The sequence below is a fragment of the Lagenorhynchus albirostris genome, chromosome 7 (genome assembly GCF_949774975.1).
Source record: "Lagenorhynchus albirostris chromosome 7, mLagAlb1.1, whole genome shotgun sequence".
Classification (NCBI taxonomy): domain Eukaryota; kingdom Metazoa; phylum Chordata; class Mammalia; order Artiodactyla; family Delphinidae; genus Lagenorhynchus; species Lagenorhynchus albirostris.
The window spans coordinates 31676408-32253123 of record NC_083101.1 but is presented as its reverse complement, the minus strand read 5'-3'; the positions used below and the strand labels follow the sequence as shown (position 1 = coordinate 32253123).

General features: G+C 39.1%; 6 protein-coding genes, 2 long non-coding RNA genes, 1 other non-coding gene and 3 pseudogenes across 29 annotated transcripts in view; 6 read left to right on the top strand and 6 right to left on the bottom strand.

Annotated features, from left to right (window-relative positions):
* The window catches only part of LOC132523488 (uncharacterized), a 324435-nt gene extending 266996 nt beyond the window's left edge, over positions 1–57439 (bottom strand). The window contains exons 1-2 of the long non-coding RNA XR_009541536.1: positions 57369–57439; positions 36288–36404 (exon numbers count right to left, since the gene is read on the bottom strand). This is a non-coding gene — a long non-coding RNA (uncharacterized LOC132523488). The remainder of the gene's footprint in view (positions 1–36287; positions 36405–57368) is intronic.
* Positions 40192–40909, top strand: LOC132522828 (transmembrane emp24 domain-containing protein 2-like; annotated as a pseudogene).
* A 2048-nt stretch (positions 57440–59487) lies between the features above and the next one.
* Positions 59488–99128, top strand: NR4A3 (nuclear receptor subfamily 4 group A member 3). Of its 2 annotated transcripts, XM_060154749.1 has the most exons (8): positions 59488–59921; positions 63162–63335; positions 65598–66571; positions 70178–70307; positions 70770–70942; positions 80595–80794; positions 83017–83195; positions 95864–99128. In XM_060154749.1, the coding sequence occupies exons 3-8, from the start codon at positions 65600–65602 to the stop codon at positions 96109–96111; spliced, it is 1902 nt and encodes a 633-aa protein (XP_060010732.1). In that variant the 5' UTR covers positions 59488–59921; positions 63162–63335; positions 65598–65599; the 3' UTR covers positions 96112–99128. The 2 variants fall into 2 exon arrangements, with proteins under 2 accessions (XP_060010732.1, XP_060010733.1); XM_060154750.1 differs by lacking the exons at positions 59488–59921; positions 63162–63335 and having other exon boundaries at positions 65563–66571.
* Positions 99129–112912: 13784 nt separating this feature from the next.
* Positions 112913–113254, bottom strand: LOC132522827 (cytochrome b-c1 complex subunit 7-like; annotated as a pseudogene).
* Positions 113255–135711: 22457 nt separating this feature from the next.
* Positions 135712–220731, top strand: STX17 (syntaxin 17). Of its 8 annotated transcripts, XM_060154748.1 has the most exons (10): positions 135712–135758; positions 144358–144543; positions 156672–156737; positions 189081–189306; positions 196602–196717; positions 196796–196846; positions 213691–213777; positions 214525–214561; positions 216578–216695; positions 218648–220731. In XM_060154748.1, the coding sequence occupies exons 2-9, from the start codon at positions 144385–144387 to the stop codon at positions 216652–216654; spliced, it is 819 nt and encodes a 272-aa protein (XP_060010731.1). In that variant the 5' UTR covers positions 135712–135758; positions 144358–144384; the 3' UTR covers positions 216655–216695; positions 218648–220731. The 8 variants fall into 8 exon arrangements, with proteins under 8 accessions (XP_060010731.1, XP_060010730.1, XP_060010724.1 ...); XM_060154747.1 differs by having other exon boundaries at positions 216578–220731; XM_060154741.1 differs by having other exon boundaries at positions 214525–220731.
* On the bottom strand, positions 175915–176476 carry LOC132522826 (large ribosomal subunit protein uL22-like; annotated as a pseudogene).
* Positions 220732–228523: 7792 nt separating the features above from the next.
* ERP44 (endoplasmic reticulum protein 44) lies at positions 228524–317030 on the bottom strand. 4 transcript variants are annotated; one of them, XM_060154739.1, is made up of 14 exons: positions 316794–317015; positions 298611–298744; positions 284591–284663; positions 282797–282836; positions 280044–280135; positions 277821–277936; positions 257455–257639; positions 256628–256743; positions 253579–253636; positions 251086–251202; positions 247283–247394; positions 246098–246239; positions 230688–230790; positions 228524–228759 (listed from the first exon to the last, which is right to left on the bottom strand). In XM_060154739.1, exons 6-14 carry the CDS (start codon positions 277918–277920, stop codon positions 228658–228660), a joined length of 1035 nt encoding a protein of 344 aa, XP_060010722.1. In that variant the 5' UTR covers positions 277921–277936; positions 280044–280135; positions 282797–282836; positions 284591–284663; positions 298611–298744; positions 316794–317015; the 3' UTR covers positions 228524–228657. The 4 variants fall into 4 exon arrangements, with proteins under 4 accessions (XP_060010722.1, XP_060010721.1, XP_060010720.1 ...); XM_060154738.1 differs by lacking the exon at positions 280044–280135; XM_060154737.1 differs by lacking the exons at positions 280044–280135; positions 298611–298744 and having other exon boundaries at positions 316794–317030.
* TRNAG-GCC (transfer RNA glycine (anticodon GCC)) lies at positions 270492–270564 on the bottom strand. Its single transcript has one exon. It is a non-coding gene; the product is annotated as a tRNA-Gly (tRNA).
* A 210-nt stretch (positions 317031–317240) lies between the features above and the next one.
* Positions 317241–460037, top strand: INVS (inversin). Of its 8 annotated transcripts, none has more exons than XM_060154733.1 (18): positions 317241–317402; positions 320316–320445; positions 330768–330934; positions 384683–384856; positions 388940–389107; positions 392860–393040; positions 395561–395670; positions 399025–399196; positions 404237–404392; positions 405160–405389; positions 409189–409295; positions 417908–418120; positions 429454–429740; positions 442499–442609; positions 443120–443216; positions 455020–455249; positions 456017–456088; positions 459045–460037. In XM_060154733.1, the coding sequence occupies exons 2-18, from the start codon at positions 320340–320342 to the stop codon at positions 459191–459193; spliced, it is 2730 nt and encodes a 909-aa protein (XP_060010716.1). In that variant the 5' UTR covers positions 317241–317402; positions 320316–320339; the 3' UTR covers positions 459194–460037. The 8 variants fall into 8 exon arrangements, with proteins under 8 accessions (XP_060010716.1, XP_060010715.1, XP_060010710.1 ...); XM_060154732.1 differs by having other exon boundaries at positions 442499–442997; XM_060154727.1 differs by lacking the exon at positions 459045–460037 and adding an exon at positions 456170–456335 and having other exon boundaries at positions 442499–442997.
* Positions 460038–460727: 690 nt separating this feature from the next.
* Positions 460728–516730, bottom strand: TEX10 (testis expressed 10). 3 transcript variants are annotated; one of them, XM_060154736.1, is made up of 16 exons: positions 516566–516730; positions 513037–513225; positions 511345–511584; positions 510872–511056; positions 510236–510479; positions 505316–505428; positions 496201–496439; positions 495336–495471; positions 493655–493830; positions 491830–492007; positions 486367–486455; positions 484713–484846; positions 469247–469327; positions 467432–467613; positions 462205–462415; positions 460728–460942 (listed from the first exon to the last, which is right to left on the bottom strand). In XM_060154736.1, the coding sequence occupies exons 2-16, from the start codon at positions 513214–513216 to the stop codon at positions 460829–460831; spliced, it is 2502 nt and encodes an 833-aa protein (XP_060010719.1). In that variant the 5' UTR covers positions 513217–513225; positions 516566–516730; the 3' UTR covers positions 460728–460828. The 3 variants fall into 3 exon arrangements, 2 of the variants coding, with proteins under 2 accessions (XP_060010719.1, XP_060010718.1); XM_060154735.1 differs by having other exon boundaries at positions 510872–511584; XR_009541534.1 differs by lacking the exons at positions 467432–467613; positions 469247–469327 and having other exon boundaries at positions 510872–511584.
* A 65-nt stretch (positions 516731–516795) lies between these two features.
* On the top strand, positions 516796–517864 carry LOC132522825 (uncharacterized). Its single transcript, XR_009541339.1, has 2 exons — positions 516796–517380; positions 517684–517864. It is a non-coding gene; the product is annotated as an uncharacterized LOC132522825 (long non-coding RNA).
* Positions 517865–534147: 16283 nt separating this feature from the next.
* MSANTD3 (Myb/SANT DNA binding domain containing 3) lies at positions 534148–562260 on the top strand. Its single transcript, XM_060154725.1, has 3 exons — positions 534148–534260; positions 547886–548336; positions 556621–562260. Exons 2-3 carry the CDS (start codon positions 547919–547921, stop codon positions 557028–557030), a joined length of 828 nt encoding a protein of 275 aa, XP_060010708.1. The 5' UTR covers positions 534148–534260; positions 547886–547918; the 3' UTR covers positions 557031–562260.
* The last annotated feature ends 14456 nt before the right edge of the window (positions 562261–576716 follow it).

Genomic DNA, 576716 nt, shown 5'->3' with positions numbered 1-576716 from the left:
AAGCTCTAACACTCAACCACTCTTTCTGTCAGTGTCTCTGCTTCTCTTTTCAGTTTCCCTTCTCTCTATTGCTCTGCTTCCTCTAGTTATTCAGTTTCCATTTCGTCATAGTCTCAGCTAGCACAATACGACCACTCCCAATACCTTCTAAACCTTGGCAACTCTCAACACGTCCTTGCAGTTTCTGTCCCCACTGCTAATTGGTTCAACCTCTGATTTCCCAGTTCCAAATCCTACAGAGTCCAGATGGCCTAGTCCACCTTTTCATGCTGGATCACAGATATGCCACAGAACAACCTATAGATTTTCTACACTTGGATCAGATGCCCATCAATTCCAATCAGATATGAACTAGTCACATGGGGGATGGGCAGGCCAGCAGGTTCAGAGACACCTTGGGACACCTTGGGAGCAGGGCTGTGGGCAGAGAAGATTCCTTTTTTGATAAAAATTAAATTAAAAAGATAAAACCAGGGGCTTCCTTATGGTGCAGTGCTTAAGAATCCGCCTTGAGTCTTGGTCCGGGAAGATCCCACACGCCGCGGAGCAACTAAGCCTGTGCGCCACAACTACTGAGCCTGCACTCTAGAGCCTGAGAGCCACAATTACTAAGCCCACGTGCCACAAATACTGAAGCCTGCACCCCTAGAGTCCGTGCTCTACAACAACAAAAGCCACTGCAATGAGAAGCCTGCGCACCGCAACGAAGAGTAGCCCCCACTCACTGCAACTAGAGAAAGCCTGCTTGCAGCAACTAAGACCTAACATAGCCAAAAATAAATAAATAAATAAATAAATAAATAAATAAATATATATATATATATATAAAAAGATTAAAACAGCAGTAAAATTCAGATATAAAAATATAACAGGGCTTCCCTGGTGGCGCAGTGGTTGAGAGTCCGCCTGCCGATGCAGGTGACGCGGGTTTGTGCCCCGGTCCAGGAGGATCCCACGTGCCGCAGAGCGGCTGGGCCCATGAGCCATGGCCACTGAGCCTGCGCGTCCGGAGCCTGTGCTCCGCAACGGGAGAGGCCACAGCAGTGAGAGACCCGCGTACCGCAAAAAAATAAAAATAAATAAAAATAAATAAAATAAAAATATAACAGAGGGACTTCCCTGGTGGTCCAGTGGTTAAGACTACATGCTCCCAATGCAAGGCCCAGGTTCGATCCCTGGTCAGGAAACTAGATCCCGCACGCCGCAACTAAGAGCCCGCATGCCACAGCAAAGATCCCGTGTGCTGCAACTAAGACCCAGTGCAGCCAAATAAATAAATAAATAAATATTTTTAAAAATATATATACATATGTATATATAACAGATACGCAGGTTGACTTAATGCAAACAATTCTTATAAATTTTAGGTAGAAAAACAATCCTTTTTGTATATACCATTGTCTATAAAGAACTTAAAATTTAAAATTTTGTGAATTCTTATTGAGAACCCTCTGTAAACAAAGTATGTGACTAGCTGCTATAGGATGTACTAAGAAATATTCTTTTTATTCTTTCTAAATAATAATAATAAAGAAAACAAATAATGTCAACAGTAGAAAAAGTCTCTCCACATGACTCAGGATGTGAGAAAACTGCCTCTGCATAAAAGAAGATCAAGTTTTCTCTCAAAAAAAACTAAAAATAGAGAAAATTAAGATACCAATTCCATAAGGTAAATTTTAAAAGAACAGTGAATTTTTCCTCAGAAAAACCCTTCCCCTTTTTCACATACCACAGAATATGCTATAGGCAGGCCTCACCAAAATATATGTCAGAAAACTGGAAAAATAAAAGGAAAATTAGGATAGTGGGAATAACTACAGTGTTAGAAGTCTTAATTCTCAGGCAACTTCCTCACAGATCTTGCTATGTGTCCTTGATAAATGTTTAGCTCTTCTTAGTTCATTTTATTATAAGACCAGGGATTTTCTCAAACCTCAGATAGTACCTTTAGAAGAAATCATCATAATGGCACCAGACCTAAATTATTCCCCCTCTTTATACCACTGATTTGCAGGGCACTTGTACAGTAAATAGTGAATCAGGTGAGTCTCCACTGGCAAAGGTTGTTAAGTCTCTGTTTCCATCATATCACCTCCAACTAGTACTCAAAATGGAGCTATTACACTCAGACTCCTGTCTCTTGTTCCCTCCTCACAACCTCTTTCTACCCTCTACCTCTTCTCCACTCCACATTTCTCCTTTAATCTCTCCCTCTCACTCTCTACTTCTTCCCTTCCTCAAACTTCACTTCTGGGTTTTCCCTCTCTCTCTCCTACTACTCTCCTGCCTCTTTCCCCATCCACATAAAAGAACTAAGGTGAAGAAGGAGTATGTTTCTTGTTCTTCCTCTGCTTCCCTACTTGAAGAACTACAAATTCTACCTCTAGGTAACAGAAGTCTGGTAACAAAGACATCTAACAAAATGCCAGCTAACATTTTAAGTATACTTCAGACTAAACTATTTGTAAGTTTATCAGAATTTCATGAATAATTTTCTCTTTGCATTTGAGTGGTAGTCCATTTGGGTATATTTATTTTGATTTTAAATGGTAAGCTAAATGTATGTTTTCATTTTCTACATTTATTATACTCCCTTTAAAATGTTTTGTCTAATGACCATCATGTAACTTCAGCATCCACTCACATAGTGCTTCCTTCCCCAATCTTTACCAAAATTTATCCCTCTCTCCCAAATAGTGGGTATTTGGTGAACATTCCCTCTCCTAGTCCGAGCCTCTGAACTGATCAACAGAGGTCTCTGTGCCAAAGAGTAAACAGTATAATGTTCGTTCCTTGGGAGCAGCTACATCCAAATATCATATTGAGAAAAGTTCAAGTGTACACAGTACTCGAACCTGTGAACTCTGAAAAATGTGGCTTAGAATCCCAATAAATCTGGCTTTTGGAATGGACATTCCAATTTCCAGTCAGAATGAAGATATCACAAGAAAAGCCTGGAAGGAGAGGATGAGATTTGTCTATCTGATGAATACATCGACTAAGAAATGGAAGAAGATGCCAGAAATGGTTGGCTAAAAAGTAATACGTTAAGGGCTTCCCTGGTGGCGCAGTGGTTGAGAGTCCGCCTGCCAATGCAGGGGACACGGGTTCGTGCCCCAGTCCGGGAAGATCCCACATGCCGCGGAGCGGCTGGGCCCGTGAGCCATGGCCGCTGAGCCTGCGCGTCCGGAGCCTGTGCTCCGCAACGGGAGAGGCCACAACAGTGAGAGGACCGCGTACCGCAAAAAAAAAAAAGTAATACGTCAAGCATTTAGATTGTACATGCAAGTCTTTACAGACAATCTAAATTTCAAAAAAGTATGTTCAAAATTATGCTTAAAGCATAATAAATCCCCCAAATACCACCTTAAAACAGTCATATAAATTAGGATGGCGCCCACAGGTCTAGGACTAAGGCAAAACCTATCGGCCAATATTTGCTGGTGCACCAAACTGCTGAACAGACATAGCACATAAGAACCAGAACAGCTAGTCAAATGGCTCTCACTCAACACAGTTTTCCTAAGTCTTCTTCTGTAGTGTCATGGGCTAATGAATTCATAATCAATGAAAAAACTTACTACAAGCCTGCTATATGCTAAGCTTTGTGCTAGGGAATTTAGGGCACCCCTCTGCCCTACATGATGCACAAAATATCAAAATTCTAAATAAAGACAGGATTAGTATTGCCTCAGGCTCCAATGCAGCTCGGCATAGTATTGTTACTGATTCTGACTTTGTTTAAAATTTTGACATTTTGTTCATCATGGATTTTTCTCATTAATATTTTTTTAAATTGCATTAAAATGTTATTTAATCTTGATTACTGACTTTTTGGGTGCCCCTTTAAATTTTGCACCTTAGGCAACTTCCTCACTCTCCTCATCCTAGTTCTGGCCCTATTCAGAGTTTACAACCACACAAAGGGTTGGAAATTTTTTTCTGAAAAGGGCCAGATAGTAAATATTTTAGGCTCTGTGGGCCATGTGTTTTCTGTTGCAACTACTCAAGTCTGCAATTCTACAGCTAAAATATCACAGACAATAGTTCTTAAAACAATGCTTGTGACTGTATTCCAATACAACTTTATTTACAAAAGCAGGCTGCAGATCGTATTTGTCCCACAGGCTGTAGCTTGCTAACCCCTAATCTATACTAAATCCTCATTCAGTTGTCAATTCTAGAGGGTGATAAGTTGTTTCTAAATATTTAAAACTTACCCTTTGAGTCAGTGGCTCTAATCTAACCAGTTTTGATCAAAATTTTTCTAAAATGAACTAAGTACATCACTGCCTCCCTTTAAAAAAATTGATTTTTTATACATAAAAAAATTTAAAGAAAATTAAAATCACCCACATCATACTATCTAACATTAGCCACTTTTACAATTTTGATGAATTGCCTTCAAGTCTTTTATATTTAAACATTTAATATTTTAATAAAGAGTATTGGGCAGGATAGGCCTGATTATGCTGTGGTAACAAATTAAGCCCCAAATCCCAGTAGCCTAACTCAACAAAAGCTTATTTCTCACTCAAGCTACCTGTCCATCATGGGTCAGCAAGGACCTTTGTCCATCAAGGACCCAGGCTGATCAGGAAACTCCACCATCCTGTATTTGCATCTGGAACATATGACCTCTTCAGTCACCTTGGGAAAAAAGCAACAGCTGGAATCTTTTACACCACATCTTCTATACTTCAACCCAGAAGTGGCACATAACGTTTACCCACAGCCCACTGTCTGGAACAAGTTACACAGCTATAGGGAGAAGGATGGAAATGTCAAGGACATAAAATGGAATGTTTGGTGACCACCGCTCTCCTTGTCACATTAAAAATCACACACTATATATAAGTTTATTCCTCTCTTTGCCCTTAAAATTATAAGCATTTTTCCACATCATTAAATCTCTTCATAAACATATAGATATGACCCTCTGTTACTTAGTCATTGTTTCACTATTATCAATAATGCTGTGTGCCAGGCACTTTCCTAAGTACTGAATACTTTATATGCAATTTTCTCATTCAGTTCTTACAACTAGTGTATGAGGAAGATACAATAGTATAACCACTTTATGATTCTGAAAATGGAGGCCTAGTGAGTTTAAGTAAATTTCCAAGGCCACACAGTAAGTGGCAGATCTCGGACTCATACACAGAACTGTCAGACTTTCAAGCCCATGCTTTTAACCAATGAGTGTGAACTAAAGTACTGCGGTCCAAGTGTGAAACACAACACTGCTGCACTGGGTTATTGACCAGAAACTGCATCATCACAGGAGTGGAAAAAGATGCATATGACCATGAGGACCTGTTGTTACCAGTAACTTGTAGACAATAGAAACAATGACAGACGAAAATTGGAACCCAACAGAAGACTAATCATATTTTCCAATTCTTTCTCTTTCTTTCTCTGAGAGGTATTTGGAAAGATGACTGGCCTCTTTGAACTCATTAAGGTCCCTAGATTCTTAGATCATTTTGGAGGGAGGGGGAATCCTACAGATACAATGGACTCCTGCTACTGTGGAAATTTGGAGCTTAGGAAGGTTTCAACTGCAAAAAATAGAAGAGGAGTAAATGTAAGAATCTTCTGAAAATTTAACTATATCTAATCTATCCTTACTTAGTATGTGTTCTCTACTTAAAGCAAGAATTGACATGTACAGGTTTCTGTTGTACAGGGTGTGTAGTATTTTTCATATATTCATATCTTGTCATAGTAATTCTACAAATTATAGTACTTACTATGTATTGTTCATATCTTAAAATTCTTAATGAACTAAAAAAGTTATATTTTAAAAGCACTATCAATATAGTAATTAAATATTATCACCACAACTATATTTTAAGATGGCAATCTAAACCACATATCAAATAGATAAAGAAGATGTGGTACACACACACACACACACACACACACACACACACACACACACACAATGGAATATTACTCAGCCATAAAAAAGAATGAAATAATGCCATTTGCAGCAACATGGATGGACCTAGAGATTGTCATACTGAGTGAAGTAAGTCAGACAGAGAAAGACAAATATCATATGATATTGCTTACATGTGGAATTTTAAAAAATGGTACAAATGAATTTATTTACCAAACAGAAACAGAGTCGCAGATGTAGAAAACAAACTTATGGTTAACAGGGGAGATAGGAGGGGGAGGGATAAGTTGGGAGGTTGGGATTGACATATACACACTACTGCATATAAAATATTCAATAGATAACTAATAAGAAACTACTGTATAGCACAGGGAACTCTACTCAATATTCTGGAATGACCTATATGGGAAAATAATCTAAAAAAGAGTGGATATATGTATATGTATAACTGATTCACTTTGGTGTACAGCAGAAACTAACACAGCATTGTAAATCAACTATACTCCAATAAAAGTTAAAAACACACACACACACACACACACACACAAACTTAAGCATGCCTAGTCTGTTCAGGTTGCTATAACAAAAATACCATAGACTGGTGGCCAAAACAACATTCATTTTTCACAGTTCTGAAGGCTGGAAGTACAAGATCAAGGCACTAGCAGATTCAATGTCGGGTGGAGACCCACTTCCTCGTTCTTCTCATATATCCTCACTTGGTGAAAAGAGGGAGAGAAAGCTCTCTGGGGTACCTATATAAGGGAACTGAACCCATTCATGAGGGCTCCATTCTCATGACCTAATTACTTTCTGAAGGCCCCACCTCCTAATGCCATCACACTGGAGGTTATGATTTCATCATATGAATATTGCGGAGACACGAACATTTGGTCCTTAACACATGTCAAGTTTTGTTTTAGTAATAAATCCATTCTCAATTACTGTGGAGCAGAAAGAGAAATTTCTAATGGTCAAGTTTTATTTATTTAGAAGTTGTATTTTTGTTTCCTATGGCTGCCAAAACAAATTACCACAAACTTGGATGACTTAAAACAGCAGAGACTTATTGTCCCACAGCTCTGGAGGTTAGATGTCCAAATCAAGGTGTCAACAGGGCTATGTGCTATCTGAAGGTTCTAGGGAAGGTTCTTTCATTGCCTCTTCCTAGCGTCAAGTGGTTGCTGGCAATCTTTGTCACTCTATGGTTGGTAGACGCATCACTCCGACGTCTGCCTCCATTGTCATATGGTATTCTTCCTGTCTCTGTGTCCAGATTTCCCTCTTCTAATATGGACACCAGCCAGTGGACTAGAATTCGTCCTAATCTAATATGACCTCACCTTAAATTGATTACAAAGACCCTATTTCCAAATAAAGTTACATTCATAGGTACCTGAATTTTAACATATCTTTTGGGGGGACACAATTCAACCCACAACAGAAGGCATAAATATGTTTTCATGTCTTCCTTAGGGGTGTAGGTAAAGATGGCAGAAAGAGAAGAATTACTCTCCACCAACTCTGATAGAAGGCTCTGTATTGAGTTTTGATAAATTTTTACCAACAGATCCACATTCAGATACTCTATCATAGGGTTAAATACACAGAGTTTCAATTCTTGAATGGGTTTTGGGGAGCAAAACTGGATACATATACCCCATATATAACATTGTTCACCGATCAATCAATAAAAGGGCTCCCAGTTCAAACAAACTACCTTAAAAACAAAATTTGACAACCAACCCATCTGAAAGTTAAGAACTTCTTATAATTTTGACCAGTACTCATTTTTCTCTCTTTTTTCTAAGGACAAGCGCTCTGTTATTTGATATATATTATTTGTAAATGCTGTTGGAACTTACAATAATCCATGCACTAAATGGTTAACAAACAATATTAACAGACGATGACAATGATGATGATGATGATGATAATTATGATGCTGTAGATCATGATAGCAATAAATCTAAACTTACATTTCTAAGAACGCAGTAGCCTTCTGTTTTTTATCATAAGAAGTAAAATTTTTAAGTAGATAACTGCATTCAAGTGTTTATTATTTCTTACATAATAAGTACAGATAAAGATCTGGAGCTTATGTTAAAAATAAAAAACCAAAGCTCAAAATAAATATATTCAGTAGGGAACAATAGTCTCATAACAATGTAGGCTTTCGCAGAGCACCTTGGAGTGATGAATCATTGTACTTGATGATCTTAAACTAGTTTACATATAATTAGAGAGGCATGGAAGTTAGGGGGCTGGTATTGTTGTTTTACACAGAAAGCTAGCACCAGACATCAAATAAGAATTCAGAGGTTTGTATTCATATTATGTAAGAATTACAATAACCCTGACAGAAAAAAAAAATCTAGTCAAACTGTAAAATGATTTTTCACTTCCGTTTCTGAGTCATTTAGCACAAATAGCAAACCAAAAATAAAAGCACAACATCAGGAAAGGAATCAAGCTAATTTTGTATTATAGATAGATACATACATACATACATATGTGCATACATATAATGCATCTAAACATTCATACTATGAACATACATACATATAAACATGCATACATAAACATACATGCATATATACATCCATGGTTAGATACACAGATGAGAGATATTGTGTCTTAAGCATGTAATACATACTTATAATTTTATAAATTTTTACAAACAATATTCACAAATATGTTGTGATATTGAAGGGGCTTTTTCTTAGCTTTTAACCTGTATTATTAATACTTAAATCTTCTAGAGACCATTTTTTTCCCACTGGGACAGGACTGCTACTGGCTGAATAGAGACAGAATTTTACTTTAAATTATCCATTAGATGAATCTAATGGATAATTTATATGTTATATGGGGTTATATGTTATATCATACATACTACTCTTTTCTTCTAAAAATCAAAACCTTGAACAAGATCCATGTCTCCCAAAGTCCTGTCTTCTTATTGCTACTACCCTCTGCCTATTAGGCATAACCTTGCTTAATTCTGCTGATTGTCCCACTTTAATGTAAGTACTGCAGTCCTTTCTACTTCAAACCCTTATTCTTCAGTCTCTAATCCTGGGATCCCATCCCTACTGCCCTTTCTTGGGATTTGACCCTGCTGAGACCTGATCCTTTCAGCTTCAACTGATGACTCTTTCAATGGAATAGAGTGCTGAGTAAGCCCTTAACAAAGGAGAAAACAAACAAAACAAAAACACTCTTCTTTACTAGATCAAATATAATTGCAAGATTTGAACTTATGAAGCAATGCATCCCTCTCATTACTTGCTTAGCCACCCTTCTGGCCATTTCTTTACCAGAGCCTAGGAGCCCAATCACAGTTATATCCCCAAGAGCTGGGAACCATTCCTCCTGGGTTGCTTGGACAGTACAGCTCATACTGCTCATTAGGTTCTGTCTGTTTCTCCATTCTGTCTTGAACCTACTAAAGGAGGCCTTGATACATAGATGAAGTTATAAAAACCTCTCTGCTCCATGAATCCTAGAAAATAGCCAAAGCTCCATAAATATGTGCCTATTTCTACTTAAATCCCTGAACACTCAACAGCTCTATCTCAAATACCAATTCTGTCTGATTCCTAAACTCCATAAAAATCTGCCTGTTTTACGCAGAAACCTTCTGTTGCTTTTCCTGTAACCTACCAAATCTGTAGGCACTGACTCCAATAAAATATCCTTCCTCCACAGAATCCATGAATCAAGCCTCAGCCAGATTTCCTAACCTACTGGGACTGGGATTCCTGCTCTGTCTAGTATTATGCTTCTTTCACTGGAATGAAAGAGGAGGTAGAATGGTTTGGTCACTTGGTCAGGTCCAGAAAAATCAGTACACACCACACCAGGAAAATAAGGAAGCTCAGAAAAATTTAAGAAAAAATCAACTAAGTTTTGATGCTGTACTCAGTAGCAATAAACAGTGAGACTATGTTTCTTTGGATCCCTTAGATGTAAGAGAAAAAGAATCCAAAGGGAAGTAGAAATTCTCTAGGATGGTCAAATCCCCCAAAAAACATGATAGTACTAGAGCCCCCCATTCTATGAGCCTGAACACCCCAGGGTGATCTAACAGTTACTAAACTCAGATGCAGTATCATTAAGCAAGCAGCCCAGAGACCAGCATCTCAAATGGACAATTGATGAACAGTTTCAATTAAAGTATTCTAAAAAAGATCTGAAGTGGCTTAATATTGAAAATATATACCCTCTAAACACAGTCCTATATGTAGATAGACATATCATAGTTAAAGTGAAGAAATAAAATCTATTAGTGAAATTAAGCTAGAGGAATCTTTACCAGTCTTTGCCATGTTCAACCTCACAATTCTGACCACTTACCTTAGTGTGATGAATGAGGCTGATAATGGAAAAATTATATTCACCACTAGGCATTATATTCATGAGATTGATGTGAGGGTGACTTTTCTCACTTGGAAAATTAAATTTGCCCAGTTGGAAGGATAGTGTAGAAGGGCATTACTTATAAGAACAAATATGACACAATAACAACTAATGGCTTGAAATGGTATAGAAGCAGATTTTCTTTTTTAATTCATCTCTCCCTGCTAATGAAACTGAAGATGATATGTATTGTTTCTTGTCAACACCACTGATGTTGAGTTTTGGCCATATGCAGAAAGCCTAATAAATAAATTTGAATGAGCTAGAGTGTCACTTGATAATTATATTCTAAAAACACTGAGTTTACACTAACATGATACCCAAAAGAGATGTCTTAGGTAAATACACAACCAGAAGCTCAGCATCCACATTTCCATACTCAAAACACAATGAGGTAAAAGTCCCTTTGATATTCTTGAAATCAACAACAGAATTTACACATAAAAAGGGCTTATTATATATAAGTTTAATACATAATAAAGACCACTCATCAGTGCAGAAGAGAAATAATACACAGTAAATAATGCTGTGATAAATTTATATCTGTAGCCCATAAATAAATTTTAGATGAATAACGGTTATATGCACAAATTGAACTTTATAATACCTAGAAGAAAATATAATTATATGTAAAAAATGTACATTGGAAAAGAGTCATGGAAGTCATCTTAAAAATCATGTAAGAGTTTTTAAAGTAATAGATTCTTACACCTTTTTTCTTTTAAAAAAATCTGAGTGTGGCAAAATATAAATAACATAAAATTTACCATTTTAACCATTTTTAAGTGTACAATTCAGTGGAATTAAGTACATTCGCAATGTTATATAACCATCACCACTATTTCCAGAACTTCTTCATTATACCAAACAGAAACTCTACCCATTAAGCAATAACTGCCCTTCCTTCTCTCACTCCAGCCCCTGGTAACCTCTATTCTACTTTCAGCTCTATGAATTTGCCTATTCTGTATACCTTATATATATGGAGTCATATAGTATCGTCCCTTTTTGTCTGGCTTATTTCACTGAGCATGATGTTTTCAAGGTTCATCCATGTTACAGTGTCAGAATTTCATTCCTTTTATGGCTGGATAATATTCCATTTTATGTACATTTCAAATTTTATCTATTCATCTGTTGATGGACACTTGGGTTGTTTCCACCTTTTGGCTATTGTGAATAATGCTGCTATAGCATTGGTGTACATATACCGAATTGAGTCCCTGTTTTTAATTATTTTTGGTATATACCTAGGAGTGGAATTGCTGGATCATATGGTAACTTACGTTTAACTTTTTGAGGAAACACCAAACTGTTTTCTGCCATAATATCTTTCTGTTTTCTGTTTAATTTCTGCAATGTCTGAACATAGGTGCCCCTTTTTTATGTTTCAACACATTTTTTTCCAACTTTTTCTTTTTTTTTTTTAACATCTTTATTGGGGTATAATTGCTTTACAATGGTGTGTTAGTTTCTGCTTTATAACAAAGTGAATCAGTTATACATATACATATGTTCCCATATCTCTTCCCTCTTGTGTCTCCCCCCCTCCCACCCTCCCTATCCCACCCCTCCAGGCGGTCACAAAGCACCGAGCAGATATCCCTGTGCCATGCAGCTGCTTCCCACTAGCTATCTACCTTACGTTTGTTAGTGTGTATATATCCATGGTTCTCTCTCGCCCTGTCACAGCTCACCCTTCCCCCTCCCCATATCCTCAAGTCCGTTCTCCAGTAGGTCTGTGTCAACTTTTTCTTTTTTTCAATTTTTTTATTGTGGTAAAATACATATAACATAAATATATTATCTTAACTATCTTTAAGTATACAGTTCAGTGATATTAAGTGCATTCATACTGTTGTACAGCCATCACCACCATCCATCTCCCAAACTCTTTTCATCTTACAACTCTGAAACTGTACTTATTAAACAATAACTGCCCATGACCCCCTCTCCACAGCCCTTGGCAAGCACCATTTTACTTTCTTTACTATTTTTTTTTAAATCTCCCCTTTCCCCCACCCCCTAGCCTCTGGTAACCACCATTCTACTCCCTGTCAGTATGAATTCAGCTTTTTGTGTTTGTTGTTGGCTTTGGTGGGGTTTTTTTTGGACTTAAGTGAGATCATACAATATTTGTCTTTCTGTGTCTGGCTTTTTTCACTTAGCATAAGATCCTCCAGTTTCATACATGTTGCTGCAAATGACAGGATTTCCTTCTTTCTTAAGGCTGAATAATATTCCATTATATGTATCACACTTTCTTTATCCATTCATCAATCAACAAACATTTGGTTGTTTCCATATCTTTGCTCTTGTGAATAATGCAGCAATGAACATGGGAGTACAGATATCTCTTCAAGATACTAATTTCATTTCCTTTGGTTATATACCTAAGTGGAATTTTGGATCATATAGTAGTTCTATTTTAATTTTTTGAGGATCCTCTACACTGTTTTCCGTAGTAACTGTACCAATTTATATTCTCACCAACAGTGTACAAGGATTCCCTTTTCCCACGTTCTTGTAAACAGTTGTATCTTTTAAGTTATCCTAACACATACTTATCCTTGTTATCTTTAACACATCCTAACAGGTGTGAGGTGATATCTCATTGTGGTTTTGATTTGTATTGCCCTGATGATTAGTGATATTGAGCATATTTTCATGTACATATGGGTCATTTATATGTCTTTAGTCCTTAGCCCATTTTCTAATCAGGTTATTTGGTTTTGCTATTGCATTATAAGAGTTCCTTATATATTGGAGATGTTAACCCCTTATCAGATATATGGTTCACAAATATTTTCTCCCATTCCATAGGCTGCCTTTTCATTTTGCTGATTCCATAAACCCGATAAGTGCAAAGTGCCCCCACTGTACCAAGCTCAGAGTGTTTGCCTGGCCTACCCCGCCCCCATCTTGACATTCTCCCAAAAGGATCTGCTTTTCACACACAGTGAAAGAAGAAAGAAATAAACCTGCAAGTGGGGGAAGAGCAGAAGGTGGCCTCCTCCAGACCCCAAGGCCTTTAATCAAAATCCGGGTTTACTTAAGAACCTGTCCCTTGACGCAGGCCCTGTCCCAGCCAAGACAAACCCAAGTCATGTTGATCCCCTGCTTCCTTGGGTCCAGTGTGACTTTATGCAGCACTGGCTCAGTGACTCTGAGACTCAGGATGTGAGACACCTGCTTGGCTCTTTCTGTTCTTTCTGTAGGTGGCAGTGGCAGGGGCATTATCCCTTTTCCCCCAGAGTCTCTGGGTGTGATTCTTAGCCCTGTCAATGTTTTACTCAAATGCATGCATTTATCTAATTTGAATGGTTAAGACCTGTGCATATGTATATAAACTATACCTAAAAATTTAAAAACTATAAAGAACAACAACAACTTCAAGTGGGGAGGAGTGGGTGGAAGTAAATGGGAAGTGGGTGGAGTTAGATGAACAAGAATGTCAGAAATTGATACGTACTGAAGCTGGGTGATGGGTGCATGGGGGGGAATCATTATAGTCTGGGGTTTTTTAAATATATATTTGAGGGCTTCCCTGGTGGCTCAGTGGTTGAGAGTCCGCCTGCCGATGCAGGGGACATGGGTTCATGCCCCGGTCTGGGAAGATCCCACATGCCGTGGAGCGGCTGGGAGCCTGTGCTCCACAACGGGAGAGGCCACAACAGTGAGAGGCCCGCATACCGCAAAAAAAAAAAAAAAAAAAAATATATATATATATATATATATTTGAAATTTACCATAATAAAAAGTTTTAAAAAGTTAAAAGATAAATACAAGTGGAGAAAAATACTTGTAGCAAATATGACTGAGTCAATCTATCAAGAGCATGCAAAGATTAATAAGAAAAACCCTACAATTTCAATAAATTACAAATGGCATTAATATATAATTCACAAAAGGAGAAACTTAAACAACTAACATATAAGGGGTTATATGTTAAACTCCACTTATCAAAAAGTAGAAATTTGAATACGATTTTTTTTTGCCTATCCAATTAGCAATAATTTTTTAATGCTCAATTCTACTTCACCCCTACCAGGGTTAGTAGAAAAGAAATTAACAGAGGAAATGAGACCTGATGATCATAGGAAAAAATATTTAAGGGATCCCTCTGGCAAAAAGAAAAAAATGCCACAGGAAATTACCTTCTCTCATACCCCAAGCTGGTTTGTTCCAACCTACAATCCCAGGTCGCCCACCCTCTGAGATGTGTTCTGAACTATATCTTTCAAATGCATAACTACCAAGCTTTATCCTTGCTGTGTTATGCCTAAATTTTAGTTCTCCACACACCTTGCCCTTACTCCCTGATCTCGTATCTCCCCGTCTTTTAGATGGAGTCCCTAACCTCTGCTGTCTAGTCTTCTAAACTTGACTCCTTTTCCCTCTAACATGATATACGTGAAACTTCCTCATATCTAGCAGAATTCCCAGTGTCAGCGCCCCCACACCCAAGCTGATACGTTTTTCTTCAAATTATAGTGGAATCATATACTCATAAAGATAACATGGCATTATCTATACCATAAAGATAGTAAAAGTAGCTAACCTTATTATATACTTCCTATGATCCAGGCAATCATGAGTGCTTTACATACATTATTCAATTGAGGCCTCATAACCCTCTTACGTGGGTAGGCAGCAGTATTTTTATTTTGCTTATGAGGCAGATGTTAAGTGACTCATCAGCCTCACAAAGCTGCTGATTCTAGCCAAGCTGATCTGACTCCAGCACACACTCTACTGCCTCCCTGGGCTTTTATGACGTAGAGCACGTCATGAAGACCGTGATTTGACCTACAGAATAAACCCCTATTATAATACAATGTAAATGCAAAGTCCTACTGTATGTATGGCATCTAGCCAAGGAAATCAAATATCTCCTGGGAAACAAGTCACTACTGAAGTAAATAGAGCCTTATTTTTTATAAACCATTATTTTCTATGTCTTTTCTAGTAAAAAGAATTGACAGGTACAAAACAAACAAACAAACAAGAAAAACCAAAACACCATACCATCAAATAACACTGAAAGGCCACTGACTGACAGGAAAATACAGTCTTATATAAAATCAGATATTAGCATGCCGGGATGCTGAGTGGAACTTTTCCTGTGGCCCAGAACTGATACCGATCTACTGATGAAATCTACAGACACTGAGTCTCCGTATCAAAAACAGGCAGACACCTTCCGGGGCAGACACCTTCCCTCGAGGCTTACTAGTAGCCAAAACCAACACTATGACAGAGAGCAATCCACTGACCCTCACACCTTTTCCCAGGCCATGTAAGAAGCCTGGGCAGGGAGAGCAGAGTGATCAGGGTCCCCATCCTTGCAGAGAGTACAGTACTCATTGTGAGGAAACTGCCTTTTCCCTATCCTAAAATGCCAAGTTTGTTGGAGGGAGGAGGGATGTGCTGCTCCAAGAGTTGGGAGTAACTTGCAGAAAGGGAGACTGCTGGCATCTCACTGCGCCATGAGTAGAGCAGAGGGGAGCCTGGTGAGAGAGTTCTAGGGAGGGCTTGGCCTGAAGACGGGGGCGTGTAATTGAACACAGAGACTTGTGCTCACTTCTCACTGTAGATTTCTGAAGGCAAGAGGCTTCCTGGAGTAGCCGTGTAGCAGCACACCGAGAAAGTGGAGTAGTAATCCTGGGAAGAAAGGATGTGTGGCACCTCCACCCCATTTTCACGGCAGAATGTATGGAAGAAAACCTCAGTGGTTTCCATCGGTCCACAGAAAGGACTACAGAACAGAGGAGGGACAAAGAAACTAAAAGGGCTAGCCAGATACCCAGGACAAGTGAGGTGACACTCTACCAGTGAGAGGACTGAAGATATGGACCGCAAGAGGGCTGCCCTCTCTAAGGAAGTCCTCATTGACAGAGTGGACCAGGCTGGCCTGAACAAGAAACCATCATGTAGAGACCATTTCGTCAGCAGAGGCTGCGAGAAGCAGATAAGACCAAAGTGACCAGAGTGAGTATGGATGGGCACCTTCCCACAACTGGCAGGTGGTCAAGTAGAGAGGACTATCCTCTATCCAAGCACCCCTTGCCCCAATCCTAGATGGTCTACTTGACAGAGAGTAAAAGAGAAGATATCTTAGAACTCTCACTCTGCCCCTCTCCTTCTCTCCCTCTCTCTTTCTCCAATCCCCCTCCAGCCCACTTTTTGGGTCCCTTGAGCAATGGTTATGGGGAAAGTTTTAAATTGGATATGATACTGGAGTTTTAAACTGCACTGGACAGAGCTTATGCATCAAAAATGATCAGAATGTTTTGACACTTAACTAAGATGCCATTAAAGGAAGGGAAAAGAAGATTCTACAGAGTTTAGTAGAAAGAATTGACTGGAAAAAAGTTAAAGTGCTTAATATATCCCACCTATGCTGTTGATAGATCAATTACATTACACCACACTGTACTGGAAGAACTCTTGCCAGATTCTTACCACTTTAGAGCACGATGTGCAAGGATGCCTGAGGTACTCCAGTACCTAACGCTAGTTTTCTAACCTTCTTGTTTAAAAAAGAATCACTTAATACAATTTCCCTTCCATGGCATTCTATCACTAGAAATCCGGGCACCAGGAGTTAAAAAAATCAAGTCAAACTAAAGACATAAGTCACATTTTTGCACATCAGATAAACCTGCAATGGGACCTACAGCCCCCTTCTCTGTGAGTCATCTTAATACTACGGAAAGCTGTGACCTTGTGTTTCCAGGAGGACCAGTCATGTGGCTCTGCTGCGCAGATGAGTCATAAGAAACCTGGCCAACCGTACTTTGACATCCTCAAACTACCTCCTTGGGAGCTGGCCATTTTATTTCCACTCTCCTTTTTTTCCCCTCATATTTCTTTCCAGAAGCCATCCTTATCTGAATTAGTATGACAAGAATATCCAGCCTGTCACCCTACTGAAAGGACAAGAAGAATTTCAAAATTCACTGTAACTACAAAGTGATTCTACTATATGATTCCTACTTTAAAAAGTAAAATGGCTTTTTTTTTTCTCCACCAGAAAGTGGTCCAGATTCTCAACAGTCTCCAGTCTCAGTTTGGTACCATAATTGCCATAAATAGATTTCTTACGCACTAAAACCAGTTTTGCCCTTTTCCCAGGAGACTTTTGTAAAGCTCAACATAAATTCAGCTATCTCATATGATGCAATTGTGATTTAGAAAAAGCCAAGACCATCATCAATACACAGCTCCATCCTCCCACACCAACAGCCCAATCTAACTGCCGCCAAGTCCCCAAACCCTGAAACTCCCACCCACAAGCTGCCAAACCCTCTGGTTGCCCTATCACTGGCAGATGCTACGATGCTCTGTCAGTAAAAGGTTTGTGAGAAACTGAAAAGTGTACAAAATCAAAGAGAATGCAAAGACATTTTTACTGAATTCAGTATTTCAGGATTCTGGAATACTTAATGCTTAAGAATTAAGCGAGATTTGGGGATCAATATCCCTGTGAGTCTCTATTTGGTCAACTTCACAATGGCTGCTACCTGCCTACCCCAAAAGGAATCAGAGACGGCAGTTTGAGAAGACTTTGAACCTGCCTCATAAAAAATATCATATACAAAAATCTGTAAATACAAGATATTTCGATCATGAGGAGACTTGTGTGTGCCAAGGTCATTATTTCTATGTTTTGAAGTAACACGATGAACACTCAGGAGTGGAGCAAAGTTATTCTGCTAAGGGGGAAGCCAAAATCCACTGTCATTTACATGCACTGCATTGAGCTATGTCCAAGGATATTGACTTAGTGACACAGTGAGCTGAAACGCCATAACCACAGTCAGGTTACTCGTAAAGAGCTCGCTAAGGTCCTTCACCAAATCGTGTAATTTTTATTTGAATCTGGGAAGCAATCTGAGATTCTGAGCCCCTCATCTTACACATGGGAAGACTGACACCCAGGAGATTTGTGTCAAACAGCTCAGAGAGCAAAATGACTAAAATCCAGACTCCTAGATTCCAAGCCCTGTACCCTTTCAACTCCTTTTTTTTGTTACCCAGACTAATACAAACCCACTGTTCCCACATACACTTTGCCCATCCAAGTCTCACCTCTATGCTACTACCCATGTACTCCAAATCCCCAAAACTGCTTCTCTGACTGCTTGAGCTGAAACTCTCTTTACCCAATTCTTAACTCAATCCCTCCTGGTAGCACTGTCCTTTCCCTAAGACCATGCCCCTAAACCTTGGGCTACTTGTCCTTCCCAATGACTACCTCCTGTCTCAGATTTCATTCCACCCAGCCCCAGGACTCTTTCTCTAATCCCTAAACCCCAAGCATCCTTCAATCAGTTCTTACTCTGAGACCTTGTATCCTGCAGTAGTATATTAGTTTTCTATTATATTGGTATTTTATTGTGATATAGCAAATTACTGCAAAGTCAGTGATTTAAAGCAACACGGATCTATTACTGTAGAGTTGTATGGGTCAGACATCCTGACATGGATCTCACTGGACTAAATTCAAGGTGCATTCCCTTCTGAAAGTTTTGGGGAGAATTCATTTTCTGGCTTTTTCCATCTTCTAGAGGTCTCCCACATTCATCGACTCATGGACTCCTCCTCCATCTTCAAAGTCAGCAACATAGCACCTCTCTGATCCTGCTTCCATCATTACATCTCTTTCCCTGACTCCCCTCTTCTGCCACCCTCTTCCACTTTTAAGGACAATTTTGATTGCACTGGGCCAACCAGAATAACCCAGGATAACCCCTCTTTTTTAAGGTCAGCTGATGAGCAACCTGAATTCCATCTGCAACCTTAATTCCCCTTTGCCACATAACCTAATGTATTCACAGGTTCTGGGCATGAGGACATGGACATCTTTGAGAGGCCATTAATCTTTCCTCTTCCCTTCAGCAACCTCTCCTCATCCCTTGACACCCTCCACCCTGATATAGAGAAGAATGGATTCTAAATCGACTGAATCCCCAAATGACCACCGGGGCTTGTGGGGAGAGATGTTCCCAGTGGTCATTTGGGGATTCTTTCCTCAGAGACCTGGGAGGGACATTGGCCAGGGCACTCCACAACCCTCTGTCTGCATAGAGCTACAGAGGGCTGAGCCTGGAAATGGAGAAAAGAAAGGTAGGACCTGGCATGGAATCCAAGGACCCAGAAAGACCAGCACACGCAGTGCTATTGCTAAGGCTGGCCTTGCTGCTGATCAAACACAACATAAACACACAGGCCACTGAATGTGTGGGTTGAGCCTTCAACTGAAAATTCCTTGGAAACAGACTTCATAGTCAAAATTATGAAAGCCATTGCATTGTCAGGTAATCTACATTTGCTTTAGGAAAAAAAAAAGTCCCAATTCAATTATAGAAGACATTATGGAATCAGCCCTAGAGAGTCCTATTAACCACCTTGTAAAGACTTATTTTTCAATTTTGAAAAAATTGAATATTCATAGGAAATTGCAAAGATAGAATGAGAAATTTCAAATATAAACATATTTAAACAGAGAAGTGTTTATAGTTCTATGTCATGAGATTTACACTTTAAAAATGTAACTAGACAAATGTACATGTCTGTGTCCACCACTTGGTCGGAATCCTACAAAGATGGCAGCAGCACTGCATGGAATTGAAGGACTTACCTACCAACAGGCCTTGATCGGGTGGCTTCTACGAATCCACACAACCCTAAGATATAGTATGCAGTGAAGCACAGAGAACTTGACAAGAGCCTGTATCAGCAGTGTGAAACCACAGGGAACTCTCAGTCCTTGAGGCATACCTGCTGAAATGGGGAAATTCTCTTGAAACATTTTCAAATGGTTTATGCTCAGTGTATGGGAACTGTCTGACAACTTCAAAGATGCCAGCCATCTCTGAGAAGAAAGATAGGAGAGCTGACTGAAATACAATCTTAAGGTCTCACTTCTCTCCATCCCAGGAAAGAACTCAAGAAAAATCCTCTAAATCAGTCCCACAAAGTATCACAGAATGTTAGACGTACAATGGCCTGTAGAAACTTCCTAGTTTGGTCCAGTCCTTTTATTTACAGATGAAAACAACCCTGAGACCTGGGATAGGGAAAGGGCTGCTCAGTCATACAGCTAACTAGCGGGTGTGCCAAGATTAGAACCTAAGTCTTCTATCTCCCAAACTGGCATGTTTTCTTGTGTCCATATTATCCACCTTCAAATATATACTCTGGAAATTCCAACATGATTTTAAGTAAGGGGATAATATGATCAGATGAGTAATGCTGTGTGGAATAAATATGAGGGGGGCAGACGTTGATAGGAGGAGACCAGTAAAGAGGCTGTTGGAATATACTGAAGACTATATATCATGGTGGTTTCAACTAAAGTGATGGTGATAAAAGTGGAAAGAAGCAAAAGGATTCAAGATATATGTTGGAAGTACAGTCAGAATCAGCTGAACTCTGTCATCTGGGTCATCAGTAACAAATTTCTGACCATGAAATAGACCAAGGTGAGTAACCTGTAGGAGGGGTCATACCTGAAAACTTGGCCTTATTGTCACTGTTGTTATTAGGACCCAGTAACAGCTATTTAGTTCAGATGGTCCCACTTGTCTTGGCAAGCAGCACCTACCTGGCTAGCACATTTACAGTCCCAGCTTCCCCCATGCACTTAGACAGGTTCCTGACTAGAAAACTGATACACAGACTGTGCCCCAGGATTAGGTTTAACAGTACACTGGGTTTGGGGTACTGGCATCTCTGTCTGCTTGTAAGTTCTTCTACTTGCAGGTTCAAGTCAGCCCAGATTTAGTGGCACATTAAGAGCTTCCTACCCCGTGTGCCCAGAAAGGCAAAGCAACAGCAACCTTGATGCTGGTGTAAACATCAAATGAAACCTGAATCACCCAAACATTCAGCACACAGCTGGTTCAGGAATATACTCCCTCTACACTAGATCCTCTGGTTTCCCGCCAGAGCTGGAATCCTAACCAGTTCACTGGGGAACCTCTGTGAACTAATGACCTCTTCTCTAATGTCTGTAGTCCTTTCCTGAGACTGGCTTTCTACACTACCCTCACTCTGTCTCCCATACTCTTCCTGGGCTTGCAACCCAGACACACACAGACACCAAGAACAATTACTGACCCAAAGACCTGCTGTTGCTCTCTGCATGCTTCTCTTGGATTCAACGGGGAATCAGATGCGAGTTGGTTTTACCACATTCCCCCAGGCTTAGCTTTGGTTTTTCCATTTAAAAAGTCTGCCTTGTTTGTTTATTTTATAGTGGTAGAGGGAAAAGAGAATGGTCAACTCTCAAGCACTCCTCATTGAGATGTAAATTCATGCAACCACTTTGAAGAGAAATTTGGCAAAATCTTGAAGAGGTAAAGATGCACATATCCTATAATCCTATCCCTAGGTATACGCCCGAGAGAAGTGGATAATAGACCCACCAATAAAATAGTGGAAGATTTTTCAGAGCCGCTTTATTCCCAATAGCAAAACTGTAAATAACCCAAATGTCTAACAAAAGAAAGGATAAACAAATTGTAGGATAGTCATAAAATAGAATATTAACCAGGAATTTAAAGAAAACTTACTTATATACAATATTAGTGAAGCTCAAAATATTATGTTCAGCAAAATAATCCAGACCCAAAGGTATATACTGTATTATTACATTTACAAGAAGTTTAAGAATGGGCAAAACCAAATCTAAAAGGTCAAAATAGTGGTTATCTCTGATGGGACATAGAGAATGGGGTTATTGACTGGAAAGGAAACGGGGGAACTTTCTAGGGTTTTAGAAATATTCTATATTTTGATCTGAGTGTATACATATATGAAAAGTCATAAAATTGTACACTTAAATTTGTGCATTTTACTGTGTCTAAATTATACCTCAAAAAGTATGAAAATAAAAACAAATAATAGTAATATGTTATCATTATAGAATGTTTTAAATAAAGATAAGCAAAAGGAGTAAATAAAATTGTTCACTCCCACCAGATATAGCTACTGTTAAGTACTTTTTGTAGCCATGTATTTTTTTTTTTTTTTTTGCCATACGCGGGTCTCTCACTGTTGTGGCCTCTCCCATTGCGGAGCACAGGCTCCGGACGTGCAGACTCAGCGGCCATGGCTCACGGGCCCAGCCGCTCCGCGGCATGTGGGATCTTCCCAGACCGAGGCACGAACCCGTGTCCCTTGCATCGGCAGGCAGATTCTCAACCACTGCACCACCAGGGAAGCCCTATGTATTTTTTTAATTTACAAATCATGCTGCTTTTTAAATCAGTTGTTTTCTATTGAACATATTTATTATTTAATTGTTTTTATGAGAAGTGATCTTCAAACTTTTTAGTAGCAAAAACCTTTCCTGAAACAAAATTTTATGTGAACCCTCAATATACAAATATTGCTCTGCTTAAAGGATAATTAAGGAGTCACACCTGTCTGTGAGTCCTACTCTGTGTCCACCTCTGGCAGCCTCGTAGCCATCTTTTTTTTTTTTTTTTTTTTGCGCTACACGCGCCTCCCACTGCCGTGGCCCCTCCCGCCGCGGAGCACAGGCTCTGGACGCGCAGGCTCAGCGGCCCTGGCTCACAGGCCCAACCGCTCCGCGGCACGTGGGATCCTCCCGGACCCGGGCACGAACCCGCATCCCCTGCATCGGCAGGCGGACTCCCAACCACTGCACCACCAGGGAAGCCCAAAGCCATCTTAATAGGACCCCAGCAGTCTGAAAATCACTATCTTGGTTCCATTTGTAATGAATGCATTCCAATTCATGAATGACCCACAGTTTTGGTAACTCACATGGTGATAACACCTGAGTATTACCACTTCTTCTCCTTTAGACCACAAAGAAAGTTCTGCAGTTGTCTAATGAGAACCAACCACATTCACTCACATCCCTCAACATGCCTCAAGAAAAGATTGTTTTGTCCAATCCTCCAATAAGGCCTTTTTAAGGTAGATAGGTGCGTGAAGCCGAAAGGACTTGTGAGGTCTTACAATGGAAAGGGAGGGAATTGCCAGCTGGGAAATAGATCCAGGAAAGGGAAAGATAGATGGTGAGGAAGAAGATAAAGATATCTGGTTTGGTTTGTAAAGATAAAGTCCAAGAAAAAATATGAAAGAAATTTTGGACAAAGAGGTAATGGAGCTAATTGGAAGCGACTGCAGAGGATGGAAAAGATATTGTAAGTTGGAGGAATTTGACATCTTCAGAGCAATTGGAACAGGAAAGCTCCAAAATGCTTTTTCCTAGGTAATTAACTAGTACCCACCCAATGCTATTTCTTTATAATACAGCATCTTTCCTGTTATATGAATTTATAACTTCATTATATGCTAATAAATTATATACACTTGTGACTGTTTCTAGACTTTTGATTCTATTCTTGTGATCTGCATATCTATTTCTGAACCAGTTCCACACAGAACAAATCATACTTTCACCATATGTTTTAATAACTTACAGGGCAAGTCTCCCTTCATTACTTTTTTAAAATATTTTTTAGATATTTTTAAATGTTTGTAATTCCATCTAAACTTTAGAATCATTTTGTTGAATTCCCAAAACCTGTCCTTTTTATTTTGGTTAGAAGTTATAGAGTAATTTAGAGGAAATTCACATGTTTATCATTTTGACTCTTTTCATCCAGAAATATGGTCTGTCTCTCCACTTATTCAAGTCTTCTCCTGCCCTTGGGAAGTTTTGTTGCTTTCTTCATACAGTCCTGCATATTTGTTAAATTAATTCCTTGGTCTCTATTTTTTATTGCAATTGTGAAAGAAATCTTTTTTTTCTATATAATTTTCTAGCTGGTTTGTGTTGGCATTTATTAGTTTGTATTGGTTCATATATGCATGGGAAACCAACATGCATTATGTATATATGTATACACATACATGTGTATATATGATATGATATGTATGTATATATATGGGCACACACACACTAACCAGACTGCCTATCAAAAATTCATATTAATTCTAAAAGTTCTTCATTTGTTTTGCTTATATTTCCTAAGTATTTTCTGGGTAATGATAATTTTGTCTTTTCCTTTCCAAAATATATACTTATTTTTCTGTTTAAAACAATGGCTAGGAACCCCCATAATAATGTTAAATATTTTCAGTGGTATATGGCACCTTTAATTGAATGTTTCTAAGTTCTAATCATTAAATGTTTATTCTTAGTTTCTCATGATTAGGCTTTAGTATGTTAAGAAAATCTCCTTAGTAAGTCCTACCTTACTAAGAGTTTTATCAATAATGGATAGTAAATTGTATTAAGTGCCTTTCTGGCATCGTGTTTGTTCCTCTTTTAGCCTATTTAATATAATGAATTACATTAATAAATTTCATGTTGAACTAACCATAAATTCCTCAAATAAGCCCTACATTACATGGTTATAGTATAATATGTTTAATTACATCGATTTTCATAGGTTAGATTGATACAGTTGTGTGTGTACATTAGTTTTGTCAGATTTAGGTATCAGAATTATGTCTGCTTCAAAAAATGAATTGAGGAGATTTCTATACATTTCTAATATCTAAAATACTTACTTAACAAAAGAAATATCTTTTCCTTGAACATTTCCAGGAATTACCCATAAAATCATCAAAGCCTCATGCTTTCTGAGTGGAATAGATCTTTGACAATCTTTAAAATTCCTTCTACGGGTCCTGGTATATGCAGGTCTTTAATTAATTTTGGAAACTTGATTTTTTTTTCCATCCATTTTATCATGACTTTCAGATCCATTAGCTTGAAAATGAGCATCATGTTCACTTGTGACTTATCTCCCTCACCTCTGTGGTTTCATGCTCATTTACAATTCTGTGGTGCTGGTTTTCCTTTCTTCTTCTTTGGCCTTAGTTAGAGGTTTTGTTTGCTTTTTCTCAGTAGATTAAATGGACTTATCATTTCCCTTTATGTTTGCCAACTCTAATTTTTGCATTTAACTTTGTTTCTATCTCCTACATCCTCATTTAATAGAACATCCTCATTGTTCTATTTCTAATTTCATCAATCATTTATTCTTCCCTTTTTCATATATTTATATGTTTAAGGCAACAAATCTGCTAAGTACTGCTTTGGCCATACCCTTAAGTTTTTAGGAGCAGTTTTCATTGTCATTAATATATACATTTTCTCTTTGTCCCAAAAGTGATTTAGGAGAATGTTTTTTGATTTATTCAAGAGTTTAGATTTTTTGGCTTTAATCAATTTCATTGTTATGGTATTGTAGTCAGAGACTGTGGCGTATACATTTTCTGCTTTTAGAAATTTAAGTTTTCTATTTGGCCCATTATATAATCACATTTTATAAATGTTTAATATGGACACTGGGAAACAATGTATATTGTCTCTTTGTTAGGGCATAGAGTTTAATATATATCATTAATTTTTCTCAACTGAATTTTATATATCCTCATTTCTTTATCCACGTATCTTCTCAATTACTGAGTTGCAGTTACTGTGATCATCTCAAATCCCCCTAGTATTTGCAATATTTTGGTTTATATAGTTCAGTGTTGTACCCTCCAGATATAAATATCTCTTATAAATTCTACCTTTTATCACTACAAAATGCATTACTTTGTTTTATTTAATATTTCACATAATGCTTTTGCCCTGAAATCTATGTCTGATGGTACTACCACCCATTCGTTCTTTACTATAATTTTTGCCCAACTTCAAATTTAACACCCCTTGCTCACTGTTATAATGGCATACAGCTAACTGTTGGCTTGGTTTGTATAGAGGTAAAATATACATACAATGAAATGCCTAACCTTAAGTGTACATCTTTTTATTTTTTTAAGTCTACATCTTGATAAGTTTTGATAAATGTACCAATCCATGTAACTACCACACCAATCAAGATATTGAACATTTCCATCACTCCAGAAAGTTACCATACGCCCCCACAGGCAACCACTGTTCTTATTTCTATCAACATAAATTTTCCCTCTTCTATAATTTTATATAAATAGAATCATTCAGTATGTTATTTTGTGTCTGGCTTCTTTCACTGAACATGATGTTTGGGGGATTTGCTCTTATTGCTGCATATATCAGTAGTCCATTCCTTTTTCTTGCTGAGTAGTATTCTTTTATATGAATTATACCATAATTTATCCTTCTGTTGATGGATATTTGGGTTCTTTCCAGTTTGGAGCTAGTATAAATAAAGTTGCTGTGAATATTCTTTTGCATGTCCTTTTGTGGGCATATGTTTTCATTTCCTCTGGATAAATACCTAGAAGGGGAATTTCTGGGCCACAGCACAGGTATATGATTAATTTTTCAAGAAACTGCCAAATATTTTCCAAATGATTGTATAATTTTGTACTCCTAACGGCAGTTTCTCCACATTCTCACCAGCAGTTGGTGTTGTCTATCTTTTTAATTTTAGCCATTATAATGGATATGAAATGGTATCTCATTGTAATTTTTTTTTTTTTTTTTTTTTGCGGTACGCAGGCCTCTCACTGTTGTGGCCTCTCCCGTTGCGGAGCACAGGCTCTGGATGTGCAGGCTCAGCGGCCATGGCTCACGGACCCAGCCGCTCCGTGGCATGTGGGATCCCCCTGGACCAGGGCACGAACCCGCATCCCCTGCATCGGCAGGCAGACTCTCAACCACTGTACCACCAGGGAAGCCCCTCATTGTAATTTTAATTTGCATTTTCTCTGAAGACTAATGGTAATAAGTAATTTAATGTGCTTAATGGCTATTTGTACACATTCCTTTATGAACTACCTGCTCAAGTCTTTTGCCCATTTTGTATGGAGTTGTCTATTTATTATTGATTTGCAGGAGATATGTATATTGTAAACATTTTCACCCAGTCTGTGTCTTCCCTTTTCATTTCTTGTTGTGGTAACTTTTGATGAGCAAAAGGTTTGAATTCCAATTTATCAATTTTTTTTCCTTTCTATTTAATGCTATTTATGCTCTCTCTGGGAAATCTTTGCCTAACCCAAGTGTGTGTTTTCTTCTAGAAGCTTTATAGTTTTTGATTTTACATTGGTGTTGATGATCTACTTCTTAAGTATTTTATGGTTTTTGGGGTTTTCTGATATAGAATTATATTCTTAATTGCATTTTCCAATTGTTTGCAACTGATCTATAAAAATATAATTGAACTTGTTTCTGTGGTCTTTCTAAATGCATTTATAAGTACCAGTAGTTGTTTTACAGATTCCTTAAGATTTTCTAAGTACAGAATTATGCCTTTTGCAGGCTTTATAACTTTTACTTCTTTTTCTTGCCTCATTGCAATGGCTAGGAGCTCCAGTGCAACATTAAATAGAAGTACTAAGAGAGGACATCCATACTTTGTTCTCAGTCGTGAGGAAAGGCTTTCAATATTTCAGTGCTAAATACGATGCTGCTACAGGTGTTTTATAGATGCTCTTCAACAAGTTAAAGAAATTTCTTTCTATTCCTGATTTGCTGAGTCAAAAATTATTGAATTTTGTGAAATGCTCTTTCTGTATGTATTGAAAGGATTATATAGGTTTTCTCCTTTATTATGTTAAAATGTGAAATACATTAATTTTTGGGTTAAGCAATTTTGTTTCCTGGACTAATCCCCACTTGATCATGATGTATTAACATTTTTATACAGTCCTGGATTCAACCTGATGATATTTTTTAAGGATTTTTATTTCTGTTTTGGTATCTGGATAATACTCACCTCATAAAATGAGTTAGAAAATGTTCCCTCCTCTATTTTCTGAATTTGTTTAACATTCATATTATTGCTTCTTTAAATGTTTGATAGTATTCACCAGAGAGACCATCTGGGCCTGTAGTTTTCTTCACAGGAACGTTTTTTACCACACATTCAAAATTTTAAATACATATAGGGCTATTCAGATTTTCTATTCCATCTTGTATTAGCTTTAGTAAGTTGTGTTTTAAAGAAATTTCAAAACATCTAATTTCTTGAATTTACTGGCATCAAATTTCCATAATATTTCTTTATTAATCTTTCAATGTCAGTATGATCTATAGTGATATTCCTCTTTCATTCCTAATTACGGTAATTTCTGTTTTCTCTCCTTATCAGTCATGGTAAGAGTTCATCAATTTTATTGTACTTTCAAAGGAAAAACTTTTGGCTTTGTTAATTTTCTCTATTAATTGTCTCTTTTCTATTTTTCTATTTCTGCTCTTTATTGAGTTGCTTTGGGTTTAATTGGTCTTCTTTTTCTAATTTCTTAAGGAGGTTTGGAGACAGAGCAAGCTATGAACGAGATTTATGTGTGAAGGACACCAAATTCAAGCCTGAGTATCACTTTCTCTTGAAGTCTTGGAGACGACCTCCAGGTGGCAGACACACACACACACACACACACACACACACACACACACACGATACTTGGTCTCTAGTAGCAGATATTCAGATGTTCTTCATCTTTGGACACAGATTGAGTGTTTCTGCATATTGCAGTACATCGTTTGTAATCCAGGGCCAATCAAAGTCCTGAAGGACCAGTTTGACTGCTTTGAACATGTCTGGACAGTCTACTGGTGCATCATCATGGCCCAGACTAACATAAGTCTGGACTTTCAGGCAAGGATAAGGTCCTAAAGTTTAAGCCTCTGTTTCGCATTTCTAAAGGTTTTCCTAGGAAACCAGTGAAATGAGAGTTGCCTCAGTATCACTGTCTACCTATATTTGAGTTCTTTATAGGTACCAGAATTATGAAGGTTATTTATTCTGGACTGTGGTCCCAGATATCTACAGCTACAATTTTTCAGGTTTTAGCACCCTGATAAACAAGTGATGTCAACCAATTTGAACTAATTAAAATTCTAAAACGTTATCAGGTTATCAGAGTGGTGGGAGAAAAGGTATATGCGAGGGTTGAAGTGAAAGAAAACAAGGGGAAAAGATTATTACAGTTTCAAATATAACTGACGATGTAAGCAAGGGGTTCAAAAACTGGAAACTAAGAGAATTAGATATGCTGCCCTCCAGGATGGAAGTCTGTGGAAGCCAGTGATTTCCAAGGAGGCTTTAGACCTAAAAAGTGGGTTGTTTGGGCTTTCTGGATATCTTCTACTTTCCTCAGATTATTTTCTCCTACCCCTTTCTAACAGTAAGTAGTATGTCTTCCTATGATCTGTTTATTTCCCTGATGAACTTAAATCTGTGGAAACTTTTCCATTGTGAAGTCATGAAATTGCAAAAGAACTTGGAAAAAATAACCAATCCCATTGGAGATAGACCTGCCTCCAACCCGGAGATCTCCTCCCGAATTTGTGGGGCATCCATTCAGTTTCTTTACCGCCAGAGCTATATTCAGGATGACTGAATAAATCTAGAAGTTGTGGGAGCTCTAATGTGGCAGTGGAGGTGAAGGTGGGGCCCACTTGCTAAGAACAGTCTGCTCTCATAAAACATTTAAAGCAAGGCAATATTTTTGCACATTTTTCTGTAATTGAATATCATTAAGATACTGAATATACAATGCATCTTGTTTTTTTTTATTCTTTCAAAAACTATTTATTGAATGCCTACTATATACCAGGCATTGGGCATTGTGCAAGGGATAGAGGGATACAATGGTGAGCAAAGAAACAGAGAAAAGAAAGCTAAAATACAGTCATGAGTGGAAAGGGTAGGAATGGAGGTGGAATGTTGGTGTGCTCCTTTATTACCAAAGACTTTGCATATTCTTGGGTCCTTGAGTCAGAAAAAAGTAGTTACGCTGGATCCCTCTGACATGTATAGCAAGGAGAGAGAGAGTGTGTGTGTGTTTGTGTGTGTGCTTGTGTGTGTGTATGTGTGGTGGTGGTGGTGGATTTTGGAGAAGATGAGGGACCATAAGGAGAATACCTCAATTTCTGCCCAATAGAAGTGGGAGGATGGAATCACTGATGTTCCAGAAGCTAAGAAAGGAAAAATGTAAATTATTTTCTTTACGCATGTGGTTTGCACAACATCCTCCAACATAAGACTCCCACTTGGGTCCTAAAGTTGGAAAAATCTAGGGAGTATGGAGATGGTGAACAGAGCAACAAGACTTGACATGGTATTCCAGGTGTCAGCACTAGTAGATCAACTCCGAGAGTGAGACCTTTGTAAGATATTCTTCAGGTTCATTAGCCATGTGCATTATAAATCTGGAATTAATGTCATTTACCTAAATTATAGAGATGTATTTCTCACGTAAGTCCCTATATGCAGGCAAGGTAGCAAAGAAGAGTTCTTTAAGTGGGGATAATGTGAAGAGCCCCTAAGAAGAATTCCCTACCCTAAATCGTATTTCCCATGTTGAATGAAATTCATTTTGTTCCACTGCTTAGAACCCATCTTTAATCATCTCTCTATAACCACAAAAGCAGTTATAACATAGTATAGTAAAGATTCTGAAATAAGATTGCCTTGTTCACTGTGGGCTTCACCACTAATTGCTCATGTGACTCCGGGGTATGTTTCTTAATAGCTAAGAATTACATTTATTGAGCATGCAATCACTTAGCAACTAAGAACCAAGCACTTTACATGTATTTACATGTGTCATGAATCCTCACAATACCCTATGAGGTATGAGGTAGGTAACATTATTATCATTATCATCATTATCAGATGAGGAAATTGAGGCAAGTATGTAACTTTCAGGTCCAAAACTAGTAAATTGAGGAGCTGAAATTCAAACTTAAGTAGTTTTAACTACTATACTACAGTTCCCTCACTTAAACCCTCTAAGCTACTATACCTACCTCAGACCATAGTTGTAAAGATTAAGTAAGATAGTGGTTGCAGACTTGATGGAGTGCAAAAAGTGTTCAACACTATTATTATTTCAGATAAATCGATTCTTTAAAAAAAAAACTGGAGCAATACCCAGCAAATCCAATTCTACCTCACTGAGCCTCTATTATGTATTAAGCTCTGTATTAGATGCTAAAGTGATATACTGATGTATAAGACTTGATTCCTGCCCTCAAGAAACTCACAGAATTTAAGGCCTACTCACATGTTCCCCACATAAAATCCTTCAGGAGCTCTAAGTTGCTTTCAGAAAGCCCATATCCCTACCTTGGCACAAAAGACCCATCAGGATTCTACCCCTTCTAGCCTCTCTGGCCTCATCTCCTGCCACTTCCCCCATCCACACTTCAGCCTAACTGAGCTACTTATCATTCTTCAGAAGTACAAGACATTTCATATCTCCATGACCTACAACATGCTGTCCAACTCAAATCTACCTGGAATCCCCATCCCCTGCTAGATTAGATGCTCCCTCTCTGTGCTCCCACAGAATCCTGCACACACTCGCTGCACTTATTACATTGTACTGCAACTGTCCTGCTCATCTGTCTCCTCCACTATACTGTAAGCTTCCTGAGGACAGACTGCAGTAGTGGTGTCCTATCCTAGCTCCCAAAACAACATATGTGTGGTAGGCATTCAATGAATGTGTATAGAATGAACACATTAGTAAACTATAATTAGTGCTCTAACGGAGGTATAACAATTTAATGGTAGAGTGAGTAAAGAGTGAAACACATCGGGAGGGTCTGCAGTGACTTCTTTAAAGAGGCAGCATCTGAATTGGCTCTTCATGGGAAGGTAATGCTTGGATCAGTGGATACATGCAGAGGACCTCCCAATAAGAAAAGGTTTGAGGAAAGGCCCTAGAAGGAACCTTTGGAGCATAATAAGTAAACCTCTATAACTAGAACATAGGAAACAAACAGAGAGGATAAGGTCACTGTGGCAACAAAACTGGGAATTGCAGAGAACCCAGATCATCAAATCTATTCTCAAGAAATTTTCAATTAAAAAAATCTTACTGCTGTACTATAAAACTCTTAGAGGAAAACATAGGAATGCTCTATGACATAAATCACAGCAAGATCCTTTTTGACCCACCTCCTAGAGAAATGGAAATAAAAACAAAAATAAACAAATGGGACCTAATGAAACTTTAAAGCTTTTGCACAGCAAAGGAAACCATAAACAAGACAAAAAGACAGCCCTCAGATGGGAGAAAATATTTGCTAACCAATCAAGTGATAAAGAATTAATCTCCCAAATATACAAGCAGCTCATGCAGCCCATATCAAAAAAACAAACAACCCAATCCAAAAATGGGTGGAAGACCTATATAGACGCTTCTCCAGAGAAGATATACAGATTGCCAACAAACACATGAAAGGATGCTCAACATCACTAATCATTAGAGAAATGCAAATCAAAACCACAACGAGGTATCACCTCACACCAGTCAGAATGGCCATCATCAAAAAATCTACAAACAATAAATGCTGGAGACGGTGTGGAGAAAAGAACCTTCTTGCACTGTTGGTGGGAATGTAAATTAATACAGCCACTATGGGGAACAGTATGGAAGTCCCTTAAAAAACTAAAAATAGAACTACCACATGACCAAGCAATCCCACTACTGGGCATATACCCTGAGAAAACCATAATTCAAAAAGAGACATGTACTACAATGATCATCAGAGCACTATTTACAATAGCCAGGACACGGAAGCAACCTAAGTGTCCACTAACAGATGAGTGGATAAAGAAGATGTGATACATATATACAATGGAATATAACTCAGCCATAAAAAGAAACAAAATTGAGTTATTTGTAGTGAGGTGGATGGACTTAAGAGTCTGTCATACAGAGTGAAGTCAGAAAGAGAAAAACAAATACCATATGCTAACACATATATATGGAATCTAAAAAAAAAAAAGTTTCTGATGAACCTAGGGGCAGGACAGCAACAAAGACGCAGACGTAGAGAATGGACTTGAGGACACAGGGAGGGGGAAGGGTAAGCTGGGACGAAGTGAGAGAGTAGCATGGACATATATACACTACCAAATGTAAAACAGATAGCTAGTGGGAAGCAGCCACATAGCACAGGGAGATCAGCTCAGTGCTCTGTGACCACCTAGAGGGGTGGGATAGGGAGGGTGGGAGGGAGGGGATATGGGGATATATGTATACATATAGCTGATTCACCTTGTTATACAGCAGAAACTAACACAACATTGTAAAGCAGTTATACTCCAATAAAGATGTTTAAAAAAAAAATCTTACTGCTGCAAGTAATGTTATCCACTCCCCGTTCTTCTATTTGCATTTCTTCTCATTCATTCATAACCAAACCATGATGATCACATCAAAAATACAGGGATGTGTACAAGGAGGATTGTAGCAAAAGGATAGAAATGGGGAAAGGAAAACAGTTTGAAAAGTAGGAGGAAACGGCACTAAAATTAAAATACCAAGCTGATAGGAGTGTCTCACCTGTATCAGATCAGGGACTATGTCATCAGCAGTTTGATTACTCTTACATTTATTTAACTTTATGTCATTTTTTTACTACATAAATTTCTATAACAGGCCCACACTAACTTATGATGCAGAGACAGTGATCCCTGAAGGCAACCAGTATCTTTTTAGAAAGGAAACCTTTTGACCCATGTACTCTGCACTCCACCCAATAAGCCACTGACATTACTAAAGAGTCAGTGGATCTGATACAGTATTAAATACAGGCTGCATCATGCAACAAAATTCACAACCACTGTACTCATTGTATTCCCTGCTTTAAGCACCAACTCAATATTTAATGCACACCTGTTAATGGGAAAGACACTGTTGTTGGCACTGACAGGGATACCTGGATTAATCTGGTATGATCCAGACCCTTAAAGAATGCACAGAGTAGGTGAGCCAAATGTGTACATGATAATGCAATTCAGAGTGTCATAAATTTATGAAAAATGTAGCACGAAAGCAAAAAAGAAGCATTCATTAATCTTAACAGGAAAAATGGAGGAAGATTTCATGGCAGGGTTAACTGGGACTCCTATGAAAAGTTTTCATTGTATTTCTTTTTTTATTTTCATAATTTTTTAAAATTACAAAAGTGATATATGTTCATTATTAAAAAAATCAAAAAATACAGATAAGCAAAAACCACAAATAAACCACTATATTTTAGTATATGCCATTTAAAATTTTAATTTATTTATAAAAATAAGAAGATATTTTACATTCTTTTCAGTAAGCAGCTTTCTTCAGGCAACAATATATTACAACCATCTTTCCATGTTATTTACTATACTTCTGCAACTGACTTTTATATTTAAAAGGTGCATATCACAAAAAGAGTACACAGTAAAAGCATGTCTCCCTCCCACCCCACCCCCATTATCTTATAGTTTTAAACAGAAGCAACCACTGTTACCAGTTTCTTGTGATGGTTCCACAAGTAGTCTATGAATATATGAGCATAAGTGTATATATTTCTCTTTTTAAATAAATGGCAGCAATGCACTCAGCTTTGTACCTTGCTTTTCTCCCCTTAGGCAGTATACTTATCATTGCCTTGTTCCTCCTAATGGCTGCAAAGTGTTCCATTATACAGATATATAATAACTTATTCATCTAGTACCCTTTGATGGACATTCAGAATATTTCCAACCTCTTGCTATTAGAGTATTACTAGACATATCCTTAAAATGTAAACATGCACACATTTGTGAATATATCTGCAGAAAAATTGCTAGAAGTGGAGTTTTAAGGTCAAAGGATATGTATATTTTTAATTTCATAGATATTACCATAGTGTCCTCCATTCAGACGGTCCTAATTTCTACTCCTGCCAGTTACAAATGAGAATGCCTACCTGTGGCTATTCCCTACCTGTGGCTGCCCAGCAAGATACTATTTTCCATTCCCCTCCCTGACCACACACAGACAGGTGAGGTCACTTGTCTGGTAAATGGAATAAGGAATGTGAACAGAAATGTGTGTCATATCCAGGCCACAGAAACTGAGAAGAGAATATGCATTTTCCACCCTTTCTTTGCTTTTCTACCAGCTGGAAACAGAAGATTTTAAGGCCTTAGGGAAAGAGAGAGTCACATGATGCAAGGAACCCAAGTTCCTGAATCACCATATAGAGAAAAACTGTCTATCAACCAGAAACATCCACATTGGACTATTACATGAGGGCGAAATAAATTTCTATTGCATTAAGCTTCTAAAATGTTGGCGTTTGTTATAATATCTTGCTTTATGCTAACTAATATACCAAGAAACCCCTTTTTATATAAAACACCAGATCCACAGCCCAGAGGAATACACATGGGAAATGCTGCTTAAGTATTTCAACGTTAAGTATGAAAATGCCTATTAAGAAAGTATCCTTCATTTCCTGGATTACCAAGAGCTGTTTTTTGTTTCTTCTTTTTTTTAAATCAAGAATGGGTATTGATTATCAAATACCTTTACAATGTCTGTGGAAATGACCCTAAGATTTTTTCCTTTTACCTATTAAAGTGAGATATTGCATTAATATTTCCTAATGTGGAAATAGCCTCACATTTCTAAAATAAATTGGGTTTACTTGGTTATGGTATTTTTATATGATATTGAATGCAAAAAATAACCAGAACAAAATAATATACTGGGAAATTCTTTAAACATGATTTATAAATTTTAAATTTCAATTAAGGAAGTAAAAAGTAGAAGAGACCTTTCTGAAGAACAAATTTGCTATCTGGAAAAGCAAGTGAATGAGTTAACACACTATCCAGGGCAAAAATAAAAAGAAATGGAATTCCTGAATGAAAAAAACAAAAAAAAAATAGAAACAGAAGGCAGGCCTAGAAGGCCTAAGCGGAAATAAAAGAAGTTCCAGAGGGAGAGCAAAGACCATACTGGAGAAAGCAATAATCAAAACACAGTACAACAGAATTAAAAAAAAAAACAAAAAAAACCACACAATACAAGAAAACTACCCTCAGGAGGAGACTAGAGTTGTCAGAACAAAAGCATTCACTGATTGCCAGTCAGGATAATTGAAAAAAGGCATACATACAGATATATCCTCATGAAACTTCTGAAGTTTAAGAATAAAGAAAAAATGTAAGCTTTCAGAAAGAAAGCACAGGTTACTTACAAATGAATGAGCACGAGGCTGGCAATGGGCACGGATAAGAACGTAGGCTCTGAAGTAAGACTACCTGGGTTCAGATCTTGGTGTGAACTTGGTCAAGTATTTAACTTCTTTGCGCTTCTGTAAAACAGGGATGATGATAGTACTTAGCTTCTAAGGTTGGTTGGAAGCAGTATTTGAGATAACACACAGAAGGTCTGGCACATCATTTGCGTCACCCAATTCCTATCTGTTAACACTGAAAGCTATATCAGAGACTCAAAACTCTGCACACTTTTGAGAGGACAAAAGCCTGCCCCCTCCCCAGCGCTTAATGTGTGGCACTAATGACCTGAAGAGCTGGCTGGACTAGCCCACCAGAATGCCTCTAGTGGTACCTGAGCTCCAGGCTAGTGAGAAGTGAAATGATGGGCGAAAGGAATCTCACTGATTATTGTTTAATGTGAACAAAGCAATGACAACAGGTTTTTGGCCTAGAGCGAAGATTATCAGAGAAGAAAAAGTTGTAGCCTCTGTCAAAAGTAAATGGACTCACAGTAGAATCTCTTGAAGTCAGTGAGGACTCTCCTACAGTATTACTGTTATTCAGGACTCTACAAAAAGTGAAACAGTATAGGACTTGTGGCTGCCTGATTTGGGTGTCATAAAAAGTTATTTCATTCATTCAGCAAATTCTTTGAGCACACCTATGTGTCAGGAACTACACTGGGGATCTAACTGTGAACAAGACACACCAAGCCCCTTCCTTTAAAGAGTTTACATACATGGGGACTTCCCTGGTGGCACAGTAGTTAAGAATCCGCCTGCCAACGCAGGGGACGTGGGTTCGACCCCTGGTCTGGGAAGATCCCACATGCCGTGGGGCAACTAAGCCCGTGTGCCACAGCTAGTAAGCCTGAGCTCTAGAGCCTGCGAGCCACAACTACTGAGCCCATGCACCACAACTACTGAAGCCCACACACCTAGAGCCTTTGCTCCACAACAAGAGAAACCACCACAATGAGAAGCCTGCACGCCACAATGAAGAGCAGACCCCGCTGGTTGCAACTAGAGAAAGCCTGCACGGAGCAACAAAGACCCAACAGAGCCAAAAAAATTTTTTTAATTAAAAAAACAAGAAGAAGTAGAAAATATGAACAGACCAATCACAAGTAATGAAATTGAAACTGTTATTAAATCTTCCAACAAACAAAGTCCAGGACCAGATGGCTTCACAGGTGAATTCTATCAAACATTTAGAGAACAGCTAACACCCATCCTTCTCAAACTCTTCCAAAAAATTGCAGAGGAAGGAACAGTCCCAAACTCATTCTACGAGGCCACCATCACCCTGATACCAAAACCAGAGATACTACAAAAAAAGAAAATTACAGACCAATAACACTGATAAATATAGATGCAAAAATCCTCAACAAAATAATAGCAAACAGAATCCAACAGCACAGTAAAAGAATCATACACCATGATCAAGTGGGATTTATCCCATGGATGCAAGAATTCTTCAATATACGCAAATCAATCAATGTGCTACACCATATTAACAAATTGAAGAATAAAAACCATATGATCATCTCAATAGATGCAGAAAAAGCTTTTGACAAAATTCAACACCCATTTATTACAAAAACTCTCCAGAAAGTGGGCATAGAGGGAACCTACCTCAACATAATAAAGGCCATATATGACAAATCCACAGCAAACATCATTCCCAATGGTGAAAAACTGAAAGTATTTCCTCAAATATCAGGAAAAAGACAAGGATGTCCACTCTCACCACTATTATTCAACATAGTTTTGGAAGTTCTAGCCATGGCAAACAGGGAAGAAAAAGAAATAAAAGGAATACAAATTGGAAAAGAAGTAAAACTGTCACTGTTTGCAGATGACATGATACCATGCATAGAGAATCCTAAAGATGCCACCAGAAAACTACTAGAGCTAATCAATGTATTTGGTAAAGTTGCAGGATACAAAATTAATGCACAGAAATCTCTTGCATTCCTATACACTAACAATGAAAGATCAGAAAGAGAAATTAAGGAAACAATCCCACTCACCATTGCAACAAAATGAATAAAATGCCTAGGAATAAACCTACCTAAGGAGGTAAAAGACCTGTACTCAGAAAATTATAAGACACTGATGAAAGAAATCAAAGATGACACGAACAGATGGAGAGATATACTATGTTCTTGGATTAGAAGAATCAATATTGTGAAAATGACTATACTACTGAAGTAATCTACAGATTCAGTGCAATCCCTATCAAATTACCAGAGGCATTTTTTACAGAACTAGAACAAAAAATCTTAAAATCTGTATGGAGACACAAAGGACCCTGAATAGCCAAAGCAGTCTTGAGGGGAAAAAAAGGAGCTGGAGGAATCAGACTCCCTGACTTCAGACTATACTACAAAGCTACAGTAATCAAGACAATATGGTACTGACACAAAGACAGAAATATAGATCAATGGAACAGGACAGAAAGCCCAGAGATAAACCCACGCACCTGTGGTCAACTAATCTATGACAAAGGAGGCCAGGATATACAATGGAGAAAAGACAGTCTCTTCAATTAGTGGTGCTGGGAAAACTGGACAGCTACATGTAAAAGAATGAAATTAGAACACTCCCTAACACCAGACACAAAAATAAACTCAAAATGGAGTAAAGACCTAAATGTAAGACCAGACACTATAAAACTCTTAGAGGAAAACATAGGGAGAACTCTCTTTGACATAAATCACAGCAAGATCTTTTTTGACCCACCTCCTAGAGTAATGGAAATACAAACAAAAATAAACAAATGGGACCTAATGAAACTTCAAAGCTTTTGCACAGCAAAGAAAGCTATAAACAAAACGATAAGACAACCCTCAGAATGGGAGAAAATATTTGCAAACAAATCATCGGACCAAGGGTTAATCTCCAAAATATATAAACAGCTCATGCAGCTCAATATTAAAAAACAAACAACCCAATCCAAAAATGGGCAGAAGACCTAAATAGACATTTCTCCAAAGAAGACATACAGATGGCCAAGAAGCACATGAAAAGCTGCTCAACATCACTAATCATTAGAGAAATACAAATCAAAAGTACAATGAGGTATCACCTCACACCAGTTAGAATGGGCATCACCAGAAAATCTACAAACAACAAATGCTGGAGAGGGTGTGGAGAAAAGGGAACCCTCTTGCACTGTTGGTGGGAATGTAAATCAATACTGCCACTATGGAGAACGGTATGGAGGTTCCTTAAAAAACTAAAAATAGAATTACCATATGACCCAGCAATCCCACTACTGGGCATACACCCAGAGAAAACCATAATTCAAAAAGATACATGCACCCCAATGTTCATTGCAGCACTATTTACAATAGCCAGTCCATTTACTTTTGAAGCAACCTAAATGCCCATCGACAGAGGAATGGATGAAGAAGATGTGGTACCTATATATGATTGAATATTACCCAGCCATAAAAAGGAATGAAATTGTGTCATTTGCAGAGACGTGGATGGACCTAGAGACTGTCATACAGAGTGAAGTTAGTCAGAAAGAGAAAAGCAAATATCGTATATTAACGCATATATGTGGTATCTAGAAAAATGGTACAGATGAACCAGTGTGCAGGGCAGAAATAGAGACACAGATATAGAGAACAAACGTATGGACACCAAGGGGGGAAAGTGTGGGCGGGCGGGATGAATTGGGAGATTGGGATTCACGTATATACACTAATATGTATAAAATAGATAACTAATAAGAACCTGCTGTATAAAATTTTTTTAATTAAAAAAAATGTGAAAAAAAAAACCCACAATATTGTGGAGAAGGCAGCAGTGGCAGCAGCAACGGCAGCTCTGGAGATGCAGTCCCGGTCCTGGCTTCAGCCCCAGTCCCATCATGGTGGCACTCGCTGAGCTCCTGGCCGCCCTCGTGGCCACAGCCTCGGGCTACTTTGTCAGCATCGACGCACATGCCGACGAGTGCTTCTTTGAGCAGGTCACCTTGGGCACCAAGATGGGCCTCATCTTCGAGGTGGCTGAGGGCAGCTTCCTGGACATCGACATGGAGATTACAGGGCCTAATAATAAATGAATTTATAAAGGAGACTGGGAGTCCAGTTGGAAATACACATTTGCGGCTCACATGGATGGAACATATAAGTTTTGTTTTAGCAATAGAATGTCCAACATGACTCCAAAGATAGTGATGTTCACCGTTGATACTGGGGAGGCCCCAAAAGGACAAGACATGGAAACAGAAGCTCACCAGAACAAGCTAGAAGAAATGATTAATGAGCTCACAGTGGCAATGACAGCTGTAAAGCATGAACAGGAATACATGGAAGTTCGGGAGAGAATACACAGAGCAGTCAATGACAGCACAAACAGCAGAGTGGTCCTTTGGTCCTTCTTTGAAGCTCTTGTTCTAGTTGCCATGACATTGGGACGGATCTACTACCTGAAGAGATTTTTTGTAGTCCGGAGGGTTGTTTAAAAAGCCTTTTCCTGATGGTCCCAAACTCATAATTCACTGTTTACCAAATATCTTGGGCATAATAATGTCATTAGTTTCTATGTTTTTATTTTCTGAACTGTACATTCACAGCTTATGTTTCTTTGTGATTAATAGATATTGGGGAAAAACACTTTTTCAGGAAAATTATAGTGAAAATTTGATTGGCATAATTTCGTATTTGAATTCTTCCTCCATTATACAGGTCTTTCCAGAACTCAGACGCTGTAATTTGAATGTAGGTGTATAGTCCTTACTATATCTTCTTTCCTTTTGCTTTCATAATAAAACACAGTTTGTTCAGGATAGTACTTTACTGATAGCACTTTACTAAAATGACTGCATTCTTGGGATCCCTAATCCTGCAGTTCAAGTCATTAAAGATTCATTTTGTTGAATCTTTATGAGAAACAACAATCTGAATCTTGACATTTTCTGTCCAGCCGAAAATGGCAGAGCCCTGTGACTTAGAGGATGCTACCAGGTGGTATTTTCATACTTTGTCTACCTTGTTTTTGCATTAAAGATAAGTCTTTAACCAACAACCTTTCCTCCCGCTAAAGTTTTACTCTGAACCTTAGAACTCAGTCACCTCCAGTTAAAATTGTTGACACAAGCGGCTAATAACCATTTCTTGGTTTCTGCCTAACCGTGTAAGAAGTCTCTATTAAAACCAATTCTCTAGGTGTTCCAGCGAACGGTAGCTCTTTTTCTTTCTGTGCTGGCACATCCACTTCTCCACTCTTGGCACGTAGGAGGTATGCATTCAGTACTCGGAAAAAATCTGGATTTCTGATGCCAAAGGGCTAAAGCCTCTTGGATTTCTTTGCAGTGATATACAGCCACTATTTCATTTTTGATCAGCGGCATTTTGGTCACTGTTTAATTAGGGTACTGAACATCACTGTCAGTACTAGGGTTTTTGTTTTTGTTTTTCTTGGGTCTTTCTATTTTTTGTTTTTCTTTCTTTCTTTTGTTTTACTTGGGTCTTTCTTTTCTTTTGAATTTTGTTTTGTATAAAACGAAATGACTTTCTCTGATGATGGGTTTAAAATTAAAAGAGCATCTAGTTTTGGTGTGGGGATGATCCAGAATTATGTTGTGACCGATGTATATTAGTTACTTGCGCTTTTTTTTTTTTTTTTGGATCTTTGCAAGGGGAAAACTACAGGTAATGAGTTTTATATCATTAATTTAAATTTGTTACAGGTTTTCATGTTCAGGATAAACAATTTTTCAACCTTGGGTGAAAATACTTGCAACAGTTTCAGGTGACTGTGTTTTACCTTAGGACAACTGTTGCATTCCAGTTTGTGTGCACGTGTGAAAACACTTCAAAACTGAGTTAAAAGATGTAAATTTACAATTGGTTGTGTATCTAATCTGCCCCAGGTTCAGTAAATAAACAATTCTCTAAAAAAAAAAGAGTTTACATATATGGATCTTGACTTATATGACCCAAATGAGAATGCCCATGTAAGGTAAGAAACCTATCCTACTGATTTAAGCCATTACCAAAACATACACACACACCTTTTAGTCCAATTACACAAGAAACAAAAAAAGCTAACTTTTAATATTGTTAATCATGAATAGTCATATGCTACTTTAACTTAATTTAGTCCCTTTTTTTATAGTTCTGCAAATGCAAAGCTAGCATAACGATTTGGTGGAACTCGTGTTAATTAGTTCAATTCTAGTTACTAAGCACTTAACACCAACCAGAAATATTTTAAATGTTCCTCTTTGTATACTAGCTAAAAATTCCCTAGCCCATTTGCCCACCTTCAGACAGAAGATTATTTCTTCAATCCAAAAGGAAGATATTAAATTAAATGTCATACAATGAATATAGTGGGTTGAATTGGTGGTCCCTGAAAAGATAGGTACATGTCCTAATGCCTGGAAACTGTGAATGTTACCTTATTTGAATAAAGAGTCTTTGCAGGTGTAATTAAAGATCTTGAGATGAGGAAATCATCCTGGCTTACTAGGTGGGTCCTAAATCCAATAACAAGTGGAGTATTAAAGTCAGTCCTTATAAGAATCAGTCCTTATAAGAGTCCTTATAAGAGAAAGGCAAAGAGAGATTTGAGACAGACATAAGAGGAAAAGACACAGAATAGAGAAGGAGGAGGCTATGTGACCACAAAGGCAGAGACTGGAGTGAGGTGACCATAAACCAAGGAGTGCCAACAGCCATCAGAAGGTGAAAGAGGCAAAGAATGAATTCTCCCCTAGAGCCTCCAGAGGGAGTGAAGCCCTGACAACACCTTGATTTCAGACTTCTGGCCTCCAGAGCCATGAGAGAATAAATATCTGTTGTTTATGCCACCCAATTTGTGGCAATTTTTTACAGCAACCATAGGAAGCTAATACAGTGAACAAAGGCATTTTGGTAAGGAATCATGGGTTGAAGTCCCACTCCTGTCATTCAGTCCCTATTTGCTCTTTAGTAAGTTGGTTAGCCTCTCTGAGCCTCCATGACCTTATTTGTAAAAATGGGATAATCAAACCTGTGCTGCTATCCCCCAGGGTTCTGATAAGAATCAGATGAGATCATATAGGTGAAAACATTCAGAATACTGTAAAATCCTTTACAAATATGAATTATTATTCTTATACTTTATCTGGAATTTAATGAGGTTTGGAGCCCAGGCTCTTTATTCAAGCCCACTTGCTGCAACCCTTTACATAAATCAGCACTTGTCTAATTTTAGCAATGCCAACATTTTTTTTTTTTTTTTTTGGTACGCGGGTCTCTCACTGTTGTGGCCTCTCCCGTTGCGGAGCACAGGCTCCGGACGCGCAGGCTCAGCGGCCATGGCTCACGGGCCCAGCCGCTCAGCGGCATGTGGGATCCTCCTGGACGGGGGCATGAACCCACGTCCCCTGCATCGGCAGGCGGACTCTCAACCACTGCGCCACCAGGGAAGCCCTATATCAATTTTTAATATTAAATTTTATTTATAGAATTAAACTATCACTAATATACATAGTACCTCTTTAGTGTTAGGATTTAATGAAGGTCTAATTACCACTAACCTTATCCATTTCACTTCCCTCCATATATCTTCTACTACTGTCACACTTATTTAGAAAAGAGACCATCTAATTGGTTTACTGCCCCCATATACATTAACAAATCAGTTCTAACTGATCTGCCTTCAATAATATCTGTGAACTCACTTAACACAATCATAATTCTTTCTCTAGCTGACCTTAATTATTCCTTACTGAATTTTTCTTGGCTAAGAATGAATCATTAATAACCTCTTCCTCCTATTTTCTGGTTTTCCCCAATAGGTGGATCCTGATCTACTGCCAGACCTAGTTTCACCTTTCCTGAAATCAAGTATATTTATGAAGTATAACCATAAACTAAGGATATCATTCCACAAGTTATGCACAAAAGTTTTATAACTCTATAATCTCACTTTATCCATGTACGAGTTTATATTTTCTAGAGAATTTTTCCATTTTTACTTCACAAGAAACATCATCAAACATATTCCAAACTATTGAGAGGCTAGTTCTACTGCAAGCTTCAAATTTCTTTCCTTCAGGGGACTTTCCTGGTGACGCAGTGGTTGAGAATCCACCTGGCAATGCATGGGACACGGGTTCGAGCCCTGGTCCAGGAAGATCCCACATGCCACAGAGCAACTAAGCCTGTGCACCACAACTACTAAGCCTGCGCTCTAGAGCCTGCAATCCACAACTATTGAGCCTGTGAGCCACAACTAATGAAGCCCATGTGCCCTAGAGCCCGTGCGCCACAACTACTGAGCCCACACGCCACAACTACTGAAACCCACGTGCTCTAGGGCCCATGCTCCGCCACAAGAGAAGTCACCGCAATGAGAAACCCATGCACCACCACGAAGAGTAGCCCCCACTCGCCGCAACTAGAGAAAGCCTGCATGCAGCAACAAAGACCCAACGCAACCAAAAAAAAACATTTCTTTCCTTCAGTGCAAGAGTTTGACATTAAAAATAAATAGTACTCTGATGATGCAGTCTTTATTTTCTTGTGCCATAATCATTCTTTTCTATATCAGAATTGAAAGATATTCAAATTTTCCTTAGATCTAACACAGAGTACCATAAACATTTTATTCTTTGAAATTTTATCTCTTCAGAGTAACTTAAAAGAATTTTTCCCAAACAGAAGTTCAAAACAGTAAAACCTTGAATGGGCTTTTGAGATTTGTAAATGTAATAATCACTTGCAATTATTATTATCAATAACACACATCCTTAAGATGAGATGTCCTTTAGGTGTCCCTACCAAGCCACTGAATTGTGGGCAGTAAGTTATTTTAACATGCTTCACTACGTTTCCATAAGTAGAAATTAAATCACTTCCAAGATGTAAATTAAACACTTGGTTCTCAGGATCATCACTAAAAATTTCAAATCAAAAGTTACACTTAGGGGACTTCCCTGGTGGCGCAGTGGTTGAGAGTCCGCCTGCTGATGCAGGGGACATGGGTCCGTGCCCCGGTCTGGGAAGATCCCACATGCCGCGGAGTGGCTGGGCCCGTGAACCATGGCCGCTGAGCCTGTGCTCCGCAACGGGAGAGGCCACAACGGTGACAGGCCCGCATACCGCAAAAAAAAAAAAAAGTTACACTTAGGAAATCCACAACCATTATTTTGTAGAAATACAGATGAATACTACTCTATGGCATTATCCATAACTTTAAATATAGGCTTTACCTGCCTACAAATGGGTTTATAAAGGTACCTACTATTATCACTTCAGATCAATAAGAAATTTACTAACAATGGTTTCCTAACTCTCTGGTCTCTAAATGACCTACATAAAAGTAAACTGCGAACCTCTTCCAACAACCGTTAGCCTCTACATTTTTCAGACAATCGGATCCCACGTGAGACTGCCAAAATACTACTAATTCTGTGAAATGTGCTAATCCTCCTGATCGTGAAAACTGGAACTAATGATCTTCATTAAGAATTTTAACTCTGGATCCTCAGAATACTTCTTAAGAAACAAAAAACATCCTAAGAAGCTGTCCATTCCCCAGTCACCCATCTTAGCAACCAAGTGTAGAACCTGGCTCCTCGCCACTAGAGGGGGGTGTTTCTTCTATTGGTTTCTCTTTCGCCTAATTTGGCTTACCAGAATTTCTGGTTCAACTAGAAATTAGCCTCAAGATCAACATCCTGACCTTTATTTCCCCTTCATACTGTGTGGCCCTTTCTTTTTATTTCAGGCTGTAAGCCACCACTAAAATATCAACTTCAATCCCTGATTACCTGTACAGTTATGTCCCATGTTCAATTTCATTGCCTTTTTACTAACAAACAAGATACACAGAGCTGATTCTAGAGACTTTGACATTAGTTCATCTGAAAAAAATCAGAAAACGCAACCAACCTCGCTTATTCTTTTTCAGGAAAAAGGCTTTTTTTCATTTTCCATGTTCACATTATTTCATTTGAATCACAACAAAACTACAGAAAAGAATTGAACAATTAGTAACAAATTCCAAAGAAGAAACTCTATGTCTTTAAGTGACTTGCCCAAGATTTCAGGTAGCAAATAGTGAAGCCATAATGAAGACTCAAGTGCCCTGACCCCTAGACATTTCTGGTGCTACCTGTTCTATAGGCACTAGATGAGAAAATGGACTGAGGACTGACCTACTCTTACTTTTGCCATACCAGTCTAGAGCAAACAGCTGTGTGACTACTTAACTCACTATTATTTCTGGCAAAGATTATACACGTCTTAGACTAGCCCCCACTGGCCATAAATTCACAAAGTGAGACAGGAGTAGATGAGAGAGATAAAGGAAAAGAGAGGCTCAGGGGAGAAGGAAGAGATGAAAATAAATCTATTAAACAATTTTGAGGCCAGGCATAAGATGCTAAGTATGCAAGAACAGGGACCAAGATGCATCGAGGAATCAGAATCAGGAAAAGAACAAATGAATGACAAAAAGAAGCAGTCACACCACCAGATAGTCAAATGATCCAAAAGGCTCCAGAAGAGGGACTTCTCTGGTGGTCCAGTGGTTAAGACTCCATGCTCCCAGTGCAGGGGGCCCAGGTTCGATCCCTGGTCAGGTAACTAGAACCCACATGCCGCAGCTAAGAGCCCGCATGCTGCAACTAAGGATCCTGCATGTAGCAACGAAGATCCCACGTGCTGCAACTAGGACCTGGTACAGCCAAATAAATAAATAAATGTTTTTTTTAAAAAAGGCTCCAGAAGAGATGATGGCGGCTGGCTGATTCCTTGCTGCTTTCTGTGAAGAACCCTGGTTCTTCTGTGAAGAACCTCTAAGGGCAGAAGCCCTTAGAGAAGACTGAGACAAGAATTGGCCAGTTAAAATCTGCACCCACTTTCTGAAGCCATAAGGGGAGGGAAGAGCCCCAATAAAAGGAAATCTATCATAATAAAATCAAAACCGTTTGACATGAATCTGCTTAGGACAAAGTGAGTATACCACTCAGAATGCTTTTCACTGCAAGTGACAAAATCCCAGATAATGCTGGCTTACACAATAAGGAACTGTGTTATCTCACAGACCTGGAAGTTCAGAGGTAAGGCAGACCAAGTACAATACAATCAGAAGTTCAGTAAGGTCATCAAGAGCTCAGGTTTCCTCTCTTTGTTCTGCCATCTTCTAGATCAGCTTCCTCCAAAGCTAGTTTCTCTCATTACCCTAAGATGTCTTGAGCTTTTCTAGCTATCATATTCAGACATAACAGCATCAGAGGAAGAAGAGGCACCATCTCTTTCTTTTATCTCTTTTTAGGGTCAAGAAAACCTTTCCCAGAAGCACCCCAGCCCTCCACCAGGCTTCCCTTCACATCTCATTGGCCAAAATAGGTTACAGGCCATTCCTAACCCTTCATTAGCAGAGGAAATGGGATTAACCATGACTGCTTAGACTCATCATCTAGGGTAGAATTAATGCTGGGTAGTCAATCACTATGACCATACCATGGGCAAGTTATAATGTTGAGTATTATTGTGACATTGTTTTCACTCCATAACAAACCTATAATTTATTATGTTGCTTCCAAGATTTTAACGATGAGGCATGTGCTTTGCCCAAAATTTAGATAATTACTCTTTGCTGACATTCCATATTTGCCATCATAAACTTTTTTATCAGTTATAAAACATTTTATTACAATTTTCTTGGCCAATCCACTATTTAAAAAAAAAAAACTTTAATGCAATATTTTAGAGCAAGAATGGTAAATAGGTTTGTCACAGCAACTCCAATAGGTACAGCTACTTAGAATCCCATTTCAAGAAAGATCCAAAGATGAGTTTGGATCCAATAAGTAATAGTGCCATGACTGATTAGTGATGTCTACCATGTACTCAGGTTTGCGCACAACACATAGCACATATCTGCCAACTCTGATGTAGAGAAAATCTATTTAAATAATTTCCCTCCAATGACAATGGATCTCTCTGCCTTATTTTTATTTTAGTCAGGAGCCAATCTAATTCCTACCCTCTCTTTATTATTCCCATCTAATTTATATATTTATATACATAATATACATCAAGTATGAACTCCAAAAATTATTCTATAGATAATCAGAGCGTTCCACAGGGACCCTTTTGTAAATATATAGAAAGGGTTGGCAGAATGGCTTAATTTACAAACTGTCTCACTTAAATAAAGCAGGGGGGGTGTCTTTGGGGCCCAGGCTAGTTGTGGATCTCAGCAGGCTTCAGGGACAGAAAGAAAAAGAGAATGGCAATCTATTCCCAATTAAAGTGGACTGGCCCACAGTTGCAGGTCAAAAGGGAGAAAGGAACCAAAGCCTAAACCTGGACAAAGGTGATTAATCAATAATTGGAGAATGCTTAAATAATGGCAGATTACAAACAGTATGCAGAGTTTATGTGTATAAAATGCATTTGAAAAGACAGAAAAGGACAACAGTGGTTATTCTTGGGTAAATTAATTTATGGCTTTTTTTCCTTTTGTCCTTCTACTCGTCTACATTTTTCTGACTGTCCTGTACTGCACATACACTGCCTTTTTAATGAGGGGAAAAAAAACAATAATGGAAACATGTTTTTATCTCATCCCTCAATGTTTTGGTTATTCCAATTAACCTCTTATTGCCTTGTAGTTAAGATCGAGTTTGTCCAAGTATGCTATTGTTGAGCAGCTAGGTTGTCTTAACCTTTTGGTATCACAAGCAACAAAGTACTCTTGTAGTTGAAAATTAATTTGAAATATAAAAGAAGAAAAATTAGAAAAATCTCTAGAAAATGGACCAAAAGTGTTTAAACACCCCATAATATACTAAAAGTATCACTACTCAAAAATTAATAACTTAGGATATTCACACCAAATAATTGTTTTAACCAAATTGTCCAGTTGACCAGTTTACTTTCAACTAAATTGTATTTGGACAAAATTGATTTTGGCCAAAATAACTTTAAGTCAAATTGGTATTGGACGGAGTATACTACCAGCATCAGAGGAAAGTCTAAATGCAGAGATAAGAAATAGCACCCCTCCCAAAAAAAAAAGGTTCAATAATAAGCAACAGGCAAGTCTGAAAGAGAAACATCACCTGGGGCAATGTTTCAAAGTAGAAGGAAGTGTTTATCAAGGAGCTATAAAACTAACCCAAGTAGCTTAGAAAGTGCTAGTAAGGATATCAAATAAATTCAGTTTCAGCTGCCTGCTTGGACACTCTCCCCTAGGTAGAACAATGCTGGGTTTTCTCCAGGTTCCCTAGATGAAAAACTTAATCTGTTTGGAGTTCAAATTGAGGATGTATGTTCCCCAAATCATTCATCCACAATCACTTTCCCAGTAAATGAGGTTCTGGAGCTGGCCACTGCATGATGGGGAATCCAAACCACTTCTTGGGCATATTATGGTTCCCCACCCCAAATTATAGAGGGTAATATCCCATATTGTCAGACAAGCAGAGGTAGCAGATGATGTGAATTTGCACGGAAAGAAGCAATCTGAACTGGACTGCCGCAGGAGTAAAAGACCCAGGTAGTGGGTTTCAGCTTCTAGAATAGCTGGTTAGCGTGGCCAGAGAGAGTTAGAAGACATCTCTGGCTTGAACAGTCTTCGAAGGAACCTGATTACAGTTAAGATTTCTTTTTAGCCCATTATTGCTCCATGGAAAATCCTGGAGAGCTTTCTGAGCAGCCTGTATTCATTCAAATATTAACTGGCTGTCAGGCTGCTGGTGTTGCTGAGGTAAGCAGAGAGGTAGCAGGGTAGAAGGCAAAGACATCTGTGCCATTAAAGAAGGCATTCTATAGGAAGGAAAACAGAGAAATGCATTTATATTCAGTCACAGCAAAGAAGGTGTGAAAAAACAAGGTAGATGAATCAATTTGTTTCTACTAAAAAGCAAAACAATGTAGAGGGACTATTCACAAATGGTGTTGGGGCAACTGAGTAGCCATTTGGAAAATAATTAAATTTGGACCTATGTCTCACACCATACACTAAGAAAAATGCATCAAAAAACTTAAGTGTAAAATAGAAGCCATAAAAGTAGTAGTAAAAAAAAAAAAGTAGTAGTAGAATATGAGAGAATTCTTTTATAACCTTGTAGTGGGGCAGGCTTTTCTAACTATGACACAAAACCCAGAAGTCATAAAAGAGAAGACTGACAAATTCAACTACATTTTAGGGAAAATCTACATGGCAAAACACTATAAGCAAAGACAAATGACAAACTGGGGTCGGGGGGGATGATGCAACTCATTTTACAGAGGGCAAACCTCCATATTATAAACATCAGCTACAAGTTGATTTTCAAATGACTGCCCCCCCAAAAGAAGAAAAGAATATAAGAGATACTTCACAGAAAAGGAAATACAAATAGCTTTTAAACATATGAAAATATATTCAAACTCACTGTTAAAAAGAAATAAAAATTAAAACCACACTAAGATAACAATTTTCACCCACTGGATTGGAAAAAATCCAAAAGTTCAACAATGCATTTTGTTGGCAAGAACACGGGTAGTCAGGCACTCTTATACATTTCTGATGGGGGTATAAATTATACAGCCTCTATGAAGGGTAGGACCTGTAAAATCACTATGAGATACACTCTTTGACCACAATTCCACTTTTAGGAATTTACCCTACAAATATATTTGTACAAGTGTGAAATAATCTATGTAACAAAAGTATTTACTGCAGCATTGTTTCTAATAGCAAGAGATTGAAAATTTCCCAAATGTCTATCAATATGGTACTGATTAAATAAATGATGCTATAGCCACACAATGATGTGGAAGAGATCTCCAAGACATACTGTTAAAATGAAATATACCTCATATATTTTTCCACTGTTATGGAAAGAACACCAAGATACACTGTTGAGTGAAAAAGGCAGAATGGAAGCAGAAGCTTCCATTTGTATAAAAAAGGAAAGGAAAACAGAATTAATATTTGTATTGGCTTGGGTATGCATTTTAAAACTCTAGGAGGATAGGAACTGAGTAGATGGTGGACAGGAGTGGAAGGGAAACTTTTTTGTTTCTGAACATTTTGTTGTTTGAATCATGTGAACGCATTACCTTTTCAAAAGTTAAATCTTAAGATTTAATATATTAAATGTTTAGAAAATATAATTTGAGTTCCTAGATAATATTCTACATTTATGTCCCTCAGTCTATGGGTGATAGATTGTAGACAAGTGACAAGAGGCCTTGAACTGTAAAGCAAAGTGAGGGTTACAATAGGAAATCTGATGACTAGAAGTGAAGAACTTACCAATGAACAGGTTGTACAGACTCAGGGTAGAGACAGTAAAGAAAAGAGGGAAGGACACCATCTTGTGAAAGTATCAGAGCAAAAGTGCCACATCGAAATAAAGAGATAAGCCAGAGATTAACTCTTGAGGAGGTTTAGGATCAAAAGGTGATATAATTCCTTAGGATACTTGAATTCTTTAGTTCAAACACAGATATCACAGAGTGCTGTGACTCAGGGGTACTGCCCTCAATATGGACAACTAGATGTGTCTGTAGTCCAGTCGCAATGGAGAGACAGGCGGTTCAGAAGCAGCAGCACAGTGATGTACAGCAGGTCTTCTCTGCTGCTCTCTCATGCTGAACCCCTGAGTGAAACTCTCTCAGAAAAGTTAATAAGGCCACAAGGCTGGTTATGATAAAGAAAATAGAATGTTTTGAATAAAGCTTCTTGAAAACTGCTTTCATTCATTCATCAAATGTTTACAGAGCACCTATTCTGTGCCAAGAACTGCTCCATGGGCTCAGTAAATTCATCCTCCCAAATAAATATGTCCAAGATAATTTAAACAAAAAGGCATTTTAAAGGATTTTGAGATAAATAGAAGCTTCTCACACACAAAAAATTTAAATATAAAAAGTCGCTAAAAAGTTAACTGGCAACTATAAAGTGCCATGAAACTATGGTAAATGGACTTCAAATTGTATACAGGTTATCCTGTTGTTTTTAAAAAGTGAAATTAATGACTTAGCATGAATTTAAAATAAGACAATCATTTTCAGAAATTAGAAATAATGAGTAAAATTTAATAATTTTACTAAACTTAAAAAGTATCAATATAAATCTTTAAAATATGGCTTTCTATTCTCATCACTACAATTGATAAAACAGGAAAACATAACCGGAAAAGAGAACTAATTCAGAACAGATATCAGGGAAGAATTTTTCCAGTAGTGAACTATAAACATGAGTAACAAATAATGAAAAACGTATTATGGCAAAAAATTAGAATCAGTTACTAATTACATGATCTAAGTAAGAAAACAGATACCTAAATACGTAGAAGAGGCATTTAAAAAGTAGCCCTAAATTAATGGACAAACCATGTTTTTACTATCCAAACCTAACTCAGATAATACATAAATCTGCAATGTGTTAAGATTCGGGTATTTCCCAATGCCTATAAAGTCAGCTCTCATTTATCCATAAAAATGTATCCAACAGCAAACCAGCAAGTTTGCAAACAGAATTTATTGTATTCTTCCTGTTTGATTTGCTAACATATTTCCAACTTAATACCTACTTGGTACTTTCCTTTTGACCTGCCTTCTCAATATTTCACTTTCTCTATCTGTTTATACTCTAAAAGGATGTAAAGACTTACAAGCCCACCATCACCAGTCCTTTTCTAGGAAAAAGCAAAAAGGACAGTTCTGCCTCAGCTGCTACATTTAAGAAGAAATGATTCATGCTTAGCATGCAGTGAGAATCAGAAAAGAGCAGGAGGAGCAAACAATAGTATCCATTCCAATGAAAGTTTATTAATTTGTATGAAGTCAATTTGTGACTCATCCACATTCACATGAATGAACAAAAACAAATTCCAAAGCTAAATATAAAATGACTTTTGGACTATCCAGGTTTCTGCTTGTTTCCACTTTCTGGACAAGACAAGGCTGTGATGCTGGCAATACATTAACACTCTCAGGCCACCAAGATCCCACTCAGTGGCTACAGTTATTTATCAAGTAGGCCAAAGAAGTTTAATATAATATTAGTACAAATTACAAATCTGTATACTATACAAATATTTGTATAGTATACAAAAGAGCTACTGAACCTCCTGACTACAGCAATCAAGTAGTGACAGGAGACCAGGCCAGAGCTGACTCATGATTTACATTTAACCAGCCTTAAAAAGCATTCAACTTTAGAACCTGAAAGGATCCTTAAAGATCATACAGTCAGCCCAACATTATCCTTTTACAGATGATATTTAGGCCCCCCGCAAAAGATTAATTAACTTACCCAAGGTTGGGCAGCTTCATGGCAGCAAAACCAGCCCCAGGCCTCTGAGAAGCAATCTAGTGCTTTCTGTAAAATACAGCATCCCACTCCTGGAGAATATGCTGAAGGAACTGATCTTGTACATGTGAGGCAATTTTTTTTTTTCCCAGAGTTGGGTGATAGGAAAGGGCTATGTAGTTATATGTGGAGAGATATTTACTTGCTCCATCAACCCTAGCTAAAATGCAGATCTTATTTCATAGGCATAAATAATATCCTGAATTTATCACACATGCGTAATAACTTTTCTCTCCCAAATCACTGTGGCCTTCCAGAGTTTACCAACGACTGGGGGAAACAGGACTAAGAAATAAACTATCTTTTTAACCAGATTGCAAGCCTGTCCTGTTATTTATTAATGGATAGAAAAATATTATTTAATGAGATTAAAAAATAATATTAGCACTTATACTATTAAGTAATCTTTCCTTCTCTGGTTTTTACTCTTTTCTAAAATTTTCTGTAACACAGAAAGTCTTTCCTGATCTATTATTTACTTTTTCCTTGTTAAATATTAATATTCTAATTCACATGAGCCTTTTTCTAAAACTTCTAAGAAATCATAATTCCAAAATCTCTTTGCCTAGTTTACTTCTGCATATACGTAGTGTTATACAAATCTATTTAAACATATCTTAGAAAAGATAAGAAACTCAAGAATTTATGTGTTGAACTGGTTATACATAGGTGCCATGGTTCTCAATTTTTTAAACCTTAAGAAATTTTCCCAAAAGAAGTTGATATTAACATTTCCTAGCCTACAGCATCCCATTCTTCATTGAGAGGAAGCAGCATAAGTGAAAGTACACATAGAGGGGGAAAGACTGTAGAAAAGTCAAACCAAAAGTCTGTCAGGGAAAAAAAAAAAATCATAGCAAATCTTCCTACACGGCTATAATAGGTACAAGCCAAGCTGCAATTATCACCATGTGGCTGGCTGGGCTTGTGGTGGGCACTATACTCAATCAGGAGTGTTAAAAGTTGAGGTAAAGAAAACAAACCACTCATGTCAAAAATATCCTAATCCATATAACTGGTTAACATATATTATGCCTGTTCTCCTTCATATTCAAATTTAGATGGGAAATATTTTATGGATATTTACTATCTCTGTTAAACTTAGGTGCCACAGAAATTTCAAAGACATGTGAGACATGCTTTTGAAGCTTATAGTTCAACAGGGCAATAAACTGTGGACACAAGAGCACAAAAAGAAGGCAGTAAAATAAGGACTTTATGAAAGACTAAAGCACAATCTGAGTTCATTTCTTGAACTAGTTTTAGAGGAAGGGTAAGATTTCAATAAGCAGAGAAGGGAATGCCATAAAAAGGAAAACTATGAACAAATGTGGAAGGGTAAAAGGATGTCTGAAGAAAAGTGAGGATAACAGTTTGACTAGGATAGGAAAATTCTGTGGAAATAAAGAGGCCAGGATGTGGAGGCTTTGGGGTTTTATTTTGGAGACATATCCAGCTGCTGAAGACTTTTGAGCCCAGGAGTGATATAACAAAAGCCGTATTTTAGGAAGAATAATCTGACAATGATAGAATTGATAAAGAAGGGATAGTATGCAGGTAGGTCAGACAGAAAACTACTACCATTGTCCCATGTTCCTAAGCCCAGTAATTTAAGTGTATAAGTCAATGTCAGCCCAAGCTACCAAATTTTACATACATATCTTAAATGTAGTATAGAACTTCTATAGTGATTCAGGAAAACATGGACTTACACACAAGTCTTTTAATTTTCTTTCCTATCTTCACCTTAGGTAACAACTTCTGGCTTGGAATTTTCATTTCACCTTTCCTCACCCAATTTTTGTATCAGCAAGACTCATCATCATTCTTTACATATTAGCAAAATCAACAAGATTTATGTCAGTGATTAATCAGAAGAGTCTTTAAAGCAATTCTAAATCCCATTTTGTTAAAGTAACTGCTTTATATCACACACAATAAATTTCCCCCAAATTTATATTTTATTTTCCAAGAGAAAGAGCACTCTCTTTCTTGCAGACAGACTACACCTACAAAACCAAAACAAAATGAAAGATAATTATCAAGTGAATCTGTAATAGCTACTTCATAGAAAGAATTTTTAACAGATTGGCTGCCATAAGTATCATGAAAGCAGAAACTAACTGCTTTCTTTGCTTTGGGTGTAAACTAGGCCACACATGAATGTCCCTCTTCTAGAAAAAGGACCAAACCAGGTTAAGTTTTCCACATTTCACAGATTAAGATAGTCTTATTCTATTTGATTTCCCAAAAGAAGAGATTTAATTATAAAGTATTGTTTCATTTGTCATCAAAAAGGTATTTTATATTACTGAAATGGTCATATTACATAAGCCTTACAGAAAATTATGCCTGACTTTTAGTAAATCAGACTTTTGAAACAGTATAGAACAATAGATATTAATTTGAAAAAGAGAACGATTCACTTGGTTTGAGGTCACCTAAAGAACTGCATATGACTACAGCCCTAGGTTTAAGCAGAGGATGGTGTCCCAGTTTGTAAGAGAGCCTTGTCTCTGCTTCCATGACTTTCCATTTGAGTGCAAAAATGTTGCCACTTATCAGTGACCACTGGAACCTCTCCAACAGTCAGTCCAGCTTCCTACCCAGAGGAGTACTAAGCCAGCTGATTGGCTCAGTGCAATCAGACAACAGCCCTCAGCCTCACAGTAGTCAAGGAACCCGATACTCAGGAAGAAAAGGACGTAAAAGGCAGAGGAGGGGAAAAAGAGGCGAGGGTAGCATACAATCAACATAAACGTCCAGAAAGTCACATTCACTCAAAGAGTCAAAGGGAGAAATGCTTTACCTGGAGATATTCAGACAGGGATGGAATTTTTTTTTTAATGTAACATAAATAAGGAAACCGGTTTGAAACGGTCACTGAGGAAACCCAATTCATATAAACAAACTTAGCTAGAAGCTTTATAAGTACCTTCAGTGGGCAAGGATCTTTTACATACTAACATTTAAAAATGTAGTTTACTCAACAAATTCACTGAAAGGTGTTCTGTTTCCTAAAAACTGTACCTAATAACTGTTCTTTTCAGTGATTCCAGTTCTGCACGCGATTTCAAATTGAAGGGGGAATGGGTGGGGTGCAGGACATAAGAAATTTTTACAGCATGGAAATAAAAGTATTTTTAAACCTTCTTGGGGGTGAAAAGTTAGGCAAGAAGTAATACGTGGAAACTGTCAAGTGCTTCTCTACACATCCACCCACCAGATACCATCGCAGCCGGCTAGGGGAGTCTCCCTCTTCTTGCCTGACAGCTTCACTTTCTTTGAGGTCTGGAGCTGGTGATCACACTGGCCCGTCATGGTATTTTCATTTAACAAAGCAGTTACTCAACAGGGGAAAAAGCCACAAAGGAGCAGAGCAACTGCTGCTGCACCCGTGATGCAAGTGCAAGATGAGCCCCGGGCCGCCACCGCCGCCTCGGCTCCTCCGTGACGTCCGGGAGGGGTATCCCCGGCTCTCAGGAAGTGGTGGCCGCGGGCGGCTCCGCCCCCACACGACTCGGGGCTGGCCGGGCCGCGGGGTGGCTGGACGGCCGGGCCTGCCGGCTGGCGGGGATCCCCGTCCCACACCCGCGCACGCCCCGTGGGCCGCGCGTCCCGGGCCCTCCCCCGCGCCACCACTGAGGGCAGGCGCCGCGCCCTGACTCGCCGTCCGCTCAAGTCACAGCCCGCGCGTCCCACTCTATCCCACAGCTCACACCCACTCACCCCGACCCCCTGCGCCGAGCCCGGCCCAGCGTCGCCGGTCACCAGACTGGGTCGAGCCGAGTCCAAGATGGCGACTCCGCCCCCGCCCCCTCCGCACTCCCCGCGGGGTCTGGGCGCCCCCTCACGCGGCGAGCTGGCGCCCTAGGCCCGGCTAAAAATAGCCAGGCCCGACTATATTTGGTGCGGCCGGATCCCGGCGCGGCCGCGCGCACCCCGCCCCGCCCCGCCCCGCCCCGCCCGGCCCGGCCGAGAGCTGCTCTGAATGGAGAAGGGGCGGGGGTGATCGAGGGGAACCTACTCCGCTATCTGCCGCGCGCGGCGGCGGCGGGGCCCGGCCAACCGCCGAATTTAGTAACATTGCCTGCGTCAATCACGCGCCTCGCGTGCGTCAGTGCCGCGCGGCTCCAGGTCCTGCTACCCCCACCCGCCCGCCTTTGAATGGATGCAATGTAGCAGCGCCCTCCTTCTTTGTGAGACTGGATTGGAACCCGTGGCAGTGCAGAGGCACTGTTCCTGTCCGCTAGGTCAACTTTCGTAGTACCCTTCCAGGTCTTCTCCACACCACCCTGTCTGAAGCGGAAGTGGAGGCGAAGAAATATACCCATAGCATATGTATAATTCTAGTTTTGTTTCCAAGTTTCTTGTGGTAGCTCGAACCTTCAATTCTGAGTTGTGTGCTCCGCCCCACACACACACGCAAAGATTGTAACAGGTCAAAGACATAAATGTCACGTCTGATTCAAGCGGACCACATGGGGACCATGTCTGTCTGCATTGTTTCACTCAAATACTTTCTCCTTCTCAAAAAAATCATTTTTAAAAGAGGTTGTTTTCACCCAGCTGCAACCTTTGGAACTAGGAGACTTTAATTCTGATAAAATTTTGTTTTTGTTTTCAGCAAGAAATTCACACTTAAATTCATCACTTCCAGGAAGAAATTGCTCTCCCTAACAGAATCGCCCAGGCTTTCAGCTCACCATTTCATAACAAATGTGTCCCAGGAGACCAGAGCAAATCCCGTAGCGAGGGACTGACTAATAAATCCTGTTGACTGATTTCGAAATGTTTAATTTGGGAGGTGGGAGGGTAGGCCCGTCTACAACCATCAAAAAGTGAAAGTGCGAGCTGAGAGTTACATTTCTGATGGGAGGGGGGTGATTTGCAAGTCAGACCCGCTCAGCTGTTCAACACGTGTGTTTGTTTTACACACAATAAGTAGCTTCTGCTGCAGCGCGCGCGGATGACGGATGTGCACTTAGTTGGGTTATAAAGTCCAGTTAGGAAACCCACATTTAAGTGTAAAGAAATAAAACCTTATCTTCCCAGAGCCATCGGTATCCCTGTGCAAAACACGCACCCAGCAAATGATGGGAGGAGGAGAGAGATTAGCCTAGGCGCAGGGAGCCAGAGAGACGTAAACAGCTTTAGAACTGTTGCTTGGGGAAAGAGCAGCACCTCGGGAGTCTTCGGACTGGTGCCTGACTCCTGCACCCGCTGCCAGGTCACTCGGAGAAGCTGGCTGGCTGAGCCTTCCCTTTCGGAAGAGCTGTCCTCTCTCTTACCCCCTCGCCCTGGCTCCCTGCCTCGGGGCAGCCTCGGAGGCGCGCCAGTAGCACTCCTCCAACTCTACTCCACCCGAGTCTGACAGCTGGGCGGTCCCGCCTGACCCGCGGGCGGGCCGCTGCACCCTCTTACAGAATAGCGCCCGGGCAAACAGCGCGGTTGCAAACGGGTTGGCAGCGCGGGTCCGAAAGGCCCCCGGGCCGGGACTGGCCGCGCGGCATAGTTTCCATTGCGCTACCCGGCAAATGGCCGGGGAACGCGCGCGCGCGCGCGCACACATGCACACACACCCCCTCCCTCGCACACGCGGAACCGGCTGGGCCAGGGGAGGGAGGAGGAGGGTGACGTAGCGTCCCATGGCGTCACATTGACGTCTCGCATTCCAGGCACTCTATGGAGAGGCCGCTAGGGCTCCTGTGGCATAAATGACGTGCCGAGAGAGAGAGCGAACGCGCAGCCGGGAGAGCGGAGTCTCCTGCCTCCCGCCCCCCACCCCTCCAGCTCCTGCTCCTCCTCCGCTCCCCACACACAGACAAGCTCACACCCGCTCCCTCACTCGCACACACAGACACACGCGCGCACACACGCTCCTCACACACACTCCACTCTCTCCCGCGCGCTCACACCCCTCTCACCCTGCGCCCTCGCGGGTGCAGCGCTGCGCGGCAGGCGGACGCCCCTCCCGGTCTCACTTTGCAACGCTGACAGCGCCGGCGGTGGCTGTGGAGGTGGGAACAGAAGCGGCATCCTACCCCCTGGTCGCGGCCCGAGCCAGGACGCCCGCGGAACCCCTCGGCGGCGCTCTCCCATGAATCGGGATCGCAGCATCCCCTGCCAGCAGCTCACTGCCTCTGGGAGCCGCTGGACTTCTACACCGCAGCCCTTCCGGGACAGCAACTGTGACTCCCACCCCCCCCGCCGCCCCCAGTGCAGATTTCGGGGCAGCTTTCTAGAAACTCGCTCTAAAGACGGAACCGCCACAGCACTCAAGTACGTATGAGATTCACTCAGTTAATAGGGGGACTTGCTAAAAAGTTGGCGCGCTGGGAAGCTTAGCTTCTGAAATTGACAACTTTGAGTGTGGGGTTTTCCCCCATCGCCTCCTCGCTCAGGCTTTGCTCTCGGAGTCGCCGGTGGGTTCTGATCTGAAACTTTTCCCCCGTAGCGGGCCTGCGGGGATCTCTGGAGCTTGTGGGATTCCTCTCCCTACCCAAAGAGGCGAAAAGCCTCTAACAAAGAGGAGGACCGGGATTTGTGCAGTAGCAGCTCCAGCGATGTAATTCAGGGTATTTCGGCTCTAGTTGTCATGGTAATGATGCTCTAGGCGGCGGCAGCGGCAGGGAGTTGCAGCTCCGGTGATGAACGGCAGTTATTTTCCTGCCTTTTAACTAGGATTGAAAATAGGGGCTCCGGTGGGTCCAAGTTAATATGCCTAATGGTGACTCCGAGACGGTTGACTGGGAGGAAGCTTGGGAGGGAAGGGGCCTGGTCAGCAGCGGCCGGAGTTTGCAGCGGCGCTCCGAGGATCTCAGGAAAGAGGGCGTAATTGTAGGAATGTGGCTTATTGTATTGAAATGAGCCTGGGGCTCCACCAGGCACGTCTGCCTGGCGTCGCCGACTTGCCCGTTTACACTTTTCCCTTCGGAGGTAATCGGGTGTAATTGCCGACCCCAGTGCCCCGACACGCGTGGGAACGGTGTCCCTCTCCTCCGGGCCTTGAGTCGGTATGGGAGAGGCGTGTTTTACTCTTAACTGACAGAACTCGCGCTTTTGGAGAAGTTGCTCGTAGTGTTTTACTCTTCATAGAAATGAAAGTTCTCGGTGGTGAGAGGAGAGCGGTCAAGCGGGCGCAGCCTGCGGAGGCTGACTTCCAAAGGCACCTCTCGAACCTGTTGGAAGCTTGGGTCAGTCGTGAGGGAGAAAGCATTTGTCCCTTCGTTCCAAAGAACGTTCTTGGAGATTGTCATTTATTTATTATGCCCACGGATTCTCCAGAGGGAAGAGCTGCAAGGAGTTGGGTAATCAGAAATCTCGGGCTATTATCCCAGAGCCCTAGGGTGCCAGGAGAGAGGTACAGGGCGCCCTTCAGTCATTTCATCGCGAATCCAATCCTGAATCTTCTTTTCCCACGACGGAGAAATATTTTATAGAACTGAGCTAGGGAAAGGAACAGCTGCCTAACGCGGCTGCTGAGCACAATGAATGAAGTTTGAGTTTATTCGAGTTCTCTTATCCGAGCAAGACGCTCGTAATGTGAATATCAAAGACCTCTTAGGCCACAGCAGCCTCCACACCCGCTCCCTGCCCCCGCACCCCCACCCCCCCACCCCCACCCCCGCTTCCCTGGGACCGTGCGCTCGCAGAAATTCTCCCCCGCGGTTTGTCTCCTCTCCCTCTGTCTTTCTGAGAATCTCTGTCTTTGCCTTTCTGTCGGTCTCTTCTCCACTCCTCCTGCCCCCGCCCAACCTCCGCCCCCGCTCCCCAGGGTTGGAAACTCCGTGGAGGAGCCCCGGTCACAATGGTGCGTTTCACGGTTTCCTTCACACACTTCACCACGGGGAGGGGAACACGGGGGTGTTCCTTTCGTCTGCCCACGAGAAAGAAAGGGGCTTTGACAGAGGTAGTTATTTCTTCCTAATTTACAACCCCGAGGCTCCGTGCTCCCGGCCGCGGCGGCCGCGAGCGGGAGCGGAGCAACGTGTTTCCAGGCTCTGAGGCTTTGCCTAGGTAACCGGTCGTTTCGGGGCGGGGGGGGTACCGGGGGGGCGGAGAGAGCCGAGGGGCGCTCGGCTCGGCGGCTGTAGGAAGTGCGGTGTGGCTCTTCCCCGTGAACGCCGGGCGCTCGAGGGGAGCCCCTTCCTTGGGAAGACGCTACCCTCGCCCACCCCAGTCAGAGGCCTATCCTTGGAGAAAGACTCCGCTTGAAAGGCCGCGGTGAAGGGCGGGAATGCGGGCACCTGGAGGAGGTGGTGGGAGGTTGCCAGAGACTCCCACTGAAGATGCGGGAGGGACGGGAAGCGCAAGCTACAGCCGTGGGAAGATCCGCCCTTGACTGCGCTAGGGCGAGCGCAGGCTTTCTGTAGTATCAGCTGGGGCTGGGGTTGGGGATGGCAAGGGAATCCCCCATTTCCTGGCCGTCGAGGGCTCCCCGGATCTGGGGGCTCCGATACCCTCTTTCCTTTCAGGCAAGCCCAGGGGCGGCGGGAGACGAAACTTATCCGACACCCGCGGCCCGCGCACCCCCGAGGTTTTTGGAATTTTGGTAGTTTGGGGTTTTTTATTTTTCGAGTCCCCGTTCCCATCCGTTAAGCTGCGAGTGGGTGCGGGCAAAGGGGGCGCTATAGGCCGGAGTTTGGGGCCGTGGGATCCTTACCCGAGGCCCGCCGAAATGAGCTTCTAGCTACAAAGTTTCGCTAAGGCTTTGCGCAGAGACGCTCACCCCAGAGCCGCTCTCGGCGCCCTCCGGAATGTGCCCCCCTCCGGGTCGCCGGATGGCCCCGAGCCTCGAAGTCGCCCACCCTCTGGGATACCGCCCGCTGGGCGCAGGGGGCCTCCCTCCCCTCTCACCACCAGCGGCAAACGCCAACCGCCTTGTGCCTCGTTTCCAGCGCCGGCCTATTTCCACTGTGTCCTTTTGTTTGCTTGACCCCTGGCCCCCGAAACTCGCGGCTAATAGAGGCGAAGCTCCATTAGCATTTAGAATGAAAAGCGCAGACTTTCTTAATTCCTCGGGGCATTCATGCATTCGTTCCGTACCCTGTGCCTTTCCTATGCAACGTGTAAAATTTGTATTTGAGGGGTGGGGGCGGGTGAAGTTGGAAAATATTTTCCGCTCGTGCACACTCACAGACTCCGATTCGGGCGGAACTCCTTCCTCAAGTGTTCTCCATTCTTCGGTTTTCATGACATCGTTAGCTTGGAACCAATTGTGGGGGCAGATAGATTAATTTCTGGGCGACGACTGGCTGCGCGTTTTTTTAGCCTCGGTTCGGGAACCACAAAACCGCGGTGAGCGCGGGCAGCCTTTCCTCGGCTCCCCCAAGGCGCTGTGATGCTTGCTGCCCGGGGACTCCGGTCACCTTAAGCACTGCTTTCTTACCCTTCTAATTCTTTTGTAATTAATGCATTTCTAGAGATCTATTCAACCCTCACCGCCGTACGCCCAGTCCAGGCCGCGGTGACCCAGCGTGGTCTCACTGTGACCTTTGTCTTCTCTCCTGGTGCCCGCAGAGCCCACTGCGGAAGAGCGCAGCCCGGCAAGCCCCAGCCCTGAGACTGGACCCTCAGCGGAGCCGGGCAGCACCTCCGCCGCTTCGCCCCGCCGGAAGTCCCCGCCTCCTCCACTCTCAGCCTCCGCTGGAGAGACCCCCAGCCCCACCATTCAGCGCGCAAGATATCCTCCAGGTAGGTCTGAAGGCACGACCCCTTATTCCTCCCGGGCTGGGATATGTGGGTGGGGGAGCCACATACCCAGCAAGCAGGCTGGTCGACTTGCCCAGCGCCAGGACAGCGAGTGACTGCTGGCCGCGAATTTCACGGCACAGGTGGCTTCCTTGCACGAATCTCCTCTGGATACCACACCCTGTTGCTACCTAGTGGAACAGCCAAATTAAATTAATCGTATTGCTCAAAGATATTTTTCCTGAGAAAAATGCAAATACACCAACAGATTTGGATCTTTTATACATTTTAATGTCTTCATATTTGCTCTATTTTTAATGCTAATGCATTTAAGTTATGGGATCATTTCGAACAATGCAAAGCATTTTTGTTTGTATAAAACGCAAATCATTTGGGTGCAGACATTTGGATTATTGAAGCTCAAAGGGAAAGAGAGAAAGCATTTGAGCTGAAAACCAAGGAGTAAATTTGATTTGGGCAAAAGAAAGGATTGCAGGTTTGGCTTGTAATACCTCTTTATGCATTTGGTAAAGGGATACCAGGTGCCTGGCCAAAGAGATGCAGATAAATAGAACTCAGTCCCAGCAAGCTCATCTTCTATCTGGAAACCTCAGAAAGACAAAAAGAAGAGCAATAGGTAGGGATTGGCAAAGAAGAATGATAGAAAAGACTCATGGAGAAATTCAAGGGAGGAGAACAAATGAAACATCAGGCAGTGTTCTTTCTTTTAAATGACTAGCCTTTCATTTTACCCCAACAACTGGACAGCAGGATAAGTGCTCTTTTAACTTCAAACTAATGAGTGTTTGTAGGGCGCTCGGAAAATAAAGGCTTGAACTGGCCTCTCCTCATCACTGCTTCTTCCACCAGGCCTTCAACACCTTTCTACAAGTCAAGATTTCATCCCATACATGTATGACTCAATCAGATTTGGAAATGTGGGTAAGAGAAAGATGTCAAAGGAGATGTTAAGTATTCACTTTTCTATTAGTCACACCTTTTACACCATAGACTCCAAAGCCACGTTAAGCATGTGGTTTTCCTTTGGCTCAGAAAAACCAACCACCAGAAACTGCCCAGTTTACTATTTATATTTAGCCATAAAGAAAGGGAAATAATTAGATAAATTATCCACTAGATCCAATATTTCTTAGGGCTTTCTCATCCAGTTCAACCTCTCTGAACAATAGTAAGCACTCCAGATATCATTGCTTTGGGGGCTGAGAGAAACTAAACCTATTAAGAAACTGCTTTCTTTTCTAGGGGTACTAATTCTTCTGTCATAAGAAAATATGTAGATAACTAACCTATTATGACAACTGTAAACTACTGTTATAAAGCAGCCACTGATATATTTTATTTCTTAGAATGGGGGGAAAAATACACACACACACACACACACACACATATATATATAGCATACATGGCAGAGAGCAGGTTTGGTGGGTGTTCTGTTGCAGCTGCTGATCTTTTTCTTTGCAGATGGTGCAAACTCCCCCGAGTCCATTTCCTGGACCTACGTTCCTACCTCACCACCTAGCTGGCTGAAATCATCAACAGGGGTCCAGTTTGAGCAGGCTGCTAGCCTTTCTTGGAGGAGTAGGGAGAGGGTGGGCGAAAGCAGCCACAATGTGTGTGGGTAGCCTCAGTTGGCACTGATAAAATGTTAGAATGTCACTGGGCCAGTAAGTCCCATGTAGGACACCTTTTTTTTCTTTTCTTTCTTTTACTAACTCATAGGTTTACAAATCAAAGCGTGTGACTTGGGGGATGAGTAGTCTCTTTCACCCAAAAGAAACCAACACAGCATTCACTGGATTTCTTCTTGTCCTCCCAATTTGTGGCCGAGGTCACTTCATTTAATCTCTAGGGCTCAAAACCACTTTTAAAAACACGACTGGGCTTATGAGGGAAGACATCAAAATTCACAGATATAGTGGAGGACAGGGCAAGGGAGGGAAGGTGAGCACAGAAATCCTCAGGAGGCTGGGTTTTGGCAACCTGTGGCCCCTTTGGCAGTTTGTCAGGGATTCAACTTTCTTCCCAGGGGAAGAAGGAAGGAAGGAAGGGAGGAAGGAAGGAAAGAAGGAAGGAAGGGAGGGAGGGAGGAAGGAAGGACGGACTCTAAGTCTATGATACTAGAAGGTGAAAAGAATGTCACTTCCTCTCTATTTCCCATATTGGAGAGCGACAAGTCCATTGCTACCTATTAGCTAGCAAGAGTGCCGACTTGCTTCTGAGAGACCTTTTTCCTCTCCCTTGCAGATATGCCCTGTGTGCAAGCCCAGTATAGCCCTTCACCGCCAGGTTCCAGTTATGCAGCACAGACATATGGCTCGGAATACACCACGGAGATCATGAATCCTGATTACTCCAAGCTGACCATGGACCTCGGCAGCACCGAGATCACGGCCACGGCTACCACGTCCCTGCCCAGCTTCAGTACCTTCATGGAGGGCTACTCGAGCAACTACGAACTCAAGCCCTCCTGCCTGTACCAGATGCAGCCGTCGGGGCCCCGGCCTTTGATCAAGATGGAGGAGGGCCGCGCGCACGGCTACCACCATCACCACCATGACCACCACCACCACCACCACCACCACCAGCAGCAGCCATCCATTCCACCCCCCTCCGGCCCAGAGGACGAGGTGCTGCCCAGCACCTCCATGTACTTTAAGCAGTCCCCGCCGTCCACCCCCACCACGCCGGGCTTCCCCCAGCAGGCAGGGGCGATGTGGGAGGACACGCTGTCCTCGGCACAGGGCTGCATCGCACCCGGCCCGTTGCTCGACCAGCCGATGAAGGCGGTGCCCACGGTGGCAGGCGCGCGCTTCCCGCTCTTCCCCTTCAAGCCCTCGCCGCCGCACCCGCCCGCGCCCAGCCCCGCAGGCGGCCACCACCTCGGATACGACCCGACGGCCGCCGCCGCGCTGAGCCTGCCGCTGGGAGCCGCCGCCGCCGCCGCCGCCGCCGCCGCCGCGGGCAGCCAGGCAGCTGCGCTCGAGGGCCACCCGTATGGGCTGCCGCTGGCCAAGAGGGCGGCCGCGCTGGCCTTCCCGCCGCTCGGCCTCACGGCCTCCCCCACCGCATCCAACCTGCTGGGTGAGAGCCCCAGCCTGCCGTCGCCGCCCAACAGGAGCTCGGCGTCGGGCGAGGGCACGTGCGCTGTGTGCGGGGACAACGCCGCCTGCCAGCACTACGGTGTGCGCACCTGCGAGGGCTGCAAGGGCTTCTTCAAGGTGAGCACTCGCCCCTCCGGCTCCCTCTCCCCTCAGCAGCCAGCCTCCCCAGACACCCGCTCGAGTGAGCGTCTAAGCGGGCCCTTCCCGGTTTGAGAGGTGTACTGGTTATACTGTGCATTTCAGAAGCCTTTCCTAGCACCCTCACACCCACTTTCTCAGGGCTTTTTAACTTGACGTCCATTACAGGAGGCCCAGACGGGCTTGAGGGGGCTGTGAACTTCCTGACTTGGCGTTACCTCCTGCTTATTTTTCTGGAGAGAGCTTTCAGCAGATTCGCAAAGGGATCTGTGACCTCAAAAATGCAAACACCTCACTGTGTTCCTCTTCTGTCCATCCAGGATGTCTGAGGGAATAGGGTCTGTGTGCCAGGCCCTGGGTATTTGTATCTCATTTAATCCTCCTAGGAAGAGCTAGGACTCTAGACTCAAACAGAACTGACATTGAATTTTGGTCACCCACTAGCTATTTTTACTAACAGCGTCTTGAATGTTTAATTATCCTTGTTTCATAGATGAGGAAATGGAGGCTCAGGGAGGTTAACTGCCCCTGGACACACACTCAGAGAGTGAGATGGAGGCAGGATGCCAACTCATGTTTGCATGACCTCAACGTGCATGCCCTCTTCACAGCTCTGCAGCTGCAGAATAGACAGGGGCAGCTGGTGGATGCAGTTTGGGGCAGCTTGCTCTGTAGAAGATAGTAGCTGGGGTCTCATCTTCTGTACCACACAGAGTGGGGACACTCTTCATTATCTCAGAGACCCAAAGGAGAATTTTATAGTGGGAGGGTCTTCAGCCTCCCCCTTATTTTGCCCAGGAGGATACTGAAGTCTAGAGAGGTGATTTAGTTGCACATGGGGACAGTTCCAGCTGGTTTCTCCTGACTCTTGAGTTCAGTGCTCTTCTCACCACTCGGGGGGAACAGGCCTTGTTCTCTTGCAGCTCTGTTTTTGCTACTGACTCCCAGACTTCTTCAGACACTTAATTCTGTGCCACCCTCCCCACTCCTCACTCCCCTGGCTATTATGTCAGGCATTTGCAAACCCCTGAATGCTCAATAATCACTTCCTAGCCTTCAGTGCTGGGCAGGGTGGAGGGAGAGGAGAAGCTGGATGCTGATTGGATAATGAGGATTTGGGAGGCCAATAGGATGTATCTGGGAGCATGCTGGAATTGGAGTCAGAACACTCAAATAGGAGTCCTTGATCTGTCACCTACCAATTTTATGATGTTGGGCATGACACTTCCTTCCAGGCCTCAGTTTCCCTATCAGGTGAATAAATTTCAGAGAAAGGCTGTGAGTATTAAATGAGAGAAATGTTTATGAAAGCACTTTATAAGCTTTAAAGGGCCATAAAAGAATAGTTCATTATAAATGAAAATAGAAACATTTATTTAAAAAATGCACATGTGTGCATTGGTATACATACCAACAAGCAACAGTTATTTTTGATCTGGAGATAGGAATCATGTGATTAATTTCTGCAGATAAATGAGAAAATGCTTGTGGAAGGATTTTGCAGTATGTTAAATGCCATACAGGAGGTATGCAGGATTATGATGTTTTAAATGTAGAACCATCGGTTTAGCCGTTTTTTTCTGTCTTAACTACTCAAGCTTTACTTTCAAGTAACTGCATTCCTTTAGCAGATTTGCTTTTTACAGCATTTCAGCGGAAATGCTGAAAGGCAGTGAAATGGGCAGCTGAAAGGGGAAAAAGAAAGAAAAACAAGAGAAGTATAAGTAATCCACAAATATAATCACCCCTGAATTGACCAAAATACAGGAGGGGTGATACATTCCTCATCTACAAATGTCAATGAAGTGTTCCCCAACAGCATCCTTCTTCAGCAGCAATATCTTGAAAACAAATCTATACTCGAAAGGGTAGGGGTAGGATAAGGGAGAACCACCCTACAGATCTGTTAATTAAGGGAACGGGAGCAGGTTTTACCCAGTGGCTTTCTACCATTAAATTGAATTCTTTAAAAATGTGACATGAAGTGCAGTTAATGATGGGAATTCAGTGATTGAACCATAACGATCTCTCCCTGTCCTTAAACTATTGTGCAGGCATACACAAATGTGAGGAAGGTTTGAGGTTATTGGGAAAACGTATACCTGAAGCAAAATGCCACCAGCACTGAAACTGGGATATCTTTGAGGACGATGGCAAGAAATAGAGTTTTTTTTAATTACTTCATGTTCAATGAAAGAGAGCTTCATTTAGGAAACACAAGTCTCCTACCCTTACAAACTGCCGCGAATTTAAATGGTGGAAACCTCAGAAGTATGTTTGTGTTTTGGAAATGTTGCATTTTAAACTAAAATCACCTGCTAAAGCAGGGAAAATGTATCTGGCTTTAAATTTTATATAAGCAGTTTAGAAATGATCTCTTAAAATGAAATTAAAAGGTGATAGAGTGAAAACTGATACAAGGGGGTTGAGAACTGCTGAAAATTAAAAAAGATAGAAAGTAAATCTATTTAGAATTTTAGACACAAAATAGATCACCAATCCCAAAGTACCTGGATTTCTTTTTTTTATGCAGCCCAGGCTTACCAAATAAATTCCAACTTTCTGCTCTATTTGGAGTTGAATAGATTCAGGTAATTCCTGAATGAGTGGTAAATACACATCCATTTGCACAAATGTTTTTAATTTTTTTAAAAAAATCAAGCATTCTCTTATATTTGGAGCATAAAATATCCTTTATTATTTCTTCATGTTTCATTTTAAAATTATACGTGATTCTGAAGAATACAACATTATTTTATAACCAGGCCCAAGTTTTATGATACGTCTTTTACAGTATGACTATTTTGATGTCTGTGTCAATAGTCATTTATGAAATAACCAATTAATGGGAATTTTCATTGAAAATATATGGCTCTCATATTCCTTCTTTTATCTCATTCTTTTTGTTTGTTTGGTATTTTTTTTTTCTTTCTTGGATGTGATAGCGGTTTTTAGTATCCCGTTTTACGATTTTGCTTTCAAAAATGAGAAATGGACAGTTTTACCATTCTTTTAAAAATAAAATACACTATACAAGCTGATTAAGTGATTTTTTTTTGCATTAAAACATTATTTCCTATATGTTATAACTAGACAAGTCCTCGTTTCTGCTTTTTATGATTTCATCTCTATTGGGGAACAAAGCCAGTTTCTGTGATATTTGACTTACAATAGTGATATCTAGCAAAGTACATCCCAGATCATTTTGATTTTATTTTAATAAGGTCAGCAATAATCAGGGGAGTGGAACAAGTAGAAGATTGTTCCCAAAGGGATATTAAAAGTGAAGATAATCTAATCCTCCAAGGTATGATATGTTGACCTGGTAATTTCAGATATGATTTTATCATTCAGACTTGGGTGTCTCCTGAGACTTGCTTCAGAACAATCCGAGATGATTTTCATTGTCAGCAGCTAACACTAATAAAATTGTTTTTCCTGCAGGCTAGCGTGTTAGGAAATTAAATTTATCTAATTATACAAATTGCACTGTCGCTTTTCACATTGTAATTAAAATACATCTTGTCAGGTCCTACCTCTTTCCAGAAACTATTAGTTGACTATCTCTGTATTGTATTTCCTCAGAGAACAGTGCAGAAAAATGCAAAATATGTTTGCCTGGCAAATAAAAACTGCCCTGTAGACAAGAGACGTCGAAACCGATGTCAGTACTGTCGATTTCAGAAGTGTCTCAGTGTCGGAATGGTTAAAGAAGGTATGGATATAATGTTTTTTGTCCAGCTTGCTTATAAATATTCTCAGATATCACTGAAAAAGTTAATGTTTACATTAGAATGGTGAAGTTTCCTAGTTTCCCTTTCTTTTCAACATTTTATTTTTATGGTGTGTATTTACATTCAAAAATAGCTGAGGTCTACTTATTCTAATTTCTCAAAATCAATAGAGAGCCTGTGTACATACATCTTTGTTCTATTTGAGAAGGAGACTTTTAGGGCTAATTCATTACCAAATGTAAGTATGGGGTGGCTTTTATGCTGCTTGTTTCAACTCTCATTAAATCATTGTGTGGCTATTACTCCAAACTTATTGCCACTTTTAAATGGTTGGTATCATTAATGATTTGCTCAACTGTAAAGTGTTTTGATTCCTTTTCGTGATTTATGGCTGTTCATGGATATCTTTGAAGACATTTTTTGTTTGTTTCTCTCGGTATCAGTCGTCCGTACAGATAGTCTGAAAGGGAGGAGAGGTCGGCTGCCTTCCAAACCAAAGAGCCCATTACAGCAGGAAGCCTCTCAGCCCTCTCCACCTTCTCCTCCAATCTGTATGATGAATGCCCTCGTCCGAGCTTTAACAGACTCAACGCCCAGAGATCTCGATTATTCCAGAGTAAGTTTTATGATGTCTTGCTCTTGAATGAATGATCAGGGTCTCTGTTCATGATAATAGTAATAAGAGTGGATTGAATGACTTTGTGCCTGGCACTGTGCTCAACCGTTTTCATACCTTTTCTCTATTTTTCACTTCACTTAATAATTCCAGTGCATCCATTGCACCAAATAATTTTTGCCTTATTGAATCTCTAAATGCCTTAACAAATGACCCTGACAGTGCTGCACCTGTCATACCCATTGTTGCAGGATTCCTGATGGTTGTGCCAACGAAAATTTGCACAGGTGAATTACAATTTGTACATTTCTTTCATGCTTTAGACAAAGTGACTACTTTTTTTTTCCATATTGTGACCAAACCATCTGGGTAAGCTTCAAGTTATCCTTAAACATTTTACCCAATTGCACCGGCATTGACTGACCTAGTGCTTATACTGAGGGATTAAACCATTGATGGAGAGGAGCAAACACTGGCCTTGACATCGGGAGGTGTCAGGAGGACTGGGATGGAATGCTGCCTCTGCTGCTTCCTGCCTGTGTCACCTGGCTCCTGCTCTTGGCTTTCTCATCCTTACAGTGGAGATGATTACAATATTTAACCTCAGAGGGATGTTTTGAACATCAGTCACACAGGAATGACGGTTGAGAAAACATTTGAAAATTGTAAATGATTACCAGTGTTGTTATTTAAGCCAACCAAAATGTATTAACACTTTTATTTCATATGGGATATAGTAAAATATCATCAGTTTAAACCCTGCAATTTCCCAGAAATTCGGATAACACAAAGAATGATGAGGAAGGATTTTCGGAGCAAAGGTATAAACATTACTGGAAGGCAGTTTTAAAAGAGACTTAGAAAAGCAGACTTCTAGTAAGACAGGGTCTCACCCAAGAAGAAAAGAAAGGAAAAAGATCTCAATTATTGAGCAATTTCTATGTGCTAGGCATTGTGGTACTTTGTCTCATCTAACCATTGAAAGAAGCATGAACTGTACGAATGGTTAATCCCACCGTAAGACAAGAAAACTTAGAAACACAGTTTACGCACAGATAAGAGAGATACCAGTCCAGGGATCCCCAGTTGGTTGATTTGGCTTGGCAGCAGCTACCAGATTGCCCTCTCCAGGTCCAATCAGTATTTCAAACTTCTGGTTGAAGAGCTGGCCAAGAGTGTGAGAGTGTCTGCCATATGCCCTTCTTTTAGGCTGCAATGTTGACGAAAGTGAAGGGGTGATTTGTATATCTGCTGTGATCTTCCTTCCCTCATCCCCTCCCTCATTTTAGGTTGTGAAGCCTCCTCTCCACACTTGAGCACAAGACTTCATATGAGAAGCATGGTAGACCCTTAGCATCAAAGGTTGAGGACTCTTACTCTGATTACAAGTAGCATCTCTTGACTGAAGTCAAGTCTCAAATAATAGTCTAACAGAATAATGCAGTGATTAAGGGCTTAGGTTTTGGAACCATGCAGGCCTCGATTAAAATCCCAACACCATCATGTACTAGCTGGGTGATCTTGAGCAACTGATTAAATCTTTTAATGCATCAGTTTCCTAATCTGTGTTGTGGCGTAATAATAATAATATATACTTCCCAGGGTTTAACTTCCCAGGGAAGTTTAAATAAGATGATACTTGTCAAAGCTTTAGCACAGTGCCCTGTATGTTATCTCCTTGACCAAAACTTCTTATTCTATCCTTTGTTGAATGTTCTAATGAGTATAAACACTACACATGTCAGGTGCTATGTAGCAAAACCACTAAGGTAAGTGTTATGATCTCTCATAGATGAGATTAAAACTGAGAAAGGCTAAAGGACTGACTTGCCCAAGGTCACCTAGTAATATGTATCAGAGATAGAATTAGAAGCCAAGTGGGCCCAATTTGGCCCCCAAAGTCTGTGCTCTTAAAACCATAATTCCTTGCATCTCTGGTTTCAGTGAGAGTGGGTGAGAGAAAAGCATTTGGGAATAAAAACTTTTCCATGAGCCAACTCTGGCCTTCCCTTATGCAATTCATTTGAATTAATGAAGCTTCTTGGCACTGCCTTCACTGAGGCTACAGCACACAATCTGACCTTGTTCTGGGGCATTTGAAATCGCTATTGATGGCCAGTCCAGAGGTTTAGTCCACGAAGTGATTTGGTGGGTTGGGGGGGCCCAAATTATCCAATTATTGGTCTACATGGCCTAATTAGTTATTCAGCAGCAAACCCTACCCCGTACTTTGAGTTGTCCCAGATGGGAACTGCCTCACCGTGAAAAATCAATCCACTGTGTTTGCTTGCTTCTGTACCATTCAGGGTGTTAGGCTAGAGTCATCATCCTCATCAACAAACATTTATCCAATTTAATTGTTAGCTTTGCCCAAAATAACAGATTGACCATGCCAGGGTCTGGGTCACACTGATACTACCTTTGGGGCCTGGCTCAATTTTGTAAAGCGTATTTATTTTAATTGCATTGTTTTGGAATTGGGTTGAACCTCATAGCTTGGATTCTCCTGCTTTTAGATAGCTTTACAAAATTATCAAAAATTGGACCCAAATCAATTAAATTAAAAGTCTTTTTTTAATAAAATACAGTGAGTTTTCATCAAAAACTTGGATGAAGGCAGAGAAGGCATGCTGATCACATTTGCAGATGACAGAAAGCTGGGAGGGATCGCTAATATGATGGATGTCAGTGTCAACATTCAGAGTGATTTCGACAAGCTGGAACAGGATGGGCTGAAACCATCGTGAAGAAAGGTCACAAAAATAAGTGTGAAGCTCAGCATTTAGAATATTTTTAAATGGGGGAGCCTTGGCCTGTCAGTGGTTCATGTTAAGAAGATCTCAGGAGTTTATTCCATACACATTCAGTAAGAACCAACCAAGTGTGCAGTGGAAGGGAGGGATGCAAAATTAGCTTAGGCCTCAGTAGTAGAAGCATGGGACTAGAGCCAAGTTGATGGTGTCCCACGGACTCTGTCAGTCCACACTTCAAGGGTGGAGTTCAGTTCCAAGCTGGGATTTAAGAGGATGCAGTGTATGTGGATACACTGTTTCTGGAAACTCGAAAAGGATGGTTGGAGGAAATGGAAATACGTAGACAGAAAGGGAGAAGATTCGGCAGGATTAGGTCACACTTTGGCCCTGTTGCCAAGAGGACTGTTGCTCCCTGGGGCAGAACTAGATAGTGAAGGAGGGGGCCCTTCCAGCTCACTCTGAGGACAAGGAAGAGCTCTCCTTGCTACAAGAGCTGCTGTGGAAGCGTGAGTTCATCAACACAAGAAGAAACTAAGGAGAACACATAACAGGGTTCCTCACAAGGAGAGAGGTTATTTTGACTGATAATAATTTCCTTCCAATGCTAAGATTTTATGATTCTAGGGTTTACCTTACTGTCCCTAAATGCAAGTGAATATATATACATATACATATAAGAATATGTGTTGTTAAACAACTTGTTACTTCACAAGATTGAATTTGCTTCGTTCTCTTTAAAAAAAAAAAATTAACATAAAATGAATGAAGCAAAATGAATTTATTGAATGCCTACTTTGAGCCAGGCACCATCACGTACATTCTTACATAATTTCACTTAAACCCAGTTTATGTGGTACAATTTATGGTTTCAGTCATTTTTTTAATGTCATTCATTGAAATTCAATTTTCATATTACCTTCTCCTTAAAGTTTTTTATTTATTAATTCATAGAACTGGAGGTGATCTTGAGGTCATCTTATCCAAAACCCATAATTCAGAAGAGTAAATAAAGGCTTAAAAAGGCTAAGTGGCTTGCCTAAGGTCAGTGGCAGAGCTAGGGTTAGACCCAAATCTCATCACTCAAAGTAATATGTTTCTCTTTCACCATACTGCCACTTCTGTTTAATAGCAATATACTAGGTTTTTTTAATAGAAGCTTTATTAGATTTTAAAAATTACAATAAGAGTAATTTATAAAAGGCAGACCATTTAGAAGTGAATAAAGTGAAAAATGAAAGTCTCTTCTTCATTTATTCCTGCCTAGTCTATATCATAGTGGTATACATAATTTTACCTTTTAAAGAAGAATATGCCCTGTCAGTTTTGAGTCAGACAATTGGCTTGACCAAAACAATTTATTAAAGATGCTACCTTCCCCCAGTGAATCAGAGAAATGAGAAAATGTTTTCCAGGCAGGTATGTTCTAATCTTGTACCTGCCTGTGTGCCTTTAAGGTAGTAAGTGAGCATTTTCCTCGTTTGTGGGAAAGGGAGGTGAGGAGTTGTTCCAAGTCACAGAGGGAAGGGGGTTTTCAAGGCCAGAAAGAGGGCTCTTCACTCTGTGAAGCGTTCCTGGCTCTGGGAACTTTTCTTCTCCTTTGGGCCAAACTTCTCTCCTTCAAAAGTGAGCTCAGATCATTGTATATCAGTGCAGTCAAAACACGTCACATTTGATTTGTTTCTCCTTGAAATGTTGCTAATCTGTACCCCACAGTTGCCTTTAATGGAGCATTACAAGTATATATAGATACTGGGCTTGTCTTCAGAACCTGCATAATTACTAATGAGAAAATGCACTTCCCATCCTCATTAGTTGGTCATTTCAAGTATTTTCCAGCAAACTAGGATGTTTTCTGGTAATGGGTGTCACTTAGTATAGTAACAGACTCCAAATACAAGAGATACTGCCCAGATAAAACCAGGCACCAGCAAGTGGCATTTAAATATGTTAACAAGATAGCCTAAGAAACAACATGGTTGACACGTGTTAAACCTACAAAGTAAACAACATGAAGATTCTGCAAAGAGGGTGCTTTCATGAAGCTACTCAGAAGACCCTCTCAAATTGCCACCAACTCACTAGATGATTTCAGGCAAGTTCTGCCCCGCTGTAGGCCTCAGTTTTCTCATCTGAAGGCCGAGGAGATTGGACTAAATGCACTGCCATGATCCCTTCCAGCCTTCTCCTTCCCTGACCCTCTGATTCCCCTATGGGTACAGGTCTGCATTTCCCAAAGTGTGGTGCGCAGACTGCATGTATCAGAAGGAGTCAGGGTGTTTGCTTCAAATGCAGATTCTCGGGGCCACAGGCAGGCCTACTGACTCAGAATTGGGGGACGGGGGAAGGCAGGCAGGAATCTGTATTCTGAAGAGGACCTTGGAGGATTCTTTGGCACACTAAGCCTTGAGGACGATCGATATGGTTTAATAAGAACAATTCCATTTTACCTCGTAGCTCCTGTATCCCAACTTTCTTGGGGTTGAGAAGGAATGAGCAATAGAGATAAGTTTAACAGAAAGTCATTGATTCATTTAACAATTCTTCCAGAGCAGTGGACACGTTATTGAACAAGATGCAGCTCCTGCCCTCATGGAGCTTACAGGCAAGTGAAGGAGACAGAAAGGAAACAAATATGTAACTGCAGTGATGCCATTGACGGGAGGAGAGGAGGGTTTTTTGGTTTTGGTTTGGTTTTTTAGAGAGGGGAGGCAATTATATCAGAAAAGAAAAAATTGGGGATAAAATATATTCATTGCCACTTTTTAAAGTGTCACTTTTTAAAGTGTAAGAACCTAAGAATATGTATACATAGTTTGGCTCATAGAATGATAACATCTAAAATATAAAGAAATATAAGGACCCAGGGAAAAGTTACATTCTAAGTGGAAACAAAGTGTTCTTAGGACATTTTACATATTTAGCCTGGACTGACACCGAGGAAGAGTAAATAGCAGATTCCACTCTGCTATGAAAACATCACATTGCTAAATTTTAGGGCTGGTGTTCACCAAGGGTCTCACGTAATTCCCAAATAACTTATTTTAGGCCTAGGTTGTGGCTGAAATCTGACCTGTATAGCCATGGTATTGCCATTTGAAATGTGCCAACTCAATTTAGTTTAAATAGTATTCATTGCTTTTTGCAGCTCTAGATTCTCAATCTAAGTGCTTCGGAGAAATCTGCATTAGACATTAGCTATCAGTAAATGCAATATTGTGTCTTTGACTAGTGGTAAAACCTGATTATTGATTATTCATATAGGCTGGAATAAAAAGCATAAATAGGAAAAAAAGATTCATTTTTAAAGTCTTTCTCTATTTGGCCTATGTCTGATGAGAATGGTCAATAAACAAGTATTTCTAGATTTTTCTTTGGTGAACCCCAAAGCTGCTTATCCCAGAGAGAGAGGGATGTAGGGGAGCACAGAAGCAGAGATGGGGGTCTGGTTCTTCCAACTCCACGTACAGTATTCCTTAGCGAGGTGTTTATAAATTGCTAGTCCAGGCAGAGAAAGACTCTAAAATGTTTTGTTCCGTTTCTTTAAATCTTATGTTCAGTAGAGGGGATACTTGATTTGTCTTTTCCCCCCAGCAGTTGATGCTGACCCTCCAGTCACCCCCAAGTTACTGGTGGCTCAGGCTGAATCCAGTTTGGCTCCAGAATTCTGAAACATGAACCAGAATCGCTGCAGGTGAAGCTCAGAGGGTCTGGCTGGAGTCTGGCACACAGGGCCTGCTGGCTTTCCTCCCTGCTGGGCTCTATCAGAGAAAACAGCACACACAGGCAGCAACTGCATTTCCCTGTGTGCAGGATGCATGAAATGTGAGCCCAGCAGGGGTGGAGGCCTGCAGAGGACCCTGGGGGAAAGCTAAGTGCTCTGGAGGATTCTGAGCAAATATTGGAAGCAGGGAGATTATTGAGTTGTGAGCCATGGTTTCAGGGACTTCAGTGCAGGAGAGAGCTGTTAGGTCCCATTCCTTGACATTCTTTAGTCTTTTTTTCTCCATTTAACACACTATTTTAAAACAACAATGCTGAATCAGTATCAAATTCTAGGCAATACCGTCACACCTGGTGTGATTAGCAACATTTAGAATCATCAAATGCAAAAGCCATCACATGGAACATTCACCAGGATAGATGGTGATCTGGGCCATAAAACACACCTTAACACATTTAAAAGAATAGAAATCATACAGTGTCTGCCGTCAATCCCACAAAGGAATTAAACTAGAAATCAGTAACAGAAAGATAGCTGAATGCAAGAGCCAGAAGGAATCAGCTAGTCTAGTCACTTCCAGCTTCAGAGGCAGAAACAAACCCAGCGAAGTTAAGTGCCTTGTCTAGGGCTGCACAGCAAGTCAGTGCTAGAGTCTGGAGGAGGTCCCCATGACCTACCGCCTGATCCAACATTCTTTCCTCAACTCTGAATTACCTGGGAGTTTCACATGTAGTGCTGTCAACTTTCTAAAGGTGGTACTGCCCTGAATTTCATCCTGCCCCTGGAGAGCATATGGAATTAGATTCATATAAGAAGAGAAAGTTTAAAAATAAAATCTTTTTTTTCCCACTCTCCTCCAGTTAATAGTATGTGTGCTGGAAGGAACTGGTGGGGAGTGTCTATGACACCAGTATCATGCTGTCATCCTTGAATATCTGTGGGAAGGATGACTGCTTCCTTCTCCTGGACTTTGCTTCCATGGTCCATTACAACACAGAACATCCAGGGCTTCACAGAATCCAGGCCCTGGGTAGATTATTGGGAACAGAGGAGCCAGGGATTTGAACTGGACCTGATATTATGGGATCCTAGAAAAAGTCAGGGCTGAAAATTAGAAACCTTCCAATTCAACCCCTTCCCCCATTTTATAAATATGGAAGCTGAGGGACAGTGATAACTCCAAGTATCAAAACTGTTATCAGTATCATCACTGTCGTCATGTGTTAAACACGTTCTATGCGTCAGGTCCTCTGCATGTATTATCACATTTAATCATCACAACAAAATGTTAAGGAAGATATTATCCCCATTTTACAGAGGAGAAAACTGAGGCTCAGAAAAAATGAAGTAATTTACCCCAGATAACTATAGCAGCAGAGCTACATTATTTCACAAATTAGGAGGCTAGACAAATCTAGGATCAAAGTAGCTTGGCTCCCTGTCTGATGTTTCTTTTGTTATTTCATGATGCCTCTTGGGAAAACACAAAGGAAAAAAAAAAGACCCAATTAAGACAAGTGCCTCATTTCCTCACACCTGTGTAGTTCTACAGTGAGCACTTGGCTGCTTATTGGCCGTTTGTCCTCCAGCCAGGTTAGAGTATTGTTGCAAACCTAGGCACTCCCCTGACTGTTCTTTCATGGAACAATATTCAACAACAGTTTATTGAGCGTCAATTATGTGCCAGTCACTGTGTTGACAAAATATGGGACCAAATGAATACATACATGGAGAACTCCAATTAAAGCAAAGCAAAATCCTTTTTAAAACTATCCTACAGGCCACCAGCTAGTAACATCAGACCTATTAACAGCTAGGAGGTGTAGGACTGGAAATCACAGAGCCATGTTTAAGTCTTGGCTGTACCACTGTTGGTTATGTAACTTGGGAAAGTGTATTAACCTTTCCAAGCTTCTTTGAGCCTCAGTTTCCTCATCTGTAAAATAAGGATTAAAATCCATGCCCTTTGAGGATATCAACGGAGACACAAAAGCACACTCAGCTGTTTTCGTGTGAAGGCAATGACGTGCATATTTATATGAATGTTTTTGCACATCTCCTAAGTCTCTGTGTTGTTGGTTGTCCCTTGATTATTATCTCGCTGTATCCATCTTTCCCGCCTGACTCCAGTGACTCAAGCAAAACCCAGACTCTACCAGCATATCTAAAAGCCGTGTCGAGACTTTATCCCTGTTTGTACCTTTCTTCTCCCGGGGCCCTCTAGATCAATGATGTCCAATAGGGTGTTCTGCTGTGATGGAAGTGTTCTAAACACATGTGACTATTGAGCACTTGAAATATGGCCAGTGTGACTGAAGAACTGGATTTTAAATTGCATTTAATTTTGATTAATTTTAGTAGCCGCGAGCCCTGAGTCTGATGGCACACAGCTGCCTGGGCCCTGCCAAGGACACACTCCTCCCCGACCCCTTCCTTGTCTGTTTTATCTCTCAGAAATCCACCTGCAGCAAGCATCCATCTTCTCGTATTGGTTAATTCCGTGATTCTCAAACTTCACTGTGCATGAGGATCCACCTGGAGATCTTGATAAAACAGTTTCTTGGGCCTACCCTCAGAGCTTCTGGTTCTGTAGGTCTGGGGCAGAGCTGGAGATTTTCATTTCTAACACATTCCCAGGTGTTGCTGATGCTGCTGGGCCAGGGGCCACAGTTTGAGAACCAGGGGTTAATTAAGCATCTTGTTTGGAGACAGCTGTGCCTTAGGGAATCTGTGGATGCTGGAGGCCCATGCAGACACAAACCCCTGGGGTAATGGTTCTCAACACAGCAGCCCTTTGGAATCACCTGGGGAGCTTTTAAAATTCCTGATGACCAGTCCCGATCCCAGACCAGTTAAATTAGAATCTCTGTGGATATGACCCAGACATGAGTGTTTTTTTAAAGCTCCCCAGATGATTGCAGTCAGGATTGAAAACCACCGCACTAATGGGACTTAAGCAAATTTCATTGCCTATTCAGTGGTAACAGAATCCACTCTATCTATGTCACAGAGCTATTGTGAGAATCCGATGAGACTGTGAATGCAAAAAGGTTTCATAAACTGTGGCACCTAAAAGTAAGGATTTAGGTGTTGAAAATCTTGGAAGAGCCAAGCTGCAAATGATGCTGTTATCCCTGTTGGATTGAGATAACGCTGCTGTCTGTGGTTTGCATTCTAGTACTGTCCCACTGACCAGGCCGCTGCAGGCACAGATGCCGAGCATGTACAACAGTTCTACAACCTTCTAACAGCCTCCATTGACGTATCTAGAAGCTGGGCAGAAAAGATTCCCGGATTTACTGATCTCCCCAAAGAAGATCAGACATTACTTATAGAATCAGCCTTTTTGGAGCTGTTTGTTCTCAGACTTTCCATCAGGTAATTACTTTTATTTTATCTTCCTCAGTCCACTCCTTCCTTTGAAGAAGTTTGAAACCTGCTGTGTTTGTAACTAAGTCAGCAGTGAAAAGTTTGCTCAAGGTGGACATATGAAATATTGACCAGGCATTAAAAAACTGAGCAGTGGGTGGAGCCCTGGGCTGGCAGCCGGGACTCCTGGGTTCTAGTCTCAGTTTTAATACAGACTTGCTCTAAGACCCTGAGCAGGTCACTTGCCTCACCAGAAATTTAGTTTCCTTCTTTGTAAAATGAGAATGTTGGATTTGGTGTTCTCTGAAGCCCCTTGTAGCTCACATTCTGTGATTCCAGGAAGATTCTCATGGTGCATAAAGTATTTCCTGGGAGCAAGTATTTGCTTTGAACATTGCATTTACCTCCCAAGTTTCTATTTAACAAGTTGCTGTTCTCATACACCAGATGGGGTGCTGAAGAGTTCCCACAGCTTCTCAACCCCCAGTGTTTACTCCAAGAGAATAGCTTCTGGGTCAAAAGATTTGGTTCAACTTATGACACTCAATGACACCAAACACAAAGAGGAACTGATTTTTCTAAAAGCTAGAACCTGGGATCTAAGCTTCTCTCTTAAAGTCCACATTAGCATTTTAAATTTCATCTTCCTTGCTTCCTTTTAGTTATATATTTATAGGAGATGGTACCAACATGTTACCAATTTTATAGGAAAAATCATCACCTTTCCCCTCTTTGTCTTCCCTACCACCCCCTCCCCAGTTTCATACCATACTACCAGAAACTCTCACTTAAAGTGCAAATTCCCATGCCTCATTCCCAGCTATTTCGGATTGGATCTACCTTGAAGGAAGTCCAGAAATCTGCATTTTTAAGTCATGCTCCAGCGATTCTCATGCCGGTGTTCTGAGGTCTGGGTTTTAAACCCTGAGGGTGAATCATTCGCTCCCGTGCGTCCCTCTGTGGAGGGATCTGTGGGAGAGACTGAGGTGGAGTTACTACTAGACTGCCAGTGGTTAGCATAGTTACAGTCCTGTGTGTGCAGGAGCCATGCTGAGCCAGCAATGTGACTACCATCTATTAGGCAGGCAGCAAAGGATTAAGTGGGTGATAAGCTCCATGAGAGCAGGCACCATAGAGGCCCTATTTACCAGGTGTTCTCCTGTGTCTGGCTAAGGAACGGCACAGGCTTTGTGCTCAGGAAATACTTCCTGAGTGAATGAACGAATAAAGCTGTTCATCCAAGAAGCACAATTAAAGAGACATTAACTTGTTAATGAAGAAGGCCAAGAGAGAGAAATATGTGGCAAGAGATTTGAAAATTAAAGGAATTTATGAGTAAGGTAAGGACCACCTAGAATTCAGAATTAGTTACACCTAACACTCATTGGCCTCTTGTATACCAGGCATTGTGCATGAGCTTTCAAATCCTTTATTTCATGCAATTCCCACAACATTCTTTGGAGGTAGTAATTATAATTCCTGTTTGATAGATAAGGAAGAGGAAACTCAGAAAGATTAAAGGAGTGCCCAAGGCCCCACAGCGAAGTGGTGCTCACTAGAAGTTCCAGGGCACCTTTCATTAGAAAAGAATGGGATGGCTATGGACATAATATAAACTATCTGGATGGGTTGAGAAACAACCCTCTACAGCCCCACTGTTTAAAGCAGAGAATGTAATACAAAATAAGGACTCTTTTTATTTTAGACCACTGTTAGTTTGTCATTGATTTCTGGTGCTTGCAGGAACTTGGTGTTTTTAGAGTCTGCACAATGGAATTTTAGTGTCTAGCCTCGGGCCTTATCAGTTTTTGACATTTAAGGAAATGAAAGGGAAGTTGAAGGAGCGAAGTGCGAAGGAGCACTGAAGGGAACAGTCTCGTGTTCACTGCAGAGAGTACTGGGCACTGGGCTTCACTCCCACCATCCATGAGTCCCAGGATGAGCCAGCAACTGCTTGTAGCAATAAGAGAGCAGACGCCCTACCCTGAGCATCCCCAGGGCTGAGGCTCCCCAGGGAAGTCAGCAGGCACCTGGTGGTGGTTGTTTATCCCAGGAGCACAGTCTTGTTCATGGAGGGCGTCTGGGCAGGTTTCACAGCACCATGCTGGGTTTTGGACGCTGCCCCAAGACTGTGTGGGTGCCTGTGTGTTATGATGTTATCCCACTGGACAGACTGAACAGACCTATTTAATGTGTCTCTGTCCCTCACCCACCACGACTTTCTCTCGTAGGTCAAACACTGCTGAAGATAAGTTTGTGTTCTGCAATGGACTTGTCCTGCATCGACTTCAGTGCCTTCGTGGATTTGGGGAGTGGCTCGACTCCATTAAAGACTTTTCTTTAAGTTTGCAGAGCCTGAACCTTGATATCCAAGCCTTAGCCTGCCTGTCAGCACTGAGCATGATCACAGGTAAGCACCACCCTGCCGTGACTTGAAGGGACTGTGTCCCCCTCTCTCTCCTTTCCTGGCTTATGGTAGATTCTGGCTTTGGCTGTCACACACACAAGAAATTAGGAAACTCATTGCCACTTTGCTGAAATCTGCTGTTTACCCTAGTTTAAAACAAGAGACAGGGACTTCCCTGGTGGCGCAGTGGTTAAGAATCCGCCTGCTAATGCAGGGAACATGGGTTCAAGCCCTGGTCCGGGAAGATCCCACATGCCGCGGAGTAACTAAGCCCATGCGCCACAACTACTGAGCCTTGCGCTCTAGAGCCCGCGAGTCACAGCTACCGAAGCCCATGCGCCTAGAGCCTGCGCTCCGCAACAAGAGAAAGCCCGTGCACAACAATGAAGACCCAATGCAGCCAAAAATAAATTAATTAATTAATTTAAAAAAAACAAGAGACATACAGCTGCAACTTATTGTCATGAACTTCCAGGAAAGAGGATTCCCAGTCTATTTGGTTATTGTCAACAAACCCAATATATGAAAATCTAAGTTTCCACAGGACCTCTGTGGGCAGTTGGACTCGCTGCTTCAGGGTTATTTTTACAGGGAGTTTTGAAGGAAGATTACCTTAACCAGCCTGTTCCTGTGGGGCAGAGGAGCGATTCTTCCCCTTTCCCCAGTCCTTGACTAGTAACCCAAAGTAAAACCAAAGAACTGCACGCACATAAAATACACCTTTATTTATTTACAGCTTTATTTAGCAACTTTGATTGGCAGAGGACTGAGGAAAATGGATATTCATATAAAGCAAAAATGGTTTAACTCAACGATTTTGAAGGGTTAAAAGCAGAAGCCTAAAATATATTCAACTTCTTTGTTATGCCGTTCTCCCCCTACGTGTCTCTCCCTCTCTATCCTTTGGGAGATAAAGGATTCCAAGGCAGAATGAGAGAGAAAGAGAAAGGCACAGTGGGTAAGAGAGGGGATACCATCTCCCTGTAGCTGCTGGAGGCCGCAGGCCCCAGCTCCCCTTTGCCCCTTTACCCTTTCAGAGTTTCCTGTTCGATCTCATCCTTCTTGATCAAACAGGGGCCTGGTGAGACAGTGACAGTAGATGGAGGCCCCAGAAGAGGCTAGCCAGACCAGGAGTGCACCTCCCATCCTTTTCGTCAGACCCAAGTACGGGCTAGGCCGTTGGACTGAGGATTAAATTTCAGATTCTTGCTACACTCTTGGCCGTGGAAAATATGTTTTTCAGGCAGGTGATGAGTTTCACAGAGGACCAGATGCATCCTGTGGCACAGATGGGCCCTTCTTTCTGATGCATTGTCTATATGCACCTTCTTGGGACATCTGTTAGCGAAAGTGAGATGTGTCTGAGTACCTTAAGAGGCTAAGCTGGTTCATCATTTAATGGTTTACGTGAAGGTCAAGAAGAGTAAAAGCATGCGCCGTGGGAGGAATAGGACACTAGCATGTTCCCTTAGTATTCCAAGTGGAACCTGACTCCTCCTGGTCTTTGATGCTAGATGAGAAACTCCCTTCTTTTGTGAGGGTTCCAGAGACTTCCAAGGGAGCCATTAACAAAACAAAAAGAAACTCTGTCTCTGAGAGTATGGATTTGATTAAGGGGGCTTTCAAATGGCAACCTAAGGGAGCACCTGAAGAAAATAAACCCATTTAAGGCACAGACATATTTCTCCAGCAGTACTGAAATGAAATTGGCTCAAAGGCTACCTTTCAACTAAAGCTCTTCAGTTCAATTTTAAAACCATTCACCTCTTCCTAGGACAGTTAAACCTTCAAAACTAGAAAGTATGAAATTTAGTTAATTTAGAAAAACAGACACAAAAAGTAGAGCCAACCTTTGCTTTCCGTGAATAAAGCCAGCACATTGCCATGTCTCTATGGAAATGGGTTTTGAGTCTAGTATATCAACAAGTGTCCCCTGATCTAGGTACTCTGCTGCAAGTCAGTGGGCTTTCAGAGATGATAACACACATCCCTAGAGGAGATAGAAGATGCAAAAGAATCCGTGTGATACAAGGTGCTGAGTGCTATGGTGGGGATGTGAGAGTGGGTACAAAGTGCTAAGCGACCCATGGTAGGGGGTGGTCTTCTCAAAAGAGGTAACATAAAAGAGTCTAAAAAAAGAGTGGATATATGTATATGTATAACCGATTTGCTTTGCTCTACACCTGAAACTAACACAACACTGTAAATCAACTATACTCCAATAAAAATTTTTTAAAAAGAAGTAAATATGTCCAAACCAGGGGAAAAAAAAAAAGAGGTAATGTGAGCTGGTCTTTGATAAAAGCTTAGGATGTCTCCAGGCTAAAATGGAAGGAGTGAGAATTCTAGGCATAAATAAAAATGTGCTAAAGCCATTGAAAATATGGCTGTCACACATTTCAGGAAGGAAATGTGTAAAAAAATAGTGATGGGAAATGAGACTGGTGTGATAGGTTAGGGTGGGGCAGGGCATGAAGAAGCTTTTACACTTAGGTGAGAAGATTGGGGGTTATCTTGAGAGCAGTGGGGGATCCACAGAGATGAGCGTCATGGACAGGCTTGCATTTTAGAAAGGGCTACCCTGACGGCTGGTTTTGAGCACAGATTTTAGCAGGAAAGAGACTAAGAGGGAAAAGGCCAGTCCAGGTGTGAGAGTTGTGGTTTAAGAGGAGGGCCCGAGGCCTACATCTTTTTTTGTTTTACCCTTTAAGTAGAAATTAATAGACAACAGTGAGGTCACAGCATGCGGGTGCCAGGCAATCCCAACCTGGAGAGATCGGCAGTTCAGTGCACAGAATACAAACTAGGAATTAGGAGAAGGTGGTTGCTAGTCTTGTCTCTGCCTCCAGTTTACTGTGTGTCCGGCAGTTATAGCTGCTCATCCACTGCCTATCTATGTAGAGGCATGCTCAGGGAGGAAGCAGTTTGGCATGGCAGAAATTGCAAGGATTTTGGAGACCACCATCCCCAGGTTAGAATCTGGGATCGCGTATTTAATAAGTACGTACTATTGAGAAATGCATTTCTCTGAACTTCAGTTCCCCCATCTGTAAAATGGGGGGAATAATATCTATTGCCTCTGGTGGCAGTAAGGATTACAGAAAATTAGGTTTGTGATGTAGCTAAACTAGATTCAGAATAAGCACTCTTATCCACTTATCCACTATCCACTTATCCACTTATCCACTACCCTGGAGGGATGGTAACAGGGACTCCCTCAAATGAGGCACACGCCTGCCCCTTCTGCAAACCCTAGGTGGTCCAAAATCAAACTCAGTGTCATGAGGAATCAGGTGGTGGCCTTAGAAGCAGTGTGTTTGGTGAATATCTCTTTGGATGCTTGAGAGAGGCTCAAAGAAGGACAGCGATATTAAAGGAATTCAGCTGCAGTTACTGGGCACTTACAATGGGCCCGGTCCTTGATGGGCTGTATCCAGATCCTGTGCTCAGTCCTGCAGCCTGTGCAGAGCTGGGTGTTACAGGTGCTGTGGTTATAACACACAAGAAAAAGAAGGCCTCTTCTCTCATTTCTGGATCTCGCAGAACTCTCTTTGTGATTTGCTGGTTCGGAGGGGGTTTGAAATGTGTGAAAGCATCAGGAAATGGCAGCAAAGGCAATGCCTGAGCAACAGCAGTGCACATTGTTGTGGATATTAATTTTCATTTGAATATGGGCTACCCTGAAATCTTGACTTCTAAATAAGCTCCATTGACCATAAAGGGTGCTTGTCAAATATCAGTTGGGCTATTGACAGCAGAAAATTCATCCCAAAATCTTCTGCTCCAAACCACACAGAACTCATGAAAAGGAAATGGGGTCTTAGACATTTAACCAGTCTTGCTTTCCAGGAAGGTTCTGAGAATCTGGACAATATTGGTAGTTTGTACAAACATGACTTTGTTTCCTAATTCTTTTTTTTCCTCTTCCTCCACCTCTCTTTATGTGCCCTGGTGAAAAACTAGGTGGTGAGGTGGGGCAGGAAATGGTTTCTTTCAGATCACTCTCCTTTCGCACAGTGAAAGGGAATTCCCCACAGTTGTGGTTGTCAAATGTTTTTAGGTCCCCAGTTCATCTACCCTTTTCCAGTGACATATTCCTGACATAGCAGTAATGGAAATGCTTTGCTTCTGATGGAATATCAATGAGGTGGTATCTAGTTGCAGTTAATTATGTATAACAAGTAAGAAGCCCCCCAAATAGAAAGTTAGTGTGGAATTACTATATTATAAGTATCCATTCACTGAGTAAATACTGAAGACCTACTATATGTGGGGCATGGTGGCAGTCCCTAGGGATGCAAAGATGAGTTATGTGTGAATTCTGCTGTCAGAAAGTGTATGGTCTACTAGGAAGTCATATATGATGATGATGTAGTGAACTCAGTGTGTGGTGGTGAGTGCTCAGGTCCTTAAAAGTGCAGGGGAAGTTCAGACTACTGCTAGCACTTTGCAGGTGAAGAAAAGTGGAGGTGCTGGTCATGAATAGCTTCCCAAGGAGGTGGTATCAAGAAATGAGACCATTTAGAGGAAGGACATTCCAGACGGAGGAAACAGCATAGCAAGGGCATGGCAGTGGAACACTTCAACACATTTTGGGGAAAAGCAAGTAGGGTGGAGTTGCATTATGTATCTTTTAAATCCTATATATAATCTCAGTAGAAAGAACAGAAAAATTAAAAGAGTACAAGTTATTACATTTGATGATTTTATGTCTTTGAATGAGCGTGAGAGAGAAGACATGAATCCACTGTGGGCCATGGTCTCTCTGCTTCTGGTGGTGAGAGCTGAGAGTGTGTCCTGCACTTTGGGGAAATGTAAAGAATTTTCAGGAGAAAATATTGATTCTATGTAATATTTATCTTATGGCCTAGAATTATTACCTAGCCTCAGAGTAAAATGCATTTCCCATATAGTAAAAAGGGAAATAAGATTGGAAAGGCAATTTTGGACCAGATGGTGGAGGGAACTTGAGTGCCCAAATGCCATTTTGCAAAACACTACACTAAAAGAATGTTCCCCGTGGCTTTCTTTCCCTACTCATGTCTTCCGTCAGGTAGAAAATGCTCTTTTCTTTCTGTAGTCTTTTTCTTTGTCTTATTGGAACATGAATTCTGGGACTGAGGAGGAGGCAGAAAGCAATGAAACAGTGACATGGCAGACCCTGGCAGGTGGCTGACCCTGCCACACCCTCTACCACCTGTCTTCCCAGAGCTCCACTGTTCTCTCTAAATGGTTACCTGGTTACTCTGTTTTTATATCACATATAGCCATCGGCTACATTGCAAGGAAAACTAAGTGTAAAACTTGGCAGGGCCATACTGTTTTTTTTAAAAGGTAGTGGAGAAAGGTTATCATGAGGTTTGGAGATTGGAGAGCTGAGTTCAAGTCTTCACCCTGCTTACTTCCTGACTCTGCAAGTTTGGGCAAGTTCCTTACCCTCTCTGAATCTCAGTTGTGTCGTTTTTCACAGGGATGATAATGTCTACTTGTAGGTTTCTTGCAAAGATTGAATGAGCTAATGTATACTTTGCAGAAAAAAAGATTAGACAAACCTTTACTATTATTATCCTAAATGGTAGGAGTTTTACTTCCAGGAAGAGCTAGCTGTTCTAAGAATCCATAAAAATGTTGATGCATCCCTACAATTGTTTATGCACATCACATTAAGCAATTTCTTTGTGTCTTTCTTTTCCAGCTAGACCCAGGGTTTCTTAAGGGCAGGGAGAGTCTTATTCATCTTTAAAATTACTTTAGCGTTGAAAGGTGTCTGGCACAAAGCAAATATTGGTTGAATGAATGGGTTAATTGTGAATAGCAGAAAGTTTCCCAAATTAGGAAAATCTGAATTATTTATTTTTAGCCCACCACTTTGTTAGTAGAAAATAGTTAGAATTCCTGAGAACTACCTTATTTCAATTCAGATTGACTCAGTAATATTTAATGAGCATCTTCTATGTGCCAGGCATAAAATCCCTTACCCTCCAAGAGTTTGTGGTCTCCCTGGGGAGACAGACACCTGCTCTAATAGGTCAGAGACAGACAGACTGACTGAAAAGCACTATCACAGCCTGAGCACAGGTTGCTGACCGACTTGTGGTTTCCTGATCAGCGTGGGCTCAGTGTCTCTGGGACTGCCTGTCAGTAAAGGATGTTATTATGACATGAGAAGTAGCAGTGAGATGACTTCCCAGAGAAAGAAGTAGAGCTCCGAGCAGGAAGTTCTGTTTGTTAGTTGGTGTTTGAGTTACACACACATCTCTCCCCAGTTGCTCGCCTCTCCTTCTCCTTTGGCTGGACCTGTATTATTGCTGTTGCTGGGTTGGCCTGTGTGGAGACCTGCTCAAAATCAGAAGTTACTTTTCCTTATTGAGGCTCCTGATGGTATCATCACCCCTTTCCTCATCCCCTGATCCTTGCCGTGAGGAAGAGGATTTGGCATTTCTTGTGTGGGTCTAAGAGGCAGACCTGGAAACTGTAGGAGGGCAAAATTTAGCTCAACATAAGAAAAACTTTCTAAAAGACAAAACTATTTGAAATTGGAATAAGCAACCATGGACAGTGAGTTCCTGCCTTGGGGAGTGAGGTTTACAAAACAGAGACTAAATGAACGCTAGTTGTAGACTGGGTCAGACATCTTATGGGGACTGGGGTTGACTATAACAGACCTTCTCCAGCTTTCACGTGCATGCAAATCACTGGACATCTTGTTAAATTGAGGATTCTGATTAGGTAGGTCTCTGCAAGGCCTGAGACTCTAACAAGCTCCCAGGTGATGTTGGTGCTGCTGATCTAGGGACCACACTTGGGTAGCAAAGACAAGGGAACCTACTGGTAATTAGGAGTCCATGAAATTAACAATAACTACCATTTTATAATACTCAGTGCGAGGCACTGTGCCAAGGCCTCTGCCTGTGTTATCTGTTTAATGTTCTTTAGTAAATAGATTTGGAAGGACCTGAGATGGGTTACAGCGGAGATGGGAAGCAGAGAGACCAGTCAAAAGCTATTAAAACAACATAGGTAACAGATATTGAAAACCTGGTCCAGAGGCAGTGAGACTGAGAGAAGGTAGGTGCAAGGAACATTGCAGAGATAATAATCAGAGTTCTTGCAGTGGATTAAATATGAGCCGGGGAGAAAAATTGTTAGAGATGATTGTGAGAGTGACGGGGAGGATTGTGGAATCATTAGTAGGCCAACTCAGAAGTGGCTGATTTGAAGGAAAGTTGAAGGGAAAGTTGAGCTGGGGATGTGGAAGATACTTGCTAATATTTATTAAGTACTTACTGTATGCCAGGCATTGTTCCAAATACTTCACATGTCCTAATTCATCTAATTTTCACAACGACTCATGAGGCAGGTACCATTATTAGCTCTATTTTATGAATGTGGAAACAGACCCAAAGTCACCCAGCGAATAAGTGATAGCTCAAGGCTTTACATCCAGGAAACCTGGTTCCAAAGCTTCTGATGTGGTAGGTTTTAGAGTTTGTTAAGTTCTTTCCTGTTGTTAGCTTCTTAATAACTCCCAGCTTGCATATTTATTCTGAGCAGCCCACCTGTTTAGTATTCATTTAATATAGTTTACAGGTCCCTCCATTAACATATGCACTTAACAGGTATTTATTGGGTATCTCCTATGTAGTAGGCTTGGTGCTGGAGATACAATGATGAGCAAGTACAGTCTATGCCCCCATGGAGCTTACATTTAATGGAGGAGGAGGCAATTGTCGCAAAAATATCTGATTTCAACCTGATATCATTCAAAGGGAAAAAATAGAGAAAATGCCATAGGAGAACATGATCTAGACTGGGAGTAAAAAGGGAAGCTTCCCTGAAGAATTATTTGATCTGCAATCTAAAGGATGAATAGATGTTAACTAGGTGAAGAGGGAAGAACATGAACACAAACCTAAATAGCTTTATTATTTCACTCAATCAGTCCCTCCCCCTCTCTCTCCATCTCTCTCTCTCTGTTTCCTCCCTTCTCCCTCCCTTCCTCCCGTCTCTCCTCCCCCCTGCCTGCCTTCCTCTCTCTCCTAGCAGAGATGTCTATGGCCTGGATAGCCAGAATGAACAGGAACCCAGCAGTGTCTTTAGATACTAACACCATGCAGGGTAGGAGTGCGGTCTGTTGTCTGTCTGCTTTGTTCACTGCTCTAACCCCAGTGGCTGTAACATTGCTTGGCACAGAATACATACTCAAATATTTGTGGAAAGAAGCAATTAGTCAATTAGCTAATTACGTACACGGAAAGTAGGAGGGAGTTACAGGGAGGCTGAGTTAATCTCAGGAAGAGGAGGAACATTCTAACAGTGTTCAAGGCAACCAGGTACAATAGAAACATCTCTGGACTTGGTGTGAAGGAAATTAGCCACTTGTTCATTTTGACCAATGGGCAAATCACTTAACTCTCTGTGCCTTAGCCTTCTTACTCATTAAATAAAGATCATCTTTGTCCTGCCTAATTCACAGGGTTATTGTGAGGGTGCAGTAAAATAATCTAGGTAAAAATGTAATGTAAAGTGCTATTAAATATATTTTTATTATCAGGGTGTAATAGTGAACTGCCAGTCCAGCTGGTGCCAGGTACTGTCTTTGTGGTATCTCATAGTGGGAATTCTTGTCTTAGGAGAAAGTTTGAACTAAATAACTCAAATTCTTTCCAATTCATGTATTCTACGGTTATGACATATAAATCCATTATGTAACCATTTCTATAAGTTGTATTTTAAAGTTTTGAGTGCATAAAGCTGAGTTAAAATACTGAAGTATTGGGTAAAAATGTTGTAGATCAAAATGCAAAAAATACTGAGAAGTTTGTTTTATTTAGTGGTGGACAAAGATCTTAAGCTGAAATCTGTATGTAATTCTCTAGGGAGGGGGAAAATCCGAATGTCTGATTTCCCCTAGAATTTATGAACTCTCTGTATGTCAGCTCTGCAGCCATGTTTACCAAGCTGCAAGATGAAAGGGGGTCCCTTAAACTAAAATGCCAGTGATTGGGGTTTTAAGGAATTTCAAATTACTCGGAAGGTCCCAGACACTTAGTGACTCCCAAGAGATTTGAAAATCTTGCTGACTGCTGGCAGTAGTTTGCCTGGAGACTGAATTTTATCTCAGCCCTTTTGAAAGAGTAAAGAAGCCACAAATCCAGTAGCTGTTCAAAACAACAAAGAAGGTGCCCTTGGCTTCTAACAGGAGTGTCTCTGAATTCCTCAAGGAATTCCAGGCCTAGGCTTGATCCAGCTGGCAGGAGGTATCGATCTCCACTTGAATTCACTGAATAAATAATGGTTGCCATAGTTATCGAGCAGTCACAACTGGTTGGAGAGCAGGGGAAACTCCGAGGCACCTTCTGTGAGTTTGGCCATGAGAAAGTCTGGTTACAAGGTTCCATAATCAACCCCCTCCTGAAATCCAGCCCACACATTGCTCAGTTTCTTTATCCTGATAATGAATATGGGATCTTGAATATAGTGCAAGGCATGAGGCACAGAAAGCAAGGGAAAGCTTAAATCAATGGATCGGTATTTTATTCTGGGAAAAGCATCTCTCCCTGCATTATGAACCTTATTTGATATATTTCAGTATTTAATAGAATTTGCTATCAGCAAGATGACTGTCTGATCGTGTTACAGCAACTAGAGGGGTTCTCAGAGGACCAAATCCCAGTTTGTTCTATTTTAACATTGTTTATTATACCAATAGCATTAACCTGGATATTTAAAAGAAAGGAAAAGAGTATCTGACAATCTCATGAATATTTTCACTTTTCTGTTTCCTTTCATCCTTCTCTACATGCAGAAATACTTTTTACATGGATGGAATCACAGCTTAGATACCATTTTATATTCTAATCTTTATTTAATGTGATATTATATATTTTGCCATGTCGCTTCACAGCCTTCATGTTTGTCCTTTTTGATGTCTACAGAATCTTCTGTTATGAGAACATACCATTTTTCACTTAACAGTTCCCCTATTCTTCTTCCCTTTATCTTTTTCCATTTTTTAAAATAGGTAATGCTACCCCAAATGTCTTCATGCATATAGTCTTATTCTTCTGTTCAGTGTTTTCTTCAGATAAATTCCCAAGAATGGGATTACTTGGTCAGAGGCTACGAACATTTTATAGCTCTTGAAATTTACTGCCAAATTTGCAGCCAGCTTTTTTGCTTTTGGGGGAAAATAAAACTTTAGGCAGAGCACCATTGCAGTTGAAGTTCACTCTTGAGTGCTTCTACTGAGACTAAAACAAGGGGACTATGTATTTAGTAAAGATAAACCATAGAGGACAGCTTTGCACCTGGCCTGATTAGTTAATAGCTTCCTAGGGGAAAGCAAAATCCTGCACTGCAAAGCTTGGGAGTCAGGGGACTTTATCTCCTTTGTTTGACCCTGCAGCTGCCAGCCATTTGCCATGTGTCAGGTATTGTCTTAGGGGCTGACTGTGCCACGCATGTAGCACTCTGCAGTTGGCAGAACACTTTTAGGTAGCATCTTCTTAGCTGAACCTCACAATAAACCATGGAGGCGAGCTTTATTATAATCATACTTTTTCTTTCAATTCATTGTGTAATATTTAAGAAACACAGAAAAGAATGAAGAAGACTACAACAAAGACTTGTGTATCTACCACCCTTTAATCCCCATTTTCCTAGGAGGATGTTGAGCCTTAGAGCAATTAGGTCACATGATTAGTAAGTAACAGAACCAAAAATGGAACCCAGGTCTGTCTGACTCCAAGTTCAGTCACCTTTTCTCTATATTATGTTGCATTGAGATGAGAGACCTGTAAGTTACAGCCCACTGAGATGCTGCTGGCAATTTTCATGGTTGTACTTTAATATAATTACAAATATATACAAATTGTGCATCCGAGCTGGAAGGGACCTTAGAGGTCATTAAATCCAATCTCTTCCTTTTCATAGGGGCTCTAGAGAGAAAGGTGCTCCCCAAGTCATACACAACTAGCCAAGCTGGGGAAGAATGCAGATCTCCTGGTTCCTGGGCCTCCTTTTATTTAGGGCAAGAGAAAAAAAAGTGTCTAGATAGTTGCTTCATTTTTCTGATGATTTGGGGAATTAACTTTTCTAACAAAAATATTCCCAACTAAAAAAAAAATTAATGTAGGAAAAATTAAAAACTAGTACTTGATTTCCCATTGGATGGAGATCTTCCATCTCTCAAGAATTATTATTTTACATGTAAATATACCAAGAGATGAAAACTTTGACTAAGATAACAGGGGCCAAGCTCTTCTCTCCTTCTCTTCTCTCAGAAAGAGACTCTGATACCTGCATGCTGAGGGAGAGCAAATTGATTTGTACTGGATGTCATGCTTCTTTCTGTTTGCAAGGAGTTGCAACATTGCTCTGGAGCAAGAGGACAGAGTCTGCCTCAGAAGGCTGGGTTCAAATCCCAGCTTTTAGCAGCTGTGTGACTTTGGGAAAACCATTTAACCTTATTTACAAAATAAGAGATCATAATATTTAACATGGGGATTATTTATATATTATTTTATAAAATATAAGATACTGGTGTTCATGTCTTGCCACATTATAAAATGCTTGCACCACCTCCTCTGGGCCTCCTCTCTTCTCTTTGACTTTTCCGTCTCCACAGCAGAGGAACGTGTGTTTTGTACCAGGTGTAGGTCAGGTGTAGGTGTGTGCCAGGTGTAGGTCAATAGGAGTATGGGGCTGGGAGAACAAGGAAAAGAAAATCTGGATTCTTCTCCAGCTGGTTAACATGAAAATACAAGAATGCGCTTTGTATCAGGTCTTGCAGGGCAGCCTTTGCATTAACAAATGGAAATTACAGCCACACTTACCAACCCAGTGTGTCAAGATGGGAACATTTTTTCATTTGCCTGGATGTGTTTCCATTTCACTCTGAAAAAGAGTTGCTTCCTGATGGGGCTTTTGTAAGACCTCAGTCAGATAATGTGTGCAAAATAGTAACCACCCTGTTACTCACTCAATGTGGCTCTGTGACGGGAACTGTGTACTTCATCTGCATTATACGCCCAAGCTGATCCTCCCAGAAACCCTGAATTGGGTATGATTATTATCTTCATTTTATAAGGAAACTGGGGCTCAGAAGTTAAGAGACTTACTCAAGGGGACACAGTGAGTAAGTGACAGGACTGGGATTCAATCCCTGTTGTTGTTTAATACCAAAGGCCATGAACTACCTCTAAGAGGGAGGGCACTTTGACTGTAAAATGCCATCCCAACTGGCAGAACAGGACACAGGCCTCCATTAGGGATTCAGGGTTTGTTTGTTTGGTTTTTTTTTTTTAATTTATTTTTGGCTGTGTTGGGTCTTTGTTGCTGCACGCGGGCTTTCTCTCGTTGTGTTGAGCAGGGGCTACTCTTCGTTGTGGTGTATGGGCTTCTCATTGCGATGGCTTCTCTTGTTGCGGAGCACAGGCTCTAGGTGCTCGGGCTTCAGTAGTTGTGGCACACGGGCTCAGTAGTTGTGGCTCACGGGCTTAGTTACTCCATGGCATGTGGGATCTTCCTGGACCAGGGCTCGAACCTGTGTCCCCGGAATTGGCAGGCAAATTCTTAACCACTGCGCCACCAGGGAAGTCCAGGGATTCCGGGTTTTTTAAGATGTAACTGCCTCCTAAATTTTTCTATCCTTTTCTAACCCTCTGCAGAACGACATGGGTTAAAAGAACCAAAGAGAGTGGAGGAGCTATGCAACAAGATCACAAGCAGCTTAAAAGAGCATCAGAGTAAGGGACAAGCTTTGGAGCCCACTGAGCCCAAGGTCCTACGTGCCCTGGTAGAACTGCGGAAGATCTGCACCCTGGGCCTCCAGCGCATCTTCTACCTGAAGTTGGAAGACTTGGTGTCTCCACCTTCCATCATCGACAAGCTCTTCCTGGATACCCTGCCTTTCTGAACAGGAGCAGCCTGAGCAGGGAGCTGCCTCATCCGCTAGCAGCCGCTTGCTAAGCAGCGGAGGGATGGGTCTGGACACCTACCATTTTCTGTCCTTCCTTAAGAGAAAAAGCAAGCTCCTGTAGAAATGAAAGACTTTTTTTTTTTTTTTTCTGGCACTTTTCCTTACAACTGAAAGCCAGAAAACTTGCAGAGTATTGTGTTGGGGTTGTGTTTTATATTTAGGCTTTGGGGTTGGGGTGTGGCGGGTTATAGTTCATGAGGGTTTTCTAAGAAATTGCTAACAAAGCACTTTTGGACAATGCTATCCCAGCAGGAAAAAAAAAAATAATAATAACTGTTTTAAAACTCTTTCTGGGGAATACAATTATAGTTGGTTTGTATTTAAAAACAAGAACAACCAAGGGTTGTTCGCCAGGGTAGGATGTGTCTTGAGATTGATCCCTTTAGAGTATACTTCTTGTATCAAGGGTACGTATGTGGTGCAAACAAAACAGAAATTCCCTCTTCCTAATTTCTTTCTTCCTTATTTTATTTTAACAAATGGTGAAAGATGGAGGATTACCTATAAATCAGACATAGCAAAATGATAATGGCTGTTCGCTTCCATATACAAGTGCAATTTTTAAAGTGCTGTCTTACTAAGTCTTGTTTATTAACTCTCCTTTATTTTATATGGAAATTGAAAGGAGGCAGTCATGTTAGCAAATGACACATGCTAATTTTCCTAGTAGAGGCTTTGTCCACCTGCCCTATAGAACCCTTCTGAGGTATGGTCCATCCAAGAATTTAGGCCATTCTTGATGGATACAGATCCCTGCCCTGACTGTCCAACTGTCCTAAAGGGGGCTCAGATTATAAGATGGATCGAATACAGCTTTTTGTTGTCATGTTCGGTAAATCCAGCTGGAGTTCCCTAAACTTTCTTCAATTATAGAAACCGACTGACACATTCATTCAGAAGGCCCAGGAGCATTCAATGAGTTTTAAGCATTTGAACCCTAGATGAGAACATGCAAATGAGTAGGAATGGATCATACAGGGTAAGCACCAGGGATAATAAGGTTTTTAAAATATATATAATTTAATTTTTGTTATCGGTTAAAGAGACAATTTTGGAGAACAAGCAAGTCTTATTATAAAAAAAAAATAGTGTGAATGTAAGTACTTAGAAAGGATTAGTGGGCTGCGTTTCAACATTCCGTGTTCGTACTCCCTTTTGTATGTTTATACTGTTAATGCCATATTATTATGAGATAATTTGTTGCATAGTGTCCTTATTTGTATAAACATTTGTATGCACGTTATATTGTAATAGCTTTGCCTGTATTTATTGCAAGACCACCAGCTCCTGGAAGCTGAGTTACAGAATACTTAAATGGGGTGTTCACAGTGAACTTGGATACACCAATTAGAAATTAAATAAACAAATATATATATAAATATAGCAGGTTACATATATATATTTATAATGTGTCTTTTTATTAACCATTTGTACAATAAATGTTACTTCCCATGCGGTTATTTTATGGTTCATTTGCAGTGACTTTTAAGGCAGTACTGTTTAGCACTTTGATATTAAAATTTTGCTTATGTTTTGCTAAATTCAAATAATGTTTGAAGATTTTTAGGTCTAAAAGTCTTTATATTATATACTCTGTATCAAGTCAAAATATCTTTGGCCATTTTGCTAAGAAACAAACTTTGAATGTCAAACTGATGTCACAGTAGTTTTTGTTAGCTTTAAATCATTTTTGCTTTAGTCTTTTTAAAGGAAAAAGGACAAAACGATGCTGTTTATATTGTCATTAAATTATACAATCAAACAAATGCCAAATGAATTGCCTAATTGCTGCAAAGGATAGCCGAGATAGCAAATCATATATGTTTTTTTTCCAAGAGTCATTCTGATATTTGATCATGTATTATGTTTGTGTGAGCTTTTGTGAGAGATTATTATTTTTATATCAAGATGATAGGATCTGGAATGTTAGGATCTTGGAATGTTAGAAGGGGCCTGACTTGTCAACTAGTCCACCCACCCTGAAATTCATAGAGGAGAAAACTGGGGCCCAGCAAAGGGCAAAGAGTTACTCAAGTCAGACAGCTGGTAACAGAATCGAGACTAGGACCTAATTCTTCTTTCCATGGTCTTTTTACTTAATTTACTGCACCTATAGGGAAACAGGCTTTTAGAAATAACCACTAATATTTATTTACATTTTACCATGAAAAAGTAGTACTTTTGCAGTAATTTTTTTAGCTTATATGCAAACATAAAAAACATTAAATATCAGGAAAGCTAACGTTTCATACAAGGTAGCTTCAGACCAAATTCAAAATGAATTTGGCTAAATTAGAAATACTGTGCATACATATAACCCTTTTGTGCACTGTTAGTCTTGGAATGTTAATCCTTGTTTTTTTGTCATGTCTGTAAAGGAAAAACAAAACAAAACAAAAAAACAGAGCCCTAGAGAAATGCTGTCACTTTTCATTTTTACACCCATCAGATTTAAGGAAAAGACTTTTTAGCCGATATTGATTGGTTGGAAGGAATGAAGGTTTTTAGTTATAGGTCCAGACACTAGTGCTGAAAATAAAGATTATAGCTAGTGTTCTTCTGTCTTCCATAGTTATTACAACTATGAGAGCCCTCCACCAAGTCATCTGTCAATTCAAGTCTCTTTTTTTACCTTAATGTTGACACACAAGTTCATACAGAGTGGATGACCAAACTAGCTCAGATGAGGACAGCAAGAATTAAAGCAGGTGATTCTTCCCTTGTGGGAGAGCTCTCTCAGTGCGAACATGCCTTCTGTGGGCGGAAATCAGGAATCCACCAGCTGTTAATGGAGAGTGCCTTGCTTTCATTTCAGAGAGCAGAGTTTTCCAAAGTTTCTCTGCTCCTCTAACAGCATTGCTCTTTAGTGTGTGTTAACCTGTGTTTGAAAGAAATGCTCTTGTACATTAACGATGTAAAGTTAAATGATTAAATTAAATTACATTTTATCAATGGCTGCTGGTGTGTTGAATAAGCACGCTTCATTTAACAGTATTTTCTTAACCATTTGTATAATGGTATTTGCTGTGAACTCTTAAACATATCCCAAATGGATTTTTTAAAAGGCTTACTAATACTGAAAAATTAATAGGCATTCTGAATTGGAAACATATTAAACCTCACTGATTGGGAAGAAAGACATTCTAAATTCAATAACCATTTATTGACTACTTCCTGCAGGCAAAGCACAGTTGGGTGCTTTGAGGAGATACAAACATGCACAGTGTATGAAGTTTTTGCTTTCAACTGTATCTAACATAAGTGGAGCTAACAATCTGTTGCCTAAACTTATCATTTAGGGGTATGAAGGATTTATTTCTATATCAAGCTGACAGGATATCAGTTGTTTGTGAACCAGAATTTACAAGAACCAGTGAAAGAGTTCGCAAAGATTGATTGGTACTCTCTGCCTTTTTGCTGAAGCCATTACTACTACATTGCTTAGAAACCCCTCTGTGGGCAATGCAAATACAACTTTTATTCAGCTCTACCCCAAACACATATTCCAAGTTAGTACAAATATTTTTTTGTGTGTGCACTGATAGCTCAAAACTAGAAACGTGGGAGCTCTCATGATTTTCTTCATTAGTTCATGCATAAAGTATTTTCTAAGTGCTGTGTGTGGTCTAGGAGCCAAACCCTTCTCCCTGCTTCTTGCCAGTGCCTTCATTTCCTCAACTATAAAATACAGTAAGAAGAGAATGAGAGATACAGCGGAGCACCGTCTTGCATACAAATTCAAATATAGGTGCTTGGCCCAAAGGGAAAAAAGAAAGGGGGATTGGGGAAGCTCCTTTTTCGGGGACTCTAGGGGCAAAAGTTTGGTTTGAATGGGGAGGGAGGCAAGGAAGATCAGTTCTAGATAAGGGGCATTTATTTGCCTTCAGTTGAATTTGCATAAGTTAAATGCACAAAGATAACGCAAGAAGCTAATTGTTGACTTTTAAAAAAATTGCGGTAAAACACACATAAAACTTATCATTTTAACCATTTTTAAGTATCCGGTGATGTTGAGTACATTCATATTGTTCAAACAATCTCCAGAACTCTTCAGCTTACAAAACTGAAGCTCTGTTCCCATTAACAATAACTCCCCATTCCTCCCTCCCTCAGCCCTTATAACCAATAGTCTTCTTTCTGTCTCTGTGAATTTCACTACCCTAGGTACCTCATATGAGTGGAATCACACCATATTTGTCCTCTTGTGCCTGGCTTATTTCACCTAACATAATGTTCTCAAGAGTTATCCATGTTGGAGCATGTGTTAGAATTTCCTTCCTTTTTAAGACTAAATAATATTCCATACCACATAATATACCACATCTTGTTTACCTATTCACATGTCAATGGACACTTGATTTGCTTCCCCCTTTTGGCTATTGTGAATAATGCTGGTATAAACATGGGTGTACAAATATTATCTTTTCAAGACTTTGCTTTCAATTCTTTTGGCTAAATGTCGACCTTTGAGCTTAAGTATTATGTAAATTATTTTCAAAGATAATCTTGATTATATGTGATTTTATGGTTTGTGGGGTTTTTTTGCCTTAGGCACTGATTTCAGACCCTCCCCATTTCCTTCTCTCTGGTAGCTCCACGAGCAAGCTTCTTATAAACCTTTGTTCTAGGACTAGGAGAAAAATGGGAAAGACTAAAATCAAAAACGGAAAAGACTAAAATCTAAGAGTATTAAATGGTCCATCATCTTGTCCAAATACTTTTCTTTGAAAAAGCCCATACTTTTCTTTGAAAAAGCCCATACTTTCAGCCCAATGGGTTGAAAATCTCATCATGTTTCAAAGAGGATTTTTGCACCTTCTATTATATGACACCCCTCACCATGAACAAAATTCTTCAAAAGATATTTAAGAAAATTATTCCTCAGGGTCATCGCTGAGTTGTGACACTAACAGACAATACTTTTTGTTTGTGTGTTCTGTTTGGTTAGTGTTGCAAGCACACTCATTCCTGTTTTATTTTTTTAACGCTGCTCATTTCATGGCTCCAACTGGGAGCCAAGGATCACTGGCCCCTTACCCGATTAACTGCTATGATGCTGGTCATCCTCCAGGCTGGGGCTCTAAGGGCATTTGATTCAAGGAGAAGAGGAGACTCAACATTTATTAGGCATCTATTATGTGTGCCAGATACTCCAGTAGATATGCTCATACATGATCACACTTAATGCTCACTACTTCTGAGAAGGTGTCATTACTCCCTGTCTGAAAATGGGGAAAGAGGCTAGGAGAGGGTGAGTACCTTGCCCAAGAGCCCATGGGATTTGAATACATGTCAATATGGCTCTGCAACCCCTGGCAGTCTTCCTGGTGCTTGGTCTTTAGACCCCTGCTCCTCTCTGAAGCAGAGAGAGCATTTACCCTCAGTTCCCGGCTCATCAGCAAGTGGTAAGAAACTCTACCCAAGCACCAGAGCTACTAGCCTATAGAGTGACACAACCTCATTTTCTCTTTCTGTCAAATTTATCACCTGTCCTACTAATTCTTCAGATTCCTTGACTCATGTCCCCTACCGTTTTTTCTCCAGGTACTCTAACTTTGTCCCTCACCAGCCTTAGACCCACAGAGCCTTGGAATAATGAAGCCCTGCTTCGCTTTTGGAATCCCTTTCTGGTGCTTTCCCCTCTAAACACAAATGTTCTCTATACTCAGCGTGGACTGCAATCATTCAACCCCTCACAACCCTTTCCTGCCCCAGCCAACTTCCCAATTTCCAGCTGATTTAAAACTTACACTGAGGCACTATAGTCAACAGCTTAAAGGTTGTCCTCCTTCAGGTTCTACAACCTCCTCTCTGTTCCCTTCTGACCACATTCAGTAAACCCACAAAGACCAGTCTCATCATCCCCATAATCTGCTTTCCTTGTCCCTGCAGAGAGTTGCTGGAGCAATGCAGAGAACCAGACAGTCCTTGACCATCTCAGGGTTGTTCTCTTCCCAGCAGCCTGGCCTTCATTTTGCCCATTGAACATGAGTCTCCTAACACACCTTCCACCTTTTATTCCTAAAATCCTAATTTCTTCCCCCTGATCATTTCATCCTTGAACATTTTTCTTGCCAGTTTCTAATCAATTGTTCAGAATTATACAAAGGTGTTTTTAAGTATATATTAAAAAAGACACATAAATATACTAACCTAACATAGCTGCTTTCATATGTTTCATTGTCCATATGAACATACTTAGGTTTTTCTTCTTATTTAAAAAAAATAAAGAGTACATCCTTATATATTTGCATTTTTGCTTCCTACATTGCCAAGAGATTCTGTGGGAAACTAAAATAATATAAAATTGGAAAAATAAAACCGATTGAAAAGAAAAAAGTAAAATAATTCATATATACAAAAAATGAAACTGACTTAAAACCAAAAAATAATTATAAAATGATTTATACATACAAAACAATACTATAACCAACATCTATGAACTTACCACCCAACTCTAGAACTCTTGGAATCTCTGTGCTTCCCTAATCATATTGCCCTCTTCTCCCCAACAGCCTGAATTTTGGTTTATCATTGCATATGTATATATTCCTAAACATTTTACTGTTTAGAGTTACACTTTTAAAATTTTATATTAGTTGTATCATAAGGTATATATTCTTCTGCAACTTGTTTTTCTCTTTGCTCAAAATTATGTTTATCTATCGACAGATGAATGGATAAAGAAGATGTGAGGTATATATATACATACACACACACACACACACACACACACACACACACTGGAATATTACTCAGCCACAAAAAAGAATGAAAGAATGCCATTTGTAGCAACATAGATGGACCTAGAGATTATCATACTAAGTGAAGTAAGTCAAACAGAGAGAAACAAATATATATCATTTGTATGCAGAATCTAAAAAAAATGACACAAATGAACTTATTTACAAAACAGAAGTAGACTCACAGACATAGAAAACAAACTTATGGTTATCGAAGAGGGTAGGGGTAAATTAGGAATTTGGGATTAGCAGATACAAACTACTACATGTAAAATATATAAACAACAAGGTCCTACTGTATAGCACAGGGAACTATATCCAGTATACTGTAATAGACTATAATGGAAAATAATCTGTATATGTATAACTGAATCACTTTGCTCTACACCAGAAACTAACACAACATTGTAAATCAACTATACTTCAATTTTTAAAATATATTTATCCATGATATCATATGGCTCTAATTCATTAATTTTCACTGCTTTGTAGTACTTCTTTTAATACATTATAATTTCTTTATTCACTGTCCTTTCAATGGTTATTTAAGTTGTTGTTTTTTTTAAGCTTTTTTTTTTTTTTTTTGTGGTATGCGGGCCTCTCACAGTTGTGGCCTCTCCCGTTGCGGAGCACAGGCTCCGGACGCGCAGGCTCAGCGGCCATGGCTCACGGGCGCAGCCGCTCCGTGTTATGTGGGATCTTCCCGGACCGGGGCACGAACCCACGTCCCCTGCATCGGCAGGCGGACTCTCAACCACTGCGCCACCAGGGAAGCCCTAAGTTGTTGTTTTTAAGTTGTTATTTAAGTTGTTATTTAAGTTTCCATGCTCTTACTATTACAAGCTATAATATCAGGAATATTTTTGTACACATCTCCTGATAAACATAGGCGAGAATTTTTCTAGGCTAGTGGTTTTCAAAGTGTGGTCCCAGGACCAGTAGCATCAGCATCACTTGGGAACTTGCTAGCAATGTAAATTCTCAGGTCCCACCCCAGACCTACTGAATCAGAAACTCTGGGGATAGGGCTTAAGAATCTGTGCTTTAATAAGCCCTCCAGGTGATTATGATGCATGCTAAAGTTTGAGAATCACTGCTCTAGGATTACCAAGAAGTAGAATTGCTAGGTTATAAGGTATGCAAATCTTCTCCTTTACTGGGTATACCAATATTCTTCAAAAGTGGTTGTACCAATTTACACTCTGAACAACATTGTATGAGGGTTCCATCTGTTCTACAACTTCCCCAACACTTGAATTCATCAGGATTTTTTATTTTTGCTAACTCAGCGTTTATAAAATGGCACCATGCTGTGCTTTATACAATTATGAATAGAGCTGCCTATTTACCTACAGGCCTTTGTGTGAACATGCTTCATTTTTCTAGAGTAAATACCTAGGAGTGGAATTGCTGGGTAGGTTTAACTTCATAAGAAACTGTCAAACCTTTTTACATAGGAATAGACTATTTAGCCCGGCACATAGCTACTCAGGATAAACACATTTCTCAGATTTCCTTGCAGCTAGGGGTGGTCTTGGCACTGTGTTCTGGTCAATGGGATATAAGTGAAATTGTCGTCTGGGTACTATGTCCTATATGCCACTCTCTCCTTCCAGATGGGATTTGACAGTGATCTTCTAGAGACAACATTATTATTGTCTGGCCCCAGAAAGTGGCTTTATGGGTAGAAATTTCAGCTTGGAGAAGAATCAAGAGTAGTATCATAATAGGTGATATTTTAGGATGACTTGTACATAGGGCTGGTCCTGGAATATGTCTGATTGGTATTGTAACCCACATGTTAGCTGGGGCCTCTTCTCCTTAGGATCTAGAAGGGATTGTTTTGAACTCCCTATTCCACAAATAGTGAGGTCCAAAGACCTCCTCAAGATATCTGCCAATTCTGCCAATTTTTACATTAGCTCTGGTTTCAGGTTCCCAGTTCTGTTTGCTTAGCTCTGTTAATGGACTGTCTTGCTGTACTGCAGATGTCATCCTTATTTCTGGTGTTGCTCTAGAAGTAGAACCATCTCTCTACCCCATCAGTTAACTGTGGTTGAAGAGGAACATGCATTGACCCTTCAGAAAATATTGTGACCTGAATAGTTTAAGTCTGAAGGGGCTGTAAATATAGTGGCACTGTAACTATCATGGCTAGTATAGTAGGAAGCTTGACTTGGCTCATGAAGCCATTGTGGAGGGTAGTTTTGGTAGAATCATCCTTAGTACCTAGCACAGTGCCTGGTTCACCAGAAACCCTTAGAAATGCTTACTTAATGAATTCAAGTTAGATATTCATTGATGGAGGTGGGAGATGGAAACCACATCAAATTCCCAAGAGATAGACTATGTCATGATTTTTGAAGTTGGTATCTAGAGCCAAAGTGTCTAGTCTCATATTTTTCTGAACTTCAATCCAAAGAGAGAGAGAGAGAGAGAGAGAGAGAGAGAGAGAGAGAGAGAGAGAGAAAATCAACACAACCCCAAGGAAGGTTTGTTTTTTCCCTTCCCTTTAGAAAGCAGCTGTCAGTTTAACTTATCCCAAAATACTGTCAGTGATGAGCATGACTGAAAATGTGTTTTATCTGTAATTAGAGAGATTACATTAAACACTATTATTTGCAGACACACATTGAATTAACCCTAATCGAGGCTAGCAAATAGTAGAGCCTGCCTATTTTTCACCTCAAACTTTTTAGAAAATTGTGACAGTTGACACACGAGGGACAATGCTGACAAGATTTCTTTCCATCAAATGCCAGACAGTAATTACAATTGCCTTTAAAAATGTTTTAAGCAGTTTCGTTAGTAAATCGGAAGTTGCCACAAATCATGCAGATAGTTTCTAAACATGGAGGTTGTTGACTGTGCATTCCAATATGCGTTTAATGAATTGATTTTCTAAGGAATTTAACTTTTCATGTTTTCAGGTGTAATTAATTCACTCTGATTAATGTGATTAGCATAGATATCAGTGGATTACACATGATGCCCTCTATTTATTCACTTATTTTTAATCTGCCACACTGTCCATTGGGAAATTATATATGTGTCTTTTGGGGGAAACATCTTGCTCACGGCTCTGATCACATTGGATTTCTGCAAAGCAGAATCCTGGTAGGAATTCATTGATTATTTACAGGCTATGCAGCAATGTACTTTTGTTTGAGGGACCTATTAAAGTTTACACAGTTCCGGGCTTTAAAGAGCTTATAATCCAGAGGGGAAGATGAGACAAACATTCCGATGCAAGTCACTCACAAGGAAGAATGACTGTCCTCAAATTCTTCTTTTTCTGAGCACCTCTCCCCTCCTCCCCTTAAATAATGCTATTACTCAATGGCCCTCCTCTTCTCCAGTGCTTCCCACCATCCTGGGTACTCTTATTTGTGGCTTCAACTACCACTCCCAAATCTATATCTCTAACTCAGTCCTTGCAGATGCCTCCAGGTAGCTTCACCTGTATATCCCACAGGTACTCCAAATTTAACATACCAAACCCCAATCTCCATCCAAACATGCCCCTCCTGTCTTCCCAATCTCTGTAAATGCCTCCTCCATCCATCCAATCAGCCAAGCTATACTATTATTGTGAGTCTCAGGACAAGAAGAAATTCATTTATTCCCCATCGTTCTCAAAATTTAACATTCATTTTAACGTTCATTAGAATCATCTGGAAAGCTAATTTAAAGCACAGCTTCCTGAGACTCGTGCCCAGAAATTCTAATTCAGCGGTCTGGAATGGGATCCATGAATTTGCATTTCTAACAAGCTCACATGTGACACCAACGCTGTTGGACCAGGGGCCACAGTTTGAGAACCATTGCCCTAGATAATGAATATAACATAGACACATTTCCATGAGCCTTCAAATCCCTACTCGGTGAGCAATCATTGCCAGAGAATGAAGGCCCAGGAAGTAAATCTCCTCTGGAGAAAGCCTCTCTGCATCAATCAGAGGCAGTATGAATTAATGAAAAGGCATGTGATTTAATTATCCCTTCATCCATTAACTATGTATGAGTGCCTACTCTCTGCGAGGCACAGTGCAAGGCACTGAGCTATTCTCTGAGATACAGTGCTGAGTAAAACCATGACACAATCCATGTTTTAACAGGTGAACTCAGGCACTCCATTGAGACTTAGATAATCTGTAAAATGGGGACTGTACAGACTTTATGAGAGATACCAAATAGAGGACTAAAGTAAATGCCTAATTCAGCACCTGGCACACTGATTCTCAAAAAGGATGCTGAATAATTGGTAATCAGTTCTTATTTTTTCATGTGAGAATTAGCCACTCTAAAGTGCTATGCAAATGATAGTTGTAATTATTTTTAGCATTATTTCATAGACTCCTCAATGAGTTTACCCAGGTAGTTTTTGATTTAAAAAGAGTATTGGTTTATTTACTCATGTGCATATACATATAAATAAGTTATGGAAAGATATATAACAAATTGTTAACAGTATTTATTTCTCTGTGGAATGATTATGATTAATCTCCAAAGATTAATCTATATTTTCTAGATTTTTTTACTTCTTTCTCTTTTTCTTACTTTTTAAAAATTGAAGTAGAGTTGACTTACAATATTATATTAGTTTAGGTGTACAACATAGTGATTCAGTATTTTTATAGATTATACTCCATATAAAGTTATTATAAAATATTGGCTGTATTCCCTATGCTGTACATTACATCCCGGTGTCTTATTTATTTATTTCTAAATTTATTTACTTATTTATGGCTGTGTTGGCTCTTCATTGCTGCGCACGGGCTTTCTCTAGTTGCGGTAAGTGGGGGCTACTCTTCCTTGCATCGTGCAGGCTTCTCATTTCTGTGGCTTGTCTTTGTTGCGGAGCATGGGCTCTAGGCACGCAGGCTCAGTAGTTGTAGCTCACGGGCTCTAGAGCGCAAGCTCAGTAGCTGTGGTGCGTGGGCTTAGTTGCTCTGCGGCATGTGGGATCTTCCCGGACCAGGGTTCAAACCTGTGTCCCCTGCATTGGCAGGTGGATTTTTTTTTTTTTTTTTTTTTTTGCGGTGCGCGGGCCTCTCACTGTTGTGGCCTCTCCCGTTGCGGAGCACAGGCTCCGGACGCGCAGGCTCAGCGGCCATGGCTGACGGGCCCAGCCGCTCCGCGGCATGTGGGATCTTCCCGGACCGGGGCACGAACCCGCGTCCCCTGAATCAGCAGGCGGACTCTCAACCACTGCGTCACCAGGGAAGCCCCTATTTTTTAACCTAGAAGTTTATACCACTTATTCCCCTTTCTCTATCTTGCCCCTTCCCCCACACCTCTCCCCACTGGTAACCACTAGTTTGTTATCTATAACTATGAGTCTGTTTCTGTATTGTTATATTCGTTCATTTGTTTTAATTTTTAGACTCCACATATGAGTGAAAACATACAGTATTTGTCTGATTTATTTCACTAAGCATAATAACCTCAGGACCATCCATGTTGCTGCAAATGGCAAAATTTCATTCTTTTTTAAGGCTAATATACCATAATATATATATTAATATATATTCCATTATAGCTTCTTTATCCACTCATTTATTGGTGAAAACTTGGCTATTGTAAGTAATGCTGCAATGAACATTGGGGTGTATATATCTTTTTGAATTTGTGTTTTAGTTTTCTTCAGATATATACCCAGTAGAGGAATTGCTGGGTCGTATGGTAGTTCTATTTTTCATTTATTGAGGATTCTCTATACTGTTTTCCATAGTGGCTATACCAATTTTCATTCTCACAAACAGTATACTAGGGTTTCCTTTCTCCACATTCTCACTGACACTTGTTTTTTGTTGTCTTTTTGAGAATAGCAATTCTGACAGGTGTGAGGTGGTAGCTCATTGTGATTTTGATTTGCATTTCCCTGATGATTAGTGATGTTGAGCATCTCTTCATGTACCTGTTGGCCATCTGTACATCTTCTTTGGAAAAATGCCTGTTCAGGTCCTCTGCCCATTTTTTTAATCAGCTTGTTTGTTTTTGTGATATTGAGTTGTATGAGCTTGTTATTAATCCCTTATCAGACGTATCATTTGCAAATATCTTCTCCTGTTCAGTATGTTGTATTTTCATTTTGTCAATGGTTTCCTTTGCTGTGCAACAGCCTTTAAGTTTAATTAAGTCCCATTTATTTATTTTTGCTTTTGTTTCCATTGTCTGAGGAGACAGATCCAAAAAGATATTGCTAAGACTGACGTCAAAGAGTGTACTGTCTATGTTTTCTTCTAAGAGTTTTATGGTTTCCAGGCTTACATTTGGGTCTTTAGTTCATGTTAGTTCCTTTTGAGTTTATTTTTGTAGATGGGATGAGAAAATGTTCTAATTTCATTCTTTTCCATGTAGCTGTACAGTTTTCCCAATACCACTCATTGAAGAGACAGTTTTTACCCCACTGCATATTCTTGTCTTCCATGTAATAGACTAATTGACCATAGGTACATGGGTTAATTTCTGGGCTCTCTCTTCTGTTCCAAGGATCTATGTGTCTGTTTTCGTGCCAGCACTATGATGTTTTGAATGTTAATGTTGGTATGCTTGATGTTGTCCCAGAGGGACTCATTTTTTTAAATTTGTTTTTCTTTTTGCTGTTACGACTGGGTGATTTCCACTACTCTATCCTCGAGATCACTTATGCATTCTTCTGTATCACCTAATCTGCTATTAATTCCTTCTAGCTTATTTTTCATTTCAGTTATTGTATTCAGCCTCTGACCGGTTCTTCTTTATATTTTCTAGTACTTTGTTGAATTTCTCACTCTGTTCATCTATTCTTTTCCCAAGTCTAGTTAGCATTCTTATTACTATTGCTTTGAACTCTTTATCAGGTAAATTATTTGTCTCTGTTTCATTAGGGTTTTTTTCAAGGGCCTCATCTTGGTCTTTTATTTGAAACATCTGCCTCTGTTTTCTCATTTTTGTTTACCTTTCTCTGTTTGTCTCTATGAAATTAGGTGAACCAGTTACCTGTCCTGGTCTTGAAGGCATGTCCTTGTGTGGGAGGGTCCCTATGCAGTCTGCGTGTCTCCAGTGGCTTTAGTGGGAGAGCTGGATCTGAAGTGAGCATGGGCCATGTCTTCCCCCCTGCACTGGCAGCCACCACCTTGATGGGAGGTAGGGCTGGAATCAGCGGGGCTGGGTGCAGAGAGCCAGGTGCCAGCACCAGTTTCTCCTAGGCTCAAAGGCAGTCCCCGCCCTATCGTGGGTGGGGCCAAGGCCAGAGGGGCTGGAGCAGGAGCCCTGAGGAAGTTGGGTTTCTCCCCAGTGGGATGGAGTCTCCACCTTGGTTGGGAGCATGGTCAGAGCCTGAGGGCTTGGGGCTGCACTTCTGAGCTGGTTCCACTTTTCCCCCAGTGTATGGAGCTTGGTTAGAGGCTGGGCTGGGGTCAGAGGTGTTGGAACCGAAGGGGTTGGAGACACGCTGTTCATCTGGTTCTGCTCCCTCCCCAGTGTGAGCTCCTGATGGCAGTGGCGGGCTCCTGCCTGGCTAGAGGCAGGGCCACACCAAGCTGGTTCATCTCCCTCCAAGTGTGAGCACACTCACTGGCAGTGGTGGCCTCGGCCTTAGCGGAGAGCAGTGGCGGAACAGGAGCCTGGTATGGGGTGGGGGGCAGGCCCTCAGAGCACCAGGCAGTTTTCAGACAGCTGCCTCCACGCTGGGACTGGGAGCAAGCAAGTTTGTGCACGTGACCTTTCAAGAGCAGAGTCTCTGTTTCTTACAGCCCTCCGGTAAGCCCCACTTCTTTTCAAACCAGCTCATGTTCCTAGTGTTGAACCCCAGGGCTGGGGTGCCTAATATGGGGCTCGAACCCCTCCTTAGGGAGGATCCCCAAACCTGTGATATCCCTGTGCTGTTCTGGGTCACCCGCGAGGGGTGCAGGTCCTCATTGGATCACTTCTCCTTCCCTCCTACCAGACTCTGTGCGGTCCTTTCGTTACAGCCTAGGTCGTAGGAGAGTCATTCTGCCAGTTTTCATGTCATTCTCAGTGAGAGTTGCTCAATATGTAGTTGTAGTTTTGATGGGTTCGTTGTGGGGAGGTGAGCTCAGGGTCCTCCTATTCCACCATCTTGATCCTGCCTCTTGCATTTTCTAGATTTTATTAAACAACCATATATGATTGGTGTAATAAGCATTTAGCAAAGGGAGAAAGAGAGAATGAGTCCACAGGTCCTGCAAGGAACAGGTAAACACGTGGAAGCCCTCAGGCAATGTTTCCAAACTTGGCTGCATATTAGTATCAGCTGGGGAGTTTTTAAACATCTAATGGCCTGGCTGCCCCCAAGACCAATTCAGTATAAATCTCTGGGGCTAGAACCCAGGCTTCAGTAGTGTTTAAAGCTCCCCAGCTGTTTTCAATGTGTAGCCAAAGGGGAGAACCCCTGCCTCAGGAGAACTCCTGCATTTTCTTGTTCTTGGTAGGTCCTGGTAGTCCTGGTTTATGGGGGGGCTTCCTGGGTCCCTACAACCAAGCTCATCCCCAGGAGAGACATCAGTGTTCCTTGGCTCCCAGTATGAACATAGTTTTGTTCAGATTTCAGAATAAATGGATGAAGGATGAAATGAAATGGATCAGGGCTAGAAATGACTTTGGCCACTGGATGAATATAGGGAGAAATAGTTGAAAGAAGATGTGGGTTAGAATATCTGGGTTCTTTGTGAGGTCTGTCATCCAACAGCTATGTGATCTTAGGTTACTTTTCACTGAACCTCAGGTTCCTCATGGCTCTGCCTTTCTGTGATCTATTAGGATTAAATGAACTAAAACACATGAAAAGAGCTTTGTGAAATGTAAGGTACTATATAAATATTATTATTTTTATTATTTTGTAACTAATAATGTGAAGAATGTGCTCAGAGAAAGATGATATCTGAGGAAGACACGAGAAAGGTTGAATTACCCTCCCATAGGAGACCCAGGCCTCTGGATGGACAGGGAGAACTAAGTTCAAAGCGAATTAAATAAGGGGCAAATCCATGGACTGAAATGAAAAGCAACTTGACATGCTAAACACGAAACACTTCTTTCTCAGAAATCCACAGAAGAGACTCTGAGAAAGATCTTCCCTTTGCTTTTATGATGGCTTCCAGGAATTTATCCCAAAGTGGTGATGTCTCAGAATAAATAGGTTTTCTTCTCATAATTAAGCCAGAGGTTCTGGAAAAGGGCTGAGCACAAGGCTGAATTCACTACTGAGATTGCTTGCAGTTTAGCTTAGGTCCCAATGAGACGGTCCCTATGTGCCACCCAAAAAAGAATCCTTGCATATAGCTTTTTAAATTGGTGGTGGTTTTCCAGAATCCTTGCATCTGGACGACAGCCTACTTATGCCTCTAGACTGACTTTATTTTCCTCTGAAATTAATGTATTCTTTGAAAATAATAGGCCCTGGAAGGAACTTTACTGCAGCACTCTTTGTGAGAGGAGCTCAGCATTAGAAAGGGCCATCTGAGATATCATTTGACGTGGGTCATGATGAAGAGAGCTGAGAGCCCCTTAAGCACAGGGACCATGACTTTTTCATCTTGGTATCCCCTACATGTGCAGGACCCAGAAAAAGTACACAGTGGATCAATGCCCTGGAAGCATATCCTGTAGGCACAGTCCCTAGTCCATGGTAGGAAATTAATGAATATTTGTGGAAAGAATAGCATTGTCACCAGGTCTAACACACTGACAATGTCCGCTATCGTGCAAGCATGTTTTCCTTTTGTTCATCTCAGCCCACTATCAGCTGCAACTTCTCCCATAAAATGGAGATCTATTGCCCCACATTCTCAGGGTTAAGATGCATCTATACTGAAAATAAACCATAGTGTTTGTATGGCACATTATAGTTGTGTTACTTTTTTATAATTATTATAGACATTTATTTAAAATAATACATTTACAGCCCAGATAGGTCCACATTGTATATTCCAGGTTTAACCAACTTCATAAAAATACTTTGAGAATGGTTGCATCCACAGATTTTTAAACTACATGATTATTTCTTTGCCCATTCTTCTCTCTCTTTTCTTTCCCGAATAACCTCTTTCAGATATGGTTCAAGGTAGAATTTATCCTCCTCATATTTTGTCCACTGCTCTTTAGGCAAGATCTGCTGCCTCACGGTCAGGTCCAGTGCTCTCAACGCAGAACACCCTGTTGTTATAAAGGTTCTCAGGAAGTCTTCTTATGGATTCTTTTACATCGTCATTCTCATATGTTGTATCATCTCACATTAAGCCCAGTTTATTGAACCCTGCAGCATTGTAATACCATTTTCAAATACCCTCCAGCCATTTGCTTGACGCTGCAACAGCAGGCTTGCTCGCCATTTTGACCCGAGACCTAGCTGTATTATTGAACTGGAGCTTCGCAACTTGAGGAAGAATGACTGTTGCAATAATCATTGCAGGCAAAAGATAAAGGAAACCTAAGCAAAGAGAGTGACAGTTTTCTGACTTGGGCACCTGAGTGGATGACAGTGCTATTCACTGAGATATGAAGGAGGTATAGTTTTGAGGGGAAATAGGACACATTTAGTTATAGACCCACTGAGTTGTAGGTGCCTATCATCCAGGTGGCGGCGCTGGGTAGACCACTGAATATGCAGGTATGAAACTTGGGAGACACCTGGATAGATATATTCTTGAGCACTATCAGCATATAATAGTTATAGAAATCCAGGGGAAAAAATGAGTATAGAGAGAAGAACAGTGAGAGCAATTTTAAGGGGAAGGATGTGATAGGCCAGTAGCAGAGGATTGAGGAGAAAGGTGAAAATGGACACAACATGAAAGAAGAGAAAGTAGTGTGGAAGGGGCCATGAGGTTAAGGGAGAGATTTTTAAAGATTGGAAAGACATGTTTAAATGTTAATGGGAAAAGACAAGATGGACCTGCAAGGCACCTCTGTATCTGTTCATCACCACATTTGACCACAATAACCCTCAGAAAGTGTTGACTTCAGCCTTTCAGACCTTTAGCACAAGTTCCTCTCTTAGCCACCTCTAACTCCTACAAAAAATGGAATTCTAGGAAATGAAGTTCTCAGTTCATCCAGGTTGACATATCACAATCCAGCATAGTTCATCCCTTGTCAACTTGGTGTCTACACACACTCTTTAACTATATTTAATTTCCAAATAAAACCATCAACAAGACCATGCTTTCGTATAACATGATTAAACTACTCTTCACATGACTGAAAACATGTTAACCCTCTCCTAACCAAAAGATACACAAAGTCCACTTCATCTATCCTGAAGAGCAAAGTTTTGCCATCCATCAGGCACTAAACTGAACCTTCAAAAGGCTATTACATAATTCAATCAAGTGAGCTGTTTCTAGGTGATGGGAAGACTAGTATTGCCCTCGTTTTCTGTAAAGTGAGTTCCCTGGTCAGCAATAATGCTCTGTGGGATACGATGACGGTGCATAGGGCTTTCTGTAAGTCCATACATAGATGGGTGTTTAGGGAAGAATCACTGAGGAGGGGAAAGCAAATCCATATGCAAAGTAAGTATCTATTCTAGTAAGAACAATACACTTTCCCTTCTGTTATGGAAATGGCTCTGTATACTCAGCCTGATGCCAGGTGGACTGAGAAACAATGTCATATATTTGACTGGTGTTGGTCTTTGCTTTTGGCAGTTAGGGACTCAGTAGTGGAGGTAACCAGACTTGCTCTTTAATCAGCAACATGGACAACCTCTATCCCTGTAGCCATGGCCACTTTATTTATGAATGCCTTGGTCAAGGACAGGAGTGACTGGGGAAAGAGGCTGACTGACATCCACAAAACAGGTCATCTTGTCTACCTGATTAAGATCTTGCTCTTTGGTTAGCATTCACCTGGGACACGAATATCATATTCTGTGCTCTTTCAAAGAGGTCTATCCTCATACCTTTTCTCCAGAACTCACTGCCTCCAATTCTCCAGTCATCTTCCTTCCAATCCAAACTCTTAGTGATTTGCTCATGAATTAATGTAGAGCAATACTTTTGTTCATCTTCCTTCCAGGCAAGTTAACCAACCAGGTGTACTGCTTGGAGTTTTGACCACCGAAGAGATTTCTCTTCAACACTGTCCTTCACAGTCACACTGAGTGGAGCTATAATGCTGCAGGCATCCAATTTCAACTTCTGCCAGTATTTTTGGTGTTGATTTGGAATGAGAGACTGAAGAGGGGTGTGAGCTTAGAGAATAATTCTGGAGGGAGGGGAAAGAATTTTGAAGAGAAAAGAGAGCTGCTGTCCACAATGGAAAACTGGGGAAAGAGCAGAGATATTTAACAGATTTTATTAATGTTTAAAATATAATTTTTCAATATAGAACCTCTTCCCCTAGTCCCACGGGATTTTCGGTAAAATATTCATTTCTCATCCATGCATGAAAGAGGTGGACCTACAGTGGGAATACATCAAAATGCTGAGTGCAGTCTCAATAGTAGGCCTGGAGCAACAGCTATAGCTGCTCCCAGGAAGCCTGCTACACCCCTGTTATATTGGCGGAAACCAATGCAAAGCACTATTATTAAATCGCCGTGAGCAGTTTCTGCCCTGCAAGAATACACTTTGAGGCAGATTGTCCTTTGTCTCAGGAGGCTAAAGTCCTGAACTGGCCCTTTAGTTACCCAAAGTTTCTACCTGTTTTTCTTGGGAAGATCTGTTGTGTAACCTGAATGCAGATATTTTAGCCTAAAAAGCTAAATGACTGTGGTGTAATATAAATTGTCCTGGCTAGGTTTTAGCAGCCAAAATTATGCATCTACAGATTTTGTTGCTTCTTTTTGGAGAAATGTTTATTTTCTTTGTAGACAATTAAACTGGATGTTCTTCACCTAGAAGTGGTTGCTTACTCCTCTAGAGATGCATGTGCCCTTATGTGCAGAAATAGGAAGCTGTGAGGAAGAGAAAGGCAGGAGGGACATGTAAGTAAGGTCTTCACCTCACCCTGGAATAGTCCTTAAAAGCTGGGCTTGGTTTGATGCATGCCAGCTGTTTAATGTCTTGTACATGGGACATGTGGTTAAGAGCATGGGCTCTGGGGTTAGATCACCTTCATCTGAATCCCCCCTCTACCATTTACAGGCCGTCTTGCCTTGAGCAAATTACCTAACTTCTCTGTTCTTCATTTTCCTTATTTTAAAATTGGAGGGATAATAGTTGTTACTCTATAAGGTTGTTGAGAGGACTGAAATGAGTATGTACAGAGTTTAGCACAATGCCTGGCATATAGTAATATCTCAATAAATTTTAAAACAATCAAGAAAATACTGATACTGGGCTATCAATGCTATGATTGTTTTGTAGGAACCAGCAGGTGAGGCCACACTCCTTTGGGTAGGCTGGAGTCTCTTCTGTAAAGGTACAATTACTACTGGCACTCATCCCAAGAAGATATGGATTCCAGGAGTAGATGATGGAATGAGAAATCAAGGATAGGTAACATGAGAAATGGGTCAGAAATGAGTGAGGCAAAAGGATTTACAGTGAAGGGCCAAATCTTCTGGGGGAAATGGAGAAACAGTCTCTGAAATTAATAGCGGGGCTTCTGACCAGAAGTAAGACCCCCGAAAACAAGAAATGAAGGCTGTCAAGCTCTGGTCAAGAAAGATGCTTCAAGATGATAAGAAACTTATGTATGAGATAAAGGGGAGTTGGGATCTGCACCCATCTTGGGGTACCCGCTCACGACTTATGAGGAACACACTGAAGAGGATACTTTTTCTGTCAGTATTGCTGTATAACAAACCACCCCAAAACTCAGTGTCATAAAACAATAATTGTATTATACTCTTGGTTTCTGTGGGTCAGGAATTTTGACACAGAACAGCAAGGCTGGCTTGTTTTTGGTCTCTGATGTGTGGGGCCTCATCTAGCAAGGCTTGAATGCTGAGGTGACTTGATAGCTGGGGTTTGGGATCATCTAGAGGTGTCTTCAAAGTTGATGCTGGCTGTGGCTGGGACCTCAGGTGGGCTGATGGCTGGAAAAAATACAAGTGATCTCTCCATGTGGTGTCTCAGCGTGAGATAGTTTGGGCTTCCTCATAGCTTGGTGTTTGGGTTCTAAAAGTGAGTCTCCCAAGAGAACTGGGCAGGGAAATGATTCTTTTTTATAATCTAACCTTGGAAGTCACATAGTGTCGCTTCTTTCAACCACAAATCCACCGTTTCTAGGGAAGGGAACATAGATTCCACTTCTCTATGGGAGGACTGTCAAAGTCACATTGTAAATAAGAGTATGTGGAATGGGGGTTATTCTTTTTGTCACATTTAGAAAATATAATCTGCCACAGATGGATGACACTACCAAACTGCTCTCTTGCCTGGGTTTTGGGGGAATTCTTTTAACATCCCTTCACACCTGGGACTCAAAAGCTAAATGAGCAAAGCTCTATTTGACAGTCCAATAGGACAGCATTCCTTTAAAAGTTAGAATTGGAAAAGTTGGCTGCATGATATGTTATCAGCTGGAAGGAAAAACCACTTTCAACACAGTGAGTGGAAAACAGGGACAAACATAATTATGGAAAAGCTGGAGCAACAGAAGCAAATCCTGCCTGGAGAAGCAATGGAGAACAATAGTAGCAGGATGAAGAATGGGGAGAAACAGCAGACCAGTGAAGACCATAAAAGGAAAGAATAGTTTCTGTGAAACAAATAAATCTTGGGCAAATTTAGCCAATCTTTTTTTTTTTTAAGATGTTGGGGGTAGGAGTTTATTAATTAATTAATTTATTTTTGCTGTGTTAGGTCTTCGTTTCTACACGAGGGCTTTCTCTAGTTGTGGCAAGCGGGGGCCGCTCTTCATCGCAGCCTCTCTTGTTGCGGAGCACAGGCTCCAGACGTGCAGGCTCAGTATTTGTGGCTCACGGGCCTAGTTGCTCCTCGGCATGTGGGATCCTCCCAGACCAGGGCTCGAACCCGTGTCCCCTGCATTAGCAGGCAGATTCTCAACAACTGCGCCACCAGGGAAGCCCCAAATTTAGCCAATCTTGACTTACAAAGAGTATAAGTTAAATGCCCCCTCCCACTTTAAACTGGGGGGACATTAACTGAGAGAAGTTATTTGTTGTTAATGTGTATTAACACTAAGTATTCTGTCATATTCAGGAGTGACAGCTCAAATGGGGACCATACTTCTAAGAGATGGTGACATCTCAGAGCTACATAGTAATTACTACTATTGCTTCTTATAAATTTGTTCTAACAGGTATACTACATTCATTTCTTAAATGATTATATGATATTGAATTAGGGATTTTTCAATGTTATATCTTTTATTTATTATGTTAAGTATCCAGTATCCTAATTTGTGTTATCTCTGAGTCTAGGTTATACTTCTGGAGTTTGTCAAACTATTTAGGCATCACTACCTAGAACATTTTAGCACCAGGTGGCAGCAAAATCTGAGAGCTGAGATAAAATTCTTGGCAGGAAAGTAAACAATTAAGAATTTGCCTCAAACCTCAGGATGGTTAATAAGGAGTAACAAATGCATAACTTCCCCCCTCCCCTTGCTTCTGTTTAGAGCTCCTTCTCTCTCTCTCTCTCTGTCTCTCTCTCTCATTTTAGTGAGTGATTATCCAAATTGTGCACACACCCTCCCCCTGCCCCCCTTACACTCACTTATACTCTCGAACACACAGAGAAAACAGCCGGTCAGCCAGCTGAGTGGACTGTGCTGGAAATTAGATTCAGAAGGGCAAGAACTAGGATAGCCCAGAGCATAGAAAGCCAGCAGAATAAACCAAATTGGAATCCGTTAGGAAAATCCAGGGTCTAAAGGAACAGAGACTAAGCTCAAACACCAATTCCAAATGGCCAGAAGCAGAACCAAAGTCAGGTAGCTGAATAAAACAAAGAGGAGATGTAAAGCAAGAGCAGGTAAGACAGATAACAGTAATTGATCTTTAGAGGTCAGTAAGGGCAAGTGCTTGGTTATTTTGAGCTAAGCTAAAGAGACAGAGAAGAAACTAGAGTCATTCTCTCTTCTTAAATGTATCCAAGTGTTAATGACATCAACTCTACAAGAGTCTCCATTCTCTACGGACTGGCCAAAGAACAGAATTCTGGGATCTTTTTTCAGTTTTACCCTGTACTTGCTGGATGATCCCGACTGGCTGTTTCCAAGCTTGAGGTGACTCCTTCATCAGATGAGAGTCAGTGCTAATCTAGTCTTGCCAGAAGAGATGGTAGTGATTTGGGATGGCAGCTCAAATTTGCTCTTATTTAAGAAGCACTGCCTTAGTCACTTCAGATTTTTTTCTGGCTAGGGCCTGGTACTTAAACTGCCAAACCAGGTAGAAATGCATACTTCTTTTTTTGTAAAAAAATGCATACTTCTTAAACACAAATACAAAATCATTTTAAAGTCCATTAAACAGATTTTTTAGTTGGAGAGTAACTCAAAATTGTCAAGCAACTTTCCTTTCAGGTGCTTCCTTAATTATGATAAAGTTCCAAGTTGTATTTTTCAATAGTTATATTTTGCCAGTGTTTTTTAAAAACGGGTGTTAGGGCTTTTAGGCATTTTTGATCCTTTTTCCTACTTGTTGAAAAGGCCCACAGTTCAGTCCTTGGAACATGTATCAAACTCTCATCAACATTCATCAAACTCTCATCATCGTCTGAAGAATCTCTAAAAGGTTTGGAAGGGACTCTGTTGTAATCTTTATTTCTGAAGCTTCCCACACAATTGCATGGCTGTAAAAATGGATTTTCACATCATGTGTCTAAAGAAAAAAACAAGTGTCTTTGTTCCATGGTGCATTTCAGAAGATTAACAGGTGTTAACAGATGGGAGGATTCCAGCTTTTGCTCTTAAGAGTAAAAGGTCTATCGTGGTCAGTAATTGCCTCTTAAGAAGTAGCAGTGTTCATTTCTGGCCTTGCAAACCAAGAGGTGGACTGTCTTTATAAAGCAGGTGTTTGTGGACAACTAGCAACAAGTAGGAATCAAAGTGCCCCATGGTGAAGAGTTGCTAGGTGCCTGGGGAAGCCTTAAAGTGGCAGTACCTCCATGTTCCAGGGTTATACCTCGGGAACCTGATTTTGTAGCATGGTGACAGAGGATTTCTCTCTCTCTCTCAGGTGAATGCTTACTAACAAAATCTGAAATATAAACCAGGAAGCTTGTTTATTAACTTATAACTAGGAACTTGGATCCTCTGATTTCTACCTGTGATCTACAGACAGATCTACACAGAAAGCCAAATTATTATCAAAAGTCTGCTGCACATAAGCATAGATTCACCATAAGGTGAATTAGCACATGATTCAAATGTTTAATAGCATTAACTTTGATAAAGTCCAATGTACTTGTCTCCACAAGGAACAAGACACATCAAATCCTTCACTTGTTTCTTTACCTTAATTTGATCTAATAGCTTTTCTAGTTCTGACATTTTATATTCAATTTCAACTTCATGTCCATTTTCTTCTGGTGCAAATGGAAGCATAATAGGAAATCAAAAGAGTCAAGACCAACCACAGTAGTAGAGAACTGTGGCTCGAGATAAATGAGGAGGAAGAAAGAGTGCTCTAAATACTCTGTGTGACTTCAAATCTCTAGACCGAGATAAATTCTATTCCACAATGTACAAGAAACACAGACACTGTTTATCATCCTCTGAGGTGTCACAGAGATGAGAAGAGGTGCTTGAACACCAGAAATAATCATATATTTTGACTTTCTAAATAGAGAAATTATTTGAGCCTTCAAAGACAGGAAAAGTGAGTCTAACGAAAACCTCTGGAAAAATTCAGGCAGATTATTGAGCATAGAAAAGAATGCAGTGATCACCAGGAAGTAAAATGAGTTCACTACAAATGCATCAGTCATTCAACCAGTTCATCCTTCACGTTCCAGGCTACGTTATTAGTAGATACATTTATGTATTGGTTTATCAGATTTAAGATAAACCCAAATTTAGATCATAAAGTCAACCGGATGGTACTTAATTTTCTTTCTATGTTCCAAATCAGTTCAGGTAGCAGCAGTTATTCGTTCATCAGAAGTCTGGGTAAAGCTCAGTAGTGAGTCCATCCTGACCATGCACCCAGTCTACCTCCTGCAGTCACCCTGAAGGTAATGTTTTAGTTCTAATAATATTGCCTGCATTTGGAACATCTCTAATTCCACTTTCAGAATTCTCTTCTGAAGTTTACTTTCTGTCTTTACAGGTAGAAAGGCATTGCCCTTTGGAGAATGGGTTTTTAACGTTTTCAGAAATAATCAAGTCTATTAGAAACAAAAAAGGATGAACCTTGATCACCTACTCAATTGAATGAGGGGGTAGGGAAGTGAGGAATGCAGAGATTAACGGTCTACACATGAACCAAGGAAACTGATTTAGTTAGGGGTCTTGTAAATTGGTTCTGAAAGCAATCTCTAAACAGGGTTTTTTTTTTTTGAAGGTTTTATTTTTTTAAATCTTTATTGGGGTATAATTGCTTTACAATGGTGTGTTCGTTTCTGCTTTATAACAAAGTGAATCAGTTATACATATACATATGTTCCCATATCTCTTCCCTCTTGCGTCTCCCTCCCTCCCACCCTCCCTCCCACCCTCCCTATCCCACCCTCCCTATCCCACCCCTCCAGGCAGTCACAAAGCACCGAGCTGATATCCCTGTGCTATGCGGGTGCTTCCCACTAGCTATCTACCTTACGTTTGGTAGTGTATATATGTCCATGCCTCTCTCGCACTTTGTCACAGCTCACCCTTCCCCCTCCCCATATCCTCAAGTCCGTTCTCTAGTAGGTCTGTGTCTTTATTCCTGTCTTACCCCTAGGTTCTTCATTACATTTTTTCCCTTAAATTCCATATATATGTGTTAGCATACAGTATTTGTCTTTCTCTTTCTGACTTACTTCACTCTGTATGACAGACTCTAGGTAAACAGGGTTTTTTTTAATGGAGGAAAATGTCCTTAATACTTTCAAATTCTTAAAGATTGTCTTGCTTTTGAACGTTTAAAAATGCAAGTTTAGGGCTTCCCTGGTGGCGCAGTGGTTAAGAGTCCGCCTGCCAATGCAGGGGACACAGGTTCAAGCCCTGGTCCGGGAAGATCTCACATGCCACGGAGCAACAAAGCCCGTGCACCAAAACTACTGAGCCTGTGCTCTAGAGCCTTTGAGCCACAACTACTGAAGCCCGCGTGCCTAGAGCCCGTGCTCCACAACAAGAAAAGCCACCACAATGAGAGGCCCGCACACCGGAACGAGGAGTGGACCCCGCTCGCTGCAACTAGAGAAAAGCCTGGGCACAGCAACAAAGACCAAATGCAGCCAAAATAAATAAATTTTTTTTAAAAAAGCAAGTTTAAAATGATAAGGGAGATTGAATATAGGAAGACATACAGACTTTTCTATATCTTCCTTTCTTCTGATCTAGCAATGTAATTCTAGCATTACAAATATCTTTTAGTAACAGAACAGGTTTCATTCCATTTCAAATGCATTTTTATATGTATGATTTTTTTTTAATCGGGATAACAGATTTTATCTTCTAATGCTCTGATAGGCTATAAATCTTAGCTCTTTTATTTAAACTTAAATAAAATTTTTTAAACACACAGGAACAAAGATTTAGGTAGTCTTATGTTTGTATCTTTTCTTAAATTCTTTTGAAAACAAAATTCAAACTTTAACTCTAAATGCAAAAATATTCAGCTACCAATAGATTCACATTATGTTCAAGTGCTATGTTATACAGGACTTAAACCAAATTTTAAAAGTTAGGAGATCAGCAGTAGAACCAGAAAGTAACGCCTGTAAATGTTATTTTTCCAATCTGCCTGATCCATGCAAATTTCCCCAGGAGACATTTCAAATACTCTTCACCAGAAGTTAATTGAATAAGAAATTTAAAAATAAGAATGATCTTTATCTATTTATAACTTACCCTTATTCCAGAAAGGATTGAAGATGGTTTACAAAACTACATATAATTCAATTAAAATTTTTAATTTATTTTTTATTCAATTTATTCGATTTACCATGTTGTGCCCATCTCTGCTGTGCAGCAAAGTGACTCAGTTATACACATGTAGACATGCGTTCTTTTTTATATTCTTTTCCATTATGGTTTATCCCAGGAGATTGGATATACTTTCCTGTGCTATACAGTAGGACTTTGTCGTTTATCCATTCTAAATTCAACAAAAAAATTTTAAAAGCAAGGGAAGGAGTAAAAAGAAAACAAATGTGGGTAAAGTAAGAAAAGGTTGAAGTGAGTATTCACATTCATGATTTGAAGTCCGATACACTTGCTAAACTTGACTTAGGCTTTTTAACAGCCGTTGCAAAGAAGGAAACAATCAGTTCCATAATTCATAAAGTTTGGGAGGGGGGAAAGGTCTATTTAGAGGGGGACAACATTCTAGATTCTGAAGCCTGGGGGTGGAGGAGCTCAATCATCTGCTAACCTGAAATATTTCTTGATGGTTGAAAGCTAAACTGGGCATTTTGTCAGGAATACCTGAAATGCAATCACACCATGTTACTCCTCTGCTCTAAAAAGTTCAGGAGTTCTCCAAGGCCTATAAATTAACTATACATGTCTTAATCTAATATTTGAGGCCAAATATCAAAACCAAATCAAGGTGACCTCTCTGAAGGCAGACAGCATTTCTTATTCAATATGGTGTTAACCAACATTGTCACAGGCCTTTGTGACAGAGTAGGTATCAACAGACACTCAACGATGTTATGTAGAGGAACTCTAAACCAGCCAAGAAAGTTGGCAGAAACCTCTCCAGCCCTCATTTCTGTACTTGTAGGGCCTTCCTCTGATAGCTTTCCCTGTTGAATGCTGACCGATATCTTCAAAGTCAATAATAATGATAGCATCTCCATCACCAATAACAGCTACAGTAACATCACTTTGCATTTGTATAGTGCTCTACAGTTAACAAAGTGCAGATACAAAGATTTTAAAAGTATTCTCACAACCAGTTTGCTTTTTGGTCTGAGTAGGGATCATGGACCTTCCTACAATGCAGAAACGAAGTCTTGTAGAAGGTATGTCTTTATTAAGTGGTGGATGCCATTTCCTCCTGATTTCCACAGCAGGATGTGGTCTCTTCCTCCCCTTCAAATCCTGGTGGCATTTGGTTTGCACATCTCTTATGACAATAATAACTCCATATGTTTTATATCCGGTGTTACAGTTTGCAAAATTTCTTATGGTAAGTACCTGTTTCTTTTTTCATTCTCACAACAATTTCATTTAAGGAGAAAATAATCCTTTACCTTGAGTACCCTGCTGCTCTCCCCACACTCTCTAAAAACATAAAAAGTGAAAGCCATTCTGTAGATTAACACTGCCCATTGCCACCACCATACCATCCTCCAACGGAAACTAACATTTTTTTCAGCTCCCTATTCTCTGCCAGATGCTGGGATAATTTTTTATAAATAATAAGTCGGCCTTTGGTATCCTCAGGTTCTGCATCCAAAGATTCAACCAACCACGGATTGAAAATATTTGAAAAAAATTCCCGAAAATTCCAGAAACCAAAACTCGAATTTGCTGCACACTGGCAACTATTTACATAGCATTTACATTCTATTTTAAATTATTTCTATAGCATTTACATTTATGCCATTTTATATAAGGGACTTGAGCCTGCTTGGATTTTGGTATCTGTGGGGGTCCTGGAACCAATCCCCCTTGGATTCCACGGGAGGACTGTACAGCTTCAATTTATCTCTTCTTTGCCTTTAGATTGTTCAATTTGATTCCCTGCCTCCCAAAAAAAACCCAGCCAAAATCTAGAAATAAAATACGTACTTTCCTTCTCTGTGGATACTCTAATAAGGAAAAAGAAAAGGGGTGGCAAAGCTGAGAAGGAACTGACACCCTTTCTGAAAACTTTCCTGCAGTGGCTGATTTAGGGACCAATTCTGTGGATTTCAGCAGCATAGTGTAACACATTGGGTGGATCAAGGCTGTGTTGACAAGAGCTGCCACTGACGGGAATTTCCAATGAAGACATCATCAGGTAGGAAAAGACTCCGGCAGAAGTATTTTGGTGAGGAGGCTCTTCATTCCTCACGTTGGTTCAGAGTAACAGTTCCAAGCCAGAAGAAGGCTGGGGAGAAGAAGCAAGATGGAGGCCACCACCGGAATTCTCCTGAGAGGACAGGAAAAGCCCTGCTCCAAGATGTGGCATTACCCAATTCCAGGAGGCGCCCTTCATATGGAATGCAATGTGCATTGTGCCCTTGGAGTTGTGCAACATGCGATCCTCCCCATGGTACCTGGCTCTGTCCTCCCCATTCCACTGAGGGCTATAGGGGGTATCCATGTTGGGGACTCTCATGAGAACTGGGAACGCTCAAGTTTTCTTACTCATTTGATGGTTTGATGCCTGGCATTTTTATTTCAGTTCAACGGGATTCTCTAGACAAGTTGATCAGGACCGTGTAGGCAAGTATCATGTCCAACGTGTGATTCCTCCTACAGAAACTCAGACTCCTTGTGGCAAAGATTTCTCTGGAAAAAAGTCAATTTCACGTAAACTGTGTGGCCCCATTCCTTTAGTTATGTTTTTTTTCTGGGAAAAGCATCACCATTTGAGAAAAATGAATTAGAAATTATTCTAATTCCTATATGGGGCCTAGTAACTATTTCTCACCTGCCCTTTAACTCTATGGTTCTCAAAACTGACCATACTTAAGAATTATCCAGAGAACTTTAAAAAACATATTGATGCCTGGTTTCCACTTCAGCCCAATGAAATCATAATCTCTGAAGGTGGGAACCAGGCAATTACATTTTTTAAAGATCCCCAAGTGACTTTGTTGTGTGCCTCAGGTGGTTTTCTTATTCTTCCTCTGATCTCACCCTCAGTGACAAATAGCTTTAAGAAGGCTTGTGGCTGCAGGAACTCAGTTTTGAAACTGGAGAAGACTAATCAGATTGCAAAGGTGATGAGACACACATGTCATTGAAAACAAATATTATCAAATGCCACATTCCAGGGCATGTGCTGGGAACACACAATAAATGACACAAGGTGCCTGCCCTCAATAAGTTTCTGTTCTAGTTGGAAGGACAGATATGTGAACAACTATACTGCAGAGTAAAATTAAATCAAGGTACTGTGGGAACAGGTGGTGGGGGGGGATAAAGGAAGGTTTCTCTGGAGAGAAGAAATTTGAGGTGTGTCTTCAGGGAGAAGTAAAATTTTGATCAATGGAAAGGAAGCAGAAAACATTCCAAAGAAAAGAACAGCTTGAGCAAAGGCATAGAAGAAAGAAAGTGGATGGGATATTAGGAAATTAGAGGAACCTTATGGAGCTTCAGAAAATGGTGGGCTATGAAGCTGGAAATTGAAATTAAAACTTGGAGAGCCTCAGAAGCCCCCACAAGAAATCGTAAGTGTGTGTAAGATTGTATGATGCGTGTCTGAGAAGGAGGGGGCCACAACAAAGGTTTAAAAGTAACTAGTGCCATGACCAGATCTGAAACATATAGGAACATGATCAACATGAACTTTGGAAAATACATTTGAGGTAGTTACTCATCCTATCTTCAGGCAACCTTCTCTGCTTATCTGCCCCTGGGACCTGCACTCTGGGGACCTGAACATACCTTTGTTTCATTCTTTGTGCCTTTTACATATTTTCTGTCTGTTCAGAATGCTCTGTCCTCCCTTCTTTAATAATTCCTATGTATTGACCAAACTCTGAAGTCACCTTCTCTGTGCTTCTTTCTATAGCACTTGTGTAGGGATAGCTTAAAAGGGCTTGTTAACTGTATTGTATTCGTTGACATGTCTGTCTTTCCCTCCAGAAGGTGAGCTCCTAGAAGACAGAAATGAGATCTTTTTAAACTTTCAATCAGCAGGACTCAGCACAGTGGCTGGCCTATTGGCTGTGCAGACTGACTGATTGAATGAATGTGAAAGCACTTACCAGATGTTAGAAAGATTCAAACTTACAATTTATGTCCTGCAATGTTAAAGTACAGGGATTCAGGAACATTTTTTCCATATTTAAAACCCTTTGCTCAGGCTTGAAACATTTATCATCTGAAGCGTTCATTTATATAAGCAAAGTGAAAGTTGCTGAACCTATCAGTTTATTTCCATGGAGCAAGCAATATTTCTTTCTTTAGTAATAATCTACCAAAGGAATATTACAGTTAATGTGTCTTTGGCTAGAGGAAATATAAATACCATTCAAAAAGCTTCTGTAATCCATTGAGGCCTAAAAAAGGGGAAAAAATCCCCTAAAGGGTGTGACAATGACATTTGGGCACTTGCTGGGCTGAGAAGAGGGAGGGTGGAACTCTGTGAATTTTGTTGATTTCCAATCCCTTAAATGTATTTCTGCTGGTTGGAGGATTAAAAAGTTTACTGGTGAGAGTGTCAGTTATGAAAGGATTGAGGATAGATTCTATAATCCTGTAAAAGAGAGCCTCGGCAGGTTCTCCAACAGGAATCTAGAAATATTTGGTATCTTGGAAATCATTTTGCACTATTGTTATATTCTCTTAGTTCTTCTATGACAATCCTGCTGCTCCTGGAAGAAATGGCAAATTTCATGAACTTCATTTTTGCCCCTGGAAGAAATGGCAACTTTCATGAACTTAATTTTTGTTGCTCTCATACTCTATTTGCAAGGCACTTTATTTTTCCCTGCAGTTCTATCAGGCTTTGCCTCATGTATTTTGGTGCTCTGTTGTTAGGTACATACACATTAAGGATTGTTACATCTTCATGGAGAATTAACCCCTTTATCATTAGGCAAAGTGTCCCTCTTTATTCTTGATAATTTTCCTTGTTCTCAAGTCTGCTTTGTCTGAAATTAATATAGCTACTCCGTTTTTTTTGAAGATTTATTTATTGTTTAGTTAGTTAGTTAATTTATTTTTGGCTGCGTCTGGTCTTAGTTGCAGCACACAGGACCTTTGTTGTGGTGCATGGGCTTCTCTCTAGTTGTGGTGTGTGGATTTTCTCTTCTCTAGTTGTGGTGTGCAGGCTCCAGAGTGCGTGGGCTCTGTAGTTTGCGGCACTCAGGCTCTAGTTGAGGCATGCAAGCTCGGTAGTTGCGGCACTCGGGCTTAGTTGCCCCAGCATGTGGGATCTTAGTTCCCTGACCAGGGATCGAACCCACGTCCCCTGCATTGTAGGGCGGATTCTTTACCACTGGACCACCAAGGAAGTCTCTATATAGCTACTCTTGATTAGCATTAGCATGGTATATCTTTCTCCATTCCTTTACTTTTAACCTTTCTGTGTCTTTATATTTAAGGTGGGTTTCTTGCAGAAAACATATAGCTGGGTCATGTTTGTTTGTTCACTCAGACAGTCATGCTGACAAAAAAAATTGGTGTATTCAGAGCATTCATATTTAAAGTGGTTATTAATATAGTTGGTTTAATATTTACCATGTTTATAACTCTTTTCTGTTTGTACTTGTTTCTCTCCTGCCCCCTTTTTGCACTCTCTGGTATATCAATTATACTTCTTTTTAAACTTTTTTTTAGTAATTTCTCTAGAATTTATAATGTATATTTCAACTAATCTAAGTCCCCTTTCATATTACACTTATCACTTTATGGGTAGTTCAGTTACCTTAAACAGAGTTTTCCCAATTCCTCCCTCCTATTCCTTAAAACATTGCTACCATTTATTTTACCCAATGTATTGTTACTATTATTACTTTGAATAGTTATCTATTAGACCAAGTAAGAAGAAGAAAAATAAAATATTTTATTTTAAATTTACTTATTCCTCTTCTGGGCTCATCCTTTCTTTACATATCCAGATTTGTAATCTATTACATTTTCTTCCTCCCTGGAAGAATTTCTTTTAACATTTCTTGCAGAGCAGGTCTGCTGGAAATGAATTCTTTCACTTTTTTTTTTTTTTTTTTTTTTTTGGTCATCTGAGAAAGTCTTTATTTGTCCTTCACTTGTAAAGGATAAATTTGCTGGATATCAAATTCTAGGTTTGTGTTTTGTTGGATTCTTTTTTTCCTAACACTTTGAATATTTCACTCCACTCTTTTCTTGCTTGCATGGTTTCTGACAAGAATTCAGATGTAATTCTTATCCTTGTTGCTCTATACATAAGATGTTCTTTCCCTCTGACTTCTTTCAAGATTTTCCCATTGTCTCTGCTTTTTTTGAGTTTGACTATGACATACTTAGGTGTAGATTTTTTTGGCATTTATCTTGCTTGGTTTTCTGTGAGTTTCCTGCATCTGTGGTTTGGTCATTAATTTTGGAAAATTCTCATCCATTTTTACTTCAAATATTTCTTCTGTTCCATTTTCTTTCTCCTCTCCTTCTAGTATGCCAATTATGTATACGTTACATCTTTTGAAATTGTCCCACAGTTCTTAGGTATTCTGTTCTTTTTTTTTTTTCCTTTGCATTTTAATTTGGGCAGTTTCTATTGCTATATCTTCACACACACTCATTCTTTCCTTGGGACCATGTCCAGTCTACTGAAAAGCCCATCAAAGGTGTTCTTCATCTTCATTAGAGTGTTTCTCGTTCTCAGCATTTCCTTTTGATTCTTTCTTAGAGTTTCCATCTCTCTCCTTCCATTACCCATCTGTTCTTGTATGTTGTCAATTTTTTCCGTTAGACTCCTTACCATATTAATCACAGTTATTTTAAATTCCCTGTCTAATAATTACAAAAATCTATGTCATATCTGAGTCTGATTCTGATCCATGCTTTGTTTCTTTAGTCAGTGCCTTTTCTTGTCTGTTAATAGGCCTTGTAATTTTTTGTTGAAAGCCAAACATGTTGTATCAGGTAGTGGGAACTGAGGTGAACAGGCTTTTGGTGTGAGGTTTTACATTAATCTGGCTAGGAGCTGGGCTGTGTTTAATGTTTGCAGTAGGTATAAGAATTCAATTTCCTCTAGCATCCTTGTGGTCTGGATTCTCCTAAAAACTCCTTATATAGAGACTGCACCTTGCAGTTCTTTCAGTTCTAATCCGCTGTGATTATTCTGAAGACCTGCAGATATGGTGCTAAGGTGTAGGGGGTGCAGAAGCATTCAATAATTATGATTTACCTATGATTAATTTTCAGTCTTTCAGTGGTCTTGTGTCTTTGGGCTTTGACCTTCACAAGTGTTTCTCAGCCACTTCCCTGCCCTAGGAGAGACAGGAAGTCTAGAAGCGGCTGCAGTTGGGTAATGCAACCCTCTCTCAGCACCTCCACTCTCCCCCGCCATTCGTCTCTGGCTATGTAGGCCTTTGTTATAGAGAAGGCTCCATATATTTCAACATAGTTTATTTTCTCCTCCTCTGCCAGAAACATGAGTTTTTTTCTTGGCTCTTCACCATGAGAACCTGGTGAGCTTCCTGAAGGTAAAGCTCATGAATGTATGCAGTTCCCCCCTAAGACTGCAGGCCCCAAGAGTTTCTCACTCTCACACTAGTCCACACTCCACCTCCAAGGATTTGTCAAAGTTATCATGTAAATGTTTCCACCAGCTTAAGGCTCCAGGGACTTCTGTTTCAGATAAGCTAATGTTAGTTGCGATTCTCTGTATTTGCCTGTCTCTCCAGATTTCGGGGAGAGGGGCAGTTTGCCCTGAACATCAATTCTTTTATGAGTCAAAGAAAGGTAATTTACTTTAAGTTTGTTCGTCTTTTTTCTTGTTGTACGGATGGGGGTGATGACCTTCAAGTTCTTTACAAGTCAGAGCTGAAACTGGAAGCCCTCAGAACTCTGTAAAAACAAATTTAAATAGTGCTTTGTCATTTATCCAATTATTCATTTATTACAGGTACAAGGTATCCAACTAGAATCTATAGGTGGATACTGAGATAAGCAAACATGGAGCCGGTCCTCAGGAAGCTTATATTCTAACGTGGGATGGTACAAGACAGCTTCTCAACCCCTGTGCTTGACTGTGTCATAGGTGTGTGGAAGCGTTAACTTTCCAAGCTCCCAGTGCAACTGAGCCAGTGGCAGAGGCTGAGAACAGCTTTCTCTCTCAGTTTTGCTTATAAATATCATTTTCTATTTGTGTCATGACAAGGAAAAGGGTGAAAAACACTGGAGGTGGCAACAAAACACACACCAAATTACTATAATAAAATGCAGACAGTGATGCATCAAAAAAACATCGGATTATTAAGGTGGGTGTTTAGAGGAGGGAGGCCTTAAATCTAGAAATTCTAGAAAAATTACGAGAGGTCACATTTGGAGTGAACATGGGAAGATGAGTAGGATTTGAATGTGCAGAGAGGGAGGGGCAATCGATGGAGAATATTCCAGGTGTAAGGCACAGGTAGGATTGGGAATAGGATTGGGATGAAGAACACTGAGTTCAATTTGGTTAGAGCAGAGGATGAGTGAAGAGGAATAATGGGAGCTAAAGTCAGAAAGAAAGGTTGGGTGCATGTGAAATATATCAACTTGCACATTTGTATATTTATCATGTGATATTCATTGATATTCATGACAATACTAAGGTACTAAAAATTCAAGGTGCCTTGTAAATTGCCAAAGTTTAAACAATATTTAGTAAGATTCTAATGCTAAGTAAGTTTACTGTGTTTTAGTTGCAAGCATAGTATGAAATTGCATCTTTTGTTGAAGGTGAGTTGGATGGTAAGGGGTGTGGGTATGAATTAAAGTCATTGATAAAGCAAAAATTACCATGTTAAAACTACTCTTGAAAATTGCTTAAATTGCCCATAAGGTCTTTTTTTTTTTTTTTTTTTTTTTTTTTTTTGCGGTACACGGGCCTCTCACTGCTGTGGCCTCTCCCGTCGCGGAGCACAGGCTCTGGAGGCTCAGGCCCAGCGGCCATGGCTCACGGGCCCAGCCGCTCCGCGGCATGTGGGATCTTCCCGCACCGGGGTACAAACCCGTGTCTCCTGCATCGGCAGGCGGACTCTCAACCACTGCGCCACCAGGGAAGCCCATCCATAAAGTCTTTTAAGCATGGTTTTATAAATACTACCTTGTGCAATAACTGTTGGGAGCACTAAGTTCTGAGAATTATTAAGATAATTAAAAGAACAAAAAGGTGGGGAAGGAGTCTTTAGAGAGATGTCTGGGCATTTAAGCTATTCTACGTGTTAAATGGTTATCAAATTCCTAAGTAGTGAATGGTTGATAAGCAGAGAATTCTAGTGTTACTGTTTGCCTGCAGAGTTCACTCCTTTTGGTTTGATGTAAGGTCTCTATAATCTTAATATATATGAACAGATTGTTTGGTAATGGTGTAAGTGTGTGGTGGCAGGAGCCACTAAAGCAGAAAGTGGAAAGGTTTAAGTACTAAAGCCAGGGAACACTATGTGTAAGTTTAAAATGATATCATAAGATAATAGAAACAAATGGAATTTTGTGTTGATAACAGAACTCTCTTGATTGAAAGTAGAAGTTCACCTGAGCTAGTTTAAGCAATTAAAGAAAATGCAGGGTGAGAGCTGGGGTAGGGTGGGGGATTAGTAGGCTTTGGGGTTTAACCAGACCTAAGTGGTTAATGCTAAGCCACTCTAGGTCTAAGCTAAGCCTCAGGAATGAGCTGGAACCAGGAATTTGAATGTGCTGCAAACTCTGTTTCTTTTTTGTGCATCTAATCATTCTCACCTACCTCTCTTTCTATCATGACTTTTCATTTTATATTCTAAAGGTTGAAGGTCTCTAACAAGGGTAGGGATTACTGCTGCTATTTCACCACTATTTCAGAGACAGGTAGTAGAGAGAAATGCTATTAAGGAAGTATATATTCCTTGTCTACTAAGAGGTTTTATTTGTTTTAAATCAAGAATTACTAGCTCTTTATTTTCCTTTTTTATTATGGTGTAATTCACACAAAGTATATACACAAATCTTAGGTGTACAGCTCGATGAATTTTCACATATGTAATCACAACGGTTCAATACACAGAAACTTTCCAGCACCCCAGAAAGTTACTTATGCTCTCTCCCAGTTAATCCCACATTAAAGGTAACCACTATTATCACTTTATTTTTAACCTTTCTTCATCTCAGTTCACCAGATTGTTGGAATGTTAGAATGCACAAAGATAGAATGCATTCAGAACTGCAGTAGATATTTCAATAGTTCATATGCTAGAGAAAGAACTTAGTGAAGGTAGTGGCTTTACATATTTTTTGAACATGACCTACAGTAAAAAACAAAACAAAAAAACCCCCACATTTTTTAACAACATAGCCTAGGATATACATACAATCATCTCTCCACAATTTCAAGTGGGATCATGAGCAGCATGGCTTCCTCTGATTCAAGGGTCTATGGAGTCAAAAACACAGCCACCAGGAGCTCTGCTGTGAGCACCTTCTCCATTCAAGAAACAAGCCATATTAAAGCTAGAATCCTGGTCCCAGTCTCAGATTCCTGGAACAGGTATCTTATTGTTCCAGCTTGGGTCAGGGGTCTGCTCCTGGACCAATTCACTATGGTCAGGAGCACGGGTCCATGCCTGTATAAAATGGCTGCCAGAGGCTCATAACTGATAGCCTGCAGATCTGGTGGGGAGAAGCAGTTCCCAGAAGAGGAATGGACCAGGAAGACAACCTAGGAGGTCTATATTATTGCGCCAAATCTGAATTTGATTCTCAGGTTCTCCATATACTTGCTCTGTAATACTGGAAAAATTATGTCTTAATTCATAGAGTGAATATATATTGTTTCCTTAGCCTGTTCCAAGAATGTGCTACTTTCTAAGCAAATGATAATATACACCTTTCCTCAAGAAACAGCCTTATTCAGGTATAACTGATATACCATAAACAACATCCATATTTAAAGTGTATAATTTGGTAAGTTTTAACATATATATACACCCATGCAACCAGTACCACAAGCAAGATAATGAACATATCCATTATCCCCAGAGTTTCCTCGTGCCTCTTGGAAATCCCTCCCTTCACCCCTACTCCATTTAGCTATTATTCTTAATTCTTCAAATAGCTCCCACAATTCCTTACAGACACAAATTAGATTCTGCTGTTTGAAAGTGATCTTTTCTCCCATTACAATTTTAAATAGGTGATCGCTGTTTAGGAAAGCTATTGCTCTAGCCATTTTACTGAACGTGTTTCAATTCATTCCTTGGGTTTTCCAAGTAAGCAATCATAATATCCAAAAAGAATATTTTTCTTTTTCTCCATTTATTTATTTATTACTGTTTGTTTTGTTTGGCCTTCCTGGTTCAGTTAGGACCTCAGGAAAATGTTGGCTAGTAGCAGCAGGCCTGCTCCTAACAATTTCAGTGCCCAGGCAAGAGTACAAAAAGAGGTCCACACACCATATATCTAAATATTTAAAGATTATAAAGCTAACAAACTGTTAGATTAAAACGTTCTATTTAGCTACCTTGAACACACCTAACTTATAGCAAACATATGTATAATAACCTAGAAGGCTAGGTTCAAGTTTAGAATCCTTGAGTGTCACATCTCCCTAGTGTATTTGAGGTAGATTTTTTTCAGAGCTTAACTTGAATGACCTTTACTTCAAAAGCTCTTGTTTTGGGGCTTCCCTGGTGGTGCAGTGGTTGAGAGTCTGCCTGCCGATGCAGGGGGCGCGGGTTCGTGCCCTGGTCTGGGAAGATCCCACATGCCGCAGAGCGGCTGGGCCCGTGAGCCATGGCCGCTGAGGCTGCGCATCCGGAGCCTGTGCTCCGCAACGGGAGAGGCCACAACAGTAAGCTCTTGTCTTGCATAAAAATTTTTTTCCCATGGTATTGGCTAGTACTTTAATTTTTCTCCTTAGAATTAAAATCTTATAAACACCTCATTCCTAGAGTAAAAGAAATCAGCACTCATTATACTCACAAAGAAAATCCAAAACGCTTAGCAGATTTTATGCTTTATTTTAGAAATTACCTTTCAAGGCAATTCTTACAGACCCCTAATATTCATTGGTCCACAATTTCTACCCCTACTCCCACTCCACTGGAAGACCCTAAGAGCTGAGTTTCCTTAGCTATGGCTTGAATATCCTTATGACTTCTAAGGATAGTACCATCAGTGGATACGTTCTGAGCAAGTCATCTGAATATTCACAAACGCATATTAAAAAGGCTGGATCTGGAAGTCAGGCCATCCAGGGAGGAGGACTTGTGACCTGGACAGGGCTTCAAAGCCAACCGTTTGTTCATTGGTATCAGCTGGAAGAACTTGAAAAGGGAATTAGGAAACCCAGTTGAAGTTCCAACTGTGTCACTACATGGCCGAACTGCTAGTGAGTCACTAGAACTCTTTGTTGAGGCTTAGCATCATTATCTATAAAATTGGGATAAGGATACTGGCACTGGGTTGACACTGGTTCAACCCGTTTTTGGGAAAAAGCACAACTTGTCTGAGTTTCAGTTTCTGTGCCTGTTACAATTAAGACTTGTGCCGTCTACCTCAGAGGGGGGTGTAGATGGAGAAGGCACAACCTCTGTGAGCTTCAGTTTCTACAGGTGTAAAGAGGTAAGAACACCCGGCCAGCCCACCAATAAAATTCCTAGAAGAACAGAGGAAAATGGACAAAAAAGTTGCAAAATGTAGTGGGCTATACAGATGTGAATTGTCTCACACTTAAAACTCAACGAACTGACACACTTAAAGAGCATTTGTGCGTCTCCTTCCTCTTGGCTCCCTTGTTACAACCCCACAACATAAATCAATACCACTTAGTAAGACGGTCCAGAGCGGCGACCGCGTCTGTACACACAGAGGCGCCAGCCACACCCCTCGAGGCCGGAACTGGGCGGGAGGGGGCGTGGCGCAGCCCAGCCCGCCTATCGCGACGCCCCGTCCTGTCGGGCCCGCGCCTGCGCCTGCGCCGTGCGTACCCACCGGCCTCGAACGTCCCGGCGGGAGGTAAGGGGATCGCGATAGGCCCCCACGGGGGCGTAAGGCCCTGGCCGGCGTCGTGGGCCGGGTGCCCGTCCCGCGCGCGGGAGGGGCGACCCGCAGGAAGCAGGGCATCAGGTTGTAAGTGCGAACGCTGTGGGAGTTCCTCTCGGCTTGAAGAAGTGGTGGTTTCGGTTTTGGAGGTGCTTTCGAAGCGGGTATAGGGAGGCGGCCGGTCGGGCGAGCTTGACGGCCTCCCGGGGTCTCAGGGTGGAAAAGTTTACTTCGTCTGTCCTGCGTGTGACGCACCGTGGGTCTTAGGTCATCAGGGTCGCCGGCGTCTAGGTCTGGAGAGGGTCCCGCGCACCCGTTCGGGGGCGGGGGTGGGGGGAGGTGGCGTTTGGTTTATGTGGCCCAGGTGCGCGGTGGGTGACGCTGCGAGGGATGACGCGAGGCTCGAGGGTGTTTAGGGGAGGTCCTGGGGCGCGAGGGGGGAGCCTCCTGTCAGCCATACCAGGGAGGGTGGTTCGCAGAAGGCCCCACGTCTGTCTCCCCTTTTTTTACAATTCGGAATCGGAGGCTCAGAGAGCAGACCGTACGGTAGGTAGGTCCGAGGGCCTTGACTTTTCTTTCCAAATTCAGTACCCCTTCCCCCAGTGAGAAATACGGGGCGACGTGCCTGAGGGAATTCGGTGCCCCAGGTGTGGGGAAATGTGGAAAGGTGTTCATAACGTTTTTGGAAGGGGGCGTTGCCAGCGGTATTGGACTTTTCCTGAGAAATGGGGCTGTTCACTTATAAATAACCTTAAGTAATTTGGTTAACCTCCCAGTACTTTTTCCTTATTGGAAACGTGAGTAGTATGGTACTCAGCTGGTAATAGTTGTAAGCACTAAAGGTAGTTTGTAAAGCACCTGGCACCCGCCCCGCCCACCCCAAGTGTTAGTGCAGTGAATATGATTGCAATTCTTTGACCTCAAAATATTTGTCCTGTCTTATGGGAAACATCAGTTTACACATTATTTTAAGAGACTTTTTATTTTGAAATATTTTACAGTTACAGAAAAGTTACAAAAGTAATACAGTTCTCTACAATTTCCTTTAATGTTAACATCTTACATAACTATAATGCAATTATCAAAAGTAAGAAATTAATTTCAGCACAACGCTGTTAACTAAATCACCAACTTTCTTCAGATTTCATCGTTTTTTATACTAAAGTCCTTTTTCTGTTCCACGATTCAATCTAAGATCCCACGTTGCATTTAGTTGGCATGGCTCCTTGATCTTCTCCAGTCTGTGACAACTTCTAAGTCTTTTCCTGTCTTTCATGACCGTTACACTTTGGAAGAGTCCTGGTTAGTTATATTGTAGAGTGTCCTTCAATTGGGTTTTGTCTGATGTTTTCTCAAGATTAGATTAAGGTTGTGTACTTTTGTTGATACCACAGAAGTGTATATGCCCTTCTCAGTAGTTCGTCATATGAGGGGTACATTATATGACACACTGCATTTGATATTGCTCTTGATCACTTGGTTAATAAGGTGGTGTCAGCTGGGATTCTCTAATGTAAAGTAACTATTTTTCCCTTTGTAATTAATCAGTATCTTGGGGGAGAACTACTTTTAAACAATGCAAATATCCTGTTTCTCCTCAAACTTTAATTTGTTGATTTTAGCATCCATTGATGATCTTGCCTTCAGTAATTATTACTGTAATGTTCTAATGGTGGTTTTCTGTTTCCCTCATTCCTTCGTAATTTATTAATTGGAGTTTTTCTGTAAGGAAGAGCTGCATCTTCATCCCATTTATTTATTTATTGTTAATTTATTGTTTTTGTATCTGTATGGACTCATTTATTTTTCTATTGGTTATTTTCCTACACTTTCGTTATTTTATGTCTCAAATTGTTCCAGCTTCGTCCATTTCAAGTTTTTTCAGGTTGCTTCTTGTGCCCTTTTTATAGGCTCTCATCCTTTTTTGAGAACTTCCTTGCTTCTTGGATGCTCCAAGCTTCTCTTGCATTTTCCCTGCCCTGGAAACCACCATTTCTCCAAAGACCCCTGCTTTCTTTGTTTGGAGAGTAGTATTTAAACACCAACGATCTGGGCGCTAGGTGTGCTCATTGCTACTGGGTTATCATTACTTCCAGTGCCTGGCAGAAGACATCTTAGAAGCGTGTGTGTGTGTGTGTGTGAGTGTATGTATTATTTCTAGCTGTATATACAGTCGTCCCTTGGTATCCCCAGAGAATGGTTCTAGGACCTGCAGTGGATAGCAAAACCCGAAGCCACTTAGGTCCCATAGTTGGCCCTTTATATCTGCGGTTCCATATCCATGGATTCAACTAACTGTGGATCATGTAGTATTTATTGAAAAAATAGTATTTATTGAAAAAACTTCACTGTAAGTGGACCCTCTCAGTTCAAATCCATATTGTTCAAGAGTCAACTGTAAATCCATATATTTCATGGAGATACAGGCACACATATGTGTATATTCATGCATCTGCAAAGATTTATATTTATTTTTGTGTTTATCTGTATATATCTGTATACACACACGTATTTTAGATATATGTCTGTATATATATATTTTTTTTTTTTTCTAAACTAAAGTTTATCTTGATACTTCTGTCTCTAATACAGTACCACAGGGTTCATTCTAGTCTTACCTCTTATTTGTAACTTCTTTCTTCAACAGTGAGAAATCTGGCTTTTGTGTTCTACAAAATATTTCCTTATTTGTTCAGTCCTAGTATACACATAAAGTAATTTCAGAATTTCTAACCCATAGTCCTATGAGAAACAAATAACTAGAGTACAGTATAGTTGTGTGTAATTCTTTTTGTCTTTAGCCTTATAGTATCCAGTTTAGTATCTAGGATCCCATATCTAGACACTAGTATCGAGTATCCAGCATCTGTTTTCCAAAGTTACCTAGATTAGTTATTTTCTTCCCCTGCTTCTTTCGTTGTGGTTATGTTGTTCATTTGTAATACAGTTAATTTTATTTTTTATAGTTTGTATTTCATTTTGGGTTCCCCCACATCTCGTTGTTTTTGTTTTTTAATATACAAAAATGCACCTTTTGTGGTGTACAGTTCTGTGAATTTTGATAAATGCATATAATTGTTTATCCACCACCATTCTCATGATACAAACAATTCTGTCGCCCCAAATATTCCATTACACTAGAAAAATAAAGTGAAAAGTAATACAACAACTTTACAGAAGTTTGAGAAATTAGGCATTTTTGTGTGTTTTCTCTTGTTTTTTCATAGACATATTTTAAATACCTGTGATGTTAATGTATTTTTTAATCCTGTGTTTGAATTATATCAGAAATATTTCCCAGTTTTCTGTCTTAAAAATCAAGAAGTGCTGAAATACATTTTCAACTGATTATTTAATCACACTTTTAAACCACAATTTCTATATTGAATTACGACCTTCCCTTAATAGCTTATAAACGTTATTTGAGCTATTTTATGATCAGAGGCACTGTTGGATGACTTTGTTTCAGTAACATCATACTTTAATGCAACTATTTGAATGCTGTGTTCCCTTCTTAGTTTTATATGGGTAATTTATTATAATTTTATAGAAATGGAAATGGTGGAGAGAAAAAAAAATACTCTCTAGAAGTAGACCAAGAGTTGGGAAAGTCTTGGGAGGGTCTTAGGCCAGAATGTCTTCCCCTAGAGATGGCCCTTGTGAGGCAGCAGGTTATTCCTTGAGCACAAAAAGCTGAGGGGCAGAGTCATGCACTCTGACCTGGAAATATTGCTTTTTGAATTCAAAAAAGAGAGCTATCATCATAGCATAGGGGAGCAGTGAAAACAAGCCAAATAGTCAATAATTGGGGTTTGTCAAGTACACCATAAACTGATTAGTGGAGGAGAAGGCAGAATCATTTGAGTTGTATCTCAAATGATACACAAAGTTGAGAGGCAGATGGGATATAAAAGAGCATCTAGACGGAGGGAGCACCTTGCAAGCCAAAAGCAGAGATTGGGTGATGATATTTCAGTAGGTTGGGTGGATTACTTATGAACATTTTATTTTCTTGTTCAGATAATAGGGAACTCTTAGAAGTTTTTATTCAGAGGAGGAGCATGTTGCCTTTGGTGTTTTAGATATATTCTTTGGTGGTAATCTATGGGGAAAAATTGGAGAGGGGAAAGAGTCTAAACACAGGCCAAATAAGACATTTGTAATGTGCTATGCATATTGTGCTGTTTGACTAGAGTGATAGGATTAGAAATTGTGTAGAAGAGACATGTGAAGAAATGTTTTAGTTCCATTAGCATCTGTTGAATACCAGGTATTTTAAAAAAACATTTTGATAGGAATAGTAATAGATATAAAGATAGCTTCTTATATAATCTGCATAGTGGAAGAAAACACAAGAGGCAATGTGACAAACTGGGAACATTAGTGTTAGGGAAATATTGATAATTTATGAGACTATTATATGTTAATATAATAAGAGAAAGACAGTCCCTGTAGCACGAGCAGGCAATTGATGAAAGAAGAAATGCAAATAGAGAATAAGTCAATCTCATTAGTAATATAAAGAATGCAAAATAAAACAATAATGAGATACCATTTTTGTCACCAGTTGAATGTCTTAAGAAGAATGATAATATCAGGTATTGGTTGGAGTATGGATAAATGGATATTTTAAAGTTTTTTAAATTCAAGTATAGTTGACATACAATACTGTATTTATCTCCAGTATACAACATAATGATTTGACATTTTTATACATTATGAATTTATCACCATGATGTCTAGTAACCATCTATCATCCTACAAAGTCATTACAATATTATCAACTATATTCCGTATGCTGTACCTTACATCCCTGTGAGTTGTTTATTTTATAACTGGAAATGTGCACCCCTTACTCCCCTTCACGCATTTCACTCACCATGCTGCCTCCGTTCTGGTGACCACCAGATTATTCTCTGTATCTGTGGATCTGTTTCTGTTCTGTTTTGTTTTTTAAATTCCACGTGTACATGAAATCATACGGCATTTGTCTTTCTTTGGCTTATTTCACTTAGCATAATACCCTCTAGGTCCATCCATGTTGTTGCAAATGGCAAGATTTCATTCTTTTTTATGGCTGAGTAATAGTCCATTGTGTGTGTGTGTGTGTGTGTGTGTCTGTGTGTGTGTGTATGTATGTATGTATATGTATCACATCTTCTTTAGCCATTCATCTATCTTTGAGCACTTAAAGGTTGCTTCCATATCTTGCTAATGTGAATAATGCTCTATGAACATAGGGGTGTATATATCTTTTCAGTTAGTGTTTTCATTTTCTTCAGATAAATACCAGAATTAGAATTGGCGGATCATATGATAGTTCTGTTTTTAATTTTTTGAGGAACCTCCGTACTGTTTTTCATAGTGGTTGCACCAGTTTACATTCCCACCACATGCATGTGGGTTCCCTTTTCTCCACATCCTTGCCAACAACCAACACTTGAAATTTCTTGTCTTTTTGATGATAGCCATTCTGACAGGTGTGAGGTGATAGCTCATTGTGGTTTTGATTTGCATTTTCCTGATGATTAGAGATGTTGATCATCTTTTCATGTGTCTGTTTCCCATCTGTCTGTCTTTCCTGGAAAAATGTTCAGATTCTCTACCCAGTTTTTGATTGGATTGTTTATTTTTTTGATATTGAGTTGTGTGAATTCTTTGTATATTTTGGATATTAATGCCTTATCAGATATATCATTTCCAAATATCTTTTCTCATTTAATAGTTTACCTTTTTGTTTTGTTGATGGGTTCCTTCACTGAGAAAGCTTTTTATTTTGATGTAGTCCTATTTCTTTGATTGCTTTTGTTGCCCTTGCCTGAGGAGACAGATCCAAAAACATATTGCTAAGACCAGTGTCAAAGAGTATACTGCCTATGTTTTCTTCTAGGAGTTTTATGGCTTCGGGTCTCACATTTAAGTCTTTAATCCAGATAAGTGGACATTTTGATATGTTGCTAGTGGGAATGTAAATAGGCACAGCCTTTTTTGGGACATTTAGAATCAGAAGCCTTAAAAAAATGTATGTACCTATTAATTCTATTTCCAGGTATTTACTTTAAGTAAATAATCATAGATGGTAGTATGGATTTGCGTAAAAGAAGAGTAATTACACTGTGGTTTAGTTTATAATAGTGGAAAATTGGAAACATCCTGGGTGGCCAACATTAGATGATTAAATTATCGAACATCTGTACAATGTGATACCATGCTGCTATAAAAAATACATTATAGAAAAATAATAATTTACATGGAAACATTTTTATTATATTTGATCAGGTTATTCACAATAAATCTTTTATTTGTTCTTCATTGCTTCCTTTATTCACCCAGTAACAGTATACTTTATTATATTTTTTTGCTCCTTGCCATTCCTTTCTTTTGGGTTTATTTTCTTTATTGTTAAAGCATGCCTTTTAGTAGTTCTTTTAATGAAGGGCTTGGTAATAAACTCAGTCTTTGTATGTCTGAAAATGATTATTTTACCTTCACTTCTGAATAATAATTAACCTGGGTATATACCAACTCAGCACTTTGAAGATATTCCTATCTTTTGATATGTTGCTTTGATGAAAAGTTTACTGCTTTTGTTGTTTTAGTTTATCTGTCTTTTATCTCCGGTTTGCTTTTTAAGATATTTTTGCTTTGTCCCTAATGTTCTGAAATTTCCCTTCCATGTGTTTAGGTAAATTTGTTTTTTATTTATGCTACTTAGTGTTTATGTGCATTTTCAGTTTGAGGCTTTACATCTTAATTCTCAGCATATTCTCTTTGAATAGTGCCTTTTTGCCATTTTATTTATTCTTTCCTTATGGGACTCCTACTTGTTATTGAGCTTGTCATTTTATCCTTAATGTTGCTTATCTTCTTTTTATGTGTCCTTATTCCTCTGTGTTCATACTGATAGCTTCCAATCAATAATTGTCTTTTCAGCTACAAAATTTACTGTTTAACCCATCTTTGGAGGTTTTTATTTGTAGAATTTTTACTTGGTTTATTTTCAGATTGACCTGTTACTGTTTCATAATATTATCTAATTTTTTTTTAAGATTCTGTTTCTTTCTTTATATTGTTATTTTGAAATGTACCTATTTTAATTTTATTTTTAGGTTACTTTATTATCTCTAGTCCCTTAGCTGTAAATTTTCCCATTTTGTTGGGTCTGTGGACCAATCTTTTGGCGGTGAACTTCCCCATCATCTCTAATTCCCACTAACTACTGTAGCTGTTAGACTCTTTATTTTTGGTGTCTGGAGATTTTCCTTTTTTGCTTTCAAGCTTAGATTAACTGTAAAGACCAAGTTACTGGTAGATGAGATAATCTGTATAACCAACACTTCAAGATTTTCAACTGTGAAAGAGAGAAACAACATTATTTAGAATAATAGTTCTTAATGATTCTGGAGTGATAGAGCTTTTTGATAATTTCTTGAAAGCAAAGGACTCTGTCTTCTGAAATAATTCAAAAATATATTCATCATTTTTTGTAAACAAACATTCAGGAACTCTCAAGTCCCAAACCCCTATCTCTATGGACCCAAGTCTAAGATACCATAACCCAATGGAATTAACATAGTCAACTTATTTTTAATATGGGAGAGGTTATGGCTAATTAGATGGCATGAAAACATGATGTACAACAGTGGTTTTCAAGCTTGCTTAAGCAGTGGAGCCCTTTATTTACAGAAAATCGAATAAGTTCAAATTTATGAGATAGATATAAGTAAATTTTCTCCAACTGAAGCAGGTGTGGGGTCCTGGAGCCTGTCCACTTGATAACCTTTACCATCACCTACCCTGACCCCAAAGACATAACCCTGTACTCTCTGGAGCACTGCTCAAAAAAAAAAACTACTGGTGAATTAGAAAGAGCATTTGATTGAACTCTCAGGAATACTGGGTTCTTATTCCAGCTCTGTCACTGGTTACGTGTACTGATTGTAGACAATGCTAATCACTTTGTAAGAAAGGGAAGATGCAATTTAAAGGACATCAATGAGAAAAGTTGCATTTTATAATATATTTGAAGTATATAATTACATATGTTATATTAGAAATGGAGTTTTTACAGCAGAAATATTAAGAATGAAAGTTTTTCTTCCAGTTTTGCCATTTGACACTTTTTTAGAAAACATTATTCACTGTCCAGGAAACATTGGGAGATAAAGACTTGAACAGTATACTTCTGGTTTTTTGAAAAAAGTTAGTTAATTATATGCATACATATATATATCCTTATATTAAAAAGCCCTGGAAAGACATACATCAAAATGGAAGTACGGGGGTGGGAGGAGGAAAAATGGAAAGAGTAGTTAACTATAGGTGAGGAGATGATTGTTGATTTTATTTTATTCTCTTTTTCCTATTTTCTAATCATTCTAAAGTGAATATACATTACCTTTGTAGAGAGAAAAAGATTTTAAAATAAAAGTTTTGTTAAAAAACCAGTCACTGAAGTTCAGCATTAAGTTGAGTATGTGTTTAGAATATATTATAAAATTACCTAATTGTTGGCTTTTAAAAATAATGGAAATTGATTTTTAAAATTCTTAAATAAATATTTCCCTTTTAGGTTTTTCTACATGAGTGGAGAAGGTAGATGTTGCAAGTAGAAGAGATACAACATTTTTTTAGGATGTCTGAAGATGAAGAAAAAGTGAAATTACGCCGTCTTGAACCAGCTATTCAGAAATTTACTAAGATAGTAATCCCAACAGACCTGGAGAGGTTAAGAAAGCACCAGATAAATATTGAGAAGGTGAGTTTTTTTCTTTCTTTCTTTTTTTCCATTTTTTTCTTTTTTTACCACAAGAAACAGTTACATATTCTGATTTATATGTTGTGCATTTCACCTACATTGAGAATATTAGATAAGAGTCTTTGCTAAAACATCTAGCTCCTGTTGATTTAACGACATTATTCATTTTTTCATCCGGTTTTTCTCTTCTACAAATACCCCTCTCACATTATTCCTTTTTTAGGAAGGGATATAAGAATAGAATCAGTGCCTTTTTAGTTATACACAGTGATGAATTGAGCAGTTAATAATTAAAATACGAACTGTTTGATAGTTGACTATAATGTGAAGGTGGTGGACTTTGGCTAAAGGGCTTCCCTTAATTTCATTCACCCCATGGCAAGTTTTCTGAACTGTGAGTGTGTGTTCCTGTCCTTTTCAGGTGCATGTAGATTTAAGAGGGAAAATCACTGTTTGATATGAGGGAATTTCCCAACTTCACTGCTTCCCTTTGAGGAAAGCCCAAAGTTGAGAAGTATCAGCTAGAGGTCAGTTTAAGAGATAGGTAGAAGGAAGAACCAGTCTCAGTGCCTGTGGTGGTTTCATAGAACCTGGTCTGGCTAGGATCTGATGGAGTGGTTGTGGCATTTATGGGAACGTCAAGTTTACTGAATACTGAGCATTGATTTGGCAGGTTACCTTGTCTTATTTGCTGTGGGACAGGTCAGTGGTATTTGATCCTTCAGAAGAACCTCCCCCAGTATAAATTTTAAGCTGTGTGGCCCTCCATTAATTTTTTGGGGGGTGTGGGGGGAGGGTGGAAGTGGTCATTAAGCCTTTCAGTATAAATAATATTTATCACCCTCAACTGCATACCTTATACAAGTAAGAAGAGTGTCAACTTTTTCTCTCATAGATACCAGCTGTCTTCCTAGTACTTAAGTCTTTTGTTAAAGTATAGAAAATAAGTGCCAAGAAAAATAAGATGAAAATTTCAATGCAAATATGAATAGAATTAAAGATTAATATTTAGTCATCTCTTAACTTCTTTCTTCTTTATCCATAAGCAATAAGTGTGATGACTTTTAAGGATGGAGGAGTTGTCTGCTAAACTGGTTATTCTTGTCATGAGCAGAAACAAAGTGTTCCATGCTTTGATTAATAAGGAGGGCACTGTAACAATATAGAAATGGAGTTGTTTACTTCTGATTGATCATATCTGTGTTTGATAATGTGTGTGTCAAAGTCCTGAGCTTATGTTGAAGTGCTCAGTTACAAAGATGGTAAGAATTTGGCAAGTGAATTGATTCTGAAAGGAATAAATAGGTGGATTGTGGTCTATTAAGACTCTTTCTTTTATTGTCCTATTTTCCCTTTGGCATTTTCCCTTTGGCAAATTTCCCTTTCCTTGTATTTATTCTATACGAATGTGCTTGCTGTCATTACCCTCAGATCCTAGCCACATGTACCACCCAGTCATCAATGGAAAGGCCAGAACCCTGGGAGAAAGTTGTGGGGATAGAAACATGTCTATTACTGATTTAATTAGCTGCGTCAGAATTCAGAAGAAAATTATTCCAGAGTTATATAGATCTTTTTCTGCTGGAACATTTTTCCTTTACCGTTTTCTGTAATTTTTACTTACTAAGAAATTTTTAAACAATATCAGAATAATTATAATTTACGGTATAGGTGATGCAGTCTGAAGCTAAGCAGTTAAACTCGTACTGAGCTATGTTTTATTCCGTAATCTTGATCATTCTGTCTCTAGGTTTTCTAGTTTAGTTATGAAAGTAATTTTTTTATCTATGTAAGATTGAATAGCATATTTTAATAGATAGTTTATGGCAATGTAAAAACATTTAAAAGCCACAGTGTTCACTGTGGACAAAAGAGTTAAGAACTAAGTTTAGACTCCAGGTGTCTAACAGTGCCTCATTTTCAAAAAGGCATGTTTTTCCTGGGGGAAGGGTGTAGAAAGATAAAATATTTATTATGTTAGCCATCAGTCATCCAATATGAATTTAGAAGAAGAAAGTCAGACTGAAGGGAAATTGAAAGTAAGCCTTAGTGGAGTGATTCTGCAACATCTGAAAACAATGAGAGTAGTGTGCTGTGGACACCTGGGACTATATTCCATAGGTCCTTCAGCATTACGTTTTATTACACATGATAGACTTGATTAGAATGTAATCCTGAAATTTGAAGTGTTAGCATTCAGCTTTCTTGGCTAATATAAAATAGACTTAAGCATAGTTAATAGGAACAATATCATAAGCTTGGAACATAATTTTCTTTGTTTCATTTTATAGGGGTTTGGGGGAAAACTTACTGTGTAACATGTACTGTATTAGTTAGTATATGGTTAAAATGCAAGTGGCAGAAAACCTAAAAATAGCTTATTATATGAGATAGAGGTTTTTTGGTTTTGCTTTTATTTTTAATCTCTCATAGTTTTGGAGGTGGTCTGGGGCTCCAGTGGCAGCTCAACAGTCATTAAAGACTCAGGCTGTTTTTATCTTTCTTTCCAATCCTCAACTTGTTTCTGTCTTACATGTAAAACAGCAGCTCCAGCTGTAGCTCTCACATCCACATTCCAACTAAGACGAAAGAACCAGAATCCTATTTTTTCTGAATATGTTCTTTTTTCTCTCAATTCTCTCTTTTTTTTCTTTTAAAGAAAATCCTCCTGTTCTTGTTTTATGGATGCAGTATCATATAGTCTCTCTATGGTGGTATTATTATTATATTTTTTAAAGTTTTCTTCTTCCTTTTCTGTGTTTCCTTCCTTCCTTCCTTCCTCCCCCTTCCTTTTTCCCCCCTTCCTTCCTTCCCCCTTCCTTCCTTCCTCCCTCCCTCCCTCTCTTCCTTCCTTCTTTCCCCTTCTTTCCTCCTTCCTTCTTTTCTCTTTTTCCCTTTTCTTAAATGTATTCTTCTCTCTCTTTCTCCTTTTCTTCCTCCCTCCTCCCTCCCTTTCTTCCTCTCCTTCCTTCCTTCCTTTCTTTGTGTCAGTCTACAGTATTTTAGGCTTTCCTTGGCTAGCTGTCGATATTTAAGAGTGCTAATTGGAAGGGGTGTGTGTGTGTGTGTGTGTGTGTGTGTGTGTGTGAGAGAGGGAGAGAGAGAGAGAGAGGGGGAGAATGGGTAGCAGGGTAGTAGTAGTAGGGGCCTTATTACCTGGAGAGGTGAACAGAGGAGGATCTATTTTGATGGGGAACCACCAGATACTCTCCTGGAGTGTTGTCTTCTGTGATGATAGAGGCAGTCCAGTTGCTTGGGCCTATGGAGAGGACATCTGATAGACTGCCTATTCCTTACATAAACTTTCAACTAATCCTTCTGTTTTTAGCCCCACCATATACATCCTCCTGGTTACCTGGTACCTCTGGTTACTGAATCTTTCTGCAGTAGTACTATGCATTCATTGGTTTGCTTCTCACTGCCTTTCTCCCCCACCATCCACCCCTTCTGCAGCCCTAGGTTTCTGCTTTCTCTGATCTGCTAAGTTCAGCTGCAACACGTCCATAGTCTTTCCAGCTTCCAAAATTTTGTTAAAATTTCTTGTCCATTGATATCTTCTGTTGTATTCTCATTATTATTGTGAATTTATACCTTTTAAAGTTCTTTACTGTCATTTTAGTTGAGTTTGGGGAAAGAACAGAGATGAATGTGTTCAGTCTGCCAGGTTTAATGAGAAGGGAAATTATTACAGGATATAAATATATGTTAGCATTTCATAAGTGTTGGTGTTTGCTGTTTCTTATATTGTTAACATTGAAAATCATGTAAAAAATTAGCTTTCTAATCTGCAAGAAGTTTACAGTCCAGTTAAGGAAATAAGATAGGATATGATGGGGCAACATATAATTAGGTGTGAAAATGAGTGTTCAGGACTGTTCAGGCAGCATGAAGCCTGAACTATGTGGTACAAAATCAGATATAAGCAGTCTTATTGATTTGTTATGTATTGATTTGGTTTCATTTATTTGTTTTTTTAACTTGTGGTTACAGCAAAAACCTTTCCCATTTCTCTTTTTAGTCTGAGAATGTTTATTTCAATCTTACAATCACATTTTCCCCCTCATTCTTTTTTTCTGATAGACTCCTGATTCAGTTTGCTTTCTCCTGTGTTATAGGATAGGAAAGCCTCAGCACAGGTGGTGAACTCCTCTCCAACTGTTTGGAATAATAGCCTTTAATAATGTAACCTAATTTAGGTTTAACATCGTGTAGCAAGCAAAGAAAGTCTGACCTATTTTATTCCTTATTTTTCTTAGAATTTTATTATTTTAAGACATAAGATCATCTATTCAATCTTCATCCAAGACACTAATCTCTTCTACAACTTACTTGACAAGTGAGCAAATAATAATAATAGTAAAGATAGTAGCTGTTGTTTTTATTTGTTGAGTGCTCTGTAAGGTTTTTATATATATCATATCATTTAATCCTCAGAACATCCCTATAGGTTACCCTTATTTTTGTCTTCCTTTTTTAGGTGGGGAAGCAGACTTGGAGTGGTTAAATTACTTTCTTGAGATCACTATGCTGCTAAATATATTAATCTTCTAATGTTGTGCTTGAAACATAGTGTGTTCTAAGTTTGTTCTTACTCTTTCTTGGTTTTCATTTTCCTCTTAGTCATGTTTGTTGTGGACAGTTCTATTTTATGATGATTTTCCTCAATGAAGAAGGAAGATGTAAAAAAAAAAAATAGAGTTGAATACTTTGGCTTTCCTACATCTATTAGCAACATCCACTCCATTTGTTCACCTTTCAAACTTTGTGTTTTTGTTCATTCCATCCTGGGTCAGATATAAATGCACCATCCTCACACAGCACTCTGCAGTAGACCTTAAGGTTCACCACCCCATGATTGATCTTTAGAGAGTTGTAAAGGTAACATTAAAATCTTTCTCATAGAGTTATTCTGAGGATTGAGATATTATGTTAAGAACCCTTGAATGCAAGGTTGATACTTGGAAATGAGTTACTTATAAGTAAGTTATCATTCCCGGGCAGTCAACATTGGTGCTGTCAGTTAATTGTTTGTAATCATTAGGAGATTCACAGCATTCCTGAGACCCTTTGTGTTTGTTTTGGGTTTTATATTTTTTACACATGGTAGGCACAGTAAGTTGCCTTACATTAGCTACACTATAAGGTAGGTATTATTATTTATCTTCATTACATGAGTAATCCTAAATTTATGGCTTATAATCATTGGGCCATCTATTAATATTATGTAGCTTTACTTTTAGAGTCTTTGATATTTTCTCTTTTGTTGAGTTTAATAAAATAACTTTATTTGAATTGAATACTTACACTTTTTATCATCTACAATACTGATTATTATCCCACCTAATTAATCCCCCACAAAACCATCATCTTCCTTACGAAAAGTTCTGCTCATTCTGATCACTGAGATATCCTCTGATACTTGGCAAAAGAAGCCTTCATCTACTTTTTCTGCTTCTTTTCTCATCACTCTTCCCATCATACATTATACCACAAACACATTGATCTTACTTCAGTCCTTTGGATTCCACATGTGACTTTACACCTCAGAGTATTCCCAGGTCTTTTTCTCTCCAATTGAAACCTCTTTTTTCCCTACTAGGCTTTGTAAATTCAAATAAATCTTTTAAGTGTCAGCATAAAGTTTAAATTAAAGTGCTTTTATACCTTAAACTCCTAAATTCTGAATATTCTCTATGTTATATCATCATCAACTTCCCTGAACCTCTAGTGAATAACATTATATAATTTTAGAAAATTATTTTTAATAATTATGAGTAGCTTTCATGTTTGTATACTCTAAGCAATATGAAGTAGAATTATTATTGTTATTCAATTTTGAATCAAAATATTCTGGAAGATGAAATGACATAAAATGTGAGGCTACAAGTATATAAAGTTGATTAAATAAATGGTGGGGTGTTCTAGAGAGAACTTTTAGTCCAGGAACCACTCTCAAAATATTTGTTCTCTTTGCCCAGCAGGCAAAGCAAAACTGAGACCTGGGTGTCACTGCCAAAGAGCACAAAGGGATGAATGTTGGAAGCCTGAAAACACCTGTGCAGAGGTGTTCATCACACCATGGTGTGGGTTTATAATCAGGGTTATCCAAAAAGATAAAATAGAAGAGTGGGTAAAAGGAGACAACGTATTCACCAGGATGAGAATGGTGAACACGGCTTTTGTCTCACCAGGATAAGAATGTGCTTTCGTCTCATGGGAAAGTCTAGGGGAAAGGCTGTTTCTGTGAATGTTGGATTCTCTGCTTATGCCTGTGCCAGAGGAGAACCATGGCGCCATAGACCATGGGGCCATAACATGTCAATGAAGAACAACATGAATGCATGTAGTGAGACAATACATCTTTCTGAAATGACTGAAAAACAGTATCTATGAATTTTTTCTGTAGTTGTTTTTCGTCTTTCTTGATCCTGTTTATTGATAGCAATTAAAGGTATTTATCAGAAGTTTCAGCATCCAGTGGAGGAAAGAGCAGAATCCAATGCACTTTGGGGATGTCATTCTGAGTTCCACTTACCTTGAAATGTTGGGGCAGAGCTTAATGGCCTGGAAGCCACTCAAGAGCAAGTAGTGCTGAGACAAATCCTTCTGCCCACTCTGTGAAGATAAAAGAAAAGTATAAATCCAACATCATCTAGAAAATATTTCCTTGCAAAGCTGCCATTACCTTTAAAAACCCTGTAGAGAGAAGCCCGAAGGAGAAGCCCTTGGCAAAGACAAGCTATTTTACCCAATCTCTTGACAGATAATCTCCCCGTCATTGCTTTTCAGTCTCTTTGAATCTACTCTTTGTTATTTTCTTTGTAGACAATCATGTGAAGACAAACTGTTTATTTCTTCCTTTCCAGTCTTTGCCTGTCTGCCCACTTCCTTCCTTCCTTCCTCTCCTTCTTACTTTCTTTCTTTCCTCTCTTTCTTTTGTTTCTTCTCTTTCCCTTCCCCTCCTCCCTCCTTTCCTTCCCTCCTTCCCTCCTTTCCTTTCTTCCCTCACTTCCTTTCTTACCTTATTGTGCTGACTAGGGCCTCCAGTGCAATATTGAATAGGAATGGCAAGATCAGACATCCTTACCTTGTTCCCAGTATTAGGGAATGGTCTTTCACCACTAAGCATGATGTTGACTGTAGGGTTTTTGTAGATGCCTCTAATGTTAACTTCTTTTTTAAGTTTGCTGAGAATTTTTATAATGAACAGATGTTTATCAAATGGTTGTCTTTAAATCTACCATCTTGCTCTTTTTGTCTGTTTGTCCCATCTATTCTTTGTCCCCTTTTCTCATCTTTTACTCCCTTTTGGATTAATTGCATATTTTTTAAGATTCCATTTTTTCTTTTGTTGACTTATTAATTATACCTCTTTGTATTTTTATTTTTAATGGTTTACAGTTCAGAGTATTCATCTTTAACTTATGACAGTCTACCTTCAAGTAATGTGTTTTCATATATACATATATATATATATCACTTCACGTATATTATAAGAATCTTGGACTTCCCTGGTGGCTCAGTGGTTAAGAATCCGCCTGCCAATGCAGGGGACACGGGTTTGAGCCCTGGTCCGGGAAGATCCCACATGCCGCGGAGCAGCTAAGCCCATGTGCCACAACTACTGAGCCTATGCTCTAGAGCCCGTGAGCCACAACTACTGAGCCCACGCGCCACAACTACCAAAGCCCACACGCCTGGAGCCCATGCTCTGCAACAAGAGAAGCCACCGCAATGAGAAGCCTGTGCACTGCAAAGAAGAGTAGCCCCCACTCACCTCAACTAGAGAAAGCCCGCATGCAGCAACAAAGACCTAACGCAGTCATAAATAAATAAATAGCCTTATAACAGTACACTTCGATTTCCTCTCTCAGGGTCTTTGTAGTATTATTATAATATATTTTACTTCTATGTAATGTAATTTTTGTTTTAAACAGTGTTATCTTTCAAAGAGATTTTTAAAATAATAAAAAGTATATTTTATATTTATCTATATATTTACCATTTTTCAGTGCTGTCACTTTTTTGTAGAACCAGGTTTCTGTCTGGTATCATTTTCCCATCAACCTGAAGGACTTCCTTTAACATTTCTTGTAGTACAGGTTTGCTGGTATTGAATTCTGCTTGCATTTTTGTGTTTGAAAAAAAAAATGTTTATTTTGCCTTCACTTTTAAAAAATATTTTCCCTGTGTATAGAATTCTAGGTTGAGTTTTAGATTGTTTCAGTACTTTCAAGATGTTGCTCTGGTGTTTTCTGGCTTGCATTGTTTCTCATAAGAAGTCTTCTGTCATTCTTATCTGTGTTGCTCTGTACTTCACATATCTTTTTTTCCTCTTGCTGTTTTTAAGATTTTTCTATCACTTATTGTAAGTAATTTTATTATGATGTGCATTAGTTTAGTTTTGTTCATTTTTCTTACTTATGGTATTCCTTGAGTTTCTTGGATCTGTGGGTTTATAATTTTTACCAGATTTGGAAAAGCTTTGGCCACTCATTTTTCTTTTTTTTCTTGCTTGCTGGGATATAACTGACAAACAGCACTGTTTAAGTTTAAGGTGTACAGTATAATGATTTGACTTACATACTTCATGAAATGATGATCACAATAAATAGTGAAGGTCCATCATCTCATATAGATACAAAATAAAAGAAAAACACTTTTTTCTTTTGTCATGAGATTTAAATTAGGATTTACTTTCTTAACAACTTTCATATATAACATACAGCAGTGTTAATTATATATATTAATCATGGCATACATTACATCCCTAGTACTTATTTATCTTATGACTGGAAGTTTGCACCTTTTGACCATAAACTATATGGTTCCTTTACATCTTTAGTTGTGGAAAATCTCTTCTGCTAGTCGTTAAGTCATTCTCATCCATAATTGCTCTGAAATTAGTTGTAATTTTGGTGCACCTATGGGAAGAGGTGAGCTCACGGTCTTCCTCCTCCACCATCTCAGTCACTGTCTCATTAGTTTTTCAGAATTTTTTTCTCTCCTTCAGGGAGCCCAATTGCATACATAAAATGTTGCTTTCAATTGGCCTGTGACTCATTGATACTCTATTCATTTATTGTCCATCTTTTTTTCTCTCTCTGTGTTTCATTTTGGATTGATTCTACTTTATATCTTTAAATTTACTGTTCTTTTCTTTGCATTGTCTTACCTTCAATTAAACCCATCTGTTGCATTTTTCATTTCAGATACCTTTTTTAAATTTAGGAATTGAATTTTTTTTTTTTTTTTTTTGCGGTACGCGGGCCTCTCACTGTTGTGGTCTCTCCCGTTGCGGAGCACAGGCTCCGGACGCGCAGGCTCAGTGGCCATGGCTCACGGGCCCAGCCGCTCCGCAGCATGTGGGATCCTCCTGGACCAGGGCACGAACCTGTGTCCCCTGCATCGGCAGGCGGACTCTCAACCACTGCGCCACCAGGGAAGCCCCTAGGAATTGAATTTTTAAAAATATCTTCCATGTCTCAATATGCTCATGTTTTTTTCTTTCTTAACAACATGGAATATATCATAATAATTTTTAATATCCTTGTCTATTAATTCCATTATCTCTATCATATCCGAATCTGTTTCTATTGATTGGTTTTTCTCATTGCAGATCATATTTTCCTGCTTTTTTGCATTCATGGTAATTGTTTATTGGATGCCAGACATTCTGAACTTGTTGGATACTGAATATTTTTACATTACTTTGAGTACTTTTGAGCTTTATTTATTCTGAGACACATTTAAGTTATTTGGGAACAATTTGATCCTTTTGAGGCTCTTTTAAGCTTGCATAGGATCAGAATAGCCTTTATTCCAGGCCTAATTTTTCCCCATGTAGGACAGTGCTTTGGAGTACTCCACCTGATGTCTAGTGTGTTGAGAGATTTTTCCAGTCTGACTTGTGGTCACATGAACTGTTTCTGGCCTTGTGTGATTTTGGGGGATTAGTCTACCTGCTCTTTTCCAGTGGTTCTTTTTCTGACTTCAGGTAGTTTGCTTATGTGCATGTACTGATCTGTACTCAGCCGAAGACTCAAAAGGAAAACCCTGCGGATCTCTGGAACTCTGTCTCAGTATAGTGCTCTCATTTCAGTTATCTCCTCACATGCAGCTTTTTCCTCTCTGATACTCTGCTCCACGATTCTTGCAACCCTGACCTCTCTGGATTTTCAACTGTTTCCTTAACATTATTTTTCTTAAAATATCATGACAGATTAGTATTAAGTAATAAATTTTAAAGTGGCTTATTTTCAGACATGTATCTTTGGCTTACATTCTTTTTGTTAATATCATAACATTAAAGGAGCATTTATACTGGGTCTGATGGCATCAATTAAATTTTTCTTAGAAGCAAAAGTAGATTGATAGTGGTTTTAAATTTATTTGATTGCGTAGTGGTTTTAAGTTTATGTTTGGTAAATATATTCTCAATATAGTCTATTTTTTAATTTTTATTGGAGTATAGTTGCTTTACAATGTTGTGTCAGTTTCTACTGTACAGCAAAGTGAATCAGCTATACGTACACATATATCTGCTCTTTTTTGATTTCCTTCCCGTTTAGGTCACCACACAGAGCACTGAGTAGAGTTCCTTGTGCTATACAGTAGGTTTTCACTAGTTATCTGTTTTATACATAGTTTCAATAGCGTATATATGTCAATGCCAATCTTCTAATTCATCCCACCCTCCTTCCCCCTTGGTGTCCATGTGTTTGTCCTGTACATCTGTGTCTCTATTTCTGCTTTGCAAATAAGATCATCTATACCATTTTTCTAGATTCCACATATATGCATTAATATACAATGTTTGTTTTTCTCTTTCTGACTTATTTCACTCTGTAGATGTAGTCTCTCGGTCCATCTACATCTCTACAAATGACCCAATTTCATTCCTTTTTATGGCTGAGTAATATTCCATTGTATATATGTGCCACATCTTCTTTATCCATTCATCTGTTGATGGACATTTAGGTTGCTTCCATGTCCTGGCTATTGTAAATAGTGCTGCAGTGAACATTGGGGTGCATGTATCTTTTTGAACTATGGTTTTCTCAGGGTATATGCCCAGTAGTGGGATTGCTCGGTCATATGGTAGTTCTATTTTTAGTTTTTTAAGGCACCTCCATATTGTTCTCCATAGTCTGTTATTTTTAAGCTTAATGGCTATTGTTTAGTTCTTAGATGATATAAAAAACAAAAATTCAGGAGTATCAAAAGAGTTTTTTGCTGCATTATTCACTACCAAATTTAAAGAATATGCAGAATAGGGAATATAAAAATACCCTAGAAAAAATTTTAGTGCTCTACTTTTATAATCTATTTTTCCTTCTATGTGTATATGGGGCATTTTCATGTTACTGTGCTTTCAGAGTAGTGTGTGTGTGTGGGTTATACCAAAAATGTGTTTAATGTCATTATTCACATCTGCTAACATCTTAATTATTTGGGTTTTTTATTTCAACCAAAAATAATGTGTGACATTTGGTGTTGTTTATATTTTATACAAGTATTCCGTCATAATGTTATCACATTTTCCTGTCAAATGAAAAATTTTCCATTATCACGCTCGTTAAATTTCTTGGATGAACTCTGAAAACTAAACATTACCTTGGTAAAAATTAAGACATATATATTAAATGTTCATTCTCATTTTTATATACTTTCTAGTCTGCAGTATCCATGTTACTTCTTCTCAAATCAGATTTTAGTTTTCAATACTTGACTCTATCATTAACAGACATTTCAAAGTCTTCATATATAGTAACAATATCTGATGAATGCTGTTAATCTTTGCATTTTTCACACTCTTTTACATTCTCATTTTTTTCACCTCCAAAGAGTGTGCATTATAGACAAAATACATACTCTTTTTCAGTAAAATAAAGAGTATTTAGTGGGTTTTGTTTGTTTTTACCATTTACCAGAATTTTGTGTGTAATGTTTTTGAAAACTTCCTGTTGTATGGACTTTGGACAGTTAATTTCCACTACTAAGGCAGTAAATATTTTAGCTGGTATGTTTAACTTTGGGTGGGTGAGTGGGGATTTTTGAGGTAAATTGGGAATAATCACTTAGTGATAAAAAAAAAACTCAGTACCTTTCCCCTTTCTTTCATATAGTATCAGAGGTGCAGAATCTGGGACAAGTTGCATGAAGAGCATATCAATGCAGGACGTACAGTTCAGGTAAGGCTATTTTATTGTTTCAGGTAAATCAGTATGAAAAGACAGTCTTAAGAAAATTTTGCTAAAATATATACCCTTGTAGCTGAATCCTTTTATATGTATTTGTAACTATTTCCTTAAGGATACATTTTTAGCAATAATTATTGAATCAGATGTCATACATATTTTTAAGATTTTGATTCATATCACCAAAATTTTCTCCAGAAATGATACATCAACTTACACTTTCACAATGAATGCATTTTACAACACTAGTATTACTCATTCCTCAAATTTTTGCTAATTAGTAGGTTAAAATAACACTGCTTTGTCGTCTTAATCTGGATTTTTTCTTTTATTGCTTTGAAGGGTGGAAGCTTTTTATATGCACCTTGGATAGTAATGTTTTTTTTTTAATTCTTTATTGGAGTATAATTGCTTTACAATGGTGTGTTCGTTTCTGCTTTATAACAAAGTGAATCAGTTATACATATACATATGTTCCCATATCTCTTCCCTTTTGCGTCTCCCTTGCTCCCACCCTCCCTATCCCACCCCTCTAGGTGGTCACAAAGCACCAAGCTGATCTCCCTGTGCTATGCGGCTGCTTCCCACTAGCTATCTATTTTACATTTGGTAGTGTATATATGCCACTCTCTCGCTTTGTCACAGCTTACCCTTCCCCCTCCCCATATCCTCAAGTCCATTCTCTAGTAGGTCTGTGTCTTTATTCCTGTCTTACCCCTAAGTTCTTCATGAAATTTTTTTTCTTAAATTCCATATATATCTGTTATCATAAGGTATTTGTCTTTCTCTTTGTGACTTACTTCACTCTGTATGACAGACTCTAGGTCTATCCACCTCATTACAAATAGCTCAATTTCGTTTCTTTTATGGCTAAGTAATATTCCATTGCATATATGTGACACATCTTCTTTATCCATTCATCCGATGATGGACACTTAGGTTGTTTCCATCTCTGGGCTATTGTAAATAGAGCTGCAGTGAAGATTTTGGTACATGACTCTTTTTGAATTATGGTTTTCTCAGGGTATATGCCCAGTAGTGGGATTGCTGGGTCATATGGTAGTTCTATTAGTAGTTTTTGTTTGTTTGTTTGTTTGTTTTGTGGTATGCGGGCCTCTCACTGCTGTGGCCTCTCCCGTTGCGGAGCACAGGCTCCGGACGCGCAGGCTCAGCGGTCATGGCTCACGGGCCCAGCCGCTCCGCGGCATGTGGGATCTTCCCGGACTGGAGCACAAACACACGTCCCGTGCAATGGCAGGTGGACTCTCAACAACTGTGCCACCAGGGAAGCCCCTATTTGTAGTTTTTTAAGGAACCTCCATACTGTTCTCCATAGTGGCTGAACCAATTCACATTCCCACCAACAGTGCAAGAGGGTTTGCTTTTCTCCACGCCCACTCCAGCATTTATTGTTTCTAGATTTTTTGATAATGGTCATTCTGACTAGTGTGAGATGATATCTCAGTGTAGTTTTGATTTGCATTTCTCTAATGATTAATGATGTTGAGCATTCTTTCATGTGTTTGTTGGCAGTCTGTATATCATTTTTGGAGAAATGTCTATTTAGGTCTTCTGCCCATTTTTGGATGGGGTTGTTTGTTTTTTTGATATTGAGCTGCATAAGCTGCTTATAAATTTTGGAGATTAATCCTTTGTCAGTTGCTTCATTTGCAAATATTTTCTCCCATGCTGAGGGTTGCCTTTTTGTCTTGTTTCCTTTGCTGTGCAAAAGCTTTTAAGTTTCATTAGGTCCCGTTTGTTTATTTTTGTTTGTATTTCCATTTCTCTAGGAGGTGGGTCAAAAAGGATCTTGCTGTGATTTATGTCATAGAGTGTTCTGCCTATGTTTTTCTCTAAGAGTTTGATACTTTCTGGCCTTACATTAGGTCTTTAATCCATTTTGAGCTTATTTTTGTGTATGGTGTTAGGGAGTGAACTAATCTCATACTTTTACATGTAGCTGTCCATTTTTCCCAACACCACTTATTGAAGAGGCTGTCCTTTCTCCACTGTACATTCCTGCCTCCTTTATCAAAGATAAGGTGACCATATGTGCGTGGGTTTATCTCTGGGCTTCCTATCCTGTTCCATTGATGTATATTTCTGTTTTTGTGCCAGTACCATACTGTCTTGATTACTGTAGCTTTGTAGTATAGTCTGAAGTCAGGGAGCCTGATTCCTCCAGCTCCTTTTTTCGTTCTCAAGATTGCTTTGGCTGTTCGGGGTCTTTTGTGTTTCCATACAAGTTGTGAATTTTTTTGTTCTAGTTCTGTGAAAAATGCCATTGGTAGTTTCATAGGGATTGCATTGAATCTGTAGATTGCTTTGGGTAGTAGAGTCATTTTCACAATGTTCATTCTTCCAATCCAAGAACATGGTATATCTCTCTATCTGTTTGTATCATCTTTAATTTCTTTCATCAGTGTCTTATAATTTTCTGCATACAGATCATTTGTCTCCTTAGATACGTTTATTCCTAGGTATTTTATTCTTTTTCTTGCAGTGGTAAATGGGAGTGTTTCCTTAATTTCTCTTTCAGATTTCTCATCATTAGTGTATAGGAATGCCAGAGATTTCTGTGCATTAATTTTGTATCCTGCTACTTTACCAAATTCACCTATTAGTTCTAGTAGTTTTCTGGTAGTATCTTTAGGATTCTCTATGTGTAGTATCACGTCATCAGCAAACAGTGACAGTTTTACTTCTTCTTTTCTGATTTGGATTCCTTTTATTTCTTTTTCTTCTCTAATTTCTGTGGCTAAAACTTCCAAAACTATGTTGAATAGTAGTGGTGAGAGTGGGCAACCTTGTCTTGTTCCTGATTTTGGTGGAAATGGTTTCAGTTTTTCACCACTGAGAATAATGTTGGCTGTGGGTTTGTCATATATGGCCTTTATTATGTTGAGGTAAGTTCCCTCTATGCCTACTTTCTGGAGGGTTTTTATCACAAATGGGTGTTGAATTTTTTTTTTGTTTTTGTTTTTGTTTTTTTTGGTTTTTTTGGTTTTTTTTCGGTATGCGGGCCTCTCACCGTTGTGGCCTCTCCCGTGGCGGAGCACAGGCTCCGGAAGCGCAGGCCCAGCGGCCATGGCTCACAGAACCAGCCGCTCCGCGGCATGTGGGATCTTCCCGGACCCGGGCACGAACCCGCGTCCCCTGCATCGGCAGGTGGACTCCCAACCACTGCGCCACCAGGGAAGCCCGGGTGTTGAATTTTATTGAAAGCTTTTCCTGAATCTGTTGAGATGATCATATGGTTTTTATCGTTCAGTTTGTTAATGTGGTGTATCACACTGATTGATTTGCGTATATTGAAGAATCCTTGCATTCCTGGGATAAACCCCACTTGATCATGTTGTATGATCCTTTTAATGTGCTGATGGATTCTGTTTCCTAGTATTTTGTTGAGGATTTTTGCATCTATATTCATCAGTGATATTGGCCTGTAGTTTTATTTTTCTGTGACATCTTCGTCTGGTTTTGGTATCAGGGTGATGATGCCCTCACAGAATGAGTTTGGGAGTGTTCCTCCCTCTGATACATTTTGGAAGAGTTTGGGAAGGATAGGTGTTAGCTCTTCTCTAAATGTTTGTTAGAATTTGCCTGTGAATCCATCTGGTCCTGGGCTTTTGTTTGTTGGAAGATTTTTAATCACAGTTTCAATTCCAGTGCTTGTGATTGGTCTGTTTATATTTTCTATTTGTTCCTGGTTCAGTCTCAGAAGGTTGTGCTTTTCTAAGAATCTGTCTATTTCTTCCAGGTTGTCTGGCATAGAGTTGCTTGTAGTAATCTCTCATGATGTTTTGTATTTCTGCAGTGTCAGTTGTTACTTTTTGTTTTTCCCTTGTAATTCTGTTGATTTGTCTTCTCCCTTTTTTTCTTGATGAGTCTGGACAATGGTTTATCAGTTTTGTTTATCTTCTCAAAGAACCAGCTTTTAGTTTTATTGATTTTTGCTAATGTTTCCTTCATTTCTTTTTCATTTATTTCTGATCTGATCTTTATGATTTCTTTCCTTCTGCTAACTTTGGTGTTTTTTTTAAATGCTTCTTTCTCTAATTGCTTTAGGTTAGTTTATTTATTTGAGATGTTTCTTGAGGTAAGATTGTATCGCTCTAAACTTCCCTCTTAGAACTGCTTTTGCTGCATTTGTTGTCGTGTTTTCATTGTCATTTGTTTCTAGGGTTTTTTTTTTTTTTTTTTTGGCTGTGTTGGGTCTTTGTTGCTGCGCGCGGGCTTTCTCAAGTTGCGGTGAGTGGGGGCTACTCTTCGTTGCAGTGTGCAGGCTTCTCATTGCGGTGGCTTCTCTTGTTGCAGAGCACAGGCTCTAGGTGCATGGGCTTCAGTAGTTGTGCGTCGTGGGCTCTAGAGCATAGGCTCAGTAGTTGTGTTGCATGGGCTTAGTTGCTCTGCAGCATGTGGAAATCTTCCCGGACCAGGGCTCGAACCCGTGTCCCCTGCAGTGGCAGGCGGATTCTTAGCCAGTGTGCCACCTTGGAAGCCCCTCTAGGTATTTTTTGATTTCCTCCTTGATTTCTTCAGTGATCTCTTGGTTATTTAGTAGTGTATTGTTTAGCCTCCATGTATTTGTACTTTTTACAGTTTTTTTTCCTGTAATTGCTATCTAGTCTCATAGCGTTGTGGGCAGAAAAGATACTTGATACGATTTCAATTTTCTTAAATTTACCAAGGCTTGATTTGTGACCCAAGATATGATCTATCCTGGGGAGTGTTCCATGAGCACTTGAGAATGTCCTGTAAATATCAATTAAGTCCATCGTGTTTAATGTATCATTTAAAGCTTGTGTTTCCTTATTAATTTTCATTTTGGATGTTCTGTCCATTGGTGAAGGTGGGATGTTAAAGTCCCCTATTTTTATTGTGTTACTGTCGATTTCCCCTTTTATGGCTGTTGGCATTCGCTTTATGTATTGAGGTGCTCCTATGTTGGGTGCATAAATATTTACCATTGTTATATCTTCTTGGATTGATCCCTTGATCATTCTGTAGTGTCCTTCTTTGTCTCTTGTAATAGTCTTTATTTTAAAGTCTATTTTGTCTGATACGAGAATTGCTACTTCAGCTTTGTTTTGATTTCCATTTGCATGGAATATCTTTTCCATCACCTCGCTTTCAGTCTGTATGTGTCCCTAGGTCTGAAGTGGGTCTCTTTTAGACAGCATATATATGGGTCCTGTTTTCGTATCCTTTCAGCCAGTGGGTGTCTTTTGGTGGGAGCATTTAATCCATTTACATTTAAGGTAATTATTGATATGTATGTTCCTATTACCATTTTCTTAATTGTTTTGGGTTTGTTATTGTAGGTCTTCTCCTTCTCTTGTGTTTCCTGCCTAGAGAAGTTCCTTTAGCATTTGTTGTAGAGCTGGTCTGGTGCTGCTGAATTCTCTTAGCTTTTGCTTGTCTGTTAACGTTTTAATTTCTCTGTCGAATCTGAATGAGATCCTTGCTTGGTAGAGTAATCTTGGTTGTAGCTTTTTCCCTTTCATCACTTTAAATATGTCTTGCCAGTCCCTTCTGGCTTGCAGAGTTTCTGCTGAAAGATCAGCTGTTAACCTTATGGGGATTCCCTTGTATGTTATTTGTTGCTTTTTGTTGCTGCTTTTAATATTTTTTATTTGTATTTAATTTTTGATAGTTTGACTAATATGTGTCTTGGTGTGTTTCTCCTTGGATTTATCCTGTATGGGACTCTCTGTGCTTCCTGGACTTGATTGACTATTCCCTTTCCCATATTAGGGTGGTTTTCAAGTATAATCTCTTGAAATATTTTCTCAGTCCCTTTCTTTTTCTCTTCTTCTTTTGGGACCCCTATAATTCGAATGTTGGTGTGTTTAATGTTGTCCCAGAGGTCTCTGAGACTGTCCTCAATTCTTTTCATTCTTTTTTCTTTATTCTGCTCTGTGGTAGTTATTTCCACTGTTTTATCTTCCAGGTCACTTATCCATTCTTCTGCCTCAGTTATTCTGCTACTGATTCCTTCTGGTGAATTTTTAATTTCATTTACTGTGTTGTTCGTCATTGTTTGTTTGCTGTTAGTTCTTCTAGGGCCTTTTAAACGTTAATCGTATTTTCTACTTCCACGATTTTGGATCAGCTTTACTCTCATTATTCTGAAATATTTTTCAGGTAGACTACCTATTTTCTCTTCATTTGTTTGGTGTGGTGGGTTTTTACTTTGCTTCTTCATCTGCTGCTTATTTCTTTGTCTTCTCGTTTTGGTTTACTTGCTGTGTTTGGGGTCTCCTTTTCGCAGGCTGCAGGTTCATAGTTCCTGTTGTTTTTAGTGTCTGCCTCCAGTGGCTAAGGTTGGTTCAGTGGGTTGTGTAGGCCTCCTGGTGGAGGGGCCTGGTGCCTGTGTTCTGGTGGATGATGCTGGATCTTGTCTTTCTAGTGGGAAGGACCATGTCTGGTGGTGTGTTTTGGGGTGTCTGTGAACTTATTATGATTTTAGGCAGCCTCTCTGCTATTGGGTGGGGTTGTGTTCCTGCCTTGCTATTTGTTTGGCATGGGGTGTCCAGCACTGGAGCTTGCAGGTCGTTGAGTGGAGCTAGGTCTTAGCATTAAGATGGAGATCTCTGGGAGAGCTCTCGCCGTTTGATATTACATGGGGTTGGGAGGTCTCTGGTGGTCCAATGTCCTGAACTCGGCTCTCCCACCTCAGAGCCTCAGGCCTGACACCCGGCCAGATCACCAAGACCTGTCAGCCACATGGCCAGGTACCTGGGGAGTTTCTTGCCTTTTGGGAAATCTGAGGTCTTCTGCCAGTGTTCAGTAGGTGTTCTGTAGGAGTTGTTCCATATGTAGATGTATTTTTGATATATTTTTGGGGAGGAAGGTGATCTCCACGTTTTACTCCTCTCTGCCATCTTGAAGGTCCTCTCTCGTGTTTGTGAATCTATAGTCTTTTTCACCGAAAAATGCATCTCTGGTCGTCTTACATTTCAAAAAGGTTATTATAGCTGCAGTATAGTGAATAGACTGGGATAGAATGAAATGAATGCAAAAGATCATTTAGGAGTGGTTACCGAGATGGTGAAGATAGAGAAAAAAGATTGATTTGAGACTTAGGTGGAAATTTGACTGGCCTCTCTATATGTGTATTTTATTTCTTGCTACCTAGATTATAGCCCTAAAGATCAGGGACTGTGTCTCCACTAATTGTGTATGTCACAGTACCAGGTGCTCAGCAAGATGCAGAGTTTATTGAATGGTACTCTACCTGTTAATGTCAATGAGATTATTATGACTTGCATTTCTTACCATCTTCACTGTTTAACATGTCATTAAAAATCACTTATGATTTTCTTGAGACAGTGGTATGGTCAGAGTGTTTGTTTACTGATTTAAAAAATATATATGTATTTACATTATTGATCTCCTTCTGGCATAAAAGCTTCGTGTGTGCCATTAAAATAATGAGATCGAAACTGTTGTTAGATGTGGGTATTTGCTTAGTTTTATTCATATCTTCCTTGAATTTTTTGTATAGGCTTGTTCTTTGCTAGTTTGTGTAAAACTTATTTTTAGACAATTTCATGGACGGTTACTATAAATTTTCTAGATTTATCATTATTCGATTTGTATAGTAAGGAGTAAGTATCTTTATTTTTGGTATAGCGTCTTTGTTGAAAAGGGGTTCTTAATTTAAATGTGTCAGTCTTTATCTAATTTATCAGTGTTTTCTCTTGTGGTTCATGCTGTTGGTATCTTGTTCAAGGAATGTTCTGTATCCTAAGATCAAGAAGATAATTTCCCTATATTTTCTATTGAATGTTTTAAATGTTTTGCTTTTAACAGTTAAGTTGTTAATCTATCTGGTATTGATGGTATGAGATAGATATAAATAAAATTTTGTTTTATTTCTTTTGGAAAACCAGTTATCTCATTATTAACTGATTTCTGCAGTGTTATTTCCATATCACAATTCCATATATGCATAAGTGTGTCTCCATTCTTTCTTCTCTGTTCCACTGGTCAATTTGTCTATTTCTCCACCAGGGTCCACACTGTGTTAATTAAGACAGTCTTGTGATAAAGCTTGATATCTAGTTGGATAATATGATTACCTTATTCTACCTTTTCAAGTGTGTTTTGGCAATTCTTGGCCATTTAGCCTTCCATATAAAATTTGGAATCTGCTTTTCAAAGTTCATACACAGTCTTGTTGGAAATTTGGGAATTGCATTAGATTTATCCATCTATTTAGAGACAAATTATATATTTACGATGTCCAGTTTTACTGCCTGTGAATATGGGATATTCTTATACTTGGTTATGTATTCTTTATTATTTGTGTATCTTTATAGTTTTCTGCATACAGATTGTGGTGCATTTTCTGCATACAGATTGTACATTTTAAAGATACCTGCAAAGTATCTTGCATCCTACATCATCTTCTACAGTATGATGTTGCTACTCACCCACAAACAGTAGCAACAGTGGCGTCTAATTCTCCTTCCTTTGAATCTGAGCTGAGGCAGAAGTAATGCCACCAGACTTCTGAGGCTAGATCAGAAAAGGCCAGATAGCTCCCACTGGTTCTCTGAGGATGCTTGCACTGGGGGAACTTAGCCATCATGTGAAATGTCCAAATATCTGAAGACTCCCACATGGGAGATAGCCACAGCCACAGCTGAGCTCAGAAATTTCCAGCCTCAGGTGCCAGCACTTGAGTGAGCCATCTTGCACATCAGTGCAGTTGAGCCTTCAGATGACTGTGGCTTCAGCCAACATCTGACTCAACCGCATGAGAGACCCCAAGTGAGAACTCCTCAGCTGACTTCCTAAATGTCTGATCCGCAAAATCATTAGCAGAATTAAGTGGCGGTTTTAGGCCTTTAAGTTTTGGAGGAATTTGTTATGCAGCAACAGATGACTGGAATACAGGGCTCACACTTAACTTTGTTTCTCTATTTCAGTCTATTTCATTAATCTGTTCTTAAGTACTTCATTGTTTCAGGGTTTGTGTGTGTGTGTGTGTGTGTGTGTGTGTGTGTGTGTGTGTGTGTGTGTTCTGGGGAGGTGTTAAACATGTCCTTTTAAATTATGTTTTCTAACTTTTGTTGGTGTATAGAGAAATATAGTTAGTTTTCATATATAGATCTTATGGCCAATTATCTTTAAACTTATTATTTCTAATAATTGGTCTAAATCCCTTTGCACTTTCTATTAATAGGGTTTTTGGGGGGAGGGTGATATTTTTCTTCTCTTACAATATCACCCATTTTTCTTTTCTTGTTTCAATTCTTTATGGGTTTTTTTCAATCTGGCTCACTGGTTATTGAAAGAAACAGTTAATAAAGCAACTTGTTCAGATTTATCTTTTAAGGAGTTTTTTTTTTTAATTTATTTTTGGCCGCGTTGGGTCTTCATTGCTGTGCTTGGGCTTTCTCTAGTTGTAGCGAGTGGAGGCTACTCTTCGTTGAGGTGCGTGAGCTTCTTATTGCGGTGGCTTCTCGTGTGGATCATGGGCTATAGGTGTGTGGGCTTCAGTAGTTGTGGTGTGTGGGCTTAGTAGTTGTGGCCAATGGGTGCTAGAGCACAGGCTCAGTAGTTGGGCATACAGGCTTAGTTGCTCTGTGGCATGTGGGATCTTCCCAGACCAGGGCTCAAACCCATGTCCCTTGCATTGGCAAGCAGATTCTTAACCACTGTGCCACCAGGAAAGCCCCAAATTTATCTTTTAAAAATGATAAATGATAACAGCTTATAAATGATAACATTTATAAATGATAACAGCTCCCTCTGCAAAAAAATTCTTACTGCTATTTATATATATTTTTTCTGAAAGTAAAATTTCATTCTGTATGACAGGATTGTTGTAAGGATTGTTGACCATTGTAAGGATTGTTGACCATGTGTGCAAAGTGCTTACACAGCTCCTCTCAGGGGAATTGGAGTAAGTTTGATTTGATACTTGCATTTTTAACTGCTAGATCAAGCTAAAAAGATTCCTGGCTTTTTGTTAGTTTAATTTGAAACACATTATAATTGCATCACTTTTTATCATTTTTTTGGCTTGTCATAGAAAAGTACAAAACATATTCTTTAAAACTCAGCTCTCCCTGTCCCTCTCCCCAAACAGTTAACATATGGTAATAATACTAGTTGATAATAGAGGATTCTGAAAAATGTGTCATGGTTTCTGCTTTGAAGAAACTTACCTAGATGAGAATTCATGAAATGTTAAATATTTAAATAATAATTTAAAGCTTTATAAAATGTTAATATAAGTCAGTATATGACTAATTGTCAAATATTTTATAGAGACCAGTAAGTGAAAGAGTGCCAGCTATCTGGATGCTAGATAAGGGCAGTGTTATCCTTATTTTTCAGATAAAAGAAGGCTGAAGAACAGAGAAACTTTGGTGTTTGTCTAAAGCACAAGGCCTTCATAAGTGGAAGGGCAGGGATCCAATCTGGAATTATTTTTACTATTAACTCAGATGGATAGACAATCCAGGAATATTCTGAGGAATACTGTGCTTAATACCTATATTGTAGGTCTTCATTAGATATTTGTTGAGTAAATGAATGGAGGCCCTTTTCTCCTTTGGTTTTCATTCCTTTTGGTGGTTCATTTAATATTTTTTAAGCTGTATGTATTCTTTTTGGTGCTTTCTGATTTTGAAGTAAGTGTGAACTCATTACTATTAATACCTTAGTATAGTAGTTAGGTAATACAAGCAAGGAGAAGTCCAGATTTATTTTAATTAAATAGTTATGACTCTGGAGTCCTTAATGATAAATTATATGACATCTAGAATGTGTTTACTCTAAGTTGTTTAAATGTTTACCAGTGGACTTGTGCTCTGTGTTTGTAAAGAAATTAGATTAATTATTGATACCAAATGTTTTCTGCTGTGTACATTTGCTCTTAAAATTACATGTTGTAAAAACATATTAGAAATCCTTAAATCAATATTTAACAAAGGCAAATATATGTATAGCCTCTCTTCTTTTAATCATTAAATACATAATTGGACATTTTTCAGAATTTTAATTAACTCAGAATAATTACTTTTTACAATTATCAGTATGGATAAGTATTCATTTAAACATATCTTTTAATCTTTAGACAGAAATTTCAGGATATTTCTGGAAGAAGGGAAAAAGCCGTAACTAGTTATTAAATTCAATTTCAAAACTATAAAGAGAGAGATGTCACCTTTACTGAAAGTTTGGCCATAGTTTGCTGTTTACTGCTTGCATACTGCAAAGCTTTTTAATTAGTGATTTGGTATACTTTCTTTTTTTTTTTAAACTTCCTTGGTTATATACCATGTATCAAACTTGGTATTTTTGCAGATTTTCAGAACTTGGCATATTATCTTCCTTTCTGACCTGATTATTAGAAGAACAGAAACATTTGAATATTTACTACATCCTAGATACTATTCTAGACACTGGAAATATAGCTGTGAGCAAAACAGAAGAAAATTCTTTTCTCATTGAACTTATATTCTGCAGGCGGGAGTGAAGAAAACAGAGACATTTTTAAAATAAATAAATATATAATATTTAGATGGCTATAAGTACCTTGAAATAAAAGTAAAAGCAGGTTAAAAAGAACAGAGAATCACAGAAGATGATGAGTGTTCTTTTATATAGGGTGGTTATGGAAGGTTTCTGATGCCATTTGAGCAAAGACCTGAAGGAAGTGAAGGCATAAACCATCGGGAATAGACTTCTCCAGGTAGAAGGGAAATCAAGTGTGAAGACTCTGAGGTGAGAGGATGCGTGGCATATTCAGGGAGTAATAAGGAGGTCAGTGTGGCTGATTGTGAGCACGGGAGAGGAGGTCAGAGAGATCAGCTGGGCCTGATTACGGAAGGCCTTGCAGAATATCATAACAAAGTTGGATAGAAAACCTTTGGAAGGTTCTGAGCAGATGATAACCTGATAATGATTTAAAAGATCACCTTGACTATTATGAAAAGGATAGATTCTAAGGGAGCAAGGATTGAAGCAAGAATACCAGGTAGGTGGCTAATATAATAATCAGGATACTATGGGTCTACTTTTTAGAAAAATGCAGAAACACCAATGTACAGACAATTTTGTGTAGAATGTCAGGGGCCTAGTATGTTATATTTTTACCTACTCTCTGTAGCCCTAGGAAATGGTTCTGAACTTAAACGCTTGAGAGAGGAATAAGGAACTACCCTGACAACAACCTTAACATTGAGGTACCTTTTTCAAAAATTACACACACACACACACACACACACACATTTCAAATGTACAAATATGTAGGAAATAATAAAAATAATATAACACTCATCACCCAACTTTGTCAACTCTTAACATTTTGCCACAGTTTCATCCCCTTTTTTGGAAGAAAACTTTAAAAATACCACTGAAGCCCCTTGTGTACCCTTTCTTGATTCCATTTACTTTGTTCCTGTCTGCATCTGAAGGAAATCTTTTCCCCTGTTTTAAGTATTTATCATTTTTGTGCACATAACTATATATAAGTAATATATGATATTGTTTTGCAGTTTTCTTTCTGCTTTTTTCCAAACAGCTTTCTTGAGGTGTAATTGACATATAATAAACTATACAATTCGATAAGTTTTGACATATGTATACACTATGACACCATCACCACAATCAAGATAATGTGAACCCATCACCAGTGAACCCAGTTAAGATAATGAATATATCCATTGCCCCCAAAAGTTTCCTTATACCCATTTGTAACCTTCCTTCTGGCTTATCCCTCCCACATCCTCCCACATGCACATACACCCTCACTACTCAAGCAACCATTGACCCACTTTCTGTCACTATACATTAGTTTGAATTTTCTAGAATTTTATATAAATAGAATCATCTAATACATACTTCTTTTTTGTCTGGTTTCTTTCACTCTGCATGTATATTTTGAGGTTCATCCATGTTGTAATGTGTATCAGTATTTCATGGCTTTTTATTGTTGAGTAGATACTCTGTTGTATGGATATACCACAGTTTGTTTATCCATTCGTCTGTTGATGAACATTTGGGTATTTCCAGTTTTGGGCTACTACAAATAAGGCTACTATGAACATTTGAATACAAGACTTTGTATGGAAAAAGGATTTCATTTCTCTTGGATAAATACTTATGAATGGAATGACTGGGTCATATTCTTCACCTTTCTAAGAACTGCCAAGCTGTTTTCCAAAATAATTGTACCATTTTATATCCCCACCAGTTCCTTCATATCCTTGCCAACACTTAATATGGTTAGCCTTTTTAATTATAGCCATTCTAATATGTCTGTAGTGGTATCTCATTGTCATTTTAATTTTCATTTGACTAATGATGTTTCTGATTCATATTGAATTAATTCAGTATTTTTTATTCCATTTTGTCTTCTTTCTTGTCTTGCCGGCTTTAACTCTTTGTTTTTTTAGTGGTTATTTTAGGGTTTATAGTATACCTCTTATTATAGTTTATCTTCATGTGAGATTCTACTATTTCACATATGTTTAAGAAATTTACAGTATACTTCTTCTCCCCTCCCAGTCTTTATGCTATTGTTGTCATATATTTTACTTATACATGTGTTATATACTTAATAATGTTTAAACAGTCAGTTGTCTTTTTCAAGTGATTTAGATATTAAAGGGGGAAAATCTTATCTATTTACTTCTGTCATTTCCATTTTTGGTGTGCTTAATGCCTTTGTGTAAGCCCATATTTCCATGTGGTATAATTTTCCTTTTGCCTGAAAGACTTCCTGTAACATTTCTTAGAGTGCAGTTCTGCTGTTGATAAATTCCTTTGTGTATCTATCTAAAAAGGCTTCATCTGGCCTCTGTTTTCAAAAGGAATTTTTCTGTATATAGAATTTTATATTGAGTTTTTTCTTTCAGTACTTTACAGATGTTGTTCAGCTGTCTTTTCAGTTGCATTATTTCCGATGAGAAATCTGTTTTATTCTTATTTTTATTCCTCCGTATGTAATATGTCTTTTTCCTCTGCGTACTTCTACATTTTCCCTTTATAACTGGTTTTGAGCACTTTGATTATTATGGGCCTTGGTGGAGTTTTCTTCATGTTTCTTGTGCTTTGAATTTATTGAGCTTCGTGGATCTCTTGTTTTATAGTTTGCATCAAATTTGGAAAATTTGGGGCCATTATTTCTTCAAATATTTTTCTGTCCCCTCCAATCTCTGTTCTCCTTCAGGGACTCTAATTACACATATGCTATGCTACTTGAAGTTATCTCACAGCTCACTGATGCTCTTTTAAATTCTTTTGGATTCTGTTTTCTCTGTGTGTTTCATTTTCTATAGTTTCTTTTTCTATGCCTTCATGCTCACTAGTCTTAGCAGCAGCCGTGTCTATTCTGTTATTCCATTCAGTGTATTTTTCATCTCATATTATAATTTTCAACTCTAGAATTTTGATTTGGGTTTATTTTAATATCTTCCATGTCTCTACTTAACTTTTTGAACATATGGAATACAACTATAATAGTTTTAATATGCTCTGCTAATTCTAACGTCAATGTCAATTCTGGGTCAGTTTCAATTGATTGATTATTGTCTTCATTATAAGCCATATTTTCCTCTCTCTTTGTATGTCTGGTGGTCTTTGCTTGGGTTACCTTTCCATGGCTGGATGCTAGATATTTTCATATTCCTATAAATCTTCTTGAGCTTTGTTCTGGAATATAGTTAAGTTACTTGGAAACAGTTTGATCCTTTTGGGCCTCACTTTTATGATTTATTAAGCTTGATTGGAGCAGTGCTTGTCTAGGGCTAATTATTTCACCACTACTGAAGTAAAAACCTTTCTGAGTGCTCTATCTAATGCCCTATAAATTAAGAGTTTTTCCAGTTTAGCTGGAGAGAACAGACACTCTTTCCAGCTTTGAATGAGTGATGGGCACTGTTCCCTCTAATCTTTTGGGATGATTTTTTCTCCAGCCTTGGGTAGTTTCTTCACATACATGTTCTGATCAGCTCTTTGCCAAATACTTGAGAGCTACCCTTCTGTGTATCTCCAGCATTCTCTTTCTGTACAGCTCTCTCCTCTCCAGTACTCTGTTCTACAAACTCTGCAGAAGCAAAAGTCTATCTATTATTACATTTTGAAACTGCAAGTAGAATAGGTTTAACAGTTTTATTCTCTGAGATAAGAAATCATTAGGAATAAGAAAGATTTTGTGATCACATTTTGAAACAGTGAAAAAGTTGAAATTGTGACTACTATAATAATTGAATGAAGAACATTAACTTAGCTTTTATAGAAACTTGGTCAGCCTAGCCTCTGTAGCAGTGGTGATGCAGAGCTTGCTGAGAACACAGATTTCTGGGAGTTACCTTAAAGATTCTGATTCAGTAGATGTCAGACCACATTTGGAAAGATACTGCTCTACAGAGTCTATCCTAGTTCCACAGGTAGTGTAAATACAAAGAAAGTCAGACATGGAACTGGTAGAAGTAAAATGTGACTTTCATGATTTTACTAGGAGAAATATAGAATACTTGAGCTACTTTTAAATTTTTTAAAAGAAAATTTTAAAGGGAGAAGCAATAGAAAAGAGAGGGAACAAGGAGGAGAGAGGAAGTGAGGATAGTAGACAAAAGTTAGGAAAAAAGAAGAAAAAATTAGAGAGAAGCAAGGCCAGGTAGAGAACAGAAGAGAAGATAGAAGAGTAGATTCCAAAATGAATGCTGTTAGGAGGTAAATTGTTTTAGGTTATTATGACTTTAGAGGAATTTAAACTTAAATTTTGCCTTGAAATATTTGTGAGCCGATTAATCAGGATTTAGGATCCTGCCCCCCCCCCTTTTTTTAAATAGGTATAGTACCTATGCCTCTACTCTGATTGGCAGAGTATACCTATAGTACCTATGCCTTTATTCTGATTGGAACTATAGAACCTCGGGGAGAAAATTAAATCTAAGGTACCATCACTTGTAGGATACACCAGTATTTTGTGTACCTCTGAGAGAGAAAAGTGCTGCCAGTTAAGTATAGCACAGTGCTTTTTTTTAACCATCTGTTTTAAGATACATTCCAATTTCAGAGATGTTAAAATGTGGGAAAGATGTTGTGTCCTCAGATTGATGAAATACAGTATTTAGAAGTCTTCTACCTTTCTACTCCAGCTCTGTCTTTTCCTGATTTATTCTTTCTATTTAGTAAGTTCTATTTTTTCAATATTATTCATCAGGAGTGGCTCAAATCTCACCTCCTTCATGAAGTCCGTGTAGATCCTTACAGTAAGATGTTTCAAGTTTCCTTTGAGCATGTTTCTTATGCCCCTTTCAATTTTGAATATTTCTTCTTAACGGAAAAGCAAAAGAGGAGTTAAGTAGTTCTGCTTTCTCTGTATTGTCTGCTAACATTATACCATCTGCCCCAAGCAGTAGGCCTGTACCTTCTTTCTTGTTCCTCTTGCCCTACATGCATTTTTTAAAATCTTTTTTATTGTTCTTAATATTTTTCGCCAGCCTCTGCTCATTCTGGGCTCTTACGTGGTTCTCCTCATTTCACATCACTCTTTTTTATTCATCCTTGTTTACTTACCTTTCTTTTCATTCCTGTTTTTTTTTTAAAAAACAAGTATCTTAAAATTCTGAACTTATAGCACACCTTACCCAATCATATTGGATTTTTTTAAGATGTTACTTTCCTTCCTTATCCGATTAACTTTTAACTTTTTTTTATAGTGTCAGAATTTTTACTTTTTAGAAACTCTCTTTTAAAAAAGGTTTTCCCATTACAATATAATCTCTGCTATGGCATCATACAAGTATTTTCTCTAAACTTGACTCACTTGCCTAAAGTATCACTGTTTCCAGTATTCCTTTTTGTAACTATTACGAACACCAAGATGGCAAGGTTGCTTTCTCATGGTTTTCATTTCCACTTTACTATTTTATGCTTCTGTGTCAGAATTAATTCCCCAAAAGTAGTTCCTTTCATTATTTCTTCCAACTAATGGAAGATGAAATGTTTCATATGCTAGTGACTTACATTATGCTTTTCTCGGCAAGTTCTAGCTGGTTTCTTGATAGTTGGAGATCCCTGTTGTTGGACCACCACTTTGCTACTTTGTGGAAAATATTATAATAAAAATTTCTAAAACTATTATTGTAACTTTCTATTATGAAATATAATATACATGCTATAAAAATTCATTAAGCATAAATATAAACCTGAACAAGTTATTGTACTGTGAATACTCATGTAACCACTACTCAGATCAAGAAATAGACAATTACCAGCATCCTAGAATCCCCTCATACCCTCTTCCCACTTATAAACACATGTCTCCCTGCAAAAGTAATCACCGTCTTGATTTGTATGGTAACTGCTACTTAGTTCTTCTGTATGGTTTTACCACCAAAATACATAATTAAGACTATAGTTTAGGGCTTCCCTGGTGGCGCAGTGGTTGGGAGTCCGCCTGCCGATGCAGGGGACACGGGTTCGTGCCCCGGTCTGGGAAGATCCCACATGCCGCAGAGCGGCTGGGCCCGTGAGCCATGGCCGCTGAGCCTGCACGTCCGGAGCCTGTGCTCCGCAATGGGAGAGGCCACAACAGTGAGAGGCCCGCGTACCGCAAAGAAAAAAAATTAAAAAGTAAAATGAGTTAGAGAATGTTCTCTCTTTCTCTTGAATAATTAGTGTAATTTCCTTTAACTCTTTGGAAGATTGGCCAGTGAAGCCACCTGTGCTGGTGTTTGTTTGGTTTTGGTTTTGTTTATGTGTACAGGGAGGTGGGGGAGTTTCAAAATGCACATTTAATTTTTTAATAGTTATGACTAGTCAGATATTTTTCTTGTCAGTTTTGGTAAGTTACAGTTTTCTAGTACTTTATCCATTTCATCTAACTTTTCTAGTTTATTGACATAAATGTATTCATAATATCCTCTCATTACCTTTTTTTTTAATTTTAATTTTATTTTTGGCTGCATTGGATCTTCGTTGCTACGCATGGGCTTTCTCTAGTTGCGGCGAGCGGGGTCTACTCTTCGTTGCGGTACGTCGGCTTCTCATTGCGGTGGCTCCTTTTGTTGTGGAGCACAGGCTCTAGGCACGTGGGCTTCAGTAATTGTGGCACATGGGCCCAGTTGCTCCACAGCATGTGGGATCTTCCTGGACCAGGGATCGAACCCGTGTTGCCTGCACTGGCAGGCAGATTCTTAACCAGTGTGCCATCCCCTCTTCTTATCTTTTTAATATCTGAAATATCAGTAGCAATGTCCCCTTTTTTTCATTTCTGATTTTGGTTATTTGAACCGTCTTTATTTTTTTTAGCTACTTCTGAGTGAATTTTACCAACTTTATTAGTCTTCTAAAACTGAAAATTTGGCTTTTTTAACCTATTGTATGCTTGCTTTTTCTATTTAATGAAATTTATGTCCACATATTTATTATTTTCTACTTTCTTTGCATTTCTAAGTTCCTGAGATGGATGTTTAGTTTATTAATTTTCAGCCTTTCTTCTTTTCTAATATATTTGCATTTAGAGTTATAAATTTCTAACTACCGCTTCATCTGCCTATAAGTTTTAGTGTGCGTTATTTTTCTAATGCAGTTCAGAGCATTGTAATTTCCATTGTGGGGACACCCCTGGTGGCACAGTTAAGAATCCACCTGCCAACGCAGGGGACACGGGCTCGATTGCTGGTCCGGGAAGGCCCCACATGCCGCGGAGCAACTAAGCCCATGTGCCACAACTACTGAGCCTGCACTTTAGAGCCTGCGCGCCGCAATTCAACTACTGAAGCCCACAAGCTCTGGGTCCCGCGTGCCGCAACTACTGAGCCCGCGTGCCTAGAGCCCTGTGCTCTGCAACAAGATAAGCCACTGCAATGAGAAGCCTGCACACTGCAATAAAGAGTAGCCCCTGCTCGCCACAATCAGAGAAAGCCCATGCACAGCAATGAAGACCCAACACAGCCAAAAATGAAATAAATACATTTATTTAAAGAAATAATAATAATTTCCATTGTGATCTCTTCTTTGCTTTGTGGATTATGTATAAGGGTTTTTCTTTGTTTCCAGACATGTAGTGTTTATGGGTATATTTTTGTTAACTGTTTCAAGTTTAATTTTATTATGATCAGAGTACATGGTCTTGAATGAGGTCCCTTTTTTTTTTTCTTTTACTTTTATTTGCATTTATTTTTTGCGACATTTACTCCCCGGCCGTAAGTTTTTGTTTCGTCAGTTTCTTCTGGGATGGGATATCTTTTTCTTCTGGGCAACCTCCTCTTCTGGTTTAGGAATAATCTGTTCATTTTCAGTAAGGATCATCTCAATGTAGCAGGGAGAGCTCACGTATGGGTTGACCTGACTATGAGCTCTGTAAGTCCTGTACCACATCGTGGGGGCTTTGTTCACCTAGATGTGGTTAATGACCAGAGAATCTACATCTAAGTCCTTAAGTTCAGCATTACTCTCTGCACTTCTGAGCATGTGCTGTAAAAGTTCAGCACTCCTCTTGGGCCACTGACCCTGCATCCAGCCCCACTGTTTGACCTGGACACACCTACCAACTCCACCATTGTAACGACAGAATGGCACGCATTGCTTCTTTAACGTGACATCCTTCAGATACTTGGTGGCTTTTCGGATATGCATACCCTTAATGGCCTGGGCAGTTTAACGAGTGTTCTTAAAGTGAACATGAAGATTTCAGCCTCTTGACTTGCATGATTTTGTGGGGTTTTTTCTGGGTCAAGTGAATAGCGAACCATTTTTAGAGGTCACCTCAGACCACTTACCGGAAAAGTCAATTTTTTTTTTATTATAGTTGATTTACAGTGTCCTGTTCATTTCAGGTGTACAGCACAGTGATTCAGTTATACACATACACACACACACACACACACACACACACACATATTCTTTTGCAGATTCTTTTCACTTATAGGTTATTACAAATCATAGCGTATAGTTCCCTGTGCTATACAGTATGTCCTTGTTGGTTGTCTAGTTACATATAGTAGTGTGTGTATGTTAATCCCATCCTCCTAATTTATCCCCCTGCCCCCCGCCCTTCCCCTTTGGTAACCATAAGTTTGTTTGTTTTCAAAACAACCATAAGTTGTTTTGTTTTCCATAAGTTTGTTTTCTGTGGGTTTATTTCTGTTTTATAAAGAAGTTCATTTGTATCTTATTTTTGTTTCAGATTCCACATATAAATGATATCATATGATATTTGTCTTTCTCCAGCTTACTTCACTCATTATGACAATCTCTAGGTCCATCCATGTTGCTGCAAATGGCATTATTTCATTCTTTTTATGGCTGAGTGATATTCCATTGTATATATGTACCACATCTTCTTTATCCACTCCTCTGTTGATGGATATTAAGGTTGCTTCCAGGTCTTGGCTATTGTACACAGTGCTGCAATGAACATTGCGGTGCATGTATCGTTTCAGATCATGTTTTTCTCTGCATATATGCCCAGGAGTGGGATTGCAGGGTCATATGGTAGCTCTATTTTTAGTTGTTTTTTTTTTTTTAACATCTTTATTGGGGTATAATTGTTTTCCAGTGGTGTGTTAGTTTCTGCTTTATAACAAAGTGAATCAGTTATACATATGCATATGTTCCCATATGTCTTCCCTCTTGCGTCTCCCTCCCTCCCTCTCCCTATCCCACCCCTCCAGGCTGTCACAAAGCACCGAGCCAATATCCCTGTGCCATGCGGCTGCTTCCCACTAGCTATCTACCTTACTACGTTTGTTAGTGTCTATATGTCCATGACTCTCTCTCACCCTGTCACAGCTCACCCTTCCCCCTCCCCATAACCTCAAGTCCGTTCTCTAGTAGGTCTGCGTCTTTATTTCTGCCTTACCCCTAGCTTCTTCATGACATTTTTTTTTCTTAAATTCCATATATATGTGTTAGCATACGGTATTTGTCTTTTTCTTTCTGACTTACTTCACTCTGTATGACAGACTCTAGGTCTATCCACCTCATTACAAATAGCTCAATTTCGTTTCTTTTTATGGCTGAGTAATATTCCATTGTATATATGCGCCACATCTTCTTTATCCATTCATCTGATGATGGGCACTTAGGTTGTTTCCATCTCCGGGCTATTGTAAATAGAGCTGCAATGAACATTTTGGTACATGACTCTTTTTGAATTACGGTTTTCTCAGGGTATATGCCCAGTAGTGGGATTGCTGGATCATATGGTAGTTCTATTTGTAGTTTTTTAAGGAACCTCCATACTGTTCTCCATAGTGGCTGAACCAATTCACATTCCCACCAGCAGTGCAAGAGTGTTCCCTTTTCTCCACACCCTCTCCAGCATTTATTGTTTCTAGATTTTTTGATGATGGCCATTCTGACTGGTGTGAGATGATATCTCATTGTAGTTTTGATTTGCATTTCTCTAATGATTAATGATGTTGAGCATTCTTTCATGTGTTTGTTGGCAGTCTGTATATCTTCTTTGGAGAAATGTCTATTTAGGTCTTCTGCCCATTTTTGGATTGGGTTGTTTGCTTTTTTGTTATTGAACTGCATGAGCTGCTTGTAAATTTTGGAGATTAATCCTTTGTCGGTTGCTTCATTTGCAAATATTTTCTCCCATTCTGAGGGTTGTCTTTTGGTCTTGTTTATGGTTTCCTTTGCTGTGCAAAAGCTTTTAAGTTTCATTAGGTCCCATTTGTTTATTTTTTTTATTTCCATTACTCTAGGAGGTGGGTCAGAAAGGATCTTGCTGTGATTTATGTCATAGAGTGTTCTGCCTATGTTTTCCTCTAAGAGTTTGATAGTTTCTGGCCTTACATTTAGGTCTTTAATCCATTTTGAGCTTATTTTTGTGTATGGTATTAGGGAGTGATCTAATCTCATACTTTTACATGTACCTGTCCAGTTTTCCCAGAACCACTTATTGAAGAGGCTGTCCTTTCTCCACTGTACATTCCTGCCACCTTTATCAAAGATAAGGTGTCCATATGTGCATTGGTTTATCTCTGGGCTTCCTATCCTGTTCCATTGATGTATATTTCTGTTTTTGTGTCAGTACCATACTGTCTTGATTACTGTAGCTTTGTAGTATAGTCTGAAGTCAGGGAGCCTGATTCCTCCAGCTCCTTTTTTCGTTCTCAGGATTGCTTTGGCTATTCGGGGTCTTTTGTGTTTCCATACAAATTGCGAAATTTTTTGTTCTAGTTCTGTGAAAAATGCCAGTGGTAGTTTGATAGGGATTGCATTGAATCTATAGATTGCTTTGGGTAGTAGAGTCATTTTCACAATGTTGATTCTTCCAATCCAAGAACATGGTATATCTCTCTATCTATTTGTATCATCTTTAATTTCTTTCATCAGTGTCTTATAATTTTCTGCATACAGTTCTTTTGTCTCCTTAGGTAGGTTTATTCCTAGATATTTTATTCTTTTTGTTGCAGTGGTAAATGGGAGTGTTTTCTTGATTTCACTTTCAGATTTTTCATCATCAGTATATAGGAATGCAAGAGATTTCTGTGCATTAATTTTGTATCCTGCCACTTTACCAAATTCATTGATTAGCTCTAGTAGTTTTCTGGTAGCATCTTTAGGATTCTCTATGTATAGGATCATGTCATCTGCAAACAGTGACAGCTTTACTTCTTCTTTTCCGATTTGGATTCCTTTTATTTCCTTTTCTTCTCTGATTGCTGTGGCTAAAACTTCTAAAACTATGTTGAATAAGAGTGGTGAGAGTGGGCAACCTTGTCTTGTTCCTGATCTTAGTGGAAATGGTTTCAGTTTTTCACCATTGAGGACGATGTTGGCTGTGGGCTTGTCATATATGGCCTTTATTATGTTGAGGAAAGTTCCCTCTATGCCTACTTTCTGCAGGGTTTTTATCATAAATGGGTGTTGAATTTTGTCAAAAGCTTTCTCTACATCTATTGAGATGATCATATGGTTTTTCTCCTTCAATTTGTTAATATGGTTTATCACATTGATAGATTTGCATATATTGAAGAATCCTTGCATTCCTGGAATAAACCCCACTTGATCATGGTGTATGATCCTTTTAATGTGCTGTTGGATTCTGTTTGCTAGTATTTTGTTGAGGATTTTTGCATCTATGTTCATCAGTGATATTGGCCTGTAGTTTTCTTTCTTTGTGACATCCTTGTCTGGTTTTGGTATCAAGGTGATGGTGGCCTCGTAGAAGGAATTGGGGAGTGTTCCTCCCTTTGCTATATTTTGGAAGAGTTTGAGAAGGATACGTGTTAGCTCTTCTCTAAATGTTTGATAGAATTCGCCTGTGAAGCCATCTGGTCTTGGGCTTTTGTTTGTTGGAAGATTTTTAATCACAGTTTCAATTTCAGTGCTTGTGATTGGTCTGTTCATATTTTCTATTTCTTCCTGATTCAGTCTTGGCAGGTTGTGCATTTCTAAGAATTTGTCCATTTCTTCCAGATTGTCCATTTTATTGGCATTGGGTTGCTTGTAGTAATCTCTCATGATCTTTTGTATTTCTGCAGTGTCAGTTGTTACTTCTCCTTTTTCATTTCTAATTCTATTGATTTGAGTCTTCTCCCTTTTTTTCTTGATGAGTCTGACTAGTGGTTTATCTATTTTGTTTATCTTCTCAAAGAACCAGCTTTTAGTTTTATTGATCTTTGCTATTGTTTCCTTCATTTCTTTTTCATTTATTTCTGATCTGATTTTTATGATTTCTTTCCTTCTGCTAGCTTTGGGGTTTTTTTGTTCTTCTTTCTCTAATTGCTTTAGGTGCAATGTTAGGTTGTTTATTCGAGATGTTTCCTGCTTCTTAAGGTGGGCTTGTATTGCTATAAACTTCCCCCTTAGAACTGCTTTTGCTGCATCCCATAGATTTTGGGTCGTTGTGTCTCCATTGTCATTTGTTTCTAGGTATTTTTTTATTTCCTCTTTGATTTCTTCAATGATCACTTTATTATTAAGTAGTGTATTGTTTAGCCTCCATGTGTTTGTATTTTTTCAGATCTTTTCCTGTAATTGATATCTAGTCTCATGGTGTTGTGGTCAGAAAAGATATTTGATACAATTTCAATTTTCTTAAATTTGCCAAGGCTTGATTTGTGACCCAAGATATGATCTATCCTGGAGAATGTTCCATGAGCACTTGAGAAAAATGTGTATTCTGTTGTTTTTGGATGGAGTGTCCTATAAATATCAATTAAGTCCATCTAGTTTAATGTATCATTTAAAGCTTGTGTTTACTTATTTATTTTCATTTTGGATGATCTGTCCATTGGTGAAAGTGGGGTGTTTAAGTCCCCTACTATGAATGTGTTACTGTCAGTTTCCCCTTTTATGGCTGTTAGTATTTGCCTTATGTATTGAGGTGCTCCTATGTTGGGTGCATAAATATTTACAATTGTTATATCTTCCTCTTGGATCAATCCCTTGATCATTATGTAGTGTCCTTCTTTGTCTCTTCTAATAGTCTTTGTTTTAAAGTCTATTTTGTCTGATATGAGAATTGCTACTCCAGCTTTCTTTTGGTTTCCATTTGCATGGAATATCTTTTTCCATCCCCTTACTTTCAGTCTGTATGTGTCTCTAGGTCTGAAGTGGGTCTCTTGTAGACAGCATATATAAGGGTCTTGTTTTTGTATCCATTCAGCCAATCTGTGTCTTTTGGTGGGAGCATTTAGTCCATTTACATTTAAGGTAATTATTGATATGTATGTTCCTATTCCCATTTTCTAAATTCTTTTGGGTTCGTTATTATAGGTCTTTTCCTTCTCTTGTGTGTCTTGTCTAGAGAAGTTCCTTTAGCATTTGTTGTAAAGCTGGTTTGGTGGTGCTGAACTCTCTCAGCTTTTGCTTGTCTATAAAGTTTTAACTTCTCCATCAAATTTGAGATCCTTGCTGGGTAGAGTAATCTTGGTTGCAGGTTTTTCTCCTTCATCACTTTAAATATGTCCTGCCAGTCCCTTCTGGCTTGCAGAGTTTCTGCTGAAAGATCAGCTGTTAACCTTATGGGGATTCCCTTGTGTGTTATTTGTTGTTTTTCCCTTGCTGCTTTTAATATGTTTTCTTTGTATTTAGTTTTTGACAGTTTGATTAATATGTGTCTTGGTGTATTTCTCCTTGGATTTTCCTGTATGGGACTCTCTGTGCTCTCTGGACTTGATTAACTATTTCCTTTCCCATATTAGGGAAGTTTTCAACTATAATCTCTTCAAATATTTTCTCAGTCGCTTTCTTTTTCTCTTCTTCTTCTGGAACCCCTGTAAGTCAAACGTTGGTGTGTTTAATGTTGTCCCAGAGGTCTCTGAGACTGTCCTCAGTTCTTTTTATTCTTTTTTCCTTATTCTGCTTTGCAGTAGTTATTTCCACTATTTTATCTTCCAGGTCACTTATCCATTCTTCTGCCTCAGTTATTCTGCTATTGATCCCATCTAGAGTATTTTTAATTTCATTTATTGTGTTGTTCATCGTTGTTTGTTTCATCTTTAGTTCTTCTAGGTCCTTGTTAAATGTTTCTTGCATTTTGTCTATTCTGTTTCCAAGATTCTGGATCATCTTTACTATCATTACTCTGAATTCTTTTTCAGGTGGACTGCCTATTTCCTCTTCATTTGTTAGGTCTTGTGGGTTTTTATCTTGCTCCTTCATCTCCTGTGTGTTTTTCTGTCTTCTCATTTTGCTTATCTTACTGTGTTTGGGGTCTCCTTTTTGCAGGCTGCAGGTTCGTAGTTCCTGGTGTTTTTGGTGTCTGTCCCCAGTGGCTAAAGTTGATTCAGTGGGTTGTGTAGGCTTCCTGGTGGAGGGGACTAGTGCCTGTGTTCTGGTGGATGAGGCTGGATCTTGTCTTTCTGGTGGGCAGATCCACGTCTGGTGGTGTATTTTGGGGTGTCTGTGGACTTATTATGATTTTGGGCAGCCTCTCTGCTAATGGGTGGGGTTGTGTTCCTGTCTTGCTAGTTGTTTGCCATAGGATGTCCAGCACTGTAGTTTGCTGGTCATTGAGTGAAGCTGGGTGCTGGTGTTGAGATGGAGTTCTCTGGGAGATTTTCGCCGTTTGATATTATGTGGAGCTGGGAGGTCTCTTGTGGACCAGTGTCCTGAAGTTGGCTCTCCCACCTCAGAGGCACAGCACTGACTCTTGGCTGCAGCACCAAGAGCCTTTCATTCACATGGCTCAGAATAAAAGGGAGATAAAGTAGAAAGAAAGAATTAGTAGAAGAAAGAAAGAAAGAAAAAGAAAAGGGAGGGAGGAAGGAAGGAAGGAAGGAAGGAAGGAGGGAGGGAAGGATAAAAAGAAGATAAAGTGAAAGAAATTAAGTAACATAAAATATAATAAAAATTTTAAAATAAAATAATTTTTAAGAGAAGAAAAAGGAAAAAAAAGTTAAAAAAAAAAAACAAAAACGGACGGGTAGAACCCTAGGATAAATGGTGGAAGCAAAGCTATACAGACAAAATCTCACATAGAAGCATACACATACACACAAAAAGAGGAAAAGGGGAAAAAAATCATAAATCCTGCTCTCGAAGTCCACCTCCTCAATTTGGGATGATTCGTTGTCTAAAGGAGGGAAGGAGGGAAAGAAAGAAAGAAAGAAAAGTAAAATAAAATAGAAGTTATTAAAATAAAAAATAATTATTAAGAAAATAATTTAAAAAAACAAACAAAAAAAAAACGGACAGATAGAACCCTATTATAAATGGTGGAAGCAAAGCTATACAGACAAAATCTCACACAGAAGCATACACATACACACTCACAAAAAGAGGAAATGGGGAAAAAAATCATAAATCTTCCTTTCAGAGTCCACCTCCTTAATTTGGGATGATTCGTTGACTATTCATGTATTCCACAGATGCAGGGTACATCAAGTTGATTGTGGAGCTTTAATCCGCTGCTTCTGAGGCTGCTGGGAGAGATTTCCCTTTCTCTTCTTTGTTCTCACAGCTCCCAGTGGCTCAGCTTTGGATTTGACCCTGCCTGTGCATGTAGGTCGGCCGGAGGGCGTCTGTTCTTCGCTCAGACGGGGCAGGGTTAAAGGAGCTGCTGATTCGGGGGCTCTGGCTCACTCAGGCCGGCGGGGAGGGAGGGGCACGGAGTGCGGGGCGAGCCTGCGGTGGCAGTCAGGTGTGACATTGCACCAGCCTGAGGCCCGCCGTGCGTTCTTCTGGGGGAGTTGTCCCTGGATCCCAGGACCCTGGCAGTGGCGGGCTGCACAGGCTCCCCGGAAGCGGGTTGTGGATAGTGACCTGTGCTCGCACACAGGCTTCTTGGTGGCGGCAGCAGCAGCCTTAGCATCCCATGCCCGTCATTGGGATTCGCGCTTTTAGCCGCGGCTTGTGCCCGTCTCTGGAGCTCCTTTAAGCAGCACTCTTAATCCCCTCTCCTCGCGCACTAGGAGACAAAAGAAGAAAAAGTCTCTTGCCTCTTTGGCAGGTGCAGACCTTTCTCCGGACTCCCTCCCGGCTAGCCGCGGCGCACCAACCCCCTGCAGGCTGTGCTCACGCTGCCAACCCCGGTCCTCTCCCGTCGCTCCGACCGAAGTTGAGCCTCAGCTCCCAGCCCCGCCCACCCCGGCGGGTGAGCAGACAAGCCTCTCGGGCTGGTGAGTGCTGGTCGGCACCGATCCTCTGTGCGGGTAACTGTCCGCTTTGCCCTCCGTACCCCGGTTGCTGTGCTCTCCTTCGCAGCTCCGAAGCTTCCCCCTCCGCCAGCCACAGCCTCCGCCCGCAAAGGGGCTTCCTAGTGTGTGGAAACCTTTCCTCCTTCGCAGCTCCCTCCCACTGGTGCAGGTCCCTTCCCTTTCCTTTTGTCTCTGTTTATTCCTTTTTCTTTTGCCCTACCCAGGTACGTGGGGGGGAGGTTCTTGCCTTTTGGGAGGTCTGAGGTCTTCTGGCAGCATTCAGTAGGTGTTCTGTAGGAGTTGTTCCACGTGTAGATGTATTTTTGGTGTATCTGTGGAGAGGAAGGTGATCTCCGCGTCCTACTCTTCCGCCATCTTCCCCAGTAATCTTCACATGTATCTTTTCAAATTAATGTTTTTCGATTTTTTTGGATATATATCCAGGAATGGAATTGCTGGGTCATATGGTAGTTCTATTTTTATTTTTTTAAGAAACCTCCATACTGTTTTTCACAGTGACTACCAAATTACATTACCACCAACAGTGTACAAAGATTGTGTACTGTATTTTTAAATGATATTCATTCTTTTCTACAATCTACATTTTGCCTTTTATGGTTTCCGGTTATCTCCTGAATTTTCAATCTTGATACTTATATCTTGGAACAAAATAACCATAGTTTTATAAGTTACATTTGCTAATTCCCCTATTAGATGTCCCTTTGGATGTTTCAATTGTCTGTTGTTTCTGCTGTTTCTTCATTATGTTGTGTATGTCCTCATCTGCTTGATTGTCTTTGATTGGTGGACATTATATTTGAAAAATTATTTATGGAAGTTATTGATAGCTAGATGTGACATTATTTTCCTCCAGAGAGGATGTTCATTTGCTTCTTCTAAGCGTCTGGGGTACTAACTTCCAAGATTATCTTTATACTATTTCAGAGATAAAGATTTATGTTAGCTACACAAAAGACAGGAAGCCAAACTGCAGTTCCTGCAAGGGCTGATTTATTTCAGGATCACCTGTGCTCCTAGGGTGCAGTTCTTTTAAGATTCCAACCCAAGGTACCATAGTGCTTATCCGTAGCAGGTCCTGGCATTGGATATTTTACCCTGAGATTTGTGAGGCTGTCAAGGACTCTGGTAATCAGATACACTCAAGCAAATGTGACCTAAATTCAGGACTCACGTCTCTGGATTTCCATCTTTGCCCAATTCTTGGCCTACAAATTTCTCGCTATCTTGTTTGCTTTTTTTTTTTAATAATAGTGTTTATTTATTTTTACTTGTTGACAGTTTGCTTTATTTATTTATTTATGGCTGTATTGGGTCTTCGTTTCCGTGCGAGGGCTTTCTCTAGTTGTGGCGAGCGGGGGCCACTCACTATCGCGGCCTCTCTTGTTGCAGAGCACAGGCTCCAGACGCGCAGGCTCAGTAATTGTGGCTCACGGGCCCAGTTGCTCCGCGGCATGTGGGATCTTCCCAGACCAGGGCTCGAACCCGTGTCCCCTGCATTGGCAGGCAGACTCTCAACCACTGCGCCACCAGGGAAGCCATTGTTTGCTTTTTTGATGCTTTTGAATTTATTTTTCTTTTGGTTTGTTTTGTGATGTATGTTGCTTTCATCTTTTTAAGTAGTCATTGATGGGAGGGTTATTTTAATTATCCAGCCTGCTATAGCCAGAAGCAGAAACACCTACTTTATATTCTTCACATATTAACTTTAGAGAGACTCTGTAGCTATATAGTAGCTGTCCAATATAGTAGCCCTTAGCCACATATAATTGTTGAGCACTTAAAATGTGGCTAGTTTGAATTTAGATGTGCTGTGAATGTAATATATATGCCAAATTTCTGACTACAAATAAAATCATGTAAAATATTTCATTAATAATTTTTATATTGATTACATGTTGAAATGATAATGTTTTGGATGCATTGGGTTAAATAAAATATATTAAAACTAATTCATCTCTTCCTTTTTACTTTTTTAATGTGACTGTTAGAAAATTTAAAATTACATAGTGTATGGCTTGCATTTATGGTTTGTATTGTATTTCTTTTGGATAGTATAGCTATATAGTAAAGTTGTTGAGCGCACATGCTCTATAGCCTGAATTTGATTCCTGGCTTTACTTTTTACTAGAAGTGTAATCCTGGGATATTTTCTTAATTTGCTTTTAATTTTCTCTTCTGTAGAATGAGAATAACAGTAATACCTATTTCAAAAATAAATTGTGAAGGTAAAACAAGATAAAGAAGGTAAAGCACTTAGCATAATGGACAACTTACAGTAGTGTTGATACAAATTTAGCCATTATTTGTGTTTTTGTTATTATAGTATCAGATTTTATAGTTAAATGGGTATTTCCTTTCTCTCCCTTAACATTTTTCCCTTCACCCATAGTAATAAAGGGTTCTTAAAGCTAGACACCGTAATTTGACTGGGGATGTAACATACGTACAGATTCTATAAGAGGGGAAGAATATGTCAGAGGCAAATGCTCATTAGCTGCAGAAACTTCTTAATGCTTCTCCAAAGTAACATCGCCTAAAATACCTCTATGAACTATGTAGCAAGTACATAACCAAGTTATAACTGTAGTCCAGAAGGGAATCACACAGCCAAGAGGTGTGTAGGAGACAATATTTTTCCAGGACTTGAGAACTGGACTCTAGTCCTAATTCTGCCACTGTGTTCAACTGGACTCTAGTTTCCATATTGTAAAATTGTGAAGTTGAATTGAATGATCACATAAGCCCCTTAGGGTTCCATGAATTTTACATCTAAAATGCTTATGTATCACATATTTTTAATCCACAGTCCAATTATCTTTAGGTTTTCCAGCTCACATGGGGATGATAAGAGTGGACATAAAGTTAAATGAAGCATAGAGTCATGATAGGATAGAGGTACAACTTTTTGATTCACCCACAATATCTTACAAGATGTTCTAGGTGGTAGCTAAACTATTTTTTTTTCAGAGTTAGCTTTAATTTTAGTAGAATACAATAGATACTTTAGATTGTATTAAGGTACCGTATAGCTAGGAATTATGGTTATAGTTTAATAGAAAGGTTGCTGGACTTGTAAGAATACCTGGGTTTTAACCTGAGTTTTGCTGCTAGATAATTAAGTAAATCCTGAACAAATTTTGTTTTGATTTCTCTATGTGTAATAATGTGGAATGTAATAATATGGACTACATCACCTCACTCAAAGTAGGCACTTGAAAAATTTAAGAAATCAGTACTTCTTGTTCTGTCTCCTGTACAGGATTTGCATTACTGTCTGTGAAAGTACATTAGGGGAAAAGAATTTAAAATATTATATGACTAGAGATCTATAATTTTAAATAAGCATCATATATAGATCATTCTTACAAGTTCTGTTTAATTGTAAAAGAAGAATTGGTTTTCATGTTTTTCAAAGTCTAGACCACTGAAAAAGATGAAAAGCTCCTCAGTTTATTTTATGAAGCTAGCACAAACTTAAACCTGTTAGAATAAGTTTAAACCTAGTGAAGATAGTATAGACACACACACTGTTCATGTGTGCATCCATGCACACACACACACACACATTCACATACTCATACAGATGTACTAAAATTCCAAATAAAATATTAGCAAATTGAATCCCACAGTATATTAAAAAATTGTATATATTGACCAAGGAGGGTCTATCTTAGAAATATTAAAATGTCCCTATGCCATGAAATTTGCCCATAATTTATTATATCAACATTAGAGAAAAATTTATAAATTATGGCAATAGGTGATTTTTAACAGCAGAGAAGATAATTTCATAAAAATCTAGCAACTTCAGAGAGCAATTCAAAGTAAAACAACAGTGAGATAACATGTAGTACTGGCAGTATATGGGGAAATGGGAACTCAGACTTTAGTGGTAGTGTGAGTTGTTAAGCCTTTTGAGGAAGAACTGATAATAGCTACTGAAATAAAGATACATATTATCCTTTGAGTGAGTACTCTAACTTTGGGGAATCATTCCTACAAAATGTAGTATAATAGTATATGCTAGAACACTAATATATACTGTTACCATATATTAGGGTTTATAGTCTAGTACATTTGTTTCATAGTTTGTAATAACTAAAAACTGGAAACAACATGAATGACTTTAATCACTGGAGGAGTGATCGAATAAATTATATTACATCAGTACTATGGAATATGGTACAGTCATTGACCAGGAGGGATATCCATTATGATATTGCTAAGTTGGGGTGTGGAAGTTTGTCAATTGTAGATTATTGTGCATAATGTAATTTGTTTTTTATAAAAAGAAAAGCTGTATATGCTAATGTTTGTATGAGCAATAAGTATGTGAAAGGACTGAGTTAAGAGAAGTGGTAGGATTGGTGAAGTGGGGAAAACGAACACAACATTGTTAATCAGCTATACTCCAATATAAAATAAAAAGTCATTAACTTTTTCTTGATGTGTTTCTGCAGTGTTTCATTTGTTATGAAGAGCATTTGTTACCTTTGTAATAATCACATTTAATGAAGGAAAAAATGCTAAATAAATTCAGAGTATGAGGATGTGAGTTCTAAAGAAGCTGGATTTGGCCAGAGACGTGAAAAAACAGAAAAGTATTAATACATACTGTCTGTTGTAAAGAATACTTCTGATTTCCATTGAAAGCCATTATCACAAATTACCTCTGAAAATAAAGATATTTTATATTAAGAGATGGTGGCTTTAAAGATTTTTTTTTCTTTTACAGCAACTCCGCTCCAATATCCGAGAAATGGAGAAGCTTTGTTTGAAAGTCCAAAAGAATGACCTTGGACTTCTGAAGAGAATGATAGATCCTGTTAAAGAAGAAGCATCAGCAGCAACAGCAGAATTTCTTCAACTCCATCTGGAATCTGTAGAAGAGCTTAAGAAACAATTTAATGATGAAGAAACTTTATTACAGCCTTCTTTGACCAGATCCATGACTGTTGGTGGTAATGTACTAAGTCTTATTCTTGACCATAGTATAGTAATGCAGTTAATTAAGTTTACCTCCTTGTATTGATATTGCAGATTATATATAAATCTCCAGGGATCACCTTCTAGTCCAGTATGCTGAATTCTTGGACCCTGAGTGTGCTTGGAATTGCATATCCTACAAGTTTTACAGGGTAAAAAAATTGAGGCTATGCTGTATAGTGAGGAACTTAAAGGCTTCAAGTACCTATTTGTGCATATATTAAAAATAAATTTTAAAATATTTCCTAAGGAGAATGTCATCCTTGTCTACAGAGTACTCCTCCCTCATCTCCAGGTGCGGGGGTGGCCTAGGCAGGCATGCTTCTTTCTTAGGCATTCTGGTTTTCAGAGGGCATGTTAGATCTGTCTCCCAGAAAAGTCTGCATTGGGGGTCATGCCATTAACTTTTATGAAGTGATACTCTAAGAAAGAGGCCAATGAAACTGGTCATGATAACTCTTCTAAGGATGTAATTGATAATTGTTGATTGCATTGTATAATGTCTGTGTAAGGAACCCTGAAAAAAATTCTTTGTTTAATAGGTAGTAGTACTTCAAAGCGATTAATCCTTTTTTTTTTTTTTTTTGCGGTACACGGGCCTCTCACAGTTGTGGCCTCTCCCGTTGCAGAGCACAGGCTCCGGACGCACAGGCTCAGCGGCCATGGCTCATGGGCCCAGCCGCTCCGCGGCATGTGGAATCTTCCTGGACCGGGGCATGAACCCGTGTCCCCTGCATCGGCAGGTGGACTCCCAACCACTGTGCCACCAGGGAAGCCCCAATTAATCTTTTTTATTCTTCTGGATATTGAATGGCATCACTAATAAGATTTCTCTACTTGTTTACTGGAATACTTAAATCTAAATTTTTTAATTTGCAAAAGCCCAAATTTTGAACTTTCCTGGCTTTGTTTTATAATTGCTGTCCTTGTATTTCCATTTTTGTTTTAGAGTTTCTCTTTTTAATTTATGCCATCTTATTACAGTTTATATATGTTATAAGCCACCTTAAAACTTTATGGAAAGGGTGTGGTATAAATAAATTACAAATTAGAATACAATCTGAGAGATGTTACAGCTGACCTGTTTTCCTCTTTTTATTTACCTAGGAGTTAGGAGGTTCCTGTATCACTCCCTGTCTCCAAAACCAGATTATTTTTAACACTGTATTTTCAGTGTTAATGATCCAGTTTTACAGGGAAATTTTTTTTTTAAAATAGAAGAAACATTTAGGCCATCATCCAGAGTTTCTGGGTAATCTTGCTTTTATTGCCTCCTTAGTACCTAAGCACATAATACATAGTACTTGGCACATAGTGGATTATTAATAAATGTTTTAGAAATCTGAATGAATAAACATCTTTTTAGAGACAATTTTATAATTTCAGATGTGCTCTAATCACTTCACTCTGTCGATAACCGCTACCTAGCAACACTGCCTAAAGTGTTGTTCTGGGGAGAAGGAAATGTTAGCACTCAACCTTGGTCGAAGAGTGTTTGGGAAGAATGCTTTTTGATAGTTTGTAGTTACTGTTTACATCATCTTGTTCATATGTAATTATCACCTCCATAATGATGCAGCTGAATGTTGTTCTTACCATGTAGTGCAAACCTATACTTTATGTTTGTGTATAGAGAAACTGGGCCTTATAAGTTCCCTGAGATTAAGGAGTCATCTACCAGACATTGTGACAGTTGTGATGACAGTAATAAAACTGATAATGTTGGATTTTCTTGTAAGAGTCACTGGCATCAGTCTCTTTTGCTATTTAGGTTTTTTTTTGTTGTTGTTTTGTTTTTTCGGTTTTTTTTGCGGTAAGCGGGCCTCTCACTGTTGTGGCCTCTCCCGTTGTGGAGCACAGGCTCTGGACGCACAGGCTCAGCGGCCATGGCTCACGGGTCTAGCCGCTCCGCGGCATGTGGGATCTTCCCAGACCGGGGCACGAGTCCACGTCCCCTGCATCTGCAGTCGGACTCTCAACCACTGCGCCACCAGGGAAGCCCTGCTATTTAGTTTTGAATTGCTATCACCAGCAATTCCTTAGCAAACAAAACTTTTGAGTTCTATTTAAGTATTCTAGCTTTAATTTGCATTTTAGTATTGCATTGTTTGTGTTCCTACCAGTAGGATTGTTTGGGCTCAACAAGTTTGGGTTTATATGTCATCAGAGGAATTGGGTCATTATTAGAAAAAGGTAGTTTACCCAGTTTGCTGGCAATTAACTTTCTCTGTAGGGAGCTGACTGGTGTTAAAAAAAAAATGTTGGCAAAATTTGAGGAAGCATGTGTACGGAGGAAGTGAAGAAGATTGGGGCAGAGCCAGAGGATAAGGGAGAAGAAATAGGTGAAATTTGTTTTCCAACTCTGTTGGTTCTCAAACTTCTCAATTCATGGAATACCAAATTAGCTAAAGAACTAATCACTTGCCACTGAGAGAAACTACAAAATTAACTCTCTGCATCTAGTGCTGATTTAATTGAAACAGTCATTCTATTTATAAAATCAGATACCTAAATTATACCTAAAACAGTGTGTATAGTTTCAAATTCTGAACTGTCTGCTGGTCAGATTGTGCTTTGACTTTGAATCCATTGCCAACATTAGCAGTTCAAATTAACTGTCTCACCCAATGCCTGAGTATTTCACCAAATGTGAAGTTTCTACTAGGTTGTGTTAAATCCATAAATATTATTAACAAGTAATTGAGAGGGTGGGAAAGAAGAATAACGAAAAGAGAGCAACTAATACATAAGACTTTAATAGTGGGGTAAGAACTGGGTTTGCTCCATGTGTGGTCTTCTTCTAGCTGTAGACTCTTTTCTGTCATTCTACATGTTTTTATACTGTGCTCTCTGTTTTTTTCTTATTTTTGCTTTAGGTACTCATAATAGTAGTGACAGCCTATACAGAAAATATGTTTGATTTGCACAGAAATTAATGCCTTAAAATACTTTTTCCTTTAAAAATTCAATCTGATTATAAATAAATTGGTTGGAAACATCAAGATTCAGGAGCAATGTTGCCACATTTCCATGACTGAGATCAAAATACAAAAATAGTTTTTCATTTATAGATAGAAATAACAAGTAGAATAGAATGTTTTATGTTCTCTGGAGAATGAAAGAAGCTTATTAAGTTTAGGGGGAAGCTGTGATGATTTTGCTGTTTCTTTTGTCCAGATTCTGAGAGTTCCTAAAGCAAATCTTCTCTGCCGATCTTGCCTGATCTGAGAAACTCCCTTCTTTCTCTCCTGTGTGTCTAGTTCATTTTTAGCATATTGCCTCCCACCAAGAGAAGTGATGAGCCTACACATTTGTTTTGTATTTAGAAAGGTGTATCAAGGCATACAGAGCAAACCAGTGCTTCTCTCTATCTTTCTTTCTTACTCCCCATCCAGCACACACACTTCATCAGTGCAATAGAAACAGAATCTTATTACATTTTAAACAAATATTCACAAAAGGAAAGAATCCAACCTTAAAACTGCTGGGAACTTCAGACCAGCATATTGAATTTAATGAAATATTAGATATTATCACAGTACATATATACACTTGTATTGAACAGTTTTGTAAATCACGTAGATGCTTTTGTATATTATTCAGAAGGTGTGTTTTGTATTGGTTTTAATATTCTTAAAAATTCTCCTCTGCAGCTTAGTTAAGCCATGACTTAGAAGTCATCTTATTTCAATGGGTAGGTTTATGTAGATGATCAGTAAAATAATGTCACTATGTTAAAGCTGTTAGAACATGAAAGAATTCAGGAAATGCTTTTGAATTAACTTAGATTTATAATGGAACTTTTTCTAATGTAGTAAAATTTAGTAGAAATTCCTTAAATATGTCTTGTAATTCTTACTAGAGTCATTGCCCTTCGTGATGTATGGAGAAAGGTGGGGGGGCAGAGAGAGAATATGTTTAGACACAGAGAGAAAGGAGGAGTCTTATGTCCATGTTATTAAGCTTATTTTTCACATGAATTAAAAATATCTTAATGTTTATTTGAGTTTATAGTCAATAATATTTTATAAATAGAATTTGAAAAACACTGGTGAGTGATACGTATAGTCCACGTGCCCTTTACACTTGCAGTTGTTTGCAAGTGGATGGAACTGAGATTGTTATGTCCTGTAAAACAACAGCAATTTTGACTTCTGTGGACAGGATAAGAACTCTTTAGCCATCTTTCCTGCAGCTATAATCTGTCTCTGTGTTTTGCCTCATCATGTCTGTAGCAACTTGTAAAAGTTCAAAGTCAATGGATGATCACTGAGATATAGTGATTTTTAATACAAGCTGGAATAAATGAATTACGGAAGTTGTAGAAATTAAAAGATTCCTTTCTCTATTGTTAGTCACGCCTCGAATTGATTAGTGATGTTTCAAGTTGTAAGTTTACAGCAGGATTTTCCATGGAAGAGAACAGATTTCTTTGTTCTAAGACTCCATTTGAACTAAGATGCATACGCAGTTTGGTTTCAAGTGAAACATAAATGACTTAAACATTTTTTATTTTTTCACTGAGGGAAATCTTTTGTGTTTGCTTCAAATGTCAAACATTTCCCATCCCTTCATTTTTTAGGTCAAGAATTTATGTAATCACGATAATAATAATTATTTTGTTATACATCCTGGCATATTTCATTGGAATCTTCTCTAACAGAACGAAGATTATGCCTTAAAAAAAATCTTTTGAGTGTTGTTATGTTTATAAAGTTCTGCTTTACATTTGATCTGTTAATGATAACAGTTATCATTATTCATCATCCTATTAAAGAAGTTGGGAGCTCTTATTACAAAAGCAATATTAAGTAGAAGAAAGATCTTAAATTAATTAATTACTTTGAGAAGTATTTTTATGTGATAACTTAAGACAGGGTAAATAACTCTTTTAAGCATTTGTAAAAATCAGAGCTTTTAAAATGTTGGATATTTGCTATATGTTGTAATGTAAAACATATTTTGTATTTGAAGTTTTTGCTCTTCCTTTAAGGTAGGGAAATGTACTCATTTCAGTGAAGATTCAAAATTAAAAGAACACTGTCAATTCTAATAAGCCTACAAATTAACGTTTAATCAACTGACTGTGCCCTTCCTAAACAATTCAGATGGGTTTTTTTCCTCAAGAGGTAAAACATTCTCAAATTTTGAAAGTAAAATAGTAATGCAGTTTTATAAAATACCACTTTTATATTGTATGTCTTTTACTTTGTGCTTTGGCAAGACCAGACTGCTGATTTTATATTAAGCTATATTGGTTGTTGTTTTTTTTTTGAGGACCTTTTTCATGCTGGTCTCTCCACCTAGAATTTATATTCCTATCTTCTTAGGCTAGTAGGAAAGATCACCTTTTTTAGTTTGGTGCACACCACACCAAACTAGGTCAGATGCCACCCCCAGCTTGAAACTCCCATAAATACTATATGTATCTATATTTAGCTAGATATCAGTGCACTCTCTTATTGTTTTAGGATTGTCTCTTTGTATGTCTTCTCTGCTAGAATATAAGTTCCTTGAGAGCAGATACTTTGTATTCACTTTTTTTTATCCCTGGTACTCAACACAATACATAATGGGTGCTCAGAAAATATTAAAGTGGTAGGTGTTTTGAGCTTGCAGTAAGGAAGACAAAGGGAAGTAGACCTTCACATCTCTTCTTTCCATTTCCACCGCCACTATCCTAGAGCACACCATCATCATTTTGCACCAGACACATTGAAAAGCCTCCCAACTGGTTTTTCACTCTTTAAGTTTTCACCTTTCAACTCCATCCTTAATCTGTTGTTCACACTACAGCTGTGGTTACCTTTCTAAATCTGAAATCTGATTATGGCACCCTCAGCTTCCCATCTCCCACTCCTTTTAAAAGTTCCAGATTGATCTTAAGAGAAAGACAAAACTCTTTAATATAGTTTACAATGCCATAAATGATGTCATCTTAGATTTCCAGCCTCAACCTTTGCTTTCTCTTGTCATAGTCTATGCTTCAGTTATACTGACTCCTTTCAGTTCCCAAACCTATGCAAATATTATTCTCCCTGGCCTGAATACTTTCTCCTTCCCCCTCTACCCTTGCCCCAGTTCAGCTATATAATTTCTGTTCATCCTCAGGCTTCAGCTTCAGAACCTTCTCAGACCACTCTTCCTCCACAAGTCTAGGTTAAATACCTTTCTTTGGTGCTCACATAGCATTCCATGCTTACCCATATCATAGTTCTTATCAGACTATAGTGAGCTTGCCTGTTAACATGTCTATATCACACATTATATAGTAAGTTCCATTAACAATAGTGGCAGTAGCAGTGACAGTAATAGTAACTATTAACCACTTGTTCTTAATAGATAAGCCAGCCACAGTGCAAAATAAATACCACCTCATTTTACAAATGAGGAAAATCAGTCAAAGAGGTGAAATACCTTCCCAAGTCAAAGAGCTAGTAAATAGCCAAACTAGGATTCTAACCCAGATCGTTCTGACTAGGCCCATACCCCTAACCACTATGACTTGGAACTGTTTTGTGATTTACCTTAGCACACTGATTGGCATATAGTAGGCATTTTATAAATATCAGCTTAATGAATGGATTGGTAAAACCAATAGAAGGAAATAAGAAAGACTTGAAAGCGGAGTTTGGAGTATAAATTAATTCATCTTTATAACAGTGTTTAATGAGGAAAGCCTTAATGGGTTGATGACTTTTTAAAATCCAGAAATGACATAGAAGCAGTGGAGGCATGGGCCAGAAAAATTACTCTGAGGAGAAGGGTGGCAATATGTACAAAAAGATACATATGGTAAGAGATGTTAGTTTGATGACAAATTTATTGTTACCAAAAATGACTGATTTTCATTGCTAAAAATACATCACTTCCCTACTTTTAAAATCTTGTGAATCTGATGTTTATTACTAAAATAGCCAAAGAAATGTTAATGATTTAGCAATGAAAAGTGTTAAACATATCTACTGGGTATCTCTTCATAGAACATTGGCCAAATAGAATAGTTCTACTTTGTGCTACTTCCACATCTAGCCCTAGTTATTCAGATTGGGTAAGTTGTATCTGTAGCAATTTTTTTAGATGACTTCGTAGAATAATTAAAGAAAAAATATTTGTTAAGTAACTTGCCCATAGATATATAATCAATTTACTTTTAGCCTGAATTCTGTTAGTAAGCATTTCACATGGTAGTTGTTTTATGGAATTGATTCATTCTACCGTCTTTCTAACAAAGCAGATAAACTCTAAACATGAGGCTATGTTCATCCAGGAACATTTCACACTGCTGAAGATGAAGCTGATCCTCAGAGTATGACTCAGATATATGTGTTGCCTGAAATTCCTCGAGATCAAAATGCTGCAGAATCATGGGAAACCTTAGAAGCGGTATGTTAAAAATGATTTTCCTTTTGGTAGCTGTGAGGCATGAAAGTAAGTAACTTCCTCTTTCTCTTTCTTTTTAAGGACTTAATTGAACTTAGCCAACTGGTCACTGATTTCTCTCTCCTAGTAAATGTAAGTATATAACTGTTTTTGGCTCAGAGATGTTAGATTAATAGGATAAGAGACTTTTATCAATCACTAGGCTTCTGAGCAGAATTTTAATAGAATTTACAATTTTTTAAAAATTAAGGATCTTTATTCTTTTTTTTAAAATTCATTAATTTTTTATTTTTGGCTGCGTTGGGTCTTCGTTGCTGCGCGCGGGCTTTCTCTAGTTGCAGCGACCGGGGGCTACTCTTCATTGCGGTGCGCAGGCTTCTCATTGCAGTGGCTTCTCTTGTTGCAGACCATGGGCTCTAGGCACGCGGGCTTCAGCAGTTGTGGCACGTGGGCTCAGTAGTTGTGGTGCATGGGCTTAGTTGCTCTGCAGCATGTGGGATCTTCCCAGACCAGGGCTCGAACCCATGTCCCCTGCATTGGCAGATTCTTAACCACTGTGCCACCAGGGAAGTCCCGAATTTACAATTTTTAAGACTGGTATTGAGCCATGGACAGAAGTCTAACTGTCCTCAAATCCCAGTTCAATTTAAAAAAAAAAATTATTAAGCACTTTTTACACAAAAGGTACTTGGTATTGGGGTTCTGACAAGGTTGGATATAGAAATAAATGAAGCCTGCTGTCTGCCTTTAAGGATTTACAGTGGGTGGCCATAAGCTTGGACTCACCCAAAACTGAAATTTCAAGCATTATTGTTAAATGCAAAAATAAGGTGTGAAAAGAAGTATTATTGGCTCCAAGGAGAATTGTTTAATTCCAAGGGAGGGAGCCAGGGATTGTGACATAGAAGCATTAAGGATAGTGTCACAAGATAGGTAGCATTTGCTTGAGCCTTGGAAAATGAGTAAAATTTCCACAGGAGGGAATGAGGGGGTGCATTTGAAGACATCTAAACAAAAACATGGAGTAAAGAAGGGTATAGCCTTTCAGGAATGACAAGAACTACAGTGTAACCAAAGCATAAGATACCATGGGCAAACCAAGCAAGGAGATTGAGATGCCATTGAAGGCCATACCAAAGAATTTGAACTTTACTTTGTAGGTATCAAGGAGCCAGTAGATTTTTGAGCAGATTAGAGTGATGTGATAGCCTGTGCTTCAGAAAGGTCACTGTTAGCAGTGTGAATAATAGCCCTAGGGAGGAGGAGATTATAGGTGGAAGGACCTTAGGAATCAATTGCAGGAGTTTAACTGAAAGCATGGCAATACAAGTATAAAGATAAAAGACAGCTGAGAGGTATTTCTGGGGTAGACTTAGTAGGAATTGGAGGAAGATGGAAGAGTCAAAGAAAATAAACATTAAGGCTTTATTCTGCGTAACCGGGTAGCCAGTGATACTATTAACATAGACTAGGGAACATAAAGTAGATTTGGTGGGAAAGATAGAACAGATTTTGTCATTATTTTTATAAGTTATTCTTATTTTTCCTTCCCAGGAATTGTGGGAAGGGGTGTGTGTGTGTGTGTGTATACGTATGTATATACAGGTGCAAGTCTGTTTCTGCGTATGCTTCTGTCTGGGTTTAGTTCATTGTTCTTGATCAAACCATGATTTAGGGGTTGTACATCTTTGAGTTATGGTTTCCCTGACATCTGGCTTTAAATTAGAAGAAGTTCCTAGATCACACAATCTCAGAATTGTCCTTTTGGAAAGGACTTAGGAGGCCTACTAATCTAATCCTTCTACTCTTGCACCAACTTCTCAAATAGATGATCTTTTGCCTATTTTTGAACAATAACAGTGCAGGGATACAACCATTCCATTTGGAGTCTCTAACTCTTAGAAGTTTTTTCTTATGTAAAGTAAACTCTACCCTTAATAACTTTCCTCTAGTACTTTTGCCCTCTGGAGCCATATCCTGAAAAAGTTTGGTCTTTTTACCATACAAAAGTTTTTCACCACAGCCAACATAATACTCAGCGGTGAAAAGCTGAAAGCCTTCCCACTAAAATCTGGAATAAGACAAGGATGCCCAGACAAGACAAAAATAAAACATATCCAAATTGGAAGAGAAGAGGTAAAATTGTCAGTGTATGCAGATGACATGACACTATGTCGATGGGCATTTAGGTTGCTTCCATGTCTTGGCTATTGTAAATAGTGCTGCTATGAACATTGGGGTGAATGTGTCTTTTCACATTACAGTTTTCTTCAGATATATGCAGAGGTGTGGGATTGCTGGATCATATGGCAACTGTTTTCAGTTTTTTGAGGAACTTCCATGCTGTTTTCTAGAGTGGCTGTACCAATTTACATTCCCACCAGCAGTATAGGAGGGTTCCCTTTTCTACACCCTCTACAGTATTTGATATTTGTAGACCTTTTAATGATGATCATTCTGACCGGTGGTAGGTGGTACCCCTTTGTAGTTTTGATTTGCATTTCTCTAATAGCGATATTCAGCATCTTTTCTTGTGCCTATTGACCATCTGCATGTCTTCTTTGGAGAAATGTGTTTAGGTCATCTGCCCATTTTTGGATTGGATTGTTTGTTTTTTTGTTATTGAGTTGTATGAGCTGTTTTATATTTTGGAAATTAATCCCTTGTTGCATTGTTTGCAAATACTTTCTCCCAATCCATAGGTTGTATTTTCATTTTTATTTATGGTTTCCTTTGCTGTGCAAAAGCTTATAAGTTTGATTAGGTCTTGTTTGTTTATTTTTGCTTTTATTTCAATTGCCTTAGGATACTGACCTAGAAAGAAAACTTTGCCACAGTTTATGTCAGAGAATATTTTGTCTGTGTTCTCTTATAGGAGTTTTCGGGGGTCAGTCTTGCATTTAAGTCTTTAAGCCATTTTGAGTTTATTTTTGTGTATGGTGAGAGGATGTGTTCTAACTTCATTGATTTACATGCAGCTGCCCAACTTTCCCAGCACCACTTGCTGAAGAAACTGTCTTTTTCCCATTGTATATTCTTGCCTCCTTTGTCGAAGATTTGACTGTAGGTGTGTGGGTTTATTTCGGGGCTCTCTTTTCTGTTGCATTGATCCATATGTCTTTTTTTTTTGTGCCAGTACCACACTGTTTTGATTACTGTAGCTTTGTAGTATTGTCTGAAGTCTGGGAAGGTTATGCCTCCTGCTTTGTTCTTTTTCTTCAGGATTGCTTTGGCAATTCTGGGTCTTTTATGATTCCATATAAATTTCAGGATTATTCGTTGTAGGTCTGTGAAAAATGTCATGGGTAATCTGATAAGGATAATATTAAATCTGTAGATTGCCTTGGGTATATGGCCATTTTAACAATATGAATTTCTCCAATTGAAGAACATGGGATATCTTTACATTTCTTTGCATCATCTTCAGTTTCCTTTATCAGTGTTCTATAGTTCTCAGCTTTCAATTATTTCACCTCCTTGGTCAGGTTTATTCCTAAGTTTTTTTTGTTGTTGTTGATGTGATTTTAAAAGGGATATTTTTTTACTTTCTCTTTCTGATATTTCATTGTTAGTGTAAAGAAATGCAACAGATTTCTGTATGCTAATCTTGTATCCTGCTACCTTGGTGAATTCATTTATCATTTCTAGTAGTTTTTTTATGGAGTCATTAGGGTTTTCTCTATACTACTCAGCCATAAAAAAGAATGAAATAATGCCATTTGCAGCAACATGAATGAACCTAGAGATTATCATACTAAGTGAAGTAAGTCAGAAAGAGAAAGATACCATATGATATCACTTATATGTGGAATCTAAAATATGACACAAATGAACTTATTTACGAAACAGAAACAGACTCACAGACATAGAGAACAGACTTGTGGTTGCCAAGGCGGAAGTGGGGCTAGGGAGGGATGGATTGGGAATTCGGAATTAGCAGATGCAAATTATTATATATAGAAGGGATAAACAACAAGGTCCTATTGAATATAGTTCCCTGTATAGCACAGGGAACTATGTTCAATATCCTGTAATAAACCATAATGGAGAGGGAAAAAAAACAAAAAGTTTTTCACTTCTTTGAGATCAACATTATCCTTCCTAACCCTACCACACCTCAGCATATTTTCTTCTCTTAAGAACTCTTGATTCTCTAATGTGTTCTTTCTAGAATATGATTTCTCAGCTTTTCAGTACTAGCAACTTACTCTGCTTGTTTTCTAGTTTGTGGATTTTTTTCTTGGAATGTAATGCCTAAAATTGAGTACAGTAAATTGTTAAAAGCATTTTCCTTTTTTAAATGCTTCTAAATCAGAAGCAGCAAAATGTTTGAAATTTCTGAATTAGGTATCTGTATAGTGTGTTAATATATTTGCATATAAAAGGGAATAATACACTATAAATCCCAAAATATTTGTTGTTTTTACAATCAAGATTTATTCAATAATTGTAACTCATAATCTGATCTAATGCAGTTTGTAAAATCTGTACATAGTTTGTAAAATCTGTGTGGTTACACAAATATTTACATTTGCCAAAAGTCATCGATATGTACATGATAACATGGATAAGTTACAGTGTATGTAAATTATACTTCAAAGTTGATATAAAAAACAAACTAAACATGTACAAAGTTCTTCTCATTCAAAAGGAATACATTTCTCTTCCAATGGAATAGGCACATGAAAGGGGAATTAAGGGTTTGTGGCCATTTAACAAGTTGTATTTCTGATTACATTATGTAAGCAGCTCCTAGCCCCTAATCTGAGGAAGATTTGTGCAGGAAAACTTTGGGTATAGCCATGGCTGTAAACAAATGTCCTATTTATAATAGTCTGTGTAAGGACATGAGACAGAATGCTATTAGGCAAAAGCTCAAGGGAGAACCCCTGATTACTGTTCCCAGGGTGAGTGAGTTCTCATGACCACATTGTCAAGCACTCAACAGAAACTCCATTTAGACACCATATGATTTGGGAACATAACAAGAGTGACCACATCCTCTCATTATCATCACATGGTCATGATAGTATCTAGGCTAATTAACCATGTATTTATGGAGTGCTTTCTATGTGCATAACACTGTGCCAAACTCAATGAAGAATAGAGAATAGTATAAAAAAAGAACCTATAGTTTAGTCAAGATAGTTACACAACATTGTGAATGTATTTAATGCCACTGAATTGTACACTTAAAAATTGTTAATTTTATATATATTTTTACCACAATAAAAAAGTACTTGCAAAGCCATTGAGAGATCCACATGTGGTCCAATACATGTTAATAAATTAATATCTACTAGGCACCCTGCTTTTTTCTTCAACCTTATTGCTCAAGTGTCCTCTTCTATTCCTGTAACTGTGGAACCAACCCTATTTCTAGTCAAGGGGAATTAGAAGAACTCTGGGCCATTCGCTCAACAGCACATCACCACTGCTACTAGTCCAGTTTTGTCTCTACCTTTTGTCTTATTCCTTATGGCTCTTATAATCAAGTTTTAGTCCCAATGCATAAAACTGGGTTGTAATAGATTAGATCAGATTCCTCCATTTATTACCAATGCGACCTTGAGGATGTTAACAACACTAGCTTTGTAAATTGGTGGGAAGACTCCATGAGATATTTTCTACTATTTCCCACTCCCTTCCCTACCACACTGACCCACTGCATTCCTTCTTTTGTCCCTCCCTTATTAGATTCCCTCTTTGCTTGGTATTCTGCTTTGCCACCACTAATACCTTTAGACATTTTAGTGCTATGGTTCCTATAGTCCCTTTCCTATTACTAAAATCTCCTAATGTCAACACCATACTTACCTACTCTGTTTATTGCCTACTGTAGGACAGTATACTCTGCCTGTATCTCATAGTGTTTGTTTCTGGGCTTTTCTTTGTATATGATTGCATGTTAATTAAGGCATATAGATTATGTATCTTTGGAGTTCAGAACCAAGATAGCTCACTTGGTTGGGATCTAAGACTAAAGCTGGCCTTGAAAGCTGGCTGGAATTTAGAGAGTGAAGAATAAAGGAGCATACCTGGAATTTTGGCATTAGCTTCTTAAACCTGTAGCTTTCCAAGCACACTGATTAAACTGTACAACTACCAGCAAGGGAAAAACAATTCTTCATTAGTTTTGACTTCAAATGCCTAAATTGCATTCTACTTGACAAATATTAATAAATCACATTTTTTCAGACTCTTAGGTGCTCCTATAACTACTTATTAAGATTCTGTTATTTTTTTCAGGCAGACAAGGAAACCTAATTCAGTGTTTCTTAAAATCCATAGACATATTCTTAGAGTATTTCGAGAGTTGTTTTCCTTTAAAAAGGAAAAGTCTATACATTACTCTAGTTTGAGAAAGCTACAGAGTCTCTCATAAATGGTTTTAACTCATTGTTAAAGGGATGTTGAGAGCATATATGAGGTGCCAAATGTTAAAAAGGAAGTTTAATGGTTGTCAGATTTGGGAGGCCTAGGAGATGAAAGCAAACATAAGCAAATCAGAAGCAAAAAGGGACGGCTGGTAGATAGTGGTGTGTAGGCTTCTGAGCTGCCACTGTTGTTAGGACCTTGGTGTGGTGTACCAGGATAAAGTTATGTATGTATGGTTTGGCCCAGCATAAAGAGCCAAGGTCATAGTGGACAAGTGGTGACCAGATTCAGCTCTGAATGGAGTCTAGTTTGGCATTCTATGGACAGTGATAGACAACTCTGACACCAATTTGCTGCCTAGCTATAATTGTCTAACTATATCACTGAGTCCTCCTTACTCAAGGAATAGAATTTGAAAATATGGGCAAAATTTGAGATTCAAATCAAGCAAAATAGGGGAAGAAGAAAGTATAAAAAGAAAGAGGGCCAACTGTTTGTTGATCCCAGGAGAGGGGCTGGTCTGTGCTTTGCTTTACCTCCATGCCATTATTTAAGCAAGCTTCCTGATATCAGTAAATATGTCTTTACAGGTGTGGACTACTGTCCAGGGTGAGATAGGCTTTATCAAGTACTGGTGATTGCGGTGATGGGGAATATTACAGTTCAAATAATCAGTGATCTCAGGCTTCATTTTGTTTTGTGGTCCTTTCTCCAATTATTCCAAAGGATTTTAGTGAAAAAAAAATTTTTTTTAATTGGAGTATAATTGCTTTACAATGTTGTGTTAGTTTCTGCTGTACAATGAAGTGAATCAGCTATATGTATACCTATATTCCCTTCCTCTTGGACCTCCCTCCAACCCACCCTCACCCCCCCACCATCCCACACGTCTAGGTCGTCACAGAGCACCAAGCTGAGCTTCCTGTGCATTATAGCATGTTCCCATTAGCTATCTATTTTATGCATAGTAGTGTATATATGTCAATCCTAATCTCCCAATTCGTCCCACCGTCTCCTTCCCCACCTGTGTCCATGTGTCCATTCTCTGTGTCTGCATCTCTATTCCTGCCTTGCATATAGGTTCATCTGTATACCATTTTTCTAGCTTTCACATATATGCGTTAATATACGATATTTGTTTTTTTTGCTTACTTCACTCTGTATGACAGACTCTAGGTCCATTCACATCTCTACAAATGACCCAATTTCGTTCCTTTTTATGGCTGAGTAATATTCCATTGTATATGTGTACCATATCTTCTTTATCCATTCATCTGTCATTGGACATTTAGGTTGTTTCCATGTTCTGGCTATTGTAAATAGTGCTACAATGAACACTGGGGCACATGTGTCCTTTTGAATTATGGTTCTCTTAGGTTATATGCCCAGTAGTGGGATTGCTGGGTCATATGGTAGTTCTATTTTTAGTTTTTTAAGGAACCTCCATACTGTTCTCCATAGTGGCTGTATCAATTTACATTCCCACCAACAGTGCAAAAGGGTTTCCTTTTCTCCACACCCTCTCCAGCATTTATTGTTTGTAGATCTTTTGATGATGGCCATTCTGACTGCTGTGAGGTGATACTTCATTGTAGTTTTGATTTGAATTTCTCTAATAATTAGTGATGTTGAGCATCTGTATATCTTCTTTGGTGAAAAGTCCGTTTAGGTCTTCTGCCCATTTTTTAATTGGGTTGTTTGTTTTTTTGATATTGAGCTCCATGAGCTATTTGTATATTTTGGAGATTAATCCTTTGTCAGTTGCTTCGTTTGCAAATATTTTCTCCCATTCTGAGGGTTGTCTTTTTGTCTTGTTTATGGTTTCCTTTGCTGTGCAAAAGTTTTGAAGTTTCATTAGGTCCCATTTGTTTATTTTTGTTTTTATTTTCGTTACTCTAAGAGGTGGGTCAAAAAAGATCTTGTTGTGGTTTTTGTCAGAGTGTTTCCTATGTTTTCTTCTAAGAGTTTTATAGTGTCCAGTCTTATATTTAGGTCTTTAATACATTTTGAGTTTATTTTTGTGTATGGTGTTAGGTAGTGTTCTAATTTCATTCTTTTACATGTATCTGTCCAGTTTTCCCAACACCACTTATGGAAGAGGCTGTCTTTTCTCCATTTTTTGTTCTTGTCTCCTTTGTCATAAATTAGGTGCCCATATGTGCGTGGGTTTCTCTCTGGGCTTTCTATCCTGTACCATTGATCTGTATTTCTGTTTTTGTGCCAGTACCATACTAACTTGATTATTGCTGCTTCATAGTATAGTTTGAAGTCAGGGAGCCTGATTCCTCCAGCTCCATTTTTCTTTCTCAAGATTGCTTTGCCTATTTGGCATTCTCAAGAATGACATTGGTAATTTGATAGGGATTGCACTGAGTATGTAGATTGCTTTGGGTAGTATAGTCATTTTCATGATATTGATTCTTCCAATACAAGAACATGGTATATTTCTTCATCTGTTTATGTCATCTTTGATTTCTTTCATCAGTGTTTTTTGTGTGGTTTTTTTGCCGTACACGGGCCTCTCACTGTTGTGGCCTCTCCCGTTGTGGAGCACAGGCCCTGGACGCGCAGGCTCAGCGGCCATGGCTCACGGGCCCAGCTGCTCCGCAGCATGTGGGATCTCTCCGGACCAGGGCACGAACCTGTGTCCCCTGCATCGGCAGGCAGACTCTCAACCACTGTGCCACCAGGGAAGCCCCTCATCAGTGTTTTATAGTTTTCTGAATACAGGTCTTTTTCCTCCTTAGGTAGGTTTGTTCCTAGGTATTTTATTTTTTTATTGCAATGGTAAATTGGATTGTTTCCTTAATTTCTCTTTCTGATTTTTCATTGTTGGTGTATAGGAATGCAAGAGATTTCTGTGCATTAATTTTGTATCCTGCAACCTTACCAAATTCATTGATTAGTTCTGGTAGTTTTCTGGTGGCATCTTTTGGATTTTCTATGTATAGTATCATGTCATCTGCAAACAGTGACAGTTTTACTTCTTCTTTTCCAATTGGTATTCCTTTTATTTCTTTTTCTTCTCTGAGTGCCTTGGCTAGGACTTCGAAAACTATGTTGAATAAGAGTGGCGAGAGTGACATCCTTGTCTTGTTCCTGAGCTTAGTGGAAATGCTTTCAGTTTTTCACGATTGAGAATGATGTTTGCTGTGTGTTTGTCATACATGGCCTATATTATGTTGAGGTAGGTTACCTCTATGCCCATTTTGTGGAGAGTTTTTAACATAAATCAGTGTTGAGTTTTGTCAAAAGCTTTTTCTGCATCTATTGAGATGATCACATGTTTTTTTTCCCTTAATTTGTTAATATGGTGTATCACATTGATTGATTTGCATATATTGAAAAATCCTTGCATTCCTGGGATAAACCCCACTTGATCATGGTGTATGATTCTTTTAATGTGTTGTTGGATTCTGTTTGCTAGTATTTTGTTGAGGATTTTTGCATCTATGTTCATCAGTGATAGTGGTCTGTAATTTTCTTTTTTGGGGATATCTTTGTCTGGTTTTGGTATCAGGGTGATGGTGGCCTCATAGAACGAATTTGGGAGTGTTCCTCCCTCTGCAATTTTTTGGAAGAGTTTGAGAAGGATGAGTGTTAGCTCTTCTCTAAATGTTTGATAGAATTCACCTGTGAAGCCATCTGGTCCTGGGCTTTGTTTGTTGGAAGATTTAATAACAGTTTCAATTTCATTACTTGTGATTGGTCTGTTTATATTTTCTAATTCTTCCTGGTTCAGTGTTAGAAAATTGTACCTTTTCAAGAATTTGTCCATTTCTTCAAGGTTGTCCATTTTATTGGCATATAGTTGTTTGTAGTAGTCTCTTATAATCCTTTGTATTTCTGCATTGTCTGTGATTTCTCCTTTTTCATTTATAATTTTATTGATTTGCATCTTCTCCCTTTTTTTCTTGATGAGTCTGGCTAAAGGTTTATCAATTTTGTTGATCTTCTCGAAGAACCAACTTTTAGTTTTATTGATCTTTGCTGTTGTTCTCTTTGTTTCTGTTTCATTTATTTCTGCTCTGACCTTTATGATTTCTTTCCTTCTACTGACTTTGGGTTTTCTTTGTTCTTTTTTCTCTAGTTGCTTTAGGTGTAAGTTTAGATTGTTTATTTGAGATTTTTCTTGTTTCTTGAGGTGAGATTGAATTGCTGTAAACTTCCTTCTTAGAACTGCTTTTGTTGAGTCCCGTAGGTTTTGGGTCGTTGTGTTTTCATTGTCATTTGTTTCTATGTATTTTTTTTATTTCCTCTTTGATTTCTTCAGTGATCTCTTGGTTATTCAGTAGTGCACTGTTTAGCCTCCATGTATTTGTGGAGTTTTTTTCCTGTAACATTTTTCCTGTAACTAATTTCTAATCCATAGTATTGTGGTCAGAAAAGATGCTTGGTACGATTTCAGTTTTCTTAAATTTTCCAAGGCTTGATTTGTGGCCCAAGATGTGGTCTGTCCTGGAGAATACTCCGTGTGCACTTGAGAAGAAAGTGTATTCTGCCACTTTCAGGTGGAATGCCCTATAAATATCAATTAAATCAATCTGGTCTATTGTGTCATTTAAAGCTTGTGTTTCCTTATTTATTTTCTGTCTGGATGATCTGTCCATTGGTGTAAGTGGGGTGTTGAATTCCCCTTCTCTTATTGTGTTACTGTGAATTGCCCCTTTTATGGTTGTTAGCGTTTGCCTCATGTATTGAGGTAGGTGCTCCTGTGTTGGGTGCATAAATATTTATAATTGTTATATCTTCTTCTTGGATTGATCCCTCGATCATTATGTAGTGTCCTTCCTTATCTCTTGTAACAGTCTTTATTTTAAAGTCTGTTTTATCTGATACAAGTACTGCTCCTCCTGCTTTCCTTTGATTTCCATTTGCATAGAATATCTTTTTCCAACCCTTCACTTTCAGTCTGTATGTGTCCCTAGGTCTGAAGCGGGTCTCTTGTAGACAGCATATATATGGGTCCTGTTTTTGTATCCATTCAGCCAGTCTGTGTCTTTTACATTCAAGGTTATTATTGAATGTATGTTCCTATTACCACTTTCTTAATTGTTTTGGGGTTATTTTTGTGGGTCTTTTTCTTCTCTTGTGTTTCCTGCCTAGAGAAGTTCCTTTAGCATTTGTAAAGCTGGGTTCGTGGTGCTGAATTCGCTTAGCTTTTGCTTCTCTGTAAAGCTTTTGATTTCTCCATCAAATCTGAATGAGATCCTTGCTGGGTAGAGTAATCTTGGTTGTGCGTTTTTCTCTTTCATCACTTTAAGAATATCCTGCCACTCCCTTCTGGCCTGCAGAAAAATCAGCTGGTAACCTTAGGGGGATTCCTTTGTATGTTATTTTTCGCTTTTCCCTTGCTGCTTTTAATATTTTTTCTTTGAATTTAATCTTTGTTTGTTTGTTTAATATGTGTCTTGGTGTGTTTCTCCTTGGATTTATCTTGTATGGGACTCTCTGTGCTTCCTGGACTTGGGTGACTATTTCCTTTCCCATGTTAGGGAAATTTTCCACTATAATCTCCTTGAATATTTTCTCAGACCCTTTCTTTTTCTCTTCTTCTTCTGGGACCCCTATAATTCAAATGTTGGTGTGTTTAGTGTTGTCCCAGAGGTCTCTGAGATTGTCTTCAATTCTTTTCATTCTTTTTTCTTTATTCTTCTCCTCAGCAGTTATTTCTACCATTCTGTCTTCCAGCTCACTTACTCATTCTTCTGCCTTAGTTATTCTGTTATTGATTCCTTCTAGTGTATTTTTCATTTCAGTTATTGTTTTGTTCATCTGTTTGTTTGTTCTTTAGTTCTTCTAGATCTTTGTTAAACATTTCTTGTATTTTCTCAATCCATGCCTCCATTCAATTTCAGAGATTCTGGATCATCTTTACTATCATTACTCTGAATTCTTTTTCAGGTAGGTTGCCTATTTCCTCTTCATTTATTTGGTCTTGTAGGTTTTTACCTTGTTCCTTCATCTGTGCCATATATTTTGTCATCCCTTTTTTTTTTTTTGGACAGGTGGGATTGTGTTCCTGTCTTACTGGTTGGTTGGCCTGAGGCTTCCAGCACTGGAGTTTGTAGGCTGTTGGGTAGAGCTGGGTCTTGGTGCCAAGATGAGGACCTCCAGGATACCTCACTCTGTTGAATATTCCCTGGGGTCTGATGTTCTCTGTTAGTTGAGTGGTTCGGACTCAGAGCTCCCACCGCAGGAGCTCAGGCCTGACCCCTGACTTGTGAACCTAGATCCCACAAGCCGTGCAGGATGGCACAAAAAAAGGAGCAGAACAATAAGAAAGAGTAAAAAATGAAATAAATTAGAAAACTAACAGATATGTTAGAAAAAAATTAAAATATAGATGAGGGTGTTCCCTGGTGGTGCAGTGGTTAGGAATCTACCTGCCAGTGCAAGGGACACAGGTTCAAGCCCTGGCCCAGGAAGATCCCACAGGCCATGGAGCAACTAAGCCCATGTGCCACAACTACTGAGCCTGTGCTCTAAAGCCTACGAGGCACAACTGCTGAGCCCATGCACCACAACTACTGAAGCCAGTGTGCCTAGAGCCCCTGCTCCACAACAAGAAAAGCCACCACAATGAGAACCACGCGCACTGCAACGAACAGTAGCCCCTGCTCGCCACAGCTAGAGAAAGCCCATGTGCAGCAACAAAGACCCAACGCAGCCAAAAATAATAAAATAAATAAATTTATCAAAAAAAATATATAGATGAAACAACAACCAGAATGTAAAACAATCACAATGGCAAAAAAGAGGAGAAAAAAAGAAGCCGGAAAAGGCCTTGGCTGTGGGGCATGGGGCTTAGGCAGGGGAAGGGTTTAGGTGATGGGCGGGACCTATGTTTAGGGCCCACAGGGCTGGAAAAGGAGGGGCCCAGGAGTGCCTCTGGCCTTGGAGGGCAGAGGACCAGGTCCAGGGCCCCAGCAGGATCCCTGGGCCTGAGCGGGTCAGGGATATGCTAGGCGTGTTCCCCCATCCTCCGATCCCAGAGCTTCCCTCCCTGTTAGCCTCTCTTCTTCCCCCCCACTCCTATGCCCCTAGGACCCATGTGGCCAGAGGGTGGCCCCAGAAGGCAGGGGACCAGACGTGGAAGTTCAACAGGCTTCCCAGGGCCGAGTGGGCAGGGGAAATGCCTGCAGCACTTCCCCTGATCCTCTGGTCCCAGAGGGTTCCCTGTCCACTGTCCACCTCTCCTCCTCTTCTCCCCACTCCATCCCTCCCACACCCCTAGGACCCATGCGGCCGGAGGGGGCACCAGAGGGCAGAGGACCAGGCTCAGGAGCCCAGCAGGCTTCCCGGGGCCCAAGTGGGCAGGGGAAACGCCCACCGCACCTCCCCTGGTCTTCCGAGCCCCTGAGGGTTCCTCCAGGCGTGGGAACCCCTCCCCTCACCCAGCCACCCCTCATGGGCACCGGTCCTGTCCAGCCTCCACTTCTCCTCCCCCCTCACTCCCCCCCACATCCTATCCCGTCGCTTGGGGGTTCCTCCTCCCATCTCCTTGGGCTTCAAGGTCCCCCACCAGCGTCCGGCAGGTGCCCTAGTTGTGGGAAGATGCGAACTCCGCATCCTCCCGTGCTGCCATCTTGACTCCATGCCCTTGGAAAAAAATATTAAAAACTTTTTTTTTTTTTTTTTTTTTTTTTGCGGTACGCGGGCCTCTCACTGCTGTGGCCTCTCCTATTGCGGAGCACAGGCTCCGGAAGCACAGGCTCAGCGGCCATGGCTCACGGGCCCAGCCGCTCCGCGGCATGTGGGATCTTCCCGGACCGGGGCACGAACCCGTGTCCCCTGCATCGGCAGGCAAACTCTCAACCACTGCGCCACCAGGGAAGCCCTATTAAAAACTTTTTTAAATTACACTTTATTGAAAAAAGGTCATAGAGCTTCAGTATCCAACCTTTTTAGAAAAAATCATTAAAAATATTTTTTCTCCTGAGGTCTTGAAATCACTCTTGGAGTATAGAAATGGCAATAATCCTGGCAGCCTGTACCATCGTGGCAGAATTATTTTGGGGCTGAGAGAAAGGAGACATGTTGCCTTTTCCCTCTACTCCTCAACTAGTCAAGATATGACGGTTGATATTTTATACCTGTGACTGATCTGCTAGCATAGGCTTTCTGGCAAGAACTGAAAATGTTGGGGGTGTCCCAAATAGAAATAACGACAGAAATCAAGACAAGCTGAATGTTACAAGCACTGGCACTCGATGCCTCTTTGGGTTGGAAAAAGAAAGCCAACATTTTTTTTTTGTTTTATTGTCTGAGGAAAATACAAATTGAATGAATGAATGAGTGAATGCTACGAGAGATTTAATGTTGTAGTGCCCCAGAAATTTTCAAGCATCACAGGAAAAAGTTTGATATATTTTTTGATAGAAAAGATGGGAGTTAAGCTTTCTTGGGAAGACAATGACTTTTCAAATTTTTACCCTCATACTCTACAGACACTGTCTCATTTTATCCTCAGTTCAGCTGTGTGAGGTGTAAGGATCATTATCCTCAGTTGGCAGATGAGAATACTGACACCTAGAGAGCTTGAGTAATTTGTCCAAGGGCGCACAGTGATAGTGCTGGGATTTGAACACAGGACATCTGACCAAAGGTTGTGCCCTTAATCCTATGGTGTATAGATACTAGTGGTTTTTAAAGTATGAGAATCATGGAGTTGCACCATCAGCGTCACCTGGGAACTCATTAGAAATGCAAATTCTCAGGCCTCATCCCAAGCCTGCTAAATCAAACTCTGGGGATGGGGCCCAGCAACCTGTGTTTTGAGAAGTCCTCCAGGTGATTCTGGTGCACACTCATGCATGAGAACCACTGTTGTATTTGCTCTGACAGAGATGTTGGAAGGAAAACTGATAAAGAACTTTTTTAGGGATTGTGTTAGAGATGTCAAGATAGTAGTGGAGAATATGGGAATGAAGGGATACCATGTAAAGCTCCAGTAGTGAAAAGGATATGAGAAGGGAAAGAATGTCATTGATACTGGTAGAAAGCAACTGTGGAGAAAAATTAGATGTGTTGTTTGGGTTTCATGTTCTCAAATGAAATGATTGGAATTAGAACAGTGTGTTAGTTATAATTGCTTCAGTATAAATGAAGAGGTCAGTTACATAAGGGCAATCAAATACTTCAGGATTAAAGTTGAATTATTTCACAGTCATTGTAGAAGTTGAAATTTAGCTGGGATCAAAGAGGGAATCTCTTCTTTTTTCTGTGTATTAAAAAAAACAAAAACTAAATAGTGTATATGTTGATGTGATTGTGGTTACGTGGGTTTATACATTTGTCAGAACTAATCAAAGTATATGCCCTAAAAATTGGCCGCGTATTATCATATGTAAATTCCGTATGAATAAGTTGATTTAAAAATGGGAGTGTGGGACTTCCCTGTGGCACAGTGGTTAAGAATCCACCTGCCAATGCAGGGGACACAGGTTCGAGCCCTGGTCCGGGAAGATCCCACGTGCCACGGAGCAACTAAGCCCGTGCACCACAGCTACTGAGCCTGTGCTCTAGAGCCCGTGAGCCACAACTACTGAGCCCATGTGCCACAACTAGTGAAGCCCGTGTGCCTAGAGCCCATGCTCCACAACAAGAAAAGCCACTGCAATGAGAAGCCCTTGCACCGCAATGAAGAGTAGCCCCCCGTCACCGCAACTGGAAAAAGCCCGCGCACAGCAGCAAAGACCCAAAACAGCCAAAAATAAATAAATAAAATTTTAATAAATAAAAAATAAATAAAAGTGTGTTCCTGTGTCAAGTAGTGAGTTCCTGTCACTGGAGGTGTTTGAGCAGAGATTCAGTAGCCACTTGTCAGAAGTGTAGTGAGGCTTCACACAGCTGAGGGGAAAATTGCACTCAATGACCTAAACATTCCTTCTACCCAGAGATTCCATGAGTTGCTGTTGTGTCAGCACAGGTGTTGCCTTTTTATGTAGAATGCTTTATTAATATGTTGGATCTGAAACATTTTAACTTGTCACGATTTTAAAATGTATTAAAGTGTACAGGTGTAAAACATGGGCCAAAAATAAAACATGGGACAGTAAATTCATTTACTACTCCCTAGTGCATATCACAGGTGGAACAATTTCATGGCAGATCAAGCCATATTATATTCTTATTCCTAAAATATAATAATTTGTGTTTATTGGATCAAGGGCATTTAACTCCTAAGGAAGTTTGCCTGTTTTAAACTGAAGCTTCAAAGAAGGTAAGTTAGAAAAGGCTTTTTGGTTTGATTTTGTTTTTGTTTTTTTCTGTAAAACCCAACATGACACGTAAATGCTTATTTAGATATTTTTCCTCCTGGAAAGTAGATTCATTTGGAGAATAATATGTTTGTATGTTTGATTGAATTTTAGTGTGAGATGCTTTTTCCTATAAAGGTGCCACCCTCATCTAATAATTAAGTTACCCTCTTTTTTTCATATGAGTGAATTTTACTTTCGACATCGTTTATCAGATGCTATTAAGACTGCAAGGCTGCAGTACCCAGGGCTCTGATTACAGGAATTAAAATAGTGTGTATTGGCTGACTGCTGCTCCCCAGCAGGGACGCTCACTCATAATTCCTTTGCATCTAGTCTCAGCAGGAGAAGATTGACAGCGTTGAAGACCATGTCAACAGTGCTGCTGTGAACGTTGAAGAGGGAACCAAAAACTTGGGGAAGGTAAGATTCTGCTCCTGCTGACAAATCAATGGTACTCTGGCTCTCAGGAATCCCTAGTATTAACCCAATTGATCTGCTCTCTTTAATGTTGAGGGAACCAGCAATTAAGAAAATAAGGAAGAAATGACACATAGGTAGTGCGAGAAATCAATGGCTCTTGTAATATTCTGCTCTAAGATTCATTCTGTTGGGAGAGAAATTTTTTCAAAGAGAATAAACTGAAGCCCTACTTTAAGGCATTTGGTGTTACAAGGGGATATTTGCAGGAGTTCAGGGAGAGGCATAGAGAGGGTTTCCAGAATCCAATAGGGGCAAAATTGTAAGGGTGTGACAGCACACATGGAGTGGGTCCATTTGTTTCCCATAGAATGTTGCTTTTAACCCCAGGTATTCGCACGAAATAATCTCTGCAATTTAAAAGCTTTGGGAGTATCTGTGGCTGCTGAAACTGTTTAAATAAGCCAGCTAGATAGTTAGTGGATTGATTGTTTTGTAAGTAAAATCAATTTATAGCAGTCTACTCTTTGTAGCTCATTTCTCTTAAGTTCTGAGATCTGGAGCAATTGTAGTACCTGTGGAATATTTTCTCCCCTCCCCTGACCCCAGAACGATCTCTAAGGTTAATTATGTACCACGAGTTAAAGAGGCATTGCCAGGAGTAATGAGAGGAAAATGCACATCACCACAGGGAGATATTCTCAACTCAATTTCTAAATTGAATTTTTTTTTTTTTTTTTTTTTTTACAGGCTGCAAAATACAAGCTGGCAGCTCTGCCTGTGGCAGGTGCACTCATCGGAGGAGTGGTGGGGGGTCCGATTGGCCTCCTTGCAGGCTTCAAAGTGGCAGGAATTGCAGCTGCACTTGGTGGTGGGGTGTTGGGCTTCACAGGTGGAAAATTGTTACAAAGAAAGAAACAGAAAATGATGGAGAAGCTCACTTCCAGCTGTCCAAATCTTCCCAGCCAAACTGACAAAAAATGCAGTTAAAAACCAAACTTCAGTATTACTGGCGCCAACATGTCTATCCTTTGCTGCTGTTGGACACTCAGTCAGCTTTTGGAACATGATTATATCAAAATAGTGGCTACAGATGCTCAAGTGGGATTGAACTGTGATAAGTGGATATATTTTGTTGTTTACTGGGGTGTTAATGGGGATGTTAGAGATTGAGGAGCCTGGACTGAGGGTGTGCAGTGTTTGTCAGGTAAAGTTTAAGGACTGCCAGGGAGCAGATTTTTTGCCTGGAAATGTGAAAACCCAACCATAACTTTGATAAGGATTTGTGATGTGTGAACATGTTGGGTTATGGAAGGATAGTTTTCAGAATAGTTTCTTCCATAACCCTGACTTGGAGACTCCAAAGGCTAAGCATATTGTAAATATGCTTCTTTATCTCCTAAATATAGTTTTTTTAGGCATTTTAGCAGAGAAAAGAATAGAAGTTCAGCAGCTTTTTATATCAAATAGGGAAATCAGGACCTAGCAAGGTGCATGAGTAAACTGCATAACGGAGTCCATTTGGTGAGCCCTATTGCAATTTGGTCTAACAATATTTTCAAGTGAAGGAAACAAATAGTGTAAGAAAATGGAAAGAGAGGCCCAAGTTCTCTTTCAGATATCTTAATTTATGACCCTGGCTTCTGCTCTGAACTCTTTTTTCTGCCTCTCTGTAAATAAAGAACACAGAGTCTCAAGTGGTAGACTTACAAAGCCAGTCACTAAGCTTGCTCTGTCAGCCTGTCTCTTAACACCTCAAATATCTAGTCCCCTCTACCTTCCCTCCCTTGTAATTTTGAAAAGTTCTTTGACTTATGGGGTGAATTCTACCCATGTGTAATGCAGACTTCTCTCATAATCTGTTTTTTTTTTAACATCTTTATTAGAGTATAATTGCTTTACAATGATGTGTCAGTTTCTGCTTTATAACAAATGTTTGGTTTTTTTTGTTGTTGTTTTTGTTTTGTTTGTTTTTTTTTTTGGTATTGGCTGCCATCTTTGTTCATCCTCTACTGTAACCTCTAGGTAAAAAAGAAAGTGAGAGAAAGAGGAGGTGTCGATTTCCAAATACTTCCAGCACTGTTAGACTTTGAGCTAAAAAAATAAGCAAGGGGGGAACACCAGATCATTTCCTGGGGCATCTTACAATTTCAGGGGGCTCATGTACTTGCCGTGCAGGGAGTGTTTGACCCTAAGTCTCTTAAGCTGGCACTTGGAGGAGCTAAGAACTAGCTTTCTACCTCACTTCTATTGCTACCATCCTTTTCCCCAGGCTTTGCTATCTCCTGTGATTCCTTCATTTTGCACAGCTGCTGTTTCTTCCCAAGAATGGCATTCATGCTTGCCTTTTCTCACATTCAAGGTTGATGATGGACAAAGCTTGATGCCAAAACTCAGTCCTGGTGGAGGATTTGTGGTGCTAATCTCAACACTTGACATTGACAGCAAGCATGGCTCAGCCCAACCCACTGTCTATCTCAAATAGCAGAAAAGTTTTAAATTTAGAAAAAAAGAACTTAAGATTATATAGGCAGCCTCATCCTGTACCCTCAACTGATTTGAAATAGGAAGGAACCACCTTTTGCCTTATTCTTTATTTTCTGAGGACAGAGGAAAGGGCACCTACACCACAGAAGATGTGAACTCTCTTCTCAGGAGCCAAATGGATTCATCGAGTAGTTGAATGGTTTATCACTTCTCTCTTGCTGAGTTTACTCTTAATAACTTTTATTGATTGCTACCTTTTACTTCTGTATCTAATCTAAAGAGACCTTTCTCTTTCATACTTTTTGCTTCTCACCAGTGAATTCCAATGAGGCAACCCACCATTTCTCATTGTTCTTAAATAACTGGAAAACATCAAGTATTGCTACCTGCTGACTCATATCTTTAATATAATACCAAGAAGGCAAGTACTTTGAGTAAGTGTCAGATTCTGATCCAGCATTTGATATGTGATCTTTATCCCAACCTGTAACGTTGGGATAAATACTTTTGGACTCCTTCTTTCTATATTTTCTGATCCTTGCTGTCCCTTTAACACAGGGCATTCAAACCAGAATGAGGATCGGAATTGCCCAGGGTGCTAATTTAAAACAAGATTCCTAAACTTCAGTCCCATGGGTTCTAATAATAGCCAATCTGGCCTGGTCAGCTAAAATTATAAATTTAAGATACAGTTATATCAAGATTCAGCAGTATTGTTGAATTCTGTAATTTCTAATATTCTACCCTTCAGCCAACCTAAAATTCTTATTCTGCCAACCTAAAATTGACTAGCTCACCGTCTTAACAGCAGTAGGGACTCATTATACTGTCAGGCTGGTTTTACCTCAAGACGTGAAGGAGAAAAGAGGCCTGTTATTGACCCTCACAGTTTGTTTTGGGAGCTCTCCTTTTTACTGAGCCAGTGTGCGACATCACTGTGGTATATGCTCATATAGGCCTTTGATTTTTACTACTCATCAGGATTTGAATATTACTCTAACAGTCTTCATGCTTAGGCAAGTTACAATCCTTTTAAAAAGTTTTATAATTTAAAATTATTTAGAAATTGTATCTAATTTCCCCATAATAGAACCTAATAGCCAACTTTTTGTAGAAATTCTAGATGTGCTTAAACAACTATAAATGATATACCTATAAACTATAAAGTGTTTAGAAGTATAAATTAGTCAATATAACACAGAAACCAATCTTAAAATAGAATTTAATGCCCTACAGTATCAGATTAAATTTATCTTCTCTATGATTCATGTCTTATTTTTATTGCAACAAGTCAGAAGGTAAGGAACACTTCAAGTTCTTAAAATTTACAGGGTCTCATTTGGATAAAGGCAGCATTCCTAAAACCTTTTTAATATAATAATCTGAGAATTTCTCTGTAGAGCAGAGACTTTGAAACTTTTTGGTTGTAATCCACAGTAAAAACTGCATTTATATCAAAACTCAGCATGTGCATTATGGAACAATACTTGCCATTATGTATAGTGTACTCTGATGTTTTTTATTGTTTCAGTTTTTTAAATATTCTAGTTGTAACCTACTAAATTGATTTCATAATCTACCAAAGGGTTTTTTGACCCTTAGTTTGGAAAAAAAAAAACAAACACCCTTATAGAGGAACTGATATTTATGGAGTATTTTCTGTTTGCCAGGCACTTCACTAGGCATTTTACAGGTAGGGAAACTGGGTCTCAGAGGAGGTAAATAATTTGCAGAGGGTTATTCAACTACAAATGGGTGAAGCCAGGATGTAAACTAGGTCTGTTGAACTACAAAAACTTTTGTTACTCTCATACTGTGTTGCTTCTGTGTATTAAAATTGAGATGGGCTATTCACTCTGCTTCACCCAAACACCCATATATTCTGTAAGGCAGGCTTGCTTTGAAATTACACATGCCATTCATTTGCACTTTTCTTAAAATCTTCTGTTTCCTCACCAAATGGCCAGCAGCCTCGAAGTTTTTAATGGTGGCCAACGCAGAAGTACGTAGTGCTGAATTTGGTCCTTAGACTATAAAATTAATAGTGTTTCCATCCCACCCACACATCCTACAGATTTCCTTATATTTGTGAGTCATAGCCATCACTTAAGCAGTGCTTTTTATATTGAATTTTAAAATAAACTTTAATATTTTTTAAAACAATCATAACCCATAGAATCAAATGATTATCCCTTAAAATGGTACCCTTGGGAGGCCATGCACTTACTGTAGTGATGCTAGTATTACTTAGAATATTTTTGAAACTCTTCTTTTGGAATTGCCTCTAAAGACATTTTACAAATCACATAAAAAAGCCATCTCAGTGTTTATCAGTCACAGACTATGCTCCCTTGTCCTTATGACCTCTTCTCTCTTCCTTCCTCAGTTTTGCTTTTCTTCTGCTGATTTAGCTCTCCTACCCACCTAAGCTGGAGCCAATAACCTAAGAAGCCCCAGAAAAGGGGTGTGCTGGCCAGAGTTCCCGGAGCAAGAACTTTCAGGTTATACTGAAGCCGCGTGCTGTATAGGGAGAGTTCTGCGAATCCAAAAACCTTCCTCTGTGGGCTGCCTGCCTGCCCGTAAGTGCCCTAAAGTAGTTTGCACAGGAGTAAGGACTGAATACTGGCGTTGTCTATCAATCACAAGAAGCTGTACATGAAATGTACAACATTTTTCTCCAGTGAAAGTCACAGAAGCCAAACCAAGCCATTCTTTGTGTTAACTTAGAAAAGTCATTTTCAGGGTCCCCCTTGCCCTTCGTTGCTGCCACATGACATCTTTGGGAGGAAGGATGAAGAAAAGCATGGGGAAATGGTTCTCCTGTGAAATGGGACATTTTCTTCTCATAATAAAGTATAACATGGCAGTGGCTATCAGGTACTTATGAGTGCTAGAGACTCTTTTTAAGTAGTCAGAGGCCTAATAAAAAGTAGGGAGGCTTCCCCCTAGCCTAAATTAATATGAACAGTTCAGGTTCTGTTTGTGTTTTGATTAACATTTCATGTTGTTTCTAACAAGATGTTCTCAACTATTTATATTCATTAATTTGACACCATTTCACAGAGACACGTCTTGGGTATTGTAAACAATCAGTGGTAGAAGATCCACATAGAGTCCATATTCCTGCCCTCAAAGGAATTACTTATTGTGGGAGACAAGAAAAACGTCTGTGCAATATTAACAACAGAAATAAATTCATATAGAAATGTAAAAGGTGTCAAAGGCAAATGATTTGCCCAAGATTAAAGCTAGTTAGCACAAAAGCTAGAATTATAGCCATGGTCTAAGAAAAAAAAATCCACAAAGTAATTTAACTGAGTTTGTTACACCATATCAGGTTGCCCGCTGAAGCCTGTGGTCTTTCAGACCAGCTTTAACATTCCAAATCAGTCAACAGCTATAGTGGAAAGAGAATTGGATGGGGAATCAGGAGATCAGAGTTTTACTTGTGGCTTTGTCACTTTTACTCAAGCGTGGCTCCTTTCTCCCATTCTAGCCAGGGAGCCTCCATTCTTTATATCTAGCCTCTTACTGGGTCTTGTTAATTGTTTGAATATTAGTTGCGTTCATTTCTTAAATATATTCATAACCATCACTCTAGTAAAAGACTTTATTACCTCACATCCCCTACCTCATCTTCCCCAACTTTAGGCCATTCCCCACATCATTGCCCCAAGAACTGTCTTTCATTTTTCTGCTGAAATATTTTCAGCAGATCCTGTTGAATACCTGATAAAGTTCAGCCTTCCACATACTGGCCCCAGCTTTGTCTCTTCATATTCACTACTCAACCATCTGACAATGCCACTGAAAATCAGAAATTCCGTAAGAATGATTTTAAGCTTTTTCTATGGTGAAGGTACAAACTGGTAATAAACTATGTTTATGTTTTTTTCCAGACTAAAGCAATTTCTGTAATACTACATTTTACAAAACTAGTCAGCTGAGTTTTGTTTAAGCTCTTGAACAAGTCTAGAAGTTGTTTCCTAAGGAGAAGAAATCTTTTGTCCCCTCAGAGGAAATTACATTCAATTTCTTAACCTCCAAAACAATGTCAGTCTTGTCACCTGTACATTGGATAGCCAAAGCATGAAGATTTTAATTTAGCAGCATAGATACTCCAGACTTGAATGGACCATTGTCCAGCTCCTGTGAGAAACTTGACTAATAAATATTTGAGGAAATTACTCAAGTACATACATACATGTTATCCATACATTTCTCAAGTACTTGAGATTGTCTTTTATTAAGGTTAATCACTAAAAAAGATGTTTACCAAGAGTTCTTTAATTAACCCCCTAAAGATGTTTTCCATTTTATTGTTAAAACCCTTGGTGTTAGCAAGGTTCAGCACAAAAAAAGGCCCAATGGTGAGAATTTCTACAAATTATGTAAAGCTTACTGAATTCGCTTTTTATGTTGCTGAGTGGTGCTTATATGAGGAAACATGCAATAAATTCATTCAACAAACGTTTAACTGAATGCCTGTTGTATGTTGAGTGTCAGTGCCATACGTAGAAAAATATTAGACCTGTAGGATCTACCCATGTAAACCATTCAGGCTAATGAATTCAGATACTCAAAGCAAGTAAATCACAGTAAAACATGGTAAGTACCCTAAAAGAAGAGCAAAGTAATATGAGGACACAGAGAATGGAGTGACTCTTTCTGCCTGGAAAAGACGGGAAGGCTTTGTGGAACAGGTGGTATTTGAACAGTACTCTATAAAGAAGAATCTGCCTGACTGAAGACCAGGTTTGTGAGCTTTCAAGTGGTAAAGGAATTGCTCGTACAGAGGGTTCAAAACATGAACGAATATTCATGTTTTAGTGTGCTTAGAGAAAACAAAGGAATGGGAATGATGAAGCTGGTTAGATGAAAATACAGGCTATGGTAGTTTTCATACGTGTATGTGTATATGTATTTAATATGTATATATTTTTGTATATAATAATTCTTTGTTTAAAGGGATTAATGTATTGCTTTGTGTCAAGTCTGTTATAAGCCTCTGAGTTCTTCCTTTTGCCTTCGTTGCCAGGGAAGTTAGTAATAAACCTCACATTTGCCTGGACTCTTGGTATATTTGGCATATTTGCTTTTCTTTCCCACATGTAAGAAATGATTTGTGCTTTCTTGCCTCTGCTGTAAGATCCCCTGCTTGACATTGAATGCCTGCTTTCTTCCTATCCTGTTATTCATTCCATAAATATTTATTGAAAACCCACTGAGAAAATAGTCATGAAATTTACTTTTGCCTTTTAGTGTCCAAGACCTTCATGGTCCAGTTTTCCATCTCTCTATGAATATTTCTTGACAACTGCAATTCAGTGGCTTCCATTTTCACTTGGGGCTAATTCTGCAATGTTTTACAACTTCATAGGTATAAAATTCTTTCATTTGTGCTAGTGTGATCTCCATAACTAGAATGTAAGCTTCTTACAGGGAAGGGACCTATCATCTGCTTCTTAGAGTATTTTATAACACAAAGTACAGTGATGAGAAGGGGAAAAGAAACTACACCCCTATCAGTGACTCCATGATGGTGAGTGATAAGGTCATGGCATGTGTGTTCTGCTGTTTTCAGGGATACGTACTGAAATGTTAAAAAGCTTTCTAAGACGTATCAAACCTTTGCTCAGTCCTCACTTTTGTATATTAACATAGGAATGAATGAAGCAAAAGAAGAAATCTGGATAACATCTCTAAGACTTGGAAGTCATGAATTGAAAATTTCAGAATTTGGAGGTAAAGACATTTCAATCTCTTTTTCCAATTAAAAGTCATGACTTGGAAGAGAGAGGATATGAATCACTGAAGAAATGATGTGGGAAAATTGTGTTATTTTCTGTCTTACCATAAGATTAGTGGGCTCAGAATTATTAGGGACCCAAGAAGGCTTTATAATCTGATGGTCTAGTATTGAAACAGAATAGTGGCAGGAATTTAAATGGTTTCTCAGGCAAATAGATTGGAATTAGGCAAGGGCAAGGTTCAAGTTAAGAGGTAGGCATTTGACAGGATTTGAACCAAGTTTTCTAATACTCAGATTCATGTACTTATTCCACCAAACAGCCTCTCAGTGTGTTAATAGGAATGAAAAGGAATAAAGTGCTCGTCACTTACTAATTCTCCATAGAATTAGTCCATAGGTGTTATTTCCCTTTCTTTCCTCTCTAGGTTTTATTTTTCATAACAGATTGCTGCCTCTTATTTGGGTGAGGATGGGGGCCAACAACTCAGGGCTTCCTTAGTGTTCCCCTCCTTGTATCCCCCTCCCCATTGGTACCTTACCCATCTTACAGGGTAGTCATGAAGATTTAAAAAGTTATACATGTTAAGTGCCTAAATGGAGCCTGGCTCATAGTAACTGTACAAATGTTAGTTGCTGCTGTTACTGTTGTTAACTATTACTATTATTTTTCCCCAAAGTTTAAACAAAAGGCACATTAATGAAAAATTATGTACCTACAAGAATAGTGTTAGGGAGACACCTAAAATGAGTGAAGACTTGATAAAAAAAATAGCAAGTATTCTTAAATTTTTTAATAGGCTTAGTTATTAAGATGGTGGTATAATGGTGACAGATGCTTGGTGGAAAGTAAATCTTTTTTATCTCTATTAAGAATGCTACCCAAACATAAAAATGTATAAGATCTGGTTAGGAACAGGGTGATGATACATCCCATCTTGTCTGGGACAGTCTTGATTTACATCTCTTGTCCTGGTCAAATTATTACTTAATGCTCCCTTTCACTCTCAGATGTCCTGGTTTGGATGAAAAAAATTACACGGTCACCCTAGTTACACAGGAAGTGGAAATAAGTGTGGGGTTACCAAAAAAAAAAGCATCTATGTTTTAAAATAATTTATAGTTTCTAGGCTCAGAGAAAAAAAAAAAACATCCTAAGGTGCGTGGGAACTTGTAGATGTGATCCTGAAGTACTACCAGCAACCTTCGAGGAACCAGGAAACAGAAGGTGCCAGAACACTGAGCTTGGGCAAAAGCCTATTTAAGGGATAAAGTTGCATTCCAGAAGCCAGAGAGCAGGGACTTTACCTTCTAATCCTAGAAAATTTTTAAGTGGACTATTCAACAGTATTTTAAATCAGAAAGCCATGCTCATTATGAAGGCAAAGAATTATGCAGAACTGATAAATCAGAAGAGAGGCCTTGTTTTTTTCCCTATGTGCATAGCCAGGGATGCCCTGCTCTATTCCTCTGCTTGGGCAATGGTTAGGGCAAGAAAACAATCATAGTATCAGGCTTCCAAGACTGATCTGATCTTCCCTAGGCAAGTTTACACACGGCATCATGAGAGTGGGCATACAGCTTCCTCCCTGGCATTCATCCCAGTAAGTAAAACACATGAGAGACAGCACAGATGGGCAAGTATGTGATCTTTTAGCTGAGTGGCCGAGTTGGGAAAGAAACAACAGGACAGCAAGGCCTAGCAATACTTTGCTATTAAAGTAAGATACTAATAGAGAATAAAAATAGCCTCTATTAATGTAATTCTCCTGGAGGGGAGAAATTTAGGAAAGTATAGCTCTTTCTATTCCTATGCAAGAAAACCACTTCTTGTGGGAAGGCTCCCTTGACCCCCCAGCTGCACACACACCTCCAGGCGCCTGTGGTTAACTCACAGCACGGCACCTACAACATTCTATTATAATCATCTTTTTACCCGTCTATTTTGCTCCTTCGCTCAACTTTGAGCTCTCTGACAGTAGGGGCAGTCTTGTTCACTGTTGTATCCTTAGCCTGGCAACAGTAGATTAATGCTTGCCGAATGGTAAATGTATCGTGTTTTGTAAACCACATGTGGTATTCTGTCAACTCACTGTAGTCTGTCCTTCCACGAGGCTGAGTGACTAAGCTAGGGGTCAAATCTGCCTCACAGAAAATGTGTAGTGTTCATGGGAAAGTTTCCAGCACTTCTGCAGGACTCTGCAGTGCCCAAAAGAGCACTCCAGTGTCATTCTGAAAGTTATGCATCTCTGGGTTGGTGTAAGATTTTAATCTATTCTAGACTAAAACTCTTAAGACCCCATAATCAATTTAGGGTATAGGATTAAATGTGACTAGATATCAGATAATTGGCATTCACAGATGACCGAGTCCATTCCAGTTATGGTGATGCTTTCTTGTCCCTTATTCATTTGTTCATTTATTATGTAATTTGGCTTTTTTTTTTTTCCATCAGAGACTTATTAATCACTCACAGTGCTCTAGGTTGCTGGAAATACAAAGATGGAGCAGTTCCTGCTTCCAGAGCATTCACATGGTGATAAGGAAAAGGGATACATATACTTCCAATTTTCTATTAGACTGGGTATTCTAAAACAGATAAATAAAGGGCTGTGGGACCACAAGTGGTGATAATTCACCCTGGGCATTGAAGGATGGACAGAAGGAATTTACTAGGCAAGGTAGGGGAGAGGGAATAAAGGGAGCATTTTAGAGAAGCAATTTGTAAGCTGCACTTTTCCTCTTCCAGTGACTCCAAAACCTATTCTCTAAGGGCAGGCCAGCCCTTCCCCAGTGTGCTGTGCAAGAGGGACCTTTGACGCTTCAGCTAAAGGCTAGGTTTGAGTTATCTGCACATGGATTCATATAGCTTCCCATTCTGAGTCATGTACTATTAAATAATCTAAAAAATAACTTTAAAACTGGAAAATCTTGCGACTCTGGTCATCTGGATTCTGAATGTTCATTATTTATGACAAATTGAATTAGTAAAAAGTCTCAAATATAGAAATATTTTATAAATATAGTTTTATTACTTGGAAATACATACAAAAATTCAAACACAGCTAAAAAACAGTTGCCAAGCAGCAGTCCTATCCAACCTGTTTTAATGAACACATAAAACAGTTATAATCAGCATAAAACAATTTAAGTCCTAAGACAACTTACTGTCTTCAGGGTCTTTAAATATTGGGTTTAAAAACTGATTATTCTTTACAGTTATTTAAATCATTCCCCCAAATATAGACTACTAACATTTCAGTTTGGTTCATATTTTATTTAGAAAACAGCAAAAGCCCTTTAACGATTTTGAAAACTGGAATACTATTTGTCCATTTCTAGTCTTCTGTTACTTTATAATCTCCATGGTGTCTCAGAAATTCCCAACAGTTGCTAACAGAGCATTTGCAACATCCAGCAGCTCTCTGCGATACTGAATTTTGGGCCTAAGAATCCTAAAACTATTCAAGGTGACAAGATTTTTACTTCTCATTTTTGCAGTTTTGCTTATGTCATTTTTTTTGTCCATGCAGACTAGACCTCCTTGTCAGAGAAAAACAAAACAAAACATTGAATTATTCTGCTTTTCCAGATTGTTAATCCAATATACTCCTTTTCTATTCTTTTTGCCGATTCAGGTTTTTAATTCTTTCTTGGCAACGTCAGCATTTTCTGAATTTTTTTTAAAATTTAAGCTCACTCTGAGCTTTAACATTTCAAACACTGATTTTTATATTTCACTTTGCTCTTTTTGGGCTTTATCATGCCAGTTTTTCCTTCTTTTATATGTGATCTTGACAAATTGACTTCATCAAAGAGCTCTCCATGAGATGCTTTAGATGCCCATTGTCTGTCTTCCTCTCTAGGTCCATTTAACTTAAAAAAGGTTCAGAATTTCATCTGAAGTAAGTTTTCATCCTTTTATGGTCCCCCTCACTACTGTAACACTTTTTGAAAAACTGGAAAAGGTAGTGGGCTGACAAGCAGTCTAATTTTGGTTTTGCAACTCGACTATGTTCTTCAGTCTAGTCTAGCATCCCTTCTCTTCACGGCTAAGGAGCCTGAGGCCTGGAGTAGATTGGATAAAATTAGAAGACTTCCACCTGTAATATTCTCTGATTCGTGCATGGTTCAGAGGGGAAGACGTCTAAATTGTGAGTTCTAGATTCCTGGAAGTTCTCTCTTTACATCCAACTGATGACAAATCCCTATGGAATCTCTTGTATTTGTTCCTCTCCATCTCTGCTGTCACTGTCTTAGTTCTGGCCGTTATCCCTCCTCTACTGGACTCAATTTAATCATAACCTAGACTTGCTGCTACAGTGTTCTTTCTCAAACTTAAATATGAACATACTTGCCTGCTTAAATTTGTTGCTGGATCTCTACTGGCTATAAGATACAGTAAAAACCCCTTCCTTAGCTTGGCATACAAGGCCCTGCACAATCAGCTCCAACTTTCTTTCTCACTGCCCTAGCCACAGGCCTTCTCCCCACCCGACCCTGCACTAGCCCTGTGGCAGAACTTATTTTATCTAGTGCATTTTGCTGTTTCGCACTTGAGCTTGTTAACTTTTTATGAAATTGGGCACCAAGTCCTCATGAGTGCTGAGCCTTTCAGGGATACAAAATTACCCAAGGTCACTGCATATCTCATTCATTCAATAAACATATGATGATGACTACTAAGTGTCCAGAAATGCTAGGCACTGGACACATAGGCATACAATTCAGTATCCTTGTCCTCAGTGGCTTCACACTCTAGAGAAGACAGTGATGATAGTGGCAGGGCTAGAGCTTAAGTCCCCATATGCATGAATGCTAAATAAAGTTTCAGATCCACTCACTTTTTTAACAGGCACTCAGTTATATTAGATCACATTGAACATGTGCTCCTTGAGGCCTTTGTCATAATAACTACTCTAAAACCAATTCTGTGCAACACAATTCTTAAGTGTTATCTTTTGTTTACTATTTTTTAAAAGCCAATTACAGGATTACAAATTTATTCCAGTCAACTGCAGGTGCTTTTGGTTTTGTGTGCTAGTTTAATGTTTGTAAATTTTCATTCTGACCACCTCACATTTGGTCCATCTTCTGACCTGAAGACTGTAGCTCTGATTTCAAAGTTAATGATTAAAAGCAATGAAGAGAACAGAACTAAGGCCCAACCTTTAGGAAGCTCTGTCCTGCTTTTCTAGCATCTTCTACTAAACATGCCCCTTACTACCTTGTTAACATTTATTATTCTAAATGAAATGATGGGTAAGTCATGCATAACTAAGAATTTTAGGCTGATTTTTAAAAATAACAATCATTAAATATTTATTATAAATATTTAATTTAAAAGAATTGGAAGATGTTACATATATTACATACTACATATAATGGCACATGTCAGCCTTTTAAGCTTAAAAATAATCTTTCCCCAAACTGGGATTGACTTAGACTCCAAGTATAAAATGACTCTTGGCCTATAGCACCAACCCAGGCCCAGAGGAAAGCCAATTTTGAACCTGTCCTCTGGCATTGGGCTTCCTGATATGACACTTGAGGGTCCTCTCCCTCTGGTTTTGTTCCCTGGCAGTATTGAGGCCTGGCACAGGGACCCATTTGACTACACCGCAGGCCTAGGAGATCAGGGAATCTATAGGGCGTAGGGTCCTCTAACAATTTTACAATGGAAAAAGCAAAACAAAACAACCTATGTGCCTTATTGTCTTCATTTTTGGTCTATACAACTAGAACAAGACTACAAGATAGAAGAAGGTTAGAATTACTGAAATACATTTTCTCTGCTGGTTTTTCTCTTTGGAAATTTAAGTATCGTGATAGGAGGAGCCTTAAAAGTCATCTAGTTCAATATTGGTAATCTGTTCCACTAGTATCTCCTTTTCCCAGATTTAGGTATAATTCAAAGTTTTAAATGCCATCCATATGACACTTTGTTAGACAAACACATAGAAATTTAATAACACTTTTCATTTTCTTTTTCTTAATTCATAAGGACAGTTCCTGCCAAATGTTCTGGCTTATGGCTCTCCTCCTCTTCATAGTATGTTTAAGTTACACATTAAGAATCCAAAAAAAACCCACTATGGAATTTTCATAAGCAACATCCAACCAATCAGTAAAACACAGTACACAGTGTGAAAATTTTAATTTATTCCCCCCCAAGTATCCAGAATACGTACCCCCTTAGCTTTGAGAAATGTGATAACTAAAATAACCAACAGAGGTGATCATATATAAAGAAAAGAAAGAAAAGCACATACTACACAAGAAACATCTCTAAGTCCTCCCTAACCTAGTAGTGCAAGTTAATGGTATATTTCTGGCAATGTCACCTTCCACTTGATTTATAAAAATTTTACAAGACAGATGTAAAGCAAAGATAGACCTCAGATTTAAAGTAAAGATAGGCCTCTGATTTTTATTTATTTTTTAACCCTAGCAGATTTTTTAAAAGAGGCTGTATTAAATGACAATACATTTTGAGTCAGGGAGAAAAAAAAATTAAAAGCCCAAAACTTCTTTCAGTTTATTCAAAATAAAAATACACATAGAATTATGAAAATATAGGTTTACTATTTCCACCATGTAAGTTGATGCTGCTGTTTGAAAGGCTTGCAAATTGTTTTTCCAAGTTTTTAAAGCTCATCTCGATCCCTCAATAAAGTATACCTATATTCACTGGGTGCTAGTTTCTGGAAGGAGCTCTCAGGTGGACTGCTTGCTACATCTTGGACTTCCTACAAGGGAAAGAATAAAACATTTTTACATCAGTATATTTTATAGTTATAATATTTTAAGAGTATTAGATGAATAGTAACTGCCCTTTAATTATTTGCTTAATAATCAATAAAATATAGCTACTATGTACCAAAGACAAGAGTTAAGTTCGAAATCTTGCTTTCCCCGTTTCAGATGCCCTTAACTCAGCTTCTCCAAGGCAGGGCTGCCACAGAGCCATGAACCATGAACCTGATGACAGTTCTGAGGTGTGGTGGAGAAACAAAATACCTGACACCTGGTTGCTTTCCTAGAATATTCTGTAGAGGCAGCATAACCCTAAGTTAGCCAGAACCCTTCCCTCTTACAAATGACTGCTGAGATTATTAAAGGCACCTACTCTGAAGATAGAGACCTGGATGCCAGCAATTATCAAAACTCAGTTGACGTAAGGAAGAAAAACACTTCAATACTGCAAGAAATTAATTTCTGTAGTATTTTACTTGTACACCAACAGTACATAAAAATATACAGTGGAAATATGAGTGACTTCCAATAATTTCAGAGAAAAGACAGTGTAGCCTATCTCTACACCATGAGCTCCTCAAGAACAAACATGATTATCATTGTTTTAGTATTTCCTGTAGTTTACATAGGCACATAGTACATATAATAGTACATGATATATATATATATGTGTGTGTGTGTATATATAAAAAGCACATTCCCATTATAATCGGAAGCAGTGTGTCCACAAACTTCCCTTATTAGTCATGTTCCCCTTCCCCAATATATTATTTTTTTGCTGAGATGTTTAAGCTGAAGCTATATTACTATGAAACGAACATGTATTTGGTGCCAACTATGTATTAGTATGCAAAGATGAATAAATACAACGAGTTCAATGTCTAATGGAGACGCTGAAACAAATCAGGATAATATAATAATAGCAAGCTGCATCTTTTCTTAATCTGATAAAATACTAAGCAGGCCTACTTTGGGATACTGCCAACAAAGTTTTCCTGCATCTGTAGTTGCTTAATTATCAAAGAAAATCTGACCTCAGATTTCAAGGAAAAAGCATGTCATCAGATTCCTAAAAGGAACTCTTAACGCTGAACTTAATTTGACTCTTAAAGAAAAATTCACTTAGTTTTTATTTTTCTTTTACATGTGGTGGTTCTTTGGACAAAATAGTGGATTGAAGTTCTGGGCATAGGCAATAAGAGTTTTGGTATATATCATCTTCCCTCTCAGTATAATGGTAATAGACGTGATATAAATCAATAATGCATCAAAATGCAAATTTAAGAATATTTAAGCAGAACTTATACAGAAGTTTAGAAAGTTACTTGTAACAGAAATTCTCAGGTTAAAAAATATATATCTATATATCAAGCAAATATAAAGTTGTGCTGATAAAAAGTTGTCCAGCACTCTAAATCTCAAATGGAAAAGCTGCATTAAACTGTAAGTTTTGAGCATTATGAATACTGAGCATTGAGCATTGAGCATTATGAGGGCTCTTAGGATATCAAATCATTATTTTCTTTATAGTATGGTCAATCTCTCAGCCACAGAGGAAGGCTTGAACAATTAATGGAATCCACTGATTTCTTCACTAATTACCTGCTTTTAATCCCTACCTCCTACTTCTGTATGAAGCCAACTGTATTTAACCCTCTCATAGCCATTTTCCACAAAGGACTTACTCAGACAACCTTCATTTTTATGATCAAGAAACTATATTGTAATATTCTTGCAACTTCTCTGAAGGTTTAAAATTTTTTAAAGGAACATAATTTGTATATTATCTAGAGTTTGTTCAGAATTACTTTACAAAGACATTCGGGGCAGAAACTCAAGCCTATGCAAGAGCTTCAGAGTCTCCTCAAGACTAATTGAAAAAGAAAAAGAGTTCCCACTGAAAAACAAACAAGAGTCCTACCTGTCCTGGGGCTGTATCAGTTGGGTCAGGACCATGATGGAATTCTCTGTGTAGTTTTCCAGAATGTAAGTCAAATACGAACTGCTTGAGTTTTCCAGGAATTCTAAAACCAAAGTAAAATAAAAATTTAGCTTAAATTATTTAAATGGACTTATATCTATTTTACCAACTTCACAACATTAAAAACAATTTTTAAAAAAACTTACCTACAATTCCACCAACCTACCATAACTATTAACAAACAGGCCAGGTACATGTCAAACATTTTGACACAGTTGTAATCATGGTATGTAGATACTCAATTTTGCCTTCTAATGCTTGCATTTGTTTTATAGACATTTTTCTATGCTTATTGTAACAGATGCATCAGAGTCTATCAAGATGCTGTCCTAAGACTTACTCCCTTACTGTTGGGCATTAATATATTTTCCTTAATATATATAACTGCAAAACTTTGTGTTCTGCAGAATTACACTAAAAATAATAGGGGCTCAAGGGAAAAATAGTGTTAGGGACTAACCACTTAAAACTATGTAGCTTTGTAACCAGAGTACTACTAAGAGCCTAGAGCAAAAATATTGGCACCCTTCAGCCTCCTCCAGCATTTGAGCCCTGTGTCAGCCAGGTGACCCTATGTAACCTTAACCTGGAGCTTAGCAGTCCTCTTCTGAGATGTATGTAGGTCCTTGAGGGCATTCACTGCCAGCACAACCAATTTTATCAAAATAATCTAAACCAGGGTGTAGCTTTTTCATGTTTTTCTTAAACAGAGGAGGAAATTTCTTCACAACTTCTTCAACCACACAGGCAGTTTCACAGTGTTCACAGCTTAACACTGAAAAGCAAAGCACTTCTCAAGGCCATGAAAGTGGCCTTTTTTTTAATGTCTTTATATACCACTAAGGCATTGTCTTTTATGGTGAAAAAGGTTTCTTTGGTGGCTTCATACTATTCTGAGGAATATAACATGAACCAACACAACTCACTATACACTTGACATCATTCCCATAATTCCCAATCATTGTAATGAGCAAATCTGCAGTACAGAAACATGCACTGTAGCAAAACAGACCAATATAAAGCTAAGCAGATTTATATATCAGCCGTTTTTTCTTCATAATTGTTTCCTCGAGTTGTATCTGATAAAGTAGGAGTAATAAGTTAAAGAATAAGAACTTTAAACAAAGTGTGGGCAAATTATAGGCACAAAACATCGATATTTACTGCTACTTGTCTACCTGTTTGTTCTCTGAAGTCTTGTCAGCACATCTGTCTTTGTTTATTATTAAAATTTGTTTCACTAATTTGATAAGTAAAAGACACCAGCATTTTAATTTCCATCTCTTCAGAAATTAAGCATTTTTTCCATTGTTTTAATTTATATTTCTGCTCATATGAATTGTCCTCTACCGAGATCAATTAAAATTCATTATATTTTTAAATAGAAACACTTTGTTTTTCATATCCATTACAAGAATTAAAATGCAGGTCCACAAACACTTTAATTCCTTCAATAGAACTGACTTTTTAAATCACTACTTTTTTGGTAGCATACCTGGCTTGTGTTAATATTACCAGTTTCTTTTTCTTTTTATCCTCTCCTGAGGTCCTGCAAGTGCTGTTTCTTCTCTTCAATAACTCCCACTGAGATGTAACAGCCAATAACTTCATTGTACACCCATTTTGGCTCCCCACTAGCTCCAGTGCAACAGAGGCCAGCAGGTGCCAAATGCACAGTTTACAAATACAAATGACTGTCAGGTAGCTGTATTGACAGAATGCCTCTGAAAGGTTCTCTGGTACAGAAGAAATTGCATATGCACTAGAGATAAACATTGAGAGGATATCAATTTAAATTTAATCTGACATCATCTACTGTCACCCACAGGAAAGTGCTAAAATATATCCATTCAATTCAAAGAACTGCAAAGAATCTATAATGTTTAAGATAAAGCCCCTGCTAATTTGTTATTTTACAACGTTCAAAGATGATCACAACCAATACAGTGTGAATTGCTTCTGCTAGTCGAGCAGTAATTTATAATTAGATCTTAAGTGTAACAAATTCATAGAGTACACTCAAAACAGATTTTTCCCCAGCTTGAGTTTTTTCCCCTTGTCAACATATGAGAGAATTGTGAGCAAAAAGCAAAGATGAGAGATAGGATGAATCTGAATTGATGTGGTAGAAAACAGATTACAAAAGAACTCTTATCTAGCTTGTGGCTAGAAATTATCCATCATTAGGTAACAATCAGTGAATAAACAATATATTGTCAAGAAAACAACATGGTTATCCGTTAAAAAAGGAGAATAAATGGACCCTTGCTGTAATAAATTCAATTATATTTTCACACTTTAAGGTATACTTTTTCTAATCAGAACACCTAAGTGTTTCTCTCCCATCCTCCACTTACTTTTTTGTTTACAGTATTTATTTTTAGGTGATGCAAAATTTATACAGTGAAATGCACAAAACATGTTAAGTGTTTCATTTAAACGAGCTTTGACAAATGCATACAAGGTGAGAAGTATTTTTATTATTTTTAAAAATTTACATAGAGTAGAATTCATTTGGGGGGCTTAAGTTGTATGAGTTTTAACATAGGCTTATAGCATCTTGTTACCACCTCCAAATAGGATACAGAACCAACACCCTTTTTTTTTTTTAACTCATATCTTCCTCTTCCCCTTAACTCCTGCTGATCTGTTCTCTGTTCCCATAATTTGCCTTTTCCAGAATGTCACGGACATGGAATCATACAGCATATAATCACGAGACTGGCTTCTTTTACTTAACATACTACATTTGAGATTTAACCATTTTGCTGCACGCATAAAAATGTTTGTTCTTTTATTTATTGAATAGAATTCCACTGAGTGGATATACCACAACTAGTTTATCCATTCACCCACTGAAGGACTGGGTTCTTTCTAGATTTTGGTGATTGTGAACAATGCTACCACAAACATTTGTGCACAGGTTTTTGTGTGAACGTAAGTTTATTTCTAAAGGAAAAATACTGGATTACATGGGTGGTGTATGTTTGACTTTTTAAGAAAATGACAAATTGTCTTCCAGAGTGGCTGTATCATTTTGCAGTCCCACCAGCAATGTATGAGAGTTCCATCTGCTCCATATCCTCATGAACACCTAGTATTATCAGCATTTTAATTTAGCCATTCTGAAAGATGTATAATGGGATCTCATTCTGGTTTTAATTTGCATTTCTATAATGAATAATGATGTTGAGCAGTTTTTCATGTGCTTATTTGTCATTCATATATCTTCTTTATATTCTAACAGTATCTTTTGTGGAGCAAAAGTTCTTAACACCATGAAGGCCAGTTTATCAATTGTTTTCTTTTATGGATGGTGTTCTATCTAAGAACTCGTTGTCTAACACCAGGTCATGAAGAGTTTCTCCTACATTTACTTGTAAGAGTTTTACCTTTCAATTTTGGTCTGTGATCAATTCTGACTTAATTTCTTTTTTGGTATGAACGTGTTCTGGTGGTCCAGCACCATTTATTGAAAAGATTATCCTTCTCCACTGAATTGTCTTTGTACCTTTAAAAACAAATCAATTACTATATTTGTGTGTCTATTTCTAGATTCTCTTTTCTGTCCCACAGCTCTATGTACCTACTTTTTCACTGATATTACACTGCCGTGATTATTTTAGCTTACAGTGTATCTTAAAATTGGGTAGTATGAGTCTTCCAACTTTGTTTCTTTTTCAATAGTGCTTTTGGTATTCCAGTTTTACCTTGCCATATAAATTTTAGAATCAGCTTTTCTGTATCTACAATAAATCTAGCTGAGATTTTGATTTAGACTGCATTAAATCTATAGGTCAGTTTGGGGAGAATTGATATCTTAACAGTACTGAGTCTTCCAATCCATGCACACAGTATGTTTCTTCATTTCTTTTGGTCATCTTTGATTTCTTTCATCAGCATTTTGTAGTTTTCAGCATATAGATCCTGTACATATTGTGTTAGACTTATACCTAAATAGTTCTTTAAAATTTTTTTCCTTTGGAGCTATTATAAATGATACTTCAAAAGTTTAATGGTTTCCAACTGTTCTCTGTTAGTGTATAGAAATAAAAGTGATTTTTTAAAAGTTGACCTTGTATTCTGCTAAAAGCACTTATCAGTTCTAGAAGCTGTTTTGTGAATTCATTGGGAGTTTTTACATACATAATCATGTCATCTACAAAGAAAGATAATTTCTTTCCAGTCTGAACACCTTTTATTTATTTTCTTGTCTTATTGTACTTGCTAGGACTTCCAGTATGACATTAAATAGAACTAGTGGAAGTGGGCATATTTATCAAAAACAAGAAAATGCTTAGGAAGAAATTTAGCCAAGGAGTTAAGATATCTGTACACGCAAAACTATAAAACACTGATGAAAAATGACATAAATAAATGGAAAGATACCCTGTGTTCATGAACTGGAAGATTTAATATTGTTAAAATGTCCATACTACCTAAAGCAATCTACAGAGTCAACACAATCCCTACCAAATCCCAATGGTATTTTTCACAGAAATAGAAGAAACAATCCTGAAATTCATATGTAACCACAAAAGACCCTGAATAGCCAAATCAATCTTGAGCAAAAACAACAAAGATGGAAACATCACACTACCTGATTTCAGCATATACTACAAAGCTGTAGTAATCAAAACAATATGGTACTATTATAAAAACAGACACATAGATCATTGGAACAGAATAGAGAGCCCAGAAGTACATCCAGACATTCATAGTCAACTGATCTTCCACAAAGGTACCAAGAATACACAATGAGGAAAGGGTAGTTTTTATTTTAATTAACTTATTTATTTTATTTTTGGCTGTGTTGGGTCTTCATTGCTGCATGCAGGCTTTTCTCTGGTTGTGGCGAGTGGGGGCTACTCTTTGTTGCAGTGCGCAGGCTTCTCATTGCGGTGGCTTCTCTTGTTGCAGAGCACAGGCTCTAGGCACGCAGGCTTCAGTAGTTGTGGCTCACGGGCTCTAGAGCACAGACTCCGTAGTTGTGGTATAAGGGCTTAGTTGCTCCAAGGCATGTGGGATCTTCCCGGACCAGGGCTTGAACCCGTGTCCCCTGCATTGGCAGGTGGACTTTTTTTTTTTTTTTTTTGCGGTACACAGGCCTCTCACTGCTGTGGCTTCTCCCGTTGTGGAGCACAGGCTCCGTACGCACAGTCCCAGTGGCCATGGCCCACGGACTCAGCCGCTCTGCGGCACGTGGGACCTCCCGGACCGGGGCATGAACCCATGTCCCCTGCATCGGCAGGCGGACTCTCAACCACTACGCCACCAGGGAAGCCTGGCAGGTGGATTCTTAACCACTGTGCCACCAGGGAAGCCCAAGAAAGAGTAGTTTTTTAAATAAATGGTGCTGGGAATCACATGAAGAGGAATAAAACTGGACCCTTACCCAATTTTATTTTGTATATCTCTCTCACACCATATACAAAATCAATTCAAAATGGATTAAGGACTTAAATGTGAGACCTGAAACTGTAAAACTCCTAGAAGAAAACATAGGCATAAAGTTTCTTGACATTGGTCTGGGCAATGACTTTTTGGATATGACCCCAAAAAGCACAGGCAATAAAAGCAAAGATAGGGCTTCACTGGTGGTGCAGTGGTTGAGAGTCCGCCTGCCGATGCAGAGGACACAGGTTCATGCCCCGGTCCGGGAAAATCCCACATGCCGTGGAGCAGCTGGGCCCGTGAGCCATGGCCGCTGAGCCTGCACGTCTGGAGCCTGTGCTCCACAACGGGAGAGGCCACAACAGTAAGAGGCCCATGTACCGCCAAAAAAAAAAAAAAAAAAAAAAAGCAAAGACAATGCAATTGTATCAAACAAAAAAGCTTCTGCACAGCAAAGGAAACAACAGAGTGAACAGACAACCTACAGAATGAGAGAAAATATATGCAAATCATATACATGGTAAGGGTTTAGTATCCAAAAACATAAGGAACTAACACAACTCAATAGCAAGAAAACAAAAGCCTAATTTAAAAATGGGCAGAGAACATGAAGAGACATTTCTCAAAAGACAATATATGAAGGGCTAATGGGTACATGAAAAGGTATTCAACATCACTAGGCATCAGGGAAATGCAAATCAAAAACCACAATGATTTGCAAAATGCACAATGATTTTACAAAACTCACACCTGTTAGAATGGTTATTATCAAAAAGACAATAAGTGTTGGCAAGAATATGGAGAAGAGAGAGCCATTGTATGCTGTTCATGGTAATGTAAACTGGTAAGGCCATTATGGCAAACCGTATGGAGGTTCCTCAAAAAATAAAAATATAACTACCTTATGACCCAACAATCCCACTTCTGAGTGTATACGCAAAGGAAGTGAAATCAGTATCTTGAGATATCTGCACTGTCATGTTCATTTCAGCATTATTCACAACATCCAAGATAAATAACCTAGTGACCATCAATCAATGAATGGATAAGGAAAATATGGGTAAGGTTTATACACACACACACACACACACACACACACACACACACACACACAATGCAATGTTATTCAGCTTTAACAAAGAAGGAAATCCTGTCATTTTTGACAACATGGATGAACCTGAATGACATTATGCTAAGTGAAATATGAAAAAACAACTCACAGGAGCAGAGGACAGACTGGTGGGCACCAAGGACTGAGTGGGTGGGAGACATGGAAAAGTGTTGGTCAAAGGATACAAAGTTTCAGTTATGCAAGATGAGTAAGTTCTGGAGATCTAATGTACAGCATGGTGACTATAGTACTAATATTGCATTGTATATTTGAAATGTGCTAAGAGAATAGACCTTAATTGTTCTCACCAAAAAAAAAAAAAAAAAACGTAACTACGGGAGGTGATAGGTTAATGAACTTGACTGTGGTAATTATTTCACAATGTATACATATATCAAAATATATCTTAAATATATGCAATTTTGTCAGTTATACCTCAATAAAGCTGGAAAAAAAAGTGAGGGGACATATAATTTGGAGTGGAGAGGGAACCAATCTATGTGTGTTGAGCCAATCAGATCCTGGAGGATGTGAACTAAGAGATATAAGGAACACAAATGATTTGATTAGAGTTACAAAGTCATATAGAGTTACAAAGTCAAAGAGTTATAAAATCATATAGAGTTCATGCTAAGTCCTGTCATGATAAATCAGAACCACATCCATGGAGCCTCCCTGGTGGCACAGTAGTTAGGAATCCGCCTGCCAATGCAGGGGACACGGGTTCGAGCCCTGGTCCAGGAAGATCCCACATGCTGCAGAGCAGCTAGGCCCATGCACCACAACTACTGAGCCTGCGCTCTAGAGCCCGTGCGCCTAGAGCCAGTGCTCCAAGACGAGAGAGGCCACTGCAATGAGGCCACTGCAATGAGGCCCGTGCACAGCAATGAAAAGTAGCTCCCGCTCACTGCAACTAAAAAGAAAGGCCACACACAGCAACGAAGACCCAATGCAGCCAAAACTAAATAAATAAATTAAAAAAAAAAAAAACCACATCCATGCAGAAGTTACAGAACAGCAGCAGAAGAAGCTGCTATCCAGAGAGAAGGATGGAGCACTTGTGTGAAGACGGAAAAATATTGTATATCTATGCTGTCAAATACAGGAACCACTACCCGCATGTCGCCACTGAGCACCTCAAATGGGTTTAGAGTGCCTGAGAAACTGACTTTTAATTTATATCATTTTAATTAATGTAAACTTAAGTATTCATATAGGGCTAGTAACTATCATATTAGACAGCACAGTACTATGATGTTTATTACAAAGGGTGAAAGACAAGCACAATCAGTAAAAGACAATGAAAGCACCAAAAAACAACGGGAAAACAAGGGAAAATCATGATGGTGTCACAGAACTCAAAGTGTTCCACAGCACCCAAAACTATAAGAATGTTAATGAGGATGAATCAGGTAAAGTCCCATTACTAGCAGTGTTATTTATTTTTTCATGGGAAAAACCTGGATTTCAAACAACAGGGGTTATTTAGACAAATCATGAAACAATCCATTCAAAGGCAAGCTATCTGACCATTAGAAATAACAGAAAAATATTAATGACATGGTAAGATGTTTATGTGGATAAAAAGAAAATTCATAAAATAGCATAGCTCTATAACACATGTATAGATCTCTTGTGGATTTATGGGTGATTTTTAATTTATTCTTTGGCATTTTATCAACTTTAAGAATTATCCACAAAGAAGATAAAATTTTTATAATCAGAAATAAGGAACAAATGATATACTTAACACACACATACAAAGAGAGTAGACATCTTTGCCTGGTTCCTGATCTTAAGGGGAAAGCATTCAGTCTTTCACCATTAAATATGTATTAGCAGTAGGTTCTTTGTAAATGTCCTTTATCAGATTGAGGAAGTTTCCATATATTCCTAGTTTGTTAAGCATCTTTGTCATGATGGATATTGAATTTTGTCAAATGCTTCTTGCATATGTTGATGTAATCAGTATATGCTGAATTACTCTCATTGATTTTTGAAGGCTGAATGAGCCTTGCACACTTGGGATAAAGCCCACTTGGTTGTGATATATTATTATTCTTTCATACACTGCTGGATTCAATTTCCTAATATTGTTTTCTACTTTTTGACTCATACAATAATGTAGTTTGAACTCATTCAATGTATTACAGTGTAAAAACACTGTATCTTGCCATTTAAGTTACTTAACGTCTTTGAGCTTCAGCTTTCTGATATGTAAAATGAGAACAACTGCTTTATTTAACTTAACTATTGTTTTTATAGTCTAACAGACTTGGATTTGAATCCAAATATATTATTGCCTATAATAATCATAGCTAGCCTTCTAATAGCACTGACCATGTATCACTGTTCTAAGAGCCATAGATATATACATTCATTTAATGCTCACAACAACCCTATTAAGTAGATGCTATTATTATTCCTATTTTACCGATGAGCAAACAGAGGCATAGAGGTGGTAAGAAATTGCCCAGGATGATATAACTAATAGGTAACAGACTGGGATTTAAATCTAAGCAGTCCGGATCTAGAGTCTTGTGCACCTAACCACTATGCTATATCGCCTCTGTAGTGACTCCACTTCAGTAAAGTTTATAAATCTCTCAGAGCTTAACTTCTTTATTGTAAAAGTGGAAATAATACCTATCTTCTAAGTTTGTTATAGATTAACTGAAAACACATACAAAAGTATAAAGTAAGGCTGGTACAGTGCCTGGCTCTGTCAGTGTTTGATGTCTATTTTGCTGGCAGGACCAAATAAGGTAAAATATACTGGAATGATATGTAAAATAAAAAGTACTTATAAATACTACGTATCAGTATCAGTTGTACGATAAGTACGGTATATGAAAATAAAAATGGTGTTTAGGGACCTGGACCACTGTGTATATTGCCCAGTGGTTGACAGGAGAGACACATTCAGAGAATCAAAAGTATACAGATAAATAGGAGAGGTGGGGAATAGGGCAGATGGGTAGTTGATAAATATTAGGATATATTCCAGATATATACATTCAAAGTAGTACCGGAAACTAAATCACAGATCTCTAAATAAGTACTCTTAATCTTGTAATAAGCAGATGAAACTAAAAGCAAAGCACTGGATGAACATCTACTAATGCCATTACAAAGCAGTTAGTATAACAAGAGATAATAAAAACTAAATAAGGTTTGCCTTTTAAAAAGATTTCTCATGAACTGGTTTGCAGGGCAGAAGTTGAGACACAGATGTAGAGAACAAACGTATGGACACCAAGGGGGGAAAGTGGCGGCGGTGGGGGTGGGGGGGGGCGGTGTGATGAATTGGGCGATTGGGATTGACATGTATACACTGATGTGTATAAAACTGATGACTAATAAGAACCTGCTGTATAAAAAATAAAATTTAAAAAAAGAACAATAAAAAAAGATTTCTCGGCACCATTTTTTTTTCAATCAAGAAAAGCCTGATTTGGGTAAAAAAAAAAAGAACCCCCTAGACAATGAAGAACAAAACCAGATTCTCAGGGTTAAAGGGGAACTTAACGGTGACCTGATTCTAAACATTTCTCTTACCTGTCCCTCCAAGTTCTTTACCATTTCATTCAGTTCCTGGTTGGTTCCCTCTAAGTTCAACGAGACAGGCTAGAGTTCATCGTGGCAGACAAGCAAATTGCTGAATTAGGGAGATACCCCACCCCTGTAGTTTCAGTCTCGTCTCAGCTCACCACAACCACCCTCACCTGAGTACTTCAAGGAATTACGATCATAATTCTCAGTGATATAGTGATTTGGAAGAAATGACCTAGAGCCCAGAGTTGGGGAACTCATTAGCATTAGAGTAGCCTGTTAATTTTCCTAGGAGTGACCTGAAGTCTGTCCTGCTGCTTTTTCCCATCACTGGGGCTCCAGTGGCAGCTTACATAAGAACCCTTAAGCAAAGGAACAGATGGTAGGGTATTTGCAGGCCACAGTTTTTTAGAAGGTAAGATTCTCTAGAAAGCCCTTCCACAGTCTTATACCAGACCCCATCATTTATTCTCTTCTCTCGGGACTGGAGAACATTTCCTAGACCTACCCTCATGTGCTCTTGGGCTTCAAAACTTTCCCCCATTCCCATCTCCATATAAAAGTTTTTCCTTTACATTTGGCAAGAGACCAATCTGGTCAATCTATAGAAAAAAACTAAGGATTTAGAGATCTGTGATTTAGTTTCCGGTACTAGCAATACTGTCTCTTCAAACATCTTTCACATTCACACTTACACTGCTTTTATATATACTGAAAATGTAACTGCTTTGGTATCAAGTGTTATGAGCTTGGGATTTGGGGGTTCAGTATACTCTGACATGATTCCTAGCCCTGCCACTAATTAGTTGTGCGGCCTTGCTGGTTACCTTACCTCCCTAACCCTCATTTTCTCTGCAAGAAGAGATGAATACAACACTGGTTAGCACCTCGCCCTGCCCCCACCATGCTACAGTGCCTGCCTCTAGCTTGGGAGGAAACTGCAGCATAAATCTGCTTTGTCTCTCCTTACCACAACCATACGTCCCCCACTTAACCCCAGAAATGCCATGCTACTAAGCAGAAGTAATAGTAATTACACCAATTTATGGAAACTGTTGATCATTTAAGCCTTAATTACCATGCAGCACAATGACAATTACACAAGCCATTAAATGTGTCTGATTCACTTTGCTGCATGTTTTGATTTTTAACACTTATCTATTCACATAGGCTCAGTTTGTAGCTCACACAGCATATGCCTCTTTACAATTAAAAAAATATTAGAGGAAATAGTGCCTAGGAGGGGAAATCAGGCACCTAAGGGAGAAATTAAAGAAGTAATTTGTTTCAGAGCTTCAAATACAGTCACTTCTCTTATCTCCGTCCCTGCTCACAGGACTAACCACTTGCAGGATGGGAGAGGATCATTTCCCATTTCCATATTTCTTTGGGGAATCTTATTGACTCAGTGTCTTTTGGCACCAGGGCACAAGCAGAATGCTGCCAGCTGATAAATTAGCTTTTCTTGGTCAAGTGCCCATCTCTTGGTCCAGTGAACTATGGTTGGAGGATAGGGGGACTGGGTCATGTGATAAATAATATGACCATTTACCTTAGTTTGGATAGTCTAAGAAACAGACACCAAGATGGGATTGGAAGTGCTAGAGTGTTTTAAACCCGACTTCAGAACTGGAGGAAAAAACTTAAGATAGCCAAGATAGAATTCGTCACAGGTTTCCCTTCACGTGTAACAACATTCCTAGGAATAAAAGCCAAAGTTGGGCATAGTTTGGTTGCTGATTGGTAAACCTAACCTGAGTCAACATCCTATTGACTTCCGCTAATTTGAGACTTCATAATTAGGGCTGTAAATTTCCAGTGAAAGGAAGAAGTAAATAATCAACCCAAGATTTATCCACTACCAAAGGTAGGGAAATGGCCTGATAAGACTTTATGCAAATGACCCATGAATAGGGCAGCATTTTAATGCCAAGCACAGTCACTGCCTGGAAGCTCTTGCAGCGAACTCAACCACTAGAACAGCTGCCCCCTCTCCTAAAAAGTTTGTTCTTTTATCTTGAGCTTGCAGCCTCTGGAGGCAAGCCAATGAAGTAAGAGGAAAAGGACATGCAATCAGCTAAGACATTTCTGTCTAGCGCAACAGTCAACGCTCACACAGTTGCTAAGCGGACTGTATGAGTTCCAATTTTTATCCAAATAAATGCCGGATTTTAGGGAGATCTGGATCTTTATGGTGGATTTCTGGGAACAACTACTCTTCCTTTTTAAATCCAGCACAGTCCTGCCCTCTCAAACTATCCCCCAGCTCCTCACTCAGCAAATGATCTTGCTTCCTTAGCCACAGTTAAAAACAAGAATCAGACAGGATCCTCAGCAGTTTTCTGCTGCTGTCGCTAACACCATAATCCCCAAAAAACCCAAAGAAATGCTGCACCCTTCCTTCTCTTTCTCACTAGGGAGGGTAGGTTATTTCCTTTCCTTTGCCCCTCATTCCCTCTGTGCTCCTTACGACTTTGCTTTATCAGTGAACCCCTCTTTTCCCTATCTCTTCAATAAATCCATTTGATTCTGTCCCAACAAGCATTTAATCATATTTAGTTTCTTGTTACCCTAAGGGGAGTGGGGGGAAGAAAAGCTAAAACTTTACTTCACCCTATGTCTCTCTGGAGCTATCTCCCTATTTTTCTTTCCCTTTAGAGGCTAGCTTCTTGCAAGAATCTTCATGTCAAATCTTCATTTCCTTACCAAACACTCTTCAATTCATTGCAATACAGCCTTTTGAGGGTCAAATCTAACAGATGCTCCATCCTTATCTTCTGGTTGAGCATTCCTTCCTGCTAGAAGTGCTCCTCCCGCAATTACCATATTACTCTTTTCTGTTTTTTCTTTCACTTCTTTGACTCCTCCCCCTCTTCGGTCTTCTGCACATGTTCCTTCTTCTATCCTCTCCTTAAATGTTGGTATTCATCAGGGTTCCACTTTCAACCCCGTTCTAGGTCATCTCATCTGTTTCAGTAACTTCAACTACATCCCCATGTGTTCAAGACCCAGCCCTTATCTCACTGTTGAATCCCAGAGCCATATAAACTCCTTTCTGGACACTCTTCTCCTTTGTAGCCCACAAGCACCTCAAATTCAATATGCCAAGAAAAGGAACTCGTCATCTTTACCACAAGGCTGCTCCTCCACTAAGTTCCCAGCTCAGTTAGTGGCATCACAACCCAGTTAGTTGTCCAAATCAGAGTCCTGGCCATCAGGGCTAGCCTCGCCCCTCCCCCACAAGTCCTCCTATTCCACCTAAAAAAAAGTCTCAAGAATCCTGCTTCTCTCTAGCTTTACTTAGTGCTACTGCCAGAATTTTGGAAATTCATTCATTTAAGTATCTACCATCAACTCTTGCCTGCATTACTGAACAGCCTCCTAGATCCTATTTTGACTCCCTCTAATCTATTCTCCAGTTTGCATTCAGAGTGATCTTTAAAAAAACAATCCCCTGATTAAAATCCTTCATTGGCTCTTCATAGTTTTCAGGATCAAACTTCCTTAACACAGCATGTAGGGGCTTTCATGAACAAGCTCCTATTTACTTCTCTTGACCGCATCCCTCAGCGACACCCCTGCTGTTCACTCATATTCAGCCAAGAGACTCTGTACTTGTTTCTACCAACATCACTTTTCTCCAAGCCCTGTCTCCTTCTCACTTCCATGAAAAACTCCTACCTTAGGCATTAACATCTCCAGAAATCTTGAATCAGGTGCCCCTTCTGCTGAACTCTGTCAGAGCACTTATCACATTATAAAACAACTGCCTGTTACCCAGCTTGTCTTCTTTTTCTACCTGGTTGTGAGTTCTTTGAGGGCAGGGATCCAGTCTTAGTAAACTTTAAACCGTTGGGGTTTTTTTGTTTTGTTTTTTTTTTTTTTTGCGGTACGTGGGCCTCTCACTGTCGCGGCCCCTCCCGCCGCAGAGCACAGGCTCCAGACGTGCAGGCTCAGCGGCCATGGCTCACGGGCCCAGCCGCTCCGCGGCACACGGGATCCTCCCGGACCGGGGCACGAACCCGTGTCCCCTGCATCGGCAGGCAGACTCCCAACCACTGCACCACCAGGGAAGCCCTAAACCATTAGTTTTTATATGACTTGGTTTATGTTATACAACTGTCGTATAGAAGACCCGGATAAATTTTCAATGAGTTAATATGCTAAGTGGTATTCTTTTGAGTACAGGTAAAATAAAAACAGTATCTGTAAGTACTTTAAGGTTCATAACACAGCCATCATCTTGTTAATTTCTGTAACAATCCCATTAGGGAGGCTGTACCACCAACCATATTTTAAGTGTAAAGAAACAAGAACAGAGAAGTTAAGTGATTTGACCGAGGTAGGACTCAAATGTAGGCCTCCTCTATATGAGGACTGAGAATCTTCTATCAAAGAACCACATCTCTATTAAAATATTTAGAAATGAATGAGGTAATTCATCCTGCAATAGGACTTCAAATCACCCTCTAACTGTGAAATTTAATCTTTGGACATTAAAAAAGAGGTTATTTAAATGAATTTTGAAAAGAAAAGGTCTAGTTTGAATTAATACCTGTATTGCTTAAATTTTTCATATATGAAGAAACATTTCCATTTTTAATCACTGTATTTAACATCTCAGAAAGCTGATAAAAATTTAATATCTGTGGTAGTTACAAGGTTTATATGTTTATTAATACTGTGGAAAGGTGAGAATAGAGTCAGGAAGCATATCCGTTCTTGGAAAGGTCCCTAGCTGTATGCCCTTACAAATGCCTTGTCACAGCCATCTTCTGGGTCTTAAACACCACTAATGTTCTCGGTAGACACAGTCACAAATAAGCAGCAATATTACCCATTTCCTTTAACCTACATAGGATTAACCCACTTTCCTTGATGTGCTGACAAAGACCAAACTCAATTCAAAACGAATTTCTCATAGGTCAAAAATTTTCTTTCAGAGATTAATTCCCAAGCATTTAGGATCATCTAATGCTGGCATTTCTATAGGGATATATCATAATTCTCATAGTCAGTTAACATTTTCTTTTCTTTTTTTTTTTTTTACCACACTGCTCAGCTTGCAGGATCTTAGTTCCCCGACCAGTGAAAGCGCCAAGTCCTAACTGCTGGACCATCAGGGAATTCCCCACAGTCAATTATACTATAATCTGGAGTGAAAAAAAAAAACTCTTCCTTTTGAATAACAAAGCATTTCAACATAGGGTTATTTAAAATATTCAGACAATTATTTTAAGTTCATTTTTGAGACATATATCAGTAATTTTAAAAAACCAAAATGAATACTTACAATACATCCCTGAAGTCTCCAAACACATACATATGCCTAAAGCTGTCAATAGCTATTACAGGGCAATCTGCTGGAGTCTTCTGTATATGCAGAAGAGGATGTCTAAATTTGTCACAGTCAGCATGTAAAAAGTTTATGGTACCTTTAAAAGAAATAGAATTTGGAGAGGTAGATTAGAATATTCTTTTGAGGGTCAAAAGAGGAAGAGGACATGCAATCAGCTAAGACATTTCTGTCTAGCATAACAGTCAGCGCTCACACAGCGTATTCTCATAAGTTTGCAAGTTCATAAAAAGTGACATACTAAAAAACCCCAACATGCTTTAGAGTAATGTAGACCACAAAAACTAAAGCCTAAATATTACAACACTTTAAAAAGGTAGGATCTTAATTCTTAGGGCAGAGAGTATAATTTCCTTAAAAATTATAGGAACTCAACCCAAATTCAAATGCTATAGTGAATTTTTAAATTTTCTTTAAGTGGGTAATCATTTGCTCTGCAGATTACCCAGGTCTGGGGAACAAGTTCCAGAAACTGACATATGATCTGTTCTCATAGGATCATCTTCATTTCATCAAGGATGCCCTTCTAGTCCCTACTGGTCGATTTTTAATCCAATTCAACCCCAAAAATATTTAGAGTAACTAATATGGGCATGGCTCTATACAAAGCCTTCAGTTTATTTTGTTTGACTTTCTTCTCTAACTACAGAGGGAAAGCTGGTGATACCTCAAATTCCTTTTTGATGCTTTGGAGAAGTCTGCAGAGAACTACTCAACTTTTCTTTCACTTGGAAATATAGTAAATGTTAATCTGACTGTGTAAGTTCTCTCAGCAGTATTTTTGGGACTATTAGAAAAGGACCAGAGAGGTATCAAGGTGCTGGAAGAAAGTGCCTAAAACTAACACTGTCCACCCATGACCCCACTTTTCATGCTGTTTGATTTTAGAGAGCTAAAAGAGTCAGGGTTTGTTTGTTTTCTTTTTTAAAGCTATTGTTTCATATTATCTCTACTGACGCCTCCCATCCCCATGTTTTCAATGTAAATTCAGGAGTTGAGCAGAGTTAAAATAATTTGTTAAGTTTTTAACCCAAATATGTTTCTGTATTAATGTAATGGAAAAGGGAGAAGGTACAAAAATAGAGAAAGGAAGGATATAAACAAACACCTTAATCTGTCTACCTTTTTCACTTATTAATTGTCGGGCTACTTCATTCTGGAATATTTCTAAACTCTCTGTATCTTCTTTCATGTGGAAGAGTATGAGAAAAGGCAGTCCTTCTTCTGTCAATTCCTGTATAGAGAAGTATTCAGTGAGAATTATCAGGCCTCTCCATTCAGCTCTAGCTATTTTCTAGGTAGGAACAATTTTAAACCCAGCCCACATAACATGCAACAGCTGCAACATCCCAGGAAAGAGATCTAATGATGTCAATAAATGCCTTAATGGAGGAAGGAACGCATGCCCTCCACCTTAAGTATCCAAGCACTCAGAGGACTCACATGTCCTGCTGTACTGTAGATGCTGACCTGCCTTAAAGTAACCACTAGGCTGACCTGTTAGCTAGTATTGGATGAAGCCATGACATTTAAAACGTGAGTTGACCAAAGGAGGAACTATGCTGATTCTTTTTCAAGATGTAGATTTTACGAGAGGATAAACAGTCTTCACGGATAACACTGAAAAACTGAGTGTACCAGCAATAAATAAATCTAACTGATTTGCAAACTTATGCTTATTCTAAGGTTTATTGCAAAACCCACTCCACTTACATGAGACCTACCAAAAGCTGAAAAGTGTGATTCAGAACAAAAGACAAAAACCCCATAACATAGTCAGTTTTCAACCAATACACAATTTATCAACATTATTAACAAATACTTGCCACTATATATGTGTATGTTTAGATACCTTGTATGTATACATACACAAAAACATCTTGAAATTTTTGTTACTTAAAAAATTTTTATTATTGTTATTGGAGAATACAAGAGAAATGTGATAAGTAGACAGCATATTTTGATCATTTATTCTCTCTGACAAATGCTAAGTTCTGACTCATAAAAAAAGTCCAGAAAGGGCCCCATAATAAAATCATTTCCATTAACAATTCTTTTGCTTATCTCTCTATAACTTAGGAACTGCCTCAGGAGAAAGCACACATGTCCTTACCCTAAAAAAGCTGAAACTGGAACCTATTTTATAGGATAAGAGTTTTCTTCTGGTTCCTGTCTCCATGTTTAAGACTGTTGCACTCACACATAGGATAAATGATTAAGCTTTTCATCAAGTTCACCTTTTTTTGTTAATTGAGATACATAGTCGGCCTTCCATATCCACAGGATCCACGAGTTGGTTGAATCCATAGATGTGGAAGCCAAAAATACTGGAGGGCCAACTGTAAGGGACTTGAGCATCTGAGGATTTTGATATCCGTGGGGGTCTGGGAATCAATTCCCGGCAGAAAGCAAGAGATGACTGTAATTCAAATACCATAAAATGCAGTACATTTTGAAGTGTACAATTTGGTGGGTTTTATTATATTCACAAGGTTGCAAGCATCAACACTATCTAATTCCAGAACATTTCATCACTCCTAAAAGAAATCCAGAGTCATTAGCAGTCACTTCCCATCTCTCTTACCCCCAGCTCCTGGCATCACAATGATGTTTTAGCAAACTGATTTAGAATTTCTTCTTCCTCACTTTTTATCTCTTGTGCTCACATTTTTTCTTTCCCAACACATTAATTGCAACTACTCTTCCATGGTTCTGTCTTTGGACTTCTCTGCTCTAGCCTGGCAACTTCAACTAGGTCAACAATCTCAGTCACCAACTCAAATTGGTCCCTTATCTCCAAGTCCAGTTCCAGTATCTTCAATGCTCAACATAAATGCACTGTCCCCTCCTCTTAATTCCCTATTTCCATTAGTACTTCTCTTTCTCTTTTATCCCTTTTCAGGACTGAAATGCCTCTTTTAGAAAGCCATTCCTGATTCTATCCCATTTCTGCCAAAGGTAGAACTGAGTTCTCTCTGAACTCTCAGAACATTTTCTCAGTGCCCCTCATGTGGCATGTGGCATGGGGCATGTCTTTATATTGTCTGTACATGTGAACTACTGGATTGAAAACCCCTTAAAGACAGAGAATCTTATTTCACTTCTCCTTTGCTCACAGATTTTTGTGCACAATATGGAATCAACCTATGACTGAATAAATGAAGACACAAATGTTGCTGAATAAATACTAATTGGGAAAGAAGACTCAGCAGTTACCTTTTAGAAAATTTAAGAGCTAAGAAGTTAAAAGTAGAAACAAATGTATTACTTTATTAGTAATAAACAAAATTACTAATTTCGTAAGTAAACAAAAAATTTTTTGTTTAAACAAAAAAACACAAATATGGATGAAATAACAGCTGTTAAGAGGCAAGTAATAGATTAATAATTCGAAACTATGTGAATTAGTTTGCTAAACTAATTTATCAGTACATACGTTAACATAGTAGCTGGTAGTTTATGCTGCTAGAGCTTCCAAGTGTACCCATGTCCACATCCATACCAACATATTCTTTACCCAGCAGGTATTAAAGGATTCAGGAGAGGGAGAGCAAGACAACCAGATTCAGAGGTTAACAAATCTTTCCCCATAGTTTAAAGGATTTATGGGTAGTTGGTTACAACATGTAATAAATCTAAAGAATTATTAAATGTGCCAACTACCGTAGGGCAGGAGGTAGGGCTGGGGGAGGACGGACAGACCCTGTTTAATTGTTTAAGATTTTCCAGATCCACAACTTTCAATTGTTTTGAAAGTATCCCTGTAAGAACTGTCAAAGCAGGTGAATAATCGTGACAGGTTACTAGATCTTTCTAAGCCTCTAAGGACTAAATGATACAATAAAAATGTAAGTTAATTCAGCTAAACATACCTGAAACCCTGAGAACTGAGAAAAGTAGAAGGGATGTTCATTTGATAGAAATTAAGACAATAAGCGTGCAAGCAAGCTTTACTGGAATACAACCATACTTACTTATGTACTATCTAGGGCTGCTTTTGTGCCACAACTGCCAAGTTGAGTAGTTGCAACAGAGACTATATGAACTGCAAAACCTAAAATATTTACTGTCTGACTTCTTACAGAATTGCCAACCTCTGACTTGGTGGGGCTTATATGGGTGTGTTTACTCTGTGATAATTTCTTGAGCTGTGTATTCAATACCTGAGCTATGCACTTATAATTCTTTGAAGTAAGTATGCATATAGAAAGGTTTTTTTTAAACTTTTTTAATGCTTTTTAAAAATTACATTCTTAGACTGAGGGTTTTGAAAATGAAGGAACAAAATGAAATGAAAGATATGTTTCAAATACAGTAAAGAACAGAGAGATGCACCTCACAGACACAGCTCTTTGTACTTGCTCCTCCAACTTCTTAGGTTTTTGTGTTTTGTTTTTGTGGGAGTTGTTCAGAGTTTGGGATGGGCCTTTTTTCAGCCGCATGGGATCACTGAGGACAGTTACATGACAACTGATAATTGCCTTCATTATTTACGATGGAAAGAGAACACAGTTTCATTCTTTTAGGATAGACAGGAATCAGAAAAACCTTTTTATACCAAATGATTATTCACTGTATGTAATTAATTGTAACTAAAATCTGCAGAGCATTGCTTCTAAAGCAATCCCCTTAAACAAGGATCTTCAACCAAGGGTGGGATCAGAATCACCTGAGAGGCACTTTCAAACTCATTTTCAAGGCTGTCATGAACCACTGCTATTGCAGGAAATACAACAGTGGGGTTCTGGGATAGCAGAGGTGGAGAACCATTGGCCTGTATTATGGAAATAGCTATATGTACTTATGTTCACTGTATGATTTTTATAACTGATAAGTTCTGTGGTAAAATAGTAAGATGGGTGGAGGAAGCTTGCTCTTTCGGAAATCTTAATTAAAACTAACAACACACATTAGAAAGTCTGTACCTCTCCATTTTCAAATGTTATTTCTCGGACAAGAGGAACACATTTATCTTGAATCCAATTGTAAGTCCCATCAAAATTTGTCATAGATCCCAAGTACACCATATCTGGAGCAGAATGCTGTTATAAAAACAAAGAAAAAAATTAAACAAATCTAACCTGCGCTAGCAAAAATGCATTATTAAAGCCATCTATGAACCCAGAAAATCTATACAGGATACAAAAGAAACAAAAAACATGGAACTTCTGAGAAAGAGGGCTATAGATGGTAATAAGCTGATAACTCTGTGATTATCGGGGACCTGATTATCCAACCTGTGATGTGTAAGCCTTCTGCTTTCCCTTGGATTTGCGTCAATTAAATGTTTACCAGTATCTTCATCAATAGCAGGCAGACATTGTAAAAACAAGAATTATCCTAATGATTTAATTTAGCTATCTCTCCCTTCAAAAATGTTAGAAGAAAATTTGGAGACTTCCAGTGAAAAAGCCTTGAAAAATACATGATACTATATAAATCTAAGGCATGGCTATCTCTAAAATTAATTAACTGCAGTATCCGTTTCCACATTCACTCAAAATTGTATCTATGAAGTGCCTAAAATGATGGTAAATAGCTAACATTACCTAAGCCAACTTACTGTGACCAAGCACTGTTTTACCACTGTAAACACCTTGTATGTGTTGACTCAATCCTCAAAACATCCCCATAAAGCAGGTACCAGTATTATCATGGCTGTTTTTACTAATGAACAAACTAAAGCGCAGAGAAGCTAATAAACTTTCCCAGAGTTATACACCTAGGAAGGTAGCAGATTCTTTTTTTTATTTTATTGAAATATAATTGATTTACAATGTTGTGTTATTTTTTTCTATAGAGCAAAGCGACTCAGTTATACATATGTATGTATAAGAATCTATATATATTCTTTTTCATATTCTTTTCCATTATGGATATTGAATATAGTTCCCTGTGCTATACAGTAGGACCTTGTTTATCCATCCTATATACAGTAATAGTTTGCCTCTGCTAATCCAAAACTCCCATTCCTTCCCTCCCCTACCCACTCTCCCCCTTGGCAACCACAAGTCTGTTCTCTATGTCTGTGAGTCTGTTTCTAGATATGTTGATTTGTACTGTATGTTAGATTCCACATATAAGTGATATGATATTTGTCCTTCTCTTTCTGACTTAACTTCCCTTAGTATGATAATCTCTAGGTCCATCCATGTTGCTACAAATGCATTATTTTATTCTTTTTTATGGCTGAGTAATATTCCATTGTATATATGTACCACATCTTTATCCATTCATCTGTTGATGGACATTTAGGTTGTTTCCATATCTTGGCTATTGTAAATAGTGCTGCTATGAACACAGGGGTGTGTGTATCTTCTTGAATTATGGTTTTGTCTGGGTATATGCCCAGAAGTAGGAGTGCTGGATCATACGGCAACTCAATTTTTTGTTTTTTAAGGAACCTCCGTATTGTTTTCCATAGTGGCTGCACCAATTTACATTCCCACCAACAGTGTAGGACAGTTCTCTTTTCTCCACACCCTCTCCAGCATTTGTTACTTGCAGACTTTTTAATGATGGCTATTCTGACCAGTGTGAAGTGGTAAGGAAGGTGGCAGATTTGACATTAAAACAGTCTCATTCCAGAGCCTGTGCTCTTAACAAGAAAGCTACACTGAGAGACACATAGATTCTGATAATCCAGAGATAGTCACACTATGTAAGCTATTATTAAAGAAATACAATTGCAGAGAATACAGGCAAATACCTATATGAATTCAAAATAGGAAATGAGCTTTCTAAGCAAAAAATTCATTCATATGGCTATAGAAAAGTTAACAACTTCAGTGTGTCAAAACACCGCAAAAAAAAAATTAAAGTGAAAACTATGAATTAAAAAAAAATCCATAGATTTCTATTTGTGTGTGTGTGTGAAAATTGCAATGACAGACAGTTACGTCAATTTGGGGTGACAATACTGTGATTTCTGTCTTTTTTGTGGCTACCATCACCTGGGCCTAAACAGCTACTTCTAAGTTTAGACACACCTAACTTCTTAGCCAAGGGTTAAAAACAACTTAGCACTCCTTAGTATCTGGCAAGTACCAGGTGGACTTATACCCCAGGAGATTTGGGAGCTTGGCTAGTCTCACTCAAGTTGGAGTGATGATCACAGACCACTGAAGCCTTTTTTTTAATTTGAGTCCCAGGCCAAAGGCAAAACAGAGAGGTGAAAAAGGCCTGGGGATCAGGGGATCTCTAGTCCCAGCTCTGCCACTAAATGCCCGAGTGACTTTAGGCTTGTGTCCTCATCGTTACTTTGAAAGGTTTAGATTAGCACAAAATGATGCCTTAAGGTTCCTTTGTATATTAAAACTTTATGATTCTATGAACATTAACATGTACAAAACTACAGATTATACTATATATGTATTTAAATTATATTAAAAATTATACACTAAGAAATAGCAACTTACCCCTGGTGGTTTGTAGATTATGTTGTCTCCACTGTATCTTTCTGGTTTTGAAATAGCTCTAATGGAAAGAGAGAAGCAGTAATAATATTTTTTGAGAAAACTAATAGCAGCAATATACCTGAATGAAGCAGAATTCCCTAGCTGTTTTGCAACATATGAACTGTAACAACTTGAAATATATACTTGTCCATCTTCTTTTCTACTTATTAGATTATGCAATACCGGGCTTCCTTGGTGGCGCAATGGTTAAGAATCCACTGGACAATGCAGGAGACACGGGTTCGAGCCCTGGTCCAGGAAGATCCCACATGCCACGGAGCAACTGAGCCTGTACGCCACAAGTACTGAGTCTGTGCTCTAGAGCCCACGAGCCACAACTACTGAGCCCGTGCGCCACAACTATTGAAGCCCGCACGCCTAGAGCCTGTGCTCCACAAGAGAAGCCACCTCAATGAGAAGCCCGCGCATCACAACGAAGAGTAGTCCCCACTCACCGCAACTACAGAAAGTCCACGCACTACAACGAAGACCCAACACAGCCATAAATAAATAAATAAATAAAGATTATGCAATACCAACAAAAGCATACATTTAAAGGAAAAATTTAATATGAGGCAGATTTTTTTAAAGGGAAATTTTAGTTAGCTGTTTTTGTGACTCAGTATTTTATCTGTGGATTGGCAGTTTTGGCACTAAATAGCTGTTTTTGACCCCAGATTGTTTCTAGTAACTGAGGATCAAGGTCATTGATGTAGTCACATAAACCAGTCACACAAACATATTATCTGCTTGTTAAGTCAGACTCAACCATGAATTCTCTTTTAATTTTTTAAACCAAAACTTCTAAAAAAAAATAGATGAAATGAAATAACCTACACATCATTAGAATATAGTTCCATAAATAACTAATTTTTTGTTTATTTGTTTACTATTTCCCATGCCTGGTACAGGCACATAATGGGTGAATAAATATTTGGTGAGTGAATTCTACAACAAATTATAAGTCAAAATGGGTAACTTTTTCCTCTCTCTAAATTATATTTGGATTAATTGAACCCTGATTTATCTCCAGGTTCTGACTACAGTAGTCAGGAGACAGGGGCAAGCAGTACTAAGCTAGATTGATGACACTGGAACAGAAAGGAAGAACATGCTCCATTCATTCATTCACTGTTTGCTATGTGCTTCCTTTGTACCAGCTATGTTCTTGGCACTTGGTACACAGCAGTGAACAAAACTGACAACATCCTCTCATGGAGCTTCCATTTTTGTGGGGAAAAACAACTAGATATTTTTATCTTGGGTGGTTAAAAACAAACAAAAAAAGGTGCTATGAAGAAAAATAAGTGGATAAAGAATGACAAGTTGGATGATGATAGTGCTATTTTATATATAGCTATCAGGAAAGATCTTTCTGCTGAGATGATATCTGGACAAAGCACTCTGGATAGAGACAGTAAGGGCAAAGGCTCTGCTGCAGAAGTGTGCTTGCAGTGTTTGAGGAATAGCAAGGGGCCTGCATGGCTGGAAACAGTATTACAAAAAGCATGGGGGAGAAGTTCTTCCGTTATTTACTCTCTACAACAATCTTCAAAAAACACTGATAATGTTTACAATAAAACACACATAAAAAACCTATAGAAGCATTTAAAACAAGGAGAAAGGTCACAAAATGAAGAGGACATACTATGCCAGAAATCTGGGCTCTACTCAAGATAGGTACCACAATAGAGTCTACCAGTTATAGGCCAAAGAAAAGAGAAAAATAATATTGTATAACATCAAAGGATGGGGGAAGATAACCTCCAATGAGAAGAAAGAGTCAAACACAGAACCATAAGAATGATTCCATTTTGAAAGAGAAAGAAAAAAAAAAAACAAGATAAAGCCAGAGAAGTCAGAAAGGTAAGGATCAACCAGGGAGTTCAACATAAAGTGTAGACACAGCAGAAAAAGGACAGGGCAGGGGCTTCCCTGGTGGCGCAGCGGTTGAATCCGCCTGCTGGTGCAGGGGACGCGGGTTCGTGCCCCGGTCCAGGAGGATCCCACGTGCCGCGGAGCGGCTGGGTCCGTGAGCCATGGCCGCTGAGCCTGCGCGTCCAGAGCCTGTGCTCTGCGGCAGGAGAGGCCACAACAGTGAGAGGCCCGTGTACCGCAAAAAAAAAAAAAAAAAAAGAAAAAGGACAGGGTAGTTGAGGGTCACATCCTTCAGAGATATTGAAGTGGATTAAGATTGAAAAAAGGCCACTGGATTTGTTAATTAAGAAGTCACTTCGTGATTGTGTAGACAGAAGCTTCTTTAGGATAATGGAGGTAAAAGTTAGCTTCCAGGAGGTTAAGGTATTTTAACTGGTTAAAATATGAGAAATTCAAGGTAGCCAAGCAAAACTAATCTCTGAAAAAAAATTGAGAATGAAAAGAAAGAAATGAGATTATAGCTCAAGAGACAGAAGGGACAGATCAGGAAAGAGAATCATGTTTTTGGAAAAGGAAAGAGTTCATGAAAAGGGTCAGGTTGAAAACATGAGAAAGCAAGGACAACTGATGGATCAAAGCCCCAGAGGATTTTGAAGGGACAATTACAAGGAAACAAGTAAAGAGGTTAGCCGTGGAAAGGAGCATTGTTCCTCTGAGACAGGGAAGGCAGAAGAAAAGGTGGTGGAGAGCCAGAGATGAGTAAAGATGATGAAGTTCATGGTCATTAATGAGAAACACTGTGTTGTTTCAGTTTGGAAACCCCACAGGTTAATAAGCATTTTTTGTGACACAGGATAGTGTTAGTAAATGAGCTGAACAAAAGTATGAGAGTTAACCTGTCCAACCTTTTCCTCTTACCCACATTTTGAAATAGAATATAGTACAGAAAGAATAATTAACAGACTTAAACTCTTAGAAAGAGTCAGAGATAGGTGTAAAAATTGGTTGGTGACTTTAAGAGGACTGACATAATCTTTGGAGAGGTCATCTTCAGAAAACGACCACACACAACAAGAATTTAACACGACAGCTGAGCTGACCCGACCCACTAACACACTCTCAGCCTACTTACCCAAATGCAGCTAGAAAGGCACAATCATCATGCAAAATATTTGCTACTCTTTCAAAAACTCTATAGTTTTCTGAATCCTTCTGCTCAAAATATCCAATGATATTTCTTTTGCTGCGCTGTAAAATAAAGTATGTAATTACTTTATAAACATATATAGTTCTTTAAGAATAATGTTATTGCATTTACCCAGCTGCTGTTCAATTATCTCCAAATGAAGTATGACTATAAATGCATAATTGGCTTTTAACACCTAGTCCAAAACTATTAAAGATTACATTAGGTTGAAAACAGTCTTAACTATCATCTAATCTAATAATTTCCTTCCAACATTTTATTTTAAAATTTCAAGAAATACATAACTGTTTAATCAGTGACAGTCCTTCCTAAATAAGATGACTAATTCTAAGATGTGTTAAAATAATACATCAATTCGTAATGTGTGACTGTTGGTAGAGACTCCACCGTGGGTCTCTCACACTTCTACATAAGGGTCTCCACTAAGCAAACTATGGAAACTTTGTGTATGCCTGACATTAACTTCTATTTCTTCATAATTCAGGCTACCCTTAACCCTCAATTAATTCAAATTAGTACAACTTTACTGTATTGCTATATACATTTTATCCAAAGGTTCAGTAAAATATTAGCATTTCCCTTGAGAATTAATTCAAGAAAAATTCAACTTGTTAAGTATGTGTGTGTGTATATATATATATAAAATCCACTGCAATGAAGTATAAGAAAATGCCGGATTCTTTGATTGCATAAGAATTTGTTTACATTAATCAGGCAGGCTTCATTTGATACAGCAAAAGTTAATGACTTACGTCAAGAGTGGTGACTTCTGCTAAGTCATGAAGTTCTTGAATGGGGTCACTTTTTTGTTGCCTGATGTAATCTGCAAGTGCTTTCACTGATCGCTGACCCCTGTATTCTCTCTTCATCATCATCCCATTACGAAACAATTTGAGGGTTGGGTATTTGCTTATCCTATATCTCTGGGCTATATCAGCTAAAAGAATGAAAAAAAAAAAGTAACGTCACCCTCAAACTTAGTCTGAGTGGGCCCATTAGCCCAACAGTCAAAAATCTTACAGTTATTTAGGGAGAACATTTTGGTTCATATAATTCTTTTCCAGTATTAGAGAAAAAAAGAGTTTATACTGGTTAAGAGGCCAGGCTCCAGACATATATTACCTGGTTTAAATCCCAAAGCTATTTACTGTATGTGTGAACTTGTAAGGTGCATCAACTCTCCAGGCCTTAGTTTCTCATCTGTAGGGATAATAATTTCTACTACATAGAGTTGTTTTAAGGACTAAATGAGACAATACAAATGCATGACAGAGTAAACTCTAAATAAATGTCAGTATTATTATAGATACAGTCTAGAAAAAAATTGGAATGTACAAAATTCCAATTTTGAAAACAGTCATTCAAATCACTTTATGTTGTGAGGATCTCTTACAGTATTTAATAAAAGGGAATTAAATGTAAATTAAAATCACTCTTAAAGGCTAAAATCTAATATTAGATTCTTTGCTAGTAGAAGAATTTATAATCCCACATATGCAAATTTTGTGTAAGCTAATACAATTAAGAGCAAAACTCAGCAGTATACACTAAAAAAAAATCCCTTTATTATGACCTATGGGTATACTCTCACACAAATCATTAAAATTAGGATTTATAGCCTCAAAATAAGAAACTAAGTAAAAATGTATGCTGATCTCACTTTTAGGAATGACAATTACTAAGATACTGACTCAATCAGAATGGAAAAGCCTTTAAATTTTTCTGCTGTTATTTCCAAGAGGTAGCAAATAGGAGAAATCAATGGTTTCTAGACATCGGTAAAGCTCGTATGGCATGCTAGTCACATGTATGAGAATGATAAAAGATACACTACATTTTTAGAGTGAAGGGGACCTGAGAGAGCACAAGTAGCTTAAAACAGATGAAAAAAAGAATTTTTTAAACTGAGTTTTAAAATGAGGGCAGAATTCTAAAACGGTGGCAAAAAAAAAACAAACACACATGAAAATTCTCTAGCCCTACCTCCATTCCTAGTAGTTACAAAACAAAAACAAAACAAACAGAACTGCAATAAACTCTGTTAACCATCTTAATTTTCTAGGAGATTAGATGGTAGAAACAACTGTACCAGAGGGTATATATATATATATGTGTGCTGACAGTTTCACAGGTGTATACATAGGTCAAACTTAATTTGTACATTTTACAGTTAATTCTAGGTTAGCTATACCTCAAAAAAGATTTTTAAAAATCTAAATGAATACTGACTATACAAAACAACAACAATAATTATGCCTTATGGAGTTTGACACAAATTAAAATACATAATAACAACAACAACATATTAACTGGGGGAGGGGATGTAAGCAGAAGGTTAATGATTCTAAGTATTCTAAGGTCTACACACTGCCTAGGAAGAGCTAAAAATACTTATACTATTTCGATAAGTCAAGGTTGCATTTTTTCCTAAGATAAGAAATCAAAGAATACTAAAACGGTGTATTAGAAGTTAAGGATGGAATATGGGTTCTCAGAAGGGGGTTTGGAGAAAAGACTATGTAATTAAGATCACATAACACTTTGTTGAACTCCATGGAGGATTTATAAAGGGGAAATATACTTGACTATTAAAATTCTTTAAACAGAAGACAGATATGAGCAAAGAGACAGAACCACTGGTCATACATGAGATCGAGGAGAATATTTTATTCACCAAATCACAGAAATCTGAAATAATATTAAGATACCTTAATATACAAGTATTTAAATAGACATTAATCTGTTTGGTTTAGGAGTTAATACTTTTTGAAGCAGAACACTAGTGGATATATCAGCCATAAGCCCTTTTTCAACCTGATAAATTAATGAGAAAACGTGTCTTTGAGTTGTCGTAAAAATGGTGGTTCTATTACCTGATCAAGGAATTAATTAGATTAAACTGGTACTAGAAATTCAGGGGTAAGAGTAGTGTATAAGCAAGTAGAAGTCTTTTAAGATAAACAGAGGCACCTCTTATAAGGCAAAGGCCACAAAGGCTTAGGCTTAAACTACTTAGTAGAAAATCAGCCCAAAGAAATACTAAGAAGTACGGAACTTTACCTTCCTAACTAAAAAACTCATTCAGTCACCAGAACACTACACACTGAAACCTAGCATACTGTAAAATGAATTTTTGCAGTGATATATAAATGGAAAAGGTTTTAATAAAAATGCTGTTAAAATTAGGTTAAATAGTTCTATAATACTAGCCAATGCTACAATGCTGTGGTCTGGAATGTGGAAAATGTCTTTTTAGAAGTTCCTATTTCCCCCAAATATCCATCAGTAGGAGACTGGTTAAATGAAGTACGGTACACCCATACAATGAAGTACTAGGCTGTTATATAAAGGAATGAAAACGATCTCTTTGTGCTGCTAAGGAGCAATCTCCAAGATACACTGTGTTAAGTGGAAAAAGCCAGGTGCAGAGAATGTGAAAGAAATATGGAGAAGAAACTTGGAAGATAAGTAGGAATATATATATGTATATATACGTGTGTGTGTGTGTGTATCTATCTATCTATCTATCTATATATATATCTTTACGATGCTACCTCCTCCAAAAAACAACATCAATGGAAGAGAATGGAAGGAGAAGTCAGGAATGGAATTCATATCTCCCTGACTATACCTTGGTTTTACAGTTTTGACTTGGGACCAAGGAAATGTTTAATAGTAAAACAAAATTAGATTAAAAAATTTTAATACTGTAATTGTTATTTTTAACTAAACACGCACAAATTATAGATAAAGCACACGAGTAATCACGCTAGTGCTATTAAGAATCAAGATTTCAGCATAAGGAAAAAAGATACAAATATAAAATTGAGGGAATTAAGTAAAAACCCTGTAATATTTAGTTTGAATTGAAACTACTAGCAAAAATTCATGATCTGTTTTTCTCTTTCAAAAATACATATTTCTAAGCTCTTTCCACTGAGAGCTTCATTGGCTAATTCTACCAAATATTTAAGGAAGAAATAATTCCATTTCCACACAAACTTTTCTTGAAAATTGAAGAGAAGGAATTACATCCCAACTCATTCTGTGAGGCCAGCATTACCCTTATACAAAAACCAGACAAAGACATTATAAAAAAATTACAGACCAATATACCCAATAAACAAAATTAGAGGACCTACACTAGTGGACTTCAACACTTACTGTAAACCTACAGGAATCTAGACAGTGTGATAATGGCATAAACACAGACGATAGACAAATAGATCAATGGAAGAGAGTCCAGAAACAGACCCACATATACATGTAGAAGTGATTTTTGACAAAGGTGTAAAAGTAAAATCTAACTATATACTACTTGTAAAATATACATCTAAACATAAGGATGCAAAAACTTTAAAATTAAAAGGATGGGAAAAAATATTCTATATAAAACTAATCAAACAAAATCTCATATAGCTATATTAATAGTAAATATGTACACATTAAGGCAAAAAGCATTACTACAGATCAAGAAGGTCCCTTCATACTACTAAAAAGTTCAATTCCCCACGCAGATGTAACAATTTTGAATTTCTATGTGTCAAATAAAAACCTAAAAATACATAAAGTAAAAAATGACAGAACTACAAGGAATATCTATAATCATGGTGGGAGATTATTATCACACCTCTTATAGCAACTGATATAACAAATAAAATCAATAAAATATAGAGAATTTGAACAACACAACTAAGAAACCAGAATTATTTGACAGATATATTATTCACTATCCCAAAGGTGCAACATACACATTTTTTGCAGGTATATATATCATATAAAAAACAAACATATGATGAATCACAAAAAAAGTCTCAACAACTTTCAAACGATTCAACTCATAATGAGAATAAAGTAACTTCTACACGCCATGGATCAAAGATGAAATTACAAAGGGAAACCGGAAAATATTTTGAACTGAATGATAATGAAAAATACATATCAGAACTTGCAGCGTGCAGCCAAAGCAATGCTTAGAATGAAATTTATAACATTAAAATGTATATGTTAGGGGGAAAAGGCTAAAAAACAAAAAAGTATTAATCTAAAAAAAATCATAAAAGAAAAACAAAGAAGAAAGGAGTGAATGAAAAAGATAAAAGTGGAAATTAATGAAGTGGAAAATAAATATATAATACAAAAAAAGCCAAAATCTGGTTCTTTGCAAAGACTAATATAATAAAATCAATAAAGCCCTGGAGAGACCAACCCAGAAAAAAAAAAGAGAAAAAACACAATTTCAGGAATATAGCGGGAGTCTGCAACTCAGATAATAAGAGAATATTATCAATAACTTAATGATGGTATGGAGATTTTGATAAAATGCAAAAATTGTCACAAAACCACAACTCACCAAACCAACACTAGAAAATATAACTGGTCCTAAAATTAAGGAAACTGAACCCATAATCCAAAGCCTTCTCACAAAGAAAACTCCATTCCTAGAAAACTTTACCAGCAAATTCTACCAAACATTTAAGGAGCCAATAATGCTATTTATACAACCATTCAGAGAAAACAAAAAGAGGGGACATTTCCCAAATATGAGGTCAACATAATCTTTCTGCCAAATTTGACAAGGAAATGATGAGAAAAGAAAAATACATGTTAGTCTCAATCAAGAACATAAGATGCAAAACTTAAAAAGAAAGTATTAAAGTGAATTTAGCACTGTGTACAGAAGATAATACATCACAAGCTGGATTTAGCCTAGCACTTCAGTTTAATGCTTGAAAATCAATCAGTGTAATTCATGACATTAACAGAATGAAAGAGAAAGGTTCTACTACTTCTCAAAAGAAACAGAAAAACATCTGGTAAAATCAACATCTACTCACACTTTAAAATTTTGTCAAACTAGGAATAGAAGGGAACTTCCTTAATTTAATAAAGGGTATCTAAATAAACAAATACCAAACAACTTGACAGTAAAACACTAAAAGCTATCCTGCTGATATCAAGAAAGAAATTAAAATGCTTGCCATCACTTCTACATAACACTGTACTGGAGTTCTTAGTGTAATAAGAAAAAGAAATAAATACACACACACACACACACACACACTGGTAAAGAATTAAAATGTCATTATTTGCAGACAATCTTACTGCGTTCACAGAAAACCCAAAAGAGGATCTACGAAAAGATTTCCACTTCCAAGCAGGATATAGTAGGTAGCAGAAATCTACTGCTTCTGCTGTGATGACTAGGGAAAAAAATGACTTTTTTTTTTAAAGTCACATTAATTCCAGAAAGGAAAGGACCATTCCTAAGTAAGCAAAAGCTCACTCACTGGCATTTATTTTTCTGCTAGGTTTCCTATGCAATATTCCTTTTAGAAATTAAATCTGTAACTTGTGCAGATTTAGGGCCAAGGATTACACCTGCATAGGCAGAGGGAAGAGAAATCAGTGAAGCTATTTATAGTACCTGGGCTGGAATGGTGGACTGAAAGGGACCCTGAAACACACAGGAAGTTTTCCCCAGAGGATATTTACTGGGTACAGGGGTGGCATAGGAAGCTGGGGATTGAGCTAAAAAGAGTAAAATCTCCCATGGCCTTGTAGTGCTTAGGAGATACTGTCTAATTGTATAAAGGCCTGCATCAGCATCAAACATACAACCAAGACATTTGCCAGATTTTGAAGCTGCCTAGGCAAGGAAGCATCTAGATGTTGAAAACACCATTAATTTTTAAGGCAAAGAGGAAGAAAGATATTGGTGACATATATGAGACAAATTATTAATATTCAGAATATATAAAGAACAGTTACAAAAGGACCATCAAAAAGATAAATGGGCTAAGATTATCAGTCAATTTATGAAAGAAACACAGATGGCCAATAAACATGTAAAAACACGCTCAGTTGTAATTAAGAAGTAACAAATTAAAATTACCAGAGATTAGGGAGGGTGGGAGGGAGGGAGACGCAACAGGGAAGACATATGGGAACATATGTTTATGTATGACTGATTCGCTTTGTTATAAAGCAGAAGCTAACACACCATTGTAAAGCAATTATACCCCAATAAAGATGTTAAAAAAAAAAAAAATTACCAGAGAACACATTTGGCCCATCCTATCAGCAAAATAACAATAACTTTTTAAGAATTTTTTAAATCAATATTATCAAGCCCTACAAAGGGGAAATATATCCTACTAGGTCCAATTTAGGTGCACATTCAATGTTAATAAAGCTAAACCAGGGACTTCCCTGTTGGCGCAGTGGTTAAGAATCCACCTGCTAATGTAAGGCACACAGGTTCGATCCCTGGTCTGGGAAGATCCCACATGCTGCGAAGCAACTAAGCCCATGCGCCACAACTACTGAGGCTGCGCGTCACAAATACTGAGCCCATGCACCACAACTACTGAAGCCCACGTGCCGCAAATACTGAAGCCAGTGCACTCTAGGGCCTGTGTGCCACAACTACTGAGGCCGCATGCTGCAACTACTGAAGACTGCACATCTAGAGCCTGTGCTCCAGAACAAGAGAAGCCACCAGAATGAGAAGCCCGCGCACAGCAACAAAGAGTAGCCCCTGCTCGCTGCAACTAGAGAAAGCCTGTGTGCAGCAATGAAGACCCAATGCATCCAAGAAAAAGAAAAAAAGCTAAACTAGACTAGCTGGTGCCTGATTTGCCAAGGAATTTAATCCCCAAAGGATTTGGCAGAAAAAATATGCAATAGACCCAGAAAGAAATGAACTAGTGTAAGACGAAACATCCATTTTCTATTTGTGGTCTAAGGATCAGTATGAAACTGGACAGCAAGAGGCACTGCTAGAGATAATATAATGCTTTCAACTTCCTTAACTTGGTGAATTAGTGGGCATAATCAGAAAACAGTGTGCTAATAGCAAATACGCATAAACTGGAAGTGAAATAAATAAAGCTACAGATGGACTCCAGCGAGTCTTAAGTGCTAAATTAATGGTATTTGAATTTTATCCTACATGTGATAAGAAGACACTGAGCAGCAAAGCTGGGCTTTAAAAATATTCACCTAACAGTGGTAGAGAACCAGGGAAACTAGTAAGGAAGTCACTATAATAGTCCTGGAGAAATAAGAGTCTGTTTACCAACTTAAAAGTACAACCTTTAGGTTGCCTTAAAATTCTAGTTATGGACAGAAAAAGATTTAACACTTAAAGACTATTAGAGGAATAGATACTTGCTTGCTTAATTCTCAAATAACATCATGACAGCAAGAATACTGCATAATGAAGTGGCTTTTAATTATTAAGAAGCAAAAACCTGGGACTTCCCAGGTGGCACAGTGGTTAAGAGTCTGCCTACCAATGCAGGGGACATGGGTTCAAGCCCTGGTCCAGGAAGATCCCACAAGCCGTGGAGCAACTGAGCCCATGTGCCACAACTACTGAGCCTGCGCTCTAGAGCCTGCGAGCCACAACTGCTGAATGAAGCCTGCACACCTAGAGCCCATGCTCTGCAACAAGAGAAGCCACCGCAATGAGAAGCCCAAGCACCACAATGAAGAGTAGCCCCAGCTCGCTGCAACTAGAGAAAGCCCGCGCATAGCAACGAAGACCCAACGCAGCCAAAAATACATAAAAATTAAAAAAAAAAAGAAGCAAAAACCTTAAAATTGGGCTTTCCTGGTGGTGCAGTGGTTAAGAGTCTGCCTACCAATGCAGGGGACATGGGTTCATGCCCCGGTCCAGGAAGATCCCACATACCGCGGAGCGGCTAGGCCCATGAGCCATGGCCGCTGAGCCTGCACATCCGGAGCCTGTGCTCCGCAATGGGAGAGGCCACAACAGTGAGAGGCCCACGTACCGAAAAAAAAAAAACAAAAAACCTTAAAATTACATTGATCAATAATCTCAGACATAAAGGTGACTTTTTACAAGCTTTGGTCAAAAGTGATTTTAAGATAATTACAATGTGACATTTTGACAGTATAACAAAGAATGACTTAAGGGGTATAATAAATGGAGGGGTTTTTTATTATTATTAACTGGATGGATCAAATGTTAAAATGGATGTCAAAGAATTATAAATTTAAGAAGGTTAACATCTCGCTGACTGGAAAATTAGCACGTACTTTTGCTTCAGTGGTCACTTACTTTGCCTTGATGGGTTCTGCCTGCCAGCCTGCCTGCCTAATGCCCAGCAGGGTTCCAAATGGGAAAATGCCTCTCCTCTTGTCTCAGCAATGTCCCTCCCTGCTATGATTATCCATGTCAGATAGTAAAAGAGGCAGATGATTTCAACAGGAAGGTCTTACTGTTCTGGTTCCAGGATAAAGACCACTGCCGCCTATGTACCTTTCCCAATGGTACCTATGTACCATTCCCAAACCATGCCCTTCCAAAATGTGGTAAAAAAAAAAAAAGCAAAACAAAAACACAACAGCAAAATAAAACCCTAAACAGAAAAATTACAAACAAAGCCTATAAGCTTACTCAGGATTCAGACTAAACCTGCTCATCCAAGTTCTATTTTATGCACATGAACTCTTCACTGTATATTTTCTCATTTTTTTTTTACTGAAATATAGTTGACATATAACATTGTATATAAATTTAAGGTGTACAACATGTTGATTTGCTACATTTCTATATTGCAATATTACAATATGATCCTCACTGTAGTGTTAGCACTCCTATCACTTTACATAATTATGATTTTTTTTTGTGGTGGGAATAATTAAGATCCAGTCTCTTAGTAAGTTTGATGTTAATACAATATTGTTGTCTATAATTATTTTCCTATTCTTAATGTCTCATTTGTGTATAGCTCTTATAAAAACTTCTCAATTTCTAATGTGGAAGGTTCAAGTTGCATTGGAAGGCAGACAAGTGTGAGTAACTCTGGTATTTGGGAGCAAGTGCTGCCTAATTCAAGGACAATTACAAAGTACATTCCTAAAAATGTTAGTGGGAGTCAATGTTCTGCACTGGCCAGCAAATAATGTAAGAACGTCACTTGCTCAGTGCTATACAGCCTATAGCCACTGGAGGGCAGCACAGAACCTGGTCCCACCAGGGGCAGATGGATGGGACTTTCTACATCTAAGGCAGCATGACCACCAAGAGAGAGTGATGAATTCTACTCTCAAACTCTCCAAAAGAGGCTGCATAAGATTAGATAAAGTGATATCATGATCCATAGCTGAAGCAAAGGCAAGTTTTAATTGTGTGTGTGTGTGTGTGTAGAAATTTTGGGAAACAAAGACAATTACAAAAAACGGAAACAACCATTTGTAATCCAACTACCACTGGGGAAAACCACTATTAACATTTTGGTTATATCTTGCTGACTTTGAATAAAAGCTGCTTAACTAGCAGTTGACATGTTTCAATTGAGAAAAAATGAACTCTAAGGTTAGTCAAACAGTAAAGTCTCAGCATCAATACTTGCAGAATGGGTATGAGCAGCTTGGAAGAAAATTCTAGAAAAAGTAGAGTAACATTCTTTAATCAAGAGTGTTACCAACACTCTTAATGGCACAGAAGTCAATAAATATTGTGTGGAAAACCACAGAAATCAATGACTCAGAAATGGTAAATGATTGCACAAGAGTCAGATTCTGAAAGTGAAACTGTTTCAGGATTACTTGAATAAATTCCTTTTAGGTACACAAATGAATGATATGACAAAAAATCTGTATCTTAAGTAATTCTAAAATAGTTCTTATGATAGACATAAAAATCCTAAGTGATAAGAAAACATTGTGCTAGGGCTTCCCTGGTGGCGCAGTGGTTGAGAATTTGCCTGCTAATGTAGGGGACATGGGTTCGAGCCCTGGTCTGGGAGGATCCCACATGCCGTGGAGCAACTAGGCCTGTGAGCCACAACTACTGAGCCTGCGCGTCTGGAGCCTGTGCTCCGCAACAAGAGGGGCCGCCATAGTGAGAGGCCTACGCACTGTGAGGAAGAGTGGCCCCCGCTTGCCACAACTAGAGAAAGCCCTCGCACAGAAACGAAGACAAAACACAGCAAAAATAAATTAATTAATTAATAAACTCCTACCCCCAACATCTTCTTTAAAAAAAAAAAAGAAAACATAGTTCAATTTTTCTCAGTTTTTTTTTTCAGTTACAGATAAAAGTGTGCCTTATAATCAGTGACAAGTAAACTTGACAAAATACTGCAAAAAATACTTTACCGTATGTTGAGAGATAATGATATAACCTATTTAAAGTATTTAACAAAGCACCTATAAAACTAATAGTTCATAAATGCTGGCTACTACTTATCCATCCATCTATTCAATAACTATAAATAAACACAGATAATGTGCTAGACACCCCAATCCAGTGCTAGGGATAGAGGGGTAAAAAGATAAGGTTCTTGCTCTTATAAAGCTTACATTTTATCATTATTGTTATTATCATTAATATTACTACTGCTGCTGCTGCTACTTCTAATTGTTTCCACAGACTAGAATCTTAAATGAAATTCTTAAAACTCTTAAATGTATAATACATGTAACAAAAAGATATACCAGTTTGGATTCCCTAAGATCAGTATAAAAGAAATCCTCTAATAAGTCCATAATAAATATGTCTTCACCAGAGATGTAGAGATTCCTTTCATGGGACCCCCAGCTGGGAGAAACTAAAAGGGCAATTGTCAGATCTGTGACAAATATGAAACACAGTACCCGTCCTCTGCAGGATAAGTGGGGACACAGCGGCAAATGCTCTCTGGGCTGTAGGAGGGAGCTGCTCCTCTATGTGTAACTTGAGTCTGTCTCTTCAATTGCCCTGACTTCCTTTTCCTTTTTCTCTTCCTCTACTTCTCTTCTACTTTGTCTGTTCCCTACCTTAAATACAACAGATGGAGAACTTAGGGGCTTAGGAGGTGAACTAAATTTTACCACTAGATGAGGGTTTTTCAAGCTACAAGATTTACACTGGGATTTCAAAAAAATATAGCTAAGCTTAAATAGTTGGAAGCTTCCTGATGTCATTCCAGCAACAGTCTAAGTTTAAAATTCTCTTACAGTTTCCAACCTTTTTGGAGGAAGGCGGTAGAGTGGGGAAGGGAAATCAAAGCTGCTGCAAGCAGCTCATACACAGAAACAAAAGGGCTGACTGAGTGAAATGAGCCTGTTATATCCACTCTTGCCTTCTCTCCTTCTCCAGTTCCAAGTTCTCAGCCTATTTACCTGAACCTTTCATCAAATAAAGTCCTAGGAAGGGCATATAACGAAGTGAGATAAAGGTAGGGCAGAAAGCACTCCATGGGATGCTGCTAAGTGGAAGAGACAGAGATAGAAAGAAATGCGGGCAGCAAACATAGAATTATGTACTGAGATAACTTTTCCTGATCAACTAGTAAACTGGTGTAGAGGACAACTCCAAAAGGAGGCCCAGCAGGTTCTAAGGGATGAGTACATGCATTGCCTCCCACAGGGGCTGCTTTGAAAATACTCGGCATGTTTTATGAAAATTAGTGCCATTACATTTTTATATTGTTATGTAATTATGTTGTTTGTTTCTTCACTTTATGGTCTCACCTCATCCTCAATTCTTAAGTAGTGCTGATAAAGAAAAAAACTATAACACCACACTGGCAGAAATTCCCAAACGCATGACAATATACCAGATTTGTGGCTAAGATAGACAGGCTCACAACTAAATTCAGACATGTGTCACACCTCAGTTCGAGCTTGCAAAATGTTAAGAAGCAATACATAGTCATTAAAGATTTTAAAAATTCAATGCAAGCAAAGGATGGCTCATTCATTTTGCCACATTAATTTCTTCCAGGAACCTTGTTGCGTTTTATCAAGTCTTTCAGCATTTATTGATAGGATAAGCTGGTTTTCCCCATTTTAGATACTGATGGGATTTATTCTATTTCCTAACATTAAGCCATCTTTGTGTTACTGGCATTCTACTTGGTAATGGGAGAATATTCACAAAAGGTACATCTACCTTCCATAGTACCCAGTGGTAATGCAGACGTGCTGCTGTCCAGGAGATGGCAACTTATGAGAGAAGGCAGTTCATGACCAACAAAATGCCTTCAACTGCCATGCCTGCACACAGGAGGTTTTCACTAAGAAATCGAGACAGCCACAGAGAGAACCAGGGCTCAGTTTCCAAAAGCCATCAAGTGGCTCTAAGTATTCCTCAAAATGCCAGTAAAAGTCTATCCAAGGAAATTCTCTTTAAATTCAATAATCATGTTGAAGGTTACTTATCATAGTGAAAGTAACAGAAATTACAATTAACAGTATCACAGTACACCTGTATAGTGCAGATTTCAAGCTTCTTTCACACATATTCTCTCAAAAACTCTAAAGCAACAAGGCACTCTTCCCTCTTTTCCAAACCAGACAAATTACAGGTTCAGTGACTTTTTATAACAGCTTTCTATTTTGAAAATTTTCAAACTTAAAAAAAGATGAAAAAGTAATATAATGAGCACCTGTATGCCCTCACCTGGATTTAACATTTTACCACATTTGGTTACCATATCCCTCTTTCTCACCACACACACACACACACACACACACACACTTTTTATGGTGAGTCCTAAATCAAGTTTAGCAATTTTTTTGTTTTTTTAGATAACTTGCCCAACTGTATATGACTTAGTAAGTAGTAGGCCTCTGGTACCAGAACAAAGGATTCTACCTTAGTAGAGGGTTGGGCCACACAGTATAGAAACAATAATACCACATATAAGTAACTACATTTTTGTTTATATACTGACCCAGTAGGGATAACTTAAACAGACTATTACATTATTCATAACAAACATTTTGTCTTTTTTTTTTTGGCCATGCAGCACAGCATGCTGCATCTCAGTTCCCTGAACAGGGATCGAACCAGCACCCCCTGCAGTGGCAGCACAGAGTCTTAACCACTGGACTACCAGGGAAGCCCCCTTGAGTCATTTTTATGCAGGAACTGGGTGAGTTCTCAGTTTCTATGAGAAACCTCAATTTAAATTACTTTACTTTGACCTTCAAAATAGTATAGTTACCTGATAAAAGCTGTATACTGCTGGTGACAAGTCTGGCTCCCCCCATTTACTATGTAACCTTGGTAAATCACTCAGCCTCTCTAAGTCTTTCAGTGTCTTCATCTATAAGATGATAATATACTCCAGCTCTCTGAAAGTCCAATGTTCATTACCACCTCAGAAACTTCACACCTACTCCTCCATTTGTCTGAAACACTCTTCTTCCCTTTTTTCCCTTAAAAACTCCTACTCTTGGGCTTCCCTGGTGACGCAGTGGTTGAGAGTCCACCTGCCGATGCAGGGGACACGGGTTCGTGCCCCAGTCTGGGAAGATCCCACATGCCGCTGAGCGGCTGGGCCCGTGAGCCATGGCCGCTGAGCCTGCGCTTCCGGAGCCTATGCTCTGCAACGGGAGAGGCCACAACAGTGAGAGGCCCACATACCGCAAAAAAAAAAAACAACTCCTACTCTTCCTTCAGGTCTTGTATCATTGCCTCAAGAGAGGACCTTCCTATGCCCCTAGACTAAGTCAGACTTATTATCTCATAGCACCCAAAACCTTCCCTTCAAAGCAGTTATCCCAATAAGCAATTGTGTATTTATTGCTCTTGCCTTTCTGGGTGTGTTTGGCTCACTGCTATATCTCTAGAACCTCCCACACTGCATTCTAAAGGGCAGGCATATTAAAAAAAAATGTTGTGGAATAAATGCATAACAGTATCTCAGTGAAGATAACTGAAATAATACATTCAAAAAGCATGCCTAACTCCAAGTAAGCACTACATCAACAATAGTTTTTCCCAGCAATTTGACTAGAAACTTTTTACAAGACCTTTTCCAAGAAATAACACTATTACTATGAATGGAAGTTCTGGGTGACACACTGAGCCGGAAACAAGAGAGGCAGACTTAACTATCAGAAGGCAGGACAGAGTGGGTTGCCACAATGCCAGACAGGTGATTAATAAGAACACATATGTGAGCAGGATGATATCTTGATTCTGAGGTCACCTTCTGGTTCTGCTAGGAAGCTTCATAGAGAACTTCTGCCTGACAGAAACTAATCCTGAAGCAGCAAGTAGGTACACTTAGCTGGAAAGAATACTGTAAGGAAATAAAGACCGTAAGTAGTAAAACTTTTTATTTGCAAACAGTATAATTGCCTAAGTAGAAAATCCTATGGGATCTACATAAAACTTATTAGAACTAATAAGTACCAGTGTACAAGATCATTATACAAAAATCAATTGTATTTCTATATACTAGCAACAAACAACAGAAATAAAAATTTGAGTTTTAACAAATGTACCATGGTAGTGTAAAATGTCAACATTAGGGTAAAGTGAGTAAGGAGTATAAGGGAACTCACCGTATTATCTTTGCAACTTCTCTGTATCTCTACATTTGTTCCAAAAATAAAAAGTTTATTTTAAAAATATCATTTACAACAGCATCAAAAAAATAAATAGTGATAAATATGACAAAGATGTGAAAGACATGTAGACTAAAACATTGCTGAAAACTGCAAAACATTGCTAAGAGAAACTGAAAAGACCTAAATAAATGGGGAGATATACAATGTTCATGAATTAGAAGATTCAATAGTGTCAAAATGACAGTTCTCCACAAAGTGGTCTAAGGATTCAAAGTAATCCCAATTAAAATCCCAGCAGTCTTCCCCCCCAACACCCCCTTTGGCTAAAAATTAACAAGCTGATTCTAAAAGTCATACAGAAATCCAAAGCAACTACAGTAACCAAACCACTTTGAAAAAAATTGCAAAGTTGGAAGATTTACACTAATGACTTCAAGACTTATTTATAAAGCTACAGTAATCTAGAAAGTGTGGTATTGGTGTAAACATAGACAAATAAACAAATAAATCATAGACAAATATATCCAGTACAGAATAGAGACTAGAAATAGATCCATATATATATGGTCAGTTGATTTTAACAAAGATGCAAAGTTAGTTATTGAAGAAAGGATAGTCTTTTCAATAAATTATGTCAGAACAACTTGATAACTATTTGCAAAAAATGCATTCCAATCCATACATTGTGCCACATGTAAAAATTAACTCCAAATGCATAATAGACCTAGATGTAAAACTTCACACTATAAAATGTATGAAAGAAAACATAGCAGAAAATCTTTGTGATCTTGGGTGAGGCAAAGATTTCTGAGATACAGAATTTAAAAATATAATCCATTTTGTAAAAGGACAAATTGTACTCCATCAAAATTAAGAGTATATGCCCTTCAGAAGATACTCTCAAACAAAACTGGAGATCTCACACTTCCTGATTTCAAAACTTATTACAAAGCTACAGTAATAAAAGCAGTGTGGTACTGGCATAAAGATAGACATATTGACCAATGGAACACAACAGAGAGCCCAGAAATAAACCCTCACATATATGGTCAAATGAATTTTGACAAGGGTGTCAAGTCATTCAATAGGGAAAGGACAGTCCATCAACAAATGGTGTTAGAAAAGCTGAATGTACACAAGCAAAAGAACGAAACTGGATCCTTACCTTGCACCATATACAAAAATTAATTTGAAATGGGTAAAGACCTAAACATACCACCTAAATGATTAATACTTTAAAAAGAAAATAGGGGAGAAAAGATTCATGACATTGGAGTCGCAATAATTTCGTGGATATGACACCAAAAGTAAAGGCAACAAATGTAAAACCAGATTAACTGGACGTCAAAATTTAAAACTTCTGTGCAAAGGACATTATCAACAGAGTGAAAAGGCACCCTATGGAATGGAAGAAAATATTTATAAATCCTATTATCTGATAAAGGGTTAATGTCTAGAACATACAAAGAACACCTACAACTCAACAACAAAAAATAAACGGATTAAAAAATGAGCAAAGGACTCAAACAGATTTTTCACCAAAGAAGGTATACAAATGGCCAAGAAGCACATGAAAAGATGCTCAACATTACTAATCACTAGGGAAATGCAAATCAAAACCAGGATGAAATATCACTTCACACCGTTTAGGATGGCTGTTATCTCAAAAACAGAAAATAAGTGTTGGCAAGGATGTGGAGAAATTAGAACCCTTGTGCACTGCTGGCAGGAATATAAAAGTTGGTACAGCTGCTTTGGAAAGCAGTATTGTGATTCCTCAAAAATTAAAAAATAGAACTATCATATGATCCAGCAATTCCACTTCTGGGTATACATCTGAAGGAAATGAAAACAGTATGTTGAAGAGATATCTGCACCCCTATGTTCACAGCAGCATTATTTACAATAGCTAGGACATGGAAACAACCTAAGTGTCCATCGATGGATAAATGGATAAAGAAGTTGTAGGATAGCCATACAACAGAATATCATTCAGCCATCACATGGAAGGAAATTCTGACACACGCGACAACATGGAAGTACCTTCAGGACATTATGCTAAGTGAAATAAGCCTGCCACAAAAAGACAAATGCTGTATGATTCCACTTTTACCAGGTATCTAGAATAGTCAAACTCATAGAAAAATAAAGAGGAATGGTGGTTACCAGGAACTACGGGGAGGGGGAAATAGGGAGTTGTTTAATGAGTATAGCATTTAAGTTTCACAAGATGAAGTTCTGGGGACTGGTTGTACAGCAGTGTGAATATATTTAATGTTACTGAACTGTACAATTAAAAATGGTAAAGATGGTAAATTTTATGCTCTGTGTATTTTAGCACAATTAAAGACACTCTTAAGAGAGTAAAATGGGAGAAAAAGATCTGCAAATTACACATGTAAAAGAGAACTTGTATAAAGAGTTCTCAAAACCCAGTAAGAATTTATTATAAGAAATTATTACACCTGTTAATAATTTAACAGATCTGATAAATTAAAAAGATTGACCATACCAAATGTTGGCAAGAATATGGAACAACTTGAACACTCATACACTGCTAGTAGATGTGTAAAATAATACAAGTACTTTGGAAAACAGTTTGGCAGTTTCTTAAAAAGTTAAATATACACCTACCATAAGACCCATATATTTCACACCTAGGTATTTGCCCAGGATAAATGAAAACATGTGTATAGAGGGTTGTATCTGAATGTTCATAGCAGCTTTATTTATAATAGCCCGAAAATGGAAACAACCCAAATGTCTGTCAACAGGTGAACAGTTAAACAAATTATAGTATATAGCCATACAATGGAATGCCACTCAATAATAAAAATGAATAATACACGTAACCATCTCAAAATAACCATGCTGAGTCAACAACAACACACACACACACACACACACACACACAAAGAACACATGATGTATGATTTCACTTATATAAAATCCTAGAAAATACAAACTAGTCTATAGTAACTGAAAGCAGTTCCATGGCCCCCTGAGGATTGACAGGGGAAGAGAGGGACCACAAAGGAGCACAAGCAAAATCTGGGGGATGACAGATATGTTGACATCTTGACTGTGATCATGGTTTCACAGCTGCATACATGTGTCAAAACATTAAATTGTATAATTTAAGCTTGTACAGTTTATTATATGTCAATTATACTTCAATAAATCTTTTCTTTTTTTTTAAAAGCAAATCCTACCAAAGAACAATGTGCCTAACAGGCATTTCTCTCCAGACCACAGGACTCTTACGGTCCTTCCAGTTCAAAACCTCTATAATTCAACTGGCACATGAGGGGTTACCCAAAGTACAGTCTGTCATACAATCTCAAAGAAAGAGTGGAAAACATGAACAAATCATCAGTAAGGATTTCATAATGTCACTTTAAAAAGTGAAGAATTACACAGAAGGGAAAAAATATTTAGGGAAAATACACAATGTCTCAGATATAACTTTCATTAGTAAAAAACTAATTTTGTAGATATCTCTGGTGGATCAAAACAACATCTTAACTATGGCTATTTACTCCCATAAAAAGAGAACTTAATTACTAGCAATGATGTCAGATTTATCTCATATGTTAATATGTCTAGAAGTAGAATAAATGATATGTATTGTTCAACAATAATTTTTCTTTCTAATAACTGTAAGCTTGAGAGCATAATTTCAGATCTTATACTCCAAATTCAGTGGAAAGTAGGCACTGTTGTCTGTACTTTAATGTCTAATTAAATACATAAAGAATAGAAAAATCTGAAATGAGAGTCCACACCAAAAACATCATGTTCTCTGTCAGTGAAAGGTGGGAGGAAAGATGCAGAAAGCAGTGTGGAAATGCAGGCCATGCTTGCACTGACAACCTTTTATTGCTCCCTTCATCGTATCTAGTTATGAACCACAGCAGATAGAAATGTGGGGTATGGCTTAGAAGATTTTGAAATGCTCTGCTGTTAGCCGTTTCTGGGATTTTTTTACCAGAAAATCCCCAAAACGTTTGTCGAACTGAACAGAAAAGAAGCAAATAGGTCTAGGAAGGCATTTGGTCAGGAGTTCTGGATTCTCAGCCTGCCATGACTAGACAGTAGGCTGTATGACATTGGTTAAGCCACTTTATTTCCATTTCCTCATCAGCAAAGTGAAAAGTTAGTGTACACATACACACACACACACAGAAATTCTACTTGTCAGGTGAAATGTAAAGGATAGGAAATTTGCACAATGGGAGTTTTCCATAATTCAGGACAACTTATCAATAACTCAATGCAACAAGCTTTCACTTTTTTATTATTTTTTTAATTGGAGTAAAATTGCTTTACAATGTTGTGTTGGTTTCTGCTGTACAGTGAAGTGAATCAGCTATATGTATACCTATATCCCCTCCCTCTCGGACCTCCCTCCCACTGCCCTCCATCCCACCCATCTAGGTTGTCACAGAGCACCAAGCTGAACTCCCTGTGTTATACAGCGGGTTCCCAGTAGCTATCTATTTTACACATGGTAGTGTATTTATGTAAAACCTAATCTCCCAATTTGTTCCACCCTCCCCTTCCCACCCTGTGTCCACATGTCAATTTTCTACATCTACATCTCTATTCCTGCCCTACAAATAGGTTCATCTGTACCATTTTCCTAGATTCCACATATATGCGTTAATATATGATATTTGTTTTTCTTCACTCTGTATGACAGACTCTAGGTCCATCCACATCTCTATAAATGACCCAATTTTGTTCCTTTTTATGGCTGAGTAATATTCCATTGTATATATGTTACCACGATCTTCTTTATCCATTCATCTATCGTTTGACATTTAGGTTGTTTCCATGTCCTGGCTATTGTAAATAGTGCTGCAATGAACACTGGGGTACATGTGTCCTTTTGAATTCTGGTTTTCTCAGGGTATATGCCCAGTAGTGGGATTGCTGGGTCATATGGTAATTCTATTTTTAGTTTCTTAAGGAATTTCCATACTGTTCTCCACAGTGGCTGTATCAATTTACATTCCCACCAACAGTGCAAAAGGGTTCCCTTTTCTCCACACCCTCTCCAGCATTTATTGTTTGTAGATTTTTTGATGATGGCCATTCTGACTGGTGTGAGGTAATACCTCATTGTAGTTTTGATTTGCATTTCTCTAATAATTAGTGATGCTGAACGTCTTTTCATGTGCCTCTTGGCCATCTGTATGTCACATACACACACACAGAAATTCTACTTGTCAGGTGATACATAAAGGATAGGAAATTTGCACAATGGGAGTGTTCTGTAATTCAGGGCAACTTACCAATAACTCATTGCAACAAACTTTTAATCGTAACTACAGCAAATTACACCTCAAAGACAGTCTAAGACAATCTTAGTATAATCTTTTAAACAACAGAAACCACCCCAAAGTCTGAGATCGTTTTATCTGAAATTACTACAAATAGTATTTTTGCATGATTCTAAAACTAACAGAAATCCTTTCCTTTCCTAAAACTATATTTCAATTTTATTTATTGATTTTGGTATTTGCTTTGGTAGAAAACCAAAATGATTTACTGCCTCTATGCTTGTACTACTATATTTTAATGAAAAAAAATTTTTTAATCCCTCACACAGGCAGAATGGAAAGTAGTGTTTTAAGTACAAAACGATTAAATATTAACATTTTAACCAAGGTCACTAGAACATTTTGGCTTGTTCTCTACTTAAAACAGAGCATTAAAAAAAAAAAAAGTGTGTGTGTGTGTAGGAGAGGTGGGGACAGGACAGTTTCTTCCAGACTTCCTATAAGGTACTTACAGTGCTGATCACAATCAACTCTGGCAAACACTACTTGATTTTCATTTGGATATTCTTCCTTAATGACATTGGAAGCTTCCTCAAAAATTGGGTGCAACATCTGGCTGAAACGACACCTATGCACAGAGGAGGATACCAATTAAAACTGAAAATCAGAAGCAATAAAATTTTATTGATATTTCTGTTGTTATCCATTCATATTTAGCATATAACAATAAACAGAATTAACAGTCACACTGTTAATTCAGGAATCCTGATGTCATTCATTGGAGAGGAAAACAATTTTGAATTCAAAGACTATTCCATTTCAAAGACTGGACAAATAATTTAAAGATTCTGGTTTTTTCCACTGGAAGAAAATGGCCAATATTATGGAGCACAAAGCTAAGGACCTCTCACAGCGGCAATGAAACAAGTCTGAAATAAGCCCTCTAAGATGTATCTACTTGGACTTGTAACTACTAAGACTCAGGCATTTATGAAGGAAATTCGTTTTCTCCAAATAACATATTTTTAGACTACAAAATCTTTAAAATGGTAAGTTTATTGCAAATATTAGACTGACTCACCTGACAAGTTCAGTCAAATCTCATAGGCAAGTTAGCATACTAAATAAATAAGTTTTACAAAAATGATATATGGGGGCTTCCCTGGTGGCGCAGTAGTTGAGAGTCTGCCTGCCGATGCAGGGGATGCGGGTTCATGCCCCGGTCCGGGAGGATCCCACATGCCGCAGAGCGGCTGGGCCCGTGAGCCATGGCCACTGAGGTTGCGCGTCTGGAGCCTGTGCTCCGCAACGGGAGAGGCCACAACAGTGAGAGACCCGTGTACCACAAAAAAAAAAAAAAAAAAAGATATATGGTATAGAGTGAATTTCCCCCTCAAAATTTACCTCTGGTTAAAATGGGCTTTTGTATCTATAAACTCTTAAATATACTAAATTCAGGAGCAGAATTTTTTAATCCCCAAATGAGACTTTCCTGTCCATGTTTCCTTTGTCTGTAGTTTTTGTTTTGCTTTTACTTTTAAAAGGGGGCACAAACCCCACAATATTCAGGAAACTTGACACCTCTAATTCTGACTGCCCCTTAATCAGGCCAACCACTTCACAAATATATTCTATGGGTCATTAAAGGGACCTGATAAGAAAGAGAAGAATAAGAATCAGCACACAAGCAGCTGGGCTAGAATGGTCATTCTCATATGAAAAAGGTATGCAGTATTTGTTAACAACAACAACAACAAAACTATAATTGCTACTATTGCTTCCTGAGCCCTTTGCCATCAAGAAATTTACTTAAATGAAGCCAGTGAGCTCTTTAATCCACATGTGATTAGGTCATACATATTAGCTATAATTCAACAAAAATATTATTAAAGCCTGTGAAAGGAAAACAAACTTTATACTTCTTCCCTATTTCTTTCTGTATGTAACTCTTCTAGCCCACTCACCTGACTTCCTAAGGAGATGTCCTAGAATATACCAGGGAGACACAATCTGTATCTTCAATCTCTCGCTTTCAAGTGGCTCTTTCCTCTTTTAGCATTCTTAAATCTCTCCCATCTGGGATAGGTGGGTGGGGTCTGCGGATATCAGGGACCGTGTCTTATTTGACTACATATTCTAATAAGCATTTCAGTAGATGTCTGTTAAATGAATAAACTGATAGACTGGAGGAACTGGAGAGGCTAGGACCACAGCTTTGTGGGTTCTTACAGTTTGCTGAAGATAGCGTTCTAGAGGGCCAGGGAGGCAAGGGGTAAGGACTGATTAATGGTTTCTTGAAGAATTAGGATATGGCCTAGTAAAGAATCAGTGGACAGGCTCCTGGCTTATGGGAAAGGTAAAGACAGATATTAATGGCTCCTTTCTGGATTGTCCAGTTTGCTGCCCAGCAAGCACTTAAGCACAGATTCATGTTTAAAATAGGATCGGTTTTAATACCAAAATGTGAAAGGGGAAGATGAAATAAAAATTCAATTGCAATATTACTGTACCTGCATACATATGGAAAGTTACATTTATAAAAGTAACACAACCAAAGCAAATAGATCTATTAACAGGGCCTTAAGGGTCATCAGAATCCAATCTCCAATCTAGTACTTGAATCGACCCTTTACAAATCAACCAAATGGGTAAAAGTCTCTGCAGGGACAATTTAGGGGCACCTGCTAATAGTATAACCTAGTGGGGAAAAAAATAAGCTTTGGAGTCAGACATACCTGAGTTTAAATCCCAGTTCCACCACTTACTAGCCGTCTGACCTTTCTGAGCCTCAATTTCCTCAACCTAAAACGGAAATTATAATACCTACCTGCAGGGTAGTTCTGAGCATTAAAAGCAATATATGTAAAGAGTCTGGCACATAACAGCATTATTAAGTTCCTACTATGGTTTACTGTCCTCTCAGGTATATTTTTAGGCAGATCTATTAGAGAATTCTTCCTTAAACTGTACCACATCCATAACTTCCAGAGGGAACTCAGAATCCAGCCTTTGAGGCCACACAGTGTAAGTCTACGTCCTATAGCCAGTTACCCAAGTTTTTTCAGTTGAATAAAAGAGTATTACTTTATGAACAATTCCAGGTATTCTTTGGTAATATGTTTCTCAAATAACTGCAGTTATTCCACATTTCCAATTCACTTTTTGCAACAAGGTCGGTGGCATGTTCTATTTCGTTTTCTTATAACACACAAAATCCCTCCATCAAAATAACTGCATTCTAGTTTTAACTCTGCCATAATCTAGTCAGGTGATTGTGGGGAAATACTTTACTCCTCTGGATCTCAGTTTTTTCTTTAAAAAGGACTGAATTAAATAATCTTCTACCAAATGTTGTGGCTAATGTTACATCTGGATAATCTTAATTTACCTCGGAAAATGCTTCCTTTTGTTGTACATTTTATAAATGGTATTTTCTCTGTATATCTTCAACATTTTACTGAAGTTCTTCAAGTACAGATACTATACATCATTCATCCAGTAAATATTTATTGTTAATAAATATAATAAATAAATAATATAATAATAATATAAATAAATGATATAATAAATAAAATAAATATTTATTTATTATGTTAATACTTATCTGCCAAGTATTATGCAAAGTGCTTGGGGATTCATGTTGAAAAAAGATAGATATGGTAACTTTTCACAAAGCTACTAATATAGTAAGGAAGTACCAACTAAACCACAGCATACAAGTGTTATGACTGGGTAAGTATGTGGTGTTATGAGAAGATATAAAAAGGGTTCCTAACCTGACTTAAGAGTAGGGGTAGGGGTACTGATGTAGGAAGGTGACCTGGAGAAAGTGGCATCTAATCTAAGACTTGAAAGATGATTCAGACTTAAGGAAGTAAACAAGTGGGTAAGAGAAGAGAGATCCATTCAGACAGAGAAAATACCATGACTAAAGGTCCAAAGATGAAAGAATACAGAATATTACATAAACTGAAAGACATTCAGTAAAACAGAACAGAATGTGGGAGTGGAGAGAGGCAAGAGACATAGCTACAGAGGAAGGAAAGGACCAGGTCATCAGGGGCCTCCTAGGCAAAGGTAATAGAAAACATTTAAGGGTTTTAAGATGAGGTGTAAACTAGTCCAATTTGCACTTTAGGAAACATACTTCGGCTTACTTTGTAGTGAACAGAATGGAGACACATAGGACTAGAAGCACAGGAAATAAACTAGGAGACTGTCACAGGAATCTAGGTAAATTGCAGGACTGTGGCCTGAAGTAGGGTAGTGGCATCTACTAGGTAGTAAGCCAAAAAGGGTCATATAAGATACAGATTGTCTAGGAATAAGGATCATGTGAGTGTTTCAAACTTCTCTCCAGCTGAAGCTCCCTTCTTCCGATCCCCATGCCACATTCTTTAACATCTGCTACATACTATGCCCTTGTAGATGCTGGGAATACTAAGTAAGACATCTCTGCTCTCAAACTCTGTTTGCTAGAGCACAAAAATGAAAGACAAGACAAAACAAACAAACAAAAAAAATGGTTCTAATGAACCTAGGGGTAAGGACAGGAATAAAGACCCAGACGTACAGAATGGACTTGAGGACACGGGGATGAGGAGGGGTAAGCTGTGACAAAGTGAGAGAGTAGCATGGACATATATACACTACCAAATGTAAAATAGATAGCTAGTGGGAAGCAGCGCATAGCACAGGGAGATCAGCTCCATCAGCTCGGTGCTTTGTGACCACCTAGAGGGGTGGGATAGGGAGGGTGGGAGGGAGACGCAAGAGGGAGGAGATATGGGGATATATGTATATGTATAGCTGATTCACTTTGTTATAAAGCAGAAACTAACACAACATTGTAAAGCAATTATACTCCAATAAAGATGTTAAAAAAAAAAACAATGTAGCAAGAAAAGAATGTGGTACATAGGGAACTATATGAACACATAAGACAGAATCCAATTCAGACAGGGAAAGGAGTAAAGGCTTCCTAGAAGTAGTAAGTAGTAGTAGATGGTATATGTTATAAAATGTCAACATTATTTTTCCTTCTAAACTTGCCACACCCACATCCTCACCTCCAAACACTGCCTTACTCCTCAGTCAGGAAAAATAGAGAATTGCAATATGTAATTTTGTGTGTGTGTGTGTGTGTGTGTGTGTGTGCGTGTGTGTGTATGTGAGAGAGAGAGAGAGAGAGAGAGAGAGAGAGAAAGAGGGAGAGACAGAGAGATCTGAGTTTTTATGTTACCTGCTTTTATTTTAAAATGTGGGATAATGGAATCAGGTATATTTTCTCTCAAAACAAATGCTCACCAAATTGAGCTGCTTCATCTTTGAATGAACCTTAATTTATTTTTATATATGGAATATTGTCTCACAAAAAAAAGAGGCTTCCCCACTTACTCCTTTCTAGCAAAGAAAAATCACCTCTAGAAAGTTTAAAAAAAACTTAATGATGCACTCCCCCCCGCCAAAAAAATAAGATATTACTTACCAATCAGCATAAAAATTTACTAAAGCAACATCAGCATTGTCTGAAATTGAAAAACAAAACCAAATAACCTAAGTTACTCATGCCTACATAATTATGACATAATTAAAGATATGGTTTTCATCATGGTCTTTTTCCATTCTTAAAGGCTCACTAAAAATACACAGTAACTTATCTCTCACTCAGAAACCCATACAGAGAGTCACGGACAGCTTATATAATTTGTGGGAGTCCCTATTCCTTTTTTCGATATCGTCCTCCATCTTAATACCTCCACTGAATGAATATAAAATAAACAGAGAATCAAACCCAGATCAAGCAAGTAAGCTTCTAAATAGCTTACTCTCATAAAAAGTGAAGTGGAGTGATTAGGATTTTAATAATCCATTTTTTGACCTTCCATATTCATGAATAACCGAGCTTTGCAAATAAAATCCTATTTCAGAGAACAGACTTGTATAACTAATCTATTTCTAAAATTCAGATGCCACCTAGTTGCAACAAGTAATCTACAAATAACAGTGTTGCATAAGATGTACCTTTTCTGGTTCCTACCCATTTAACAGTTATTCTCTGTTGTAAAATATAACAGTATTATTTGCATATCCGGATGTGAAGACATGAGAAAGATATATCTGTTCCTTTTGCCTAAACCTAATGAAGAGAAACTTAAATAAACTCAAGTACTCAGTACTCTCACACACACACACACAGACACACACACACAGAAACCATACCCACAAAGATACTCTAGAATTTGAAAGATAAAAGGAGTGAAGATGATTTGCAAGTTTCAATTCTCTTTTTCCTTTGTTTACCTTCAAAACACTTTTTCTTTACTTGCTACTTACTCTAAAGCAGTGTGGTTCACAAACTGTGATCCCTGGGACCAGAAGCACCTGCATCATGCTGGAACTTGTAGAAATGCAAATTCTTAGGTGGGGTCTAGCAATTTCTATCAGAAACTGGGGGCAGGCCTAGCAATACTGACAATAAGTCCTCCAGGTGACACTGATACAGGCTAAAGTTTATAGCACCCTTTCTCTAAAGAGATACCATAATATGGGAACAGACTTTCTAGCATTTAAAACCAGTTCCAAGAACACGAAACAATATATGATGGTCAATGAATAACTCCTTTTAACTCTTACTAGTTTTAGTTTTGCTCAAACCAGTGGGTGAAATGGAATGCTTAAAAAAAAAAAAAAAGACATCATTTATCCACACTACATTTTCTTAAAACTCCTAAGTTGTGATTTTTCTATCACCCACATCTTCACCTTCCCTCTACTACTTTTAAAAACAAGAAACGTTTTCCCCCAAGTTAACTGTATCTACAATCACATTGTCAGCAAACAAGCAAAACAATTATTGAACTTAATTGGACCAATGACAAAAGAGATCAGAGTAGGTGATTTAGTTAAAAGCTAAAAAAAGACAAAAAAAAAATTGTAGGCTGGGTCCTAAGGTCATTGACATGTAATACTGCACAGTGGAAACTGCTGGCCTCTAAGCAACAAAATACTCTGAATTGTTAAGAGCGGTATTCATGACAAGGCAAAGAAACAAAACAAGACTAAAAGTTTACTTGTAACACAGGAAAGTAGACTTACGCATTTTAAGAAACTTTACTAAAAACTAAAACCAAAAGTGCTTAGTTAATTCCCTATACCATGGAATTAATCAGAATGCTGGCTCCTCAATTGTTCTAGATAAATGAGATTTTATTTTGTTTTTGTATATAAACTAACTCTTTAGAGAGAAGAAAGTATACTTTAAAAATATCAAGGTACTTACTTAAAATGTCATCTATATTCTCTGTATCAAGACTTGTTATTTCAGTTGTTACAGGGGTAAGAACCCAAGTTACCTAGAAATTTAAAAAATGTGAAATTAATAAATGTTTCCACAAAAGGCAAATAATGCTGAAAGTCTAAAAAGAAAAAGAAAATTTATGAATTAAGTTGGTTCCACTATTTAAAAAATTATCCATCAGTTGGTTTTAATCTTTATTATCTATTCTAACCCTTCACAAGATCAGTGAAGTAGAAGTATAATTTCTCAAGCCTAGAAACTGGTTCAATAGATTTCCTATACTTCTAAATACATAAAAGAGATTGTTTCCAAACAATTTTCAAAATTAAAAATGTACTCACTGTTTTAAATTAATATTCTCAACAACTTTACCTCTGGTGCCACAAGAAAAATTTTGCCAGATAATTAACAGTTTTGAAAGAATATAAAACCAAAGCTAAGTTTGCTGATTCTATCCCACTATGTCTCTAAGACAGAACAAAATAATAAAAAGAACAGTTCAAGAAAGACTTTTCAAATTGTTATCCAAAAGCCCTTCTTGCCTGGTCTTCACTTATAGGTGGTTACGATGTGTTAGGTGAGAGGTTATTAAAAAGAGAGTTAAGAGCAGTAAAGTGCATCCACTTTAACGTGTCTAAAACACTAAGTTCAAGTTTATCAAAATCTTAGTTTTTCTTAGTGTTCAAAGAAAATCTCAGCTTGCCATCTGCAAAACAAAGAAAAGGCACGATTTTAAACTAAACTAACAACTGCTTACTTATTTTAAAAAGTAATATTTAGTGTATTTTATTTTTAGGTTCCATCTTTAATACATTATGTGTTTTTTTGTGGGTTTTTGTTTTTTCTGCACTCAGAAAGTTTATTGTCTAATGGAGAAACAAGCATTAAGTTACAAAAACAAAATCAAATAAATCGTGTATTGTCTCTAATACAGTAAGTAGTTTGATAATATCTAATACAATGAGTGAAAGAGAGATGTTTCAGCATCGTATTTGGTGGGACTGGTGAACAAGGCCATGAAAAATAAAATCAAGCAAGGAATGAATACATACAAAATCAGCATAGAGGATAAAGGCAGAAACTAAGTATTTAATTTCAAAAAGAGACACACATCTGCTTTGGCAGCAAGCTATAAGGAAAGATTTGAAACTTACATTTGGCCCAAAAGTATAAACAGGATTACCCATGTTGATGTTGCTATTTGTTTTTTTAAATTCTTATTGGACTATAGTTGATTTACAATGTTGTGTTAGTTTCAGGTGTACAGCAAAGTGAATCAGTTATACATATACATATATTCACTCTTTTTTAGATTCTTTTTCCATATAGGTCATTTCAGAGTACTGACTAGAGTTATGCAGTAGGTCCTTATTAGTTATCTATTTTTTCTTTTCTCCCTCTTTTTTTTTGGCTGTAGCACACAGGATCTTAGTTCCCCCACCAGGGATAGAACCCATGCCCCCTGCAGTGGAAGTGCGGCATCCTAACCACTGAACCACCAGGAAATTCCCTAGGTTTCTATTTTGTATATAGTAGTGTGTATATGTCAATCCCAATCTCCCAATTTATCCCCCACTACCCGGTAACCATAAGTTTGTTTTCTACATCTGTGACTCTATTTCTGTTTTGTAAATAAGTTCATTTGTACCATTTTTTTTGTTCCACATATAAGCAATATCACATGATATTTGTCTTTCTCTGACTTACTTCACTCAGTATGACAATCTCTAGGTCCATCCATGTTGCCACAAATGGCATTATTTTGTTCTTTTTATGGCTGAGTAATATTCCATTGTATGTATGTACCACATCTTCTTTATTCATTCCTCTGTTGATGGACATTTAGGTTGCACCCATTTGATGCCTGGACAGTTTTTTGTTCAATCCCGTTTATATATGGAAATCCATTTGCTGAACCACTGCTCTTTATCAAGTGACAATTAACATTAGGCCCTGATCAAGGTACTGAAGACACTCCTCTGCCCACTCATTTCATGGACACTTTTGGTACTCACAACAGTTACAACTCAAAATTTTATAATTCACCAACAATTCAATTTCTGAATAGTATAAAGAGACATGTTGATGCTGGTAGGTAAATAAGCCCAGCTAATTATTTGAAATATTTCTATAAATTCATTCTTTTCTTAGAAAAAACCTAAGAATAATACCAGTCTTATTTTCAAGTTACCATAATAGTGTAGCCAATAGCTGACATTATTTCTGTTAGCAACCAGTAAATTATACTCTCCTAAAAGTAAGCTAGATAACTTAAAATCCCTGAATATTTTACTTCTATAACTAATTTCATTATTTTCAATACCTCAAAAATCAACTGGAAAGATCAGACTTCCCTCACTAGTCATTACTTACTACCCATACCTCAATTAACAGATCCTTCCCACATCAGTGTATGACCAGCTCTAGACAACTATATAAACTTTCAGAAGATAAACTGAAGCGTATTAAAATGTTTAAGGGTTTATATGAGCAGAAATCGATTTGAAGCACACAGCATCCAATCTAGCAGATAGAAAGGAGCTCCAAGGAGCTGTACAAAATATCAGACTTTTATAGGCAGAGGGGAGCAGGAACAAGTACGTTATACTAGGCAAAAAAATTGGATTGGTTATTGCAAAGTTAATTTCCTTTAGAGGATGGCAGGGGTCTATCTGGCAGATTACCTAACACGTGCTGATCAGGAGACTCCTGACTGACTGCTTTAGATTCCATTTCCGGAAGAGCCTAAACTGTAAGTTAAGCCTCAGTTTGGTGATGTGGGGCTTAGCATAAGCAACTCCATTTGGGGCCTGTTGTCTTGTTTCTAACAATTATATTGATAAAGGAAGATTTTAGAGTGGATCATATGCTGAAGTAAAATTCAAGAAGACCACGTAAAAATAAAGCAACGTCATTATCAAACTCAAGTCATTAAATAACTTGACAGTCATTTACAGTGTCTGCTAGGTACTGAGGGCACAAATGCATAAGGCATAGCATGCATACTCTATCTCAAGGAGTAGTGGTGGTGGTGGTAAGGAGGGGAGAAAAAAGTGATAAATACAGATATGATCGTGGCCTTCAGCTGTATAATCCAAGGAAGCCCATTTTTGAAGAGTTACTTACTGCCTATCAAAATACATGTTTCCAGAGAAGTATATTCTAAATTTAATTGCTTTTTACATATTAGATAATGACAAAAATGAGGCACAATCAATTTGGCTGTATTAAACATAACCATTATGTAAGAAACATTGTACTAATAAGCATGCAACTGGTAAGAAGGATTCTGTTAACAGCTGTGTTTAAGAGGGCCCAAAGCAAGAAAACTGTCTCTGACCCAATAATCTCTCCTCCCTGTAGGGTGTAAAAGAGGCAGTTTATCATTAACATTTCTATTAATATGCAGTATGAAGGGAAAGACAGGTTGTTTATTTGAATTGTTAGCAAGCTCCACTAGTCTGACAAATTGTTTCTTTTCATGTCAGCCCCGGGCAGAAACAATATTCTCCTGGGGAAACACCTTTGTGTGTCAAATGCTATAGTGCTTAAGTAAAATAAAGACAAGTAGCTCTAAACCAGGAAGGGAGGAGGGAAATCATTTAATTTTTAAATTTAAACTTGAAGTAAACTTTTAATTTTTTTTTTAAAGAAACAACAAAAACCTACACAGAAATTTTCCGTAGATCCTAATAGTCATGGAGAATTTAGCCTTTAATGACGGAATATTACAACATATGTAAATATACAGACATAAACTTATGAAATATTTTACAAACTGGTCACTCGCTTCAGTTCATTAGCTCATTTTTTTGCCAAGAAAACCGAGAAGCATCTCCAATAATCTTCTATAATTCATTAGATAATTCCTTCCACATGCATTTACTGTACAAAATATTAAACATTTCAGTCTGAGATATGTCTACATATGATCTTATATAAAAGGCACATAGTAAATGGTAAACACTGCACCCAAATTCATTAAAAAATAAATAAATAAAGTGAAAGGCTAGCTTTAAATAGGAGCTTCTTCAGACTCAGCAGATATAGAGAACAAACTAGTGGTTACCAGTGGTGGGGCTGGGGGGTAGGCAGGGCAATATAGGGGTCGGGGAGTGGGAGGTACAAGCTATTGGGTGTAAGATAGGCTCAAGTATGTACTGTACAACACAGGGAATATACCCAGTATTTTGTAGTAACTGTAAATGGAAAGTAACCTTTAAAATTGTATACATTTTTTTTAATTTAATAAATAAATAGGAGCTTCTTTAGCAAGTAAGTATATTTTCTTCCATTAGATGGTTTTTAAACATTGAGATATCTTTGGGAACTAAAAAAGCTTTCCTTTCCTTTAATTTCCCTGTATCCTTCATGACCACCTAACTGGCTGGTGATGCCAGTGGACTAGCTGTATTTCCACAGCATTTTTTAAGCCACCCAGTAGCCAGTTGCTTTCCCCAAAATATGCCCCACAATTTTTCTGCTTCCTTCTCTTTGCATACATGGTCTCCTCTATGTGGAATGTCCTCTTCTCCACTACGGCATAATCAGTCCTTCAAGGATTGATCCCCTCTTCCATGATGCTTTATCTGGTTTTCCTGGTAGAAAATGCCTTTTCTTTCCCAAAAGCCCACCTACTCCATGAGGATAGAAAAAGGAAAAATGTAGGTTAGGGAAGTGGGAGTTACTGCAAAATCAAAATTCTCTCTAAATTAGACATCAGTTTGAAACAAGATACAATGAAAAGTCGGTTACATGATTTTAAAAAAAAGTATTTTAGAAATAAATCTTGGGAAGATTTTTTACTATGCACTCTCTCTCAATGTTAGGTCGAACTTTAATTGTTACAATATTAACACATAAACATGCTATAATACGAACACATACAAAATGCTCTGGCATTCACTACTAAGTCCCAGTGCTATTCCTCTTTTGAAAAAAACATCAGTTGAACAAAACACCAACCTAGCAGGATCTTTAGAAGTACGAACTAAAATCAATAATAACACATATTGGAAGCGAGTTGTTAAAGCTCTCAGCATAATTTTTAAAATAAATAAATACATTTTCCTAGTACATTAAGACCATTCGAGTAGTTACCATTTGAATATACCCTTAAAGGGGAGTACTATGACACTCTCTGAATCGATATCTCCCTTCAATCCAACCTGCCCACAGAGTCCAGACTAGTCTTTTCCAATGCTGCTTTGCATATATCGATTCCTCTGCCCCTAAAAAAACTCCAAGTGTTTTTCACTGTCTACAGTATAAAAGCCTAGCTCCTTAGCCTGCATTTAGGACCACTCACAAACTAGCCCGCACTTGCCTTCCTAAATCACATGGTACTGCTCCCCATCCATAGTCTATACTCCAACTAACAAGAACTATAGTTAGAGTAACCATACTTTCTAGTTGGCCATATACTCTAGCTTGCTTGAGACAAACCCAGGATATGCCTGCTGCCCTGGAATATTACTAATAGCACCACTCTCTTTCAAAAGGGTCCCAGTTTGGGCAGTACATTATATATATGGTCACCCTATTTGCAGTAGACTCTTGGCAACTGAGAGGAACCATAACAATCTCTTCACAAATTCTAACTTATTAATAAGCATATAGTGTCCTCCCATATAACATGCGGTAAAATGAGAATGGGATGAGAATGAATAGAGAAAAATAAAGATGGACCAAGATATGAATGCTAAGTTAAACCAATCACTAGCCTCAGTCATTGACTTGAAACATTAGGCTCTTAGGAAGGGAATAAAATCAGTAACTCAGAAAAATTACTACATGACCCTTCAAGGGTCACTCACAAATGGTCCAAATCCTCTAAGTTACAAATCCAAGAATGCAAGGGGTCTTAGTACTTGCAATTCCTAAAATGTATCATCTTAGTCTCGTGCCTCCATACTTGGCTCATGTAGTTTCCTCTGCTTGAAACAGCTAGGAAAGCTTATCTAGTTTTCAAGACCCAATTCAAATGCTATCTTTTCTATGAAGCCTTTCCTGATGGTCCCAGACAAAGAGTGATTAATTTCTCTCTCCTCTGAACCTCCAGAGCACTTTCTTAGGGTGTTAACATATTATTTTTCACACAGATTATTTGTGCCATCTTACCTCCTCTAGGAGACTCTGAGTACCTTGAAAGTAGAGACTGTTCCTTATTCAATTTTGTACCCCGCATATCACCTACTACAGTACCCTACCAGTACATAATGAGCACTCAAAGATGTACTAAGTGAATGAATGGGCGGATTATGGTAATATACTAAGAATTTAGAGGGAGGGTGTTAGAAGTAAGAAATAGGGGAAAGGGGTTCAGAAATGGGAATAGTCCTCCCATATAAATATAAATAAATATAAATAGTCCTCCCATAAAAATATAAATAAAAATAAATATTTTTAACATGTTTGAGGAAAATAAGGTTATCAAATAGGAATAAAGTCTGCATTAAAATTTGTTTTTAATAATGTAATGATGAAAAGCGCAATACTAGGTGATGATTCATAGACTCAGATTTAGAGGGAATCTCAGAAGTGATCTTCCCACCCACTGCAGAAACCCCTCTATATTGCTGTCTAAGAGCCGTCACGAATCCCCAGCAATACCTTCTTCCAGTTCCCCAAGCTATTCCTTGGTATGACTTCCAGACACTTCAGCACATAGAACACCCTCACTTAAAAATAGCCATGCTACGTTAGTGGATAAAAATCCAATACGTCTTGTATTGTTCCATTGTAAGGTTGTTAATTCAGTCATGAAAATAAATGATTTCCGACTTTCAGGACCAGAAGCTAATAAAGTACCAGGAAGAAGAGGTTATTAAATATTATTTGATAGCAAGATTTACAGTCACAAAAGCATTTGCTAGGCCTTACTTTAAGTGTTTTATTAGAATATCTTAGTATAGATAAGTTTAGAAAACAGAAAGTCGGTGAGTTTGTTTTAAAACTGAATACTTAAAACCTTGCATTCAAATGGTGATCCCTGAACCAGCAGCACTGGCATCACCTAGGAGTCTGTGAGAAATGCAGGCCCCACCCCAGACCTACTGAAACGGAATCTCCATTTTTATAAGATCCCCAAGTGATTCCTATGCATATTAAGTACCACTGCCTTAGAGAACAAAACTCTTGACTCTACAAGCATGTAAATTCATTTTAAACCTTGTACAATGTTTTTGGTCCTCAAATATGAATACAGTAATACTCATTCGTGAGAATTCTGTATTGAGATGCGTAATACTGTGATTTTAGAAAAATGTGGAATCTAAAATCTCATTAGAATCTACATTGATGTTAATTTTTCAAAGTATACTGCCTTCTGCTTGAATAGATATTTCTACACGAAAATTATTGGCAAAAAATAGAAGCTTCAATAGAGGATGTTTCCTTCCCTACAGCATTACTGTTCTCAACTGCCATTACGTCTGCTAGGAGTTCTGCAGTAACAGCTTAGTGTATTTTTGCTAAATCTATCATTTACCTGCCTTTCTGCTGGGAGATTCTCAAAGCCCTTTACAAACTATGTCTCTTCTATAGCAACAAATAAGTAATGTACCAGGCAACAGCTCCCTTCTATTTCTAATCCAGATTGACAAATCAGCCTCCCACCTGAAGTCCCAATGCCATGGGACCCAGGCAGCTTCTCCTCCCTGGGGCCACTACTCTCACTCTCAGTTTTGCATTAAGCTGGCAGGCAGCAGAAACATAGAGGTCTGCAGTTAGCTGCAAGGAGCTAAGAGATATGAAAGGTCCCCAGAGAAAGGCTGACAGGCACTGTATTGAAGCTGAGTATCAATCAAGGCACATCTCACTGTTAGTATTCCCAGAAGCATTAGAATGAACCAGAAGTTCAAAGAGAGGGGAAAAATAGGACTAAGTATAGAATAGCACTGGAAAGCCACTTTAACCCTTAAATTGCTCAGTGATACAACCTTCCTATAATATCAGGGCAACCCATTTTGGACAAGTCAGAACCAATCTGCTTTTATAAAGAAACATTAAAACAGTCACAACCTTCTTCATTAAATAACTCAAAATATGGTGGGCACAGACATGTTTGGGAAAACAAATTCTATGCAAAAACAAATAATTCAAATATGAATAATATAACCCCTAAAATCAAATTCTGCCAGTAAAAACAACCATAGAAAATAAAGAAAAAAATTGTTGCAATTCATTCTTTTTCTTGCATATTAGTTATTAATCATGCATGGATTTCCATTAAAAATTGATGTCGTCTGTGTTTTGTTCTTCACTGTATTCTAAAAATGGGATGAATTAATTTACCTGGAATAGACAGTGCACTTCTCCGACCTTCAGGAAAGAACGCTCTTATTACAAAAAGTTCTTCACAACTGGGAATGAGCTTCTCAATGTGTGGAAAGGATTTTTCTGTTAAAACGACCATCTCACTAAAACCCAGACCTAGCAATGAAAGTACTAACAAAGCATAGGAACTGGGAGAAAATTCAAGATGAGAATTGTTTTCTTCTTTTTCTGAACACCCTCTGGGACCCAGGGCTACGGGGGGGCTGGGGGGGGGAGTATGTGTGAGACAATGTTCCATTCATCACTGTCTCCCGATTAGTACCCAGCACTGGATCTTGTGAGTAACAGTCCAGAACAAACATTCATACATATATGCCAAGAGAAAATGATGACTGCCCGCCTTGTGCTACACTGTAATTCTTCCCCAGGGTGCCTGATGAAAGAAAGTTCCCTTAAGAGAGTCTACAAACATGTTGATACATGCATTCTTTTGTTAGGTCATTCCACAAATCTTTCACTGAGTCATTTATTACATGCTAGGCACTGTCCTAGGCACTGGGGAAAGGGGTGTGAATAACATTATATAGATATTTATATTACACCTGGCAAGATCATCAAACTTAACAATTTCAGTTTCATATTAAAAAAGAGAAAGAGAAGATTCTCTCTCAAGTATTTTAATTTAAGAGTCACCATAATTCCTGCAAAGTCATGATCTATTCCCAAAACATAACTGCTGGGCACTGAACAATGAGAACTACACAGTATGTCATACTCCCTTTTTGCGTAGGTTTCAAGAATCCTTGAGTTAATCTTAATGTGGAACAACTGCATCAACACTGTCACTGAACAATCTTAACACCACTGAAAGTGGGACAACTACATATTATCGCTTCTTTTTTCTTTCTTCCTGTTTTCTTGGGATATGATTGACATACAGCACTGTGTAAGTGTCAGGCATATAGCATAATCACTGGATGTATACACTCATGAAATGATTACCACAGTAAGTTTAGTAAACATCCATCATCTCATGTAGAAACAAAATAAAAGAAAAATATATATTTTCCTGTGATGAGAACGCTTAGGATTTACTTTCATTACAACTTTCATATAGCATTCAGCAGTGTTAATTATATACTAATGCTTCTTGATAGGATGCAATAGGAAATAAAAAGCACCACTTATTAAGTAACCTTAACCCCCCAAAACTGAACCTGACCACAATCTAATCAAGCCCAAGAACTAGTGTATAGGAAACAATGAATACAGAGGAACATGTAAAATGACACCATGAAGATGCAAGAAGCTATGCCAAAATAAAGGGAATTTTATAGGAAAAATGACAGCCTATCTTCATTTGGGCTCCCGTCAGAAGTGGATCCCTGAGACAAGTGGTAAAGTACAAGCAGTTTATTTGGGAGAAAAAGGAAGGACCCATAGAAAAATGGGGAAGTAGGATAGGAAAGACAGCAAATATATAATATAATATAGTGAAATAAATACCAATGTTTTCACTTATGTAATTTAAATACTTGAACTCTCTTATTTACCAGATTCTGCTGGTAGCATATGCATTTCTACAATGCAGAATATGAATATGAAGGAAATATCTCCTACATATGTCAAAGAATGCTTTTATTTCACTATTAAACATGTGAACTTGACTTTTTTTTGGTGAGTCAACAGCCTTCAATGAAAAACTGTTCTTCAGTGAAACCTCTGGTTTCCTACTTTCTACATTTATTTAGTTCTGGAATGAACTCGGGCTTTCTAGTTTCTTATTCTTCAGTACTATGTTCTAGGGTAAAAATATTTTTATTACCAAATCCAAGGATGATTCCATTATTATATAGGCCTAATGTATTAATCCACTGCTTACTTTAAAAACATGTTTCCTTAATAATTGTCCTGTTACTTCTAACCAAACCAATTCTAAACGTCAATCAGAAGTAGTCCTCGAAAGGCCATATACTTTTTTTTTTTGATTTTTTATTTATTTATTTTTGGTTGCATTGGGTCTTCATTGCTGTGCGCGGGCTTCCTCTAGTTGCATCGAGTGGGGGACTACTCTTTGTTGCGGTGTGCGGGCTTCTCATTTCAGTGACTTCTCTTGTTGTGGAGCACGGGCTCTAGGCATGCGGGCTTCAGTAGTTGTGGCATGCAGGCTCAGTAGTTTTGGCTCGAGGGCTCAAGAGTACAGGCTCAGTAGTTGTAGCACACAGGCTTAGTTGCTCCATGGCATGTGGGATCCTGGACCAGGGAATTGAACCCATGTCCCCTGCATTGGCAGGCAGATTCTTAACCACTGTACCACCAGGGAAGCCCTGAAAGGGCATATACTGCTGAGACATCTAAACTAATTAAATAACCATTAGAAGAGAGACTCTTTAATGCTGCCTCATATGCCACATACTGTTTTAATTAACTTTGTAAAGCAAATGGGTTTGTCTTTCCCTCATTTGGTCTAAAACTCCCCCAGAGATGATCGCAAAGCTTTCATATATATTAAGGGTCATTATCTCATGACCTCCATCACTACCATGTACTATGTGTCTACCAAAATATTAATCAGGAAATGACCATGGTTTGCTAAAAGGAAATCTGAATTTAGGAATCTATCTCCTTTGTGCATTTTTGTCTCCCTTTTCTTAACTGCCATGAGATAGAGGTAAAGAAAGAAGGAAAAAGCATTGGCATAATTAGGAATTACAAACATTAGAAATGAATGAGGGGACATCACTACAGATCTCATGGACATTAAAAGGATAATCAAGGAATATTAACAACAACTCTATGCCCACAAATATGATAACCTAGATGAAATGGACCAATTCCTCAAATGACACAACCTACCAAAACTCACACAAGAAGAAACAGACTATCTAAATAGACCTATACCTATTAAAGAAATTGAATCAATAATTAATAACCTTCCAAAACAGAAAGCACCAGGCACAGGTGGGTTCACTGGTGAATTTTACCAAACATTTAAGGAAGAAATACCTATTCTCTACAATCTCTTTCAGAAGACAGAAGCAGAGGGAATATTTCCTAACACATTCTATGAAGCCAGTATTACCTTAATACCAAAACCAGACAAAAACATTGCAAGAAAATAAAACTACAAACCAATATCTCTCATGAACATAGATGCAAAAATCCTGCAAAAGATATCAGTAAATCGAATCTAACAGCGAACAGAAACAATTATATACCATGACCAAGTGGGATTTACTCCAGGTATGCAAGGCCAGTTCAACATTTGAAAATCATTTAATGTAATCCATCACATCAATGAGCTAAAGAAGAAAAGTCATATGATCATATCAATACATGCAGAAAATGCATTTGACAAAATCCAACACCTACTCATGATAAAAACTCTCAGTAAACTAGGAATAGAGGGGAACTTCTACAACTTGTTAGTGAACATACAAAAAGCTTACAGCTAACATCATACTTAATGGTGAAAAACTTGAAGCATTTCCACTGAGATCAGTTATAAGGCAAGGATGTCTCCTCACACCATTGTTTTTCAAGATCATACTGGATATCCTACCTAATGTGATAAGATAAGAAAGGGAAATAAAACATGCAGACTGGGAAGGAAAAAATAAAACTGTCTTTGTTTGCAGATGACATGATAATCTATGTAGAAATTCAAAACAAATGACAAAAACACTGCTGGAACAAATAAACGATTATAGCAAGGGTGCAGAATACAATGTTGATATACAAAAGTTAGTTGCTTTCCTAAATCAATAAAGAAGATAAATATGAAATTCAAGGTACAGCATCACATTGGCACCCCCCATAATGAAACGCTTAGTATAAATCTAACAAAATATGTACAAGATCTATATGAGGAAAATTTCAAAATTCTGATGAACAAAATCAAGGAAGAACCAAATACACGGAGAGTTATTCCATGTTCATGTACAGGAAAACTCAAAATTGTCGAGAGGTCAATTCTTCCCAACTTGATCTACAGAGTTAATGCAAACCCAATCGAATTCCCAGCAAGTTATTTTATGGATATTGAGAAAATAATTCTAAAGTTTATACACAAAGGCAAAAGATCCAGAATAGCCAACATAACATTGAAGGACAAGAACAAAATCGGAGGACTGACACCACAGATTCACGACTAACTATAATGCCACAGTAATCAAGACAGTGTGGTATTGGCAAAAGATCAATGGAAATACACAAATAGATCAATGGAAAAGAATAGACAGCCCAGAGATAGACCCAGATAAATAGAACCAACTGATCTTTGATGAAGGAACAAAGTCAATACAATGGAGAAAAGACAGCCTTTTCAACAATGGTGCTGTAACAAACTGGACATGCAAAAAAATGAATGTAGACACAGACCACACACCTTTCACAAAAAATAACTCAAAATAGATCACTAACCTAAATGTAAAACACAAAACTATAAAACCCCTAGAAGATAACATAGGAGAAAATCTAGATGACCTTAGGTTTGGTGATGACTTTTTAGATACAACAGCAAAGGCATGATCCATGAAAGAATGAATTGATAAGCTGGACATCATTAAAATTAAAATTTTCTGCTCTGCAAAAATTTTGTTTTACTTTACTATTTTTTAGTAAAATTTTATTTTGCCAATGAAGTGTAGTTTTTATACTGTTTTATTCATTTACTTGGTAGAGACTCCACAATGTTTAATGAACAAAGGGATTAAACAAGTAACTTTAAAATTCTTTCATGTTTAGACATTCTACAATTCTTTGAGACCTCAAGAGAAGCCCAACTACTTAAAGTTGGGAGAGGACATGAATGACATTTACTTTGCTGTTAGAAGGCATTTTCTGAAATCTTTGCTTGGGGACTAGAACTCAAATTATGACAGTGAAAAGGATCACTTTTAAATAGAAAAAACATATAATTCATCAAACAGCAATAATTCTAGAGACCTCCCACCCCCAAAAAGACTTGAGAAGAACATTTGGCCTGCCTTAGGACAAACTAGCAAGTAAAAAAGTGACAAATCAATTCACAATCAGATTAAAAGAATGAATCACCATTGGATTCATTTAAAAAGAGAGAAAAAGGCAAGTTTCAATCAACCAAAGTTCACATTCTCTATCCTTGCAGGAAGGAGTATAATTTTCCTATCTATCGTAATTAAAATGAACACAGCAGTTCCGATGAACATTTTGTTTTCAGTAATTCAAAACAATAAAGCTTTCGGATAAAGCATCTATGTAGGCTAGATAGTCTTCTAAATAGAACTCTCTCAGTAGTCAAAGAAATAACCAAATGTGAAGGCCACAAAAATATATTTTGTAATTCTGAATTTTGTTTTCAACATCACGAGATGCAAAGAGAGCGCTGAAAAACGGGTCTATAAACTACAAGGATTACTCAGCTATAAATTGTAAGTATTATTTTTTAACTTCTTACCATTACCTTTGTCAATTCCTCAATTCCCATCAGCCTCTCTGGCCTCTATTTTATTAGGTCAAAATAGTACTTATTTAGAATTACAAAGTGAAGGGGGCACTATTTTATGAATAGTGATTGAATAATACCCTCCCCCCCTACCTCATGCAGGACTCTCCTTGACAGCATCCTTGGCAGAATGACCATTCAGCCTTCAACTGAACACTAGCTATTATAGAGAACTCACAGGACGAACCAATACACTTTAAGGTGGAAAGTTTTACCTTACTGGGCTGAACATCTACTCACCTTTACCTTCTACACATTCATCACAACTCTATCATGTACAGCTCACCAGGAACACATCCACGTGCTCTCCCACAAGCTCACCGAAGTCCTTCGATAAGAACCTATGGGGATGGAAGCACTGAACCAGGTAGGGCCTGCAGGGAATAAAAGGCATATTCTGTCCTTCAAGAGATTCATGACCATGCATGAAAAGTTAGCCTACCAAGATGTATGACACAAGTACTGTAAGGCTTACAGAAAAATTTAGAGAGAGGGCAGAAAAAAGGCAGAGAATGCTGTATCAGTTAAATGAGCAGAGTAGTTTCTATAGATGAAGTAAGTGAAGAGAAAGCCTAGCTAAGGAAGTTCATGTACTGCAGCAGTGGGAGATGAAGCTGGAAGGTTAGGTTGGGGCCAGAATGTTAAGGAAAAAACCAAGGTGTTAGCAGAGTTAAGTATAATACCCTTGAAAGCCAGATAGAAGAACTGATATCTGCTGTAGCAGAAAGTAAGAAGCCATGGGAGACTTCTCAGTAAGGGGGGAGCACTAACCTTTAAGTCTTGAAATTACTGTGCTCCTCCCTTTACTGGGGAGAAGTAAGACTATACAGCTAAGACTGAAATGGTAATACAAGGAAGGAAGGGAAACAAGGCCCTGGACTGAGGTGGGGAGATTTGGAGAAATTTTCAAAAGAAAGACAAATGGGTCATGGTGACAAACTAAAGGGCTGCAAAAGTCAATGAGCCAAAGCTATAAACCTAGGTGACTAGAGGAACTGAAAGGAGAGTAAGACTATTTTAGAGAAAGAATTACTATGCAATCATTGATCTACTTCAATTTCACTAGTTATATGCCTTGCCCAGTCAATGAGAAAACAGCTGACAGAAGATGAATTGCCTTCTACCAACTAGCAGAAAGTCTGGAAACTGTATTTGACTACTTTTCACACCAAGGACTAAAACACCAAGAAAGAAACTGCGCCCAAGGCACTAACAAAACACTAAAAGACTCCCAAGCTACTCCAGTCTTTAGAGGCAATAGGTAAGGCTGTGAGTTAAAATGACTGGATGACAAGATGTGATGGGAAGGGAGAAAAGAAGCTCTTAGACAGTACATTTACCTCCTTACTGTCCTTCTGTCACTTAAATGTAGGCCATTTCCCTTTCTCCAGCCAGTGAGGGGGAGGGGGGACAGAAAGAGGAACGGAGAAAGAGAGAAACAGAGTGAACCACCAGAGCATAAAAGAAGCAGGGGAAACACTATTTCAAGAAGAAACAGGTTACTTAGAGTGAAATTTTATAAGGGTATAAGTGAGAGACTTACCAAAGGGTAGTCTAGTTCACAATTAGGAGGCTACTCTGACCTAGGGAACACATCACAATCATCATTTTTAAACAGTTAAATCACGTCTGGTAGCCACCAGTAAGGCAGACACCAGCTCCTCTACTTAAAACACTTTCAATCTACAAATTTAAAATTTGCTTTCACAAGATTCAAATCAAACAAAATCACATAGGCTCTGCCTGCCACCAACAGGTAAAATTAGCGATTCCTTGTATGATGTGTCACTCTGGACTTATGAACTAGGCATAACAAACCTCATTTCAGAAGCTAAACAGAAAGAGAAATGCTTCTTTATATTGTTTAATGATTTCCAGCAAAAAAAAAAAAAAGGGACACATTCACATATATTTGGCTTGTATGAATGAAACTGACTTTAATTACCTAAAACAACTTACTGATAGGAATTACCCCAGTCCTGACAATGGGATAATGAACTTTGATAGTAATACAAGTGTCCTGTATTTCTCTTAGAAGAAAATGTGCCCAGAAGACACCCTCGTTCCTTAAACTAAAAATCATTCAAACAACCTGAATAAAAGTGCATTTTAAGCCATTAAGAAAATATTTTCTATCCCATCTTTAGACTATTCAGGGATATTTATTAACTTAGTACTTCAAAGTAATATTCCAAAATAGTATACTCTTGGAAAATCAACTCATATAGGAATATAGACAAACTCTCTGCTAATTTCCTCATATATCACAATCTATTTTGCATTAGAAATAACAGCTAAAGGTGATCAAGGGAAGTTAGTACCACTGTACATATAAGTATTCCCCAAATAATGTAAGCTAAGAAAGACTTACATTAAGGCATCAAACACTACACTTTAAGTACAATTAACTACTTCAGTGATGGTTTCTCTTGCCTCATGGGCCAAATGAGAAAAAGAAGACTGAAAATCTGGTTATTTTGCTACAGAATATTGGATACTTCTCAGAATTAAAAGCTATTTCTTGAGGGCTCATCTTATTATATATTTACCTTAACCACTCTTTTGTTCCAGACAATAACCAGTGTATATGAAGGAGGTCCTTATAACAGTGTTGTGGACTGGAAAACACAATTTACCCTCCTCTTCTAACCAAGTACCCATCTTCCCAATGGAAGGTGTTTGTAGATGTATTCATGAGATTAGAAAAGGAAAACCGTACGATGAGCTTTTCTTGATCCAAGCTGAAATTCTCATTATAAACTACCTTATATGCCAATAGGTTCTTACCAAATACCTTCATCACAGTATCTAAATTCAAGAAGATCTGTTATATCCTCAGTTTTCATCAAATCTATAAGCAGATTTAGATTAATGGCCAAAACTTATTAAAGTAGTAGATATCATACATGCTTATGTGTAAATAACCTCACACCTCACTGGAAGCAATATTTAAGGGATAACTATGATATATGTAAGTTAAGCTTATAGGAACATATGAAACTATATAACCAGCAATTTGAAATCTTCCACACTTACACAAATAGGATTTTTACATTTGCATCTTTTCAGTGACCAAAATACGCTATAATTCATCTTCTCTTCCCTAACTAAATTCTACTAGAGAAAGATTATATATTTCTAAAGAATCATCATCATTTTCCAAATATCTAGTCAACTACAACAGTCAGGGATGTATTTTTTGAATGTACAAAGTAAAAGAAATGATGCCTTTCTATGTAGAACAAATGATATCTTTCAAATAGCAAAGCATAAAGCATGTTTCCCACTTTCATTTATACCACTTACAAGAATTTATTTGCTTTTGTATTAAAGGCAGAAATGCATATCAAGTTAGATTTTTATTTTTATCAATCACAGTTACATTTGTCACTATTTTGATAAGACTATGCCATAACTTACCAGGGGAAAGAGACAAGTTGATAAGCTCTTTAAGAAACCACTAATATTTAGAATCAGACTTTTAAAATTAAAAGCCTCATCCATTTACTCATTTCAGAAGGTTGAAAAGGCACTAGAAGCACAGAGAGATTGTCAGAACAAGCGCAATCCTCCTCCAAGGTACTTCTTCCATCTTATAATGACAACTCTATCCACTTGGCAACCTTTCCTTCTCTATTCATTACCTTACAAAACAAAAATCTCTTCTATACGCCAGACATGATGCAAAGTACTTAATATACATTATATCTTAATCTTACAACCTTGCAAAATAATTATCCCCACTTGCAAAATATGAAATTGGAGGGTCAGAAAGATAAAGAAATTTGCTTAATATCACACAGCTACAAAGAGGTAGAACCAAGAATGAACTAGGTCTTTCCAGCTTCAAAGTCACTCTACTTCTACTATTGTCAGTTATCCCGGAAACTCAGACCCTAGAACTATTTCCATAATGCAGCAACTCTCCCTGAAAGGGATGAACTATATTACATACCTAGGCTTCTGGGGGGAAAAAAAAATCTGAGTAACAAACATATGTTTGAAGCACACAAGAATATTTCAATGTAACAACATATATATTTACTATTTACAAACACATATCTCTTTTACATCATCACATCAACTCTTGAAGCTGAAGTAGGAATTATATTATCCCTATTTTATAAATGAGGAAAATGAAAGTATGCAGTATGTGACATATAGTATATGCAAATATTTGCTAAAGGATTAAGACTCAAATAGGCTAAGTCACTTGTGCAAACTAGTGGCAGAACAGGGTTCAAAACCAGGTCTCTTTTAATTCTAAAACCAGCGGTCTGTACAACAAAATACAACTGTTTTCATCATTATATACTGAGTTTAAGTACAAAACTAAGTACAGTTATAAAACAGAACTAGACAGATAATTTATTCACTTCATGGTCACATTTTTAAGCTGTTTTTGTTAGTATAATACTGACACTGCAATTATCATCAGAAGACCACAGGGGGCTGGAAGCTAGTCACGCCAGCTCATTACTTCAGTGTACACAATTTTAATACCACAGGGTGGACAATTTGAAAGTTACCCAAAACAGCAAATGTATTCAATCATTCATTCACTCACTGATTCCTTCATCTAAACAACATTTATTGAACACCTATGATGTGACAGAAGTCGGAAAAGTTTAAGTGCCTACAGCGTACTATGGACACGTTCATAAACAGTCTCATTTTGTCTTCCCAGAATTCTTCAAAAGAGGGCTGTATCCTCATTTGAAAGGTGAGAAAAAAGAAGCTCAGAAAGGTTAAGTAACTTTCTAAAGTTAAGTGGTCAAGCTCAGTGCCATTTCCAAGTTCTATGAGTACAAGCACAGGTATACACACAGGCATCATCTTCTGTTCCCATGTAGCTGGCAGTCTACCACTATACACCACGACCAAACAAGAGTGAGAGCCCAACCCTACATTGTTCAAAACGTACATTTTACTGTTAAAAGTCCTTTCAATATGCACACAAAAGAACTGGAAGGATATTCATTAAAATGTTATCAGTGGTAGGGGTATGTACTTTTTTTCTTCATTATGCTTTTCTGTACCATGAAAGTATACTGCTTTCAGGAATCAAAAAATATGTCAGGAAATCTTTTGTTTTCACAGTTTAAGTTATTACGACTGCAGGTTGTGACCCATCCTGTCACACATAGGGAATATTCTGAAAATAGCAAACTGGGGGAACACTGGGGTAAACAGCCAAGGCAACTCCCAGCAGAGCCAACTGGGCCAGGGCTGAGGAGATCAATATTGCCAGCAACCCTGTTATGGAGTTCTACCTTATTGGGTCAGATCACCCGATTTTTTTAAAAAAACAAAGCACAGAATAGAAAACAAGAAAAAAGAAAACATCAGCAAACAACATACATAGTAAGTACAGTTTTGGAAATTGTGTTTTAGCTACATGACTTAATTTTTTTCTTTTGTGGCCCAGCCACGTGGCATGCAGGATCTTAGTGGAAGTGCAAAGTCCTAACCACTGGACCACCAGAGAATTCCCGACTTAATCTTCTAATAAACTGCACCTTCTTCACAGCATGACAGCTATACTGCCCTCCTTGCTGCTCCTTGAATATGCCTGTGACACTTAGGAACTTTGCACTGGCTAATGCCCTTGCCTGGAAGGCTCTTCCCCCCAAGAAATCCAAATGACTAACTTCCTCACCTAGTTCAAGGCTCACCTTCTTGGTGATGCTTACAAACTCCCACTCCCCTGGACATTCCTGATCCTCCTTACCCTAGCTGTACCTTTTCTTTTTTCCATACACACAATAAATTATTATTAAGCACTTAACCTGTGTAATTGTACTAGAAACTAAGATCTAAGAATAAGAAAGCGTGATACCTTTTTAACACTTTTTGTTCCACAAAATCATAGAAGCACGCAAATAACATCTCCTATAAGTCAGACACAAAACCTGTATTATTCCTCAGAGGTTAACAGGCAAGATAACAAAGGTGAAAAGCAGCAGATCCAAGATTTGAGCCCACATCTCTGACTCCTAAATTAAATATTCTCCTAAAAGTCTTCTCTTTAGTTGATATATTTTCAAGTTATTATTAATGGAAAATATTGGGTGGGCCAAAAGGTTCCTTTGGTTTTTTCCATAAGATGGCCCTAGTAGCACTTAGTTGTCTTCAACTTCATTCAAAATAATTTTGTTAGATTGTATTGTGACAGCTATCATATCAGCGTGCATTTAAAAAAAGACCTCAAAATTGGTAAGTTTTTGTGTAGCCATTTTAATATTGAAGATGCAAGAAAAAAAGCAACATTTTTGGCATATTATGCTTTATTATTTCAAGAAAGGTAAAAACGCAACTGAATTGCACAAAAACATTTGTGCAGTGTATGGAGAAGGTGCTGTGACTGATTAAACATGTCAGAGTGGTTTGCAAAGTTTTGTGCTGGAGATTTCTCGCTGGACGATGCTCCATGGTTGGGTAGACCAGTTGAAGTTGATAACGATCAAATCGAAACAATAATTGATAACAATCTTCTTATACCACACAAGAGATAGCCGACATACTCAAAATATCCAAATCAAGCGTTAAAAATCATTTACACCAGCTTGGTTATGTTCATCGCTTTGATGTTTGGGTTCCACGTAAGTTAAGCGGAAAAAAACCTTCTTGACCGTATCTCCACGTGATTCTCTACTGAAACATAATGTAAATGTTCCGTTTTTAAAACAAATTGTGACGGGTGATGAAAAGTGGATACCGTACAACAATGTGGAACGGAAGAGATCTTGGGGCAGATGAAATGAACCACCACCAACCACACCAAAGGCTGGTCTTCACCCAAGTAAGGTGATGTTGTGTATATGGTGGGACTGGAAGGGAGTCCTCTATTATGAGCTCCTTCCGGAAAGCCAAACGATTCATTCTAACAATTAGAGCTCCCAATCAAACCAACTGAAAGCGGCACTCGACGAAAAGCATCCAGGATGAGTCAACAGAAAACGCATAATCTTCCATCAGGATAACGAAAGACCACGTTTCTTTGATAACCAGGCAAAAACAGTTACGACTTGGCTGAAAAGTTCTGATTCATCCACTGTATTCACCAGACATTGCACCTTCAGATTTCCATTTATTTCAGTCTTTACAAAATTCTATTAATGGGAAAAATTTCAATTCCCTGGAAGACTGTAAAAGGCACCTCTAACAGTTCTTTGCTCAAAGAGATAAAAAGTTTTGGGAAGATGGAATTATGAAGTTGCCTGAAAAATGGCAGAGGTAGTGGAACAAAAAGGTGAACACGTTGTTCTATAAAGTTCCTGGTGAAAATGAAAAAATGTGTCTTTTATTTTTACTTAAAAACCCCAAGGCACTTTTTGGCCCAGCCAATACTTCACTTTACCTCTGGAAGATACTCTATAAGACCAGAGTACAGGCACAATTAAATAATAAACAAACTGGACAATTTCTAAAACAAATAAATAGAACATGCTTTAAAATGTAGCAGTTTTTATAGTTCTAAAGCAAAATTAGGGTATATGAAACTGTTCATTCAAAGATTAAATAAAGAACCAAGTATTTTGCAACACTGGTACTTGTGTTAATTGTGAACAGATCACAAGACTTCCTATGAGAATCAGTAACCATTCTTTTTTTTTAATAACTTTTTTAAAAATTTATTTTGGCTGCGTTGGGTCTTTGTTGCTGTGCGTGGGCTTTTTCTAGTTGCGGTGAGCGGGGGCTACTCTTCATTGCAGTGCATGGGTTTCTCGGTGCGGTGGCTCCTCTTGTTGCAGAGCACAGGCTCTAGGCGCCTGGGCTTCAGGAGTTGTGGCTCGCGGGCTCAGGAGCGCAGGCTCAGTAGTTGTGGCGCACGGGCTTAGCTGCTCCGCGGCATCTGGGATCTTCCCAGACCAGGGCTCGAACCCGTGTTCCCTGCATTGGCAGGAGGATTCTTTTTTTTTTTTTTTTTTTTTTTTTTTTTGCGGTACGCGGGCCTCTCACTGCTGTGGCCTCTCCCGTTGCGGAGCACAGGCTCCGGACGCGCAGGCTCACGGACCCCCAGCCGCTCCACGGCATGTGGGATGTTCCCGGACCAGGGCACGAACCCGTGTCCCCTGCATCGGCAGGCGGACTCTCAACCACTGCGCCACCAGGGAAGCCCCAACAGGAGGATTCTTAACCACTGCACCACCAGGGAAGCCCAGTATCCATTCTTAGAGTAAATACTGGTGCTAGAAACTGAGGAATGAGTCAATTTGAGTAGCTGTTTTCAAAGAATTATTTTGACTACAAAAAAAAAAAATGTAGCTCTTTCAGAATGTGAAGTCATTACAGAAACGTGAGCTTTTACCAGCTAGCTGGGATTTTACTACAATTGAGCCAGAACCATAGTAATAAAATGAAAGGAATTGAGAAATATCCAAATTTCTCTCTCAGATCAGATTCACAACTGAAACTGTTCTTTACTCACAGATAGACTTTAATGTTGTGTCAGTAATATTTTAAGAGTTGGCATTTCCCCCTACATTTTACAAAACTTCAAATACAACAAAACACCTAAACAGCAGGCATGTAAATATGAGTATCTTGTCCAAAGGGCCAAGAAATTTTAACTCCATTTAATATTTTACCTTATAAACTTATTCACGATCTCTACTCCATCACTAAATCATACTTTCTTCACATTTTGGAATTGGCTCAAATTCAGAAAACTGCTATATGTATTAAAGATTAGCCTGTCTTCATGAGCTCATACAACTTCTGGCCTTTTTAAAGTATGCAGGAAGAGAGATGCACAGTAATTTCTGAGTTTATCAAATTAGAAGATTAAGTTCCTGGCAAAGGTACCCTTCTGATACCTGAGGCAAACAAAATGTTATCAACAGGCCATCTTTTTACAGGTAATTTTACTAACTAAAAATGTAGGTACGTACTTAATAAAATTTTCTCTATATCATTTCTAAAAATGAAGACTTCAAAAGGGACTTTATCACATAGACAAACTGTAGGCCATCAAGTCCCAATGTCCCAGTCACATTCCACTGGAAGGTCTGCTAGACTCCTCCAAACAGTCTATGCAATCCTACTCAATTTTCAGTTGAAAAACTAAGCCCTCAAGAAGGAAAGAGATTTGCCCTAAATGACCTTGTGAACTAGTAAAAGAAAAATACTGACACTCCAACTCTTATTTTCAAGTTTTAACTAGTATTCTCTGGTGCCTCCCTAAATTTGCCAGTAGGCAACAACCAAAAGCCAAATCTGTGCTAATAAGATTATTGATGCTTTTTTCCAGGTTATTGCTATTCCTTGGACAGGTAAAATATGTGTCCCTCACAAGCCGTGAAACACTATTAGAGGCATTTTCCTCATTCTTTACCTCACCTTTGTCTTGGTTTCTGAGACAGACAGCAAGAGCAAAGCTCTAGACCAGCCCTATCCAATGGCACTTTCTGCAACAATGGAAATGTTTCAGCACCTGGATTGTTCAATACAGTAGCCACTAGTTGCATGTGACTACTGTGCCCTTGAAATATGGCTACTGTGACTGAGAAACGGAATTTTTTATTTTATTCCATTTTAATGAATTTAAGTTTACAGTACAATTCTAGATAACTATAACTTCCGTCATTATACTGCCTGTGACCCAGTAATGGTTCTTATATCCCTTCCCGCCTACTGAACTGAGCAAAACATTAACGATAGAGTCCCATAGAAATAAAAAGTCCTCCAGTTCCTTTTTTCCAGGGTCAAAAATTCTTCTGATTCCTAAAGACCTTTTTCTAAAATCTCTTAAATCCAGTTACCAAAGCTTCCACCACTAGACCCTTATAATCTTGAGGAAGAAATGGGTGAAGTATTGGCACTCTACTATTCACCCTGCAGTTTTCTTTAGCTCCAATACTAGAATGTTTTTCTGAGATGATTTCTTCCTTCATTTTCATTGTTTTTCTCTATTATTTTAGTAATGTTCATGTCTACAAACTCAGGTGCCTAAAATTAGATACATTAAAATATAATGTTGGGGCTTCCCTGGTGGCGCAGTGGTTGAGAGTCCACCTGCCGATGCAGGGGACACGGGTTCGTGCCCCAGTCTGGGAAGATCCCACATGCCATGGAGCGGCTGGGCCCGTGAGCCATGGTCGCTGAGCCTGAGCGTCCAGAGCCTGTGCTCTGCAACGGGAGAGGCCACAACAGTGAGAGGCCCGCGTACTGCAAAAAAATAATAATAATAATAAAATATATGTATATCTATATATATAATGTTCAAGGTTCTACATAACGAGAAAATCACAGAGCTAGAGGAATCAGAGATCTTGACCGCAATATTACCGTGGGAATCAAAGCTGTTAGAATTTGACTGCAATCTTTACAAGAATAGAACCAAGACCTAAGATCCATGGCATTACATAAGAAACTTCTCCAAAGTCCCTTTTTTGTCCCTCTCCTCTTGAGTGGAGTAATCGGAAAGCTGGTGAGAATCCACTAAAGACCATGATTTTTATTTTGGCTAAGATAATAATGAGCTGTTCTAATGGAAACTGGCCAAAGGGTTTGCCAGCTTCTTTAGGGCCAAGTCTGACATCTGGCCATGTCAGTAAGCCACACAGCAAGACTCCTTAAAAAAAAAATGAAACCAAAAAAGCAGGTATCCAATTCACGTTAAAGTTACTGAAGGGTACAAGCCTTCTTATTCATTCCACTCAAGCCTAAAAATTAACCCTCAATTTAACCTTTCAAGGCTCTACTCTTATCTTCCTTCAAGAAGATTTCTCTGATTCTGCCAATGAGAATAAATTTGCTTCTTTTCAAACATCTACAGCTGTACTTCTCATACTTTAATGGGCATATACGAATCAGCTAGGTACACTGTTAAAGTGCAGATTCTGAATCAGTAGGCCTGGGGTGAGGACACTGGAAGAAGATCCCAGGTGATGCCCAGGCTCACCGCCACATTTCTGTATAGCAAGATCTACAACCCACTTCTACAAATACCTTAAAGGCACCTATCACTTTCATTTTGGAATTCTAATTATTTACATACACATCTTATCTCCCCCACTGAATTATAAATTCCTTGGAAGCATGATATGAATCTCAATTACATTTTTCTCTTCCACAGCAGACAGCAAACAGGCATTCAAACGCTAGGAGTAAAGGAAAGAAAAATACCAAAGAAATAAAGTTCCTGCAGCCTGGGCCATAGGTAGTTCCTCTCTACGGAATCAAAGGTAGGTTAAAGAGCACTGAATTCTGTGAAAAGTCAAACTGTTTTTCATTTACTTGGTTAAATGAAATACAGTGCAGTAATATCAGAAAAGCTGTGGCCAAAGCATGCTACTCCTTACACTGGATAGCAGAGTGATGGGGCACAGACCTGCAAAGCTAGCAGATTTTTTGAGGAAATACCCAATCAAATAATAAATTTATTAATTAGGGGAGTTACAGGAATATTCTTTTTAAAAAACATAATAGACTACACAAAGAATCACTGAATCATCAAATCCAGTATGTTTAACTTATAGACTAAAAAATTTAGTTAGGTGATTTATCCAAAGATACAAATATATGGAAGAGGTAGAACTTGTACATAGATGCCCTGACAGCTAGTCCAGTATTCTTTGCACTATGCTACCTCATGAATGGACACTACATGAAGAAATAACACTTTCCATCATTCTTAAACTGTATCTTGTGAACACATCTATTCTGAATTACTGGAAGAAGAATGAGTAAACAATTTTTTGAAAAGGGGGCAACTAACATAAACACATACATACATACTCGAGCAGGAATATAAATGGTTAATAAATATGAAAAAAATCAACTTTGGTTGTAATCACAGAAATGTAAATTTAAATCAGATAATATTTTTGGTCTACTAAATTGGCACAGACTACAAAAACACCCACTGTAACTAGAGTGTAAGGAAGTGGGCATACTCATACAGTTTTGTTTTGGGGTTTTTTCCCAGAAAAATTGCTTTAATTTGTTTGCATAATACCAAAGTGTTTCTCCCTTTTTAAAAAAAATACATCTTTATTGGAGTATAATTGCTTCACAATACCGTGTTAGTTTCTGTTGCACAACAAAGTGAATCAGCCATATGCATACACATGTCCCCATATCGCCTCCCTCTTGAGCCTCCCTCCCATCCTCCCTATCCCACCCAGGTGGTCACAAAGCACCAAGATGATCTCCCTGTGTTAGCTGCTGCTTCCCACTAGCCATCCATTTTACATTTGGTGTGTATATATGCCAATGCTACTCTCACTTCGCCCCAGCTTCCCCCTCCCCGCCATGTCCTCAAGTCCATTCTCTATGTCTATGTCTTTATTCCTGCCCTGCCACTCATACACTGTTGACAGAAATAAATGTCTGTACAACTTTTCAGTAGGGCAAATTTGTACAATGTATCAGAAATCCTAAATAAAAGATATACCATAGGATCTAAGAAATACAATTCTGGAAAATTAACCTGAGGATATATTTGGAGATCTGCAGTGAACATCATTGTATATGTACCATTTGTACATTTTTTTTTTACAATTGTGAAAAGCTGGAGATGACCAATAACCATATTTTATATTAAAAATACCATAATTTATATTAAAATAATAGTATTTTAACAAACGATGAAGTAAGATATAGTGCATCTAAAAGTTGAGCTACTATAGTGTGGAAAATGTTTTCAATTAACTGACAATCAGACATCTTTTCCAAGGCTTTTACAAGTTTTAACCCAACAGAAATATTACTGAATAGAGTAATATATTCCAGTGCTTCTCAATCTGGCTGCATCCTTGGATCAACTAAGGAGATAAAGGGTTAAGAACTCTGTGTCAAAGAATGCAAATGGCCTTTACACAGAAAAAAGCTCATATGAAAAGAGAATCAAGTTAAAATGCACTGAGATAGGGCTTCCCCGGTGGCGCAGTGGTTGAGAATCTGCCTGCTAATGCAGGGGACACAGGTTCGAGCCCTGGTCTGGGAGGATCCCACATGCCGCAGAGCAACTAGGCCCGTGAGCCACAACTACTGAGCCTGTGCGTCTGGAGCCTGTGCTCCGCAACAAGAGAGGCCCGCACACCACGATGAAGAGTGGCCCCCCTTGCCACAACTAGAGAAAGCCCTCTCACAGAAACGAAGACCCAACACAGCAAAAATAAATTAATTAATTAATAAACTCCTACCCCCAACATCTAAAAAAAAAATGCACTGAGATACCATTTCTCACCTATCAGATTGATAAACACCCAATCATTTGACATCAACCTTATTAGCAAGGATATGAGAAAAGTCTGTTACATTGTTGGTGAGAACTCAAAACGGCAAAATTCCTTCCACTATCTAGCAACATCTACAAAGTTACAAATACATTTACCATTTGCCTGAGCAACGTCAATTACAGGAATCTATCTCAAAGATACACTAGCAAAAATAGTTTTGCAAAGTAGTTTAACACATTTGTTAAAGCAAAAGAATGGAAACAATAGTAGCACATCTACCCAGAGGAGCAATAAGCAGTTTAAAAGAAATAGGGAATATTTCTATTCTGATCTCTAGGATACACTTTATAGAGTTTAAAAGGGGACAGAAAGAGGTGGAGAGAGAAAGTATGAATAATATGCTAGAGTTTATCAAGGGGAGGGAGAAACAAATATACACAAATATATAAGTGCAAGTAGATTGCTTACATTTTCTTTTTAAAAGGAAGAATTTTTTTAAAAATTTTTAATTTTAAATGTCTCTTATATTAGGAGGAAGTTAAGGCAGTAGAATAGACAGGGATAGAAGTTGGCCTGCTGTAAACATAGTTTGCTTTAAAGATCTGCTTTGGAAGCAGTAAATTTTACATAATTATATATTAGAAGATATTTTTAAAAAAACTGAAAGTTAAATGAAACAAATGAACCTAACCATATATTGAGTTGATGGTTAAGCCCACATAAATTTAATTACAAATTTATAGGGAACAAAAGGAACAGAGAAACATGAAACTACACTATGAGGATACAATCAGCAATATTCAGAATGTAGCAAATTCTACAGGACAGAGGACCCAGTTTCCCCAACAATAAATTACAAGGGAAAAAAATGAGATGGAGAGTGAGCCTATAGATTTGTAAAGTTTTATAAGACACATATAAGCCTATTGGGATGTATGAACCTTATATAGCTCCTGGTTTGAACGTTCAATTTGTTTAAAAAAAAAATTTTTTTTCCTTTGAAACAGTCAGGAAAATCTGAACATTGACTAGATATTTGATGACATAAAGAAATTTCAGTGACTTTTTCTAGATGTGATAATGGCATTCTGGTTTTTGCTTTGTTGTTTAATTCTTATCTTTTAGAGAGACATACTAAAGAAAAAACAAATGACCTGGGAATTAAAAACAAACAAACAAAGAACAGTGTTTGGATCCCACAGATATAACTAGCCTGATATAGGGCCTACACATCATTGTATTAAAACTGCCCCAGGCAGTTCCAATGAGCCACCAAGTTTTGTAAACCACTGATCTGGGGCAAGTCATATCAATAGGATAAATAACTCACTGAGTTATGAATGGAACTACATGTCTCCAAAAGTACTCTTCTTGAAGGTAGGAATCCGTATTTATCATTGGCACTAATGGCTAAAACTGACATCTCTGAATTCTACTGTACTTATTTTTAAGGTACTTATGAAGTTAAATAAATGTTTACTTAGCTCTCTGATTTACTTAGTTTCCTAAGCAAACTTTTCTTGGCTTCTTATACATATTGAACAAACCAGGAGCAATAATGGTAAAAGCCTTAAGGTCCAGGCACAAGGCAATTAGAGCTAATAACAACTTATGATCTATAAACATAAACCATTAAGTGATTAACAAGAAAGCATTCTCAATAAAACAACTGGAGCAGGTTACAAACCTCTGAAGCACAGAAGGTCATTTAGGCTATATCAGACAACTTCATTCCAATTTAGTCTTATTTCTCTTATCTCACCTTTTCAAAACTTTTGTATACAACCAATGCAGGAAGAACAACTGCTAAGAAATAATTAATTTAAGGGGAAAATGATCACTTTTAATCCTGAATAAACCCATCTCAGGTAGAAAGATAAGCAGAAAAGGGCTAATTAATAAGTAACTGATCCTTTGGTTAGTGATAAATGAAATGTCCATTTAACTTATCCTATAAGCTGCCAAGTAATGACTGTCACAAAGCAAAATGAAAAGATAATGCCGAGGGCTTCCCTGGTGGCGCAGTGGTTGAGAGTTCGCCTGCCGATGCAGGGGACACGGGTTCGTGCCCCGGTCCGGGAAGATCCCACATGCCGCGGAGCGGCTGGGCCCGTGAGCCATGGCCGCTGAGCCTGCGCGTCCGGAGCCTGTGCTCCGCAACGGGAGAGGCCACAACAGTGAGAGGCCCTCGTACAGCAAAAAAAAAAAAAAAGATAATGCCAAGATACATCTGGCCGGGTGCTTTCCTCAGATTCAGGCAGCTCAGTTCTCCTTAAAAGAGCACACAATTGGGAAGGAATTTCCCAATCCAGACATTATATACATGGGGTTTTAGCAGAGAAACCTTGCTGTCTCCAGCATTCCAATCATCCACAAAATATGATGAACAGTTATGGAGGCAGAGATTATACAGTTCAGAAACTAAAGTTGTAATCACATACCTAATGGATCAATTCAAACCTTTACAGAAACAATAAATATTCGTGAGGTACAGAAAAGGTATCAGGAGAATTATGCCTCTTTGCATTTGCCAGGTGACTCAAATTTTTCTTCAGATTTATCCAAAATCAGTGCACCCCTATACTACCACACTTTGTCCAAGACATGCTGCAAATTCAGTGGAGTTTAAAAATAATTTAAAGGCAATGGGGGTGTTTCAAAAAGCAAGCCTGAAATAAAAGAACTCATTCTCTAAGACCCTGACTTTAAAGATATCTATACATAAAAGCTCAGGGGGAAAAAAGTTATCACACTGAACTTCTGTGTTTAGTTACCCATCCCAGAAAGGCTTTTTAGGCATAGAATGATATGTCCCAACATGCTTTTGACATCAGGGGGAAAAAAAACCACTACCTGCCTGCAGAAGTTTAGGATTTTATGTTCCTGCTGTTATCTTATGAACACCACTAACTCTCAATAGATCTAGTTCTTTAGGGCTGAGGTAGTTTACCTGAAAAAAAAAAAAATTGTGGTAAGAGAATATATGGCTTCTTATAGCAGGCCATTTAAGGAAAAAAATGACCTCAGCTAGGGGGAAACTTGGATATTCAATGGCTGTATGTGGGAGGGAATAAACTTGAAGTCTGAGAGGGAAAGTTGGAGGGAGGAGGAAGAAAGCACATTCGAGAAGATAAAGGGTATATTTTTAGACAGGTGGGATACTGAGTAAGCAGTTTCCATCAATAGAACAGAACTGCCAGTTAGATAAGTATTTCAAACTGTGATCAGACAGATGTTCTATAAATATTTGCTAACTGGTATATGACTATTAAAACTACTTTGGTAAATGCTGTGTTCAAACTGAATCTAGCTCGACTTGTAACTCTGGCTTACTAAACCTTTTCTTGGGCTTTATTTTTCAGCCTACTAACCTTTACAGGTATTCTCGAAAATGTCTTCTATTCCTCTACATTTACTCAGAGAGATAAGTATACAAAATGTTAACTAGATTTTAAAAGTATTAGAAAAAACTCTTTTCTATGCTTAACAGGGTTTGTAGGTTTTCTATAAAAAGTATGAGTTATTTCAAAATAAATTCTTTTCTCCTTCTTAAACTTAGCTCTACAACCAAACAGTGCATCTGATGTAGTTTTCCTATTCAGTATTTCAACTTTTCTTTCCAATCTCTTAAGATTTTTTGCCCTTCATATTTTTTGTAACCTAAAAGTAATTTCTGGCAAACAACTCATAATTCAGGCCATGTTTATGGATATGGAAAGATTAGTATCTATTATCCTTAAAGAGAAAGTGGTCTCTGATAACAATGAGTATTATTCCAGTACTGCTAGAAGGAAGAGAGCCACAGAGTATAATGCAATTACCAAGAAACAGCTCTCTACAGAGTATGTTCCTCTATACAGAAGCCATTCATTACCATATAATTATAAGAATTCCCAATAAGACACTTCATCATTTAACATCACCATGTTTATATGCAACTTTTAGTTCTCAAAAGTACTTTGACATTCCCCTTAGTTTTCATAGCACTTATCCTCTGAAAAGGTCCAAATACTGTGTATGGCCTTTGAATATGACTTGAAAATCACAAAGAAAAGAGAGGGGAGAGAGGAAGGAGAGGGGAGAGAAGGGAATATGGGGAGAGAGGGAAAAGGGAGAGGGAGAGAGAAACTATTTCAAACACAAATATTAAAAATGTAACGTGATATGGCAGAATAAGCACTGCGAGTCAAGAGATCTGCTTCAAATCCCAGTTCTGCTGGTAACCAGCTATACGCCTTCCTGAGTCATTTAATTATATTTTTTTACATTGTCAAGACTGATTTTGACTTAGTGTTCACCTTAAATTTAGCTTTTTAAAAACCTACTAGAATTAAAGTACTTCAAATATCGTATTATAACACTAGCTCAGTTAAAGGTCCATCATTTTACCACCTGGAGTTAGTCCTTCACTTTTGTCTCAATTTGACCTGCAGCCTGGATTACTTAGGCTGCACCCTCAAGATGTATTTGGAGGAAGAGGGACTGTAGGAAGATTCCTTTACAAGATGGGATGGTGCTGAGCCGGTGAGGAAGTTAAGGAATAAGTGTACATGCATGCAGAAAACCTGGTCATTCACAAATCAGGAGCACTGAAGAACAACTCTGTTTAAATTTCGGGAGGTATAACCAGATTTGAGGGCGGCTCTGAGCTGAGGCTTTCTCGTAATTACAGCCTCCACCCTTCAAACCTTTACTCCCCCAGTGGACACCAAACCAATTTCCAGTTCCGGGTTCCCAACCAATCGTATCAAGCCACAACAGAGGGCTCCGCCGACCCGGGCACCGTTTTAGGGCTCCAGAGCGAGATGCACAAGACCCCAGCACCTGTCAGCCTCACATTCTTCCCAAAAAGAGGGGGTGGGAGGGAACAGTAGGTCTATGCCCCGACCTTCTGTACTCAGTCTACCACAAAGTCCGTGAGCCCTCTGGACTGAAACAACCTCCGAACTCCAGGGGAAGGGGCGCTGCTCGCCGTGACCCTCCCACAGATCCTTCTCCCAGGGCTAATCTCCGGTTTATAGGTCCCACCTCCGACCGTGGTTTCTCAGGCCTCGGGAACCCCGGGCCTGGGAAGCTGACAGACGGATGCCGAGAATGAAGGCAGCGGGGGAGGGTGCACTCCTCGCCACCAGGGGAAAAGATAGGAAAGCAGGGGTAGCGGCAACTGTGTCCCCCCTCGGCGAGGGCGGCAGGCCATCCGAATATCTGCCGAAGGGTCTGTCATTCCTTTACTCACCAGGAGCAGCAGGGAGCATCTGAGGTCGGATAAGGATAGGAAGACGGCAGGACTCATGGTAACGCCGGGGTCCACGGCAGGGACTGGCGTTGGCGGCTGGGACTGGACAGGGTTGGGTTGGGTTAGGAAAGGGCTGGGCTCCGGGAGCCGGCGGCAGTGGAGGATTCTCCCGGCAGCTGCACCCCGTCCTCTCGACCCGGAGCTCCAGCGGCGAACACCCGGGACAACTTCCAGAGAGGCCTTGCACACCCTCACTTCCGGGTCCTGCCTACCTCGGAGCACATCGGAATATGTAGTCCTGCCCCATTCTCAAAGAGCACGTCATTGGGAACCAAGAACTCTTTTCCCATCAGGCTATCGGCCCTGGTCCACCGAGCCCGCCGCGCGCGGGGCTCTGTGGGATAGAAAGGGTGGAGGGCGGGAACTACAATTCCCAGAAGGCTGTGCGGTCGAGCGTCTCGGGCGGCCTTCCGAGGGGCTCCGCCAGTTTCAGCGTGGTGGGCTCTGTCCCAGCCGGATGTAGTGGCCTGACCTGGCAGGAGGGGCGGCCCAGCGGGGGTCGTGCCTCCTGGAGCCGCCCCCAGGACGTGAGTCCTGGAGGAGGCGAGGGTGAGTAAGAGGGGGCCTGGCTGGGGAGGCTCCTATCGATCTGCACTGCTTGGCCCCTGCCTCAAACTCACGACCCTCCTGTCCTGGGCTGTGGCCTGAACCTCCCGTCACTGGCCTCCTCGCCTGCTGCCTCTTCTCTCTGCGCTAATTCTTGCATTATAAAGCCCGAGCCACCCCTCTGGGTTTCAGTGGAATGTGTCAATGACTTACCCCTAATTGTCTCTTTGGGCTCCTGTAAGGAATAGATGTGGGATGGACTGGGAAAGCACGTTGTAAACTGAAAAGCTCAGCGCGAGAGTGATTGCTACTAATGTATGGATCACACCTGCAGGATAATTTAAAAATTCGTTAGCCAAGCAGTTGAGGAACAACCTGGCTGCCCCCGTTAGCTCTCCAGCCTCATCTACGAACACCCAGCCAGGTCCACGTGCCCCCAATCGTAGCCACACAATTCACAACTAAGTAGCCGTGAGGCATTTAACTCTTCTGTGGTTCTCCCTACTCCTTGCCTTTGCTTCAGCTTCCCTGCTGCCCGGAATGGCCCTAACCCCTTCTCTACCTGGATAGCCATCTCAAATGTCGCCATCCCTGAGAACGTCCCAAACAACCAACCATTTGGTCCTAATCAAAATTACTCTTCCTTTGCTTATGACTACAGCACCACTAGTTTTCTATGGTTTTAATTATTAGAGCATTTATTACACTGGCTTGTTCTATAGTTAGTTAATGATGATTATACCTTTGCATTGTATAGCATTTCATAATTAACAAAGTGGTTTTGATTTTCATCTGTAAAAAATATACGAATAGCATTAGCGCTAAAAAAAAAAATACATATGCGTTTGAGCTTAAAAAAAAGGAGGGGGAACCTTAAAGAATGGATTTCTCAGGCTGACAAAATTAAACAGTGATGGAGCCAAGATTTTTATTTAGGTCTCCTCTCTCCTAGTCCAGTGTTCTTATATCTATACCACTCAGCGACCTCTCTGACAGAGAGATAGAAATGAGGAATTAAAAAAGAGCAGAGACTCATGAGTATGAACTCATTACTCCAAGAAACTAAACTTTGACCCTGCTCACCCTCTGGACTTAGCACTCAGCCTATGACTTTTCATTCAACAAATATTCACTGAACACTAGCACCTGTTACTGTGCTAAATGCTAAGAATTATGAGATGAAGTATATATAAATATATTGGGCTGGCCAAAAATTTCATTCGGTTAGTGAATACGTTTTTCAATAAAGTTCTTCGTGAAAATGAAAAATGCCTTTTATTTGTACTTAAAACCGAACGAACTTTTTGGCCAACCCAATATATAACAGGTACAATTTTTAGTTTATTTTCAAAAGTTTTTTGTGATTCTGATGTGCCTAAAACTCTGATTACCTAGAGTCTAAAGTGATAGGCATTAGAGTTCAGTACAGTGCCTAGCACATAGTTGGCACTCAACTTGTTGAATGATCAACTTGGTCTACCAATTTCATGTTTCATATTTTACAGAAAAGCAGAGCTGAGGCAGCCCGAGTGTTCACTCCATATTATTAACAGAACTGGATCTTGATCCCAAGTGCAATTACTCCTCTACCATGTTTCCACCTCCACCCCTGTTTTGTAGCTTCTTTCAAGTCACTTTAATATAATCCTGCATATGACTGGTTTTTCTGACATGACAGACATGCTCAGACATGACAGAGTCTCTCAAAACGCCCATTTCTGCCAAGACGTTAACTCAGATTGTCAGCAAAATAAAGCCATGAAGAGCTGACTTTACCAAAATTAAGAAAATGCTTTCACTCTAAGGCAGAACTTGAACCAAAAATCTTCATCAATGACAGCCAAGTACTAGCTCATGAGTTGTGATAAATTTATTTTACAAAGCTCTCAGATCCTTGGGAGTCACAGAGATTGGAGTGTCAGTTTCTGGTAAAATCAGAAGAGGGCTTGCTTACCCTTATTGCAGATACTAACTGTAGCTAATTAACAGCTGCTCCCTTTAGATAGGTACGTATGCTCCACTTTGCCATGTTCCCCATGACTCCCCATGTTTCTTGCCCTTGTTACCTCCCTGATCCTTGTAGGCATTCAACTTTGGAACTTTGATATAGCATCTTTGCTTTAGGATGGAAGTTTAAGATCATTGATGAAACTACCCCTCTTTCCTTCCCATCAGATGCTTGAATTCTTCCTGCTGCATTTCTGACATAATCCAGCCTCTGCTTAAACACTCTTATGATAAGGAACTCACTATTTTCCTATGCAGCTAATGCATTTCTAGAAGGTTCTATCAAACCATATGAGACTACCAGTCAAAGCAAAATTTTTCCTTAATGAAAAATGGTTTATCCTAATGATGTGGTTTCCAAGTTAAGTTCCTAAGGTCAAGATCTCTAACTAGGTATATTTCCCTGGTGGACACAAGGGGAGAACAAATATAAATTCCTCCTTTTGTGGGCATGAGAGAAAGAATGAAGTACCTTCTAATTTAGTGCTTAAATCTAGGTAATTCTAACCTGACAATTAAGTTCACATCATACCTATTTTGTGGCTTGGTCATCACCTTTATTCCCAATATCAAGTCTAATATTTAGTATTATGTGGAATCAAATCACCTGTATTAACTTAGCAAGTCACTGTGACTTTTGGACCCTGTGTCTAATGTTAAATATTCAGCCTTTTTTTTTTTCTCAGCCCCTGAGAAGGGTCTTGAAGCATCTAATCCTTTCATTTTACAGATGAGCAATTTGTACAAGGGGTCACCTAATTTACTCCATTATGGCAATTCTATGACTAGGACTGTAGACTTTTTGAATCCTGGTGAAATATTTCTAGTAAACCATGTTTATAACGTACACATTTAGAACTGATGAGATGGATTTCCTACAGATACTTATTGGTTGCATCATCATTTCAGGTTGTTGCAGTTGTTGAGAAGACTATGAACAGGTCAGAGAACTTGTTCTTTCCTGGTTCCTCGTTAGCATCCCAAGTTCATGCTGCTGCTATTAATGGAGATAAGGGTGCTCTTCACAAGCTTATCATAGGTAAGCTCCAAGCTTCCCTTAAGTACAGAAACTTTAAAAAGAACTCTTTGTCCTAAGGAAGTTTGTTAATCTTAGTCTTAATTTGCAATTTACTTACACATTTTAATGGAAATACATTATTGTTTATATTTGGTTTCAGGACTTGGACAAGAAAGAAATTAAGTCCTGAAACTTAAAAATACAGGTTAAGATTAGATGAAAAGTACTTGAGAAATATCTGTGTGTTTGGCATTGAATCTGGATGTGTACTTTAAGGTGCTAAGAGAATTAATTCATCTTTGTAACAGCAGAGATCTGGAATGAGATATTGGCTAGTGAGCTATAACATTTAATATATACCCAAAGTATTAATGTTTACAAATAATTTAAATTTTAACGATTTAAAACAATTTTTAACATCTTTATTGGAGTGTAATTGCTTTACAATGGTGTGTTAGTTTCTGCTAATGATTTAAAATTGATTCAGTGTTCTCCTTATCATTGATTCAATTGATTGATTGTGTTCAATTAAATTGATTGTGTTCACCCTATCTTATAGTGAGAGAAAGGTCCGATATGGAGGCTCTAGAAGAACTTTCTAGAGAAGTTCTAGAGAATAAAGTGAATAGGAGAAAGACAGTGGGTAAGAATATTCCAGAATTGTAAAAATCACAAATCCACATGTTTACAAGTCATTAGTCCCAAAGAAAAGAAATAAAATAAAAATTTCTGTTATTTGTAATCTCTGTACATACCAGTGTCTAGTGACATTATGATTGACAACCTGGGCTTTAAAATCAAGTCAACACTACTTGAACTTCCATACCTATTCTTTCAGAATTTATTTTCGCCCTACATTTCCAGTTTCTCCAGGAACTACCCATGCACCCTAACTGCTGGCTAGGCTTTCTATTCCTCAGTATGCCATGAATTTTGTCTTTAGTTTTCTCTATACATCTGTCCCTTCTCCCCTTTTCTACCTTCTACCCCCTTACCTTCTTCTCTACTGAACAAACTCCAATTCATCTTCAAAGACAAAATTCTTTTACGACATTCTCTGTAAAGATTTCTCTTCTCTATCAGAGGTGTGATCCTCACATTACCTCAGCTACCTACATTCAGTTACTGCTTGGAATTTGACATCTTCAGCCACCTCTGAATCACTCATTCAAACATCCACCATTCAACTAAAACTCTGTTAGTTCCAGCTCATTTGCTAATGAGAACAATAGTTTTTCAATGTCACTGAGACCCCCTGTCCATTATCTTCTCCACTTTCGACCATCAGTCTCCTTCTGTCTTTACTTTCGTCCCTATTCAGTCCTGATTCCATGGTCTATTACTAAAATCCTTCCCTTGGAAAAACTCCCTTTTCTTCTCACCTGTTACACCTGGCTGTTGCAAGCCCAGCTCTGGATGGACCTAATCCATCTACCTCTGCCAAGCCCTGAACAATTTAACCTGTCTGGAAGATTTGTAACACCCTAAATTTAAGACTACCCATTTCATAAAGGCACTCAACAGTCTCTGCTCATCATACTACATTTCTCCATAATTACTGTTCCATACCTTCTCACTCTACCAAAACTCTGACTGCTGCTTCTCCCTCCATCCCTTCTCTGCTAATGCTTTATGCTTCTTACCAAAAATGAAAACACTAAATAGGAACTCCCTCATCTTTCAGCCTGATATCTACAAATCAACCTACAGCTACACCCGTCTTCTTCTCTCTCCCTGCTAAAACAGAGCAAATATCCCTTTCTGTCAAAGATCAGTTTTTCCACACATACTCTGTATTATATTGCTTACTATCTTCTCAGGGATCTTGTTCCATTTCTTTTAAACCTCTGATTACTATATCATCAACCTTTTCTTCTATTCTATATTCTTTTATCAACATTTAAACATGCTCTATTGTCTCCATTATTTAAAAATCCCTTCTCTGTTCCTTCATCCCCCTCAAGGTATTACCATATCGCTCAACTTTCCTTTGTGTAAGTGTATCAGTACATGGGCTAAACTGCTATAACAGTGACTTAAATAAGATAGAGGTATGTTTCATTCTCATAACAGTACAAAGGTAAGTGGGCAGCCTAGGGTGGATAAACATCTCTGCTTCATAAAATCGTCCAGGGATGCTGCTAGGGCTTAGCTTTGCCATTCTCAACATGTGGCTTCCATCTCTGGGTCAAAGGCAGATTCTTCCACTGTAGTCACAGCCCAGCCAGCAGGAAGCGGGAAGGAGAGAGTGCAGAATAGCAATTTGTCATTCTGGAAATGGGTGGACTTAGAGCCACACCTAGGACAAAAGAGGCTAAAAAAAAATCTCTCTCCCTGGATGGCATCATGCCCAGCTAAAACGCAGGGTGTTCAGTTCCCAAAAAGAAGAATGAGAGAATGGATATGGGGACAATTATCACCCTCTGTCACCAAAACCAAGCTTCTTGAGCCACCTGCACCTATTATCCCCACTTATTTATCTCAATCCATATTTTTCTGAAAGAAAATAAAACATGCTTTCTTATTTTGAAATATACATATAGTGAAGTCCATAGAACATAAATGTTCAGTTTAACAAATAAATATAAATCAAACATCCATGTAATCATCACTAGGTCAAAGAACAGAACACTGTTCCCCCAGAAACCCCACTGCATCCTTCCCTCCCCCTTGGACTAATTTGCTGTCTTGACGTTTACGGTAATAATTATATTGTAGTTTTACCACCTAGTTATATATCTTAAACACTATAGTTTAGCTTTGGCTTTTCTGGACTTTTTTGGCTAAATGTTCCATGTTTACTTGTACTAAAAATTGTGTACTCAATTATGTCACTTTCATGCTCAAAACTCTTTAATTGCTTCCCATTGTACCTGGAATAAAATTTGAAAGTGTACCTGTACCTCTTTCCCTCTCCAACCTCACATTTCACCACTCTCTTCCTAGAAAAACCTGCTTTATTTTCATTTCCCAAATCTGTAAGCCCTTTTCCATCTCAGGGCTTTTGCCTGAAATACTATTCTCCCCATTCTCTGTCTGACTGACCCTTACTCATTCTTCATATCTCAGCATTAAGGTCACTTATTCAAAGAGGCCTGCTCTGCCCATCCATTCTCAGTGAAATCTGTTCATCGTGTCCTGTCTTGGAACTCTGCAGTTTTCCTTCACAGAATTTATCTCAAGATTGTAATTCTGTGTGTATATGTATGACTATTTTAATGTCTCTCTCCTCTGTAAGCTAAGAGCCTCCATGAGTATAGACTAGGTCTGTTTAGTTCATCATTATATACACAAAATCCAGCACAGTGCTTGGCACATAGTAGCCACATGAGAAATATTTGTTGAAGGAGTAAATAAATATTATAATCATTCTTTAAGTATCTTTCCTCCCAAGAAGTCTATAATCATCTAGAGGGCTGAGATTAAATCTGAATTGAGTTGAATTGAACTGAGAGACAAGTTAGGACTAAATTCCATTGGAAAAAAAATTTATTTAAGTCAGAATTCCTCAAGAAAACATATCTTAAATAAATCTTTTATTATTTTAACATGAAATATAATCTTCAAAGGGAACAAAGTGTGTAGTATGTTGTAAATTCAAAACACTTATACAGGCTCAATCATATAAATTAATGTGTTACATAATAAAACTTGAAATATTCCTATAATTTTATATCCCCAAAGAAAAAATTCCTTAGAAACAAAGAAGCAATCATGATGTGAAACGAGTACAGAGCTGATAAATGTATTTATAAATTGGTCCCCTATGTTTTCTGTCATCTTGTCTAAGGAACCCCTTATTCATTAACTGACTTTGAGCTGTAACATTGTTCACCTTTTAAGAATTCTGCCATTTTTGTCTTCCGTGCAAAGACAGTAATACCTTTGCTCTGTGGTATTTCCTAACATTTGTATATTCCTATCAAATAATGTGGGTTTTTTTAGTATTAAGGTACATCTTAAATTTCAATGCATCTTGTACCTTCTTTTATATAGCACGAGAGTGACTATCTCTAAATATATGCTATTTCTCTTTTCTAAACTAGTCACATAGTACTACAAAGGAGATATATTTTTTCTTCAATCTTTGCTCACCAATTGCTCAGTGAATTCATTCACTTGAGCATTTTCTGTTTTCCCTTCTCCGTTTCCATGGAGAAGGATGTCGTGATGTGTTTGACTCCATGGAAACAGATGAGCATCTCTTTCTACATACACAACTAATTAAATCGAACACTTTCTGTGCTGCCCATTGTTCAGGAGGAGGAGTGAAGAGGCTTTCCCTGAATGAGACATCATTTTAGTAGCAATTCTTAGTGTTTAGTGCAATACGATGGATTAATGTTTTAACATAACTCATTACATCCTAGATTCAGATGAATTAGGGCTCAGTCCTGGGCCCTAAAAACATAAACATACATAGTAAAATCCTTACATGCTATGACTATCATTTATATATAAGTAGATTTTTCTTGTAATATCCATCTCAAGTAATTTAATTGAATACCAGAGACATCGTTGATAATATATTCTAGTAGATTCATTTCAATACTAATGTAGTAGAAAGGTTATAGATTTAGAGTCAGATAAACCTGAGTCTTGAATTCTGGCTTTGTCATTTATCAGTTATATTACCTTGGCTTGAACCACTTAATCTTTTTGAGCCCTCAGTTTCCTCATCTGTAAACTATAGATTATAACACTTTGCCTGTGGGACAGTTAAATTAGATAATGACTGTAAAATATCTAGCATCGCACCTGACACATTGTAGACAATAAATAGAACCTTATTACTATTATTATATCAGGTTGGATTTCCTGTAAAAGAATCCAATCTTACATAGTTTCAGAAATGTCTCAAAATGAGAAAGCTCTAAATGCTAAGAAAAAAAATGATGCTGCTTTCTTTGTGAAAACCAAACAAAATAACTTGTAAATATTCACTGTGTAATGATGGTTCCTGGCATTACTGCTAACAGTGTTTGGGGCATTTGCAGTGGTGAAGTGACCATGCAGCACCATTTCTGATTCTACTACAACTTTTGTTGGCCTGTCCATGTTCTACACTAATATAAATCTCTCTGAATCATTGTCTCTCTTTGTTTATAACATCTCCCAACACAGTAGTTGGGTGTGGCAAGGAGCCTCGTAAGTGGTAGAGCAGTGACATTATTTCAGGTTCCTTCTTCCTTTACTTCAACCCTGTCACTGAGGGTTAGGGTCATTGAATGTTTTATAAATGCTTGCTTATATACATGTATTTACAAATATACTTACATGCATATGCATCCATACTAATAATAGCAATAAAATGAGCCAAGATTCATAAAGTTATGTTATACAAGCACTGTGTTAAGCATTTTGTAACTTATGAACTCATTTAATAGGAAGACACCACAAAGAGTTTGGGGTACTCTCATTTCCCTCATTTCATAGGTCAGGAAACTGAGATGCAGACAGATTAAGTAACTTGTCTAATAAGTAACAGAACTGAGATTGAAGCCTGCAAGACTGATTGTAAAGCCCGTGCTTTTAACTACTAACATATGGGACCTCCATGTGTGGGTGGATATGTCTAGTATACATGCACATTCGTATGTATGAGTACATAGAGAATGAGAAAGACAAGAAAGATGATTAGGTCTAAACCTTGACAGATGAAATTCATGGTTATCTAGTTGGAACTTTTCTGAATTTTTTTTGTGCTATGAGCCCTTTTGGCAATCTGGTGAACTTCATGGACCCCTTCTCAGAAATATATATTTTAAGAGCTTAAATATAATATAATAAGAATCCAAAGAAAATCAGCTGTATTGAAATACAGTTATCAAAGTATTTTCAAATTATGATGTAGCAATATACTTGCAGTCATTTTTTTAACACAGTAAATAGCAAGATCTAGTGGCAGATCTCACAACTATGATAATTTCAAAGTAGCAATGAGTGTAAATGATATTTAAGATACCTCAACAATGATAATGAGATGTGTAAAAATATTTTCTAAAATCTCAAGTACCCTCAAAATATAATATGTCCCATGTTATTATTATTATTCTCATTTTAAATTAGGACACTGAGACTCAGAAGTTAAGCAGTTTAGTTGCATAGTTAATAACTGCAAGGTTGAAACTCAAACCAAGTCATTGGATTATGAATCCTATCTTCTTTCCATTGTTCACGTGTTGCCTCTATTACAATAAGCAGATATTTTTAAATGACCACAGATGATGGTGACAATATGAAAGGTGTGAAGAAGTAGATGAAAACAGATAAATGCATCTTTGATGCCACACAAAGGTAACATTTTAGAACAGACAAATAAGATATCAGTAGAGAATGCTGGATTTACTTGTGTTGGACAGTATGGCACCATAGCTATTGTGTAGAGTGTCACAACTGTGTAGAGTGTCACTACAAGTGACAGTTATTCCTCTAACTGCTAGAGCTGGAGCTCTGGTTTCTACACATACATACAGAGACTCTTCTGCTTCAACTAGCCTTAAAATAACCGAATGCAGCAGAGCAATCATGGTTCCACCTCAGCTTTCTGATCTATGTTCAGACTGAGCACAAGCAGAATGCCAACCCCCGTTGGTCATGGATTAGAGGCTACCTCCACAGTTGCCAGAACAATTAAAACAACACAGCACACTAGCCAGCTGCATCCTATATTAGCTGTTCCTGACAGGAATGCAAATTTAAATGCACTGCCATCCAGTGAATATTAGTTTACATCATAAGCCCCACATGTGTATAACATGTTGCAGTTACCAGACACAAACGATAAATCATTTAATTCATTCATCAAAATAAGCTATGGTGGAGACTGGACAGGTATTGGCTGAATGTTGTTAACTGAGGAAATGAAGGAAGGGAGTAGGGTAGCTAGATAAAGAAGCAGGCCTTTCTCAGTTACTCTCGTTCAGGAAGCTCAGAACTTAATGGGACACTCACCACTCAGAAACTAGCCATAGAACCACTATCCCCCTAAAAGCAACTCAAAACAGGACCCAGGTGAGAGTAAATGCTGCTTTTTCTAATTATGACTAGGGGATACATGCTTTCAGCTACCTCAGATGCAGATATTTTCCTTATAGGCACAAAATATTGGATGGTGGTGACATAACCCAATTAAATCTGTTGGGAAGTATAAATACCCGTTACACAAAAGCAAAGTATGTCAGGGATTGAAGAGAAGGCTTGAAGTTTCCCTGTATCTTACAGCCGACTTGGTAAGAGTGGAGCAACCAGTGTCTTGGGAGGTAGAGTGACCTATTATCCCTGTGGTTCTGACTCCACTTTGGCCCTGAGAAACCTAATCAGTTAGGATTGTCCCAATGTGTGATGATTGCCTCCATTTATCACATGTGTTCTTGTGACCACAGGTCCTAAATCCTCTCCTTTACTCAAGCTTCCAAGGAAGAATCTCACTGGATTTAACATTTCTTAAATGTTTTTAATAGTCCATTTTAATGTGTATGTAGCGGAGTGTTTTGTAACAGCTTTATTGAGATTCACCATACCAACATACCATACAATTCACCAGTTTAAAGTGTGCAATTTAGTAGTTTTTGTATATTCACAGAGTTGTGTTGTACAAACATCACCATAATTGATTTTATTTCATTAGCCCCCAAAAAAACCCTGTACCGTTTAGCTATGACCCCACAAACACTCCTCTTTTCTCCCTACCCCTGACCCTATGCAAGCACTAGATATAAAATTCTGGGTTGACAGTTCTTCCCCCTCCCAGCAACACTTGAAAAATGTTGTGCTATTGCCTTATGGCCTCCATAGTTTCTTATGAGAAATACACTGTAATTTGAATTTAGTTTCTAGAAATTTGATTTTGATTGACTCAGTATGGATTTCTTTGGGTTTATTTTGTTTGAGCTTTGTTCAACTTCTTAAATTTGTAGGTTTGTGTCTTTCACCAAATGTGGGACATTTCTAACCATTATTCCTTCAAATATGTTTTCAGCCCTTCATTCTTTTTCCTCTCTTTCTGGGACTCTGATGATATAAATGGTAGAAACTTTGTTATTATCCCACAGAGCCCTGAGACTCTGTTGATTCTTTTTGTTTCTATCTTTTCTATCAGTTGTTCAGACTGAATAATTTCTATTGGTCTGTCATCAAGTTCAGTGATTCTTTCCTCTGTCATTTCCATTACGCTATTGTGCCTATTAGGTGAGATTTTTATTTTGGTTATTTTATTTGGTTTTTTCCTTTTTTTTTTGGCTGCATTGGGTCTTTTGCTGTGTGCAGGCTTAGTTACAGCAAGTGGGGGCTACTGTTCATTGCAGTGCATGGGCTTCTTATTGCAGTGGCTTCTCTTGTTGTGGAGCATGGGGTCTGGGCATGTGGGTTTCAGTAGTTGTGGTGCACAGACTCAGTAGTTGTGGTATTCAGGCTCTGTAGTTGTGGCTCACGGGCTCTAGAGCACAGGCTCAGTAGTTGTGGCATATGGGCTTAGTTGTTCCGCATCATGTGGGATCTTCCCGGACCAGGGCTTGAACCTGTGTCTCCTGCGTTGGCAGGCAGATTCCTAACCACTGTGCTACCAGGGAAGTCTGGTTTTTTACTTATTTTTAAACGTTTATTATTCTAAATTTTTCACTGGGTTCATCTTTGTATTTTCTCTCTTTGCTGAGACTTTGGATTTTTCCATTTGTTTCAAGAGCATTCATAGTTGCTCATCAGAGCATTTTTATGACCATTGCTTTAAAATCTTTGTCAGATAATTCTAATATCTGTATCATCGCAGTTTTGGAGCCTGCTGATTGTGTTTTCTTGTTTAATATTTTCCTGGTATTTGGTTTGTCTAGTAATTTTGGATTATATCTTGGACATTTTGTGTATTATCTTATGAGACTCTGGATCCTACTTTAAATCTCCTATTTTAGTACACTGACAATCTGTTTAGGTTTAGAATGAACATTTTGGTCCAATTTTGTAGACTGTGGTTCAAATGTCAAGTTAGCTTTGAGAGCTCTTGTGAGTTATTTTCTGGTCTGCCCCATTTTTGTGCTACCCAGGCCAATTTAGAACCTAGGAAGTATCCCACCAAGAGTACCATTCTCAAAGCTTTTGCTATTTTGACTCTGGTCAGTTTCACATATGGGCTGCTCAGTTATCCATGGCATCATGCACTGATTTAAAGAATTGCTTTCTCTAGCTTCCTCCTCTCCATAACCTTTCCCCACTCTCTAGTTGGGAAGGGGTAAGATACCACCTTGTTGCCATCCTTTGCCTAATTCAGGGCACAATGCTTCATAGGGCTCCTCCCCACAGTCTCTGCAATATCCATTGGAGAGGAAAAGAGGTACAATTTGTTTGGTTGTATGTGCTTTTTTTTTTTTTTGCAGTACGCGGGCCTCTCACTGTTGTGGCCTCTCCCGTTTGCGGAGCACAGGCTCCAGACGCGCAGGCTCAGCGGCCTTGGCTCACGGGCCCAGCCGCTCCATGGCATGTGGGATCTTCCCGGACTGGGGCACAAACCCGTGTCCCCTGCATCGTCAGGCAGACTCTCAACCACTGCACCACCAGGGAAGCCCTGTCGTATGTGCTTTGAGTAGCAGAAGTATAGTCAAAAGAGTTCACTCCTGCAGAGCTACTCCCTTCCCAATATTTTGACTGGAGAGAGCAGGCTTCTTGGGGAATTTTGTGTATGTGCCCACTGGTATTTCTGATGAGCTACTTTAGCACCCAGGCTGGCTTTATATAGGAGGCAAAAAATAAATAAATAAATAAATAAATCAGGGAACTCAATAGCAGGTTGTTCCTGAAGTGTCATAGTTCCCTAACCAATTTGCCTTCTTTTCGCCACCTTTCATTTATTTTGCCTGGGGTGTTTAGTTTTAAGTAGCAGGAGGATCATGATAGTATGCATTTGCTCCATATTGTCTAAAACAGGAAGCCAACCATGATTCATTTTTGTAGATCTCAAAAACATACCACAATGCCTAGTGTATGATCTACACTAAGTATTTTTTCACAAAAGGAGTAAGGGAGGAAAAACATAACCTCACATCTCAAAATGTTATTTAGTATGACAGAGTTGTTAAGAACATACCCTTTAAAGTCAACAATCAATTTGAATTTTAGCTTCACCACCTACTGTTATTGTAATGTGTACAAGTTACCTAACTTCTCTAAGTCTCAGTTTCCTATACTATAGGGACAGTAATATCTATCTCATAGGGTGAGTAAAAATGAGATAATATATTTAATGCATTTACCACAGTACTTGATAAGAAACAGCTAGTAAATATAGTTCATAGTTATATTAGTAATAAAAACAATAATTATCAAATATCACTATCTGTTTCTTATCCTCCTAGGAAATTCTGCCGTTAAAGACAAAGAAGATCAATTTGGGAGAACACCACTTATGTATTGTGTGTTGGCTGACAGACTGGATTGTGCAGATACTCTCCTGAAGGCAGGAGCAGATGTTAATAAAACTGACCATAGCCAGAGAACAGCCCTCCATCTTGCAGCTCAAAAGGTGAGAAGTAAAACTACCGTGAAGAGTAAACCTTTTCTGTGGTATTTGTTAATTGATTAATGGAACTGTGAGATGGACAGATGGTAAAGAAATCACAGGCATATAACTCGTAGTTTCATATGTTTTCTCTAAAAGCTGTAATCTTTAAACTGCAGAGAGTAAGCACAGATAACCATCAGTGGCTGCTTTCACTTATCCAAGTTCCTCCAGCGATGAAATTTATTTTCTGATCTAAAGTTAAGTTGGGAAAAAGGAAATAAAATTATATGTATTAATATGATTAAACTATATTACAAATCAATTTATGCATGAGAAAAGGCAAAGAAAAAAAGAAAACCACCACACACTAAATTGTCAATAGTGGTTGGATTTGGGAATTCGCTGGCGATCCAGTGGCTAGGACTCCACGCTTCCATTGCAGGGGGCATGGGTTCGATCCCTGGTTGGGGAACTAAGGTCCTGCAAGCTGTGCGGTACGGCCAAAATATATATATATATGAAATGTATATATATCTCAGTAGTGGTTGAGTTTAAATATTGGGAAGATATATGAATTTTGGTACTTTTCATTGTTTAAAATGTTTTCCTTAATGCATGTTACTTTTACAATAAAAAGTTGTAGTTGCCCATAAACTATGTGGCATTAGGGAGCATAAAAGAAATTTATTTTCTGAAATGTATTTTCAAATTTTTAAAAATCTAAATCTATATTGCTAGTATAAATGATTTCAAGTTTTTAAAGGCTTGTTAAGAGCTCAGTTTTTTAGGATTAAACATATCAAAAAACAACAAATGGGAAGCTTCTAAATTTATTTGAACTTATTTATCTGAAAATGATTTTTCTCACCATAAAATTTTGGTCTATAAAATATAGTTCCAGTGCCTGATATTTTTCTCTTTGTTATTTTAGACTTATGTATTTTGAGAATAAAAAGCAATGAAAATTAGTTAGATCCAGCAGAAACTATTAGAGTTATTTCCCATTAAAAAATGTGAACCAGATATAGCTGATTAATTGAGGGGTTAGAAAAATACCTTTTCATTAGTTGAAAGCATAAAAAGAGACTGACATTAAGATATACTTCTGAATATGCTAGTTATATGCTCTTATCAGTTAGGTCTGTCAGGTTATTTCCAAAGTTATTGCTCTTGAATTTGCTTTTCATTACAGTAATTTTTTTAAAAATCTCTCATTTTCAATCTCAGTTTTAACTACTGCTCAGGTATTTAAACCTTTCACCTAGGCTTGTCAGTTGTTAAAATTATTTACTAAGGAAGTGTAACTCTATTTAACTTGTTATCATAAAAAAGTAAACATTTCAGATTGGGAATAGCCCCACTACTAAGAATTTGACACACTTTAGATTTTTTCATTGTGATTCACTTAGGTTTAAAACTCAACTTTAAAAATGTAAGTTGGGGGAAACTAACTGCACATCAAGTGGATCATGTGAGGAAAGAAAAAGAATTTAAGTTGATGATCCAACAGTATGACATTTTTGTAGAGGTATAATGTGAAAAAGGTTGAGAGAAGGGGAGAGCACAACCAGACATGTGAGCTGCTAAGTCTCTCTGTGAGATGCAGTGCATTGCTTCTGTTTGCTTTTTGTTTCTCCTTTATTTTTTTAAGCAGTGATTTCTTTAGTGTCAAAGAATAAATAGAACTGTGATTTACGTGTCACAGTTTACATAGCTGATTTCATAAGTAGCAAGTTTCATGTTCTTTCAACTATCTGATAATTATGAGTTTCCCCATCTTTGTGTTCCTGTTTGTATTTGCATGTTTGCCAAAAGCCGTAATATACCTTTAAGCTATACTAGCAGTAGAATTTCTAGAACAAGGGTGATAATCATTCTTTAATACTCCGCTCTGTCCAGATCAAACCTGGGTATTGTGTTTGGTTTTGTCCTTCATGCAAAAGCACCATGATTAAGAAATCAGAGGTAGTATACTTCAGGCAGGGATAAGATGGTGGACGACCTAGAAATAATTTTCAAAAATAGTTGGAGATGATATGTCCCAGCTCTGTAGCCCACCCTGCCTCTAAGCAGACACAAACACAAATTCTCTTAGAAAAAATATCTTCACCTTTAACTTCCAGGATTCCCCCATATTAAAACAGACCAAGCATGATCTCACAGTGAAAGATCACCAAACACATGAGCAATCAATCTACCATGAAGGAGAGTCAGCTGAAACAATAAACAGATTTCTATCAAAAACATCAGATATTGGCACCATTAGAAACACAATATAAATTAACCATTGATGGAACATTTAAAGATATAAAAGAAGAAATCACAAAAAGGAGCAGCCAACCCGAGACTTTCATGACTAGGCATAAGTTCTCACCATGACCACCTATTTTAGAACAGCTCATCTGCCAAACACATCTGAAAACTGAACAAAACATATTGTTTGAAGGCGCTGGGAGCGGTCAGCATAGGCAGGATGATTCAGAGAAGGGAAGCACATGAAATTAGCTCCGCATTTATCCTGGCTTTTTCCTTCAAGGCATTTTCTAAATTGGAAAGCAAAAGAATACAACCCTAGCAGGAAGCAGGATTCTTAGTCAGCTGGGGAAACCCAGGTGTAGTTTGGTGTTAGCAGTAGCTGGAACTTGAAGGGCAAACTCCTGAAGAGAAGGAAGCCAAAAACCTGAGTACAGATTCCTCGCAAGTCATTAGCCGTTGCCTAAACTCTGCTTGTATAGGGTGAGGCTCTAAGAAACCTAGCAGTAAACAACAGCTGGTAGACTAAACAGAGCTAAGCAGAGATTGTTTTTACGTTATCCTATATTTTCTTTTCTACTTAAATCTTTTAATACATAACAAATTGATTTTTGTGTAGGGATCCATTCTCATTTTAAAACATATGAATAACTAATTTTCCCAGGACAACCTAGCTCATTAATGTTTAGCTGTTTAGTACCTGCTGTGTGCCAGTGCCAGACTTTTGTACTATGCACTTCCTGTGTCTTTTTTTTAATTACATTTTTTAAATGAAGGGTCCTGAATTCTAGGGAGCTGCTTAGGAAATTTAAGAATGGAAGTTACATGATCAAATTATTTTAGGGAGACAAATATGGCAACTAAAGCTACTTTGGAAGAGGACAAGAATGGAGGTACATAGAACTCTATTACAGTTCAGGCCAATGGAGAGGAACAGTTGGATCCAATAGATACATTGTGGAGGTAGAACTGTTCATTCAATAAGTAGTTGCCAAGTGTCTATTGTGTATCATGATTATACATCTAGAGAGAATATTAAAAAATGAATCATATGTCTGCTATAAATAAGTACTGTCAGTACCGATCCCTATTAAACTTCACATCCCTTTGTTTAGTGAACCTCTCTGATATTTTGGATATCAAATATTCTTGTAAAGTATTGTCTATCGCACTTAATTCTGTTGTCTGTGAACTCAGAAGTGTGCTATTTATGTAACATCAATATTCATGTATACGTGCATGCATGCATTCATTCAACATATGTTAAAACTGTTACTGTGCAACAGGCACTGTGCTAGGTCTTGGAATGCAAAGATGAAAGACATGATTCCTACTCTTAAGTTGCTTACAAAGACCATAGATAAAGATATTAAGTGATAATTAAAGTTGGTCTATCTACTGTAAGGTATGTATACCTATGTGTGATATTAATATACCTAAGTGTTTTATAAAATATCAACAGCCATAACATGTAAACAGCATTGTTATTATTACTGACCCAAAGATCAACCATTCTCATATATTATTTATTATGGTTTTGTGTTTTTTGTGATAGTGAACTATATTATGCCATCTTAGATTGATTAGTAAGAAAAATTCACGTTCGCGTAGCATTTTGTCTGTGTTTCTACTAGAGCCCCACTATCTTGTATGTACTTGCCTCTTTCCCACTACATTGGAGCTCCAGGAGGACACTTGTTTTATTTATTTTTGAATCCCCCAGAATCTAACATAGTGTCTGATATGTCTTCGTTGAACAAATGAATACATTTTATGTTACTTATATAGAAAGTCATTATGAATACAAATGCTAGACATTTTGTTTATTAGAAACATTTATCCAGTTTCAAAATACATATATAGGAAAAACTTACTGAACTGTGTTGATTGACTTAGTTATTTTGACACATATTCACTTTTCTGGAAACAAATTGCTGTTAGTCCAAGCAGCTAAGGAAATGATACCCATGAGATTAAAATTAATCTCAATATACTGAACATCTGTACCTAATTGGTTTTTCATTTAGTACCCTCAGTTTAATCTAAGAAAGCAATCAGTCATGCCTTTTCTGGGTTTCTCACAAAAGATATCTAATTGTTAGAAATGTTTTGCTCCTGGGAAGCTACTATTTCTCTGACTTCCACAGATACATTTATTTGTTGATAAGGATAAAAAAAAAAAAAAAGCTTTAGCAATCTCACTAAATTTTAATAGTTACGCATTTTTAATCTTCCAGGAAGTTATTAATTTGGCTTCAAGAAGATTGACTACCCACTTTGAAAAAATATATCATGTTAAACACAAAAATTAAAGAAGCTTCAGGTTGTGGTTGGGTTGTTTTTTCTTTTTTGGTTTACAGAGAGAATTCTCATTCATCTATGAAAATTAAATATTAATTTTCAGTTTTAAAAATATGTTGTTTCCATGTTAATGACTTATAAAAAGTAAAGGAGAAGAGTAGAATACCTCCGAAACTTTTCTGGAAAACTTAATACCACCTAACAGTATTTGGTTTCCTTATCTTACACGTACTCAACACTTAAACACCAAACAACCCCTACCTGGTCCCCTTCAACTCTGTATTCCATTATTCCTCCTCAGTACGTATACCTAACAATTAACCATGGATTTCACTTATGTATATTTCACACCCTCTAATGCTGTTTGAAGGCAGAGGTCATGTCTTACTTGATTTTTTTTTTTAACTAACTTATTTATTTATTTTTATTTTTGGCTGCATTGCATCTTCATTGCTGCGCGCGGGCTTTCTCTAGGTGTGGTAAGCGTGGGTAACTCTTTGTTGTGGTACGTGGGCTTCTCATTGCAGTGGCTTCTCTTGTTGTGGAGCATGGGCTCTAGGCGCACAGGCTTCAGTAGTTGTGGCACACAGGCTCAGTAGTTGTGGCACACGGGCTTAGTTGCTCCGTGGCATGTAGGATCTTCCCAGACCAGGGCTCGAACCCCTGTCCCCTGATTGGCAGGTGGATTCTTAACCACTGTGCCACCAGGGAAGTCCCTTATTTGATTTTATAGTTCCAGTCTTAACACAGCTCCTGCCATTTAATAAAGACTCAGTTAATGTTTGTTTAATGAATACATAAATGAAGGAATCAATCAATCAATGTGAACATCAGATAAATTTATCATGAATGGTATAGTCTTCAAAACTGTTGGAGTTTAAATTATATATTATTTATTCCTGTTCATAATCCACCCCAACACATAATTTTGTAAGTAGGATTTTATAACACTCTGTGAGCTTAATTTCTCAACAAATATAATTTTTGTATGCCTCAATTTCTTTATTATAAAATGGGACAATACCTCTCCCTGCCCACCATATAGGAATGATGAGTTCTTAGATATAAAGCATTCTGCTTGGTGGAGAAAATACCCTCTAGAAGTGTAAGTTATCAATGTTATTGCTGTTAGTCATGCTGTAATACACGTGTAAACATCAAATTAGTCTTTAGGAATCAGTAGACATCAGAAACAGAAAGATCCTTTAGGATCTTCTAGTCCAATTAGCCATTGGATGAGGAAATGGAGTGAATTCTCCTTTCAGTTCTCGTCTCTTAATAAATTATTCATCATTCACTTTGCCTTTGCATATGCCTAAATGTTCTCTGTCTTTTTTTTTTTTTTTTTTTTTGCGGTACACGAGCCTCTCACTGTTGTGGCCTCTCCCGTTGCGGAGCACAGGCTCCGGACATGCAGGCTCAGCGGCCATGGCTCACAGGCCTAGCCGCTCCGCCGCGGCATGTGGGATCCTCCCGGACTGGGGCACGAACCCGTGTCCCCTGCATTGGCAAGCGGACTCTCAACCACTGCGCCACCAGGGAAGCCCTCTGTCTTATTTTTGAATTAATTATTTTAAACTTATAGGTAAGAATAGAAAATAATATAAAAACACTCAGGTACCTAATATCCAGAAGAGATGAACCTGAATTTTTTTAAGTTTTTAGTTCTGATTTTTTAAAATGAAATAAAACTTGAAGTTTTTTATCTTCTAAATCCCATTCCCCTCTTTTTCTGCCACCTTAGTCTATCTTAATTTTTGTGGTTTCAATTCCCATGTGTATTTTTCTACTTCTACTTTATATATATTTACATGCCCAGAAACAATAATATTATTTTTCATGTTTAAAATCTTTATGTAAATGGTATTATACAGTGTGTTACTCTCCAACTTGCTTTTCTTTTGACTTAACATTATGTTTGTGAGATTTATTCATGTTGAAACATGTAACCCTAGTTTACAAAGGTATAGCCAAATGCCCAAAAGACAAATGAAAAGGTGCTCAACATCATTATTAATTAGGGAAATGCAAATTAAAGCCACAATGAGATACCACCACACAACCATTTGAATGTCTAAAATGAAAAAGTCTGACAGTAGCAACTGATGGTGAGGGTATGGAACAAATGGAACTCTCAAATATTTTTGGTAAGAATGTAAATTGGTAACATCCACTCCGAAAAATCAGATATATCTACTAAAGTTAAAAATATATGTGCGCACACGCACACACACACACGATCACTGCAATTCATACCCCTACGCCAGTCATATCTAAGAGAGATAAGTGCTTTTTCCCACCAAAAGACATGTATGAGAACATACATGACAGCTTTGTTTGAAATAGCAAATGTTCTAATAACACAAACAGTCCAAATGCCTATCAACAGGCAAATGAGTAAATTAATTGTGGTGTATTCCTGCAATGGAATACTATTGAGAGAAGTCAGATATATATGCTATTTATATGAATTTTAAAAACAGGCAAAACGATATGGTGACCCAAATCAGATTTGTGGTTACCCAAGAGATAGGTAGTGACTGAAGAGTGGCATGAGGAATCTTTCAGGGATGCTGGAAATGTTCTATGTCTTGATCTGTGTGTTACTTACATAAAAATTTATCAAACTGTTTACTTGAGACTTATGTAGTTTATTATATATAGGTTATGCCTCAATAAAAGTCTTATAAAAAATGATAAAATGTCCAGAACTTGGTGACCATTATTTGTAGGTAGGCAAAAGGAGAATGGAAGCAAGAATGGTTCCTGGCCTAGGCCTTTTTGTTGTTGTTATTCATTATTATACTTTTAAAAAATTTTTATTTTATATTGGAGTATAGCTGATTAACAATGCTGTGTTAGTTTCAGGTGTACAGCAAAGTGACTCACTTATACATATACATGTACCTGTTCTTTTTCAAATTCTTTTCCCATTTAGGTTATTACAGTGTACTGAGAAGAGTTTCCTGTGCTATGTAGTAGGTCCTTGTTGGTTATCTGTTTTAAATATAGCAGTGTGTACATGTCAATCCCAAACTCCCAATCTATCCCTCCTCCTCACCCTTCCCTCCGGTAACCATAAGTTTGTTCTCTAAGTCTGTGAGTCTGTTTCTGTTTTGTAAATAAGTTCATTTGTATCATTTTTTTTTAGATTCTGCATATAAGTGATATCATATGATATTTATCTTTCTTTGTCTGACTCACTTCACTTAGTAGGATAATCTCTAGGTCCATCCATGTTGCTACAAATGGCATTATTTCATTCTTTTTAATGGCTGAGTAATATTCCATTGTATATATGTACCACATCTTCTTTATCCATCCACCTGTCAATGGACATTTAGGTTGCTTCCATGTCTTGGCTATTGTAAATAGTGCTACAATGAACACTGGAGTGCATGGATCCTTTCCAACCATGTTCTTCCCCGGATATATGCCCAGGAGTGACATTGCTGGATCATATGGTAGTTCTATTTTTCATTTCTTAAGGAACCTCCATACTGTTCTCCATAGTGGCTGTACCAATTTACATTCCCACCAACAGTGTAAGAGGGTTCCCTTTTCTCCACATCCTCTCCAGCATTTATTGTTTGTAGACTTTTTAAAATTTTATTTATTTATTTATTTTTGGCTGCATTGGGTCTTCGTTGCTGCGTGCAGGCTTTTCTCTAGTTGCGGCGAGCGGGGGCTACTCTTCATTGCGGTGTGCGGGCTTCTCACTGAGGTGGCTTCTCTTGTTGCAGAGCACGGGCTCTAGACACATGGGCTTCAGTAGTTGTGGCACACGGGCTCAGTAGTTGTGGTTTGCAGGCTCTAGAGCACAGGCTCAGTACTAGTGGCACACGGGCTTAGTCGCTTCGCGGCATATGGGATCTTCCCAGACCAGGGCTCGATCCCGTGTCTCCTGCATTGGCAGGCGGATTCTTAACCACTGTGCCACCAGGGAAGCTCCTTTAAACTTTTTGATGATGGCCATTCTGACTGGTATGAGGTGATATCTCATTGTAGTTTTGATTTGCATTTCTCCAGTAATTAGCAGTGTTGAGCATGTTTTCATGTGCCTCTTGGCCATCTGTATGTCTTCTTTGGAGAAATGTCTGTTTAGTTGTTCTGCCCATTTTTGATTGGGTTGTTTGTTTCTGGCTTAGGCTTTTAAGCACTCAGGTCACATTTCCCCAGCCTTCACCTCAGGAGCCATCTGGAAGCCTTGTGTCTGTGCTCTAATCCAGTGGTTCTTAAACTTGAGCAAGCAGCAAGATGGCCTGGGGTATTTAGTGGGTACTTCCAGGCTTCTCTGTGGCTGTATTCACTCAGTCTGTTTAAAACCAATTTAATAGCTGCTCACTCTGCCACAAACTGTGTTGCCAGAGGATATCTGAAGAGTGAGCAAGTGGGGTTTTAGATTTTGGTGTGCTTCTAAAAGAACGCACCAAAAGACGTTTGCAGTGCCCACATTACCTAGAAATGTAGGAAAGTCTGAGCATATGAAACCCTTATATTCTGGAATTTTAATGATCTCTCAAGACATCTCTGGACTGAGAGGGGCTATGTTAGACAACCCTTGCAGTTTACCCCATTTGACTTCAACCTTAGCTAAGCTACCTTTTCCAGGCAGACAGAGTCTTAGTCTGAAGAATCTTTGCTTCATTACATTCTAACTTCTGAGGCTTTCAAACTAGCATCAGTTTTGTCCTCTTCTGAGTATTTAGAAACTATATCTAAACCTGCCCTCTGGCTTTCCAGTTTAGACCCTGGTTTCAAATAATTAGGGTCTTACATTCAAATGAGTGTTCCAACCAAAACCCAGATTGGTCTATTTTTAAACAAATCTGAGAATTGAAATAAAAACCTGTCCATTCTTTAATACTTTGATTATAGTTAATGTACTTCCACCTGCATAGATGAAATTTATAGTCACAAGAAAGAGCATGTCAGCAAATCTTCACTGAAATCACTGCTTTGAGTTGTAACATAGTTCTAGTAAGAAAAAAATTATTCAATTTCATAGTAGCTTCTTAGCAGTTAGAATAGTAGAATGTTAACTGTTTTCTATAGAAGTAAACTGAGGTCTGGTTTGAATTCTTCAAGGCCACTTCGTCATTTGCAGAGTCAGGAATTATCTCGGTTTTTTTGGATTCCCCGCTCAGTGCTCCTGATAATGCTCCACGGAAAGAGAAGTTACTCTTCTGCAGCTTCCTTCCTCAGGCCTCGGGTTCTTCTGTCTTAGAGCAATTCTCAGATCCAGTCAGTTTCCCTGTCAGCTCCCCAAAGAAATACCTAAAGGTTTTTTTTTCCTTTCTTCCTCCCTCCCTCCTTCCTTCCCTCCCTCCTTCCTTCCCTCCCTCCCTCCCTCCCTCCCTCCCTTCCTTCCTCTCCTTTCTTGACAAAGTGAAAGACTTTATTGGAAAGGGGCGCTCAAGCAGAGAGCAGCAGGGTAAGGGAACCCAGGAGAACTGCTCTCCTAAGGGCTTCTTCCTTATGGGCCAGATTCAGAATTTGAACCCAGAGCTAATGCCTTTAAGTCCAGTGTTTTCTTTCTTTATGATATAATACCTCTCAAACACAGTAGAACTGCCTTGCAAGATTGTTTTTAAATCTACGTGGCTTGCAGCATTTTGTTTTGAACATGATCATGTTACCTACAACCATATTCATTTTCTCTAATCATCTTTATCTCTTCACTGACCCCCACTTTTACTGTCATGAAAATTCAAGCATCTGCTTTCCATGAATAGATTAGAGATCCCCACATGCCTAGATTCCCATGGAAACCAATCAAAAACTAAATGGAAAAGTAAGAGTATATATTGAATTTCCCTGAGTCCTACAGCTTGTTTTTCATTAGACTCATGCTGATTTCTTTTAAACCCTGGGCACAGGACCAGTGAATATTTTTACAGCTGATAAAAAGGAACTTCAGATCCATTTACTTTCATTTAAATGTCTAAAACTTAATTTTGTGTATAACATCAATTCCAAAGAAAATTTGAGCATTAATTTGCTAATTACCTTCTTATGTCATAGAACTGTATTTGTTCATATAATTTCCTCTTCTTGTCTTTTTCCTACCTATATTTTACTATTCAGAGTTGAATGAGAGGAAATCAGGGGCCTTACTATTCCTATAGTATGAATATTGTCAGCCCCTGGGCACAATATTTTCCCTGTGACCAATCATAGGATTCTTTCTACCTCTTTTGACCATTAAGATTTTACAAAGCCCAGATGATCCCTTACTAATATAATAACAGAAATACAACAAAAATGCCAAAGTAAGGGTGATCAAGAAAGCCAGGGAGAAGGCACCTGCGGAGGGCAAGTTAGAATTTTAAATAAGGTAATCAAGATAGTCTTCATTGAGATGGTGACATTTGAAGCAAGACTTGCAGAAGGTGGGAAAGTTAACCATGTGAATGGCTGAGGGAAGAACCTTCTTTCATTCCAGGCTGGAGGAACAGTCAGAGCAAAGGCCTTAAAGTGGGAGCATGCCTGGAATGTGTGAGGAGTAACAAGGAGGCTAGTGTGGTTATAATGAGTGAGCAAGGGGAGAGCAGTAGGTGTTGAGGACAAGGAAGAAATGGGGGCCAGACTCAGCAGGGCCTTTTGGCCACTGTCAGGAATATGTTTTTACTCCGAATGATAAAGGAGGCATTGGAGGGTTTTGAGGAAAGGAATGACATGATCTGACATGTCTTAATAAAAAATAATCATTTTGGCCAAGTAAAGAAATTTTTCTCCAGTTTTACCATTATCTATTCCTTCATTCCTTCTTCATATGTTTTCAAGTTTCTGTTCCATCCTGATCCCTTTCACTGTATATATACACAGTTGCCTAAATCCCCCTTAAAATAAGACACCTAGAATGGAATGCAGTGCCAGTTTGATGAGCACAGAGTATAGCATGACCTTCATCTTTGGCATTTTGGCAACCAAATATAGCTGATTCATGTTGAAAGTTTTTCAAACAAAACCTCTAAAGTCTACTTTATACTTCCTACTGCTTAAATTCATCCTGTATTCATATTGTTGTGGTTTTGGACTCAAGTATAGCATCTTATCATACCTATATTTAATCATTTCTTTGAACTTCCCAGACTGACTTAGGTAGAGTTTACCATTCCCTCCTTTGTTCCTCCAGTACCTGTGTACTCAGCTACTGTTATATCACCTATCACACCAAAAGATATTTATTTGTTTACCCATTTGATTTCCCCATGGACAGTAAGCATCTTAATATCAGGAAGAGGACCATAGTCATCTTTTTTTATTTCCAGTGCCTAGTACTTAACATATACTCAGTTAATGCTTGGTGAATTGAATTGGGTTCATCGTGCAACCTGTCAAGGTCCTCTTGGTTCTTGAGTCTCTCATCCAGTATAGTTGTCATCTCTCCCACACATGAGTCACCAGATTCTCGTCCTAATCTTTAATATCAAAATAGAACCTGCCTGCAGAAAAGCTTAATCATTGAAACACTACTACTAAAATTAACTTCACCACTTTAAAAGATTATTTTATTCTTTCCTTATACTTGTCTAAACTATGTCATCAGTGGTAACCAGGCTTCTTGAAAATTTTTATATAGTCTATCAGAGTGTACTTGTTTGCCATTCCAATTCTGATGCGTATGTAATTCATTCATTTTGTTCAACAAATAAATTTTTGTTATTTAATATGTTTGAGGCATTGCGCTATATATCTTGAAGTATTTCAATTCAACCTGTCTAAATATTTAAATCATCATAAAGTTAACATCATAGAGCTAAAATAAAACTACTCATTTTAAGGAAATTTACTGAGTATACTCAGTCTATCCCAAACAATTTTGGATATCAGAAGATATAGTTTGTATTCTTTCAATTTTTTATTCAAATCCTTTCTATCTCTTTGTCATTCATCCGCCTGACTCTCTGCAAACAATTTGTTAGGAATTTGGGCTAAAATATCAGACTACACTTTGAAGTAATGACTATAAATTTCTAACCATGTATGTAACTGGTCATTTCAATGCTGTACTGATTGTAAACTAGTAAAATCTGTGTGTGTTTGTGAGTGTGCAAATATTTGCACCAGGTGTATGCTTTAAATTGTTATTTAATTGAATGGTAATCTGTATACATATTATAAAACGTTAACAATACCATGAAGGTTTACAGTGCATAATCTGGGAATAGGGGAAACCTATCTCTGAATCAAAATAAAGAAGTGATAGGAAAAAGATTAATAAATATAGCTACATAGAAGTAAGAAAGACTTTTCCCCCTAGAAAACATCATAAGCAAAGAAAAAGAAAGACAAACTGAGAAATAATATTTGCAAGCTATGTCATTACCAATAGGTTAACATCCTGACTTCCCTGGTGGTACAGTGGTTAAGAATCCACCTGCCAATGCAGGGGACACGGGTTCGAGCCCTGGTCCGGGAAGATCCCACATGCCATGGAACAACTAAGCCCGTGTGCCACAACTACTGAGCCTGCACTCTAGAGCCTGTGAGCCACAACTGCTGAGCCCATGTGCCACAACTACTGAAGCCTGTGTGCCTAGAGTCCATGCTCCGCAACAAGAGAAGCCACCGCAATAAGAAGCCCGCGCACCACAACGAAGAGTAGCCCCCGCTTGCCGCAACTAGAGAAAGCCTGCGTGCAGCAACGAAGACCCAATGCAGCCATAAATAAATAAATAAATAAATAAAATTAAAAACAAAAAAAAATAGGTTAATATCCCTAATGTATAAAATGGAGAAGAAAAAGACCAATGATTCTATAAAAAATGAACAAGAGATATGAATAGATAGTTCACAGAAAAGGAAATGCAAGTGACCCTTAAATATGGGAAAATGTGCTCAGCATTGTTCATCAAAAGACAAATGCATGTTAAAATTACAATAACATGTTTTTCGTATGTCACAGTGGCAAAAGTCAAAAAGTTTGACAGTATGCTCTGATGGCGAAATTGTTGCTAGAGGGAATGAAAAAAAGTACAATCCCTATGGAGGAAAACTAAACAATATCCAGCAAAATTAACAAGAATATGCATTTACCTTTGACCCAACATTTCCACTCCTAGAAATCTATCCCAAACATACACTGGTAAAAATAAGAAATGGTGTATGCACAAGACTATTCAATTGCAGCAGTATTTGTAATAAAAAAAGCATGAAGGGAAATGTCCTTTTAAAGGACTGATTGAATGAACAAATGTATGTCCACACAATGGAATGTTATGTAGCTGTAACAAATAATGGGAAGTATTTTTATATAATATTTTTAAATGATCTCCTGGAGTTAAAAAAAAATGTGAAATGTTATGTGTGGTCTATCAGAAGTGGAACTTGTAATTCAATTGACAGTGGACAAGCTAGACTTGGAGTACCTGGGACTGAGGACATCACTGGGATGGGCAGAAAATGACAGAAAGTCTACCAGAAATTATGGGTGGTATCCTAGAGTACAAAAACACACTGAGATGTGGAGACAGGAAAGTGGGTAATTTGTTAGCGACACCTCAGCCACAAAATTGGAAGAGGGGGGTGAGCCATGACAGTACACCATGCCCTGGGAGAACTCACAAAGGACAAGGCTTGAAGAAATATGGATACTAGGCAGGTTTGTAAGTTAGTATATAAAGAACATAAACTAGAGCCCCAATACCTAAGACCATAATACTGTTGAGTGGATAGATGGATAGATAGGCATCCCTTTGCTAGACCTGGAGGTACCAGATGGGACTAGATCACAGCAACAAGACAGAAAACTGAGTTATGATATCTGGATCACAACATTAAGGCATCCAGGCTGACCTGACTCTCACTGATCTCACCAATGAGCTAAGCTTAAATTTTTCCTGGGGGAAGGGTAGCACACGGACCACAATATCTAGAATCAGAAAAATTGAACATTCTTGTCTTTTTCACCTTTTCAACATCAAGAAAAACCTTTCCAGAAGCCCTGTGGCAGACTTTCCTTCTATCTCTTTGATTCTCTAGGCAAGGAGAATAAAACTGCCATGATTGTTTAAATCAATCAAAGCCACTGTCTGGATTTGGTCAGGGCCCAGCCTCCTCTGAAGGACAAAACCACTTAAAGGAGGATCAACAAAAATCAGGATTCTGTTAGCCTGGAAGAAGATGGGTGTAGATGTTAGGCAGGCACTCTACCGTGTCGGCCACAATGTTGTTTGGACACTTTACAGAGCTTTGTGGACCTATAACTACTATGTAAAGCAATGACCGTAGTCCGCCTTTGTGGACTTCCAACCCATGGCACCGCCCTCCAGCTTTAGGTTGTATTCTGCTTACAACAGGAGTGGCTTAACACTTACCCTACTTTTTTTTTTATGATAAAGAATATCTTTTTATTTTATTTTATTTTATTGGAGTATAGTTGATTTACAATGTTGTGTTAGTTCCAGGTGTACAGAAAAGTGGTTCAGTTACACATACACATATATTCATTCTTTTTCAGATTCTTTACCCATTTAGGTTATTACAGAATATTGAGTAGAGTTCCCTGTGCTGTACAGTAGGTCCTTGTTGGTTATCTATTTTATATATAGTAGTGTGTATATGTTAATCCCAAGCTCCTAATTTATCCCTCCCTGCTACATTTCCCCTTTGGTAACCATAAATTTGTTTTTGAAATCTGTGAGTCTGTTTCTGTTTTATAAATAACTTCATTTGTATCGTTTTTTTAAAATTATGTTCCACATATGAGTGATATCATATGATATTTGTCTTTCTCTGTCTGATTGACTTCACTTAGAATGATAATCTCTAGGTCCATCCATGTTGCTGCAAAAGCATTATTTTATTCTTTTTTATGGCTGAGTAATATTCCATTGTGTATATGTATATTTGTACCACATCTTCTTTATCCATTCGTCTGTCGATGGACATTGAGGTTGTTTCCATGTCTTGGCTATTGTAAATAGTGCTGCAATGAACAGTTGGGGTGCATGTATCTTTTCAAAGTATGGTTTTCTCTGGATATATGCCCAGGAGTGGATCATATTGCTGGATCATAAGGTAGTTCTATCTTTAGTTTTTGTTTTTGTTTTTGTTTTTTTGTGGTACACGGGCCTCTCACTGCCGTGGCCTCTCCCGCTGCGGAGCACAGGCTCCGGATGCACAGGCTCAGCGGCCATGGCTCATGGCTCATGCCGCTCCGCGGCATGTGGGATCCTCCCGGACCGGGGCACGAGCCCACGTCCCCTGCATTGGCAGGCAGACTTCCAACCACTGCGCCACCAGGGAAGCCCTATTTTTAGTTTTTTTAAGGAACTTCCATACTGTTCTCCATAATGGTTGTACCAATTTACATTCCCACCAACAGTGTAGGAGGGTTCCCTTTTCTCCACACCCTCTCCAGCATTTATTGTTTGTAGACTTTTTGATGATGCCCATTCTGACTGATGTGAGGTGATACCTCATTGTAGTTTTGATTTGCATTTCTCGGATAATTAGTGATGTTGAACATCTTTTCATGTGCTTTTTGACTATCTGTATGTCTTCTTTGGAGAAATGTCTATTTAGATTTTCTTCCCATTTTTTATTAGGTTGTTTGTTTTTTTTGACTTAGAGCTGCATGAGCTGTTTGTATATCTTGGAGATTAATCCCTTGTCGGTCACTTCATTTGCAAATATTTTCTCCCACTCTGTGGGTTGTCTTTTGTTTATGGTTTCCTTTGCTGTGCAAAAGCTTTTAAGTTTAATTAGGTCCCATTTGTTTATTTTTGTTTTTATTTTCATTATTCTAGGAGGTGGATCCAAAAAGATATTGCTGAGATTTATGTGAAAGCGTGTTCTGCCTATGTTTTCCTCTAAGAATTTTATTGTGTCCAGCCTTATATTTAGGTCTTCGATCCATTTTGAGTTTAACACTTAGCCTACCTTGATGTCCTTCCTGTTTTTTAGCAAATATGGTTATCTCCTCCCAAATGCTCCCAAATAAGAGAATAATCAGATCACTTAGCTTTGTCAGTAACAAATATAAGCTTAATTGAGAAGTGTAGTTGTAAAGAGCACTGGTCTGAAAATCAAAGGATTCATTTAGTGAACAGATATTTATGAAGTATCTACTAATCATAAGGTACTCTTTTATATGTTTGGGCTATAGCGGTGAACAAAACAAAACAAAACCCCTGCATTCAAGGGGCTTATATTTTGTTGGTGGAAGACAAATTAATAAATATTATAAAATAAGTTATGTCAGATGGGGGTACATGCTATGGAAAAAAAATAAGGCAGGTGAAGGAGATAGGCAGCCTAGGGATTGCAAATATAAAGAGAGCGATGGGGATAAACCTCACTTAAAAAGTAACATTAAGCAAACATTTGACATTTAAGTGACCTAAAGGCAATGAGAGAATAAACCTTTCAGGGAGAGAGAATGCCATGTGCAAAGATCCTGAGATGGGAGCATGCTTGGTATTTACCAGGATCCATCAGCAAGGAGGCCACTGTGGGTGCTAGTGATGTGAGGAGGAAGTCAGAGGTCAGGTAGGGCCAGTAGGATAGTTAAGAATTCTGCTTTTCCTCTGCATGAGAGAGGACGGTTATGGAAGGGTATGAGCACAGAAAATATAATCTAGGTTGTATGTTGAAAGTCTTATTCTAACTGCTGTGCTGAGGATAGATTGTCAAAAGGATGAGGGCGGAAAAAGGGAAACTAACAGGAAGCTGAGAGATGATGTTGATTTGGACCAGAATGGAAGTGGTGAAAATGGTAAGAAGTGGTTCAATTTTAAATATTTTTTGAATTTACTGATGGATTACAGATATGAGAGGAGAAGTCAGTGAATTTGACACTAAGGTTTTTTTAAGCCTCATATCTTTTTAAATGTTTTATTAGGGAGAACTTCTCCCCTTCCGATGTTGAAGCAAATCCCAGGAATTATATCATTATATTCAATACTTATTTATATAACAATGATTTTTAATATAATCATTGTGATACTTATTAAAATTTAGCAAGAATTATGTAGCGTAGTATCATAAAATAGCCCATCGATATTCAAATTATGAATTGTCTAATAAATGTTTTTGTTTGTTGATTTACATTTATTTGAATTAAGATCCAAAAAGGGCAATATACGGTGATTTGTTTATGTCTTTTAAGTCTTTTTTAATCTATAGGTTCTCCCTCCATCTTTCTTTCTTTTTTTTCTTACAGTTTTTTGTAATTGTGGTTTAACTCCTACCCTAACTTGATATCTTGGTCAGGACTGATTCTCTCAGTCTAGACTATGTTGATTCTCTCCCTGGGTATAGTTAACTTATTCCTCTGTCTTCTGTATTCCCTATAAATTAGTTACTTTATCTATAGGCTTCATCTGATTCAGGTTCAATTTTTTTGGCTAAACCACTTCATGGTTATGATACATTTCTCATCAAGAAGACACATAATGTTTCGTTGTCTCTATTTTTGTGATGTTAGCAGTTATTGATGTTCAGTGCCCAAAGCCAGTTGTTTATTAGGTGTTGCAAAATGGTGATATTCTAATTCTACCATCCCTTCTGCAGTTATTAGCTGGAATAATTCATCAAAGAGAAACTAACCCTTATCTGCTATTAGATTACTCAATGGTATATATAGTTCATGTAGAAAAGGAAGAATAAATCCTTAATTCTTTCTATTTACTAGTTTTCAAAATGAGTTGGTTTCCTGAGTCTCCCCATGATGACCAATTAATCTTTTTCTTTTTTCCTTTTTAATATCATTATGAACAAGGCATAGGATTCGATAGTATCATTTTTTTAATATAATTTTTATCTTCCTTATTCCTGCTGGTTATGCAGGCTGTAACACTGGTACAGGCGTGAGAGCTCTCCTTCAGGCCTTCCTGATTCCATTTTATTTATTTATTTTTTAAATTAAAAAAATTTTTGGCTTCACAACACGGCATGTGGGATCTTAGTTCCCCGACCAGGGATCGAACCCGCACCCCCTGTAGTAGAAGCGCAGAGTCTTAACCACTGGACCGCTAGGAAAGTCCCTTTAGTATCATTTTAACATATTTGCTATATCAATCCAGTGACGTTATTATCCTTAACTGATATTCGAATTACTCCATCTTTGGTTGAGAGAGGTCCTTCAAGTTGGTTCCTAGATCCTTTTGGCATGATCCTATGAGTTGATAGCTCCCTTGCTATCTGCTACGACCAAATTTTCCAAATATTTTTTGCTCCATATCTGGAATCAGCCATTTCTCCAAGGAACTGCGGTTCCTTATAGCAGGAAAAAGTATTTGGAGACTATAATCTAAAGTCTAGAGGTGCTCAACAACCCGTTGTTGCTGGGTTGGTGATTGTTTCTAAGCCTTTACAGTGGACACTGCTTGGAAATACTTTTCAATAAAAATACAGTTTTATCACTTCCTATTCTAATTCAGGACTAAGATTGTTTTTCTGTTGTGGTTGTCTTTTGCTTTTTTAGACTTACCCTCTTTTATCTTACATCCCTACTCCTTTTTCTCACTTGGCTGAGAATGATAGAGTACCACATGGCATAGATGAAGAAACTGAGACTCAAAGAGCTTGAGTAATTTTTCACTAAGTGGCAGAGCCAGGATTCAAACATAGATCTATGTGACTACACAGTCTTTGCTTAAATTTGTCTTTTAGAAAATTTGACTTGACACTCTTCCCTTGCTTCAAAGAAGAGCATTTTTTTTTAACATCTTTACTGGAGTATAATTGCTTTACAATGGTGTGTTAGTTTCTGCTTTATAACAGAGTGAATCAGCTATATGTATACATATATCCCCATATCTCCTCCCTCTTGCGTCTCCCTCCCACCCTCCCTATCCCACCCCTCTAGGTGGACACAAAGCATCGAGCTGATCTCCGTGTGCTATGCGGCTGCTTCGCACTAGCTATCTGTTTTACATTTGGTAGTGTATATATGTCCATGCCACTGTCTCACTAGAAGAGCATTTTTCTTTTTTTTTTTTTTTTTTTTTTTTGCGGTACGCGGGCCTGTCACTGCTGTGGCCTCCCCAGCCGCGGAGCACAGCCTCCAGACGCGCAGGCTCAGCGGCCATGGCCCACAGGCCCAGCCGCTCTGCGGCATGTGGGACCTTCCTGGACCGGGGCAGGAACCCGTGTCCCCTGCATCGGCAGGCGGACTCTCAACCACTGCGCCACCAGGGAAGCCCAAGAAGAGCATTTTTAATAGAACTTCCAGGTATAGAATTTAATTCAACTAACATGTATTGAGCATCCATTACCGTGCAGAGTCCTGTTCTCTTGTGTAAGACTGATGTCAATCAGCAAATCTTGTCAGCTCCACATTCCAAAATGTTTCCAGAATTCAACCACTTCTCAACACCCCATCTGCTGCCACCCTGGTAGTAACCACCAGCATCTTGGATTGGATTAATGATGTAGTAGCCTTGCTTGGATTATTGTAGCAGCCTCCTAACTGGCCTCCTGGCTTGTGCTCTTGCCCCTACAGTCTATGGTCATCACATCAGCCAGAATGACCCTTTAAAACCTAAGTCAGGGACTTCCCTGGTGGTCCAGTGGTTAAGACTCTGCACTTGCACAGCAGGGGGCACGTGTTTGATCCCTGGTCGGGGAGCTGAGATCCCACATGCTATGCAGCACAGCCAAAAAACAAGAAAAAAATCATGTCACTCTTCTGCTCCAGACCCTCCAAGCATCTTCCACCTCAGAGTAAAAGCCCAAGTACTTCCTATGGATTATAAATCCTTATATGTTTTGAATCCCCTGTTACCTATATGACCTCATTTCTAATCTTCCTCTGTTTTCTCATAAGCCACTCTGGCTTCAGCACTGTTCCTCTAAGAAGCAGAGAATGCTCTTGCCTCAAGGTTTTTGCATTTGCTCATTCCTCTTCTAGGAGTGATATCCCAATAAGTGTCTCTGTGTTCAACTCTCTCACTTTCATCAGTTCTTTACTCAAATATCACTGTTTCAGTAAGCCGCCCCTGGCTCTCCTATCTAACACCTCCTCACTTCACACATTTTATTCCACCTACTTCGCTTTCTTTTTTTCCTTAGCACTTAACACCATCTAAAATACTATATGTTTTACTTGTTTACCTTGTTCATTGTCTTATACTCCACTGGAATGTAAACTCCATAAAGTCAGGGATTCTTTTGGTCTGTTTTCTCCCTATTGCCTAGAACAGTGCCTGGTACATGGTTCGTGCTCAGAAAATGTTCATTAAATGAATGAGTATACTTCTAAAGTTACAGCTTCATTAACTTTCCCACGTGGCCCAGCATTTCCTGCATTGTGCATGTATTCTCAACTAAAAACGTATGATGCCATTCCGGTTGTCTTATATTAGAATACTTTTTTAAAGGAAGAATAGCTCTGCTTTGCTATCTCTCTTTTTCTCACACAACCCTTTACCCCCACCCCAATGCCTCCTGCTTGTTCTTCACAGAATACTTCCTCTCTTGGGACTGTATATTTCTTTTTCTTTTCTTTTTTTTTCTTCTGGTTAAATAGCCACAGACTGTCTATTTGAGCTGACTCTGGTTGGAAAGTGAGTCAGTGCAGCCTAGTGGAGAGCAGAGGCCTGAGCATTTGCGTCTCCAGAATGTTTGTATTGACAAATGGCAGTCGGTTATTGGCATTTATGTCCCTTGGTGATACTTCAATTGGCTTATCTTTGCTGGTCAAATGCCTTAATTGTTCTGGCCTTTAATTCAGTCAAAGTTGGAGCTAGAGCAGAGGGGAAAGAGAAGGAGCAAGCCTAACAGAACATCAAGCTTGAGCTGGGAGGCTGCTGGCAACGATCAGCCTGTCATAATGTTATGATTTGTTCATTTTTATACCATTTATTAGCCTTTACTTGTTGTGCCATTTGGCCTCCAGGGCAGATAAAGTGCTGTCTAATTTGGTAGGTTTGCCTCTGTCAGAGCAGCCTCAACAGGGAAGGTGTTAGCTGCAGTGACAAATAATCAATAGCTGTCGTTGTCATGAAGAACGTGAGCAGTTGGGCCTTTCATCTGGAGGATTAGAGGTCTAATTGGATTGAGAATAGGGAGGGTGGGCTGTTGGGTAACCCTGTCAGCCTTGTGAAGCTGTCAAATGTCGGCCTTATTCATGGTGAAGGGAATAGGAACCGTGTGCTTTCAGAATTGAGGAGGAAGGCATGTTAAAGCCCTTTATACAAAGGAACAGATCCTGAGGTCGGCTCAGCTAACATATGCTCCCTTTTTTATTTAATTAGAGATCCCTTAGGATAATAAATCTATGTAACTTTAAATGATATCTTCAAGCCTAGATGTGCAAAACACACACACGTACACACAGTACAAATCTAGATTCGTTCTTTTTGTCTTTGGTCATGCTACAAGGTAAACCACTTAAATGGAGATTAAGAATGAAACTATAGAGGAGAAATTGCATAAATTGTCATCTCATTGTCAGAACTAACAACTGATAATCATTTTTAACTATTATTAAAAGAAAATAACTGAGACATTAAATTAAAAGGATAGATGAGTTAATAATGAAGTATGGATATTTGACAGTATTTTTCTCCCATACTCATTTAGAAATGGGGTTCCTTATAAAACAAAATCTTTCTTTTACCCCAACATGAACTAACCCAAAGAATGAAGAATTATGCATTGGCTAAATTGTTTCTTCAAAAGGATGCACAATTCTTTATTTCTTAAAGAATTAGAACAAGTGACAGGATTGGATTTAAATGATACCAATGCTATCATATAAATTCAGGCTCAAAACCTCTTCTCTTCTATATCCCTACATACTTATGCTAGTCCCCTATACTCCTGTATCCTTATGCTATCATATTTATAGTATGAATGGAGAAGTTGTTTGGAAAAAATGAGTTGACTTATTCTCTAGTACAGAAATCTTAATACTGCCTCTTCAAGACCAAGTGAATGATTTTAAATTTCAGTAAATTCTATGGAACAAACTTAATGATGAATGCTAAACACAATGTGTAAACAAAATTTATGTTTCCTTATGTATACACTCTCTATGTACAAATTAAATTCAATGCATTTTTGTCATCCAAAAGCATACATAATGTTTTAAATACTTTTACAGTACACTAGGTACTGTAAGCATCATTTATGCAGTATATCTTGATGAAAGCCTTGAATAAAGGTGAATTGACAGTAATGTCAAGAGTGTGTGAATAAGCATTCCTAGGTAATGGATTATGTATTCAGCCAATCTCTATAACCCCGTGGTCTCTTTTCGATAGTCATTCAAAGCTTTGCTAACTAATTTGAAATGACTCTGAAAAGAATGCCAAAAGAACTGAATGATATACAAGCTAGACACTGGATGGATGAACCCAGTGACCTCATTGGGTCCTTGAAACTCTGAGATTCATCATCATTACAAGTATTTCATTAAGTTCTTTCTATGTAAGTGCTAGCTTGAAGATTCTATTATAGTCCATAAAGATTCTATTCTTTTTTTGTTTGTTTGTTGCGGTACGCAGGCCTCTCACTGTTGTGGCCTCTCCCATTGCGGAGCACAGGCTCCGGACGTGCAGGCTCAGCAGCCATGGCTCACGGGCCCAGCCGCTCCGCAGCATGTGGGATCTTCCCGGACCAGGGCACGAACCCGTGTCCCCTGCATCGGCAGGCGGACTCTCAACCACTGCGCCACCAGGGAAGCCCAGGTTCTATTCTTTATAGTCCATAATGAAGATTAGGAAACTTCTCAATACTGCTGACTAAGCATTTATTAGAATTGTTATCTAAAGTACTTGTTTTGCTTGATCTAAGCTAGGAAAATTTAAAGTTTCAAAACAACTCTTCAAGGTTGCAGAAATCTCTCAGATTTTATGCAGTTCTTCTACAATTACATCTGTGAAAGTATAATTTCTTCTACAGTTACATCTGTGAAAGTATAATTGTGACCACATTTTCTTAAGCAAAATTGCTCACAGGAAATGGTAGAGGGAAACTTGATGTCCTTGTAAAAGAATTTCAGTGTTTAGGTAGCTAGATTCACATTAGGGTGTTTGATCAGAACATACTGTCTGTGACCTATAAGTAGAGTCTTTGCTCTTGAAGTCACATTAGAATATTTTGTTGCTTTGTTGCTTTGTAACTCCTCATAATCTTTTTCATTCATTCATTTAACAAATGTTTATGCAAAAGCACTATGCTAAGTTTCAGAAATACACCCATGAACAGGGTGTAATCCTGCCCTCAATGACTTCATAGTTTAATGGGGAAAACAGACAAGGCAAATGGTAATTAGACTATAGTATTCTTGTGTTAAATCCTAGAAAAGGAGTAAGCTTAGGGATATCATGGAGAAAAGTAGGAGGGGCACCTAAGCCACCCTGGAGTGCTGTAGTCTGGAATGACTTCCTTAAACAAATAGCATCTATGCCAAGTGGAGAGGGAAAAGAGGTGGGAAGGTCACTCCAAGAATACCTTGGAGTGTTCTTGTAGTACTCTCAAGGAGAGAAAGAATATGTAGTTTAATATGTATGGATCATTGAATATGAGGTATACAATATGGAGAGATGATATTGGGCAAGTAAAATGGGGTCAAACCTTGAAGGGTCCTACATGGAGAACAGTGAAAGGATTTGAAATTTTATTGAAGGGTTATATTTAAAACTTGAAAATTGATTATACTGGGCTGAAGGAAAGGGATTTGTAGCTAACTCACCAATGCCTTTCTGATCACCAAATTCAAATACCTTTCCTAAGTCCTAGTCTTCCTTGACTTCATTGGTACATTTGACCTTCCTTATAACCCTCTCCATGAATTTCTTTCTTTTCCCTGAGGTATATTACCTGTAACAGTGGCCAAAATACTGAACTAGATTTGGAAGTCAGAAGACCTAGATTCATGACTTAGGTTCTGCTTCTTTCTAACTAAGTGATTTGGGACAAGTTTTAAGCATAAATGTTCTGGGCTTCTGTTTCATGGTCTTTAAATCTGTGATAATACTGATCTCGAAAGGTTCTAAGGGGGGTTAAATAAATTCCTGGATTTGAAAGGACCCTTTGTTTCTGTTAAGGGACATATAGTCTGAAGAGCCCTGACTTGGGTCCCAAAATGATAAGCCTGTTGAGTAAGGAAAAAAGTATATTCAGGCAGATTAAATGAGTCACTTTGAAGCTAAAATTAAGAAGCAACAACTAAGATAATCAAGTAACAGTTCTGAGAATATTTTATTAGATCTTCTCTTATGGACCGTAGTACTTTTTATCCTGTATTATGATTATTCATGAATAAATCCACTCCTAGTGTTCTGTAAGCTCATGAAGTGCAGAGTCCTATCAAATTTATCTTTGTATCCCCTTGCAATTCATTGCACAAAATAGGTGTTAAATAAATATCTGTGTGTTGGGAGGAATGAAACAATGAATTATTGTCCTAGTATTGTCAGAATTCATTCTGGAAACAGTTTCATATCCAACATCCTTGAATCTATTTGTTCTTTCATTTTCAGTTTTGAAGAGATGTTAAAAATAGCATTTGCTCTATTATTATCCAAAATTTGGGATTTATTAACAAAATATAGCATGCTCACTTTGGCAGCACATATACTAAACAAAATATAGCATTTGACTTATAGTGAGAAAGGACAGAAGTGTGATACTGACCTCACCTGCTTGGACAAGGACAAATCTGAGAGAAGTTGTGTTACCCAGCTTGTTGTAGGGGTTCAGCAGGAGGGGATGTTGAATTGTGTAAAGATTATAGTTTATCTTTAATCAAGTATTGCTATTGTCAGCACGAGATCCAAAATAAAATAGTTAAGTGATACTTATGAGGATGGTTGAGTACCTAAATACTTCTTCTATCATCAGGTTATTGTGAGATTTTTAAACATAACAATGCCTTTACCATTTACAGCAACATGATGGACCTAGAGATGATCTTACTAAGCAAAGTAAGTCAGAAAGAGAAAGACAAATACCATATGATGTCACTTATATGTGGAATCTATAATACGACACAAGTGAACATATCTACAAAACAGAAACAGACTCACAGATATAAAAAACAGACCTGTGGTTGCCAAGGGGGAGGTGGAGTGGGGGAGGGATGGAGTGGGAGTTTGGGACTAGCAGATGCAAACTATTACATATAGGATGGATAAACAACAAAGTCCTACTGTATAGCACAGGAAACTATATTCAATATCCTGTGATAAACCATAATGGAAAAGAATATGAAAAAGAATATGTATGTATAACTGAATCACTTTACTATACAGCAGAAATTAACACATTGTAAATCAATTATACTTCAATAAAAAAATTTTTTTTGAAAGAAATGAAAAATTACAACACCTTCTGTTAATGATGGTGTAGCTCATTTGGGATCATCCCTCCCACAAATTTTATTTTAAAACTATGGGCAAAATTTAAAAACAACTACTTGGAGCAACTGAAGAGTAAACAGATGCAGGCAGAAATTGGAGAGGAATAAATTCTTGGAATAAGAGAAGATAAGGATGACATTGCATGGGTTTCCACTTTTATCACAGGGCCTAGTCAGTTCTTCAAGGAGAAGGAAAATTGAATAGAAGTCTGCACTGTTACTTGTGAGGAATCAGAGGATAACATTTGGGGCAATGGCTCCAAGTCAAGAAAGATATTGCAGAATAAAAATACCCCAAATTCTACATATAAACTCCCGAAATCTCTGGCTGACCCCTTACCAAAACGTACATGGGGAAAACTTCAGGTACCCAAGCTAAGGCTAAAATAACTCATCAGAGATTTTAGCTGCTGCCTGCCTATGCAGGAGAAACAGTTTGGAGTTTGAGTTCAGTCAAGTTAACTGCCTACTTAAAAAGAAAAAAAAAAAATCAGTACAGGCATACCTTGAAGATAATGCAGGTTCAATATCAGACCACTGCAATAAAGTGAATATCATAATAAAGCAAGTCACATGAATTATTTGGTTTTCCAGTGCATATAAAAGTTATGTTTACCCTATACTGTAGTCTAAGTGTGCAATAGCATTATATCTTAAAAATGTACATACCTTAATTAAAAAATAATTTAGTGCTGAAAAATGCTAACCATCATCTGACAACACAGGATTGCCACAAACCTTCAATTTTTAAAAAAATGCAACATCTGCTAAGCACAATAAAGTGAAGTGCAATAAAATAAGTTATGTCTATAATCTTTAATGTAACATACAGAATCCAAAGTCTTATTTACAAAGTTGAAAATATTATCCAAAATTACTAGATATGTGGACAAATGAGGAACTGTGATCCATAATCAAGAGAAAAGGAAATCTTGGAAAACAACCCAAGATGATCGAGATGTTGTAATTAGCAGACGAGGATTTTAAAGCAGCTATTTTAACTCTGCTCAAGGATGCAAAGAAAAATATGCTTATAATGAATAAACACATAGAAAGTATCACAGAAAGGGCTTCCCTGGTGGCGCAGTGGTTGGGAGTCCGCCTGCCGATGCGGGGGGCGTGGGTTTGTGCCCCGGTCCGGGAGGATCCCGCGTGCCGTGGAGCGGCTGGGCCCGTGGGCCGTGGCCGCTGGACCTGCGCGTCCGGAGCCTGTGCTCCGCAGCAGGAGAGACCGCGGCAGTGAGAGTCCCGCGTACCGCAAAAAAAAAAAAGAAAGAAAGAAAGAATCACAGAAAGTAGAAGCTGTAAAAAAATAACTAAATGGAAATTCTAGAACTGAAAAATGTAATATATAAATATTTTACTGGAAGAATTTATCAGTAGATTGGAGATAACAAGAGTCAGAGGATTTGAAGATAGATCTATATAAATTGTGCAACCATAAACATGAGAGGAATGTATTAAGAAAAAAAATGGTGTCTCGATGCCTTGTGGGACAATATTGAAAGATCTAACATACTTGTAATGAGATTATCAGAAGGTGAGGAGAGAAGAAATGGGGCAGAAAAATAATTGAGAAAACGGTGACCAAAACTTGCCCAAACTTGGTGAAAAACATATATGTAAAGATTCAAGAGGCAAGTGAACCCCAAAAAGATAAATACACAGAAAACCTTACCTAGAAATACCATAGTCAAACTACTGAAAACCAAAGATAAAGAGAAAATCTTGAAAGCAGCCAGAGAAAAAGACACAAACCCAATATGGTAAACCATGAATACCAATGACAGCATATTTCCCAGAAACAACAGACACAAGAAGACAGTAGAATGATAGCCTTAAAATGCTTGGGGAAAGAAAACTATCAACCTAGAACTCTTATGTAATAAAACTGTCTTTCCATATTAAAATTAAAATAAGGACAAACAAAAAATAAGAGAATTTATCTCAAACAAACCTGCATTTTAAGAAATACTAAAGGAGGTTCTTCAGGCTGAAAGGAAATGATACCAGATGGAAACTTACAGTATTCCTGCTGTACCATCTACTCTTAAAGCCAAATTTTATGGCAGCTGGCACAGGAGAAAATGGTTATCAGGTCTGGTTCCAGTATCATAAAACAAGGTAAAGAAGAGTTGATTTGGAGTTGTAAGGCAGATAATTGATAACTGCTACACTGATTGAGGAAATTTATTTTGATTCTAGTTTGCTGAGAATGTATACCAAGAATGAGTGTTGAATATTATCAAATGCCTTTCCCTCATATTTTTGTTCATTATGACCATTTTTTTCTGGTAAGCTGTTATAATAGCCTCTATTATTTTTTATTGAAATATATATTTGATTTACAATGTTGTATTAATTTCTGCTGTATAGCAAAGTGATTCAGTTTTACATACATATACATTGTTTTTTTATATTCTTTTCCATTATGGTTTATCATTGGATATTGAACATAGTTCTCTGTGCTGTCCAGTAAGACCTTGTTTATCCATTTTATATATAATAGCTTACATCTGCTAACCATAACCTCCCACTCCATCTCTCCCCCAACACTCTCCCCCTTGGCAACCACAAGTCTGTTCTCTATGTCTGTGAGTCTGTTTCTATTTTGTAGATAGGTTCGTGTGATATTTTAGATCTCACATATGAGTGATATCATATGATATTTGCCTTTCTCTTTCTGACTTACTTCACTTAGTATGATAATCTCTAGTTGTATCCATGTTGCTGTAAATGGCATTATTTAGTTCTTTTTATGGCTGAGTAGTATTCCATTGTATATATTTACCACATCCTCTTTATCCGTTCATCTGTTGATGGACATTTACGTTGTTTCCATGTCTTGGCTATTGTGAATAGTGCTGCTATGAACATAAGGGTGCATGTATCTTTTTAAATTAGAGTTTTGTCTGTGTATTAGCCCAGTAGTGGGATTGCTGGGTCATATGGTAATTCTATTTTTAGTTTTCTGAGGAACCTCCGTACTGTTCTCCATAGTGGCTGTACCAACTTACATTCCCACCAACAGTGTAAGAGAGTTCCCTTTTCTTCAGATCCTCTCTAGCATTTGTTATTTGTAGAGTTTTTAAAGATGGCCATTCTGACCGGTGTGAGGTGTACCTCACTGTAGTTTTGATTTGCATTTCTCTAATAATTAGAGATGTTGAGCATCTTTTCATGTGCCTGTTGCCCATTTGTGTTTCTTCTTTAGAGAAATGTCTATTTAGGTCTTCTGCCTAAATAGAAATGTCTATTTAGGTCTTTTTCGATTGAGTTGTTTGTTTTTTGTTGTGGAGTTGTATGAGCTGTTTGTATGTTTTGGAAATTAAGCCCTTGTTGGTCGTGTCATTTGCAAATATTTTCTCCCATTCTGTAGGTTGTCTTTTTGTTTTGTTTATGCTTTTCTTTGCTGTGCAAAAGCTTGTAAGTTTGATTAGGTCCCATTTGTTTATTTTTGTTTTTATTTCTATTGCCTTGGGAGACTGACCTAAGAAAGCATTGGTATAATTTATGTCAGAGAATGTTTTGCCTATGATCTCTTCTAGGAGGTTTATGGTGTCATGTCTTATGTTCAAGTCCTTAAGCCATTTTGAGTTTATCTTTGTGTATGGTGAGAGTGTGTATTCTAACTTCACTGATTTACATGCGGCTATCCAACTTTCCCAACACCGCTTGCTGAAGAGACTTTTTCCCATTGTGTATTCTTGCCTCCTTTGTGAAGATTAATTGACCATAGGTGTGTGGGTTTATTTCTGGGCTTTCTATTCTGTTCCATTGATCCACATGTCTGTTTTTGTGCCATTACCACACTGTTTTGTACAATAGCTGCTCTAAAGTCCTTGTGTGTTAATTCCAACATCTTGGTCATCTTGAGGCCTATTTATATTTGGGTTTTTTTCCCCCTATTTTTCTGTTTCTTTGCATCTGTAGTCATTTTTTATTGCATACTCAGAATTTCAGTTGGTACAGTATGGGGACTCTTCATTCTGTTGTCTTCCACTTAAGAGTTGATTTTTTATTTTATCAGGTAGTTAAAACTGGCTAATTACACTGAGCTTATTGAGTGTTTTAGTTTTTTCTCATAGTCTTTAGTTGAATCTCTTAGACCTGACCCATAGTCCTGGTATATAATCTATGCTTTTAAGGCATGGCTCTTCTGAGATTTCAGTGAAAAGCCTGAGATGTGTACCAAACCCTCTAACTAGGTGAGACTAAAACTCCAAATTCTGTCTCTTCTCTGTTGGATAGTAGCTGAAATCTCTGATCAACTTTTTCAACCTTTAGTTTCTTAGTTTCTGCAGACTTCTTGGAGTTTCTACATGCATTTGCAATTCAGGGGTCAGCCAAGGATTTTCAGAGAGTGCATATGTATATCTGAGGTTTTCCCACTTTGGCTCTTTTCCATCTCTGTTATTCCATCATTCTAATCCAGTCCACCATAATTTAATGTCTAAAAAATCTAAAGTAGCCTATCAGTATTCCTGATTCAATTCTTCCTCTTCAAACCATTCTCCATGCTGCAGACAGCTTTTATTCATTCATTTACTCATTTGTCAAATAGTTGATGAGCACACACTCAAAAGACAATATAGGGCTTCCCTGGTGGCACAGTGGTTTAGAGTCCACCTGCTGATGCAGGGGACTCGGGTTCGTGCCCCAGTCCGGGAAGATCCCACATGCCACGGAGCGGCTGGGCCCGTGAGCCATGGCCGCTGAGCCTGCGTGTCCTGAGCCTGTGCTCCGCAACGGGAGAGGCCACAACAGTGAGAGGCCTGTGTACCGGAAAAAAAAAAAAAAAAGACAATATAGTCAAGCAGTCACCCTATTACAGCCGTTAGGTTGGCTTGCCACATAGATTCATCAGGTAAAGAGACCATAAGACCAAATTTATTTAGGTAGTTTGTTATTATGATACAGCAGGCAGCATTGATTCTCCTTGCCCTCAAGTCCTATAGTGGTAATGCAGAAGGAAGTCCAGGTAGATGCTGCACAGGCAGTGGGACTGTGTCACATTTGAGGAAACTTGAGCTTAGAAGTCTTACCTCAGGAACATGAGCACACCTGCCCAACCAAGAACAAACCAAACTTACCTTAGGTTGAGCTTTGAGAGTGATTTCAGAGATAACAGAAATGTGTCTGTCTGTTCCCCTAAGCCCTTTTATCCTTCTCCTTTCCATCTGCAAAGGAAAAAAGAAATCTCAACCACATGCTAATTATAGGCTTAAATTTCCACAATAGATTTTAAATCTTTTACCCCACAACAAGATATAAGGCTGAAAATTAGAATTATCTTGGAAGTTTGGGACTTATACTCTTTTACACTAAATTGGAAAGGTGTGGTCTGCAAAGGCAGTATGTTTACAATTAGCAACTTATTACTACTTTGAACAACTATCCAAAGGAATTGGGTTAGTTTTGATTGGAGAAGGAAGAAATTAGAGATATATGTCATGATGCTAGCTACAAGGGCCTTATACCCAAGATAAGGAGAATGGGCTTATACTTGAAGAGGGTATTTTTTTACAAGACAGTGTCGGTATACCAAGTGTCCCCCATAAGAAAGTCAGCCTGTAAGGGCTTCTCAGGTGGGAAGCTTTTCTGCAGCGTTCCGGTTTCTGGTGTTCTTCCTCCTAGGTACTGAGAGACAGTTATTACAGCAGCTTTTTTCCCCTGACTTCCTGATGCAGCTACAGACTTGCATTGCACTTAATACTGTAGTCACAATGGTAGCTTTGCATTGTTCAAGGAGTCAGTCCTTGAAGCCTAGTTAGAATCCTTCTGATTATTTTATAAGCATGTAAAATCCCTGTATTAAAAATTCTTCCTGCGTAAAATGGCAAAAATAGCTGATTCCTGTACTGAATATCCCTAATACGTGGAGGGATTGAAATTTCAGGTGGGCCTTAATGAAATGGTTAAACTTAGACAAGGATTGGGAATGGGGGATAGAACTTCAGGTAGAGGGAATACAGTGAGCAAAGACTGAACCACAGAAATGGCCATAACATTTTTTTTTTGTAACATTGAGGAAGTTGATTATAGAAGAAAATGAGACATGAATTAGTTTTCTATTATACAAATTTCTTTCTTTCCTGTCTAATCCTAATTCTTTTCTTTCTCTTTTCCTATTCCACTTTCTTTCTTTCTTTTTTCCCCATCTTTTCCTTCCCTGTTTTACTTGTCTATAGCGTAAACTTTTCAGTTTCATACAGTAGCATCCACAGACATTGCTTACTTATTTTGGTGGCCTTCAGAATTAAAGTTGCTGCATGTCCAAAGTTTGTCCTTTCCATTGAATATTCCACTATTAGGTCAGCAGAGTCATTCTTGAGCTTGGGTGTATTACTGAGCAGACTTATTAATAAATTTAGTCTCCTTGGACTAACTAGATTTATTATGGGCTACCAGAAATCCTCTTCAGATGTGCATGACTGCCGTTGGAAGCTCTGAGCTTTACAGCCCTGTTTACTGCCATGTCTTCTAACCAAAGCAATATCTCTTATCCATTGGCAGAGTAGAGTTAAGGATGTGATTGGGAGTTTGAGCATGAAAGTAATGTGATGGGCTTGAAGAGGGTGAATGCAAGGCATGCTGGAAGTAATAAAATAGGTATTTCACCATAGCTCTAGGCAAATTCTATCTCCTAAGGTACAAAACATAAAGTCCAATATACACTTGATGTTTAGCATCTGTAGCATTTGGTGAGCCATTGTGAAGGACATATTCCTTATTTCTGATAAAGTAGGTTGAAAGGAGACTTAATTGGGAATGATCTCTGCTTCAAGTATTTTGGGGGTTTTGGGGTGATTTTTTTGAATTTTGTTTCCTGCCACGTTCCTGGCATTTATTCTCGATGTTTTATATTACCCATTACCCAGTAGCTTGATTTTTATTGTTGATAACTATAGTCTCAAGTAACTTTCTCCTTGGCTTTGTGAGAGTTTTTTTTCCTCCAAGCATATTTCCCAAGTTTATTCTATCCAAGAAAAATGAGGGTAGTTATTAAGCTGCTGTATGTTTCTTATTTTAAAAAACAATAAAAATTATGAAAGCTTAAAAGAACCTTGAAAATCATTATCTACAGCATTTCACAAAGCTTCTTCCTTAGGACAGTAGTCTCATGAAATGTTGTGTGAAAAATGGGTCCCATGGTCAAATAAGTTTGGGAAATACTGCATGCTCTTTCTTGGAAATTCACAATGCATATTAGCATCTTAAAGGCTCTGAAAAGTCATATAGTAAAGAAACCTGTGTATTTTTTTTAATCCAGGATATTTTCATAATCGTTTGATTTCAGCACTTTTTTTTTTTTTTTTTTTTTTTGGTATGCGGGCCTCTCACTGTTGTGGCCGCTCCCATTGTGGAGCACAGGCTCCGGACACGCAGGCTCAGCGGCCATGGCTCACGGGCCCAGCCGCTCCGCGGCATGTGGGATCTTCCCGGACTGGGGCACAAACCCGTGTCCCCTGCATCGGCAGGCAGACTCTCAACCACTGCGCCACCAGGGAAGCCCTCAGCACTTTTTTTTTTAAAGCATAAACTAATAGCATCTTAAGGAACTGGTCAAACACTTTGGTAAATACTAGTTTATAACTTAATTGAATATCTTTATTTCACAGTTGAAGAAACTGGGGCCCAGAAAATTGTCTTACCCATCACATCTAAAAACAATGCCTTACATCCACAAAGTAGATAATAAATAATGATATGCTCATGTTTAGGTAACTAGTTAGAGCCGGGACCAAAACCCAGATGTCCTGACTTATATCTCATAGCATTTAATAATGATAATGCATTTAAACTTATATTTGCTACTATTTAAGCTGGTGATAAATAAGAAAGATTTTACATTGCTGTAAAATGTGACATGCTAGCTAAGAAGGAAAACTAAAGAGTGAAGTAGTTTACTGATGTTTTAAATAGTTTTCCTGTCTCTTTAGTCTATAACAATGTCAAATGTTGGTCCCTTGAAATTGGTTAGAACACTCTGGGTTTTGAAAAAAACAGTTCAAGTCTGTCTGAAATTTTCTGAAGCATTTTCTATCCCCATGATTCTCACAAAATTCTCCAATTCATTCTAGTCTAGAAAATAATAGATCTTCCCTTAAAGAAGTGCTAATCCCATATATGTGGAATCTAGAAAAATGGTACAGATGAACCGGCTTGCAAGGCAGAAATAGAGACACAGATGTAGAGAACAAACGTACGGACACCAAGGGGGGAAAGCGGGGGTGGGGGTGGGGGTGGGATGAACTGGGAGATTGGGATTGACATGTATATACTAATATGTATAAAATAGATAATAAGAACCTGCTGTATAAAAAATAAATAAATGAACTTTTTAAAAAAAGTGCTAATCCCATGGTGATCACAAAAGATAGATTTTCCCACCTCTGATCAGGTTTCTTCTTTTATTTTGCTGTATATTTTTAGCATGCTTGATAGTTTATCCCCAAGATGTTTCTTTTTTCATAAAATATTGTACAATATATAAGAAACGCTCTTGGAATTTTTATTTTTCAGGACTCCATTTTGGCATAATATTTTTTGGTCATTACCATACTTAGCTAAGTCATATCTCACTATCACCAAAGAAGATATCTTAGAATTAAATTCTTGAATTGCGCTTGACCTTACTGATTGGCAGTCAATTTAAATTAGATATTATCTCCCATCATCTTAAAACAGATTATCTCTTAGGAATGCTTCCATTTGTGGAGAAAGAAACTGTAACAATAGGAAAGGGATGTGGGGTGAAGAAAAATGCCTGTATCGTTTGTTTTAGCATCAAAAAAATCTGTGAATAGCTTTTATTGCTGGAAATAAATGGATATGATGAATGGTATGGGGGTTCACATTAGTATCAGAAGTTTTTATGGGCGCTCTGCTAGTTACTTGATGCAGACCTGTATATTGTGCTGTGTTTTCTCAACTGCCTTTGTAAACACCATAGCCTTAATAGATCATTTTGAAAGAAGCTACCATCCTGCCACATCCATTGGTAGCCTTCTTTCAGGTTTCTGACATATCCTTAATCTGATGCTCAGCCTTGTCATTTGGATCAATAGTAAACCAGATAAGATGTCTTCTACTTGCAAGGCTATGACTATAAAAGGTATTTGAAAAATAAATTCACTTTTTATGTCCATGCCACAAACCTGGGGAGTACTAGTTTGTCATTTGTCTCTCCATCTGTCTGTAAACAGTCAGTTAAATTGGTTATTGATGAGAATAAGGTGAATTATACTTGAAACAAGAGTAATATAGAAATAAACTTCATAGTAAATTTCTTAGATTCCTACAAAAAGGTGACATCTCTTTTTTTTAAGAGGTGGCATATCTTAACTTTAATCTCTATTTCAGAATGAGCAATTTGTTCTATATTGTTTTCTATTCCAAATCAATATAATAATAATCAATTATAATTACGTTATACTTTACAAAGCACTTTTATATACATTTTCTTATCTTCATAACCTCTATAACATAATACTCACTTTATAATTTGTAATGCATTTGTTATTCATTCAAAAATATTTATCTAGTACCTACTACATATAAGGCACTATGCTAGGCACTGCAGATTCTGCATACAAAAAAAAAATGTTGGTGATAATAGAAGAGGTTAGAATTGTAACATTTTAGTGTTAGAAGGAATCCCAAGAATCATCTCCCAACTTATCATTTTTCAGGAAACTAAATCGCGGCCAGTTTGTGAATCATGATCAACCAACTATTTAGTGGCATTATTTTTTTTTCTGTTATATGATATAAACTGATAATCTTTCTAATGTCAACCCATAATTTAATCTTTTTGAATCTGTGTTTCTTAATCCATGAAGTGACAATAATTCTGGCTTTCACAACAGGGATATTGTGAATATTGATGAAGGCATGATTATGGAACATTTCAAAATTTAAATGCCCATCTGAGGGTAAGAAACATTCCCCATAAATAAGAGACAGAGAGTAATCCAAATGTAAACCATGGTTTCCCGAGGTTTGTGAGATGCAGGCTGCTCATTGTTTTCTTCTTTATATTTTTCTTTATTCTTGAAATTTCTTTAATGAATATCTTATTACTTTTATAATAAAATTTTTTTCCTCTTTTTCCTCTAACTTTATATTTTGGCATAATTTCAGATTTACAGAAAAGTTGTGAGAATACTGTAAAGAATTCTCATATACCCTTCACCCAAATTCCCCAGATGTGCACATTTAACCAGATATGCTTTATCCTTCTCTCTCAGTATATGTGAGTGTGAGACATTGTCTTCTGAACCATCTGGAGTAAGCTGTAGACATGATACTCCTTTGCCCTCAAATCTTTAGTGCATATTTCCGATAAACAAGGACATTCTCTTAAATAACCATAGTTCAATTACCAAAATCAGGCAATTAACATAAATACTATTATCTAATCCACAAATCTTATTTAGATTTTGCCAATTGTCCCAATAACGTCATCTACGTAAAAGAAAATCCAGGATCAGGCATTTTATTCAATTATTATGTCTGTTTAGTTTTCATTAATCTGCAACAGTTCCTCAGTCTTGTGCGTGTGCGTGTGTGTGTGTGTGTGTGTGTGCACATGTGACATTACATTCTAAGTGTACAGACCAATTATATTGTCTTTCATTTTGGATTTGTCTGATGTCTCCTCGTAATCTAGGTTATGCATTTTTGGTACGAATAACACAGGAATGATGTTGTGTTCTTCTTAGTGCATCATATCAGAATGCACATGATGTTATTTGTTCCATGATTGGTGATGTTAACTTTGATCATTTGGATAAAGTGGTATCTACCAGGTTGCTCCACTGCAACCTTACTTTTATTCCTTTGTGATTAATAAGTATTTTGTGGAGAGCTAATTTGAAACTATGTAAATATCCTATTATTCCTCAAGCTTTCACCCACAAGTATTAGCATCCTCCGGCCACTCCACCTGAGTCAGTTAATATTATGATGGCTGCCAATGGTAAAAGTTATTTTTAATCAATCACTGCTTATTCTAGATATGAAATTAGATGAATGGTCTGATGGAAATTGTAAAAATCATCTCTCACATTAAATAAAAAAGCTAAAAAAGAATGGAAGAGATTGTACCAAAAGCTTGTGTTAGACTTAGGATAATGGAATTATAGGTGATCTTTTTTCTTATTTTCCTAATTTTCAATAATTTTCCAAATTTTTCAATGCATATGAAATATATAATTCATAATTTTTGAATCCCTTTCTAAAATGTATATTTGTTTATATCTAATTGGTCCACAAAGAGCTTGAGGGAGACACTAAAATGTTGATTTAAGAGTTGTGATGTGCTTGAACTTAGAAGAACTGTTAAACTAGAATTAAAACATAGCTGTGGCAAACAGACACCTACCTACCCTGGGATAAGTTACCAAATGGCACAACTAAAATAACCTTTGATCTGCAACTCTTTCTTCCCCACTCTAACCACTACTAGCGTTATTTTTTACTGACTCAGTTGCCTCTTTCTTAGTTTCAAAGAGAAAAGGTCCCAGAACAGTGAAGGAAAGGTGAGGAACAGTACAGAGTTCAGGGATGGATTTGTAGATGGAGGTGGTTTGTGATATGATTTTTTGAAGATGGCTGGATTTGAGACTAGAAGATACGTGTTTGAATTCAAGCAGCACTATCCATTGTGAGGACTTCGGCTACCGTTTTGAAAATAGGTAATGGTTACCAAGTCAGATAACTACTTAGTGCTCAGCATTTAATGAAAACCTTTAATGCATACCCTGAATGAGGTTCACTAAGGATTTCTGAGTTTAATTGAACTTATTTACACATTTATCTGTCATTTGTCTTTTTCACTATCTAAGAAATCACATCCATAGTGTGGAACTGAAGTAGAGAAGGCAACAGATGGATTCAATCAGTTGTTTGCAACAGTTTCCCCAAAGGCACATATCTAAGCCAAGTAGATGAATTGATTTTTTTTAAACTGCATGTTAGGATCAATAAAACTAAGGTACACTGTTGAAAAGCTAAAGATGGAGCCTACTGCAAGACTTGAGGTGCTTCAGAGGAACCGGGTGTTAAACAAGATTTGTTTGGATTTAGTTTCTGAACTTAATGTTGAAACATGATTTTTTAAAGTAACTACTTGCAGTGCAACTCAGAAGACTGGTCAGGGTCAGTGAGGAGAACAGACCAGGCAGATTATAATGTTCATCAAGCAATGAGAACACTAGGAGCAAATTCTTTCTTTCTTTCTTTTTTTTGTATCTGAAACAACAAATATGGTCAAATAAAAAATGTTTTGTTTACAAGGACTACTTTTATGATGAGAGGAGAACCATAATGGTATCTGAGAAAGAAACCAATATTTATTAAGCCCTTGCTGTGAACTGGTCACTATGGGTTTTGGGGTGTTGTTTTTTTTTTCTTTTTTACCAGTGGGAAATCTGGGGCTTTGAGAAATAACATGCTCACAGTTAATACAGCCAATGAAGTACCCAGATCTGACTGGTTCCAAAACACATTCTCATTTAATTACACCATGCTGCCTCCCCATGGGTAGCATTTCTGGCTCCCCTAAAGCTTGAACTTCATTATGCTAGGAAAAGGAATTTTTGTATCTGGAAAAAGGAAATAGACTCAAAAACTATTACGCTGTGCTTAGGAAAAATGAAAATTATTAGAAATTTAGGTTATTATTGAGGCAGCTAGAATAAAAAACACTTAGTTTTGAAGTAGCTATAAAAACTGGGTCATCTGCTTCTTAGAATCATAAAGTCAAAGAACATTAAGCTGGGTAAGCCTTTAGATCATAATCTAACCTCCTTATTTTTTTCATGTGGGAAGAAACTGAGGCTGGGAGAAAATCAATAATTTGCCTTTATATGTGAGGTTGAGCTGGCTGAGACCCTCTCATGTCACTGCCTTACTTAAATTCTTCAGTACTGCTTCAGAAACCCTAAGGAAAAAGTGCAGACTCCTTAGTCCGGCACATTTCATCCTCTAGTCCTTGCTTACCTTTTTGGCTTCAGCTTCATGTGTCTCCCTTTCTACTCTATTTAAAGCTTTTATTCTAATCACCTCTTCCTCACCCTCATTCTCCATGCACAGTGCCCTTGCACACTCACTTCCCACTTAAGTTGGCTTTAAATACAGCTCAGGCACTGTTTTCTTCAAGAAACTTTTACTGACCCCTCAAGGCTGGGTGAGGTACCCCTCTTTAGAGTTCTTACCACTGTCCTTACATAGGGCTGATCTCATTCGTTGTATTACAGCAGTGAGCAACACTTGCAAATGGCTTCACCATGTGTTACGGCCAGAGTGAGTGATAGTGTGGGATTAACTGCACCATGTAATAAGTGAATATGAGAGACTTGCTACATACAACTTAACTAATGTTGGCTTCAGAATTTCTCCATAGGAGGAGCTTATGGGGACAAATTGATCGGAAGGGGTGGGAATAAGACTCAAAGCTATCTTTGTATAGCACTTTGCATAAAATTCGGAAAATATCTATTGTCCCTATCAAAGAAATGGGGAGGAGAGAAAATATGGAGACATGGAGAGATGCTAAAGTATTGGTGATCCCAAATCAAGATCCAGCTCAACTGCCATGTCCTTTATGGGGTCTTTCCTGTTCTAACATTTCCCCTCCCCATAAAGGGCTGAAAGTACATCCTCATCCAACCTGCCTGGTCCATTTTGTATTTTTTATGCACTTGCCCCTCCTTGCTTGTACTACATCATAGTGTATAATGAGCATACATCTCTATTTTAATTATTTTTAAAGCTTCCAAAACCCTTAGCGTAGTGTCTGATTCAGGGTAATTACATAGTAAGTAACTGTTGAATGTGGAATGAATTATTGAATTAGCTCAGCACATCTCAATCTTAATACCATTTTCGAATCACCTACAGAGCATTTAGGAAATATTAATTCCAAAGCCTCAGAAATTCTTCTTTTTTTGAATTATTATTTTTTTAATGCAGCAGGTTCTTATTAGTTATCTATTTTATACATATCTGTGTGTATATGTCAATCCCAATCTCCCAAATCATCACACCACCACCAGCACCACCCCCCGCCCCTGCTTTCCCCCCTTGGTGTCCTTACATTTGTTCTCTACATCTGTGTCTCTATTTCTGCCTTGCAAACCGGTTCATCTGTACCATTTTTTAGATTCCACATATATGCATTAATATATGATATTTGTTTTTCTCCTGATTTACTTCATTCTGTATGACAGTCTCTGGGTCCATCCACGTCTATGCAAATGACCCAATTTTGTTCCTTTTTATGGCTCAGTAATATTCCATTGTATATATATACACACCACATCTTCTTTATCCATTTGTCTGTCAGTGGGCATTTAGGTTGCTTCCATGACCTGGCTATTGCAAATAGTGCTGCAATGAACATTGGAGTGCATGTGGCTTTTTGAATTATGGTCTTCTCTGGATATATGCCCAGTAGTGGGATTGCTGGGTCATATGGTAATTCTATTTTTAGTTTTTTAAGGAAGCTCCATACTGTTCTCCTTAGTGGCTGTATCAATTTACATTCCCACCAACAGTGCAGGAGGATTCCCTTTTCTCCACACCCTCTCCAGCATTTGTTGTTTGTATATTTTCTGATGATGCCCATTCTAACTGCTGTGAGTTGATACCTCATTGTAGTTTTGATTTGCATTTCTCTAATAATTAGTGATGTTGAGCAGCTTTTCATGTGCCTCTTGGCCATCTGTATGTCTTCTTTGGAGAAATAGCTATTTAAGTCTTCTGCCCATTTTTGGGTTGGGTTGTTTGTTCTTTTTAATATTGAGGTGCATGAGCTGTTTACATATTTTGGAGCTTAATCCTTTGTCAGTTGCCTCATTTGCAAATATTTTCTCCCATTCTGAGGGTTGTCTTTTTGTCTTGTTTATAGTTTCCTTTGCTGTGCAAAAGATTTTAAGTTTCATTAGGCCCCATTTGTTTATTTTTGTTTTTATTTCCATTACTCTAGGAGGTGGGTCAAAAAAGATCTTGCTGCAATTTATGTCAAATAGTGTTCTTCCTATATTTTCCTCTAAGAGCTTTATAGTGTCTGGCCTTACATTTAGGTCTTTAATTCATTTTGAGTTTATTTTTGTGTATGGTGTTAGGGAGTGTTCTAATATCAGTTTTTTTACATGTAGCTGTCCAGTTGACCCAGCACCACTTATTGAAGAGGCTGTCTTTTCTCCATTGTATATCCTTGCCTCCTTTGTCATAGATTAGTTGACCATAGGTGCATGGGTTTATCTCTGGGCTTTCTCTCCTGTTCCATTTATCTGTATTTCTGTTTTTGTGTCAGTACCATATTGTCTTGATTACTGTAGCTTTGTAGTATGGTCTGAAGTCAGGGAGTCTGACTCCTCCAGCTCCATTTTTTTCCCTCAAGATTGCTTTGGCTATTCAGGGTCTTTTCTGTTTCCATACAAGTTGTGAATTTTTTTGTTCTAGTTCTGTGAAAAATGTCATTGGTAGTTTGATAGGGATTGCATTGAATCTGTAGATTGCTTTGGGTAGTAGAGTCATTTTCACAATATTGATTCTTCCAATCCAAGAAGATGGTATATCTCTCCATCTGTTTGTGTCATCTTTGATTTCTTTCATCAGTGTCTTATAGTTTTCTGAGTACAGGTCTTTTACCTCCTTAGGTAGGTTTATCCCTAGGTATTTTATTCTTTTTGTTGCAGCAGTGAATGGGATTGTTTCCTTAATTTATTTTTCTGATCTTTCATTGTTAGTGTATAGGAATACAAGAGATTTCTCTACATTAATTTTGTATCCTGCAACCTTACCAAATTCATTTATTAGCTCTAGTAGTTTTCTGGTGCCAAAGCCTCAGAAATTCTGACTTCGTTGATCTAGGATGAAACAGGCATTCTTTTTTTGGTGGTTTTTGTTGTTTGTTTTTTTTAAGTTCTTCAGGGTTGAGAACTCTGTTCTTAGATTCTTTGTTTAAACAATGATTCTCAAAGTGTGAACTCCTGGACCTATCAGCACCAGTGTCTCCCAGAAACTTGTTTGAAATGTAGATTCTGGGACCCCGCACCAGAGTTAGTGAATGAAAAACTCTGAGGGAAGTCCTCAGCAGACTGTGTTTTCCAGCTCTCCAGAGATCCTGATGCATGCTAGAGTTTGAGAACTAAGATGAAATAAATGTTTTCCTATAAATAAAATGTCAAACTATGAGAAACAAAATACATTTTATAATCAGCCCAAAAGGTTTTGCCAACTCAAAGCACCACTCTGAATAAATGAGGGTAGCTCACAAGCACAAGAGAATTGTACTTGTGGAAATAAGCATCACGGCGTTTTATAACTTTTAATATTTTTTGTATGAAATCCTCTCCACTGAAGGGACTAATTTTCATAATAATCTTTAAAAAAAAATAGTCTATGTCAGGCAGGAAAAGCACATGAAAAATCCAGCACTGGGTAAGGAAGCCTCAGAGTCAAGGATATATTTTCATAGTTTCTTTTCTTAGAGAAAAGTCTGTCTACTTTTTTTTGACAGTAACATTTTCTCGTTCTGTTGTGCTGTTTGACTATGTGCCATTTGATAGTTCTGTCTATTCCTATGGAAACCAAGTTAGTAGATGGAGCCAAGGCTTGGAGGAGGCATTGAGGAGAAATATTAGAAGAGTTCAGCCACAGAGCAAATAAAGATGTTGCCTTTCCTTCAGTCAAATCCTCTCTGAGAGCCAGAATCTGTTTCAAGCCAGAGGGATGTTCTTGGCTGATGTATTGTCTAGCTGCTCTGCCAGATGGATGAACATCTTAAACTTGAAAAGCAACAAATAGAGCTCCATTCTGCCTTTGAAGTATCATTCTTAACCTTTGCTTAGAGAATTGTCAAATAGCTTTTTAAAAACATTTTTTTCAGATTTGCATAAGATGACAGGTTAGTGATGTGGTTACCATCATAATTGTTGAGTAATTAGAAATTTTAGCTGTAAAACACAGTATTTAGGCTTGAAATCAGAAATTTAAGAAAAGAAAGAGAATGTCTGTGATTGGGAAAAGCAATGCAGATTTGATTTCATTTCTATAGCTCAGTAATTCATGTCATTCAAAAACGGTTTTTGTAACTGTTTCCTGTAAAGATTCACATTAAATTTAAAAAAAGAAGAAGAAGAAGAAAAAAAAAGCAGGAAACCAGAGTACAATAAGACACCTAAATCAACCGGGATCAAAGAATGATCCAAGCAGACAAGAATAATGAGGAAAGGCCCATCCTTTTTCCAATCCACTTATACTCTATATTTGATACGGTAGTAGTATCTCGTGGTCTAGGTAAAAGAACAGTATGGATTGCATTGTACTGAGCTATTTATGTGGATATTTAAATCATGTTTTTATTTCAGCTAAGATGTATAGATTCATTTTTCCAGTTTCATGTAATTTAATTTATGCCAGAAATTATGTCTTTAGATAAAATAGTTGAAACAGCTATTAATATAGATGATTCCTAACCCTATATCTTGAATCTAGCTGTCTCTTCCAATCTTCAGTTCCATATAGATTCTTTTCTTTTCTTTCTTTCTTTTTTTTTGCTAGATATCTCTATATAGATTTCCCTCAGACAGCCCAAACTCCACGTTAGAAAAACAGAACTCAAAATCTTTATCCTTAATCCTATTTCTCCTTCTGTCCTTTCAGTTGTTGACACCACTCTCCATTTTGTACCCATTCAGGAGGCCTCTTACATATTTCACAGTCTGTCCTCTTATTTCCACTTAGCTCCCATCATTTCTGTTCTGGATTGCTGTAGTAACCCCCTAACTAGTCTCACTACCAAAGATTTGTTTCCCTCAAATCAGTACTTCACACAGCCTCCAGGATATTTCTTAAAAACATAAATCCATTCATGTCATTTCCTCCTTCAACTCTTCACTGGCACCCCATTACCTACACGATAAATTTTAGACACTTCGTCCTACTGTATTAGACTCTCCATTTTCTAGCCCCTACTCACCTCTCTAATCAATTTTTCACTTCTTATATTCAGTACTTCATTTCATATTACAATAATATAGAACTATCTTCGAGGCTTGAGATTTTGTCTCACCGTATATGCAAGATAAGAAGTTAGTCTGTTACTGCTTCATGGATGTTGACAATAGACACAAGCCTCTAGGGTCAGGGACAAAGAAGTTTATTATTCACAGCATAGCAAAAAGCATCAGCACCTATATGTTTGTATTGATTTCCCTTTCCCCCAAGAACCATGAGAGAGTCACAGAAGGCCCAGATGGATGCTGTACACACAGCAGTTTTCCATCATAGCACAGAGGAACACTGAACTTCAGGAATCTACGCTTTTGTAGTGAGCAGCTAGTAAACCCAGAAGAGATGACCTCACCCCTCAAATTGATTGCAGCAAACACAACCCAGAGAAGTTGCCTAGGCCAGGAGTGGTAAAGTCTCTGCATTTTTGGCATAAGAACATGCAGTGATGATTAGGGCCCATGGTAAATTGCTTCTCCCAGCAACCCGTCACTTAGCCCTACATGTTCTTGACATGAGCATGCCATTCTGTCAGCTACTCTGATTAATCTGACCAACAGAGGCTGGGAACAAATCTGTTTAATATGTCTCATACAGCATTTAAATAATAGAACTCCAAGCCACAGGATGAGAACAACCTGCAGTATTGACTTCAGTGTCCTGGATTAAGTCCACTGTGAATAAGTACCAGGGGAGACAGTAGGTCTTACTTTATACAGCGAAGATATACTCTAAGGCTATTCTGTTATCTGTTATGACCCATGCAAGGGAGTTTGACTGACCTGCTGATCTTTGGTGTTAATACCAATAATTACATGAGGCACTAGGGGCTGAAAAGCAACCCCTAAGCCCAATGGAGAACTATTTCATGGCCCTCTCTCCCCCAGATACAAACATAACCTGAAGAGGCACAAGTCACTTTAGTTCGGGATTTGTTGTTAAATGTGGATCACCGTTTCATTGTTTGGCTAAGCCACATGGGCAGTATCACCAAGTAGTTACAGCTTTGATTGTCATACATGGCATAACCCAAGGCTTCTCATGCTGCCATTGATGGCATCAAGCATGGCAGAAGAGTTCAGGTCCATCCATGTCCACATGAATTTTTCTGTTTCATAGCACATGGATGGGGATGACAAACACAAAAGCAGATCAGATTGCAAGCCTCAGCTGCTATTTGATTCAGGTAGTGAAAAGTAATTTTGTTTTTTTCTGGGATACAGTACTGGATCCAGAGGACAAAGAGAGCATCAGTTGTCCTCTTCCTCCCTGTACCTCCCAAGGTGTCCCCTTCCCAGGTGCTGAAGTTGTTGCATTCCCTCCTCAACCACAAAATCAGTGTGTCCCACCCTAATAGCTAGAACTCCTCACCTTTTCTCTCCTCATCTCCTACTTGCACCCATACCTTTCACCTAGAAGGGTAGATACATATAGGACAAATTTACAGAGACCCGTTATGTCCCCCACTTTAGCCCACGTGGGCATTTAGGAGGACTTTGTGAGTAGGGTACTCAAGCAAGTGGTCATTGTGAATGTGTATGATGTAGGACCATGTCGATCAGCAAACAAATTCAGGTGGCTGAACCAGAGTTAAGTTTGAATCTCTAAGCTCCCTTTTGGTTGGGCTGCCACCAAGAGGGTGTACCAATGAGGCCAGCCTGGGATTACTCTCAGGGGAAAGAAAGAAGCATCATAACCAGGGATGGACAGGGCGGAACCCCAAATTTTCAACATAGGTGTATATGATTCCCCACTCCTTTTGTCCTGATTACTTCCCAGGAGGCTGCCATGAGGAGATGAGCTCTTTCTGCGGGTGGCCACATACAGTAACCAAACTACCCTACCTCTCTCAGGTGTGTGGATCAGGAAGAGGTAACTGAGGTGGAACCAGAAATCTTTCTGAGTTTATTTTCAAGGAGGCCATGGCTGCTCTTGATAATTTCAGATTCCTGAGGACAGCATGGAGCATAGAATGCCCATAGAATGTAGAGGGCTGACCTGCCCTGTACACAGTCGGTCTTCCAGAGTTGTCATGGACGTTGGACTGCCTCCCAGTGGTTGCCATCAGGTTTTAGCTTAGCCAAATCATCAGTAAACCAGGACAAAGCATTCAGGGGAACCTCTGAGCATCAAGGGCACCATTAAACCAGCAGTTTGCCTCAGACATGGCCATCTCCACGCCCAGTTCTTTGTCCTCATTGCCAGACAAAGCAGACTATAGCAGGGATCAGGTACGTGGCACAGTTGGCTCTGTGTTATCAGGCAAGGCTTTGCGTTCACTTTCACTTTTGAGCAGCTGCCCACTCATGTCTCCGCCAAGGGAACCTCTGCTGTTTTCAGTCCACCCAAAATTCTGTATCAAGTAGCAGGGTCTCATTGCTTTCTCCGTTGGTTTCCACTTTGGAGATTCCTTGACTCAGCGGCCACAACTACATTGCCTTTCAGCTTGCTGCCCCATTGTCATGCTTTCTTCCCTTCCTCTGCTTGCCCAGGGGAAGGTGAGCCAAGACCAAGGCATCATTTGGGTGGCTTGTTTCAATCCTGCTCTTCCTCACTGAGTCATTAACAGGACAGTGGGTTCCCTTATCTCCCCAACCTTGCCCACCGCTTGGGTATGATCACATGGAATCTTCTCATCCCTGAACCTGACCTGCAGGGCCCTGGTCCTTACTCTTCAAGAGAACTATGTCTCCGTCAGTATCCCCTCCTCATTTCCTGTACTGTCAGGTCTTGGATTTAATTTGCCCTACTTTTTTCTTTGTTTATGCCAACTTATTACAAGGTAATAAATTGGTTCTGAGTACTGGCAGAAGACATAAGACTACCATCAGAGACAAAAAAAGCTTTATCACTGATGGCAAAAGCATGAGCACTTGCATTTTGGCATCCCTTACCCCCAAGAACCAGGAGGCAACGCAGAGGCCCCAGATGGACACTGGGGTTCACATGGCATCTGAGGAATGCTGAATTTGGGGTAGCTCCAGACTTTACTACTTACTTTAGTAAGTAGTAAGCAAGACTCTCTATCTAATGTCCTGGGAGACATTAATGTCCCTTAAGACTGCTTGATACAAACCCAACTCTGAGAAATGGCCCAGGTAGAGGAGTCGAGGCTTTGCATTCTTGGCATATTTAGTAAGAACATGAAGGGACACTCAGGGCCCACGGCAGATTGCCTCTCCCAACACTATTGTGGTATTTCTAAGACTCATTTGTGTCTGCAACCATTACAGGAAAGATTGAGATAAAGAGGTTATTGATATTTGTGACCTATATACTTCCTGGAGTTAGTGATTCTTTTTAAAAATTAACATGGTATATGCCTTGAGAGTTTATAAATATGTAATTACATAGATAGCATTAGACTTTATAGTAACAGATCATGTTTCTATTATTTCCATTTCAGTTTTAAATAATGTATCTTTTGGTATGTAGTATGATTAGGATTTAGAATAAAATATGGCAGAATGCCTACCTTACATTTATTTGTGCTATTATACATATAATTATAATACTTCCAGGACAAAATTATACACAAACCTATAAATGAACAAAAAAATAAATTAACATTTGGTGGACAATTGTTTTCTCCCCAGCTACAGTGAGAGTAAATTAAGTGCTGAGGACACAGAGAGAACAAGAATGCAAAGAGATTCATCAGAAAATATGTAGGTTTTGAGAAAATATCTAGTCTCTTCAGTGTCCCAGTGGGGGAAAGGACTGCTACAGGCAGTCCTATATTCACACTAAAGCCAAGAAAATACTTAGAATTTGGGAGTATTCTTTGCCTTGATATGAGGCTATAGCTTTAGAGGAAGCTGTTTTAGAGAAGTGGCAGGAGCAGGACAAAGATAAGCCTCAGGACCAGGAAGCTCCCCACTAGCTCAGTGACAGTAACTGTGATACCCCTAGTATCACTAGACATGGGGCTGCGAAACATCATTATAAGTACAGATTCTTATAATGGACCAGGAGCTGGATGTTAGCAGCTATAAGGGTGAGCAAAGAGAAAAAAAGAAAAAAAACAAAAAATAACAGCAAACAATCTTCTCTTTAAAATGAGCCCTCAAACAAAATATATGAAGAAATCTCATGCTAAGAAAGCTACCAGTATCATCATTCAGATCATGAATTCATTCCTAGCGGAAGAACATAAACAAAGCAAAAAGAAAAGCCACACAAAGAGAGAAGATATTTGCAAAACAAGCTAAGAATTAGTATCCAGAATATGTAAATAACTTCTATAGATCAGTAAGAAAAAGACAAATAGCTCAGTTGCAAAATGAGTAAACAATGCAAAAAAGCTCTTCACAGAAGAAGAAACAAATAGCTAACAAAGACGTTCCACTTCAAGAAGGGAAATGAAAATTAAATCCATGGTAAAATACAATTGTATACCCATCATATTGGCAAAAGTTAGCAAGTCTGACAAAACCAAGTGTGGAGAGGATGTGGCGAAACAAGCATTCTCAAACATTAGTGGTGGGAGTGTAAATTGGAGTAACTACTTGAGAGAACAGTTTCAGCCCAGCAGCTTCAGAAATCCTGGCACGTGTACCAGGAGCTACAAGAAAATTCATTACAGTATTGTTTGTAATAGTGAAAAGTGAGAAACATGCTAAGTATTCCCTTAGAGAATAAATAAATATAACATTATTTTCATATGACAGAAAGCTTTCTTCAGTGAAAATGTGTGAACCAAAGCAATTTGGATACATCTCAAAAATATTGCTTTGAGTTAAAGGTGGCAAATGATTCATGTAGGGCTACTTATATAAAGATTGAAAACATGTAAAATAATGCTATGTAGTTTATGAATACATGTATTTGTAAGAAATAAAATGTATCAAAACATTCACTGGAATGATAACCACCAAGTTCTCCAAAGAGAGAAAAGGTAATAGAATTGGGGAAGGACACAAAGGGAGTATTAACCATATATGTTATGTTTTATTTCTTAAAAATGAAAAATCTGAAACAAAATATCAAAGTATTTCACTCAGAACTTCCATATCATTGTTATTAAGATTAAATGACTTTTCCTAAAAAAAGGAGTTCCTCTTAGCAAGTTGGACAGACAAAAATATGAGCTTAAGTGGCATTTTGAGTTGATTTGTTCCCAGATTCATTTCAAGAGCTGTTCTCCAGGTCAGAGAGCTTTTTCATTCTTTTACCCTTTCAGATATTATACTCCTTTTCATGTATTTGGGGAAAATCCAAATGTCATAATCACTTACATTACAGACAAAAGAAGCTCATGGTGTTAATAATTACAGGAAGATTAAGATGAGGATTATTAGTACCTAACAACAACGGCAACAACAAAAAACCAGAAACTGAGAAACGACGTCTTATTCAATGTTTCAGAGACATTAGGAAATATTTTCACATTTCACTGGCATAATAGACCTCATCATATCAGAGTTAATGTCCTTTTAGTGATGAAATCAGGACTTTTTTGTAACTTTAGCTCTCATTTCTGCTCACTTACCACCGGAATTTTCTTAAGAATATACACTCTTTTGATCTGTTATCTCTTTTGATCTTATACTATTTCCTACCCAGTCAGAAATTATAAAAGCAAATTCCGAAACAGTCTTCACCTCAGGATCATGTTCTGTGTGGCCCTAAGATATGATACTAAATTGTTAACTTCCAAATCATCCCCAAAGTATTTGTGTTATAATAAACTTGAAAACTTAAGAAGTCCAAATTTCAAGCAATAGTGAGGAAATGTTTAGACATTTTGTCTGTTTGCTTTTGTATTGAGGAAGCATTACGGGAAACAAAGTAGCCTATAACATGTGTCCCCAGGGTCATACAGTCTTCAGGGGGTTATCAAAATAGCTTGCTGCCTCAAACTAGTGTTGTCCTCTTTTCCACTGATATTACAAATACTCTCCTGATTTTAGCTCAAAGGTTGTCTGTCCCCTCTGTTCAGTCTCAGAATTGAGTTTGCATACACTGGGCATTTAATAAATGCTTGTTCATGAGACCAAGGAGGTTGACCTTGGTCCAAATGGATTATATTGTTTCTAGTCCCAGCATTCGTCAGTAATATCTGATGTGTCTCTGTCCTTTGGAATAGAAGAAGCTGGCCTGATCATATAGCTGACCCCTCCTCAGGGTACCAGCTAAATTCCTATTGGGTATGTTCTTGTTGGTACTATATCACCTTTATCCGTAAGTAGAGTATAGACATCTTTCTCAATGTAAAAAAAAATCAGAAAAGCCATTATTTATAACATTCCAACTATTTTTACTTTTACCTGTTCCTAACCTTGGTTCTCTCCTTAATCAGTAGCTGAACTATGTATACCATGTTCAGTTAGATCTTTCTATCTACATGCCCTCTGTCATGGGCCATTCTTGGTTCCACTTGACCATTTATGTTTTATTGCTTCCTCCACATTGGAAAACTGTCCATAATAAAGATAGCAAACATTCCTGAGCATTTGCTTTGTGTACTGTTCTAAGTACAGAGATTACCTTTATCATTTCATATGCATGATAATCTCAGGTACTATTATTATTCCTGTTTTACAGATGAGGAAATTAGAGTCACAGGAAGATACTTTAACTGATATGTAAAAATTTTCCACGATACTTCTGTGAGGAGCAAAGATGAAATCTATGTCAAAGAGCTTTGTAATAAGTAAAGTACAAACATTTTACTCCTTCCTGCTTTGTAACAAGGTTCAATGGATGTTTGTTGAATGAATGAATGATTATTACTGAGGTGTACGATGTTTTCTGTAGGTAGAATCTGCAGAATAATGTGAAATGTAAATATACCAAGCACTATAAGTCAGTAGCCACCCCCTAACACATTCTAGTTTCCTCCTTCTCCTTCCCATTTCCTCTAAATTTCAAATTCACAATGACTGTCTGATTGAATATCTTTAAAAGTCATGATGAATTATTCTGTAATATTTGAAATGTTATGCTCAGAAAGGTCAAACCTTATTTTTTTGGTATGAAGTACCACATATGTTTATTTTTCCTGGGCATTTTTCTCTTTTTCTGAAAGAAAAGACGGCAAGAGATTTAGAGCAGGGTGCCCTCTTGAGGAAATTTTAGTACCTTCTCAAAAAATTGCATTGGGTGAAATCAGAAAATCCAGATAAATGATGTCCACTATGAATGAAGCTCAGATAAATAAAACATTAAAAAGTAATAGTAACCAAATTCCAGATATTTGAGAGTTAATATTCTTTTTTTTTTAATATGTTAGGGGTAGGAGTTTATTAATTTATTTTATTTATTTTTGCTGTGTTGGGTCTTCGTTTCTGTGCGAGGGCCTTCTCCAGTCGCGGCAAGCAGGGGCCACCCTTCATCGCGCTGCGCGGGTCTCTCACTGTCGCGGCCTCTCTTGTTGCGGAGCACAAGCTCCAGACGCGCAGGCTCAGCAGCTGTGGCTCACGGGCCTAGCCGCTCCGCGGCACACGGGATCCCCCCAGACCAGGGCTCGAACCCGTGTCCCCTGCATCAGCAGGCAGACTCTCAACCACTGCGCCACCAGGGAAGCCCCGAGAGTTAATATTCTTAACTGTTATGATCTAATTTAGCAACTGTAAATAAGAATTTTTAAATAAAAACAAAAACCTCTATAAGATATTTCATTTCCTCTTATTCACTCAGTCCTTCAAGTAATATTTATTAAGCACCTATTATGTGCCAGGAACCATGCCGAGCACAGTGGTCAACAAAACATAGTCTCTGCCTTCATGATGCTTACTGCTTATGAGGGAAATCTCAGTGAAGGGAAATAAAAACATATGTAAATACAAACTGGGGAAAGTACTATGAAGGAAATGAAAGGGTACTGCAATAAAGAAGAACAAAATAAGTTCTGCTTAGGGTGGTCAAGGAAAGCCTCTCTGAAAGGAAATAAATAAGCTGCATTCATTTGTTTTTCAGTCCATTCCAAGTTTGTCCATCTAGTATAGACAGCCTTATGACCCTTTTCCTAGCCTTGTTCTCCCTTATCTCTGCGCCAGCCCTGGAGCTGAGTTGAATCCTGTCTTTGCCCCTGCAGGCAAGCAGGCAAGTCTCATTCTTCCTTCTGCACCTCACTGTTGCTCTAGCTAGTTCCCTTTGCCTTACTTAGAGCCTCACATGCATCACAGTGGGGAACCTGCTCAATCAATAAATGTCTTCCTTACTAATACCAATAGCTCCTGATAGTAGAAGCTTAATGCATTGTAATTATAATACTTAAAGGTCACATTTCCAACAATGTTAAGGATGTAGAGGGTCTCAGAAGATGAAAAAGACAGGTAGCCCTGCCTGCCACTATGCTTTGAATAGGGAAAGAGAAAATACACATGAAGTAGAGAACTTGATCATGCAATGCAGTTTGTTCATGTTGACTTTGAAATATCTGTGATACCAAGCATATTGAAGTCTCCAATCAGAATTGGAAATATGGAGCTAGATCTCAGGAAAGAGCTTAAAAGAACTACGGAATTTTTTTTTATTTTTATTATTTTTTTGTGTGTGTGGTACTTGGGCCTCTCACTGTTGTGGCCTCTCCCGTTGTGGAAAACAGGCTCCGGACGCGCAGGCTCCGGACGCGCAGGCTAAGCGGCCATGGCCACGGGCCCAGCCGCTCCGCGGCATGTGGGATCTTCCCGGACCGGGGCACGAACCTGTGTCCCCTGCATCAGCAGGCGGACTCTCAACCACTGCGCCACCAGGGAAACCCAGAACTATGGAATATTTTTGTTGTTGTTGTTGTTTTGTTTTTGTTTTTGTTTTTTTTTTGCGGTACGCGGGCCTCTCACTGCTGTGGCCTCTCCTGTTGCGGAGCACAGGCTCCGGACGCGCAGGGTCAGCGGCCATGGCTCACGGGCCCAGCTGCTCCGCGGCATGTGGGATCTTCCCAGACCGGGGCACGAACCCGTGTCCTCCGCATCGGCAGGCGGACTCTCAACCACTGCACTACCAGGGAAGCCCCTGGAATATTTTTTAAGGGTTTCAAAGCTCACATAGACTTACTATAAAATGGTCGACCTGAGTCCCCACCAGTGTATTACTCTAGCCCTTGTAACTAAACTTCTTTCTCCAGATGGGTTGGTTCTGCCAGATTGGAGGGTTTAACTGGTGTGGAGAGCACTGCCTGCAAGTGGGCAGCCTACAGTGACTCCTGGATTGGTGTTTGTGTGAACAGATGAGTCTGGGACCTGAACTTTGAGGAAGCTGCTTCTACCTTAGCTGTACCTGTAAATAGCTCTCGTCAAGAAAGCTAACCACCTTTTCCTTATTAACCAAATGACTGTGAACAAAATATTTAACCCCTTTGAATCTCAATTCCCTCACCTGTAAATTGGGGTTTAAAATCTCTACTTATTTCACAAAGTTATTATACTTTGAATATAAATAATATGTGCTGTGCTGGTCAGATTGTGCTGAAACTAATACATTCACACATTGTTGCAACTAGATAGCAATTTGGAAAATACACCAAAAACCATAAAATGCACAAACTCCTTTGACCCAGTTATTTGGTTCCTGATAATTTATTCTATGGAAAAAAAAATGTGAAAAATCATGTACATTGTAGCATTTTCTATTAAAAAAATATTACAAGCAATAATAGAATGATTAAATAAAATGTCTTGCCTTAACACAATGAAATATTGACCAGCCACTGAGTAAACTAAATGCACATAGAAAGCAGTTGGAAAGAAACGTGAAAAAATAAAACAATTGCTAGAGTAGTAGAATTATAAGTATTTTCCTTTTATTAATTTATCTGAATGTTATTATTCTAGCAGAATAATTAAAATGCTTAAAACATTTTAAAATTTAAAAAAAAATTGGCTCCAAACTAAATTTCTTCTTACTGTCTCTTATTTTTTATTTAGGGAAATTATCGTTTCATGAAACTCTTACTTACACGCAGAGCAAACTGGATGCAGAAGGATCTAGAAGAAATGACTCCTTTACACTTGACTACCCGGCACAAGAGCCCTAAGTGTTTGGCGCTTCTGCTGAAGTTTATGGCACCAGGAGAAGTGGATACACAGGATAAAAACAAGGTAACGGACTGTCAAAATCGAAGACAAATAGAGCAGAAAGCAAATGCTTTATTTTATGATGTGAAATCTCACGGAAGAAGGCCTAAATTACCACTCATGCATGGTAGAACAATTCCAAGTCTCCACACACCCCAGTAAAGTATTTCACTTAAATTCTGTCATTTTATCCTCCCAGCAACCAGGTGTGGTGGGTAGTATCATCTTTTTACATATGGGAAAACTGAAGCTCAAGAAGATTAAAATTCTGCCCGAGATCCAATTGGCAGGAATAGAATTCAAACCAGGCCTGTCTAACTCCAACTCAGTATTTGACTGCTAGTCAAGATAGTTGCTAAAGGTAGTTAGATTTGTGGTGGCCAAATGCCCTGGGTAATGAACTAAGTGCATAGTGCTTTAATGGCCTGGGCTTAGGCATCATTCTTCTTGGGTTTCAGTGTAAAAGCCACCACTTGTTCTATGTCCATTGAATTACTTAACTCCTCTATTCCTCAATTTTCTCATATGTGAAAAGGGGATAAAGGGTTGTTGAAGATAAAATGAGATGATATATATGAAGTGTTTAGCACAATGCCCAGTGCATAGTATTCTCTCAATAAATATTAGCTTAAAATTATTATTATTAGTTCATTTTGATTCTAACATCTGCTCTGGCATTCTTTCTAGGGTCCATTATCTTCCCTGCTCTTGAGTTTTAACATAGTGTGCCCATTGGTCATTGTTTTGGTCAACACTCTGATCATTCCTTACAGGAAAAAAATGTGGTCTTTAGTTAGACAAATGCAATCATCCTCTTCCTTTTCATCAGGCACTTAATCATAGAGTCTTGCTAACTCCAGCACTCTCATGTAATTAAAACTCTTATAAGTCATTCACTGGGTTTATATTCAATAATATTTTCACTCCCATAGTGTTCTTTATGTGACTTTTAGATTTTGTTTAGTAGTCATTCACATAACCCAGAGTTCTGAAATCAACTTTAACTTTATTTTACAACTTGTAAATTAATATTATTCTTAACTCACAGCATTTATAGTGCTGATATTTCACTGAGAATTCCCTGGTGGTCCAGTGGTTGGGACTCTGTCTTTTCACTGCTGAGGGCCTGGGTTCAATCCCTGGTCAGGGAACTAGGATTCCACAAGCCAAGTGGCTAAATAAATAAATATTTCACTGAAAAAAGCACAAGACCCGTTAATCACTTGAGAAGCTACAACTGTCTTTGGGCTTCATGTCTTCCCCAATATATTCTGTGAACTTCCTGCTGTCTTCCAGTCCTTGTATGTTCTTCTGTTATTGAACAGGGATGGGAGGTTATTCAGTCAGAGAGATGGAAAATGGATCTGCATAGTCCAGGCAGCCACAGAGAAGAAAGAAGGACAAAAGCATAGAGCACTGAGTCTCAAACCATCTGAGGTGAAGGATCGGTTTTTTTTTAAATTTCTAATCTGTCACAGACCAATCATATTATAAAATACATTATAAGTGAGCAAACAAAAAACCAAACAACTCAATTAAAAAACTGGCAAAGGACTTGAATAGACATTTCTCCAAAGAAGATATACAAATGGCCAATAAGCACATGAAAAGATGCTTAATATAACTAATCACAAAAGAAACACAAATCAAAAACCACAGCGAGATAGCACTTCACACCCTTTAGGATAGCTATTATCACAAAAAAACAAAAATAACAAGTGTTGGTGAGGATGTGGAGAGATTTGAACCCTTGTGCACTGTTGGTGGGAATGTAAAATGGTACAGCCACTGTGGAAAACAATATGGCAGTTCCTCAAAAAATTAAACATAGAACTACTATATGATCCAGTAAATCTGCTTCTGGTTATATACCCAAAAGAATTGAAATCAGGAATGAGAACAGATATTTGTACATCCATGTTCATAGCAGCGTTACTCAAAATAGCCCAAAGATGTTACTCACAAACCTCCCAAATGTCTTTTGATGGACAGCTGGATTAAAAAAATGCAGTATATACATACGGTAGAATATTATTCAGCCTTAAAGAGGAATGGAATTCTGACACATGCTACAATGTGGATGAACTTTGAGGACATTATGCCAAGTGACAAGTCAGACACAAAAAGACAAGTACTGTAAGATTCCACTTACAAGGTACCTAGAGGAGTCAAATTCATACAGACAGAAAGTAGAATGGTGGTTGCCAGGTGACGGGGAGGAGGTGGGAATTAGGAGTTATTGTTAAATGGGTATGGAGTTTCAGTTTGGGAAGATGAAAAAATTCTGGAGATAAATAGTACTGATGGTTACACAACAATGTGAACGTACTCAATACCACTGAACACTACACTTAGAAACAGTTAAAATGGTAAATTTTATGTTATGTACATTTTACCACAGTCCAAAAAAAAAGAATTACTAGAAAAATAAAAAACAAAGATGTAAAAAAATGCAACCCCAAACTTTTTACTGTTAGGTTCAACAGCATAATATATTTCAGTAAATATATTCAGGACAGGGACTTCCCTGGTGGTGCAGTGGTTAAGAATCTGCCTGCCAATGCAGGGACGGGACATGGGTTCAATCACTGGTCCAGGAAGATCCCACATGCTGTGGAGCAACTAAGCCCGTGTGCCACAACTACTGAGCCCGCGTGCTGCAGCTACTGAAGCCCACGTGTCTAAAGCCCATGCTTCACAACAAGAGAAGCCACCAAAATGAGAAGCCCGCACACCACAATGAAGAGTAGCCCCGGCTCGCCGCAACTAGAGAAAGCCCACACACAGCAGTGAAGACCCAACGCAGCCAAAAATTAATTAATTCTTTAAAAAAGAACAAATATAGGAAAAGAAAAGAACTACAGAAACTGTACATGTTGTTTACTGAAAATGTGGTTTTAGGCGATTAACTGCTTTGATACTTGTGACTTTTTTATTCTGCAGTTATCACTAAACAAAAAGTAATGAGTTAATAACTCTACATGTTAGACGCCTGTAGGTTCACTTTGAATGAATACCACATATGCCAACATTTAAAGTTTTTAATGTGACAGTTGAGCTTGGTTCTTGGTGTTAAATGATTTCGTTCTAGATTGGATTCATGACAATGCTACTCTAAAGGTATAAAGTGTATCTAAACAGTTTCTCTGTGGTTTCATTAATAGTTCTCCTAATAGAGAAACCAGTATGTTGATGAGAATGACAGAAGAGATTTTTAAAGCAACATTGGCAAATTCAGCATGTTCATTTTTAACTTTATCTAAAAATAAAGCAAGTGTTGCTGTATTTTTAAAATATATCTTAACAATTTATCCTGTAAAATTATAGTTAAATTTAAATTTATCCTTTGATATAAAAAATGGATTCTAGATCCATGCTTTCCTATGCATGGATCTTTTCTGATAGATATTAAAATATAAACCTTCTATCAGATTCTTAAGGTGCTTAGTACAATATCAAGATGATCACTTGGGGCTTCCCTGGTGGTGCAGTGGTTTAGAGTCCGCCTGCCGATGCAGGGGACACAGGTTTGTGCCCCGGTCCGGGAGGATCCCATGTGCCGCGGAGCAGCTAGGCCTGTGAGCCATGGCCACTGAGCCTGAGCGTCCGGAGCCTGTGCTCCGCATGGGAGAGGCCACAACAGTGAGAGGCCCGTGTACCGCCAAAAAAAAAAAAAAAAAAAAAAAAAAAAAAAAAAAAAAAAAGATGATCACTTGCTTTGTTGATAATTATTCATAAAATATTTCGCTGGGTTTTTCTTTCTCAGTATTATCAGGTATTAGTACTTGATGACCTAAATCCCTGCCATGGTTAAGATGTCAGATTCTGGAGTCAGACTGCCTGGGTTTAAACTCTCTATTCAGCCACTTGCTACCTTCACACCCTTGAGCAGATTACTTACCCTCTTCGTACTTAACTTTCCTCACCAGTAGCATGCAAATTCAAGAGTACTCATTTCCCAGAGTTGTCATGATATAGACTACATGAGATAAAATATATAAAACTCTTACGACAGTGCCTGTCACACACTGAAAGTTTGGGAAGAGTTTGTTGTGTTTTCACTGTTACTGTAGTTATTGTTATTTTGAGAATCTCTCAATTTTGCAGCAAACAGCTCTGCATTGGAGTGCCTACTACAATAACCCTGAGCATGTGAAGCTGCTCATCAAGCATGATTCCAACATTGGAATTCCTGATGTCGAAGGCAAGATCCCACTTCACTGGGCAGCCAACCACAAAGATCCGAGTGCTGTTCATACAGTGCGATGCATTCTGGTGGGTATAATGGATGGCCTTTCCAAATATATATATACATATATATATATATATATATATATACACACACACACACACACACACAGACTATATATATATATATATATAATGAAATATCCAATATATGCAAAAGCATTTATATGACACACAACCAAATTATGAAGCAAAAGAGTATAACAAACATGTGAGCTCATCACCAAGAAATAAAACATTTTAATACTGTTATTTAAGACCAAACAGAACTTTCCTATTTGCCAGTTTCCAAATACATTCTCTCTCCCTGTGCCATTCCTGTCCCCTATCAACTACTTTTCTGAGTTTATATTTATCATCCCTGTCTTTGTTTTATACTTGTTCTTATTAAATAGTAAATAGATGTAAGTGAATATTTATATAATACATTTAAGATATATAAGGAAACAACAAATACTCCTGTACTCATCACTGAGTTGAGGAGCCAAGTACATTACCATTGAAGTTCCCTGGATACCTCCCAGTACCGTTCTTTTCTCTCCTTTCTCAGAGTCAGCCACTATCCTCAGTTTTGTGATTATCATTCCACTGGTTTTCATTATAGTTTTGACATGTGTTTGTATCCCTAAAAAATATATTGTTTAGTTTTTAACATTTTTGAATTTTATATTCATAGAATCATACTGTATGTATTCTTCCACAACATACTTTTCTCTTGCTCAGTGTTAAGCTAGTGATTTTATCTATGTTGCTATGTGTAGCTGTAATATATTACTTTTTACTGCTATATAGTATTCCATTTTATGAAGATTAAATGACACACATTATTCAGTCTGTTATTGACTGACATTTGGAACTGTTTCCAATTTTTTGCTATTTACAACAGTGCTGCTCTGAACCTTTTGTAAAAGCATATCTAGGGTATCTAGGGTATGTATTTAACTAGTTGTTGCAGGTATATAGAAATGCAATTGATAGTTTGGGCCATTAATTATATATTTAACCAACTTGCTATACTTTCTTATTAATTTTGAATATTTATCAGTATATTCTTTGAGGTTTTCTAATCACTCCTTCCCAAATTCCAACTTACAGGCTATGGTAGTCTAATATTTAGTCCTATTTGCTTATAACACACAAATTAGACTTTAAAAGATATTGTTTTATTTGTACAATGAAAATTTATTTCTACTTGTGTGTTAACTAATTTCTTTGCTCTGCATTTCTTCTTGAGTCTCAAATTTTCCTTCTAGAGTTATTATTATCTTACTTCCTGAGATATAATTCTTAGAACTTCCTTTAGTGTAGATCTATGGTGGTAAACTCCCTGATTTTTTTTTTATAAACTTATTTGTTTGTGTTTTGTTTTGTTTTTTTGGCTGTGTTGGGTCTTTGTTGCTGTGCATGGGCTTTCTCTATTTGCGGTGAGTAGGCGCTACTCTTCATTGTAGTGTGTGGGCTTCTTTTGTTGTGGAGCACAGGCTCTAGGCACACAGGCTTCAGTAGCTGTGGCACGTGGGCTCTAGAGCTCAGGCTCAGTAGTTGTGCATGGGCTTTGTTGCTCCATGGCATGTAGGATCTTCCCAGCCCAGGGATTGAACCTGTGTCCCCTGCATTGGCAGGTGGATTCTTAACCACTGCACCACTGGGGAAGCCCTCCCTGATTTTATTTGTTAAGAATGTCTACATTTCTACTGTGCTCTTGATATATAGTTTTCCTGTATACACAGTTCTAAGTAGTTACTTTTCTCAACTCTTTCAGACTGTCATTTTGCTGCTTTCTGCCTTTCATTAATTCCTCTTGAAGAGCCTGTTATTGGTCTATGTCACCCCTTTATAGATATCTTTTCTCTCAGGCTGCTTTTTAAAATTTTTCTATATGGCATACTACAGTTTTACTACGGTTTGTCTAGGTGTGCCTTTTTTTTTTTTTCCTGTTTGGTATACATTCTGATTATTGCATCTCATTTCTGGAAAATATATAACCATTATCTCTTTAAATATTGCATCTCTTTTATTCTCTCTACTCCTGCCTATGGGGTCTCCAGGAATACATATTTTAGACTTTTCCATTTTACTTTCCATGTCTCTTAACTTCTCTTTTACATTTCTGTCATCTTGTCTCTTTCTACTACATTCTGGGTAATTACATCAGATCTGCCTTCCAGTTTGCCAGGTCTTTCTTCAGCTGCATCCAATCTCTTGTTTACCCTGTTCATTTAGTCTTCAATCTTAGTGATTACATTTTCACTTCTAAAAGTTCTACTTGGTTCTTTTTCAGATCTGCCTGATCATTTTGAGAATTTTTGTTCCTTGCTCACCTTTTATTTCATTTTTTATTTTCTTACATGTTTCATAGATAGTTATTTTATATTCTTTATGTGTTAATTCCAAGATCTGAAGTCTTTGGAGGATGATTCTCACTCATAATATCTTATTTCCTCACAGATTTGGCTTTTTTTTTCTCCCTTATAAATGCATCTAAGTCCTTGGGAGACTCAAGGCCCTAGAATACCATTGTGGTAATATTCTACTTCTTTTTTTGAAGTGTTTATAATACCTTTAATACTCTTTTTTGTAAAATAGCCTGACTGTATAGACAGCTCTAAATCTGGGATGGCCCTTCAGAGAGTTCTTAAATTTGGACAAGAGAGCTTGGCTTTAGATATGACCTAATCTGAGAAGGGACCTGACCGTGGGTGAGGTAACTCTCTTTAGCTGAAGCAATTCCAAAAGGATGACAGTAGAAAGTCATTTGCTGGCAGCACTTGCAGCAGCTGGGGAAGTAGGTCCTTTAGTCTTGAAGGAGGACCTAAGCAATGCATCATATCTGCTGCAAAGATCCAGTAGAAAAATAAATGTTGTGAACTATCAATTTAAACCGAATATCCGATAAACATATGATTTTAAAAAAACTGCACCTCATTCATAAAAGAAATACAAATTAAAACATCAGTGAAATGCTTTTCATACCTATAAGGGGAAAAATGTTGTAAGTTTGATAATACTAAGTGGTTAATATGTACCAGCATGTGGGGAAATAAAAGCTTTTACACATCGTCATGGATGTGTTAATTAGTACAGCCATTTAGAGAGCAGTTTGACAATACTAGCTGAAGATACAAATATCCTTCAACCCAGCAATTTCCCATCTAGGTGTCTGGGCTAGAGAAAAATCACATGTGCCACAAAGGGACATGTAAAGGAAGCGTGTTCATTGCAGCATTATTGTTAATAGTGGGAAAAAATGTAAATAACCTAAATATCCCTCAGTAGGAGAATGGTTAACTAAATTGTGGTTTAACAAATGGACTAGTATCATCATAGATACCCAAATGTATTGTGTTGGAATTAAAAATTCAAAAGTATAATTTTGAAAGAAAAAATTCAGGGATATGTATGGTATAATACATAAGTATAAATATTGAAAACACACATACAAAATTTAACTGTTGTTTATGGATGTATATATGTGAAGCAAAAATACAAAACATATGCCTTTAGCTGAAGCTGTAAGAGATAAAAAAGCACATTAGGCAAAATGTTGATCCCTATTTAATCTATTGATAGATGGTACATGTTGTTTATTGTATCTTTTCTGTACTTTTTATAGTTAAATATGAAATTTAATTTTTAAAGATTTAGACTATATACATTTTTTCTGAATGTATCACTTCTGCTGAGAGAGAATATGTAGGTTTCAAAAATTGCTCAGTTAATACTATGTCAAATGTGATTTAGTAAGGATTCCATGTATGTCTCTGGTTCCTTAAAAATAGGATGCTGCTCCAACAGAGTCTTTACTGAACTGGCAAGACTATGAGGGTCGAACACCTCTTCACTTTGCAGTTGCTGATGGGAACGTGACAGTGGTTGATGTCCTGACCTCATACGAAAGCTGCAATATAACATCTTATGATAACTTATTTCGAACGCCTCTTCACTGGGCAGCTTTACTAGGTGAGTTGAATGTGAAACCAAGGATCAACAGCAGGAGGAACTGCATGAGTATAGGAAATTTTCCATGGCTTCTCTCCCCCTGTCAGCTCCCACCTCCTATTTAATTGTTTTAGTTTTTAATTGATACGTGGCACTTTATACCTAAATCCCTCTGTTGTATGCTTAAATTTTAGCAATATAAAATGTATTCTCTGTTATATATTAATTTCAACATCGTCTTTTCATTTTTATTATAAAAGTAATGCACATTTGTTGACAAATGTAAATATAAAATAATCATCACATTCAATGCCTTTGCTTTTTTGGAGAAGGGCTTTAATTTTATGTGTGAGCTAATACTATGATATTTGATTTCCTTTTCATCATATTTCCTGATATGCCTTTGACTTAATCTTTTTGGGAATCACTTTTTTAGATGAGAGAGTATATATGTGTATGTGTCTGATTTTTGGCAATCTGAGAGTCTTTCTCTTTTAGTGAAGGAGTTTTACCCACTGATAATCATTGTTATAAATTGTATAATTTGATCTTTTTTCTGTTATTCTGCTCTTTGAGTATTATTAGTGTTTTGGTTTTTTTCCTGATTCCTTTGTTTTCTGCCTTGTGGTGTGTGCATTACATTCGTTGTTGTTTGGTTTTGAATTGCCTAATGTTTTAGGAGGATTTTTAGGTTCTACTAGTAGTTACTTTTAAATTTTTAAGCCTAAGTCAGAGTCCAGAGCAAAACTGTGTCTATTGATTCCCATCTATTTAAAATGAGGAATTTAGCACACTTTCACTTATCATTCTTTGGGTATTTGTAAATATAATCTGATAGTAATTATTAATTAATATTAATAATTATAATAAACCATTATTATTATGGACTTAGTTTTTAAATTACACATTATCTCTTTTTTAAATGATTGCATTCAGTTTTATAGTCAGATTTATAATTATTATTTAGACTTCATTTCAAGGTGCAGTTTCATCCCTTTTCCTCTGCATTCTAGGAGGACTTTGCAAATTTGTCTCCACAGCACTAAATTGACTTGTGTTTCACAAGTTCAGCTTTCTTTCTGCCTCTTATAGATTGTATTTTAGGTTATATTTTGATTTCCTTCTCTCATCCATATTTCTTTTTATCTCAGCTTTTTTCCTTTTTATCTCCTTCCATTACCTTTTCATTTTAGATTATTCTCTTCTTAGGATATTCTGTTTCATTTCATAGAGGCCATCTCTTTGCAAAAGTCAAGGATGCCAAACAGTTGCCTGAAATTTTCCTCTGGATCCTTCTCTAGATCATTTTCTGAGGTATGCTCTTCTTCTTTCTGATGGTGTTCCTTTCTCCCTGTCCTAGAGTATGTTTTCATATAGCCTTTTCTGAATTTTTCTCTTTATCTTTCAAACAAGAGATATTTAGGGCTTCCCTCGTGGTGCAGTGGTTAGGAGTCCACCTGCCGATGCAGGGGATACGGGTTCGTGCCCCGGTCTGGGAAGATCCCACATGCCATGGAGCGGCTGGGCCCGTGAGCCATGGCTGCTGAGCCTGTGCGTCCGGAGCCTGTGCTCCGCAACGGAAGAGGCCACAACAGTGAGAGGCCCACGTACCAAAAAAAAAGAAAAAAAGAGAGATATTTAGATTGACTATGTGCATAGATTGCCTTTGATCCTGTTTTTGCCCATTCATGTTATGGAGAACTCCATCTCAAACCATAGCTGGAGAGCAGGTAGACGAGCACAACTCCCACTCAAATTCCTTTTTTTCTGCCTGGCTTTCATGCAGTGTATTCTTGCTCTGCTAATGTGGCATCTTCTTCATTGCCTCATTCCCTATATGCTGAAGCAATGGCATGTATGAAATTCAGGTTTCTTAAATATACTATTACCAGGCTTATTTATTCTTTGATCCTTTCTACAGTTCTTCACTTGTGGAGACCACATCCACATCCTCCAAAGTGTACTGCAGAGCATGTTTCTCTACTACCACCTCATCATTCCTGCCCACTTGTTTTCTGGGATTTGAAATCACTGCCTAGATGTTAAAAAATTGGGGGAGGGAGGTTAGAGGGGATGGATAGAAGGCCTCAGAGGTCACAAGAGTTTGTATTATAGGTTGTCCTCCTGAATAGCAGAAGAGGACAACTGTGCAGTTCTGATTGATGGTGCAATGGAACCTGGAGACTAGAGACACTGATGGCTGAGATGGGCTGGCTTCTAACGTGCTGCCTTCTGTTTTTTTGAGCAGTTTTATAAGGTGAAGCCAGGGGATGCAGTGAGCTGATACCTAATACAGTTTTTTCTCAATCTGGCTATTATAATTAGTCGTTTCCTTCCTGGTGGAAGCATTAAGTTTTTAGTGTTGTAAGTTTTTGCCTTTATGCTACATAATCATGTATTTTCGTGAGAAGTTAGAAGAGGCTGCACTGGGCATTGTGAATGCTGGTTTATGTGCTAATGATTTTTCTTACCCCTTTCCTTTAAATAGATTATAAATGAATCAGTTCTTTTATGTGATAACTACCTTGTGTCTGCTTTCAGGCCACGCACAGATTGTCCATCTCCTTTTAGAAAGAAATAAGTCTGGAACCATCCCATCTGACAGCCAAGGAGCAACACCCTTGCACTATGCAGCTCAGAGTAACTTCGCTGTAAGTAAACCATGACAATTATCTTTTTTTTTAATTAAATTTTTATTTTGATATAATTGTAAATTCACATGCAGTTGTAAGAAATAAGACAGCAAGATCCCGTGTACCCTTCATTCAGTTCACTCCAGTGGTAACATCTTGCAAAAGTATAATATAATGTCATAAACTGGAAATTGATATTGATATAATCCACTGACCTTACTCAGGTTTCACACTGTTACATGTACTCATTTGTGTGTTTGTGTAGCAATTATTTTTTAACAGTTGCTCATACTGTTCACTCTCTGATTCAGGTGATAGTCTGAATTTTTATAAAGTTGTTAGTCACGTGGGAAGTTTTAAAGAATTTTTATTTTAACTGTTCAGTGTAGCATTTTGCTTTACTGCAAGTGTACTTAATCTTTTTTGTTAATTGTAAGGCACTAAAGACAATCTAGTGTTTGGCAATCTATAATTGTCCTGAAGGCAGTGGGCAAGGCTTTAGAACTAAATAGACCTTTGCTAGAATCCTGACTGTGCTATTTGCTGGCTGTATGACCTTGCATAAGTTCTTAACCTCTCTGAATCTTAGTTTCTTCATATGTAAAATGAGAATAATTATACCTTTTCTTTTAGGATTATTGTAAGGATTAGAGAAAGTTTATGACCAGTGCCTAGTGTAATACTTGGCATAGAGTAGGTATTCAAGAAATAGCATTCATTGTTATTATTATTTGTGCTAATAATTTTGTATATTGTATATCTGAGAAAGCAAAAATATGAATTATGGATATATCCAAAGATATTAACTATTATTAATAGTTCCTTCCTGCCACTCTTTACAGTTTACAAAGTACTTTCTCATCCATTATGTCACTCAGTCCAGCCAGCAACATGATAATGTCTAGGCTGCTTCAGCCTCCTGAGTATGAGTGGCCACTAAGAACTAGAGACACATCCAAAGAGGCACACATTAACGCAGTCACAGTGGATTTTGCTGCCTTCTACATGAGAGTGCATAGTGAAACACCTGGTTTCATTAAATTATGAGAATGTTATCATCAGCATAGTATAATTCCATCTTCCTGACCTCCCCAAATGCACTATTGAATACACTGAATTCTTGAATTGAGAAAACATCTTACTTTCCCACTTTTCTTTCTCTCTGATACCCAGAGCAACTATAGCAATCATCCCTCTTCTTGGCATTCCTAAAAGTCTATTCTATATATCACCTAAAGTTTTGGTAAGCCATTATCTTCTATTATCTCCCAAGATCTCAGAAAAATACAGAGTTTTTGAGGAGGAGTTCATTCTTATTACACATAGATAAGAAATCCAATTGGCCCAGTCTAGTCAACCTATGGAAATCAGAATTCAATCCATATTTCAACATAGGCCTATGAAAGGATATGTTATCCCTACTTACAGATGAAGAAACCAAGGTTCCAAGAGATTAAATGATTTGCTCAAGATCTTGAACCCAAGTCTTAGACTCCAAATTTAACCTATGTACAGAAACCAGTAATTAAGTAACTGTGCTAATGCAAGTAAGAAAGAACGCTAGAACATTATAGATGTTTATTCAAAGAAACACTTGCTTTAGACAATCTGCCAATTACAGAAATAGTTTTTTAAGTTTTTTAATAATTATGCAAATTTTATAGGCTCAGTTTCAAGTCCCTTGATCTCCTGGGACTCTACTAATTCAGAAAAGGTTGAAATTCTCTTTTTAAAAAACATCATCAACAACAGTCCCATAAAACCCTTGCAAACATTTATCATTAAGAAAACATACTCAACAAAGAAATGTTTGCAAATTATTAAAAGAAACCCCCCAAATCACCAACATTTTAAAATTTTATTTCTTTTTTTTAATAAATTTATTTATTTACTTATTTTTGGCTGCATCACGTCTTCATTGCTGCACATGGGCTTTCTCTAGTTGTGGCGAGCGGGGGCTACTCTTCGTTGCAGTGTGCAGGCTTCTCATTGCAGTGGCTTGTTGCGGACATGGGCTCTAGTGTGCGGACTTCAGTAGTTGTGGCACGTGGGCTCAGTAGTTCTGGCTCGCAAGCTCTAGAGTGCAGGCTCAGTAGCTGTGGCACACGGGCTTAGTTGTTCTGCAGCATGTGCGATCTTCCTGGACCAGGGATTGAACCCGTGTCCCCTGCACTGGATTCTTAACCACCAGGGAAGTCCCAAAATTTTATTTCTTTATTCAAATCTACTTAATAAGGACATACACTAGATCCTAAGGAGCACTAAGCTGTAATACCTCAGTAGCTCAACATCTAGTTTTAAGACGAGGAAGCAGTGTGTGTTACAGTGGAAAGAGTGAAGTGATTTAACCCTGCATTCTACTCCTGTTAACTGCTACCAATGCTTATATGACCTTGAGTCTAAATGTCATCTGTAAAATGAGGAGCTGGACGAGATGAGCCCTTAAATTTTTTCTTGCTCTGAAATATTGATCATCAACATTTTGTACATTTTTTACCAACTCACAGCCTCCAGAAATTGTTCTCTTCTGAAACTATTTTATTTCCATTCAAGCAAAAGTTTCTATGATCTTCCTAAAAGCTTGTAAGCATCTGAGTTTTGAGGAAAGATGCAATTTTAAATGCTATGAATATTAACCCCCGTTAAAATTGTTAAACACTATTAGAATTACTAAGGGTCCTAATTTTTGTATGATTCTATAGAGGAAGGACCTTGAATGTAGGAAATGCTGAATCAATATTTGTTTAGATGAATTGAACACTGCATTTCTCAGTAACCACCCATAATTATTTGATAAATGCACTATTTTTAAAAATAGCAACAAAACATACAGTGAGAGAATGTATTAGGCTTCTCTGCAGTTGAGTTTTTAAACTTAATTGAGGATGATCATTCTCAATTATTAGAATGTTGAATGAGGGAGTTAAGTTATATTTTTGAAGTGCTATGAAAACTAAAACCAATGTATAAGGACAGAAGATTGTTACTTTCAATGGAAATTGTAATTTCGTTATTCATAAAAAGATAATTTCATTTGATTCAAAAGTAGAGGAAGGGGCTTCCCTGGTGGCGCAGTGGTTGAGAGTCCGCCTGCTGATGCAGGGGACACGGGTTCGTGCCCCGGTCCGGGAGGATCCCACATGCCGCAGAGCGCCTGGGCCCGTGGGCCATGGCCGCAGAGCCTGCGCGTCCGGAGCCTGTGCTCCGCAACGGGAGAGGCCGCGACAGTGAGAGGCCCGTGTACTGCAAAAAAAAAAAAAATAGAGGAAAAAATACTTTGCTTCTTAGTGGAAGTCACATATAACACTGGCTTTCTTACCAAAGAAAATGCTACTCTCTTGTCTCAAATTTTTAAATGAAGTTTTCTTACAGGAAACAGTTAAAGTGTTTCTAAAACATCCTTCAGTAAAAGATGATTCAGACCTTGAAGGAAGAACATCCTTTATGTGGGCTGCTGGGAAAGGCAGTGATGACGTCCTTAGGACTATGCTGAGTTTAAAATCTGACATTGACATTAACATGGCAGACAAGTATGGAGGTACAGGTAAGAACTGGCAGACGTATTCAGTTTGCTTTCATTCAAGCTTCAAGGTGTAGATGGTGCTATTTTGCAAAATAGTAAGTTGAAACCATTGTTCCTAAGCTAATATTGTTTGACTTTCATCTTAACTTTTTAAGTTTAGGTTGCCAGGACATCACTGCAGCAGCTTTATTTCTTCCGAGTATTATGGCTAAAATTAGCCTGTGTTTCTACCAAGTGAATCTTGGCATTTGATTTACAAGCCTTGTTGCTCCTTAGACATGATTGCGGGAACTCTTCTGGTCATATATCTTTGTGTAAAAAGAATGAACCTGCATTTTAAAACTATACATACCTAGCAATTATTAACTATATTTTCAACCATTTAGAATTACATTTTAGAGAACACACACATCTAAGTATGTTCTCACCAGGCTCATTTAATATGCTCTTTTCTCAGTTTTGAACAGCATTGCTGCATCCTGAATCTCCCATTTCAGAGTTAACCTCCCATGGCTCTAGAAGCTTCAAAGCTTCAAAATCTCTTACTAGGTGCTTCCTTTAATCTCTTTTTCTAATAAGAGAGCCCTCTAACTATGTGTTGATTAGTAAGAGAAGGATACGTTTTTTAACACTCATTGTCACCTTAGAGGTCTCTTCCTTATATACTGCAGTCAGCCCTCCATATCTGAGGGTTTTGCATCTGCGGATATGGAAGCCTGACTTGTATTCACTGTACTATACCATCTTATATAAAGGCCTTGAGCATCTTCAGATTTTGGTATCTATAGAGGCTCCTGGAACCAATCCCCCACAGATATCGAGGGACACCTGTATATCCAAATTGCAAGTCAGAAAGAGAAAGAAAAATCACACAACAGCACAATAACACTGAACAGAACAAAACCTCAGCTATGAGCTTCTCAATATTATGTTTTTTTATTTGTAGAAACATACTAGAGCTGTTTGCACCTACCTGTTATCCTGGATAAGATCTTTCTTGACCACCGGCACTATTGATGTAGCACTTGGGGGACAGAGGGGAATGGAGTTGCTACACCTCGTATCTCCCTCCCTATACTGAGACCATCTCACCTTCTAATTTTTTAAAAAGAGTTTTTAGGTAATATCAATTTTGATAAAGCCTTTAACTTTTTAAAGTATTGAATATTTCTATACCAAAGCTTCATAGTAGACCTTAAGCTTCTTAAGGAGTATTGTACAGACGCATAGGACACTGAGCTTATAAATGATTTGAATATTTAATTTTTTTGTCAGACTTGTATTAGTATGCAGTCTTTATCACTAGCATCACTCTTTGTTTAACTTTTCATGTATTTTAATAAAGTATGGGCTAGGATACTTGCATTCTGTCGACCAAAGTTGCCTTTCTAATGTGCATCATGGTTGGGGTTGAGACATAAATTCCTCTCAAATTCATTCATTCCCTGGGCTCTTTATCCTAAGGAGATTTTATTATATGTCAGAGATACCTTCCTGACATTTCTATTCTATGCAGGTGAGTTCCTTTCCATCATCCCTCTACAGAGTTGTTTTGCCTTAATTAAAAATGAGTTCTTATCAATAGCAATATATGGGCATTATTTGGATCTTGATTCAAATAAATAAATTACAAAAAAATTATAAAAAAAAAAATTATAAAGCTCTCAGGAAAATGTGAACACTATCTGGATATTTGGTATTACAAAACTTTTGTTAATATTTTTTAGGTATGAAAATGGGCCTATCTTTTCTTTGCTTGACTGGGGCTGGGGCTCTGCAAACCACATTCCCTCTTTGCCAGCAGGGGAGTCAGCCCATAGGGGGCAGTACAGGGAGACTGGAAAGCTGGAAGAGGAGCAGGGGAGTGCATCTTCCTGTTTGCTTCCTATTCTTGTTTTTGTTTCCCGTTCCTGTCAGCATTACCCTAGTAAGTCTCACACAACAGAGTACTGAGAGCTTGTTCCAGTGGCAACAGTTAATTTCACTTTGCAGCTTTTCCAGCACTTATGGTAGCCGCCAAAGAGCACCCTCCTCAGAGATACCCGCAACAGCCAAGCAAAGCCCCTCCTCTGAGGTCTGAGCTTCGGCTCTGCCGGGTGCCTCTTCTGAGCATTTAAAGTTGTAATAATTCCATCCTCTTCTTTTTGTTTCCTCAGTCTTAGAATTGCTCGCCGTTTTCTGCATTTACTGCCTCTGTGATACCTTACTGTTCCCTTTTTGCTTTTTCAGTTCTTCAGTACAAAGGTAGCAATTCTTCATATTGAATTCTATCTGTTAGAGTTATATGAGAGATACTCTGACTGATACAGTGGTTGTGTTTAAAAAAAGAATCCTTGTCTTTCAGACATACTAAAATATTCACAAACGGAAGCATATGACTCTAGAATTTTCTTCAAAAAATCAGAAGTGGGGGAATGGATAGCAGTTAGATGGAACAAGGTTAGCCAACACATAATTGTTGAATCTGGATGATGACAATATTGAGTTCATTGGACTATTATTGCCTTTACTTTTGAATATGTTTGAAATTTTCCATAACAGAAAGTTATTGAAAATAATTTTTAAAGCTCCTAGGTAAACTTGTGGTACTTTTTCAAAGAGGGAGCAGCAATAGTAGTCTAAGATTGTTTTAAAATAAATGAAAAAAGTCAGAAATGGGGAATTTCCTTTAATATCATTAATTCTATCTTATGCTTAATTGAAATTTTGTCTGTTTTTTAAAAATTTGACATTGATATTTGTCTGAAGAGTATCTGTTGCATACTTGAAGCCACATTACATAATTGTAGAATTTCAGAATTAAAAAGTACCTTAAAATTAAATGTAGTCCAGGGTTTTCCAAACCATGTTCTTCAGAGCAACATGTTCCTATAGAGGTACCTGAAATGTTGCTGAGGGGTAAATGCTTAAGTGAGTAACCCTCTACCCCTACTTTAGTCAGAACCACTCAACTCTTAACTATTTTATATGTTGGATGTTGTATAAAATTTCATCTGGGAGAAAAAATAAAAAGCATTCTTATGCTCTTAAATGTGAAAATCACAGAACTCTCACAGATGTATCATGCCTTAATTTGCCTTATAACATTCTCACCAGTGTTTTTCACCAAAGACATCTCCCCAGTGTCTTTCAGCCTCTGGTTGAACAGCTCCAATATAGAGAACCCATTACTTCCATCTTAATGTCACTCTATCAGGGTGCGCTTCCTTATACTGAGCCAAAATTTGTCAAACTGAATGTTCCACTCTGCGTTGTCTTCCATATGACACACTTCAGATTTTTGAAGTCTCTCACACCCATCTGAATCTTGTCTAGGCCAAACTAACATTCAGCCATTTAGGTCAGGCTTTTCAAACTCTCTAGTATGCATTAGAATTACTAAAGTATGCATTAGAATTACTAGGGCTGTTCCCAGACTATATAGAGATCCTACATCAAATCCTGTCAAGAAGTCCTGTTGACTCCACCTCCAAAATATAATCTAAATCTTTCTGCTTCTCTCCATCTCCAATCCTGTCACCCTAGTTCAAGCCACCACTGTTTTCACCCAGTCAACTGCGCTAGCGTTAACTGGTCTCCCTGCTTACACTCTAATTTACTATAATGCATTCTCAAAACAGCTAGAGTGATCTGTTGAAAGCATAAATCGAATATCACTCAGCTACGTAAAGCCCTTCAGTGTCTTCCATCACTCTGACCTGTATGGCCATTTATGGTCTGGCCTTTTCTACCTTTCTGACTTACCTCATTCTCACTCATTGTGCTGCAGCTTCTTTGCCTTCCTTAAACACATATATTCATTCCTACCCCTGTACTCATTGTTCTCTTTGCCCAGACTACTCTCCCTTGAGTTCTCTGCTTTGCTGTCTCTTTTTTATGATTTACTCTCAACTTAAATGTCAGCACCTTAGCAAGGCTTTCCCTAACCACCAATCAAAAGTAATCCCCCAGTCACTCTATATATCAAAATACTTTTTACTTCTTTAATTATACCATCCATCACCATCTAATACTTAAATGTTATTACTTCGGTGTTCTTGTTTTGTTTTGCTTCCTCTATGAGAATATAACCTTAGCTATCTTGTTCCCTGCTGAATTCCCAGCATTATATTAGTACCCAGTCCGCAATAGCTTCTCAACAAATCCCCAGGAATCTGCATTTCATAGGCATCCCAGGTTTGGTCCATGGATCACACTTTATGAAAGAAACATTATCCTAGACAGTATAGAGCCATAACCCTTAGAAAGAATTGACCCAGGCCTCTAGACAGTTATCCTGAAAAATTCAGAATTTAGAGTGATGAATTAAATAGAATTTCAAGAGTAATCTAAAGAGTGATGACATAAGCACTAGAGTGGAATAATGTAGGCAGGGATCAGCGTAATGTGAAACTCACACATAGTCAAAATTACTCTTTCAGACCCCTTACCAGAGAGGAGACTACATTCCATCTCACTTTTTTCTCCAATCTTGAAAGGAATTGCTGTTTTGAAATTGCGCCCTGAGGAAATAGCTGACTTGCATTTGGAGTCATGTTGTATGAAAAATGCACTCAGTGCAGTAAGATACACATACTGTCAGTACCATGTGGGTACACAGACCAACTGCAGGAATAGCACAGGTAACCAACTGAAGGAACAGTAGATTGACGGTCCCGTCACACAACCCGTCAGGGACATATACTAATTGAGTGGGTTTGTGGGCAGAATTGCCTGCATCATTTAAATCATTTCTCTTTGTCATTTTTTTGTTCTCTTACTCTCTTAGAAAGAGGAAAAGATAATAAACTAGTAACTGAGGAGACCATTTCAGAACAACAGGATGGAAAGGAAGAAAACAGTGAGATGAGAAAGGTAGAAGGAAAGGGGAAAAATGTGAGTAATACATATGAATAGAAAGGAAGATAGAAATCTGTTAAAGTTAAAAAATAGAGAATCCTGAAGATTAAATTGCATTTAGCCAAAATGATGAGAAAATCAAAAGTGAAGAAGACACATAGTATAATAAAAAGGTAAAGCTGTTATTTGGAAGCTCTTCACTTTCTTTCGCTCCCTTTTTAGCTTTACATGCTGCTGCCCTTTCTGGCCATGTCAGCACCGTGAAGTTATTATTGGAAAATAATGCTCAAGTAGATGCTACTGATGTCATGAAACATACTCCACTTTTCCGAGCCTGTGAGATGGGACACAAAGATGTGATTCAGACACTCATCAAAGGTTAGTTATTAAGAGTGCTCCTAACAAGTCACTCTCAAAAGGTAGGATTTCTTGCATTCACCTTATTTTTTAATAGATTTATTTTATTTATTTATTTACTTACTTATTTTTGGCTGCGTTGGGTCTTCATTGTTGCATGCGGGCTTTCTCTAGTTGCGGCGAGTGGGCTACTCTTCGTTGCGGTGTGCGGGCTTCTCACTGCGGTGGCTTCTCTTGTTGCGGAGCACGGGCTCTAGGCACGCGGGCTTCAGTAGTTGTGGCTCACGGGCTCTAGAGTGCAGGCTTAGTAGTTGTGGCTCACGGGCTTAGTTGCTCCATGGCATGTGGGATCTTCCCGGACCAGGGCTCGAACCCGAGTCCCCTACGTTGGCAGGCGGATTCTCAACCACTATGCCACCGGGGAAGCCCCTCCATTCGCCTTTGAAATATAGCTTTACATGGCAGAGAGCTGCCTGGGTAGAAGGATGGAGGGAAGAGCCTGGCATCAGGAAACTCAAGGTTCACTGCTAGCTCCACCTGTTAGTAGCTGTTTGATTTGCAAAAAGTCACTGCACCTGCCTAATCCTCAGTTTCACTTTATGTAAAAGGGGAAGGAGTCCTACCCTGACCAGTTCACAGGCTTATTGTAAAAATCTGAAGTAGATGATATACATGAAAGCTTTTTGCTGAGAGTAAAGCGTTTAAAGGACTGTTGTTATATTTTTTAAACTTCTTTTTGATAAATGCTCTCTGTATTAGACATTTTCATTACATTTTTGCTTTTTCAGGTGGAGCAAGGGTAGATCTAGTCGACCAAGATGGACATTCTCTTCTACACTGGGCAGCGCTGGGAGGAAATGCTGATGTCTGCCAGATATTGATAGAAAATAAGATCAACCCAAATGTGCAGGATTATGCAGGAAGAACCCCACTGCAGTGCGCTGCATATGGGGGATATATCAACTGCATGGCCGTGCTCATGGAAAATAACGCAGACCCTAACATTCAAGACAAAGAGGTAGAAATTCTACGTCTTTTTTATATTGTCTGCTCCAAAGTGTTTGGAGCATTGCCTCTTCGTTAACTAAAATTAAGGAAGACAACAATTTACCAAGTGAAGAGATCACTCACAAATCTGTTAATTAAAAGTGATTTGTATTTGTCCATGTTCTCTTCTAGTCCTTGCCTATATATGCATATATAATTTAACAAAGTCATCATATAGAACGGGAACGGTTTGATAACTTTTATAAAATATATATATGGCATATGATTATAGGTATATAAATATATATATCATATGATTTTACAAACCACATTTTGTTTTGCTCCCTCAGAATTATCACCAGTACTTTTTCAATTGGTATATAATTTTTTTCATAATCATGGATGCTTAATATTCCAAAGTTCTGAGAGCTTTCTGTAAAATAACTAATTCACTCCTCACAGCAAGTCTATAAAGTAGTTACTATTATCATCCCTGTTTTACAGAGGAGGAAATTGAAGCTCATGGAGCTTAAATAATTACCCTAAGGTGACAACAGTGGTGGGAGTATTGCGGGGGAGTCAGGTCCAAGCTATGCCTGTAACCTAGACTTTAGAATTAAATCAGTAACTTCCTATTGCTGGATACTTTTTCATTATTTATAGAACATGTTGCATTAATCATCTTTGTGCATTTAACTTTTTCCTTTTGGGTTATTCTCTTAGAATAATTTCATGTAAGTGAGATTTTTGAATAAAAGTAATGAATGGTATATGAATGTGACTAGGCTCTGATATATACTTTCACACCAATTATTAAAACACACAGGTTAATCTATGCTTCCCTCAGCTATGTAGCAGTGTATTGATTTCTCTCAGTTTAGCCAATATTGACATATTTTGCTAGTTTACTTACTTTAACTCTTTAAAAATACTAGCATATTATGTTTTCCAAGTCAGAAAACATATTCCCTATTAATTCATTGAATAAGTATTTATCAAGATTGTTACTATATGTGAAAGTAACGTAATGAAAAATGTGTAAAATATGGTCCCTATACCAATGTTATTAGAAATGCATCTTTTATACTTTGTTTTACCTTTTACATTTTTTTTTACAAGTTCATACATAAGTAGTATATTACTTATGTAAGCTACTTCCCACTTCTGTTAGTTTTCATGTGTATTGTTTTGGACTATCCAAATAAACAATCATGCTGTCTGTGAACAATAACATTTTTATTTCTTTCTTTCCAATTCTTATGACTTTCATTTCTTTGTCTTGCCTTATTGAACTAGCTAGGACCGCCAATGCAATAGAAATGGTGAGCTGACATCCTTAAGTCATTCTGGCTTCTCAGGGGAAGCTTTAAATATTTCACCATTGAATGTGATGTTTGCTATAGATTCTCTTATATTTTTGGTTGCTAAGAGTTCTTCTAAATCACAATTAGCTGTTTAATTTTCATCAGATACTGTGTCTGCATCTATCAACATGATTATGTTATTTTTTCTATTCTTTGCTATTAATGTGGTGAATTACATTGATTACATTGTCCTACTTATGATATATTTTTGAAATATATGTATTGATGGATTTTTGTTTGCTAATATTTTTGCATTTATGTTCATGAGAGAGATTGACCTATAATTTTCCTTTCTTACATTGTCATGTTTTGGTAGCAAGGTTACATTGACCTTATGAAAAGAGTTAGGGAGTAGTCCCTCTTTTCTTATTCTCCTAAAGAATTTGTGTAAGATTGTGTTAAATTCTTCTTTAAATGTTTGGAAGAATTCCCTGCTGAAGTCATCTGGTCTAGGGGTTTTCTTTGTGCAAAGGTTGTTAATAACTGATTCAGCTTCATTAATAATTAAAAAGACAATTCAGATTTTCTAATCATTTTCCGTTCAGCTTTGGTAAGTTGCATTTTTTTTGAGAAATTTATCCATTTTATTAAAAATGTCAAATGTATTCACATAAAGTTCATCATACATTCTGTTTTCTATTTTATGTCTGTAAGACCTGTAATGATTTCCTCTTATTCATTCCATACATTGGTAATACATGTTGTCTCTTTTCCTTTTTTTAAAAAATTTCAGTCTTGCTTATTCATCTCTTCAAAGGACTCCAGTCTTTTTTAATTTTCTATATTTTAAGTTTTTCACTATTTCATTGGCATTTACTCTTATCTTTATTATTTCCTGCCATCTGCTTCCATCAGATTTGATTTAATATTTTTTAGAAGATTCTTTTGATGAAAGTTTAAATCATTGATTTTTTTCAATTTTTTTTTCAGTATATGTATTTAAGCATGTTTCTTATTCTAAGCATGCTTTAGCTCCATCTTACAAATTTGGATAAATTGTACGATCACTATCATTCAACTCAAACACTGATTTCCATTTTGATTTATTATTTGACCCATAGATTATTTAGAAGTGTATTATTTAATTTCCAGGCAGTTGGGCATTTTCTCATTATCTTTTTGTTTTTGATTATATTGGTTTCCTATTGCTGCTATAAAAAATTACCAGAAACTTAGTGTCTTAGAACAACACAAATTTATTATCTTACTGTTCTGGAAGTCAGAGTCCAAAATGTCCTAAAAACCAAGATGTTGGCAGGACTTCATTCTCTTTGGAGGCTCTAGGAGAGAATCTGCTTCCTTGACTTTTCCAACTTCTAGATGCTGCCCACATTCTGTGGCTTGTGGCTGCATTCCTCACAGCTAGCAGTGACTGGCTGAGTCTCACTCACGCTACATCACTCTGGCATTCACCTTCTGCCTCTCTCTGTCACTTACTTATAAGGACACTTGTGGTTATATTGGGCCCACCTGGGTAATCCAGGATAATCTCCCCAACTCAGAGTGAGCTGATTAGTAACCTTAATACCATCTACAACCTTAATTCCCCCTTTCCATTTAATATGACATAGTTACAGATTCCAGAGATTAGGATGTAGACATCTTTGCAAGGGAGTTCCTTATTCTACCTACCGCACTGATTTGTAGCTTAAATTTTACTGTAGTTAAATAACATACTCTGAACTATTTTAATCTTTCAAAAGCTTTTGAGGCTTTCTTCATATCCCCACACTTGGTTGATTTTGGTAAATGTTCTATGTATACTTGAAAAGGGTACTAATTTTGTCATTGTTCGATGCAATGTTTTATATACATATCACTTAGTTCAAATTTTACATTGTATTGTTCATGCCTTCTATATCTTTACTGCTTTTTTATCTATTTGTTCTATCAACTATTGTAAAGATGGGTTAAAAATCTCCCACTGTGATTATGGATATGACTATCTCCCCTTTCAATTTTGTCAATTTTAATCCTGTATATTTAGAAGCTGTGCTATTATGTGCATACAGATTTAGGATTGTGATATCTTCCTCTTTGACGCCTTTAACACTATGAAGTATTCCTTTTTATCTCTAGCAATGCTTCAAGCCTTTTTTATCTTTCATGACATTGAAATGTTTTAAGAATACAGGCCATTTATTTTATAGAATTTCACTCAATTTGAGTTTGCCTAATGATTCATCATAATTAGATTCAAGTTTTACATTTTGGGTTGGAATATTGCATCAGTGATATTGAATTCTCAGGGTATCACTTCTGGAGACATTTGATGCCTCTTAACATAGTATTAATTTTGATCATTTGGTTAAGATACAGTCCATTTTTTCCACTGTATACTTAATATTTTCTCTTTTTGTAATTAAGCAGCTTGAGAGAAGTGTTTATATATTTGAGTCATCATAAATAACTATGTGTCCAAAAATACTGACACCAGATGTACTTGATTTTTCTTTATGTTTGTAGGGAAGGACAGCTTTGCACTGGTCCTGTAACAATGGATACCTTGATGCCATTAAATTACTACTAGACTTTGCTGCTTTCCCTAATCAGATGGAAAACAATGAAGAGAGGTAAGCCATTGATAAAAGGAATATATTGTTGTTCATCTCACATCCTTTCTGCCATATTTTAAAAATCTCAAGTTTAGATATTGGTTCAGAAATAAGTATATTCATAAGGAAACACTACACTAAGAAATCCTGAACCAGAAGAAAAGAACAAAAGTTCTATGCAGTGTTGATTTAGAATCATGGGATTTTTTTTTTTTACATCTTTATTGGAGTATAATTGCTTTACAATGGTGTGTTAGTTTCTGCTTTATAACAAAGTGAATCAGTTATACATATACATATGTTCTAGAATCATGGGATTTTAAAGCTACTCAGAACTTTAGATATTGCCTAGGGCAAGCTCACATTTTCCAGATGAAGAAATTAGGGCTTCTGGCTTTTGGCTGGTAGCATCAAGTCAGGGGAGTCCTGACTCACCAGGACTACGAATTCGGTTAGGCCAGTGGAATGTGTTATATATTCAAGAAGTTTCTCTTGATGAAGAGGATATTATCAGTTAGTGGACAGAGGTGCCACCATGCAGCATGAAAAAATAAGGAAAAACTAAGATGAAAGTTTGGGATTTTAATTGAAATACAGATTTCTTGAATAATATGAGATCCACAGATTTAGGCTGGAGTTGTTGTCCAAGAACCCAGGCCCAATAAAAAGGACTAGACATAGTGTGAAGTCTAAGCAAGAGAGATTCTTGATGGTCTTGGATCTAGGAAGATTCTAGTAACTTGTAGGTAACAAATAAGGTGGTAATCAGATTTCCATACCTGAGTCCCCCCAGCCCAGGTCTGTGCTTTAGTTTTCATTGTTCATGGATGCTGTCACTAAAATGGCCCTGCAGTGACACCGTCCCCACACTCTTGGTCACCACCAGCTCTTTCTGTCAGGAGATGGGAGACTCTGTAGGAAAGAGGGTTTCTCTAGTCCTGCTGTCTTGGAGGAAACGTGGGACCTTCATCTTTCCCACTTCTTTCAGAACCTTTCCCCATTAGTTATACCTCCACCTGTTATTCTCCAGTTCTCTTTCTTCTGAAGCTTGTCTTCTTTGCCTTCTCTCACACTGTCTTCCCTGCCTGCATTTCTTTATCATCACATTTAGACTGAAATCTGTGTCTGAGTGGTCACTGACAAATTCCTAGTTGATAAATCACATGATGTCTTCATGATGTCTTCTCTGCCCGCCCTCATTGGCCTTTCTTTATCTCCTTTCTATTGCCTCCTCTTCTTTACCTTATTGAGCCTATATCTTCTCTAAGCTTCTGTGACAGTATATTTTCTTCCATTTTATTTATTTATTTTTTTATTTTGGCCGTGCCTCGCAGTTTGCGGGATCCCCAACCAGGGATCAAACCCTGCAGTAGAAGCACAGAGTCCTAATCACTGGAATGCCCGGGAATTTCCCCAGTTCTCTTCTTTTATTATTATTTATTTATTTTTGGCTGCTTTGGGTCTTCGTTGCTGTGCGTGGGCTTTTCTCTAGTTGTGGCGAATGGGGGCTACTCTTCGTTGTGGTGCGCGGGCTTCTCATTGCGGTGGCTTCTCTTGTTGCAGAGCACAGGCTCTAGGTGCGTGGGCTTCAGTAGTTGCAGCACGTGGGCCCCAGAGCACAGGGTCTTCAGTAGTTGTGGCACATGGGCTCAGTAGTTGTGGCTCTCAGGCTCTAGAGCGCAGGCTCAGTAGTTGTGGCGCATGGGCTTAGTTGCTCCACAGCATGTGGGATCTTCCCGGACCAGGGCTTGAACCTGTGTCCCCTGCATTGGCAGGTGGGTTCTTAACCACTGCACGACCAGGGAAGTCCCCCAATTCTCTTCTAATCATGCACCTTCTCCATTTCTTTGGCTTCTGCTCCATTTTTTATTTTTTAAATATAAACAGTCTTCAAGGACTGGATCTCTTCTCTCAGCCTATCTCCTTTGGGGACCTGACCAACCACCGAGGCTTCCGCACTCACTTGGGTGCTGGTAAGTTCTCAATCTCTATTTCAGACTCAGCGCCCCTCTTTGGTTCACACTGTCATCTCCACTTCATTACCAGCACCATTGTCTAGATCTTGCCCTCTTTGACTCTTTCTGGGATTATCGCAATGCCTTACTTGTTTTCCTTCCTTTGATCTTTCCCTCCTTCAATTCGTCACCTTCCAAAGTAGCCTTTCTAAATCATATTGCTAATATAATTGTTAATCATGTCATTCCCCTGTTCAAATACAGTCTCGTCTAAGAAGATTGTTCTGCCCCACAGTCATGTGTCCCAAACTGTGTTCTCCCTACACTGTGAATCTTTACAGCACTTGGCACATTTCACATTACGTTATGATTGTATGTAATCTGTCTTCCCTATTAATGGAGAGCTCCTGAAGATCATGGTCATCTCTGTATTGCTCACAGTGCCTTTCATGAAGTAGATGCTCAGTAAATAACTGTTGAGTTGTCAAATCGGTGTTTTCAGGCTCCTGGGAGCATCACCCTGCTTCATACCAGCCTTAGAAACTTATGTGGAATTCTTAGACCATGTGCAGACTTAGATAAAGCAGATTAGTGTGCCTTACTTTGGGAGTGATAAGTAACAGGGAAGAGCTAAATCGGACCTTTGCTTTTTGTTCCTTTTGTTACTATAATCATACATAATGGCCTGCCTCAGGGAACGCTGCCCACCTGTTTGTTACTATAATCATACATAATGGCCTGCCTCAGGGAACGCTGCCCACCTGTGAATGGCTGCAAGAAAAAGGAAACCAACACATCCCCTCACCGAGGCTGGCCATTCCAGATGTTTTGCAAGACTGGTTGCCCTTTTATTTTACTTCCTCACTGCCTCTTCCTCTCTGATTCTGTAAAAGAAACTGGCATCCAGACCCAGATAAGATGGTTTTTCAGAGACACTAGTCTGCCATCTTGGTCTGCCAGCTTTCCAAATAAAGTATTCCTTGCCTCAACACCTCATCTCCGATTCATTGGCCTGTCGTGCGGTGAGCAGAGCAAGCTTGGACTTGGTAACGATTATATAAAGAACTCACTGTCTCTATTATAGTCAACTGACAATTGCAAAACAAAAAAAGACTTGAAGATTTAGGTATTTGAACACTTAAGGAAACTGGAAAGCCAAGTGAAGTCCTCAAGGCTGAGGTTTTGACATTAAAACAGATATGTGGGGCTTCCCTGGTGGCGCAGTGGTTGAGAGTCCGCCTGACGATGCAGGGGACACGGGTTCGTGCCCGGTCCGGGAAGATCCCACATGCCGCGGAGCGGCTGGGCCCGTGAGCCATGGCCGCTGAGCCTGCGCGTCCGGAGCCTGTGCTCCTCAACGGGAGAGGCCACAACAGTGAGAGGCGCGCGTACCGGGGGGGGGGGGGGGGGGGGGGACTACAATGAGGTGTAACCTCACGCTGGTCAGAATGGCCATCGTTAAAAAGTTAATAAATGCTGGAGAGGGTGTGGAGAAAAGGGAACCCTCCTTCACTGTTGGTGGGAATGTAAATTGGTGCAGCCACTATGGAGAACTGTATGGAGATTCCTTTAAAAACTAAACAAAAACAAAAACAAAAACAGATATGTGAAGGTGCTGAAGGTTTCTCCCTTTGAAACCCTGAAAAAACAAAAGGGAAAGATAAGGATGTATTCTATAACAGTGTTTGCTGCCTGACTGCTATTTTTTTAGGAAACAATAATAAAAGTAATATTTTGTAATTCAATTTCCATTTATATGCTAACCCTTAAATTTCAGACCTAAGTAAGCATGTGAATTAAGGTGCTTACTGCCTGCTGGAGTAAGCATATGTTTAATTACAGACCAAAAGAAAGAGTCTCCTAAGTGTACTTGCCAGTCTACAGGTAAAAAGAGACAGTGGCAATATCCCAATCTCCTTTAATGTTTCATCAGCCATGCACCTTGATGTACACATGTCGGGACTTGGCACTGCCTTTTATATTTATTGACATTCCAGTGTAGGCATTCTACTTATTCCATCAGACCATTCCCACATGGCAAGTCCAGTTGAGTCTTGTCGCTTGTCTTTATCTACATTGTTTCTTGACTGGTTACCATCAATGTAGTGCTAATTTTTACTTCACGTGCATTGACACAAACCACTTGATGTGCACTGTATAGACATAATTTTTGCCAATCACTGCTGATTTTCAGTCAATAACTATCTGACAGCCATACTCTGACATAGATGGGAGTATTCACAACACTAGAATGTTTCTAAATTGAGTTTGGGATGAAGAAAAATTCAATAGTAATAATCACAATATGGCCAGTTGCTTAAACACTAGGTATAGATGTCAATCTTAAACCTTGCTAGATATTTGGATTGTGTCTCCCTGAATCAAAAATTGACTGAGAATTGTAATTTGAATAAACCAATTGTTAAAAAAAAAAAGATTTTTGAGAAAATCAGGAGAACATGTATTTAGAGTGGACATTAGATATTACTAAGGAATTGCTGTTAATTTTGTTAATACAAGAACATTGTGGTTATGTTCACATTATTTATAGATGAATCTAAAATGCAGAGAGATTAAATGATAGGAGCTCTGGGATTTGCTTTATTTGTTTGTTTATTTATTTATTTGCCGTGCGCTGCTCAGCTTGCAGGATGTGGCAGTGAAACCGCCATATCCGCCAGGGAATTCCCCTGGAATTTGCTTTAAAATACTTGAGCAAAAATAAAATGAAGGGGATAGATGAAGCAAATACGGCAAAAGTTTTGCTAATTATTAAATTTGGGTAATGAGAATATAAAGCATTATTATGCTATTCTCTTTTGTTTATGCTTGAATTTTCTCATAATAAAAATATAATTTTTTTGTAATAAAAATATTTTAACATATTTGAAATGCAACTTTCTATCCACAAGCAGCCTGAGAGTTCTTCTTCTCCCCTTCATTTCACCTTTTACAGATGAGGAAATAGAAGCTCAGAGAAGTGAAGAGAATGCCCAGGGGTCTGCTGACTTCCAGTTCAGCATTCTTTAGGGTATATTATGCCCATGTCATTTCTTTTTGTCATATTTGTAAGTAAATGCATAATTTGGGCCTCATTTTCATAAGCCATATTTTGATAATACTATTTGTATACTATGTGAAAGACACTATATATTAGTAATTATAGAAAAAATGATCAAGCTTACTAAAAATACATATGTTATTTGCATGTTGATTTAGAAGCAGTTTCATTCTATAGGAGACATATATATTCAATAATTGATAGATGAATTATGGAAGGATTACTGAACAGGGAGTCATATGATTTTAGTCCTCATCTAGATTTTGCAGGTAACTAGTAACTTGACCTTCAGTAAGTTGCTTAATCTTTCTGAGTCTGTTTATTCGTTTATGAAATGAAGGTGTTAAACTAAACCTCTAAAATTCAGTTCAGCTCTACTCTTGTGTGGTACTATGACTCTGATGATTTTTTCTGTTGGGGAAAGTACAGTCATGAAAGGCATTTTTTTTTTGGCTGTGTGGGGTCTTTGTTGCCGCACACCGGCTTTCTCTAGTTGCAGCGAGTGGGGGCTACTCCTCATTACGGTGAGTGGGCTTCTCACTGTAGTGTCTTCTCTTGTTGCGGAGCATGGGCTGTAGGCACGTGGGCTTCAGTAGTTGTGGCGCACAGGCTCACTAGTTGTGGTGCACAGGCTTAGTTGCTCCGCGGCATGTGGGAACTTCCCAGACCAGGGATCGTACCTGTGTCCCCTGCATCGGCAGGCAGATTCTTATCCACCGCCGCCACCAGGGAAGCCCCTGAAAGGCATTTTATTAATAGAATATATAGTGAAATTTGTGAAAGTTTTTCTGAATTTACAAAATGCTATTTACGTATAAATAATGTTTTAAAGTTTATATAGGCACCTCTACTTTATGGCCTTCTGGTTTCTGAACAGTAGTGGCAGATCAAGCTGTCCTAAAATGGGGGTTCCTTAATTTTAGCATTTAGGACTTCCTTCTGATCTTATATTTTCCTTACTAAAGTGATCAAATCACCCTTTGCTTTTACTGAAAACCTCTCCCTTTTATATCTTCCTGTGACTGTTAGGTGAGTTTTGAAGAGCAAGTTTCTTTTCTATAATCATTGGATGATTTTCTGTATCTAATCATGCATCCATATAATCATCATTTTTCCATCTCATCAATCAACTGATTATTTCCTCCCAACACCTCTGACCCACTAACTCAGCAACAGTCACACAGAGGGATCCGATCAGGTGGTTTTTCAGTAGTCATAAGTTCTGGTTTCAGTCCTATGCAAATAATATTGGTGATAAGTGACTGTGCTATCACCAACTGTGCTGCAGTGTATGTCCTGTAATATCAACAATCACAGCTGACTTTTATGAACTGCTTCCTTCTTGCCAGGCGCACTGCTATCTTCCTCACATTGATTATTTCATTCTCTCTTCATGCCAAGTCTGTGATTAGGAAAAGCGGGGCTTAGAAGCACCAAGTAAGTTGGTTAGGAAGTGACAACCATCATCACCATTGTTGGATGGTAGAATTTGGGGTGTTTACTTCAAATTTTTGTACATCCTGCATTGTTTGAATTCTTAAACTATGTGTCATCTTTACAAAGTAATCATTTTTCTTTAAAAAAGGAAAGCATACTTGCAAAGATATTAACAGTGGCTAATTCTGAGTGTGGGAGTATAGATGACTTATTTTCTTCTGTGTATTTATCCAATTTGGTTTATATTTCCAAAAGTAGAGAAGATTTTTTTTTTCTTTTTTTGCTGCATTGGGTCTTCATTGCTGCACGTGGGCTTTCTCTAGTTGCAGTGATCAGGGGCTACTCTTTGTTGCAGTAAGTGGGCTTCTCATTGCAGTGGCTTCTCTTGTTGCGAAGCATGGGCTCTAGGTGCACGGGCTTCAGTAGTTGTGGCACGTGGGCTCAGTAGTTGTGGCTCGTGGCTCTAGAGCATGGGCTCAGTAGTTGTGGCTCATGGGCTTAGTTGCTCCGCAGCTTGTGGGGCCTTCCCAGACCAGGGCTCGAATCCATGTCCCCTGCGTTGACAGACAGATTCTTAACCACTGCACCACTAGAGAAGTCCCAAGAGAAGATATATTTTTTAAAGGAATCTTCCTAAAATCACACATCTAGAAAGTAGTCAGTTGAGATTCAAATACATAACTATATGACACTAATACCCATCTTTTCTAAATAATATATTTATCAAAAAGGTATGCACATTGTACAAAATTTAAGGGCATTTAGTAAAACTAAGTGTCCCACTTACCCCTATCTCTGAGGCAACTAGCTTCCTTCCCAGAGGCATCACTGTCACCAGTTTCTTGGGAAACTTCTAGAGATATATTTTACATAGATGAGCACACAGGGATGTGTTCTTTTTATATCAGTGGAGCACACCATAATACTGCTCTGTCTCTTACTTTTTTCTCTTTTCCTTCCTTGAACAAGTCATCCTGGAAATTGTTCCTTATATATGCATATACCACAATAATGGCCGCGTTATGCAGATGACTTTATTACATGGATGGCCTGTACTTTATTTAACCAGTCCTCTGTTGATGGAATTGAGGTTGTTTCTGTGCTTCTATGAATATCCTCGTACATACAGCATTCCACACAGGAGAGCATATCTATAGGATGAATGCATGTCAGTGAAATGGCTACGTCAAGGGCAGATCATGAATAATTCCTGTATATCGTGCCAAAGTGTCTCCCCAAAGATTAAGGTAGCATACGGAAAGCCTGTCTCCCTCCACCCTCGCCAGCAGAGTGTGTTATTAAACTTTCTGATCTTTGCTAAGCTGATCATTAGATTAAAGTGCTCACTCATATTAGTCTTAATTTGTATTTCTCTTAAATGAGTGAGGTTGAATATATTTTTATATGTTAGGAGCCACTAGTATTTCCTGTTTGAAGAACTTTTATCTTTGTTTGGTATTTTTGCCTTATAAATATTTGTTATTTTTATGTAGTTGGATTTATCAATCTTAAGGTTTCTGAATTTTTGTATCTTTTTTTGGAAAAAACTTTTCACTCCAATATTTTAAAAAATCTTCCATGATTTCTTCTAGTACTTTCATGGTTTCTTTTTTTTTTTAATATTTAGGTCTTTGCTTCATCCATTTTGGAGTGAAATGTGATGTAAGAATCTTTTTTTTTCCAGATGGTTGCCCAGTTGTCCCAACTCTATTTAATAACCCATCCTTACTGTGGTGATTTAAAGGGCCATCTTTATCATAGACTAAATCTCTCCATTTGGAGGTATAGTTTTCATTTCATAAGCATTAACTATCAGTGATCATGGGCTCAAACTTATGAATCTCACAGAATATTATTTGCAGTGCTTTCTTCAGATAGGAGCAAGGAATTACTTGGAACATGGGAAGAAGAAAAGTGATCATGTGTTCTGATTTGTGAGCAAGTTAGCAAAACTGAGGAATAGACATGGTCAGCAGCACAAAGCACCTGACCCCAGCTTCACCCTTGTTTTGTGTGCATCAGAGAAGAAAGGAACAGTCCTGGAGTACAGAAGATAGCTTTGCCTGAGGAACTTCTCCACATCTTAGAATGAGTTTTCCTTCTGCTGCGTAATGTTGCCAGTTTAACTGTGCCCTGAACTACATTCTGACACTTAAAAAAAAATCTCCCTGCTTCAGGTACACTCCCCTCGATTACGCTTTGCTTGGTGAGCGCCATGAAGTGATCCAGTTCATGTTGGAGCATGGCGCCCTGTCCATCGCAGCCATACAGGACATCGCTGCCTTCAAAATCCAGGCTGTCTACAAAGGGTACAAGGTCAGAAAAGCTTTCCGAGACCGGAAAAATCTCCTCATGAAGCATGAACAGTTGAGAAAAGATGCTGCTGCCAAGTAAGTATGTGATCTAGAGACTGTGTTCTCACAACTCAGAGTCAACGTGGAATGGGGCACGGTGGTGGGAGTGGCCAGGAGAGAGAATCAGGAGGGAATCTGAGATCACTGTGATCCTCGTACCCATGTCACCTTCCCACTTCTGCTCACCAGCCCTTCAGAGGAGGCTAACAGGAAGGATAACGGCCTAATCTCTACTTGGTGGCTGTTCCTCTAGGTTAGTCCTTGACCTTCTAACTCCGGAACAAATCACCCACCCATGGCAAGGAGTTGGGGGATTGGGGTGCTACCTGCGGTAAGCTACGAAGGGATAACTGTCCTCTCACCTTTCCTACCTTTCCACAAGAAACTTATGCCAATATCTAGCCTACTTTTGCTAGACTAAGTCTAGTTTTGATTTGATTGAAGCAACCAACTTGCATAAATAACTTGCTTTCCCCCACCTATTCCTTAACAAATCTGTACTAGGTAATGTAATTTATTCAAGAAATATTGATTGAATTCTTACTATACATACAAAACTCTTGGCTTGAGCCTAAGGAGAAAATAGTACTTGCTTCGAGGACCTCACACTTTTTTGGATAATGATATATAATATGCAAAATAGTCATTTTTGCCTATTATACATGGTGATTATTTTGCCATAAGTAACTGATTCTAGATTATGCCTTGGTTTGCCTTTTCTTTGATACTTGTTTTGGGTATTTTAAATAGCAAGAGAGTATTGCGTTAGCAGGTGTAATACCGAAACCTCTGATGAGAAAGATACGGATGACAGGCAGATTCTTGAGGGATAACTTCCTGGCTGTATCTTGAATGTTTCCAAATCTTAAGTCCTTCCAATTCTTGAATCCTACCATATCTTGCCCACAAGGAGGAAGCATAAGTGTAATAAATAACAGTTAAAAATAATAATAAAAGGCAAGATAAACTATCTTAGTAAGAAGTTGAATACCACTATGAGCTGGAATGCTAACCATCTTGTCAATCTTCAAGACAAGACTGACAGGAACACTTCATTTTCTGCGACTCTGAAGCTACTGAACTAGTTGATATCTTGGGAAGTATTATTTTGCACTCTTCTCATAACAAGGCTCTTTTCACTTTTACCAGAGAATCCAGCATTAACCTAAAGCCTCTACCTGCCTCTTTTGCAGCCTTCTCATAGAAGTTCTCTGCCTGTGAGTGACAACTGTAAGTGGGTAATGCATGTGACAGATTATCCTGAGTTGCAAGTAGACATTCTCTGCAAGGGAAGGAATATTGTATTTCCGACTACCGATGTGTCTATAATCTCAAGTTTAATGTGTGAGGATCCACTTTCCGAATTTGAAGTCATATCTACCTGAATATGAGGTGGGGCTCTACAAAGCCACCATAGCTGACTTTCTATGTTCCCAAAAAGGAGTGTATTGATCCAGACACATTCCACTTTGTTACTGGAGAGAGGGGCCCCAGAGTTCTCCCCCACCCCAAACTCCCTTTCCAGTGGAATAGAAGGATTGTGGTTGAGTGAAAAGGAGACCTGCGTTCAAATCCAGCATCTGATATTTACTTAAGATGAACTGAACACAGCATTTCTCTCTCTGGTCCTCAGTTTCTCTATCTGTAAAACATGACAAATTAGACTAGCTGATTTTAGGCACCCTCCAGCTCAGTGGAAACCCCTGTCTTCGTTGTTAGTGACCTAAGCCTCCTCTTCCTCTCCTTTTCCAGTGATGCTGCCCAGAGGCTGTATGCCTGGGGCCAAGAGTTCCAAGTTAGTGTACGCTGGGAACTGAAAATACATTTATCAGGAGAGCTGTATGGGGGAAGGGGTTTCAAATAATGCCATGCTTAAAAAGAGTACTGGCTTGCAGTATTTTTTCCCTAACATGGCCTTTTGTAACTCCAAGCCCAGAGGGTTTGAACCGACAAGGAGATTTAGGAGACATCTTTGTAGTCTAACCCCCACCTTCTACCCTTTTAGTTGTTATCCTGATTCGTTTCAGTGGTGTGAAAGATAGGCCCTCTTCGTTCTTAATTCTTAGTTTCTGAAATTGATTTTTAAAAACGCTTTTAAATGGTAGCTGTGCTTACTGTGATGATCATTGAAGTTACCGAAACTCAAAACCTCCTGTACTTTTTCTCAGTCACAGTCTTTCCTTTACTGGTCCTCATTATTGGGAGTGAACAAGTTTCTTACACTTCCTAACCATCACCTCCTACAGACTTTGTAGCATAGATCTCCAAGAGAAATATTTAAATGGAGAAGTAACTGATTTAAGTTGTATTAATTTTATTTCTCAGAAGTTATTTATGAAAATCTGAGTCAGTGTTTAATTTTGGTTTTAGATTTGGTTTTAAGAAACAGAAATCAGAATGTTAAATTCAGTCTTTGCTGCTGCTGCCTCATTGGCCCAGGCACATCATGTTGCCTCAACGTACCTTTCCCTATTTCTCACGTTACGATGGCAGAAATCACCTTCCTTAAAGTAAGGATGTCAAGAAACTGATTAAACTTAAAGGGATTACTATTTTACTGGTAGAGAAATTGGGAGAGAGAGAAGTTTTAGTCATATTTTCTAAGTCATTTTTTTTAGAAAATACTATTTAGGAAATACCTATAATCCATTTAAAAGCACTTTACAACTCATACTGCACCTCCTATGAGGTTGCCAAAATGCACATTACTGTAGTTTCCCTGCCAAAGCACAGAGTTGAATGCACATGAAAATAAGACTGTGTTTATGTTGATCACTCTTATTCCTTGAAGCTTCCTTTTTCCCAGGTTTTTATTTCACTGTCTAGTCTCAGATCTCCTCTAAGTCCCTGAACTCTCCCTTCTCACATCTTCTTAATCATTACCATTTCCACACTGAGGTCAGCACTGCAGGCTAACTCCTCAGACTTCTATTCATGCTGTACTTTTTTCATTGAAAATATATCTACTCTGAAAACTTAAATTACTTCATCTCTGTAGATAACCCCTTCATCTCTCTCACATCTTGAGCTCCTGGAACTCTAATCCCAAATCATCCGTTGCCTACCAGGCATTTCCACTTGTTACTTGCCAGTATGTCAGATCATTGGACATTTCCATTTGCATGTCCTGTTGTCACTGTCACTTCAGGCTCACTGTGTGAAACCTACAGCTCATCACAACTTGTCTCCCCTGGCCTCCTGATTTCCCTACCAGTGCTGCTGCCACTGATTCTGCTAATTCCTCTTTCTGAAATGTCCTTTGCTTCAGTTCTTCTGTCCCACTGCTCCATAGAGGCCGTCATTCTTGAATACCATCCATGATACTACATCAGACCCTTCAACATTTGACTTCCGCTTATATCTCCGAGTCTCATTTCTCTCCATTAGTTCCACCCTCCCACCCCTCACACTCGAGGCCTCAGCCATCCTGAACTTTCACCACTTCCTCACTTACCACCACGCTCTCGGGAGACCTGAGCTTCCTTCTGACTAGTGCATGAGACTGAGTATGACTCTTAGCGTTAGTTGCATAATCAAGTCCAGTTTGGGTCACCCACTTCAAACTCTTGTAATGCCAAAGTCCCTTGCATGGGAAGTTGCGCTGTGTCCTCAGAAAGTCAAGTGACAAGTTCTGTGCCCCTCAGGCAGCACATTTCATTAGTGGGCAGTTCTGTCTGGCAGAAGTTCTTTTCTACCTTTTGATCCTGAGCTACCCTTTGAAGCAAAAGAGAAAAGTCTAAATCCTTTTCTATAAACCAACTTCCAGATAATTAAAGAAGGTGCTCATGATACTCACACTCGTACCCCAGCTCTCCTTCTCACTTTGTAATAGATCCCCTTGCAGCCAGCTCCCCAGACATGTTCAGTTTGTCAATGGCTTTCTTCAGGGTTGACCCATAGGTCTGAATCTTCTGCTCATCCAGTGGTCTGATCCATGGGGAATCACTTCCATGATTCTACTCCATACGATTCCACTTCTCTGAGCCTCAGTTTCTCATCAGTAAAATGAAAAGATTTCTTAGTCCAGGACAAGCTTTGGGGCTCCATGAGTGCCCTGAAACTGTAGGCAGTATTTTGTGTGTCATGAGCATATGTGCATTTGGTGGTGGGGGGGGGATCTTTGGATTTTTATTACGTTCTCTAAGAGGGTTCGTGAATCATAGAAAGAATTTTTTTTAAAATCGCACTGAGTGATATCTGAGGTTCCTCCCAGCTCTAACATTCTGTAAGTCAAAGGTCCTAAAATGCGTGACATTTTCTCATTCCCTCGAAAAGAAGTCAAAGACCAAGTATTACTAAGCCTGTTATTCAGCGACAATGAAGAGATAGAATCTGACAGACCCCCACATACAATGCAATACCACCTGAAAAGGTTAGAGCTAAACCTTTTCTGCCTGGTGAGGTAATCAGTTTTCTCTCACTGGAAATGTTCCAGCAGAAACTGAATTGTCATCTCTCTAGGATAATATATAGGGAATTTTAAAAAGTATATGAAGAGCTGGTCTCTCAGATCTCTTCAGAGTCAAAGATTCTATGAGAGCTATGCCCTCCCATCTGCCTGAAATAACCTATTCTCACATCCCTCCTTTCTCATTTTGACATTATTTCTATGTAGCCTTTTTTTCTCTTCTAGTTTAATTAGTCTCCCATATCATCCCTTAGCTCTGGGTAGATATCTCTATTTCAGCATGCCTCACATCTAGAACTCACTATCTGCAGGAGGTATGGGTCTGATTCCCTATTAGATTGTCAATTCCTGGAGAGCAGGGATTATATTATGTACCTCCATACTTCTAGTGCCTTAGAGCCCTTGATATATAGCAAGCATTTAATAATATGTGTTCAGTAACTGCTCCTACAGTGGGTCTAAGACCTTACCTAAGTCGTTCATCATTCTGGGCCTTAGTTTCCCCCTCTGTCAAATGGAAGGGTTGGACCAGGTCCTCTCTGAGGTCTCCTTCAATCTCTGTAAGTGGACCAATCACTGTAACTTGTTTGCCTTACTCAGGCAGCAAACACATTTATGTACCATTTATCCTCATAACACACACTGGCACTTGTATTTGTGCATTTGGTTTTCCAGCTCCCTCCATACTTATCATGAGCAAATTACCATTTGACAGGTTTATGATTTTAAAAAGAAACCTAAGAGCAATAAGGTTTATCACTGCATATACTTGAACATTAGACCCCACTATGTGGCTTCCCCAGAGAGTTGTATTTGCCCAGTTTTGCCAAGAAATTAATTCTATCAGACATTGTAGTAATAAGCAGGCTCTTTCCCATTCCATGAGCATTCAAGTTGCTATTTGCCATGAATACAAGACCTAAGAGAGGCTTGAGAGATGTGGTTAAAATAGCTTCTACAGAAAAAGGACTTGTGTGGTATCAACAATGAGCATTTTCTGAAAATATCAATAGGCCCAGCCCTGTAACTCTTAGATGGCGAGGCACTCGTGCCACACCCAGGTTTCTTCACTTCTAACCAGATGCCTTTGCAGCTTAACAGCTTTACCTGTTAATAAAAGTAATAATGATTACTTATATTAATATAGTGCTTTATAGCTTACAGAATTCTTGTACATTAAATTTGTACAAAACCCAATGAAGTAGACAGGGCAACTATCCTTAAACCCATTTCATGCAGGGGAAAATAACACAGAGTGATTAACTTGCCTGAAATCACACAGCTAGTAAGGGAGAGTTGGCACATGAATCTCAGTCTTACCCAAAGCCAGGGCTCCTACCATTGCTTGGTTCAGGGGAATCAGCCCTCCAGCCATGCTTACGCTAGAGGCTCTCTCCAGATGCCAGCACCATCTGATAGGCCAGCATGGAACAACCTTGCTTCTTTTTCCTGACTCATATGCAACATGTAATTGTTGGTGGCAAAAGCCTCCAGGCCCCCAAGTCAGCTTTTGTCCTAACTCAATGCTTTTTCAGTTGTGCCGTGTCATTTCCGGTGATTGTTAAGAGAGTGGTACCAAGCCACCAGAATCAGTTCTGCAACATAGTTCAGGAAAAATCTTCTTGTTATTCTCCAAGCTAACATAGCAGAGCATACCAGTATCCTCCTAAATCCTTGAGAAAGTTAAGAAAATTAGTTGGCCTCAAGCCTACACCAGGACGATGAACAAGAATGGCACTAGGGCAAAGCTGGGATAAGTCGGTACAACAGCAGGACACACTAACTTCACCTCCCTTTTCTGTGGAAACCATTTTAATCACATCTCTCAAACCCCTCTTAGTCCTGTATTCATGGCAATGGCAACTTGAATACTCATGAATGAGAATGAGCCTGCTTTATTTCTGCAGTGTCTGAAAGAATTAATTTCTTCCTGTTAAAAATTGACAACTAAAACTCTCTGTGGAAGCCACATAGTGGGGTAGAGAAAAAAATCCATCAGCTTCCAGGACTTAAACTTTCCAGGCCCAGAGGCAGGTCTGTGCCGTATTGCGCAAACGGACGCATTCAGTGCTGAGATGCTAAAGCCATGGAACATTCAAGTCTTTGAAGTTACTGCCTTTGATCTGGTTCTCTGCACATCAAGCAAACTTTTAATCACTTGGTTTCTTACTGGCCTTTTTTTTTTTTTTGCAGTGGTTATCTAGGCTTCTCATTTGCAGAAGTCTCCATTCTTGGGTCTTAGATCTGGCTTGGGAGGGCTTCAGGGTATATCGCTGACCCACAACAGCCCTTCAGAGATTTGCACCAGCAATGTATGCCTTGGGTCTTTTCTTCCCTGGGTGAGACAGCCCCGTTTCTCCAGCCCATCCTTTGGAGACCCTCTTTACCCTGTGGTCCATAGGACCCAAAGCAGAGGTTGTCAGAGATCTGATCCCCAGTTGGCTTTCTGACATTTTTATACTGTGAGCCTCTGGGGAGCTGCAAAAATTCCTCTAGAAGAGACAGTACAAACCAGACTAATTGGTAGCCCATCAAAAGCTGTTGTCTGGCTGATTTCCCTTAAGATAATAGAAAACAAAAAAAGGGGGAGGAAAATGTGGGACTAGTTTATACATTAAGATTCTGCTATCTTAATAAATTTCCTGCTAAAATATTACTTGCTGTGTCATGGACAGGATTTTTTTTTTCTCTTTAAATTTTCATGTAAAGTAGAATCACATTGGTTCTTTTTCTTGTATTTGTTTCCTAAACTTTACAAAAATAGGTCAAGTGTATAGCATGGCCTACCATGAAGATTAAAGATCTTTGACATTCCATAATAAATTAGTTGGAGAAAAAACACTTAAATTTTAGGACAGTTATTGAGTCTAAGGGTTCAGGACTAAAAGCTATGCTAGAAGCTAGCTTGAAATGCTGTTAATGTTTACTTTAATGTAGTCTTACCACTTTTTTCATATGACCCAATTCACTTTTTTAAATGATGGAAGAAGACTGAGTAAAATTTTTAAAAATGATTTGTGAGATGAATTTTACAGGAAGAAGTAAAGCTGCTGAATTCCAGCTCAGCCCTGTGTATAGAAAGCTGTTAGCACGTAACCTCGGATAAGTCACTAAGCTCTCTGCCTCAGTTTCCTTATCTACCAAATAAGTGCATTGCCCTCATTAAAGTGAGATTCCTTCAAGTTCTTAGATTATGAGCAGTGGTTCTGGACATTTTCCCCCCAGGGAAACACACACGGGATCATATTCTATTCTGAGGAGCTGTATCCTCTGTGTGTGTGTGGGGGGGGGGGGTTGCTTTTTGTTTCAAGGCAGCAGTACAGATAAAATAAGATGCAGCTTATGCATAATTCCCAGTTCTAATCCCTTTTCCTCAGTGATCACTGCTTTTACATTCAAGAACCACAGCTCTGGAGATCTGCACATTTGTGGGCTGTGTGCCACCTGGAAGATTTTTTTAATGCAAAATGCATCCATTTTTAAAAAACATTAATTTACTTCTGTTCATCAGCTGAGTGTGTAATTATATATTCTCATGATTACATTCTTTCTCCCGAATCTGCTTACTGAGTTCCACCAGAATGAAAAAAATAACCCCTTGCAAACCTCCCCCCTCCAGAAAAGTCTTCAGAAGGCAGAGCTCCCTTACCTGCTGGCCATCTTGATCACTCTAAAAGGCTAGATCCCCTGTTTGTCCTGTGACCGCCTTTGTGGGAGGCCCAGAAAGGTCTTCAGTGACAAGGTTTGCCCAGGGGCTGATTGCACAGTGGCTTCTTGGAACTGAAAAGGAAAGGGGTTTAGTGTCCTAAAAGAAGGAGAAATGACTGCTCAAATAACAAAGTCTAGGCTATCACCTCAAAGCCTCTTTTGATGGCAATGATATCCATGCAAATGCCAAGCCAGGCGACCCCACACACCTGTCTGTCTGAAGGACCAATATATTCTCTTAAAGCACTTCTGTTCATCAGTGCCAGTAAAAAGAGCAGCTCTCCCTCTGCCTGCCAGGAGCACCGCTATTAGATCAATTAGCAGCACCTCAGCCACCCAGATGCTTCCACCTTCTTCTGAAAAGCAGCCTTCCCACAGACAGGTCACACTGAAATGGCACTTGCTAGCATCCGTGTGAATCCCAGGCACTGATGATGACAGGCTGTCCAGCTCGCCTGTCGACTGCAACACAGTGCACACAAGTGTCAGCATTTGGCAAAGCCTGTAACAAGGCCAGAGTCAAATGAGAACATTCGAGCTGTACAGGAGTCAGCACGAGCCATCTGACCACTTTCTCTGGGATTGCACTCAGTAGGAACCTATCAGAGAGGCAAGCTTGGACCCCAGATCAGGGGCTTCACCACACAGGACGAAAGACTTTCAGAAGGGGAGTTAAGGGACTTCTCTGGTGGTCCAGTGGTTAAGACTCTGTACTCCCAATGCAGGGGGCCAGGGTTCGATCCCTGGTTGGGGAACTAGATCCCGCATGCATGCCGCAACTCAGAGCCTGCATGCTGCAGCTAAGAAGTCCACATTGCCACAACTAAGAAGCCCGCATGCTGCAATGAAGATCCCGTGTGCCACGACTAAGACCCGGCACAGCCAAAATAAATAAATAAATAAATAATTTTTTTTTAAAAAAGGTGGGGGGGGAGTTAAGTTGACAAGGCTTTATATTAAAGTGTGACTCGGATATCTGTCATCTGGGACTTTCCTCTCCCTTGAGATATAAATAAGCTTTGCTTCAGATTGCACAGTCTGTGGAAATCTGAATCCTATGACTTCTTGGGGGCTTGGGGTCTCTGCCTCAGCTCTTGGTTCCATTCCTGGGACCGTAGCCCTACAACTTGTCAGGTTGCCTATAAAAAAGCATGTATGAGCATGGGAGGCCTTCCGAAAAGCTGGTGTCATTGAGGAGACTCACACTGCATATCCTCTAATGGCATAGTTAACAGGCCACACGAGACTTCCCTATTCTCTTAAGCTTTGCTACTCAGGGTGTGGCCAGAGGACCAGTAGCACCTGTAGGACCTGTGTGCTTGGTAGAAATGCAGACTCTTGAGCCCCACCCCAGCCCCAGTAAATCAGAATCTAAGTTTTAGTAAGATCTCAGGAGATTCCATTCATTAAAGTGTGTGGATCACAGATCTAAAGTCCTTTTCTGTCCCCTCACCCTGGACGATTCTCTACCCTGCCCTTGCTCCACGCAGTACCCAATCTTTCGCCTTCTCTTTCTTCCCCCTCCCTTCTCTCCTGTTCTTTCATCTCTTCCCTCCCTGTCAGGAGATACAAACAAATTCTTTGTGTCCTGACAGAGCAGGCCTCTTTTCTGGAGCCTCAAAGCCAGTCACCACCTAGGCCCTGAGGGTCTCACCTTCTACCAGCCCTCAATCCTGTCCCCAAGCTTACTGAGGTATTTGTCTAAACAAGGTCCCCCACTAAGAGGGACCCTGATACCAGCTACTCCAATAAAAGAAAGCTCTCCATCCCGTTACATAACACAGCCCCGATTTTATAAAGACATTCCAAACAGGCCCTTAAATCAATTCAGGATTATTAGCCATCATGTAAGTGTTAGACCTGGGGAAACTGAGTCTTCGGCAGGAAAGTGACTTATTCAAGGTCTTTTTGTGGTTACTGGCAGAGGCAGGACCAGAAGAATTCTTAGACTTCCCAGTACAGTGTTCTCTTCACTACACCTCTAATTATTCTACTTTAAACTGCGCCTTTAAATGGCAACCAAATTCTCTTCCTGAGCAGCAAATATGTATTGGGTGCCTGCCGTTTATAGCAAGTGTTGTTTAAAGGTCAAAAGAAGCAAAACAGACCCAGTTTTTCCATACTCGCTCCTTTGCCCAGACTTCTCCCTCAGACTAACATCCTCATTCCCACCTATCTGCCTGGCAAACTCCTACACATCTTTGAGAATCAACAGTTGGGACCTTCTTCCAGGTTCCTCCACAAAATTAATCACTACTTCCTCTGTGCAAGCACGTTATTATAACATTCCTTCCATCATATGTTAAGCCTTTGTTGTCCTAGCTGTTCCGCTCTGGGTAGAAGGTTCTTCAAGGGAGGGCCGAACTCTGTGGTCCTCATCACTGTATCATCAGTGCCCGGCACAGGAGAGGCGCAGAAAATGTTCGTTTTCGTCCTCTTTTTTTTCCCTTGGATATCCCTACAAATTAATGACATCAGTCAAACAAATCCTGTCCTTAACTCAGCCACTTCGTCCTTAAGCACCTGACCCCTTTCCGGACCTGCGCTACCTCGGCCCATCTGCCTCACCCGGCCACTCATTTCTAGTCTTGGCCTCCCCTGTCTATTCTGTTGCTACCCAAAGGTTCCAGCTTAGCCACCAGCTACTTGTGTATGACTTCTTGAAAATCACCTGTTATTGTAACAGGTGATTCTGGACCTCATCTGCAAGTTGAGTGGGTTTGACCCATAAGCTAAGAGCTCTCGATGGCAGTGTTACGAGATTATAACACACCTCACAGGTGTGTTATAATCAGTTGTGAGGTGCTTTGTAATTTTTTCATGTAATCGTTAAGGTTTACCAGTGGTCTTTTTAACAAATAGAGAAGATTAAGGGTTATCCCTCTGACTGTCATTCTCAGTTGCATTCTGATGTGCTTTCTGGAATAGGAGAAAAGGGGTGTAGTTCCAGGGATCACACACACTTGGGGCACACACACCTTGGGATCCTCTTATGTCTCACCAAAAAGTTCTATATCATGTGTGTCTCAACTGGGCACAGGTTGATCTATAAGAGTCTTTCTGCCTCCATCATCCTTTGAGCTATAAGACTTGGATAAAAGACAGGAAATTGTGAAATTGTGAAAATTCTGAATTTCCAAATCCCCCCTGTGTTGTGGTAGCTCCTTTTAAAGTTCAAATCTCACTCAGGAACACTTGAACAGGTAACGAACGCTCTTAATTTTTTCCTCTTCCCCTTTGGCTTTGCTCCCAGGAAGCGAGAAGAAGAAAATAGGCGAAGAGAGGCAGAACAGCAGAAGGGAAGGCTGAGCCCAGATTCCTGCAGACCCCAAGCTCCTCCCTGTCTGCCCAGCACCCAGGCTGAGCCCCGCAGGCAGAGCTGGGCGCCCAGCAAACAGCCTCCCTGCAGCAACGAGGCGCAGGGCCCTGAGCGGAAAGCCTGCAGACGGTCTCCAGGCAGAGGGTCTCCAAGCAGAGCCCCCCAGAAGGAGCAGCATCTCTCCCCAGACTTGCAGAGAACAGATCCCAGAAAACCAAATGGTAGGTGTATTGCCTTGTTATTCAGTGCTAACCTATGGACTGTGGGCTCTTTTGATTCATGTATTTAGACCATTTACATTTAAGGTAATTATGTCAGCACTTAAGTCGGCCATTTTATTATTTATTTGCTCTTTATTTCCTCTGTTTCTCTTTTCTTCCCTTCATTAACCAGACTCTCATGATGTGACAGCCCTGTTGTATTTCCTCAAGTTCTTTCTTAGCTTGGGACCTTTGCATATAACAATCCTTTTATCTGTATGGACAAAAAGTACCTTTTATTTTTCAGCTCTCAGAGTGAATGCTCCTTCCTCTGTACAGCCATGCCTTCCCACTAAACAAGGCTTTGTTTTCCTGCTATATGCTCCCATAGCTTTCCTGTACTTCCCTATTATAAGGATCAACACCTTTCACTGTTATTACTGGCTTACTTGTCTGTTTTTTCCACTAGACTATAAGATCTGTAAAATCAGGGTTGCTACAGTTATCTACTGCTGTGTAACAAACTACAGTAAAACTAAGCGGCTTACAATAACAGTTTATTATTTCTTATGATTTTGTGGGTTGGTTGGGCAGTTCCTCTGCAGGCTTCTCCTGCTCTCTCTCACGTGGCTACATTCAGTTCAAGGTCAGTGAATTGGATGGTCTAAGATGGACTGACTTGAATGTCTGGCAGTTGACGCTGGCTATCAGCTGGGATTCCTCGACTCTGTTTTACCTGGCCTTTCATCCTCCCACAGGCTAAACTGGCTTTCTTACACAGTGGTCTCAGGACATTATTCTAAGAAAGCACAGGAAAAAGCTATAGGACCTCTTGAGGAATAGGCTCTAGAATGTGCACGCTACATTCTGTTGATCAAAGCCAAGTTATATGACCATCCCAGACTAAATAATATGGAGAAGTAGATTCCATCTTTATGCGTACTAGGATGGGAGTCATTTGGGGGCTATTAAACAATCTGTCACAGTTCCTTCTGGTCACAGATTATTCACATTTCTCCCACATGCAAAATATTCTCACCCTTATCTTAGGACCCCAAAATCTCATGCCAATTATCACATCAAGTTTTAAGTCTGGGATCTTGAGACCAATGTCGTGTCCAGATGTTGTTGAAGTTCCCCAGGTGTGAATCTTTCTGATTCAGAGACCAATGGACAAAACGCACATCAACCACACACACATCCAGCAAGCAGTGGTGAGACAGGCACAGAATAAACCCCAGGAGACATTCCTGTTCCAAAAGGAGAGAAATAGGAGGTACCTAGCAGTCACTAGTCCATAGCAATCCTGAAAGCCAGCTGGTTATACATTAGCAGGGCCCCTACTCTGAGGTATGAAATGTGCCTTGATTAGGGTCTGGTTTTACTCCTATGTGTGTTTTCTATTCCATTGTTCCCCTTGGCTCTGGGCTCTGCCACCTGGGTTCTTGGCTCTACTCTCTGAGAAGTCTTCCTTTTCCTTGAGACATAGCCCATGTTTGCAGCTGAGTAGACTTCGTAGCCTGTTTCCTGCATATAGGAAACTGGGGCCCCAGAGGCTCCTTTTCATTTGGGACCGCCTCAGTAGTTCAAGCTGGTGGCACTCTCAGTGATACAATTATCTCCAACACTTCATGGGTCTTCTATGAATCTGACTGGGTTCACTCCATGTTCCAAAACCACATCATAATTATCTTTCAGATAGGCCTCTCTCTACTTCGGGTGGCGCAGGCTGCTGTGGAACAATGCCCTTGAGATCCTTACAAGTTCTTTTGTCTAGCTGAGAGGCCTACAATGTACCATCTTTAATATTTTTGAGGTCTTAATAAAGGGTTGCACAGCCATACTCTTGATTTGATCTTCATCTCTAGGTCATATCTTACTATATGAGACTCTTTTGTTGGCAAGAAAAAATGAAAATTTAAAACCGTTTTCTAACCCAGCACACTCTGTGCTCTTTATATTTACTCTCAATTCTGCCTGCAAGCTGAGTAGTTGTTTCTTTCTCCCCATACCTTAATCATATGCAGCTAAAAAAAGCCAGTTGATATTTTCTTCAACATTCCACCTAGAAAGCTCCTAAGCCATATCTACAAGTTCATTAGGTATATTTTCTGTCTTCCAAGTTACTGCAGATGACAGTTTTGCCAATTATCCTGCCACTGACTTACACAGTTCACTTTTCTCCAGACTCCAATAGCAACTTCTTCTCTGCTCCTCCAGACTTCACTAATAGTTTCTTCATTGCCTTTCTATCTTCTGCTCACCAGCCAGTTCCAAAGTCAATGCTCTGGTTTTTTGTTAGGCCAGCGTGTCTCTTTTTTAGGTATCAGTTTCTGTGTTATCTCTAGCGGCATAACACACCACCCCCAAAACTAAGTGGCTTAAAACAATGGTTCATTGTTTTTCACAGTTCTATGGGTTGGTTAGGCAGCTCCTCTACTGGATCAGCTGGGCTTATTCCTGTGGCTGCTAGAAGTTTGGCCAGACTAGAAAGTCCAAATGGCTTCCTTCACATGTCTGGTAATTGGTGCTGGCTGTTGGCCAAGGTGTCTCAGCTCTCTTCTGTATGACCTTTCATCGTCCAGCAAATTAGACCCTCTTCCTTGCATGTTTTTCTCAGGGCAGTGCTCTGAGGGAGAGAAGGTGGAAGCTACATGTCCTCTTGAGGCCTGGGCTCCAGAACTGTCACACCACTTACACCAGATTCTGTTGCTCAGAGTAATTCGCAAGGCCAGCCCAGCTCAAGAGAGTGGAGACGTAGACATACTGCAAAATCACATTTGAAAGGTGATCAAATGTGGATCCTAGGGTAGGAAGAATCTTTGACCTTTAAACAGTCTCTCAGAAGGAGCAATATGTCTCTTACTTCTTTATCCCAGCAGGGTGTCTGGCACATAAGAGATATGATAAGCATTTGTTGAATGTATACTAGCTAAGTGCTTGAGATTTGGAGATTGTTAAACATGACACAAAAAGTATTCATTGGGTAAACACACTTTCTGCAACAGAGTCCCATTTTTATGGCAAAGCTTTGCTTCTACTTAGTTCACCAAATCAGCTTATGCATGCATTTATTCACCAGATGTGTTTTTGAGCCCATACTATGTGCCAGCCATACTGAATTATAAATAAGACTAAGGACCATACCATCAGCATTTTCTTTCAGCAGTGAGCACAGTATTGGTTACATAGGTAAATATTTCTTGACCTGACTCGTCACTTAGAAAGCACCTGTTGAAAGTTTGATTGGTTTGGGGTGTACTCTGTACCCCAAGAATTATACTTAATTCCTGCAACTTCAAATAGACAATGGCTTTCCCCCAATCCAGTGCTCTACAGAGCAGAGAGAAGGGGGAGCACAGTTATTTCAGGCTACTTACAACTACACAGGGTAATTGTGGCTTGTATTCACCTTACTATAAAATACCTTGAGACAGTTATGCTGCAAAGCTAGTCACATCTACTGTGGACCTGGTCACATTCAGGTAGTTATCTCATATCCTGAGAAGTCCATGAAGATTGTTTTTTCATAACCAATCCTTTTGTCCTTAATTTACTGATACTACTGATAGTTAGACTTCCTCTCCTCACTATTGGTTTAAAGGTGAACTAGTGCATGGTTGTATAATGATTTTCAAGCCATGTAGGGCTCATGAAATGAATTCAGTGGATTGGACTAGGATAATTTTCACGAAACAGACTTCAATAGAACCTATCAAAGTTCATTGCACATTATAAAGGTAATAAGTTCAGTTGCAGTTATATGTCTTTGTACATAGGGGTGTGTGTGTGCATGTGTGTGTGTTTGTATACATGCAGATGAGTATACTGGGCCACAGTTTAAGATTTATTTCTTGGTATGGGTTATTGTCAAAAAGTTTTGAAAATTAGTGTTCTAGAACAGTTGAGAGTTCATTTGAGGGCAGGAAGTGGTGTCCTGAATAAGAGACCTCTGGGAAAAGCCAGATTCAGATATGCAAACAGGCTCAGAGAAGCCCAGCATCCAGACTTTGGGGAGGGTTGGAGGAAGGGAGGCCCGTGAGCCTGATTCAGGTGTAAGGAGAGGCAGCTCCAGTTTCACGGGCAGCCTTTGCCCTTGCTGACCTGCCCAAGAGGCCAGAGTACAGAGGAAAATAGGGAGATACTTCTAAGAATCAAGACTGGACATCGACCAGGGCTTCTCCAGTATAGTGTTCCCAGGAAACCCAACATAATTGGGCAAAGGACATCCCAAGCCACATTATGTTTGGCCACATAAAGAAGGGTCACAGCTGCCTCAGCTGATCAGTGATCAGGCAATATAGCCTTTGCAGCATGGGCATCCTAGCAGGAAGCCAGAGAGGGGAAACGTTGGCCACTTCTTCTTCTCCATTATCCTATTTCATAAATTAGAGCCTGAGGGTTGTTAGAGAGCATCTAGTTCAGCCTCCTCAAAACAAGTCAGCACCCTGAGGCCCTGAGAGAAGGGCTTGCCTAAGGTGTCTTAACAGGTGATTGCTTTCTTCTTCCTTATTCTTCCCTTTTTGTTGTTTCCAATGTGTATAGAGCATAATGGCTAAGTGTGTAAGCTTTAGACCCTACCACTTACTAGCTATACAATCTTAAGCAGGTTACATAGCCTCTCCAAGCCTCCTTTTCTTTATTTGTAAAAAAAAAAAAAAAAAAAAAGAGAGAGAGAGATAATAATGCCTGTCTTAGAAAATTGTGACCATTAATGAGATAACCCATGTAAAGACTTAAACACAGTGCCTAAAGTACTCCGTAAGTATGAGCTGTTACTATAATTAACCTCATTACTATTTCAAAGGGGGGAAGGAAAGAGAGGAAGGAGACACTATTTAGAAAGACCGCTGTGACTGGGTGGAGGATGGATTTGGAGGGCCACATAGGGCCTATACTAAGGCACAGTAGCAGCAGGGTGATGAGAAGCGGATGGACTTGAGAGGTAGAATTGCAATGACTTGGCAGCAGAGTGCTTGTGGGAGGTGGTGGAATAAAGCTGTCTTTGAGTCAGTGTGGTTCTCGGGAGAGTCTAGTGGAGGAGAAACTCACTATTTTAAAGGCCATCCCTGATGTTTTCTTATTCTCACCATATGGGCTGTCAGGGCTAGTGGGTATGATTGGTGGGAGTATCAGGGGGCCCTTACATTTGGCACATGTGCAGTGTCTAAGGCAGCAAACTCTATTACCGTCTAGATACCAGAGACTCCTTGACGTCTTTTCCTTACTCCAATTATGTATATTCAGCTATTTACTATGTCCTCATTTAGGTGTCCCAAAGGATCTCAAACTCAACCTGTCCAAGACAGAACTGATCATGATTTCATGTAAAACTATTCCTCATATTGGTTAATATCCAATACTTGTCCATCTGTATGTCCATCCCAGGAGTAAAAATCTGATCATTATCTTCTTTTCCTTTACCACTCAAAATCCAATCTGTCACCGGGTCTTGTCACCTTTACTTCCTAAATAGCTTTCAAATCATTCTTTGTGTCTCATCCACCACCACCACATAGTCTACCTAACATCTGCTTATCTTCATCTCTAACTTGGACTGTTGCAGTAGCTTCCTAACTGGTCTTACTTATCTACTCTGACTCCCCTAATCCATTTTCCTCTCTGTGAGCATATCGGTCCCTTCAATATGAAATCTCATTATATTCTTCCCCTACCCAAGGCCCTGGAATCAACCACTTCTCCAAGGAACCTGGTTCCTTTTGTTGGAGATGGTATTAGAATCCAAGATCTGAGTGCTAGGTGTGTATACTACTCTTGGACTGTCATTGCTCCTAAGCCCTTTCAGCAGAGAGAACTGAGAAATATTTATATCTATTTGTGCACCTATCAGTGTATATGTGTATCTCACACACACACACACACACACACACACATACACACATACACACACACACTGATTTCAAACTGTTACCCTCAATTCCATCCAACACCACAGGGTTTATTCTAGCTTTTATCTTTTTATTTGAAATTTTTTTCTCCAACAGTGAAAGACCTGGCTCCCATTATCTATGATATATATGCTTATTTGTTCAATCCTAGTATACACGTAAAGTAGATTCAGAATTGCCAACCCATACCCCTTTGAGAAGTAAATTTACTAAATAGAGCATAGTATTTACATACATTTCTTTTTGTCCTTAGTCTTACAGTACTCAGCCAAAATATGATTTTATAAAGTTACTTGGGTGAGTTCCCTTCTTCTCCACCTTTTTAGTGTGGTTACCTGATCTGATCTTGTAATAGTGTTAGGTTTATTTGTTATTGTTTTTATTCCATTTTGGGTTCTTTCCCACATCCTAGCTGATTCTAATTGCTGTTCATTTTTTTTTGTTGTTAGTTGGGTACCTTTTATTTAAACAGAAAATGACATTTTCTCATAATTATAAAATTACTTAATGTACATTACCAAAAAATTAAAATCAGAAAAAAGAACAAAGAAGAAAAAATTAAAATCCTCCTTAATCTTAAACTATACAAACCCTTCTACTATAACTTTTTTTTAATTCGGAAAATTGTGGGCATCCTGTTTTGAGATGTTCTTACATAATTTCTTTGTTTTCAACAAAAATGTTACTAGCTGCTTAGCATTATATCAGATTATGAATACAGCATGCTTTGTTTAATCATGACTGTGTTGGACATATAAACTAAACAGCCTTTCATATAAGTTTTTGTATATACCTCTAATTTTTATGGCTCTTTAAACATGCTGCCAGGGACTTCCCCGGTGGCTCAGTTGTTAAGAATCTGCCTGCCAATGCAGGGGACACGGGTTCAAGCCCTGGTCCAGGAAGATCCCACATGCCATGGAGCAACTAAGCCCATGCGCCGTGACTACTGAGCCTGCGCTCTACAGCCTGCGAGCCACAACTACTGAGCCCACGTGCCACAACTACTGAAGCCCGCACGCCTAAAGCCCGTGCTCCACAACAAGAGAAGCCACCGCAATGAGAAACCCGCGCACCGCAATGAAGAGTAGCCCCTGGTCGCCGCAACTAGAGAAAGCCCATGCACAGCAACGAAGATGCAAAGCAGCCAAATAAATAAATAGATAGATAGAAAATTTAGAAAATAAATAAAAGATAAATAGAAAATAAATAAAAGAAAATTTAAAAACAAAAACCCAAAAAAAAACATGCTGCCAGACTTCTTGGAATCCAGGAAGGTTTCAGATGTTTGTTTCACGCTTGCAAAAGCAAAAACCAAAAAACTCTCTCCAAACACTTAGGCAAATAATGGTTTTACTAAATCCTAGTTAGTAAGATGGAATTTTGTCATATTTTTATTGGCTTTGTGTATCTATTTTCTGGATTATTCACTGATGTCTGTGTCAATTTTTTTTTTTTTTTTTTTTTTTGCTGTATGCGGGCCTCTCACTGTTGTGGCCTCTCACGTTGCAGAGCACAGGCTCCGGACGCGCAGGCTCAGCGGCCATGGCTCATGGGCCCAGCCGCTCCACGGCACGTGGGATCTTCCCGGACTGGGGCACAAACCCTTCTCCCCTGCATCGGCAGGCGGACTCTCAACCACTGCGCCATGAGGGAAGCCCTCCACTGTCAATTTTTAAATTGGTTTTTCATTTTCTTATTATTTCTAAAAGGTCTTTATGTAATAAGGATAGTAACCTTTCTCTGTCATATATAATGAACTTTTTTTGTTTACCTTTTAATTCTGTTTCATTTTTTTCTTCTGAGATTTTTTTCTTTGTGGTTTTATGCCAAGAAAAGCTTTTTCCCACTTTAAGATCTAATAAATACATATATTTTCTAATTTTTACTATCTATATTTCGTTATATAGTGAGGTTGGAATTGAATGATTTCTTTTTAGAGAATAAGCAGTTGTTCTAGCCATAAACATGGAATAATCCTGAGCTGCAGTGCTGGCAGTAGGCTTGTGAATAATGGCTTCTGAAGGAGTATAGCATCACTCTCTGGGGTCATACCCAGGGCCTGTGAGCACCTCATCTCCTGGGTCCACAAATTCAAAATGCTATCTTTATTGTTTATTTTCATATATGGGAATATTTTTAGCATTCTATTCTTTCTCACTGATCTATCTCTACTAATACCTAAATCACATTATCTTTATCATTACTAGCTATTAGTATCTAAGGATATCTAGCCGTCTCTATTATTTTTCTTTTTTCTCTTCTTTTTAATAAAGTTTGCTTTTTAGAGCAGTTTTAAGTTCACAGCAAAACTGAGCAGAAAGTACAGAGAGTTCCCACATACTCCTACTCCCACGCATGTACATACTCCCTAACATCAACACCCAGCTTAGCACGTTTGCTACAATTGATGACCTACACTGACATATCATTATCACCCAAGTCCAATTTACATCAGGATTCACACCTGGTGTTCTACACTCTGTGGGTTTTCACAAATGTATAATGACTTGTATCCTGCATTGTGTCATACAGAATAGTTTCACTGCCTGTATTAGGGGTCTCCAGAGAAACAGAACCAGTTAGATAGATAGACAGACAGACAGACAGACAGACAGACATATCAGGAGATTTGGTGTAGAAATTTGCTCACTTGATTATGGAGGCTGAGAAGACCCACAGTCTGCCATCTGTAAGCTGGAGACCCAGGAAAGTTGGTGGTGTGATTCAGTGAGTCCAAAGGCTTAAGAACAGGAGAGCAGATGCTATGAGTCTGAGTCCAAAGGTTTAGAAATTGAGGGGCTAAGGGTACAAATCCTGGTCCAAGTCTAAAAGCCTGATAAACAGGAACACCTGTGTCCAAGGGCAGGCGAAAATGGATGTCCCAGCTCAAGCAAAGAGCACAAAATCACACTTCCTCCACGGTTTTGTTCTATTTAGGCCCTGAACAGACTGGACAGTGCCCACCTGCCTCAGCGAGGGTGATCTTCTTTACTCAGACTACCAACTCAAATGCTAATCTCTTCTGGGGACACCCTCACAGACACACCCAGAAATAATGTTTTATCAGCTATATGGGCATCCCTTATGCTAGTCAAGTTGACACATAAAATGAACCATCACACTGCCCTGAAAATCCACTGTGCTCTGCCTATGCGTCACCCTCTTCCCCAAACCCCTGGTAACCACTGAGCCATTTAGGATCTCCATAGTTTTGCCTTTTTCCAGAAGGTGATATAGTTGGAATTATATAGTATATGGCCTTTTCAGAGTGGCCTCCTTCACTTAATAATATGTATTAGTAATATTCATGCAAGTAAAGTAATATTTCACTTAATAATATTCTGCATGGCTTGGTAGCTTATTTCTTTTTGGTACACATTTCACTTTTAGCTCATTTTCTTTTATTTCTTTTTATTGCTGAATAATATTCCATTGTCTGGGGACTTCTCTGGTGGTCCAGTGGTTAAGACTCTGTGCTTCCACTGCAGGGGGCTGGGGTTCGATCCTTGGTGGGGGAACTAAGATCCCACATGCCATACGATGCAGCCAAAAAAAATAAAATTCCATTGTCTGATGTACCACAGTTTATCTGTTCACCTACTGAAGGACATCTTGGTTGCTCCAAGTTTGCACAATTATGAATAAAGCTACTATAAACATCCATATGCAGGATGTTGGGTGGACATAAGGTTTTAATTTGTTTGGGGAAATACCAAAGAGCAAGATTGCTGGATTGTATGGTAAGAACATGCTCAGTTTCATAAGACACTGCCAAACAGTCTTCCAAAGTGGCTGCACCATTCTGCGTTCCACCAGCAATGAATGAGAGTTCCTGTTGCTTGTCACCCACATCAGCATTTGGTGGTGTCAGTGTTTTTGATTTTCACCATTCTAGTAGATGTGTAGTGGTATCTTGTTTTAATTAATTGGTTTTTAATTTTGTTTTGTTTTGGTGTGTGTGAAACATTATAACGGTTATAAGAGTCAGAGCTACACAGAAAGGTTTACTCAGAGAAGTGTTGCTCCCTCCTCATCCTACTACTCAGTTTCCATTTCCCTCTTCTTTCTTTCCCTTTCCCACTCCATCCCCATAAGGATCCAATCTCTTCAGTTGCTAGATTATCCTTTCTATATTTCTTTTGTACAAATGAGAAGATACAAATACATTCTTTCTTTTTTTTAAACCATACCAGTTTTTTTTGTTTGTTTGATTTTTTTTTTTTTAATTTGGTTGAGTCAGGTCTTAGTTGTAGCAGGCGGGCTCCTTAGTTGTGGCATGTGGGCTTCTTAGCTGTGGCATGCATGTGGGATCTAGTTCCTGGACCAGGGATGGAACCCAGGCCCCCTGCATTGGGAGCGCAGAGCCTTAACCACTGCGCGACCAGGGAAGTCCCAGGTACAAGTATATTTTCTTATATCCTCTTGTTTCTTACATGAAGAGTAGTATAGTTTATATACTCGTTTGCACCTAAGAATAGTTATTTTAAAGTCTGTTTCTGAAAACACAATGTGTGTCTGTTTCATTGTCTATTCTCTCTCCCTCCCTCTCTCAATTTTGTCTTGTCTCATCTCCCTGTATATTTTTCACTAAGGACTGGATCACTGAATATAAAAAATTAGAGAAATAACTAGAAGCCTAGCATGATATTAATTCCTCCAGGGAGGATTTACATTGGCTTCTCTCAGGCATTCAGGAGCAAGAACAATCCAAGTTCACCTTAATCCAGTTTCCAAAACTGAGATGATATAGAGCTGGGCTTCAGTCCCTGCAACGTCAATCCATGGCCAGTGGACCCTTTTTCCTAAGACATAGCCTTCCAGAGTCCCAGTCCAAAACAACGCTTCTTGGCAGGATCTGGACTCGAAGTTTTGTCCTCCAAACCTCAAGGAGTCTCATTTCCCTAGGGATGTGTGGCCCCAAATGCCGTGCTCATCTCCTGGTTGCCTGATTCACTTGGATCTTGGCCCCATATTTTTTTCTGCCTTGTTAGCTCTTTGATGCCTTCAAACAGGTAGTTTGTAATATTTTGTTTAACTTTTCTATTGTCCTTTTGGGTGAGTATGCTTCAATCCTGCCATTATGAAAGCAGAAGTTCCTTCACTGTTTTTCACATTGAGACTAAAATTTTTATTTTATATGTTGTATCTAGTTATTTTAAATATATATATATTCTTTTCTCAAATTCTAAATTTCTTTTATGTGTTTAATGAGTGCATGTGTGTGAGTGTGCATACACACTGTCCTATTAGCTAAAATTCTTGTTGATCTAATCTTCCTATTTTCTCTATTAACTGTTCCTCATGGTAGATTGTTTCCTTGTGTATTTTGTAATTTGGGATTGTGAAGTTATTTTCAGGAGGTCCCCTCTGTGCAGCCTGAGTTGAGGTCATGCTATCCTAAAGCAATACTGTGTTTGCTTCTAAGAGGCACCCTGCGATACCGCCATCCTGAGACTAGTATTTTTTTGGTTTTTTTTTTTTTGCGGTACATGGGCCTCTCACTGTTGTGGCCTCTCTCGTTGCAGAGCACAGGCTCCGGATGCACAGGCTCAGCGGCCATGGCTCATGGGCCCAGCTGCTCCGCGGTATGTGGGATCCTCCCGGACCGGGGCACAAACCCGCGTCCCCTGCATCGGCAGGCGGACTCTCAACCACTGCGCCACCAGGAAAGCCCCTGAGACTAGTTTTTATATTAATTTTTCCTATGGGTTGAGATTAAATGAATACCAAACCCATGTGAGGCACAGCACTTTGGTTTCAAATTCTCATGCATGACTCTTTACCCCATCCTGAACCTAAGCTGAGACAAATTTCCTTGTCATCTTCCAGTTCTGGGAAGATACTTTATCGGGACCATCATTTCCCAAGGGTCTACCACCTCAAGAGTCCTGGCTTCATGCAGGGTCCTGTTTCCAGTTAACTTTCTGCCTGCAAGGCTCATTTTCTGTTCTTATCTGGATGTTAAAACAACCAGTTATTTAATAAGACCAGCCGTTGCCCCACTTCACCGCTACTGCTTGCCCGACAATCGCTGAATCAGCTCACAAGCTTATCACTTGGGTTCTCAGTTTTCCCTTTGTTTTTGGCCCCCAGGAATTTCCTTTATTTTCTTGAAGGCACTGTGGTGCTTTTAAAGTAATGTTTATTATAAATATTTTAGTCTGCATTTCTAGGTACTTTTTTATAATATCTTTTTTTTAATTTTATTTTATTTTTGGCTGCATTGGGTCTTCCTTGCTGCGCATGGGCTTTCTCTAGTTGCGGTGAGCAGGGGCTACTCTTACTTGCGGTGCATGGGCTTTTCATTGCAGTGGCTTCTCTTGTTGCAGAGCATGGGCTCTAGGCGTGCAGACTCAGTAGTTGTGGCGCACGGGCTTAGTTGCTCCGTGGCATGTGGGATCTTCCTGGACAAGGGATCGAACCTGTGTCCCTTGCATTGGCAGGTGGATTCTAAACTGCTGCGCCACCAGGGAATAGGTCTTTTTTTTTTTAATATTTATTTGGCTGAACCGGGTCTTAGTGGCGGCATGCGGGATCTTTTAGTTGCGGCATGTGGGATCTAGTTCCCTGACCACGGATTGAACTCGGGCCCCCTGCATTGGGAACGCAGGGTCTTAACCACTGGACCACCGGGGAAGTCCCATTTCTAGGTATTGTAGGGGAAGGCTTTCAGGTTATCTAACCTACTGTTGCTAGAAATAGAAGTTAAACAATTTTTTCCTAATCGTAATCAGCACTATCACGGTGATACAAGAGGACAAGTCTGAATTTCTTTTTTTTTTTTTTTTGTGAACAGTGAGCAGAACTGCCCTACTATGCAAGTTTTGGACAATAAAGATTCTTCCCCTTCTTCCTTGTCTCCCCAAGAAACATCCAGAGAACATTCTAAAGGCCGATCTGCCTGTGTCCACTTCAGCCCCAGCGAAGGCAGTGATGGAAACAGGCGTCCAGGAGCCTCCTCTGTCGAGAAGTCCAGAGGTGAGACAGTTGGCGAGAAGCAGTGTGACAAGGGGAAAGGCTCCTTGAAGCAGCCCTCCTGTGTCAGGGCGTCTGGGCCTGCTGAGGAAGGAGAGGACCCCAGTTGGGCAGCTGCAAGCCTTCCACAGCAGGACGGCCACTGGAAGCCCAGCCGGCGGCAGGATGCAGCACCCAAGGCCAAATGTGCCTCCCAGAAAAGGCGCAGCCAGGAGCTCAGAGGAGGGAGGCGCTCCCCGGCTGGGTCCAGCCGGCCTGGCAGTGCCAAGGGGGAGGCCGTCCATGCTGGGCACAGTCCTCTCCACCACCGGATGCCAAGAAACACAGTGATGCAGGACAAGCTCGCAGGAGGGACCCACTCAGATTTGCCATCGAGCACAGAGGTGTTGAGGTCAGGAGTCAGGAAGCTGGGTACATCCGCCCTGTTGGAGGACACTCAGCTATCTAAGGAGACTGATCCAGCACCTGGTCCCCTCTCTGGGCAGAGTGTGAATATTGACCTTCTCCCCGTAGAGCTGCGGCTGCAGATAATCCAGAGAGAAAGAAGCAGGAAAGAGCTGTTTCGCAAAAAGAACAAGGCAGCAGCGGTCATCCAGCGGGCCTGGAGAAGGTAGGAAGATGGGATGCCACCGCATCTTTTTGGCTCTGTGTCTGTCCTAATCCCCCTGATGTGATACCCCCTGTGCTCTGTGATACTTTCTAGTGAATTCCATGTGCTGGCATGACAAGGCCAATTTTATTGAGCCAACCCATGAGAGTCACACATGGGTATATCTTAGTAATTTATATTGGGTAAGCTATTTGGAAGGTGTTTTTACCCAGAAAGATAGGAAAGTACCCAGGATAGCCTGGTGTAAATGAAAAACCATGAAGCCTAAGTTTCAGGTGAAGCTCGAAGAGGTTATCTGACCTTGAGCAAATCACTCAGCCTCCCTGACCCTCAGTTTCCTCCTCTGTAAAATGGGATTTAACAATTGCCACACCCGTCCTGTTCACGTGACAGGTTGCTAGAATGAGATAACGTGTGCTTTGTAAATTCTAAAGCACTACACATTTAAGGTATTTTATCTTCCTTCTTTACTACACAGGAATTAGATACAGTGGATTAAGTGACTGAAATTTATCACAAAAACCTGTGTGAGCCTCAGTCAAGCTCAGAATGTGGGGTAGGAGCTGGGAGTGGTGGAGGAGGCTTACCGAAACCCTGAGGTGAACACCCTCAGGGGGTAATTCTGGGAGGACTGGAAGAGTGCTGTGCTACAAGTTTTCACATATCTCACAGTCTCCTTCACACTGCAGGCCCCAGGAGGGCCTCCATCCAGATTAGGCCTTTCAGTGATGACCACGCCCAGGGGAGGGCCGGACCGTCGGCCCCAGGTGGGGGTCATGTGGTCTCCATCTCCAGAGAGAGGGAGTTTTACCGGGGAACAAAGCAAGCAGATCACTACGAGTGCAGGTGTGCCTCTGTCAGGAGATAAAAGGGCCGAAGAAACCCTGCTGTTGGCAGAGGGAGAGCTGAGCGGCTTGTGAGGTCCAGGGAGAGGCCTCAGGGACTGTCATGCCAAAGCCTCCTAACCCAGAGCCGGGCGACCTGCACGGCCTTCGCTATAGTGCGTCTTCACATCTGTTCAGGCTCGTGGCTGTTTACAAAGTCGTCTCACGCCTGACCCCTTTGCTCTCCCAACCATCGCCAGGAAGCCGTCACGATAGGGATCAGCGTCCCTGTTTTTCAGACAAGCAATGGTCTCAGGAAAAAAGACCTGTCCTGATGGTCAGACCCAGCACTCGAAGTTCTTTCTGACTTGAGTCCAGGGGCCTTTCCCTTACATTCTCAGTAAAGGTAGTGTCTGCTGTGGTCAAAATAATGGAGGCGGAGGCCGACCTTGCACTCTGCACCTCAGGACAGGCTGGAGGACAGGCTGCCTGGATGGTCTCTCATGCATCAAGGTAATGTTGTTATGGGGGATGTTGTTGTTAGCACTGTTACTAATACTGGTAGTTGAATTCATCAGGCACTTGGGCCGGACACTGTTCTAAGCAGTTTTACGTGTATTAACTCATTTAAAATCCTCAGTCACCCTGTGAGAGATACTGGGATTACTGTTCTTCTCCCCATTCCGTGAGTGAGGAAACTGAAGCACAGATAGGTTCATCAACCTCAGGCTCCAGAGCCAGCGCTGGCCTGCAGCTGAGACCGTCAGCCTCTGAAGCCACAGATGGGAAGAGTCCCTGCTCCCCCTCCTTGGGGCGTTCTGCCGGGACATGCACTGGCTACCATCCCAGAGGAACTTTTTGTGAAGTATTTCAGCTGACACCTGGGGTCCAAACAAGCCCACAAGGTTTGCCACGTCAGGCCCCACAGCTGCTCCCCAGCTGCAGTGCCTCCCCATCACACTGTCCTTTGACTCCTTTGAAGAGTCAGCAGCTGACAGGTCCTGTCAGTAAGTGTCCATAGCAGCAAATGAGCCTTCAGTCATTCCCCCCAAGAACAGTGGACTCATAGTCTGTGCACCTATCTGGGGAGGCAATTACACAGGCCCCCTCTGGCTGCACCACTGTGCAATTCCGAGTCCCGGGACATCGACTCCCAAAGGGTTTCTGGGAAGTTGCACACCGTGGCAAGTCCTGTGTCTGGTGACAGTAAAAATCCTTTTATTGATTCCGCTATGGCCATATATGTCTTCCATTTGAAGCACAGGAGCCCTAAGTGCTGTCCGGGGACAGTGTGTGGTGTCCGACAGCAAACCTCAGGGGCACCGAGGGCTGGAGTTGGGAACGGGGCTTGGCACACGACCTCCCATAAATGCAGGCCGCCATCACAGGAGACGTGCCCGGGGGCGGCGGAGAGGCAGGCTGACTGGAAAACGCACAGGATGGGGTGAGCAGATTGAACCTGGGGCCCAGAGAAAATGAAGCTTTGTCTAAGCGTCTGAGTTTTATTACCAGTCAAGACTTGACTATTTTAAAGGTTGAAACTGGATACTGGACAAGCTAGGCTGGGCTGGAAAGTTGCTGTGGTGAAGAGGAGTTGCTGTGTAAGGCAGTTCCCATCGGGTCCTCTCCAGCATGTTCTGAGGTGAATAAACAAGGTTAGGCTAGACCATAACAAGCGCCCTGCGCCCCGGGCTGAAAGGGATGATTGGGTGTGCTCGGATTCTCAGCAAACCAGGCGCGCACGTTCTCCCTGAGAAGGGGAGAACAGAGGCTGTGACTGACCACTAGGACCATGAGACACAGCCTCGGTCTCCATTCCAGAGTCGATGAGGTGGCAGCTGTGCCCCCCCGAAAGCCGGAGCTGTTAGAGCTTCAGCCAACACCCAGGCTTCCTGACAAGTCCTCTGCCCACAGAGCGGGGGTGTGGAAGAACTGACTGCAGAGCGGTATTGTCCTGTTAACTCTCGCTTCTCTCTACACTTGGCTTTTTGGAAATGTGGTACATGTTCTAGTAAAGGGGTGCCACGGTTTGTCACGCCCCAGGGAAAGAAAGGAAGAAGGATGTAGTTCGACTGAAATCAGCCTTTAGGGCAGGAGGGAGGGGCTGCCCCAAGCACTGCAAGGAGCTTCGAGCATTTGGGAAGAAGCTTATGTCCCGGTTGGTGTATTGTAACATCAGGCACAGGGCCTGCTGCTCTCTGCACCCTGTAGGCTCACCAGTAGTTAATCAGCCATGGATCCTGAACACTGGTGCAGCTTTCCTTAGGAGGCTCCGAAACATCTGTGCTCAATAAGAGGTTTGGGAGTGCACATGGGATAAACACCATGCGAAAAGCACTAGAGGTAAATATAGCCATCATCCTGGTGCCCCTCCCCTCTCTCCCGCCCCAGGCTCTGCCCTCCAACACACTGATCTTAGTAAAATTCAGCTCTTACATTTGTCACTATTCTTAAAACCCCCTGATCATCCCCACCAAGTCCTCAGCAGTATTTGGCTGTTGGACCAGACAGCACTGATTTGGAATGTTGGCCTCTCCTAACTCTAGCTGTTCGCTTTTCCCCCCGATTTTTATTGTGATAGAATTGACATATGGCGCTGTATAAGTTTAAGGTGACAGCATGGATTTACATATACTGTGAAATGATTACCACAATAAGTTTAGTTAACATCCGTCATCTCACACAGATAAAAAGGATTTTCTTCCTTGTGATGAGAACTCTTAAGATTTACTCTTTAACAGCTTTCATATATACCATAAAGCAGTGTTAGCTACAGTCATCATGCTGTACGTTACATCCCCGGTACTTATTTGTCTTACAACTGGAAATTTGCACCTTTGATCACTTTCATCCAATTCCCCTCCTCTAATAACCACAAATCTGATTTCCTTTTCTATGAGTTTGGGTTTTTTTGTTTTTGTTTTTGAAGATTTCACGTGTAAGTGAAATAATACAGTAGTTGTCTTTCTCTGATTTATTTCACTTAGCATAATGCCCTCAAGGTTCATCCATGTTGTTGCAAATGGCAGGATTTCCTTCTTATTTTAGGCTGAATAATATTCTACTGTGTGTATATATAATATATATAATAATCTAATGTGTGTGTGTGTGTATATATATATATATATATATATTCCACAACTTCTTTATTTGTTCATCCATCAGTGGACACTTAGGTTGTTTCCATGTTCTGGCTATTGTAAATACTACTACTATGAACATAGGGGTGCAGATGTCTCTTCATTTCCTTCAGATATACACCCTGTAGTGGGATTGCTGGATCATATGGTAGCTCTATTTTTAATTTTTTGAGGAACCTCCATAGTGGCTGCACCAATTTACATTCTCACTAACAGTGCAGGAGGGTCCCGTTTTCTCCACATTCTCACCAGCACTTTTCTCTTGTCTTTTTGATGACAACTGTTCTAATGGATGTGATATCTCATTGTGGGTTTTTTTATAGATTTATTTTTATTTTTGGCTGCGTTGGGTCTTCATGCTGCACGGAGGCTTTCTCTAGTTGCAGTGAGCAGGGGCTACTCTTCGTTGTGGTGCGCGGGCTTCTCAGTGCTGTGGCTTCTCTTGTGGAACCCGGGCTCTAGGCACACGGGCTTCAGAAGCTGTGGTGTGCGTGCTCAGCAGTTGTGGTGCACAGGCTTAGTTGCTCCACAGCATGTGGGATTTTCCTGGACCAGGGATCAAACCTGTGTCCCCTGCATTGGCAAGCAGATTCTTAACCACTGCGCCACCAGGGAAGTCCCTCTCACTGTGATTTTGATTTGCATTTCCTTGATGATTAGTGATGTTGAACACCTTTTTATATACCTGTTGGCCATCTTTATATCTTGGGAAAATTTCTATTCAGGTTCCTTGCACATTGGATGATTATTATTATTATTATTTGCTATCTAGTTGTATGACTTCTTTATATACTTTGGATATTATCCTCTTATCATATACATGGTTTGCAAATTTTTTTTTTTGTATTTGTAGGTTGCCTTTTTTATTCTGTTGATCATTTCTTTTGCTGTGCAGAAGCTTTTTAGTTTGATGTAGTCCCACTTATTTTTTATTTTGTTGCTTATGCTTTAAGTGTTGTATCTAGGAAATCACTGCAAAGACCCACGTTACGGAACTTTTTCCTGTGTTTTCTTCGAGGAGTTTTGTGGTTTCTGGTCTTTTATTTAAGTCTTTAATCCACTTTGAGTTAATTTCTGTGAGTGGTGTAAAATAGGGTTCTAGTTTCATCCTTTCACATGTGAATATTTAATTTTCCCAGTACCATTTACTGAAGAGACTGTCTTTTCTCCATTGAGTATTCTTGGCTCCCTTGTCAAATATTAGTTGACTATTTATATATGGGTTTATTTCTGGGCTCTAAATTCTGTCCTGTTGGTCTATGTGTCTATTTTTATTCCATTTATACTGTTTTGATTACTATAGGTTTATAGTGTAGCTTGAAATCAGGAAGTGTGATGCTTTATTCTTTCTCAGGATTGCTTTGGCTATTCAAGGTCTTTTGTGTTTCTATATAAATTTTGGTATTATTCTACTTGTTTTTTTTCCCATATTTATTATTTATTTATTTATTTGGCTGTGCCACGTCTTGGTTGCGGCGTGCAGGATCTTTAGTTGCAGCATGCGGGATCTTTAGTTGCGGCATGAGGTATCTTTTAGTTGCGGAATGCAAACTCTTAGTTGCGGCATGTGGGATCTAGTTCCCTGATCAGGGATCAAACCCGGGCCTCCTGCATTAGGAGCGTGGAGTCTTAAGCACTGGAACACCAGGGAAGTCCCTCTAATTCTGTTTATTTTTTTAAAAGCCATTGGAATCTTGATAGGGATTGAATCTATAAATGGCTTTGGGTAGCATAGATATTTTAACAATATTAATTCTTCCAATCCATGAACACGGAATACCCTTCCATTTATTTGCATTTTCTTTTTTTTTTTTTTTTTTTGCGGTACGCGGGCCTCTCACTGTTGTGGCCTCTCCTGTTGTGGAGCACAGGCTCCAGACGCGCAGGCTCAGCGACCATGGCTCACGGGCCTAACCGCTCCGCAGCATGTGGGATCTTCCCGGACCGAGGCACGAACCCGTGTCCCCTGCATTGGCAGGCAGACTCTCAACCGCTGCACCACCAGGGAAGCCCTATTTGTATTTTCTTCAGTTTCTTTCATCAATGTCTTGTAGTTTTCAGGGTAGAGATTTTTTCACCTCCTTGGTTAAACTTACTCCTAAGTATTTTATTGTTTTTGATGCTACTGTAAATGGAATTCTTTTATTTATTTTTCACATCACTCTTAATGTATAGAAACACTACTGATTTTGTATATTAATTTTGTATCCTGCACCTGTACTGAAGTTGTTGATTAGATCTAACAGTTTTGTGAAGTATTGAGGATTTTCTATATATAAAATCATGTCATCTGCAAATGAAGACAATTTTAATTCTTCGTTTCCCATTCTGATTCCTTTTTTGTTTTTCTTGCTTGATTGCTCTGGCTAGGACTCGTAGTATTTTGTTGAAAAGGAGTGGTGAGTGTAGGCACCCTTGCCTTATTCCTGATCTTAAGAGGAAACACTTTCAACCTTACCCCATTGAGTATGATGTTAGCTGTGGGCTTGTCATATATGCCTTTTATTATGTTGAGGTATGTTCCTTCTATACTGAATTTGTTAAGGGTTTTTATCATGAACACATGTTGGATTTTGTCAAATGCTTTTTCTGTGTCTTTTGAGATGATCATATGGTTTCTTTCATTCTATTAATATGATATATCACATCGATTTATGTGCGTATGTTGAACCATCCTTGCATTCCAGGAATAAATCCTGCTTGACCATGGGGAATGATCCTTTTAATTTGCTGCTGAATTTGGTTTGCTAGTATTTTATTGAGAAATTTTGCATCTGTATTCATCAGGGATATTGGCCTATACTTTTCTTGTAGTGGAATTTTTTTCTAGCTTTGGTGTCAGGGTAATGTAGTCTCATGAAGTGAGTTTGGGATTGTTCCCTCCTCTTCAAATTTTTTGAAGAATTTGAAGGATTGACATTCTTCTTTGAATGTTTAGTAAAATTCATCAGTGAAGCCATCTGGTCCTGGACTTTTCTTCATTAGGAGATTTTTGATTACAAATTCAATCTTCTTACTCTTTATTGGTCTGTTCAGATATTTTATTTCTTCCTGATTCAGTCATGGTAGGTTGGTTGTTTCTAAGAATTTCTCCATTTCTTTTAGGTTGTCTAGTTTGTTGGTATATAGTTGTTTACAGTAGCCTCTTATGATCCTTTGTATTTCTGTGGTATCAGTTGCAGTGTTTCCTTTTCCATTTATGATTTTGTTGCTTTGAATCCTTTTTTTCCCTTCTTGGTTTTCCCTTCTTGGCTAATTGCCAATTTGGTTTACCTTTTCAAAGAACCAACTTAGGGCTTCCCTGGTGGTGCAGTGGTTGAGAGTCTGCCTGCCGATGCAGGGGACACGGGTTCGTGCCCCAGTCCGGGAAGATCCCACATGCCGCAGAGCGGCTGGGCCTGTGAGCCATGGCCGCTGAGCCTGCGCGTCTGGAGCCTGTGCTCCGCAACAGGAGAGGCCACAACAGTGAGAGGCCCGCGTACCGCAAAAAAAAAAAAAAAAAGAACCAACTTAGCTTTTTAAATCCTTTCTATTGTTTTCCTGTTCTCTATGTCATTTATTTCTGCTCTAATCTTTATTATTTCCTTCCTTCTAACTCTGGGCTCAGTTTGTTCTTGTTCTAGTTCCTTAAGGCATACAGTTAGACTGTTTATTTGAGATCTTTCTTATTTCTTAATGTAGGCATTTATTGCTATGAACTTCCCTCTTAAAATTACATTTGTTGCATCTCATAAGTTTTAGTATGTAGAGTTTCTATTTGCAATTTGTCTCAAGATACCTTTTAAGTTTCCCTTTCAGTTTCTTCTTTGATCCACTGGTTGTTCAGGAGAGTGTTTAATTTCCATGTATTTAGGAGTCTTCCAATTTCCCTCCTATTATTGATTTCTAATTTCATACCATTATGATCAGAGAAGATATTTGGTATGATTTCAATCTTCTTGAATTTGCTAAGACTTGTTTTGTGGCCTAACACATGATTTATCCTAGAAAATGTTCCATGTGCGCTTGAAGAATGTTTTTTCTGATTGTTGGATAACTATTCTCTATATGTCTGTTATGTCCATTTGGTCTATAGTGTTCAAATCCAGTTTCCTCTTTGACCCTTTGAGTGATTTATCCATTGCTGAGTGTAGGGTATTAAAGTCCCTAGCTATTACTGTTTATTTCTTCTGTTAGCTTTGGTAGTTTTGCTTTGTATATTTAGGTGCTCTGATGTTGGGTGCATAAATATTTACAATTGTTATATCTTCCGGATGGATTGACCCCTTTATCATTATGTAATGACCTTCTTTGTTTCTTTATAACATTTTTTTTTTTTAATGCGGTACGCGGGCCTCTCACTGTTGTGGCCTCTCCCGTTGTGGAGCACAGGCTCCGGACGCGCAGGCTCAGCAGCCATGGCTCATGGGCCCAGCTGCTCCACGGCATGTGGGATCTTCCCGGACCGGGGCACGAACCCGTGTCCCCTGCATCGGCAGGCGGACTCTCAACCACTGCGCCACCAGGGAAGCCCTCTTTATAACATTTTTAAAGTCTGTTTTGTCTGATATAATTATAGTTACCCCTGCTTTTTTTGTTTTTGGGTGTGTTTTTTGGTTACCATTTGCTTGAAATGTCCTCATTTCTTCACTGTGTGTGTGGGTGTTTAAAGCTAAAATGAGTCTCTTGAATATAATGTATCATTGGATCTTGTTTTTTGTTTTTTTTTAATCCATTCAGCCATTCTGTCTTGATTGGAGGAATTAATCTATTTATGTTTAAAGTAATTATTGGTAGGTAAGGACTTACTATTGCAATTTGTTAATTGTCTTCTGGCTGTTCTGTTGATCCATTGTTTCTCATTTCTTATCCTGCTATCTTTTCTGTGTGTTTTGATGCCTTTTGGTATCAGTCTGCTTTGACTTCTTTATCATGTTCTTTGGTGTAATTAGTACAGGTTTTTCCCTTGTGGTTACCATGAAGCTTACATAAAGTATCTTAAAATATCTTAAAATAACACCCTATTTTAAACTGTTAACTTATCTTCAATAGCACTGCTAAATATTATACTTCTCCCTCTTCACATTTTAGATTATTTATGTTACAGTTTACATAAATATTTCTTATATTGCATATCCAATAAAACTTACTGTTGTTATGGTTATTTTTACTACCTTTTTTTTTACTTTTAAACTAGAGTTGTATGTTAATTATGCACCACCATTACCGTATTACAGAATCTAACTTTGACTATATGTTTACTATTACCTGTGAGTTTTACACTGCCTTAAGATGATTAATGTCCTTTTACTTTACTCCCTTTAGCATTTTTTGTAAGGCAGGTGTGGTGGTGATGAACTCCCTCAGCTCTTATTTGGGAAAGTATTTATCTCTCCTTAATTTCTGAAAGATAACTTTGTTGGGTATAGTATTCTCGGTTGATAGTCTTTTTCTTTCAATGTTTTGTTTTGTTTTGTTTTTGCAGTACGCAGGCCTCTCACTTTTGTAGCCTCTCCCGTTGTGGAGCACAGGCTCCGGACGCACAGGCTCAGTGGCCATGGCTCATGGGCCCAGCCGCTCTGCAGCATGTGGAATCTTCCCAGACCGGGGCACGAACCCACGTCCCCTGCATTGGCGGGCGGACTCTCAACCACTGCACCACCAGGGAAGCCCTCTTTCAATGTTTTGAACCTGTCATCCCATTCTTTCCTGAAAAGTTCCTGACAAGAAATCTGTTTATAGTCTTATGGGAGTTCACTTGTATGTAACTTCTCTATTTTCTGTTTGCAAAATTATTTTTGTCTTTGACTTTTAATAATTATAATGTGTCTCAGTGTAGCCCTACTCTGGTTCAACCTATTTGAGGTCCTTTGAGCCTCATGGGTCTGGATGTCTATTTCTCTTCTCAGGTTTGGGACGTTTGCAGCCATTATTGCTTTAAATATACTTTCTGTCCCTTTCTCTTCTCCTTCTGGAATTCCCATAATGCAGATACTGTTTCTTTTGTGTCCCATACGTCTCCCATAGGCTTTTTTCACTTCTTTTTTTCTTATTGCCTTCTCTGACTGGATAATTTCAAATGTCCTGTCTTCTAGGTCACTGATTCTTTCTTCTGCATGGTTAAGTGTGCCTTTGAAGCTATTGATTTCTTCAGTTCAGGCATTTTATTTTTCAGCTCCAGGATATGGCTTTTTTTTTTGATAGTTTTTATTTTTTAGAACTTTTTCTCATTTTGTTTATGCATTGTTTGTCTAATTTTGTTTAGTGAACTATAAGATCACACAGACAACTAAACTTGTTTAAGAGAATTCTGAATTCTTTGTCTGACAGTTCACAGATCTCCATTTCTGTAAGGTCAGTTTTCAGAGCTTTTTAAAGTTTCCTTTGGTGTCATGTTTACCTGTTTCGTTTTTTCATTTTTTTGTATCCTTGATTCCTTATGTTGGCATCTGTGCATTTGAATAAGCAGGCTCCTCTTCCAGGTTTGCTTTGGCAGAGAGCAAACTGAACTCTTCAACAGTCAGCTCAGTTTGGGTTTCTGGATGTGTCTGCTGGTAATGTATCTGAGCAGGTGGGGCTTGCTGTCTCTTTGGGGGCAGGGCCACTGCCCAAACTCTGAGGTTGTGGAGCAGGGGGTGGGAGGAGGAGGGTGCTGCCACTGCTGACTGCGAACAGTTGGACAGGACTGTTGGTTTGGTTCCCTCCTCAAGTGAGGCTACAGGATGGGCTCCGCAGTTGCCCGGGCTCTCTGATCAGGCTTACTTAGACAGCCAGGACTGGGCACTACACTCAGCAGTAGGCAGGGGTATGATTTAGTTTCCTTGCTCTGGTGGGACAGTAGGACAGGCCCAGGGCCTGCACAGCTCATTGTTCAGGGACCCAAACTGGGTAAAAGACTGTGCACTGAATTCCCTGGCCAGACACAGCCACTAGCTCTATTCTGGGGTGGAGTGGGGGAGCCACGGGCTGTGCTCTCTTCAAGTGCTACGTTAAGAAAGGTTGATGGGTGGGCTACAAAGCTTCTTGTGTGCTCTGGTGAGCTTCCCTGGTTGGACAGGCTGAAGGCTGTATTCAGCAATGGCTGGGGCTATGAATTACTTTTCCTGCCCAGGCAGAGTGGGGGCAACTGGTTCCAAAGGTGGCGAGCCTCTTTGTGGTCTTGATTCAAACTGGCCTGCTCCCCGAGTTTCCTGGCTGAACAGTGCTATTGGCTTTATTCTGTGGATGATCGGCTCTGCCTACCGTACACCCTTCCTGAGCACTGCTGGACGGGCTACGCAGCTTCCAGGTGGTCTGGCCAGCCTTCCTGATCAGGTAGGGGCCAGGTAGGAGGTACACTCAGCCATGGGCTGGGCTATGACTCAACTCCCCTGACACAGCTTCCACAATGTAGCCCAGCCTCCCAGCCTCCTTCCCTTACCAAATACATAATGCTTCACACACATCTCACTTTAACATTCCTGCACAAATGCATCTACCTCTGCTCATGCCAGTTCTGCTACTTAAAATGCCCTTCCCTGCCTAGCAAGCTCCTACTCATCCCTTAAAACCCAGCACAAATATCAGCCATCTAGCTCTTTGCTCTCACATAGTACTTCTCATACTGCATTTATTTACACATTGGCCTGTCCCACTTTGAGGGCAAGGACCCATCTGATTGATTCCTAGTTTAGGAAGTACTGATGGACAAAGACAGAATTCAACATTCAACATACTGCCAGTGAAATTAGGAACGGGAGCTTGACTGAATCTCCCAAGAGTTCAGCAACTACTCTTCCTATAGCTTCTAGGAACTTTAAGGAACATTGGTTTTCTCAATATTGTGATCTTAAAGTCTCTCCCCTCCTCTGACCCCACCAGCTACCAGCTCAGGAAGCACCTGTCCCACCTTCTGCACATAAAGCAGCTTGGAACCAGAGATATGGACAGATGGAACCGAGAGTACATGGCTTTGATCCTCCAGGTCTGGAGGAAGGAACTGGAACTGAAACCCCCAAAGGCCATGGCAGTAAGCAGGACCACCAAGAGTCCACCCAAGGGCAGCTCAGGCACCAAGCCCACCAGGCACTCAGTGCTCAAGCAGATCTACGGTAACTGTCCTTCTGGGTACTTTGTAGTTTACAACAAGCACCCCCAGAGTGTGTCACATCAGAATTTGAAAACAGGATTTAGTTACATTGGGCAAACCTCCATTCAGGTAGGAACTTTATTAAACTTCCAGGCACCAACAGAATTCTCATCATAATTAGTGCCTCCCTTCCAGCAATTCTGGGTCAGAATTGGTTTCATGAGGTATTCTGGTATCTCACCCGAGAAAGCCTTACAGCCAAGAGATTGTCTGCTGGGCTTCATGACTGAAAGCCTCACCACAGCAACCGCTCTAGGCTGCTGCCTGTTTTTCCTAAAATTCTCCATTTAGAGGACTCCAGGCCCAGGCAGAGCCTGCCTGCCTCACACTGACTTCCCTACGCTTAGATAGTACAGAGTTGCCTGTCTGTGGGAATACCCCAGATCCAAGCCCTACAGTACATACTTGTTTAGCAGATGAACTGCTGCATACTGAAACACTTTCAGCTCTGCAAAGTGCCCATCCAAATAAACTCAGAGAACAGGACTGGCTAGCTCCCCAGTGGAAAAAAAGTTAAGTCAGGGCACGCTTACAAACAGATCTGTGGCCCTGGCAGCAAAATCTGCAGACTTGACCTGGACAGGCCTATGTAGTTTTTCCACACCATGCCTAATCTATCTTGGCAGACACCTGCAAGCTCAAGCCTTCACCTCAGTAAAGAATTCAGAACTTGGTCAGGCCACAGTTGTCATTGGTCAGAAATAGATGATCATTGTTGGTTGATTTCAGGTTCTCAAGAAGGAAAAGTACATCAGCCCACAAGATCTTCAAAAGCCCATTCTGTGCTGGGTCTCAACTCAGGTAAGGCAGCCACTGCATGGGCAAAGCAGAGTGGGGAGACCATGTGGGGAAACAGTTCCCTTTTTTGTTTCATCCCCAAAGGTGGAAGACATTAGAACAGACTGCCAGGGGTTCCAAGAGTCATTTGATTTCAGGATTACATGTGTTCTTCATCCCCCTTTCATGGAATTACCACTATAATAAACATCTCTTCTCCATAAGAGGCAAGTTATTTTTGCAAGCGAAAGCGTAATAACATTACCTCCAGCAGAAGCAATAAGTGGCACCTATTACTGATCACTTTTACATACTTGTTCACATACAGGAGGGGGAAACACAAATACTGTCATTCTTCAAAGTAATACCTTGGGAGTTCTTGCTCTGTTTTGGTTTCACATTAAGATCCTCCAGCTCCTTCCCAAAGATGGGAAGGAGTCCCTTGACCATAGATTCTGACTTTTGCCTTTTAGGGCCCCCTAAGGAGGCATTTAATATTTTAATATTTAATAGCATGTCCAGCTCAGGCTCAACTGTGCACACTTCCACTCATACAGGAGCAGCTCAGGAACTTTCTTTTTAGCCACACGACAAGACTGTTTTACTCAGGGCCCCTTCATTCATGCCAGAATTAAATTTGGGTGATAAGTTCAGTGCTGTCAGCAGTTAATGCCAGGTCCAGTGTTTCTCATGGGTGGCTATGGCAACACACTCCCCCCAGTCCCTGATCCACAGTCATCCTGCAGGAACAGAGCACAGCTGGGAAGGTGAACAATGACTGTCAGCGTGAACTTTAACATTCATTTATTTTTGATGGGGGGAAAAACCAAGAGGTGGGGGGACAGTAATTACTGCCAAAGCTTTAATAAGAGTTGGGCAACTCATGTAATATAGACAGGCTAATCAGGGGCAGTTAGAGACTTTCAAAGGAATCAGGCCCATGGTTCTAGGTTTAAAACAAAACAAACCTCTAGTTACACTTGAGTGAATTAAAGAATAGTTTCAAAAACACATTGTCAGATAAAACTACTTAAGTAGTAGCATTTAGATAATCAGATATTAAAATGAGATAATCAGAGCATTTTTTACTTTGTCTCAAAAGTCCAGGACTATCAAATCTTTAAAAATGAAGGTGATTAGTGGCATAAAGGTTTTTAGTTAAAGGACTCACAGTTAAAGGACAGAATAAATAAAAGAAATAATGGTTTCTTAGGACGTCATATAAACTATCAGCTTGTTTGTCCTACACTGGCTTGAAAACAGATGAGGACCAAAGAGAATCTTTTCCTAAACCTAAGCTTGGGGGACAAAGGTTTTATGAGGCCCACTTACCCACATTAACCATTAACCTGTGAATAAGGCTGATGGTCACCAGAGCTCCTAGCTAGTTAGCTGCAGCCTGTGTTTTATACAGAATACAGTCTATAAATTTCCATGAAATGGGCATGACTTGGACATACATGTAAGTAGGTTTCTGCAATGCAGAATCACAGATGGCAAATGGAACCAAGAAGGACAAACCACTCATTTTAGTCTTTACCGTGAATAGAAATTTTTGCTTTGAGAATTCCATGAGGTTAAGGATCTTTGGATTTTGCTCACTGTTCTACTTAGCTTTAGTACATTGTTTGGCACATTGTAGGTGCTCATATATTTGAGTGAAGATTGTGGCTCCTAACCCCTTCAATTTGGGGAGTGCCTTTACCTCTTAAAACAAGGAGCAGAAAGTGAGCTGGTTAGAGCACAGTAACAAACTCCTTGGACTGTTTCTCTACCTGCATCCAGGAGGCAAACAATCACATTCTCCTCAGTCTTCTACACCCACCTGCAAACCACCCACACCCACAGAGAACAGCAGCACAGTCATGACCAGAGAGCATATATATACCAATGTCCTAAATCTGGGGGCCCTTCTTGTTAAAAATAAAAGAATTTCCTCTAAAAAAAAAATTCCATTCCAACGAATGGAATAACCATGGCTTAAGTGATTACTAAAAACGGTACCCCCTGTATGAACGCAGAATATTCCTGCCCACCTGCAGAGGGGTATGCAGATGACAGCTCAAGACTTGATACAACAAAGGCAGCCACAAACACACCAGAGTTCCCAAACAGTTCACTTTAACTTTATTGAAGTAACAGTAATAAAACCAGATGAGAAAAAGACATATTTTTGTAACTTTTTAAAAACTACCCACCTTTCATGTTTGCTTCTTTGCTCCACTTAGGAGCGACATCCAGCAGTACGGCTTCGGCAAGTTCTCTTAACTGGTCGGGGGCTCAGTATCCTCATTTGTTAAGTGAGAGAGAGGGTTGAGCTCACCACTAAAATTTTTCAACTGTAGCATCCTGTAACTCTGTGATTTCAAAGTCATAAAAAGGCCTAAAAAAAAAATCCACTTTGTTTGATATGCCTATTATTCTATCACCTGAATAGTTTTCAAAGGAGCCTATTTTCTAGAATGGACTATAGCCAAGTATGTGGCACAGGGAAAGTTAAATGATAGATATGTTTGTGTTATGTTACAGAGATGCACAGAGAAAGCAATATCATACCAGTTATTCCAGGCAGACTGAAGACCTAAGTTCCAGTCCTACCTCCTCAAGCAGCTGCCCCCTCATAGTCAGGGTTATTCCTTAAAGATGTCAGGTATCTTTGAGAGGATGGAAAATGGAGGGCTGACGTCCTCCTGTCTCTACAATAAACTAGCCATCACCTTATTCAGCCCCATAGATAATCCAACCTAAACCCTTCTTCCTCCCCACCAATCAACTCTGTCCTTCAGCATTAAAATTAATAATCTGAATATCGGGACTTCCCTGGCGGTCCAGTGGTTAAGACTCCACGCTCCCAATGCAGGGGGCGCAGGTTCGATCCCTGGTCGGGGAACTAAATCCTGCATGCCGCACGGCATGGCCAAAAATAATAATAATAGTAGCAATAATAATAATCTGAATATCTGGTATTTGTTTTTAACAGTGAGCAACTTGCAGTGTATACACCTCCTTGAGAACAGTGGAAGATCAAAGAATTTTTCTTATAACCTGCAATCAGCTAACCCATCAAGAAACAAAACAAAGCTTCGACTGCCTATGGAGGAAGACTGTGCCCGGAGGGGGCGGTTCTAATAGCTAGTGCAGAATTCTCTGATTAGCGTTTACACTTTGGGAAAACTTTAATATCCATGCCTGAAGGCTTATTAGCCTGAAAATGTGGTAACAACCGAGAGAAATGTGTTTTCTTTCTGCTGTTACACAGCACTGTTTTGTAAATTCTTAGCCAGTGCTGCAAGGACCAGGGTAAACTATACCTGTGCAAAACTGCCCGTGTGCCTACATGTCCGTGAGGACGGCTGGAATAGAGTATTTCTAATAAGTTAAGTCTAAGTAAAACTAAGGAAGTGAGCACTAAAGACGCTGCTGGGTTGGGATTTCTCCTCAACTGGTGCAAGCCTGGTTTGTTGGCTCCAGTGAAGAACCTAAATGAGATGGGGAAGAGCCTGTCCCACAGCAGATGCCTTCAGTTCACTACTTTTCTGGAAGCTAATGCAATGGACTTCATTACAGACACCACATCCTGTTATTCCAACATCATCAGTTTTAATTTTTACCCAGTGTTTTGCTGTTAGACACTGTAAGACTGTAATAGGTATACTGTTGATTGCTTACATTTTACAGTTGCCGTGTCAGCCTCTGAAGACCACAGGCTGCTGCCACGTCCTGTGAATGGCGTTCCTTCTGCTGAGCACCAGCAGTATCACAGCACCAAGGCCTCAGTCAGGAAGGTCTACAGACCAGGCACTCATGCACGGGGTGCCAATTCAGGCCTTAACCTTCCACGTGTATTTTCTGCTTGACCTGCAGAGGTGAGCAACCTTGTCAAAATGCTGTTCCTTTGGCATGGGAAACTATGCTAACTATGCATTCTAGCTCTCTAAGAACACATGGTTTAAATAAAATCCAGTGATTGTGGGCTTATTCACATTTTTTAAGGGCAAAGCTACTAGGAATGTAGACAGGCAGAAACAATGGCATATTAGGCTCACAAATATTTCTAGAACTGCTTGCATTTTAAGATTACTGCCACCCCTGTCCTGACAGTAAGAGATTGGAAGCAATGAAGTGTTATTTAATTATCTGGATTTTTTACAGTTGGCTAACTAAATTACTTCATTTTTATGAAAATGATTATAACAAAAATTAAGAACTCTTACAATGGATCACTAGTAGAAAACCACTTCGTAAGAGTTACCCAGCTCAGACCAAGGACCATTTAGGTACAGGAAAATCCACAACAAATGGGAGCACTGTTTTGAAATCTTGCTAGAAATCCTCTGGAAACACAACTCCAGAGTGAGAAGCAACCACTCCCAAACAAAACCAAACCAAAAACTAGTTTAGTTTGTTGCTGTCTGAATGAACTGGGGCTGAGAACAAAAAGAATAAAGTTTGCCTAGATGGGACCACAAAGACTGAGCTTATTTCTTACTATACAATAGAAGGTACCATATTATCGCTTTGTATTTTATATATACTTAGCTATGAAATACAGAATACCCGTTACCACATATCACATGCTAGTCCAGGAAGCCAGCCTGTGCATCAATGGGAACTCCCAAGCATTATTTTCCTATTTCAGTGCAAAGGAAGGTTCATAAACAACTTCTTTAAAAGTTCAGCTTTAATGACAAACATTTATTACATCAGTCTCTTCAAAATTAGATGTGAATAAACAATTTCAAACAGAGGTGCCACAGTGCCTTTTCAATACACTGTACTCAACATGCTGGGTCCCTGGGGATGCCCAGTGATGTACACATTGAAGCAATAATGTAAGTCTGTAAGCCACTGCTCCTGAACACCTCCACTCTTCAATGTCTGCAGAGAAAAACAAGAGTAATATGAGAGTTGTACCAAAACTGCTTCCTGATGGTTTTTTCCCCCACCCAAACAAGATCTCAAACAGTCCTTGCGATAGTATCCTCATCTATAAATTATCAAATGAAATCTCACTGAAAAAAGGAACCTATTAATCAGGTATTATTACCACAGGTAGTTAAAATTCCTAGTTTCATCCTCAAGTATTAAGTGCTACCAGTTTCTTGTTGGGTCTCTTCCCTCCCACATTTGCTAGGGACTAATGAAATTTCACCATTAACCACCCCTACACTCTGCACTTCCGCCCCTTCGCATTGTAGAATCTCATAACATTCACTGAGAATAATGATTCAACAGGTCTCAATTTGTCATTCTTATAGAGACTGGCTGATTCTCCAACCTCGGAATGATCCAAGTTCTTAACTTTTCTTCCCTTCTACATCCTCTTCCATTACTGAGAAAATTCAGAATACATCTTTTGTTATATGTAGGTATAAGCTCTATTACTCTGAAGTATTATTACATATACCAATTAATAACCCCCTCCAATCAAAGGCCTATACAAAAAACCTCACTTTAACTCTCCCAAACCAAAAACACCAAGGGAATCCTTAATAAACAGAACTGCCCACCCCAGGTGAACACAGAGAACCAACCATTAGACAAAGCTGAAGCCTGCAACTTCCAACTTCTTCCGCCTCTCCAGTGAACTAAGTGACTAGAAATAGGCCTTAGTTTATTCCTGCTCAATTTCCTTAATGACAGCTAACATTTGTTGGGTGCTTAGTAACTATCAGTTACAGTATAAACCTTACTTGGACGATCTCATTTAATGGTCAACAAAACCCAACAATGTTGCTATTATTCCCATTTCTACAGCTAGGAAAACAAAGCTCAGATAGGTTAAAAAAAAAAAAAAACAACCCCACACAACTTGCCAAATTATCACAGTTAAGCAATAGAATCTGTATCACAAAACAGGTAGGAGTGACTCTGATGCCTGTACTTTTTCCAACTAAGCTGCCTGCCACCTTAATTCAGTTTGAGTATTTTACGGTTTTTAGTACTGATTCTGCAATCAAAGTCACCCCGCTGGTTAAGTGACAGTCAGTTACTAGACGGCAGGGGAAGCCCTAAGAAATCACCACACTGGGCTTAATTCCAGGAGTCCGTCAACACACAGAAACGCTGGCCTCCCAGAGCACCTCCATGCCCATGAATCTAGTATGAACAGTACAAAGCCCTTGTTTCATGCTTCTTACTGTGATATTCTTGATGACCTGCTGCACCAAGATGGCATTGGTCAACATGTGAGTCCTGAGGGGTGCGTGCTGCAGCAGCAGGCGAAGCATCTGGCCCACCACAGGCAGCTCCTCAGGTCCAGCTCTGCTCACCCGCAGGCTCTGTAGCATCAACCTGAGCACTCGAGGCAGGAGTGCCAGGATGGAGACACAGACGCCCCACAGCTTGTCCCTACAAAACAGAAATGAGTCAGTGAACCAACGCATACAGGAAAAGTGCCCTTTCCATACTTCCCAAGACTGAAAATGTCCTTTTAAGAAACACGGTGTTTTCTGATAAAACCCCAGAAACCAAAACTAATAAGAACTGGGTTTCATCAGAGCTAAAAAAGCAAATGCAGTGAAGAATCAGCTGCTTCCCCTATTTTACAGGTTTCAGGAAGCCTAGCAACCAGCGTTTCCCTGGGCTTAACAAGACATTCTTGAAGCCCTAGTGATCATATTTAACACAGCATTCACCACAGAATGATCTATACATGCGTACTATTCTCTACCAGTGGACACTATTCAACTGTCTATTACACAACACCAAATGTCAAAAGAGTAAGAATGTCCCAATGGCAAAAAGGGAAGAAAAGAACTTCATGAAACTCTGAGCCTCTGACCTGGATTATGAGTCTCTTCAATGTGTTAGAACAGGGCAGCTTTCCAGAGAAAGATGTGCTCACAAGGAACCAAAGGGATTTGAGAAAACAGCCAGTAAGGGAACTATTACAGGCCAGAGATGGTAAATAAATCCAAATTTCAGTGAGCATCATTCTTTCGGTATCTTTATAGAACAGGAACAAAAATGTTTTATGATAGAGGTAAGTGGCCTAACCACATTCTAGAAGTGTGTCAATTAAATGGAGCAATATCCTTTTGGAGGAAAAGTTCACTGGCTGCTAAAGGCTCTGACCTTAGCCTGTTACAATTTCTCTACCAAGAGTGCATAATCCTCCCAGTCCCAAGTCTTTCTAAGAAAGCCTGCCTCCAGACCTTTCACCATCTGACCCCACTCCCAACTCCACATACAGCAATTGCATCAAACGTAGATACCAAATCCATTAAGCCAAACAGATCCTCTTATTTGAAGAGACTTTATTCAGCCTGTGGACTCATGCACAGCCAGGTTAGGACAGCCATGTGCAAGGAGAAAAGAGAAAGCCAGACTGTAGACATAGCTAATGAGGAGGCAAAGGCACAGAGATTAAAGACTACAAAACTTAGAAGAAAAAAGAATAGAGGAAGCTGCTTTGGTTCCTGCTGGGTTTCAAATTCCTACCTCCACAATTCCTACCCATTTGGTTTTCTTTTTAATAAGTTACTACTGTACTGATCCAATATATTCACCTTCTACTTGAACTTCAGTGGATTTCAAATGTGGATCAAAACTGCTAAAAGAGCTTATGGATTCTACATTACACCAAATACAAGTATACTGAATGGATGAGTAAAATTCAGAATTCCACCTTCACACACCACAATTAAAGAAAACTGTCAGGCCAAACAGAAGAGAGACCTGGGTACCATGAATGATATAAGTAATACCATTTGAAGAGCCTTCTTAGGGTTTTCTAAGAGTTGTCATGCACAGAAATAACTGTACCAACTCTATATAAATTGTTATGAAGTTGAGATTTTAGGTCAACATAAAGCAATGGTTCTAAACCACTCTAAAGGAACTGATGAAAGTCCAATATTTCACAGATAATTTTCAGGAGTTCCACTAACTCTGCAAACTTCTGATGTATTCTGGTCAGATAATACCAACCAACCCCCCTCCACTCCCCAAACACAGGGAAATACAGATAATATACTTTAAAAAACAAAACAAAAATACAGCCAAGCTCAAAAGCCAGAATGGGTGATATCTCTAGGTGCCAGAAACTATGCCAGAACTCATGAAGATACGCAGGAGCACAGAACTGGATACGGGATTTGGGGGCTGAGTATTCAACAGCCAACAAACAATGTTGGAAGCTGAGGCTTCAGCCCCAGGTATGGAAAGCAGGGAGCTAGAACTGGGCTCCCTGCATAGAGCTGGAAGCCAGGAAAATGCAAATGTGAAACTGCCCCATGGGGAGGTGTCCACAACCTCCACAAACTCTCACAAAAGATGCATTCAGAGAAAGTTATACAATCCAAAACATGAGCTTGTTTGTTCAGTCCCACTAGAGACAACCTCCAGAGCCCCACCTGCTCCCCAAAATGAGAGAATTCCCACACCAGAGAGAAAGAGAGCAAACAGAACAAACTGACAAGACCTTTAACACCAATAAAGCAAGAATGACAAAGAGCCGAGTAAAAACTCAAAATAGATGAAAGAGAAAACAATAGCTGATACAATAAAAACTCAATAGAAGGATTAAACAAAAGAATCAGAATGAGAAACTCCCTATGTTTAAAAGGAGTTTTTAGGGGAGAATAGAAACAGTGGGGAAGATAACAGAAATAAAAACACAGCTGAAGAAAAAACATTAAGTCTTCAGATTAAAGGAGTACACTAAGTCTCAAGCAGGATAAATAACAACAAACCTACACTAGGATACACCCTGATTTGCAATGCAACAAAGAGAAAACAGTGAAACCATAGAAAAGAATAGATTACTAACCTAGGGGCAGGACGGAAATAAAGACGCAGACCTACTAGAGAATGGACTTGAGGATGCGGGGAGGGGGAAGGGTAAGCTGGGACAAAGTGAGAGAGTGGCATGGACATACATACACTACCAAATGTAAAATAGCTAGTGGGAAGCAGCCGCATAGCACAGGGAGATCAGCTCGGTGCTCTGGGACCGCCTAGAGGGGTGGGATAGGGAGGGTGGGAGGGAGGCGCAAGAGGGAAGAGATATGGGGATATATGTACACATATAGCTGATTCACTTTGTTATAAAGCAGAAACTAACACACCATTGTAAAGCAATTATACTCCAATAAAGATGTTAAAAAAAAAAAAGAATAGATTACTACCTAGGAACCAAAAGGGCTAAGTTGAACAGCAGATCTTTCATTACTAACAATGAATCCAGAAGACAACAGAATAGTTTCTTCAAAGTACAGTGGCCACTCAAATTTGAATACCTCAAATTGGTCAAGCCCGATTTTTTGGTCAGCACTTGTGAAATCAAAAGCTCCCAGTAGTTTGACTGGCACTCTCATTATTTGTAATCTCACAAACACCTTCTCTAGGAGGGTAGGAGCAGCCCCAAAGGGAAACTTAAGTACCTAAGACTCTGACTGCCAACACTTCTTTGTGACTAATGTCATCCTGAGAGATGCATATCAAACTCAATACACAGTACAAAACACTTTTAAAAACAGAATTTTACAGAGGCAAAATGTATTAAATACAGTGAATTTTGTTCAGTCCAACCATATAAAATCAAAGGATATTTTTCTATAAGAAACTAAAAAAGATCTTTGAAACTTCTGGCTACATTTCAAGTGACAGGAAATGACAAACAGCAATATACATATTTCATAAATGGGGATGCTCATTATAAAATTTTTAGAACCCTGAGAAGTTCCTTGCTATTTACAAAGCCTTTTCTTGAACTATCAGGCCCAAAAGTTTGATGATGGTAAGAAAAGTACCATCAAATCTATGCTTGTTTATGTGTAAATTTTACAGGATATTAACAGTGAAATGTACAAAGTTTTAAATACACACACTTAATGGAAAAAATCCAAATGTCTGTTGACAGTAAAATGGATAAGTTATAGTACATGCATATAACAGAATATTACAGAGCAGGGGTACTAGACCACAGCCAATCCAGCTCACAGCCTGTATTTGTAAACAGAATTTTATTGGAACACAGCTACACCCATTCATTTATGTATCATCTAATGCTGCTTTCACACGACCAGGGCAGTGCTGAGTAGTTCTGACAAGAGATGTTATGGTTTGAAAAACCTAAAATATTCACTGACTCCTTACAGAAAGAAGTTTGCTGACTCCTGGTATAGAGAAACAAAAATGAATGAAATACATCTTCGAATCAACATGAGTACTCTCACAAATGATGATGAAAATCAAGTCACAAAAAATACATATAGTATAATTCCTCTTATATATCAAATTCTTAAAATATGCAAAACAAAAATGAAACTGCTTATAAATGCACATAAAATTTTTAAATAAAAAGGTAAGGAAGTGACTAACACAGAAGTGATCTCTGGGGATGTAGAAGAGAAATGTAACTGTGGAGAAAGTGTGCTGACGATGTTCTATTTCTGAACCGGGAGGTTGGTTAAACAGGTGTTCAGTTTATACTCTTTAAACTATTGAAATGTTTTATACAATCATATGTATATTCTGGTGACATTTAAAAGCTCAAAAAAGGCAAATGTCAAAATGTGATAGAATGATTTTTATTTTCTTATATTTGCTCATCTGTTAGATTTTTTAAAAACCTTCTGCAATGAATTGTTAACAGCATACCAATGAGAACATAAGCATGAGAACACTCTTTGAAAATTAAAGTGAAATCTTCTATACTATCCTAGAAGCTTTAGTCTAAAAATTATATAGGAGCAAAAGTACTAGTTAAAAACACTAGCATCTTAGAACAATTTCCTTAAACCCAAGAATTTAAAAATCCATGCTGGCGGGCTTCCCTGGTGGCGCAGTGGTTGAAAGTCTGCCTGCCGATGCAGGGGACACAGGTTTGTGCCCCGGTCCGGGAGGATCCCACATGCTGCGGAGCAGCTAGGCCCGTGAGCCATGGCCGCTGAGCCTGCGCGTCCGGAGCCTGTGCTCCGCAACGGGAGAGGCCACAACAGTGAGAGGCCCGCGTACCGCAAAAAAAAAAAAAAAATCCATGCTGGCTAGTTCTAATGAAGCCCGAAACAAAATACAAAGGCTTGTACTAATAGTAAGCTCATCTTTCTAAAAGTAGAATTTTTTTTCTTGCCAGATCTGTAGCAAAGTTAATAAGGAAAGCTCTCAGGAAACTTTCTAATGCCATCTAACTTTTCAAATTTGTAGCTTAAAGGAAAAAAAAAAAACTAAGACTGCTCACCGTCACAAAGGGGATTCATAAAAGAACAAAGAAAAGCTAGCTAGGTTTATACAAACTCTAAAAGAGAATTAGATTTTGGAAATATCTCTTACAGATTGAATGACTGACCGACTGCCTGACTGATTGAGGGGAGTTGAACAAGTAGGAAAAAAATTAAAGTTTAAGAATACAAAAACTATTACCTCTTTCTTAGATGTTCTGCTTCTCCTTTCTCTAAAGTGAGCAGAAAATAAAGAAGACTGTAGCAACAAGAAGCCAGAAATGGCAGCAGCGTCTCACTAAGTACACACGTATGATCCAGGAGCTTACAGATAACACCCAAAACACAGCCCACCGTGCTGTCAGGAATTACAGTCAACCCAACCTAGGCAGAGAAAAATGAGATTAATGACCTCTTCACAACAGCCCCTCTCCCCAGAATAAAACCAAACACCACTATCTGGAGAGTTAACCTTCCATCACTACTGGTGGAAACTTGTGTATACATAATACATGCCATGCCACCAACCACACCTTAAGATCCTGTTTTCCTTTGAGAATTTAGTTGCTACGTTAAATGACTCTGAAAATACGCAAACTCAAGAAATACTATTAACCCAATCCACTGCCTCCCCTTCATGACAAAGTCTCCTAAAATTTTCTAGATGTTACAATTTCTACTGATGGACAGAAATACTATTATTTAAAAGGATTATTTCATACATCCAAAGAAGATCGTGATACCAGCAATCACATTTACATGACCTTCAGATTATTCAGACCGGAAAACTCTAATATCTGGCACCACCCCCACCCCAGGTAATTAAATGTACAAACCACAGTTCCTTTTACAATTATCCTTCCCCTGCCCTTTGATTTAACCAGTCATTCAGACATAACTAAGGAAAATACCTATAATGGAGTAAGATAATACTATACTTACACTTGACTGCTTCACTGTCCCAAAACCCAGATAAGGGACATCATGGTATGCTAACTCACCTGGACTCTACTGTATACATTGTCATTAAGGTGGACTCTAACTTGTAACTGCATGTATACATGGCTTAAATCTCCTGCAAACTACTGCTGAGTTATCATAAACTCTGTAGGTTCTGAGGTCTTAACCTTTACCCAGGCTGTCTGAAAAAGGTGGCCAGATCAACACTGGAATGTTGATCTTTTACTAGAATAGTGAATGTAGTCAAAGGGCATAAATTTCTGGAGTGGAAGTTAAAAAAAAAAAAGAAAGAAAAAAGAAAAGAAAAAAGATAGAGATCTTTGGAGACACAGTGTATAAGGATTAGAAGTTTGATAGCAGGGAGAAAAGAGAGTACTGAGGATTCAACATAGTAGTCTTCCAACTCGAGGGAAGTAAAGAAAAGGCGGTGTAGATATGCCTGTAAAATTATCCAAACAAGTGAGAATCCCCGGATGATAAAAGTTTTGGACTCGCCCCTCACATCATTATAGTAAAAGACAAAGGGCAAAGTGTAAATGTTGGAGGAAGTTAAAAGCAAAACCCAGGCATACCTAATGAGAATTTAATGCCAATGGGAACGAGAAACACCCACTGGCCAAAAGACAAGTCAGTTTCATGGCTGAGCTCACTGCTTCCAGTGACCAGGCCTTGAGCCTGTGAGGTGACATCCCTACTTTACACCCCAAACCTTCTGGGTGGAAACTGAACCCCAGTACGGATGCTGGATTCCCAACACAATGACACCTGGCACATGTTAATTAAAGCATTTTAAGTCAGAAGGACCTGAGGTATAAGAGGTCTTTCATTGCTCAGATGTAGAAAGTAAGGTCCTGGCACAAGAGGAGACTTTCCCAAGGTCACAGAATTAATTAGTAACAGCCAGGAAAAACACCAAGATTTCTCAGTTCTCACCTCAGCATAATGAAATTATTAAGCTTAGACTTCTGGACACTCACTCTCTCCTTGGTTATGGCAAACTCAATCTTAACCAATGCTATGCTTTCGTGTAACAGAAAAAAATTTTAAGTATATTTACCAAATGCTTACTGATGGCACTTTGCAGGATGTCAAAGCTTTGGCTTCGGGCAGGGATAACCAATAAATTGTGACAAACTGTCTGTCAGAAAAGGAGAAAACCAATACCAAATCAGAACATTTTAAGTCAGAAACAAGTTCAATAGTTTTTTTTTTTAAATCTACTTGCTCTATATATTAAAAGGAAACTTAACAAAAAGTGACTTAAAGATGCAGATGTCAAACAATCAAGCCTCATATAAATGGTCCAGTTTTCCAAATAATTCATTTATTAAACATTTACTGAACACTGAGCTAGGCCTATTAGGTGCTTTGCATAGGAATGAAAGAAAGAGAAACTCTTCTGTCTCACAGCCCTCAAGGAGCTTACAATCTACCAAGGCAGAGACTACATTTCTATTAAGTAAGTGCTACAATAGGAGATCTCAGTGACATGAACAAAGGGCAGACAAAAGCCTTTCTCCCATTTGGTGGTAAAATATAACACTGAAAAAACTTATAATTCAGAAAATACCATGTTCAAATTAATTATACTGCTGCCTCTTATTCCCTAAAGGTAAAAGGAAAATAGTCTATAGGAAAAGAAGAAAAATATGAATGAGGTGGGAATCAAATCTCTAGTATTTTTCATTTTCTAAGTTCTCAAGAAAACAAGAAGAGGGAAGGACAGCATGAAGTCCTTCAAAGAATCACAACACAACTCCAGAAGCTGATGGAATTCAGTACCAAAAATCAAGTATGCAGAAAAATCCCACGGAAAGACAAAGATAAGACTGGTGGAAAGAAAATCACTCTAGGAAGAGAATGAATAGTCAAGATAAATTCAAGAGGACTGTCCTCAAAAAATCAACAGCTCTATCCATTATGTCTCTATAAAACCTCTTGTAGAGTGACCACCCAGAGTTTTCACATGGCAATTGTCTTATCTTTTTTTTTTTTTTTTTGGCAGTACGCGGGCCTCTCACTTTTGTGGCCTCTCCCATTGCAGAGCACAGGCTCCGGACGCGCAGGCCGAGCGGCCATGGCTCACGGGCCCAGCCGCTCCGCGGCATGTGGGATCCTCCCGGACCGGGGCTGTCCCCTGCATCGGCAGGCAGACTCTCAACCACTGCGCCACCAGGGGAGCCCACAATTGTCTTATCTTTTAAACCTATAGGTAACAACGGAAACAACATATTTCCAATGCCATGTTTCTACTTCGAAATGAGTGTAATGAATATTTTCACTCATAAATGATAAATCATATTTGAAAGGTCTATTCAATAATAAATGATCATTCAATCCCTTCCCTTCTGCCTCCCCTCCCCTTCCTGAACAGTTCAGTTCTAAAGACACTGCATGAGGCGAAGCTAGACATCACCACTAGAGTGGGTGGGAGAGCTTCAGTGGCCCAGAGCTGGCTACCCATTAACAAATGGAGGCACACTGTCCCCAAGAGTTGGAGTTCAAATGCGATAAGGAAGATGCCTGCATGGGAAAGGGGTGGCGCCAAAAGGAGACTGATTACAGGCAAAGTAACTGATGAAGTAGGTAAATATATTAAGCAAAATGGAAGTCAGGTTTCCCACCATCAGAAAAGGCAGGTACAAGAGAAAAGGAGACAGCTAGAATGAACCCAGGGGTGTTGTGTTCCTGATTTCTGTTCACTGATAGGGCATGGGAACAGCAACAGCTAATAGCAATGACCACACTTAAGAGTCCAGAAGTTGGTTTCTAAAATCCATTCTCCACTTAAAGGAAAACTGGGCCTCTTAAAGAAATACCTGATTGCAGGGCGGGGACAGGGAAAATACAACATGAATCTGTAACAATTTGTGGTACAAGAAAGTAAGGAAGTAAGCTGACCCTTGAACAATGTAGGGTGGAGTGGGTAGGGGTGCCGACACTCCATGCAATCGAAAATCTGCATATATCACTTCATAGTCGGCCCTCCATATCTGAGGTTCCTCGTATCTGCAGATTCAACCAACCATGCGTCATGTAGTACTGCAGTATTTACTACTGAAATAAATCTCCAAATAAGTGGGCCTGCAGAGTTCAAACCTATGTTGTTCAAGGGTCAACTGTACTCAGAGAAAAATGAGGATGTATCAAAAGAACAAAAAAGCCAGCTTTCAGGAGGTAACCATGGCAAACATGAGAGTATCAAAATTAATAAGGATAGTAAGGAATTTTAACCCACTGGAAAATACAGGAAACCATACTAACAAAAATAAATAAATGAATAAATTCGAAGACCAAAAAGGAATGGGATATTTACATTGTTTCAAAGTATCTCCTCATAAAATATTATTAATAACAAAGGGGAAGAAGTAAAAAGTGGAGAACATGGACAGATACCACTTACTCAAGTGATCAAAGTGAACATCTAATGGGACAAATCAAAACCACACACCACCTGACAGGATGCAATCAGAAAACCACAGCATCACTCATGTCATATTCCTGCCAAATTTGTATAACCTGATCTAACCATGAGAAAATAAATTAAACCTGAATTGAGAGAAATTTTACAAAATAACCGTCCTGTGTTCTTCAAAATTGTCAACGTCAACGAAAGACAAGGAAAGACTGAGGAACTATTCCAGATTTTGAAAAAGACTAAACAGACATTACAACTAAATGCAATGAATCATTTCAGATGGATCCTTTAAAGTACATTATTGGGACAACTGGCAAAACAGGAGTAAAGTCTGAGGATTAGATGACAGTAATATACCAATGTTAATTTCCTGATTCTGATGACTATATTGTGTTTACGTAATGGAATGGTCTTAAGACAAATACAGGCGTACCCCAGATATTGTGGGTTTGGTTCCAGACCACTGCGATAACATAAATATAGCAATAAAGCAAATATCACAATAAAGCAAGTCACAAATTTTTTTGGTTTCCCAGTGCATATAAAAGATATGTTTATACTATACTGTAGTCCATTTCATGTACAAGAGCACTGTCTATAAAAACAATGTACATATCTTAATTTTACAATATTCCATTGCTAAAAAACGCTAACCATCATCTGAGCCTTCAGTGAGTCATAATCTTTGTGACAGTGCAGGGTCCTGCTTTGACGGTGATGGCTGCTGACTGACCAGGGTGGTGACTATTGAAGGCTGAGGTGGCTGTGGACATTTCTTTTAAAATAAGACAACAATAAAATTTGCCACATAGATTAACTCTTCCTTCCAACAGCACTTTACCCAAAATGGAACTTCTTTCAAAATTGGAGTCAATCTTCTCAAATCCTGTCACTGCTCTATCAACTAAGTTTATGTAATATTCTAAATCCTTTGCTGTCATTTCAACAATCTTCACATCTTCACCAGGAGTAGATTCCATCTCAAGAAACTACTTTTTCTGCTTATCCATTAGAAGCAACTCCTCATCCATTAAAAGTTTTATCATGAGATATCTACAATAAAAGTCACATCTTCAGGCTCCACTTCTAATTCTAGTTCTCCTGCTATTTCCACCACAGCTGCAGTTATTTCCTCCACTGAAGTCTTGAATACCCCTCAAAATCATGAGGGTTGGGATCAACTTCTTCCAAACTCCTCTTAATGCTGATATTTTGACCTCTTGCCATGAATCACGAATGATCTTAATGGCATCTAGAATGATGAATCCTTTCCAGAAAGTTTCCAATTTACTTTGCTCAGATACGTCAGAGGAATCACTATCTATGGCAGCTATAGCTTTACGAAACGTGCTTCTTATATAATACGACTTGAAGGTCTAAAAGACTCCTTGATCCATGGACTGCAGAATGGATGTGTGTGAGCAGGCATGAAAAAAACAATAATCTCATTGTACATCTCCATGAGAGTTCTAGGGTGACCAGGTGCATTGTCAATGAGTAGTAATATTTTGAAAGTAATCTTTTTTTCTGTGAAGATATCAAGAGTGGGCTTAAAATCATCAGTAAACCATGTTGTAAACAGATGTGCTGTCATCCAGGCTTTGTTGTTTCATTTACAGAACACAAGCAGAGAAGATTTAGCATAATTCCTTTTTTTTTAACTTTTTTTTTCTGCTCACTTCTTTTTTAAAATAATTTATTTATTTGTATTTTATTTTTGGCTGCGTTGGGTCTTCGTTGCTGCGCACAGGCTTTCTCTAATTGCAGCGAACAGGGGCTACTCTTCACTGCGGTGTGCGGGCTTCTCATTGTGGTGGCTTCTCTTGTTGCAGAGCACAGGCTCTAGAATGCAGGCTCAGTAGTTGTGGCATATGGGCTTCGTTGCTCTGCGGCATGCGGGATCTTCCTGGACCAGGGCTCGAACCCATGTCCCCTGCATTGGCAGGCGATTCTTAACCACTGCACCACCAGAGAAGTCCATAATTCTTAAGGGTGCTAGGATTTTCAGAACGGTATATGAGGGTTGGCTTCAATTTAAAGTTACCAGCTGCATTAGCCCCTAACACGTCAGCATGACCTTTGAAGCTTCGAAACCAGGCACTGACTTCTCCTCTCTAGCTATGAAAGTCCTAGATGGCAACTTCTTCCAATATAAAGCTGTTTTGTCTACACTGAAAACCTGCTGTTTAGTGTAGCCACCTTCAATAATATTTTAGCTAGATCTTCTGGATAATTGGCTGCAACTTCTCCATTAGCTGCTTCATCTTGCACTTTTAATGTTATGCAGACAGCTCTTTTCCTTAAACCTTATGAACCAACCTTGGCTACCTTCAAACTTTTCTTCTGCAGCTTCCTCACCTCTCTCACCCTTCACAGAATCAAAGAGAGTTAGGGCTTTGCTCTAGATTTGGCTTAAGGGAATGTTGTAGGTGGTCTGATATTCTATCCAAACCACTCAAACTTTCTCCATGTCATCAATAAGGCTGTTTCACTTTCTTATCATTCCTGTGTTCACTGAAATAGCACTTTTAATTTCAAGAACTTTTCTTTTGCATTCACAATTTGGCTAACTGGCAGAAAGGTCTAGTTTTCAGCCTATCTTGGCTTTAAACATGCCTTCCTCACTAAGCTTATAATCATTTCTAGCTTCTGATTTAAAGTAAGAGTCGTGCAACTCTTCCTTTCACTCGAACACACCTATAGGCCATTGTAGGGTTATTAATTGGCCTAATGGCAGTATTGTTGTGTCTCAGGGAACAGGGAGAGAGATGAGGGATGGCTGGTTGGTGCAGCAGTCAGAAGACACACATTTATTAAGTTCACCATCTCATGTGGGCATGGTTCATGATGCCCCAAAACAATTACAATAGTAATGTCAAAGATCACTGATCACAGATCACCATAAAAAATATAGTAACAATGAAAATGTTTGAAATATTGCAAAAATTACCAAAATGTGACACAGAGACATGAAGTGTACAAATACTGTTGGAAAAACGAACACCAACAGACATCCTCGATGCAGGGTTGCCATAAATCTTCAGTTTGTAAAAAACAGAGTATCTGCAAAGTGCTTTAAAACAAAGTATGCCTGTATGCCGAAGTATGAGGTATGGGCACTCTGTCAAATAGTCTAAGAAAACAGTTCTTTGTCCTGCAGTTATAATTTTTCTCTAAGTTTGAAAATGCTTCAAAATAAAAGTAAATAAAAATATAAACACACAGATGTATACACACACATAAACATACACAAATACAGGCAATCCTCACTTCTGCAATTACAGTGTTAACAAAAACTTGCATACTTCAGAACCCTGACCTCACACTGCACAATTCCAGAACAGGCATGCTAATTTAGTACAATGTGGAAATTAAGGGTTTTTTAAAAATATAAAACTTCATTTTTCTTAAGAAGGTTCTGTACATTTAATTTCTACATTGAAGTATTTTCTACCTAATTTTATCAGGAAATAAACAGAAATGTCATGCACCTAACACTTTTTATAAAATCATTTTATTGCTATATTAAAATGTTAAAAAGAGCAAGTAAAAGAAAGAAATTGTAATTATTAAAATACTAAAATTCAGATTTAGAGATTCTTTCACTTCCCAATAAAATTACATCACGGAATATATTTACAGAATGAAAATTTCCATATACTCACACTACAAAACAGGGCTCAACTGTTCTAAGAAAGTGTCGTCAAATTTACCTTTGGCAGATTACATTTTACCTTTCCCCTGTTGGCCATGTCTCAACTATTATCAATGAATAATAAAAACGGTAAGAAAGAGATAGACAACCTGCCTCTATTCTGGGGCTCTTTCCTTACCCCAGTATTTCTTTACATACATGCTTTGTGGGGGGGAACAAACTCACTTCAACCAAGCTGCCTCTAAAGACCACCCAAGAGTTCCCTAGTATTGGAAGCATGTTTGTGTTCAGAGTCCTTTTGTGCCCCACTTGCTTTTTCCTATTATCCCAACTGCTTAATTACCATGGCTTTGTAATAGATATTTGATAGTACAAGCCCTCTGGCTTTATTTTTATTCAACACTTTGTTATTCTTGTTCGTCTGTATTTCAATATAAATTTTAGAATCACCTTTTCAATTTCCACAAAAACATTTGCTCTAATTTTGATCTGGATTACACTGAATCTGTACTATAGATTAATTTAGAGAGAGCTATTATTTGTACAATATTGGAGTCTCCCAATCCATGAACATTATATATCCCTGCATGTATTTAGGTCATCTTTAATATCTCTCAGTAATGTTTTATGGTTTCCAATGTTTTCAGAGGTCCTCAGCAATTGTTTCGTGAAATTCTCCTTTAATCTATATTCATGTTATGTATGTGTGTGTCCCCATTACTAAGGTACAGCCTTTAAGAGTCTGCAATGAGGGGCTCCCCTGGTGGCACAGTGGTTAAGAATCCACCTGCCAATGCAGGGGACCCGGGTCCAATCCCTGGTCTGGGAAGATCCCATATGCCACAGAGCAACTAAGCCCGTGTGCCACGACTACTTAGTCTACTCTCTAGAGCCACAACTACTGAAGCCCGAGTGCCTAGAGCCCGTGCTCCACAACAAGAGGAGCCACCGCAATGAGAAGCCCGTGCACCGCAATAAAGAGTAGCCCCCTCTCGCTGCAACTAGAGAAAGCCCACACACAGCAACGAAGACCCAATGCAGCCAAAAATAAATAAATAAAATTAAAAGAAAAAAAAGAGTCTGCAATGAGAGCTTATGTGTACACTGAAGACCCAACCCACTTCCAGGCCAGCAACTTAAACTAATCATTGTTTCCTTAGGACCATGAGTCACAGAGGTTACTGGCTTAGCTTTTAAGCCCCTCTGCTTTTGCAGCTTAAGAATCTGGGAAATGCTGGAGGGGATCAGTCCCCTCACAGGCCTCTTGAGTCTCCTATTTTCTCAATTCAGCTCAGCAAGACGGTCAAAAGGTTGAATGGATTCTCTGTCCTCCAAGAGGGGCCATTTGACAAAGCCAAATTCTTATCCTCTTTGCCTGAGAGACAGCTCCAGTCTCCTCAGATATGTTGATGAATAAAAGCTGTACACGCACAAGGTGATGAAATTCCACATGGCCAAAGAAGCAGCAGAGTTGTGAGCAAAAGAATTCCCAAAGCTCAAACAGGGAAAAGAGGTGTTTGAGTTCTAACCAGCCAGCATGGAGTGTCTTCATAGAACAACCAGGTCATTCAGATGATACTCAGAAAGAGAACCTATTAATAGCAGGGCTAAAGTAGCACTAGGGCAGGAGTTAGCAAACTTTTTCTATAAAAGGCCAAAGAGTAAATATTTTAGGCTTTGCAGGTCACATACAGATTCTGCCACATATTCTTGGGTTTTTTTCTGTTTTAACAACTGTCAAAAAAATGTAAACAGGGGCTTCCCTGGTGGTCCAGTGGGTAAGACTCCGCACTCCTAATGCAAGAGGCCTGGGTTCAATCCCTGGTCAGGGAACTAGATCCTGCATGCACGCCACAACTAAGAGTTCGCCTGCCACAACTAGGAAGTCCACATGCCGCAACTAAAAAAGATCCTGCATGCCACAACTAAGACCCGGCACAGCGTAAATAAATAAATAAATATTAAAAAAAAAAAAAAGTAAACCCTGCTCTTAGCTCAAGGATGGCACAAAAATAGGGCCACCAAGATTTGTCCTACAGGGCTGTAGTTTGCTGATCCTTGCCTTAGTAAAGGTTACTTGCTCTAATAAACCACCCCAACAAAATGTAAAAACAAGACACTAAAGGATAAAGGTGATAACTCAAGTAACTTGACTGCCTGCCAGAACAAAGCAAAACACTCTTTAGAAAACAACAAAATCCACCACATAAAATTTCCATTGTCCAATATACACTCAAAAACTACTAGACATGCTAAAAACATGAAAATGTGCCACATAACCAGGGGAAAAAGCAATCAAAAGAGATGATGGAATTAGCAGGCAAGAACTTTAAAACAACTATTATAAATATATTCAAGTAGTTAAAGAAAAATGAATGTAAGAGAAACAGAAGATGAACCAAAAAAGTTGAGATTAAAAAACCCATTATCAGATACAGACCTACTAGAGAATGGACTTGAGGATATGGAGAGGGGGAAGGGTAAGTTGGGACAAAGTGAGAGAGTGGCATGGACATATATACACTACCAAATGTAAAACAGATAGCTAGTGGGAAGCAGCCGCATAGCACAGGGAGATCAGCTCCGGTGCTTTGTGACCACCTAGAGGGGTGGGATGGGGAGGGTGGGAGGGAGACGCAAGAGGGAAGAGATATGGGGATATATGTATATATATAACTGATTCACTTTGTTATAAAGCAGAAACACACCATTATAAAGCAGTTATACTCCAATAAATATGTTAAAAAAAACCCATTATCTAAAATTTAAAATTCATTGGGTGGTCTTTGTTCACAGATCACATGGTCATCTCTGTAGAAAATCTGAAACAATCAATTATAGCAAGGTTGCAGGACACAGCATTAATATATAAAAGTCAAACTGCTTCCCTAAATATCAGCAATGAACAAACGGAATTTGAAATTAAAAACATAATACGATTTACATTAGCACCCCCAAAAATGAAATATTTAGGTATAAATCTAATAAAATATATATGGTCTATATGAAGAAAACTAAAAAACTCTGATGAACAAAATCAAAGAACTAAATAAATGGAGGATATTCCATGTTCATGGATAGGAAGACTCAATATTGTCAAGATGTCAGTTCTTCCCAACATGATCTACACATTCAACATAAATCCAACCAAAATCTTACCAAGTCATCTTGTGGAGATCCATGAACTGATTCTAAAGTTTATACAAAGGGGCAAAAGACCCAGAATAGCCAATATATATTGAAGGAGAAGAACAATTTGAAGGACTGACACTCACCAATTTCAAAAATTACTATAAAGCTACAGTAATCAAAATAGTGTGCTACTGGCAAAAGGATAAATAAATACATGGAACAGAAAGAGACCCACATAGTCAACTGATCTTTGACAATGGAGCAAAAGATTGTCTTTTCAACAAATGGTGCTGTAATAACTGGACATCCATATGAAAAAAAAATGAATCTAGACACAGACCTTCAACCCTTCACAAAAATTAACTCAAAATGCATCCCAACAGACCTAAATGTAAAACACAAAACTATAAAACTCTTAGAAGATAACACAGGAGGAAAAATGTAGATGACCCTGAGTATGATGACTTTTTAGATACAACACTAAAGGCACAATGCATGAATGAAATAACCGATAAGTTGAAGTTGGATGTCATTAAAATTAAAAACTTTTGTTTTGTGAAAGACAATGTCAAGAGCCTGAAAGGATAAGCCACAGAGTAGGAAAAAATCCAAAATATTCAAAGAACTCTTAAAATCCAACAATAAGAAAATAACCTAATTTTAACATCAGCCAAAGACCATAACAGACACCTCACCAAAGAAGACACATGGCAAATAAGCATATGAAAAAACATTCCACATGATATGTTATCAGGGAAACGCAAATTAAAACAATTATGAGATACCACTACACACCTATTAGAATGACCAAAATCTGGAAGACTGACAATACCAAATACTAGCAAGGATGTGGGGCAACAGAAACTCTCATTTACTGCTGGTGGAAATACAAAATGGTACAGCACTTTGGAAATATGTTTGGTGGTTTTTTACAATATTAAATACACTCTTACCATATGATCCAGCAACTGCTCTCCTTAGTATTTAACTAAAGGAGTTGAAACCTTATGTCTACACAAAAACCTACACACAGATATTTATAGCAGCTTTATTCACAACTGCCAAAATCTGAAAGTAATCAAGATGTCCTTCAGTAGGTAAATGGATAAACTGATATAACCAGACAATGGAATATTATTCAGTGCTAAAAGGAAATAAGCTATGAAGTCATGAAAACACATGGAGGAACCTTAAATAAATATTACTAAGTGAAAGAAATTATTTGACTAAGCAAATAATTCCTCCTGCTATCTTCCTAACATCATTCAAATGTATTTTGTAAATTATACTCTTCCTGGAATTATTAAAATAATCTAATTCTGATTCTAGTTACAGCTGTCACTTAATCTATTCCTGATAAATTGTCACACTTGTAACTTTGTTCTTTTTCTGAGTTTAAAATTGCACAATGTTAGTGAAATGTTTAGACAAGTAACCTTATGAAGGAAGAAGTGTAGGTTAAAATAAATGTAACATTATATAATTTTGTGTTGTCTCTGCAAATAGTTTAAAAATAAAAGAGAACAAAATTACTCATTTGACATTTCAAAGCATTGAAAAAAGGTATTAATATAATCAAACTGCTAGAAAAAATGTGATAAAAGGAAAAATCTCTAAAACTTGTAAAACAAGCATGTAGAGAAAAAAACACACATTACATACAGAGAAACAAAAATAAGAATAACCTCACACGTCATTACACACTACGTTATGGCATGAAGCGGTACAGTATAGAAGGCAGGTTGTATTAACTTGAAGAGCAAATGGTTAAAAACATAAGTGGCAAAGCTAACATGACAAAAGTGGAGATAAAAATGGAATGATTAAAAATACTGAAACTATGAAAAACAATCAATCATGATATCTGATTACAATGGAATGCTACATAGCAATGAAAAAGAATGAACAACTGCTTACACATTAACATGGGTATCTTAGTATACTGAATGAAAAAAAAGGAAATTACTAAAAAATATTTCACTTTTAAAAAGTTCAATGACATGTAAAACTAAACAATATGGTTTGGAATTACATGCTAATATGGTAAAACTATAAAGGAGCAAGAGTATGATAATATTTAAGACAGTGTTACTCTAAAGGGAGAGGGGAAAAGCACATAGGAGTTTCAAAAATAATGAAAAACATTCTATTTCTTAAACTAGATTAATGTTTTATTATTATCCTTCAGAACTTAGTTAAAAAATAACTTTTAAAACCATTCAAAATTTTATAAATCACAAATAAAATTAACCTTAAAACCTTTCATTGGCTCTGGAATAGACATCTCCATTTGGAAACAGTATCTCTGTCTAGAGATTCCTTTTCCCTTTGTGATCTTTCCCTGTTAATTACTATTTCCATCAGTAATGGCAATGTCATACAATTCTTTCAGAAGAAATGATCGCAAATATACTAAGTGTGGGACTTCCCTGGTGGCACGGTGGTTAAGAATCCGCCTGCCAATGCAGGGGACAGGGGTTCGAGCCCCGGTCCAGGAAGATCCCACATGCCGCAGAGCAACTAAGCCTGTGCGCCACAACTACTGGGCCTGCGCTCTAGAGCCCGCGAGCCACTACTGAGCCTGTGTGCCACAACTACTGAAGCCCGTGTGCCTTGAGCCCATGCTCCGCAACAAGAGAAGCCACTGCAGTGAGAAGCCTGTGCACTGCAGCAAAGAGCAGCCCCCGCTCGCCACAACCAGAGAAAGCCCATGCACAGCAACAAAGACCCGATGCAGCCAAAAGTAAGTAAATAAGTAAATAAATAAAATATTAAGAAATTTTAAAAAATATATATATATATACTAAGTAAAAACTGCGTGATCCAAATCAGTGTACAGAGCTATGTTATTTCTATAAAAGGAGAAAACCAAAAGAATACATGTAATCATTTGTGACGACACAGAAGTTACCTAAAAGAATACATTTAGATGAGGTATCACCTAACACCAGTCAGAATGGCCATCATCAAAAGACCTAGAAATGATAAATGCTGGAGAGGATGTGAAGGAAACCCTTCACACTGTTGGTGGGAATGTAAATTGGTACAGCCACTATGGAGAACAATATGGGGGTTCCTCAAAAAACTAAAAACAGAACTACCATATGACCCAGCAACACCACTCCTGGGCACATAGCTGGAGAAAGCCATAATTCAAAAAGATACATGCACCCCAATGTTCACTGCAGCACTATTTACGATAGCCAGGACACGGAAGCAACCTAAATGTCCATCAACAGAGGAATGGATAAAGAAGATGTGGTACACGTATACAATGGAACATTACTTAACCATAAAAAGGAACAAAATAGTGCCACTTACACAGACATGCATAGACCTAGAGACTGTCATACAGAGTGAAGTAAGTCAGAAAAACAAATATATAATATTGCTTTATGTGGAATCTAGAAAAATGGTACAGATGAACTTATTGGCAAAGCAGAAACAAAGACACAGATGTAGAGAACAAACTTAGGGATACCAAGGTGGGGAGGGAGGGTGGGATGAATTGGGAGATTGGGATTGACATATATACACTACTGTGTATAAACTAGATAACTAATGAGAACCTACTGTATAGCACAGGGAACTCTACTCAGTGCTCTGTGGTGACCTAAACGGGAAGGAAATCTAAAAAAGAGGGGATATATGTATACGTATAACTGATTCACTTTACTGTACAGCAGAAACTAACACAACAGTGTAAAGCAACTATACTCCAATAAAAATTAAGAAAAAAAAGACTACATTTAGAAACTAGGGAGGGAAAACAGATGGCTGGGAGATAGGGAATGGAGGAACACTTTTTACTATTATCCTTCTATTCTTCTAAATTGTACTTTGTGGTGTGGGGGGGATGGTTGGATGAATTGGGAGATTGGGATTGACATCTATACACTAATATGTATAAAATGGATAACTAGTAAGAACCTGCTGTATACATAAAATAAAAATAAATTAAATAAAAATAAATAAATAAAAAATAAATAAATAAATTGTACTTTGTGATAATACTCCAAAAAAAAACTAGAAAAATAAATTTTTATACTAAGGCTGTCAAAAACTATATATTTCAAGTAATTTCACATGAAGAGGCCAACTTAAATATGGCAAATTTTATCCAAAATAAAACTGAAATCTTCACTTAAGAACTTCAAAAACTAAAACCAAAACTTTCAGATTTTTCCTAATGTATGTCTTAACATTTCAAAGACAGCAACCTTGAAGTTTAATACATGTTTTTGCCAAATGTACACTCAGAAATATAACTGATCACATTTTCATGACAATTGTGTCTTGGCTTTACACAGATAATTTAATTGTCAGAGAAAGATTAATGGAGTTGTCCAAGTTACCAAACTAGACACTAACAAATCTATGCCAGGAATCTGGGGCCCACTTATCCCCATACAATGGTTTTTCCAATACAGCATGATACAGTTTTAAAACATTAGAAACAGTCTGTCCTGCAAAACAACTACCAATACTACTGTTGGCAAAACTAAACTTCCCAATGCAGTATTTTTTTTTTTTTTTTTTTGCGGTACGTGGGCCTCTCACTGTTGTGGCCTCTCCCATTGCGGAGCACAGGCTCCGGACGCACAGGCTCAGCGGCCATGACTCACGGGCCTAGCCGCTCCGCGGCATGTGAGATCTTCCCAGACCGGGGCACAAACCCGTGTCCCCTGCATCGGCAGGCGGACTCTCAACCACTGCGCCACCAAGGGAAGCCCCCCCACTGTAGTATTCAAGGCCTCAATCTCAGTCTTTCTTAGCTCTCTTCACTTACTATGGATTAATATAAAATTTTAGATATTAAATAATTAGGTTGGTTACCCAATTCATTATTTTTCACTTTTTAAAATCCACTAATTTTTGAGAGCCTATATATGTTCATATATATAGGCACCAGGGTAATAAAAAGAACAAAGTGTCATTGGCATGACTTAAGTATTGTGATCAGAGTCAAACAAAACCATGAGAGAAATGTGTTAAACATCTACAAAAGGTACAGCCCTAAGGGACAGGAAGAAAATGAAGAGTATTCAGGAACAGAATGAAAGAAGTAGTAAATAGATCAGTTGATTTTAATAAAATCAATTGGTATCGCAACAAAATAGATGTAGGTTCTAGAGACTACCTTGTTGAGAACACTGACAAAGCAGTTTAAAAAAAAAAAAAGGCTTATGGCCTAGCAATTAGGAGTTACAAGAAAAGAATATAGTCAGTGTCCTAACCAAAAACCTTCTGAATCATTAAAAAAAAACTGGCCAGCAGAGAACATAACCTCAGAATTTGCAAGGTTCAAACCACAATTATTTGGGATGACACAATGACATTCCTACTGGGCAAGTACCTTTCCAATGCAAAAAAACAAACTGAAGAAATAAACAGAAATTAACTAATAGATACATGTTTTTAGAGACTCAAATCCTTAGTATTAACAGTTAGGATGTTTTTACATATTTGTAACACAGAAGACAATTTTGACTATTAGGGTAAAAGATCAGCCCTGTAATTCCAATTTAAAACATATCAATAATTAATTTAGACTTGTGGTTTTAATTTGAATTTCACTACAAACAGTACCGAAACTTAAAGATATTAAGATTTATCATACTTATATAAATTTATTAGATATTTAAGATTTACTGTAACATTTGTGAAGGTTTGTCAAAAAACTGAACTACTTGACGAATAGTGAATATATTAAGTTATTTAAACAGTTTTAAAGTTTTAAATAGTTTGTAAAAGGAATAAAATATAATCAAAGTCTCCCTTTAAATTTACTATATCTAAAAAATAAGATTTGTAAGTTGAACTTAAAAATTTAAGGAGAAATTAGGGTTTAAAATTTAACTCTGCTAAACTATATACTAATTCTTAAAACCAAAGGAAATGCCAAATAATCTTTTCTGATTAGAAAAGCCCACCTTCAGGATACCAAATCCTACCCTAACTCTTATTCATCCTTCAATACCTAAGTCAAATTCTTCCTTTTCTATGAAGCCTTTCCTCTTTTCCATAGATGGATCCATCCTTTCTTCCCTATGCTAGACAAGAGAAAATAAATTTGTCTCTATCGTTCAAACTGCTAATTTATTGTATTGTATTGGCATAACTTATAATGAAAATACTTTTAGAAACATAAATCTTCTATCCAAGGATCACAAGCACTTTCAGAACATGGATTGTGTTTTATACTACTCTGAATCTCTGAAAGTATCTTACACAAGGCAACCCTAACATACAGCAACTGTTGGTGGTTGATTAACTGAATTCTAATAATTATGAGTTTCTTTTAAAATGGACAATTACCTCTGTTACGTCCCAATGGTGTAAAAATTGATCCAAGTCAGTAAGGTAAAGCAGCACAGGGGAAAGCTGTGTCTGGATGACATGAGGAACTCCTCGAAGGCTCTGAAGCCAAGTCAGCTCCTCTTTTGAAAACCCTAATTTGGGTATAAAGAAAGCCAATAAATAAATAAATCACAAGGCAAGTGACTTTTTTTTTTTTTTTGCAGTACGCGGGCCTCTCACTGTTGTGGCCTCTCCCGTTGCGGAGCACAGGCTCCGGACGCACAGGCTCAGCAGCCATGGCTCACGGGCCTAGCCGCTCCGCGGCATGTGGGATCTTCCCGGATCGGGGCACAAACCCGTGTCCCCTGCATCGGCAGGCAGACTCTCAACCACTGCACCACCAGGGAAGCCTGTGACATTCTTTATTAATTTTTTAAAAACAGATGACATGTATCTTCAAGTTAAATTCTTCTTTAAGCTACCTTGTCTCCTCTGAATTTCTGTATTTCATGTATAGTATTTTTAAAAATAAAATGCTAGCAATGTAATGTAATGTAGTAAAATTCATATAATTATGTTCACAAAGGATGTAACCTGACTCAATCTATAATATAGCAAGAAACAGGTTTTACCCCTAATATTGGGGGCATTACCACCTTTACTTAAATAAAGGTGCCTGTGAAAGGCATCATCGTTCTAATTAATGGTAGGTTTAAAAAAGCTATTGAACAAGTAAAATAATATACTCATTCATACATATACCAAACTCTATATTCTCTTACATAATAGCCCTTCAAATGTTTTAAAACTACTCCATCCCTCCTAAGTCTTTTTTTTCGATAATGCAGTTCCTTCAACCATACCTTACATAATAAAATTTCTGATTCTCTTACCACCTCTATTACACTTGGCCTGACCTATACAGACAACGTGCCAAAGTCCCTCCTGAAAGATAACTCTTGGAATGATCAGAATACTTGCAATGTAGTCTGACCCTAGCTACCTGCTTTCATGTTTTCAGATAACTATATTTCCGTGAACACGCCCTAGAGAGTCATCATCTAGTTTGGAAGCCACACCGCACTACTGATTCCTAATGAGTTTCCTAAAACCACTAAACCTTCTGACCAGTACTACTATTAAAACATAAAGCCTTCACCTCCATCGCAAATGTGTACATCCAAAACTATCAAATAAACTTGTAGGAGTCTACTTTTATCTTTTACATAATATTTATCTTGCTTATCAGAACCTGTCAAGATTTTTTTGGATTCTGACTTAACATATTAAGTCTCCAAATTTCAAGTCTTCAGAAAATTTCAAAGATTCTCATCTTCATCATCCAAGTACAAAACAAAAATACTGAGACAGTACATCATTTAAAACAATAGTAATAATACTTAGAAATCGAACTTATAACATTTCTAGACTCATTTTACTAATTTTGCTTTGAGGTCAATGGAATGCAAAAAATGGCTAATTGAAATCTGATATCCTTCCTATCATGTTAAACATTTCAAACATGTTTAAAATGGATATTCTGTTCATCAACTTTTTCAAGTATGCAATGGGGTTCAAAACTTAGAGCCAAACAGGTATGAGAGTAAATCTCAGAAGAATCTTCATACTAGGCTTTTTTCCTTTCCTTAACTCGGCAGATCAATGTGGTTACCTGTAAGTGTTGAAAATAAGAAGCTGAAATAGTCCACATCACTCATCAACCAGTCTTTAACTGAAGACTTCCATCCAGAAAATGATGATCTATAATAAACAATGGGAGAACTATTACGAGAAGTGACCACTTGAAGACTCAAGAATAAAGCACAGTATATATAACCATTTTTCTTTATTGAAAACAAGTCTAATTTAATATTTTAAACAAAACCCACAGTACGTATTAACTTTATATATAAGGGTTCAAGTACCACAATATGGAAAATGTAACTTCTAACTTATTTATATTTATGTAAAGTTTCACTGAAAAGCATAATTGGTCCACAAATATCATACAAACTTAAAAAATTTTCCACACCACTTGAAAATCAGACTCAAGGAGCCAAGATAAAGTTTTCCTTTTCAGTAGTATGTTCAGCTGCTATGTATTTACTGCTTGATTTTTATAAAGTCTTACCTTGCTTACATAAATGAGTTAAGTTTAAACAAGTTCCTGCTTCCTACCTAAGCAAAAGTATCTTAATTAGGCAAAGAATGCTTCAATTTAAAGCCACTCTAAGATAACTATGTGTTCCTATTCTTTTCAAAGTTGTAACTAGGTCTACTTCACAATATTGTGGCTGAAGTACTGGTAGGGGACTCCAGGGAAGAGCTAAATGTACAGCAGCTTCTCATTAAATGAGGATTAGTTGGTTCCTGCTATAAGATCAGTTTCCAGTGACTCCTTTAAAAACTCTCTTCAAGGTAAGTCTAAGAAGGAATAGAGCAAATGTCAACCATGGATATAGCAAAAAAAAAAAAAAAAAGCTGAGGATGATCAGATCCAACAAGCTGAGATTACTAATTTTTATCACAGAAATCTGAATAAATGTCACACAAAATTAGGAATTTCTAATTCAACTAAAAGCACTAAAAAATTTTTACCTATGAAATAATTGTATTTATTAACATTCTTAAAAGTTGGGGAGTTAAAAATAATGGAAACACTCTTCTGATTATCATTCTCACAATAAGCAAAGGGCTATGGAGGGAATATCGCAAGCTAAGAGTCTATATCAGAGATGCTCAGTGGAAAGGAGTACAAAATGATGATTAGAAAACAAACTAATATCCTCTTGAACCCAGTGAAAAATGTGCCATCCAGTGGCTAAAGGGGGTAGGAAATCCATTTAAGAGTCTAGTTTGGACAAAAGACAAGCAATATATCACGCTGTCCTTAAAACTATGATGAATATATATACTATCCAAGCCAGAACACTTCTGAGAGTAAAAGGGGATGCTATTACTAAACATGCTGGGACAAAAGAAGTAAACTAGAACTGTTCCTGGCAGTCCAGCTCACATATTCACCCTACTTAAAAACCAAGCCAGGGGCTTCCCTGGTGGCGCAGTGGTTCAGAGTCCGCCTGCCGATGCAGGGGACACGGGTTCGTGCCCCAGTCTGGGAAGATCCCACATGCCGCAGAGCGGCTAGGCCCGTGAGCCATGGCCGCTGAGCCTGCATGTCTGGAGCCTGTGCTCCGTAACGGGAGAGGCCCGCGTACCGCAAAAAAAAAAAAAAAAAAACCAAGCCAAATTTCTCAGTCCAAGAACTTCTCCCTTCTCTGATATTTTTATCTAACAGTGTACATTACCTTTCCACATTTACGTCTTATGTTCCCCAACCCAGCTGTAAATAAACTAGGAGCAGAGAGGATAAGGAATGAGTAAAGGCCACTAGAACAACACAGATGGGGGAAAAAAATCAAACTCAAAAAGCTCTGAGTAGATGGTAAAAAAGGTAGGAGCAGGAATTCTAAGTACACTTTTTAAAAGACAAAATGAAGACCAATGGTTTTTTAGCTGATGAGTTTTTCACACATGGAACACACGGATATTCTTTGCTGGTAACCTGCTCTTAAAGTCTCTCAGATAGAGACAGCAGAGCAACAGAACAGTACCTGAAGTGAACTAGATCTCACAGTCCAATTAATGTAACATGAAAAACAGAAACTAAAGGAACATTTCAGGAAAATTAATCTGGCAACAATGCACAAAATAGATGGGACTAAGAAGCAAGACTACTTGCTGTAATAGTACAGGTGGGAGATAATGAAAAAGCTGGCTAGTTTATAGTCATGATCAGGGACAGAAAGGGATATTTTGAAGAGAAAACTAAACATATGGAATAACCCAGGTTATTTCTAAGGAAATATTCTTAAATTCTAAATCTAGGAAAAGTGATACAATAATAATGCCACTGGCCTGAGAAAGTTGAAAAGTTCCAATTTTGTTTTATTTTTTAAGAGAGATTAATTTGAATAGGAACAATACATCTATAGAAAGAGAAGTCTACTAACAGACTCTGTGCAAATACTAAAAAGCAAAATTTAACTTAGTGGACTTTTAACTACAATGACATTCTGCTCTTAATAATTATAAACCCCTATGACCAGTATTTGTAAATTAATAGATTTTCTCAACACTCACCACAAATCCACAAAAAGTAAAAAAACTTTTGAAAAAATCCTTGACAAAAGTTACTAAGCATAAGTCAATCATAACTGATAAAGATATTAAATATAGCTTCCAAAGAGAATCAATTTCAAGAAGTGTTCAAAAGGTGCTTTTAAATGAATGTTAAAACAGAGCCTCCAATAGTTATATCAAAGGAACAGTGCCCTCCACTGGAAGTTTTATTAACTTGAAACCACTTAAGTTATAAGAAAAGAAATAATATTTCTTTAAAGGCCTAGCATTAAGTGCTGCACTAGACAAAGAGCAGGGCTTTGTTTTTTTTGTTTTGTTTTTTAATTTCTAAGAAAGGAAAACATGGGAAACTTGTTTAGAGTACTTCAAATTAAGACCAAGTCTTTCTTTAATGCACATGAACACAGAAATAAACCTTGAATTTTCACACACAAACAACACATTGCAAACAGCTCTCTTTTGCTAAAAGGAAATGTTATCAGTTATGAAGCACATTCTAGGTGACAACACTCAAACATATGTCCTATACTGGTATGAAGAGACTGGCAAACAAAGCTAAAGAAAATCTACTAATAACGTGAGCTACTCCTACTGAACTGGGATGGGGATTTGTACAAGAAGCCACAAGGAAGCTAGTCTTTAAATTTTCAGTTCTGCCTAAAACCGTATCAGACCCTGTCCATAGGCCACAATCATTAACAAATATTGCTGAATACTAAAGTACCATACCTGATACAGACATGGAATTTTTAAGAATATTCTGAACACTCGCAATACGAAACACTATTAGTTATAAGACCTTTCAGAGTAAAATGGTACAGTCACTATGGAAAACAGTATGGCAGTTCCTTGAAAAATTAAACAGATTACCATATGATCTGGCAATTCCACTTCTGGGTATATAGCCAAAAGAATTAAAAGGAGTCAAACAGGTATCTGTACACCAGTGTTCACAGCAGCATTATTCACCATAGCCAAAGGGTAGAAACAACCAAGAGTCCATCAACAGATGAATAAACAAAATGTGGTATAATGGAATACAATGGAATATTGAATATTCAGACTTAAAAAAGGAAACCGTGAAACATGCTACAATATGGATGAACCCTGAAAAGTTACACTGAGTGACATAAGCAAAACACAAAAGGAAAATATTGTATGATTCCATTTATATGAGGTTACCTAAAATAATCAAAATCATGAAGATAAAATAGTGGTAAACGGGGGCTGGGGGAAGGGGAAATGATTAGTACAGAGTTTCAGTTTGGGACGATGAAAAGTTCTGGAGATGAATAGTGGTGTTGGTTGCACAACAATATGAATGTACTTAATGCCACTGAACAGTTTTAACTGTATACCTAAAACTGGTTAAAATGGTAAGTTTTATGTTATGTATATTTTGCCACACACACACACACACACACACACACACACACACACACAGATATTTCAAGTGATTCCTTGTCTGAGTCTACAAACTTATTTATTTCGTCAGCTCCATTAAATTCTGAGCTCCCTTCCAGAAAGGAAGGTCTGTACTGCCATTTCGTAACACCAAAGGTTTTAAGCACAGTACTCTCACCTGCCACTGATCCCCTTACTGCATACTTTTTTTTTTAACATCTTTATTGGGGTATAATTGCTTTACAATGGTGTGTTAGTTTCTGCTTTATAACAAAGTGAATCAGTTATACATATACATATGTTCCCATATCTCTTCCCTCTTGCGTCTCCCTCCCTCCCACCCTCCCTATCCCACCCCTCTAGGTGGTCACAAAGCACTGAGCTGATCTCCCTGTGCTATGCGGCTGCTTCCCACTAGCTATCTACCTTACGTTTGGTAGTGTATATATGTCCATGCCTCTCTCTCGCTTTGTCACAGCTCACCCTTCCCCCTCCCCATATCCTCAAGTCCATTCTCCAGTAGGTCTGTGTCTTTATTCCTGTCTTACCCCTAGGTTCTTCATGACATTTTTTTTTCTTAAATTCCATATATATGTGTTAGCATACGGTATTTGTCTCTCGCTTTCTGACTTACTTCACTCTGTATGACAGACTCTAGGTCTATCCACCTCATTACAAATAGCTTAATTTTGTTTCTTTTTATGGCTGAGTAATATTCCATTGTATATATGTGCCACATCTTCTTTATCCATTCATCCGATGATGGACACTTAGGTTGTTTCCATCTCCGGGCTATTGTAAATAGAGCTGCAATGAACATTTTGGTACATGGCTCTTTTTGAATTATGGTTTTCTCAGGGTACATGCCCAGTAGTGGGATTGCTGGGTCATGTGGTAGTTCTATTTGTAGTTTTTTAAGGAACCTCCATACTGTTCTCCATAGTGGCTGTACCAATTCACATTCCCACCAGCAGTGCAAGAGTGTTCCCTTTTCTCCACACCCTCTCCAGCATTTATTGTTTCTAGATTTTTTGATGATGGCCATTCTGACTGGTGTGAGATGATATCTCATTGTAGTTTTGATTTGCATTTCTCTAATGATTAATGATGTTGAGCATTCTTTCATGTGTTTGTTGGCAGCCTGTATATCTTCTTTGGAGAAATGTCTATTTAGGTCTTCTGCCCATTTTTGGATTGGGTTGTTTGTTTTTTTGTTATTGAGCTGCATGAGCTGCTTGTAAATTTTGGAAATTAATCCTTTGTCAGTTGCTTCATTTGCAAATATTTTCTCCCATTCTGAGGGTTGTCTTTTGGTCTTGTTTATGGTTTCTTACTGCATACTTTTGATAATTTTAACCCTTGTTCCAATCCTCCTACACAAGTCACTAAACAAAAATGTGAAAATCTTACTCTAATGAACTTCCTCTGTCTAATAATAGTATCGACAGTTTTAACTGCTGCATTAAGACCAAATGAAGGGAGGAGCAGTATTTTAAAAAGCCTCTATAGTTCATGAATTGCCAGTAAAAGGACAGAGGGTGGGGGGGAAGATTATACACTTAAAATACAGCTCACTTGAGCATGCTACCTCATGTGCAGTATCCCGATAAGCATGGCAGCCAAACTTGAACTGAGTCTTCCCATAATACAGCAACGACTTAACCGAGAAAGCAAATCAGCAGGCAGACTGGGTAGAAAATATACAAGCTGGACCAAAAGCTGTTGAGACTCTGCTGGGAGAACCACCACAGTGCCTTCTTGTGGATCTAGTGGGGTAAGAAGATAAGTTAAACTAAAAAAGATATACAAACCAGAGTTAATAAACCAGATTAAGTGATTATTTTCACTGTGTTATGTTGAATTCTAATACATCAATTACATGGAAAAAAGTTTTTTCACAAAGCATGTATGTATGGCTTAAGATACTGTCTAGAGTAAAACACTGAATACATCATTATTTAAAGATATGTTTAACACTCTATTAATTTCGTAACATTCAAATGTGTTATTTGAAATAAAAACTATGATGTGGTTAACAGGACTGGAGACAACACGAAACGGTAAAAAACAAGCACTTCTGCCAAACAGTGATAATTATATATCGACTTAAAGCCAAAGACCTATCTGTGTACACACATACACACGACCCCACATATGAGCAATACCGAAAAATACAGATTTTAAAATATTACCCACAAAAGGTGGAAACAAACCAATGTCTATCACCTAATGAATGGATAAATATAAGTGGTACATCCACACAGTGGAGTACTACTCAACATTAAAAAGAAATAAAGTACTGATATATGCTATAACATAGGTGAATCATAAAAGCAGTATATTAAGTGAAAGAAGCCAGACTCAAAGGACCCATATTGTATAATTCCATCTATAAAAAATGTCCAGAATAAGCAAATACACAGAGACAGAAAAGAAGATCAGTGGTTGCCAGGAGGTGGGGAAGGATAAAGTAGGGAGGGACTTACTAATGGTACAGTTTCTTTTGGGGGTGATAAAAATATTCTGGAATTAGATAATGAAAACTATTGCACAATCATGGGACTATGTTAAAAAATCAAAGAATTGTACATTGTAAAATGGCAAATTTTATGGTATATGAATTATATCCCTATAATAAATATAAATTATATATATGTATATATCCTAGTATGCTTAATTGATATTTTTGCTTAAAAAAATGAAAGTTTCAGTGATGAATAAAAAAGGTTATTAATAGATGAAAGTCATACAAGATATCCATTATGGTTAAGTAAGTAAAATTTGCCACCAAAGCTTCAAAGGAATTTTATAAAAATACCTGATCAGTTTTGAATTTGTGAATAATATGTGGCTTAAAAGACAATTTAAGGGGCTTCCTTGGTGGCGCAGTGGTTAAGAATCCGCCTGCCAATGCAGGCGACACGGGTTCAATCCCTGGTCTGGGAAGATCCCACATGCTGCGGAGCAACTAAGCCCATGCGCCACAACTACTGAGCCTGCACTCTAGAGCCCACGAGCCACAACTACTAAAGCCTGCATGCCTACAGCCCACGCTTTGCAACAAGAGAAGCCACCACAATGAGAAGCCCACGCACCACAACAAAGAGTAACCCCTGCTCGCTGCAACTAGAGAAAGCCCGCACAGAGTAACAGAGATCCAAAGCAGACAAAAATACATAAATTTTAAAAAAAGAACGCAAGAAGCGTCTATAACCATTAATTTCTAGAACTATTCTAATAGATAATACTACTGAAAATGAATTTACTGTTTGATGTTTTGTTAATTTTCCCATGGTATAATTAATTTATAATAATTTAAAGGAAAAGCAAACCTAAAGAGCTCCCCCTTTGAAACATCTTTCCTAAATTGGGGTAGACCAATTATTACTTACATAGTTAAACAAAACTCTTACCATAGATTCGGAGAGCAGTAACTTGTAAACTTTTTAGTAATTCTTTATTTGCTCGTGCTGCAGCGGTATGGATAATGTCAATAAGCTGTGTTGAGAGCTCAGGGTTTCGGGAGCCAAGATGAGCAAGTTGCAATGGTAAACCAGCCAACCAACGGGATAACACTTTACTACGATACCTAAGGTCAAGGAAAAACGAAATAAAGTGTAATTTTCAAAGACAATGGAAATTAATTTAAACAAAGAATATTTTTAACTTAAAACACCACACAAAGTGACAAATCATCTACCAATAACACCACATTTACTTATTTAAACATGTGAGAGCCTACAAGATGGCCAGCATCATTTATTTAGCTATAGCAGTTTCTAAAGTTTTACCCACTATATTAAAAGTTCATGTGATTTGCGGCAGTATGTAAACTGTATTTTTATCTTAAAGGACACAGACACTACTTAACTCTTCGTGAACTATTTATACTAGTTAGCGTTAATTATTACACTACATTAAGTCATTGATGCATTCAGTGTAGGGTGCCCCCACATTAAATGACTTCAAACTTGTGTTATTTCATATTTCAGTTCTTTTATATACTTGCTAATGCTCTAATGTCTCCTTACTCAGGTAACAGCAATCACTTTTGCTGTCCCCCTTAGTGACTTAACTAAGCATGACCTTCGTAGTCAGACAGACCTGAACTTAAGTCTCGGTTCCACTGCCCTTAGTTGCATGACACTCACCAGATTATTTAACCTAAGAATCCGTTTCCTTCTGTTAAGACAGAAGCCAATAGTACCTACACTTCAAATATGAGTATTGAGAGATTAAGAAAAGCACCTGACTTACAGTAAAGACTCAAATACGTTCTAACAACCACCTATGTATCCCGAATCTCTACGTTCCACCCAAACACCTCTTCCTGACTATCCCAAATAAACCTCAAACTCACCATATCAAAAACCTGATTCCTTAGTTCTATTCTTTGTGTTGTCTATTTCAGCTGGTAGCACCAAACTAAGCCAGAAACCTTCTCATCTTTTACTGCCCTCATTTTTTAAAAATCTACTGAAATATTTTTAACATACAGTATTATATGTTAGTTTCAGGTATATACTACATAATAATTTGACATATGCATACATTACAAATGATCACCATGATAAGTCACCATTTGTCCCCATACGAAGTTATTACAGTAGTATTATTCCTTTTGCTATATATTACATCCCCATGGCTTATTTACTTTATAACTAAGTCTGTAGCTCTTAATCCCCTTCACCCATTTCACACCTCCTCTTCTACTGCCCTCATTCTTATACCGTATGTCTCAAATATGTCACTAAGGACCAGTGGTTAAACCTCCATAATTTTTATGGGAGGCAAAAGAAAAGGCTGAGGCTGCTACAGGTTGTTCCAACTGCCCTTTAGCTGTTAAGTGGACAAGTGGAAATATATGCTCAAAGAGACTTTTATCTGCTCAGTTATGCATACAAAGATTACTGGCACTATTATGTATGCTTCTTTATAAAATTAAATTTCTTCTCTTTTCTTAAATGCAACCAAATAGGATATAAAGAGTGAATTTCTCCAAAGATTTAATCACCCCATCTAGTCTATTATTTAAAAAGACTACAAAATAACTTGGTGAGAAAAAGAAAGGCAAAATAACAAAGGAAACTTTACCTGACTCTGTAAGATCTCAGTTCTTCTTTTTGATAGATTTTACTGAAAAACTTCAGTAACAGAGTCCGAACTGGAAGGAGAAGGCCTCTCTGCTGATACAGTGTATAAACTGCCTTAATAAGAGACTCCGTAGCCTCTAAAAAAAAGAAAAAAACTGCATATGATTCAAAAATGTTTCTTCAACAGCCCCCTAATTCTAAAAAGCACAAAAGTACTTTACTTTGCTCCTATGACAAAGCAGACCTTAGACACAAACTGATGACTACTGTCAAAATCCTACAGTAATAGCCTGACTAATACGAAAGTCAAACCAACCAGAGACTACAGAGTAAATTTTCCTAAGAGACAACAAACCTAGGCAGGGATGACAAAAACCAGACTAGAAAGGTGGATAAGCTGGAAACCAAACAGGAAAGCTCTGTTTCTGAATGAAAAGAATTAGTAAGTCACACTAAAAACTGACTTAATGCAACATAACTTCAAGCTACAAGAAAGGTAAAAAGATAAGCAGGATTCATCAATTTCTAGTCAAATTACATCAGAAGAGAGTATTTCTTCATCATTAGACTCACTGTCATTTCATCTTAATAACACCTACCTCCTTTCACTCCAACTCTGTAATCTAGTAGAAATCCTACCAATTAACTTCAGAGTGGACCTACTCACTGAGAAAGGGATGCTCTGAGCCATAAACGATTTCAGTGTTCAAGTAGATATTCCTTTATAATTATGCTAGCTACCTTTCGTGGCTTGAATGTAAATAACTTGACTACGTGAAATGTTTGAAAGTCATTAACTCAAAGCTAGACTCTAAATAGCATGCATAAGAGCTCCTCTTATATAAGGACAAAGCAGTAACACCTACCTCTGTTTGGTTGTATCTGCATTAACCTCCATGAGACCCCAAGCAATCTGTTCAGCTGCTTACTATTTAGCCTAAAGCCATCTTCAAGGGTCTCTGTTACAAATTTCCTTATCATTTCTATCCAATTGGAATCCTTCTGCAAAGTTGAGGCATTTGCCAGGGAGACCATGATATCAGACAGTGTTAAATTCAGTAAGAGATGATCTACATTATTGGAGAGAATCGTGCAATGCTTGATGCTAAAAACAAACAAAGACACACACATCTCTAAGTGTTATATCTACCATGCCTGCTTCACTTAGAATACTTAAAATAATCAGTGGGTCAAAAAATGTTCCTCCTAGGATAAACTGCCAAGAAGTCGGGAATATAAAGCCACTGTTTTGTAAATAAACCACTCATTATGAAATCAGGCTTGTTAAGACACAAAGAATGCATATTGTTCAGTTCATTACCCAAGCTGCTATTCACACAAAAAGTAACATTGCCTGGTGATCCTAGATGTAACTTGGAGGTAAGAAGACTTGAAAACCTCAACACACTTGGAAGATTTTCTTTAAGCAGATACTTATATTAGGATGGAGGTCACAGTAGACCTTGATTTTGCTTCTAACTCAGTTTGACTTAACAGAAACACTAATTTCTCCCAGCCACAATTTCCTTATGTGTGAAATAGGAGACTGGTCCAGATAAGCACTATTCTGAAACGACTTAATTTTATGACTCACATATTAAAATCACTTTTTTCTAGCCAAATAAAACACATTTCTTTCAAAGCTTCAAAGAAATTTCAAAAAAAAAAACTTTAAATAGAATATCTTAACAAAATTTGCAACTTAGGATATAAATACTTATTTCAGGCTACAATGTATTCAACAGCAGAGTCTACTTATTTTCATGTTCAGAAACATGTACAGCTGATTAAAGTTTTTAAAAACCTCAAACTAACTTATTTTAAAAGAAAAAGTTAATCCTGGATTAGGCATGCAAGGACATAGTAGTAAGGAACCACAAATACATGGGAAGGAAAATTTTAAAAATCTGGTGCTATCAGGGGATCAAATGTAGGGCTAGGAATGACAAATGAGCCTAAAAAGGTAAAATGGGACCAGATAACAAAGAGTTGAAGGCTAAGGACACTGAAATCAACTCTGCAGGCACAGGAGTAACATGGTTGAAAAGTTGTTTCAGGTGGATAATTCTGCAGATGGAAAAGAAAAAATCAGAGTTACAAGACTCTAAACAAAGAAGCAGTTGTATGTCTATTTGAGCAATACAGGCAAGACACGACAAGTGCAAGAACCAATGTTGGTACAGACTGGGAGAAAGGGGGACATTTAGGAAGAATAAAAATTAGCTGGATTTGAAGTCTGCTTAAATGTATACATGTATGTGAGTTTTGGGATGATGAGGATTGGAAGAATCGAGGGTTCTAGCACTGCTGACTGGGAAATGGAGATGAAGTAGCAGAGAGGAGCAAATATCCAGAAAATAAATTCTACCTTTAACATGTTGAGCTTAAAGTGTCTCTGGTATAAATCCAGGCAGAGATGGCCATCAAACAACTCAATGTATAAGTCTGACACTGGAGGGAAGAGTCTGAGCTATTCAAATAGAAATTACCCACATGACCACTCCTAACTACAAAACAAGTTGGGAAATCTAGTTTTTATTTTGTGTAGTCATATGCCCAGCTAAAACCTGGAAATTCCATCACTAAGAGAGGGGAGAATGAATGAAAGTTGAGACAGACAACTAGCAATCTATACCACAAACCCAAAATTACTAGTAGGTTCTCTTTGGCAAACTGCTCAGCGCCCAAAACCAAGGCACATTTTACACTAACTAGACCACACAAAAACTCAATTGCGACATTTCTTCAACAAAGGTAGAGCTTTCCAAGATCTACCTAAGTTTATCTCAAGCAACATAATCTATTACTGTCTGGAAGGTCTCAGTCAACACTGCAAACTTGGGAGAATTCATCCTGCTCCTCCAATAATTTATACCAAATTTTAAAGTCTAAAAATAAGCCGACCACCAATTCTATAAGGGAGGCAGGCCACTGGGGAAACTCTCATTTTCAATGACACAGCAGGTAATTAGAACTAATCCCCTTCCTGAAAATAACTTTTAAAAGCTGGATGAAATAGTTTTTAACAACTCAAAAGCATTCAAGAGCTAACAAGATAATGAACACTTACTGGGTCCCCAAATCTAAAATAAAGCAAGACCTGAGGGCAACTGCCAATTCCAAAGAAAAGGCTGGAAAAATGAAGTAACCTTTTAGAGGCCTCACAGGGAAAAGTCAAACAAAGCCCAGGGCCTGCCAAACATGGGGACTTTCATATATTACCCCTACTTCAAGCTGGACCCTTAAGGGCCTCCCTTCCAGGGTAAAGGTGAACTGGAAGTAAAAACAGCTCTTACATAAAACTTAATCCCAGTTTTGCATCATCTCAGCAGCCAAAGTAACGATTTTTCCCCAACTAGATCTGTAGAGTCAACGCAATTCCAATCAAAATCCCAGCAAGTTATTTTGTAGTTATCGACAAAGTGATTCTAAAGTTTATACAGAAAGGCAAAAACCTAGACTACCCAAGACTGAAGCAGAACAAAGTTGGAGGACTCATACTACTCAATTTCAAGACTTACTATACAACTACAGTAATCAAGACAGCATGGTATTGGTGAAAGAACAGATAAATATAGGTTAATGGAAGAGCTCTAAAATAGGCCTACAAAGTATAGTCAACTGATGATCTTAGACAAAGGAGCAGAAGCAACCCAATGGAGAAAGGATAGTCTTTTCAACAAATGATGCTGGAATAACTGCACAGAAAGTCTAAAACTGAAAAATAAAAACAGAAAATAAATTCAACAAATATATGTTTGAATACAACTGAACAAAACTAAAAAATTAAAACCTGGAAGATATGAGATAAAGACAAGAGAAATAGGTAAAAAATTCAGCAATCAGGTCTAACATACATTCAGTTAGAGTCTTTAAAGGAAAGGAGAAAAATGGCACTACAGCAATTTCTCACCTGTGGTCTATTAAATGTGCAATAGCATCACGCTTTAAAAAAATGTACATACCTTAATTTAAAAATACTTTATTGGTTAAAAATGCTAACCACCATCTGTGGCTTCATTGAGTCACAGTAGTAACATCAAAGATCAGTGATCACAGATCACTATAACAAATGTAATAATGAAGAAGTTAAAAATATTCCAAGAATTACCAAAATGTGACAGAGAGACATGAATGAAGTGTGCAAATGCTGTTAGAAAAATGACGCCAACAGACTTGCTCAATGCAGGGTTGCCGCAAACCTTCAATTTATAAAAAATTATGCACTATCTGCCAAGGGCAAAGAAGCAAAACAAGCTTGTACAATACATTCAACAAATTTCTTTTTACTAAGTAACCTTTTATACTGTTCCAGATGATCTTTCCTTTTAGCCTTAACAAACATTTCTGTTCAATTACAGGAAGCCCAGATTTCTTCTATAGATGAAACTGCAAGTCAATTTCCTTTTGATTTCTGCTTAAGTACAGTTAACCCTTGAACAACATGGATCTGAACTGTGTGGGACCACCTATACACAGATTTTTTTCAATAAATACGAACTACAGTTACTACACAATCCCCAGTTGGTTGAATATGAGGATGTGGAACCAAGGATATGAAGGGCTGACTGTAAAGTTCTCTGCGGATTTTCCACTGCACAGAGGGGTCAGCACCCCAACCCCAGAGCTGTTCAAGGGTCGACTGTACTCAATTCCTACTGCACTGTCTTTCTCTGGGGCTTATTCTATCCTCGGGTTCCCACGAAGAATCTATCTGTTAGTACATTTTCCTAAAATGTAATCATTCACATACTGTATGAACTATTATTTACCCACTATGTTTAATATAGCTCACTTTTCAAAAACAAGTATTTCGGGCTTCCCTGTGGCGCAGTGGTTGAGGATCTGCCTGCCAATGCAGGGGACACGGGTTCGAGCCCTGGTCTGGGAAGATCCCACATGCCACAGACCAACTAGGCCCATGAGCCACAACTACTGAGCCTGCATGTCTGGAGCCTGGGCTCCGCAACAAGAGAGGCCGCAACAGTGAGAGGCCCGCGCACTGCGATGAAGAGTGGTCCCCGCTCGCCGCAACTAGAGAAAGCCCTCGCACAGAAACAAAGACCCAACACAGCCAAAAATTAATTTTTTAAAAAATAATAAAAAAGTATTTCTAAAAGAAACTTTCTATCACTACCATAAAGAGAAAATCAGCCTCTCCCAATACACTTTGCAATAGATCCCAACCACCCAACCACCACTTAGTTAACCTCAACTTGCTAAATCAAAGCAATCCCTCTGAAAAAATAAATTTATTTTCCCAGCACACTGGAAAATCTTCCCAACTATTAGGCTACTCTAGTCAGCAGTGAACTTTTCCCTCTCACAAGCTGATTCATAAGGCAAAGGTAAGACTTAGCTGTTATCTGTTCCCAGCACATATGCGAATTACCTGATTAGAATAATCACCGTATAAATTAATAAAGGATGAGTACAAGAAGAAAGCTTTCTTAAAGACCACTCAACTACAATGAATTTTAAAAATGTCACTATTTTCAGTAACGCCAAAGTTATAACCTTTGATACACACAAAAGAACTGAAAGCAGGGATTGGAACAGCTATTTGGAGACCAATATTCATAGCAGCATAATTCACAACAGCCAAAAGGCAGAAACCACCCACATGTCCATTGACAGATGAATAGATAAAATATGATATATACATACAATGGAAGATTATTTAGCCTTAAGAAGTAATGAAAACGTGGAAGCAACCAAGAGGTTCTTCAATAAGTGAATGGATAAACACATCCATATAACGGAATATTATTTAGCACTAAAAAGAAATGAGCTATCAAACCATGAAAAAAACATGGGGGAAGGTAGGATGAATAGGCAAAGCACAGAGGATTTTTAGGACAGTGAAAATATCATGTATGATACTATAATGGCAGGTACGTGTCATTACACATTTGTCAAAACTCACAGCATGTACAATACCAATAGTGAACCCTAACATAAACTATGGACTTTGAGTGTTAATGTGTCAACATAGGTTCATAGATTACAACACATATGTAACTGTGGGGTGGGACACCAACAATGAGGGAGGCTATGCAACTGTGGGGGCAGGAGTAGTACAGTATATGAGAACTTTATTCTTTCTGTTCAATTTTACTATGAATCTAAAACTGCTCTAAAAAATAAACTCCATTTAAAAAAAAAAGGAATGAAATGCTAGTAGTGCTACAACATGAATAAACCTTGAGATATCATGGTAAGAGAAATTAAGCCAGACACAAAACAATATTGTATGCTTCTACTGATATGAGGCACCTAAAAAAGTCAAATTAATAGAAGCAAAAAAGTAGAAGAGTGGTTCCCAGGAGCTGGGGGAAGGGGAGCATGGGGAGTTACTGCTTAACGTGTACTGAGTTTCAGTTTGGGAACATGAAAAAGTTCTAGAGATGGATGGTGGTGGTGGTTGTACAACAATGGGAATGTATTTAATGCCACTCAACTATACAATTAAAAATGGTTAAAATGCTAAATTTTACGTTATATATATTTTACCACAATAATAATAAACAACATCCTTTGTAACGCTGCATTTCAACCTAAGATTTAAAAAATTTAGACATCATGTCAAATATTAACTGGGAGTACATGAGTAAGTATGAAGACCACTGGCCTAGACCATTGTTGGCTCCCCTAACTTTAACTCATGTTGCCCTCCACAGGCTATCTGCTAAATATTCAATGCACTACCTTATGGAAGTATTTTGGCCAACTCAATACAGTAGCAGCCTGTGCTCCCTAAAAACAAATCACTAGGGAAATTTACGAAGAATAAATTATACTGCCAATTCACTTTTGTTAAAAATTCCACAATTTCACCACCTCAGCCTCTTCATATCCTTTTTTCACCTTTTATATCTTGGCACAAACCACTTCATCAGGACAGCGTTCCCTAGGACTCTATTCCCCCCCCCGCCCCCCATGAAAGACCAGCTTCTTATCATATACTCTTATATTACCCTACATTCTTTTTCACTGATCTTATCACTGTCACTGAAAAGAATCATAGAAATAAAGTCTCCCTCACTAGACTGTACTCCATGAGAACTGGCCTACCTATCTCCTTTTCCACTAAATGCTCAGCACCTGGTATAGTAACTGCCTTAAACATTTTAAGTGTCCAGTAAAGTGAATAATGACAGTATACCAATATACTCTTGAATAATTTACTTACATTTAATGGTCTACCAAATTCCAAACATTCTAACCATTATTCAATCTCATTTTGATGAAAATTATATCTGAAACCTCTTACTGGACAAAATATACACACACACAATTCAAGAGTTCAAGGATATTCTAAAGCTTATCCACACACCTGATTAAAAACTTTTGCTTTAGTAAGAAAATTGTAACTGGAGGAAACAAACCCTAACAACCTACTTGCTCAAGAAAGTATCTCCCTATTTGATTCTCTGTCCCCTCCAACTCCAGAAACTCTAAATTAATATTCCTAAAACGTGGTTTTGATCCAACCAATAGTCTTCAATGCCAAAAGGATCAAGGATGAAAGATAAAGGAAGTTCAGAGACAAGAAATGACTTTCAGCATCAAGGCTAGTCAAGAGCAGAAACCAGATTTGACCCAGATCGGTCCCATGTTCATTACCTAACCCTACAGCTTTCTCATATGCTATCCCCTCCAGTTAGTGTAATCTCTCCTCCCTTGCTTCACTTCTGCCTGCTAAAATCATATCCATGCTCAAATACTACCCTCTAACACAGCTTTGTCTGTTTATCCTAACAAGGATGTTTCTTCCTATGAATTCCTACAGCACTTAATTGTAAAGTTCTAATGACACTTACATATGCCTTGTGTTAAATATGTAAATTCACTTATTCTCCTGCAAGTTACTGAGCTATTGTTTCTCAGCTTCAAAACCACCCTTCTACACTCTGCTTTGTGATCCTGGAACTGAGCCACATTTTTTCCTTTACAGCTGGCTTCTTGTTAGGCTCTGCCAATAAGGGAGTACTAGAGACTGGAAAGCTGTAAGAGGAAAATGGGACACTTTCCTTTCTGTTTGCTTCCTAGTCCTACTTTTGCTTCCCTTTGCCATCAGTGCAACCCAACAACTCTTCTAGAAGCCAGCAGCAGTTCATTCTAGTAGCCACAGTTGGTTCCACTTTGTGGTTTTTCTGACACAGAACCAGCATCATCATGCCCCTAGAAACACCAGCACCAGCCAGCCAGAACCCCTGTTGCCAAATCCTGGACCCCTGCCCCACAGGGCCGCTCTTGTGATCTCAAAGACATTAGCACCAGCTGAGCACCAACCCCTTCCTAGAGGTCTGAGCTTTGGCTCCAGACAGGCTTTCCTCCAAACTTCTTCCCCTCTTCTCTTTGTTCTCCCAATCTAGAGGCAGTAGCCGCTTCCTGTAGGCGCTACCTCCACAATACCTTACTGTTCCCTTTCGTCTTTCCACTTCTTTAATGCCTAGTTAAAAACTGTTTGTAGGGCTTCCCTGGTGGCGCAGTGGTTGAGAGTCCGCCTGCGGATGCAGGGGACACGGGTTCGTGCCCCGGTCCGGGAAGATCCCACATGCCGCGGAGCCTGCGCATCCGGAGCCTGTGCTCCGCAACGGGAGAGGCCACAACAGTGAGAGGCCCGCATACCGCAAAAAAAAAACTGTTTGTATTAAATTCTCTGTTAAAATCACTGGTGTGATTTCCATCTTCTGACTAGACCATGACACACTCTTTTATCAATTTTAAGACTTTGTACCGATTTTAGCAATTTATGAAATCACTTAAGAGAACAAGGAGTATACCTTAAGACATCTGATTATCTGTCATAATACTTTGCAACCAAAATAATTAGTGAATGAATGAAAAGTTCATCTGCCTACAATAGACTTATCTCTAGACTTATCACTTCTGAGCATATCCTCTGAACTCTGCTCCATGAGCCTGATTCTCCACATAGTTTCTTTCTTTTGATAAATGTAAGAACCTTCTGACAGACTTCAAGATCCCTTCAAGTGTTTGCTCATGGTGGGGAACTGCACCTTTTGTGTTCTAGCTTGTATCTGTTTGTCAATTTTTTTTTTTTAAAAACCTGTAGATTTTTTTTTTAATTTCTTTATCTTACTTATTTTTGGCTGTGTTGGCTCTTCGTTGCTGTGCGCAGGCTTTCTCTAGATGCAGCGAGCAGGAGCTACTCTTCATTGCGGTGCGCGGGCTTTTTATTACAGTGGCTTCTCTTGTTGCAGAGCATGGGCTCTAGGTGCGCGCGCTTCAGTAGTTGCGGCTCGCAGGCTCTAGAGCGCAGGCTCAGTGGTTGTGGCGCACGGGCTTAGTTGCTCTGCGGCATGTGGGACCTTCCCAGAGCAGGGCTCAAACCCCTGTCCCCTGCATTGGCACACAGATTCTTAACCACTGCGCCACCAGGGAAGCCCTGCTTGTCAAATTTTATTAGACAATTTGTTTTTACATTTATCTGCTCTCACTTGAGGTAAACATTTTAAATAACTTCCAGGCTTACATTTTTTTTTAAACTCCATCTTCTAATCCATAAATTTTTTTTAGAAAAGAGATATATTCTTCTCCAATCATCCCTCTTCCTTCTGGATACTGATATTAGTTTCATTACCAGTTTCCTCATGTACAAATGAACTAATGACCTTTAAGATACTCTCTCACCTAAAGATTCAATAATTACACAGTGCCTCTCACAAATAAACCACCCACCTTGGCAAATTTTATTAAATTCATATGTGCACAATTTGATACCTGACACTCATTTAGCACAAAACATTCACTTTAAAGATTAAAAAAATAAAAGTAAGTAAAATTGGAAGTCCCAGGGCTTAAAGTGACTTGTTCAAGATCAGCCATACTACTGTTTTTATCTCTATTTGATAAAATCTAGATTAAAAACACCTCACAGTATAGAAAGTTCCAGTTTAAAGCTAATTATTTTCTGATAATTTTAGGTTAACCAGTGAAAAAGAATGGCAGTACCTTTTGTTTGTCTCTTTCCTTCTGTGCTTGGTTATTTCTTTTAAGGCATATGGAAAATTACTCATGAAATGGTGTCTGAAATCAGTAAGATAATTCTTTCGAAGCCATGACTCCTAGTAAAATAAGCAAAGATTAGAAAATCTATAAGAAACAATAACTTAAAATGACAAATAAGACTTTAAGCAGAAATCTAACAACTTGTCAATATTCAACTATAAATTTACCATTATAATACACCTTCTGCTAATGATACAATATGTAAATAAATCTTAAAGTCAGAATAAACTGTTAGGCCATCCAATTTTCATCTTTTTGGTGCTTTTATTTAATTATTTTTACTTGCATTTTATCTGTATAAAAGGAGAAAAAAGGGAGGAAGTAAGATTTAAGAAAATTCTGAATCTGAACTAATACAATATTTACAAAATATACAAGAAAATCTTCAACCTAGTGTTCCACTTAACTGTAACTCCATTCCCTAGCAATTCTGTTGCCCATTAAAGGTATTTAACACTTTCACAAAGCAACGCACTTCTCTAAAATTCCTCAGCAGTATTCGTCAATGTATCATTTTCTCCTACTTGAAACACTGTCTTAATTTCAGATTACAACACTCTTATTTCCTGCTATCCACAGAACCAATCATTCCATTTTGCCAGGGACTGAGGGGCTGCTTGGCTTGTGGGATTTGAGGTGCTAAAATAGCTACTCACCCTACATCTCCTTAGTTACCTTCACTGGATTCTTCTCTTCTCCCCAACCTAAAAATGTGTACTTGACAACTTGTCTTGGACTTCTAACAGGCATCTTAAATTTAAAATGAATAAACTGAACTCTCCTCACAGGTAGTCACACTGTCATTTGAACAATAACATAGGGATCACCCTTGCTCCTCTTTTCTTCACTATGCACACCATCTGTCCTGTTGGCTTTATCAGAATCCAGCTGTTTCTCATCACTTCAACCACTAGCTACCATTCTACTCCAAGCCACCTCTTACCTAGATTACTGTAACAGCCTCCCAATGGTCTCCTTTCTTTTCGTCTTGCTCCCCCTAAACACAATAATCTACATAGCAGCCAGGGTGATCTTTTAAAACATAAATCACACTTCAAAATAATATAGGGAAGGATAAAGGAAATAGGTGTGTATGTAGGACACGACTAGTCATCCATGGGATCAATGGTCTGCGTTTAGCCTCCAGTTTTGCTAGAGCTGGATAGTGAGCACATGGGAGTTCATTAGTGTTTTATTTAACTTTAATATGTCAAATTTACAAATAAACATAATTTAGATCATGCCACTCCTCTGCTCAAACCCTCCAATGTCTTTTCACCACACTCAGGTTAAAATCCAAACTCTTTACCACAAGGTACCATATGATCTGGCTACTGTCACTTTTTCTCCCTCATCATCTACCATTTTTCAAGTACCTCACTTGCACAGGACTTCCTGCCATTCCTCAAATATGTCAAATTTGTTCTCACTTCAGGGATTTTCACTTGCTGTTCCCTGTGCCTAGAAGGTCCTTCCCACAGGTCTTCACAAAACTTGGTCCTGCACTTCATTCAGTGACATTTAAATATCAAGAAAGCATTTCCTGACCTCCTATTTAAAACAGCTCCCCCCCACTGTTCCATCATACGTTCTCCCTTTACCCCACTTTCATCTTTATTCCTAATAACAACATCATCTATTTGTTTACCATCCATCAACCCCACCAAGAGCTAAGTACTCACCTTGTCAGTCATGTTCATCTCTGTATTCCCAGAGCCTAGAACAGAACCTGGCACACTGCAGAGCAGTGCTATTCAAAAGACCTTTCTGCAATGATGGAGTTGTTCTATATCTATGCTGTCCAGTACAGTAGCCACTGCCACCTGAAGCTATTGAGCACCTGAAATGTGGCTAGTGTTTACTGAGGAACTGAATTTTAATTAATTTAAAGACCCACATTTATACATGCTCAATAAATCTTTGACGCATGATTGCATCTAACTTTTCTTCACAAATTCTAATTTTCATGGTAAAAAGACAATAATGAAACATTTGGGCAAAAAGTAGCAAGCATTAAAATACAAAGCTAAGGGGCTTCCCTGGTGGCGCAGTGGTTGAGAGTCCACTTGCCGATGCAAGGGACACGGGTTCGTGCCCCGGTCCAAGAAGATCCCACATGCTGCAGAGCGGCTGGGCCCGTAAGCCATGGCAGCTGAGCCTGCGCGTCCGGAGCCTGTGCTCCGCAACAGGAGAGGCCACAACAGTGAGAGGCCCGCATACCGAAGAAAAAAAAAAAAAAAAAATACAAAGCTAAGACACAACAAAATTTCTATAGTGTAAAATTATAATACTGACCTGAAGCTATTAATACAGGACTCCAAAAACCAAAGTTAATTAAAAAGTTAATGTTAAATTGTATTTCATTTTTAAAACTAGCTATATATTAAGGATACACACAGTATATCAGAAATAAGCAACCTCAGTAAGGATCTGAGTACTCAACCACTGCAAATAAGATTTAATGTAACTTGAGATTTGTTTTCAAAGCAAAGATGAAAGATTTCAGATTCCTAAAAAGGTTTAAAATACTACTACTTGGATAAAAATGAAATTCCTCAACTTTGCAGCAAAATACGAACACACTACATGCATTTAGCAAAACCTAAAAGTAAGTGGTCAGTGACCCTAAGGTTGCACCTAATACAGACGCCAATTTATCAACAGAAAACCTACACATTTTCTGAGAGAAAAGAGCTACAATTCAGCCTGTGGTACATAATTAGCATTTAAGATCTAGGAATGCCATTTCATTCTTCCTAAAGTCTGAGCTGTTACAGGTCACCCAATACCTTAACTACTAAGCTATAACTGAAGGTGAATGAGAGAGAGGAACTAACAGTGGGAATGGTAACAAAAAATAAACTAATGTGCATTTTAATGTCACCTGATATAACTAATATACATACTTATACTTTGACTCTAAGATAATAGGTCTTACCTTATCTAGTTATTATAGTTCGAAAATAACAAATTTGCCAGGGTAAATTAGCAAATTCTACCTGTGGATGCTTTTAAATGCTATTCCTATTTGAATTAACCACCTCAGTTTATTTCAATTTTATACAGTATCCCAATTCAGTATTCTATATAACCTTCAACAGTCTAGGCAAACCAGTCTTCTGAACTTAGTATCCTATGTTAATGGACTGCTAATAAATACAGTCATAATACCACAGAATAGCTCTGAATATAGCTACTTTAAACATCCATAAAATTAAGGCAGTGTTTAGATCCTTTGTCAGTATCATCTGAATGACAGCAGATGATCCAAAACTAGCACAATTAATGAATTTGCATTTAGTGCTACCATTCTAATTACAAATACTATTACTAAAGCAATAATAAACACTAACCAGTGCCCAGGAAAAAACAAACACCAAAATGCCTGGAATTTTATTTTTCAGCTTTCCGAAAATGAAAAAAAGCCTAGTACTTAAGATCACACTGAATATCATTACTTTTACTTCTTATCTTAGCCTTTCAAATGAAAATACAGCCATTCAAGACTCCAAATAATGTATATATTTTCTAAGAAGCTGCATGCATTATTACTGTGACTAGCCTAGAATCACAAATTAATTGCCATAAAGGAGAACAAGCTTCACTTTCATAAAATCATATACAATACCCCAATCATGATCATTTTCTTGCCAATTTATGCAATAAATCATAAAACAGGCTCAAAATTATAATCAACAAAATGCCATCCTATTTGAGAAAGCAATTCATAAAACATCCCTACAGAATGATGGGTAATGGGTTAATAGCGATACAGTAAGCTATTAAAAGAAACACACACCTTAGTACGATTCTGTAACGCTCTTCAAGATTACGAAATACTATTATAATTTACCCCAGTCTTATTTTATGTGTCTTACTAACTCGTGAGCTTGAATGAAATAAAAAGAGCTAAATAAAACTAAAAAACTGCCTTGCCAGTTTTGGACGTATGTAGGCAACTTCAAGGATTCACACCTGCCTTGTCAAGTCCTTACAGAAATTCTTCTGTAAAACAGATGCTTCAAGCTTTAGTATTGTTCCTGCAGCCACCCTTTTTAAGGTTAACCACATTAATCCAGCACCAATTAATCTTAGAGCTTGTTCTTCCTTACTTGCTCCATGCACTATATATTATATTCACTACAACATAACACTTTAAAAAAGCCACCAACACTCAATTCTTCCCAAATAGGAGGTAAATTTACTCATCAAGAAACATGTCTTTGCTATCAGCTTTCTAGCAAGAAACTGTCCTGTGACTTGGAACTACTTAGGTTAACTTCACTCACACCATATCTACAACTACAGCTTACCTACAGTAAAGGTAACTTTAAGAAATGTTTTCAGATCTTACATCCTTTATCAAGAGAAAACAAAAAAGCATACACTAAGCAAATCTGTGTGTAGCTCCTTCCCTAAAATGTAAAAAACTTCTCTGGGTTGATTATGAGATCTTCAGTTTGGTCCATTTCTTGCCATAAACTTGGTAACATGGCACAAACTGGAAGAGACTACTTAATAAGCCACTTTTTAAATCCTGTAAGAGGTCTCCAGAAACTAGCATGTTCCTACATAATCAATCTGCCATAAACAATACATTGTCACTCTATTGTGAATTACAGCTAATAAAAACAAATGAAATCAAGCACACTGTTATGCATTTCGCTTAAAAATTTAAACATACAGATAATAAACTCACAAAACTTTTAATTTGTAGTTTTGAGCAAAAGTAAGAAATAAGTTTACAGTTAAACCCTGGGAATTTTTTGGAAAATGCATAACCAATTAATAGTAATATGCTGATTTCTAATTTGTCATGATAAAAGGCATTACTGAGAAAATAAAGAACCTATTAGTTCTCACCAATTTATGGGTCTCATCCTGTTGTTTAGAGAGTTTCCACAGAAGGGAAATAATGTTAAGAACTTGCTGCATAATCTGCAGAGATTCTCGTTCTATACCATTTCCAACAGAAGCAGCTAGTTGTGGAGGCACAGCTTCAATCCAGCACTCAATTAGCAATGGAATTATTATCTCAATAAATCCTTTCAGGTTTTCAGTAGATGACAGGCCTTCATCCACACTGCCTAGTCCTCCAACCAGGTACCTAACAAGGAAAGGTAAGAATAAAAAAATTTTTTAATTTAATTAAAAAATATTATTCCTTGCTTAATTTAAACCTTAAAATATAAAGTACCAGCAAAATGAAGCACCATGAATTGATAATTACATTGATCAACACTAGGAAGAAAAGCAGAATTCTAAGATGACAAAGCCAAAAGACTATAATTTTTTACTTTTCATTAGGCTTTGCTACAAATGAGTAAATTAATAAACTTTGAAATGACTCCTCCCATCAGTAAATAAAATCAAATTATGAGTAACTATATGAAACTACAGAAGACAACTGCATGTCTTCCCACCATTAGCCATCAACGGTCAGCAGTTATAATTCAATATAGGAAAACTGAGTGTGGACATAACTGAAATCCTTCTTACCGTAGCCTGAACTGTGAACTGACATTTGGCTGTGAACCCCCATTTTCATAAACCTGGATGTGTTGCTGGTCGTTGGCATGTTCCTTCCAGTTGATAAAAATGGAGTTGCTAGTGGCATGGGGATTTTCTTTTTGTTCCTGAAGTCCTTCACTTTCTCTCACCCTACTGGATCCATCTGCCAAGGCCTGAAGGAATTTACTGAGTCTCACTAAGACTTTCAGCCTCCACTGCTGAGAAGTGAGTCTCCGATTAGGATTTACAGAAAGCATCCAGGACTGGGATCTGTCTCTATTTACCAGTCCTTTGGACAGCTGCTGATGAGAAATAAGTTCTACAAAATTCTTAAGCAATATACTGCTACGGCCAGTAATTAGAGCTGGGTACTGTTCCAGCAGAATGTCCAAAACTTTTAAAGAGTCCTCCTGAATTCCTTCAGTAATGTGAGTCATGGCACTAGAGAGATGGGCACTTACCAAAGGAAAAAATGGAGAAATTTGTTCAGCTCGTATTTTGGGGGCCAGGAATTGAAGAAGTTGAACTGCTGCTAATCGTACATTAGCATCTTTATCTGTAAACACAGCAGTCACTTCACTTAATATGTTTGAAAGGTGTGCATCAATTATAAATGGGTATTGAGACAAAAGGTCTTTAAGTCCAAGAAGAGCACTTTGTTTAACCCCAGCGTTGTAGTGATGCATCTGTGACAGCAAATCCTATAAATAAAAATAAAAACACAAGCTTTAGGCATATACATATACATACACATTATATCATTTTCAAACAAGCATGCTAACTAAAACTATGCTAATAAACTGACACTCCAGTGGGGGTGGGGGGTTGGAGACTGCTTTGGTAAGTATTTCTAAATGTTACTTTTAGAAAAATGAAGCTTTTGTTAAGATCAGGAAGTTTTATCTTAGCATAGCTTTAGCTGAATAAAAGCATAACATAACTTTCAGTCAGAATTTTCTTTTTGAAACTACGCAGGATTAGGCACACTATCATTTAAAATGACAACAATCATTACCACCACTTAAAGACCTACTATATACCAAATATGTATTTATACCTATATTCTACCTATTTTAAGTGGTCTTTCAGAGTGTCTGTGTATTTTATTCAGAGTACAACACTTGGCAATTTTATTTGTGGAATAATTTATATAATCTGTAAAGAAACAATAACTTCAAATACCTTTTGACGTTATTTAACCTTCAGAGATTAAAAAGCAAAACTAGAAAATGTGTATCTTCACAAAGATTTGTTCACAAATGTTCATAACAGCATTATTCATAAGAGTCAAAAAGTGGGAACAACCAAATGCCCATCAACGGATGAGTGAAAAAATACGACATAGCCCTGCAGTGGAATACTATTTGACAATACAAAGGAATGAAGTACTGTTCTGATACGTGCTACAACATGGATGAACCTCAAAAACATGCTAAGTGAAAGACCAGTAATAACAGACCACATTTCATGATTCCATTTATATGAATTGTCTACAATAAGCAAATCTTTACAGATAGATCAGTGTCTGTCTAGTGAGGGGAAGGAATGGAGAGTGACTTCTAATAGGTGTAAGGTTTCTTTCTGAAGTGACAAAAATGTTCTGAAATTAGATTATTGTGATAGTAGCATAACAATGTAAATACATTAAAAACCACTGAACTGTCCACTCTAAAATGATAAATTTTATTATGTGTAAATTACATTTCAATAAAACTGTTAAATTTTTAAGCAAAATCACTGCTCAAATTTCAATTAACTTCACACATTCACTATGAATCTGGAATAAACTACATACTATAAGGGTTCAAAAATGGATAAGACAGGATCCTATCTTAATGTGCTATAAAAACAGCTAAAAAACTGTCACATCAAAAACTTGATGCATCAAAAAGTGAAATACAGAAATTATTTCCAGATGACATATTAAATCATCAAATAAATATACAAGGGAGAAATCACTTTGACTTTAGCTGAGCAAGTCTTTCTGGAGGAAGTGGGAAAGCTGCAGTGGCAACATCAGATCTGGGTAACAGATAAACTCCAACCTTTAGCCAGTAATAAACCCTGAGTTAAAACAACTTTTCACAAAAATATAACATTCTAGATGATTTCAAGGAAAATCCTACTTTATCAAAATAATATTTACGATTTACCTTAATGTTAAGTTTTCTGTTGTTTGTTGGAAGTGTTCCATCCTCTTTGAGTTGGTCAGGCAGATGTATAGTCTTCGTTTTAAAGTTTGTAACTGTAGCATTTTCTAACCTGGGCTTCTTTTTACCAACTTTTAGTTTTACTTTTTGAAAATCATCTTGGCGTTTTCTTTTTTTAGTCATTCTTGAGTGCTACGATAAAAGAATTAATTTAAAAACAATCAACAAAGATAAATCACCTTTATGAAGTAAAAAAAAAAAATCAGTTTAGTCAAGAGATATTTTGGCCATGGAACTTTTTGTCAAGCAACGTTCTAAACAGGACCTTTGGTTGGGCAATGTGCTAAATAGAAAACTTTTGTATATTTCAATTAATATATATACTTCAATTAAAAAAAAACTTCTGAAAAATTTTTTGTGCCCATAGGATGAGGGGGAGGCAGCACAGAGTTGCTATAGATACACCTTGCACGTGCGGGGAAGCTCCTGGCCCCCAGAAGCCCCCAAGAAACCCTAGCAAAACAAAGTCTGAAAACCAGTGTTATTATTTAATGCAGCCTGTAATAGTTAGGAAGTTTCATGAACCTAAGCTGGGTGCTTGAAAATGGGTAAGATTCAGATATGCATCAAGGACAGTTAATGAGCATTTCATGAGCAAGGAAAACAGAGTATGGATCAGGAGTAGGGATAAGCCTGGTATAGGCAAAAATGAAAAGTACCAGCACTGTGAACACCAGGAAAAGTTCAGACTAGATATAAACAGTAAACAAAAATGCAGGAGAAAAATCAGTATAAAAGGAAATACAGTGTAACAGAGGAATAAGGAACAAAGACCAGCTAGGTCACTATTATAATAAATAACTCAGGTATTACCCCGTCATCCTGCACTTCCCCCTCTTCACCACATTCTTTGAACTTACATCCAAATCATCCAAATTACACAAAAAATCTTTGATCTGTGCCTCCTACCCATTCCCAGGCCCCTTCTTAAGTCCTTTATCTCTACCCAAGACTGTTAACAGTTCCCCCGCCAGAATTCTTGTCTTGTCTCTAGTGTCTACCCCATGGTCCACTTGGTAGAGAATCACCAGGGGGCTCTTTCTAAACACAGATCTGACCAAAGCTCAGGAGATTTCAGCTGCTCCTTTTACTCGCTTACAGTAAAAACACCTTGTCTTGACATATTCGGTCCTTCCTAACTTCCTCTCCAGCTTTATTTTTCCACAAACTAACCTCTATCTAAAAAAGAGCCTCCTATACCTGGAGCTAGCTCAGCGCTTTTTGAAGCCTTTTCCACACACTACAAAAATACTGAATTCTGCCTTGCACTGTACACCCACTGCAGTAGGTATCTCTGGAATAAATAAAACTTCTCCTGATCTGTCATAATTATCCTATCCCTAGCTATTTTTTTTTAAGTTACAATGCTACACATGGGAGTCCAAAAAATTTGACTAAAATGAAGGCTTGCATTATTGTGCGATTAATAAAATGGCTGGTGTAAGACCAGACAGCTCAAATTCTAGGAATCCAGAAGCCAATCACCTATGACATTATATCCAAATTCACATGATTGCAAGGTTTTACTACATTAGAGCCCCATGATCTAGGGTTTGGCTACACAGGTTAAGAGCAGATTCAAGACTCAGAGTGACTAGGTTCTTAGCCAGACTCTCCCACCTTCTAGCCATAGTTAACCACCGTGCCTCAGTTTTTATCTATAATAAAATAATAATAATAATGCTTATCTCATACAGTTGTTATGAGGTAGACTGAATGAGGAGCAAATGAGCTCGTATCTGTAAAACACTCTGAACTGTGCCTGGCACACTTACAGATATGCTATAAGCACAAACATGTATATTTTCTTAGTCTCAGAACCGGTAAATACCAAGCATAATATTAGATGCACCAATAGCTTTCAATTCTCACAAGACCATGTGAAGAAGGTGGTACTAAAACCACTTTAAAGACATAGCTCAGAAAGGTTTGTCAGTCCCTTATTAAGGAGTTGAAGAGGGATTCATAAACAAGACTGAACTCTGCAAAACCAACTTTATGTTATATATACTGGAACTCAGGTGAGGATTGGAAAAAAGTGGCAAAATGGCTTGCCTTATTTATCCCAATGCTAAATTTTCATCCCACCCACACCTCTAGTTATTCTAGTCTAAAAAATAAGTGAAAACTAAGGCCCTAATACTCACCTGGTCTCTGTTAATTAAGTAAGCATATTTTGCGAGTTTTCCCTACAATTTTATTACTAGCTAGTACCAGAGATGAAAATAAATGGAACAAGACATTCAGAAAAATCGATGAATTAACCCTCCACCCCCCAATTCTCTGTGCTATCTTTAGCCACTAACTATCTAATCAGTGTCCAACATACAGTCTACTGTCAAGCTTACGCCATATTACCCACCACTTTGTATTAATCACTCGACCGTTCTCCGTTAGGAAAAGTGGGCTTATTAATCACTCTACCGTTTTCGTTAGGAAAAGTGGGCTTATCGCCCCTTCGTGACTTTTCAAGCTAGTAAGATTATTTTCATGGTACACAGGGAACATCTTTATACTAGGAACTAAAAGTTCTATTTTCGCTTAAAATAAAGATTTTTCTTAGTACAGCAAATCAAACAGTCTGACTAAGCCACTTTTATAGTAGCTGGTATCGAATAAGAAGGTAGGAGGTCCAGCCTCAGAGGCTGAGCTCTCACATCACTGGACCAGGTGAGCCTCAAAAGCTTTAAACCTGAATTTCATAAACTCCAGCTGCAGGCCTTCTAATTTCAACACAAGGGAGATTCTAGCCTATCAGGATTTCGACCGAACCGAATCCCAGCTAGTTTGTCTGCCACCTCATTACCTTCCCCGATTTCCAACTTCTTTCCCCTGCCAAAAAAAGAATCAAGAAAGCACACTGTACTCGGTCTTTGGTACTTTCCTCTCCAACCCTTTACGCTCACGAGTTCCTCCAAACTCTACCTAGGGGGGCCAATCGGAAGCACCTGACTTCCCAAAAAACAAATACCACAGACTGGGGCGACTCGAGAGGACCGATGGACGGAACCGGCTTCATACAGAGCGCTTAACCGCCCACACCAGGGCAGCGAGAGGGCCGATTAGGAGACGGCTGCGCATCCCCACCCCCAGACTTTGGTCCCGCAACCCAGAAGTGAACACCCCGCGGTTTTAAGAAACTATCTTTCCTGCTCCTTCCGGAGACGGTGGTCAGGACCACAGTCGGGGAAGCGGGGCCCAATCAACGTACCCCGGCCTAAAAGTCTCCTAGACCCGAAACCGCGCGAACCCGCCCCGCCCAGTCACTTGAGGCGCTTCAAAAGCCCGCGGGGCGCCCCGCACCCGCACAGCCCCTCTCCGCACCGAGGCCCGGCTCTGCCGGGGTGCAGACTGGCCCCAGCCGGCCCTGCCCGCCTGGGCCGCGGACCGGGGGGCGACGGCCCCACGAGCCGTTCCGCTCGCCGTCCCGCGCCCCGGAGAAGGCCCGGCCAGACCGGCGGCGGCAGATCACCTGAGGGCCCGGCCGGGACCGGGACACGGAGGCAGGTGGAGAGAGCGTCCGAGAAGGAGCCCACGGGGCGACGGTGTGCGCCACCGGCCTCAGGCTCTCGGTCCCGGAGCGTGTTTTCAAATCTCCTCGTCTTCACGCGGCCGCGTCTCCTTCCGCCGCCCGGAAACCAGGGCCCCTCCCCCGCCGCGCCGCGCTCACGTGACCGCGGCCCGCAGCCGCGCGCAGCCGGGGAGGCGGGAGCGGGAGCGGTAGGCCCGGCCCCCGGAGGAGGGGGCCGGCGCCGGAAGCCCCCTGCGCTCCGGGAAGCCAAGAGAGGAGAGCGCCCGGTCCAAGGACAAAGCTTGGATCCAGGTCCAGCCCTGAGCTTCCCGGGCTGCACGCGTTTCTGGGGGTTGTCGCCCTGGTTACAGATAGTTGGGAGCATGCCTTTTCTCTCCTCGCTAGACCACTGTTATTCAGACCTGGAGACATTCAAAGAAGAGTATAAATTGAACTGAATTGAGAAAGGGAAAAGTTTAGGACTGCAAGGACCTTAGAATTCCTGGGAACTTTAACCTGGATGGAGCAATTAAGAACTAGTTGACGACAGAGGGCAAAATACACCTAGTAGCTGGATCCAGAAAGTCTTAGGTGAGGATTTTCCCTAATATTTAAATTTCTCAGCACTGAGGTCCCTGCTACTGAAGTGAAGTGGGCCCAGGGAAGCTAGAGAGAAATTTAAATGCCTAGAAAGGGGATGAGAAAGCAAAGAGAATGCGTCCTTGGAAGATAGCCTTGTCAAAGACTGGCAGGTGGCATGGAGGGAAGAGCCCCAGGTATGGATTTTAGAACTTGATTTAAATTTGTTTCTGTAGTTTACCAGATTATAAGGCTCAGTAAAGCTGACAAGGAATGAGCCTCAGTTTGCTGGGTAGGGATTCAGAGCAAGGATGTCTGAGGTGGGGAGAGACCCAAGCACTGGGGCTAAGATCATGCATATTCTATGATCAGAGACAAAGAGGCAGTCCCAGGCACCCTGGCAATACAGCCATACTACCACAATCTGCCCGTTTTTTGTTTTTGTTTTTGTTTTTTTGCGGTATGTGGGCCTCTCACTGTTGTGGCCTCTCCCGTTGCAGAGCACAGCCTCTGGACACGCAGGCTCAACGGCCATGGCTCACGGGCCCAGCCGCTCCACGGCATGTAGGATCTTCCCGGACCGGGGCATGAACCCGTGTCCCCTGCATCAGCAGGCGGACTCTCAACCACTGCGCCACCAGGGAAGCCCTGCCTGTTTTTTTAATAAATTTATTTATTTACTTTCTGTGTTGGGTCTTTGTTGCTGCGCGAGGGCTTTCTCTAATTGCGGGGGCGAGCGGGGGCTACTCTCTGTTGCAGTGGCTTCTCTTCTGGAGCACAGGCTCTAGAGCGCAGGATCAGTCGTGACGCACGGGCTTTGTTGCTCCGCAGCATGTGGGATCTTCCCAGACCAGGAGGGATCGAACCTGTGTCCCTTGCATTAGCAGGCAGATTCTTAACCACTGCGCCATCAGGGAAGGCCCAACAGTCTGCCTTGATTCCAACATAAACATACGTACTTGGTAGTCATCAGCATTATGTGGCATTATATGTTATTAAAAGTTATGAGACCAAGTCAGAAGAGGAAAGGTTGATTGCCAGCCAGACATGTCCTCTGAACTCCAGACTCATATCTGACAGCTTTCTCAACATTTTCTTTGGACATCTGCTCTACATCTCAAGGTCAATGTGTCCAAAATGGAATTCCTGATTTTCCCCCTGAAATCTAATCTTCCTACAGCTTCATCTCAAATGGCAACTCCATCCTTCCAGTTACTGAAGCCAAGACCTTTGGAATTTGGGCCTGGCTTCTTTCCTCCCTTCACATCTCACATCTAAGCCATCAGGAGAATCTGTTGACTCTACAAACACATCCTGACTTTCACCACTTAACACACCTCCCTTGCTACCACGATATTAGAAGCCATCCCATGATCACTGTAAAAAGCCTCTGAACAGGTCTCCCTGCTTCCACCACTACAGTCTAGTGTCTTCCCCCTACAGTCTAATCCTAGCAGGGCAGTTGTGTGATTATTTAAAAATCTAAGTCAGATCTTTTTCTCAAAACCTCCCAATAGCTCCCCATTTCTTTTGGAGTAAAAACCAGAGTCATTGATGGCCTCAAACTGTGCCATGTTCTGACACATCCTCTTAACCTCTGGGCATTCCTCCTACCACTCTCTCCTTTTTTGCTCTGCTCCAACCACTCTTGCTTCTTTGCCTGTGGCAAATTGGGCCTGGTGATAATGCAGCTGACAGAAGTATGGCCTGGCTAAAGGAAGCAGGTTTTCAGCAATAGCCAGCTGTTGCCATGAGGGAATGCATACCTCATTTTCAAGAAAAAATCAGAAATCCAGAAGTGTTTATAAGAAATCTGATCTTTAAATACTGGTAAGCAAGTACATCTTTTTCCTGTTTTAAAACACTGGGTGGGGGGCTTCCCTAGTGGTGCAGTGGTTGAGAGTCCGCCTGTCAATGCAGGGGACACGGGTTCATGCCTCGGTCTGGGAAGATCCCACATGCCACAGAGCGGCTGGGCCCGTGAGCCATGGCCGCTGAGCCTGCGCGTCCGGAGCCTGTGCTCCGCAATGGGAGAGGCCACAGCAGTGAGAGGACCTCGTACCGCAAAAAAAAAACAAAGAAAAAAAACAAAAAACACTGGGTGGGCCAAATGAAATACTTACAAGCAGGTTGCCAGTTTACAACCTCTGGGGTTTTTGTTTTTTTTTTTTTTTTTTTTTTTTTTGCGGTACGCGGGCCTCTCACTGTTGTGGCCTCTCCCGTTGCGGAGCACCAGCTCCGGACGCGCAGGCCCAGCGGCCATGGCTCACAGGTCTAGCCGCTCTGCGGCATGTGGGATCTTCCCGGACCGGGGCACGAACCCATGTCCCCTGCATCGGCAGGCGGACTCTCAACCACTGCGCCACCGGGGAAGCCCCAACCTCTGGTTTAAATCATGAAAAGTATGTACGTAAAAATAGATTTCCAACTCCAAGGGATGAACAGAATAATTACAAGAATTGTCTGCTTAGCTGAGCCAGAATAGACCTTTGATAAATAACAAGCATATAACTAATCAAGGGTCCCTGACCCATGCCAGAAAAACATGTACAGTGAACATGCATTCCAGAATCTGTAGGATATTCCACCTCCGAAACTCTGTCCAGTTGGCCACTTAAACCTCTCTACCAGTTTCCTCGGGCTACTATAACAAAGTATCACAAACTAGGTGACTTAAACAAAAGAAATTTATTGGCTCTCTGTTTTGGAGACCAGAACTCTGAAATCAAGGTGTTGGCAGGGTTGATTCCTTCCGGGAGCTCTGAGGAAAAATCTGGTCCATGCCTCTCTCCAAGCTTCTGGTAGCCTTAGATGTTCCTTGGCTTGTAGATGGCATTCTCTTTGTCTTCACATTGTCTGCCTTTTGTGTGTGTCTGTGTCCAAATTTCCTCTTTTTATAAGGACACCAGTCATTTAGGGCCCACCCTAATGATCTCATTTTAACTTGACTACCTCTGTAAAGACCCTATTTGCAAATAAGGTCACCTTCTGAGGTACTAGTGGTTAGGACTTCAACATATCTTTTCAGAAGGACACAATTCAACCCATAACAGTCACCAAGATCTATGTCCTGGGAATTCCCTGGTGGTCCAGTGGTTAGGATTCCACACTTCAACTGCAGGGGGCACAGGTTTGATCCCTGGTCGGGGAACAAAAATTCCACAAGCTGTGTGGGGTGGCCAAAACAAAAACAGATTTGTGTCTAGGAATGTCCATATTTCACCATTTGAACATCTCTTTTTTTGTCTATACTGAGAAGCATCATAAAATTCTAACTTAGGTAACTTATTACCACACCGTCTACCTAAACTGTGCAGCTTCTCTGTTCTTTATACTGGGCTTCCAGTTAATATTTGCTTTGGAAATAGGATACCACTGCTAAAAAAAAAAAAAAAAAAAATTGAAACCTCTGTTAATCTAATAAACTTGATTTTATAATGTCAAGACAAATAATAAAAGCATAAACATATTAAACTGGCTTTTACATTTCAGAGCTACTACTGACACGGAAAGCAGAGACTTTGAAGAAAGGTAAAAAGATGAGTTCAAATTTGGCACTATAACCAGGGACAAGAATTCAAAGTGCATTCTCCAGAAACCTCTTGTGTTCTTCCTATATACTAACAAAGAAAGATCAGGAAGAGAAATTAAGGAAACAATCCCATTAACCATCTCAACAAAAAGAATAAAATACCTAGGAATAAACCTACCTAAGGAGGTAAAAGACCTGTACTCAGAAAACTATAAAACACTGATGAAAGAAATCAAAGATAACAGAAACAGATAGAGAGATATACCATGCTCCTGGATTGGAAGAATCAATATTGTGAAAATGACTATACTACCCAAAGCAATCTACAGGTTCAGTGCAATCCCTGTCAAATTACCAATGGCATTATTCACAGAATTAGAACAAAAAATTTCATAATTTGTATGGAAATACAAAAGACCCCAAATAGCTAAAGCAATCTTGAGAAAGAAAAACGGAGCTGCAGGAATCAGGCTCCCTGACTTCAGACTATACTACAAAGCTACACTAAACAAGACAGTATGGTACTGGCACAAAAACAGAAATACAGATCAATGGACCAGGATAGAAAGCCCAGAGCTAAACCCATGCACATATGGTCACCTTATCTTTGATGAAGGGGTCAAGAATATACAATGGAGAAAAGACAGCCTCTTCAATAAATGGTGCTGGAAAAACTGGATAGATACATGTAAAAGAATGAAATTAGAACACACCCTAACACCATACACAAAAATAAACTCAAAATGGATTAAAAACCTAAATGTAAGGCCAGACACTATAAAACTCTTTTAGAGAAAAACATAGGCAGAACACTCTATGACATAAATCACAGCAAGATCCTTTTTGACCCACCTCCTAGAGTAAGGGAAATAAAAACAAAAATAAACAAGCGAGACCTAATGAAACTTAAAAGCTTTTGCACAACAAAGGATACCATAAACAAGATGAAAAGACAACCCTCAGAATGGGAGAAAATATTTGCAAATGAAGCAACTGACAAAGGAGTAATCTCCAAAATATACAAGCAGCTCATGCAGCTCAATATCACAAAAACAAACAACCCAATCCAAAAATGGGCAGAAGACCTAAATAGACATTTCTCCAAAGAAGACATACAGATGGCCAACAAATACATGAAAAGGTGCACAACATCACTAATCATTAGAGAAATGCAAATCAAAACCACAATGAGGTATCACCTCTCACCAGTCAGAATGGCCATCATCAAAAAATCTAGAAACAATAAATGCTGGAAAGGGTGTGGAGAAAAGGGAACGCTCCTGCACTGTTGGTGGGAATGTAAACTGATACAGCCTCTATGGAGAACAGTATGGAGGTATGCCGGGAAGCCTGGCAACAGATATTTTTATTGATGAGGTATCATTGGACCCTATTTGTGCAAAATGAAATTTTTAGTCAAGTTTCTTAGATAAAGGAACCAGTTCTGGCTTTAAATTAAAAGGGATTTATTCAGAGAATATTGAGTAACACAGAAAGGAGAGGAAGGATGCTGACCCAGGCTTGTAAAAAAGACGGGAAGGAGGGAGACCAGCCAGGAACTAGGAGTACAACATCTGTTATACCACAAACTCATTCCAAGACGTAAGAATTGAAAATGAAGAAATAAAATTGTCTACATTTCCAGATATAATTATATGCCTAAAAAATCAACTGGAAAGCTACTAAAAACAATAAGAGAATTCAAAAAGGGTGAGGCAATATAAAATTAACATTCAGGGCTTCCCTGGTGGCTCAGTGGTTGAGAGTCCGCCTGCCAATGGAGGGGACATGCGTTCGTGCCCCGGTCCGGGAAGATTCCACATGCTGCGGAGCGGCTAGGCCCGTGAGCCATGGCCGCTGAGCCTGCGCATCCGGAGCCTGTGCTCCACAATGGGAAAGGCCACAACAGTGAGAGGCCCGCGTATAGCAAAAAAAAAAAAAAAAGTTTTAAATTCATATTCTTTCAATCTAGTAATCCCATCCCCCCAGAATTTATCCCATAGATATAAAAATATCAGTCCAAAGTACATATTTATAAGATATTTATTACAACAATATTTGAATAACAAAACACTAGGGAAAAAAATGAATATCAATCAAAAGGGGAATAATTGAATAAACTGTGATACATTGACACTTACAGTGCCATTAAAAAGATTCAGTTTCATCTATACCAGTTAATTTGAAGAGGTTTTTTTCGCAATGTATTTTCAGGTAAGGAAACGTATATATAGTCTAATTACATTGTTATGAAATAAACCAAAAATGTAAACATCAATATATGTCTATACTTCTGTGTAATCACATAAACATGGAGAAAGCTATGAAAAATAATGTCAGAATGTTATTAGTTACCTGGGAGGAACAGAAGGAAAGAGGGGTGTGTAAATAGCAGAAAGAGAAGATTGAAAGGATGGCTATCAAAAAGTAAAATCAAATAATATTTAACACCCTAATATCAAGCATTGTTTTTTATTTTAACATAGTACATTGTTGAAACCAGCAAACTGAAGTTAGTACAATACTATTAACTCATGTGTAGATCACATTTGGATTTCACCAGTTTTTACTACAAGCATTGATTTTTATTTTTTACAGCTTTATTAAGGTGTAATTGACATACAAAACCCTACACTTATTTAACGTATACAATATGACGAGTTTGCACATATACATGTACCCGTGATACAATCACCACAAGCAAGGTAATAGACATATTCATCACTTCCAAAAGTTTCCTTGTGTCCCTTTGCTTTTTTTTTTCAAATTAAAAAGCAATTTCATGGTGAGGACAATTAACATGAGATCTGCCCTCTTAACAGCTTTTAAAATGCAAAACACCAAATTGCTAACTATAGGCACGATATTGTACAGCAGATCTCTAGGACTCATCTTGCATAACTGTAACTTTATACCCACTGGCATCACTCCCCATCTCCTATTCCCCCCATTCCCTGGGAACCACCATTCGATTTTCTGCTTTTCTAAGTTTGACTATTTTCGAAACCTCATGTACGTGGAATAACGCATTATTTGTCCAAGCATTGATTTTTAAATGCTTACTTAACCCTATACCAAAACTTGAGACATTAACACACCCTGTAATAACACACCTGTAAGTCCCATCACAAAGTTCTGAAGAAGGTTCACCTTAAGCAGTGAACTTCAATATTTTGTCTCCTAAAAGCTAAAAAGCGTTTACAAACAACTTATATAAGGAAGTACGTCCTTTAACAAATCTTTTTGAAAAAGTCATGTGATCATCGCAGACGTTAAATTGCCAACTTGCAGATCCTACACATATTCATAGTCTCTGTAAATATTTTCCCACATCTCAATGTCGCTTTACCCCTCTCATCAATTCTGCTAAACAGGAAGACTGACAATTTCCACAGCTAGAGAGTGAATAAAGGGCTCTGTAGGGATTCAGATAGGCAGCCTTGATCCCACTATGAGAGTCAGAATGTATAACTACCAGACTGATATCCTTATTCCCAAGGATGATAGGATGATCGCTCAAAAGTTTTAACAAATGATACAGCTCAGTACCAAACAATCAGCACAGAGGCCAGCTTTAAAATACCAACACAGCCATCTTAGTGCCTCCCAGTTGGACACCAGCCCTGAGGAAACTAAGGTGCAAGGATGCGCATGTCTAGGAAACTATAAACTCTGAATGCAGATATCAAAACCCCTACATTTACAGGGAAAGAAGTAAGACAGTCTTCCTACTATAGCCAACTAAAGAAAACTTTAAAATTAGAAAATGGCCATTGCAGAGCCTGGGGCATTATTTCTAAAATACCATCCTTAAAACAGCATTTTGGGGTTTTCATGATGGCACAGTGGTTGAGAATCCTCCTGACAATGCAGGGGACATGGGCTCGGGCCCTGGTCCAGGAAGATCCCAGATGCCGCGGAGCAACAAAGCCCGTGCACCACAACTACTGAGCCTGCGCTCTAGAGCTTGCGAGCCACAACTACTGAGTGCACGTGCCACAACTACTGAAGCCTGCATGCCTAGAGCCCATGCTCCGCAACAAGAGAAGCCACCACACTGAGAAGCCCGCACACCACAACGAAGAGCAGCCCCCGCTCAATGCATCTAGAGAAAGCCTGTGCGCAGCAACGAAGACCCTACACAGCCAAAAAGAAAGGGCAGAGATCTGAATTTTACTGAGATAGTATTGTCTTGTGCTTTATTAATAATGAATTTCTGTTTAGTAAATGTCCCATAATTATGTCCCAGAGTTGCTTTCCTATAACCTAGTAGTGAGGTTAAGAAGGCATAGTTAATCTTCATCCACTCTAACTAATAGATACTTCACTAATCTACCAAAAAGGACCTTATAACTGTGCCTGAAAAATTGGCTTAGGGCAGCTCTTAGTAGGGTGTTTGGGGGAACACTAAACCCCAAGAGGCTCATTTGAAGAAAGAAGACTTGCATGATTAAATAAACGTAGGAAATGTTGCATAGCTCATTCCCCTCTTAGGAGTGTATATTACCAATTTAAAGGCTCTAAGAAATTGTGGATAAAGAAATATATTTTATTTTCATTTAGTCCAGCATTTCCCAAACTTATTTGATTAAAGATTTTAACATTTCATGAGAATAATATTTTGTGGAATACATATTTAGAACAGAATTTCCCAGTGCTCTGGTGAAAATCTTAGCTGTGAAGGGGAACTTTAGGATAAGTAGGCAAATCAGTTTGGCATTTCTGACTTCAAACTTACTTTAACCATATTTATTTGTACTATTAAATGTAAAGAATTTGAATGGATTTACCAACAGTCATCAAGGATTGTCAGAAGGTATTCAAGTTCCTACTTGAAATTTTAGCTGCATTTGACAGCTCAGTCAGCAATTCTTTTTTTTAATATTTATGTATTTATTATGGCTGCACTGGGTCTTATTTGTGGAATGCGGACTTCTTAGTTGCGGCATGCATGTGGGATCTCGTTCCCCCACCAGGGATCGAACCCAGGCCCCCTGCATTGGGAGCTTGGAGTCTTACCCACTGAACCACCAGGGAAGTCCCTCAGTCAACAATTGTTTTTTTTTTAATTTATTTATTTTTGGCTGCGTTGGGTCTTCGTTGCTGCACGTGGGCTTTCTCTAGTTGTGGCGAGCGGGGGCTACTCTTCGTTGCAGTGCACCGGGCTTCTCATTGCAGTGGCTTCTCTTGTTGCGGAGCACGGGCTCCAGGCACGTGGGCTCAGTAGTTGAGGCTCATGGGCTCTAGAGCGCAGGCTCAGTAGTTGTGGCACACGGGCTTAGTTGCTCCGCGGCATGTGGGATCTTCCAGGACCAGGGCTTGAACCCGTGTCCCCTGCATTGGCAGGCGGATTCTTAACCACTGCGCCACCAGGGAAGCCCTCTGTATATTATTTTAATACTTGTACTATTTTCTTTTACATGTAGCTTTAAAATTCATCTGGAATTTTAAAAATATGATGTAGAGTAGAAATGTTATTTCTTTGTAAATGGATAGCTAAGTATCACAACCCCATTTGTGGACTACTCAATCCTTTCCATATAGTTTATACATATGATATTCCCACATGTCCAAGAATATGTTTGAGCTTTATTTTAGTCGTTGGATTTAGTTATCTATTCCTGTATAGCAACATGCACGTTTAATTTATATGAGTTTATAGAATATTTTGTTATCTGGTAGGACAAGTCCCATCTCTGATCAAAAAAGTAAAATAAAACTTTCTTCACTATTCTTGAACATTTTCTCTTGCAGATGAATTTTAGAATCAACTTGTCAAATTCCATGAAAATGCTTTGGGGATTTTAATTGGTATGCACTGGACCCTCCTTTCTTATCTGGCTACAGAAGTGGTTCTCAAACCACTGGCTGTAAGAATTAACTCTAAGAACTAAGAAGAAATGTGAGAGCATAGAGCCTGTAGAGAGAAACAGGACTTTTTTAACACCAGGATTTTGACTCTGCTATTTTTGACTCAAGGACATTTTGAACACAAGTTTAAGAACATAAGAATATCAGTCGGAATTATACAATCATTCACAAATTTTTGTTGAGAATATATATTCTGGAGTCAATTCTATTACACTCATTTAATTCCTTGGCCAGTGAGCATAGTTAAATGATTTCCAAATTTTTACATTTCTATTTTACTGAAATTATAATTAATAGAATTAATAGGATCAATTCTTTTCTGTGAAAATTTTCTATTTTAAATTTAATTGATTAGCTTTTCTGCCATTTTGAGTGCTAGTTTGTGAACAGTGTTTCTAGCAAGGCCTGTTTTCCCAAGTCAAGGTTAGCAGATCTGACATTTGCCACATGCAGTTTTAGCCTTTGTCAATTTTATTTTGCATTAATTATTTCTGCCAGAAATATTTATTATGAATTGGACAAAATACTGACATCTTATACTTAATTACTGATTAATTTATGAGAATGTTGTAAGCAAATCCTTTCAGATACTCCAGAAGAAGAATATTTCCTTGTCATCTTTCATTGACTTATTGCTTTTTTAGCTTTGCCCATAGTAATACTAACTACTCATACTTACAGTAGAGTTAAGAGCAAGCTAACTCTTTGTTGGATCAAAATGTCCTTGGTGAGAATATGCCCAGGACTAAAATGTTGACCAGGTCTAAAACTGTGGAGTCAAAATGGCTGCATAAAATAAAACAAAAGAAAAATAAGCAAACAAACACATCATACACTGCTTTGTCAGTCCTATGAAGTACCATAGTTTATTGAATTATTCCCTATTGATGGACTTTTGGGTTGCTTCCAGTGATTTTTCCCTTCTCTCCCTGCCCCTCCTCCTCTTTTTTTTTTTTTTTTTTTGGATTTTTGGCTGCACCACGGGGCATGTGGGATCACAGTTCCCCGAGCCCCAACCCCCTGCAGTGGAAGTGCAGTCTTAACCACTGGACCACTGGGGAAGTCCCCTCCCTCCCTCCCTTCCTCCCCTCCCTCCCTCCCTCCTTTCTTTCTTTCTTTCCCTCCCCTTCTCCCTATCCCTCTCCCTCTTCCTCTCCATCTCTCTTCCTTCGTCTCCTCCCTATACCTTACTTTATTTTCCATTATCAAAGCTGCAATGAACATGCCTCTTTGTAATCACAGGCAAATGTTTTTCTAGGAGAGGACCTAGAAGTGGAATTGTTGAGTTAGAAATTTGATAGTGAAAAAAAGAGAGTAGTAGCAACTAATATTGAAGCTACAATTAGGGATCTAAACCAAACTCTTCATATTTCAGACACTAAACCTCTTCCCCAAGATTTCACAGCCTATTAGTAGCAAAGTAGGTCTAGAAATGTAGAACAGGGACTTCCCTCGTTGTCCAGTGGTAAAGAATACGCCTTACAATGCAGGGGACACGGGTTCGATCCCTGGTCAGGGAATTAAGATCCCACATGCTACGGGGCAACTAAGCCCGTGCACCACAACTACTGAGCCCATGTGCCTCAACTAGAGAGCCTGCATGCCGCAAACTACAGAGCCCACGTGCTCTGGAACCCACGTGCTGCAACTACAGAGCTCACGCACCCTGAAGCTTGTGCGCCACAACTAGAGAAGAGAAAACCCGCCCGCCACAACTAGAGAGAAGCCTGCGCGCTGCCACGAAAGAGCCCACATGGCACAACTAAGACCCAACACAGCCAAAAAATAAAAAAATAAAAAATAAATAAATCTTAAAAAAAAAAGAAATGTAGAACAGTTTCAAGCAGCTCTATGAAAAGTAACACAGGCTTGTAGCAGTGTCTTCAGACATTTAAAAGGGGTTAGACCTCATGCAACTGTCGCAGCTGGTGGAACAGTCTATGTAGGCTGCTGTTACCTCGAGTTTAGTGTTAGCCTGAAGTTGCTGTAGGTCAGCCAGATTGGCAGTTGGGAAGGAAAGCTGGATGTGGACAAGATCAAGGACAAACTAGAACCTTCCAGGGCAAATTTGGGCCCACAAAGAGCACTGGGACACTCGAGGACAAACTGGAACCTGCCTCTTGCCCCAGCTGACATCGTGACTGTGACCTTGTAAGAGACCCCACGGCAGGACTGTTTAGATAAGCTGCTTCCTGACCCACAGAAACTGTGAGATAATACATGTTCATTGGTGTAAACCTCTCAATTCTGGTAACTGGTTACACCACAGCGAGTAACTAATAAACCTAGATACTGATAGCGTGTTCACCAAAACCGCCTCAATATCACATTGCCGTGGCACCAGCAGTGCCAGTGGGCAGTAGCTTGCAAATCTAGCCACTTTAAAATAGACAGCGTGGGTCTCGTGGAAAGGTAGAGTATAGGCATTTGAAACCCATGAGTTCTGGAATTTTCAAGCAGCCTGGATTTCATTCTGGCCCTGATAGCCCATCACTTCCTGACCTGGCACTCTTCTAGGTTGCTCCCTCAGCAGTAGCTTTTGGTCTCCTAACGACTCCACCTGTACGCTCTTGTTCAGCACTCCCAGCTCCTCACCCCTCATTCCTTCCCTGGACAGCTGGATCCTGTAAGTTGAGGCATTTTTGTTTTTCTCCATGCCCATGTCTTACAAAAGATATTTGGATCTATCTAGCCATCTGAAGAATAGTCTGCCCTTCTCCAATTTAGGGAAGGGGATGTTCAGATAAAAAAATCAACTCTAGGGCTTCCCTGGCGGCGCAGTGGTTGAGAGTCCGCCTGCCGATGCAGGGGACACAGGTTTGTGCCCCGGTCCAGGAAGATCCCACATGCCGCGGAGCGGCTAGGCCCGTGAGCCATGGCCGCTGAGTCTGCACGTCCGGAGCCTGTGCTCCGCAACGGGAGAGGCCACAACAGTGAGAGGCCCGCGTACCGCAAAAAAAAAACCCCCAAAACAAAAAAATAAACTCTATGTACTTAGTGGTAAGCATCACTGCCAGCCTCTGAAGCTTCCTAAAAACTATCCTCCTGCTTGTCTGGTGTTTGATGTTATGTTTGAAAAGAAATGTGCAAAGAGACAGATTGTCTAGCAGCCAGAGATTGCTTAACAGGATAGCTGTATCTTGGTGGGGTCACCATAGATTAAGGGCTATCCAGTCTTCTGTTACGTGATAATAACATTTATATAGGAACTACTAAAGTGATTTATATATGTAACTCATTTAATCCTCTCAACAATTCTGTGATGTAGGTATTCTGCTTTATAAGATCATTCACCATCTTAACGGTGACTAAGATTTTTCAGGAAAGTCTCAATTTCAAAAGTCTTGGTCTGTTGTCATTACCTATCCAAATGCTTCAGAAATTCTGAGATTTCAGTATTTGAACTATACCTCAGACTGTCTCTACCATTAGAGAGTGGATTGCAAATACTTTTTTTTTTTTTGGCCACAACACATAGCATGAGGGATCTTAGTTCCTAGACCAGGGATGGAACCCACGCCCGCTGTAGTGGAAGAGTGGAATCTTAACCACTGGACCACCAGGGAAGTCCTTGCAAATACTTTTTATACTATTTATTCTGACATTTGGTTCAGAAAGTATGGTCATATTAATAGAATGATTTCAGTGCATCTACCCACCCATGCCAGCTTCTGGTGAATACCCTACTCCCAGTCTTTGCTATGTGGGGTGGTTATTTTTGTACCAGATGATACCTCCCTTCCATCTCATAACAGCTGATTGAGTTAAAGTGGACTTCTAGTCCAAAAGCAATCAATTCATAGGCTGCCAGCCTGCATCCTATCTTGAAGTGATGAGCTGGGCCAATCACATTTTTTTGTGTGGGTAAATATGAACCAAGAGGCGAGCAGGTTTCTACCCTAGGCTGGGGAGTCCATGATGGCCAGGTGCAGGTGAGTAAGCAGAGGGAGCACGCTGAGAGGTAGGAAAGAAGGAGCATATATCCAGAGAGAGACAAAGGTGTAACAGGACAAAGAGGGAGACAGAGAAACAAAGAAAGTCAGAGGCAGAGACATAGAAAGACACACTGACCTCAAATGAGAGAGAGAAAACTTGGTTCCTAGTGGCTCTTAGGTTTCTGTGAGGTCCTACATAACTTGGGTTGTTCCTGTATTTCAAATTCACCTAAAATTCAATAAACACCTTTCACTTTAGCGAGTTTGAATGAATCTCTTCCAGGGCTTCCCTGGTGGCGCAGTGGTTGAGAGTCCGCCTGCCGATGCAGGGGACACGGGTTCATGCCCTGGTCCGGCAAGATCCCATATGCCGCGGAGCGGCTGGGCCCATGAGCCATGGCCGCTGAGCCTGTGCGTCCGGAGCCTGTGCTCCGCAGCGGGAGAGGCCACAACAGTGAGAGGCCCGCGTACCGCAAAAAAAAAAAAAAAAAAAGTTGTAAAGAATGAATCTCTTCCTTGCCACCAAGAAAGCCTGATGAAAGTTGTCTCTAATGTCCATACTTAATTCAATTTTAGGGATTCTGGATCTGAGCAGTCAAAATGGTTGGATAAACTAAACCTCAATGTATTAAGAGAACTGTACTTTCTCAAAACTGTGGAGTATTCAGGTTGGATGATCAGTGCATTCTCCCTCCCTCAAGAAAACTTATGTAACAACCAACTCCTATGTCAAGTCTGCTTGGTGAGACTGGATCTGAACAAAGGAGAAACTGTTTTCAGAGTTATTCTCAACAAGCTATCAGGGTGCAATGCATCACTCACCTCCATCACTGGAATGGCCCTCCTGCTCTTGAGGAAGTAACAAGTCACACAGATGGGTTCTCTTGAAAGGCTTCCTTTTATTAGACTCTGTGTAGGCTCCACCCTTCTATTGACTCTTTCTACAGAGAAGTTATAGCAACTTTATTATTAATAATAATAGATAACATTTATTGAGTGTTTTCTATGTAACTTGCACTGTACTAAGCCTTTTATAAATACCTTACTGAATCCTCAAACAACCCTGTTAAGTACGTATTGTTACGTCACTTTACAGATAAGACTCAGGAGGGTTAAGAAGCTTGTCCAAGGGCAGGGAACAACGAGGGAAATAAGGGAACAAGGAGAGAGCTGGGAGGGCAGTGACCACATTACACACATTACGAGATGCCCTTGTCACATTAGTTTTGGAGATAGTTTACTCTCATTTATTTATTTATTTATTTATTTATTTATTTATGGCTGTGTTGGGTCTTCGTTTCTGTGCGAGGGCTTTCTCTAGTTGCAGCAAGTGGGGGCCACTCTTCATCGCAGTGCACGGGCCTCTCACTAGTTTACTCTCTTGATTTGAGGAGGAGACACATGATTAGATAGGAGTTTCTGTTTCCTTAGCAGGATTTCTGCATGTGGCTCATGTCAATCATCATTATTTTAAACAATAATAACAATACTGACAACATGCAGTAATAATAATGATGTTAATCATGTATTAAAGTCAAGACTAGAAGCTTTCATCACCCTGCCAGGTAAGTATCATTATTCTCACCTTAGAAATGAAATACCTGAGATTCTAAGTGGTTAACTTAGTTCACAAACTATAAGCAGTAAAGTCAGGATTCAGGCCCCTGTCTGTTAAATTCATTGCTTTCTTTTCCCTCACTGTACCACCTGTCAATCAAATTTCCAATCTGAATTGACTGTTTTCACACCCCAGTAGTTTTCCCTTGGCTGTATCCTCATTTTAGAAGGAAATCTTCATAGACATCTAACATGGGACTAGGGTGGAAAACTCGAAGTGGAAATGGTGTACTGCCTTGGGTTCCAGTGAGGTGAGTGTCATAAAGTTTGCCAATAGTAACTCTCTCGGGATGGTCTTAGTTTCCGAGTTCTCTGGACAATTTCAAAGCTTCTTGGACACCAGACAAATTATTGTTAAAATAACGAACAAGGAGCAGTATAACTCTAGGTTATAGTAAGGGTCTTTATTTTTATTGGTGCATCTGACCCCTAGAAGTGTTTGGGTGTTTCTTTGTAGTCAAAAGACCTGGCTCAGCCTCTCAGCCTCTGAGCCAAGTGGGTCTGTGGGTCATGGGAGCTGAGCTAGGAGGGTGGCAGTAGCCTCACATATAATCAAGACATTTTTACAAAATGAAAAAATAGCGAGTGTTGGTGAGGTGGTGGAGAATTTGGAACCCTCATACATTGCTGATGGGAATGTAAAATCATTCATTTAGCCACTATGGAAAATCTTTTTGGCAGTTCCTCGAAAAGTTAAACATAGAATTACCATATGACCCAGCAAGCCCACTCCTAGGTATATACCCCAAAGAACTGAAAACAGATACACAAATACGTTTACAGGCATGTTCAGCGCAGCACTATTCACAGTAGTCAAAGGGTGGAAATAACACAAATATCCATCAATGGATACATGTACAAACGCACTGTGGTATACATACAATTATTTAGCCATGAAAAGGAATGAGGTACTGACATGCTACAACCTGGATGAACCTTGAAAACATCATGCTAAGTGAAAGAAGCCAGACACAAAAGACTACATATTGTATAATTCCATTGATATGAAATGTCTAGAATAGCCAAATCCAGAGAGACAGAAAATAAATTAGTGGTTACCCCTGGTTGGGGAGAGGCGGGGATAGAGAGTGACTGCTTAATGGGGAGGGGGTTTCCTTTTGGGGTGATAAATGTTTCACAAGTAGAGATGATGTGGTTGCTTAACATTGTGAATGTAATAAACGCCACTGGGTTGTTGACTTTAAAGTGGTTAGTTTTATGTTATGTGAATTTCACTTCGATTAGAACAAGAGAAAGTTCAGCAGCCCTCTGTGCTCTTCTGAGCTTGGAATCTTCCCAATGGATACAGGGCAAAAGAAACACCTAGCTCCCATCCTTGTGGAGGCACTATAAAAGGTGTCTTGTCCTAGAGTGGCATCTGTCGTGCATTCATTCATCCGCGCACAAATTCCCACGTACTCAGCGCACAGTGTCTGAACCAGGTCCTGGGGTGCAGAGGGTAGTCTCTGCCCTCGAGGTGCGCAGCCTAGGGGGAGACATCCCGCAAATTAAAAAAACAAAACAAAACACAACTCCGTGATGAACCCAGCCAAGGAGCGTTGTCTACTCAAGTAGCAGGGTGTCCCGAAGGAAAAGGGGCCTTTCTCAGACGGGGTTTGGACTAGGCTATTTCGCGTCCATGGCCGCCAAATACCTTGCGACAAATACATTCTTTTGTTGTTCATGGAAATGAAACAGTTTTTCAAGTCCTTCAGGAGCTCGTCCGCAAAGGTGGGAAGAGGGAACTCAGCACAAGAATGTCAGCCAGGAGGGAGAGGGGTGGGTAGGCGGAGGACCCCTTGCGCCCCGCCCCGAACCTCGGGGGAGACCGGCGACCAGGGCTTGGGGAGGTGGGGACTGCGCGGGGCCGCGCTCCCGCCCTCCTCGGCGCCTGCGGACCCGCAGGCGGCGGGCGGCCCGCGAGGGGGCGGCGGCTCCCGGGCTTTGTGGCCGCTGCGCGCGTGGTGGGGCCTGACCGGCCGGGGGCGCGCCGCCGCCGCCCGGCGCTCCGGAGCCCGCGGCCCTCCCGGCCGCCCAGCCTGCGAGAGGAGCCGAGGCCGCCCGCGCTCGCATCCCGCCGGCCCCTCCCCCGATCGCCGTGGCCGCTGCGCCGCCGCTGCAGGTAGGAGGCTGGCCCGCCGGGCGGGCCGCAGCGACGCGGGGGCACGGGCGAGGGTCAGGCGGGAGGCTCGGGCCAGACGTGCGGGGGCCGCGCGGCCGGCAGGGCGGGCTTCCGGCCCAGGCGCCACGACCCCTGCCCCGCAGGCCCGGCTGCCACCTCCGCGCGCCGCGATGGGACTCGGTGAGTGGGGCCGGCCTGCGGCGTACAAAGCCCCACGGCGCGGACCTCGGGGAGATTCAGCGTCGCACCCGGGGTTGGGGGACTCTGGACTCCGGGAGTGGAGGAGCCGCTTGGGAGGAATCCAGATGACTCGCAGTGCCGGGGTCTCCCCATCTCGGGGTCCCCACTGTATGCCGGGCACTGTGCTCGCGCTTTTCCATACTCGTCTCCTTTAAGACCCCTTGTGTCCCTTACAGGGGTGTAATGGGAGGGGTCTCTCACCCAGAGGCTGAGGGCCGAACATCACATCGGTGCCCTCCTGACCTTGGGAAATCTCCTTTGCTCTGAGCCTTGGCTCCTGCTTCTGTAAATGGGGGTGAGATGGGGGGAGGGATGGTGGCAGGGGAGTGCGTCGTTTAATGCCTATCCCCAGGTGCTATTGTGAGAGATAATGTACGTAAATGATCATAGCTAAATATTGAGCACTTTCTATATACCAGGCCCTAGGTACCAAACAGTTGGCATGAGTTATCTAATTAAGTCATCACACGGGCGCTGTGATGTAGCTACTATAAATTGCACGAGTAATTTTTATTTAGGAGTAGGAAATAGAGAAGATTATTTAGTCTCCCTATTCTGATTCAGGAGATTGGGTGACTCTTAGGTATGATAACATTTAAGATCACAGATGTTCCTGCAGTGTCAGGAGAGTGGTTATAGGATATATTTGTTACACATTTAAAACCGGGAGGTAGGATAATATCAGGGCCAGGGGTGTGCATTTTAGTATGTCAGATAAGTCAATTGTATTACCAAGGAAATTGTTGAATTCAAAAACATAGTTCCTGAGTTAGGACTGAGGACTGCTAGGGGAGTTTGGGGCCAGAGAGACAAGGGGTGGACGGGGAGGAGAAGGGAGGATTCTGAAGCTCTGGAAGAGGATATGGAGGAAGGGACCAGCGTCTACCACCCCAGCAGTTTTCTGGACCAGGATTCCATGCTGCCCTTAGAGACCAGGCATCCTGTCTGGGAGGAGAGAGGGGGAGGGATCCTGGGGTGAGATCAGTGAATTGTCTCTTATTATTCCCAGGACACCCCAAAAGTATTCAGATGGGTTGAGAGCCAGGCCTCCTAAAATGTCATGGTCGCTTCTCATGATTCTTGAAATTCTTTTACTATGTTTGAGGCGATTGGGATGCTCAACAACCCTGAAGATTGGTAAGGTGCTTCAAATATCAGTACAAAGACAGAACTGATGTAATGAAGGAGTGTGTTTGAATACAGTTCCCTTGGTTAGAGAAGCAATGGGCCTGAGGAGATTATTTTGGGGTTCCGTTTGAAATGGGGAGAACTGGAAGGCTTTGGACCCTGAACAAGGAAGAGAAAGGCAGGAAGGGCCAGGCATTGCACCCAGGGGCAGGGGGTAGAAGGAGAGCTGAGGACCCACAACACCATCTGAAGAACACCCACCCGGCCCGCTAGTGCTCGGCTACCCAGAAGGCACCCCTTCCTCTCCCGACTGTGACCGTGTCTTACTTGAGTGTTGTTTAAGGTAGGGGCTGAACTCGGGCTGACTTTTCTCCTGAGTGAGCAGGAAAGGCTTCTTAGAGAAGGGTTGTTTTAAAACCAGGACTTGAAGGAGGGGGTGTTTGGGCACATAGTGATGGTGAAAGTAGGGAGCCATGTGCCTAGTAAAGAAGAGCAGCTGCTTTGGAGAGACAGACAGTGGGAGGTTCGAATCCTAGGTCTGCTATTTCTCCGCCATGTAATTTTTTGGTGAGGATTGAAGAATGTTTTTTCAAATGCCTGGTAGGGAGCTCAACAAGCACTAGGACCTTTTTCCCTGTCCATGGTGACAGTTGTTTAATTCTTGTCTGCTGAGCACCAGTCTTATGCTGAGTCATATGCTTCATGCCTGGGAGAGAGATGAGTCAGAAATTATGTGTTTCCCTTAGGAATTTCCCAGCCTAGTGAGGGAGATGGACACAATGAGCAAATCACAGAAAATATGGGAAGTACAATCATATACAACTGGCAGTGAGCTCAGAGAAGAGTAACTCGTTCATTCTGGATAGAATACTCAGGGCTAATCTACCTCTTTAACGAGATTTAACAAGATGAGACGTTATCATAGAGGTTTTGAATGCTACACAAATTCCTAACTTCTATCTTTTTTACCTCTGTCTTGTCTTTGCCCTGATATCCTCTCTCTTAAAAAAAAATCTAGTTGCAGTGTGTACGTAGTTTGTAAACTGCCTCAAACTCATTTTAGGAGGAAGCTGTTATAAATAAAATAAACATAATAGCCTGGGTATTAGTTGAGGAAGGCGTCACAAAAATTTCATGAGAGTTGGACTTAAGGGTTAAAGATGAGCCCTTGGTGGATCTTGGGGTAAAGAATTCCAGCCAGAGGAGGCCCCCTGTCTAGAGGCATGAGAACACAGTAGGTTTAAGGGCACGAAGGTGAGTTTGGTCTGGCCGGGTTGAAACATACATGGAAAGGGTGGTTTGGGGTGGGGTAGAGGGGGCACTGTAATTGGGGCCAAATCTGGAAAGGCCTTGAATGTCTTGTGAGCAGTTTGGACTTTATTGCTTAGGCAGTGGGGGAAATGTCAGAGGTTTACACGCAGGACTGTGGCATCATCACTGTGTTTAAGAAAGATCCCTCTGGTGGCTGTGTGGAAGAGGAGCTGGAAGTTTGGGAGATCATTTTGGGAGACTAGGGCTTACCTTGGACATAGGCAATGAGGATGGGAGCAGAGAGAAGAGATATTGAGGTAAAATATGTAGTAGTGGTAAATGTGATGAGTGGTACCATGTGATTGAAGAGCACGCTGAGGTTTCTGCTTTGAGCCAAGTTAATGTGGCTGAAATTATCAGAAATCAGGAGGTCTGGGGGTAGAGGAATAATTCATTTGCTTTTGGAGGTTTCTGAGGTACCCATAATGGACAGCTAGATAGAGGTGGCTAGGAGACAATTGGAAATGTGTGTGGTGCTGAGGAGAGAAGATGGGGCTGGAGAGAGGTTCTCCCTGACACCCCTTCTTTCTTTTGAACAAACACCGAGAGTCAACTGTGTGCTCAAGATACAAGTAAAATGTAGTTCCGTGCCTCAGGAGCTCAGATAGAGGAGCCCCTCAAGGGTATGGATAGATTGCAGTACAGAGTAATTCTGAGGGCTGCAGGAAAAGGTAAATGCTTGAGACCCTGGGCCCAGAGATTTTTTTGGGTTTTTTTAATAAATTATTTTTTATTTGTGGCGTGCAGGCTCAGTAGTTGTGGCTCGCGGGCTTAGTTGCTTCGCGGCATGTGGGATCTTCTCAGACCAGGGCTTGAACTTGTGTCCCCCGCATTGGCAGGCGGATTCTAACCACTGTGCCACAAGTCCGGGCCCAGAGACTTGAGAGCCGTTGATGCTGAAGTGGTGGGCCTAGAGGAGAGAGTCCTCACAGACAAGAAGCAGGCTGGAGCAGGAACACCTACATAAGGGGACTTTCTGTATTGTAAAAGCACTTTCTGTGGAGGGTACTTTAATAATGACTCCAAGGGGGCTTCCCTGGTGGCGCAGTGGTTGAGAGTCCACCTGCCGATGCAGGGGACGCGGGTTCGTGCCCCGGTCTGGGAAGATGCCGCGGAGCGGCTAGGCCCGTGAACCATGGCCGCTGAGCCTGCGCGTCCGGAGCCTGTGCTCCTCAACGGGAGAGGCCACAACAGTGAGAGGCCCGTGTATCGCAAAAAATAAAAATAATAATAATAATAATGACTCCAAGGGAATTTTAGGGAGACTGGGATGGGAGTGGGGAGATGGATTAGGAAGGAGCAGTGGGGGAGGGGAAGGAAGGGGTCAGGACCTTTAGGAACCTGCCTCTGGTTCACAGAGGGAACTGTGAGGGAGGGGGGAGCTCTTGCCTTAAACACAAGGCTGGTTCTGCTCACAGTCACCCTCAGAAGCAGATGGTAAAAATAAACACTTCCCAGTTACTTGGCTGCCTCGAGTGGGTGGCGAAGGGAAAGGGGAGGGAGAGCACCGGAGGAAGCAAATTTAGTGCTAGGTTTAGACTGGAAGCTCCCCTAAAGGAAAGATAGAAGACAGAGAGGGTGCAGGTGAGTGGCCATCCTGAGTAGACAGGTCTGAACATGTGAGAGCAGGTACACAGCCAGGTGTGCACGGGAACAGTAATGTTTGACTGTTCCTACCTCTGCGTCAAATGAAATCATGAAGGCATCATAGCTGTAGAAATTTGTTGTATCATGTTGTAAAAAATTTGGCATACAACAGTATTTACAAGAAGAAGCCAGGAAATGATTTTTGTTATGAGAAATCCTTTATAGAGGAAGAAATTTAAGATAGTAGAACATCTAGATATAATTAGTAAAAAATGCGAATGGCGAGCAGGTTAGTTTCAACGTATATTCCACAAATATTTATGGAGTACTTTCTGTGTACCAGGTGGTCTTCAAGGAGCTGAGGCTACAGTAGTGAGAGATCCCATCACCTGCTTTAGATGTTTCACTTGGAACTACTTAACCTATAGAGTTAAACCTGGGCGTGGGCCTTAAATCCTCTGAAGTGCTGAGATCACTTTATTCTGTGGCAATATTCTCTTACTTTGGCTAGTAGCTCCACTAGCCTCATAAATAATCAGAAAATACCATCTATGCGTCTTTGGCAGAGAACTGTGGAAATTAGGTTGTAGAAAAACCATTGTAGCAGCAGTGCTAGTAATGGACTGCCAGCACCGGATGGGGCTTTAGAGAACACCCATTGCAGCTTTATTTTTTAGAGATGAGGAATCAACAGTCAGGGAGGAAAGGGGACTTGCCTGACGTCACAGAGTGAGTGTCAGTGTTGAGAGCAGTGCCCTCGAGTTTTCCATTGGGAGAGTGGGGAAGGCTTGATGGTACCTAGCAAAAGGGCATCTTGATGACGGGAGGGTTCCAGAGAAGAGATGTGGGGGGAGGGGTTGAAAACAAATAATGAAGCTTCGCTTTTAGGCCCTCCTCTGTTACTGGGACCCCAGGAACTCCCGTAGTTTGCTCTAAGCCTAAGTTTCCTCATCTGTAAAATGAGAGGATTGGACTGAAGTCCTGTTTTAGTTATAACATGTTAGGATCTATGTTGTTTCCAAAACAAGTTGTTTGGGGGATGTGGAGTCAGGAGACAGAGTCAACAGACCAGGATAGGAAATAGGCTTTCATCTCTTTAGAGCAAACTGATCACCCATAGCCTGTGGCCAGGCCTCCCTTCAGGGATTGGCTGCCACATTTCCTGCAGCTTACTCACCAATTCTGTATCTGTCCCTTCTTTCAGTCTTTCCAACGTGGCCCTGCTTTGTTCTAATGCTAATTCTATTTCCAGTCTATTCTGATAGGAATTAAGGTCCTTATTCTAAATCCCACCCAATCCTGGAGTAACATCCCTGGGCACATCTCTGTGACTGTGCTTATCACACTGCCTTGTCACCAGCCCATCCACAGTACACTGTGTTGTGATATGTTTTCACTGGACTGTGGTCTCCTGGATCTTAAGGAATACCCCTCCCTCTAGTACCTGCGCATGTAGGTGCTCTAGGTGCTTGTTTAATCCTCCTGTATCCTCTTTGCCTCTACTTTCTCTTGATCCCCCACCGTAGTGTGGACACACACACGTCCTGGTCATTTCTCACTTTGAAACAGTCCCTGGCATGCACCACCTCCTTTCCATTAACATCACCACCACTCAGAATCCAGGTCCTTTCTTATCAATTATTTATCTGAATGATTTCCTTCAGCCCTCTCTGTTCATATCCTATACATTCTTAAAGATCTAGCTCAAATGTCTTCTTGTTCATGAAGAGTGCAAATTAACCTCTTCTCTCTTCTGAGCACCCAGGGTGCTTTGTCCTCTGTTATGGTGTCCATTCATTGTACCTCTCCTTTTGGTTGTCAGTTTCTGCGTGCCAATGCTCCTTCAGCTTGTCTTTGTATCTCCCACATACTCTAGGACAGTACTGAGCCTTTGGCAGGAGTCCATTACATATTTGTTGAATTGTATGTCTATGAATAAAAGAGCCAATAAGTATTTGAGTATGTGCTGTATTTAGACCACTGTTCTACTTTTGGAAGCAGTTCAGTATGGGTGAGAGGGGTGCAAAGAACTAAAATTTATTGAAGATCTAGTCTGTGCTTCTTTACTCCCATTGCAGGATAGTTGTGTAGAGAGAATAAAGCAGAGTAGGGAGTATTAACCCTGTTTTACAGAGGAAGCATTAGAGGTTAATTGACTTGCCCAAAGTCACACAGCTAGGTGAGTGCTGAATTCAGGATTTGAGCCCAGGTTCTCTGCATCCACTGTCTTGGTTATTTCACTTCACTTTAAGAGCAGTAGTGCATTAATATCCTAATATCTGTCTGAGGTCTCAGTGTCACAGATTTGTAGTCATGGTTCCCATCCTGAGTGTTGACTTCAAAGAACTCTCTTTTCTACAAATAGCAGTAGAAGTAAAATCTGGCCAACTTTCTCTGGTCTTTGCTCAAATTTTAGGACTTAGTTTGACCCTTGGTGGACTTAAAATATCATTAGGTGATGTGTTAGTCAGCTTGGCCTGCCATAATAAAAGACCACAGACTGGGAGGCTTAAACAACAGAAATTTATTTCTCACAGTTCTGGAAGCTAAGAAGTCCAGATCAAGGTGCCGGCAAGGTAGGTTTCATTCTGAGGGCTCTTCTCTTGGCTTGTAGGTGGCTGCCATCTCTCTGTGTGCTCACATGGCCTCTTTGTAAGCCCTGGGGTTAGTGCGGGGAGGGGCAAGCTCTCTGTTGTCTTTTCTTCTAAGGGCACTAATCCTCTTGAACCAGGGCCCCATCCTTAGGACCACATTTAATCTTACTTCCTTCCTTAAAAGCCTAATCTCCAAATACAGTCACCCTGGGAGTTAGGGTTGCAGCAAATGATTTTTTTTGGGGGGGGGGATACAAACATTCAGTCCCCTAACTGATGGATTTTTAAGGTGCATATTAAATGTACTTATTACAATCTTCTGGTGGTTTAGTCAATGTTAGTGTTTTGGGAATTGTGCTGATTATTTCCTCTTTGTTCTTTTATGGTATTGGAATCCTGCTATTTTATTTAGTCTTGTCTATGGGTCTTTGCTTAGCCCAAGAGGAACTTCCATTGCATTTGGATTTTGCTATTTTATTTGACCATTTTTACTTTAATGCAGCTTTTTGGTGTACTGATTGTTTTACCATGTACGATACTCATTCTGTGCATGGTAGACAGTTTTATGACTAAATCAAAATACATTCATTCATTAAATCTTGCTGAGGCTCACTGTGGGGTCTCTGGGCTGCTTGTTGTTCTACAACCACGCATAAGAACAGGTAGCACTCTGTCTAGCAGAACAGCAGCCAAAAAAGATGATCCGTACAGAGGGGAGTTGGAGTTCCCTAGAAGGGAAGGGAAGTTTCTAATAAAGGCTAATGTAGCAGAGAAGGCTTGTTGTGTTGTCATCTATAACCAGTTATGGACGTTCCTAAGCAGTTTTAAGCTATAATGTGCTTTCTAGCCTCGACGTTTCTATTAGCAAGCTTCTCTTGGAGATCTCTTTCTTTGGGAAGTGTTTGTTTACTTAGGACTGTCAGTCAGGTGCTCAAGCAGAATGTCAGCATCCAGTTCCCCTTGAGGTGTGGACCATTTTAAATCTCCATGTTATTGCTACAGTTACTTTTCAAACATACATTCTTAGCAGATCAACAGTGGAAATTATTTCAGAACCCTAGTTAGAGTGAGAGGGGTGCATCTGGGTTGGGGTGGGGAGCTGTGGACCCTAGGTTTGAGACCTAGAAGGGTGGAGGTGATGGGAGTGGGGAAGGGAGGGGAGGAGCCAACAAATGGAGATGACGGAAGCAGGCACAGCTCTTCCTAGGTTGTCCCTGCTGACAATCAGATTGCTAATTGATATGTAATTTGAGCTGGAGCACTAGAGGCTGTCACTAGGTCTGAAAGAAGAGGGCTAAGCAGATCAGAGAGCAGCCTGGGCTTGGAGTCAGACCTGGGTTTGAATCCTAGCGCTGCTACTATTTGTGTGATCACCGGCAAGTTACGGAGCCTCACTTTTCTGATCCAGGAAATAGGAAAAATAATTGGTTTAGTGGGGATAAACAGCCTGCTTCAGGAGGCTGTTGGGGATCCACAGGGGACCTTTGGGGGGTACACTGTCTCACAGCAGAATCCCTTTATAGCCCGGAAGGATGCAACCACATGGCCGAGGGAGGCCTGCTGTTCTACAAAATTAAGCAAAGTAAATTGGTAACTTGGATTTACTTAGCTAGTGATTAAATAATAGTTTAATTAATAGGCTATTAATGGTCCCCAGGTGTTGGTAATTCTGAGTATTTGCTTTTGAGAGCAGTTGTATAATTTCTTCTGGTATTTCTGATACTTTCATAAAGCTTTGTGGGGTTTTTTTTGTTGTTGGTTTTTGTTTTTTTTAACAGTGTAACAAATGATGCTCTCAGGGGCTATTTTTGGGAAGATTAAATGATATAGTGCATATTAAGCAGTTAGTATTGTGTCAAACTCACAGTAAAGGCTCAATAAAAATTATCTGCTGGGGCTTCCCTGGTGGCACAGTGGTTGAGAGTCCGCCTGCCGATGCAGGGGCCACGGGTTTGTGCCCCGGTCCGGGAAGATCCCACATGCCGCGGAGCCACTGGGCCCGTGAGCCATGGCCGCGGAGCCTGCGCTCCACAACGGGAGAGGCCACAACAGTGAGGGGCCTGCGTACCGCAAAAAAAAAAAAAAAATCTGCTATTGTAATTATTGCTCTTATTAGAGACTTAACTGGCCACACTTAGGTTAAGATCCTTATGAATTTAGACAACCCCCAGCCCACCACCACCTGGTGGCAGTTAGTGGTACTGCACACATTGTGAGGAAGAATTATTAAATTGCTTGGAACTAATTCCATGTAGTTTCATTTCCACTAAGTATCAAAGGAACTTTGTGCAGGCAGAGTATGGCTTATTTGCCGAGAGCTGCAATTCATATATCACTAAACAATGAAGGGACATTTTTTCACTTCCATAGTTGGCATAGATTTAAAAAATGTTAACAACAGAAGTCAATGAAGTGGGCATGTCAATTAGTACACCATTTCTGGAGGGCAGATGGTGATGGAACAAAAGTCTTGAGTGTTTTTATATTTTGTGGCAACCATTCCTCTTCTGGGAATTTATCTTGAAATAATCAAGGATATAAAAAATATTTATTTAAAAAGAAAAAATATATAATGTATAAAATAGCATTAATATATAATGTATAAAATAGCATTACCTTTAACAGAATGAAACAGGGAACAATCCCTTTTTCATTTGTGAATCAGATTCCCAATCCTTATAACAGTGATTTTTAATTTTTATTTATTTTTTTTTTTTGCGGTACGCGGGCCTCTCACTGTTGTGGCCTCTCCCGCTGCGGAGCACAGGCTCCGGACGCGCAGGCTCAGCTGCCATGGCTCACGGGCCTAGCCGCTCCGCGGCATATGGGATCTTCCCGGAGCAGGGAACGAACCCGTGTCCCCTGCATCGACAGGCGGACTCTCAACCACTGCGCCACCAGGGAAGCCCCAGCAGTGATTCCTAAAAAGAGTGGGTAGACATCTTCTGGGGGCAGAAGAATTGGGATGGGCTTCAGATCAGAATCTGCTCTGGGGGCTGTGTAGTTTAAGAACATTCATTTAGTATACCTATTGATTTCATAATAAAAACTATAGAATATAAAGTTGAACGTAGTCATCTTGGCAGATAGAGATCATATAGAAGAGATATAGGGAGGGTGTGTTAATAAATTTCAGTTTGGGAACGCTGATTTATAGGAAATAGGAGTATTGATGAAGGCAAAAATTAATTTTGGACTTTTGGGGAAGAAGGGGCCTGGATTGGATCATTGTAGGAACATTAGAGCAACATGACTGAAGCGTAGGCCTGATAATTTAGGGGTACAGGGACACATCTCCAAAGATAAATTCCCCCTCATTTCTCTTTGCCCAAGACCTGAGGGCCAAACCACCTTTGACTTGTCTAAATCTCTCGATTTCTGATACTGATGTGTCCATGATGAATGTGAGGTACCTTGTATCTGGAGACACTGATCACACTAACTTTAACTTTTGGGAGAAGGTTGTACATAGTGGGGGACCCTGAACAGGCTCTGTTGCCCCCATGTAAAGCCTACATTCCTTGGCCTCTATTTCAAGGCTCTCTGATCTGGCTGGGTCCCCTCCAGCCTCAGATCTAACAGATTTCAGTTACTTACAACAATAGTAACCCCTCCCCAGGCATAGTAGGTGAAGAGCTGACTTGTAATGGTGTGATTTTAAATCAGTGTACCATAAATTTAAAAGTCACAGCCTCCCCCCACCCCCCAGCTTTGTATTGTGGAACTTTTCAAGTGTGCACAAAGATCAAGAGAATAATTTAATGAATCTTTGTGTACCCATCACCCTTGTTCAAATGTCCCATTTTTGGCCAGTGGGACTCCTTTCAAGTTAGTTTCTAATTCTTTCAGTACAGGTTGGTCAGGTTTTTTTTGTTTTCTTTTGTTTTAATTAATTAATTTATTTACTTTTGGCTGTGTTGGGTCTTCGTTGCTGTGTGTGGGCCTTCTCCAGTTGCGGTAAGCAGGGGCTACTCTTCGTTGCGGTGCGGTGGCCTCTCCCATTGCAGAGCACAGGCTCCAGGCACATGGGCCTCAGTAGTTGTGGCTCGCGGGCTCTAGAGTGCGGGCCTAGCAGTTGTGGCGCATGGGCCCAATTGCTCCGCAGTATGTGGGATCCTCCCAGACCAGGGCTCAAACCTGTGTCCGTGCATTGGCAGGCGGATTCCCAACCACTGCGCCACCAGAAAAGCCCGGTTGGTCAGTTTTAAATGGACTATATCATCAGTATCTTGATGCTTGCCTGTTATTCTGAAAAATCAGAGGCTTAGAGAATGTAAGGAGGACTGGGCATGTCGGCCCTTTCCACGAAGGGGACATGCAACGCTTGCTTTATTGCTGCATTCTCTGTTGCTTAGCAACTTTCTTGCCATAATGTAACTGAGAGATTAATTTGTAGGAAGTTTCCTGTGATTAAAAGATGTGGAAAACTGTGCAGTCATAAAACACACATAGGTTCAGTGGAATAAGACATTTATTAAGCATTTATTGTGTGAAAGATGCTGGCTCAGCACTGGGGAGGATGGCAAGTTGACCTAGGGAGTCATGGTTGAGTAATTTGGAGTCACCCAAGGTGAGAGCTCAAGAGATAGTTGTGAAATGATACTAAGAATACCAGGCTATTCAAACTCACAGAAGCAGAGGGTAGAACAGTGCTTACTGGGGGCTGGAGATGGGGGGGTGGGGGAAACGGGGAGATGTTGGTCAAATGGTACAAAGTGCAGTTATGTACGATGAATAAGTCTAGAGATCTAGTGTACAGGAGTGATGACTGTAGCTAATAATATTGTATTGAATACTGGAAATATGATGAGACTAGATTTTAGGCGCTCTCGTGAAGCATATAAAAGGTAACTGTGTGAGGAGATATGTAATTGTAGTACTAGCTTATTTGTAGTGATTATTTCACTATGTATGTTAAATATATACAATTTTTATTAAAAATATAAAAAGGTACGTAGACTGTAATAATGATAAGGGAGAAAATGTAATGTCATTTCAAAATTTTAAAATAATATAAAATTGGTAACTTTTACTAATAATATGTGAACAAAGACTTTAAACGAATATGTGTTAAAAAATGGCTATTATTTGGTGTGTTTAAAGAAAAGATTACCAAACTATCAGGGCAGTCCAGGTTCTTGACTTCTGAAGTCACCATCTTTGTGATCTTGTACAATCCATTTCACCTTACTGGCCCTTAGTTTAGTTCCCTCAGTTGAAAAGAGGGATAAGGAAAATGTGGTATATAGGTACACAAAGGAATATTATTAAACCACAAAAAAGAAGGATAGCCTGCCATATACGACAGCAGGGATGGACCTTAGGGTGTTATGCTAAGTGAAATAAGTCAGACAGAGAAAGACAAATACTGTATGATCTCACATGTATGTGGAATCTAAAAAAAAAAAAAAGAAGAAGAAGAAGGAAAAAGAAAACTCATAGATACAGAACAGATCGGTAGTTGCAAGAGATGGGGAGTTGGGGGGGCAAAATGGGTGAAGGTGGTTAAAAGGTACAAATTTCCAGTTATAATGTAAGTAAGTCCTGGGATGTAATATACAGCATGGCGACTATAGTTAATAGTATTATATTGTATATTTGAAAGTTGCTAAGAGAATAGATCTTAAAAGAAAAAAATTTTAACTGTGTGGTGATGGATGTTAACTACATTTATTGTGGTGATCATTTCCATATGTCTGTATATATATATATAAATAAATAAAATCGTTATGTTGTATACCTGAAACTAATGTAATGTTATATGTCAACTATATCTCAATTTTTAAAATCCATTAATTGGTAAATGGATATAGACTGTGCTACATCTATAAAATGGAATACCATTTGGTAATAACAAGGAATGAAGCATTGATACATGCTACAACATAGACAGACCTTGAAAACTTTATGCTAAGTGAAAGAAACAAGTCACAAAAGACCTCATATTGAATTATTCCATTTATATGAAATGTCCAGGAGAAAAAAAAAAGAAAAGAGAGGCACTGGACTCAAGCTCTAAAGTGTCCAGGCCCTTGCACTTCTGAAATTATATTAATTATTTACACAGAACTGTACACTTTTAAAAGTGGCCTGCCATTGTAAAGCAATTATACTCCAATAAAGATGTTTAAAAAACAGAAAAATAAATAAAATAAAATAAAAGTGGCCCTTAGACCTTAAGGATCACAGACTCCAAGCCCTCATTTTTAAGATAAAGAAACTGAGGTTCTTCTAAGAGCATGGACCTAACGAAGGTCACAGACATAGTGATGGAAATGTCAGATCTTCTGGGGTGATTTCTGGATGATTCTGAAATTTTGGTAGGATTTACTTTATCTGTTGTATTAGATCACACAGTGGCTTCTCTTGTCTTAAGCTGTGACAAAACTTTGAGAGACCTGTTTAGTTTAAAAGCTGCCTAACATTATGAATTTGGGGAATTATCTGTTCCTTAATATTAAGCAGAAATAAATGAACACAGAGTTCCACATAGATGTTCAACATTTTTTTGCTGTCCTGTACCAGATAATCACAAAATGGTCAAGACCTACAGCAAAGGTCCTACCTGAAAATCTACTTTTAAGTAAAAACCCCATTCCTTGTAATCTTCTGAATGTTTTCTTGAGAATACCACAATTCAACATGAGTGGAAAAGAAAGTACGGTATTTCAGACCAGGGAATCAAGTCAGGGATAGAGCGTGAGTGATTCGCTGACTTGTTTATTGCTGGAGTTGGTACTGATTGTTTCAAACTTCCTGTTCCAGGATAGCTAACAGCCAGGAGAAACGTAGTGGAAAATGCAAAACAACGAAATCATAAAACCTGCCAAATACTTCTCAGAATTGGAAAAGAGCATCCTGCTGGCTTTAGTAGAAAAGTACAAGTATGTGCTGGAGTGTAAGAAAAGCGACGCGCGAACTATTGCCCTCAAGCAGCGTACCTGGCAGGCGCTCGCCCATGAATACAACTCGCAGCCTAGCGTGTCGCTGCGGGATTTCAAACAGCTGAAGAAGTGCTGGGAGAACATCAAGGCTCGGACCAAAAAGATTATGGCCCATGAAAGGAGAGAGAAAGTGAAACGGAGCGTCAGCCCCCTTCTGAGCACCCACGTCCTGGGGAAGGAGAAGATCGCCAACATGCTGCCCGAGCAGCTGTACTTCCTGCAGAGCCCTCCCGAGGAGGAGCCCGAGTACCATGCTGATGCCGCCACCCAAGGTATAGGTGCCTGACACCCGCTTGCATGTTCTCCTTGGGTACCTGTTTGACATTGCGATTTTCAGGTCCTTCATTTTGAGGGAATTTATAGAAAAGAAACTTTCATATCAAACGACTTTCTCAATACAAAATTTCCCAATTAGATAGGACATTCAAGTCGTACATAAAAACAGAAGCTCTTATCTCATGTCTCTCTTAGAGAGATCTCAGTTATCTCTGTTATTGCTTAAGAAGGAAAAATAAGGGGCTACATTAATATAGTTATTAATGAAATATCTTAGTTGCTTATCTGAATCTATCTCAAATATATTAAAGAGAACTGGAGGATTTATATTCATTCACACTATCGTATTTTTTTTTCAAAAGATAGTTTTTGAGGACCTATTATGTGCAAAGCTCTGCATTAAGTTACTCAAAATGCCACATTAAGAAAGTGAACTATTTCAAACTTAGGAAAAGTACAGAGACTAATATAGCAAACACCTATTTAGCAGTCACCCAGATTAAAAACCAGCATTTCTACCCATTATAAAATTGTGATCTGTAGTTTTGGTTTGTGCACTCTAGGAAACTTGAGAAATAATGGGAAAAAATCATTTTAGTTTTTATATACTTCCACCGAAAAGAGAAAAATGTCATACATAATTCTTGGGGAAGGAAAAGAATGTCATATAATCAAGGCTGTAGCGATAGTGTGTCATGGCTTTAAAAAGTTGGAATTTAAGGGGCTTATTGAAATGTCTCCAGGCAAGGGCAGGGTGAGGATGCATATAGATAAATTGCCAGTAATTCCTGCCTCTTTTAAGATAGGAATGACCAGTTTATATAAAGATTGCAGTTTGCAGAAAATATACTTGAAGCAGAGGAAGATTTCTGGGAAGGCCAGAGGGCTGTTCATAACGTGCTCCAAGGACCCAGGAAGCAAGCATTTGCCTAGGAAAATCCGATTCTTGGCTTGCAGGATGAGAAATTCACTTATTAGTGTCCCCAGAGTAAATTGAGCTCTGAGGGACTGGTTAATTAAAAGTCATAAGAAATTGTCTAAAACCAAGAATGTTATCCATATAGAGTGGGAAATATAATAACCAAGTGAACAGAATACATGTTTTTGATTAGCACTTTTTTTTTTCCCGTCGGCAGATCATCCTGGGAAGCTAAATTATGATCAAATGTTTGTTTTCTGATCATTTGGCCAAGGTTAAGTCTAGGGAGCCAGTTGGGCAACCATAGTGGTGAATGTCAAGAAACTCATGTATTGTTTCTCAGGGTAGGAACCCTGTGTCTGAGTTTTGATGCTTGAGCTCCCTAGCCAGGGCAGCTCCCAGAAGAGGGTGTTGATATGGACACTGCCAGCTCTCTCTCACCCCTCCTTGTTGCTGCTTCTGTGGTGGAGGGGGCCCGCTGCTAATTGAGTGTCCTTGCTTTGGAGATGTTTATAGCTTCAGGCTGTTCCTCTCCATTATGCTGGCCTTGGAGCGATTGCGTGTCTGTGAGGCAGTGAAAGGAATGGTGCTAGGGGAGGGAGGGAGGTGAATCAGCAAGGGCTGCTTTTCAAATTGCTCATATTCCCTGGGAGATGTTGCTGAGGAAGATGCTGGTGTGGACTGCATGCAGTTTACTTCGCAAATCTGTGATCTGGATGATTGTGTATTGATTTCATAGACTTATTTTAACGGGACAGTCTTATTTCCCCATTTTCAAATTCTAGGGTAGGATCTAGAAAGTCCATTCCACAGATTTTTTTTCTCTTGCTTTTTAGAGGAAAGAGTGTAGTTCATTTACTCATAAAAACAATTTCTAAATTTCTCTTGCTTTTTAGAGGAAAGAATGTAGTTCATTTACTCATAAAAACAATTTCTAAATTTCCAAGAAAGCAATAAATATGGATTCTCAGTGTCCTTGCTGTAGTGACATTTGCTAGAGACTCACTTGTAAAAGAGATTTATTTTAAATTGGATGTTTGTACATATATGACACATGAGACTTCTCTTTGTTGGTGATTATTAAAGTACAGCCATATGCTGCCTGGTTCCTGTTTCCAGGTCAAATGTGGAGGGCGGTGGAGAACATGCTGCTTTGTCAGTTGGGAACTGTGTCCAAAGTATCTGTAAACTCTAATAGTTAAGGTACTGGAAAGCTTTCCATACATTTAAACAGCTTTGAGGTTACCTCACTCATTTTGCATTTCAACTTAGTTTTAAGAAAGAAAAAGAAAGCTGGAATTGTTAATCATCCCTTCTGGGTCTTTCTGGGGAAGAGGTTGAAAACCTGCTGTAGGGTTATGGCTCACATTCCACTGTGTGTATTTTGACACATGGACTCTGTGTGTGTGTGTGTGTGTGTGTGTGTGTGTGTGTGTGTGTGTGTGTGTGTGTGTGTGTTCAGTTATTATCTCTACTAACTTTGTCTCTACTATCTCTCTGCCTCTACTGTGCTGTCCAGTACAGTAGCTACAAGCCACATGAGGCTGGTAAGCACTTGAAATGTGGGGAGACTGAATTGAGATGTGCTATAAATGTACACACTGTATCTCAAAGATTTAGTACCAAAAAAGAGTGTATCAATAAAATATCTTACTAATGTTTATTTTGATTAAATGTTGAAATGATAATACTTTAGATATATTGGATCAAAAATATATTACTAAAATTAATTTTACCTCTTTTTACTTCTTTAATGTGCCTATGAGAAAAATTTTTAATTACATATGTATCTCATATTATATTTCTATAGGCCAGCTCTGTCCAAACACCTTACAGAATGCCTGTGACAGAATTAGGTGCTGAAAGATTTGTTGGAGCTTGTTAAACAGGAAGGAGCCTGACAGATTCCACTAGAGGCCTCCCTCCAACTGTTTCTTGTGTGAGATGGCTTCAGCTGTGTCCTCTTTTTTTTTTTTTTTCCAGATTCTTCAATAATCTAATGTTCTATGCCCTTCAGGCTGTTAGACCTTAAGGTATCTGGGTCTGGTTATGTCCCAGTGATAACAGAGGGCCTGTTGCATGATGTATGCCAAATACACAGTAAAATCCAGAAATTCCAAGTGCTTCTTCATTTGAACCTATTTGGCTTCTCTCCTTTGTAACAGGGGTTTGATTTTCCCAATAATGAATGACTTAAAGTAAGGTGCTTAAAAATTCCACATTGAGTCTCAAGATAGTGAACAAACACTATTTTAAAATGCCCTCTGAGCCTCAGTTTCCCCTTCTGTAAAACGAAGGAGTTGGGTTTGAGTTAGTTCTGCAGACCATGCCACAGATGGGTGAACTAAATTTGCTGTCACAATCCCCAGCAGTGAGGAAGTGAGGGGAACCCAGCTGCAAATGTGGATTTGAGAGTGGGGTGGAGGGTTGAGCCAGGGCAGCAAATGGTTGGAAAACTGGCCTTCAAGAGGTCAATGTCAGCTTTGAACTTTCAAGCCTGAAAAGTATGTCTTTGTCTTTTGATCTGATGATTTGGTCTAATATGATTGTCTCTCATTCCAGTGTATGTACTCACTGTAGATTTATGTACAGAACTAAATATCCCATTTATTCATGTATAAACCATAATAAAACCAGTCAGATATTTCCCCTCACCAGCAGATTTTGCATTGGAAAAGGAAAACAAATATACAAATTTCAGCAACCTCAGAAATTTCATTAAACCTGCATAGAGGCATAGTTCATTTTAGAGTTCAATTATACGTTCAAGGAATCAGTTCCTATCATAAAGACAGCTACCGTAATGTCTGTGCCGTGCAAAATTATCCCCATTTATTGTGGTTCACCTGCAGACTCTACTGCCTCTGGTGAAGGCACTCAGCAAGTTCTTTTCACAAATAACACCCTTCAGGACGGCCCCTTCCTGTTTTACACAGCATTGTCTCAGAACTTGTGGCCAAAGTAATTCAAAAGCAAGCTAACGACAAACAGGGACTCCTGAGGCCAGTGGTATTGAATTAACAGGCCAGAAGGGGACCCTGTGACCTCTCCAAGAGCTGCCCATTCATAAGCTGACAAAATGTAACCTCTAAATACAAAATTCCAATTATCAAAAACAGCTGTGTCATCTTGATCACCATCCCCTGCATGCATATTCTTAGCTTTGTCAATGACTTGCTCGAAATGTACATCTGTAGTTGAACACAGTAGTCTTAAAATTTAACACTTAGGAATGTATTTGTAAAAAAAACAGTATTTTCCCTTTAAATATATTAAAACAATTTATACCCTGTAGATTTATGATCTGTGATAATTTGCCTTTGACACTTATCTTCCATTATCTTTGGGGAAGAGGTTTGCAGAACAAACTAAGGGAGCCAACAAAATTTGCTAGGGGTGGTCGGGAGGGAAGGATGGCCAAATGTCAAATACACTTAGGAAAACTAAGCTTTCAGTAGTACTCAAATATCTTGAGAGAACTTACACTTAATTCATATGCTATTATTTCTCTACTATAAAGCTATAATCCAGTAACACAGACATAGGTATGCAAAGCTATATTAAATAATGCAGACATTTCTTAATAATTTCCATTATTGTCACTGTTTAGACCAATCCTATTCTTTTGGGGTGGGAACTCCAGTAGAGGGGACTGACGTATTTCCAGTCACGGCACACTAGCATCATTGGTCTGGAAAAGCCCTTTTTTTGTGTGTTACTTACACATTTATTACGTTTTTATCCCCATTCACCACTTTCATTCTTTTCTTCTGCACCTTAATCATTCTAAGGTGCTTGTGTATTCTCTCACATGTTCTTGAAAGCATGCGTTGGCGTCGTGTGTGCCTATATTTTAAATTTACATGGATTAAAAATTGTGCAGTAGATACCTTCCTTTTCCTTTTGCTGCTTTTCACTTAGAATGTTTTAAATATCTATTCCCATTGCAGTGTGTAAGTCTAATTTGTTTCTTTTTGTTGATGGATAATATTCCGTAGTATGCATCCCCCACATCTTATTTATCCGTGTTCCCAGTCCGTCCTGTTTCCTTTGTTCTGCTAAGAAGAGCTGAACTTTGGCCTGTACACAGTTTCCTTCCCATCCTTTTACTGCCTTAGTAGGTTTTCCCGATGAGCTTAAACATACTTAAATTGCCCAAGTGGAAGAATACCCCCTTGACTGTGTTCTCTGCTCCCAGGAAAGCTTTCAGGCCTTCCTAACCATTTTGCACAAGATTGAATTGTTTTCTACTTCAGGTGGCTTTGTTTTACCTGGGAGAGAGATTACATGGTGTGTGTTTGCAGCAGGTTGCCATGCCCAGGATAGTCTTTCTCTAATTAAGAGGAGATTCTCCCCATCTGAACACTAGCTTCCATTCATTGGAGCTAATATGTGTGTGAAAGTTAATTACTCCATTGAGCTTCTCTAGTTTTAAGCCCCAGCTTCTGCCAGAGTCTTAAGAGGCCTGGCTTTTTAAATTTAAAATGCGTTTGTTAGCACACATTTAAACTAAAAAAATTAGTTTTAAAGTAGAGTCATTTCTCTGCTCCTGGACATAAACATGCTGTCTTCACGTTCACAACTCGAGAGAGAAATTTGGAGATCAGAATTTAGGATATACATCCATATTCTTAATAATAGGTGGTTTTGTAGTTGATACAACTTGGAGATTGCCTTTTAAGACACACAAGTGATCAGCTGAGCAAGTGACACAGTGAGAGGCTAGGTGCTGTAGTAGCTGAGCTTGGATTTTGGAATTGTGCAGACCTGGACTGGAGTCCTGGTTCTTTGAACTAGCCAAACGACTTTAGATGTTGTGTTTGGTTTTCTATACTAATACCTCCCTCAGAGGGTTGCTGTAAGGATTAAATGAAGTAATGCTGCAAAGCACTAGCCTAATGCCTAGCTAGCTACTCAGAAAATGGTAGCTGCTGTCGTCATCGTCATCACCATCACCATCACCATCATCAAAAGGCTCCTAAAGCCAAGAATTACTGAGATAAAAATGAGCATTTGGCAATTGGGAGAGATGAGTAGCATCATCAGGGCATGAACTTTAAAGGCTCAGAGGAGTATTCAGAACTATCCTCTGGAATGAAATCAAAGAGAAAAGAGGCTAAAGGTACCAAAAAACGTCTCATGTGTCCAGTCTTCTTTGAAGAAGTTTCAGATCTGAGACTAGAAAGGAAACGGATGAGGTAATCCTCTTTGCATCTGATCCCATCTGAGGGATCCTATTCTCAGTGCCAAGCCTTTCCTGTTCCTTTGTCCTGTGCCTCAGCTCTCCACTCAGAACACTGTTCTTTCTACACAGTTGTGCTGTGTTGAGAGGGATGTGACCTACTGCAGCCAATTCATCCTGCACACGTTTCTTATATGCCTAGCAGTGTGTCAGGCCCTGTTCTGGGTCCTCCAGGAGGATGAACTAGAGGCAGTCTCTGTCTTCAAAGTAATCAGAGACCTGAAGGGGAGGTAGTTAAGCCGCCAGTTTTAACAAGTGCTCTGCCAGAGGTAGGCTTAGGAACCAGTGGGAGCATGAAGGAAGGGCATCTAATTGAGGCTATAGCCGCTGGATTTGGGAAAGATTCCTAGGGAGACATTTTCATTATCTCTGGATGACAGAGAAGTCCTTTTAACCTCCTCTTTCAAAAGTAAGGTTTTTACCTTTTCTTTTATCTTAATTAGGGACTAGTTATGGTTGTTACCTAACCCCTTGGAGTGAAATAATCTAAATAAACAATAGCCATTTTCCTTTTATTAACAGACTATTATGAGTTAGGTTTCCCCCAGTAGCCATTAACATTCCCAGCATCCCATCTTCTGCAATAATGGAGTGGATGTAATAATGTAATCAACTCTGTTAATAAATTGATATTATTTTTCTCCAAGGAGAGGATTCTCATCTTTGGAAATATAAATCTTCCCAAGAAGGCATTGGAGTCACAGCTAGAAGACTCCATGGGTTAGTGGGGTTAGTGATTTCCTTATTGAAACTTCCTAATTGATACTTGTATCATTGCCCAATAAAAATACTAGTGCAAACATGGCGCCACCAAATGTGGCATCCTTTTATATCCAGAAGCTCTTTTCCCCTTTTGTTCAAAGCTTCAGCCCGTAAATATTCACTAGGCATCCACTAGGTACCAAGCAAAATAATTGGTGCCCAAGGATAAAAGAAATGATTAAGGCATGGTCCCCAAATCATACTAGAATGTGTTAAGTGCTGTAACAGAAGAGTATGTACAGAGAAAGAAGAGGGCTGAGGTTTCACAGCAAGTGGCATCGATCCTGAATGAAGTAGGGGTTAGGAGGGAGGTTGAAAGGGGAAACTGGAGTAAGAGTGTGTGTTTGCGTAAGGGAGTCGAGACAAATAGTGAGCCCAACTTTAGCTGAAGGACCAGTGAGACAGAATTATGGGAGAAAATAAAGATTGTGGTAGGATTGGAGGGTACACAGGGTATTTTGAAGAGTAAGACAAGGAAGATAAAGGAAGGTCGGAACCAGATTAAGAGGGTTACTTAGGGTGGATTGGAAACAGAGCCGAAGATAGGAACCCCAGGGGAACATTTAAGTGTGAGTCCTGACAGGAGACTTAAAGAGCAATCAGAGAGGAGGCTGTAGAAAACTTAGGAGAGACCAATGGTTCAGAAGCTAATAGAGGAAAGAAATGTCAAGGATTGTCAAGTGCTAGGGAGAAGTTACATACGAGGGACGTTGGAAAGTGTCTTTGGGATCTGAATATTGACCCCCAGATGGCAGTGCTTGAGGCAACAGCCAGATGTAGGAGACTGAAGAGAAGTCTGAGGAAGTTAAACCGGGGAGTGTAGGCTCATCTTTCAAGGAAGAACCTTTGTTAAGATGGCTATCCTGGGTAAGGGTTAAGACCTGTGACCAGGACCCACCGCAAAGGTGCCCTGTGGAGACTGAAATTCAGTGTTCGTGGCTGAATGAGAGTCAGAGAGGGAGAGAGACTGAGGGAGAACTTAATCTGAAAACCCACTGCTGGCCTCACACTGTGGTCTTCTGCTCACTGGGAGTCATGCACATGTCATGTTAGGATTTATATCCACATAACCAGGTCTCCAATTCTTGATAAGCACAATCTCTGACCACTGTTCCCGTAGTTCGAAGTGCCAGAAATGACATAATGAAACCCTTTATCGTTACTTCTTCAGGGAAAATTGCTCTCGATTTATGGGTTTTTGAGAAGTCAGGTGGGGCAGGGGTACCTGTGAACATGCAGACCAGAGCAGATGCTACTTCAGATCATCCTGTCGTGGGGGACCCTGTCATTTGAAATAGGATTGATTTACTCTCTGCCTGTAAAATCTTTGAACATGTTTTCTGCTACTGTTTTTCAGAATCATTTGCTGTTTCAAATAGAGAACTGTGCGATGATGAGAAAGAGTTCATACATTTCCCAGTATGTGAGGGGACCTCCCAACCTGAACCCTCGTGTTCAGCTGTCAGAATAACAGCCAATAAAAACTACAGGAGCAAAACCTCTCAGGAAGGTGCTTTAAAAAAGATGCATGAGGAAGAACACCATCAACAAATGTCCATCTTACAACTGCAGCTGATACAGATGAATGAGGTGCATGTGGCCAAAATCCAGCAGCTAGAGCGAGAGTGTGAGATGGCAGAGGAGGAACACAGGATAAGAATGGAAGTTCTCAATAAAAAGAAGATGTATTGGGAAAGAAAACTGCAAACTTTTACCAAGGAATGGCCTGTTTCCTCATTTAACCGGCCCTTTCCCAATTCACCCTAAGACGGTGGGGTGTGGCTCCCTTGTAATTAATCTGTGTTGGCAAAGAAGGCCTGGAACACGAACTTGCGGTCGGTAGCCTGTCACAGAGCTACAACTAGGAAGATGAGAGTGGTAGTAGTCACTTATTTAAGAATACATTCAGGTAAACAGCTGCACCCTATGTACCCCTGAAGTGGCAAAGAAGCTGTTCGAGTCTTCTGAAAATTATCACTATGAGTGCTATCATTCTGAATGTAATGTCTCTTAATTAGAATTCATACAAGAACCATGTGTGAGTGTTGTTGTTGTATTTTTTTAATCAAATGCAAGTGTGACTATAAAGGAGTGTGGCTGGGTTTTGTGGGTTTTTTTTTTTTTTTTTTAAATAGACGTCAGACCTTGTCCATCCAAATGAACGCCCTCCCATTGAAAGTGGCTGTCCTGGGAGGACACACGTTTCTCCAGTGGTGATGCTGTCACTGAGAATTTGCTAGAGGTCTTTCGGAGCCTCCACAAGAGCTACAGCACACTTTTCATTTTTTCAATGTCATCTTTGGAGTGTGGATTTTCTGTTTTTAAACAGCCGAACATAATGGAAGGCTCTTTTCTAATGTGGCTCATAGGCTGCCTTTTAAGTCCTTCCTTTCCCCAAAGAGGAGTTCCAAATAATGTCTCCAGCAGGTGTAGCTTTGTTGGAACTAAGGGTATGACTACCTTGAGGGAGAAACGTTCGCTTAGAGCTCTACATTCTGTCCTGCTTGTTTTATTAAAAGACAAGACTTGTGATTTTATAGTCACACTGTGTATGTTTTTGAAAGGTGCTGCCCGCCCCCACTGTGCTACAGTTTTTGCCTTCCTGCTGTAGTTTCCTACCGACTTTGTACTACTGAGTAAATGGTTGCCCTTGTTTTTAATCTTTAGCCACCTAAGGCAAGGCCCTTCCCTCGCCATGCTCCTGGTGCTAGCTAATAGTGATGCTACATAGTCTGCAGAGTATGCAGTTAGTATTGAGCTTTTGCAGAATCCATTACCAATGTATTTGGAAACGTGGATTGATAAATGGATATTTTGACTGAGCTGTGATATAACTTCTCCTGTAGCCTAGTGTGAAAAACAGCCTTGGGAGTTGGGCATAACAGTAGCTGGAAGAAGCAAAGTGACAGTTAAGTGCCAAGGCAGGTCAGCAATTTCTGAGAATGAAAGTTCAAGGCCATGTGGTGGGGAAGGAGGAGTGTGTGTGACAGAGGCTATATAGGGAGTGTAGGACGAGGAGTCAGGGCTTGAATTCTGAGCTTGGCTCTGTCTCAAGTGCTGTGTGACCTTAAGTTACTCCATTTAGTCTTTGGCCCTGGTGTTTCCCGTCTATAGAACAGGAGAGTTGGTCTAGATGATGGTTAGAATCTGCTACAGCTCCTTGACTGTGATTTGATCTGCACAGTCTTGGATGAGTACTGCTAACATCATAATTGTCCGGAGGACGCGGGTCAACAGGGAGAGTTTACTGCAGTGGCTAAGCTTCCTTCCTTTCATAATTTTGGAATTTGGGTCCTGGGGTCTGTATATACTAATATACTAATATATGCACTGCATAAAACTTAAGTGGATATCAATTTATTTTACACACTGATCATATTTTAAATATCTTAGAGGAACTGGTTATTTGAAGGAACCCTGTGAAGACTAGTCTTCTTTCAAAGGAAGGATGCTTTTGTAAGGATTTGCGTTCTTAATTTAGTTTTTACCAAATGGACCCTTTAGAGAAGCAGCATCTGGAAAAAGTCCCAAGCGTAACCGATTTATGGGAGACATTAGGGCAGAGAGTGGCAGGTCCTCAACACAGATGATGTGGACTGAGAAAAGTTTGCCTTTGCTTCACCTATTGAGCCATCTGGAAATCTCCTTAATATGCAGATTCTGGTGGGGGGGCCTGAGATTGTGCATTTCTCACAAGCTCCCAGGTTATGCCAGTTCTGCTTGTCTGGTCACCACAATTCTGTGTAGCAAGGTTTTAGAGGACCTTGTGAACCTTTTACCTGTTCTCAAAAAAAAAAAAAAAAAACAAAAACCCATTAGGTTAGGTACACTTTTGTGTACAGCATTGTGCCGGATATTATTCCTCTCTCAGAATTTACCACCTAATCACACAAATAACAATGTAGAACAGCACAAAAAATGCTCACACACATAATGGAACTATAAAAGCATCGAACTAATTCCTAACTGAACAAATAAAGGATAATTAAACCAGCAGGCTAAAGCACCTTGTTCTACTGTTAATGGTATTTACGAGTTTATAACAGTTTTCAACCTTGAGTATGCATTAGAAACAGTATTTTATTAAAAATTAGTCCCACTGGGTCCCACTCCCAGGGGATTCTCATTCAGTTTACCTGGGTTGAGGCCTGGTCCTCTGCATTTTTTGGAAGCTTTACAGGGAGTGATGATGCCCAATTGGGATTGAGAACCACTGGTGTAGAGTTCACAAATGTGTCTCATTTGGTCCTTAGTCCTGTGAAGTCCTGCAGAAGTGAGGAAATGATGCTCAGAGAAGAACCGCCTGCACCAGGCTGAAACCTAGTGAACAGCAAAGCAGAACCTCAGTCCTAGGTCTCTCGACTCAAAAACAAATAGGCCCACCTGCCTTCCCCCACCCCATCCCTCAAAGCTATATCGTGGATTTGCTTTACCCCGAGAGCCAGATCACATCTACAGGATACTTGTAATGCCTCCACTCATGAACAGGTACATCCCAATTCATTCCACTTTTAAGTAGTTCCTTACCTGAGGTGGAAATGCAATAATCGTTTCTTGGTAGATGCTGTAGAGAATTGACCGATAAATACTAAGACACAGTTCACCATCCCCTGACCTGCCAAATAATGGACACAGCCCAGTAGGGGACATAAGACTTGTATACAGCTATCATGTACTTGATCAGGCACGTCTTCTAAAGGATTTGAAGCCCAGCAGAGAGTGAAGAAGCTTGAAGGAAAGCTTGGAGGAGGTGGCATTTGAGCTAAATCTTTAGAGTTGGTATTTTGGTAGGTGCAGATTCAGAAAGGAGAGGAACTTCACTAGATGCAAGGTCCTGTTGAAGGTTCAAGATGGTGAGACACATAATTGGGAGGACATGGGAGAATATCCAAATTAGGCAGTAACATGATCAAAACTGTGCTCCAGGAGGAAGATTAGAAGATGGAATTGAGTTTAGAGAAGACTGGAGTTCAGGAGATGAGGTAGGAGGGTTTGGTTAGGATGAGATGATAGGAGCACCTAGTAAAAAACGAGGGAGACCAACGTGAAGGGCGTTGCCGAAGTGGAATCAGTCAGGCTTGGCAGCACATTGCTTTTGTTGGAGGGGTTGGGTAAAGTTTTAAAGCTAGATGCCAGAAAGAATGATGCTGATTGAAATAAAGAACGGATGCATTTCTGGCTGACGTGTCCTAGGAGAGGCCTAGACATGAACTAGTGCAGTTGTTCCCACCCACTCAGCCTCAAACACCAGCACCTCCTCCCGTCTCCTCTTTGGCTGTCACCTCTTTGCTGTGGCTTCTGCCTCTTCAGCCTCCTGTGCTGCCTCTTGCACCTGTTCATCTGACGTTTTAACCCCTCCCTGCTGGGTCCTTGTCCCCCGACTCAATTTGGTGCTCCCTCTGCCATGAGTACCTCCAGTGCAGCTGGTGGTGCATCAGTCACCATCTCTCAAGTGGCTTCGCACTTGAAAGAGCAGGAAAGACTATAGTTGATGCTTAACAACCAGGGGGCTAGGGGTGCCCACCACCCCCAGCTGTGGAAAATCTGCTTATAACTTTACATTCAGGCCTCTGTATCTGCAGTTCTGCATCTGGGGATTCAATCAACTGCGGATGGTGTACTGTAGTACTCATTTATTGAAAAAAAAAATCTGCGTATAAGTGGACCAGCACAGTTGAAACCCATGTTGTTCAAGGGTCAACGGGATTTCTTTTTTTATTTTTTTAAATATTTATTTATTTAATTTATTTTGGCTGCGCTGTGCCAGATCTTAATTGCAAATTGCAACATGCGGGATCTTATTTTTTATTTTTATTTTTTTTTACTTATGGCACGCGGGCTTCTTGGTTGCGGCATGCATGTGGGATCTAGTTCCCCGACGAGGGATCGAACCCAGGCCCCTGCGTTGGGAGCGTGGAATCTTACCCACTGGACCACCAGGAAAGTCCCTCAACTGGATTTCTTTATCTTGAGCTTCAATTCTTTTCTAGCTGGCATCCACAAATTTCAGGGTATTTTTTAAGTGTCCCGTGTTGTGTAAAGGTACACTGGCTGAGAGGGGATGTTAGTTCCCATGTATCCCTATTACAGTCTGTTTCCAAAAATCAAACATAGAATCCTACCTTATTAATGCATTAAAAATTAGCAAATATTTTAGGAACTTTTCAGGGAGAATCTTAAAATGCATTGGCTTTTTTTTTGTTTTGTTTTGTTTTTAGAAGAAAGAGAACAGAAGAAGAGAGGTATGGTAGGGCAGTGCATTTGAGTTGTCAACAGCTTCTGCAGTGTCAGGTCAATTACATCAACACTTGGTCTGGACCAGGGGAAAGGAATGGTTCTGCCTCCTGGGAATGTCAGAAGGACCTGATAATTATATTTGGCAAAGCCAAGAAGAGTGGCTCTGTAATGTCATTGCTAAGAATTACCCTTTTAATAGTATCTCTGGATGTCTGAGCTGTTCAAATGGAATGACACTTCTTTTCTGCTGTGGCTTTCATTTCTGTTGGGCTGCTTCCCAGCTGGTCCTTTTGTTCTTCCTTGCCCTTTTCTATCTTCTGCCTTCCCAGCCCTGTTTCTCCAACCCCTCCTTCTGCACCCACAGCAGTTTTCACTGTCCCCCCTTTTACAGTTGGAGTCATGTGAGAATGTGTGTAAGGGAGATACTTGCCCAAAACCAGCATATTCAACATGTGGTATCAATAAGGTGAAGTGTAGCCTTGGACTAGACAAAATATCGACCATCTGCTTCCTTTGCTGCATCCGCTACTTTTGTGTTGGTGGGACTCAGAAGTCACGGAAAAGGTCACCAGTGATTCATGTCTGCAACAAATTCTTTTCTAATTGTGCCGTATATTATGCCCTTCAATACAACTTACTAATCTCTGCCTCAGTTTTTCCATCTGTGAAAGTGGTGTAATACTTATCTACCTCCCTTGAATGTTGTAAAGATTAGTCTATGTTAGTAAAGCACTTTTGAAATAAAGAGTGATGTAAAGCATTTTAATATTATTGTTGTCATTGTGATACGGATGCCCCCCTGTAGAGATGCTGCTCTGTAGGGGAAGTACCCCATGGATACCACGGTTTAGGAATACCCAGTACAGAAAACTTCCGTAATAGACACAAGAGTGATTTCTTGGTGTGTGTGAAAGTTTTCAACATAGTATTTCCTTAAACAGCCCTTTGGTTCATTTAGAATGAGATTTGATTATAGAAGAGTGATTTATGTAAGATTTTTAAAGAACATATCTATTAAACCTTTATTACCCAGTATAATAGGGTTTGCAAGCCGATTATTAACCTAACAGTGCAGTTTGTCAACATTAGGTGGAAAACTTCCATTTCTACATTATCCAGATGCCCAGATTGTGCGTGAAGGTTTTTTCACTGTTGACACTGATGAGAGTGGACAGAATGGGGATCCTGCTACTTCTGAGTGAGGGGATCGCAGCTCCAGTTCCACTTGCAAAATATTCTCACAGCACCTCTAGTGTGGGGGGCAAAGACTCACCATGTGTGTTCATCAGAGTAGGGGGTTCTCTAGGCATAAACTTGGGCTCCCTTTCTTAACTCCCAATAACTGCTAAGAGATTTAATTAGGTTCTGGTCTGAATTTTCTCTTGTGGATTTGTTGGGGGGAAAAAATTCCAAACCCTGTTATTTAAGAAATCGGTTATTTTTAATGAAAAGGACACCTGTTACAGTGGAACTACTGTAAATAGTAGCAGAAGTTAAGGTTCCGGTTCCTTTTTTTTTTTTTTTGCGGTACGCGGACCTCTCACTGTTGTGGCCTCTTCTGTTGCGGAGCACAGGCTCCGGACGCACAGGCTCAGCGGCCATGGCTCACAGGCCCAGCCACTCCGCGGCATGTGGGATCTTCCCAGACCGGGGCACGAACCCATGTCCCCTGCATCGGCAGGCGGACTCTCAACCACTGCGCCACCAGGGAAGCCCCCCGGTTCCTTTTTGTCTCATCATCTGGTTTAGCTTCCAGAGTAACCAAGAAGGAAACTCACACTGGTGCTCTGCTGATGAGGTGCATGTGGTTCTAGATTTTTATCCTTGAGTCTCAAAGAGTTTTTGGATGGGCTGGTGTTACACTTTCTGCAGGAATGGAAGGTGGTCACTCTAGTCGCTCAGCCTTTGGGAAATCTGGGAGGCTGCTGGGGCCCATCTGCTCTCATGTGGTCACACTGAGCCCAAGGCTGCAGGGGCAGGAACTGCCCAGGGGAACCCCTTCTCATGGTGACGGCTGAAGTACAAGAGGGCAAGCCCACCTGTGGAAGCACATTTCAAGTTTCAGTGTCATATCTGCTAATATCTTCTTGGCCAAGGCAAGTCACGTGGCTGAGCCAAAGGTCAAGGGGAGGGAAGTAGACTCCTCTTAAGGTGAGGGGAGGGTGTGAAAAATTTGAACAATAATCTCATTTACCACAGTGTCACAAGTGGGGAGGCAACGAGTGGAATACCAAGGAGTTGAGATTATATTATTAATTGAGGAACAGAGAATCTAGGGGGGAACTGCATCCCTGTTCCTTCCTCTCTTTCTTTTTTTGGAGGGGGAGGCTTTAAAATAGTGATAATAATAGAATATATGTCATAGGGATGTTGGATTAAATGAGCAATATGTATTTAGTTATATGTATTTAGAACAGAGCCTGGCACACAAACACTGTAAGTTTTAGCCACTATTTTTTTCTCTTAAGGTCATATGGCTTCTAAATGGGCCAGGGATATTTGAACCCAAGTGGCCTGGCTCTGGAGCTCATGCTTTTAAGAATCAGAATGCACAGTGTTTCTATTCAGAGCCTGAGTTCACATCTTTGCTTTGCAAAGAATGTGGCCTCCTGAATATTAGATCATCATCTGTAAAATACTTTCCAAGACTGCTATAACGATTACATGAGAATATACATATGAAAGGGCCACATAAACTATAAAATCACCCCCCCCCAAATCCCTAAACCTTTCTTCTGATATTCTGTGTTACAGGACAGTCCAAGACACTCTTCTCCCGTTACAAAACTTCACCTTAATCTCTTCCTCCAGCCTCCCCACTCTGTGACAATCCCTGAACTCACTTATCATCTTGGTTTCAGAACCAGGCTCTGTGAAATTACTTCTGTTGATCCCTCTAACTGAAGTGCTCTCAGCATCTCTACAACCCCTTCCCATCACCTGTGCTGCTGAAGTGTCACCCATCCTTCAAGGTCAAGTGACACCAGGACACGCTCCTGTAACCTGGGCTCTGGTCCCAGCTTTGCTGGTAACTCATCACTCTCTGGATTAATATAATTTCCTTGTTTGTAAATTAAGGGTGTTGGAGGAGAGGATGTCTACATTCCCTTCCCCTGTTCTAATTAGTCTAATTCTGAAGTTAAACTAATCTTTTCAATTTACTGTATGCAACACAAGTTTTCAATGTAGCATTCTCCTTAAAAGATAATGTGTACATAAATGGAATTCTAATCATGCATCCAAGTGGATCAGCCCCAAGGTTGAAAGTGCTATTTGTGAAAGTTATTGATATTAGCATAGTGATTGTACTTAAACTGTTTCTAAAACAATCTAAATATAGGCAACACAAGAATTTCTATATAATGGGCACAGAAAGGTTGTTGCTTCCCAAAATGTAATTTTCCCAACAAGTTGTAACTGGCTGCTAGTTACTTTGGCTCTTTTAAATTGCCCATTTCTATAGATTATAGAATAATTCTATTTTACAGATTGCCCTATTCTAAGGCAATAATGTGCCCAGAATATGTAGATTTTGTATTTGTTTTTAAAACTTTATCAGTTGATTTCAGTAGATGGTATCTGTTGTAAACATCCAGGGCTGCCTGAAAACCTACTTCAAATGGAAAGAAGTTAGCATTTATTGAATATTTTCTATGGGTGCTAAGAACATTCATATATTAGTTCATTTTATTCTTAAAATACTCCGCAGGAGTAGGTAATATTCCATATTTTAAAGATAATGGAATGAAGCTTGGAGAGGTTAAGTGTCTTATTCAAAATCACATACCCAAAGTTTTGGAGGTGGTTGTACAACAATGTGGATAAACTTAATGTCACTGAACTTTACACTTAAAAACAGTTAGAAGGGTAAATTTTATGGTATTTCACCACAGTAAGAAAAAAATCACATAGCTAGCTTAACTAGATTTAGATCCCGAGTTAGTATGCTTCGATTAGTCTGCTTATGGCTGGTTATGATTATCATCTGCTAGGACTGATGAGAACAGTCCTAGCAGAGAGAAACAGAGAGAAGAGCTAAGTGAGGTTAAAGGTATCAGCAACGGCAAAGGTGGTACCCAATTCTGTCTGACAGCAAGCTGAGAATCAGTGACCAAGGCAAAAAAGAGAGGTCGCCCATCAGTCTTGCCATTTAGTGCTTCTCAAACGTTAACGTGGATAAGAATCACCTGGGCATCTTGTTAAAAATGCAGATTCTGATTCAGTGAGTCTGGGCTAGGGCCAAATTTTACATTCCTAACAAGCTTCCAGGTACCAGTGATATTGATGATCTATGGACCAAACATTGAGTAGCAAGGATTTTAGATCACAGGAACTTCCAGGGCGGCTCTCTGAGTGTTTCAGATCCCTTGCATCAGAGAATCTGGGGTGCTTTCCCAAAGCAAGTTCTGCGCCCTTGCCCAGACCTGCTGAAATCAGAATCTCTGAGGGCAAGACTGGGAATCTAAACTTCTAACAAGCTTCCCTGTTGCTTGTTAGGTGTAATAAAGTTGAAGAACCACTGCTAATAGGACATCACCATAGTATGATAACAAAAATCACTTTATTTCCATTCCCATTTCCAGTTTATAAAGTCTTTTTATATCCTGTTTCTCCTGTGCCTGTACAGCAGGATAATGAAGGCGATACAATTAGCCCCACTTTGCTGATGAGGAAACGGACACCTCCGGTGGTTAAGTGCTAGACCCAAAGGTCTTCAACTCCCAGAAAGTTTTCTTTTTATTATTTCATGGCTCTCTCTCCTACTTTACCATATCTTCACTTATAGTCCTACACAAATTAGAAGTTCTTTTATGTCTAAAAAGCTTTGCAGAGCAATTTTCTTTCTATGACGCTTTTAAAGATTTCAATCTAATTTAGCATATTAGGAAGCACAGTTTATGCTTAGAAGCATGAAGCTATCCAAGGTCATGGCAAAAAAAATGTTTGAAGTAATGAAATAGATTGCATAGAATTTTTAAAAAATCCTTTTTTTACCCCTCACCTAGATTCACCAGTTGTTAACAGTTTGCTTTTCCCTCTCTCTGAACCACTTGAAAGTTGTAGACTTTGACACTTCACCCCTAAATTCTTCAGCGTGCATGTACTAAGAATAAGAACATTTTCCTACATCCACAATCCCATTATCCCACTGGAGAAAATTAATATTAACTCAGTAATATCTTCTATATGTAGTCTACATTCAAATTTATCCAGTTGTCTTAAGAATGTCTTTTACTGCTGTTTATTTTCTCAGATCCAATCAAGGTTTATTGCGTTTGGTTGTTTTGTGTCTTTAGTCTAATTTAATCTAGAAGAAATCTCTCTCCTTTGTTGTTTTTCATGACATTAAATTTCTTTTAAAGTCCAGGCCTCATCAGTGTGCCCCACATTCTGGATTTATTTGATTACTTCCTCGTGATTAGGTTCAGGTTAAACTTCTTTGGCAAGACTGTCTTACAGATAACTTCACGTACCTCTGTTTACATAGTTTCAGGAGCCACAAGGTCGAAAGCTGCCCCCCCATTGGTGAGGCTAAATTTGATCACCTGGAGAAGGCAGCATCTGCTAGATCTCTCCATTATAAAGTTACTTCCTTTCACTCATAGTTAATTAGTTATATGTGGGGTGATAGTTTAAGTCTCTCTGAATATCCTGTCCCCAGCCACATTTCACTCCATGGTTTTAGCATCCATCGATGATCATTACTCAAATCAATTATTTCATGGGGATTTCAATGGTGATTAAACCAATCTTGGCCATTTGCCAGCATTTATACAGAAAGAAGGTATGCCAGATTGGAGAAAATCTGAATTTAGGTCACCTCAAGTCACGCCTGGCTACTCGGAAAGCACAGGGTCCACTTTGCTCCAACTTTCATAAGAGGCCATCTTCCTTAGAACTCCCGAGCCAGAGGTGAGTAGTAAGAGGTGTTGTTTTCTTTTCCCAATGCTAATAAATGCCCACCTGAAAGGAAAGGCTCCCGATTTCCTTCTAAGCACGCCTACTCCAGGGTCCCTCTCGTGTCTGCCTCTGGTGCTGTCGATCTCTCCTGAGCGCTACTGGGGAAAATCATGTGCTTTCTCTTCCTTTATCATCAATGACCACTTCACAATTTTCTCTTCCTTCTCAAATCTGACCTCAAATTGCTGTGTAGTAGGGACTTGGGGCAGTAATCCAATTGAAAGGGAGGGGTCAGGGTACTTGATCTGAAGTGGTATCTGTTGTATATATTGCATGTCAGAAGTCAGTTTAAAGAGAAAGTAACTTTTTACATAAGATTGAGAGGCTGCAACTGCTCACAGCAAAGATGGTAATGAAGATTGGGGTGGAAAGGCTGACGGAGTTGGTGGAGATTACAGGGGGCCAAAGCTGCCTTCAGCTACCTTTTCATGCAGCCACTCCCCCACCCACTATCCCCACTCCACGCTGCCCTCCTTGCTCTTTGGAGAAAGAGACCCTGAAGCCAAGATCCAGGATGTTCCTCAGTGTCTCAATACCATACATACAACCCCCAACCCTACCCCCATATCAGCCTCCACTCTTCCCTCTTGTTTCAAAGAAGAAAGTGTCTTCCCTCAAAAGTCAGTCCCTCCATCCATGCTTTGAATTCCACGCCTCCTTGTCTTCTCAAGAATCTTACACATCTGATTATCCTTTTTCCTGTGTTGTATAGTCAATTCCCCCATCCCAGGATCTTTTCCATCATTGTTTAAATATTTTACAGTCTCATCTCAAAAAGTCCCTCCTCCACCCAGTCACCTCTAGCTTTGTTTCTCTTCTTCTCTTCACAGCCAAGCTGTCCAAACGTTCTGTCTCCACTTCCTACTTCCTACTCATGTCTCAGGAGGCTCCAATCTGGATCCTGCCTCTACCACTTTACCAAATGGCTCTTGCTAAGATCAACGATGACTTCAAGTGACGCTATCCATTGGACACTATTCAGTACTCGTCTTGCTTGACCTTTTAGCAGCATTTGACCAGTTAGCCGTGTCCTCCTTCTTGAAACATTTTTGTTCCTTGGTCTCTGTGACCCTGTTCTTTCCCTGGTTTTCCTCCTAATTTTCTGGCAATTCTTTCACATTTCCCTCCATTGGAATTCCTCAGGGATTCAGGCTAGACCCTCTTCTAATTTTATAGGACAGTTGACCTTTGAACAACACGGGGGTTAGGGGGACCAACCCTCCTCACAGTTGAAAATCCGAGTATAACTTTACGGTTGGCCCTCTGAATCCACAGCTCTGCATTGGAGGAGTCAACCAACCTCATAGGGTGTAGTACTGTAGTACCTATTTATTGAAAAAATTGAGTGGACCCTTGCAGTTCAAATCCATGTTGTTCGAGGGCCAACTGTATCTCATATACTTTTAAGTTGTCACACCCACTTCTATGACTTCAATTAATTTTTTCTCTGATGACTCCCACACTTACATGTCCATTGTAAATCTCTTATGAGCACCAGACTTATACATCCAACTGCTACTGGATGTCTTGTTACCGATGCCTCAGTGGCCCCTCAAACTCAGTGTGCCTACAACTGAGCTTCTCATCCTCTCTCCAAACTGGCTTTTTCTCCAGAGGTGGCTATTTTAGTAAACACCCTTGAACCTAGGGATAACCATGGCTTGATATGTTCTCTCCCTCAGCTCCCACATCTAGTTCGTCATCAAATTCTGTTGATTTTACCTCTTTAACCTGTCTAATTCATTTACTTATCCCCATCTTCCCTAGTTCAAGCCACCATCATCACTTACCCAGACCACTAATAGCTCTCCCATGGTTTTCTTGGGTACATTTTGGCTTTCCAATCCATTCTGCACACCACAGCCCAAGCTATTTTTCAACAGTGTCATTCAGATACAATTAACATACCTTACAGGTCATGCATATAACAAAGTAATCTTTTTTTTTAATTGAAGTATAGTTGACTTACAGGGTTTCATAACCAAGTAATCTTCTAAAAACATAAATCTGAGCAGGTTATTCCCCATTCATAATCTTTGGATCAAATCTGAATCCTTATTCTGGCTTAAAAGGCCCTGTGTGGTCTGGTCTCTAACTTCATCCTTTGTGTCATCTGACTCCTCACTCTCCAGGCTTCAACCACAGCTGCTGCCGGGAGCCTCTCACTGTTGTGGCCTCGGGCCCTGCCGCTCCGAGGCATGTGGGATCTTCCCGGACCGGCGCACAAAGCCATGTCCCCTGCATCGGCAGGCGGACTCCCAAGCACTGCGCCACCAGGGAAGCCCTTCCCTGTTTCTTAAACTTGCCCTATTCTTTATCATTCTTACATGTTGAACTTTCCTCATAGAATACTGTTCCCTCTCTACCCCCCCTCTAACTCTTCACCAGTCTCCCAGGTTTGGCTTAATATCACGTCTTAGGGGAAGCTTTCCTTGATACTAGTACCCAACCCCTAGGAGTTAGGGGTCCCTGTCTGGTGCTTTTATACCTCCTTTGCAAAACCCTTCATAACTGTAATTGATTGTTTAAAGTCTGACTTCCTGTTAGACAACAGGACAGGGACTGTGTCTATCTGATTCACATCTGCATCCTCAGTGCCTAACATGGTTGCCTGGCACATAATGGGCAATCTCTACATATTGTTGGATGAATGCAGCTACTGTCACTGCTTTCCATGCCCTGCCCTGACCCCTGCTCCCATTGTTGTTGAAGTCACCACTATCAGAGCTGCCCAAAGTCTCATCACTATTGTTCTGCTTTGAGAGAAACAGCTTTAGAATGTGGTCTTGCTGTTTCACCTTTACAACTCTCTTAATTAGGAACCCAGATTAAGTGCCAGGCCTAACTATGTTGACCCTGATGCTGAGTCCCAAGGCCATCAGACTGTAGGGAATGATTTTCAACTGTTTGCCAAGGGAGAAGAGTTAGAAAACCACGGACTCAATTCAAGTTCACATGTACATGTACTGATGAGTTGCTGTATACAGTAATGTGTGCATGGATACACACATTTAAATGTGCTGCATGTACAAATACAGGGTCCAGCTGTCACACTCAAATATGCAGACATACACACTCTCCCAGAGGCAACCTCATATATACTCATTCCCTACATATGCACACAGAGAGTAAAAGGACATATGCTTGGCACTTATGCATATGTACAGAGGCAAGCTGATATACTCATTACATATATATATACACATAGGCAAATGACATATGCTCAGTACATATGTGTACATACAGAGTCAAGCTGACATACTTAAACATACACAGTGGTAAAATAGAATTATTTAGCTCCATTTGACTCACTCTAATTCCTGCGTGTACTTAACTCCTTGCTTTATCTCTCCTTCCTTATTCTTAGCCCAATGGATGCCATTCTCAAGTTCCCAGGCCCTTGCCTGTAACCTCATGTCCCTTCCCTTTGACCTACCTGGCTAACTGTCACAGCTTGCCCCTCCAGTAGCTTGGCTGCCCCTGCTAGGCACCAGGCTGCCCTCCTGCAGGTCTCTCTAGTAGCCAGCCAGGTCAGATGAGCTCCTTTGACTGCTGACTTTAACTCTTAAGGTGACCATAGGCTTTGGAGTCAGACAGACCTCGATTTGAGTCCCAGTCCTACTGCCCACTAGCTGTGTAACCTTGGACAAATAATTAAATGCTCCAAACCTCAGTTTTCTCATCTACAGAATGAGGATAATATTATCATAGCACCCTCCCCATTAGGTTTCTGGGTGCATTACATTAGATAATACAAGTGGCGCTCTTAGCCTAGTATATAAATGCAGTTAATGGCTATTGCCACTCATAACAGCTTACATTTATTTGCTTATTATGCCACTACTACCTCTAGCCAATTACTTATTGAATACTTACAATGTACTAAGCATTGTTCAAAGCACTTTACCTGTGCAAACCCATTTTATCCTTACAACAACCCTATGAAGTAAGTAAAAATTCTGTTTCCATGTTACAGATTATGAAACTGAGGTCCAGAGAATTGAAGTAACTTATCCAAGGTCATTAAACTAGCAAGTGGCAGAGTCAAGATGCAAAACCAGATGCTTTGGTTCCAGAGCTTACACTCTTAATTACTATGCTATACCTCTTACTACAATTCATGTGTGATTGTCTTTGTCAGAGAAGCTATTTCTTTGGTACAATCCTTTATGAGTTAAACCCTTGGAGAAATTTTTGAATTGCATCTGAAAATTTCCATTTGCTGAAAGATGGAGAAAATCTTCATTCTGTATTCAGCGCAATACTGAACAACTGAATGACAAGAAGACCTGCAGGCAAAACCCAGAGATACCTCTTCAGTCTCTCTACCCACTCACAGGGACTGTTTGGGTGAGAAGCCTTTCATATTGACAGAATTATAGTGCTGAAGTCTCTTCTCCTCAGGCAGAGTAAGGCTACTCTTTGAATTCCTACAGCACTTTTTTGTTCAGATGTCTGTAACCCTGGCCTCCTTGGCTTCTGCCCATCTACAGAATTGAGGACCATTAAGGCCATGTGGGTAACAAGAATGGTGCCTTCAACTGGAGTTGTAATTACAAGCAATGTAATCACAATAATCCCTGCATGTAATCACAAGAAGCCCCAACAAAAGTCTCCTGATGCTCTGGCAGGGGGCTCAGGATGACTTGTGCACACCCCTTGGTGGGTGTACTATTAGTGGTGCCGATCTTTGCTCCATCTTGTATCAGGTGATGATGCCTCTCCACCTGCTCATGCTTGTGATGTGGTGGGGCTTTGGAGTCAGATGGGGCCAGGTGACTCCAACTTCCTAGCTTTGTTGTTTAGATAGGTTACTTAACCTCATGAGCCTCGGTTTCCTCATCTATAAAATGCAACTAATACCTACCAGCAGGGTAGGTGGGAAAATCAGTGACAACAAATAGGAAGTGCCTGGCAGTACCCAGGATGTAGCAGGTCTTCAGTGAATTATAGTTACTATTGTCATGGCTCAACCCAACAATTATTCTCTTCCACCAATATTATTATGGGGTCTCTCCGACTAGACTATAAGTTCTGTGAGAAGCAGAGACTTTGTTTTGTTCAGTGTTGTTTCTCAGCGTCTAGAACAGTGCATAGGCCATAGTAGGGGCTCAGTAAATATTTGTTGAATGAAGTTTAAAGCCGGTTGATCTTGTTCTCTGTCCCCACTATGCTGGCCAGCATTCAGACCCTCTTGTTCACAGGCCCTTTGCTCTGATGTTCCCTCTGCCTGGAACAATCCTTCTTCACCTAGTTAACTCCTACTCATCCTCCTGATCTTAGCACAAGTATCACTCTTTCAGATTTTGACCTTCCCTTTCATAGCCTCTGTCAACATTGTTGCAATTTTACTTTTTTTTTTTTTTTTTTTTTGCGGTACGCGGGCCTCTCACTGTTGTGGCCTCTCCTGTTGCGGAGCACAGGCTCTGGAAGCGCAGGCTCAGCGGCCATGGCTCACGGGCCCAGCCGCTCCGCGGCATGTGGGATCCTTCCGGACCGGGACACGAACCCGTGTCCCCTGCATCAGCAGGCAGACTCTCAACCACTGCGCCACCAGGGAAGCCCCGCAATTTTCCTTTTATTCGTATAACTGTTTGATTAATATTTGACAGTAAACTTCATAAGGACAGGGACCAGATCTGTTGTACCCATCACTGTATTTTCGGGGACTAGAAGTAGACTTTCGGTATAAATTTGCTGAATGAATGAATGACTTTATCCACTCTTTCCATTTTTTTTTTTGTTTGTTTTGGTTTTTGTTTTGGTTGTTACTGTTGTTTTTGAGGCTTGTGGGATCTCAGTTCCCCCACCAGGGACTGAACCCAGGCCACGGCAGTAAAAGCCCAAAATCCTAACCACTAGGCCACTAGGGAACTTCCCACTTTTTTCATTTTTTAAAAAGACCCCCCCTTCTCTAGGAAGTGGGGTCCAATTTCTTGAGTTGGGTCAGGGGTCAGTCCCAGGCTTGCACTGGGGCTGCACCATAAATCATTCCAGTGTTTCTGGACTGAACTCAAGTACTGTGATCCTCTCCTACCAGGGCCAATTTGTCAGTCCCAGAGTTCTCATTACTGCTTATCAGGGCTTCATTATGCAGCTAGACCCTCCAGCAGGAGATCCAGCAAGGCCAGAATTTTGGCTGGGTTGGGAGTGTGAAGTAGGATTTGCCACTTACTCCTCCTCTCCGCCCCCACTCTATGTCTGTTTGGTGTTTATCACACTGAGTTGTAATGATTAATTTTTAGATGTACGCCCTCCCCCTGCCCCAGCAAGGAAGGACTATCTCTTTCTCCCAGAGGCTATTGTGATGCCTAGCATGCAGCTGATGCTCACAAAGATTTCCTGAAGGAATGCAATGTTTTCCATGAATGAAGCTTTACTGGGGACAAAAACCAACTCACAGGAGAGGGCACTACCTATGGCTTTTTTTTTTTTTAAACCTGAGCCAATTAATCTCTTTTAGTTTAAGTTAATTTGGGTAGTGTTTGTTTTCTATTACTTGGAACTGAAAACATGCTGATAGAGCATAACTAATGGTGTTCAAGTATGGGATCTCTGATAGATTATTGTTGAAAAATATTCATTACATAGTCACTCCTTCTTACCTCCATAAAAAGAATAGACTTCTCACCCCTTTGTCTTTGGGCTCAGCTATGAGACTTGCTTTAGCCAGTGGGATGTTAGCAGACATGTACAAACAGGGGTGTGAAAAGTGCTTGCACAATTGGGCATGCCCCTTGTACCACTACCACCTCCATAAAAAGAGGTTCCCCCAGGTAGCTTCTGCCCTTTCAGCTGGGACCCCAAAGTGAATATTCCTGGAGAAGATCAGAACTCAACCTGTACACAGGAGCCAAGACAAGCTGAACCTGTAGTTTAGAGCAGAGCCATCCAGCCAAGCCTATAGTCAACCCCCAGCCCTATGAGCAATGAGTGTTTACTACAGTACATTGCTGACATTTTGTGGTTGTTTGTTATGGAGCAATAACTAACTAATAAGGTTAGCCCAGGGGGTTCCAAACTGGCAGTGCATGTGAATTACTTAGAGAACTTTAAAATAAATAAGGGATACTTGAGCTTCCCCCAGAATGTCTGGAGTGGTATTCAGAAATCTATATTCTTTTAAAATTCTCTGGGTGGTTTTTAGGTAGTGAGTCCCCCACTCTTTTGTTATCTGACATTTTGGGGTCACCAATATTAGAGCATGTGATGGGGGTTCTATTAAACGACCACTAAGATTTTTTTAATTTGGGAGGTTGGGATTGACATATATACACTAATATGTATAAAACAGATAACTAAGAACCTGCTTATAAAAAAATAAAATAAAATTCAAATAAAAAAAGCAATAAAAAAAGAATTTTATTGAGTTATAGTTGATTTACAATATGAGTTTCAGGTGTACCACATATGGATTCAACATTTTTATAGATTATACTCCATTTAAAGTTGTTATAAAATGTTGGCTATACTCCCTGTGCTGTACAATAGATCCTTGTAGCTTATTTATTTTATACATGGTAGTTTGTACCTCTTAAGATCTTTTTTCGTCTCTGAGACTGGATGATTGAAGTCAGAGAACTCCTGTTTCTGAAGTACAATCCTTTTCAGTTTGAAAACTTTTGAGAAATCTGTGTTGAATTTTTCTTAGCTGATTTGGAGAAAGATGCAGAAGTAAATTAGCTGTGATTTATGGCCATAGGAGTTTTGTTTTTTATTTAAGGATTGTCTCCTCTTAGTATTTCTGCCTGGGCTATGGTTAGCAGTCAAATGAAAATTAAAAGCAGAAGACTGGGGCTGGGTGAGTCAAAACACATGGCAGGAAAAAAATCACTGGTGAGGTCAAGTTTAGGGGAGAAGCTGCTGAAGGAGTGGTCTGAGAGGAGCCTTCAGCTGTGGCTTAACAATTAGGAACCTGAGATCACACCTGATGCAGAAGCCAGTTGAAGTTTAGCTGAATAATTGCCATGCCACTGCCCAGTTTAGAGGTTTGAGGCAATCTTAATAAAATGTTACAAATGTGAATTTATATAAAAAGCATGATAAAAGTATGATTTAAAAGAAAATAGCTTTTTAAAGTTATAACAATAAAAATTTTCATTGACAAAAATTCGAAAAATATAGAAAAGTATAAAGAACAGGAATCTTTTTTTTATAGTTTTTTTTTGTTTGTTTGTTTTTAAATTTTATTTATTTATTGATTTATTTTTGGCTGTGTTGGGTCTTCGTTTCTCTGCGAGGGCTTCTCTAGTTGCGGCAAGTGGGGGCCACTCTAAATCGCTGTGCGCGGGCCTCTCACTACTGCAGCCTCTCTTGTTGCGGAGCACAGGTTCCAGACGCGCAAGCTCAGTAACTGTGGCTCACGGGCCTAGTTGCTCCGTGGCATGTGAGATCTTCCCAAACCAGGGCTTGAACCCATGTCCCCTACATTGGCAGGCAGATTCTCAACCACTGCACCAGCAGGGAAGCCCCAAGAACAGGAATCTTTTATTCATAAGCCCACCTTTCAGAGATAACCACTGCTACTATATTGCTGTGTATTCTTCTGAACTTTTTTCCTATGGAAGTGTACACACACATGCCTATTTCAGAAAAATAGGATTTTCTTATACATACTCATTAGTATCATTTTTTTCCATGTCAGTAAACACTAACCAATCATCACTGTTAAAACTGCATAATACTCCATCGTACAAAGAGGTACCATACTGGGACTTACCTGGTGGCGCAGTGGTTAAGAATCCACCTGCCAATGCAGGGGACATGAGTTCGATCCCTGGTCCGGGAAGATCCCACATGCTGCGGAGCAACTAAGCCTGTGTGCCACAACTACTGAGCCTGCGCTCTGGAGCCCACGAGCCACAGCTATTGAGCCTGCGCGCCTAGAGCCCATGCTCTGCCACAAGAGCAGCCACCGCAATGAGAAGCCCATGCACCGCAATGAAGAGTAGCCCTCGCGTAGCAACGAAGACCCAACGCAGCCAAAAATAAAGAAAGAAATAATTAAAAAAAAAAAAAAGAGGTACCATACTTTAGTTCCCACAGATGGATATTTAGAGTACATTTACTATTATAAAAAGGCTGTGGTGGATATCCACACAGACATTTTGTGTATTTGTCCAGTTATTTCTTTAGGCAAAATTCCAATATGTGTAATTGCTAGATTAAAGGATAAGCATTTTAAAGGTTTTGATACATAGTCGAATTGCCCTCCCCAAGCATATAAATTAATAATGCTAGGTTTTGTCATTTCTT

Excerpts from the sequence above, each read along its gene's own strand:
- NR4A3 (XM_060154749.1), top strand. The coding sequence starts at position 65,600 with ATGCCCTGTGTGCAAGCCCAGTATAGCCCTTCACCGCCAGGTTCCAGT. Across the intron at positions 66,572-70,177 it reads GCTGCAAGGGCTTCTTCAAG|AGAACAGTGCAGAAAAATGC; the intron begins GTGAGCACTCGC and ends GTATTTCCTCAG. Across the intron at positions 83,196-95,863 it reads AGCACTGAGCATGATCACAG|AACGACATGGGTTAAAAGAA; the intron begins GTAAGCACCACC and ends AACCCTCTGCAG.
- STX17 (XM_060154741.1), top strand. The coding sequence starts at position 144,385 with ATGTTGCAAGTAGAAGAGATACAACATTTTTTTAGGATGTCTGAAGAT. Across the intron at positions 156,738-189,080 it reads ATGCAGGACGTACAGTTCAG|CAACTCCGCTCCAATATCCG; the intron begins GTAAGGCTATTT and ends TTTCTTTTACAG. Across the intron at positions 189,307-196,601 it reads CAGATCCATGACTGTTGGTG|GAACATTTCACACTGCTGAA; the intron begins GTAATGTACTAA and ends ATGTTCATCCAG.
- ERP44 (XM_060154737.1), bottom strand. The coding sequence starts at position 316,850 with ATGAGTCCTGCCGTCTTCCTATCCTTATCCGACCTCAGATGCTCCCTG. Across the intron at positions 277,937-282,796 it reads GTAAATTTTTATGCTGATTG|GTGTCGTTTCAGCCAGATGT; the intron begins GTAAGTAATATC and ends CTCTGTGCATAG. Across the intron at positions 251,203-253,578 it reads TAATCTACAAACCACCAGGG|CATTCTGCTCCAGATATGGT; the intron begins GTAAGTTGCTAT and ends TTTTTATAACAG.
- INVS (XM_060154726.1), top strand. The coding sequence starts at position 320,340 with ATGAACAGGTCAGAGAACTTGTTCTTTCCTGGTTCCTCGTTAGCATCC. Across the intron at positions 330,935-384,682 it reads TCCATCTTGCAGCTCAAAAG|GGAAATTATCGTTTCATGAA; the intron begins GTGAGAAGTAAA and ends TTTTTTATTTAG. Across the intron at positions 429,741-442,498 it reads AGATCCCAGAAAACCAAATG|AAACATCCAGAGAACATTCT; the intron begins GTAGGTGTATTG and ends TGTCTCCCCAAG.
- TEX10 (XM_060154735.1), bottom strand. The coding sequence starts at position 513,216 with ATGACTAAAAAAAGAAAACGCCAAGATGATTTTCAAAAAGTAAAACTA. Across the intron at positions 495,472-496,200 it reads GCAGATACAACCAAACAGAG|AGGCTACGGAGTCTCTTATT; the intron begins GTAGGTGTTACT and ends TCTTTTTTTTAG. Across the intron at positions 462,416-467,431 it reads GCAGAACATCTAAGAAAGAG|GGACAAGCTGTGGGGCGTCT; the intron begins GTAATAGTTTTT and ends TCTGTTTTGTAG.
- MSANTD3 (XM_060154725.1), top strand. The coding sequence starts at position 547,919 with ATGCAAAACAACGAAATCATAAAACCTGCCAAATACTTCTCAGAATTG. Across the intron at positions 548,337-556,620 it reads TGCTGATGCCGCCACCCAAG|AATCATTTGCTGTTTCAAAT; the intron begins GTATAGGTGCCT and ends ACTGTTTTTCAG.